General features: G+C 43.1%; 3 protein-coding genes across 14 annotated transcripts; 1 reads left to right on the forward strand and 2 right to left on the reverse strand.

Moving 5' to 3' along the window:
* Window positions 1-1,732: 1,732 nt before the first annotated feature.
* Window positions 1,733-106,364, reverse strand: MAP2K4 (mitogen-activated protein kinase kinase 4). Of its 6 annotated transcripts, XR_009537536.1 has the most exons (13): window positions 106,223-106,364; window positions 95,635-95,667; window positions 75,647-75,749; window positions 47,960-48,134; window positions 33,382-33,501; window positions 25,917-26,036; window positions 23,468-23,519; window positions 20,447-20,574; window positions 12,233-12,310; window positions 9,700-9,848; window positions 9,408-9,569; window positions 5,514-5,559; window positions 4,231-4,320 (listed from the first exon to the last, which is right to left on the reverse strand). XR_009537536.1 is itself a non-coding variant. In XM_060134036.1 (12 exons), exons 1-12 carry the CDS (start codon window positions 106,335-106,337, stop codon window positions 4,207-4,209), a joined length of 1,233 nt encoding a protein of 410 aa, XP_059990019.1. In that variant the 5' UTR covers window positions 106,338-106,364; the 3' UTR covers window positions 1,733-4,206. The 6 variants fall into 6 exon arrangements, 4 of the variants coding, with proteins under 4 accessions (XP_059990019.1, XP_059990020.1, XP_059990022.1 ...); XM_060134036.1 differs by lacking the exon at window positions 9,408-9,569 and having other exon boundaries at window positions 1,733-4,320; XR_009537537.1 differs by lacking the exon at window positions 4,231-4,320 and having other exon boundaries at window positions 5,536-5,559; window positions 9,408-9,489.
* Window positions 106,365-121,218: 14,854 nt separating this feature from the next.
* Window positions 121,219-142,158, forward strand: ZNF18 (zinc finger protein 18). Of its 7 annotated transcripts, none has more exons than XM_060132973.1 (7): window positions 121,219-121,233; window positions 127,006-127,485; window positions 128,721-128,907; window positions 129,329-129,420; window positions 135,495-135,579; window positions 136,222-136,329; window positions 140,549-142,158. In XM_060132973.1, the coding sequence occupies exons 2-7, from the start codon at window positions 127,099-127,101 to the stop codon at window positions 141,313-141,315; spliced, it is 1,626 nt and encodes a 541-aa protein (XP_059988956.1). In that variant the 5' UTR covers window positions 121,219-121,233; window positions 127,006-127,098; the 3' UTR covers window positions 141,316-142,158. The 7 variants fall into 7 exon arrangements, with proteins under 7 accessions (XP_059988956.1, XP_059988959.1, XP_059988952.1 ...); XM_060132976.1 differs by having other exon boundaries at window positions 121,228-121,233; window positions 127,249-127,485; XM_060132969.1 differs by lacking the exon at window positions 121,219-121,233 and adding an exon at window positions 121,294-121,993 and having other exon boundaries at window positions 126,983-127,485.
* A 2,082-nt stretch (window positions 142,159-144,240) lies between these two features.
* On the reverse strand, window positions 144,241-442,997 carry DNAH9 (dynein axonemal heavy chain 9). The gene is given in 70 exon segments (XM_060132968.1): window positions 144,241-144,468; window positions 148,841-149,230; window positions 156,399-156,581; window positions 160,947-161,117; window positions 163,158-163,349; window positions 164,734-164,925; window positions 169,265-169,492; window positions 172,034-172,161; window positions 181,824-181,972; window positions 184,122-184,315; window positions 192,606-192,728; window positions 194,497-194,667; window positions 196,838-196,978; window positions 202,012-202,176; window positions 203,860-204,064; window positions 205,035-205,157; window positions 208,821-209,056; window positions 216,750-216,938; window positions 218,971-219,090; window positions 225,781-226,206; window positions 237,323-237,583; window positions 247,117-247,350; window positions 247,535-247,696; window positions 248,076-248,218; window positions 257,382-257,505; window positions 259,272-259,434; window positions 265,369-265,565; window positions 269,954-270,115; window positions 276,097-276,336; window positions 276,900-277,002; window positions 278,682-278,847; window positions 290,524-290,731; window positions 291,206-291,379; window positions 295,811-295,985; window positions 300,254-300,401; window positions 301,133-301,241; window positions 302,827-302,954; window positions 307,549-307,572; window positions 307,575-307,758; window positions 315,865-316,152; window positions 318,752-318,890; window positions 321,377-321,534; window positions 329,933-330,037; window positions 336,589-336,745; window positions 350,104-350,264; window positions 350,618-350,857; window positions 353,140-353,265; window positions 354,423-354,575; window positions 362,059-362,185; window positions 362,494-362,624; window positions 365,099-365,969; window positions 372,993-373,159; window positions 373,759-373,981; window positions 388,056-388,480; window positions 388,575-388,771; window positions 392,342-392,477; window positions 398,186-398,427; window positions 399,124-399,379; window positions 402,189-402,315; window positions 404,065-404,133; window positions 408,206-408,320; window positions 411,048-411,198; window positions 413,415-413,531; window positions 415,198-415,365; window positions 424,056-424,289; window positions 425,756-425,967; window positions 430,241-430,371; window positions 431,414-431,572; window positions 433,765-433,961; window positions 442,581-442,997. Coding segments are annotated over 70 exon segments (13,458 nt in total).
* Between the last annotated feature and the right edge of the window lie 13,248 nt (window positions 442,998-456,245).

Here is a 456,245-nt window from a genome sequence, read left to right on the forward strand (position 1 = left end):
GTCTTACAGTGGACCCTCAGAAGGAAGCCACCCATTGCTGATTGGATTTTCCCTCAAACCAGTTAACAAGGTATTTAAGGGAGCCAACAAGGTCAAGACCAACAGTTTTTAGGTTCTTTACCCCTTGCATTTCAAGTAACGAGCACAGATGCCGTGGATGTGACTGGAGCATACACCTATGGCTAAGAGCTGGGGACACAAAGCACCTCTGCACCTCTAAGACGGGCAGCCAGCATCTGGGCACTTTCAAGACTTCATGCATCCCCAATCTATCCTCCTGCAGCTAAGACAGACGGATGGAATCAAGAAGTGAAAGGGCATTTTAATACTAAAAGAGCCACCTCAAGTCCTTTTCCTGCTTCAGTGACTGCCACATTACGTCATCATGTTGATGGGGACCTCAATCCTTCTACACTGAATTCTCAGATGTTGCGCTTAAGAATCAGGACCTAGAGTTCTCTGGTTAGTTCTAAGTAACTACCTTCTACACAGCTGCCTTCACAGGGGCCACTAGGACTTCAAGACAGCAAAGCAGGCCTTGGTAAGGCTTGTGAGTGGAGTTATCCCCATAGTTCAATCTCCCAGCGCTCAGCTCAACCCGTTCTTGATGGCCATGTTTTAATTAATGTAATTTCTTATGGTGAGTGTTGGATGTGAATCTCAGCTCTCCTCCCTACTCTGTTATCAGAGCCAGAACTTCACTTCTCTGAGCCTTGTTTTTTTCTAATCTCTAAAAAGGGCCTCTACCACCTGCTTCAGAAGGCTACAGTCAGGATAAGCTGAGGTTAGCAAACATAGGTAGGGTCCACGAAACACTGAGTACATGGTCCACCTACGACACTCTGTCTTGCGCACAGCTGGTGCTCAGCTGGGATCTGGAAACTCCACGGGGTCTCCATTCCCCAGCAGATAAGGCTCAGCCAGAGGGGTCAGGATGCCTCTGGCTACACCCTTCCTTGGACAATGCTCGATACCTACCACACCTGCTTCTGTAATGGTGTTGCTGCCTCCGAGATCAAGTTAGCAGCAGGCACAGGAAAAGGGTAAGGTGCTGGATTAGTTAGTCTATGTTCAATGAGTCAGGATGTTGTCAACGAGCGACAGGTGGGAGCACAACAGGTCAGTCCTGGGGCTGGAGCTCCAGATTCTTCTCTGTGGCAGTTCCCAGGCCTCTATGGCTTTTTGCTAATTTCCACTGTCCTCCATCCATAAACCTCCCAGGTCTGACCTCTGCAGGGCTTTGACCCACCAATCTCCCCCCTACCCCTCCTCTCTCGAGTAGCCGTGAATGAATGCATGAGCTGACATCTGATGCCTACCCAGCAGCCACAGGACTGGAAGCAGAAAGCAGGGCTGGCAGCCAGATGTCGGGCCGAGGCAGGCCGCGTTCTTACAGGCTGTCTCTCCACCATGACACGGCACCCTCCTCCTTCAGCAGTAAGAAATGCTGGGTCAAGCCAGGACAACCAACAAAGAAACAAATCTGAACGGACCCCATCATCACGCCTGCTCAAACAGAACGCAAAACTTTTTTCCAAGAAGAATAAGCAGAGAAACGGCAGCCAGAAGACGGGGCGAGAAAAAGAAAGAAGCCGTACACACTTCCAGAAGAAGAGAATTTTCCCCCATGTGAAATGCACAGATAATTTAATGGAATTGACTTGGAATTGGATAATTCCAATGGAACTGACCCTCTCAGGGTCTGACTTCAGAAAATCAAATTACAAAGTCATCATCACATCCTAGATTTATTACAACTGACCTGCAGGCAAAAGGATAGAACTATTACATAAACACTTCGATTCCATGTATATATCTTAAATAGAGGAAGAATTCAAACAAGAATACAGGATAAAATATTCCAAGCTCCAAGAAGCAGTTATGTTACTGAGCTCCATTTTTACAGACAAATAAGGCAATATCCCTGCACATTAGCTTTTTGATAATTTTTATACATTTTTCTATGGTACAAGAGAAAAATAACCAGAGCTCACAATGTACAGTTCTTATACTATTTTCACAGTTTGTGAACACTATACACCCTTTTGTTTTAATAAAGATACATTGTAATAAACTCCTTGCCCTTAAGTTTATAGTTTATAATAATCTATGATTAATACACTAAAATTGCCTTTTTATGTGGTCATCCACACAACAGAACGGTCAGATTAGCTCCTGGACAGTCAGAATTGCTTCTATCTCCATTGGTATATGGCAAAGTGACCCTATGCTGAGCCACACAGGAGGCTGACAGCAGAGATGCAGATCCCTCTGGAGTCCCCGGGAACGGTGGAGGATGATGGCTTGGTGTGGTCAGAGGCAGACACTGCAGGGCCTCCTGTAGAGCACTGGGAAGCCTGGGCTTCAGGTGCCATGGGGGAGAAAACAGGAAAACCAGGCAAGTGGACCAAAGCGATAAATCACGGGTGAATTCTGAAATTTACAGGGATGTAACTGTAAACAGCACCATTCTCCCTTTATTGTTGAGAAGTGTTTGTGACCGTCACCTGGGAGGAGACACAGCAACACCTACCACTGTTTGGTTCCGTCGCAGCCCCATCTGCGTCTCAGACCATGGCAGCTTTCTACTCCAGTGTGCGTGAGCCACTCACAGTGCTGCCTGACCGACTGTCACACAAACGCTCGGGGCCAGGGAGGCCAGAGTGAAACCACGGAGACCCGGTCCATGGGTAAGGGAGGAAGGACAGCAGAAGATGGCAGATTTAAATGGCCTCTTAGAACTATTCTGGGGTTCTTCGGGGGTTTTTTGGTTTTTGTGTTTTTGTAGACTCCCAATTCCAAGAAATGGTGGTGACCTGCTAGAGATTCTCGCAGGTGATGATCTCACCTAAGAGACTGCCGTTTCCCATCCTCCTCTGGTCAAGCGGTTTTCTCTAGAAAAGATGCTCCTTCATTACCTACCACATCAGCTAGGCCCCACGCTTCTCAGCCTTTTAAACAGTAGAGCATGTGAGAGACTGGGGGCTAAAAATCCTTGGTAAGGAACATCCTTGGTAATTATAAATGTTTCTGATACAGGAGAAAAAGGCGAAATATTGGATTAAGCAAAAGTCACAGAGTGGCAATAGACCACACAGGTGGGTAAAGAGATGCAGAAGCTGAAGACCTGGGCCAGTGATGTCGAACAACTGAGATTTGGTCTTTTGCTGCCTAGAAGAAATCTTTATCTAATCAATCAAGGCACATTGCTACCAGCTACTTCTCCCTGTTAGTGAGTTATGATGGCTGAAGTATCAGGCTTGGGACCAAGGGGAAATATACAGCTGCTGCAAGTTGTTCCATAAGATTCTAGGATTAAAAACAGCTGTAAACTTTGCCCTCCGTACTTTTTTCTTCTTCCAGTCCAGGTGGTCTGTGGCAGGTGGAACATCCAGTTGGCAGCACACCAAATTCTGAGAATGAAATTCTTAGGATCAGCACCTTCTCTGACAAGTGGCAGACTCCTGAGTCTCCCCAGTGAAGAGCAGAGGGCTGGGGAAGGAGAAAAGAACACGTTCTGTCCTGTCTCAATCTTCTAATGTTCACCTCTCTGAACGCAACGTGGTTTTTGGTAAAGATAAATTCCCTCTGATTTAACATGATATCTCTAACAGGGAAGGAATTTGCCTAAGTACATCCATCCCCAGACATCGACAGTGGCTGTAAAGCAACAGAATGTCACATCAGTAAATCTATTGCACTTGGTGAAGACAGTAAATCCCTCCTCCGTCTCCCAGCTCCAGAAGGCAATGCGTCTCGTTGGCTGTGCCCGCTCTTCTCACTCCAGCCCAAGTCTGTGTTCAGACACAGCGCACCCATCACCGCATCCTTCCAGTATTTGGAAGTCTGACAGAACACCATTCCAGTAGCTGCGTCTCCAGGTTTCGAGTCTAGAAATGAATTTAAGATGTGATCTAATCACGGTCAACAAATTGATCATACTAACTTCCACATTTCATGAATACGTCCATCACGAAAGAGCAGGATGAGGTCTCTCTGACCGGCACTAACACTGCGTGATCGCTCAGGTATTACAGGGATGCACGTTCTAGGTGACGAGAGTATACAGACATGATGGAAACGAACACCAATCTTATTGCACATGGTGTCTGGGCGAGCAATAAAAACACTGTGGTACGGGATGAAGATTCTTTACGTCTTGCTTCCTCTCAGCCCTTTTGCCTAGAGTCTGACGTAGCAGCGATGTCAGTCGACATACATGGGAGAGCTGGGAGTAGCTGGCATTTGATCCAGGATTTTACAAACATAGCATGCGACCTCGACAGCGCGCTCTTCATACATCAAAATAAAGGGATGTTTCTGCAAGAATATTGAAAAACAGAAAAAGAAAAGAAAAATGATCAATATTCGCATCAGAGCTCACACGGAACTTTTCCCAGTTTCGACACAGCACAGAACTGCAGGCTCCAGCCAGGTCGAGCTGTAAATGACTGTAGCAAGGCAAGCACAGTCTGCACTCCACGCAGACGTGTTAATGGGTGTGAGCCGCTGAGATACGATGCACGGTGTCAGGCTCTGGAGGAACCGCCCTGGCTGTGAGGTCTGCAAGCTTATCTGTGTACCAGGACGGCACATTCCTCAGCACAAAGCATAGCTGGAGCCTCCGCCGCCATCTGAGAGCCAAGAAGAACGGCATGAATCACGGTCGCTATTCCTCGTGGGACACAGGCATGAACTCCAACCTCCCATATCTCCCCACATGTAGCAGAAGGACCTTACAAAAAGGCTTCAGTTTCGACCCTTCTGACCCCCACTCCAAAAGAGGCACAATGGAAACTTCTCCCCTGAGCTTGTGTGCTGTGCTCTCCAAAGCCTATGGCTCTGTACCTGCCTTGCAAACTCATTTTTTCGTCCTCCACCCCCAGCGATATTTTTCTTTCATAGCTTTGCTAAGTACACTAACCAAATACGTTTAGTCAGTGCTGGGGTTGACTGGAGTTCTACTTAACATCCTTGGAGAACCAGAAGCTAGTGTGACAAGTGGGTCTTTTCCTAAAATATTCCCACATTATTAGGTCACAGGACTTTCTTCACTGCCAAGACCAAGGCCAGATCCGGCAGACTGCTTAAAAAGTCCGAGTTCCATGGAAGGGTGAGAACTTTCAAAGAAATGAGAATTGGCCATACGATGTCAGTTTGTGTGAGAGCTTTTAATAAAGGCAGGATGAGCACAGTAAATTCCTATGGCCGTGTTATACACACAGACCACGCAGTGGAAACGGCTCCTCAAAGTGAATGCTCAAGCTCCTTCGGGTAGTTTTTATAACATGTGAAGGCCAAAATTTTCCATGAGAATCTAGCTAGTAAATTAGTAGGAAAACTAGACCTACACATTTTCTCTTCCCAAATCTCTTTGCTTTAAAACATTCTTTAACAATGCTCATTAAGGTCAATCAGTCTAGGACAGAGAGGCCGGCTGCTGCTTAGTGGACAGCATGCTGGAGGGCTCAGGAGTGAGGAGACAGCTCCAACTCCCCAAGTCTCAGACTCACCAGAAGTTCTTTATACTTTGGCCTTTTGGATTCATCCTTGGTAAGGCTAAAATAACACAAAAATTAACATCGTTAAAATGGACACACAGTTACCCAAGTACTTTTATTTTCACGAACAAAGTATTACAATCAAATAAGTAGGTTTTTTTCCCCTTCAGATACAAAGTCACAAAGCAGACAACCTGCCAAACATAAAAAACACACAAAAAATGAGGCAATCTACAATCTAAGGATTTGCCCTTAAGATACTCAACGTAGGAGCATTAGTGAAAAATTAGAAACAAGTTAACTGGTGAAAATTGGATAAATCATGGCATAGCTACATGTTAGAATACTATGTAGTTAAACGTATTTAATGCATGTGTAAGTATAAGATTGTAAGTGTATATGTCTGTGTGCCTGTGTGTTTCTAAATATATACGGCCACTACCCTAAGAGAAACTTGTAATCCAGCGAGTCTGGGAGATAAGCTACATATGAATTTTATAAACTTATCCTTAGAACTAAAACATTTTTGCACTCTGTATCTTAATTCTGTGTTCTTTGTTCCAAAAGTTCACAGTAGTACAACTTCATAAGGACTATATTGATATATGAAAAACCTCTGCCCTCCTGACATTTTCCCCTTGAATTCTACCCTGTCTAATTAATGTCGCCAGAAGTGCTTTCATTTTGTTTGTATTTTCCTGATCTATCTTGGACCGTACCTTAATCACCACTCTCCTCCAACCTCAATTACATTCACTTTTTTAGTATCAGACGTGAATCTGGGCAATACAGGTCCCCTATATCTAAACTCAGTGCTGTTCTTCACAGCTGCACCTTCTGTAGTGGACGCCTCACTGTGCTACACAGATGCCTTCTTTAGGAATGAAGAACTTACTCCTCCACTGCTGGGAGGGCTGCCAGCAGGCAGCCCTCGGTTGTGGCTTCTAAGGGATGGTATCAGTTGAAGACAGCCACCTTGGCCTTCTGGCGCCAGCCTGTATCTAATGACTGATCCACAAAGGGGCGTAAAGTCCAAGACCCTCCTCCCATACGAGTCAACCTTGGAGGGCCAGCCCAGCTTCACAGCTTCCTACAGGGCTGGTGGAGGCTTTGGCTGAGGCTGCATTGCCGCCCAACTCCCCTTTCTGCCTAGCCCTGCTTTCCCTCCCTTTGCTGTTTGTTGATCCAAAGATCACTACCTACCACTTAACCAACTTCCTGTACACTTTTTACTGTCCCCAAAGCCTGCTTTCCAGGGAACCAACCTGCAACACCCTTTTGCTGGGCTTACTTTTCTTCTTGGTCAAATATATCTTTTCAAAACAATCTGTGAACGGTAAACTCTTAGGCTTTCCCTTCCTGGAAAAAAAAAATCTATACTTCCTCATTTTGAATGATAATTGAGTGCCCATGTATAAAACTTTAGGATGAGGTTGACAATTATTTTTCCTCAGCACTCTGGAGCTATGACTCCACTGTTTTCTGGCAACTAGTGTTGCTGATGACGAGTCTGCTGTCAGTCTGATTCATTCATTCTTGCAGGTACTCTAAGTTCTCTTCCTGCCAACTCTTACTTTATCATTGTTCTGCAATTTTGCTTCAGTGAATTTTTGTATAAATTTACCTTTATTTATCCTATGTGATACAGAGACTTTAACTGAAATCTGAGCACCTATCCTAGATCAATTCTCAAATCTTTTCCACTATTATCTCCTTAAATATTGCTTCTCCACTTTCAGAGCTGTTTTTCATTTCCATTATATACATCTTAGAATTACTCATTCTCTTCTCACTGATTTTTAACTATTTTCTTTCATACATATTTGTCTACATCATGCTGGGGAAACCCTTCAAGTCCATCTTCCAGTTCCCCAACTCTGTCTTCAAGTGTTTTCAGTCCAGAGTACATCACATCTGTTGTATCTTTGTATCAATAGCTATGTTTTTTCATTCCCAAGCCTTCTAATTAATTAGTTTTCATAGCTAACTGTTTCATTTCTGTTTACTTCTTCCTCAGTTTTAATGAAACTTACACCTTTACTTCCTTGGGCATCTTAAATATACTTATTTTAAGTGTATTTTAGACTATTCCATAATCTCATCTCCATTAAAAGCAGCTTTATGTTCTAGTCTGTTGCTTTTCTTTCTTTTTATTTTAAATTAATTTTTATTGGAGTATAGTTGCTTTATAATGTTGTGTTAGTTTCTACTGTACAGCAAAGTAAACCAGCTATATGTATATATTTATCCCCTCTTTTTTGGATTTCCTTCCCATTTAGGTCACCACAGAGCACTGGGTAGAGTTCCTTGAGCTATATAGTAGGCTTTCATTTGTTGCTTTTCTTAGCACTAGACTTCATGCTTCTTCATCATTTTTTCATTATTACCCTCCCTTCCCATGAAAGTTAAATCCTGCGTATCTGCTACAAACCATTATACTATGCAGGATTTTCTGGCTCTCCAGAACAAATTTTTGTCCCTTGGGGGTGACAGCACTCCACTAAGAACGCACGTTCTAAACAAGTTTTCAACAAGAAGTAATGATTGGATAGACATGCATCATAAAAAAATACAGCTGTGACAAAAAGAAGGAAAATGGCTTGGAACAAGGTGATATTGGATTATGAGGAAACCAAATAGGAATCCGAATGATCCAGGTTAGATACTAGAAAATGCTCAGGGATAGAAGAAGGGCGAATGGACAAATGTGGAGAGCTGATACGAGCATATCACAAAAACAGATAATACTTCAACTGCAGACCTTAATGATCTGGAATGAGATGGAACTACGTACCTACTCAGGGAAAACAACGTGAGATTCAAGTCTATAACCACTATTTATGGGAGAGAACTTGCACCACGGGACACAGAAATAAAAAGTAAATATAAATATAATATATATATATATATATATATATATATATATATATATAACAAAACCAACAGAGAGATCAGGAATTAAGAAGAAAGCAATCCTGGTGGAGTGTTCCCAGGTGATTATTTTAGACATTATGCTCTATGACTCACACAGATTCTTTTAACCAAATATTTCATTAAAGTGGAATATATAAAATGATCACATTTTGCAATTATATACTGTATATATGTGTGCAAATTGGTAAAAGTAGATGGTTTTTTAAAAGGAAAAAGCAGCCAATTTGCATCATCCTTATGGCCCTCTTCTATCTAAAAATCTTGAGGTATTCTTCTCCCCTCTGAAAACCAACACAAAAGTAGAATTTGGTTAGAGAAGATGAAAGGGACTTGAAAACTGGAGCCAAACAAATGTTTTCTACATATTCAAAAAGAGGGCAATGCTAGACCGTGAAACATTAAGTCTTAGTCTTATAGGACCTAAAAGAGTAGAGAGAAACAGCATTCCTGGAAAGAAAAAATTAAGAAAAAGAAAAGCATTTTCAAGAATGAAAATATACAAAATGCTCTGGCTTTTTGCTCATAAATATATCTTACTTTTAAATCATGTTGGATAAACAGAATAATTATCAAAAATATTCAAATGATAACAAAACAGGTTTTATTTAAAATTTAGATAACAAGGCACGACTGTCCTGTTGCCATATCAGTGTATATTTATTCTTACATGCTGCAAACACATACACACCTGTAAAAAGGGGAGTGAACAATATCAGGTGTGGGGTTCCTAGAATAAGGAAACTTATTGGAATAAGGTTCCTTGGAATAAGGTCTCTGTGAGGCAGTATATGGTTCTACCAACTGAGCTTTGGGCCTGACACTACTACATACACCCAGCTGGGTTACGTGTCAGGTCAGAGCAGAGAGCCACCCCTGAAAGTCTGGCAGGATCTTAACTTAGTAAAAGCTTCCAAGTGATTCTGGTACAATTTCATTGTTAGAACCACATCAGAATAAGATGATCAATCTCACCTAGGCTGTATTTCTTGTACAAGGTACTAGAAATCTGGAGGCAGCAGCTTCTCCACCACCCACATCTGTTTTTCATCAGTACCTGAGTAGCAGAATAAGAGAGTGATGCCTCTCCAGGCTAGCTGGAGCCTTCCATGTAGCCACAGTGATCCAGAGTCCCAGCTGAGAAGACAGAGCGATATGAAGCAGGCTCCCCTTCCCCAGTATAAAGTACCAGTGTTGCTAAGATTAAGTAATCACCTCACTGTCCTCTCACCGTATATCTCTGAGCATTCATAAATCAAATACTCACCACAAGTTGACAAAGTTGATGAAACTTGGGGAAAATTCCCTTTCCTCAGAATTACTCAACTGTGGTGGGTCTCCTTTCACAACTTGTGTTAGTTGATCAAACACACTATTCCACTTTGGATAAGGAAATCGGCCTGTGGCCAATTCGTACTAAAGAGAACACAGAGGAAAAAGCAAAATACACTGGGCATTACTTATTAATCCAGTACTTATTACTCCTCACTGGAAAGGCCACATTGTAAATCTAAACTCCAAGCAAAACTCTTGAAAAAGCCTTGACTCAAATCAAGATCAGGTTGAGGTGCAATCTTCAGAATTATGGTTAAGTGGAAGGGATATTTAGAAATCAAGATAGTATGTCCATATCTGCCACAGGTCAAACATATTTGTGAACTGTATTCTCATCTTTCTCCCACTCTGTTCTGAGGACAATGGAAACCTAGAAACTGTGCTTTTTCCAAGAACTAGGTTTAAGTCTGCAGCATGGCCTAAATGAACCCCATTTTACGTGCACTGACAGGCGACCCCAAACTTATCAGAGATGGCACATGACAGACAGAGCACTATCTGAGAAGATGGTTTTGGAGCTTCTTCCACTGAGATTTGACTTTGTCAGTTTAGTCAAATATTAGAGTACCAGTTTGCACAATGAAAGGAAGGCGAGCAAGCAATCATAAAGCCGTCCTCCGACAGGAAGCTGGTATGGGAGGGCCTTCTTCCCCAGAAGAGGCCTCCTGCAGCTCAGCACCGTCTCCACTTGCACCTGCGCCTGTGGGAAAGCAGGCAGGTGGGCACGCACACACACACGCAAATCCACTCCTTTGGCTGAGGTTTCTTTTTGATAAAAATACAAACGCTTGGGAAGAAGTAAACCTCCTTGATTATTCACAGCAATGGGAATTGCTTCATTAGATTCATTCCTGAGAACAGGTTTTAATAAGAGAAGGAAACAGTAGGATACAACATCATAAGGTGAAAGACTTAGGATCTTAGGAGTTAATTTCACACATCTCATAATTTTAAAAATATTATATGAAAATAATGTCTCTATGAAAAATTAAAAAGCAATTATAAGTACTGAACGCCTTGCTTTTAAACAAAGTTTAGCCAGAGGTACTAAAGGAAATTGCTTAAAAAATTCCTATGTTAAAACCTTTCACAGAACAAAATTTTGTTTTTACAATAAAGTGAAAACTTGCTTTTTAAGCATAACTGGCTTGGACGTAGATAGGTATTTCTGAGTCGTGATTACCTCTTACATGCAAACAGTTGTCTCAGTTGTTAGCTATAAGTCTTGCTCCAGTCACCAGACCTAAGATTCCCAAGTTCTGTGTTCTCTCCTGACTAACTGGGAAGGAATCCCCTTTGGTGAGTGGCTTCACGCTGAGAAAAGACTCCACGAGGTGTCTCCCATGTCTGCTCACAAGGGAAACCAGATGGAGTCTTGTGCGGAGCTGAGCTGTCAGCCTTCATGTCTCTAGACGGAGAATTCATTAGGTGTGGCACAGTGACTCACCAAGGACACTCACAAGGGTGTGTGATCCTCAGGAAGAGGACCTTAGTGCCATATAATGCCAATAAACAAATGGAGATTACTTAACAAGCTACAGGGAAAGTTCACTGCTCTGAACCTGGTGTCTCGGGGCTCTGGGGTCTTACTAAGACGGGAGGAAAAGTTTTGGGTTGCCTACCAAACAGGACACAGCCCCACCTATACTGATGTAAAATTCACATCCAATGTGGAAGAAGCTGCTCTGAGATCAGAAAAATGCCATTCAGCCCTGGTAAAACAGCAAGCACAAGAAAATAAATCTAAAACTTCAAAACAGATTTTGGTAATAAGGAAATCAGCAAATGAATCTGTTTTTAAAATAGAACCAAAATTTCAATACAGTCCACAGGTGAGACAGTTTATTTCATCATGCTTGTTAGTTACAAACTAAGTAGTCTTCTTACTATTCTCGCTCAGTGTTGTTCTAAGGTAGAACTTTCATCGAGAATTGTCACCACGGTGGTTCTTGTCCTTCAACAATGGAATTACTTTCAGCATGTGTGACTTTTCTATTCGGTGAATAGAAGATTCCAAGTAGTATATAACTACCTTCATATATATAAGTATGTGCACCTAATACACACACTGTCCACAGTATTGCTGGACATACGACTCCTGCTTGAGATGGGGACGCAGCTGCACTGCTGCACCGACCGCAGGTGAGCTGGCCTCCCTGTTCCTGCTCTGAGCGCAGTTCTGACTCCTAGTATCCGTGGCCAAGAGATCCAGGGCCACTACATTAAAGAGCCCTAGGCACTTCACAAAACCACAAGGGAAATAATCAACTCTAGCTTGAGTTTTAAGATAAAAACTTGTTTTTCTACACTTGGGGGGCAGGGAGAAATAGGTATATAAAATCAAAGACTAGAAGAGACCGGATATGTTCTTATGAGTGGTGAAAGACTGGTTATGGTTAAATTTTCTTTTATCTCTAAATGTCTTATAACACGACAATGACAAGATTGAGTGAACACGAACATACCAATGTGATCCCCAAACTCCAGACATCAGAGCGGACGTCATATCCTTGTCGTGACGCACTTGGGTCTATTCTTTCAGGCTAAAACACAAAGAGAAATCACCGTCATTCATTACACACACCCTCCAGGAGCAAGTAATGGAAGCAGGAGCTGGGTAGGCAGCCAGAACACCAGCACACTCCTAGAGGAATCCATGTCTAGGGCCAGACTGGGAGTAATAGGAAGCCAATATTATACTGAAAACGAACAGCAAGGAAAGACCCAACTCAACGGCTTCCTCCATAAAGGGAATACAAGCCTAATTTTTCCCCCTAAGGACGCACAAGAGTTTACAAAACTGAAGCTGAGAACAGACAGAGGGAGAAAAGAGGAGGAAAAAGGAAAAACATAAAGAATTACAGGGCCAGATTAGTAGCAAGTAATGGTAAAAAGAAGAAAAAAAAAAGACTAAGTTTTAGAATCTTATCACTTTTTGCTTCAGTGAATAAGGACATACCACAGTATATTTGAGACACAAAAGCAAGTATGAGCTAACTTTATTATAATTGCTCCACTCACTCTTTATCATAAAGCTAAATATCTATACCTTTAAAGATATAGATTTACAGAACTTCCCTGGTGGTGCAGTAATTAAGAATCCATCTGCCAATGCAAGGCAAATGGGTTCAAGCCCTGGTATGGGAAGATCCCACATGCCATGGAGCAACTAAGCCCGTGCGCCACAACTAGTGAGCCTGTGCTCTAGAGCCTATGAGCCACAACTACTGAGCCCACGTGCCACAACTACTGAAGCCCATGCGTCTAGAGCCCGTGCTCCGCAACAAGAGAAGCCACCGCAGTGAGAAGCCCGTGCACTGCAACGAGGAGTAGCCCCCGCTCGCCACAACTAGAGAACGCCTGCGTGCAACAACGAAGACCGAACGCAGCCAAAAATAAATAAATATTTTTAAAAAGATATAGATTTACATCTATATCTTTAAAGATATTTGTCAATTAGTCTAATTGTTAACCAAATTAAGGCATTGCCAGTATCATAATATATTATCCTATCATAAAAACAGCAAAAATCATTTTTAGTAATTTCTATGAAGGGAGCATTTTTACATTTCCTTGAAATAAGGGACCATTATTTACATAGTGTGCCAGGGATGGAAAAGAAAAGAGAGAGAGGCTATCAGTAGCACAGAGCTGACAATGGATCCTTAGCTAAGACTGACAGTAACTGCTGTTGAAAGAAACGTCCAGAGAAGCATAATGGTCACTGTGTTATGTTCTCTGCCTGTCAGCAACAATTACTTTGGAGACCTATGCATTTTGTTTTGAATATGAGTACTGTGTTGCATAAATATTCATTGGAAGCTCTTCACTTTTACTTTTAGATATAAATATAGTTATTTACCTGATAAGATACACATTACATAAAAATCCCAGATAGTCAACCAAGAGAGAAAATACTCCATCCAACAACAGCAGAATACACATTCTTCTCTAGCTCACGTGGAACATTCACTAATATAAACCATGATCTGGGCCATAAAACACACTTTATGTTTAAAAAGTGAAATCATGCAAGGCATGTTCTTAGACCACAAAATAATTATATTAGAAATCAATAATAGAAAGATATCTAAAAAATCCCCAAATATTTGGAGATTAAACAACACATGGATCACAAATGTATGGATACCAAGGGGGAAAGGGGTGGGGTGGGGAGGAATTGGGAGAATGGGATCGACACATATACATTATTGATGCTATGTATAAAATAGACAACTGATGGGAACTATATAGCACAGGGAACTCTATCTAATGCACTGTGGTAACCTAAATGGGAGGGAAGTTCAAAAGGGAGGGGATATCTGTATGTGTATGGCTGATTCATTTGCTGTGCAGTGCAGGCTAACACAACATTGTAAAGCAACCATACTCCAAGAAAAAATTAAAAACAGAACACACTTCTAAATAACACATGGATCACAGAAGAAGTCTCAAGAAAAAGTTTAAAAATATTCTGAACTAAATATTAATAAAATGAAGTTACAAAATGAAGTAATCAATGAAATTATTTACTGAAATAATTTCAGTAAATTATTTCACAGTACTCATGTTCAATTTCAATGAAAGTGAAATCACCAAAATGAAATTACCCAAAGTTTGTGGGATGCAGTGAAAGTACTACTCAGAGGGAGACTTACTGCAGTAATTGCATATATTAGAAGAGAAGACAGATTGCAAATCAACAGCCTAACTTGACAGCTTTAAGGAAACAGAAAAAGAACAAACTAGACTCAAAGCAAGGAGAAGGAAGGGAGTAATAAAACGTAAAGCAGGGCTTCCCTGGTGGCGCAGTGGTTGAGAGTCTGCCTGCTGATGCAGGGGACGTGGGTTTGTGCCCCGGTCCAGGAGGACCCCACATGCTGCGGAGCGGCCGGGCCCGTGAGCCATGGACGCTGAGCCTGCGCGTCCGGAGCCTGTGCTCCACAGCGGGAGAGGCCACAGCAGTGAGAGGCCCACATACCGCAAAAAAAAAAAAAAATGTAAAGCAGAAGTAAGTGAAACAGTGAACAAAAATCAATACAAAATGTCAAAAGCAGAAGTTGATTCTTTGGAAAGATTAGCAAAATTGGCAAACTTCTAGCTACACTGATCAAGAGAAAGAGAGGGAAGACTCAAATTATTAAAGTCAGAATGAAAGAGGGGATATTACTATTGATCTTACAGAAACAGATGAAACAGACATTCTTTGAAAATGAAAACCTACAAAAATAATGTAGAAATCTGAATAACCGCAAAACTTTTTAAATTTTTAAATGAATCTGTTATTAAAGACCTTTCCACAAAGTCCAGACCCAGGTAAGTTTACTGGTGAACTCTTTCAAACATGCAAGGGAGAAATAACACCAGTCTTACTCAAATTATTCTCAAAACACAGAAAAGGAGGGTATTCCTCTCAATCCATTTTATGAAGCCAGCATAGCCATTTATGAAAACCTGACCAAAACATTACAAGACAATTAATGTCCCTCATAAATACAGACACAAAAATTGTTAAAATATGAGCAAATCTAATCTAGCAACATATGAAGTGGTAATATATCATAATCAAGTGGGGTATATCACAGGAAGATAATATGGGCTTAATACTTGAAAATCAATGTAATGTGCCATATTTATAGAATGATTTTAAAAGTCATACGATCATCTCAACAGATGTAGGATTAGAATCTGATAAAATTTAACAACTGTTAGCATACTGAGAAGGAAACCTCTTATTTCATAAAATGTATGTAAAATAGCCTACAGCTAACATCATATTTAGTGGTGGAATACAGAACACGTCCTTCCTAATTAATACTGGGAACAAGGCACTGCTTCTATTCAGCGTTATATTGGAGTTCCCAGCCAGTACAAAAAGGTAAGGGGGAAAAGCACGGCTTTTACTCACAAACATTTGGATTTCTACGACTGTTTAGTTAGAAAATCCCTACTAAAATTAATGGTGAAACCAGCAAGATCATAGGACACAATGTCAAAATGTGCAAACCAGCTCTATTTCTCTATAATAATAGCAAAATATTGGGAAAAAGTTAAAAATCCCATTTACAATATTAGCATCGAAAAACATGAATTCCTCAGGAATAAATTCAAAAGGTGCGCAAGAGATCCACGCTGAAAACTATAAAACATCATTGAGAGACAGCAAGAAGATCTAAATCAATGGAGAAACATAACAGGTACTAAAAGACTCAGCAACGTCAAGATACGCACAGTGGAATGGACAAATAAATTGTGGTCTACTGATACAATGCACAACTTCTCCGCAATAAAAAAACTGAATGACTAATACACATAACAGGTACTAAAAAACTCAGCAATGACAAGATACAGCGGAATGGAAAAATAAATCGTGGTCTATTGATACAATAACAACTTCTCTGCAATAAAAAGACTGAACGACAAATACACACGGACAGCATCGATACATCTTCAAAAGAAAGCACACACAAACAAGCACAGACTGTAGGATGGCATTTCTAAAGAACTTGAGGAAAAGCAAACCTAACCGACAGTGACAGAAAATAGGACCAATGATCCTATAAAATATGAGACATATTTTCTATCTTGACTGATGTGGTGATTATATGACTAACTACATTTGTCAAAATTCAAATTGTATGCTTAAAATGGGCACCTATTATTTGTGGTTACAGCGCTAATGTCATTCTAAAACTGCTGTATGTTTATGTCACAAACAGCTATAATGTCTATCATGTGTGTGTTAGAAAAACTTATCCAACACCGGGAAATAAATCCAAAAAAGGATTCCGTTTCCTTTCAGTGTCACAGTGGAGCACCAGCAAGCCTGCCCAAGGACTGTGTAAGTGTACTTGTTTCATTAGGGCCCAGACACTTAAGTTACACAATAACCTGCAGATTTTTGTCAGGTAGGGATGCAAATGATTTCTGTCCAACAACCCCAAAAGTTATTATTTTATTGACCTGGAGATAATTAGCAAATTTATATTTTGATTAGCCATCTTGTTGCAATATTCCTTCTTTAGTGACTGTAAATACAGAATTATGCAAATGTTCTTTGAGCCAGTTTCACTAACCTGTCTGTCCAGTTTTCTCATTAATGAGTTAAATATATTTTTGACACATGTTCGTTCTCTATTTGTACATGTAATATTTTTAATATTTTGAAAAGTATTCTTTGAGAGGAGTGGAGATTTAAGATCCATGAAACTAATTAAAGATGCTGTATCCTAAATCTAAGTCAGAAGTACGGATTTGAAAAACAAAAAGCTTTTTAAAATTAACAAGAGGAAAATATCAACTTAGAGAATAGGGTCTATAATATTAACAAAAACAGCAAAAAAGTAGTAGATAAAACAATTTTATATCCAAAACATATAATTTATAATAAATACACAACTCAAGTTACTTTGTATTAAAGTATACAAAATAAAAACCAAGGAATAAGGAGAAATTGACAATCTCAATATTTTCAAATTTTGAACTCCTCTATTTTTTTATATTAAAATGGCAAAAAAGTGCTGAACAGGGACCTCCCTGGTGGTGCAGTGGTTGAGAATCCACCTGCCTATGCGGGGGACATGGGTTCGAGCCCTGGTCCAGGAAGATCCTACACGCCGCAGAGCAGCTAAGCCGGTGCATCACAACTACTGAGCCCACGCTCTACAGCCCACAAGCCACAACTACCGAGCCCATGTGCTGCAACTACTGAAGCCCACATGCCTGGAACCCGTGCTCTGCAACAAGAGAAGCCACAGCGATGAGAGGCCCACGTACCACAACGAAGAGTAGCCCCCGCTGCTCACTGCAGCTAGAGAAAGCCCGCGCGCAGCAACTAAGACCCAACACAGCCCCCCACCAAAAAAAATTAAAAATAAATAGTTAAAAAAAGTGCTGAATATAATTATAATACAGAACAGACCCTTTCCAATATTTCATTTTTTAATTGACCATTTATCATGCTAAAAGAAGAATTTTAATATGTCCCAAAAGGCAGAAACGTACGGACTAAAATGCTTTGAAAGCAAGTAATAAGTAAAAAGATTAACATGAATCACTTTGTACTGGTTAGCTATTTGTGTAACAAAGCACCACAAAACTTAACAGCTGACACCAACAGACATTTATTATTTCAGGTTTCTGTGAGTCAGGCTTCAGGGAGCATTTTTGTTGGTGGTTATGCCTCAGGGTCTCTCATGAGACTTCAACTGAGATGTCAGCCAGGGCTGTCGGCCTCACTGGGGCAGGAGGTCTCGTCACCAAGCTCACTCACACAGTACCGCAGGAAGCCTCTGTTCCTCACCACATGAGTCTCTCTGTAAAGCTGCCTGAGTGTCTTCACAACATGGCAGCTGGCCTCCCCCAGAGTGAGCAATCCAAGAAAGAAACCAAGAACGAAGCCACATGCCTCTTTATGACCAACTCTCAGAGGGATGCACTGTCATTTCTGCCACATGCTACTCATGAGAAGTGAGTGCCTAAGTTCAGTCCACACTCAAGGCTGTACTTAGCCACCGCCTTTTGAAGGGAGGTGTATTAAAGAGATTGGACAGATTTTAAAACTACCACATAATTGGTACTTAAAACACTGCAGTAAACAGGTCTTACACCCAACATTTAAAACAACTAAGAAAAGGAAAGTATGTATATGTATACACACGCACACCCACCCACGCATATGTGTGATGCTAAGGAAACAGTAAAATTTCACAGTTTTCAAAGAATTATGGGGACTTCCCTGACGGGCCAGTGGTTAAGACTTCACCTTCCAATGCAGTGGGGGTGCGGGTTCGATCCCTGGTCGGGGAGCTAAGATCCCACATGCCTCACAGCCAAACACCCAGAACATAGAACAGAAGCAATATTGTAACAAATTCAATAAAGACTTTAAAAATGGTCCACATAAAAAAAAAATCTTAGAACAAAAAAAGAATTATGTATCTTTCCCCAAAGACTCCTGGCCAAGATGGATTTCAACCTCAAAGAACAGAAAACTATACCATCACAACTGTTCTGAGCTCTGGGGAAAATTTTCTGAGCTCAAGGAGGCCAAAGTTATGTTTTTGATTACTAGGTGATCAATACTTTTTTACTGTATGAATAAAATAAGATGAAAATTTTCCCAATTCGATTTTTAAAACTTGCATAGCCCATCTAAAACCTTTACAATGTATACTACAAACCAATCTCAAACATTTTTATGTAGCAATCATAAATATTAATATAGCACATGTAAAAATATATTAAACACATAAACTATGAACCATGTAGGGATTATTTCTGGAATGCCAGAACGGTTCAACCACAGGAAATATATGTTACTATGATGTGTCATATCAACAGCTGCACAGAAACATTTTATCATACACTGAACAAGGCCAAAAAGGCATTTAATAAAATTTAATAGCCATTTCTGATTCATTCTTATTCTCTCTCTCACACACACATTCTCACACACAGATATATACACATACACTTAGTAAACCAGAAAAAGACATTTGCTTTCAAGTCAAGCAACATAAGAATCCTACCATCAATACTGTCATTCAACATTGATACAGTTCTAGGCAAAGCAACAAAAATAAACATGAGAAAAGTAACAAAATATATATGATTATAGGTAGGTAGATAGATATGAGAAAGATCAATAAATATGAGGAATGCTAAGGCAAAAATTACCTGCAGAATGGTACCTTGAGTGCCATCTGAAACCTATTCAAAAAAGAGGTAGGGACTTCCCTGGTGGCGCAGTGGTTAAGAATCTGCCTGCCAACGCAGTGGACACGGGTTCAAGCCCTGGTTCTGGGAAGATCCCACATGCCGAGGAGCAACTAAGCCCGTGCGCCACAACTACTGAAGTCCGCGCACCTAGAGTGCATGCTCCTCAACAAGAGAAGCCACTGTAATGGTAAGCCCGCGCACCGCAACGAAGAGCAGCCCCCGCTTGCCGCAACTAGAGAAAGCCCATGAGCAGCAACGAAGACCCAACGCAGTCAAAAATAAATTAATTTTTTAAAAAAAGAGGTAGATCAGTATTTTGGCTGGTTACAAAATAAACATATCAGTATAAGTAGCTTTCCTATGCATGAGCAGGAATTATAACACTCCAGGTTGAGAAATAACTAATGCCTCTACCTTGCACGTGTCAGTGAGTTTCTCTTACCTCTGAACATGCTATGAGACATACTGAGTTCTGTGAGGAATTCGGCTTCCTATTCTTCTCTAACCAGAAACAGCACCACTTACATTATCAATATGTCTACTACAATTGTAAACATACAATCAATTGTAACAGTGATTGTAAACATACAATCAATATGTCTACTACTTGACTGTAGTACCTCCTACAGTCAAGACAGCATATGGGGGTCTAGACGTACAAAAGAGGCCTTCTGAGAACTAACTAGAATATAATGAAAAAACAGTAATCAGAAAAGACCATAAATGCTCAGTGCCAGGCAAGAGGAATACGGTAAGACAATGAAACAGGAGTTCACTGGGATGATTTCGCCAAGTTTCATAGAAGAGCTAGAACTGAGTTTGGTCTTCGTGGAAGAGGAGAATATTCTAGTATGGTGAAACTGCATGACCAAAGCAGATTCCTTAGTAGTACAGCACCAAAGGGCACAGGCTCTCTGTGCAATGAATGTCAAGCAAGAAGGTTTGGCCTTTGCACTTACTGCCATGTATGGCCTGCATCCAGCATCTCTTGTCTTGGCAATGGAGTCCACAAGCTGTCCACTGATGCCAAAGTCGCAGAGTTTAATATTTCCACTTCTATCCAGAAGAATATTGGAAGGTTTGATATCTGCAAGACACAGATGTCACTCAACGTTCAAGTAATCAAACGAGCTATATTCTAAAGTATTTCAAGGAAAAATACTGAAAAACCTTAGAAAACATTAAGTGATCAAGTCCTTGAAATTCAGATAGCTAAGATGAAAAAAATTTTCTGAATGCTAAAAACTCATTATCAAAAAATTCCTCATATTAAATTTAGGCATTCTATAAAGTTTTGTTTTCATCAAGAGACATACTCATTTACTTGTTTCAAATTCATTACTTAACAGTCAAAACATGCAGGATGAATTTAATCTGTAAGAGTATACTAAGCTACTTTACAATACGTGTCAAAGATTATACAACTAAATGCAAAGTATACAAATTATAAACTCACAATTTAGTTAAAGGAGAGCTTTATCTAACTTAGGAAAGTATCCAATCCAGTACATCTAAAAGACCACAAGCTTCGGGATCAAAAAAGCAAAGGTTCAAGACCTGGGCCTGATATTCACAATGTGACCTGGGGCAAGTTCCTGAACTTTCACTTAGCAACCACAATTCCCTCATCTACAAAATATAAGTAATAATTCCTAACTTATAGGATTGTGGAAATGAAAACACCTATTACAGAAACTGAACATTGTTAGTACTCAGTAGATGTATCCACTTAATAATTATTTCTCCTTGAGAGATTTTTCTGATCTTAGATGGCTTCATTGAGTTTCTCCCAACCAACCTTCTTTAAGAGTCATCCTGGAGAAACTAGATTCATTTTTACCATTCTCAGAGTGTGTGTGCTTTCCCGCACACCTGAGAAAGCTGAATCCTTTCCATTTGGTTCTCCAGGTTTTACACAGTCTTGTCACATTGGCCCCTAGGTTATCACCTCCTCCTCACTCACCATCAACTCACTCACTGCCAGTGTGTGCAAATCAGCTAGCTGGACAATTCTCCCTGCCCTTGCTCACTAATTCTCTGTCCCTATCTCAATCCTTCGAGGCATTTAATTGTCCCTGTCATGGTTCCATGAATAAAAAGGACAGAAATAAATATAGGATACAAAAATATCTGTCTGTAACTCAGAAGGGGACCTACAAAAAAATCCAGAAAAGAATGCTTACCATCACTGACACGGCTGACTGCCTATCAAACATCCACTCCTAAGCATGCCATCATCCTTTCTAATGGAACTTTCATTTTACTGAGATCCATCCTCCTCTGTGTACATCTATCCGCACCTCCAAACACGGGGTCCTGATTGGTCTAAGCTTATCAGGGTAGCCTCATGCTCCTTGCCAGGGACTAGTTTAGGTAAGGGCATGAAGGAGACAAGAGAAAATGTGAGAGACAAGTAAGTAAGAGCTCCCTGCTGCTAAGACAGCCACACAAGAAGAGACAGCTTCTTCTTCAAGAGGCTGTTATGCTAGGTGTGACACAGGACCTGCTTTAGTTGTTACTACCCTGAGGATGGAGCCAACATGTTAAGGAGAGCAGAGCCAGAAGAAGGGAGCCTGAGCCCTAATCATATCGTGTTGGAGCCACCCTATCTTTGGACTTACTACGACAGATAATGAGTTTCCTTGAAGTTTAAGCCAGTTAACAGGATTTTCTCTTACTTGTAATCAAAAGCACTCTAATTACAGCAAAAAAAAAAAAAAGCTACCTGATCCTAGCTGGTAAAAAAGACTGCTATAAATTCATCATTTTACTTAGTCACAGGAAAACCAAAGTTATTTTTGAAGCCTTTCCCTTTTATTTAACCTTGGGCAGTGTCTTAGTGCTTTACTGTGATTGGTGAGAATCCCTAAGGTAATTGTCAGATGCCCTAAGGTAATACTCCCATAATTACCAAATATAGACAAAAAAAGGTAGGGAAAAAATCCAAAACAAGAACAAGATGAAGTACAAGAGGAACAAAATAATTTTGTTTAGGAACCTAATCCTACATGATTTTAGGACAAAAGAGAAAATAAGAAGGCTAGCCAAAATTATCTTTAACAAGCATTAAGCCAGGCAAAATTAAATGAAACATTCTGATGTTCGAGGTTAACTAATTGCAGTCGTTCAGGGTCAACCTCAAATAAAAATTACTTAAATCAATGCCCTAATTACTAATCTCTTTAATCACAACCTTAGAGCCCTTTAACCTTAGAATTCAAGGTTTTTCGCATCTCTGAATACGACTGTTTCCTTCCTTCCTGTGTTGTCAGGCTGAATCACACACTGCCATGTATCACCTTGGGTTTGTCCACTACAGATTTACTGAGGGTACAGAACTGTGCCTCTTCAAAGCCACTGCCTCACTACCCCAAGTCTGGCATAGTAATAAGACAGAGCAACTACTTAAACTATTTGCTGAATTAAATTCAGGAATCCCACTGTCTCCCAAAAGACAGACACCAAATGTTTGAATTTGGACCTGTGTCTAAATAAGGCCAAGATCACTGTTTTCACAAATACAAATGCTTTAGAGGAATTTCAATGTAAAATACTAATTAAAGAATCTTTCTCAATTTACAAAAATATCCTCCCAAGTAAAGAAGAAACACTTGATAGGGACAGTAGCGTGCCTTTAAAATGATCGAGGGTGCTATCCTGCAGATCCTTCTTTGACGGTCCACAGGTTCACCTTCCTGCCTTATTTGTATAGACAGAGAAACATTAATTATCTATCAGGCAAATGAATAATTATTTTTCAACTAAGCCCCAACATTCTAATAAGTTAGACTGAAATTTATAGCATCCCAAAGGGAAAAAAATCCTAAATTAATAATAAAGTTTTAGGGTACATATAGTATGTTTTGCTAAAAATACAAGTATTTTAGTAAAAGTTATACAATACACTGTAACTTTTAATTTTTTTTCCTATTAAGGAAAAATGTTAATTTCTAGTCTAAAAAAAAACAGTTCATACCCACCTCTGTGAATGATTTTCAAGTTTTCTTTTAAGTGGTTTAGTGCTTTCACAGTCTAGGGAGGAAAAAGCAGAGACGGATGGGATAAACAATCAATTTCCTTCTAATCAAATAGCACAATAGCTTACCGTAAAATAACAGCTCGGGTAGCTCTTTGCATTCTTTTGGGCTTAATATTTCAATATTCTGTCCATTTTTTATGTTAGCTGAAGATGCTAAATTATGATTTTAGATATGAAATCATAGTTGCCTTTACACGCCCTTCCCTGACAGCTAAAAAAACAAACAGGTAACTTACAATTTTTAAAATAAGTCATTAAAAAGTTGTATAATCTTTCTCATACCATTGAACTTTTTAGGAACAGATATATTTAGTACAAAAAGGTCCAACAGTCTGGTTCCATTATCAACCCTAAGTTAATAAGTTTTTCCAAATTCTCAGTTTCTCACAATCATTCACCCTCACTGGGTGTGGAGCCTGCAAAGTAATTTTTGCAGAGCCAGAATTTATCCTGTTGTTTGATCACTGCTCATGATCAGGAAATCAAAGATTTCTCCAGGAATAGAGGAAACAGAGACTTGAATTAACATTTCTACAACCTCAAACTAAAAGAGAAGTGAAGCACAGGCCTCCAATTAGAAAGGTCAAGTCTCCGCTGCCATCAAGCTGCTGGGTGCAGAACACAAACTCGCAATGCTTCAAACAGCCAGGCTTGTTCATGGGGTTATTAATTAGCAAGAAGAGATTTAACACAAAGTAATTTTAAATGTTACGCTTAACAAAAAGGATGATCACCAAGTCTAGAAACACAGGCAAATATATAATAAATGATTTATTAGTATATATTACATATATTGCAATTTAGGATAAAATAATTTTATCTATGTTTTCCAACTTCATGATCATCCTGTCATGCAGTGGTTAACAGCTGGATTCTAGGATCAGAGTGTCTGGGCTTAAATCATTTACACTGACAAATATATGAATTTCAAAGCAAATTAATTACTTAATCTCTCCATGCTTTAGATTTGTCATCTGTAAATAAAAAGGGGGTTACACTATTTACCATTGAGAGTTGCTATGAACATAAAATGTCATGAGATCTTGGCCTGACACAAATAAACACTCAGTAACCATGGGCTATTATCATTATTCTACTATTGTTCCATTATAATTATTATGAATAGTAAAAAGTTCCAAGATAAAGCTAGGTTTGGTATACTGAAGAGAGATGACTAAAGTGATCAACATAAAATTTCATACACCTGTCTGAATAATGAAGAAGTTTCTAGTAAAACTTGTTTATACTAGACAGTTTCTTTATAAAATTATATGAAAGGGTATATATCTGAACAGCTCATAAAACATTTAAATTAAGCATTAATTCAGGTAAATAATTTAAAATATTAACATGAGACCTATTAATCTTAAGATTATGACTAGAGTTTAACCTGACTTTTTAAATCCCAGTTATACACACATATCTCTTACCACTAAAATACAGTTCAGAAACTGTCTTACTTATTTTAACACTGACCCTTAATGATTAAACAGGATAAACTGACAATTACCAGGCAGACTATACTGGATGTGGAGGATGCAGGAAGAAAGAGGAAATTCATGCAACCAGAATATCTATCTTACAACTTCCTATAAAATTTAGTTTACACATCCACTAACCCAGGTCATGTCATTAGTTCAGATTCTCAGGGGTTTCTAAGAAACTTACTAACTTTATCAAAAAAATTTGTTTTTCTTTCTGTGAAAAAACTGTGAATGACCTTTGTTAGCTAAAAGAACAAGAAAGAAAATGATCATTAATTCATTTTCAAAACTATAAACACGTAAGCAAAACAGTGCCTCTTTTCTTTTTTGGTACTATGCTAAAAGTGATTTGACCAAATTAGTAGTAATGCTGGTTACTGAAATTGCTAGTCAACAATTTAAGTAGTTTAGACAGAATAGCCCAAATCTTAAACCACAGGAAATATACTTAGTCTAAAGAGTTTCAGTTAAGGGATTTCAAGGAGACTGCTGCAATTCTAATTTAAGCGGAACTGTGATAATATAGCCCATTTAAATACAGTTAAAGTAACAAGGGAAAGAGGAACAGAAAATTGCTTTTTCTAGCCTTATTTACAGCACAGTCTATTATGGTTCACTCTGATTTTAATGGAAAGAATACTGTAGTATTTATTATTGAAATGTATGATTTCAATACGTACTTTTCAATAATGGAAAGTGTCAATGTAGTATTTTGAAAATTATTCTTACTACTTGTTGTATTAATTACCCCACAGAAGTGATTTTTGTCTCTTTTCCTATTATAATGATTTTCTAGGAAGGTCAGTAACATTCTGTGAAGGGCATTCAGATGTATGCATTCAAAACTCCAGTAGCATCTTTATGTAAGTATGTATACAAGGAACAATTTGAAAACCAAGTACTTACTGCTAAAGTGATTTTGCCTAAAATTTCTTCTGGAATAACATCATCTAATACACTATATACATATTTGTAAAACTTATCAAACGAGGTAGACATGAGTTCCATACAGATCCAACAGTCACCCTATAAAAAAACAAATATCGGTTATTCTTATACATCTTAACATTAAGTACCACCTTTCCTTTACTTAAAATAGAAATACAATGAGAGAAGAAGCAATCTTTTTTTTTTTTAATTTTTGTTCCTTATTAAAGTGCTGGACAGAATATTCTCCTCATGTTCAAACACAAACTTAGTTGCCCAATTTTCCCTACTCTTAATTTTAAGAATGGGCATAGTCCTACATAGAAAACCTTTGGACTTTTATAAAAATTTTCAAACTCTGCCATGATTAAATAGAAAAACAGAAAATATGTGGGAAACTGTTCATTCTCACTAACAAAGGAAATAGACTACAGGAATCTTGAGAAACTATATAAACTTCTTAAATTAGTAAAAAAGAAAAAAAATACATAAAGCAAGCCCAATGCCTAAAGTCCTTGCTTAAATGCCACCTTCTCAGTGGCCGACATTGAAAATGCCCAATTCAAAATGCAAGTCATCCCCCTCTCAGCATCCCCTTAACAGCTCTACTCTGTAGAGCCTTTATCATCTTCTAATATAAAATATAATTTACTTATTTATTATGGTTTTCATTGATCTTCCCTATTATAACATATAGTCCACCACGACAGGGGCTCAATAAACATTCCTTAAATGAACAAATGCTGGCTATAATCAAATCAAATCATTCAAAAACTATTGGCAGCACTGTAGAGTGTTTTAAACCAGTTTGAAGGCAATCTGACAACAAAACAAGAGAAATAAAAGTGCCTATACCCTTTGATAGTCATCCCATGACTGGGAACCTAACTTAAACAAATAGCTCATAAATTACAAAAAGAAAAAACAAAAACAAACTAAAAACCTCAACTATCTCACAAGATGAAATGGTACATTATTAAAAGGATTACCTAAAATTAAATTATTTTGAAAACTATACAGTTCATGAGGTATGCATGAGAAAACACAGGCTATAAGCAGATTCCATGTTTATAATGCTGTAAAAGTATGTGCACATATAAACAAGGAATACGAAGTACCTTGGGAGAGTGAAAAGAGCTATAGGGATCATGACAAGAATTATCTTTAAAAAATTTTGCATATGGTTTCTAATTTATGGATCCAGCTATATCCTTAGAGATTTTCTACCACTAACCTCCTTCCCCTAACAACTGACTTGGATTGATCATACGAGAGATCTATGCCCGGTGAAGTAAAATGGCTTGCTCAGAACAGCACTGCTAATTAGCGATAGAGCCATGAACAGAATCCACTTACATAACTCCTTTCTCCTATCAACACCTCCAATGCAAGGACATTTAACTTATATGTAGAGACAGCACATGCTGTGATGACTGCTGAGATGAATAATCCCACTCTTAAAGTAGAACCAGCTGCTGCAACGTCCATGTAGCTCCATGGCTTCACAGAATGCTGATTTGTAAAGCATATCTGACAAAGTGAACTTTCACTTATAGTTATTCCAATCTTTCTTCTTACGTCTCTTTTTCTGGGTGCTCTTGCAGAATAACCTTCATAAACGACTAACACTATTAACCCAAAACACACACTTGAATTTATTTCAATCTAAAGATACCATCTCAATAGATTTACCAGAATTTTTTAATTAGAGAAAAGGATAGCACATTTAACTCACCTACTTAGGAAAACAGCAAGGAAGGAACTTAACTTCAGTAATATAGCAAAGTGGGACAATCACTGATTAAAGTGTGAAGGCCTGACTTACTCATCCAGGCTCTCCCACTCTCCACTTATATAAGCTTGGGCCTCATTAACTCCTAACCATGAAATGGGATTGCCCCACAATCTTCAATGGAATATGATAAAGATCAAACGAGTTAACATATGTAAAGCACAAAGTAAAGCGCCTGGCAGCTGCTAAAAACTAGAGTTAAGAAAATGAGGGGAGAAGGGGAAAGGGTGGAAAAATAGGAAAGCAACCAAAAGAGAAGGAAAGACAAGGGAACAAGGGAAATAAAGGTGAGAAGTAAACTGAGGTGAGAAGGGCAGATACAAAGGAGCAATTAGCTCCAGGGCGGGAAATCTTTGTAGTTTCTAAGGCACATAACCTAATGTAAATGTATTTCTTCTAGCAGTTCCTTTTGGCCATAACTGAGAATAGACAACAGCAATAAGCTGCGTTAAAAAAAAAAAAAAAAAAAAAAGGAATGGTTTGAGCTGCCTCAAAAGCAGTGACAGCAACATTACTTTCACATTCAAGCAAAAGACAGACAACCACACAATTGAAATACAAAAATAAAAATTACTGAATATGGATTTACTGAAAAGGAAGGTGGAGGATAATGAAACTGAACTACTAAGATCAAGATAAGGGTTTCAGAGACAACATCCAGATAAAACCAATAACATAACTTTTATGCCAACAGGAACAACTTAGAAAATAAAATGTTTAAAAAGACACCACTGGGCTTCCCTGGTGGCGCAGTGGTCGAGAGTCCGCCTGCCGATGCAGGGGACACGGGTTCGTGCCCCGGTCCGGGAAGATCCCACATGCCGTGGAGCGGCTGGGCCCGTGAGCCGTGGCCGCTGAGCCTGCGCGTCCGGAGCCTGTGCTCCGCAACGGGAGAGGCCACAGCAGTGAGAGGAGGCCTGTGAACCCAAAAAAAAAAAAAAAGACACCACTCACAGTAGAAAGAAAAAAGCACCTAGGAATAATACATCTAACAAATTAGCCTAGCCAGACTAATCAGGAAAAAATAGAGAAGATACAAATTACATCAGGAATGAGAGAGAGAGGGAGGTAACATCACTGTAGATTTTACAGATATTATGATGATAATATTGGGCTATTATGAATAACTTTATACCAATTAATTTGACAGTTTAGATAAAAGGCACAAATTTCTGAAAATAAAATCAAACTACCAAGTATCACTCAGGGAGAAACAGATAACCTGAAGAGAACTCTTTGAAAGAAAACTGAACTGCAAAATAATTATGCTGAGTAAAAGACGACAAAAAAAAAAAGGAGGGGATACATGCTGTATGATTCCATTTACATAAAATTCTAGCAAATGCAAACTCATCTACAGTGGCAGAAAGCAGCTCTGCAGTTGCCTGAGGATGGCGACAGCAGAGAGGAAGTGTGTATAACCTACGGGACACAAGGAAACTCGTGAGAGGTGGGTATGTTCATGACCTTGATTATGGTGACAAGCCCACACGTGTGTACATTTGTTCCAACATATCAAATTGTATATTGTAAATATGTGCAGTTGATTTCCAATTTTACCTCCATAAAGCTGTACTTAAAACCTGCCGGGGTGGGGAATGAAGGGGAAAGGACAACATGAGCAGAAGTAGGGGTAGAAAGGAAGGAGGTGACTAAATTTGGCTAATATCACTGCCTTTTTTGTGTGTTTTTTTTTTTGCGGTACGCGGGCCTCTCACTGTTGTGGCCTCTCCCGTTGCGGAGCACAGGCTCCGGACGCGCAGTCTCAGCGGCCATGGCTCACGGGCCCAGCCGCTCTGCAGCATGTGGGATCTTCCCGGACCAGGGCACGAACCCATGTCCCCTGCATTGGCAGGCGGACCCTCAACCACTGCGCCATCAGGGAAGCCCTATCACTGCCTTTTACATAACCTGATGAACTCCTATAGTCACAGATTACTCAGAACAGTATTTCCTACACTGGAGTTTCCCCAACCTCAAAAGATATCTTAAATAAGGGATTCCTTGCTATTAAATTCTGAAAATGTATATATTAAAAGACATTTTAAAAGTGCTTCTAAGTCTCAGTATTGATAACATAAATAGTAGGTCTGGCCTTTATGTAAGCTACAGGCTAAAAGTCACTTTCATTATTCAATACTGTCAAGCTCTTTTTTCCCTGTCTACCAATTCTGAAAATGAATTTAGAAACCTGTGCAATTAGATGTCTTAATAAATTATCTAAATAAAATCCAAGTTGTATTTTCGACTTCTTATCCTCATTTAGTTTCATCCTAGAAAGAAGTATACACATGGTTGGAGACAACAGCAATAAATGAGTTACCAACTTCAGTATTAAATGTTATTTATTCACTGCTCCAAATAAAGTTATGGAACTTTCAGAGGCTCAATATTACCCAATGGCAAGATTAACCTCTACACTGTTGCTGCCAAGAAGAAGAAAAATAACATCTCATGGCTCCGTGATTGTTGGTTGACTGAATCAGACCAAGAGCTGATGTCCTGTGGTCATATAAATTATGTGAAATTAAATACTCTGGAGGCTTTTCACAGGGATGGGAGTTACAAGCATTCGTCTCTCTCACAAGTCCTGAATGCGCTCATTCATGTCCAGTCTTTTCCTTTCATAAACCCAGAATTCTGTGTCTATTATCAAAACTGAAGGTGGGGCTTCCCTGGTGGCGCAGTGGTTGAAAGTCCGCCTGCCGATGCGGGGGATGCAGGTTTGTGCCCCGGTCCAGGAGGATCCCGCATGCCGCGGAGCGGCTAGGCCCGTGAGCCATGGCCGCTGAGCCTGCGCGTCCGGAGCCTGTGCTCCGCAACGGGAGAGGCCACAACAGTGAGAGGCCCACGTACCGCAAAAACAAAACAAAACAGAAAAAAACAAAAAAAAACCCTGAAGGTCATGTCAACAAAAAAGGATCCTTTTCTTTTAAGTGATCTAGCTCAAAAATCTTTCTCCAAACCATTATTAAATAAATGTTTATTATTTTTAACCATTGTAACTTCAGGAAAGTTACAACTTTGACTATGCACTCTTCAAGGTGAACTTTCTGCTTCTAAAACTGCATTATTCAGAAAGTACCTATTACTTCCTGCATTCTAAGATCTAAGGGGGGGGGTGGCTTCATGTTCAGCCTAACTAGGCATTTTGTGACTTAACACAACTTACTTGTATAGCTCCTGACCCTTCATCTTATCATACTCAAAAACTGCAATGTTTAAAAAGTAGATTATTTCTTAAATGAAGCTCAAGTTCTTTATCCCTGGACCACTTGTGGTATAACAGAAAGAACAGTGAGATTTTTGTCTCTGAAGTCCTGTCCGTGACACTTCTTGGCTGTGTGACTTTCGTCAAATTAGTACTCATATCTCAGTTTCCTCCCTGGGAAGAGGGGATAATACCACCAACCTGCCTGAGACTGTTGTGAAAGTAATAAATGTGGAATCTATAGAGCATTCAATAGATGTTAGTGCTTCTAGATGCATATCTCAATTCCAGTCAACCTTCCTGAGATATGAAACTGAATTTTACCCAGCTATTCATAAGGAATCATAATGATCCTGTTCAGATACTATTCCAAGCTTTTTGTTTCCAGTAACTTTTCAATCATGGATATCACTCTGCTTTCTTTTCATAAAATCAGACTTCACACTATCTAGCCTGGAGCTATATATTTAAATGTTGCTTAAGTGAATTATCAAGTAAACGAACATGAGAAATAAACTGGCATTCTTGAGCACTATGGAGGTGAATTAGGGCTGAGATAGAGCCCATGAGAGTCTACGGAGACAGTGAGCACAGCATGGAAAAGCTGACTGTGGCATCCAGTTAGGAGAGAAAATCTAGTCCATTCCAGATAACTACTGCTCTTCATGAGATGTGAAGAGTAGTGTGGCCAGGGGATTTATGATTATGAAGAAGAAATTCATGGTTTGGGGGAAGAAGGGAGGAGGAGATGGCAAGATTCCTGTGCAACATGAAGAAAGTTCCAGATTCATGATCTTACAAACAGAATAACAGTATATAATACTTCGGTGCAGGATACAGTTACCTGCCTGAGTACATGACTGTGTGCGCTGATGTGATGTAATACTATGTGACATGGGGAAGAAAGTTAACAAATTCAACAGATCTGGTCATAAAAATGAACACTCAAGTCAAAAAAGTACAAGGACAGGAGGAGAAAGAAGCTATGTGAGTCTAAGACTAATAGTGATTAATTAGTGATTCAACAAAGGGATGGGCTCTATCATGAAGGAGAACGCTTCTGGTTAATAGAGTTATCTATTAAGAGCACAGAAAAATAAATAATATTTCAGGATTGGGTGAAGAATTAATCGACAAACCTCTAAGGTCTTCTCCAATGATAAGATTTCATATCTTTCTACTCAGTGTAACATTCAGTCCTGTCTTACAACATAATATTTTTTAAGTCAATAACGCTAACAAAACCCCCAAAACGACACCCTCTGCAATCCAGTCCCAAAAAGAAGGGCAGGGTGGGATGCAGTTTTTCCTCACCAGTTCATAACAAACCCACCAGTACCAGCTCATCCTAACATTTTCAAAATGATAATGGCTTTTTTTTTTTTCCGGTACGCCGGCCTCCCACCGTTGTGGCCTCTCCCATTGCGGAGCACAGGCTCCGGATGCGCAGGCCCAGCGGGCACGGCTCACGGGCCCAGCCGCTCCGTGGCACGTGGGATCCTCCCGAACCGGGGCACGAACCCATGTCCCCTGCATCGGCAGGCGGACTCCCAACCACTGCGCCACCAGGGAAGCCCTATAATGGATATTTTTTTAAGAATATTTAAAATGCTTAAGAGTTCAGTTCAATTCCCATTCACCTAATTAAATATCACAAGTGTGTGATAACTGTCCAGGACACCATGAAGTATCTGATTCACTGACAGCTCCACCTTTACTTCCTGACCCCAACTCACTTCCCTGCTTTAGGGAGTGGTGTGACTGGAAATGAGCAAGTGCACTGACAGCTGCAGGCAGAAGTGATATCCTCCTGTAGCAGGATACAGGAGAGTCAGAGACCAAAAGAGATATATGATCCTGACACCAAGAAACTGAAGTTCTAGCTTCTACATAAAAATCTGGATAGCAGAATTAGATAAAAGAAATTCTACTGCAGCTGTTAATTTCCATGTCTGATGAATTTTATTGAGGATTGTGGGTGGACACAAATAAATGCTTATGCTAAATGCAGATACATTTGATGACAGAAATGAATGAAAGTTTAAAAAAGGGGTCGGGGAGGACTGAGGGAGCTCAAGGACAAAAGGGATAGATCTAAATACAGTAACATATTTAGAAGCCAGATGACTTGTGCCAGGTTCTCAAAAAACAGAAAATATTTACATGTGAAGAAGGAAATATGGAATTCACAAATGACAGCCATAAAATACTTAATTAACTAATATAATTAAAGTATGAAGTTCACCCCTTAACCAAAGGAACATTAATGGTAGAAATTAATGTGTAAATTATCATGGCGATACATTAAAATGCTGAGAAATCAATGTATTACTAATGTACGGCATTTAACTGAAGATTGGAATCAAATCCTGCCATCCTCTTACTCATTCCAAGTAGACGTCCACTTGTCAGCTAAGACCCAAGCTTAGGTTTATTCCTACCTCTCTGAAGAGTGCACCATAAAACTGAACAATGTACGGGCAATCACTACTTCGCATCACTACATCCAAATCCATGAGAAGTTGTTTTTGCTCTTTTTCATCCACTGTTGACCGAATTCTCTGGAAAAAAATGACAAAAGATGTCACAAAAACATAAAACAACTTTAGAAACCAAAGAAAAACCACTACCACAAGACTAAAAATTCCAAGCAGACTTCACAAATACTAACCAGACATAAAAATTATCATCTTCCTTATACTTTACAAGAATCATTTTATCACAGAAAAACAAAACAGCACTTAGAAAAAAATTTTTTTGACAAAATAGCACGTAGGAACTCTTTAAGGGACACAGGGCTTTTTAACCACAAGCATTCACTGATGATGATGGAAGGAATGCCCTGCCGGCAAATATAAAGAAAATCTTAACAAGCCATCCTCTAAACAGTTTACGTTGAATAATTATCAGTAGTTTCATACATACTTTTAATCACTATTTCAGAATTGTATGGAATCTGGGCATTCAACGCAAGAGCAGCCCTCTTCACTCCCTGGCATCCTTACGCCTTAGCATCCTCCTTCTTTAGAGATGGAAAATAGCCCAGAACAGGTAAAAGTGAGAACTAGCATAGGGGCAGCACACAGACTATGACCCATGTCTCCCAAATCCTGTACTGGTATCTTCCCCCTTCACCACGCTTTCTGTATGTTAAAAACAAAAAGTTCTACCTGACTCTCCAACTCGTGAGTCAGAATGCAGGGCAGCATAAACATGTGGAGGAAAATCTAAAAATGAGGAGACAGAGGGCTGTTTGTCTGCTCCTCAGATGATGAGGTCCTCCCCTGTACATTGCAGACCTGGGGTATATCCCCAACCCACCTGTAAAACGACGACTCTGCACAATTCTAAAAGACTCCCACAAAAGATAAGGGTCCCCAGCCCTGCCACCCACCCAGGAACTGCACAGAACATGGAGATGTTCAGGGCGACAGCTCCCACTGCACTAGAGACAGGAAAGAATCAAGTTCAGACAGTGTAAAATATTAATAATGAAGTTACAGTTTAATGACAAGGCATGCAAACAGCTCTGTTCTCATAAAAAAATTTCACAATGTCACACCGCACCACTGTGTACAATACATAGCACATACTTACAAGGCAAGTTAGTATCAAAAAATATACAAGGTGGCATTTTGTCTTCCAAAGACTTCAAGGTATCTGTCCTCAATGTTCTTGAAAGGGTGAAGGCAGTCAATTAAACTCTTGAACCCATTTTACGGAAGAGAAGCCAGAGGCACAGAGAAATACAAAAGATGTATTCCATGTGACACGACAATAAGCAGGTGTATAAGGAATAGAAGTAGGTTCTCTAATTTTCATTTTTCCCACACTAAATGAGGAATTCCACATATTCCAAATACAAACAAATTTAATTTTGCAACTTAAAATTTACAGCCTGCTAGCTACAGTACTTCATACCAAATAAAATTTACTAGCTGGCATCCATCTTGTACATACTGATTTATTCCAAACTTTCACACTGAATATCCTGCCCAGATAAATAAGAAAAAAATAAGAAGAATGAAAAATAAAAACAAGTAAGACTAGTACTTTTAAAATTAAGAAAATCCCCCCCTCCCATTTCTGTACTTTCATAGTTTGGAGATTAATTTTGCTTTTAAATCAATATCGGCATAATGTCTGCTCAAAAGGGATAGTTTTAAAAAGTCAAATTAGCCCAGAGATGTAATTTGTATTTGTTCAAAACATGACACTGAAATTTTTGTAAACATTTTAATTACATTAACTTCTGTTTTAAAAAATATAACTTTAAAAGTGTAGCTGTGAAAATACTAATTTGGGAACGCTATTATTTTTAAAAGACTTAATAATCCTATGTATCTAAACTTAAAAGACAAAGAACTGGTAATTAGAGACAAACAGGGAAGAAAAAGCAAATGATCTCTGGTTGCGGAAGATTTCTACCTACTAAAGAATTCTCACTATTAATAGATTAAAAATTTTTTTTTCTACTTTTACTATTTTTCCTTATTTACAAGTGTACTAACACACACACTTATAAAACACTATTTTAAAAGATGCCCTCCTTTCTAGTTTATTTTTTGTTTCCCTAAACTGGTTATATGGTTTTCTAAATTTACAATAAACCTCAGTAGTTATCATCAATAACTGACTCTTGGGGACCAGTTTCTAAAAACACTGCTGTTGCTACAGAAAGGATACATGTTACTGTGTGAACTGGAGACCTAACTGAAGTCCCAGCATCTAACTGATGTAATAGGATTATTACTAACCATACCGGAGAGAGAGTTCCTGGCACAGTTGTAATCTCTGAGATCGTCAGCATGGCAGGAAAATCTGTCTATCTGTAAAATATTCTTTAATGCCATTGCTAGCATGAAAGAGAACATGGGGGTCTGCTGGATGGCCTACTGCTCTTAATGATGCCTGTCCCCACCTCCTCACGCTTTCTGAGCATCTCGCCCAAGAGATGGGCGTTGGAGGACTAGCTGCTGGTACTGCATCTCAATTGTTTAAAACAGAGCAAGTACAGCTAGCTCTGAATTATACTGATACTAAAGTTTTAGGGTCGTATTGTAACCTTTATTATATGTGAGGAATTAATAAACTAAGTTAATTCAAAAGGCCTGAAGGACTCAAAGAGGAGATTAACTATAAGCATACATCTCCTACAATAGCAGTAGCTTCAAATTAATGATTTTAATTCAGTAATTCAATAAGTAATTCAAGTTAGAAAACACAAATAATCGATGATTCAAATGAAAAAATACTTAGTAATAAAAGTCACTACCAGGAAAGTTTTTCTAATTGAACATCAAAGTAATGTGTATGGAAAAGATTTCTACCATTTGAAATAAGCAAGGCTTGGATTCTCTAATGAAGGGAGCATAATCACCAAAAATGGAACACATCACTGAGAACAAACTTCCCTTCCCCTTATAAAGCTGTCCTTAATGAGGGTACTGGAAAATGCAAAGGTGAAGCCAATTACACTACTTGAAATGCTCCTGTAATTTAAATGTTCAGAAATCAAATGTGTTGATAAATGCCTTGAATTACAGGAAATTTTCATTTATTGATACCATAAATTTAAAGTTAGATAAGGCTAATGTTCATTTGGTCTCAGCAAACCCTTTTTTTTTTTTTTTTTCTATTTAAGAAAGTAGAAAATATTTAAGAAAATCATCTCAAGAACCTTAAGTTTTAAAGAAAAGTTTCACTTTCACCCAAATATCATTAAAATTACTCTTGTTTCTTCATTATGGGGCTATTGAGCTTTTACTTGTCACTGTTTTATTAACCTAGCTTAAGTTATCACATTCTCTCAGGACAAACTAAACTACGTTTTGAAAATCAACCTACACAGCATTTCCAATAATGAAGTTATTTTCAAATTATTACAATTTTACTTTATTTGGAACATAATGTAGAGAAAACACTTTTAAAGCAAAACAAGAATTACTACCCTACTTATATAAGCAGTTTGCTACAGTGAAGAAATTTTATATACCTGAAGCTAAAAATATATTTTTAAAATTGTTGTCCAAATCTGTATACAAAGCTGTTTTATACTCTGATAAAGCTTTAAAAGCAGGTAAGTGCCAACAAAAACTGCATGTAGCTACAGATCAGCAACACCAAAATGACTCTCATTTAGACACTTAGTAGAGGCAAAGGGAAAAAAAGATAAATTCCTAGTTCCCTGGTTGTATGACTATTAGTGTTATACATGGTTCTTATCTAATTAAAAAAAAATTCCAAAGAGCTTCACTTATCTAAAGCAGCCAATCCAACTCATGCCATTGGCTGAAGCAGCCACAAATTCAGTTACTAGAACTCTGTAAGGATTAAGCTACAGTTATAGAAAGTCAACAAGTTCCATAGGACAAGCTAAAAAATTTAAGTTAGAAATTGCCCTCTTGCCCTCTCCTACCTCATGCACAGAACTCAGCAATGCCCACTTTGAGAACAGTCCCAATCATACAGAAATACCAGGAAGTGGTTGAAAGTTTGCTTTCCTTCTTCCTGTACAATGTGACATCTTCAAGTCATTGGTAAATTTAAATGTTGACAGCTTATACCTGGCCTCATCTGGAATGCCTCAATTTTTAACAACATGAATTTAAAGTATAAATACTCCTTTCACTGGGATTTCACACACAGTATTCTCTCGCCTTATCTCCAAACCCTGCCAACCCGACCTCTCACGTAATTTGCTGGTACTCATCAAGGATGAATAGTTAGGGACAAAACTAACACCAGTAAGTATGAAGGACTTTCAAGTTGATTAAGACACATTATTAGGATGGAAAGGGACTGGGGGAACTATTAAAACTAAATTCACTGAAGGACTGGGGTGGAAAGGGCAGAGAGAAAGAAGCCAAGAGGATGGATGAAAACAGGCAGTACACACTCTTAAGGAAACCGATTTCACCCCTTGTTACTGAGATACTATGACCGCATTAGTGTCGCTTTCCTAAATTTATTTTCAGAGGTCAGGTCAGAAGGGATAAAGGGAGAGTATGATAATGACCCACTAGCTATTATGGGGTAAGGCCAGGATGGCTCAACTGGCAAAGAGAAAATAAAAAAAGGCCCACAGCGTAGGTCCTCAGAAGCGGGTCTCCAAGGAGCATTTTGCCTGGGCGTTCAATGAACACCTAGCTGATTCCGGTAGTGTCCTTGCCACCCACTCTGATTCAGAGTTAACCCACATCTCCGTGTCAGAGTTCTCAGAGCTAGCTCAGTTGCTAGAGAAGCCAGGCACACACCAAAGCACTGGGGCCCGCCCTGAAAGGACCCCAGTCTGTGTCTGCCTGTGTCCTATGCAAGAACTCTGGACTCTCACCAAAATCCCAAAGTTGTTCTACCTGCCAACTCAAGCTATAAGGAAAGGTCAGGCCAATGACCAGCTCTATCTGTTGGATAATGTGTGTGTGGAGAAGTCCCTCTGGGTTACCTGATCCCATTCGTGTTTAGAGAAGGAGAAAATAGGTCATCACATACTCGAAAGACTCAGGGTAAAGAAGACTGATAAGTCATACATGTTCCTGATTAAAAACAGTAGTTCCACAATGTGTACAACAAATGTTTCTAGGATCTGGGCGTTCCAGGCAAAAGAGATACACGTCACCTGCAAACATATCAGGAATCAAGAACCGAGGAGTCCAGGAACTGACTTCAGAAAGACAGACTTGAAAACAGCAACACAGTCAAATAAACTTACAAAATGTCTATCAATTCTAACTGATACTCCATCTGTGTTTTTGTTTTGAAATGGAGAAAATACATGGGGAAAGAGATGTGGGGAACAGAAAAAATGGGAAAAGTAATGTGAAAGGGCATGACCACTAGTCCTGGCAGGTACAGTCTCTAAACTCTCACATGACACATTCTTGCCAGGTCTTTGAAGGGCTCAGCTGAGGGTTCAGAGGACCGTGTAACAAGGTGCCCGTGTTCATCTGTGGCTGCTTAGAGTAAGTTAGGAATAAGGTATGAGTATTCAAAAGGGAATGAGGGGTGAGTTCCCCAATCAGAAATTTGGGCACGGACACAACGAAACTCAGCAAGGTGATGTATTCAACAACTATAGAGGAAATCAGTGTATGGCTTTAAAGATTATTCTAGGCATTGACTAAAACAATTTAACACGGAATAAAGTGATGCAAGCTATTAGTATTTGGGCCATTAGGCAAAGTGCTACTTTCAATTTACCGCCAACCGAAATCAGAGCACCAGAAGGTCTTTACCCTTCGGCAAAGCCGTGTGGGATCCGCTATCGCCTGCAGGTAGCTCAATTTCAGCTCTCAGTGGCTGTGGCTCATCCCTCTAGCTGAGCGCCTCTCACCATCTAAGGTGACCAACAGTATTTATATTCTCTACTCAAGTAATTGCCAAATATCTTGCCAAAATGGGATGAAAGCTTGAGCAATCACTCACAGGACAGGAATGAGATCCAATGCTCCCCGCGTCGATCAAATGCCCCATAATATGGGGCAATCAACTGTGGATTTCTTAATAAGCCACGTGATCTAGCCAATCGAATGAAAGCCTAAGACAATGGACTGAGTAGACACTGATAAGTATCACCCACGCAGGAATCCTAGAGCTGGTACCTGGGCAAACACAGCACATGGGATCTCGAGTGGACTCCTCTCCACAGAAAATAAAGAGGGATGGAATGAAGGTTCTACAGCGTTTCATTTAAAATCAAATGATGCAGAGAACAAGGATTTCTTAATTGATATAATTGTAATAAACGTATTTTGAAAGTATCCAGTTCCTAGGATCCACAAACACCAATACTGCCCTGCCAGAAGTGCAGCCTTGTTCATTAAGCAGTCCCTGCCCTTTGGTTAGGGACTCCTCCTAAGGTTAACATGTGAGAGAATAAAACACAAAGGGGAATCCACTGCCAGTCAGTGGATGACTTCAGATCAACCTAAGTCAGGGAGGTAGGGGATAGGAGAGCAAGGATCACACTCAGATCCCCAAGCGTCCCCTTGGATTCTTACAAACATTCGATCCTTACAACAAATGTGCTGCTTTCCCAGCAGAAATGTCCAGAATTCAGTTCTAATACGAAGTTGGAAAACCCCAGAAACCACTGCAGCACATCAGTGAGCTATCACTTTCCTCTGGGCTGCAGGAAATCCTAGGCATTCTTATATTCCTAATTTCAAAACAAAGATTCTATATCCCACAGATGCAGCAAGACACTTAACCTTAGCTGCTAAAGAGTCTTCTTCTAAACAGATCACATAAAAAAATGTCCATGATGTCTTACAATACTATCACTAATAAGATCAAAGCAGATGGCCGCATTAGCCAAAACAAACAGTAAAAAAAAAAAAAAGGCAAAGTATTTGGAGTGCTGATCACAGATGCAAAACTGTTTTTCATGACAAAGAGTAACAAATTGTGTGTCTGTTAAATCAATTGTTTTAAATTATGAAAACACACGTTTTTACTAAGGAAGAAAGAAAGGATACTAATTCTTAATTGCAAAACCATCTGAGTCTTTAGAAGCAATTTAATGAACTCTCGATTGTAACTTAGTCAAATTAATTAATTAATAGTAGGACCTCCCCTTCTTCTCCCTTCTACATATCTTGTGCTGTGCATCATCAGAGAACGTGCAAGATCACTTCCAACAACATACGTGATATCACATCATGGGAAGACCTGCCCTGAGGACAAAGTTAATAGGACAAGTTTGATAAGTCTTGACAAGGGTGGTATTGTCTTCCTCTTTACATCATCCACATGTAAAGAGCACAATGTTAACCTCAGCACTGAAACATTTAAGGGCCTAAAGATCATAAATGACAGATCACAACTTTGGTACCCATGACAATACAGTGAGATAAGAGAAATCTGATATATAAACAATTACAGAGGCATGGCTATAACATAACAAAGAATGACAGAAAATGTGCAGGAGGTATTGTTCAAATATTGTTCCGGAGGATCCTCATTTAGAATGAGGTGTGTTAAGACGGGTTTTTCTCCAAATAACTGCATAAGCTAGGATACAGCCCTATGTCACGGTTCAGTCAGGTCAGTCAAGTGAAGGTAGAGGGTTTCAGAAACTAGGTGTCCAGAATGTTCAGAAACAAAAATGGTTGATTAAAGTTCACCAAGAGCAACCATTTCCAAACTGTCCACGCGGATTCCGATATGGGTAGGCACCTCCTGTCCATCACATCAACCAGAATACCACTAATTTTGTCTACTTTACTTATTGGGGTCTACATACAATTCTATTAACAGAATGAATCCACTAGGAGTAACAGCAAGAGAACACACGCAGACTAGGAGTTCCAATCCCCACTACACCAGGGACTAGGGGGCAGCCCTGCCACGTGCTTGGGATCTGTCCACTCCTGGAAGGGCACCACTTACACTTTTCATTGCAATGCCACAACATTCAAGCAACATTAGCAACATAAAATAATATGGGGCAATCAACTGTGGATTTCTTAATAAGCCATGAGGATCCAGCCAATCGAATGAGAGCCTAAGACACTGGACTCCAGTCTCAATTCAAAACAAGATAGCCATGGCTTCTGCATCCCACAAGTGACCTGGATAATCAAATGCTAGCGCTGTGGACCTCTGAAACTCAACAAAACTGCCTAACAAAGTTGTCTATAGCATCAGAAAGAAGCTCTTCTAATTAAGGCCACGCCTGTCAAGTGTCATTCTACTGCCTTCAGAACACTGCGCAAGACCAATGCTTGGGACTAAAACGACCCTCCTCCGACAGTGCTCATGGGCCCCACGCAAACTATGCAGCACTGAACTTCTGACAGCAATGGCGAGGTCCCCACTGCCCAGCTGCCTCTCGACACTCGCAGCTCTGCCTGCACAGAAGGCCCACCCAGCGAGGAGGGGAAAGCCCCACGCTGCTCTGCTCAGGGAGGGCTGGGCTGTGGGTGCTGACACTCTCGGGCAGAGGGCTCTGGTCCTTTCCACCAGGCATCGGGGTAACCTGGGTCTCAGCTCAAGCACACTGACGTCGATACCCAAATACCAAGGAGAGGCAAGAACACAGGAATCGAGATCGGGCTAGCAGCCCAGGATCAGGAAAAGTTAAACAAGCGCAGCAGGAGAGTTGGAAGAGTAGAGGAAGGACACTGAGGGTGGAAGGAGTAACACATGTCAGGCAGATGGCCAAGAAAGGGAAACACCCGAAACCCTTAAATATGAGGTCACAAACTGCAAAGAGCCGACTGCTTTTCTGATTAACTCAGGGAACTTCTCAATTAGAAGACTCAAAGCTCATCATAGTGACCAGCAGTGACAACCTTCACACCTTCCTAACCCATCCAGAGGCCCAGTCTCTCCAGTGAGACGAGACCTTTACTCCCGCGTTCACCCTCCAAATAACAGTTCCACTGCCTTCTGTCTTTAGCGACAGCAATTTCATTCCTTTCTATTCCCTCCCACTTTCATTCTTTCCTACTCTCCCCTGTTTTTTCTCTCATAGCCTACAAACAAGAACAGGGCACGATCCTTCAAGAAGTCAATCCGGACCTAATTAACAACAGGGGGGCAGCAGTCCAGGCCTGCAGGAGGTCACTCCTCCCTCTGGTAGCAGTCTGCCTTTGCTGTCCCACTCAATTCCAGCCGTGGGCCTGAACCGTGGCACTGCAGCTACTCTTCCTAACTCTTTACTCCTGTGTCCCTGGATTGTTTTGAGTGATTCTGATCATCTGTGGACTAACTCTGCTGGGGGTTTCTCCCAGATTTGAATTTCTCTAACCCTAGCTTGAAAACCTAATCCTGATTGCTTCTTCAAACACTTGGCCTGAATTCTGGGCTCTTCCCAGAATTGGCTGTAATAACCAGCCCTGCCAGACAGTTAAGCAGAGCTTAGCTAGGCCCTACTTCACCTTAGGGGATGGTGACTGTGTGTGTCTAATCTTTTCATTCAGTGGTTATTCCACCATCGTGCAAAACGGGGCGTGAAATAAATGTTATTTGCAGAGGATGCTGATCCAAGCCTGCAGTACCAGCCGGTGTCAAAGGACGTCCCACCTGAGCTTTAAAAGACCCTGTGGCAACCATGGCTTTGCCCTCAGCAGTCCTGTGACTCAGTCGCTCAGGCAGAGTTAGACAAAATAGTACAAGACAAACTACTCACAGAAGAGTAAAACCTGCTTACCCAAGCGTGTGCAAATAAAAATGAAGGATTCAAACTTCCTACATCCTAGGTCTAACACAGAACCTCCCTGGCAGCTTAGGGAACTGTGCTCAGGCCAAAGGTCAAGAAAGTATCGTAAGTATAACTCTTACATATACTGTGTGTTATCTTGCTGAATCTGATTTATGATATCATAACTGATTTTTAGATTAATTATCTCTTGGAGATAATTATTTCCTGTAACTAAGAACTCATTTTTTCAAACATTTCTTATATGTGGCAAAATAAATTTGGGGAAGGGCTCCCTCAAAACTAAAAATGAGGAATAAACAATAATTTTTAAAAATCAGGTTAATACCACAGTTCACTTTGGTGCAGGTACTGCAAGTAAATCTTAGGATAACTTCCAGGATAAGCTTAATGTCTGATAAAGAAATCCTTCTATGGAACAGGATAGAAAGCCCAGAGATAAACCCACACACATATGGTCACCTTATCTAGAAGAGGCAAGAATATACAATGGAGAAAAGACAGCCTCTTCAATAAGTGGTGCTGGGAAAACTGGACAGCTACATGTAAAAGAATGAAATTAGAACACTTCCTAACACCACATACAGAAATAAACTCAAAATGGGTTAAAGACCTAAGTGTAAAGCCAGACACTATAAAACCCTTTGAGGAAAACATAGGCAGAACACTCTATGACATACATCACAGCAAGATCCTTTTTGACCCACCTCCTAGAGAAATGGAAATAAAAATAAAAAATAAACAAATGGGACCTAAATGAAACTTAAAACCTTTTGCACAGCAAAGGAAACCATAAACAAGACGAAAAGACAACCCTCAGAATGGAAGAAAATATTTGCAGACGAAGCAACTGACAAAGGATTAATCTCCAAAATATACAAGCAGCTCATGCTCAATATCAAAAAAACAAACACCCCATTCCAAAAATGGGTGGAAGATCTAAACAGACATTTCTCCAAAGAAGATATACAGATTGCCAACAAACACATGAAAGGATGCCTAACATCACTAATCATTAGAGAAATGCAAATCAAAACCACAATGAGGTATCACCTCACACCGGTCAGAATGGCCATCATCAAAAAATCTACAAACAAGGGACTTCCCTGGTGGCACAGTGGTTAAGAATCCGCCTGCCAATGCAGGAGACACGAGTTCGAACCCTGGTCCAGGAAGATCCCACATGCCGCGGAGCAACTGAGCCCATGCGCCACATCTACTGAGCCTGTGCTCTAGAGCCTGCGAGCCACAACTACTGAGCCTGTGTGCCACAACTACTGAAGCCCACATGCCTAGAGCCCATGCTCTGCAACAAGAGAAGCCACTGCAGTGAGAGACCCGTGCACCGCAATGGAGAGTAGATGCAACTAGAGAAAGCCCGCGTGCAGCAACGAAGACCCAACACAACCAAAAATAAATATAAAATAATAAATTTATTTTTTTAAAATCTACAAATGATAAATGCTGGAGAGGGTGTGGAGAAAAGGGAACCCTCTTGCACTGTTGGTGGGAATGTAAATTGATACAGCTACTATGGAGAACAGTATGCAGGTTCCTTAAAAAACTAAAAATAGAACTATCATATGACCCAGCAGTCCCACTACTGGGCATATACCCTGAGAAAACCATAATTCCAAAAGAGTCATGTACCGCAGTGTTCACTGCAGCACTATTTACAATAGCCAGGACATGGAAGCAACCTAAGTGTCCATCGACAGATGAATTGGTAAAGAAGATGTGGCACATATACACAATGGAATATTACTCAGCCATAAAAAGAAACGAAATTGAGTTATTTGTAGTGAGGTGGATGGAGCCAGAGTCTGTCATACAGAGTGAAGTAAGTCAGAAAGAGAAAAACAAATACCGTATGCTAACACATATATATGGAATCTAAAAAAAAAAAATTAATCCTGAAGAACCTAGGGGCTGGACAGGAATAAAGACACAGACATAGAGAATGGATTTGAGGACATGGGGAAGGGGAAGGGGAAGGTGGGATGAAGTGAGAGAGTGGCATGGACATATATACACTACCAGATGGAAAACAGATAGCTAGTGGGAAGAAGCCGCACAGCACAGGGAGATCAGCTCGGTGCTGTGTGACCACCTAGAGGGGTGGGATAGGGAGGGTGGGAGGGAGATGCAAGAGGGAGGGGGTATGGGGATATGTGTATATGTATAGCTGATTCACTTTGTTATAAAGCAGAAAGTAACACAACATTGTAAAGCAATTATACTCCAATAAAGATGTTAAAAAAAAAAAGAAATCGTTCTATAGTAAGTGCATAATAAGACACTTAGTATACAGCTACTTCTAGTGGATTTCTCATTTCACCAACACCAAAGAAAACTTACAGGAGTGTGAACCGCTGTCTCACAGCTCCTTTAAATCTCGCAGTCCTTATCTCAGAGATAAACCCAGTGCGTGCTCAGGAATAGAGCCATCTACGTGTAAAATGTCAGATCTAACTCCTCAATCGTACAATGCCTCTGTGTATCTTCACTCGACAGTCTGGTCTGTGTGCCTAAGTGAAGAGTGAATAAACTCTTGGTATGATGAAGGGCTAAGTTTTTTCAAAGAGACCAACAATAGTACGTTTTAAATTTGTAGTAGACGGCATATACTAGTCATCAAATTGGTATCCAATTTTAATATATATTAATGCACAAACACTCTTCCAGTATTATACGAACTCATGAAATCCAATCCTTACACCCCATCAATATGTTGACTGGAATGTCAGATTACCAAGTTCAGTGAGAGTGTGGCCATATCTCATTTTTTCCTTTTTCATTTTAAATTGCCCTCCCACCACTCCCATGCTAAACTATCATGCTTGCTCAAGAATTCAAAGTGACAAAGATAGACAGCATCACCTGGTGAGCACAGACGTGACAGTTATCAGTCTGTGGGTCCCATCACCACCTGAAGAGTGCTTCTTAAGAATTGGGTTTTTTAATAGCATTTCCAACAGGGGATCTCAAAATAAGATCAGATTACAAATGGCAGACAACAATTTCCTGTTTTCACTCTTAAATTCTTTCGAAATTTGACTAAGCATTATACAGTTGAAATGTTAGCAAATTAAGAAAAACTTTAACATCCAAATGAAGGAACTTCTTTATTTACCTTTAAAACCTATTAACCATGATTAAAGTCTATCCAGATTACCAAAACAGTTTATGATGCTGATCAACATAGTAAAGCACACATAGCACAGACTGAAAAAAGCAGGACATAATTCTTTTAAAAGTACCTTCCCTGGTATCTGGGAGAAAAGTTTAGGACTTTAGTTATATAGGATAGCTTTCCCTTAAGCCCCAGCCAAGGAAAAGTGAGCGTCATGCACAGACAGTACATAAGGGCAATGCAACACTCATGCAGAAAAGTCTAAATAAAATGACTTTCTTTCCACTCACACTACAGCTCACAACACAAAAAGAGAGAAATTATTTTACATTCCAAGAAAAACAACACTTTATTTCAACAGGTAATCCAAAGTAGAGGTCTTAGCCTGGGCATCTTTAGAGGTCTGTGGTTATATGCAAAATTTTGTATATGTATCCATCTTCACAAGAAAAAAGTCTACAGTTGTCACCACATTGTAAAAGAAATATGACCAAAAACAGGTTAGGAACCCATAGAGAGAATCCTAAGGTTTCTCCCCACTATTAATTTTTCATTAGTTTTATATAACCCAGCAAAGAGAAATGCTCAACAGTGAAGGAGGCTAAAACAGAGTAACATTTTGCTCACAATAAACTTCAACACAGGCAGCATTTTATATTAATGTGACACAAATCCACTCCCAAAAGTCAAGTAGGAAACAGGTCACTCCTCTCATCAAGCCATTTTGATAAACTCTCAAAATAGGGAGGGGACTAACAGGAAGATGATTAGCTTAGACTGTCGGCAAACCCATTCTCAGTTCTTGCAAACTGGGAAAGTATCTGTTCCCACAAAAATTTTAAATTCGATGAGAGTGTGGCCATATCTCCATTTTTTCCTTTTAAACTGCCCCCCTCCCTCCATCGCTGACTTTCTTGAAATATCTTACACAGAGCAAATATTCGTTAAACATCTGAACAAACACATGAACAAGTTACAATGACATGGGCCCCCTGGGAGTCAGACGGAAACCATGAGTTCCCCACAGGTACCAACGTAAGCCTGCCAGGTACAGTCTAGCGGCCAATCTCCACCTCTGGCCATTCTTGATGTTTTTGTTTGAAATGAACATATTAAGTGGCATGACACTCACAGTAATGACAGACTAGGACAGCAGCATCACAAAGTATGCGTTTCAGTACAACCTTGGAGCCGGGGCACAGGGCGGTACTGAGTGGAGGTGAAAAAAACAGAGAGAAGCCGAGCCGGTCAGGACCGAGTAAGGTTGAGGTTAGTGGCAACAGCATGTGCGTGGTTTCCGGGAAACCGTCAGCGAGCCTGCTGTTAGCCCTAGCCCCGCACCCTGCCCAACCCAGTGCGCCGCGTCTCCGTGCAGCTCTGGCGCGGCGCGGCACTGCCCGGCCCCCAGGGTGCGGCCGCCCCACCGGAACTCACCTTGGCAGCCAGCGGGAGGGCCTGAAGTTTAAAACACGTTAAAGAATCATGCCGAAAGTGCAGGGAACATGCACACCTCACGACTCATGTCTCCCGAGAGGCAGGAAACATGCCACCGGTAAGACAACCTCTATATAATATAAAACACCCTCAAAAGGATTCGGAGAAACCATTTCAGGAACACCCATATTTACCACACCAGTGAGAACAGAGCAGTAGTGGTGTTACTGCACCAAGAAATTGCACCGAGTGGACTAAAGTACCAAAAGTAATCATGGGCATCACCTACTTTAACCGCCATTATTTGCCCACTTGGTTTGTGGACCATTTTGTTGACAGAACCATAAGCTCCTCGTCCAATTTCTCCAAGGTCTTTCAAGTCCTCTGCAGTGAAATCCCAGTGCTGCTCAGGGGAGATCTTCAGTTTTCCTGACGATTCAATGCTGTGTGTTCTCAGTCTCTCTCTGTTAAAATATTGGGAAGCAATTTTTCCACATTTTAAATAGGTTTTGACTTTTTTCTTTTAGCTAGCACTGATTAATGCGTGGGAAAATTTGTTTTCTCATCAGTTACTAGAACAGTCTGCGCTCCGGGTTTCCGGGGATTTTTTTTTGTTCGTTTGTGTCATCTTGGTTTTTTACACACTGAGTTAATTAAGAAAGGCCTAAATTCAGGGAGTCAATGAACTTAGCTTTTATGGGATTCATAAAACCAAATTTCCATTTACTGAAGCAACTAATACTGCAGACCAGTTTCATTTCCAAATACGAGATCTTTTCCAAACTTCGCAAAACTGCATTATCAAATGCAGAATCGCAGGTGCTACAAACCTCATTTCCAAAAAGTTCTTATCCTACCTTACCCAACATTAATTATTCCAGGTCCTCGATCCTTAATACAGCTGTTCACAAACTTTGCTGCTCATCAGAATCACCTGGGGAGATTTATTAAATCCCAATGCCCAGGTATCATCATATAGCTATTATATCAGAATATGTGGGGATAGGGTCAAAAAACAGTATATTTAAAGATACCGCGATGATTCTAGCGAAGTTTGGGAATGAGCACCTTAGGATACTGCCCTATTCATGCTAAAGCCATGCTGAGGTGGGAGAACAGTTAAACAACTAGTCAGCTGGCTCTAAGAGGAAAACTACCATGTGCTATTCAAAATTGAGCCTCTCAGCCCTTGATCGATAGATAGAGCAATGGGGTGAAAAAAGAATGATTTATGGACAGAAGTGCTCACTTGTTACAGATTTTCATTAAATAAAAAAATCATCTCCAAAATGCCAGCACGGAGATCAAAGTATTAACTTCTAACCATACTTTGTAAAAAAGCAAATCCAATGAAAAATGTAAAATCAATCTCGTTTGTGTCTGCCTCTCTCTCACACACATACCAATGTGTAGGGATGAACTGTATCAAACCAGAGAGTGCAACAGACATAAAGAAAAAGATTCCATTGAATATCATCTACATTTCTTCAATTTCATATTAAATGATCAGAATCTCTTTTAAAATCTGATCTAATGATACAAGCAAGAACATGATTGGTTATCTATTTCTTCTTCCAAAATTCAGGAAATGTTTTCTCAGATTAGTAGAACTGTTTTTTGTAGTTACTTTTAAGGTTCTCATATATTTAGAATTTTAAAATGACTCCCCCAGAATAATCATTTATACTAGTACTGATATTAATAATAACCAAGAGTCAAGGTTAGAGTTAAAAAGTTACTATGCTTTGTCTAAATAACAACTTAGTGAACCAGCATTCCAAATGCCAGATTCTCAAATCATAACTTTAATAAGTCATAATACCAGCTTTCATTCGTAACAAGTTCTTTTCAGTTTACAAAATACTTTCACCAATATTATATATACCCTAGCATCTAGAGTCAAAGGAAGCCCAGAAAGCAGTGGCATAAGTGACCATTCAGGTATGGAGGTGAAGCTTGAACTGGCTAAGATGGAAATCAGATCTAGGCAAGCAGATGAAGCCCAGTGACTAATTTTCTCAGTAATCTTTTTCATGAAGTAGACAGATTAAGCCAGGAAGTATTCTAACATAAAGAAGTTCCATGAATAATGACTATTGTTCTATGATCATTGGCAAGAAAACACCATCTTAATGGCTCAATTTAATCACTGGTGAAATATACAGCACTAGCCTACTGCTGAGGGTAGTGGCAGACAAGATCTAAGGTGCTGCCCATGACCTCCACTTTCCTGGCACCCACATCTTTACATAAGCTCCTCTGTTTGAATATGGATGGGACCTGCGACTTGCTTCTAGCCAAGAGAATATGGCAAAGGCTATCACTCATCATTACATTGTGTCATATAACGTTTGTTGCTAGCATTCCTGAGAAATGAAATGAATATTTCATTACTGCATAAAGTCAGAGGAAAACAAGTTATAATATTGTCTATCACACTGAAGGTCAAATTTTAGAATTATGAAATATCTCTGCTAATAGTTTAGCTTACTGTAAGCCTGCTGTATGGTTTCTGGATAAGATTCTTTTTTCTTTTTGAAAGTGAACAGATTGACAGATATGGAATGTGAGTTATCTTCTTAGGCTAACAAAAATGTTCAAAAATTGAGTAAGGTGACAGATGTACAACTCTGAATATACTAAAAGCAGTAGGGTTATACAGTTTAAATGTGTGAGCTGTATGGTGTATGAATGATATCTCAATACAGCTGCAAAAGAAAAAGATGAACAGGAGAATGTGATTACTACCCAGAGTTCCATTTTCTCACTTAGACAGGAAAAGAGTTGTGAAAACCACAGAAAAACATGCTACGGTTATGCCATCACCAAGGCATGTTCATAGAGTCTTCATTCATACTGGACTGGCGATCTTTCCAATGAAACTGTTTCACAGCTACTGTTATAAGAGTTAGTTCAACCATGATTGCTTCCGAAGAAGAACTGTACGTAGATAAAGCACTGTAGTAACCAGATCTGGAAGCCTGACCTGAACCTTTACCATGAAACTCTAGCAGTCAATCACTGAGGCAACTGTACCAAGCGGCCAAAACCCTAGTTATAGTTCTTTAACTTTAAGCAAATCTATCAAACAAGATTTAAGTGTTACTTCTATTAGACAGTATCAGAAATTCCCAGTCATTTCATTATTAATTTCTTACCTGGAAATTAGTTTGACTCAACTCAACAAACCTGTAAGTCATCCTCAATGCCTCTGCCTATCAGTGCCTTATATTCCTTCTAAAATAGGTTAAGTGCTCTACATGGACAATACTTAACCAGGATACCCCTCCAATGTTTTTGTTGAGTCCACTCAAGAAACAAGCAAAGGACTGAGGTTCCAAATCTCAAATTAACCCAAGTCTCAGAAAGGAATACAATCCCAGCCCCCTATCTAGCCCTCTACATAGGAAAGTCCAGTAGAAAAAAGTCCATAGAAAAATCAGTAATCTTCTCCTCTGGATTTAGAGGTCTTTAATATGAAAACAAGTTTTAGTAGTCTTTGTTATACTAGGACTTGTAATTAGATTATCAAATGATACACATTCCAGGTAAAAAATCAGCTACACACTTGCATTTTTTAAATGCCTTACAGATCACAAATCTGAATTAAATGCGTAATGTATCTCTTGAATACGGTATTTCAAACAGTATATGTTTTTGGATAGATATTAACAGCACCAGGGAAGCTGTTTAGATATAGACTGATGTTACCATTAATATACTTTCTCCTATATAAAGGTTAGTAGAATTTTAGTGGTAATAATAGACTCTGGTGAAATCTACAGACACCAACACAAAGGATTAAAACGTAAAAAAAAAAAAAAATCAATCAACCTTATCAATTTGAATCAAATTTGGAAAATCAATTCATGGACATACCATATCTTACCAACAGATATTCAACAGCTAATATAAACAGATTGGGTATATATGTCCCATGTGGTCAGTATCTTCATGTTCCTTTTCAAATGACAATATTCCCTGGCTTTATAAAAAGATGCCATATGAATGACTGGAAAATATCAAAGCTTTTAGGGCTTACCTCTCCCCAATTGTTTAAGGGAACACTTATTCCTCCCATGCCTCACTGTTCCATGCAGAGGGATCTGGTCTCTCACCTGAGGCCTTACTGACTGATCAGTGAATACAGAGAAGAAACTAAACACACTCTGTTCAATTCCTCTCTTTCAGAGCTAACCCTACAGGGAGGGTACACGTGCTCCGGCAATGTCTCTCTCATGCCTTATATCAGGCTGCCACTTACAGGGTGGGTAAGTCTACATATTCAAGGGCAGGGGGAGTTAGCACCATAAGTTTGTTTTCTATGTCTGTGAGTCTATTTCCATTTTGTATATAGATTCATTTGTATTATTTTTTATATTCCACATATATGATATATAGTATTTGTCTTTCTTTGACTTACTTCACTAGGTATAATATTCTCTAGATCCATCCATGTTGCTGCAAATAGCAATAGTTCATTCTCTGTCATGGCTGAGTAATATTCCGTATATATATATATCATCTTCTTAAACCAGCTGTCTGTTGATGGGCACTTGGGTTGGTTCCATGTCTTGGCTATTGTAAATAGTGCTGCTATGAACCTTGGGGTGCATGTATCTTTTCAAATTAGAGGGGTTTTTTTCCAGATATATACCCAGGAGTGGGACTGCTAGATCATATGGTAGCTTTATTTTTAGTTTTTTAAGGACCCTCCATACTGTTCTCCACAGCGGCTGTACCAATTTACATTCCCACCAATAGTCCTATAGGAAGTTTCCTTTTTCTCCACACCCTCTCCAGCATTTATTATTTGTAGACTTTTTGATGATGGCCATTCTGACAGCTGTGAGGTGATACCTCATTGTGGTTTTGATTTGCATTTCTCTAATAATTAGTGATATTGAGAATCTTTTCAAGTGTCTGTTGGCCATCTGCATGTCTCAGTACTTTCTCTGATAACTGATCTTCTGGATAGAAATAAGCAACTTGTCCGTTTACTATTTAATACTGAATCATCACTACTGTATTTTAATTACCATCCCTTCATTGGCCCAGACTAATCTATGAATTTCTGAAATCCTACCGATTCCAAAACAACTAAAGAACTGTGACATAATGTTCCAGAACGTAATCAGACTGGGCCCTGAGAAAAGCTTTATTTCTACCTCGTGTGTCTGATAAAGCTGCCTGGGGCTTTGTATGTAGGTGGGTGGGCTTGTTTTTTAAAGAAACGGAACGGCACGGCCAAGGTTACCTGGGAGAGCTCTAGCCCCAGCCCCGCCATCTACTAAACACAGGGTTCTGCTGTGCAAATTCAGCAGCAGGGCAAGTTCCTGAACCTCTTTTTCCAAGTAGACTACCCAATCCTAAATCCCTCTCACAGCTACACAGGTAGAAGAGAAATTTAAAACGAAAAATCAATCATAATCCAGAGAAAAGCACTATTAACATTTCAGTATAGATCCTTTGCATTTTTCTGTACTATGTGGATAGGTCACCGAATGACCTGTTGCACCTACTGCTTTGCAGACCTCACTGAGTGTATTGTCGACGTGTCGGCCATCACAGGGTCCACATGACTGCATAGCGCTGCCTGGAGAGCCTGCGCCCGGCCCATAGCACCCTTTCCCTCAGGCCAGCGGAAAGGTGACTGGGGCTAGATCACTCACTCTTAAGTGGCATTTTGATGTATTACTCTTGGAGTTGGATGTTCTGAGCTATTTGGTAAACAGCGTTTCTTTGGTTAACCGCCTGAGATAACACCCCCTTAGCCAGAGCCCTCCTAGACCGGTGTTTGTTTTGCTGTCGCTGCTTCTGCTAAAAAGTTCTTTTTCTATTAACATACCTATCAACTCTTCGTCCTGTATTGCAAATATTTCTCCAGGGTGTTGTTTACCTTCCGATTGTATTTATGCATTTATATATGTAAAAAATGTGGTACTTTGTATGTTTTCAAATCAATTATTCCCATCACATTCTTTTCTTTTGCTGCCATGCAGTACCATTTAAGTTCCACATGCAATATGGATTTCATTCCACCACTGCATTTACAGTTTCCTAGCAATGTCTTTTTTTCTCATCTATCACCCTTTTCAGTAATTCTGTTGCCTATTTATCCAAATTTGTTCTCTCCTCACTATTTTTCAATACTTTTTTATGAATGCCATGATTTCTTCTACTTTATTACAAATGCTAATCATTCTTGTAAAAAACGATTTTGAATGCTGCAAAATATCATATTCAGAGATGCTCTTTCTCAAAGCGTTGAAGATATTATTCCCTAATTCCATAATTCTCCTCCTGTGTCACGATGAGTGTCTGTGGCACTTGTGCTTGGGCTATTATGGAGCATCGGGAGACAGACTGATACACCTGAAACAACTGAAAAAAAAAAGACAATACACGGGAAGGTCTTGAAGACCCTGGACAGTGGACAACAAAAGGCAGCGACGGAGCGCTGAGAGGCAGGAAATACACAAGGCGAGCCCGGCAGCCACCCCAGCGTGCATACTGCCTAGGGAGACTTCACAGACCACAACACAGGGGGGGCAGATCCAGCAGATCCTCACGAGGAGGCGACGGACCTGGGAGTCTGGGGAGACCGAGCTCTCAAGGTAGAGCACTAGGTAAGAGAGAGCCGCACAGAAGGAGGACCCCACAGACGTGCAGGGCCCCCCCATTGATCAGCACAAGCTTATGAGGAACCTACACAAGGCTGAGGAAAGAACCACCCAAAAGCATTAGAGGGAATGATACCCAGGCTCATACAACAACTCCACAAGAGTGGAAAACTCCACAACTCATGGGGAATTCAGGAAAGCACGCAGAAGGATCTGGTCTCACATACCGAAGCTGAAAAAAGAGACCCGAAAAGGATCAAACTATTTCCGAGGAACTTAACCAAAGGACAGAGCTCAAAAATATTTATAAGATACAAAAACAGCCAGCACCCAATGCCTGGCATGCAATCTAAAATCCTCAAGTATGCAAAGAAGCAAGATACTATGAGCCATCATAAGGAGAAAAAGCAACCAATTCAAAGTGACCCAGAAATGACAGAGATGCTAGAATAAGTAGACAAGGACAATGAAACAGTGTTTATTACTGTATTCCATATGTTCAAGAAACTAAAGAATGGAGAGAAGAACCAAATCAAACGTCTGGATATAAAAACTACAAGGGGGCAGGAGGAAACTCTGGGCGATGATGAATATGTTCATTATGTTGCCTGTGGTGATGGTTTCACAGGTGCATACATACCTCAAAACTCAGCAAATGTACACCTTAAATAGGTGCGGGTTATTACATGTCAATTATACCTCAAAACTGTCAAGAGAGAGAGACTGAGTTTCCTTGGGCCCCACTCTGTGTGAAAGGGATCTGCCTGTCCTACGTCTACAGCTGAAAGCACGTGTACAGTTTGAGGCATCCAGGGCTCAGTGCATTCAATCAAAGCACTCACTGCTCCAAAGGCAAATGCTCCTCCCCGCAATCTCCTTGTTCTCTAATGCTGTGCTCTCAGCTGACAGCAGCAAATATAAAAATACAACTCTCAGTCTACTTTGCTGCTACAGCCCTTCTCTGCGTCCACCTACAACACTTCTCAGAATGACCACACTACCCAGTGGAATGTGTCTGCATCCACTTCTCCTCCTCCTCCCGTCGCTCTCCAGGTATTTTCTGTAGTTACCAGTGAGGGGGGAGGGCGGGAAAGAGAATGAAGATGCTCGGTCTTTGAGACTAGAGGCTCAGAAGGGGGCCCCTTACCTCAATCAATCTCTGCAGGAATGTTGCAAGAGAAACTCTGGGTACATTTTTTCTTTACCCTGGCTGTTATTGTTATTAGCAATCAGATATAGCGTTTAGCATTAAGTTGTCTTAATTTTCTATGTTTCATATTTTCACCTTTGTTTCTTAAATATTTCAGCAGGCAGCTGCTACTCATACATCATTTTGTACTACAAATATGAAATTGCTTTTATAAAGTCATAACTTTAGTTCCTCAAGCAAACAAGAACCAAGGGTCTGAACCACTATTTTTATCCTAACCTGTAGCTAATTTTTAATACTATTACTATGTGAATTATCTTTTAAACACATAACTATGAAACAACTACATTCTCAAGCTTATTTTTATTATTTTGGGGGGACATTTATCTAAATAGGTCAATGAGAAAAAAAGATTTTATAGAAATAAATTTTATTAACAGACACGTTTTGCTATGCATCTATTTTATATAATATATCTACTTGAAATCTAGTGTGCTTTTGAACCCCTTATAGTACTTAAATTGTAGCTTGTATGAACCATGATCAACCAGCTTAATTTAATCCCAATCTATGCTTTAAACCTTATCTCATTCTATTTCCTTACATAGATTCTAGATGCCAACAGAAAAATTAAAAGTTAAAGTAATCGTAGCGGGGCTTCCCCGGTGGTGCAGTGGTTAAGAATCCGCCTGCCAATGCAGGGGACACAGGTTCGAGCCCTGGTCAGGGAAGATCCCACATGCCGCGGAGCAACTAAGCCCGTGCGCCACAACTACTGAGCCTGCACTCTAGAGCCCACGAGCCACAACTACTGAGCCTGTGAGCCACAACTACTGAAGCCTGCACACCTAGAGCCCGTGCTCCGCAACAAGAGAAGCCACCGCAATGAGAAGCCCACGCACCGCAACGAAGAGTAGCCCCCGCTCGCCACAACTAGAGAAAGCCCGTGCGCAGCAACAAAGACCCAACATAGCCAAAAATAAATAAATAAATAAAATTTATATCAAAAATAAAAAATAAAGTGATTGTAGCTAAATTTGAATCTTTCTCTGAAGCTGTTTAAGCTGAAGCACACAATTCAACATGGGTGGCACTTAGTACACAAAACATCTTGTTAAAGGAAGAAGAGAAGAAAACTTTCATTCCTACCGCTTGCTAACATCTCAGTTTGGTGTTCAAGATACACACAGTCACAGACTAACAGAATTCAATTAGAAAGAATACACGAACTTCCTCCAGTCTTGCCCTTCAGGAAACTGTGCCTGAAAATCCTGGCTCGGGCTTCGTGTTCCTCCTCTGTACCCACATATGGTGAAATCAAGAAACACCCAGCCCACGGCAAATTCCTGATCTACAGCCCAGTAACTTTTTTTTTTTTTAAGTATAGTAGGCTAGTTTGGTACTGCTTATTCTTGGTGAACCCTAATTTGGATCCACTTCTAACCATCTTTGCTTAATTCTGCTGGTAATTATCTCCATCAAAGCTACACCAGGGGCTTCATTTTCAGGTGTACAGCTGAGGATGCAGGCACTAGGGTTCCCTGAGATCACAGAGTGAGGAGGATTTTCTCTGCAGCTCCAGCACCCACCCTGGAATCCCCTGGCTACCATCTGATTCTTCAGCATGGGCATGCATCGCTGCTTAAACATTTCCAAATATACCCAAACATGCTAGATGAAACTTCCAAGGGATGCAAGGATAGAGATCTACTGTCATTACTATGGCTTATGAATGTGCTCAGAAGGTAAGAGGAAACATCACAGACCTCGCCTGCCTAGGCCAACAGTCTATATGCTCTTATAACGATACAAAGGCTCTCTAACCAGAGTCAAGTCTCAAACTTACAGCTCTATTCACTCTACTCATGTATGGAATCTAGTTATTTTAAATCATATATGTATTTCCCATTGTCATAATCCAGTCATGAGTCTAATCTCTGAAAATTCTGATTCTCATTTTGGTTCCAACTACCTTTCATTAAATTTCCAGATTCACTTTGTTGTTTTTTAGGGGGTGGGAGTTGAGAGACTGCTGGAGACATGTAACGTTAGACAATGCTCATGGTTTCCTGTGAATATTTTAGTACCTTTTCTCCTGCGAATATTCCAGTACTACCTCTACCCAGCTGCTTCTGTTTGCATCACAGAGGCTGTCTGCTATGATTTTTAACTATGTCTGTATTGTCTGGTCCTTGAAAAGTAAATTTAACACCCTCTCCAGCAGGTCAACAAGTCTACTTCAGAGGATATGCCTCACAGGTTTCCAAAGGAAACCTGCCAGGAACTGACTTTTCTTAACACAGAATGTAGTCTAAGAAGCCAAAACCCAGTTCTTTAACACCATATGCAGTGAGCTGAACTGTAGCCCCAACAAAAGGTATGTCCATCTGGAATCTCAGAAGGTGACCTTATCTTTACAGATGTAATTAAGAAAATGGTCTCCAGAAAAGACCATCCTGGATTAGGGTGAACCCTAAATATAATGATGAGTGTCCTTAAAAGAGACAGAAAAGGAAACAGAGACAGGGAAGTAAGGACAGGCAGCAACTGGAGCTATACTATCAAAATCCAAGAGACGCCAGGAGCTACCTGAGCTAGGAATAGGACGGAAGGATCCTCCTCTAAAGCCTTCCAAAGAAGCACAAGCCCTGCCAACACCTTGACTTCAGAATTTCTGGCCTCCTGAACCCTAGAGAATAAATTTCTGTTGCTTTAAGCCACCAAGTCTGTGGGAATGTGTTACAGCAGCCCTAGGAATCCAATACACCATCTAAATCACAAGTCACCAAACTTTTCTGTAAAGGGACAGACAATAAATATTTCAGGCTTTGCCATCTACAGAAGTCTCTGTGGCAACTGTGTAACCAAATGGGTGTGGCTACATTCCAATAAGACTTTATTTTCAAAAACTAGCAGCAGGCTACATTTGGCTCATGAGCTGTAGTTTGCTGACTACATAACCTACATGACATCTAGTCAGCTAGATATCACCTATCATTTAAATGATCTAAATCCTATCTATTTTTCATATCATTTCTCTTTCAAATTTACAATCATGCTCTGGAGGATAAGAAATTCCAATTATCTACCCAAGTCCTATAGTTTTATTTCCAGAATTTAATCTCGAGATACATTTCAGGCTTTTTCTTAAAACTCCTCCACAAATCCACAGGGAGTAGGACTGAGGATCTAAGGACCCTTCCCTGACTCTCCCTGCGTGCAGGGAAGTGAGTACACGAGGCAGCAGCAAACCTGCCTACACCCAGAGCAGCCCTCACAGCTGCGCATCACCCTTCAGCAGGCAGCAGCTCACTACCTTACCAGCATTATCCTTCCCGTACAGGAGAACGTGATTCCCTGAGCTTGCCAACGCCTGCTAATTTTCCTTTGATAAATAAATATCTTCTTGTGTCTAGAACCACCATCTGTAAGACCCCTTTATTATCTAATCAGTTTGAAGTGTGTTTTCTCCTCTTATTTCATTATCACATTCTTCTACTTCATTTATCTTCATCTTGATTTCCTCCCAATGCTATCAAACACATCTTTCTTCCCAAATTATTTTTCCTCCTTTTTCCCAAAGTTTCTTTGATTTTAGCAAGCCAGCATACACTAAAATGCCTCAAGCTGTTCTACCCTCTCCTCAGAACTCGTAATCCTCCTGAGACAGGAAAATAAACATAACACATACCCTGCACAGCACTGCAACTGTTCTTCTGTGTCCATACTGTTAGGCTCTCTAGATGAATACTGCTTTATGCATCCTTCTGCAATGCAGCTCTGTCAATCCCGGAAATTTCCACAGTAAATGCAATCTGTCAGTTGCCATGGAAACTGCCTGCTTCCTGGCACTACTAACAAAATGAGTATCTTTGCTAAGACCTAAGATGAGGCAAAAGGAAAAACTGAAAAAAGAAAGATTTCTAGAAGAATCGCTCAAAGACTCCAGAGATCAACATTCAACTTTTGATATCCATATTCAGTGAACAGAAGGTATTAATTGTACAAATCTGCAGTATTTTGAAGTAGTATTGACGTATGAAGTAGAAAGCACTTTTTCTTTAATCAACCAGGAAGACAGTAATAGAACACACAAACATTCATGTTTACATCTTGCTGCCTATTCCCTAAGAGCTGATGTTTCTCACCTATGCTCAAAGCATACCGCCGAAATGGTTTTTCTGGCTGTGCTTCTTCTAGAAAAGGTTAGGAAAGCTGCCCTAAACCAACAGGTTACAAGTTTTCATAAGATCCTTTCCCTATTTGGGCTCCAATCTCCACTGGTGGCTAAAACCCCATCCCCCCAAGTATTACAAGAAATCAGAGTAGTTTAAAAGGGCATCTCAGGAGTCATCACTAGCAAAGCAGCCTTACCAGTACTCTCAGAACATTAGACCTAGCTGACCACCCCCCCACCCGCGCCCTTGGAAACGATGCTCAGTTCCCATGACATCACCCTCTATGGATCTGCTTCCTACCTCTCAAACGTCTTTCCTATCTCAGCCTGTTGCTCCTCTTGTATCCAGCCTCTGAACATCAGATTTCCTTGGGGTTCAGCCCTGGACCCAATGGTCTCATCAAGATACACTCTCTTCCTAGACAATGTTATCATCTATATGCTGACAACTCTCAACTTTTTATCTCCAATCTGTACCCTTTTCTCTGCACAGCAGACTCTTATTTTCGACACCAGACTATGTGTCATGTTTATTTCCTTGATATCTCTGATAGGATATTTCACAAGCATTTCACACTTAGCACATCTAAAGCTTAACTCGTGCTCTTCTGTGCTCCCTTGTCCACTGAAACTCCAGACCCATCCAGTGGTCCCCCATCAGTAATGGCAACTGAACCCATCATTCAAGCCAGAATTCTGGAAGTCACTATGAATGCCTTCCCCTCTTCACAACCCACATTCAAATTATTACCAATTTCCGTGAATGCTGTCTCCCAAAATCTCCGGAATCTGTCCATTTCCCTCTGCCTCCACTGTCAACTCAATGTCATCACCACCCATATATTTCAGCTACACTACCACAGCCTTGCTGGGTCTCCCTAATTCTATTCTTGCCTCTCTCCAGTGCATACCCCAAACAGCAGCCAGAATCATCACTTCAGAATGTAAATCAGATCATGTCACTCACCTGCCTTTAACGTGCCACACCTTCCCACTACACTTTGTACATCACCCCAACTCTGCCTACAAGACCCTGCATCATCTGGCCCATGACTACCTCTCCACCCTTACTTTAAATCCACTTCTCCTTCTCACTGAATTATTCTCCACTCAAACTGGCATTCTTTCAGTTCCATAAAAAGCTGAACCTTTCCCACCTTGATATCTTGAAACTACAAATACATGCTATTCCCTCTGCTTGGAACACTCTTATCAGCCCCTTCCCCAAACCTAGTAAAAAGCTACACAGGTTTAGAAGCCTTCCATGGCTATCTCTTCACCATCTCCACTCCAAATCAGGCCCCTCTTTCATTCTTTCATGGCATCGGGTTATAGTCCTTCAATAGCAGGTATACCATTTATAATTTCATTCATTCATTCATTCATTTGCTGAATGTCTGTGTCTACCTCTAAACCTTAGGCTTCATGAAGCAGCACTCACATCTCTTTTTCTCAACATGAAATACCCAGTGGCCACCACAGTACCTAGCAGATGGCAGACATTCAATAAACAGCTGCTGAACATATGACAGAACACCTATCGGGTTGCTTTGGTTTCTGACAGCTGTCAGTTGCTCACAAAACTCTGATGCACTCCCTGGGTTCTATGAGATATCCCTATATCCCTTCCCTACATTCCCCTTTTTTGCACCCATTGAAACCCCAAGCTAAGAAGGAACACGTCTCTTGTATCTGACTTCTGCAGCTCCTCCAGCAGGAGAGGCAATGGCAACCATCCGGTGTACCTGCAATGCTCTGTGCGTCAGTGGTCCTCAACCAGGGGCAACTTTGCAACCCAAGGGTCTGGAGACATTTTTGGTTTTTACAACTGAGGGAGGGGGGCACTACAGCATCTAGCGAGTAGAGTCCAGAGGTGCTGCCAAACATCCTACAGCACACAGAACAGCCCTTACAGCAAAGAGTTATCCAGCCTAAAATGTCAATGGTGCCAGGGCTGAGAAGACACAGCTGCGCCTTCCAAGTCTCCTAACATAGGAGAAAGGCCAAAAACTGTCAATCTATAATCATTAAAATTTTTTTAATTTAAAAAAATGCAACATTTCACTAACACAAAGTTATTCTTAAAACACTTTTTAATTTAAAAATGAAAATAAACTAAATTGGCTATAAAATGCAATGAAAGGTATACAACTGACTGAAAAATAGGTTATGTGCTAATTTAGAAATATCTGCAAGATGTACTGTGAAAAAAAACAAGCTACAAAGCAGTGTATAATAAAACTACTTTTTGTATAAATATTTTCATGGTTTTATATAAATTATCACATATTTTGATATATGAACAAGTTTTTCTGCAAGGACATATTATACTTTATAATAAAGTCATATCTTCAGAGAGCAATATTAAGGACATGGAGCTTTTTATTTTATAACTTTCGATACCAACTGAATTCTCTTACTAGAAGCATATATTACTCATTTTTTAAAGGGTAACATCAATTATCTGGACAGTAAAATTATGGGCCATTTTGGTTTTCTTCTTTATACTTTTCTATATTTAAAAACAGAAAGAGAGAAAAGACAGAAAGAGAGGGAGGGAGGGAGGGAAGCAAACACCACCGGTAAATGTGCTTTTAAAAGCACAGTAAAGACAACATGTCCCTGCACCTTATAACTACTTAAGTGTACACCACACCTCATGTGACTTGATGAATGTTCCAGATTAATCCTCAAAAGCTACCTGATAACCTTCTTTAACTTTTCACTCTAGGTCTCTTTCAAACATCACGACAAGGGAAACCAAATGGGCAGAAACAAAATTTGTCACAGGCACAGGAGCCAAATCCAATAAAAACACAGGGTGCATATACTTATCAAGTGACTGATGAAACACAGAGGTGCTTTGAGAACAAGAACAGAAAGCCGAAAGTACTGTTTAGTGAAAGTAAATAATATACTCATAATTTTTATCATTATTGTTCTGGCCTTTTCGTAATTGCAGTATCATTTTCATAGTGAAATGCACAAACCATTAGGTACTGAGTTTGATGAGTTAACAAACACGTACACCCTTATATCTCACAACCCTAACAAGATATAGGATATTCCATCACCCTGGAAAGTTCTCTTCAGCCATGCTTTTCAGTCCCCTCCAGAGACACACACTGTCTGATTTCAGCCACCATAAATTAGTTTTGCCTCCTTCAGAATTTCATAGATACAATCAGACGGTGTGTTTTCTTGTGTTGGTCTCTTCTGCTCAGCATTTTCGGTGATTCATCAATGTGACTGTGGGCATCAGTACTTTGTTCTTTTTTACTGTTGAGAATTTCATTGAATTATATACCACAATTTGTTTATCCATTCTTCCATTATTAGACATCTGGGTTGTCTCTAGTTTGAGGGCAATTACGAATAAAGTTTTTAATGAACATTTGTATGCAAGTCTTTCTGAGGACATTTTCATTTTGGGTAAATAATAAGGAGTAGAATTCCTGAGTCATGGGGTAGATGTATGTTTAACTTTATAAGAAACTATCAAAGAGTTTTCTAAAGTGATTATACCACTTTCTACTTCCCCAACAATATGTGAGAATTCCAATTACACCCTATACTTGCCAATATACTGCATGGTCTTTTACATTTTATGCATTCTGACAGTATGTATGGTATTTCCTTGTGGTTTTAATATGCATTTCCCTAATTAATGATGCTGTTAAGCACGTTTTTCATGTACTTATTATCCATTCCTATACACTTTGGAGAAATGTCTGTGAAGTCTTTAACCCATATTTTTCTTTGTTTTGTGTTATACTTCATTATATTTACTAAAGTTCTTTGTCAGATATATTAACTGTGAATATTTTCTCCCAGTATGTAGCTTGCCTTATTTTCTTAAGAAGCTTTTGATGAGCAGAAATTTTAAATTTTGGTAAAGTCCAGTCTATCATTTTTTAGTAGTTATTTCTTTCTTTGTCCTGTCAAAAAAATCTTTCCTTATGCCAGATCACAATATGATTTGGATATTTTCTTTTATAAGCTTTATAGAATTTCTCCTCATAGATCTATGATCCATCTCAAACTACTTTTTGCGTATGGCATAAAGTAGGAATCAAGATTTACTCTGTTCCATTCCTTCTTCCAGTTGTTCCCTCACCATGGAAATTCTCTCCTTTTCCCCACTGAACTGTATAGGCAGCTGATCAAAAATAAGTGGATTTTATCCATTCCTCTGTTGATGGACATTTAGATTGCTTCCATGTCCTGGCTGTTGTAAATAGAAGATGCAGTACATATATACAATGGAATATTACTCAGCCATAGAAAAGAACAAAATAATGTCATTTGCAGCAACATGGATGGAACTAGAGATTGTCATACTGAGTGAAGTAAGTCAGACACAGAAAGATACATATCACATGATATTGATTACCTAAAAAAAGGGGTACAAATAAACTTATTTACAAAACAGAAGTAGAGTCACAGATGTAGAAAACAAACATAGCTACTAGGGGATAAATGGGGGAGGAATAAATTGGGAGATTGGGATTGACATATACACCCTACTATATATAAAATAGATAATAAGAACCTGCTGTACAGCACAGGGAACTCTACTCAATACTCTGTAATGGACTATATGGGAAAAGAAGCTAAAAAAAAAAAAAGAGTGGACATAAGTATTGATGTACGTATAACTGATTCACTTTGCTGTACACCTGAAACTAACACAACATTGTAAATCAACCATACTCCAATATAAATTTTATTTTTAAAATGGATTTTATGTTTGTCTACCGGACTTTCTATTCTATTCTGTTGATCTATTTGTCTATCCTTAATGTCCTTCCACAAAGCCCTAATTACTGTAGATTTATAGCAAACCTTGAAGTTTAAGTCCTCCAACTTATTCTTTTATAAAATTGCTTTTGGCTATTCTAGATCCTTTGCATTTCCATATAAATTCCATGTATTTAGGTCTTTAAGTTCTCTCAGCAACATATTATAGTTTTGTAGTTTCAGTGTAGAAGTCTTATGCATTTTTCACTAAATTTATCACTAAGTATTTTATACTTTTTCATTCTCTGACAATCATTTTTTCAATTTCACTTTTCAGGTGTTCCTTTACTAATATGCTTTAAATTGATTTTGGAATAATGATCATGTACCCTGCACCTCTGCTCCAGTCACTTAATTCTAATGTTTTGTAAATTAACTAGGATTTTCTACACATATAGTCATATCACCTACCAAAAAAAAAAAAAAAAAAAAAGACTGGTTTGCTATTTTTTTTTTAGATTATTTACTTATTATTATTATTTTTTGGCTGCATCGGGTCTTAGTTGCGGCATACAGGATCTTTGTTGAGGCATGAGGGATATTTCACTGTGGCGTGAAGGCTTCTCTCTAGTTGTGGCAGCAGGTTTTCTCTTCTCTAGTTGTGGCGTGCAGGCTCCAGAGCACGTGGGCTCTGTAGTTTGCGGCACGTGGGCTCCAGTGGAGGCGCTCGAGCTCAGTAGTTGTGGTGCACGGGCTCAGCTGCCCCGTGGCATGTGGGATCTCAGTTCCCTGACCAGGGCTGGAACCCATGTCCCCTGCATTGCAAGGCAGATTCTTTTTTTTTTTTTTGTGGTATGCGGGCCTCTCACTGCTGTGGCCTCTCCCTGTTGCGGAGCACAGGCTCCGGACGCGCAGGCTCAGCAGCCATGGCTCACGGGCCCAGCCGCTCCGCGGCATGGGGGATCTTCCCGGACCGGGGCACGAACCTGTGTCCCCTGAGTCGGCAGGCGGACTCTCAACCACTGCGCCACCAGGGAAGCCCGCAAGGCGGATTCTTTATCACTGGACCACCAGGGAAGTCCTATGGTTTGCTTCTTTCTTTCCAATCTTCGTGTCTTTTAATTCTTCTGCTTACCTCATTGCACTGGCTAAGACCTCCAGTATAATACTGAATAGAACTGATGAGTACAGATATTCTTGTCTTATTACTAATCTTGGAGAAAGCATTAAGTCTTTTGTCTCTAAGTATGATACTAGCTATAGGTTTTTCATAGATGTACTTTAAACAGCTGAGAAAGTTCCCCCCTCTTTTCCTAGATTAATGAGAATGTCTATAATGAATGGATATTGAATGTTGTTAAATGTTTTTTCTGCATCTACTAAAATGATTATGCCATTTTTCTCCTTATTTTATTAATGCAGTGAATTATATTGATAATTTTCAAGTGTCAAATTAAGATAAATCCCACTCGGTCATGACATATTATCCTTTCTATATATTGTTTGATTCAATTTACTAATATTTTGTTGAGGATTTTCAAGTGTATGTTCATGAGGGATAGTGGTCTGTAGTATTTTTTTAATAATATCCTTCTCCAGTTTTGATATCAGGGTTACACTGAACTCATAAAATGAACTGGGAAATGCTCCCTACTCTTCTATTTGCTGAAAAAGTTTGTGGAAGCTTAGTCTTATTTATTCCTTTAATGTTTGATAAAATTTACCAGGAAAACCATCTGGGGCCCCAAGTTTCCTTTGAAAGTGGAAGTTTTTCACTCTAAATCCAATTTTTAACAGATATAGGGGTATTCAGATTTTCTATTTCTTCTTGGGTTAGTTTTTATTATTTATGTCTTTCAAGGAATCTGTCTATATCATTCAGGTTATTAAATTTATTGGCATAAAGTTACTTATTATATTTCCTTAGTATGCTATTACTGTCTGTGGGATCTGTAGTGATTACCCTCTTTCATTCCTGACAATGATAACTTGGACTTAATCTTTTCTTTCATCTGTCTTGTTAGGGGTTCATCACTTTTATTGAATCCCAAGAAACAACTTTTGAATTTGTGACTTTCTCTATTATTTGTCCATTTTCTATTTCATTAATTTCTGCTCTTATCTTTATTATTTCCTTTCTTCTACTTACTTTGGATTTAATTTGCTCTTCTTTTCCTAGCTCCTTAATGTTGTTATTCATTACTCTGTCTAGTGATTCTGTGTTTGTGCCTTGCCTAGGCATTTAAATATTTAGGAACACTGTTATAACACTTTTTCTTTCTTTCTGATTCATTTAGAATCTGTAATCATTCTCTCAATTGAGTTTAATCCATGCCCACTTCTTTTTCAAAAAAGGACACTGGGTAATTAATTCTCCAAAGGAAAAAATCAGGCACCTCTTCTTCTCCTCACTGGGAGTATCACCAAGCAAATCACAAAGCTTCCAATCACCTTTTGGTTGACTCTTTTATGCATGTGTGTGTGAGACAACCAAGGATCAACCAAAGACAAACAAAAAGTGAAAATACATACGAAGTTGAAGGAGAAAAAAAGTTAAGAAAAAGAGGGACTCAAACTAAGAGGTCCAAAACCTAAAGTGGAGTTTCAGCAGGAGAGCTACCGGAAAGGAGAAAATCAAAAGAACAGGAGAGGGCTTCCCTGGTGGTGCAGTGGTTGAGAGTCCGCCTGCCGATGCAGGGGACATGGGTTTGTGCCCCGGTCCGGAAAGATCCCACATGCCGCGGAGGAGCTGGGCCCGTGAGCCATGGCTGCTGAGCCTGCGCGTCCGGAGTCTGTGCTCCGCAACGGGAGAGGCCACAACAGTGAGAGGCCCGCGTACCGGAAAAAAAAAAAAAAAAAAGAACAGGAGAAAATCAAAAGAATAAAAGAAAAATAAAGCATATATCCTAGAATGAAAGATAGTGGTTTCTAGTTTAAGGGAGTCCACCAAGAGCTCAGTGAAAGGAAAGAAGAAAGGAAGGAGAAGAGAAAAGGAAAATAAAACCAAAGCAGATTTCTGACACAGGGGAAAAGACAAAATCCTACAATCATCCACAAAGAAAAAAACAGGTCATATTCCAAAGTTCAAGAATCACAATGGCATATAAGTTTTTAACAGTAACCCCTGAACATTGGAAACACTGGAGCAACGCTTTCAAAACTCTGAAGAAAAATGTCTACCCCAGAATTCTATAGTCAATAAAACTACTAATCTATTAAGAGGGTTAGATAAAGGCATTTTCAGACATGCAAAGACCCAAAAACCTTACTTACTAAGAAAAAACACTTATCTTAGGAAGCCGTTAGGAGATATACTCCCCCAAAACGTGAGAGAAAAACTGAAAAAGAAAGAGAAAGAAAGAAAGAAAGAGAGAGAGAGAGAGAGAGAGAGAGAGAGAGGAAGAAAGAGAGGAAGAGAGGAAGGGAGGAAGGAAGGAAGAAAACATGAAATCCCCGAAACAGGGAATCAAATTCAGAAGAGTAACATAGGCATTCACAAAACAATGGCACCAGCCATAAAGTGCAACCACTCCAGAATACAGCAAGAGTAGTGTATAGATAGACAGATGACTCTAGAAAAAAAGAACTGAGAGATCACCTAAGTAGTTAATTATGTGGAGAGGAGATTCACAGTGAACCATTAAATGAGGCAATTATTAACTCTGGGGCAAACACATTTGCTCAAGAACAGTAATGTAATTATACTGTGACTCAATTTTAAATAATAATAATAAGAAAGAATACTCTGAAAAGAGAGGATGTTTCTTTTAAATAGCAGAATTCCTTATTAGCAGACAGAAGTTTCCAGAAACATGCCTACACTACAAAGGCAAAGGACTTCTGTAACATTATGAAGTAAATCAGAACTCAAAAACTTGCTGCCTGATTACAAAGGGTTGGAAAACTCATCTAAAGCACAGCAACCAGACATTTCTTTAAAGAGCAGAACTTTGCAGTACTATAGGTAAAGAACTACAGATTATATATTCTAACGTCTAAGTCTCCGATTCAAGAATCAAGATGATTTAAAACACCAAAACTAAGTTCATTTTCGGGAGACAAGCAACTTAACAGCATTTATCACATTAATTTCTTTAAATAAATATTTCAGAATTAACATCCAATACCTGAGTCCAGCTTAAGGAGAATTATACTAGTGACTCTCCAAGGGTGGAGGGCCACACAGAGAATCAGCTCAGTCACACCTAGTACCACTGCCCTCCAAGTACAACCATCAGGTGCATGGAGGTGGAGTATGGAACTGAGGGAAAGATTAAATACCTCTGAACTTTAAGAATGCAAGTTTTGAAAGATTATCTCACACAGCAGCATTATTCACTGGAGTCAAAAGTCAGAAACACTGTAATGCCCATCAATGGATAACAAAATGTCATATACACATACAATATAATTCACCCTTAAGAAGGAAATTCTGACACACACCAGAACACAGATGGAGAGCATGAGGACACGTTGAGTGAAACAAGCCAGTCACAAAACAAGTATTGTATAATGCCACTTACATGAGGTACCTAGAGCGATCAAATTCACAGAGACATAAAGTGGAATGGTGGTTACCAGGGGCCAGAAGAAAGAGGAATGGGGAGTTAGTGTTTAATGGATACAGAGTTTCAGTTTGAGAAAATGAAAGAGTTCTGGAGATGAATGGTAGCAATGGATACACGACAACATGAATGTATTCAATGCCACTAAGCTGTACACTAAGAAATGGTTAAGATGGTAAATTTTATGTTATGCATATTTTGCTACAGTAAGAAAAAAAAGTTTGCAGCAGTAAATCGAAACCAGCCCAAAATAAGTAATTACCCCACAGAATTTGACACATTTGGCCTTTTTAAATTTGGGGTACTAATTTGTACCTATAAATATTTCTACCATAAAATTACTGCCATTACGTGAAAGGGCTCCATCACAGAAATGTAGAGATTCCAAATGACTATGATTACATTAAAAATTTCAGAGATGGAAAAAAAGTTTTAAGCTCAAGTATACTCATGGTTTTCATACTCAGGAACTGACCAGAGATGTCCTGGGACTATTTTGAGGAATGAAGGTAGACAAGACCACAGAGCTCTCTCCCACCTCCACAAACAGCCTGTCAGGCTCATGCACAAGATTTTATTTTAGGAAAGGAGCACAACACTGGCTTGATTCATATTCATTCCTGTTCATATTCATTTTCTCTCCCCCACCCCCTGCCATTCACCACACAAAATAATGAAAGTCACTATCCTAATTCAATGCCTGAACTAAAATCGGAGTTAAGTGACACACTGAAGGTCACAGAGACCATGATGATGCTGGGATAGAAACCAGGACTCCAGTAGTAACAAAACAGTTAATCCAAGATAATAAGTTTAAAAGATAAAGCTTCCACAATTTAACCAGCAATAAGTGCCTACGTAATTTATAATTACTGTTCTGAGTTTTAAGATGATGCTCTACTGTGTAGACTCATCATGGAATTAAGAATACTAGTGATTGGGGCTTCCCTGGTGGCGCAGTGGTTGAGAGTCCACCTGCCGATGCAGGGGACACAGGTTTGTGCCCCGGTCCGGGAAGATCCCACATGCCACAGAGCGGCTGGGCCCGTGAGCCATGGCCGCTGAGCCTGCGTATCCGGAGCCTGTGCTCTACAATGGGAGAGGCCACAACAGTGAAAGGCCCGCATAATGCAAAAAAAAAAAAAAAAAAAGAATACTAGCGATTGGGCTTGCCTGGCGGCGCACTGGTTAAGAATCTGCCTGCCAATGCAGGGGACACGGGTTCGAGCCCTGGTCCGGGAAGATCCCACATGCCGCAGAGCAACTAAGCCCACGCACCACAACTACTGAGCCTGTGCTCTAGAGCCCAAGAGCCACAACTACTGAGCCTGCGCTCTAGAGCCCGCGAGCCACAACTACTGAGCCCACGTGCCACAAGTACTGAAGCCCGCGCACCTAGAGCCCGTGCTCCGCAACAAGAAAAGCCACCGCAATGAGAAGCCCGCATGCTGCAAGGAAGAGTAGCACCCCACTCGCCGCAACTAGAGAAAGCCCACGTGCAGCAACAAAGACCCAATGAAGACAAAAATAAATAAATTAAAAAAAAAAAAGAATACTAGTGATTAACTGGGGACTTCAAAACTTCTTTTAAAACTACCTCCTAGATGTTCTATGGCACAACTGAGCCTTTTTCTGTTCAAATATAATAAAGAAAAATGAGATCCTCTTGGTCTCAACAAAACAGAGCCCCTTAAATTTACAACATATGGTTCCCAAATGTTTAGCTTAAGCCCCCAAACGTATCTTTACTCATCATTATTTATTTCCAATGTTAGCTTTTAAGCTGGTGGTTCTTCTTGTACAATCCTGATACGTTGTGAAGATAAAAGGGCTGTTCTTTCAGAATAACAATCATATTTGGTGCATTCTAAATGATTCAGCACACTGAGAGCACTTGCACATCACTCAGCATGATGAAAGCACAGAACACAGCAGTGGACTATCTACTTCTGTTCATGTCAAATTTTATATACAGAACATGATTTTAGCACAAGCCTGCCACATTTATAAGAATACCCTTGGGGTAGCAAAAAGACATATAGTGCCTAGCATAATCCAATCCTGATGGAAATGTCAAAAGTAGCCAAACATTTTTTTCCTTTCGTCTTTCCTTGCACTCTTTAGTTTTACAGCTTAATCTTTCATTTAAAGAGCCAAATGGCAAAATGCTAACATCTCTTACATCTAGGTAGCAGATACAAGAGTCTCTAACACTCACTTTTTCATGTGTTGGAAATACTTATAATTTTAACCAATGATAATTAAAAACCAATTAAAAACCAGGTTGTCTCCTGACTCTCTAAGGACCCAAATGAAAAGAATGATTTTTTAAAGGAAATAAACAATAAAGAAACAGAGATTTAGACAAATTTCTGAACACCTGAAAGCAGACAAAAATATCTAGACAAAGCAAAACTAATAAATTCCAAGGGAAGGGACTCTACAGTAGTTTCAAAAACTTGTCAGCCAAGTGCAGTGTAAAACCTTGTTTAGTTCCTGCTTCAAACTTGAAAAAAAAAGTGATGAAGTAATCTATAATACTTATTTGATGATATTAAAGAATCATTTATCCTACTAGATATAATGATAATATTATGATTGTGTTTAAAAAGGAGTCCTTGTCTTTTAGAAACACACCCTGAAATATTTATAGATGGAATAATATGTCTGAGGTTTGGTTAAAACTAAGGAGGGTTGGGCTTCCCTGGCGGCGCAGTGGTTGAGAGTCTGCCTGCCGATGCAGGGGACATGGGTTCGTGCCCCGGTCCGGGAAGATCCCACATGCCGCGGAGCGGCTAGGCCCGTGAGCCATGGTCACTGAGCCTGCGCATCCGGAATCTGTGCTCCGCAGCGGGAGAGGCCACAACAGTGAGAGGCCCGCGTACCGACAAAAAAAAAAAAAAAACTAAGGAGGGTAGACGAATAGACAAAAATAATATTGGCCATATTAACTGTTGAAGCTGCTAAAGCTGACTGATAAATAATAGAGATTCAGCTACCACTCTCCAGTTTTGGATATATTTGCAACTTTCCATAATAAGGGGTTAAAAAAAATAGCAATAGAGAAAACTAGCACCCATAACACATGGTGGGAGGGGAGCATGCCGCCGAGACGAGAGATAGGTAATGGTCCCAACAGAACCTTAGAGAGGATTCATAGCTGGAAAGTATAAAAGCCTGGAAATGGAAGAGCGATTAAAATTCTTTCCAGAAGAAAGGTTTACTCAGCTCCTCCCTTCCTTTCCACCTGCCCCAAAATGAAAAGAGAACATGTCTCTAAAGAAAACAAACATGCTATCTGGAAAAAACAATGCCTACTAGGGCAAATATTGGCCTACTCATTATGGCATCTAGAGTATTCCTGGCCTAACAGCCAGCACTCAAACCATTCAGAGAAAAGTCAAGTCAAGCCCACCAGTTGGCTGCCTCTAACCAGAGCTTCCAATAAGTCTTCTAATTTCCTCATCTTCAACTATCAATGGACAACCAAGAACTACTAGACATGTGGAAAAAAGCTGACACAAAGGAGAAAGACAAAGACAAAAGAAAAAGTGACCCTTGAGGAAATAGATTACCTAAAGTATAGAAAAGAATTTTTAAATTCCAGACTTTACATCCACAAATTAAGAGTAGGATACTAAGAAAAAGCCAGAATCAACTCTTAGAAATAAAAAATCAATTCCCAAAACAGAATATTCTATAGAAGGGTCAGGAAATAAAGGAAATCTCCTAGAATATAAAGCAAGAAAACAAAGAGATAGAAAATATAAAAGTCAAAGACCGAGAGAATTCAGAGATACCAAAACCAAATAACACACATTTCCGGAAGAGAGAATAGGAAAAACATGAAGGAATCTATCAAAAGAAAAGCAGCAGAAACTCTCAGAAAAAGATTTGTGACTCTTCAAACTAAAACAATTCATCCGGTACACAGAAAGATGATATAAACCTAAGCATATTCTCATATAATTATAGAACACCAAGAATAAAGGCAAAATGCTGAAAGTGAGAGAGAAATAGGTAATCTATAACTAACATCTCCACTACAGTGAAACAGATCTACACATGGTCCCCAAATTTAGCGTGCGCTGACACTCACCAGAATGCCATTCTCCCCTCTCTCCACCTAACCAACCTCCTCTAGGGGGCTTTCAAAATCCAGTTCAAACCTTGTTCCTTTGTGAAACTTTTCACCGAGTTGTTTATCTGAAGTGCTCTTACCCCTCCTGCACCATTCATTTGACTTTTGATCTGTATTACCTTATGCCTTACTTCTTGAATTTCTGTCTTCTTGAAAGTTTATTTAAACTGCTATTTCTCAGAAAATAAGGACACTGTCTTAATCTTTTTTTTTTTTAATCGTCCACAGAATCCTGCACCCAGTAGACATCAAATGTCAGATGGATCTGAAACTAGTCCCTGGGACATAACTTCATTAGTTACTTATATTTCATCTTATCTTTTCCTAAACTCATTTAAAAAGTTTTATATTTATATCTATAACTAAAGTTCAAGAAGAACTGAATGCAAGGAAATTTTAAAAGAAGGAAACACATATAAATGGCATAGAGGTATCTTTTTCAAAGCCTCCACCTACTGCAAGTTATATCTTCTAATTGCAAACTTATCCTAAGCAGGGATCAACAGTGGTTTTTAGTGCCTGATAGTATTCAATACACAGGAAGAATACAGAGGATCCCTGTGGAAGGCAGTGGGAAGGTAGAGAAGATATGCTGCCCAAAGCAGGGAAACAACTGTCTTTGATGAGTATCAATACTAGTAGTTGCCTGTTCCTGATCCAGATAACAGACGAGTGCAATAATAAAACTCAAAGGCAGGGTCTAAAACTTTTACATACTAGAATCAAATTCCAAAGATTCTATCACAAAGATGCCTATTACTGTGTCCTCTCAAACTTTTAACACCTTCTGGGAAGAGATAAATAAGAAACCTAGCTGGTTACAGGATTATTATGAAGTAGTTTAAAAAAAGAAAGAAAGAAAAACCAAAAAAAGCCTGATAGACTCAAATTTTGGAAGAAAGCTTTTTCTTCACCACCCTGTTTACTGTTTAAAAAAAAAAGATTCTGTCCATGAATTCCCCTAGACATGAAGAAAGTCTAATGGGGAGAGAGTACAAATATGTAAATGTTTTTCTAGTTCTAAATGCAAATCAGGTTGTCTTTCTCTTTGTCCAAGGGGGCTTTTAAAAAAAGAAGGAAAGAAAGATTTGTTAAGTTTGGCGATTACTACATATCCTTCTTTTTTAGACTTCAAATTTGTGGTTCAGCTGGCAACCAAGGCAACAGAAATGGAATATGTTCAAGAATTAGTTTTGTACTAGCTTTCACTAGAAATTCTAGGAAATGAGGAAGGAGGTTCTTTCAAGGTTCTTTTAAGTTCTTTTGTACTAGCTTTCACTAGAAATTCTAGGAAATGAGGAAGGAGGTTCTTTTAACAGTGTTTCCTTGCTGCTGGAGCTCTGACTAATTAAGCAGTACTAAGAGTTTCCTTCCTCAATATGATTCAGAGAAGGTAACAAGGTTGAGCTCTGACAAGAAGTCTCACTGTGGACAGCAGTCTAATAAAGCTGACAGACACCACTCCCAGGCAAATAAACTGCCACTCAGTTTTCACTGAAAATCTCTTTCATTCCCCTTTAGGTGATAGGTGTAAGCATAAGAGCGTACAGACACACGTATCTGCTGCTTTCTTCTAGACACTGATGTTTTAAAAATAAAATATTTTCAACATTCCTACTGCTAGACAGTCTACCTTCTACCAATGTGTTACTGTTTGCAAATACAATGTATACCAAATGTCAAACAGCAATAAATATGCCTCTTTGGGAAGAATAAATGTATCTGTAGTCTAATAAAGTTTGAATACAGATTGTTGAGGAATTATTACAAAACTATAAAATAATGGATTCTGACAGCTTTTTAAACCATACCTTCCACCACTTGCTTTATAGTTCTCAATATTAGAACTAGGTGAAAATTATTTTTCTGGACATTAGTAGAAATGTAAATCCACTGGCTTTGACCCTTCATGTTCTTGCCAGGTTTGAGAAGAAGAAAACATTATTATTTAATACTTCACTTTGATTCAAAGGCTTCTGTAAAATATTATTATGGCGAGATTGTTTTAAATTAACTAATATATTTCTAATACTCTTCAGTAAAATGCTACAATATCATTTCTATTTTTTAATTTAAAAATATTAAGGGAGTCAATTTTTAAAAAATCACTGACACGTACATATTCTTTCAATCTACTATGACATGGAAATCTTATAGACACTCAGTATATTAAGAATGGAAATCTATTTTGTCAACTAGTAAGTGGGGATGATTTGTGCAGATCTACAGGAGAGAGTTAAGTTTTCTTAAATACTACTTACAACTTAACTGGAAATTCAGAAGGAGAGGTAAAAATAATATTCTCAGAGTTCAATAAGAGAGAAACTAAAACGATATAAATGTAACTGGATCTTCAGCTCTTCCTTTCCCTTCAAGTCAACTTTAAAAAGGAAAATTGTGTTTGCCTACTTCAGACTACAGAATCAACAGCTTTCTATTTGAGTTCAAACAGTAATATTTCAAATGGCCCAGAGGATAACAGAAATACCAACCCCTCGACTTGAAAAAATTCATAAAACACAATAACTTTAAAACCCTTGCTTGAGTTGAGCCTTTTATTTGATTACCAGGAATACTCACATGTGTGGGTTTTGAACTCCTGCAGGATTGGGATTCAGAGTAAACCTTGCTGTAGATTTGAAAGGTGGATTTGCAAAATTCAACTTCAGTGCTTTGCGTTTACCTAAGAAATAACAAATAAAAAGTAAAAGTTTCAAGTACTATAAAACAGGTAGGATTCTGAGGGCAAAAGAAATTCACTCCAAAAGGCAGAAAATTTTGCTTTAACATATAATTAATATTTTGAAAGGTGGCAAAGAATTGCTCAGAATTAAGAAAAAGTAAATAAAAATGATCTAAAGTTGTTACTAACCACAAATCACTCATTATCTCCAAAACAACAGAAAACAATGCTCAGTGCTTCCAGTTTATATCGTTCAGAGATGCTAAGGCTTTTGTAAGTAAAAACACCACAATAAAAATCATTCTCCTCAGCAGATACATTGAAAAATACTAAAATATTAGCATCTTTCCAGTGTTACATTTTACTTCCTTAGTTTAATAAAAATCATTTTCCCTCGAATGTAATATAAACAACTGAGTGAAGAATATGAAGCATTCTGCAATCATAATGGCCTAAAAGCATTATGGTCCAGTCAACTTCAAATTAATAACACAGGTATACCAAATAATCATTTTTGGGGAGGCAATTTCTTTGGTACGGGAAGGGAGAAAGTATCAATACCTTATATTATACCAAAAAAAAAAAAAGTCCTCTACAGAAAAGCCAGAAAATTCAGAAAAGATAAAGAAACAAAAATGTATAAAATATTATATATACACCTATAAATATATAGGGTTTTAAAAACTTGTATATACACTTGAAAGTCCAGTTACCCCAAAATAATCATTATCTAATGCACACTATTTTCTATACATAGAGACATTATCTTTTCCTCTACAATTAAAATTGGACCACAATACTGTTTTGTAATATGCTCTAGTCACTGACCATATTTTTTTCTATGTCAATAAATCTTACAAAATCATTAATGCAGGGGCCTACTATATGGAAATTTTGTAACAGAGTTGGGTTTTCCCACATTTTTAGTACACCTTGGTTTCATGTACATATTAAGGATACTTTTCCTAGCACTCACTCTTCGCACTTCATTATACATATATCAATCAATACCTATTCCAACAACATCTCTGCCATCCAAGCACCTTCCCACCTCAGTGGATTCAGAAAATGGATTAGAGGGCTCAACCTGTTCAGCCCAGTGCTTTCATGAGACGTGAAGGCTGAGCGTGCCATGCTAGTCAGACAGGACTGCAGGACAAGAGCTGGATCAGCTCTCAGGGATGGGCCTTTCTACAGGATAACGGCAGTTCCTAAGAAGCTCACTGTCAGACATAACTATAGTACAACATGAATTTTCCTCATAAGTTGCCCTTTTGGGTTCCAAATTTTTTTTAAATAATTTTTATTTGACTGCAAGTAGAGAAAGGACATTCAAACTATACATGCAAAAGGTACTCCACAAAAAATGGCAGATTTGACTGTATTAAAAAAGCAAACTCTGTATTTACCAAAAAACCTTTAAAAAATTAAACGAAAACTTGGGAAAATCCTTGTAATACAAAATCAGAAATTCTAAATATATAAAAACATCACACAAATGAAGAAAAAATAGAAAAATTGGCAAGGGTATGAAAAATTAAGCAAAATTGAGAAAAAATTATGAAAGGTACTCGTAACACCAAAAACAGTTAAAATTTTGGTTCATGTGAAATTGGGAAAGTTTAGAGGTTTTATTTTGTACACATACATTTATTTTTTTTTAAATGATAACATGGTGATCAGAGTGACCAGGTAAAAGAATCACTAGCAAAATACACTGCTGGTAGAAAAGTAACCTCTGGTGAGAGGTTCAGCAATATACAAGAAGCTTCAAATGAATATGTTCTTTCACTTCTTGGAAATTTGCCTTTAAGAAATACTTAAAGGCAGAGGACTATTCGCAGGCCCTGCTAGATTCTGAAATTGCTTGGGACTGCTTGCTCACTCCTCTGAACCTTCAGTTTTCTCCCTTTTTGAATGGGAATCTCCATCACTGTTACCCAATGCCTGACCCACCACTGTATGTTGGAAGCAGATAACTCATCTTCTAGTTACTAGGTTCATAGATGGAGAAGAATTTTGTGTCACAGTGGATCATACTCAAGAGTCTCACCCCATACCTGATTTAGATGCTTTTGATGATGAGATTTAGGACTGGTGAACTGATGATGTCTAGATGAGGTCTGGATTTGAGCTGACGATGTAATGAGTTAAGACTTCTGGGGATGATGGAGGAGAGTGAATGTACTTTGCATGTGGGGCAGATGTGACTACATGGGGGCCAGAAGGCAGACTGTAGTGGACTGAAAAGGTGGCCCCCAAAGTACCAGAAGCTATGAATGTTACTTTATACAGCAAAGTGTCTGGAGATACAATTGAGTGAAGGACCTTTGCAATCATAAATCTGAATGAGCTCAATGCTTATGAACACCACCTGCCACGTGTGTGTGTGTCTGAAACTACCTGGTACATCACCCATGTTCTCTATATGATGAAAAGTGATAGAAGACTAAGATCAAATACTAAGGATAATAACAGAATATAGAATCACTGTGAAAACTATCCGAAGAAAAACACCAAAACTGGCCCTCTCTTCAAAAGTCCAATTTGACAGGACAGTAGCTAACCTTCCCAGGCAACCTTCCCACTACAGTTAAAACGTACTCAAACTGTTCTTTTGAAAATAAATATTTCTACCTAATACACACACACACAGAGATTCCTTTTCGCACTGCATTCACATTTAAACAAAAATAAATTGAGGTCTTTAAATGACATTTACTGCATAAATGAACAAGCACACAAGTAACAGAATGTGACATCTAACTAATCTAACTTACATAAATTAGATTTAAACACACTCTATACTTCAGAAACATCTGCAGCTATCTTGAAAACAGTCCAAGTATGTATTCTGATCTCTCACCAACAAAATATGACAAAGAATTCTATAAAAGTTCAAAGCCTCTGTAAGCGGCGATGACTCAGAGCCTGAGGTCGAGTTACACGGCCTGTTCTCAGCAGCACACCCCAACTGCCCAAATGATGATCAGTTTAAGAGGAACTCATGAGTGGTCAGCCTAGAGGAGGAGAAGGAATGCTCCAGAAAGTCCATCAAAGGTGAGATTCCAGGAAAGGCAGAAAGAGGCAGCTTTTACAATACCTTAAAGGCTATTTCTGAATCTCTGTAGGCATGAGCCTTTTTGTTTGTTTAAGCATCTCTTCCTCTCCCATTCACTTTCTCTAAGTAAGAACCTCTATTAGGTCTGGTCTTTCTCATCTTTACTTCTCTTTCTCAAGAGGCCCAAAAAACTAAACCCTAAAGGCAACCTGTCACCCTGTATTCAGATATTTTTAATAACAAAACTACAAACAAATAGGATATTAGATCAATGTGGATTTTTTTCAAAAGCCTGCAACAACTTCCACAGGGAGAAAAGGGTACAAGGAAATAAGTGATACTATAAATGGCCAGTGGAGATTTTTCTAAGCTAATAGGGATTAAAATATTTGTACAAGTAATTTAAAGTAATTATCAAGAAAGACTATAAATTTGTGATTATAATTACCCCTTCGGTAAGACTGTCACCAAATAATCAATTCCTAACCAGTCAACAGAGATAAACAGATCCTCCCCTTTAACTACAGTAGGATAGAAACAAAATATGTCAAATATCTTAAATTATTCATATGGAAGAAGTTTCCCATCCAGAAGACTGTCTTTGTATACTTAAAACCCAAGTGCCTGATGTAGAAAATACTTTCAAATGTTCATTGATCTGGGAATAAATTTGACATGGACAGACCCAGACAACTAAAGTGTGGGTTAAATTAGCTAGAATAAGTTTCTGTTGTTTGCACCTAAGAACACTGACTGATAAGGAAAACAGTATTTGTCCTCATCCCACCACATTTCCAAAGCGCTGCTGTATCCTTTAGGGCAATACTGCCTCACTTTTTTCATGCCATAGCTTACACAGAAAATGAGGACATTTGTTCAACACAGCGAGAAAATCAAAATCATAGCTGGCCCGATAGCTGGCCGAGGTGTTTCAGCAGCCTCAGGCCCCACTCAGCCACTCCGAGGACTGAAGGGCCAGTCTTTCTGCATCACCCTTGAAATTCTGGTTTCAGAGCTCCGCCTTAATGGAACACCAGTAATACTTACACAGACTTTTCCATATCATGCATATGCAATTTCTTCCTCACAGTTCTCATGAGAGGAACGTTCCTAAGCATGGGATCTTCAAGAATATTCAGAACTATGATTCTGAAGAAGAAGGATTTGTCCAAGTATATCCATACTTACTACAGCCTAGGAATATCTTTTGCTCTAATTCTGACCACAGAACAACTCAGACTCACAGAATACTGAAGCCGAAAGTAAGACAGCTTTCAGATCACTGTGGGTTATGCGGTAGATTGTTACAAAAATAGCCACCAATGGGGCTTCCCTGGTGGCGCAGTGGTTGAGAGTCCGCCTGCCGATGCAGGGGACATGGGTTCGTGCCCCGGTCCGGGAAGATCCCACATGCCGCGGAGAGGCTGGGCCCATGAGCCATGGCCGCTGAGCCTGCGCGTCCGGAGCCTGTGCTCCGCAACGGGAGAGGTCACAACAGTGAGAGGCCCGCGTACAGCAAAAAAAAAAAAAAAGCCACCAATGAATCACAGCTCCCTGTGTCCACGCTTCTTTGCAATGTGACTTTACTGCTCTTCCCATCAACAGGTGGCATCCATTTCCCTCCCTCTTGAATCTGGGCAGGCCTTGGGACTTGCTTTGACCAGAATAATAGAGCAGAAGGGATGCTATATGATGTCCAAAGCTAAGCCTTATGAGCCCCTGCAGTTTGCACTCTCACCCTCTTGGAAAGCTACTGAGTCGAAATGGAAAGCAGTTCAGTCAGGCTTCCTTGATGATGAAAGAGCACATGGAGAGGCCCAGAAGTCCCAGCCACCCCAGCTGAGCTGAGACCGCCCCAACAGACCGACTAGCTGAATGCAGACATGTGAGTAACAAACAGAATCATGAAAAATTAAACAGCTGCTCTTTTAAGCCACTACTCACATGCTAAAGGAGCTGGGGAGAAACAATGAAAAAGTGATCAGAATCAGTCCCTCTGAAGGAACTCCTATCACCACCACAGGGGACTCCCCAGACCCAAGCACAGGAGAAAGTGGGAACTTGAACTACAATGGACAAATCACTCATATGATACCAAGTATTCCAAGCATCCCACCAGGGGTGGGGGAAAAAGAATTGCCTTAAATTCTCCTTTCTCCCTTGGCTCTAACTCCGAGTACCTAATTTTCAAAACAGAAAGAGTATCCAGAATAATTTTTTAAATTATCTGTAATCACCGGAAAAGAGGAAGACAATTCCAACTATGCAACCTCAAACAATTTCAGAAATGAGGAAATAAAGTGGTAGACAAGAACTTACTTTCATTCCCTTTTCTGCCTAAATTACTACCGTGACAAGTGCCCTAACTTATTTCATAAGCTCGAGAGAATGAGAGAGGAAGGATGTTGACTTGCAGTTAGAAGAAATGGGCAACTCTGTACATTTTAGACTTGCAATCTCAGGCCTTCCAAGTAGTAAATGAGCTACTACCAGCTAATATTATATTACTCCTCCTCTGCCAGCCTTTGGTACATCAGGGTGAGCAATTTCCAAAAACTCACAAAATCTCACTTAGAACACTGAACTCTCATCAGTAAAATAGAACACTGTCATTCATCCATGCAGCTAAGCATTTTGGAAACTGGACAGTGCTGAGTTTGTTTAAGAAACCAACAGCCCCTTTAGCACATTTTGACACTTTTGTGTGTAAGACAGATTTGGGGGAAGTCCAGTGTAATAAGTTCCATAGTCATAGGTGCAGAAATATCACACTTATACACAAGGTGGTTTGCCAGGCAGTGGGGACAAAAGGATAGACAAGGTAGTGACATAATTACAAAGACTATTTTCTTTGGCATCCTGCCAAAATTAAAAAGGACCATGGTGGGAGGAAGTTAAAGGGTAGGAATAGGGGGGAAAAAGTACTTTTGCTAGATGCGAAATGACCACCAATGAAATGCTGATAAAGATAAAAAGAGGGATATTTCTGTGGTCTAGTAATTCACACATCTGTAAAACCAAGATAAAAACCACCCCTTACTTGGCAGAACTACTGTGGGAAGGACTAATATGAGCCAGATGTCTATTACCAGCAAACAAATATAATTCCTCAGACTAAACTAGCCAATTCCTGATTAGTCCAAACTCTTCAAAAACACCCAGGGAGCAATCTAATTCAGGAAGACCCTCCTGGGATTACCAAGACAGCACAGATGTCAAGGCTTTACTGAGATAAACAGGGCTTGAGATGCCTGTCTACACAGTCACGCAGACAGAATCAAACATTCTGTTGAGCAGGATCTTGGCTTTGGATCGCCATGGTCCCAAGCTCTCCTGTGAGGTCCCCAGGTTCACCGAGGGGCAAAGAGGAAATCCTTCTGTCTGAACTACAAAGCCCCAGCTGAAATCATTACCTTCTGAAATGACAAGCTGGGAGAGAATATAAGGGCCTTACTGATCAATATGACAGCAAATATCCCAATTAGAAAATACACAAAGAACGTGAACAGGTAATTAACAAAAGAAGCAATACGAACAGAACAGAAATAAACCATTAACATGAAAAAATTATCAAATTCTTCTAGCTCTCCAAAAAATTAAAATTCATTTTTTGCCTTTAATCCCACACATAAATAAAGAGTCCTAATATCAATGTTAACAAAGGGTATGAGAAGCAGCAGTCCCTTCAGAACTTGTCAGAGCTGTACTTTTACACCTATCTGTGGTTAGGTCATGCCCACCTTGCCCACTATACCCTAAGTTTCAGGGGTGCAGAAACCATTTCTCATGTGCCTCAATGTCTAGAATTGCACCAGACACATAAATCCTTAACACTTCTTCAGTAAACAAAAGGACACAGACAAATGAATGAACAAAGCACTGCTGTGAGATAAACTGGTTCACTTTCTCCATAAAAAGGGCCATACCTAGCAAACATCTCAAAATGTCCTTACGGCCAACCCATTCCTAAGAATTTATCCTTTAGGAAGTTAAAGGCAATGCAAAGAAAGTTATTCAAAGCAGAGACATCTGTGTTAGATTAGTTACAAAAATTATGGCATACCCATAATTGGAATACTACACTGCTACCAAGAAAACACACCATAAAGACTACTGACATCAGAATTAACTTTAACAGTGAGAGTTCTTTTTTAATCAGGCAATAAATAATGTGTCTGATAAACTGTCATTTTAGTAAAGCACATGTGCATATGATAATCTATAATACACACGCAGGCCACATTCTCTAGAATATCATTGGTGATTAATTCAAAGTGCTAGAATTATCAGTGACTTTTTTCTTTTTCTACTTTTCTGTTTTTCAGCACTAAGCGTTTTTTGTCTCTGTCTTAATTATAGTCTCCTTGCTCTTCACATCAGAGCTTTCTAATCTGTTCTCTAAACCTAATCTTACTGAGCCCTAGAGAACAAGTAAAAAAATGGCCTTAAAAATACAAGTACGCAGGGCTTCCCTGGTGGCGTAGTGGTTGGGAGTCCGCCTGCCGATGCAGGGGACGCGGGTTCGTGCCCCGGCCTGGGAGGATCCCACATGCTGCGGATCGGCTGGGCCCGTGAGCCATGGCCGCTGGGCCTGCGCGTCCGGAGCCTGTGCTCTGCTATGGGAGAGGTCACAGCAGTGAGAGGCCCGCATACCGCAAAAAAAAAAAAAAAAAAAAAAATACAAGTACGCATAAGCACTCTGATATACCTGCTAATACAACTTGGACATTTCCATACCACTATCATCTTGTAATATTTCATAAGTTATATCATTTGAGATTTCTGAAGGTATATGAATCAGCTAAGTTAACAATATTTTAATCTCCAACAAAACAGGAAAACACAATCCCCCACACACACATACACACAATGCCATGCTCCTGACTGTGCAAGCACAGCCTCCATGGGAATCTAAGAGTGGGAATTCCAGTTACACACCCACCTTGAGAAGGTTCCAAATGGATACTCAAAAGGTGGCAACCATACTGTCTGTCAGCACACCTCCACCCCCAGTTTAGGGGAGAAGAGGAAGAAGTGCTAATAATTCTGAGTCCTTCATGTGCCCCCAGCCTGTTGTTTAGCATTCTCTTTTATCATCATCCTTCACAGTCCTTGTGCGAAAGGCCTAACCCACTATACATCTGCACTACTTCCCTTCACAGAGAAGCTCAACGGCCACACGCAGCACTGACAATCCTATCCTAGTCAGCGAGGGGACTGTTTGCAGCACAGTAGTCGGTGAAGGTACCCAGCACCTTGTCCAGGAGCTCAGAACACTTTACATCCATGTAATGCCCCAAACTCAGCCAAATCCACATGGCATTTTTGTTCTTAAGCTTGAAATCCATGAACATGTCAACAGGGGCCCCGTGGAGACAAGTGACACGCAAACACTGTGCTGACCAACTCCAACCAAACTTTCTACGCAGACGGTATGTGATCCCTTCTCCTGTGATGTGCAGGCCTCCCAATCGGACCCTCCAACATTCTCATGAAACTCATCAGCTCCCCAAAGTTTTAAGTTACTGTCTCACCACATGCCCAAAGCAAGATGTTAGGATTTCTGGAAAACCATCCACATAAGGAGTCTTCCTTGTCGATAGCCCTCTTTCTAGTGGGACAAGGCACATAATATGCAAACTTAGGAAAACCGTGTCAAGAAAAGTCGCGGAGCTTGTTCCAGTTTTCATCCATACCTCGAGCCCATGCTGCGGCTCTGTAGAGGCAGAGGCACAGGCCACACACGATGTTCTCACGGCAGCTTGCTTCAGCTCTAGTGAGAAGCCAGAGTGCCCACTGCGCTTATATCACGTACACTCTTCCTGCTCAGCAAACCCGCAGCATCCTGCCATCATCATTTTAACTCCCCACCACCCAGAAATGAAATAAGCTTGTTAACCATAGTTTATAATAATACCATCAGTATTTTTTCAATCAGTGCTTCAAACCTTTTTTATATGTACCACGGTGTTAAGAAAAGCACAGGTGCACAACACAATGAAGGAGAAACAAGGCTGTTCTTGGCTAAGCACCACTGACCTAGAGCTCTAGCGAGTGGCTCCAGGCCACGGGGCAAGGAGATGAATATTTCAGCCAACAGCAGTGCCCAAGTTGGGGAGCTACTAAAACAACCAGATCTGACTTCTTCTTAAAGAGTTTACTTAAACTAATATTATTAACCACACAACAAAGCCAGATTTTTATCAAATGTTAATTTCTTCCCTTATCTAATTTCTTTCCTCATCTGCCCAAAATACCATAAGGATTCCCACACAGTCATAAATAATTAACTCTTCTAGGCTAAATCCTGTAAGTTAGCAAGTAGATTAGGATACAGAAAGCTGTATTTTTTACAGACAATTTAGCATCATACTAGAGGTACCACTTTAGTCCTAGCAGACAGGACGTCTTGATCCTTTTCACAACAGAAAATCAACCATCCACTGGCCAAAGTGATAGTGGGTACCCACTCTTCTTTCCGGGTAACTACAGATTAGTCTGTCTAGAAAGCTTACTGATTCAAAGCTATGTGTCTATTATATGCAGGTAGTTTTGCTACAGACATTGTCTGTGATATAATAAAAAATATATTTGGTATTTGTTGGAGGTTCCTGGCACAGAGCTCCTACAACCCTTGGAATTTCCTAAGTGATGAGCATCTTTTATTATGCATAACAAGCTTCTTTCCACTATATCAGAGTTTTTGCTTATTAGGTGGGGGTGGGGAGAACCTCCAAAACTTCAGGATGGGAGGGCTGGTCTCCAGAAAAACCAGTCAAGTGATCAGAGGGTTATAACTTCCAGCCCCACCCACTAACCTCCATGTAAGGCAGAGGGTCTGGAGATCAAGTTCAATCCCCAAAGGCCAACGATTTAATCAATCATACCTATGTAATGAAAGTTTCATAAAAACTCCTAAAGATGAGCTAGGGGAGCTTCCTGGTTGGTAAACACATCAAAGTGCCAGAAGGATGACAAGCCCAGAGAAGGTGTGGAAGCTCTGCACCTCCTCTCTCTCCACACCTTGCCCTATGCATCTCTTCTATTTGGCTGTTCCTGAGTTACATGTTTCTAATAAATTGGTAAACATAAGTAAAGTGTTTTCCTGAGTTCTGTGAGCTATTCCAGCAAATAAGTGCACCTGGGGGCGGTGGGCAAGGGAGCCTTGTAACCTGCAGTCCGCCGAGCAGAAGGGTGAGTAGCCTCGGCGCCCCATTTGCAGCTGGATCTGAAGTCAGGGCAGCTTTATGGGGCTGAGCCCTTTAACTTGTGAGATCTGATGCTAACTCCAGGTAGACAGTGTCAGAATTGAATTGAATTGCTGGGCACCCAATTGACACTGGAAAATTGCTTGCGGTCAGAAAACACCTCAGAGTGGCAAAATGTGAAACACTGAGAAGTGAGGACTATTAAGATTTCCTAAAGGCAAAAGAAGTCAGTTTCAAGAAATAAATCTTTCCTTATTTCCATTAATACTTGTACTTGATTTTTTATGCTATCCAAACCTATAAGCAAGCCTGCAGCTTGCACTACCGAAAGCAGAAGGGAAGCTTTATTTCAAAGATGACTTCCCCAATTCTAAAACACCATGAGGAGTTCAGCAATAATTTAATAACTGCAGAGGAGGGGCAGAAAGCCCCACACTATACAATTTTCAACTAGTCACCAAGAGCGTACCACATTTGTTATATAACAACCCCTTGCTTCTTCGGCAACACAGTCAACATGTGAACATAAGCATTCTCATATTCATCTGGATGACTTTTGACCACTGGAAATTAGATTTAGCACTCTGGTGACTTTCCATAAAAAAAGCACCTGCGTGTCACAGGAACTCAAATATTCCTTGAATAAATGAATAATCCAAGCCCAAGTTTTGATTTAACACCTTTAGGACAAACAGTTTCACTCAGACATCTTGACTGGGGGTTTTATCCATACTTCGCAATAGATCTAATTAGTTGCTTCTTTTGTTCTCATTAATCGAAAGATGCGTAACTAGAAGTTAAATAGGTTCTCTGAAAAAGTTAGCCAGCAAGCTTTAACGAGAGAGATGCTCCTGACTATAGAACTTCATGACACACGGATTAGTCGGCCATCCTGGCTTTAAAGCAAGATAGCTGGCATTTTTAACTGCCTCACGTTGCATGGCTTGCGATCATCTTTTATACACTCAGCCAACGTTTTCCATTTCAGTGCTGTATTATCCTATACATCTTTTTAAAGAAATTTTAAGTAATAATTCACAATCCAAATTTAAATTCAAACCAACTGTGTTACTACCAAAGCAAATAACAGAGGTGAAAAACGAATCAGCATCTTCCATACAAAGCTAATATTGTATATGTATAAGCAATAGCTACAGCACTATTATACTCCTCTCACCAACATCCAAATAGCTTCTTTGTACCCCACAGAATAATCCTTCCCGATTTAAAAAAAAACATTAAGATGTGACTAACACTTTCACTTCTCAGTGGACACAATTAAGTACTATTTGTTGCCCATAAATGTATTCTATAAATTAAGGTTTTTAAAAGGTTAGAATAAGATTAATAAAGAGAGTTAAACGGCACTCAAAGAGGATATACTGCACCCTATCTACTTTCTAAATATACAGTACATGAGAGTATCCTGACTGAAATGTCTCTGATTTGTTATTTACAAATTGTGCAAGGTCAAATCCGTGTTAGAACATCACCACGTGGAGACTTTAATAGTGTAGTTACAAGACAGATGACTGAACAGGGATAGTGAAATGGAAGAGTTGCTTAAGAAAGCTGGAATCTGGTTTGGGACTTTTAAAGATCTCTTGATCTCTGGTGAAGTCGAAGAACCAGTGGGTATGTGAGACCAGTTCTGCCAAATTAAGATCAGTCCCAAACCAGATTCCAGCTTTGCTCATTAATTTATATTCAGTGATTAGAATGCTCAGGTCCTTCAAGCATTATCTTGCCAGTACTTGGGAACCAGAGATAGTCATCGAAAGGCAGTTTGGTGAGACTAGAAGTAAATAGGAGTTCTCATCCAAGATATAAAAAACACGTGAACTACTTGTGTTCCAGTTGGCAATTACCTTCTCAGTGACTGGTACGTACTTGTCCAACAGGTGTCATTATTCACCTTTTAGTAGTGACAATTTCTTAAGCAACTCTTGCATTTCACTAACCCTGTTCAGTCACGTACTTCATATCCTTCAGCACTGGTGCAGTTAAGTCATAGATGATCAATGCAATAATTTGCATTTGATAGTATGCCCCAAACACAAACTTTGTCTCTTGGTTGACAACAGCAACTATTTGCAGAGTCCACAAACGTTTAGAAACACAAGTTAACCAGTCCCGAATGAAAGAATTAATCTAGACAAAAACCACTGATGGTAGCCAGAACCATCAGGTGAAAGGCTGATGGGGAACTTTATTCCATATGAAACACACTGACGGCACCAAAGCCCACTGATCAATCTTAACAAGAGCTGCAACCAGAAATCGTATGCCTCCTGATGTGACACAACAAAAAATACACAGCACCACCTACCAAGTGTTTTTGCCAAAAATTTGAATATCTATGTGATCAAAGCCCTTATTTCTAACTACAAATTAACAGGAAATACAGGGCAATGTGAAACACTAATTACTAAAAGGATGTAATCAGCCAAATCCAAAATGTGCAAAATGCTACCAAAAAAATGACCCATTTTTTTTCAATGAATAAATGGCAAGAAAAAAGGAGAGAAGAGGGAACTACTGTAAAGAAACTTGAGACATATGAACCAAATGCAGTATGTGTGTGGACCTTGTTGAGACCTCAAGTTGGAGCAAATCAACTGTAAATAAGGCATTTGTAGGGCATCTGAGGAAATCTGAACATTGAGTGGCTATCTGATAATATTGTTTTGTTTATTTAATAGTGTGATAATGGCATTAAAGTTCTGTATTTAAGAGTCCTTATCACTTAAAAGATGTGTGACACACATATTTGTGGATGAAATCATGATAATCAGAATCAGCTTTAAATTTTTTTAGTAGAGACAGGTGGAGGGAGGAGGAACAAATGAAATAAAATCGGCCACATGCTGGCAATTGCTGAAGCCATGTAATGGGTACATGGGGTTCACTATATTATTCTAAGTTTGAAAACTTCTATAATTAAACGTTTTTTAAAAAATTAAATAATGTGCTTTCTTCCACCCCTAACTATAAGAAAGTAGGAGGGACATAAATCTGAAGACATCAATTCGTTTTTAAGAGCCTGTACACAAATCTGTCCTCACACAGCACATGGCCACCTTGTTCACTGACTCCCCAGTCTCCTGACCTACTCATCTTGGTCAGCTGTTCCCCAGACACACAAGTTGTTTGAGAATCCCAAAGCAATCCATTCTCTGCATCTGTCTAGGCCAGAATAATTCTGATTTTTTGAAAATACTTTCTCCCTAGTGGCAGATCCCTCTGTTCCTAGCTTTGGAGCCACAAGAAGGAATCTTTCCACTTAATGTTCAGTCAGGCTTGTTAGATAACGTTTTGAAACTCTCCAGGGCCAGAAAATCAAAAATGATATATAAATGTATGTCCAGATCTCATGACAATTTTCAAGTGAAGACTCCTCAAAAGCCATTTGGTTTAGAAAATCATTCCTATGAGTGCTCACCGCTTTCTTTCAAGAATCAATAAAACACTATGGTTTATAGCATGTAACCTGTGACCAAACCAAGGTCACACAGTCTGCTACTCCTTAGCTGTATGACTTTAGAAAATTCCCTTAACCTTTCTGTGCTTCCATTCCTCATCTATAATAACTATTATACCTACTTCATAAGATTGTTGGAAGAAATAAAGAGTTAATAACTACTTAGATAATTTAAATAAAGTGATAGATAAGATTAGATAAATAAAAAGCTTAGAACAGAGTTTAGCACACGGTAAATGAGAGTTATCTGTTGTTATTATTTCTACCACATAGTCTGTCACTACATGTTCAATTTCTCAACGAACATAAACTTCTTCAGAGTAGGCTCTAGATTTAATCCATCTTTAAAGACCCCAGTGCCTCTTACCATTAGCGGTATAGATATGTTTGTTAAATGTTATATTTGTGCCTCTGTTTATTTAACCTTTTAAGAGGTTCTCTGAAGGGGAGTAAATATGTATACACTTGATTTTCACTTCTGATTAATGTTCACTGATTTCTACCTAATGAGAAAATCAACACCAACATGGCAGGTGCCAAGTTTCTTCTAGAACATCTTTTCATCTAGACACTTGTGTCTGGATTTTGAAAGCACTCATAAAATCATGCAGTAAGAATTCAAGTATTTACTATTCCTTGTTTGAAAACCATCACCCTAAATTTATAAGCTAAATTGAAAACCACTTTGATTAACTGGAGAGTTAGTTGGGAATAATTTCTGGAAACTTCTCACAAAAGTTTTGTCAAATATCCTTTCATTGCTCATCGTAAAGTTCAACTGGCAAATAAAAGGAAACTTTCTGCAATGTGGGAGAATCACTAATTTTTTCTCATTCAAAATACCACACAGTAAGCTTCTTCAAATGATTTTTAAGGTGCAATAGATATTTGAAACCTTCCTTCCTCTAGCAACAAAACCAATTTTCAGGAAGAATTAATGTTCCCACCACTTCCAAGATCAAAGATAATTAGGTAGCATTCCCCTTGGAATGGTATATGGTATAAAGGGGATGCATGAACCTTGACTCAGCCTATACAACGATTCTTGGGCTTCGGTTAGTATAAAAGCTGTTGGAAAGCTTGGGCTTTCCCCTGGCAGTTCATCATGGTCCACAGACAGTGATGAATGTACTAGACGCTCAGTCCTAGGGGCTTACGGCAAACCCTACAATAGTCTCATTTTGTAACAAAGTTCAGCGTGTATTTAGATTTAAATAAACCATGTTACCCTCCAATAGTAGCAAATGTGGTCATTCTGTTTCTTAGGATTGCTGAAAAACTTAGGTGAGCTTAATAAATTCCAAACAATAAAATTTTAGTCATTGGGTATAGATTTTTGTTACATAAAATAGGAAATTAGAAGTTTAATTAGTTGAATGTTCTAAGCTCTTAGTTTTAAACACGGGACAGCTTGACCCTCCCTCCACTCCTTCCTTCCCGTGGTTGTCTATACTCACCTCCAGTAAAGTCAAATACTCTCTTGAGTGAAACATCATCTTTTACAGAACTTATCAGATCAGTAAACTTATTAATGACTTCCTCAGACTTCTGGGAAGATTCACAAAACATCCTTCCTCCTCTTTACTGTTTCATTTTTATTATTACCAATTTAAAAACAATTTGGGGTACTTATTTAAAAATAATAGTTTCACAATGAAATGAAAATCTGTCATTAGGATACCTCCATTTTCCCCCCAAATACTTTGGTGTGCAGTGTTACCAAAAGCGATCAATACCTGTAATCTAATTTCTATTAATGACTTCAAGGATAACAGTCAGCTCTGCAACATGTAATTTTCTAAATACATGTTGCTATGCAAACATTCTCAAGTAAAACAAATTTTTAAAGCCATTAAATCTTTTTAGAGCTATCAAAAGTAAAAAAGGCAAAGCTACGGAAACTCAACACTTACCAAAACTTGTCTTTAGCACTCAAAAACTCTACAGCCATGGGCGGAAAATGCACTGCAGTAAGGGGGGAGAAAAAGGCTAAAAGTGCCCTTGTATGAAAACTAAATTATTAAGAGTATTTGCCAAATTCCTAACTACTCTCACTTTGATCGGCACAGGATTCTACTAGGCATTTTCTGAGGAAAATCCCCGTGCCCTGGGATCTTTAATGGGTCACAATTCTCATACAAGCAGAAAGTCAAAATGCCGATACGCTAAGGTAAATTTGACATTTACAAAACCATATCTCAAAAACTGTTTCTAGGCAAATCTCTGCTCCCCTCCCCCTGCAAAATTGGTTTTATAAAGCAAAGCAAATCATATTCTAAAGAACTATGTTTTCAAGTTAGCTCATTAAAGCCACTGAGATATGATCATTCAAACTGAGTCATAAATCACATAAACATATTTACAAGTACAAAATCATTATCTCCAAATGGTAAATGATGAACTAATCAACCCTCTAAATGTAGGAGCTCTACATGGGAAAAAAACATTTTCCCCTGATGTAGTCTTACATACAGACCTTAGAAAAATTCAATAATCTAACAGTGTTAAAGAAATATAACACTGTTGGCTCAAATAACAATTTTATATTAAATATATATTATCTTATATATATTTAGAAAACCAAAAAGCAAATAAATGCAGAAACTATAATTGATAAAAAAGATCATGAGGTGCAAAGTGGATTTTTATTGAATTTCTATAAAAATCTGGTTCCAAAATTAAATATGCAGTCTCACACTATTTGTCTGTGTGTGTGTTAAAAACCTACACACACATCACCAATAAAATGCCACTAACTCGTAACAGGCAATTGTAATAGACTGATTGGAACAGTAATGTAACAATATAAAAAATAAAAACTATGTGTAAGTCAAACAATGGGGGAAAATTAATCCTTCAGAGCTTCCATTAGTCATCAGAATCATCTTAAAATAAGTCTTTTTGGTTTATGATGGAGAATTGAGCATTTGAAGCAGACTCAAACATAGTGGACTTTTAACAATATGTACTTCTGTGTTCTTTGTACTCCATCCCCTCCTACAACTACTGTATGCTATGTAATTATTTTTAATGAATTAAACTGTAGTTTTTCTGAAAATTCTGAAACACCCTTAAAATAAAACTGGCACTAGAGTATGCCCTAATAGTCAAGAAAACATTGCTTTGGTGATTTCAAGCCCTTTATTTTTAAAGAAATGAGTGGCTACTTTTAACATACAGTTAATGTCTATATTCCAGAGCAAACTGGAAGACTGATTTTCTGAAAACATTACCAAATTGCACTTATAACTTTTAAGACATGCAAATCATAGGACCAGCTTGAGAAAAAGTGTTAATATATGTAAGCAACTGAAAACTTACCCTAAAATATAGGAACCAAGAGTTCAAAAATAAATGCTGGCCCTCCGTACCATCATTCAGGTCCAATCCTCCCCTTCCTCAAGACTTCCACTGAGGTCCGAGCCAGCACAGACAGCTCTGCTTGACTCCAAAGCAGGACAGGCCATTGTTGGATCTCTGAGCCGTGGTCTCCAATCAGGAAAGCAGCTATCGTGAGACCCCACAGCAGCCCTCGTGTTAGTTCTCTCTCAGGACAGAACAGTGGAAGCAAAGGTGCCCAGTACATATGCGTTCCTGCACCACCTCATCCTGGGTTCAGCTACTAATCAATCCGCAGCATCAGTAGTCGTATGCTTGCAATCAACGCAGGAACAACCCTCGTCCACTGCACTAAGAGCCCGCTAAGGGCAGAGACCTATTCTATTCACTTCTGTCCCAATAATCTCCCTCATTCAATGGTACCTATGTGTCCAACATGTGCTCTGTGAATGAATGTATAAAACTGTATGAATTCCAAAAGCTGGAAAATTAAGAGAAGGACCTCCCAAAGACAGAGGGAGAAATAAAAGGGGAGATATGAGAAAGCAGTCACAGTGTAAAGAGGTAGTGAAGGCAACCAAAAGTGGGCATCAAGTGGGAATACAGTTAGGTTCCGTCACGTGTAATAAAGCAAGCAGCACTGCAAACCTATCATTTCTGTAACAATGGGAGAGGACAGTACCACTTAGAAAGTCTAAAGGCATTTTACATCTACCTACAGAGCCATTTATAGTCACTGTATACACAATCTTAAATTTAATAAAATCAATGTTTCTCTTGTTTTATGTTCACAATAGGACTAAGAGAAAAAAAGCAACAGTGCAAATGCAGTTTTAAATTTTTAAAATGTCAGCATTTTTCTTAAATTAGATTTTCTGTCAATATGTAAAAATTTAAAAGTATATTAAATATTAACAGAAATACTTAAACAGAAAGCTAAAAACTGTGTTAAAATTAAAATATAGCATAAAATAGAAGCTGTAACTACATTACATGTAGATATATATCATATATGTAGGTTCACTATGAGCAGGAAATCGTATACTATTTTTAGTTTAAGGTAAGAGATGGATGACAATAATGGACCAATTAAAAAATTTTATCCTAGGATCTAGCTGCCTTACTCTATTGCTCATTATATATTTATATCATGGATAAACCAATCAAGAAATAAATTTTTGTTCACTGCTTTTCAAAGGAAGTCACAATGTTCAACCAATGGAAATTAAGCATTTTGATTCCATCAGAAAATTTTAAAACAGCAGAAATGTTTTCTCCAGGTTAAACTTTATTTCGTTTGAACTAACTTACTTGAGAATGATACACATCAGAGGATCTAAAAGGTAACAGCGTGGTGACTACAGTTAACAATACAGCATTATATACTTGAAAGTTGCTAGGAGAGTAGATCTTAAAGGTTCTTACTACAAAAAAGAAATACTAATTATGTGAGGTGATGGAGGTGTTAACTAACCCTACTGTGGTAATCATTTCGCAATATGTAAGGGCATCAAATCATCATGCGTACACCTTAAACTTACACAGTGTCATGTCAACTACATCTCATAAAGCTGGGGGGAAAAGACAATGATGTACATCAAAAGGCGGTCGTGAGAGTTCCCTGGTGGGCTAGTGGTCGTTATTCTTCCCCACTCTATGAGTCAACAAGCAGAAGATGAATACATTATATTTTGGGATATATTTATGTTAACTGGAGAATAGCCTTCTTGAGTTGGGATTTTTTAAACTGCATTTTATACAAATGACATTTAAGTTTAAAATGCATTTGTTTTGGCTTTATAAATTTTGCTTTCTTATAGAAAACCTATTCTGTAGTATATGAAGACTGGTACCCTAATATACAACCCTAGTCTAAGGCTTCCCTGGTGGCGCAGTGGTTAAGAATCCACCTGCCAAGGCAGGGGACACAGGTTTGAGCCCTGGTCCGGGAAGATCCCACATGCCGCGAAGCAACTAAGCCCATGTGCCACAACTACTAAGCCTGCGCTCTAGAGCCCGTGAACCATAACTACTGAAGCCCGCAAGCCACAGCTACTGAAGTCCGCGCACCTAGCGCCCGTGCTCCGCAACAAGAAAAGCCACTCCAAGGAGAAACCCGTGCACGGCAACGAAGAGTAGCCTCTGCTCGCCGCAACTAGAGAAAGACTGCACGTGGCAACGAAGACCCAATGCAGCCAAATAAATAAAATCAATAAATTTATTAAAAAACAAACAAAAACCCTAGTCTATATTGGGGGGTGGGGAGGAGGAAGAAAAAAGCTTTGTTTTAAAGAAAAAAGTTAAAATTCATTAAATGTATCCTTTAAAATAAATCAATTTTAAAGCATGAGGTCTCAGAATACAGTTATACTGTATACTTTCTGCACTCCAATCTTAAAAGTGAACTTTCCTCAACCTGTGATTTAAATTATGGCTAAGTCCAAATATCTATGTACATCTTTCTATATAACTATATACATATGAATAGATGTCTTTCTATACCTCTATACATCTTTCTAAATCTAGTACATCTGTCTATATCTATATACATCTTTCTATACTTACATACATTTGAATACCTACATATATGTTTCTCCTATTTCAATTGCAAGTGAAAGCAAGAATATAACACAGTTGTTGTTTTTTTTTTGTATTTGGAAAATGAATGAAAAATGGAAGCTCTTTTAAAGTAAAATTACCATGGTTGGTTAGTTGAAACAATAGTGGACACATTCCCAATACCAAGATGGATATAAAAAAATTAAGTAGCATAATATCATAAAATTTGTAGCTTACTTTGTGCCTTTTCACAGAAGTTTATCTGAAAGCCTAAAGTAAAAGAGATAAGTTCCAGTTCATTTACTGTAAATCAAACAAACCAAAATTAGAACATGACATAGCATTTTTATATTACATTCAAGAACAGTTCAAATCATATAACCTCCACCATCACAGATAGAACTATAACATACGGGCTTTCTTCAAAAACTCAGCTCTTTCTGACTTAATTGTACTTTATTATACGAAACTGAAATCAAGTTTAAATTATAAGAGTTATGTTGTCTTTACCGTTAATTTTCACATCTATTCAATAAAAAGAACAGCTATTAGCCCTTGGAAGTTAAGAACAACTTTTAAGACAGTTTTGTCAATTTCTTCAATCTACAAGTTCAGAACATATCACAAGCTATTTCATTAACTCAAATTACTGACTTGGAATTACTCGATTAACTACTACCCCTGATTCAAAAGCTTTGGCAGTTGATAAATTGTGAGAGTTAAACACACATAGCAACATTCTGCCAGTGAGCTAACCTCAAATGATAAGACAGTGAACTACTAAAGAGGTGCTTAAATTCCTGTGAAGTAGCCCTGAAAAAAGACCATGTCCCTAGAAACGGTAAGTAGGACTATAGCAGTTATAGGAAGAAAACCTCTGAATTCTCCTTAGAAACATAAACATATTTTCCAAATTCAATTGGGCCTCGTTATACCTTATGCATATATTTATACAGATGTAGTTTTGTAAAATGCACCCAGTAAAATAAGCTGTTCAAAACAAAAGCCTTCCCAAAATATTCATTTGCCATCATAGTCTATTGGGTGCAATTCTACTTTTCTCAGTGGTCTACCTATGCTTGTGTTTATTATTGCTTTGGGGAACAAAATAGGGAAAGCAAATTTAGAATGAGTATCACTCAAGCTGTAGTTATATAAATTCAATCAAAACTTGCAGAAAAAAAAAAATCCAGGACTAAAAAGGATATGTTTAAGTAGTCTTTCCCATCCAGCTTTGAAATTCCTAGGATTTTAAGATATAGTACCTATAATGCACAAAACCTGAAAAATGGCTAATGTAGCTACTCTGACATGAAGGTACCTTTGGGACACAAAAGTAACCCACTGCCTACTGACTACCTGATGGCAAAGTGGGAGGAAGTGGGAGTGGAGACGTCAAGGGACAAAGTCCTGGGGGCAAACTGGAGGCAGTGCCCTGACACTTGTATCTCTACTGCTGAGGCTCCATACACGTGCTGCCCACCCCCTCGCACCCCCCCCCCGCCAGATGTGCAGCAGGAACAGACTTCAGAAGGAAACACAAACAAACAAACAAACAACAAAAAATGGATTCTGTGGATCTTATAAGCCTAAGCAACTAAACACCAGCCAGCCTCCTACCAGGCAAAACGAGCTGGCAAAAGTCAGGAGGAAAGGGAGCTGGCAGCTGGCACTGTGGAAGCAGCAGTGGAACAGGAAACACGGAGGAGCCTGGCCGCAGCTCAGAAGCCCATCTCCCACCCCCTCCGCTGGAAGAGGGAACGGAAAATTCACCTGGAGACTAGAGAGGAAGCTGGTGAAACACTGAAACAATTTCAAGGGATACTTACTATTCTCTTTTTAGCTCTAAATACGCTCAATAGGTGCTACTAGGTAGCAAAAATAAAAGGTGAGCAAAGAGGTGAACTAAATAGCAAGATGAATGGGGAAAGGAGCAAGAAAAATAAATCTGAGAAGTATGTGAAAAAGAATGAATTGGATCTGTATAGTTGTATAAAAATAAGTTAAAGGATAAAAGTATAATGAATAGGAAAAAATATAAGGTATATGTAACTGGGAATGTTAGAATGTCACCAATTACTCCCCTAACACATCAGAAGTTAAGCCCACTTTTAAATGCCAAAAAATTCTCAAATCTTGAAGTTCTATCATCAGTACAGAATCCATACATGTAGCTAAAAGGGAAGGGGTGAAATTCTCAAAGCATAACTACAGACTTGCTCTTTTTACCTAATTATGGATGAAGTGACCAGATGAACAGATTCTAAGGACTCATACCTACATCTATCTCTGCATTATTTCTCACTCAGAAAAGACTTGCTAACTGACAAGCACAGTCTAAAGTAGCTGGAACAGATGGCTCAGCTTTTCCTTGGAACTCCATGTAATCTTATCAATTAAATCAGATAAAAAGCCATTACCTAAATCTTTCTAGACCTCTAAAAGACTACACACACACACACACACACACACACACACACACACACACACACACACACACACACACACACACACACACACGGGGTGGGGGGGGAGAAACTCTATAGAGAGAGATTACATATATGGAAAAGAACCAGGGGGACTTCCCTGGTGGCGCAGTGGTTAAGAATCCGCCTGCCAATGCAGGGGACAAGGGTTCGATCCCAGGTCCGGGTAGATCCCACATGCCGCGGAGCAACTAAGCCTGTGCGCTACAGCTACTGAGCCTGCACTCTAGAGCCAGCAAGCCTCAACTATTGAGTCCACGTGCTCCAACTACTGAAGCCCACGCGTCTAGAGCCTGTGCTCCGCAACAAGAGAAGCCACCATAATGAGAAGCCCGCGCACCGCAATGAAGAGTAGCCCCCGCTCACTGCAACTAGAGGAAGCCCACACACAGCAACGAAGCCCCAACGCAGCCAAAAAAAAAAAAAAAGAAACCACAAAGGTCAGAGAGTTGGTGCTTACAGTACAGATGTGGGAAAGTACATGGCCCAAGCCAAGTTTCTTTTCATTAAATCTCAGACCCCCAAGAATAAATATTGAGATGTACAGGGCAGGGTGCTAGTAGGCCTACCAAAGAAATAAAGCTCTGTGGGGTTTTTTCCCCTCCTTTTTCTCACCAGGACTCTCCCACCACATTTTCCCCTCATTCTCACCGTCCAACCTCAATCTTGAGAGTCCTTAACTGGCCATAACTGGAAACCTACAATTTACTGTATTTACCAAATAAAGTGAGCTTGCCTGTATCCATTTAAAAGGCTGTTTAAGATGTGCATAAGTGTATATTAAAACCAAAGGCAAAGAGTATTTGAGAAAGTAGAAAACAAAATGAAGAATGTCAGACCAGGGTTCTAGTACCAACTGTGAAACTCAAAAGAGGCATCTTGCTTGAGCCCCAGTTTCCTCATTTATATATAAAATTAAGAATAATATCAAGTAATCTTAGAATTTGAAACAGCGTGTCCACGTGTAATTTTGATTGTCTAGTGGCCCTCATGGGGCACAGCGACCATCCGCACTGCCCTTCGCCTGGGCTGAGGGTGTAACGAGGGGGAGGGCGGGACAGGGGCGTAAGTAGCTTCCCACCTCCTTAGTAGCGCCTTATAGTTTCCTGGACACCCTGGATTCTGGTAATGCTGAAAAGGGATAATGAACTCCAGTATGAAGCCACACTGATACAAAGAAAATCACAGTTGCCTGCCTTACTGGGTCAGGTCCACAGACCAAGCTCCCAAATCTTCCTTCTGCCACAAGCATGAAGAGGCCAGCAGCTTGCCGCCTTCCAACTTCAACCTCGAAATGTTGGCGAGTGCCTTCGACTGTAATGTTACTCATAGTATATACCATTATGACTCTAACATCTCAGCATTTATCTAAGCTTATCCAAACTTTGTATTTTCATTGTACTCAGAGTGAGTTCCACAAGATTTCCTGCTGTGTTACTTCCTTGAGCTTTCCTGACTTCACCTTTCTCAAGCTTAAAAGGGACCCACCTTCATTTAGTAATTCCAGGTTATTTGCGTCATCCAGAACCACTCATGATTTTATGAATACTAATCCTTCCCACATTTTTAAAAATACAGGATCTTGTCAGCCCTCACATGCCAGTCCCTCTCCCTCCTGTGGCTGATGACCACCTTATTCACTCTTCGGTTTGTAACTAAGCACTGTATTACCATGGAGCCCGTTCAAGGAAGCCCAGTACACCCGGGGAGAGCAACTCATCAACCATGTGACTGTGGGCAAGTATCTAACCTCTATGAGCCTCAATTTTCTCATCTGTAAAACAGAATAATAATACCGGAAAGTGTTCTGTGATGATTAAATAAGGTAATAAATGCAACACAGAGCCTGGGATAGCGCAGGTTAATGTTATCAGAGTCATTATTATTCCTGGTATCTCCCTCAGGTGAGCAACGATTATGGTACCTTCCCTATCAGACCAGCTTAACCCACACAAACAGTCCCTCTCCTTTCATTTCCTGTCACCGAGAGATAAAAACAAAGGATTCCACACTCTGCCTCTCCGTTTCAGCCCTTCCTACACCCAGCCTGCTGTCCTGAGGACTTAACTCCGGAGTGGGTACTGTCTCCTGGCAGGAACCTAACCCAGATCTCAGGGTCACTGGCAAATGCATCAGGAGAGCCATTTAATGTCGCTTATTTTTCAGCAAAGTCAGGCACAGATAGACACACATATATGTGTCAGATATATAACAGAGATCTATCTGGCAACCCTTTTCTAGCTTCCCCCTTTTGAATACTTTGGGTGACTGTTGGTAAGATGAGATATAATACAGCTTGAAAGAGCTGCTGTGGTGTCCACTTCCACCATCCTTCTCCCTGGTGAGGAATGTCATGCTTTTCTTCAAGAATCAAGCCGTGCACGATGGGACTGCCAGCTTCTTTGTAAAGGTTCTTGAGCTGTGTTAACTACTGGCCAATGCTCCCTCTCACCGCGTGGCTGTTAAGTCAGCCCAATCTCCTCTCTCCTTGCCCTTGAATCCTTTCTACAGGTTCATGTTAATTCTCAACCTTGCCAAGAGTGTGAAGAGACACATGGAGACTTCCTGGAGTTGGGGAAAAGGGCCAGAAGCTAACCCATGCCCATTAGCAGGACAGTAAGTTGCCCAGATGACAAATTTAGCCAGGATGGCAACGTATGCTATTAACTCTTATGCTAAGTGGGTGCCTTTTCCATACTATGCATAGTGTTGAAAGAGTTCTATTACCTTTCAACATCTAATTAAAGTTTTCTACTTGCCTGTAGATTTGCAATCAAAATGCCCCCAAATTCAAAGTGCCAGGGTAAACGCCCCAGCGAGTTCAGAACTCTGCAACACAAAGAAGCATCAGAAAGCCCTGAGGCTCCAAAATCAACCCAAACATGGCTGGATGCATACAGCTTCCACCCCCTGACTGAAACCTAAAATAATCTCTTCCTTCTATTCCTGAATCTGCATCACTTCTGGCAAAGATTCTTCTCTCAGACCTGAATGGCTGAAATGACTTAAATAGAGCTCGGAGAAACCATGTGAACCTGGGTAGAAGAGTAGAAAGAGCAAAGGCTGCCTGTCACCAGGTGGATTAAAACCCACTTCAACTAGGGCAAATTCCTTAATTTAAACGTCAGTTCCCTAATATATGAAAGGAGACCATGCTCATCTACCCTTAAAGAGCACTTATGAGCATCAAATTAGGTAAAGACAGTGAAAAAAGAGCTGTGTTAACTATTAGTTTCCCTTCTTATTTTTAAATCTGAATTAAACTTCCTCAGGTTGTATCATGTGGACTGTCTCTATCTCCTAGAGATGCAGACTGACCTGAATTATGTGTGATGGAGTTGATTTTGACCTCCAGACCCCTAAAAATAAAAACTCTATGGGCCCAAATCAACCCAGCTTCTCAAATTAGGTAATAGAAATTGAATGGAAAAAGAGAAATTTGCAAAAGAAGAAACATGACTCAAAATACAGCGTTCACTAACATCCCATCTTAAACAAGTTTCAACACACACTCACACTCTAATAAGGGACATTAAAAGAAAATGTGAGAAAATCAGTATCCTGAAAGCGTTATATTTTTCTACTTTTTAAATTTTAATACTAGGGTTGCTCTCCTTTTTAAGGAACATACAGAAATGCAATATGTGCTTTGAGGAGGGACCGATTTCCTGACCTGGATTTTATTTATCAGGTTATGTCAAATAAATGGTGAAAGAAATAGTGTGCAACACAGTGGGAAAGGCAAGCAATTCTAGAGTTTGGTACCTTATCCATTGTCAGCACAATTCAGTTCTTTAAATTGGGATAAAGGCACCCTCCTATGGTTCTTGAAAACCACAAACTAAATGATAAAAATAGAAAGACAGTCAAATATAATCACAAATAGGGCATTTCACACTAATTTTTTATATTCAAATATTATTGGGAGAAAAAAGTGTACTGATTTTAAATCTTCACTTTTTCTTAACAGGTATGTTTCATTACACTTGAAAGTTCTGTGTATTTTCTTTTATTTTGTAAATATTTTTACTGAGGTATAACTGACATACATTATATTAGTTTCAGGTGTACAACTTGATTCACTATTTGTACATGTTGTGAAATGATCCCCACACAGTAAGTCTAGTTAACATCTGTCACCGCACACAAATAATTTTTTTTTCTTGTGATGAGAACTTTTAAGCTCTACTCTCTTAGCAGCTTTCAAATATGCAATACAGCATTATTAACTATAGTCGCTACGCTGTACATTTTGCACATTTTTTAAAAGTAAAATCTAGCTATCATCTTTTTACTTAAATTGATATTTATAAAATGTTCAGCTGAGGGTAAATGGGTAAGGACTGGACTAGTCCATAACTTTTCTGTTATACATCTATATTTGAGACTCAAAAAGAAAAAAAGAAAAACTACCTACATGAGCTCATTAAGAGAATCAGAGGCACTTACCACATATACTTTATAACCAGTTCCTGTAACAAGTACTTTACAAATGTCTCCATGTTTTTCAGACTCAATTATAGATTCTAACTATGCTACACATTTTTTAAAAACTGACATTTCTCAGCTATCCAAGTAAAGTTTAAGGAAAAGTTTTATTTTTCCCTGCTTTAAGTCTCCTATAATAAATTTAACTTCTTGTGTTCATGAGATTTTTAAAAATCTACTACATTTTAAGGGTTTAGTAACTAAAGCATTTAAATAGCCATGTCTAATAGCAATCCTTATATACGTATAGATATTTTATAATTTTCAAAGCCCTTTTATGTGCATTAATCTAATAATGTGATTCTCACAACAGCCCCGTAAGGTATTATCCCTATTTTAACAGATAAGAAACTCAGATGAGTTCAGAAAATGTAGGTAATTTCCCCAAGGTCACAGAGCTTGTACACGGCAGAGCAGCTACCTGAACCCAGGGAGAATAAAGACTCATCAAGAATACTCTGACCAGAAATGCTCAATAATGAAAAATGGAAATAAACAGGGTAGAGAAAAGGGTAGGACCCAGTAATAATGAAGCTAAAGAAACTGTGTGATGGATCATGAGGCGTTAGGGACTCATCTGCTAATAATGAAAGAGACAATTAATTAGACCATTACAAGTAAGAGTACTGTTGCTATTAACAATGATGATGGCTAACATGCATCAATCACATCCTTACTGTGTGTCAGGCCCACACTTTACATGCATTCTCAAAGTTCCTGTAAGGTAAGCATTATTCCTGCTTCCCAACTGAGAAACTCAGGCTTGGAGAGGTTAAGTATGTTGCCCAAGGTCACAAAATTCTTAAGTCCCGATGAGGGGATTCAAATCCAGGACACCACAGCTCTGGCTTAACTCAAGCATTATGATATTAAAAAACCAAAAAAACCAATAATTCTCAACTGAGACCACTCTTGGGCCACAAACCTCAAGCCATGAAAAAATGTGCAGGGTGACCCAGTGCCCAGCACGGTGCTTCTCACACAGAACGACCACCAATGTCTGTTAATATTACATGTATTCCACGCGTCCCACAGCTAAACCCTGCTATTAGAAAGAGCTTGGCCATTAAAAACTCCCAGAGAGACAGTGCTTTGGGGGTGGCAGGTGACCATGCTTGCGGGGGTGGGGGGGGAGTGGCATTTACCAAACATCTTCTAAGGACCTGAAGTATGATCTAAAGCCAAAGATCTGATAGGTGAAGTAAGGGAGGTTGCGCTCTAACATCACAAGACAAAAAAGATCCTACACAGCTGCTTAAGCTCAAGCTTTGTAACCTGGATTGTGGGAGAAAACGTCCTGAGAGTTTCAAGTGCTTCTCTTCATTCTCAGTAATTGAGAGAGGTTCAAAAAGATACAACAGGTTCCTGAATCAATCAAGGCTAGACACAGTACTGATAAAAGAAAATTCATCAAAAATTCAAAGAGAAGTCTTATGTCCTCCCTCTCCCTTTTAAACTGGGTTCTGCTTATTAGAAAGTTCAGTTTACTGGGTTTCAAAACTCAGGGGTGGGGGCTTCCCTGGTGGCACAGTGGTTGAGAGTCCGCCTGCCGATGCAGGGGACACGGGTTCGTGCCCCGGTTCGGGAAGATCCCACGTGCGGCGGAGCGGCTGGGCCCGTGAGCCATGGCCACTGAGCCTGCGCGTCCGGAGCCTGTGCTCCGCAACGGGAGAGGCCCCAACAGTGAGAGGCCCGCGTACCGCAAAACCAAACAAACAAACAAAAAAACTGAAGGGACCTGTCAAATATGTGCAATAAAAGCTTAAATAAATACATAAGGCGTAAAAAAAAAAATACTCAGGGGTGGGAGAGGAGAATGGAGCGCATCAGAATAATTCCTAAACACGATGACTTTCTCTGAGTTCCTAGAACACTCCAAGCTCTTTCCTACTTTGGAATCTTCACACACACTGTTCCCTCTGCCTAGAACCCTCTTCTTTATCGTAACAGAGTCCTCTTTCCAGACAGGTCTTCTGTGACCATCTTACCAAAGCAGACTGCCCCCTCCCCCATTAACTTCTAACCCAGCTTGTTACCTTCATAACACTTTTCCCAATTAGCAATTTTTCTTATTTATCTGCATATTGTCTTCCCTCCCCAATCCTATCAGGAGGGTGAGCTCCATCAGGAAGGAGACCATCTGACTCACTCTCTTCTATATACCCAGCACTAGGGCACTATGCCTGGCACTAGGCAGATGCTCAATAAACATTTTTGAACAAAAATTAATTTCTACAGCTTTTTCGAACTATTAGCCTCCCTACTCATCCCCTACCCCCCACCCCCCAAAAAACTTGCATTTTTATAAGCTTTGTAAGTCACCTGTTTTGGATATGCAATATAATCTTAAATTGTCATTTTGCTGTTTCATTTCAGCACCACCACCACCACCAACGAGACTGTAGAGCTGGAAGATCAGGAAACCCATCCTGTACTTCATCTGTATATTGTACAACACAGTGGCATCCAATAACTAATTTAATTTGAATTAATTATCTGAGGGCCTGCACAGAAAGTGTCCTCTGAGCTCTGACATCATCCTGTATATATCTATCACTGTTCCTTACGTATATCCCATGGGGAGGGGGACAGGGATATAAAATTGAATAAAATCCCGCCTCTGCTTCATGAATCACCCTCTCATAAACCCGAAATACTCAACAAACGTCAAACCTAACCAGACAGACGGTTAAGATAGACCTCGGAGCCCTTTAGGAAGATTTTAATCAAAGAGTAACCATGGTCACACGGACCACGAAGGGTACCCCAACTGACGCTGCTAATAATTTAACGCAAGCAAGTCTGCGAAAGTTATCAAGAGATTTCTGACATTCCCTGTTTTCAAAGATAACATTACTACTCAAAATTCCCCAGTAAACTCAAGGAAACGGTCCCTCACGGGCTGGGGCCTGGTATTTTCACAACAGCCCCTGTCAAGAGCCACATAGAGCTAATAAGCATTCCCACTGGGGAAAGTCATTAATTTGGAGGGCTGCTTCAGATGTGCAGTCCCCGCAGAGAACCACTCGGACCCCTGCCTTTCGATTTCCCGGATCTCTGCATTTCAACCGAGCTCCCTCTGTTTGTTTTATTTATTTATTTATTTATTTGGTCTGCATGCCAGGCTAACACAGAAACCCCCGGCCTCTCCCAGGCCAAGGGCTGTCTCATCACCTTACAGGTGGCACGGGCCTGAACACCCCCGCCCCACCCGCCCAGCGAGCAGAAACCTGCAGAAGTTTGGAAACCGAGGGTCCAGGAGGACCGCGGAGCCCAGAGGTCAGGCGGCGGCCGGGCCCGGCGGCGCCCGCAGGGAACCAAGATGGCCCTGAGCGGGCCCCACTGCGGCGGCGGCGGGGAGCCGGGCCGGGGCGCCGGGCCGAGGGGCCGAGGGGCGCAGGGCCGAGGGGCGCGGGGCCGGGACGACGACGACGACGCCGCCCTGGGCGGCCGGGACCCGCGGGCCAGGCCCCGGCCGCCTCCTGCCGCCGCACCCTGGCCGCGCGTTCCCGGAAAGGCGGGCGGGGCGCGCCAGGTAAGCGGCGGTGGCGGGGGTGGCCGCGGGGGCGGGCCCGGGCCAGGTGGGCCCCCGCGGGCGGTCGGGACCCCGCCGGGCCGAGCGCGGGCGGAGGCCGCGGCCCGGGCCTGCGCGGCCCGCCGCCCGGAGCCAGGCCGAGCCCGGGGCGGCCGGCTCCGGGCGCGAAGCGGGGAGGGAGGGAGGCGGACCGGCGCGGGTGGCTCGGTGGCTTCCTCAGCCGGGTCCGGGGGCGTCCGTGGCCGCGGGGACAGGCCGCGACGACTCCGACGGCCGCGCCCGGGGGCCGGGGTCTCGGCGCCGCCGCCTTCCTTACCCTGCATGCTGCTGACGGCCGGGTGGCCGGGCGCCGGGGACCCCACGGGGCCCGGGGTGCCGCTACCGCTGCCGCCCCCGGAGCCGCCGCCGCCGCTCGGGCTCGGAGCCGCCATTGTTGGGAGTGAGGAGCCGAGCGGCGCCGCGGCGGCTGCAATGCAGCAAGCTCGGCCTCTCGCACGGCCGAGGGGCGTGGCCAGCGCCCGCCCTGGGCCCGCCCCCGGCACGCCCCCCTCCCGCCCCCGCCCGCGCCTGACGCGGAGCCGCACCAGATGCTGAGCGGCTGAGCGGCAGAACTGCCCAGGTCGCCGGTGCGGGACCCCAGAGGCCGGCAGAAGTGCTGCACCGGGGCTGCGGGCCCGCCGCGGGGCCTAGAGCGGTTTGCGGAGTGAGGAGTGTGTGCATTTGGGGTGTGAAAGGGTACACAGCTTCTATCATTCCTACAGAGGTCTGTGACCCCAAAAGTTTAAGAAGCCCCTTGTTGGAATCTCAGAACCCAAAACCAGAATTGTAAAACTGAAAGGGATCGCAGAGCTCGTGCTTCTTGTCCAGTCTCTGACACGGCACTTCCAGAGGGGACTTGGCTCTACCTGTGGTTCCATGTGGAGCTCCCGCTAAGCCTTGCCTAACACCCTAACCCTCTACACTGCCCTGGGAGATCCTAAGGAATGCTACTGAAAGTACCGTCAGTGGACCCATCCCAAGAAGACTGAATCAGAATTTACATTTTAATAATATCCCCAGGTAATTTGTATGCACATTAAATTTGAAAAACAGTATCTTAAGCACGCAAGCTCCCTGGCCTCCCAAAATATATTATCTGTATCACCGACTTCCCCTAAATACACACTGGATTCTCTCCCCCACCTCTTCTACACCTTATAAGAGCAGCCATATAAATTATATAATTTAAATATGAATTATATAAGATGGCAACTTCACAGAACAAAATCAAGTTTCTTCCAGTGCTTGGCACAGAGACTGGTTTTAGGAAGGCAGCAGCTAAAAGAAAAAGAAAAAAAAAAGTCCTTTGTGAGGCTGGGGGTTTGTGGACCAACAGAAATGTAGTTGGAACAGTAAGGTATGGATCTCTGGACAGAGGTATGTCTCGTCTCTATATAGAATGACCAACTATACAATATGCCAAGTAGTGTGAACCATGGAGCTGGATGTTTCCTGCCCTTTGGAAGCACTGAGCCATCTATACCAGGACATCCTTCCACACAGACCTTATCTGTGCTGGAACTTCCTCGGGGCACCTTGGTAATGTCCCCTCCATCAACAGAAGCCTTGCCTGCTTGCTCTGAACTCAGCCTCAGCCATCATCTTGACTGCTCACAGGGGCTAGAGTTAGGGCTTAGGGAAAGTAAACTGGGAGGCAGTGAAGGCAAACTGAAGGTGAGAGCAGGTAGGTGTGCTTAAAAGTGGAGAGCCTCACATTCCAGCCCGCCAGAACTCTCCTCTGAGGGCCTGGCTGGAAGAGTGACATCTCCATTTCCAGGTCATCATTAGAAACACTGCCAAATTCCCATCTGGGAATCAGTATCCCAGATTGCTCTTCTTGGCCCTGGGGAACCATAAAAATGGGGTCCCCAGAAAGGAAATATAATCAGAACCTGGAAGGAAAGTGTCCCATCCAGGCTGTTCAGCCCAGAGTACAGGCTAAATACTCAATCTGCATCTTTGGCATGGTGCTGATGGGAAGAGTAGCAACAAATGACAGAGAAAAGGAGGAGCTGAGGCTCCCTAAATGCTCTTCTTTGGAGGTACAGATTGGAAGACAGCTTTCTTTTCTTTGAGGTTTATATTTTAGTGCCTGGAGGGGTCAGTATCAAAAATCAAATGAAATTCTTCTCTCAAAACATCAACACAACTTGCCAACAATTAACAAAGATTGATGCAAAAATATAGGGACCCCACCACCACCACCCCCAGGCAATAGTTTTGCACTTCCCTTGGCTTGACCACTTTAACATCCTGGGAAAAGGCATCAACAGCCTCATAGTTTTTTGGCAAACACACCAAATGTCATCATCAGACTCCAGATGCAGGATTCCCAGACACCAAATAGTTCTGAGAAATTTTCTGACACTTTATTCCAGTACCTGCCAGTAGATTTCACAACCAGTTCCTGCTGACTAAATGTCACTGTTGTGTATGTCATCTCATTTCTCACTTGCAGTTCCTTGGGTTTTGGAGTGGTACCAAGAAATGACTTGGAAGACTTCTAGTCTCCCCACCTGCATCAGTACCATAAGTATCCCTCCCCCATTTTTTGATGTGGACAATTGATATACTTACAGTCTTATGTAAAGTGCTACTAATTCCTTTTTCCAATTATACATATTTCTTTTTTTCTTTTTTTTTTGGCGTTATGTGGGCCTCTCACTGTTGTGGCCTCTCCCGTTGGGGAGCACAGGCTTCGGACGCGCAGGCTCAGCGGCCATGGCTCACAGGCCTAGCCGCTCTGCGGCATGTGGGATCTTCCCGGACCGGGGCACGAACCCGTGTCCCCTGCATCGGCAGGCGGACTCTCAACCACTGCGCCACCGGGGAAGCCCTATACATATTTCTTTAATAGAAACTTATTATTTAATAGAAATCCTAGAGGCAATACTAGAGATTAGTCAACTATTTAGTAGGAAAAAGTTTTCCAATATTATTTTAGATTATATAGGTTACATTTAAGATTGTTCAAGTAAGAAAAACATTGACCTGATACAGTTAAGTGAACTTGAATGAGGAAAATATATGTAACAAATAAACCTAAAGGAAAACATTCCAACTAGGAAATTCATTCAGGAAAGTTGAATTAAAAGAGTAAATATATTGTGGAATCTAAAATATGAGACAAATGAATTTATTTACAAGACAGAAACAGACTCACAGACATAGGAAAGAAACTTATGGTTACCAAAGGAGAAAAGGGGTGGGGGAGGTATAAATTAGGAGTTTGGGATTAGCAGATACAAATGACTGTATATAAAATAGATAAACAACAAGGTCCTACTGTACAGCACAGGGAACTGTATTCAATATCCTGTAATAGATGATAATGGAAAAGAATATGAAAAAGAATATATATATGTATATATATCTGAATCATGTTGCTGCACGCCAGAAACTAACACAACATTGTAAATCAACTATACTTCAATGAAAAAGAAATTTTTAATTAAAAAAGTACTTTAAGGGCTTCCCTGGTGCTGCAGTGGTTGAGAGTCCGCCTGCTGATGCAGGGGACACGGGTTCGTGCCCCGGTCCGGGAAGATCCCACATGCCGCGGAGCGGCTGGCCCCGTGAGCCATGGCCGCTGAGCCTGTGTGTCCGGAGCCTGTGCTCTGCAACGGGAGAGGCCACAACAGTGAGAGGCCCGCGTACCGCAAAAAAAAAAAAAAAGTACTTTAAGATAAAATGGGACAAAAAGAGTCTAAAGAAAGCAGAAATAAAGGATGCTTTCAGACAAAAAAGAAGAGTAATATGTAACTAATTAGTTTTTTGTTTAATAATGCCTAATGCTGCGCTTGTAATAAAACGGACAGTATACTTGGATTGCTGTTAGTATTGTTAACTAGTGCATAAGAACCAGGGATAAGAACCATCAGGGACTCCCCCGGTGGCGCAGTGTTTAACAATCCGCCTGCCAATGCAGGGGACGCCGGTTGGAGCCCTGGTCTGGGAAGATCCCACATGCCGCGGAGCAACTAAGCCCGTGCGCCTCAGCTACCGAGCCTGCGCTCTAGAGCCCAAGAGCCACAACTACTGAGCACGCATACCACAACTACTGAAGCCTGCACGACTAGAGCCTGTACTCCACAACAAGAGAAGCCACCGCAATGAGAAGCCCGCGCACCACAGCGAAGAGTAGCCCCCACTTGCCACTAGAGAAAGCCTGCACGCAGCAACGAAGACCCAACACAGCCAAAAATTAATTAATTAATTAATTAATTTTTTAAAAAAACCATCAACTAGGTCTGAGTTTGGGCAAAAACAAGAAAGGATCTTGGTTTGTTCAAACTGATGAAGCTATGAGCTTTTTACTTTTTCTTATGCTCACATTTTTCTTATATATTTGTGTTTTATGGTTTCTTATAGACTGAATTGTGTCTCCTCTGCAAAATAAATTTGTATGTTGAGGTCCTAACCCACAGTACCTCAGAATGTGACTGTATTTGGAGATAAGGCTTTAAATAGGTAATTAAGGTAAAAGGAGGTCACATTGGGCCCTAATCCAATATGACTGGTGTCCTTATAGGGAGAACAGGACACACAGAGAGGAGGCTGTGTGAAGACACAGGGAGAAGACGGCCATCTACAAGCCGAGGAGAGAGGCCTGAGAAGAAGGCAACCCTGCTGACACGTTGATCTGGACTTCCAGCTTCCAGGATTGTGAGAAAATACATTTCTCTTGGTTAAGCCTCCCAGTCTGGGGTACTTTGTTATGACAGCCATAACAAACCCATACATGGTTCAAAATAATGAATCGCTTTAAAGAAGTACAGCTTTTTTAGTAATATACTAGTAGCTAGCATAATCCTTGGGGAGCCGAAAAGGCAATTACGCAAAATATGTCTCAATAACCAGCAAATTCATGTTTATAAGAGCTCCTTGAGAAAAATCCCTAAAGGGGCCTGAAGTTCTTGGCTCTGTCCTGTAATGACTTTTCCTTCCCACTGGAGAAGATGGAAATAACAGAGTAAGGCCATTGCTATGAGCAATGTATGACGAGGTCAGAGTGACATCTGCATACCCCCTGCTTAGAGCACCTTTACTTAGAAATGTAGCTTGCTTGTTCTTCTTGATACGTGTCTCAATGGTTACATTAAGAGGACAGTTTTCTCTTCACATTCCAAATAAGGCAAAAATAAGCTGCAATTGGGTTTCACCTTAGGTCCCCAGTTTCAGCCTCTGAGAAAGTTAGAAGGGTCAGGCACCTCTATTTGGCTGTAACAATCACGTGATAGTCCTTACAAGGGCTCAGCAGTTGGCTTTGAGCAAAACCCATCTCCTGTCCATCCCCAAATCGCTGGGGGTTTAGGACCAGGCCATCCAATGGACGATGTTGCCTCTGTGAAGGTTTCTGGATATTGGTTGAAGATTGCACTTAATTGGAAATGAAGGGAATGTGAGTTCATTCCATCAAAAGAACCAAAGTTCAGTCTGGTTCAGATAAAGGGAAATACTAATTTTACTATTAATAACTATACATGCATCTAGAGATTTATAGGAAAATGTTCATCACAACTTTATTTATAAGAATTTTTTTAAAAAATGGAAATACCTCACTCTAAGTCACTACCACAGTGAGGTGTATTATTTTTTTATTTTTTTTATTTTTTGCGGTACGCGGGCCTCTCTCTCACTGCCGTGGCCTCTCCCGTTGCGGAGCACAGGCTCCGGACGCGCAAGCTCAGTGGCCATGACTCACGGCCCCAGCCGCTCCGCGGCATGTGGGATCTTCCCGGACCGGGGCACGAACCCGTGTCCCCTGCATCGGCAGGCAGACTCAACCACTGCGCCACCAGGGACGCCCCAGTGAGGTGTATTATTGATAGTATTAACAATGGTCTGACCAGATACAAATATATTCCAGAATGATACAATTCTCATCTGCCTGAACTACACCCAGAGCCTGTCCTCATCTTCTGTATTCTGTTGATCTATCCTCACTGTTTTTTAAAAAACAAAATGAGACTAAAATGGAAAAAAAAAAAGAGAGCGAGAGAGAGAACAGTGGGCACTTTTGTCGGGGAGAACAGGAAATTCAGCGTGATTGGCTGGGAAGGGGCCAGAGGAAACTTTCCTAAGGTAAAGGTGATGTTCTATGCCCTGATAGCAGTTTGGGTTACAGGAGTTTATGCATCTGTCAAAATGCAGCAAATACATGCTCAAGATTTGTGAATTTCAAAGTATGTAAATTATATATCAAAAGAAGAAACTGTGAACCAATCCTGAACTCAGGCTCATGATCTGAATGCTGAAGTCTTAAAGAGGACATGTCCTGATACCTGCAGTTTACTTTGAAATGTGTCAGAAAAAAAAGATGGCTGAATGGAAGGTTAGAGGGATGGATAGACGGATAGATACGTGCTGAAACAAGCATAACAAAATGTTAATGCTAAACTCTAGGTAGTGGGTAGACCGAGGATAACTACAAGTTTTTTCAACTGTATGTTTGAATTTTTTCATAAGAAAATATTAGAAGAAAATGAAAAACACTATAAAACCAAAAAAAAAAACCACACAAAAATTAAACATATTGCTCAATTATATTGCCCTCGAGCAAAATTACAATCCAAGTAAACTAAGTATAAATGTCTAACTAATTTAATCCAATCGAATAGGTATCTTATAAAACTCAGGACTTATTGAAACTTCTCATCTAAAAGAAAGGAATCACCTAGGGTAAAGCCACACAGGGTCCTCTTTGTGCAGGGGCATATGTTGACCGTGGACTTACGTGAGACCACAACAGGCATCTCTGGCTCACTCAAGGTTGTAGCATTTACTAATTACTTAGGGGAGGACATTGTGGGCTTTGTTTCATTTTTGGTTTTGCTTTTTAGATTAAGTAACATGATCTGGCTTCAATTTAAAAGCATTGTTTTTGTTTCATTGTGTGGGTTTTTTGGTAGCAGATTTATTGAGCTATAATGCACATATTATACAATTCACCCATTTGAAATGTACCGTTCAGTGGTTTTTAGTATATACACAGTTATGCAACCATAACAGGAGTCAAATTGAGGCCATTCCCATCACCCCAGAAAGAAACTCCATACAATTTACGGTCATTTTCAACTGTCCCCGACCACCCCCAGCTCCAGCTCTAGGCAACCACTAATCTACCTTCTGTCGTCATAGATTTGCCTTTTCTAGCACATGGCCTTTTGTATCCTACTGCTTTCAGCCAGCATAATATTTTTAAGGTTCGTCCATGTTGTAGCTTGTATTAGAACTTCACTCCTTTTCACGGCTGGATAATACACCGTTGTGTGGATGTACACCACATTGTGCTTATTCATTTGCCCATTGATGGACATCTTGGGTTGTTTCTACTTTTTGGCTATTATGAATGACGCTGCTGTGAACACTTGTGTACAAGTTTTTGCATAGGTTTTCAAATTTCTTGTGTACATGCCTAAAAGCAGAATTGTTGGATCACACAGTAACTCTGTGTTTAACCATTTGAGGAACTGCCAGACTCTCTTCCAAGGTAGCTACACCATTTTACATTTCCACCAGCAGTGTATGAATGTTCCAGCTTCTCCACATCTTAGGCAAACACATTATGATCTGTCTTTTTTATTAGAGCCACCTTTATGGTAACAGTGTATTTTGAGGCATTTCATCTATAATAGCCACTGAATTGGACATTGGCAGACACTGTATATTTTATAAACTTAAAATGAAATGTGTTCATTTCAAAAGGAACTACCACAACATGAATTCCTGTGACCATAGGTGACTCACTTTTAGTACATTGGTCCATATCAAATCTACCAGTCAGAGCTCAAGGAAACTGTGCCCTTTTCTGAGAGGTACAATTTGTTGGCTTCCTCTAACCATCAGAAATCAGTAACTAAATTCTATTAGCAGTGGCTGAAGCATTTTATCAGCGACATAGATTAATTAAAAAATTAATGCTGGACACATAGGAAATTCTCTATTTTTGGAATATTGAAAAAATTCAATTATTCAACAATAGGAATTAATAATAAAGTTATACACAGCACAAAAATATTAATGAGCAGGAGAGAAGACGTCACAAGAACAAAAAGTCTGATTGGGTTTTATAAAAAGATAAAGTGGACACTTAGGAAAAATGCAACTTACCTTATATTAGTCAGATGTTAAGAGCTTCTCTAAGTCTAAATACACCTCTGAAAACTATACCTCATTATACCCCAGAAGCACTTCATATGTTTGTCTGTAATACATAAATATATATTTATTTATATATCTAAAGAACGTATGAACCAATAAATGAGCACCAGCAATGCAATAGAAAAAAAATGAATAAAAGATAAATAAATATAAATGGCTTCTAAACCAATGATTCCAAATCTCGTTCATAATTATAGTAGTATGCATTTAAATAATAATGGTATATATTTTCCTTTAAAAATTGCTAAATATATTTTTCTGTTGACATTTCTAACTTATGAACTACCTCAGACACAAGCTCCCATTAGTTCGAAGAAAGGTCGTATTTAAACTCAGTTCATTCATCTAAAGTCATTCTCTCCCTGATCTTGTCTTAGGTCGTAGATAAAGACAGCCTCTGATGGCTCACAAAACAGCCACATTTCAGTACCAATTTATTCTTTTAAATTAATTAATTAATTTATTTATTTATTTTTGGCTGCATTGGGTCTTCCTTGTGGTGCGCGGGCTTCTCAATGCAGTGGCTTCTCTTGTTGCAGAGCGTGGGCTCTAGGCGCGGGGGCTTCAGTAGTTGTGGTACACGGACTCAGTAGTTGTGGCATGTGGACTCAGTAGTTGTGGCTCACGGGCTCCAGAGTGCAGGCTCAGTAGTTGTGGTGCACGGGCTTAGTTGCTCCGCGGCATGTGGGATCTCTTCCCTGACCAGGGCTCGAACCCGTGTCCCCTGCATTGGCAGGCGGATTCTTAACCACTGCACCACCAGGGAAGTCCCTCCAGTACCAATTTAGAGTTGTAAGACTTTCACATAATACTGCATCAAAATTTGTTATAAAGAACTAAAATTTCAAAAAGAACTAGAATTTTCCACTTCCTATCTGTCTTATTCATCTTTCCTTTCTCCATATAAGTGACTGGGCAACAGGATTTGGAGAAAGTCTTTTGATAATAAACTTTTGGTAGCTTATGAATTGTGAATATTGTAAATGTAATACCTGATGAAAATTATTTAATATGTAGCTAAATTGAGCTTGATAGCTGTCCTTTTGTTGCTGCAACAAGCATTCTTTTATGAGTTACAAAGTATTTATTAGCATACATTTAAATTCTTTTAAGCAGTTTCATTTAAAAATTAATCAGAAACATAAATTATTTTTGAAAAGTCTGTTTTATAAAAAGATATGTTTTTTCCCTTATATATTCTATTTTACTTACACAAAATGTTTCTTTTCTTCTCTTTATTGAACAGAAGATATATGTACCGAGTTTCTATTCTCTGCTCAGGTTCTACTTGAACAGCAATGAATTGCAAGATACATAGATGATAAATCATGTAAGAATTTACTCAGTGAATATTTATTACTAGATCAATAAAGTAAAATTTTTGATAGTACTTTTTTTTACCTAAAAGTCTTTACTGGTTCCCTTTAAGCCTAAAAATAAAGTTTTGTTAAGCTACCCTCCCCATTTCTCTCTGCCTATTCTAACCTGTTCTAGACAGGTGCTACTGTAGAGCTTTCATGCCATTTTTGGTCTATTATGCCTTATTAAATCCAAGCCACATGTGCAGTCAAAGAAAAATGATATTCTTTTAGTCATTTCTAAACTACTCTCTCCTGATGTTACATATATAAGCCATGTTTTAGCAGGGTTTTTTTCCCCTACCGTCTCACAAGTCTGTGTGTTAGAACTCAGGAATATATTTTTAGACAGTTTGGTGCAGTTCAGTGGTTTTCAGGAAGCCAAGTTAAGGGATTTCTTTGTTCTTTTCCCTCTCAGCCAGGCTGGAGCAAGGAGACATGAACTTAAAAGCTCAGGAATGTATGACGACACAGAGATGGGTAGCATTTGTCCTGGAGGACCACAGGACGCCGCAGGGACCTCAGGAGGACTCACATCACTGTTTCACGAGGTCCAAACGATGCCACTTGGATGTGGTTGCCTTGAACACAACTGTCCTCCGGCATCCATGCGTGGTCCGGGTGGTCCTAGGGGTGGCCCTGGAGGGCGACACAGGTTCACAGACAAGGTTGTCTACACCAGACCATGTCTCCTTGACTACATAAGTTTTCAGGTATGTGGTGGAAATCCAAGATCATTCTTCATGGAGAAAGAAGTCCAGATCCCAGTTTATAAGAAAGTGTATCCATGAGACAAGTGTCTTACTCTCCCAGATAGGTCTTGAAGGTCTAACTCCTTCTTTCTCTTTTTTTCCCCCCTAGTGGACTCTGGTTGAGCTCTAGTGCTCACAAGTCATGAACCTTTCAAGACGGTCACAATTCAAATACTATGTTCCCAATTTTGGACCATGAGGTCTGAATTTGGGTCCTGAAAATACAGTTACAGTACACCTAGGCTAAATTCTTGTTGTCGCCCTTGACTGATTCCTTCATATTTCTCTCTTGGGAGCTGCCCTGAATAACGGGTACCTGGGGAAGGACAGTTCCTAGACGCCTGGTGCCTGGTGGAGACAACGGACTGACAAGAACATGGTCAGTGCTCTGGGGGAGAAGGGCTCTGGTGAGGCAGTGCCCTCCCCAGGCTGCAGTGGTCAGCCTTGCCTCTTCCCCTGAAAGCCCTCCAACCCACTGGCCAGCTGAGCCCTCAGGCATCCCCAATGAGCTCTAAAACCCAGAATCCAAGGTGGGCATCATTAAACTACCATCTCCTCTGAATTCTGGAGAATATTACTGAGCAGTTCTGTTCAAACACCTTTAGAGACCAGGTTAAAGTCCTGGCAAATGTAGACAGACTTGATTTACAGGGATGGTCAGCGTATGTCATACACCATAAAAGGTGTTCCCATTCAAAATAAGAATTTAAAAACTGTGCTTGCCAAACGAAATACATGCCTCCAGTTTCCAGTGCCCGGTTTGGAGGGTCCACAGCAGCATCAGAGGAAAGAAGGGATCTTTGGTAAAATTCTGCAAGCTTTAATGAATACACTCTAAGCCTAATTCTTGGTATCCCAGCTTCTTCCAAGATGAGGTTGTGTTCTGTGCCCTTGGCCACATGCTGTTTCTTCTGCGCATCTCCATGGGCAGCCTGAATCTCTCTGCAGTGGCCCTCCGAGGCTTCCTAAAACACACTGCTGCTGCCAATTAACTTAATTTTCTCTCTGGTCTCCTAATACCACATAATGAATAGACTACATTCTGGAAAATAGGTTTTTTTGGTATTTTCTTTTAAACCCCAGTGTCTGGTTAATCCGAATCCTTTTCTCTCTGTGTGTTCCCCAATGTTCAGACCCTTTTTGTTAATTAGCAGTGACAGATGACTCACAGGTCTTGCTGGCTCCCCAGAGGAAGAAAAAGCTTGCTTCTTCTATTGATCTCAAGCCCTTCAAGAGTCACCAAATGCTCCTGGAAGCTTCTGTCACAGGGAGGAAAGTTCAATCTGAAAAAACCTGGGCAGTGGTCCAGCCATCCCTCGCATCTGACAGCAGGGACAGATGGGCCTCCCACAGCTCGATGCTGATGGGGTTTTCAGGAACCCTGGCCATCAGAAAGAGGGAAACGTCACAGATTCAGCAAGGGCAGGGGCTGGCTGTCCAAAGCTGGGAGGGTCATCAGCTCAGCAAGAAATAAAACGGCTTGAAGGGAAGGAGGCCCAGAGAGGCCACAAGTGACCGTGTGGAAAGCAGAAATCAGTAATAAGCATCAAGATGAGGCACCTAAGGGACCAAAGAAGGAGAATTCTGGGTGGTAGAATGTTTAAGGGAGTCTGAGGCCTCTTACTCAATCTCCCTGAAATTGTTTACCAGATAGAACTCTCCAAGTTTTAAAGGGCCCCTGGTCAGTTGATGGGATAAAGAATCATCTGTGCATCACACTAAGCGAAGTAAGTCAGAAAGAGAACAAATACCACATATCACTTGTATGTGGAATCCAAAATATGACACAAATCAACATATCTACAATACAGAAACAGACTCACAGACATAGAGAACAGATGTGTGGTTGCCAAGGGGCAGGGGGGTGGCGGAGGGATGGATTGGGAGTTTGGGATAAGCAGATATAAACTATTATATGTAGGATGGATAAACAACAAGGTCCCGTATAGCACAGAGAACTAGATTCAATATCCTGTGATAAACCATAATGGAAAAGAATATGAAAAAGAATGTGTGTATATTTATAACTGAATCACTTTGCTGAACAGCAGAAATTAACACAACATTGTAAATCAACTATACTTAAATAAAATTAAAAAAAAAAAAGAATCATCTATAGAATTCAGAAGTTTTCCAGTCTGTACCTGAAGGCAGGAGCTCTTTTTCTGGCATGAACAAAAGACGGATCAATTATACAGAGAGTCTTGACGAGGTGAGATCCCAGCTTTTAGTAAACTTTAGGCTCTGTGGTTGATACCCTATCCAGAACACGAAGATAATTTTCAGTGATGCTTAAGGTCATACAATATCCTACCAGGTACTTTTTGGAATTTCTTAGTAGGCACATTTCTTCAAAAATCGCTTAATTAACAGATGGTATTGAAAAAAGAAAATGTTTTGCCAATGATGTACTTTTTCCATTTGGAGGGTTTGTGAAGTTTCTTTTTTTATTTATGACAACCATTAAAACTAAGTGTTGAAAAAAAAAAAAAGTAAAGGTAGAACAAGACCTGAAAAATCTCTGTATAATTAGAGTATTAAATCAAGATTTGCTCAACTAATGAGGCCTGTTCCATCTCATTTTAAGTGGGAATTTTATTCAACAAATAAAATACATATTTTGAAATATTATTTTTTCATTCTTACCTCAGTCTTTGTTGACTTTTATATTCACATGTTTTACTATATAGAATATGTAGGCAAAATGATACATGTATATTATTTATTAATAAATACATATACAAATAGTGGCTCTCTAGCCTCAAAATAGTTTTACTGGTAAAGAGTGCTTGATCAAAAAGGTGTAGTGGGGACTTCCCTGGTGGCGCAGTGGTTGAGAGTCCGCCTGCCGATGCAGGGGACACGGGTTCGTGCCCCGGTCCGGGAAGATCCCACATGCCGCGGAGCGGCTGGGCCCGTGAGCTATGGCCGCTGAGCCTGCGCGTCCGGAGCCTGTGCTCTGCAACGGGAGAGGCCATAGCAGTGAGAGGCCCGTGTACCACAGGAAAAAAAAAAAAAAAAAGGTGTAGCGACCACTGCCCTAAATCAGGGCTTCTCAAATGTGGCCGCACAGCAGACTCACACAGAAGGCATGTTAAGCCCAGATTTCTTGCCTTCTCCTCTAATTAGGTTCTCTGAGAAGTGGAGCCTGGAAATACAGTTTTTAAGCAAACTTCCAAAATGATACTTTTGGCACTGGTCTGAGGAGAAGCACTACAATACACAGTTAATAATAAATAATTGTCTCAACTCATACTTCAAGAGCCTAACAGACCTAGTTAGTGGCCAAAACTTTTATGGTTAGGAATGATGATCACATATCACAAGGAGAAAGGTGACAGTTTATAAAGAAATTATTAAACTGCCAAGTGTAACTTCCATATCAAGAACCATCTATCAGAATTAGAGTTTTCAACCTGAAGTTCGTGGGTTCCAAGGATGCACTTCAGGGCTCTGTGAACTCCCTGAATCTGCGTGCAAAATTTTGTATATAGATGCGTATGTGCACTTTCCTTGTGAAAAGATTTATAGCTTCCATCAGATTCACAGAGGGCTCCGTGGCCCAATTAAAGCTCTCAAATGACTGTTATCTTCCTTGGATGTTGATCAGCTAAAAACTTACATGCTGAAGATAAAAACTCATCATCTTCCCTTTCCAAACCAGCTCACCTCTTGAATTTCTTAGAAGCAAAACACCTTGGTGTTGGAAGTAACACCCTCTGCAAGTGTCTCTCTAAATGTTTCTGACAAATTGTTACCCATGTTCTGCTCAGGAACTCAAAAAAGAGCTTTGTTACACAAGTCACCTTCAGAAACTTCCAGCTGGGTTAAGCTGAAATAGTATTTTTCACTATTTTCGCCGCAGAGTGGGTCTTGCTCAGGTCCTGGGACCTAGAAAAACATGCTGAATGCCTTTCCCACTGGTCAGTTTTTCAGATATGTGAAGACATCCTGACCCACCCATCCCCCGCTTCGCCCAAAGCTTTGTTTCTTCAGAGGAGATGTCTCCCATTCCTCCTAACCCTGCGCAGGGTACTTCACTATACTGACAATTCCTTTTTTAAATGCTCTACGGTTTGCCAATTGCCCATGATTGAACATTCATATGATACACACTTAACTCCGGTCTCTCAGATTTGGACCTTTGATACTTACTACTAACACAGCTTTGTCCCACAAGATGACTGTGTGGTCGAGTGCTGGATGGCCTGGAAATGGGCAAGACTGGAAGTTCTGAAACTGGTGAGGGCTTCACCCGTTATCCCAGTTAGAAATGACGGGGAAGGAGGTAGGGGTAGAGAGTGGACAGAGCGGAGGTGTAGACGAGATAGACAGGCGGTAAAATCATAGGACTTGGCTACTGTTGGCACGTGGGAAAGTGAAGAAGCGGAGGGAGGAGGCGAGGAAGACACCACGTTGAAGGGGTGAGGTGAGGGGGGCAGACAGGCGAGAGACAAGGTGGGAAGACAGGCTGGCGCCCCATTGAACTTCAACACTGAAAAGAGGGGAGGTGGAAGGAGAGCGCCCGGGAAATGCAGAGTAGGTGAGAGCTGGAGAAGCGGGACAGAGCAAGGTCGGGGCAAATCATATGCCCCTGGGAGGCCAAGTGAGGTGAGAACCCCAAGGAGACTCCGGGTGAGAACCTGGGATACGGCCCGAAAGCTTCAGCTCTGGGTGTGGGACTGGCAGAGGGGTCTGGGAAAGTCACGAAAACGACCTCTGCAGCCCTCGCAGTGCTTGGTCCAAGTGCCCGGCCCAGACCCGGGGCTCACTACACATCCAGGTGAGGACTGAGTGACCGCGCGGAACTCGAATGAATGACCCAACCGCCCGCTGCAGGCGACGCACAGTGGCCTCGGCGCAGCGGAGGCGCGGGCGGGGCGGAGCGACCCGGGCGGCCAATCGGAGGCCGCGCCTCCGCCCCGCCCCCGCCCCGCCCCGCCCCGCCAGCCCCAGAGGCGCGCGCAGCCTCCCGTCTCCCGGAAGTGCGCCCAGAGCCGGCGCCGCGGTTCGAGGTGAGCGCACGCGGGCTTGACAGGCCTGGCCGCGGCAGCCCGGGGTCTGGCCTGGCGCCTCCCGCGTCCGCGCCGGACTCGGCCGGAACTCCGGGAGCGGCGGTCGGGCCGGCGGACGCGCGCCCGAGTGCCCGGGAGCGCGCGCGGGGACGCGGCGAGTGCGGGGGAGGGGCGACGGGGCTGTGAGTGGACTCTGGGGTTGTGGAGACCCGGTACCCCGGACCGGGCCCTGCGTCCCTGAGCCTGTGGGCCCCTCCGGACTCTCCGGCCACGTCTCTGGACTGGGACCGAAAAGGGGCCCCTCCCTCCTGCCTTCCCCCAAAGGCTGGAAGTGAGCCTCGGGAAGAGGGAACCCGGATGGGCTGATGCCCGGAGTCTCTTTCCCGGCGCTGTCGGCGTCGTGGGCGGAGGGTGGAGAACGCAGTGGGCAGCACTGCCCAGCGCCTGGCAGGCCTGGATCCCCCCTGGCCTCCGGGGCGCTAAATGCCTGTAGCTTCTCCTCCCCTCCAGCCCTTTGTGACAGCTCCCAAATCCGCCCCCCAGATTCAAAGGTTTGCAGCTCTCCTCCCCAGAGCACAGGCTTAGAGCCTCCTGGGTTTGAATTTGGCCGCCGCAGTGAGCCTCAGAGGTTGCCGATCTGTACACTGTAATACTCACCTTGCTGGGTAATTGTGAGGATTATAAACGACTTGAACTGAGCCTAGTAAGGAGCTGATGCATAGTGTTAAAGAAAAAGTTACTCAGAGACTCGTTAAAAACGGTAAGGCAGACTATTCAGGGGGGCTACCGTGGGACTTTGTGGTATTGGAGCGAGAGATTGAATACAACAAGGGCAACTGGAAATTTATAGCCAAGGGGTGGGGTGGGCTCAGTGGGTGGAAAATTACTAAGAGGAAACATCTGGGTTAAGGGGGGACTCTAGCTAAGCCAACTTGACCGGTTTTGTTGAAGGCAGGCCACGGCCATAAGGAATTTGAGCAGATACCAAGGGATGTTGAATTTGATCAAATGTCAAGTCTTGCTGACTCCCTAAACTGGAGTCAGCAAGATTCTTGCTAAACTGGACTGGAAGTGACAAGGACAGAGTCCAAGGGCCAGTCCTAGTCAAAGAGATGACTCAGTCAACTTCAGCTTGACTGAAGTTTGATTAAGGAGACAGTCTTTGTCAATAGTAGGTGCTCTGCAAAGGGTTACTTGTATATGAATGTATAGTAAGTATCCTTACCTAGATGTTCATTTAAAAAATCATTCTAATTTGTTATAGCTTTAATAAGTATAGCAACTATACATTTGGGATATCTTTAAATTTTTTTCATAACAGGAGCAGATTCTCATGAAGTCATTGGGATATCAATCTATAAAGCATCTATCAAGTAATTTAATTATAAGCGAGGCATTACCCCTACCATTATGTGAGAGTATAATTGCTGAAATTAGATTTAAATGTTTTATAATCTATAGTTTTCCCTGAAAGTCAGTTTCCCTGTTATCTAAACTGCTATCTTAATTCGGGAACTAAGTAAATGTGAATAATTCTACTGATAAGTCTCTTGCTATCTGACATCTTGCCACTTGTTATTTGAAACTCAGGATCCAAATAGATCTAGACAGTGAAGGATGTGTGTATATTTATTAAAAATTTTAACAGTTATTTAAAGCTTCTCATTTCTCTCTAAGCAGTGCTTTAGCTGTTTCCTACAAATTTTGATATGTTGTGTTTTCATTGTCATTCAATATGAAAATATATTTTAATTTCCTGTGTGGTTTGTTTTCTTTGGTCATAGGTTATTTACTATTGTTATTTAACAATTTCCATATATTGGGATAGTCTAGGTATCTTATTGTTATTGGTTTCTAGTTATTGATTTCTCTGTGGTCAGAGAATCTATACTTTAAGATTCCAGTGTTTTGAAAATTATACACATGGTCTGTTTTGACGGATGCTTCGTATGCACTTGAAATGAATGTGTATTCTGCAGTTGTTGGTTTATATATATATTTATATATATATAATAATTTTTTTTTTTTTTTGCTGTACGTGGTCACTGCTGTGGCCTCTCCCGTTGCAGAGCACAGGCTCCGGACACGCAGGCCCAGTGGCCACGGCCCACAGGCCCAGCCGCTCTGTGGCATGTGGGATCCTCCCAGACTGGGGCACGAACCCGTGTCCCCTGCATCAGCAGGTGGACTCCCAACCACTGCGCCACCAGGGAAGCCCCTGCAGTCGTTGGTTTAAATGTCAATTACATCAACTTGGGTGATAGTGTTGTTCAGATTTTCTATATCCTTACAGGTTTTTTTGGTCTATTTTTTCTATCAATTACTGAGAGAACAGTGTTAAAATCTCCAACTATGATTGAGGATTTGTCCCTTTAGACCTGATATTAGGTGCATACACATTTAGGTTGCTTTGTGTTCTAGATGATTTGACCCATTTATCATAATGAAATGTCCCTCTTTTTCTCTTTGTCATGAAGTCTCTTGGTCACATACTAATATAGCCATACCAGCTTTCATGTGCTTGCTGTTTGCATGGAATGTCTTTTTCCGACCATTTTATTTCCAAACTATCTGTCTTTATACATAAAATGTCTCTTGTAGACAGCATACTGTTGGGTCTTGCTTTTTTAAATTTGACAATCTCAACCTCATAATTCAAGTGTTTAGTCCATTTACATTTAATGTAATTATTGATATGGCTGGGTATTAATCTATCATATTGTCTTTTTTCCATTTGATCTTTCTGATTTTTATTCTTGATCCTTTCCTGTATATTATTGACTGTTTTTTAGTGTTCGTCTATTGGCTTTTAGCTATACCTCTTTGTATAATATTTTTACAGCTAACAGTATGCATCCTTAAATTATCAACATTTAACTTATTGGAATATACTTTAATATTGTACCACTTTATAATTCACATTTCTTATTTCCTGCCCCTCACTTAACACCTTTACATTTCCCATCTGTCACTTCACCTGACACTACTTCTTACTTCTAACTTTCTATTTCTGAATTAGCAGTTCATAAATGTAAAAACAACAGATTAATTCCATTTACCCTCTCCTTTGTGCTATTTTTATATCTTTTACTTCTAGTTGTCTTATGTTCTACTTATACTATTGTCTTCTTTGCCTTAACAGTCAGTTGCCTTTTAAGGAAGTTAGGAGAAATAAAAGCATAGTATCTTAAACCTATTCACCATGTATTTACCATTTCTGGAGATCTTCATTCCTTTCTGTATATATGAGTTTCCCTTAAACTGGAAGAATGTCCTTTAGCATTTCTTGTAGTACAAGTCATTGGTGAAAAATTCTCTTAGCTTATTTATCTGAAAAATGTCTTTAATTCTTTCTTTGAAAGGTGTTTTTGTTGGATGTGGAATTCTGGGTTGATGGTTCATTTTCTAGAATTTGCATTTGTTTCTTTTTATAATTTCTATTTCTCTGTAGAAAGTCACTATCTCTTCTGTCATAAAGACTATATTGTTTTTAAGTCCTCAGGCCATCTGAAGTTGGTTTCTCTTTACTGCTTTCCCTTGATTTTGAGTCACATTTTCCTGTTTCTTTACATGTGTAGTAATTTTGGATTGCATCCTGGATATTGTGGATGGCACATTGTAGACCCTAAGGATTCTATTACCTCCCTCTGAAGAATGCTGATTTTTATTCTAGCAGGCAGTTCAATTACTGACTGATCAACTTGTGTTGGCTTGGTTTTAGGGCAGATCTTTGGAAAGCCCAAGGTGTTTCCCAAATTCCTTTTTTTTTTGGCCATGCTGTGTGGCTTGCGGGATCTTAGCTCCCGGATCAGGGGTTGAACCTGGGCCCTTGGCAGTGAAAGCATGGAGTCCTAACCACTGGACTGCCAGGGAATTCCCCAAATTCTTCTAACTGGATCAGAATAGAGCAGTAGACTGGACCTCTTCTGTGGATCTTGTTGAAGCTTGGCTTTAAGTTTTTTAGGGCAGGTTTAGAGTAGGTCTTTCTCTAGAGCATGGTCCTTACTCCTAACATGTGGCCTTTCTGGTATCTCAGGATGCCTTGAGTGTTAATAAGGTCTCTCTCCTCTCAGGGTCAGAAACGCAAATGTCTCTCATCACTGACTGGCCTTTTGTATCCCTCTTTTGCTCCTTTAACCTGGTAGCAACTGCTCTCTGTTGAACCTTGCATAGTTTCACCCTACTGAGTGCAGCCCAGCCCTTGGCCAGAACTCACAGGGGGCCCCCCCGCACAGACTTCCGCCTCCACCCCATAGCTCCCTCCTCCCTGCTGCCGTGTTCTTCCGATCCCAGCCACTTCGGTAGCTCCAAATGCTGATCTCTGCCTCCTCAGTTTAGTGAGACCTCTGGTCTCTGCTTAAGCTCCAGCCTTCTGCACTGGGATTAGGAAATCCTCCCCCGGCAGACAGCTGGGATGATCGTGGCCCTCCTCACAAGCTTTTCTTCTCTCAGGGATTCCATTCTCGCCTTTCCGGTTGGCCAGTGCTTGAAAACAGTGGCCTCTTAGGTTTTCTCCAGTTTTGTCATTGTTTACAGTAGGTGGGCTGCCATGACCGGAAATAGAATTCCTGAATTATTGAGAACATATGTTGCTGTAGCACTCTGGGTGCTGCGTGAATATATGAATGAAATATATGGGTCTCTGCGTAAACAAAAAGTACAGTTAGTGAGGTCCACATGAGAAACATAATATTAGATCGATCCTTTTTACCTTACTCCTTCCTTTTTTGTACCCTTGAAAAAAAATGCTTTCTTTTTTTGTTTGTTTTATTTTTAAATGATGTTGTGATATAGGGTGGCTTGTTTGGGTGAAGTGGTGGGGGTGAAGACGTTGCTCTTACACCTCAAGGAAAAAGCAGCCATCAAAAGCTACAGTGTTGTACTGATCTCTGATTACGCCAGACACCCAAGTGATTGATTGTTGTGGTTCATTTTATGGAGAAATGATGACCTCTAGCTCCTTCATAATATTTAAAGATAGACCCAATAATCTAATATTAGGATTACATGCAAGAAAGCTAGCTAGAAATAGTGCATGCTCGTTTAAAAATATCTTAATATTAACTTTGCCATTTAATAGTTCTCTTTTCACTGTCTTAGTTGCTGCCTTCTGAATTTTGATACCACTCGCCATAAAAGAGTGATTACTTGCCTCAAGTCTGTAGGAATGTTGTTGAGGTAGTCAGTATTTATTCTAAACCTTCTTTCAGTCCAGTGTTGAAAATTTCAGTGTGACAGGTTTTTCATAAATTCCCAGTTTTCAACATGGCATTCAAAAGAGGTCACTTAGAAATTTCACTGCACCTTTTGGGGAAGAGTTCTCTTCAACCTCATATTTATTTTGGAAGCATCTGATCATTTCAGCCTTAGCCTTCATTCCTAGGGCTTCAAGGTCTTTGTTCAGCTTTATTTTTTGGTCTGCAGACACATGGATGCAGACATTGGAGTGTTTTGCAGAAGAGCTGTTTACTTGGAAACCCACAGTGAGAACGCTTAATGTGGTGCGTTTCATTTTTCTACTTGGTCTGGCCTTTTGAAGACCAAGAGAGAACGTTGTAAAAATGGTCAGGGTGATGATGACAGTCTAGATATGGTAGTAATGGTTTGCTCTGTGGCTTCAAGTTTACCATCTTTCAAAATAGATTAGTGTGTCCATTGATTTCAGAAGATGCACGGCTGCCTCCGAGGCTTCTCAGGCAGGGCGTGTGAATTTGTCCTTTCTGAAAGTGCGTCCCTCTCATCCGCATAGCATCACTGTCACTCCCCCTCCAGTGTCCCTGTGAGAGGCTCTGTGAAGACCTGGTTCTCCCAGGGACAACTCCATCCCAGAAGCACATCACCTAAAAGGACTTGCCAAGCCAGACGATGCCCGTGGAGCTGGGGCAGGCTCCAGTCCTGCCGCCGCCACTGGCCAAGCCCAAGGAGTCCGCGTTCTCTGGACCAGATGACACCCCTCGAGGGGAGCCCTCCAGCTCTGAGATTGCACGCCAGCTTTTCAGGCAGTTTCCTTACCAGGTGATGTCCGGGCCCCACGAAACCCTGAGACAACTTCGGAAGCTCTGTTCCCAGTGGCTGCAGCCAGAGGTTCACACAAAGGAGCAGATCCTAGAGATCCTGACTTTGGAGCAGTTCCTGACCATCCTGCCCGGGGAGATCCAGATGTGGGTGCGGAAGCAGTGTCCAGGCAGCGGGGAGGAAGCAGTGACCCTTGTGGAGAGCTTGAGGGGGGACCCCCAGAAGCTGTGGCAGTGGGTGAGCAGAGAGTTTTGTGATCTCTGACTGAAGCACAGGGCTCCTCTGGGGTCTTAGCAGGGGTGTTGTCTGTTTTTCTGGCACCAAATATGTAGGCTTTTCCACACCAACAACCAATTCGCTGACACTGTCTGGCTTGGCTCAGACCCCAGAGGATAAGGGCTAGTCCCATAAGACTGACCCCATTTCATACCCCATCACAAGCTGCAGGGCCCACCCGTACTTATGACCCACTGGCTACAAATTTGAAGGTTCCCACAACCCCCTCCTCGGGTTTGATCGTTCGCTACAGTGACTCATAGATCTCAAGGAAACACTTTACTCGTATTTTCCGGTTTGTTATAAAGGATATGATTGAGAAACAGCCAAATGGAGGAGATGGGGGTGGCACAGGGCATCTGCTCCCTCATCTGGGCACGCCATCCTCCTGGCACTTGTATGTATTCACCAGCTCAGAAGCTCCCTGAACCCCACAGGTTAGGAGTTATTATGGAGGTTTCATTACTTAGGCATGATTGCTTCATCATTGGCCGTTGGTGATTGAAAATCTCCAGCCCCTCTCCCTTCCCCGGAGGTTGAGGGGTGGCGCTGGAAGTTCCAACCCTCTGATCACCTGATTAGTTCCTCTGGGACCGGCCACCATCCTGAAGCCGTCTAGGGGCCACCAAGAGTCACCTCGTCAGCATCAACTCAGGGATGGTTGAAAGGGGCTCCTTCTGAATAGGAGGAGTTGCTCCCGGCACTCCTGTCCTTCAGGAGATTCCAGGGGTTTTAGGAGCACTTGCCAGGAACCTGGGACAAAGCCCAGTTGCACATTTCTTGTTATACTATCTCAGTGTGTCCCCATGCCTCACCTGATTCTAAGACTCCGACTCCCTGAGATTCTCCACACTTTTTATCCATTAGGGATTGAAGCTAAATCTCCCATCCCATTCCATCTTTAGAATGTTTGAGAAGCTGTTCCAAAGATGCCTGCCTTTTAATTGGTGGAGACTGTCCAGTAGAAACACAACATCAGTGGCCTGTCGGAAGGGCTCGCAGGCCATGGCTTCTGGCCTCTCTCAGGACGTTTCCTTCCCTGGTTCCTGCTGGACCAGAAGTAAATGCTCGCTTTTTTCTTTCCCTGCCCCATGTCCCTAAGGACTGCCTTACGATGCGTTCTAGAAGGTTAGCTTTGTATCTTTCAGAAATCCTTACTCTGGATCTTTCAGTAATTAGTACCATGTGGTCTCTAGATCAGCATCCAAGTTCTGGGACAGGAAGTCTTATCACAGAAGGCGGAGCCTGAAAGCTGCCCACTGGGGGAAGCGGAGGCCCATGTTGAAGTGCCTCAGGAGCTGGGGCTTCAGAACTCAGCCTGCCGGTCTGGGGAGCCACTGAGCCACATCGTGAAAGAGGAGTCCGACTCGGAACAAGGACTAGGTGAGGGGCAGGTGGTGTGTGTGGTGCCGTCTTGGAGAAATTGTGGGATTGTGGTCAGTAGGCCTAAGAGTGAATTGAAATGATGTGCCGCTTAGATTGGGGTGTCTCTGGGAAGTTCGGAAGCAGGGTAGACATACAGGAATCACTCTGATTTGGAGATTCAAAGGCTGCAATTTAAACCACTTATGACAGGGCCAGGCCTTTCAGATTTGGGTTCTGGGGAGGGAGGTGGGATGAGACACGGGTGAGGCAGCTGGGAAGGTAGGGGGAGTTGGAGTGGGTTAGGGAGGTAAGCACAAGTCTGAGATCACAGATGGCGGAACAGGCGTTGGTTCTAACGTGTGGAGGTTTGCACCTGTGCCCTCCGGCTAGCGGGTGACAGGACATCGGGATTCTTTAATCTTCCTGTCTCCGCCTTCAGCCCTGGCTGCCTCCCCACTTCCTGCCCGACCCGAGGAAAGGCTCATCAGAGACCAAGACTTTGGAGCCTCCCTTCTCCACACAGCACCTCAGGTGAGCGGGGTTCCCCTGCTTCTCGTACCCCAGAACCTCGCTCCGAGGGTCTGTCAACAGTCCGTGGATTGAAAAGGGAAGCGTTCTCAGAATCGGAGGAGAGAGGAAGGCCTAGCAAGGATGACAGCCATACATGTGGAATGAAACTCGAGTTTCAATATTTCTTTAAAGGCAGAATGTTTCCTAATTGTCATCTTTAATAATAGAATCTGGGCCCTTGAAGAAGTTGCTGTGATGAAGCAATCTTGTCTCCCTTTTTTATTACCTTTGGGTTATGCTGAGAAAAGACTGTTATTTCATTTCCTAGTCTAGGCCTCCACGTTGGGGTCGGTTTGTGATCTCGAATGTTATATCTAACGTGGGGACAGGTTATCCTCTCCCCCACTCACTTGTGGAGGTGTGACTGACAAACTATAGAGTGCACTTATTTAAAGTGTACAATTCGATCAGTTCTTGGACATGGTATATACAGATGTGAAGCCAGAACTGCAGTCAAGATAGTAAACATATCTGTCGCCCCCAAAGGCTTCCTTCTGTAATACCCTCCCTGCTGCTCTTCTACTCTCCCCCAGTCCTGAGGCAACTACTGTTCTGCTTCCTGTCACCATACAGTACTTTGCATTTTCTGGAATTTTACACAAAATGGAACCATGCCACATGTACTTCTTTGTTCTTCATGCCACATGTCTTTGTTCTTCTGCATATCATGTATTTTTCTTGCTTGCTTTTAATAGTTTCTCTCTGATTTAAAAAATTTTGACTATGATGAGCCTTGGGGTCATTTTCTTCATGTTCCTTGTTCTTGGGGTTCACTGAAGTTCTTGGATCTGCTGGATTATAGCTTTCATCAGATTTAGAAAAATTCTGGCCGTTATGTCAACTGCTTTTTCTGTCTCCCTGCCTTCTCTGCTTCTTTGGGAACTGTGAGAATAGCACGCATGTGGGACATGTATAATCTTAACATGTGTATATATACATTAGATCTCTTCAAGTTGACCCACAGCTGACTGATGCTCTATTCTCTCTCTCTTTTTAATCTCTGTGTTTTATTTTGTGTAGTTTCTAGTTTTATGTCTTCAAGCTCATTAATCTTTTCTCCTGCAGTGTTTTATCTGCTTTTAATCCCATCCAGTGTATTTTGCATCTCAGATGTTTTTCATCTCTAGAAGTTTGAATTTGGGCTTTATCATATCTTTCATGTCTGTACTTAATGTGTTCAGTCTTTCCTCCAGCTCCTTGAACATATGGAATATGTTTATAATATCTGTATTAATGTCCTTGTCTGCTAATTTATCACCTGTGTCAGTTCTGAGTCAGTTTTGATGGATGGTTTGATCTCCTCATTATGAGATGTTTTTTCCTACTTCCTTGTATGCCCAGTAATCTTTGATTGCATGTCAGGCATGGTGAATTTTACATTGTTGGGGGCTGCATATTTTTGCATTCCTATAAATGTTGTTGAGCTCTGCTCTGGGATGCAGTTAAGTTACTTGGATACAGTTTGTTACATGGCACCAGTGAAGCCTTTAGTCTAGGGCTAATCTTCCTCCTGTACTGAGGTGATACTATACCTTATGCTTCTTGATGGACAACGTTTTCCACTCTGGCTGGAAATATGAAGTGTTTCCAGCACTCTGGGGACTGTGCCTTCTGCTTCTTTCGGGGGGGGTGTCTTTCCTTGACTTGCGGGGGACCCTCTGCAGATCTCCAGAGCTCTCTCTGTGTGCAGCTCCCCTGCTGACAACTCTGTAACCCTCTTGGCCTCCCCAGACCCTGAGCTCCTTCTGCTGCTCTGGAGGCCCTCTCCAGGTGGTAAGTTTGGGCAACTGTAGGGCACACGGGGATCTCTGTTCTGCTCTTCCTAACATATATCGTCTGCAAATCATTGTTTCATATATCTTGTCCCCGTTTTTGGTTGTTTCAGCAGGGAGGTAAATCCATTCCCTGTTACTCCATCTTGGCTGTAAACACAAGTCTCAAGAACAGGTTTATCTTGATTATGTGGTGAACAACTCTGAAAAGTTGCATTTGATAAAAACGTTTTCTGAAGAACCTAGGGGCAGGACAGGAATAAAGACGCAGATGTAGAGAATGGACTTGAGGACACAGAAAGGGGGAAGGGTAAGCTGTGACAAAGCGAGAGAGTGGCATGGACATATATACACTACCAAACGTAAAATAGATAGCTAGTGGGAAGCAGCCGCATAGCACAGGGAGATCAGCTCGGTGCTTTGTGACCACCTAGAGGGGTGGGATAGGGAGGGTGGGAGGGAGGGAGACACAAGAGGGAAGAGATATGGGAACATATGTATATGTATAACTGATTCACTTGGTTATAAAGCAGAAACTAACACACCATTGTAAAGCAATTATACTCCAATAAAGATGTAAAAAACAAACACACAAAAATAGATAGCTAGTGGGAAGCAGCCGCATAGCACAGGGAGATCAGCTGGGTGATTTGTGACCACCTAGAGGGGTGGGATAGGGAGGGTGGGAGGGAGGGAGACGCAAGAGGGAGGAGATATGGGAACATATGTATACGTATAGCTGATTCACTTTGTTATACAGCAGAAATTAACACACCATTGTAAAGCAATTATACTCCAATAAAGATGTAAAAAAAAAAAAAGATAGCTAGTGGGAAGCAGCCACATAGCACAGGGAGATCAGCTTGGTGCTGTGTGACCACCTAGAGGGGTGGGATAGGGAGGGTGGGAGGGAGACGCAACAGGGAGGGGATATGGGGATATATGTATACGTGTAGCTGATTCCCTTTGTTACACAGCAGAAACTAACACATCACTGTAAAGCAATTATACTCCAATAAAGATGTTAAAAAAAATCAACTTTTTCAGGCACCTGTAGATCTTAATCAGAGCATTGTTTCAAACCTTTGGGGAGCTCTTCTTGGGACTTTCCTCGTGGGGTACTTGAGAGTGAAGGTGAGGACACAGGGAAGCCGCTGTAGATGTGTCTGAGCCTCAGCTTTCCAGGCTCAAAAGATTTAGAAACCAGAGTCCGAGCTTTGCAGTTTACCCCGGGCAGAGGGTGGGGAGGGGGCAGGGAAGGGATACAGCTTTTCAGTGACTCAAGGGTGCCCATCTTCCTGCTTTTAAGTACGCAGAAACCAAACTGTTAGGCAGGAGGCTCCTTGGTGAAAAAGATTTGGGTATTCTGCCAAATATCTCAGGTCGACGTGGAGGATTATTATTGCTTCTATAGTAAATACAGAGTATCCCTATGAAAAGCATATACAATTTATTAACATATTTTAACTAGCGGAGTTGAACATTAGCTCTACATTACGTGAGGACATTAACCATGACTTGTTCTGGGTAGCTTGCAGTCAGAATTCCAAATGCTCACCAGCAGCACCATATAAATGTATGTATATAAATATATGTAATGTATAAATTACCTATATATAGCGGATAACTGATTAACAGCTACTCACCCCAAACAAACAAAAATCATCCCTACCCGATCCCAATATCCCTCTCCCAAACTAACAACTATTTGCATCAGAAGGACCTCGATGTTTAATGGAGTCTTTTGTAACTAACTGAAGGGAATGTTTAAATACAGCATAAAGAATCATGTCCTCTGATCTGTTCCCTAAATTAGGAACCTCGAGAACAATGGCAGGGTATGAGGTCCACAGTGGTAGATGCCGTGACCGAGTCAGAGACAGTCTCACAGACTTGGGGTTGCACTGGCGCCGGCTCCTGTGTCTTCAAACCTTGGGAAGGGAACACAGCACAGACGCCTGTGTGCCAGTCAGTTGTGGCAGTGCCCCACAAACCCACAAGATGGTGCTGTTTCCACATGAAACTGAGATGATCTCCCCATCAGCTCTCATACTTCCATCCTTCCAGAATAGGAATTTGGACTTTTTTCTCCTCTTATAAAAATGACAGAAAATGAAGATGGCTGCAGTTGGTGTCTTGCCTCTTAAGTAAGGGGCTTCGTATGCATCCCTAGCTCCTGAGCAGCTCCTTGAGTAAATGTGTGGCTTTAATCTGGAAGCACGCCTTTCAGAGACTCCTGAAGCCTCTTTCCTGGGCTTTGAAAAGGCTGATGGTGGCCCTTGGGGGATTTGGTGGCTGTATTCCTTTCTGCCTTGTACTGTGCTGGGTGGCTACTCTCTTGGTGCCCACGGACGAGGCCTGTATCCGGCGAGCCAGGCCTCCAGGCAGATGTTACCACGCTTGGCAGCCCGTCCTTTTCTCTGCCAGTGCCGACGTGAGGGTCTGTGTGTTTTGACCAGGAAGACCGAGGACTCCTGTATTCAGCAGTGTTTGCTCAAGCTGGTTATTTCCAGTAGGCTGTTAAGGTAGCTTCCTTCACAGAAGATTAACAAAGTAAGTTGCTAAAAATTCCTACTTTAAATTTTTAAAAATTAAAATCCATATTTAAAATGTGGTTATAGTTAATAAACATATAGAGTTCACTTTTCACCTTTTCACTTTTTTCACCCTAAGAAATTTAATTCCTCCTTTTCTTTTCTTCTTTTAAAGCTTAGTATCTGCTAGTTAAAGAATTTTTGGCGTCTCCACTCTCTTTCAGCCATTTCCAGTCCCCTTAATGTACTGGGGGCAGAGTTAATGTAGAATGGGGAATGGCCTCCCTGGGTAGTGGGTTGGGTGTGATGGAGGGTGACTTCTCTTCTCATTCTTCTTCTCCTCACTTCTGCCGCCTGTGGCCTGGCTGGCCATTCATGACAATAATAGATGGTTATCAACTTTGGGGTTTCCGAGAGTGTGCAGGATCCCTGAATTCTCCCTGTGAACCTTGGGAGCCCGATAACCCATAGGCTGCATGTGGTAGTGATAATGAGAATACAGACCGCCTACCAAGCACGTGTTTGCTAAGGGCTTTGTTTCACCCAGACAACTTCTATTGAGCGCCTGCTCCAGCCTGGGCACGGTCTTGGGAACTGAGAGAGAACAGTGGAGGATCCTTTTCTCATGGTGCGAATGTGCTACAGAGGCAACTGTTCATTAAATACGTTCGTGAGTGTGTGTGTGTGTGTGTGTGTATACATATATATATATAAATATTTAATAAACTGTGGTGAATGCTATGAATGAAAAGTAGTGGGTGCTTTGAAAGTAGCTCACACTTGGTTACTTCTGTTAAACCTCCAGACAGTGTTTTGAGTCTAGTACTATCATTAGGTGAGGACTGAGGCCCAGAAAAGTTTAGTAACTTCCTCTAGATCACGCAGCTGGAAATGGCAGACCTGGGACATGAATCCCAGTGCGTCTGACGCCAGTGACTGCGCTGTTCATCACTCTGCTGTACAAACTGAGTGTCTAACAGTCAGCCTCCTGGTGGGGAGACTGCCATTTGATTCACAGAAGTTGACCCCAGCTCCATGGCCTTCCCAGCGTTGAGTCTCCAGGCTCAGTTCCATAGGATTAGAAGGGCATGTTTTGGGCGTCCTCAAGGGACAGCTTCCCTAGGGAACCCCTCCATTTCCCACTCACTGGGGGAAACTGATCTGCTGTTGGACCTGAACTCAGGACCGTCGGGAGATTCGAAGTGTGTGTGGCTGCAGCATTTCTGCTCCGCGGCCGCAGTCTGTCTCACAGTGAGACTCGCAACTCGCCTGATGTCATCCTTTACCCTTCCCACCCCTTCACTGATTTGCACTTGCTTTTCCAACAAATACATTTTAAAATTTCTTTCCTTTCCCTCTTGAGTTTCCAGACTTTAATGAAATATGGGGAATATCGGGCCCCTGCTGCTCAAAGACCTCTCTGATAAGCACTGAGAGAGTTAAGCAAAAGGCAAGTGGAGAAAGGGCTCCTGCCTTCTCTTTCTTCTCCACTCGCAAAAACAGGCAACTTAAAAGAAAATACGGAACTTAAAACCTAAATGTTTTCTAACCACGGCAAGAAACACTGAGGCAGACCCTGTCGATTTCCCATTGAAGCTCCTCCCATGCTTTCTCAGACCATCTGATGGCCAGGATCCTGAGGCCCATTCCTTTCTTCTCAGCCTCCCACAGGCAGGGAAGGAGGGTTCAGAAGCCTTCCCTGGACTCACAGCATTGTGTTTTTCTCTAGGAGCAGTGGAGGCACCTGGATTCCACTCAGAAGGAGCAATACTGGGATCTCATGCTGGAGACTTATGGGAAGATGGTCTCAGGAGGTACGGGCATGGGTCAGCCTGATGGAAGGAGACATCTTCCGTGTGCTGTAGGGACAGCCGCACTGCTTGATGTTCTCTGGGTGAAGGAAATCCTTAGAGACGTGGCTGGGAACTGCGGAGCTGGAGGTGGTTGAGCTATAGTGACAGCTCCCCGTATTGGACGTGTTCTGTGCGCCTGGCACTGTTGTGGCTCCTCATGTACAGTAACTCCCCTCATCTGTGAAACGGGTGATGGAATTCCCATTTTAAGGTGGTGAAAGTGAGCATCAGTACAAGTCATTTGCTCACGGTTACGTAGCTCGTAGGTGCTGAGTTACGACGGGGCTCAGCGGTGGCCGACCATGCATGGCCTTTTCTACTAATCACAGTCCCAGCCAACCACGCGTGGGGTCCCAGTCACGACCCTCGCACCAGCCTGCCAGGTGGTCTGACTCCTCCCTCTCAGAATCTTCTTTTTGTGGCCTTCACCACATATCCTGGGTTTCTCGTGAGTACTGGTGTCTTAGACGCTCCGCACATCCTCAGCGGTCTCCAGAGCTTCCCTAGTTCCCTTTGCACTCAGGGCCCTCCTTCGAGCAACACGGCTTGGTCCCCAGTGCTCCCCATTCATCCAGGCCCACAGATTATCTCTCTCTGTACCAGGCATTTCCAATCCCAAGCATGACCTGACTGATCCAGCCGGGTTTGGGGCAGAGCTGACAGGACCACACCTACACATCAGTGAGAAGATCCCAAGATCCACCTGCATAGGTGAGTGATCCTCTACTGGTCCAGAGCCATTGCTGATCTCCAGTCATTATATTGGAGGTGGTGGGGCAATATCCGTACTTGGTTTCTATTACATTGGTTCTAACCGGCCGTGATCTGGTCAGTCCAGTTTGAGTACCAAGGTGGGTCTCGTCTCTGACTATTGGGCTGTTGACACATATTTAACCATGGAAGAAAGACCCCGCATCCGATCTGTTGCCTCACTCTTGCCTGTTTTGACAGCTTTCTTTCTTAGAATTAGGGTTAGTACAGTTGAGACCAAAACAGATATGGGTTGAATTCTATTATTAAAAAAAGATTATCTAATAGGCCACTATTATCCTTCCTAACAAGAAGGTTCAAAGTAACTAGACTTTTCTTACTCTGGTTATGGTGAATGGTAACTGACCCACTCTCAACAAAATAAACAAGACAAACAGAAAAATATGGTCTAGCTGATCTCCATGCATCTAAGTCTCATTAAACAGAAGCAACATCAAATACTTCATATAAATCACATTATTTTAAGACTGGTACGAAGAAATATGAACTTGTTCTGCTGTAAAACAGTAATTACCCTTTGCATTCTACATTCTTTAAAAACATTGCAGTTATGTAAAATCAACTGTCAAACATTCCTACACACACACACACACACACACACACACACTCTCTCTCTCTCTCTCTCTCTCTCTCTCTCTCTCTCTCTCTCTCCCTCAAATCTACAGAAGATCCCAGAACCATGGAGGAATAAAAGGACCAAGGATGGGAACTCTATGACAGGCCATTCTTTCTCCCCAGTAAGATCTGATTAATTGTTTCCTTCGCTAATGTATCAATACCACAGAGAGAGCAAGCATCACATGAGACATACGGTTTTAATTTTAAGCAATATATTTACCATAATACTACTTCACAAGGATTCCTTTGGAGCAGTATTTTTTAAACTGCATTTTGTGACCAGTTAGCAGGTTGTGAAAATATTTTATAGGGTTGCAACCAGCATTTTAAAAAATGAAATGATAATACCGAATAGAAAATATCAAAATATATTTCGATATAAAAGTATTTCTTATCGTGGGTAGCAGACAAAAAAAAAAGTTTGAAAATGCTGCTTTAGAGGTTGTTGCAGTAGGATTTTTGTTTTAATAGACTTTATTTTTTAGAGCAGTTTCAGGTTCACAGCAAAATTGAGAGGAAGGTACAGGGATTGCCCCTGTACTCCCATGCAGTAGGATTTTATTTGTGATACCTTGCTCACTCTATCTCCATATGGCAACATTCTATTTTTTTTCTTTCCCGTCATCTCACCTGCTGACATGGTCCCATTAGATCTTACCTTGAACCAGACTGTGGAGAGTGTATAAAGCCGGCCTGCCTTGATAAGGGAAAGAGACGCCATTGTAGGTTCTTGAGAGAGGATTTGTGGGGAGAGAGGCTGAGGAAGCAGCCACGTGCAGGACAGCCCGGGAGGGTCCCCTTGGAGGAGGGGAACCCTGTGGGCAGCCGACGCAGGAGTCCAGGTGTGCAGGGACGAGACAGTGATACCAAGACAGGAAAGGACTAGTCCGGTCTCAAAGGTACAAGAGTGAGCAGTCTGCCAAATCTGGACTCAGAGCAGGGGGCGATGTCCCAGGAGAGGGTAGATACGCTATTTTGTTTGACCATATGGAAGAACAGCTCACTGTTAAAGAAGGTCAGCAGGTGAGTAAGCCTCAAAAAGCCTCATACTCATACCTCTAATCAAATTCCCAAAGGATTAAAATTATATATATATATATATATATATATACAGTTGACCCATGTATAGCAAAGGTTTGAACTGTGCAGGAACACTTATGCTCAGATGTTTTTCAATAAATTTGTACACGATCCGCATTTGGTTGAATCCACTGATGCAGAACCTGGATGCTGAGGACTGACTATAAAGTTACACTCGGAAGTTGACTGCACCAGGGTGGGTGCGCCAAACCCCTCGTTGTTCAAGGGTCAACTATGTTTGGAAAAATGGTTCTTAAGTAGTTATCAGGAAAAATACTGCAAGAACAGTAAAAAGGTTTGAAAGAAGAATGTTTCATCAATGTTGGGTCTGTAAATATTAAGAATATATCATTTTAAAAGGGTAAACTCATTACCACAGTGGGATACTGATATAACAATAGATGCACAGGCCAATGGAACAGAAGACAGAGCCTGGGAACAGAGGCTGGTCTATAAAGGACTTTAATATGTGATGAAGGAAGAAGCAGAACAAATCCACGGGATGAGCAAAATAAGGAAAAAGACTGGGAAGAGGAATTAGCTTAAATTTTATGTATGTCATATACCAAAATAAGTTGGAAACAGATGAAAAAGACATAAAATATGAAAATAAAATAATAATAGAGAAGAAAACGGGTAAATGTTTGACTCATGTCAAGCTGGGGAAGCTTTTTATAAGTATAAAAGCAACGGAAAAGAATCATTAAAAGATTAATAGATTTGACTGTATTTAAAAAGAAAGAGACTACAACTCCTATACATAAAAATAACCCCAAACAAAATTAAAGTAATAACTAAACGGTGAAAAACTCTTTTCACGAACATGACAGATAAGTGATTATTTTTCTTAATATAGAAGGAGTTAATGCAAGCTGATAAGAAAAAAAGTGACTTTCCCAGTAAAAAAAAAAGTGGACAGCAGTCTTGGAGTATGAAAAATAACTCATAAGTGTGAAAAACTTTAATAACTAAAGAATTAAAATTTATACCAATGAGAAGCCATTTTTCACCAGCCTTAATGGCAGATACTTGAGACACAGTCAGTGCTTAGGTATTGAACACTCGCCTCCTCTCTGCCCAGCCTCTCAGACCCGAGGATGGATGGCAGAGTCGTTGCGGAAATCGATTTGCCAGTAGGTGTCAACAGCCTTAATACCATTCATGCCCACTGACACAGTAATTCTACTTTGAGGAACCTCCTTTAAGATATTGATCAGAAATGTGGGCAGAATTTATGAAGAAAAAGGCTTATCACATATTATTTATAGTAGCAAAATATAACAAACAACTTAATTCCCATAGTAGGAGAACTCTTAAATAAATTATGTTTCCTCTTATGTGTTTATTATGACGTCTCCACAGTGGGCCATTATTCAGCTCTTTAAAATGATATTTATAAAGGCTTCTTTAAAGAAAAGAGAAAGTACCTTTGTCATCTGAGAGGAACATGTTATAAGGCTCTGAATTACCAAGTTCAGGTCTGGTTCTCTAGCAGATTCCGGTCTCTAGCTGATAATTTGAAAGACACTGATATAGGAAAGAGAAAGGCAAGCAGCTTCTTTAGATCTACAGGAATAAAGTAATTTATAAAAGTTGAAGATAAATTCTACCACTAAAATAAAAATCTTTACTACATGCATCATTAAGTAGTAATAAGCAAAAACCCAAGTTATGATGAGAAAAACAAACTTTAACTGTTACGTGACATAATGAAGCACAAGTGAATGCTGGATTCAAGCACAGACTGAGGGGTTCGCTTTTACACAGCAGTCTCACTGTGCATCACAACCACAGTAAAATGACACGTGGTTGCATTTCATGAATTTTGGGGTGACTTGTGAAAGGGAGAATCCATGTGGAATTGATAAGTACCACCATCTACAATTTAAAGGCTACAAAGCCAGAAATAGAACTGTTTATACAGTATGATATCGGTTGTGTCAGAAAAAAGCACATACATACATATGTACATACATACATATGTATAAATTAGATAAGACTGGAAGGAAATGTATACTCATAGTTGTTGCCTCTGGGTGGTATAATTGAGGTTGATTTGGTTTTCTTGTGTATGCTTTTCAAATTGTTTTTAGTGATCATATTTATCTTTTATATATAATTAGATAAAAACCAATACGTTTTTAGAGTAGTACTCTCATATACTAGACTTGTTTTTCCTGGGCTTAAGAAACTTGCTGCTTCTTTGTGGGGGTGGCCACTATGGCCTCTGGGAGCCATCCTCTGCTGTCAGTTGTTCTCCTTGGTTCCAGAGCTGAGTCACAGCCTGGACACACGTGAAGTGAGTGCCAGGTGCTCAGGCTGGACAGTGTTTTTCTTCACTCACCGATGCCCTCTTGGTAAAAAGAATTAATGTTTTGTGATGACCCTCTCTCTGACACATGAGTTGCAAAGCAGGGCAGACCACTGATTGAGCTGCTCCATATCTTCTTTTTCCTCTCAGGGGACAGACAGGAGAATGACAAAGAGAACTTAAACTTGGAGAACTACAGGGACCAGGACCCTCAAGCCTCAGGAGAGCCTCCTCAGACTTCCTTGAGTGGCCTCTTCAGCAAGGATGAGCCGAGATGCTTTGGAGAAGGAGAGAATCTCCCCGAGGCCCAGGAGAACCTTCATGGTGAGGGGACAGGGGCGCAGCTCTCTCCCCGAGAGAGGAATTCCGGGACACAGCTGGGTCAGCATCTGCCACCTCTTCCCGGAGAGCCGTCCATGCCATGGCTGGAGGGGAAGAGAGAGGCCTCCCCACGACGGCAGCCGAGAGCCCCCATGGCCCAGAGACTCCCTACCTGCAGGGAGTGTGGGAAAGCCTTCTACCGGAATTCCCAGCTGGATTTTCACCAAAGAACTCACACTGGAGAGACGTACTTTCAGTGCCCCACCTGCAAAAAAGCCTTTCTGCGGAGTTCAAACTTCGTGAAGCATCAGCGAATCCACACAGGCGAGAAGCCCTGCAAGTGTGATACGTGTGGGAAGGGCTTTAGCGACTTCTCGGGGCTGCGCCACCACGAGAAAATCCACACGGGGGAGAAGCCCTATAAGTGCCCCATCTGTGAGAAGAGTTTTATTCAGAGATCCAACTTTAATAGGCATCAGAGGGTTCACACAGGAGAGAAACCATATAAGTGCTCCCGCTGTGGGAAAAGTTTCAGCTGGAGCTCAAGCCTTGCCAAACATCAAAGATCCCATTTGGGAAAGAAGCCCTTTCAATAGCCAAGCTCTGTGAGCCCATGTCTGTCTCCTGGTCCATTTAAAAATACTTGGCGGGCTTCCCTGGTTGCGCAGTGTTAACAATCCGCCTGCCAATGCAGAGGACACGGGTTCAAGCCCTGGTCTGGGAAGATTCCACATGCCGCGGAGCAACTAAGCCCGTGCACCACAACTACTGAGCCTGCATTCTAGAGCCCGCGTGCCACAACTACTGAAGCCTGTGCACCTAGAGCCCATGCTCCGCAACAAGAGAAGCCACCGCAATGAGAAGCTCGTGCACCACAATGCAGAGTAGCCCCCGCTCGCCACAACTAGAGAAAGCATGCGTGCAGCAACAAAGACCCAACGTGGCCAAAAATAAATAAATTTATTTAAAAAAATAAAAAACAAACTTGGCTCCATCCGTAGAAATTGCATCTCTTAGAAAATATCCCTGTTGTCTCATTTTTTCATGGATTGGAGAGGAGAGACTGGGACATGGTTTTAGACGCGGAGGATATCTTGGCCTCGGGATCGGATTTCACGCAGGTTGACTTTCTTGCTTCTGCATCAGGAGGAAGAAAAGTCTTCACCTTTCAGCTCATCTCTTCTCTTGGACCCCTTGGGGAAAATGTGTCACTTGGAGGTCCCATTTTAGGAGTGGTCTCTGGGAAGGGTTTAACTGGATTAGCCGCAGCTGCTGCTGGGAAGAACCTCACATCCGCCCTTTAGAACTGTGGTCCGAGAGCAGGTCTTCTGTTCCAGAGGGGGGAGCGTAGAGGCCAGTTAGCTCAGTGTGGTCTTTGTCATAAAGGTGCAAAGCTAACTCCAAGCTTCCCTTGTTTTCAATAAACTTGGTGGTCACTCCCTGTCTTGTCTGTGTCTGCAGCGTCCACTGTGTGCTGACTGGAACTCACAGACCCTAAGTGGTGGTTGAGCTCCTAGATCAGCTCGTACAAACCCACCAAGTTTACCAGCCAGCAGAACAGTGATGGGAACTTGCTAGCCTGGTGCCCCGGTGAGAGCTTGGCCAGTGCAGGGCACTCTGGTGTCCTCTTTCCGTGCCCACCTCCCACTTGCTCTGGGGCCTCAAGTTGCCCCTCTTTCTCCTGGCGTCCCCCTTAGGCCATCCATCATTTTTGCCAAAGTGTCCTGGCCTCTAAAATAATCTTCCTTCTCTCATTTTGTCTGTACGTGTTAGGAAGAAATCAATAGTATTGATCCAATTTATAGTGTATCTAGAGGTTTATTAACACACATATCTAACCTGACCACTTGTCTCCAAAACTGACGTGACCCAGAGTGTCCTGCTCTCATACCGCGACACCACTTTCCTTCCATCTTGGTCGTCCTCTGCCTGCTCTCACTGTACTGTTCCCAGTGAGGATCAGGAAGCGTGATGCTGAGGAGGAGGACAGAGCTATCTCCATGGGAACAGATGAACTGTAGGCAAGAAACTGCAAGTTGTTGGCAAACAATGGGAAGTACATTGCTGGCTGATGTGAGGAGAGACAGCACTTAGGTTGGAATCCCTGGATTCCAGAGGAATTTGTTAACTCTTATAGCATGAAGATGAGGAATAAGGCCCTTCTTTGGGGGATGTGGGAACCACAAGGCAGAAAGCAGGAAAATCATGGTGGAATTGGCATGAGACTCTGTGTTCTCATAGCAGAGGTTTGTAGGAGGGTGGGTTTTTATGTTTTGCATCAGGAGTTCTCAAAGTGCAGTCCCCAGACTTGGAGCATCGGCAATTTCCTAGACTTACTGAATCAGACTCTGAATGGTGGGGGCCAGCAATCTTTGTTTTAACAAGTCCTCCAGGGGATTCTGATGCCTGCTCAAAATGAAGAACCACTGTACTAAATAGTAATTAATCCAAAAATAAGTCTCTCCAAGGATATGTGGAAATAATGATCCTAGAAGGAGTGGTGAATCCCCACCCCCAGACGACTTAACCAACAAGCCCCCCCATAGAGCTCTTTACAGCTCATTAAAACTGTAGACCTCTTTGGGCATCCAGTGAAAATGTGTTCCACAGAGGAAAATCTAGAAAACTTTTAGGTTAAAAAGCTTTAGGTGAAAGAGTTCTCCTTGGGCCCCTCTTAAATGATCTGAAGGATGACAGAAAGACAAGGAAACAATCCACCTTGTTTGCAGTTTTGTCCTCGGCAAGTAGTATATGTTAAACACTTGTTAAATGGCTGTGTGGATTAATGAAGGATAAATATTGCATATATACTTCCCTTATCCTCTAGAGCAGTGATCAGCAAAATTCAGCCCACTGCCTGTTTTTGTAAAGTTTTATTAGAACGTGGCCACACCCATTCGTTTAGGTATCATCTATGGCTGCTTCGGGGTTACAGTGGTAGAGGTGAGCAGTGGCAACAGAAGCAGTATGCCCTGCGAAGCCTGAAATATTTACTATCTGATCCCTAACAGAAAAAGTTTGGTGGCCCCCTGATCCACAGTAACATTCCTCAAACCATAAAGTGCATACAAATCACCTGGGGAGCTTGTTAAAATGCAGACTCTGATTCATGGGCAATGCCGGTGCTGCTGGGCCCCGGACTAGCTGGGAACTAGGGCGCTGCGTGTAGGGCTGTATAACGACGTCAGGGCTCAAGTGCCTGTGGCTCGTTTCTCTTGGGCTCTTCATGATAACTTATGACTCTGCAATGCTCAAAGCCTGGACCAGACACAGTTGAAGAACAAATCGCTTTATTAGGAAAGGGTCAGTGTTACGAGACTCTTCTCCCTAGTTCCCAGGTCCACACTCCTCTGGCTCTGCCTCACTTTAGGTCCTTCTCTCCGAGTTCCCCAAAGGAATTCTTCAGAACTGTGAGTGCTTTCGGTTTCTCATCTTTCTCTAGGGCTGTGGTCCGCCCTCTCCACTGGTCCCTCTGGGCAGCCTCCAGCCCAGCTCTGTCTCCTCGGTGGGTCTGCAAGGAGCTACACCTGGAGAAGCAAGGCTACTCCGGCCAGAACCCACTTGGAAGGCTTCTCCTTCGTCTTCAGGTGTAAAGTCCACACGTAGGTGGGTCCTCGCTGACAAGTCTTGTACACAGGACAGGGATAGGTACTGTGGCAATCCTGCTTATCTGCGGGGATGGCCTTGAGGAGCAACACAGGCATGGGGGGCGCCAGCTCCTTCAGCTTCCCCTCGGTGATGACCCCAGCCTGAGGACAAGGACATGAGAACATCTCAGGTCAGGCCCCAAGCTCAGCCAGCCAGGCCTGCTCCTGTCGGGAGATCCGGGAGAGAGACTGGGAAGACCTGGTTGCCCTGGGCCCACCCCCTTACTAAGTTCTCTCGACAACCCACGATGGGGTGCCGTGGAGGGGTGGACATCATATTCCCAGTGTTTTTCAGCCTGAATATCTTCTCGAAGCAGAGTTCCGAAAGCTGTTGCCTATCATATGCACATTAATCTCTTTGGGGCTTGAATTTCTCTTAGTTTTATTTTGTCATTTCGTAAGCATACCGAATGCAGCTATCTGCCAGATGTCATGCTAGGTGCTAGGGACTTAAAGCTGAGCAAGACACAGTCCCTGCCGGCAAACGCTTTAGATGTTAAGGCTTTGGTTATGTCCTGTTCCAGCTTCTTATGTGCTGTCCTCCACCCTCTAGAGCATTTTCTCTTTTTGAGCAGAGGGAGCTGTGTTCTATCTTCACTCAAGTAACAGGGACCTGGCCGTTCTGTAGCTTTCCAGCTGGGGCCTCTCTCTGGTTCTCTGAGATGTCTCCATAGTGCCGTCTGGGGAAGTTTTTCCTAGTAGTCCTGAGAAATATTCTGAGGAACAAAAAGGTGCCTTGGTGAAATAAGCTTGGGAAGTGGTGCTTACCATGCCCTGGACCTGAAGCTTTACGGTGCACACTAGCACACTGCAGACAAGAAGTCCTGGCAGTAAAGAAAACAGTTTGACTTTATTTATCCCAGTCTTTCCCAAACTTATTTGACCACAGGACCCTTTTCTTGCAACCTATTCATTTCTCGTGGCACTAGGGTTTTCTGAACATACTTTGGGAAATGATGATCCAGAGTGACTTATGGATTCCTTGCCTGTGCCTAGGTGATTCTGAGCCCCTTATGCTTGGACAGAATTTGTTTTAATTCCCATGAAATGTATTTAACGGGAAGGATGTGCCTCTTCAGTTCTGGTAGAGGCTGACATGAGGCATAGTAAGTAACAGAACTAAGGTAAACAGTGAGGACCCCTTGTCCCCCACAACTGAGTGTTTATGGTAGGGAGTGGCAGCAGGGGTAGAACCTTTCTTTTTCCATATACCATAAAACCAACTCTTTTAAAATGTACATTTCACTGGTTTTTAGTATATTTATAAACTTGTACAGTCATCACCACTATCTAAATTCCAGAATATTTTTATCACCCCAGAAAGAAACTCTATAACCATTAGCTGTCACCATTAGTAGCTGGGTGTTAATGTCGTCAGTTATTATGGTTGAGTTGTCTGTTTCTCCCTTCAGTTCTGACAGTTTTCATCTCCTTTATTTTGGGGTCTCTTTTGTTAGATGCACATATATTTGTCATTGTTATATCTTCTTGATGGATGGACCTTTTATCACTGTAAAATGCCTTTTTTTGGTCTCTACAATTCCTCTCTCTTCTGTCTTTTCTCTAATAACAATTTTAAGTCTATTTTGTCTACTATTAGCATAGTCCCCCAACTCTCTTTGGTTACTGTTTTCATGGCATGTCTTTTCCATCTGTTTACTTTCAACCTATTTGTGTCTTTAAATCTAAAGTGTGTCTCTTATACACAGCATGTAGTTGGATCAGGTTTTTAAAAATTTAATCCATTCTGCCAATCTCTGCCTTTTAATTGTAGTGTTTAATCCATTTGCATTTAATGCTTGCTCTTTTTTCAGTCATTTTTCTTCAACAAACACTGCTCTGGTTGCCAAAAGCCTTTGGTTAATTTCCGGAGTTCTGACAAGTTTGATTCTGGTATATATATATATATATATATATATATATATATGTATAAAATTATTATATATGATTTTGATATATACCTTATTATACTATTATCTTATATATATGATATATATTATATCTTATTATATATATCTTTATATACATGTATGTATATATATATATATTTTTTTTTTCTGCCAATGTTCTTGTTTTATGGAGGAGAGGAATTTTGGACATCCTTACCCTTGCCTTTTCTTTTTTTTAATAGTAATCTTTTATTTATTTATTTATTTATTTATTTATTTATTTTTGACTGTGTTGTGTCTTCGTTTCTGTGCGAGGGCTTTCTCTAGTTGCGGCAAGCAGGGGCCACTCTTCATGGCGGTGCGCGGGCCTCTCACTATCGCGGCCTCTCTTGTTGCGGAGCACAGGTTCCAGACGCGCAGGCTCAGTAATTGTGGCTCACAGGCCCAGTTGCTCCATGGCATGTGGGATCTTCCCAGACCAGGGCTCGAACCCGTGTCCCCTGCACTGGCAGGCAGATTCTCAACCACTGCGCCACCAGGGAAGCCCACCCGTCCCTTTTTGCTGAATGCTTTCTGGGATATAGACTCTGAGAACAAGAGTTCTTGGTGGGCGGGTGGTATTTTTTTGTTTGTTTTTATTATTTGGAAACAAGGTAAAGAACAAATGGGAGGCAGTTGTTTGGAATCAATATCCTTTTGTCCCCCCAGTGCCAGTGCTCCTCCTTCTGAGCTTCCCCCCTACTTATCTTTCCTGCACTTCTCTCATTTTGGCATCTTTAGTATCCTAGCTCCGGCTACCCTACACCTAACACAGTCCACATGTGATCTCCACTGCCAGACTTGTGCAAATGTTCAGGTGGAGAGAGAGAAGTAGGCTTCCTTCTCAACGTTCAGGCTGCTTGAACACTGCCCCACTTTACCATCCTTTCTGTTGGCCCTTGACTGGTTTCCTAGGGCTGCCGTAACAAAATTATCACAAAGACAGTGGCTCAAAACAACAGAAATGTATTCTTTCACAGTCCTGCAGGCCAGAAGTCTTCAAGTGTAGGTAGGGTTGGTTCCTTCTGGAGGCTCTGAGGCAGAACCTGTCCCATGCCTTTCCCCTAGTGTCTGGTGGTTGCTGCAGCCCTTGGCCTCCCTCGGCCTGTAGATGCACCCCTCCAGTCTCTGCCTCCGTCTTCACAGAGCATTCTCCTCTTATAAAGACACCGATCGTTGGGTTCAGCGCCTACTCTATTCTAGTGTGACCTCATCTTCACTAATTACATTTGTAAAGACCCCTTTCCAAATAGGTCACATTTTGAGGTTCTGGGTGGACATGAATTTTGAGGGGACACTCTTCAACTTAGTACAGCTCTCTATGCATATTGATGTGGACTTGTAGGATCTTCTAGACCTTCTAATAGTTTTCCCACGTTCCTTTGTATTGACTGTTAGGAATAGTTTAGTGCAAATATTGCCAAATGGGATATTTGACTAAGTAGTCCTTCCAGATCATGTGTATAACAAATGTAAACTTGTCCTAGAGTTATCCATCCTTGTTCATGTCATTTATCCCAGCCACCTGTGCTTGTTTGCTAGTTTCCTATCGGAGACAAAACATCTTTTCTGATCTTATGCTGACTCAAATTTGTACTAGCCTGCAGTGAGGAATCCATTCAAAGTGTCACTTTAAATGATATCACTGGCACCCCTTTGCTAACACGTAGCAGTGTAAAAAGTAGGAGGGATTCCTGCCCTCCAAGAGCTCATGAATGAGGAAAGTGGACCAGGGAGGTGAAATGATACCCCCAGGTCGCACAACAAGTTTTGAGCACTCCCTATGTACCAGGTACTGTTCTAAGTGTCTTGCATATTAATTCGTTTAATCATCACAGCAACTCTATTTTCCCATTTAACAGTTGAGTAGGGACTTCCCTGGTGGTCCAGTGGTTAAGACTCTTCACTCCCAATGCAGGGGGCCTGGGTTCGATCCCTGGTCAGGGAACTAGATCCCACATGCCGAAACTAAGAGCCCGCATGCCGCAACTAAAGATCCTGCGTGCCACAACAAAGATCCCACGTGCCACAACTAAGACCCGGCATAGCCAAATAAATAAATTAAATAAATATTTTTTAAAAAACAGTTGAGTAAACTGAGATTTTTCACAGAATTGGTAAGCGGTAGTGCTGGGATTCAGATCCAGCTAGTCTGTTGCTTTTAACCTCTGTACTCACTCTGCGCTCTTTATGTCATCCTTGGCTTACATAGAAATGATTTGACAGCCTCAAGGGATGTTCAAAGGGCATCCCTGGGCTTCCCTGGTGGGCCTGCCGATGCAGGGGACACGGGTTCGTGCCCCGGTCCGGGAAGATCCCACATGCCGCGGAGCGGCTGGGCCCGTAAGCCATGGCCGCTGAGCCTGCGCGTCCGGAGCCTGTGCTCCGCAACGGGAGAGGCCACAATAGTGAGAGGCCCGCGTACCGCAAAAAAAAAAAAAAAAAAAAAAAAAAAGGGCATCCCTTTTAGCAATTGTACTTTACAGGGGGCAATGTGTATGTAATCAGCCCACTGGGGATGCCCTTTGGCTCATCCCAGGATTTACCTGTGCATCCCAGCGAGCGCCTTCGATGAAGAGGCCATGGATGTAGGCCCCTTCCCGAGGGGGGCTCCTGAATTCCTCTCTGTTCTTCTTTGTCACGTCACATTGCAAGGCCATCTGGTCCAGGGGCCACTCATTCTTGCGGGCCGTGGACTGCATGATGGCGGTCAGGAAGGACTGAGGGTTGAAGAAGCCTGTCAACCACACAGTGGGAGGCATCGTAAAGTCACCTGTCCAGGCCTCCAACTCCCTGATTCGGTTGAGCAGGTCCAAAAACCAGGCTGCCAGGCCTGCAGTGGAAGGGTAGGCGCACCTGGCCCAGGGCTCTGGAACTGTGTCTAGGTACAGAGCGTCCTGTAAGTTCTCCATGTCACTGGTCATGGTCAGCTCCCCCTGAAGACAAAGAATGAGAGGGGAAAGAGTGAGGGGCAGCAAGTCCCTGGAAACAGCTGGCCTCGGGGATCTTTGGGAAGACAGGAGATGACGGCTGGGGTCGGTGACACAATGACAGTCCCTGTCTAGTACTTGATCTGCAAGGTCTGTCTCACAGAGACTGGTCGTCTCCCCACTCCTGTGGTATCAGAGTCTACATGTATCTACTGACAGTAGTTTAGGTCCACTGCAGACCTCAAGCCACCTGTGGGTTCCACGCTGATTTCACCCTACCCTAAAGCTTGGGTTTCTCCGTTCTCCTCCAGCGAAGGAGGAATCCTCTTCCAATTGCTAGATGAAATCTGTAAAGGAAGATGTACATTGAAAACCATCTTTAAATTAAACTTTGTAACCTTAGTTATGCCAAGGATCTGCAATTTCTTGAAGGTGTCCTGTCTACTGCAGCGGCGTCTGCACGGGGGTTAGGGTACCCAGTAAGGCTTGCCATGTCTGATGTGATGACCATCAGTCCTATGAAGCTATTTAAGCACAAGTGAGTTAAAATTATAAGGTTATCAGTCACATTAGCTACATTTCATGTCATCAGCAGGCACCGTGCCCTTAGCACAGATATGGAACATTCTCATCATTACAGAGGGTTCTGTTGGACAGCACTGCTCTAAACAGAAAGGCCTAGTTTTCTGTTTGGTAATTAAACTGTAGTGTATGTGTTTTTGCCAGGGTTGTGTTAAAAATTCTGTATGTTGCAGTTTTAATAAAACATGTTTATGGGCATATAATAGTACACGCTGGCTAAACTGCAGATAAGAAGATATGTAGACAAATCAAGACGCATTACAAAATATAAAGTACAATAGACTTAAAAGGAAAAAGATATAGGCCGTATTTATTTTTCCTTTTAAAATAAAAATTTTAAGTTTTCAATGGCCAATTAACTCACATAATTATAAAGTGCTTTTATAAATAATACACCAAATAAATTCGCTTCCCCACAGAATTGTTTTGGGTTGTTTTGAGTCGGGGTGTGTCTGTGGAAGTTTTTTGCACCTGTGAATGTTGTTGGCCATGTGAGTTGGTGGGGAGGTAAGGTCCCCCGCCCTGGAATCATCCCACAACTGACCTAACAGGACTGGGCCAGCACTACTGGAAAAAGTAGGATGAAAATGTCCCGGTCCTTTGGCACATCTCTGAGAGCCGCGGCGGAGAGACAAATAGAGATGAACTCACATGGAGCCCCGGACTCTGCCAGCCACAGTTGTTTGCTGGTACAGAGAAGTCCTTTGTTGCCTGGTTATCGCCCCCGGCTAATTCAATCACTTACTCGGTGTGACCATGCCTTACACAGAGATGTGCCACTTCTGAAAACGGTGAGGTCCCATAAACCTCTATTTCTCTGACATTCATTGCAAGAAGAAATCATGTGCTTAAATTAAAATATATGCAATATTAGGGCAGTGAAACTCTCCTGTAAGACACTAAAACGGCGGATCCATGTCATTACACATTTGTCCAAATCGGTAGAACGTACACCACCCAGAGTGAACCCTGATGTGAACTACAGGAGACTCTGTTGATTGTGAGGGGTCGGGGTAGATTTACCAGCTGTAACAGATGGGCCACTCTGCTGGGGGTGTTGATGATGGGGAGGCTGGGTGTGGTCGGGGGAGGGGGATATGGGAACTCCGCCTTCTGCTCAATTTTGCTGTGAACCTACAACTGCTCTAAAAATAAAATCTGATAATAAAAAAATGTATAGGCAATACTTAACACTCTTCAGAAATCTAAAATCATTTTGACAGCAGGGAAGCATAAAATGTGTAACTTGGCTTTCTTAAAAATTTCTATCTGCTTAGAAGTTATTCTGACAATGATTTTGCATTTACTAATTGAAAGCATGAGCGATGGAGCCTTAAAGAATGTGCTCTTAGGTTCTGCCCGTTTGAGAGTGAAGCAGGAACGATTTAGGAAAAGAAGAAGTCGTTCACCTTGTGGTTAGGGTGCTGAACTCAGATCTGCCCATGACCTTGAGTGGACATAGAAATGACTCACTTTCAGAGGAGGGTTTGAGAAGAAACCAGAGAGAACCCCACTCCAAATTCACTCAGTGTAATATGGGTCCCTTTCTTAGGAAAAGAGGAATAAACCTACAGACTCTGGGACAGCGTTTCCTAAAAGGTGTTCAGAGAAAATTCGTTTCCTCAGGTGCTGCCAGATTGGTGGAGGTGGGGTGGGCAGACGGGAAGTTTCTGGGCCAAACTGTGGGTAAGCAGGCCTTTTGTAAAGACTCCAGTTCCCCGTGAGAGAAACCTGCTTCCATCTGCTCAAGCCTGACCTCCTCAAACTCCCCCTGCCTGGATCCCGTGGAACACGGATTAATGTCTGCACTTACGTGCTTATAGGTCAAGAGTCGACAAAAAGAAAACTCACAAAGAGAACACTAAATCCTTATGAAGATGACGTAGTTCAGGATCCTGTGTTACTGGCTTGTTCCATGTCCATATTGCAGGGAAAGCAGGGAGAACCAAAGACTGGGGGGCGCTTTATGGTGGGTATGAGGGCTACCTGGATGTGGCCTTAACCACTTTTTTTGTCCCTATAAATAAACGCTTTCAAAGTCTTTCTTAGGTAGAATATAAGATAAAAACCTGATTTGCCCTCTAGGCCTTCACTGCTTTAAGTCAGTGCGCTTGTTAAAAGCGCGGATTCAAAGGCTCCATTCCAAACCTAAGGACTCCAGCCTCTGGATGGCCAGGAATGTCCATCTGTAAAGGGCATCTCTGGAGGGTCAGAAGTGGCTGGTGCTCTGGGCTCGCAGGCACGTGGCCAGCGTCCGTCATGTGGGGTCAGCAACGCCCACATATGCCCTTCTCCAGGGGTTGCAGGCTGCACCTTGTTCTGAGGGTCAGCCCCGGTCTGCTTTTCCTTCCCTCTGAAGGTGGTCTCTGCAACCAGCTTTCACATGAATGAAACACCGGGAGGCAAAGAGATGTGGAGGGAAGTGGGAATGATGTGGGTTCCACCCTTCCCAGTCTGGCGTCCAGGCTGCGGGTGACCGCAGCTGGTCCATCTGTGCACTCTAGCAGGCATGTGGACCAGGGCAGCTGCCTGTGGGGTGGTGACCGTATGTCACTAAAGGGCCAAAGCAAAACCTGAACTATTAAGTCAACACATGAGAGTCAACGGATGAGAGTAAAGAGCCAGAGCGGTTCCCCAAGTCAGCAAGTTGGGCTTTAAGACTGAACATCTTTCACATGTTTAGAAAAACAGAATTTGTCAATTAGGAGGGGCAATTAGCCACTGAAGCACAGGGGGGAAATGTTTGATGCCATTAAATATCTGAATAATAGAAAATAGTTCCCAGCCCCAGATTCTGGGCTGGCCATGACTCCATCTAAGAGAGCACTGCCCAAATGAAATACAATGCAAGTTGTGAATGGGTAATTTTACATTTAAAATTCACAAAATTACATGTGTGTAATTTTACATTTTCTAGTAGCTACATTAAAAAAATAAAAAGAGGGGCTTCCCTGGTGGTGCAGTGGTTGAGAGTCCACCTGCCGATGCAGGGGACACGGGTTCGTGCCCCGGTCCGGGAATATCCCACATGCCGCGGAGCAGCTGGACCCGTGAGCCATGGCTGCTGAGCCTGCGCGTCCGGAGCCTGTGCTCCGCAACGGGAGAGGCCACAGCAGTGAGAGGCCTGCATACCGCAAAAAAAAATAAAAAGAAAAAAAATAAATAAAAAGAAAAATTTAATTTTCATAATATGTTATTTAACTTAATAGATTTAAAATGTCAAATATTTCAATATTTAATCAATATAACAGTTATTAATAGGATATTTCCCCCTTTTTGTCCTATATCTTTGAAATATGGCATTTAATTTAAACTTACAACACATTTCAGTTTGGACTAGCCACATTTCAACTGTTAACCTGTCATTAGTGGCTACCATACTGGACAGTGCATAAGAATCCAGCTTCTCTTGTAGTTTTCCAACACAGGTAGAGAATTTTCTGGGCAGGCTGCCATCAGTCAACGGCGCTTTGAAAGTTATACCTAGTTGTAAAGGATTGTAAAGGAATAAACTGGCATTTGGGAGTTTTGTACATCAGGCTTTTGTGCATTTGGTTAGTGGGAGTCAGTACCTCTGACCAATCAGCTCTGGGATGCTCACAGGACCTGGTTCTTCATTGTGTAAGGCTGAGAGCCAGATGTCTGACTCTCCTGAATTCTTCTCTGTGGGGACACGGTTGTGGCTGGTAGACCTCTCCCAGGTGGCCACTTCTGTGTGCTGTGTGCTGTGGGCTCTCACAGTCCTCAGGGGTTAGAGAGCTGTGCCTTTCAATTCAGCCAGTACTTTTGGGTAGGATTATGGTTTCCCATCCAGCCAACTATGAATAAAAATTTCGTAATAAAAAATGCTGAGGGTATTGACTTAATGACTTAAAAAGTCAGACATTTTCTAATTTGGTGCCCAGTCTGGGCAGGGCATTTGGGTTTGTCTGTTTGATGTGCTGGGTAGTGTGGGCTGCCCCATGTCTCCCTGTGCTCCGCCTAAAACAGTCCTAGAACTTCAAAGTGTCTGTTAAAGAGAAAGAAAGGACCGGAAGGGAAATGTCGCTCAGATTTTCCTCTCCTCCCATTATGCTTCCCCTTCCGTGTTCTGCTGGGAGCTGGGATGTGAGCTCCTCACCGCTCCATGTACCAGCTGCTGTCCAGTGGGGCCCTCACGTCTCCCGCACATGCCAGGCTGTCCTGTGAACCCCTCCTGTTTCAGTTGCTCCCTTCAGCTGTTTCCTCTCTGACTCCCATTTCTTGCAGCTCAGCTTAACCTCTTCCCCAGACTTGGAAACTTTTCCTTCTCTGAACTCGGCCGCTGTCCCCTTGCAACTTCACTGTCCCATGAAGACATCTGTCCATCTTTTCTTCTACCTACTTGCCTTAATGCTATTCACAAACTCGTCTTGCCACAAGAATTACCCAGCTGCTGGCTAAAAATATAGGTTTCCAGACCCCAGCTCCACAGGTGGTGGGACTGGAGGGTGGAGATAGGAACACATATTGGGATGACGCCCCCAGGGAGTCTGATGACCAGGCCAGTTTGGGGCCCTGTCCTAATGAGGCTGGGTTTTCATGACAGCGTTTTTAAGCGGAGATTGCTCTGTCTGTCCCCCCGCTCACAGGGGACCAGGAGAAAAAGGCAACAGACCGTTGTCCTGACTGCTTCTGGGTCAATGTTGTCACCACCAGTCACCTTTAGAAGTTCACCATATCACTCTTACTCACCTGGGGGACCCTCTGCTCCAGCCAAACTAAGTTAACTCTTAGAACAGGCTTAGGGTTCCTCACCTTGGGACTTCTAGAAGATTCTTCTTATTGCCACATGTCATAATCCTACTCTTCCTCCAAAGCCCCCTGCATGCCACTTCTCCGCTGGGGCCATCCCTGATTCCACATACTTATTTCTTCCTTTCTTCTCGCACTTCTCTCTGTGTGGCACTGAATCAATCCTGCCTGGTACTGTAATCCATTTGTATGCTTGTTCTCCCGCCAGACTGTCCGTCTGGAGAGGAAGGCTCCCCTGTCAGTCTCCGCTGTCTCCCCAAGGGCAGAGCACCGAGGCTGGCCATCCACCAGCCCTGCTCGAGCTAGACTGGAAGAAAAGAGTAACTCCCTCCCCACCCCTTCATCCTCGCCCAGGCACGCACTGGGATCCATGACACCAAACCGCAGCGAAGGCTCTTGAAAGAAAAATGAGTGAATGAATAGGAGGTCGGATGGGTGGATAGACTGCAGCAAATTGCACAGATTCACTAAGCTAAGGCTGCAACAAACAAGCTCAAGATAATTATGAATATATACCCGCGTACCTAGGGAACCGAGCCACATCAAATGACCGGCAAGGTCCTTATTTACGTTTGAGATTGTTCTATGGAATTCTGTATTTCCTTTGATTACAAGCCGGCGCATAATTCGGTAACATTGCCGAACAGCCTCAGCCTTCGACATCCTTTCCCGTCTCTCCTGTCTCCTTATTTCCTTCTATCCATATTGGGGCCGAATGGGAATTAACAGACTGAAGAAAACTCACCCAGATTTCTCAGTCTACTTCATAGTTTCTATGTGACCACATGTGAAGACGCTCATGGTTGTGTGTCCTCTGCACCCGTGGCAGTGGTCCTAAGACTCCAAGGGGCAGGCACAAGGGCGGCAGCACATCGCAGGCCTGGACACCCGGGGCTGGGCTGAGCTTTCACTGCTGCCTACAGAACTGGGCTCTCACTCCCCCTCTGTCTGGGGTCACAATTATTTTAGTAAACGTGCCAGTGCAAACCGACAAGTTGCCTTCCTCAGCTCCTCAAAGGCAGCAGGGCCTCCCGCTCACCTGTCACGCAGGTGACCTGTTTGGCTTTGTGTTGGGCACTTGATGGAATTATCTTATGGTGAATAAAACAGATCTATTTACATAATTGGTGGTATAAATAACAGATTCTTTCATTGCTCATGAGAAACGTCAGAGCTTGTGCAGCATCTCGGGCCTTTCCGATAACCATGAGGTTGCAGAAGATTAAAGTTCTTTCCTTTCCTCTGACGGGGTGGTAATCATAATGCCATCAGCTTGCACTTCTGGGTACTCGCCACGTGCTGGGCATTGCTCTAAACATTCTATGCAAACCTATTGATTGAATCCTTCCCAAAGCCCTATGAAGTAGGACCGCTATCCCTGTTTTACAGGTGAAGAAACTGAGACGCAGTGAGACTTAAGTCACTCTAAGGCCACACAGCGAGGAGGCAGCAGAGCTGGGAGGTGGTGCAGGGCTGTCTAGAACCTGTGTTTTGATGCAGCACACACTTCTATGTCCCATGAAAGCAACACCACCCGTGTCAGCAGAAGACACAGGGCATCAAGACTTCTCTTCTCCTCGGCACTCAGAGCATGGGCTCCCGGGCAGCTTGCCAGTCACAGCTCATTCTGCCTTCCCAGCTCCCAGCTTCAGAGCCTGTCTTACCCTCCCTGCAGCCTGGCCAGACTCTGGTTTCTAGGAGTGGCACCTTCTTAGGCAGTGAGGCTGTTGTGACCACTGCTCTCCAGCTCCCCTGGCGCTCCTCCCACAGGGGGTTCCCGCTGGCAATGCCCTCCCTCCCCGCCCCCAGCCTCGCCCACCTTTAATCCGAGGTCTAGCTCTCGCAGGGAGCGCTGAATCTCTCGGGTGAGGACGTTCATCCGTTTGCACTCCTGGAGTGCCACGACCACATAGGGGGTGCGCTCCTCTGCTTTGGCCATCAGTTCTGGGATGTTAAACTCATCTGTCACCCGCTCCAATATTTCTTCCAGGGCGGCCTTGACCTGCCCCACAACAGGAAACACAGGGTTAAGACGGGGTTCAACTTCTCCAGAAGGCCTCCATTCCCCCGCCACGCGGCACTAAAGATGCCAGTCATCCGTGCCCTGGGCATACCCTTGCCCACTTGCTGAGGCCAACTGGGTCAGGGGCTGAGGGCCAGCCGCAGCAAGGCCTCCCGTATAGGCTGGCCAGCTCTCTGTGACTCCTGGGACCAGCTGAAAAGGATGAACACAGAGGCCTTTCTGAGAACTGGGAGTTGAAAAACCCAGAGACTGACCCTGCTAGCTGTGGGAATCGAGCTAGGAGGGCACAGGACAGACTTGGGCCTAGGGCGGTCATTTGGAAGTACGGGAAGCCGCAGCGATGAACGGCAGTGACGGAGACATGTAAACATTCCATTCGGAGTTTCCACGAGGCTGCACTGCAGTTCCTGTCCTTGGGTCCTGGAAGAAGCATCGCCACAGCTCCTGTAAACCTCCTCCCACACCCCACGGACCCTTTTGTCACACGGACTGTCAGCTAATCAGACCAGGGGAGCTAGAACAATCAGGGCCTCTCTCCGGGACAATTGGAATTGAGGCACCGAGGCTCTGGGCTGTCTGGGGGCCAAGCACTGGGAGGCTGAGTCCGCCATTTTGAAGCAAATGAGTAAAGCCCAGAAGCTCTGTCAGCAGAGAAGGAAAAACGAGAAAGTGCAGACTTACTAGAACATGTGGCTGGCAGAGGGGCTGGAGGGAGGGAGAGAGGGAGCCAGGGCTCCAGTTCCAGCCCTGCCTGGAGTCAGGAGAGCTGGTGGACGTGTGTGGTGGATGCTGTTTTGGTGCGTTCATCTCATCCCTCTTCTTCTAATGACGGGTCCCTGTCTCCTTTTGTGAAATTACCTCTTTCCCACTGTTTTGGGGCACAGTCACCAGGCCCAGCCCTCCACTGACTCAAGCGGGCCAATCAGATGATCTTTCCCAGGAGCATGAAAATTGAATCTCAAGCCCAGGATTTAGGTGCAGAAAGTGGAGGGAAGTGCGATGGTCCACTCTTCTCTCTCCCTGGGACCCCAGAGCCACTGTGGTTTCTATCCTTTCTTCAGTGTATTCCTTTGATACAGTGAGCTATTTCTTGCCTATTTCAGCGAAACTGGCCTCTGTTCCTTGCAACCAAAGAACCCTGACTGAGTTAATACGGCGTTGTTATGTATCACCCGTGTGAATTTAAGCAAGTCATTTAGACCTCAATTTTCTCATCTATTAAAAATTTCCACGAGCAACTTTTTCCACTGCCCCCTCCCCTGCCAACTCCCAGGGCTGGTGAAGAGATCAAACCAAAAGAGGTGATGAATGTGGCAGCATGTGAAAGCCACAAAGGACCCTATACATGTACAGAATTATTAATATTAATTTTGCCTTGTATTGTTAACAGACAACACATTATCTAGGAAAAGAGCTGATGTTAGAAGAAAAGAAAGTAAAAACTCATAACCGTGTCACAAATGGGTCTCTGGTTCTGTCATAGCAAAAACTGGAATGGAATTTTAACAGTACCTGGAAGCTGCTGCTGAGACAGAGGACAAATGGCTAAAACTACGTCATAGTTCTGTCTCTGGAGCTGAATTTGAAGAAACAGCCCTGTATCAGCAAGCTGTCATTTGGACATTATTCACAAAAAAATGAAAAGATAGTCTGGAGCTATTGTTTCAAAACATACTGAACATGGGGAAACAGAGTTCTCTTCCGTCACTGATCAGGCCTTGGAGGACTTGGAGACCCTGCCTGAGGAGGGAGCAAATACACAGACATAGAGAGGACACTTCAGATGGGAGCAGTGCATGCCAAGGGATGTGGTCTACGTTACTCCCACAAGCAAACATCTCTGTTTTATTTTCCTTTTGGAAAAGTAGTAAATGCTTATCATAAAAATCTAAATATTACAGATTCATCTGATATTAGAAGCAAAATCCTCCCACAATTTTGCCTCTTCCTTCAAAGGGGGAAAAAAAGCACTGTTAATTATTGGTTTATAATTCCTGCAGGTGTCCTTCAATGCATATGACCCTATCTATCCATCACCCATCCATCATCCAGCTATCCATCCACCCATCCCCATATTTATCACGTCTGCCGTATCTTCCTTCCTGCCTTGCTGCTTCTCTTCCCTCCATCGCTCTCCCTTCCCTCCCCACCTCCTTCTCTTTCTATCTATCACAAATGGAATCATAATACACACAGATTTTTCAGTTTGCTTTTTTTGTGTTTTGTTTTTGTTTTCTTTTGGCCACACCACGTGGCCTGCAGGATCTTAGTTCCCCAACCAGGGATAGAATCCATGCCCCCAGCAGTGGAAGCTCAGAGTCTTAACCACTGGACCGCCAGAGAAGTCCCTCAGCTTGCTTTTCTCACCTAATAATACATCTTGAACACATTCCCTTGTTAGTACTTATGGATTTACCTTGTTTTTTCAACAGTATATATTATTTCATTGTTTTGGCATAGCATAAGTTATTGAGTCATCCCCCTATTGATGGTATTTGGTCTGTTTATCATTTCTACTACTATAAACAATCCTGCAATAAAGAAGTATATCATAACATCTGTGCCCTTTTGAGTGTTTCCACTGGTTGAATTCCTAGGAATAGAATTAAGAGTAAAATATATGAACATTTTAAACTTTAGGTGCTATTGTCAGACTGCTCTACAATTTAAACCTCTACTAACAGAGATGGGAGTACATCTTTTCTTATGTTCTCACCACTGGATATCCTCACATTAAAAAAATTTTACCATTGTGTGAAAAATAATATTTCACTTAACTCCATTTAGTTATGAGCGATGTTGAGAATATTTTACAATTTTTCTTGGCCATTTGTATTATTACGTGAATTTCTTTTGTGTCCTTTTCCCCTTTCCCCTCTTCTTCTCTCTCCTTCTTTTTCCTCCATGGGTAATATCTGTATATTAGCGAAATCTGCCCACTTCCCGGTATCTGTGCTGCAGTTGGGTTCTCCAGAGTTTGGCAAGTGATCGTACTTCATTCATCTCTGACATACACAAACACACACACACCATTTCTTGAAGTGGTCAGAAGAAGGGAAATGACAAGAACTAGAAGCTTCCTTTAATGCTGCCCAAAGAATCCTAAGCCTATTACTCACATAGTCCCAGCCTTTTCATTTTTAAGCTAGGAACATTTTTGATGCTACGTGGTTTGGATTCTGGGCAACATCAACTTTCTTATCTTCCTTTTGTTCTCAAATTATATCCTATGCATCAAAGAGTAAAAGAGGTTGAGTAGTGGGGTTTAGAGCAGCTTTCTCAGAGTAGGCTCACCTGCATCACAGTCGCTGGGCTGCAAATTCCTGGGCCTAACCCCAGACCCCAGAATCGATGCTCCCTAGCTCATTCCGAGGCATATTAAAATTGAGACTCATTTTAATGACATCACTCCGTACCTTTAAACAAACATCCAGCTCCTTTACTATCAGTCAGTTTGTTTTCCTAAAATCAATCCCTGAAGCCTAAAAGTTCGATAACTCTCCAGGTTTTTTAATCCTTAATCTGCCAAGTATGTTTCCTTGTAACAAGGGAACCTCTAACTAAAGGAATCTGGGTAGTACTCTGGACGGGAGGTGGGGTGAAGCAGACGCATCTGTTGGAAACTGAACTGCCTTGTCTTAGGAAAGCATCACAGAGAAGGTTCACTTTGAGCCCCTTCCTTTTTTGCCCTCTGCTGCGCCCTCACCAGGAACAGAGCTCCCAGGTTGCCTCTGGTCACCCTACACCCACACGGCACCCTCCTCTGGCTTTCCACCCAACAATTCCCCTCCACCTTCCTGAAGTTTCGGGAAGTCCTGTGCTTAGTAGCACTAGCTGTGCGTTAGGAGACTCGGGGACTAACTGTCCTTCCCACAAAGAGACCGCATTTTCGTCTTAAAGAGGAGCGAGTTCGTCCACGCGAGCGTCTAGTTGGCGGAGTGAGGGTGGGGTGTCTAGGGACAGCTCCCCACCCATAATTACTTAGTTTGGGAAAGGAACCATGAGGTCCGTTTCGAGGTTCCCAAACCACGATTGTTCAGCTCTGCCCTTTCTTCACTTTGGCAGACAAACGGAATAAAACCTGCCTTTGGGGGAAGGAGTGAAGCACTGCCACACCCAGCGGCAGGGACGTCCTACCAGGTACCCCGAGGGCCCGCCTGGTCACGTGACTGCGGCGGGTCCCTCGGAGGCGAAGGGTCTGCGCGGCGAGGCTGGACCAGCCATGCGCGGGGAAGACGCACGCCGTGCAGTCTGCGCTGTGGAGCCCAACGCGGCCGGCGGGAGAAAGGGCGACCTCGGCAGTCCTGGGCTCCCCAGAATATCTCGGGCAACCCCTCCATATACCTTTTCTTCTCTTGCGGACCCCGCTCCATCTCCGGCCTGGCTGTCCCGGGGCTGCAGCTCCAGCACCGTGCGAAAGAGCTTCTCCGAAGTCTGGGTCAGGAAGCCGATCTCCGCGTTCGGATGGAGGCCGTAGAGATGCGGCGACTCTGGGGGCAGCTCGGCGTCGATGTACTAAAAAGTCAAGGGCAAGCTCACTTGAAAACCAACGAGACGTGTCTCCCATCTCCCACCTGACTAGTCCTCTGCAGGGCAGTCAGTGGGCCGGAGCAGGCCTCTGACGCCGGGGCCCCTCTGGCCCTCCAGGGGGACGCCCTCCAGGGGGACGCCACTCACCGATGCTGGCCGACCTCAGCGTGCTGCCCACCCGTTAGGGCACATCCTTACACCGTCCGTTTGTGTATGCCCGGCTGGTTTTCCAGAACCTCCACATTCATGAGCTCATTCTTTTGGGGGAAGCCTAGCTGACTTTATCCATCTCCAATCTCAGCCCCTCCCACGGTGCCCTGACCTACACCTGTCCCCCCACACACAAGGAGGACTTCTCAGAGTCCCTCAGAGATACTTTTCCTGCCTGGGAATTTTACCCAGCCCTCCCTGCTTAACTTCCTTTTCTCTCCCCTCTGTTTATTTAAATCAGGGATGATAAACCTGAATGCAAACATGGGGCCATGTATGCAAAATAAATGTGTGAATTCTGGTGTAGGATGAAGTGAACTTTGCTTCTGGCAGAAAGCATTCGAATTAAAAACATTTAAAACAACGTGTCTCCAAACACCACATCTCTGGGGTCAGTTGTGGTGGGCCATAGGCTGCCATCCCTAAAAAATCCTCCCCAGCATGTAAAGCTCACTTCCTTCTCCAAATGTTTCTGAGCACTCTGTGCCAATTCTCTCCATTACAGCGAAAAAACACCCCTCAAGTTTAGCTTTGATGATTTCTTGGTGTTGGTAACATCTAGTCTAAGTAAAAGATGGCTCATTCCTTAAAGGCAAATTTGCGTGTTTATTTTTGCATTTCTTCCAGCACCCAGCACACTCCTGGACTCCTGGTAAGCCCTATAAGCATCTCCTGACAGATTAAAGAGAGGTATGGAGAAAGGGGAACTCTACCGAAGTCTTCTGGAAATGTGCAAACCATGTTATCATTGCCCATCACCTGCATTTGTTCCACAGACAGTAGGGGACGCTCTTGCACAACTTTCTTGGCTAAGGCCTTCAAAGCATTTATTTTTAAAATTCTTTTATTTACTTTCAAGAGAATTATTGTTTTTAATTTCTTCTCATAAGCCTAGTTTTTCTGGGTCAAATAACTTTTATGACATACCTTCTTAAACTTTAGGAATTAAAAATTTGTTTAAAGATTGTAGTTAATGTTCCTATGACCAGTATTTCCCTTAAGTTTGGTGTTCAAGAGTTCTTTTAGGGATGTTCAAAAGTCAAGCAACAAAAAAGGTTTTTTTGTTTGAATTCCTTTTTAATACATTTTCATGGTGGGGTAAATAGGCAAAGATGCACACCTTAAAAATAGCTGAAGTGGGCTTCCCTGGTGGCGCAGTGGTTGGGGGTCTGCCTGCTGATGCAGGGGACACGGGTTTGTGCCCGTGGGCCGTGGCCAGTGCGCCTGCGCGTCCGGAGCCTGTGCTCCGCGGCGGGAGAGGCCACAGCGGTGGGAGGCCCGCGTACCGCAAAAAAAAATAAAAAATAAAAAAATAGCTGAAGTAATAGTAAAATGAAAACCCAAAGTGAGAGTATGAAAAAACTCCATGAGAATGTTTTCTTGGTATGTGTATGTGTGTCTGTGTTCACAGCAACCAACAGAGAATAGGAGGGGTGAGTGATCTGCCCACAAGATCGTGTCCCTCTGAAGATATTTAGAACCACTAATATAATCTTTACCAAAAGTTGGCTAAGTTCTTACCTAAATTTTTGCTCCTAATGGTTGTGTCAATATCCTGAATGGAAACATCAGATAAATGCCCAAGATGTTGTTTGTAGAAAAGAGCACCAAATAGAATGATCGAGCTAAACATCAAGAATAAAAAGATCTCTAAAAGTTCAACTTTATCACTAATTTGAGGCTAGAAATCCTATAGTAGCTCTCAAATTGAACAGGCTGAGAGCCACGCTGGATGTGACCTCGGCTCTTTAAGCTGGGCTTCCCCGGCCCTGCATGTGCATCTCCAGTCCTTTGGGGAGAGACCCAGGTCCCTACCTGGTGGTAAGCATTGTAGTCCATGTTGCCTGGGAGGGGGAAACCTGGGGCCAGGGACAGCTCTCCTTCCAGCATTTCTGGTTTGATGAATTCCTCCAGGTAGGTCCTGCAGAGTCTCCTGTCCCACTCATCAGTGATATGGCCTCCGTACATGATCTCACCAAAGAGGTAGCGCAAGTCATCATAGGGGACCTGAGAGACGGGAAGGAAAGGAAGATCTCCACGCAGGCCTTGGGATGGCCCAATGTGTGGACAGAGCGTGAGCCACAAGATAGGGTGGTTCCTGAGATTAGGAACAATGTCTTATTCATCCAAGCTCCCCTGGTGCCCAGCGGGGTCGGGCACACGTGGGAGCTCATTAAACGCTGGAGGAATTACATCAAAGAGTGAGAAGAGGGCTTCCCTAGTGGCGCAGTGGTTGGGAGTCCGCCTGCCGATGCAGGGGACACGGGTTCGTGCCCCGGTCCGGGAAGATCCCACATGCCGCGGAGCGGCTGGGCCCGTGAGCCATGGCCGCTGGGCCTGCGCGTCTGGAGCCTGTGCTCCGCAGTGGGAGAGGCCAAAACAGTGAGAGGCCCGCGTACCGCAAAAAAAAAAAAAAAAAAAAAAAAGAGTGAGAAGAGGTAAGACGCCAGCACTCTTGCACACATGCCTTCCCTCTTTCCCAGTCATTAACTGTGGCAGTGAAGTCAGTCTCTACCTATGGGTCCTTTAATCATGCCAGTGTCGAACGGAGGAAAGCGAGGGCATGGGTACTTTTCCCATTTCCTGCCATTAATTAGCATATTAATTAATCGTCTCCTTGGAAAGTTCAAAGTGAATGAAATACAGCACACAAGTTCATGGGTGTTAGAGACAGGGGTGGAAGCCACCTGGAGAAAGCCGCGTGGCCGCGGCAGGTGAAGGGTTGGTGTGCTGTGTGGTGGGCTTCCCAGGACCCTGGAACCAGAGGCAGAGGCACTGCTTCTGGGCTGGCTTCATTGTCCCCCAAAGGATGCTGTGTTTGGTCCATGAACCAGAAGAGCCTTATGGCGTACACATGCCCTTAACTGGAAGAGCGTGGATTGTTAGTGTGTTTTGTAGGATGGAGACGTCAGACAGAGGAGAAAGGAGGCGAGGTGTGGCCAGAGTTTAGCTTCTTTAACTTCCGCAAGACCGTGCTCACGCCAGGAGCTGCGCGCACCACGAGAAGGTCTGCCTTGGCGAGTTAAATTGGGAGTTCGTATCAGGTGAGTGTGGGGTCTCTTCCTGCCGATCACTGCCCCCGGCAACGCTGGGAGCGCACAGGGTGGTCTGGGGGGCCCTGAGACTGACACCACTGAGTGGCTCACACCAGGTGTGAGGCACTAACTGGGCTTCCTGAGCTTTCTTGCCACCCCCCCACCATGGTCCTCACTCCTCAGCCTCACACTGGCCCTGGGGTTGCCCCTGTGGTAAACTTGCACTTGCTCACTCCCCTTGGGGAGGGTGTATACCTGCCCCGGTGAGGACACCCCTTTCTGGCTGTGCTGATGCCACATCATCCTTCTCAGAGGTGCCCCCCCCCCGATCCACTCCGCGCCGCCGGAAACTTTACCTTCACGTTGGCCTCCAGGAAGTTGTAGAGCACGTTCACAGAGATGGTGAGGTCCCCAGTGTTGAAGGGGTAGGAGCGATTCCACCCCTGGGGCCCAAACTTTCTCCTTTCTGCCACCACGGCGTCAAAGTAACAAAGTGCAAAGAGGATGCTCTTAAACTCTGTCTCCCGGGAACACAACTCCAGCGTGTCCTGAAAGGAAATGTTGCTCGGTGTTAGCACAGAGCTGCCGTGATGCAGGGCAGGCCATGGTGTGGGTTAGGATGGCAGGGCTGCTGTGTTCCCGTGAGGGTTGGAGCTCCAGCAGGACCGTGGGTTGCTCTGTGGACAGACATGGAACCGCGTTTGAGGGGACCTTGCAGAGGGGCTGGGTTTTAGTCTAGAATCAGAGCTGAGGTTTAGATTCAGCTTATAACGGGGTTTGGTTTACAGTTCAAGTTAACACACATGGATGTGCTAATGAGGTTCCCACGCACAGCTAACGGAAAAAGGGGTAGCGGCCAGGGGAGCATCGTGTTTGTCCTGTTAACGGCACTTTGCGCTGGGAGGTGGGAGGGGACTCCCACAGCATCATCTCTGATTTCCCTCCTTCCTGCCATGTTTTTCTTGCCCATCATGGAATCTTAGTAGGTGTAATTACTGCCTGTGTGACTGAAGAATCCACGGCTCATCTGCTGGGGGAGCTGCGGGAAGTGGGGCGGGGGTGGGAGTCGGAGCCACAAGAGGCCGAGGGGTGCCGTGCCCTGCCCTTCCCATCCTAATGCCTCCTCTGAAGCAGAGCAGGGGTGATCGGACGTGTGGCTGCAGGAGCAAGACCTCCTAGGGGTCCCGACTGCAAAGCACAAGGCGGGAGAGACGGCGTGGCTCATGAAGAGAGGATGAAAGACGGGACAGATGGAAGAAAAGAGGAGCAAGAGAGAGTCCAGAGGGAGTCAGTGGAATTGCGCTTAGATTTTAAGGGGGATGGTGATGATGGTGGGGAGGGGAAAACATGCATTTTGAAGGGCCGTTAGAACAAGAGCCCTGGATTCTTTGGAATTAAGCATGTCCTCTGAGTGAGCTCCTCTCTGTTCAGGAAGGAGCAAGATGTGGCAGGTAGAGCCCACGAGAGGCACTTTGAAAGCTCACACGAACTGGACTGAGTTCAGCCTTGGCATTTCTTCTAAGAAGTGGCCCTTAGACGTCGCTTACATGGGGAGGAGGAGAGCGGAGGCGGTGGGAGAGGTTAAGCTTCCGGGAGGTCTGATTTTTTCCATGGAGAACCCGTGACACAGTCTCCCTGTCTTTCTGGATATGTGGGGGTCACTCTGGTACCTTGGTTGGGTACCATACTTGCCTTGAAGGTACGGATGTGAAAGGTCAGAGGTGGGACAGAGGGCAAAGTCGCTGCCTCGTGCAAGCAAGAAGGTAATAGCTGCTTTCTGGGCAGCGCTGCTCTCTGCAGACATGTAGGGTGTTTCCTGTGTTACCTCTGACATGTGGAAAATCGAGTCCTGCTGAAAAATGCCTTTAGGCAGACAGACAAGAAGCCACACTTGCTGAAGCTGGTTGACAGTGTATACTCACATGAAGGTCAGAGAGAAATAATCACCCCGAATGGCACAGGGGTCAGGGAAGCAGTGATAAAAAGAGCTCAGTTCTGCAATTTGTCCCATAAATGGTTGAACTAGGGCTGTGAAGGCACAGAGTGAACCAGGCCACTGTTCCAGGGCACTTGTAAATGCAGAAGGAAACCATTAAAACTCTTGTGAACAATGAATCCACTCATAAATCCATCCCTCTTCCTCAGAATGAGTGACTGAAGAGGGCTATAAGTGGCCCAAACACCAACAGTTGTGGAAGGGATGTTCCAGGAAAAGCCAGCCTCTCTTGGGATATATTTCCCAGTTGTTTGATAACCAAGACTGTCAGACTAGCCTAGGCTTGCAGGGGGCTAAGCCCAAGGACGAGGGCCCATGAAGAGGCAGAGCAGATGAAGCCAGGTATAGCTGTAGAGGATGATAACCCCCCCCCCGAGGCAGAGTTTTATAATATTAATTATTAGAAGCTATTCCATGTGAAGCAGCTGCTACTCCCTTCCCTGGCTCTGTCCAAGACCCTCAAGGCAGAAAAGCTGGGGATTCCCTACCACTGTACCCTTCAACAGAGCAGGCTAACTGCACCCTAATGTCTTCCTCCCTCCCCAACTTTAAAAAAAAATTATGGTAAAATATACATATCATAAAAGTTACCATCTTAACCTTTCTTAAGTCTGCAATTCAGTGGCATTACATGCATTCACGTTGTGAATAGCACGCTGTGCTACTCAATGCCTTTTTTTTTTTTTCCTTTTTTCTGGTGAGTAGCAGTTGAAAAGATTCTTCCACTGAAGTGTACTGAGACATGATTCACATACCACACGTTTCATCTAGTTAAGGTATACACTTCCATGGTTTTAGCATATTCACAGGGCTGTGTGATCGTCACCATAGTCTAGTTTTAGACTATTTAATCACCCTGAAAGGAAACCACATGCACATTCACTGTCACTCTCTACTCCCCACTTTCCCAGCCCCGGGCCATCCCTAGTCTGTTTTCTGTCTCTACAGATCTGCCTATTCTAGACATTCCAGATAAACAGGGTCATACAACATGAGAACTTTTGTGTCCGGCTGCTTTCATTTATTTAGCATAATGTTTTCAAGGTTTACCCATGTTATAGCATGTACCAGTGCTTTGTTTTTATTGCCAGATACCATTCCCTTGTATAGATTCACCATCTTTTGTTTATCCACCCATCAGTTGAGCTATGGTCCCAATGCCTTTTCAGGGCAAAAATGTCTTTCCTTGGAACCAGCTACAACCTCCTGTAAAGAAGTCTGTAGATTTCAAAGTTAAGAATGTCTATTTCCCCTACATGGAATATAAAATCTAGAAAACTGAGCAGTTTTGACCTCTGGTACAGAGTACCTGGAAGTCAAGACCTATTTAGGAAAAAATAAAAAAAGAGAAAAGAAAATGCCCCCGGACAAAAAAGCACCTTGCCTTCTGCACCGTGTTGCAATGGGAAGGTATTCTGTAGGGGAAATGGCAAGCTAAAATACCCGAGGTCTCCTGGTAATGCTCCCCTGCTCTCTACTCCGGATTATGTGGGAGTTTTGGAGCTGGGTTGGAAAGGTGAGTGCAAGAGGAGGGGGCTGGATAAGTTTTGCTTCTCAGATCCCGGGGAAGCTTCCCTGCAAGTTGGCCTTTGGGCTGCTGCTACGAGGGTATCAGAGAGTCAGTGCAATCTCGCGAGACTCGGCTGCCACGTGGTCTTCATCTCATGTTAACGTCAATCCCAAAGGGCTGCTGCTCCTGCTGCTTTACGCTGGGCTTGCTAGAATGGCTGTCTTGCTGGACGGCCTGTTTCAGCCGACCTAGCTGACCTATCTGGGGCTTGCAGTGAGCTTGAGCACGGGTTCCGTGAAGCTAGAGACCCGCTGGTGTTACGACAGGATGATGTCGGGGAGGACCCATCCTAGAACCCTGCCCTTGGACTCCACCAAGGCCAGAGTGGGAGATGGACGTTAGGTGGGCCCCGTGGCCCCCATCCTCCTGGTGTTCACACCTTTGCATACTCCCTTTCCCGGAAGGGTGGGACTCCCCAAAGAAGAAGCGACCAGAAAGGATGCCTTCCTGAGAAGATGCAAGGGGCCTGAGCTGCAGACTTGGCAAGCGCTACTTTATACACGGGTACATAAAGCGGTACTTTATATACCCATGGGCCTGGCCTTGGCTCTAAATAAACACTCCACTACATGAGCCTTGGAGTTCCCAGTAACAGAGATTCCAGTCATGTAGTAGCCTGTGTTTGAACCCTATGCCTGGAGAGTCCAAGTCTCACTAGCACAGTGTTCTCCAAGTCGACTGTTGGATAGAAGCCCCTGGAGGGCTAGTTAGCGCGCAGAGGCCTGGGCCCCACCCCAGAGTGCGTGATTCACTTGGTCTAGGGTGGAGCCTGAGAATTTGCATTCCTGTCAATTGCCCAGGTGATGCTGATGCTGCTGGTCTGGAGGCCACGCTTTATGAGTCTAACACGCGGTAACATTCCAGTGCAGATCCCCACCGTCTGCTGCCTGGGTTATCTGAACCCTTGATACTCAAGATGCATGCAGACGTCATCTGAACACGAGCGTCAGCCCCCTGCTTGAAGACGGTGTGTTTAGCTAATAAGTGTGTGACCAGTGCGCCATATCAATTAGATTTACGGCACTCTGTCCTTCTCCATCTTGGAGTATTCAGTTAGCCTGTAGGTGTGCAGAAAGCTCCCCTACACCTCTTGCCAAAGAAACACCCTAAGCTTGGCTCCCCCAGGTGTATCTGGGAATTGAGGGCTGCACTCGGCGGGCGCTGGCTGGAGGTCACTTGCAGGGGGGACACATTTCGCCCACGCCGGGCACTGCTCCAGTCGGTCCCCCACCCCACCCCAGCTGTGTACTACTCTCCCACTCGGGGAATCTGCTCTTTGTGAGGTGGGGCACTCTTCTCCCCTCCCTCCCAGGCCCCCTACCTGAGTGAAGTTGTCCAGGGCCTTGTGCAGGTTGGCGTGCATGCCCGTGGGAGGCTCGTTGGTGATCTTAACGGAGTTCTCCAGGATGCCCTGGGGGATGATGTGGTCCTCAGTGGAGGGCGCGGGCTCTGCACTGATGAAGACCCTGAACTCTGGGTGGCTGTTCTCACTGTGCTCCTCCAGCTTCTTCTCCAGGGTACTGAGCCACTTGGCCACCAGGTGGATGTTCTGGTGGGAAGGAAGGACCCCTTGATTACAGGCATCTGCTTAAACAATTATCAGGAAGGCGGCCTGAGGAGGCACCTGGCCTTACTTTCAAACAAATCACATCCCAGCTTGAGTCTCGGGATTCCCAGTAACGGGGACCCCTTGTATCCTGCAATTCAATCCTTCCCCTCGGTGTCCTAAGTCTCTCCAGCACAAGGACCTCAAACTTGACCAGGCATCGGGGTCCCCTGGAGGGCTTGCTGAAACAAAGACTCTCGGGCCTCATCCCAGAGTGGTTGATGCAGGTGGTCCAGGGTAGGGTCTGAGGGCTCGCATTTCTACCAAGTTCTTGGGTGATGCCGCAGCTGCTGCTGGTCTGGGGGCCACACTTCAAGGGTCTAATGTGTGGTTACATTCCAAATCCGGATCCCCATATCTGACACCTGGATTTTTTTGAGCCTTTGATCAAAAGTGGGGCCCATGGATCAGCAATGGTGGCCTTACCTGGAAGCCAGTTAGAAATGCAGACTCAGACTTACTGAATTAGTGGATTTTAATAAGATCCTCCAGTGATTTGTATGCATGTTAAGACTTGAAAAGCACTGATTTAAACTCCTTCTAGCTAGCTTTCCTTCCTCCCCTGCCCCTCTCGAAACCATTCTGCTAATTGTTGCCAAACTTATCTTCCTAAAACACACTGAGACACTGCTGCTCCCAGACGGGGAAAGCTCCTACTACAAGCCCAAGCTCCTCTGTCTGGTCTTTGAGCCCTTCTCCTCCCCCAGCAAAATCCCTTTCTGTCTGTCTGTGTAAAACGACATTTATTTCTTAGCACTACCTTGCAGCATGCACTTTTCACTCTAGCAAGGGTAGTCACTTTGCTTCATTACAATCTGTTTCTTTATGATGGATAGATAAAAGCTCCTTGATACATATTTGAGGAAGCCTGCTTGCAGAGCCTTAAATACACAGATCGGCACAGAGCACAGTGCTTGGGCCACAGCAATCTGCTCTCTGAGTGCTACTTTCTCTTCCATGAAAAGAGAAATAACAATAATATTTTCCATACTTATTACCCAGGGTTGCTGGAAATAACCAAAGGTAATGGATTTGAAAGGGCTTTGTATACTGTGAAATGCTATGCAAGCGTTCGTAGCGATTGCTGAAATGAAACTCTGTGAAATGAAAGCATTCAGTTGTCATCACTCTATGGGAGTGGAGAGTCTGCTGGCTGCCTGGAGAGCCAGGGCTTGATGAGCCAGGCAGCACCCCCGGCCCGCAGTGAGAAGCTCTGCCACTGCTTCAGGAATCCCCGCGTCTGAGTTTCATCCTGGAGGTCTCCCAGAAACCACATCAGGGCAGCCGGTAGGTACCAGGGGGAGGAAACGTTCTCTGCTCACTGTCTGGGGGGCTGGGTTCCTGAAGGTGCTAGTGCCCAGAAGGGGGTCTCTTTGGCAAATGAGCCTGAGACAGTCGGGGAGGTCACACCCTCCCAGCACCGAGCTGATCCAGTGGGAGGAAGCAGGAACCGCACTGTCATTCTCTTTTCTCCTTAGATTCCCACTGTTTCTGGAAAAGTGTCCCAGGGAATAGCAGATCCCTCTGCTGCTAGGCTCCAAATAAATAATGGGATAATTAAGGATGAAAACCCAACAACAAGAAGTGTACAGTGAGTCATCAGGAGACAGAGGAAGTTCTCAGTAATCAAAGCCAGATGGGAGGGGAGGGACTGGCTTTTCCATGTGTCCTTCCTTCACTGATTTCTTCATTGATTCTTTTACCCCATGGGCTTTGGTTGAGTGTTTACTGTGTTCACGGTAGTGTGCTGGGTGCCAAAGGTAAATAAGGAATGTCTCTTTCCCCAAGAAAATGCAGTGAAGGACACAGCCATAGTGTAACTGGTTTCCACGTAGCCATGGGTGCCCTCGCAGAGGTGGCTGCGGGAGAAGAGAGGAGTCAGCCACTCGCTCTGCGCCCAACAGCCCCAGGATCCATGCAAGCTGCGGAAACGGGAACAAGAGGACAGGCCGTGAATCGGGAGGGGTAGCCTTTACTTCTTGTACATGTTTAGTGAAACACGTACAAGAAGTGCTGTAGGTATTCCTACAACGGCAGGTGTTCCAGTTTCCCGACCCCAGCTGAACTCTCAGTGAAGAGGCTCAGTCCTGGTTATATGTGTGATGTTCTAGTCACGCATGTAATGAAGAGCCTGTAACACGTGACACGTGGAAAGGCAGAGCAGAGGAGAGCTCCATGGAACGCCTGGGAAGAGATCTGCAGCCTCCACTGGATTCAGCCTCGAGCTGAACGCCGGCCTCCTGAGCACGCAGCGCTGTGAGAACAGGCCTCCTTCGGGACGGGGGCGCCATTGAAACCAGAGGGAGTGGGGGGAGAGGGAGGGTATTGAGGATGGGGTGAGGAGCAGAACACACGGGGCCGGACTGGAGGGAGAAGCCTGGGAAGTCAGGGACGAGGGCACAGAAGGAAAGGTGGCCCAGGGACTGCAGGGGTCGACCCAGGGACGGGGTCAAGAGTGACCCCAGCAGGGCAGAGGGGTCGTACCTGCAAAAGAACCCAGTGACCTTTCTTGGCAGCCAGGTCCAGCACAGCCTCAGCCACTACCTCCTGTCCTTGGCCCAAAGACACGTTGTGAAAGTTCCGGTTGTTGAAGGTATATCCAAGTTTTTTACCTAAAAGGGGCAGGGAGTGGTCATTATTGCCTCTAATGCCATTGAGTGTTCACGAGGAAACGCGCACCTCCGCGCGGCTCCCCCATCGCAGGCTGCGGGAAGCCGTATACCCCGACCTCACACACGGACCCCCTTCCTTCACGGGGCAGGGTTGCTGCATCTTTCAGCTTTTTTTTGCCAAAGAGAAGGAAGCACTTGTCTAGACAAAATGCTTCGCCCCTCCCTCCTCACTCAGTCCCTGCCAACTAAAAACTGGTGCTTGCCATCTGCCTGTACAAGGATTAAGTCACTCGCTACTGTAGCCGCTGACCTTCAGCACCCTATGAAAGGAGTTCAGGCTGGAGACCAGGAATGAGGCCCTCTGTGCTCTGGGAAGAACTGGCAGAACAGGTCTTCAGAGAGTTAGGTGTTCTCAGGAGAAGATGTTACGAGCCCAGCTCTTACGTGTCCTCATATCTAGAAAAGCACTCCAGTCCTTCACGGTGACGTCTGCTCTTCTGCAAACACGTGTGCCTGACTGCATGCCCCCCTCACCAAAACCACATGTGCACTGACCTCCGAGTTGCTGTCTCCCGGGCTACAGTCCTCATTTTGCCCCCAAGAAAACTTAACTCACAACTCTCACATCGTGCTTTTTTTTTCAGTTGACATCCCAAAGAGTGGGCACATGTGCTGCTGCCCTTCTGTGCAGATTCCACTTGAAGAGCAGGCATTGGGCCACCATCCTAGAGAGTGAAAGGCTCGGAGAGTAGCAAGTGTGTGGGCGTGGCCAGGTCTAACATGCTTTGGCCCCTGAATGTATTAATAATAATATACATTTTACTGGGAGGCGAGGCCAAGAGGGGCAGGACTCGGGTAGTTCGGCTTCCTGTACTTTATGCCGTATGAACCTCCTCCCTGTTATTCCCACCACATAGAACCTTTACCCTCGTCATTTTGCACGAATGAGAGTGAAGAGAGGCAAGAGGCCAGCCAAGAAGGGGCTTGGCTGCGTAGGTGTGAATGCTTGTATCTCACTGTCGGGAACGGAGTAAGGGAACGGCCACGCAAACGCACATGTCCCAGCTGGGTCACTGGAGCAAGGCTGATGCTTAAGAGTTGCTCTGCGAGCCCAAGAAAGACTTCACACAAAGAAATAACCTTAATATAGGCAGCCAATTCTGCTTGGACACCAGCTATTCACCCAACCCAATAAAGTTTGGAGGGCTTCCCTGGTGGCGCAGTGGTTGAGAATCTGCCTGCCGATGCAGGGGACACAGGTTCGAGCCCTGGTCTGGGAAGATCCCACATGCCGCGGAGCAACTAGGCCCGTGAGCCACAGCTACTGAGCCTGCGCGTCTGGAGCTTGTGCACCGCAACAAGAGAGGCCACGACAGTGAGAGGCCCGCGCCCGATGAAGAGTGGCCCCTGCTCGTTGCAACTAGAGAAAGCCCTCGCACAGAAACGAAGACCCAGCACAGCCATAAATAAATAAAAAATAATAATAAAGTTTAGAGAAATTACATAATATTCTTTAGACAAAAGGATCAAAAAATGTGTAATACCATGAAGGAATCGTCGAGCAATTTTTCTAAGAAGGTGAGATGCACAAGAGAAAAGAGGAGAAATTTAAAAGAGAAAAAGAATAAAAGTCTGTACTTAACAAATTTAGTTTCAGGGGAACTAAAATTGAAGTTGCAGTTTGATACTTGTGCAAGAAAATTTAAAGAACACTGTCAATATTGGATGTGTCTTTAAAGCACTAAAACAAAACTATAGTGTGTTCTTTAACTGTACAAGACCAAACAAGATGATGACTTTTTGTAGTGAGGAATAGTTATTACAGATTCAACTGAGATGAACCCAAGAAATACCCTTATTAAACTCTATAAATCCTAGCTGGCAATAGATTTGATGTCAGCTTTAGAGCCAAGAATATGAACAACTTATTCCAGAGAAAAAGAACAGGATAAAGATGCTGGGATTATTAGATAGCCTCGGTGACATTTCTTCTCACAAAGACCCTACTTCTCTTCTTTGTTCACAAAGGGTACAGGAAAAGAGGGCTTAACGAAAGATTAGTTCGAATTCCATGTGCTGCGGCTTCCATGCCCCCACCCCCCTGCCTTCAGCTCCTCTGTCCCTTTCAGATCTTCCTTCCAGCACCCCTATGGTGGTGTCACCAGGAGCCGGGCCGCACTGTGAACCTCCCTGAGCATCCTGGTGGCCGTCCCTCCACGAGCTCCAGTCTGAGGACGCTACAGCGTCCGTAGCCCTCCGCCTAGCTCCACATACCCCTGGGGCTGGGAGGAAGGGGAACATCCTTCTAGCCTTGTCTTGTTACTTGCAGGCTATTTCTTCTCCACTCTTGTATGAAAAACCTTTCATGTGCTCTCTTCTTTTTTTTAAAATTTAATTTATATTTATTTATTTTAACATCTTTATTGGAGTATAATTGCTTTACAATGGTGTGTTAGTTTCTGCTTTTTAACAAAGTGAATCAGTTACACATATACATATGTTCCCATATCTCTTTCCTCTTGTGTTCCCCTCCCTCCCACCCTCCCTATCCCACCCCTCTAGGTGGTCACAAAGCACTGAGCTGATCTCCCTGTGCTATGCGGCTACTTCCCACTAGCTATCTGTTTTGGGGTTTTTTTGTGGTACACGGGCCTCTCACCGTTGTGGCCTCTCCCGTTGCGGAGCACAGGCTCCGGACGCGCAGCCTCAGCGGCCATGGCTCATGGGCCCAGCTGCTCTGCAGCACGTGGGATCTTCCTGGACCGGGGCACGAACCCGCGTCCCCTGCATCGGCAGGCGGACTCTCAACCACTGTGCCACCAGGGAAGCCCTAGCTATCTGTTTTACATCTGGTAGTGTATATATGTCCATGCCACTCTCTCACTTTGTCACAGCTTACCCTTCCCCCTCCCCATATCCTCAAGTCCATTCTCTAGTAGGTCTGTGTCTTTATTCCCGTCTTGCCCCTAGGTTCTTCATGACCTTTTTTTTTCTTAGATTCCATATATATGTGTTAGCATATGGTGAGATATCATCTCACACCGGTCAGAATGGCCATCATCAAAAAATCTACAAACAATAAATGCTGGAGAGGGTGTGGAGAAGATGGAACCCTCTAGTACTGTTGGGGGGAATGTAAATTGATACAGCCACTATGGAGAACAGTATGGAGGTTCCTTAAAAAACTAAAAATAGAACTACCATATGACCCAGCAATCCCACTACTGGGCATATACCCTGAGAAAACCATAATTCAAAAAGAGTCATGTACTAAAATGTTCACTGCAGCTCTATTTACAATAGCCAGGACATAGAAGCAACCTAAGTGTCCATCGACAGATGAATGGATAAAGAAGATGTGGCACATATATACAATGGAATATTACTCAGCCATAAAAAGAAACGAAATTGAGTTATTTGTAGTGAGGTGGATGGAGCCAGAGTCTGTCATACGGAGTGAAGTAAGTCAGAAAGAGAAAAACAAATACTGTATGCTAACACATGTGCTCTCTTCTAAAGCACATGCTATTGGCTACATTGCCTACTAACTTTTATGTTTTCTGCCTTCTATCAACTTCCTAGCAAGAGTCACTTTTATTAGGGGTTTTGGAACTTGGTTTAAAATATTCCATATTTTCTGTCTCATCTTTATCTTGGTGAGCTTTAATGCCACTATGGATGACTCAGCCAACACCCAGCCTCATGCTTCCTCATCTTCAAAGAATTTCTTTCCATTTCTGTTTCCCATTCCCAGTGGCTGCAGCAAGGCCTTGTCCCTGCAAACTCTCCCACGTCTGACACATCATTCTTTCATTTTTACTCACAACTCTAACTTCCTACCGTCCAGATTGCTCACTCTCTTACTCCTCCTTGCATATTATTCTATAACAGCAAAATGTCCAGTCCATTGGCTCCTCTGTTTTTTCTAACCTTCATCTTTACCTCCCTCTTATTTTAAGATGGACCCAATAATCCTTCATTTGAGCCGTGATCTTATAAAATTCTTCACTCCATTGCCCATCCTACGTCTGCATCCCCCAACTTCTGTAAAACCACAAACCTGGACAAGTCTATGCGTTAATACAAGAGAAAAAATAACACACTGAGTGAGCTGGTGCCACCACAAGCTGATGATTCTCAGTCTTGTGAGACCGTCTGGTAATCTTTCATGTCCAGAAGTTGGCTATGTTGTCCACTCCCCTCTTCCCTTAAACTTCCTAATGGCTGCCCCGCTTCTTATGCTCAGCACTTTGCTTCACTCTTTACTGCTCCCTCTGCCCGACAAAACATCTGCCATCTGGTAGAACACCTTCCATTTACTGCCATTGTAACTGCCTCTGCCCACATCCCTGTTCCATCCCCATCCCTGCACAGCCCCCTCTCAGTGGAAGAGGTGTCCCCCGTCCCCAGCACATGAACAGATGGGTGAGTGTCCCTCCACACAGAAACTACACTCTGCCAGTCTTGAAGCTGCTCTGTAAAGACTGTACTTGCTCCATCCTAGCCAACCTCAACTGACGCTTAAGAAAAAGAGAATGGAGTCAGCAACAATGAAAAAGAGGCTCTAAGCAAAGTGTTGGTAATCTAGCTGCAAAGACACCGAATTGAAAACTGTTTCCTTGAACACACCTGGTAGCAGGCTGACAAAAATCTAAAGGAACTCCTCCTCTGACCAGCACATTGGAAAGAGGAAGAGGAGGCAGTGGAAGGCCCAAGTGGTAGATAAACGGAAACATTTTGTCAATGCCAGGAATTGGACAAAGGAGGATGGAGACCAAGCAAGATCATGCAAGAGTCAAGTCAAAGAAGGACCAGAGAAGGTGCCTTGTAAGGGTGGAAAGGGGAGGTCCTCTGTTGGGAGGGCAGAGGACGATACTGTGCTTTGAAAGGATGTGACAAAAGGATGTAAAGGAAGGAGCAAACCGAGCTGCCTCAAAAAATAGATGCGTCATCATCGTCATTTTAATGCTGTACAATGCTACTGTACTTTTAATGTTTCAAAGCCTTTTCACATCTGAGATTTCATTCTTATCTTCACAGTAACCCTGGGAGGAAGGTATTAGGGGGTGATTGGAAACGATGGGTGATTGCTTTTAGATGAAGCAAAAGCAAAAATAATCGTGCAAATAAGGAAGTGTGGCTCATTCAGGAAGAAGGTGATGAGAAGAGAGAGAAGGTAAAGGATTAATCTGCGAAGGCAAGAAGGAATGCTGTGCGGGTGGGTGGAAGTGGGTTCCTGTTAAAACATAGGCCAAGGAAAGTGGATGGAATTCTGTCCTCCTCCTCCTTCAAAATTGTTGAGGAAGGAAAATCTTGGAGGAGACTAAGAGGCACAAAACTGCCAGAAAAGCTTAGATTCTTAAAAAAAAAAAATTTTAATTAAAAAAATTTTATTTTATATTAGAGTATAGTTGATTTACAATGTTGTGTTAGTTTCAGGTGTACAGCAAAGTGATTCAGTTATACATATACATATACCTATTCTTTTTCAGATTCTTAGAAAAGCACAGACTCTTAACCAAGTGTCAATGGATGAGCTTCAGAAGCTTAGAGAACTCCCAAAATCACATATAGAATTTTGTCTGTCTGTGGGTTCATGCATTTCAGGAGAAGGGCTGGAGTGAGGATGGGGGAACAAAATCTTTCATCTGCCAAGCTTTGTCTACGTCTACATGGAGTAAAACAGTGTCTGATGGAGTCTGATGCACAGACTCTGCCCAAGCACAGAGACAGTAAGTTTCCTGAATAAGCGGGGGCCTAGGGGACATAGGGGAAAGTGAGTCAGTTATGTGAATTCCAAACCTGAGAATAGGAGTCCATCAGGCAGAATGATTAGATCCAAGATGTGGAGCACATGATGTCACCAGAGTATATGTTCTAAATGGGTGCACGAGAAAACGAATCAAACCATCCAGAACGCAGAGGGGGAGGAAGAGAGAGAGAAAGAGGCACAGGTGCCCAGGTAACCTCTAGCTGATGAACAGCAATATTGCCTCTGGTCGGGAAATATGCGTTAAGATGAAGCCAAGGGCAGGGCTGAGGTGATTTATTCAGAGACAAATAACCAATACGGTTCAGGGACAGGTCAGCTTGCCTGAAATGACAGAAAGCTTCAAACTACATGATGGAATAATAGTTGGGGGTCAATTGGCAAAGAATAGTAGGAAATTGCTCATAAACAGGGTATATGAAAGCTTCCGAAAAGGAAAATACTGAATAAAAATGAGGAGACTAGATTTGTCATTATGAAAGGAATAAAACCTCCATGGGACAGAAGGAATACAGAATCTACGAAAAAGTGAAAGTCAGGAATAACATAGCAATAACAACAGTTCTTATGCTCATTTATTCATTCGTTTGTTAATTCATTCAACCGATATTTACTGAGTACCTCTCTGTGCTAGTTACGCTTTTAGGCACTGGTGAGAAAATGATGAGCAAGATGACACGGTCCTTGACCTCCAGGGTCTTAGCGACATGCAGGCAGGCAAACGTAAGTTAAAATTGTAAAAGAAGGGTCTAATTAGAATTGTATTAAATGCTCTGAAGCAAATAATATGTATAAGGGGAAAACAAATGGTCTTGTGCAGAGGTCAGGAGAAGCTGATCCCTGCAGGATTGGCAGGTATTGGACTGAAGAGCTGGGGAGAAGTATTTCAGGTAAAAGGAATTGCTTGAGAAAACGCCCTGGGCCAGGAGGGCTCATGATGGAACACCTAAAAGAGCCATGTAGCCAGAGAAGTGTGAGTTTGAGGGAATGTAAGATCCAAGGCTGGACAGAAAGGCCAGGCCATGCAGGTCACAGAGACCATGTTTATAGTACTGGACATTACCTTGAGAACTGTGGGGAACCACTAGAGCGATTTAAGTGGGAGAATGATAACGATCAGACCTGAGATTCAGCAAGATGAGTCTGGCTGTAAGAGCAGCAAAAATTGCAGGTGGGGGAGGAGAACCGGGATAAGTTAGGAGGCTATTGTGATAGTCCAGTGAGAGATGTGGTGACTCAGAGGAGGGAGACACAATGAAACAACTAGACTCATTTGAAACACATTTAGAAGGTAGAAGCAGTAGGACTAGATGTGGTAGGTAGTGGAGGAGGGGTCTAGGGTGACTGATTCCCAGGTTTCCGGCACGAGCAACTTGCTGAATGGTGGTGACATTTACCAAAAATGATAGAATAAAATTTCCAGAGATAAAGAGAGGTGTGACTCTCCCACTTGAAAAGGCAGGCTGAGTGCTGAGCAGGTGAATGAAAAACACCCGTACCTAACTCAGCTCATGAAATGTCAGAACACAAGGTAGAAAGATGATCCTAAAGTTTCCAGGGAATAAAAATAGGTCACCAACAAAGAAACAAGGAAAGAATAGCACCCTACTAGCATATGGCCTCCTATGAATAAAACTGAATTCTAGGAGACAACTGAGCAGTGTGGACACATTCTGAGTAAAAATCATTTTGGACCTAGCAGACCTATTTAAAGAGTATGTGGGCAAAACTCGTCCTTTTAGACACCCAAAGATTCAGAAATTTTACTTCCCGTGATTTTTTCCTGATGACTTATGCTACCAAATCTAGGATGAAGCCAATTGGTTGGCAGTAATGGGAGCTAAATTCTTATTTTTCATACCAGGGAATAAATAGATACTGAAACTTGATAAATTCAGAAATAGTGATATAAATTGTTAGTAGGAAATAGAGAAACAATTGTCAGAAGGAATAAATTCAGAAATAGGCAAAACCCCAGTGTCTGGGAAGGGGGACTGGGTGTGGGAAGGGCTGGGGCTGAGAACTATTGCTTTTCATTTTAAATTCTTTATTATAGGTATTTTAAAAATATGTTACTTGAACTTTTTAGGAGATTACAAAAATATATATTAAATTAGTGAATAAGATAATTCTCTTCCTTATACAGAACTCATCTATTCTTTAGAGCCAAACACCAGGCTCTAAATCTACACCAGGTGTAGATTCCTTTCATGGAGGTGTATTACCTGGTCTGGATTCTCATCCATAAAGACCTGGCTCTGTAAAAACCTGCTGAGTCCTTATTTAACTTTGCAACATGTGAAGTTTTGCTAGCTTCTTTTTCCCCCTTGGCCGCGCCACGAGGCTTGAAGGATCTTAGTTCCCTGACCAGGGATTGAACCAGGGGCCACAGCAGTGAAAGTGTGGAGTCCTAACCACGGGACCGCCAGGGAACTCCCTAGTTTTGCTAGTGTTATAGTTTTGATTAGTCATCCATTTGCTCATCCCTTTATTTAACATATATTTTTAAAATGTATTTATTTTCGCCTGCGTTGGGTCTTTGTTGCTGTGCATGGGCTTTCTCTAGTTGCACGAGCTGGGGCTACTCTTCGTTGCGGTGTGTGGGTTTCTCATTGCGGCGGCTTCTCTTGTTGTGGAGCATGGGCTCTAGGTGTGCAGGCTTCAGTAGTTGTGGCACGTGGGCTCAGTAGTTGTGGCTCGTGAGATCTAGAGTGCAGTCTCAGTAGTTGTGGTACACGGGCTTAGTTGCTCCGTGGCATGTGGGATCTTCCCGGACCAGGGATGGAACCCGTGTCCCCTGCATTGGCAGGCGGATTCTTAACCACTGCGCCACCACGGAAGTCCTATTTAATGTATTTATTTACTGAGTGCCTAGCACGTGAAAATACAGAGATAGGAACTTGAATACTACCTTGAAAAGGATATCTATTCCCAGAGCTCTCACTCTCACATGAAGATACCGTAGTAGTCACTTGACAATTACAATGTGATATATAGACAGAAGGGTGCTCTAAGAGCACATAGGGAGGGGTACCCAGCACCTTGGAAATAAAGTAGGGCTTCCTGGAGGTGGTGACATTGAAACTGGTATCTGAAGGATGAGTAGAAGGTAGCCTGGTGAAGGGGATGCCAGAGGGGGGACAGAATGTTTGGGAGAATGGAATGGCTTCCATGAAGAGTGAAAAAGAGGAGAGTAGGGAAATGTAGGCAGAATAAGGAGTGCCCAAAGATGCCCATGTTCTAAATCTGGAATCTGTGAATATATGTGACTTTACAGGCAAAAGAGACTCTGCAGATGTGGTTAAAGACCTCCAGATGGGGAGATTATCCTGGGTTATCTGAGTGGGCCTGATATAGTCATAGGGGTCCTTATGAGGGAAAGGGGGAGACAGTAAGCCCCATGTATGATTTCTGACCTCCAGAACTGTAAAATAATAGTGTTATTTTAAGCCTCTAAGTTTGTGATAATTTGTTACAGCAGCAACAGGAAACTAATAATGGAAAATAGGCTGGAGAGACAGGGAGGGACTGGAGGACGAAGCTCCCTGTAAGCCATGTCAAGGTGTTTGGACTTCATCCTGAGGGCACTAGGAGCCTATAAAAGGACTGTACTTGTTTTTCAGAATAACTGCTCCAGCCACAGGAAGGGGAATGGGTGGGTGGGTGGTGGGACAACGTCTCCTCATGAACCTGCTACCTTACATCCCAGAGCAGTCCTCCCTCTGTTCATGACCCCCTGGGGTTGGTTCAGCAATTACCCTGATTTCTGCATGGTTAGCAAATATCAAGCATTGCAAAGTGAACCTTGAATCAGGAAAAGAGAAGCTGACAGACGCAGAGTGACAGTGCATGGGGCTGGTGCAGCCTTGGCTCCATAATGAGGTCTTCTTACCTTGATTTTCCACATCCTTCAGTGGGTCCATCCCTGGAGACAGGATAAAAAACATGGGAGTGGCTGGTCCCAATTCTTCAAAAGAGGCTGCAAAGTCCAGTGCTCTTCCCACCACATATTTGCTTCCTAACTTCTCCTCAATAAAATTTCTGCCAGGAATAAAAGAAGGTCCATGTGTGTATAGCAGTCACAGAATAATAACATATGAGCAACAGAGGTCTATAGACATGGAAGGATGTGCTCAAGATCACGGCTTGGTAGTTACGGAGCTAGGACCAACGCCAAGCACTACTTACTGATTAAGTCGACACTTACAACCTTTGCTGCTGGTTGTGCACCTGCTCACCTAGATCAGGGCTCCTTCTGGATCCCCATCCAGCCAGGCCACCACTGACTCCTCTGTGGAGCTGGGATGTCCTGTTACATCACCACCACCCATCAGAAGCCTGCCAGGAGCAACGCCTTCCGGAAGCTTGCAGGCAGCTAAGCCCTCCATACATTGTATCCCTGGGATCCTCCATCCCTATCCATGACTGAAGGCCCTCCAGGCTTCTAGTCCCTCACGTTCTATCATTCTCTGTGTTTCCTTTCACCTTACTCCACTTACCAATGTTCCTCTTCCTATGTCCCATTTCAGGCTAAACAAAACCTTGCAGTTGTAACCACTTTCTGACAATCCAGCCTAACTCTTGGCCTTAAAAGCTCCCGCAAGGACACTATTTTCCCTGTACCCTTCTCAGCTGGGCTCATTCTCAGTACTGGGAGCTGGGATCACGGTCCTGCTCACAGATGACCATTACTTCTAAACCCTTTCTTTCCCACTCGTGTGGCTCCACTGAGGCTCGTTTGCCCTGACTGTACCACCACGACCCCTGCACATCCATGTCGTCCACTGCTCCTTTGGTCCCTTTACTCATTCACTCATCACTTGGACTTTGGCTCATGGACTGTCTCTCCACCAGCCTGAGTGACGTTAGCATCCACGTGGACAATCCTTCAGATTCTTAACCATCTTCCATTCTTCCCCATGTCAGCCACCTGATTCCAAGGCCACACCCTCATCCTTGTGGTTTACTTGGGAACTTTTTCTATGTCTGAAACCATAAATGGAAACATCTCACTCTCTGACCAAAGCTTTCCATCCTTATAGTTCTTTTAGTAATTTATCCTTGGTGAACTTATTCTTTACCTGTATTGGTGCCACAAATGCAGGATTTTCAGTATCTTGGCCTCCCTGGTGTTTTTTTTTCTTTCTTTCTTCTTTTATCATCCCCTTATTCTTGTCACTACAAGTCTTGTTCAATTCAGTGTAGGCTCCATGGCCTGTAACTTCCTCTTTTCTTTTTTTTTTTTAAAACAACTTTCTTGAGGTACAATCGACATACCATAAAATTCACCAATTTTTAGTATACTATTCAATAATGTTTAATAAATTCACGGAATTGTAATCTTCATCATAATCCAGTTTTAGAACATTTTAAGCCTGCAATAAGATTCTCCTGCCTATTTAGAGAATTCCTATTCCTACCCTCCAGCCCCAGGCAGCTGCGAATTCGCCGTCTCTGTAGGCTGCATGGCCTGTGACTTCTAGTCATTCTCCTGCCAGTACCACACACCTCCCTTCCCTAACTCTTATTCCACCAGGGATCCATGCTCTGAATCTACCCTAGGGCTGTTGGATGCAGCTGTAGAAAATCATCCAGTGGTGAAGGCTGGCGCCCCTACAAATGCAGGATCTCACTAGGTGGGCCCTCAATGCCGCTTGGAAGTCTTTGAGTTTCCCTGGTCAGCAGTCTCCCATTTTCTCACAGATCCTATTTCAGATCTTTTGCACGCTCCTCAAATCTCCAACCCTGCCACCTCCCCTTTCACACAAACGCAGCGAGATCTTGCCTCCTGCTCCTCAGAGGGAGTGGAAGTCGTGAGACAAAACCTTGCTCAATTTTCTGCCATGCTTTTACCACCTCTGCTGCAGTCACACCCACCTCTCTCTGTCTTTTGTAATGAAAGGGGTGCTCTTCCCGCCAAGGGTGATCTTTCCATCTGTCCTCTGGATCTCACATCTCCTGCCACATTACATGTGATCTGCCTCCTTCCCAGGGCTGATACTGATGAGCACCTCTTCCCAAAGGGTCCACTTAGATATTAAGACAATACATGGCAAACACAGAGCAACGGGCCTCATGGGATTTTGGTTGTTGGTACAAAGGCTCCCATCAAGATAAACTTGTGGCCTTTGTGCTCAGCCCTGCCGGTCTGGCCACACCCATCCTGGCTTCGCCACCACCCTGCCCCTACCTCATGGCATAGGTCATCCGGTCAGGCCGCATGGCTCTCATCATGCAGAGGCGCTGCAGGCCTGTCTTGTTCTTCCACTCCTGGGGGAACTTCTCCTTCTCGGGACATTCTGATTCGACAAGCTTTCTCCAGCCCTTGGCGGATCCCTCAATGTCCCGATCCAGATTATAGAATTCTTCCATTGATGAAAGTACCTGAAAAATGTCAGGCAGTCTTGCTCTGAAATGCAGTTTCTCCAGAAAGCTGTCATCTGTGTTGCGTTGGGGGTTGGCGGGGGGCAAGGCAGTATTATAGACATAATTCTGCCTCGTTTATACTCTTTTCTGGAGTCTTGAATCTTCCCGCCCAGTAAACTCAAGGTAGAGGAAGGATTTTGATCAGCTTACCGTCAGCAAACTGTCCCAATAATATGCAAGGTTGGGAAATGCTCAGCTGTGGAGACCAAGCAGCACCTCCCTCGAGGATACTGCTGGGAAGAGGGACAAGAAGGGATGCTGGGATTTTTCTGGTCCTGGAGCCCAGACACTTGAAGTCAGTGACTCTTCTCTTTCATTCCCATACTCACTCTGCCAGCAACGCCTGTCAATTCCTCTCACAAAATGTCTCTAGAATCACTGACTTTGTGTTAATGCCAACTTTAACATTTCTCTGTGTCACCTGCTTCCCTAAGCATTAAATCCCAAGGCATAACATGTGAATCAAATCTCTTCATTTAGGGCTTCCCCCCAATTCATCCAGCTAACCAGGTGGCCCATTTCCTCCCTCGTCTGTCCACACACATCTGCCCTCAGCCCTGGAAATGTGCCAGACGATCTCCCAACTTGGTGCCTTGTTCACACTAGTTTCATCACAGGAGTGGTCCTGTTCTCTTCTCCACCAAATTCCACTCCTTTCCTTTCTTGCACTGGTCATGATTGTTTGTCAAGGTTCTACAAGTTGTTAAAGTCCAGTCCAAAATCAGTCACGTCCACCTCTCTAACCTGGAACGCACAGCCCTCCTACCCTTCTTTTGTGGACCACTTGGAACTACTCACAGAGTTGGTAATTTCCAAAATTTACAAACAGCCCATGCAGCTCAATAACAAAAAAACAAACAACCCAATCCAAAAATGGGCAGAAGACCTAAATAGACATTTCTCCAAAGAAGATATACAGACTGCCAACAAACACATAAAAGAATGCTCAACATCATTAATCATTAGAGAAATGCAAATCAAAACTACAATGAGATATCATCTCACACCAGTCAGAATGGCCATAATCAAAAAATCTAGAAACAATAAATGCTGGAGAGGGTGTGGAGAAAAGGGAACACTCTTGCACTGCTGGTGGGAATGTGAATTGGTACAGCCACTATGGAGAACAGTATGGAGGTTCCTTAAAAAACTACAAATAGAACTACCATATGACCCAGCAATCCCGCTACTGGGCATATACCCTGAGAAAAACAAAATTCAAAAAGAGTCATGTACCAAAATGTTCATTGAAGCTCTATTTACAATAGCCCGGAGATGGAAACAACTTAAGTGCCCATCTTTGGATGAATGGATAAAGAAGATGTGGCACATATATACAATGGAATATTACTCAGACATAAAAAGAAATGAAACTGAGCTATTTGTAATGAGGTGGATAGACCTAGAGTCTGTCATACAGAGTGAAGTAAGTCAGAAAGAGAAAGACAAATACCGTATGCTAACACATATATATGGAATTTAAGAAAAAAATATGTCATGAAGAACCTAGGGGTAAGACAGGAATAAAGACACAGACCTACTAGAGAACAGACTTGAGGATATGGGGAGGGGGAAGGGTGAGCTGTGACAAAGCGAGAGAGAGGCATGGACATATATAACACTACCAAACATAAATAGATAGCTAGTGGGAAGTAGCTGCATAGCACAGGGAGATCAGCTCGGTGCTTTGTGACTGCCTGGAGGGGTGGGATAGGGAGGGTGGGAGGGAGGGAGACGCAAGAGGGAAGAGCTATGGGAACATATGTATATGTATAACTGATTCACTTTGTTATAAAGCAGAAACTAACACACCACTGTAAAGCAATTATACCCCAATAAAGATGTTAAAAAAAAAAAAGGATGTGTGACTGCTGATCACTTTAAAGCCATACCCCTCCCTCTTCCTCTTCTGCTCCACTCCAGGACAAGCTGACAGGTAAGCCTGGGTGCTCCCTCCTTTGATGCCGAAGGGAAGTTGTATCGTGCCAGCCCCGCCCCACTCCCCAACGACCAGAACACCCGCAAGACACCTCCTTTCCGGGTTCTCTCAAGCCGATTTCAGACTGCTTGGGAGCTCCCCTGCTCTGCCCAGAAAGTCTCATTATGTGAATAATAAACTCTTCCGTGCCTTCTAGTTATGTGCAAGGCGTCATCAGTCTGGACATGGGAACCACATTTTGGGTGGGGTCCATCCTGTTTCTTCAGAGTGCCCACGTAAACGTTACTCAGGCGGTCGCTTACCTGCAGCCTTTCTGTGGTCACTCAACTCCACTTGTGTGTTGATCTCTCTAATGAGATTAAAAGCTAGACTGTCTCCAAAGCACCTACTGCAGTGCCATGAATTTTAAGGAATCCTCCATTCTTGTTATGTGAAATCATTCATTCATTTGATATTTATTGGATGCCTGCTACATGCCAGGTACTTGGGAATACAAATGTGAACCAAACAAATACACTTGTCTTCGGGGAGCTTACAACCCTAAGAGAAAGAGATGAGGGAGGCCTTAGTAGGGATGCAGAATTCTGCTGGGCAGAGAGAGAGGTAGAGGGAAGGGCAGGGCATTTCATGGGGAAGGGTCCACAGAGTCCAAGTCTGGAGTGGGGAGGGTGTGCGGCATGGTAGAAGGCAGTGTGACTGTGGAGGACGGGTCTACAGGTGACAAGGGGGAGGTCAGGCTGGAGAAGGACACGTGCACTTGACCTGGGCTCGCCCAGCCTCTTCTCCCGTGTGGAGGAACACATGTCCAGTCCTTAAGTGCCCTTTCACGTGGGCGCTGTGGCTTCCTAATTTCACCCTTAGCATGCAGAGCAGGGAACACACCAGTCATTGTGCTGAGAAGTGGCGTGGAGTGGCACGGGGGATGGCGGAGGAGGCACCAGGAGACGAGAGCTCTGCTCTCGACGTCACCTCTTATGAGCCTCTTATGACGCGGAGCCTGTTTTTAAACCTTTGTGGGCTTTGACTTTTTCATTTGGAAAATGAGGCCAAGTAACCGTTGTCTGCATAGCTCATACTCTAATGTAGATACAAGTGCTTTGAAGACTATAAAGCCCCTCTGTGCTTTTCTGGGCTCCTACAGTTACTGAATTGCAATTGCTGGTTTCCTTGTCTGGGACTCCCACAAGATTGTGGGTTCCCTGCGGGCAAGAGCTTTCTGAGCTGTCTCTGTACGCCTCAGGCCTAGCAGGCTGCCTGGCGCTTAGGAAGCGCTCCATTTATAAAGTTTGACATCTGGGCGGCCAGTGGGAGGGCCCTTGACAGGCTGAGAAAAGCTGCAGCTGCGGTAATTATTTCCCTCTGTGCCGAGGACCAAACTTTCCTCTTCTTTCAGGCTGCCACTTCACCCCTCTTCCCAGCTTGCATCACCATTAACCCTCCTGCAGTCCCATTACCCACCCCTGGTGTCACCACAAAACTGAGGAAATTACACGGTGATCAGGGCTCCCAGCTACCGTGGCTGGGTCTGAAACACGCTTTCTTGAAGCTCTGGGTTGAACACAGTTGCAATGTTTAATCTTCCAAATGAGGAAAAGGGATTTCTAACGTTCTAATAAGCTAAATGGAAATGACTAATTAACCTAATTACATTGGACTGGGTAGCAAAGTACAACTGTGCTAAATTGGCATTCAGAGAGGTAGCCAGGGGCCTTTTCAAAGGCTAACAATGCCTGGTACCACAGATGAGATTCTTTAATGAAGAAGAGAACATGCTGACTGACCAAAAGTGATCAGCAAGGTAATGGCATTGTATGTCTTGCTTCTAAGATCCCTTGGTACTCTGAACTTATTTACAAAACAGAAATAGAGTCACAGATATAGAAAACAAACTTACGGTTACCAGGGGGAATGGGGGGGAGGGATAAATAGGGAGATTGGGATTGACAGATAACACACCACTCTATATAAAATAGATAACTAATAAGGACCTACTGTATAGCACAGGGAACTCTTCTCAATACTCTGTAATGACCTATATGGAAAAAGAATCTAAAAATGAGTGGATATATGTATATGTATAACTGATTCATTTTGCTGTGCAGCAGAAACTAACATAATATTGTAAATCAACTATACTCCAATAAAAATTTTTAAGTAAAAAAAAAAAAAGAAGAGAACATGCCCATTACCTAAAAGTTTAACATTTGATGAGACTTTAAAAATCCTTACAGAGGGTACTAATAAAAGCAGGATTTGATCACAAAGATTTCATTCATCACCTGCGTATTAGATCTTCTGGGGAAACAGGGCAATCAATCTTCCTCATCAGACAGGGTGTTTTAAAAAATTTGTTTTATCATGTCCTGTTCAATTATACTTCGTTTCTTTAGGCTAAAAGCCAACTGAACACTTAAAAAGAGCATTCGTCAGAGGGCGCACGCTGCATTGTGTTTCACCTGCCCACGTCCTGCACTGGGCTGGAGATGGATGGGGCTGGACATGGCTGCTCCGGTAACAAAACTCAGAGAGAAAGATAAAGCTTCACTCATTTGCAGAAACCTTTGAACAGCCAGATGAGCTTAGACCGCAAAACAAAACCAAAAAGCAAAGCAAACCAAAGGGGGATGGAACCAAATTGCACCAAGTCGCTTTCGGAGTTGAGCTACAGAAAATGAAAGCAGTGAAGAGTGCTTTTGAATCACTTATTCTTTATGACTTTTGCTGCAGATGGCTTTGTGGGATAACAGAGAGAAAAGCAACTGGACTGAGCCCAACTTGGCAACTCACCATTCCTCAAAGGTTTTCCTTCAATGGACAAATTCTATCAGGCACAGCCCATGTCAACCACAGCATATATACACCTTATAGCTGGGTAATTAATAACCATAACTGTGATAAGGTGAACTGTATGCCCCAGAAAGATATGTTGAAGAAGTAGCCTCCCAGATTTCTGAATGTGATCTTATTTGGGAATAAATAGGCTCTTTGCAGGTGTGATCCTGTTAAGATGAGGTCAGGAGGGTGGGCTCTGATCCATTGTGACTGATGCTCTTATAAGAAGAGAAGAGACGCAGAGACACAGAGGGAAGACGGCCATGTAGGGACCGTGGAGACGGAGGCAGAGATCTGAGTGGTCCTGCCACAAACCAGGAGTGCCTGGGGCTTCCAGAAGCTGGAAGAGGCAAGAAAGGGTCTTCTCCCTGAGGCTCTGGAGGGAGCATGACCTGCCAACACCTTAATTTCAGACTTCTAGCCTCCAGAACTCTGGCGGAATAAATGCTGTGTTTTTAAGCCACCCAGCCTGTGGCACTTTGTTATGGCCATTGTAGGAAACAAATAGAACAGCCATAACCCCAACCATAATCGGTTTCCATTTACTGAACATTTATGTGTCTGGCATAACAGATAAGGAAACAGAGATAACCTGTCAGAGGCCACACACACTCAAACCTGAACCTGAACCCAGGAATGTCTGACTCCAGAGCCTGGGTTAACTGGTCCATCTCCATCATTGCTCCAGTTCTGCAAATGGGCTCATTTAGAACTGCTTCCCAGAATTTATTTTCCATACGAGCATCAGACTCTGAGTCATTATTCTCAAGCTCTGGGGCCATACTTCCCAGCAGGTGGCCATTGGCCACATGTGAGTATTGAGCAAATGAAATGTGGCCAGTATGACTGAAGAATAGGATTTTTATTTGCATTTTATTTATTTATGTTTTTTAAAAAATTTAACACATTTATTCTGTTTTTTGGTATAGTCGATTTTTTCCTTCATATTATTTATTTAGTTATTTGTTTACTTTTTTACAAATTTTAACACATTTATTCTTTGAAACTGGAAATTGCTTTAGTAATTGGAGAACTTTGAAGTATGTTTGAAACAACTTGGGTATATGTATCAAATATTTTAACTCTAAATTTTATAAAATCTAAATTCAAATCAAGTATTTCTGATGATGATTTAGCATCTGAATTGATATGTGTTATAAGTGCAAAAAATACACACCAGAATTCAGACTTTTACAAAAATATAAAATATTTCACTTATAACTTTTGTGACAGTTACATATTAAAATGATAATATTTTTGCTGTATTGGGTTAAGGAAAATATATTATTAAAATTACTTTCATCAATTTCATTTTACATTTTTTTCATTTTGCATTTTTAATGTGGCTACTAGAAAAATTTAAATGACACATGTGACGTGCAATATAGTTCTTTTGGACAGTGCTACTCTAGATTGCATCTATTCATTCATATCTTATCTTATGTAGCCTAGAAAAGCTGATGGTTTTCCACACATATGCTCTGCACTTATTATAATTATTCTTAGGCATTTTATAACTTTGTGATTTTTGGTTGCTATTGTGAATGGAGTTCCGCTTTGTTTCTTTCCCAACATATTATTCTCCTTCTCATTTGCCAGACTGGGTTCAGAATGACAAACGGAGCTAATATATAAAAAATCACACCTCTATTATTTAGATCAGGGGTCAGAAAACTGTGGCCTGCAGGGACAATCTGGCCCACCATCTGTGTTTGTAAATAAAGTTTTATTGGAACTCAGCCATTTCCATTTGCTTACCTATGGTGTGTGACTTTGGCAGAGTTGAATAGCTGTGACAGAGTGTGGCCCTCAAAGCCTAGATATTTGCTATGTGACCCTGTGCAGAAAAAGTTTGATGACTCTTGATTTAGACATAGCCCTAAAGATGATTAAAAGAAGAGCTACAGACTCTGAAAAAAAGTTAGAAAAACATTTTGGGCAATGGCAGCATTTCCCAAGATGACTCCTTTGAAGAGGGCAGCACGTACATAAATGATTAAGTGCTGGGGTTTTGTTATAAAGTAAATCAACTTGGATGGATCTCAAGGGAGTTACGCTGAGTGATCAAGCCAGTCCCCAAAGGTTACATACTGTATAATTCCATTTATATAACATCCTTGAAACGACAAAATTATACAAATGGAGTACAGATTAGTGGTTGCCAGGCATTAGGAATTGGGGGAGGGAGGAGGTTGTTGTTTCTACAACAGGGTGACATACACACCAGACGGAGTTTTCTGGGTCTTGACTGTGGTGGTGATTACATGATAAATGTGTGTGATAAAACTAAACACACACACACACGTGCATGAAAAACAGGTGTAATCAGAATAGAGTAGTGGATTGTATCAATGTCAGCTTCCTGGATGTGATATTGTGCTACAGGAAAGCTAGATGTGACCACTGTGGGGAATGGGGTACAAAGAATCTCTGTTATTTATTATAACTGCACGTGAATCATTGTCTCAAAAAATTTTAGAAAAAGAGAGACAATCATATTACTTCAGACTCAGACTTCCTTGTGCTACAGAACATGTAGGAAAGCCAGCAGACATGGAAGGTTATAAATAGGATTCACTTTGTGCAGGTGCCATCTTCACACGGCAACAGCACCTGCCGTGGGGCTCCTGCAGGTGGGGACTGGACCTCCTCCCACCTGGAGAGTGCGTCTAGACTCTGGGGCTGGTGGTCACCCGGTCCACGCTTACTGCTCAGCCCTGTGAATGCAGGCGTGGTCCCTACTGAAAGGAGCTCATAGCTTGTGATCTTTTTGATGTTCGTAGAATCCCAATGAAACTAAGCTAGATAACATGGAAGGAAGATGGACTTTGCCATCAGACAGACCAGAACTCAATTCCTGGATCTGCTACTTATAAGATGAATGATCTCACTTTTCTTACATGTTAAGTGGGAAAAAGTAATACCTATTGCCCAGGTGAACATGAGAATAAAATAAGGTAGTGAAGTTTTAAGGTGCTCGATAAATGTGAGCTATTATTAACCACTGAGAACCCCAGGCTGGAACGCGTTCCTTGCTTTGAGGCCGTCAGGACCCACGGGGAGATGGACGGCTGGCAGAGGCCTGGCACCTGTCCACTCCACGGAAATGCTTGCGCAGCGTCTCCACCCCAGCCCTGGCCTCACAGAGGAGCCCGCATTCCGGCCCTGAGCGCTGGCAGGTGGAAGGCAGCTCCGCTGAGTCAGAAACACTCACAGGGTCCTTCTGTTCCCTAACATCCTGGAGGCAAAGCCCACGCACAAGTACACGCACCTGCTCCTGCTCTGCAAAGCCTTCCCCGTAGGCCTGGGAAGGGGGAGTGCTGCCATGGGGTGCAGACAAAGGGACGGACGCACCAATGTTTAACACAGCTCATGGTGAGCCCCCAAACACACCCCTGCTGGTTTCCTGGGGACAAATGTCAGGAAAACACTCCAGGGGAGGAGAACGTGACTTTCTCCCTAGGGGCTGGTACTGACCTTGATGCCACCCCAGGCCTGATGGGAGAGGAACTCCACGGGACTGGTGACGTCTGTCTGCACTGGAGATCGAAGCAGGAAGTCCAACTCTGCTGCACTGACTTCCTGGTTCAGGAGGAGAATCTGCAACGTGGGAGGACAGTGCTGCAGTTCTTTAGCTGGCGGCAGTCATGAGTCCCAGAGATCTCTGGGGTTGTCACTCAGTGTAACTAGTGCCACTTCTAACGCTAGAGCCCGCCCGTCAGTTTTGGTTGTTGAAAGAGGATGAAGTGGGAGAAAGTGTATGTCTGTGCAAATCACCTCTGGGTGCAACTGACTTCACCCCAAATATCAGCATGAGTTAAATGCACACAGTGAATAACTGTATCTTGTCAAGCAAGGACTTCATGGATCCATCATAAATGCCATGAAGTACCTTCCTACAATCTCACAGAGAAGATGACACATGCAAATGCCATGATTTGAGAAGGCTGTCAAAGTAACGGATGAACACATGCGAAATAGAAGTGCACATGTGAATCAGCACTGCTAACGGTGTTCCAGAACGGGGGAGTGGCCAGCAGGCAGGGGCGGGGGATGAATTTGGCTCAACTTTCTCTAAGTGGTCCTGAATTGGGTTTTAGAGATGCTAAGCGATGGGAAGATTTAGACAAGATTTCCGTGGGGCGGGGGCAGTGGAAAGTGCAGAGGCTTGGGGGGGAATCAGTGCGGTGCGTTGGGCAGGTGGTGCAAAGCACTCGGCTGGGTTAGAACTAAAAATTCACGCTGAGAGGCGCTCAGGAAATTGTTCTGCTCCTTTCAGATGGCATTCTCCGCTGAAAACTTACAGATGGGAATACTCACGAAGAAAAAATAATTTGGTTAGTTTGAGGAAAAGTCTTTTAAGGAGAAAACAGGCTAGAAATAGCAGGTGAGGTGAAGAAGCCCTTGTAAAACAAGGTTGAAATATTTATGAGGGGAGTGGAGTGAGAGCTGGGGGTGGAAGCTCCTTAGGGTTTGGGGTAAATGAGTGGCAGGAGGGAAATGTGTCTGTGCTGGGGCTCAAGTTCCTTCTGTGATGGCCAAGCTGTCATCTGGGCTGGAGAGGGGAACACAGAGGGTGAGAGGGATAAGTCACACTAACATTCCCCCGTGAATTTAGGCTTCGGAACGTGCAAACAGAGTCAGCGCAGGAGTGATTATGGAATATCTGACTTTTAGAATTGGAAGAGACCTACAGGATAATCTGGTCTGTGCTTCTAATTTATATATGAAAAAAAAATCCCAATCCTAAATGATTAGATAGATGCAAGGGAATAAATTTCCATGGTTTTCTGATGTTGAGAATAAGCAGAAGGCAAGGGTTTCTTATTAACACTGGAAGCCCTGATGCTCTCAAGCCTTTGAGAACCAGCGTTCTTAAGGAGTTTTCTAAGGCCAAGGCTGCTATGGCTATAGAAGGACATTTGCAATTTCTTATTCTGGGGGAAGGTTTGGACATTAAACTTGCAACCTTAAAGGTAAATAAATAATTAGGGATACTCTAACAAAGTTCTTACTGCATCTCAAAAAGTATCTAGTTATTAGTAGGGCCATTCAGTTTCATCCTCAGTGCTAGTTGGGATTGATTGGTAGTGGCTGCTGGAGGGCTCTGTTGAGGAGGATCTTAGATCATCCAGGATCACCAAGAAAAAGTAAAATGGTTGATTAAGCACGTCTGCCATGAGTGGGACAATGGTGGGGGCAGCATGTGTGCACCATATTGGACCTTCTTATCTGATGCCTCTGCTTAGAGCGCAAAAGTCTTCACAGACAATGGAAACTGATGTTAAGAGAAGAAAGTTTCTTTACACCTGCTGGTTGGGCATATACAGTGACCTGTTTTCTGGAAATTTCTTCAATCCACTTTTACCTGAAAGGTGAGCTGGGAAAGGTAGGTCAGCTTATCACACTCAAAGAGCCCACGGGTGGTGTACTGGTACATAGAGAAGGTGATGCTGTCTATTAGATTGGCCACCCGTTCCTTGAGGCTCTCATCGGGAGCAGCCTTCTCCACAGCCTTCTGGAAGACGATGTTGAAGGCCTGGGGACAGGAGGTAGGACACTGGTAATTTACACAGCTCTGTGTATGTAGCTAGTAGTACTACCTGTGATGAGTATTACGATTTGCCAGCCACAGAAATGTTTTCCCAGCATAATCTGCCAAGAAGGTACAGTGGCAACAAGAAAACTCTTGTCTTAGTTTGCTAAGCTCGTCTTAATTGGCTCATATAAATTACTACGTTGTCACAAAGTGGGCAAAGCTATGGGGCATATAGAGAAGAGCCGACAGTTTAAGTCAGTGAAAACTAAATGTCCAGTGGCCAAAATAATTAAATTAAATCCAGTAAGTTTTGTTGGAAAGTAAACACAGTCAAGGATAACCAGTTAGGATGGATGATTCTATCCTCTAGGTCAGCCGTCCCCAACATTTTTGGCACCAGTTTCGTGGAAGACAGATTTTCCCCAGATGGGGGGTGGTGGGGTGGGGGGTGGTTCAGGCGGTAATGCGAGCGATGGGGAGCGGCAGATGAAGCTTTGCTTGCTCGCCTGCCGTTCACCTCCTGCTGTGTGGCCTGGTTCCTAACAGGCCGCGGACCAGGGGGTTGGGGATCCCTGCATCTAGATTATAAAATTCCCGATGGTACATTCAATATCATGTACAACTTTGCTGTCTAGAAGAGACCCTTGTACATAATAGGCACGCAGAATATTTTCAATTAATTACTTTTCCTTTTGGTAATGATCAGAACATCAGGTGTTCCTTGTTTTTCTTTCTAGTAATTCTGCATTGTTTGGTGAGTCCACTTACATGTGCTTTTTTCTTATGGACCCTTGCTGCAATGGTGGGAGCAGAGCCTGCTTTGGTTACATCTTCTGAACTATACATTACGGGTATAATATGAAATAAAAATCATATGAATCAATTTTCCATTGTTTTAAACTTAGATATAGACTATTTATAAAAAATTAATATCAGGAATGCTGCATTTTGAATGTGATATGAATAGAATGAATCATTAAAGAAAATAAAAATTAAGATATAATTGGGTCTTTTCAATTTTTGGCTATGCAGATTTCCAGTCTTCTTGGTTTTTTTTGTTTGTTTTGTTTTGTTTGTTTTGAACACATATTTTCATGTGCCTCATCTAATCTCCTTTTGTCAGAAAGAGTCACTGAGGTGGATTTCAACTACTCTCAGAACTATGGAAGTGATCCCGCAGTTATTAGGCTTATCATGCTAACTTTTATACTGTTTTAAAATCTTTTATAATTCTTTCATATGGGGCTTTGGCCTGAATATAATGCCAAGTATTGGATTTCATTTATAAACATAAAATATTACAAACACAGTTCACTTAATCTGCAGAGACTCTGAGTTGAGGGAAGGGGATTGGGACAGGATGGAATGCCATCTCCAACTGAATGAGTTCCAGGTAGTGGAGGCCCTCACCTCATCCCCACACCCTGGCCTCCATATGGCAGCTGAGCTTCACAGAATGAGGTGTGTGCTCTGAATGTGTGTGTGTGTGTCTCCTCTCTGTTTGTTGGGTTAAACCAGAGAAGTTGTTCAGAAATGCTCCACACTCCCTAAGGCCTCTTCAGTTGTGGTCGTTTGGTGAATGCCTTAGGGGAGAAAGATATACTTTCAGAGATGTACTTAAAATTTATAGGTCTTTATTTTTTCATGAGTAAGATAAGCTTAGTCAGCACTTACAATTTGCTAACGTCTTTGGTTTTAGAAATATCTCAGTAACCATAAAGCAGTAGCTTTGAGGATATTAGGGTAATAAGGAAAGTAATTTAAAGTTGGACTATTATCATGGCCTGCTTTGGTTTTAACTGATAAAAATGACATGCACATTTGATCATCCCGATTAGATTTTAAGCTCTTTGGGGCAGGGGTCACTTCTCATGTTTCTTGGTATCCTCTTCCACACTTTCAGTAAGCATAGTTCCTGCTGTAATATATGTACTTAGTGAGTGAGGCCAAGACCTGCTGTGGTCTCTCCTGCTGTTCTAGCCAAATAACCAATGAGTCATGAAAGACCCAATTAAGGAGACGAGGACTGCAAGGCCATGTAGCTGCTCTCCTGGATTTGATCTTAGACAGCTGCCACAGCTAATGAAACACATAGATAAACCCTCATGGAGAGCTGGCGGTATTACACTGCTGAATTATGACTATTCAGAAAATTCCAGGTGTAAGTCACCTTGAGAGAAAATTGGTACATCGGGTGGATCCTGCTGAGGTCATTCATGATGAAGTAGAGCAGAGAGGCCCGGGCAGCTGCCGGCCGATAGCGTTCCCGGGCCTCGTTGATGTTCACCTCCGTCACCTTGGCCTCCTGCACCTGTTAGAAAAATCAATAGTGGTCCATTGTTCAAACCAACCAGGGCTACCTGAGAATCAGCGTGGCCTCTCTGTGTAAGCACGTTGTGTCTGTGTGTGCGGTGGGTGGACCGGGATGGGGGGAGCAGCTAGAGGGTAGAAAGCTGCCATGGTTTTCCTTAACTGAGCTTGAGTGAGGAAGAGATGACACACTCCTAGTCCTTCACAAGGTGAAAGTGTCAGCCCCTCCAGTGGGGACATGTGGGAGATACACACAAACACACACACATACACACAACTTGAAAAATAAGCCAGAATTCTAGGCAATGGAACCAGTAAAAGCAGCATACTCTAATTTTCTGTTTTCTTAATTTTTATGAGTTAATATGTAAATTCACAAAGAAGATCTCTTTCAGTGGAGGTCTATTTTCAGAAAATTTATCAGAGGTAAAAATGAGAAAAGAGACCTAAGCATCAGACAGGAATTCTGTAAGAACATGCTATTAAATACAACCTCAGTATGACCTGTCATGCTCCAGCATACAGTGAAACTACTGATAATTCATGAGAGTCCTGCAGGAAAAAACAATGATCACTACTGAAGATGAGCTCTCAATAAACAATTACAAACTTCAGGAGGAAGTGTTACCAAAGGGGACAATTAGAAGACCCCCTACCTCCCCCCCCCAAAAAAAAATCCCAGAAAGATTAGCATCCCAAGAGCTGAAGATGACTGAACTACCTCCCATTAGCTAATTGTGTTTAAAAGCAGTAGAGATAAAAGAAAGCATAAAATCAGGACATTATAAAAAAAAGAACAGACATTATCTGAAAAAGAACTAACTAGAACTTCTAAAAACAAGAATACAGTTATTAAAATGGAAAACTCAGTGACTGGTTAAATAATGGACTTGAGTTGAAAGAGAATAAGCAAACTAAAAGATAAATTCTGAGGAAATTGTTACACAAGCAGCTCAGAGAGAAATAAAGATGGAAAATATGTAAAAGAGGTCGAGACTTGGCAGATAAAATGAAAAGATTTAAAATACATCTAAAAAAAAAAGAAAAAGAAATACGTTTAACAGAAATGAGTACAGAATAGAGAGAGAGAGGCAATATTTGAGTTATAATAGTTAAGAATTTTCCAAAATTGATTAAAGACCAGAGATTTTACTTTGAAGAAGCAGTCAATGTCAAAGACAGCTTACTATCCACAGGCTGCTGAAGAAGTAATTATTTGTTTCAATCAGAAGAAAACTGAATCCAAAAGGAATAAATGAGATGCAAGAATTCCTTAAATATACGGTCAATCTAAATAACAAAGCCTGCTGGGGACTTCCCTCGTGGTCCAGGGTTAAGACTCCATGCTTCCACTACAGGGGGCACAGGTTGGATCCCTGGTCAGGGAACTAAGATCCCACATGCCATGTGGTGTGGCCCCAAAAAATATATTATAAAAAACATGATCAGTTTGGAAGTAGTAGATAAAAGCAAGGTGGAACTCAAGTGTTATAAAACAGTAGCAGAAGATGGAAAAAATGACCAAGTATTCTAACGTCCTAATATTGTTTTGGAAGAGGCTAGATATAGTGCTTAATTTTAGACTTTGTTAAGTCAATACATATATTGTTAAGTCACATATAAAATGAAATATATTTCTCATATATAAATGAAACAAGGTTAATTAATAAAATAGAGTAAATAACTTTAAAATCAGCAAAGGATTAAAGAGGACGATAAAGAAAAATCAAGAAAGGAGAAAAAATAAACAAAAAGCATGGTTAAAAGAAAGTACAAATTGAGATAGTAGAAAGAAATCCAACTATATCAGTAATGTTAGTAAATGTAAATTGGTCAAATTCAGTAGTTAAAAGACAAAGATTCTCAGGATGGAGTGGAATGGAATAAAAATCACATAATTGCTCAGATTGTGTTACCACAGATTCATACTGTCCATGCTCACCTGGGTCCTTAATGCTGTGCATTAATCTATGTCCTTAGTCAACTTTCATTCTCGTCTCCCACAACAACTATTGTAAACCTTCACTCCTTTCCCCAAGCACCCTACGTCACCACCATCCCCTCATTCTAAGCAGATGACCATGACTATGACTCATGCTTTCACAGATGTATTGTATAGGGACCATTAGGAAGGGGTTTCCTTAATTCTGCCTTCCCTCCCACTCCCTTAATTTTCTGACCCCCCTGACCCCATTGCTCACATTGACTTATGGACCATTTGTAGATTCATGTTTGCCCCCTCTCCCCCATTATATTGGAATTAACTCTCCATATTTCTAAAGATAAGCTCTTCATCAGTGACCTGAATTACATTTCCCCTGATTTCTTATGTACCCCATTGTACTGATCACTACGTCTCATTTCTGTACATTCAACTCTTCTTCTCAATGCCTCCTTTTCTTTTACAATCCATGCATCCTCCAATGTCCAGCTAGGATCTTAGTAAGCTCAGTCTCTGCCATCTTGGAGAAAAATCCTCCAAGGATGCTATGCCCTCCTTAAGTTACAATCCTTTCTCTTTCTACCATTTTATAGTCTGGCTTCTTTAAAGAGTTGTCTATACTCACTTCCCCTTTCTCAACTCCCATTTACTCTCATTCTAAGGCAGTCTGGCTTCTGCTTCTGCTACTTCATGGAAACCATTCTCCTCAAGATTATTGATAACTCCTTTTTGCAAAATTCAGTCGATACATCTCAGCTGTATCTTATTTGCGTTCTCAGCGTCATTTGACACCACTGACATCCCTTCCTGAAATGCTTTCTTTCATAATGCCTTATTTACCTGCTTTTCCTCCCACCTCCACTCTATTCCATGCTTTCCATCTTCTGTACTTGTCCTGAAATGTATTAATATACTTCAGTGCTCTACTCCCAGTTTTATCACTGCACACACACCTTTCAACAATCAACTACTTGCTAAAAAGTCTCAGCACTCTATCACCAGCCAAGATCATATATCCCCAAACCCACAGGATGTTCTTATGTGCATGGCCCAGAGGCATTTCAAACTCAACATGACATAAACTAAAATCATCATTTCTTCTCACTCCCAAATCCACTTATGTTCTCTTCTCTCAGGTGTTGGCACCAATACCTATCTAGATGTTTATTCCTGGAACTGAGACATTTCCTCGACAATACTTTTATCCATATATAATCATATCCAATCAGTTAACAAGTTTTCCAATTCTATCTCCTTGAAGTTGCCCATAGCTCTTGAATTTGCCCACTTCTTTGTACCATCACTGCCAGCCCTACTTCAGAATGCCATCACTTCTAATCTGAATTACTGTACCTCCTCCTGCTTTCTCTGCCTCCTGCTTCCCCAAGCTCTCCTCTGGATTGGAGCTGGAGTGATCTTCCTAAAGCATAGATCTGATCATGTTACTCTCTTGTCTAAAGAGGGAAAAAAACCCACCTCTTTTAGGAACCCTAACTCCCATCTACAGCCCACACTTCTTAGCATGGTCTACAAAATCCTTCGTGATGGAGCCAGCCTCCCTTTCATGCCTCATCTCCAGTGACTACTTCCATTCCCTCTACAATCTCTCAATGTTCCACTCATACTAAAGGGAAACATCCTTCTACCGCTAACCCAACATGGGTTGAGTGCTCTTCCTCTGTGTATTCATGACTCTCCATGCTTCCTCTCCCACATGCAAACTCTCATCACAGTTTTGTAATTGCCTGTCCTTCTCCCTTAGAGGACCAGGTCCTGGAAGCCTGGGATTCTTGGCTTCCTTGTAGTACCCCCACCTTCTGCCATGGAATTTGGAATATAACAGCTTCCAACCAAGTATTCATTGGATGAACGAATGAGAAAAAGAAGACAAAAAGAAAAGAAACAACAAAAGAATAAAAGGCTGCATACAAAATGCCTGGCACACAGCAGGTCCTCAATAATTGTTCATTGACTTTAAAGAAAAGGATAAAGAAAGAGAGGAGGTCCATTCCATCTCTGACCTTCTCCCTCTGTGTGAGTTGGGCTCTGTTCCCCCATCTCTCCTGCCCAGGGCAGTGGAACTTCTACCATAATTGTTTTACAAACTCTGCATGCCCCTCTCTTGAGACATGGAGGCCGTAGAGAACCAGCAGTAAAACCTGGTGGTCACACAGCAACTGAGGAGACAAGGCGAGGCTGGACCTTCCTCCTTTTAGTCTCTCATTCCAGCCTTAGTTGTCTGTTATCTCAGAGTGAGTAGGACCTGGTTTGTCTGCCCTGCCCATCATTACTTTTCATTTTTCCTAACTTGTCCCTACCTCGAACAAAGTCTTATTTCTCATATTTGGAGAAATCTCAATAAACTGACAATAAAGGTATTCTTTCAAAGGTGCATCATTCCGGGGCACTGTTACAGACACGCTTATCCTGCTCAGAACATGTAACTTACTTCCTCTTCTGGTCCAAGAGCAGGACTGAGAATGTGAAAGGGCCCCTGTAGGGTCAGCAGTCTCCCACGGAAGGGCAGACTTTTATTCCCGCAAGGGGGAATAAAAGTCTCCCGAACGTTGTGAAACAAAGGAAGAAAGCTATATGCTAAGTAGTTTCGCAGGATGATACCGGTTTTTTTTTTTTTTTTGAGAGCTGAGTTTCCCTGGAGTCGTTGAAGTTTTCCCATTAAAATCAGACTTGCGAGCTTTTGGCAGGCTGTGAGTTTTCTCGGGGTGCAATCATGCCTGAACCAGCCAACTTGTACAACAGTGTGATTCCTTAGCTTCAGGGCAATTCCATGGACTCACTGAGGTAGTCAGTTTGAGCGACTATTTCCTGCACAGAACACGAGGCCCTGCGCAGATGTAAGTACTCGTCAAACATTTGTGGAGTAGAGCTGTCAAGAGCATTTCCCAGGAGATGGGGGCACTCTGTAACGCAGGATGTGAGGTAGTCATTTCAGGAATCCTGCCTAGCTTGACTTTCTAGGAGACACTCAGGAAGATGGAAGAGCCACCTGTTACTCTTTTGTTCCCCTAGAAGTCGGACTCAGGGAGCAGGAGGAGGGCCTCTGTCCGCCAGCCTAGGCTGCCAGGTCTTACCTTTATCTCAACTTCCGCAGCGGTCTGCTTGGTGATCTCAAGGTTCTCCAACAAGGCCGTTTCTCCCAGGAAGTTCCCAGAGGCCGAGGAAAGGCGAGAAAGCAGGTTGTCTTCTAGTGTTTTGAGGGTGATTTTGAAGCCATTCTGCTGCTTCGTGAGATCTGACTGCAAATATCACATAAGGGAGAGTCAGGTGTAGAAGCCCAGAGCATCCTGTTCTCGGGGTAGGTCTGAATAGATAAAGGGTTATGGGCCAGAATCCCTTCCCTTAGCAAACTGGAAGCAGGATAGCAGAGTGCTCGGGACCACAAGCAGACAAAATCAGCAGGTGACCTGAACCCCAACTGTACCAGTTACTAGTCATGTGACCTTGGGCTGAGTTACCTCTTAACACTTCATAACCTCAGCTGGGTTAACCCTGGCCCTACTCGTAGGAGTGCTATACAAGGCTTAACACAATGCTGGGACACGGTCTAGTCACTAAATGGAAATTATTTCTGGGACTAGTTAGAGGGTGGGTTCAAGTTTTACTTCTCTGGAAGGTCCTGTCTATCACCACTTTGCTGGACCCCAAGGGAGGAGCTCTCCTATAGATGACCTTAAAAAAAACAACCAACTAGAAATGGTTTTATACAGTTTCAACAAGATGATCGCAGGAGCCCTCCTTAAGGCTGGAGCGGGGCCTTGGTATCCAGGCAGATCTTACCTCCTCTCCCTTTCTGATTGTTAGGTTCTACGTCCTAAAGCACTGGGCACCCTCTTACTGTGGGTGGGTGCACATGTAACCTCAGGCAGCTGCGGTTTCTCTGCTCTTGTACCGCCTGGGATTATTGCCTTTGGATCCATGGACACTTCTTGTTGGAGGCCCCAGCCACAGTCACCCCTGGCCTATCTTCTGTTTCTTAAAAACACATGCCTCCATCTTGCTTTATAACCAGAATTCACTCTTCTCTCTGCTGCGGGTGCTCTGAACCAAAGGCTCATGCCACCCCCTCATAGAATCTTTTTCTGACCTTTCCAATTTAAATTAGCCCCCTGGCACTCTAATATCCCCCTGCTTTTATAATCTAATCGTGTCTAAGGAGAGGGGAAAAGGATACTATTTGCTATGGACAAAAGTGTGCCCGCCCCCAAGTTCATATGTTGAAGCCCTAACTCCCCTCCCCCATGTGACTGTATTGGAGGTGGAGGTAATTAAGGTTAAATGAGGTCATGAGGATGGGGTCCTCATGGTGGGATTAGTGCCCTTATAAGCGGAGACATCAGAGAGCTTGCTCTCTCTGCACACACAAGGAAGAGGTCTATGAGTACATGGTGAGACAGTGGCCACCTACCAGCCAGGAAGAGAGGTCTCACCAGAAACTGGACCCCTAACTCAGACTTCCAGCTTCCAGACTGTGAGAAAATAAATGTCTGCTGCTCAAGCCACACAGTCTATGGTATTTTGTGATGGCAGCCCACGCTGATTAAGACACTACCCTACAGTGGCTGAATCCGTTTCTACTGCCCTTGCAGGACTGAACCCCACTTAGTTCTGGACACAGACGCGGAGCACATGTGGTGAGAGGCCCAAACATGTTCCTGCACAGCCTGTGCCAGTCCTGCTCTTGGACAGGAGTGTGGGTTCTGCCAGCTGCCTCCTGCCTCCTGATCTTCAGCCTGCTCCATCCTCTTTCCCAGTAGGGTGTTCCAGGTGGCTGGATGGTGCTGGCACTCCTCCGAGCTCTAGTGAAACCATGCTGCTCAGCTTCTGGAGGAACAGTCCCACCTATCCCAGAGTGGGGCACACGGCAAGGTCTGGTGGCAGGGCATCTCCTTCCTCCCTTCCTTGCTGGGTACCTGACGCACCTTCAGCTTCTCCAGGTCTGGCCTCTCCATGCTGACCACAGCGGCCAGCAGCTGGTCCTCCAGGCCGTCCCTGGTCACGGTGAAGTTGATCAGGGTGGCCTGAGCCTGCAGCTCGGGTTGGTAGTGAGGATTGGCCAGCTTGGTGTGAAGGATGAGCCGGAACTTGGGATTGTACTCACACTCTTTGTCTCCGATTTTAATGAACCTGGAACACAAGGGCTCATGTGAAGGTGGAGTGCCTTCCTGTGAGCTTTGGCCAGGGACAGAATCCTAGACGGGTTTTTTTGCAAAATCACAGCAAACAATATTGCCATACTCAGATGACTCCTCCCGAGCATGTCTAGGTTGAGCCCTCAGGCAGGGAACAGGGGTGGAGGGTGACGGACCTTCTCCCACAGCCACCACATCTGATTTTGCGGGCACAGCTGGAGAAGAGCCACTCACTTTGTGGTCCGTGTACATGAGCGCATTATGGAACGTTTCCAGCAGATGGCAGTAAAGCATTTGCAGGAAGGGGAACCTTCTTAGAGTTTGCACGAAGGTGATTTATAGGCTAGCAATAGGGCTTACTTTGTCTCATGGCTGATGGAGCATTACTTCTACGGGTGAAAATCGTTAATTAAGTAAATAAGCACGTCCTAAGGACTTGAAAAGGCGACTTATGGCCTGGGCAGTGGGTGAGGCTCCCTTCTGATAATTCTCACCCCCCTCCTATGTGCCTGTGGCCCTTGTCCTGCCCCTCTTCTCCTCCTCCTCCTCCTCCCAGACTCTTGCTGAGCCCTGATCAGCCACCAGCACCCAGAGCAACAGGGGTTCATCAAGCTGACAAAGTACTGAGCTCTCAGAACTCAGACGACTGGCTTAGATGAAATGCTCACGGTTCAAAGTCAGACTGCTTTTTCACCACCTCCCCTCTAACGCTGCTCTAGACTAGTGCACCGGGGTCGTTGAGCAGCAAGCCAGTGAGCTGGCTGATGGAAGTTCCTCTGGAACTGCCTCTAGGGCATGAGGGCAGCTAAATGTTCCTCTTCTGGCAGAATGAAAGGTGTGCTTCAGGGGGGCTACATGATGTGAGCTGAGGAGAGGAAGTTCTAGGAGGAGCGGGTCTGTGCACAGCTCTACCAGGGGCCGTGAACCAGCCCCTCAGAAGGGCCAGCAGTATAGCTGGGTCTCACCGTCCTTTCTTAACGCCTTCTCTCCCAAGCAGGGGTCCCAGCACAGGATCGATGGACTCCTCTAGGTTTTCAATCAGCACCACCTCCCCAGCTTCCAGGGCACGCTCAACAGTTTGAAGGTAGCTGAGGAGACAGGTGGGCGGAGTAAGCCTGCATCAAGGGGTGGACTGGAGCCAGTCAACAGGCAGCCGTGGCCCTGAAGCACAGCAGTAAACTTAGAGGCACCACTATCTGGGATGACGTCAGACAGCTGGCATATTTTTCTCTATCTAAAATGATATTTATGTGATCTGAACTATTTCTTATAAAAAGGGAAAAGTGACAAAATGCAAAAAAGAATAGGAAAATTAACTGTCATCCTTGTGTCATTTACATTTTGGTATTGCCTGTAGATGTTTGGATATATTTTCAAGTTTATTATTACTATTTCTATTTATTTTCTATTATTTATATTTTTATTTATGTCTGCATTTATATTTATGTTTATTTGATCCATGTAGCTCATTTGTTTTATAACCTGGTTTTTGTGCATAAAATGTAAACATTTTCCCATGTCATTAAATATTCTTCTATAACAATATTTATGTGCCTGGGTATTAGACTGTATTGATACACCTTAATTTATTTAACAATCAATTACCAAAAGCTAGGCTATTTTTAATTTTTCAATATTATGTAGAGTTTAACAAGCACATAAAAAATTGATTTCCCCTAAATAGATTTATAAGTTCAATGTGATTCCAATTCACACAATAAATAACAATATAACTTTATAAACCTTGACCAAAAATCTTAAAGTTAATCTAAAAGAAAACAATGAGAATGCTTTTTCTAAAAAAATAAAAGATCATGAAGAATAAGAAGAGGGACTCACATTAGCTGATAATAAAATATTTCTTATAATTTCAACAATACAGATATGTAGAAAGAAGTCTTAAAGAATATCATACACCAAAAGTTGGGAGTGTTGGGAAAAAATGATGAATTATAGGGCCTATTTATTTCTTTGGGTAACTCCCCTCACCTTCTTTTTTTACTAATGATATATTACTTTTGTAATGAGAAATGCCACAATAAATGTTACTAAATATAAAACGAAATAATTAAAGGCTGGTATAGTATTGTATAAATAGAAAAGAATAAAAGCTAATAAAATATTTTAATATAGAGTAAAATGTCATCTCTAATTAATTGGAGAAAGGATGGAGAATTTAATAAATGGTATTGGAACCATGGCTAACCACGTGAAAAGTGAAAATTAGGTCTGTAACTTATATAGTACCTGAAAATATATTTCAGGTGATTGGATTTTAGTGTAAAAAGAAAACCATAAAAAGCCATAAAAACTCTTCTATATGAATATTTATATAATTTCTGGACAGAAAAAAGAATTTTCTAAATATGATTTATAGAAGAAATGTGACATATCTGACCAAAAAAAAAAGTTGTATGTTAGACCTCACAAAATTAAAAGGCAAATGACACCCTTGAACACTTTTCCATTCACTGATGAAGGGAGATTACACTTAACAGTCTTAACCCATACTATCTATAATGTAATATTTGTATTCAAATAATACACAACAAATCTAGAAAATCACCCAATAGAACAGTAATCAAGGGACATGAACAGAGAATTAATTACTATATGTCAGGCACTATTTTCAGTACTACGGATATAAGAATGAGTAAAAAGAACAAATACTTGTGTCTAAAATGCAGTTATTGGTCAATTAGAGAGGAATATTTTAATCAAGGTTTGAAGGGAAGGCCAGGATTAGATTACCATGACTGATGACACAGATAAAACTATGTTGTGTCCTACCACGGCATTCATTTCCCACCTGCCCTCTCTATAAGAAAGGATCCATCCGGGTATTCAACATGTGATTTAACTATTTTCTGAACATTGCATGCTTGATTTAAACAACCGTGGGTGGTCTGGACCCCTGGACAAGCATGTTTGGGACATGTGGCCAGGGCAGCAAGCCTCACGCTGGTGGTTGTATGTTAAGAGTGGATAAACGTGGGCTTTGAAGTGAAGACCACCTCGGTTCCAATACTGCCTCCATTAATTTTTAAAAATTTTAACTAATTATTTTTAAATTGTGGTAGACTATTGTCTACTACAGCCCCTGGGACCACCATTCTACTTTCTGTCTCTATGAATTTGACTGCTCTAGGGACCTTATGGAAGTGGAACTGTACAGTAGTTGTCCTTTTATGACTGGCTTATTTACTTGGCACATTCATCTCAAGGTTCGCCCATGCTGTAGCATAGGACAGAATTTCCTTCCTTTTCAAGGCTGAATAATATTTCATTGTATTGATACACCACATTCTGTTTATCCATTCATCTGTTGATGGTCACTTGGATTACCTTCTACCATTTGGCTATTGTGAATAACGCTGCTTTGAACATGGGTGTGCAAATATCCATTGCCTTTAAAACTGTGTACTCTTGGGGAAATTCCTTAACTTGTGTGAAACTCTATTTCCTCAAATGAGAAAATGGTACCAATAACACTAACCTCATTGGTCGTGTGGATTAAAAAGCATTTGAGGTAAAGCTCCTAACACCAAGACCAACACATATGGACCACCTAATAAATGATCTCTGGCCCTCTCCCTCCTGTTCATTGCCCCATCCTATTTTTCTCATGTCTCCTAGAGACACAGAACAAGAATTGAGAACTGAAACTACAAAGCTAAGTTACAACGGAGTGAATGAAGCAGTGGGGGGAGAGGAGCTGAGGCCCATGAAGTGCGGTGGGTGCTGGTCAGACATTCTCCCTGTTGTTCATGTCCCTTGACGTGTGCAGTAACTCCCCCACCATGTACGGATAAAGCCACATGGCAGGTGCAAACGGTTCCGAAGGTTCCATAACTATCTCAGCTGCTAAGCACCCCACTGCAAATGTCCCATCATTCCTCAGGAGAGAGACGCTTTACGTTCTCTGTGGTTCTGGGGCAGAGGTAGGAACAAAGGGTAGAAGAGAGCTACGAGAGGCAGTTTTTGACTAAATGTGAGAAAGACTGTAAAACACAGAGCTGTCTGACAATGGAATAGGGTGCTTGGGAAGCAGGAAGTATTCCAGGAGAGATGGGAGGGTGAACCCCTGGGCTGGTGGAAGAAGGACTCAGGAATGGGTCGGGAGGCTGACGCTTATGATTTCTAATGAGAAAGAAAAGCACATGTTATACTGAGTGAAGCAAGTCGGACAGAGAAAGACAAATATCATATGATATCGCTTATATGTGGGATCTAAAACAATGGTACAAATGAACTTATTTACCAAACAGAAATAGAGTCACAAATGTAGAAAATAAACTTATAGTTACCAGGGGGGAAAGGGGGGAGGGACAAATTGGGAGATTGGGATTGACATATACACACTACTGTATATAAAAAGATAGCAATAAGGACCTACTGTGTAGCACAGGGAACTCTACTCAATACTCTGTAATGACCTATATGGGAAAAGAATCTAAAAAAAAGTGGAGATATGTATCCACTTTGCTGTACAGCAGAAACTAACACAACATTGTAAACCAACTGTACTCCAATAAAAATAAAGATAAAAATATGAAAAAGAAAGAAAAGCAGAGACTCAGTACCCAAGCATCTCTCACTGAGACATTTCCTAAAGTGAGAGGAAAAACAGGAGAAAACTCCTGGAGGAACCAGGAGGATAGAAACAACCCACAGCGGCTTAAAACCTGCTCATCACATTTTTTCCCTCTGCATAAACGGCAAGGTGGGAACTTCTGTGCACAGCCACCTACCCCTTCTGGCCAATCTGGGTGACCTGGAGGTCCTTGCCATACTTGTTCTTGATCCATTTAACGCCTTGTAGCTGAGGGTTCACCATGAGTGGCCAGCGCTCGCAGCTGAGGAGGATGGTGGCATTCTCCGTGGACATGCGGTCTGCAGGGAGGCCCTCATTCTGCCAGGCAGCCACGTCGGCATCATCCGTCAGCATCCTCAGGGGATCTAGGTTGGGGGTCACTGGGATGGGAACCTGGTGGCGAAGAAAGGTCACACACGCTCAGAACAGAAGCATGCGCTCTCAGCTGGGGTGGGGTCTGCAGCTCACTCAAAGGACAGAACTCCTCTAAAAGAAGGACCAAAATCCCCCTGAGGAGCACTTTCCTGGCTGTGTCATTACTCCTGGAAGCAGGTTTTCTTAACGTCCTGATAGTCTTTTTTCTCTTGATCGATGAACAGCAGCAGAGATTCTGCCCGTGTCATCCTCTGTTCTTCAGTACATTCACCCAGGTCAAATGTCTACCATAGATCATTTGTATCTTAATCAACAGCCTCCATCGCCCTCACCCATGTTAGCAGGGTCACTTCCTGCTACATTTCTATGCTTCACAGACCAGGCCCACACCAGCCCGTACTGACCACCCTCTCCTCTCAGCATCACCACTTGCTGCTGATGCCCAGCTTTCAAAGGACTGCAGATGCTCCCCTTCCCCCTGCCGTGGACAACCCCACCCCCTGGAAGGGCTGCTTGAGGACTTCTCCCCACACTGGGAGGCCCAGGAACAAACCACCAGGCCAGGGAATGTCTCCCCTTGGTCTCTGTCCCCCCTGGGAACCCTTGTTTTCTTCTCGTTGACCTCTCTCAGCTCATTTAATTCTTCTACAAGTAATTGTTTTCATTGGGAACACATATACTTTTTAAAACACTGGGGTGAAATTCACATTCCCTAACCATTTTAGAGTGCACAAGTCAATGGTGTTTAGTACGTTCATGATGGGCAACCATCAGCTCTATCTCGTTCCAAAACATTTTCTTCACCCCAAAAGGAAGCCCCAAGTCTATCAGCAGTCACTCCCTATTCCCTGCTACCCCCAGTTCTCAGGAGCCTCTAATCTGCTTTCTGCCTATACGGATTTACCTATTCTGGATGTTTCACATAAATGGAATCATACAATACGTGACCTGTTGTGTCTGGCTGCTTTCACTTAGAATGCTTTTGAGGTTCACACATATGCCCTTTAACCTCTCCAACTTTCTCTTCTCTGCAGTTCGTCTTCCCAGTTATCTCAGGAAAACCTCTCCAGACCATCTCCTTTCCCTTTAATTACACCTGCTAAGGGTACGAATGGCCTGTGCTATACCTTCGAGCAAACCTCAAAAGGGAAACCAGCCACTGGAGGTTCTTATCCTGGGATCAGAAGTGTATTTCAATAGAATTGTTTTCCTTTGTAATCATATGCATTCTACTTTATACACTAAAAAACATTACTGTGAGAAGGATTCCATAGGTGTTACCAGACTGCCAAAGGGGTTTGTGGCATAAAAATACTTAAGTATCTTAAGATGGGTCACAAATCAAGCCTTGGTATATTTAAGAAAATTGAAATCGTATCAAGTATCTTTTCTGACCACAATGCTATGAGACTAGATTAAATTACAGGAAAAATACTGTAAAAAATACAAACACATGGAGGCTAAACAATATGCTACTAAATAACCAAGAGATCATTGAAGAAATCAAAGAGGAAATCAAAAACTACCTGGAAACAAATGACAATGAAAACACGATGACCCAAAACCTACGGGATGCAGCAAAAGCAGTCCTAAGAGGGAAGTTTATAGCAATACAATCCTACCTCAAGAAACAAGAAACATCTCAAATAAACAACCTAACCTTACACCTAAAGCAATTAGAGAAGGAAGAACCAAAAACCCCCAAAGTTAGCAGAAGGAAAGAAATCATAAAGATCAGATCAAAAATAAATGAAAAATAAATGAAGGAAACAATAGCTAAGATCAATAAAACTAAAAGCTGGCTCTTTGAGAAGATAAACAAAATTGATAAACCACTAGCCAGACTCATCAAGAAAGAAAGAGAGAAGACTCAAATCAATAGAATTAGAAATGAAAAAGGAGAAGTAACAACTGACACTGCAGAATACAAAGGATCATGAGAGATTACTACAAGTAAGTATATGCCAATAAAATGGACAACCTGGAAGAAATGGACAAATTCTTAGAAATGCACAACCTCCTAAGACTGAACCAGGAAGAAATAGAAAATATAAACAGACCAATCACAAGCACTGAAATTGAAACTGGGATTAAAAATCTTCCAACAAAAGCCCAGGACCAGATGGATTCATAGGTGAATTCTATCAAACATTTAGAGAAAAGCTAACATCTATCCTTCTCAAACTCTTCCAAAATATAGCAGAGGGAGGAACACTCCCAAACTCATTCTACGAGGCCACCATCACCCTGATACCAAAACCAGACAAGGATGTCACAAAGAAAGAAAACTACAGGCCAATATCACTGATGAACATAGATGCAAAAATCCTCAACAAAATACTAGCAAACAGAATCCAACAGCACATTAAAAGGAGCATACAACATGATAAAGTGGGGTTTATCCCAGGAATGCAAGGATTCTTCAATATATGCAAATCAATCAATGTGATAAACCATATTAACAAACTGAAGGAGAAAAACCATATGATCATCTCAATAGATGCAGAAAAAGCTTTCGACAAAATTTAACACCGATTTATGATAAAAACTCTCCAGAAAGTAGGCATAGAAGGAATTTACCTCAACATAATAAAGGCCATATATGACAAACCCACAGCCAACATTGTTCTCAATGGTGAAAAACTGAAACCATTTCCACTAAGATCAGGAACAAGACAAGGTTGACCACTCTTACCACTATTATTTAACATAGTTTTGGAAGTTTTAGCCACAGCAGTCAGAGAAGAAAAAGAAATAAAAGGAATCTAAATTGGAAAAGAAGAAGTAAAACTGTCACTGTTTGCAGATGACATGATACTATACATAGAAAATCCTAAAGATGCTACCAGAAAACTACTAGAGCTAATCAATGAATTTGGTAAAGTAGCAGGATACAAGATTAATGCACAGAACTCTCTTGCATTTCTATACACTAATGACGAAAAATCTGAAAGAGATATTAAGGAAACACTCCCATTTACCATTGCAACAAAAAGAATAAAATACCTAGGAATAAACCTACCTAAGGAGACAAAAAACCTGTATGCAGTAAACTATAAGACACTAACGAAAGAAATTAAAATGATACAAACAGATGGAGAGATATACCATGTTCATGGATTGGAAGAATCAGCATTGTGAAAATGACTATACTATCCAAAGCAATCTACAGATTCAATGCAATCCCTATCAAATTACCAATGGCATTTTTCACAGAACTAGAACAAAAAATTTCACAGTTTGTATGGAAACACAAGAGAACCTAATAGCCAAAGCAATCTGCAGAAAGAAAAACGGAGCTGGAGGAATCAGGTTCCCTGACTTCAGACTATACTGCAAAGCTACAGTAATCAAGACAGTATGGTAGTGGCACAAAAACAGAAATATAGATCAATGGAACAGGATAGAAAGCCCAGAGATAAACCTATGCACCTATGGTCACCTTATCTTTGACAAAGGAGGCACGAATATACAATGGAGAAAAGAGAGCATCTTCAATACGTGGTGCTGGGAAAACTGGACAGCTACATGTAGAAGAATGAAATTAGAACACTCCCTAACACCATACACAAAAATAAACTCAAAATGGATTAAAGACCTAAATGTAAGGCCAGACACTATAAAACTCTTAGAGGAAAACATAGGCAGAACACTCTATGACATATATCACAGCAAGATCTTTTTTGACCCACCTCCTAGAGAAATGGAAATAAAAACAAAAACAAACAAATGGGACCTAATGAAGCTTAAAAACTTTTGGACAGCAAAGGAAACCATAAACAAGACGAAAAGACAACCCTCAGAATGGGAGAAAATATTTGCAGATGAAACAACTGACAAAGGATTAATCTCCAAAATTTACAAGCAGCTCATGCAGCTCAATAACAAAAAAACAAACAACCCAATCCAAAAATGGGCAGAAGATCTAAATAGACATTTCTCCAAAGAAGATATACAGATTGCCAGCAAACACATGAAAGAATGCTCAACATTACTAATATTTAGAGAAATGCAAATCAAAACTACAATGAGGTATCACCTCACACCAGTCAAAATGGCCATCATCAAAAAATCTACAAACAGTAAATGCTGGAGAGGGTGTGGAGAAAAGGGAACATTCTTGCATTGTTGGTGGGAATGTAAATTGATACAGCCACTATGGAGAACAGTATGGAGGTTCCTTAAAAAACTAATTATAGAGCTCCCATATGACCGAGAAATCCCACTACTGGGCATATACCCTGAGAAAACCGTAATTCAAAAAGAGTCATGTACCACAATGTTCATTGTAGCTCTTACTTATGATAGCCAGGACATGGAAGCAACCTAAGTGTCCATCGACAGATGAATGCATAAAGAAGATGTGGCACATATATACAATGGAATATTCCTCAGCCATAAAAAGAAACGAAATTGAGTTATTTGTAGTGAGGTGGATGGACCTAGAGTCTGTCATACAGAGTGAAGTAAGTCAGAAAGAGAAAAACAAATACCATATGCTAACACATATATATGGAATCTAAAGGAAAAAAAAATGGTATGAAGAACGTAGGGGCAGGACAGGAAAAAAGACGCAGATGTAGAGACTGGACTTGAGGACACAGGGAGGGTGGAGGGTAAGCTGGGACGAAGTGAGAGAGTGGCATGGACTTATATATACTACCAAAATCGATAGCTAGTGGGAAGCAGCTGCACAGCATAGGGAGATCAGCTTGGTGCCTTGTGACCACCTAGAGGGGTGGGATAGGGAGAGCGTGAGGGAGACACAAGAGGGAGGAGATATGGGGATATATGTATAGCTGATTCACTTTGTTATAAAGGAGAAACTAACACACCATTGTAAAGCAATTATACTCCAATAAAGATGTTAAAAAAAATGAGTCATGTACCACAATGTTCATTGTAACTCTTATTTACAATAGCCAGGACATGGAAGCAACCTAAGTGTCCATCGACAGATGAATGGATAAAGAAGGTGTGGCACGTATATACAATGGAACATTACTCAGCCATGAAAAGAAACGAAATTGAGTTATTTGTAGTGAGGTGAATGGACCTAGAGTCTGTCATAAAGAGTGAAGTAAATCAGAAAGAGAAAAACAAATACCGTATGCTAACAAATACATATGGAATCTAAAAAAAAAAAAAGGTTCTGAAGAACCTAGGGGCAGGACAGGAATAAAGATGCAGACGTAGAGAATGGACTTGAGGACACGGGAAGGGGGAAGGGTAAGCTGGGACAAAGTGAGAGAGTGGCATGGACATATATACACTACCAAATGTAAAATAGATAGCTAGTGGAAAGCAGCCGCATAGCACAGGGGGATCAGCTCGGTGCTTTGTGTCCACCTAGAGGGGTGGGATAGGGAGGGTCGGAGGGAGACGCAAGAGGGAGGAGATATGGGGATATATGTACATGTATAGCTGATTCACTTTGTTATACAGCAGAAACTAACATACCATTGTAAAGCAATTATACTCCAATAAAGATGTTAAAAAAATTAAAAATAGAAGTACCAAATGATCCAGGAATTCTACTTCTGGTTATATATCTGAAGGAAATGAAATCACTGTCTCAAAGAGATATCTGCACCTCATGTTCGTTGCAGAATTATCCACAATAGCCAAGTTATGGGAACAGCCTAAGTGTCTGTCAACGAATTAATGGATAAAGAATCATGGTGTGCATATATATATATATATATATATGTATATGACATATGAATCATATATATATGTATGCATATATATGAATGACACATATACCATGGAATCTTATTGAGCCATGAGAAAGAAGGAAATCCTGCCATTTGCAACAACATGGATGGACCTTGAGGGCATTATGCTAAGTGACATAAGTCAGACAGAGAAAGACAAATACTGTATGATCTCACTTATATGTGGAATCTAAAAAAGCCAAACTCACAGAAACAGAGTGTAGAATGGTAGTTGCCAGGGGCTGGGGGTGGGGGAAATGGGGAGATGTTGGTCAAAGTGTACAAACTTTCATTATAAGAAAAGTTCTGAGATTCTAATGTACAGCATGGTGATTACAGTTAATACTGTATTGTACACTTGAAAGTTTCTAAGAGAGTAGATCTTAAATGTTCTCATCACAAAAAAGAAATGGTATTGTGTGAGGTGATGGAAGTATTAACTAAGCTACTGTGGTAATCATTTCACAATATATGTGCATCAAATCAACACATCATACATCTTAAAGTTACACAATGTTACCTGTCAACTATATCTCAATAAAGCAGAAAAAATTATTTAAAAAAAACAGGAATAAAGGCACAGACCTACTAGAGAATGGACTAGAGCGGGAAGGGTAAGCTGGGACAAAGTGAGAGAGTGGCATGGACATATATACACTACCAAACGTAAAACAGATAGCTAGTGGGAAGCAGCTGCATAGCACAGGGAGATCAGCTCGGTGCTTTGTGACCACCTAGAGGGGCAGGATAGGGAGGGTGGGAGGGAGGGAGACGCAAGAGGGAGGAGATATGGGAACATATGTATATGAATAACTGATTCACTTTGTTATAAAGCAGAAACTAACACCATTGCGAAGCAATTATAGTCCAATAAAGATGTAAAAAAAAAAATTGCTTAAGAGCCGCAAACAAAGCCAGAAAAACCCTTGCTGGGTGGCCACTGGGCTCGTCTTCATTCGCTCAGCTAATGATCATCCTTTCAAAAATTTCCTTTTCCACAAGTGTCGAAGGAGAATAAATAACAGCTTTATCTTTTGTTTATTTCCCAATGCTGTAAGTTCAGCAAATCATCAGGTGAATGAGATTTTATGAGCTGATCTGTTAAGCCAACCACCACTAGACGGTATGGGCTTTGTGTTCCAAGGAAACACCTACAGATGAATTCTAGAATACAACCCTTACTGTACGTGGTGAACTTTCTGTGCTGACTCTCACGGCAGCTGCTCTTTATGACTCTCATCTCATCCACTGGACTGTTCTGCCAACATCCTGGTCTTGAGCGTCTTCTGTACCTCCTGCCAGTGGCGTGTAGGGCAGGCTGAAGACTCAGTGAATATTTGTTCATTGAGGACTGTGAGTGATGTGAAAGTGTCAAGATGTAACACATCCTGATCCCTCTTCAGCTGGGAACTAGCATTTCCCCATTTCATCATGTCAGCGTAGAGGGAGGAGTTGGGAGTAACGTCCTCCCACTCACACTGAGAACTGAGTACACATGACCAAAGTAGATAAGCTGCTTTCATAAAGGGTGTCTGTGGGTCACAGACACAGACGGGGGAGCTTTGGGGCCCGGTAACAAGGTGCGGTGCAGCATTTGGGGAATGCTCCTCCACTGTTGCTATGAAGTTTGGCACAAGAGCAAGAAGGCTGGAGGGAGATACAGGATGCGTTTGGGGCCTCATGGGTTTTATAGTTTTGAGGAGTGTCAGGAGACAGCCTGGGGGCGGTGGACCGGCGTTCCCATGGAGACCCAGGAAGAGGAGAGGTGCCATGCTCAGGTGGCCTGGACGGCAGTGGAGGACAGTGCAGGGCAGTGTGGGAGGACATGGGCGCACAGGTCTCCTTCCTGGGTCTCAGCGGTCACTAGGGGATACTCAGGTGGTTGTGGGGGGAAGAACGCAAGTAGGGACTCAGAGGTTTGTGTTATTACTGTCACATGAGCTCCCTGGTCCCCACAGGCTGGTGGCGTCAGGACAGATGCGGGCCGGACTTACCTGCAGCTGGTTCAGGTAGGGTCTCCAGGTCCCATCCATGAGGCTCTGCCGATATTTCTTTGTAAAGAAGCCCAGGTATGAAATGAAAGCCGCAGTAAGTAAAACGTCTCCACACAATTTCCTTTCCTGTTGTTTGAAGTTCTGCACAGCTTCTGTCCACCTCACGTTTTCAGAGGCCAGTCCTCCCACCTATCATTTCAAAGAGCAGAGAGGGGAGAAGACACGTCATACCACAGGCTACAGAGCCACGATTCAGCCACGGAGAATGCATGGCACACACTTCACAGCAGGAGACTCAGGACATCATTTATGTGGCCCTTCTGATCAATGGGGGGGGCGGTTTGTACCAGCTGCAGTGAACACGGCAGTCAATGAGCCCCTGTTCTCTGTTCTGTGTTACGTGGGCTGTGGAGAGACAGGTCCTGAATGCAGTCTTCCAGGCTCTGCCCTTGACAGGTGTGGAGATGAATATGCCCACCTCGAAGAGCCGTGAAGAGGATTTAGTGTGACCATGTGTGTTCATCACTTGGTACTGTGTCTGGTCCTCAAAACGTAACAGAAAATCATGTACCTCTCTCTTCTCCTCCAAATGCTGGAGATGTGAAAGTAAATAAAATCAATTGCACTATAAATAATTCACAGTGGGTGGGGAGATCGGCGTGGTAATTAAGACACGGAGTCAGATGCACTGAAACACGGGTGTGTGCAAAGTACCAAGACTGCAGAGCAGGGCCCGACTCTGCGGGGCCCACGTTGGGGGGCGCCCTCTCCCAGAGGATAGACACTGTCTACAGAGGACTGTGAGGTGGGCTGTTCGGTGAAGCTCGGCTTCTGTGCTATGACTGATCCCTTTTTCTTCCTGGAAAGATGGCATCCTAGGATGTCAGAGCTGGGAGACCTGAGGGACTTGCCCACCGACCATTCCCACGCCATCTTAGATCACACAGATAAAGACCAGAAAGTCGAAGTGTCCTGTCTTCTGACACTTCAACCACCCCAGGTTGGTGGGGACAGGGATGGCTTCAGAGCTGCCCTGTCCTGAGTCCTAGAGCAGAGCTCCACCTGCCTCCTATGAGGACCAACGCAAAAAAGGCTCCAGCTGGGCAGAGAAAGGCTGCACAGAATTCTGGAAACCAAACAGGGAACTGAACGGAAGACAGGCCAGCAGGGAGGTCCTGACTGCTTCCTGCACGTTAGTGGACGAGCTGTCGCTAGATCACACCATTCAGTGAAGACGATCATCCCAGAGCTCTGCAGCAGCAGGTTCAACAAACAAGGGCACAGACACACCTGAGGCTTCACCTCTTGTTACTGGAGCACGACCGATTCAGTGACTGTTATGACTAATTTCTCCCTGAACTAGGAAACATGGCTTTGTTATATACATAAATGGGGGCTGGAATAAATGGGAAAAGGGATCGATTCCACTTCCTTTCACTGGGGAGGAAGGTGCTGTAAAAGGCGCTCGATAAAGAGAAATCACATCCCGTAGACACTGCTTTGCAGGCTCTTAGCTGATTCATGATGAGAAATATAAACCATGGGGGATTAAAAAGGCTACACATCCCCTGACACTCGTCTCATCAGGAGCTGGTGTCTGTGCTCCCTCTCCCTGGATCTGTCACTGCTTTGACCAGTAGAACGCAGAGGAAGGATGTTGAGCTGGCTTTTGGTCCCAGGCCTTAAGAGAGTGGGACCTTCTACTTCCTGCCCTTGGAACACTTGCTCTTAGAGCCCTGAGTGGCCGTGTAAATGACCGTCCTGCTGGAGAGACCAAGGTTATAGTCAGCAATGTTCAGGGTCAACCACCTGTCTTGTTCTTCTCTGCTTCTATCTCAGTGCCTCATCCTGTCCACACCCTTATTATCAAATATCCCATAGGTAAGAGCTCCAGGGTTTGCCTGTCGAATGCTAGCTTTGTCCTTTAACGCTCCCTCTGGCTGACGCTCTTGTATGTAAGCACATCACACCTCTCGTAAGCTTCCTGATCCATCCAGTGCCCCAGTCTCCCGACCATCCCTGTGGGAAATCTCCTTTGACCAGACCAGGGTGGGCATTCACGCTTTTCTCAGGAGTCAGTCCCTGCAGCCCAGAGCATTTTATTATTTGCCCCCCAGTCAAAGCGGCACTCAGCTGCTCATCTATTAATATTTTGCACCTCTGCGGCACCTGACAAGCTCAGCTCGTGTAATTAAAGCCCGCCGAAGAGGTTCACACTCACCAGGCGGTTTGCAAGGGAGATGGTGCCTGCAGTCGCTTCAGCTTCTTGCTGACATTTGAGTTTGTCAGCTGTTGCTTTCTCAAACTTGGCCGTGAGTTTGGCCAGGTTTTCATTAAGGTGCTGTTTAGGAAGGAACACAACGTCTGTCAGTAGTTCCAGTGCTTCAGAGATAGGGTTCACGGGTAGGGGATTTCTAAGGAAGGCCTCCTGGGGGGAGCTGTAAGGGACTGGGGAAGGCGGGCAGGGAGGGGAAGGAAGGCAAACTAGGGGGACCCTCACGTGGATCCCAGTGGAAGTCCAGAGGGTGCCGACACAAGTGAGAGGACTGAGCTTTTCTATCCAGCACCTCAGTCGTTGGTCCAGGACCAGGAGGGGTGACGGACAAGGAGGGAGAGGCTTAAATTCTTTCTCTCCCTGTATTGGGGAAAAGGGGTTCCAGTAGCCTGACAAAAAAGTACAAGTGCTGCTTTTAGAAGCAAAATCTCACTGAAGCCTGGGGAGGCCTGAAAATGGCCAGTAGGATCCCAGGGTGGGGGTGCTGGGAGGATCACACACCGTCTGCTGCGGCTGGTTCGTGGGTTGGAATTGGGCTGTCTGCAACCTACGTCTGCCCTTTGCTTTTATTTTTTTAATTAAAAAAATAAATTCATTTAATTAATTAATTTATTTAGGCTGCGTTGGGTCTGTGTTGCTGCACACAGGCTTTCTCTAGTTGTGGTGAGTGGGGGCCACTCTTCGTTGCGATGCGCGGGCTTCTCACTGCGGAGTGTGGGCTCTAGGTGCACGGGCTTCAGTAGTTGTGGCTTGAGGGCTCTAGAGCGCAGGCTCAGTAGTTGTGGTGCACGGGCTCAGTTGCTCCGCGGCATGTGGGATCTTCCCGGATCAGGATTGAACTTGTGTCTCCTGAATTGGCAGGCGGATTCTTAACCACTGCGCCACCAGGGTAGTCCCCTCCCTTTGCTTTAAGGTCCCAGGAGTGCAAGACAACTTCACTTGACCTCATCGATTCTCTCCAATTATCCCGAAGTAGAGGAACATTTTTAAAAACGACACGGTTTCAATTTTTTTCTAAATTTATCAAGAATTTAGAATTCAAGTGCACAGTCTTTGTTGCCCCCATGATGCATATTTGCATACACAAAGACACCTGGGCACATGGCAGACACCTCCAGATATGTCTCATGTCTATGCAATAACAGGGCTTCGGGCTGCTTTGTCAGTCATTACCAAGTCACAAGAGAAAGAAACGAAGGGCCAAGTTTATATAGCCAAGCAGCTTAAGAACTAGGTGGTGAGCCATCCAATTGACAATGGCAGGCTGGCCACATTCATTTACTCCTCTTCTTCCCGAGACTTCTCTAAAATGGTTATGAAGCAGTTTAAAAAGTCATAAGCCCATAACATCAAGCAAATATTGAGGGCCACTGGAGGGTGAGGGATTCCAATAGATCTATGGAAGACCACAGATAGAGCAGTGGAAAGGGCTGGAGCAGGGCAGAGGACACTGCAACGTAGAGCAGAAGCTGAGCAGCTCTGCAGAGCCTCACATACACTGGGGATTTGGAAATGTCAGGTGAGCTGCAGGGGGATGTTGAAAATAAGACAGTCAACTGGAAGCCTTTTGATCCTCCACTCCACATCTCCATCCCTATTCAATGCCACCAGGCACCTGTGTCACCAGCAGGAGAGTCAACAGTGGCAGAGAAAGGATACCATGTTCTGGCATTTAAGATGCATCCAGCAAACTAATGCATACAGAATGGCTAAACAAGGTCCTATTGTACATAGGGATCTATATTCAAAATCCTGTGATAAACCGTAATGGAAAAGAATATTAAAAAGTATGTATATACATATATATATATAACTGAATCACTTTGCTGTAGAGCAGAAATAAGTACAACAAGTAATAGGATGCATCCACCATAACTCATCCAATCTAGAAAACAAATTCTGCCAGTCTGCCAGATCTGCCCTTGTCTGCAGAGCTATACTCTGCTTTTGATCACTACTCTTGTAAACATGAAAAGACAAGAAGACATTTGATTAAAGCCTAGATTAAAGGTAAACAAGAAGGAAAAAATGACCTGGGAAAAAGAAAGAACTTAGGTCAAAAAAACGGCAACAAAGCATAAAACCCTTCATAATTAGTTTCTCCGGGAGATTCAAGATGTTTCATCCATGAAACAAGAGGATGCTAATAAAAGGAAAAGAGAACAACAACAAAGTAAACTTGTGGAAATAATCTTTATTGTTAATGTAAAAAATAATAAATTCAATAAATTAAAAGATGAATTTGAGGAAATCTAGATAGAATAAGAAAGCATAAAGTGACAAAAGATAAGAGAAAATAGATGACCCATCAGAAGGTCCAATACCCAACCAATATGCATTCCAGAAAATGAGATTAAAAAGGAAACAGAAGGGAGATATAAAATCACCTTGTGGAACTGAAGAAAATAAGTCTCTGCATGCCAAGCACAATGAATAAAAAAAGAATGGCAGCTAAGCACGGCAATGTAAAGTTTCAGACACCAAGAATAAAGAAAAAATTGAAAGACTTCCAGAAAGGCAGAAATACAGTGTATCCAGACTGTTCATCAGACTTCTCACCAGACAAAAAGATAAAGCATTCAGTGTTCTAAGGGAAAAAATTAGCCTCAGAATTTAATACGCAGCAAAATAGTCAATTCAGTTTAAAAATAAAAAGATACATCCAGACTGGAACATTAGAAAATTTACCTCTTATGTAACATTTCTGAGAAAGTTACTTAAGAACAAGCCATAGCAAAATGAGAGAAGAAATCAAGAAAGAAGCCATGGGGTCCAGAAGTCATTGGAACGAACCCAAGAGAGCAGTGAACGTGAGTACTCTCCAAAACTGTTTGGAGCTTTGAGTGGGGACAAGAGGGAAAAGTCTTGGGGGCAAAAGGGGACTCAGTAAAACACTGGATTGACTGGAGGGTTTTAAAAAATAAGGCTATGCCAAAAGAACTAACCGAAGAGAGAGAGAGAAAGAGGGAGAGAGAGAAGAAAGTCCAGGGGGAAAGGTATGTAAGAAAGTAAGTATAACAGCACTGAGATCTTCTATGAACAATATAGACAGGTTCATAGAATATAAACAGAATTTACTGATTTTTTGAATCAGTCAGTGGAGAGAGCATGGGACAATTAATTCTGGTTACAGAACACAATGTAGATATGTTAAGTGCTGGTGATTCGAACGCAAAAGTAACGATAAATAATGATAATGAAGTTGGAGAGAGGAGGGAAGGGGATGAGCTGAAGGAAAGGGTAATAATTTCATCTTGAACACTGAAGAGCTCCAAGGAAGCGGCCTCCATATGACTGAACAAGAAGTAAAGGTCACGTCAGAAAAACATAGTTGCTGTAATGATGAGAAGACAGGGGATGAATGTCTTCAAGCCTCATGTAGCAGAAAGTCAACTGCCTGAAGAAGATACATCAAGAATAGGGATGCAGCACAGCACGCAGACAAGGGTCAGAAATTCAGATGAGCGGCCCAGGAAGATGAGGTAAACTAGTCAGATGAGTCTAATGTTAAAAAAAATAGGGGCTGGTGGTGACTGTGACTAAATGCAGCAAAACTCCCTGCTTGAGTGAGAAGCCACTGATTAACTCCAGGGTCACTTAGTGACATTCAGGACTCTTCCGAGTATTATAAGACCGGCCAGAAATCAGATTTTTTGTTTTAAATATTGGCAATTAATTACATCTTTGGCAAACACATTGTGCAGGCCAAATAAAACACATTTAAGCCACTAGGTAGCAAGCTCTGAGTGGCATCAACAATCAGAAAAGGGGCTTCCCTGGTGGCGCAGTGGTTGAGAGTCCGCCTGCCGATGCAGGGGACACGGGTTCGTGCCCCTGTCCGGGAAGATCCCACATGCCGCGGAGCGGCTGGGCCTGTGAGCCATGGCCGCTGAGCCTGCGCGTCCAGAGCCTGTGCTCCGCAACGGGAGAGGCCGCCAACAGTGAGAGGCCCGTTAAAATAACTTGAGTAAGAAAGAGATCTTTGAAAATGCAGTTCTTGCAACACTTTTCCAGGAGAGACTGAAGAATTTGAAAATTATCAGAAGGTATTTTCCCTCCAAAAGCAGTCAAGGGGCTGTTAGTGTTTTGCCCTTGGTATTCTTTCAAATGGGCCATTGTGGGCGTTGATTATCAGTAAACTGGTCCATGAACGTCTGGATTTATAAAGCAAACGTACTGAGAGATTAGCTGCTTTGCCAAAGCATCTCTTCATAGAGAGTCTGGCTGCAGGGATCTTTGAACTAGAGCCTTTAACCATAGAATTTAGTCTATCGATCAATAAACCCGTGAAACTTGAAGCATGCGGCATGTCTGCAATCTCCCGTTTCACAACTTGTAAACCCTTTTTATCATCATGAGAAACTTGCAGTAAGAATCCTATTTGCCTGGAATGCACGTGTAGAAATGAAAGGTCCAGGGGATGTTTTGGCTTGAACTTGATCATGGTAGTGAGTGATGACCAGGGCTTGCACACGATGGCACATGCAGGAGGAGGTGGTGGAGGGAAAGCAGGGGTCAGTGGTCATCGGAACCCTGGGGGTGGCGGCAGCTCCCTGTGTCCCTGGGGGCTGGGCTTTGGGCTTGTGCTGTACATGCCTTCTCTCCTTTCATCCTCACGGCAAAATCATGAATAGCCAAAATGGACTATTATTGTGTCCATTTTACTTCAGGAAGCTGAAGTTTGGGCTCTGGAAAGGCCTTTCTAAAGGTCACCCATCGGTGAATAGCACAGCATGGATTGGAAGGTCTGCTGATGGGTTTTCAGCTGCTATGTCATCCCGCAGGATTCTGATTTCTACCTCTCACTTTGGTGATACCAATTTTAATGGCAAAGATGAAGTTCAAGGTGTGAATCCACAATCACCTCCATCCCACAATCCTGGGTGAGGGACATACAATCAAAATATCAACAAAAGGCTAATAATTTTATATTTATGGCCAAAGGACCCCCCCCAACCACCAACCACAATATGCTACATACTTTTACAAGCTTCTATAAAGCACTGCAGGTAGCATCACACATGCCCTGCAGGCCCACACATCCACACCGCTGAGAGTGAGGCGGGTGGACAGTGGCCAGAATGGAAGAGAATGGTGCACAAGGTGGGGAAAGGTGGCTAAAACCTACATTTCAAAGGGGAAAAAGGATCTCCCATTTTTTGAAATTACCTACAAAACAGAGGCACATTCACAGACATAGAGAACAGACTTGTTTCCTATGCCTGGAAAGCCACTTGAACTTCCCAGGCCTCGGTGTTTTCGTCTGTAAGTTGGGAGCAGTAAATCTGCAAGTGAAATTTTGCCAGAAATGTATATAAAGTTGATTTAAAGTTTGTTGTGACCATCCATGAGGAGCATATGACCTCAAAAGCACTTGCTTTGGGGGCTGATTTTGTAAGTGGGGGAAAATCTTAATTTCGAAGATTAGATCCTTGTGCCAAATTAATTTGAGGTGCTCTTGGGCCTGGAAATCAAAACAGGAAGGGGATTATTTCCAGCACCTAATGGAAGCACCTAAGAAGATGATCCATTTATTCTTGATGAAGGTTTTTTTTTTTTTTTTTTTTTTTGCAGTACGTGGGCCTCTCACTGCTGTGGCCTCTCCCATTGTGGAGCACAGGCTCCGGACGCGCAGGCTCAACGGCCATGGCTCACGGGCCCAGCCACTCCGTAACATGTGGGATCTTCCCGGACCGGGGCACGAACCCGCGTCCCCTGCATCGGCAGGCGGACTCTCAACCACTGCGCCACGAGGGAAGCCCAAGGTTTGTACTTTTTGATGAAGGTTTGTACTTTGGGTCACGACAACCTTGCTAGCGACAGGAATGAAGGGGGAGGGGAATGGGGGAGGGATGGACTGGGAGGTTGGGATTACCAGATGCAAACTATTATGTATAGAATGGATAAACAACAAGGTCCTACTGTAGAGCACAGGGAACTATATTCAATAACCTGTGATAAACTATAATGGAAGAGAATATGAAAAAGAATGTATATATATGTATAACCGAATCACTTTGCTGTAGAGCAGAAAATAACACAACATTGTAAATCAACTATACTTCACTAAAATTACCTTTAAAAAAAGAATCTCCCATTTTTGACCCTTTGTTCTTAACTATCAGATGTCCAAAAATATTAGATTCATTGTGGCTAATAAGATAGCAGCTGGTTCCATGGATAATACTGTTCATTTATTATATGTATCCATCTGTCATCTTTTCTTTCCTCAGAGGAAAAGGAAAAAACCTTTTAGGACCAAGGTGTAAACCCATGGTCCAGTGGATCTGTCTTGTTTGGACTATACAGTGTTTGAGGAAGAAATTATAAAAGTTGCCTCTGCTGGGACTTCCCTGGCGGTCCAGTGGTTAGGACTCTGTGCTTCTACTGCTGGGGGCCCAGGTGGGTTCAATCCCTGGTCAGGGAACTAAGATCGCACAAGCTGCGCAGTGTGACTGAAAATAATGATAATAAATGTCTTTTAAAAAAAAGTTGCCTCTACTGAAAAATTAGGAGATTTTGGGTAACAATTTGGTTTTCTTTAAAAATCAGGGCTGAGGGGCTTCCCTGGTGGCGCAGTGGTTGAGAGTCCGCCTGCCGATGCAGGGGACACGGGTTCGTGCCCCAGTCTGGGAAGATCCCGCATGCCGTGGAGCGGCTGGGCCCGTGAGCCATGGCCGCTGAGCCTGTGCGTCCAGAGGCTGAGGCGCTGGGGCCTGGAGGAGAGGCTGTTTGCCTCAGGTGGGGGTCACTTACAGCGATCTTGGCTTTAACAGCCGCCAGCTTCTCCTGGGCGGCAGCGAGGTCCGAGGTGGCCTTGCTCAGTGCTTGGCGCTTGGGTTCCACGTCACAGAACACCTCGTAGAACTTCACAATGTTTATGACCCAAGAGCAGAGGCCGGCGGCTGCGTAGGACTTGGTGGCCACGAACTCGGGATTGAACTCGGGGTCATGCAGATACGGCTTGATGGCCTTGAGGCAGTTCTCGTGAATGTTCTCCTTGTCAAAGTGGATGAGGGAGTCCAGGAAGCCATCCACCTTGGCCATGGTGACCTTGGCGGCCTTCCAGCTGCGGTCCTTGGGCACCTTGCCCCCGGGGGCCACGAGAGCCATCACGGCAGCGCTGACGTTGCTGACGGCCGGCGGTGGGGAACCAAAAGACTTCAGCTCTGTCAGGTTGGTCTGGAAGAGAGAGGCAGGTCATTAGAGGAAAACGAACGTCTCTCTTTGTCCTCGGCCACTAATGGAGCGGGGCTCAGAGTGATCAATCTCAAAGGGCCGCTTTGAAGCCTGAGGCAGCCCTCGGAATTTTAAATATCATGACTTATCAAAAGGGAACCAAGCGACTCCCCAGCGGCTTCAGACTTCCCCGAATGGTTAGCCGAGACCCAGCTAGGTTCTCTCAGTGCTTTGACTCGTGGCCCACCAGAAACACACAATTTTTTCACATTTAGCTGAAAAATATAAGGATGCCAACATACTCTGAAACATGCAGCATGCCATGAATAAAAGACAAGGTTATTATAAATTAATTTCTATCTTGGATTGAAGAGAATAGCACTGTAGCCCAACTACTTTTTTTTCTTTAATTAAACTGCCTTGTTCCATGAGCTTGTGCTAACTGCACCTGGCTGTTCTGATAGCAAAGTGGCATTTTCTGCCAAGAAATAATTCAGACAGAAAGCCAGGCACACCCTGTGCCGTCACTGCCTCTGCCTAGACATGAGTTTGTCCTGTGCTCCAAGTTTCACTTGCTCTAGAAAGATATGGCTGAAAGGGCTGACCCTGGAAAGCCACTTGAACTTCCCAGGCCTCGGTGTTTCCGTCTGTTAAGTCGGGAGCAGTAAATCTGTAAGTGAAATTTGGTCAGAAATGCATATAAAGTTGATTTAAAGTGTGTTGTGACCGTCCATGAGGAGCATATGACCTCAAAAGCACTTGCTTTTGGGGCTGATTTTGTAAGTGGGGGAAAATCTTAATTTCGAAGATTAGATCCTTGTGCCAAATTAATTTTGGGGTGCTCTTGGGCCTGGAAATCAAAACAGGAAGGGGATTATTTCCAGCACCTAATGGAAGCACCTAGGAAGCTGCTCCATTTACTCTTGCAATGGTTTGTAGTTTGGGTCATGACAGCCTTGTCAGGGACAGCACAGATGTGGCAGATGTGCTCGCATACCTGTGCTAGTGGTTTCCCCTGGGCGAAAGAGGACAAAGTGTGAAAATACAATCAGAAACGAAAAGCCCACAATTTTAAAATATTAATAGTTTGTTAAGCCTGTTCAACACATTGAATTAAGAAAATATAAAAATGTATAAAGATGAAATTGAATTCTATAACCCAGATACATCATTGTTAATATTTCTATATAATTCCTTCCAGTTTTTTGAATATTCATATATATCTATAAATTAATCACAACTCTGGTTTCGGAGACAGAAAACCTAGCTGAAGTACAAAGGCGGATTTTCTTGCTCATGTATCTGGGGAGGATGGGACGTGAGGACCAGTGGAACTGCATTTTGAACTGCGTCAGCAGGATTCTCTGGACTCTCGTTTCTGCTTCTCCACGTACAGGAGTTTCTTTTTTACGAACCAGCTTCTTCATGTTGCAAGGCACTCGGCTAACCTCTCTGACCTCTACCTGGGCCACTTCCCCAGGCTCTCACTGAGCTCTGGGCACACTCACCTCTTCCACTTCCGTCTTCCCACCTCAGGACCCCTGCCTGCTACCCTCCTTCCTATGCCATTTGCCTGGCTGACCCCTTCTCATCCATCCAGATCTCAGTTCAGAAGTCCTCCCATGCAGAAAGACCCTCCCTGCCAACCTCCTCTTCCTAGTCACTGCCTATCTGAGCACCCCGGTGATCTGCATAGAACGGAGGGCAATCGGAAAAGGTTACCGCTGTTTCCTTCTGGAATTACTATACTCCTCTCCTTCATGCGAACAGGGACCTCATCTCTCTCGTTAACCACTGCAGCCTCAGCGCCTAGAACAGAGACTGGCACACAGTAGGTGCTCATCATCAACACGTGTGTTGAGCAATCAAATGAGAGGAAGGGGTGCCGCAGCTCCAGGCTCACATCCATTGCTTTGCAACTAGAAGGGAGGAAGATTTTTTTCCTCCAGCGCAAGTCAAAATTAAAAGGTCCTGGGAAATGATCTTGTTCAGTGAGGTGGGGCTCCTGTCACCAGTCACCGTGGGGCAGGTGATGTGGCACTACTAATAGGAACACAGGATGCAGGAGACATTTCTCAGAAGAAGGCAGATGTGGTTTTGGATGAGCCGGCATCAGGCACACTCCCCTCCCTGCCTTAGGTCTCTTGTTCTAGCTGATGCCTTGGCCTTGCCTGCTCTTCCCAGGTACCTGCCTGATGAATTCGCTCCTTTCCAAGTAAAAACTTCTCCCTCTCAAGGAGGCCCACACCCATCACCTTCTTTAATACTGAAACCTCCCACCTCCTCAACCCCTCCCCAGCTGCCCTGGCCCCAGAGCTCCCCCTGATTCTGCTCTACGGTTTTCTTTTTCTGCAGCATCTGTCACACTCTAATGTACTGTATAAAGTACGTTTTCATTACGCTGCTTGTCTCTCACCCATCCCCTGTGCTAGAATAGGCTCTTCATAGAGGCAGTATCTTCGTTCATGGGTGCACCACAGGCACCCCGAACACTGCCTGGCATGGAGTGCAGTCAGGGAGTCTCTGCTGAGTGAATAAATGTGTCTGCACAGTCATTCATTTGGCAAATGGGGATACAGTGGTGAATGAGAAAGGCAAAGTCCTTTTGCTCATGCACGTGGGAGAGGTGGGCAGAAAAAGAGGCCAACCTTTGATATATTGGATAGTGAGAAGTGCTCTGAAAAAAACAAAACAAAACAGGGCTAATGGGATAGTGGTTTCTTGAGGAATGATGGTGCCACTTTGGCTAGGGAGGGAGACCTGGGAAAGCCTTAGAGAAACTGCCATTGCACGTTGGGGAAGGGCAGAGCGTAAATGTGCAGGCGGGGGCAGGCACAAATGCCAGATTCCAGCACGATTTATAAGAGCTCTTCACATATATATGAGGATGCTAACTCTTTTCTTTTCAATTAAAAAAATTTGTTTATGATATTCTGTGACACATAGAAATTTAGTTTTTATGTAGCCCAATTGAATAATCCTTTTCCAGATGATATCTGCTATCATCCTTTGTTTTTATGCTTAGAAGCGTCTTTCATATACATATGAAAATTGACCTTACCTTATAATAATTTTTCTAGTTCTTTTACAGTTTGTTTCTTACTGTTCACTGGTTTACAAGGTAACACTATTTTGTCCTTTTATTAAAAGAATAAATATTTATTGTGAAATACTTAGCAAAGATGAAGATAAAAGCCAGAATCACTCCTGATTTTACTACCTAGAGATAAACATTAGTTATGTGCTGGTGTGTTTCATTATATGTACTTAACAGATAGACTAACAGAGAAACACAGAAAAGAAAGATGCGTGAACATAAATGAATGTGGTATATATCTGGCTCATTCATTTATATATACATATACATATATGTACACACACATATACATATATCAATCATTGTTTACACTATTTTTTCAAACCTGGCTTTCACTGAAAACTGTATCTTAAACTTTTTCGTGTCATGAATTATTTTTGCAAAACATGATTTTAAATAAAGTATGTACAATTTTCTCTCATTTAGATGGTCCATAATTTATTTAGCCAACCCCATATTGTTGGGCATTTAGGTTGTTAAATTTTTAATAGGTGTTTAAATGATATGAACTTTTAGTGACATTAGAAATAAATAAGCCAAAAATCACACTGGAATTAAATTAGACTTACACTTAACTTGTAAATTATTTGAGGAATAGTGACATCCTTATAATATTAAATCTTCCCTTACACAAACTTGGTACATCTGTTTGCCTATTTATATTTTATATTACTCAAAAAAGATGTGTAGTTTTCTTCACATAGTTTCAATAAATTTATTTATGTTTATTTGTACCATGTGTCTTGGCTGTTATCTTGAAAATATTATATTTTCTAACTGGCTACTGCTGATATTAGGGAAACTATTAAATTTTGTAATGGGCCCTTAAGTCTTCCCTTTTATTTGTTTTATTACATTTTTATGACATCTATGAATAATAATACATTTGTCTGGTACTTTACAACATTTACATGTTACCATTTTTCATTTATTATTGCATGGCTAGAAAGTTTAGGACAACTGTTTTATAATAGCAGCGAAGGGGGTCATTATAGTGCTTTTTCTATGTTAATGGGAATTCCGCTAATGCTCTACCATTAGACAGGATGTTTTGCTCTAGGACTGAGATTGAATGCTTTGTGTTAGCAAAATATCCAAATATCCTTTTTTTCCTACTTTACGAAGAGTTTTAATAGGAATGGATGTTGAAGTGTGTTAAGTACCATTCTGACATCTCTCAAAATGACTACAGAGCTTTTCTTCTTTGACCTATGATTGAGTATGTTTACAGGGTAGTATTATATAAGGGAAACTTATCAGTTGGTAGCATACTGTTGTTTGAATAAATTGCTGGATTTGAATTACTAGCATTTCATATGGATGTCTTATATCACTATTCATAAATTCGATTAATCTGTTTTATTTTCTTGTGCTATCTCTATCACTTTTAGTATCAAGCTTATCACATAATCAAGGCCTTAAAAAGTCCTGTAGCAAAGAAGTCTGTTAAATTCTGTAACCCTAGAATTCTCAAAATCATTTGATTATAAAATCTACTTTTTATATAACTTGTTAATATTAAGTTAAAAAGTCAAATGAAAGGGAGAAATATTTACAATATATATACCAAGACATATAGTAAAAATTTATTTTAAAACCCTGTAAATCAATACGGAAAAGGGAAATTATCTCATAAGAAAATGGACAAAGAATCTGAACAAATAATGGACAAAGGAAGAAATCTAAATATTTGAAAAGTTGCCCAGTCTCATTAGAATCAAACCATTTACAATTTTTTTAAATGAAAAATTTTTTGCTCTCCTGTTGAGAAAAATTAGGATAATTGAAAATATCTAAGATTGGCAAAGGTGTGGGGAAAGCAGTGTTTATAACTATAAAAGAGAAGAGCTATTTTGGACAGAAATTTAGCATTACTTATATAAAAAAAGAGAATATTGTTTATATGAGTTTCCTATTGCTTCTGTAACAAATTACCACAAACGTAGTGACTTAAAACAACATGAATTTATTATCTTACAGTTCTGGAGGTGAGGGGTCCTAAGCCGAAGATGCTGGAAGGGCTGGTCCCTTCCGGAGGCTGGAGGGGAGACTGTTCCTTGCTGCTCCCACTTCTAGAGGTCGGCCGCATTGCTTGGCTCAAGGCCCCACAGCACATCAGCTGTGTCCACCCCCTGCTCTTGTCACCACATCACCACCTTCTTCTTCCGACCTTCTTGTCTCCCTCTTCTATGGACGCTTGTGATGGCATTTAGGACCCACTGGATAACCCAGGGCAATCTCCCCACTGCAAGATCCTTGACTTAATCGCACCTACAGAGTCACCATCACCATACGAAGTAAAATTCACAGGTTCCAGAGGTTAGGACGTGAGTATCTTTGGGGGTGGAGGAGGCATGATTCAGCCTGCCATGCTGTTCGACCAAACAACTGTCCTTCTAATTTGGCTCAGAGAAATATTTGCACATATGCAGTAAAGACGTATGCACAAGGATATTTGTATTGGAGAAAAGAGAGAAACTAATTAAACACTCAACAGTAGATACATGGCTAAATGAAATAGAGTACGACTATAGCCTAGAATACTACAAAGCATTAAATCAACAAGATTCAATGTATGTACTGGCATGAAATAGTCTTGTTTCACGAAGAAAAGTAAGTTTCCGTTATCCATTTGTATTTAAAATATGACATATTTTATATGTGCATTTGTACAAATATAAATACACAGAAAAATTACTGGACTAGATACAGCTCAAATTCTTCCAGGAGTTTTCTTTTGGGAGAGGACTGGGGCTGGAGTGGAAAGAAGGGTGATTTTATATTTTACCCTATATATTCTATACTATTTGAATTATTCGTAACACCAAAAATGCCATTATATGTTATTTGTATAATAAAAAATAAGTTTACAGGCTTCCCTGGTGGTGCAGTGGTTGAGAGTCCACCTGCCGATGCAGGGGACACGGGTTTGTGCCCTGGTCTTGGAAGATCCCACATGCCGCGGAGTGGCTGGGCCCGTGAGCCATGGCCGCTGGGCCTGCGTGTCCAGAGCCTGTGCTCCGCAACGGGAGAGGCCACAACAGTGAGAGGCCCGCGTACCGCAAAAAAAACCCCAAAAGTTTACTGTAAAAAATCCATAGGAAATAAATAGAAAATTCCAAGTAATTCTGTAAGGAGACAAAAAAAGGCCATGAAATTGTAAGCAAAACCATTCTTCAACTAAGGCAGGAAAAGTTATACTGGATTTATTTCAGTTTAGCTATAAAAGTGAAACAAAACTGCCAAAGCAGAGACTTAAAATGTACACAGACTTACTACCATGCTCTGATTTATGTATTAACTAAAGATTTATTGTTAACTTTGAAAATGATGAGAAAATAAGGATGTGGTCCTTAAATACCAGAGTGCTGTGAACGCAGAAAAATTTGAGGCTACTTGAGGGGTCCTTGTGTACATGAAGCAATATCTCCCCTGTCACATGCAGCACAGTCTGATCCATTCTGCTTCATCAGGCGGGGCGGGGGTGTGGGCAGCTGGGAGAAATGGGTGAAGGCAGTTCAAAAGGTACAAACTTCCTGCTATAAAATAAAGAATCCTAGGGATGTAAGGTACATTGTGTACAGTTAATAACACTCTATTGTGTATTTGAAAGCTGCTAAGAGAGTAAATCTTAAAAACAAAAAACAAGAAAAAAATTGTAACCATGCGTGGTGATGGATGCTAACCAGACTTACTGTGCTGATCGTTTTGCAATACATTTATATGTATCGAATCAATATGTTGTACACTTGAAACTCGTATAATGTTATATGTCAATTATACCTCAAGTTAAAAAATGCCGTTTGAGACCCAGTTGAGAATCAGTTGTATCCTGCAGATTGTAAACACTGGTCCACAGTTAAACTTCTTAGTGATGCCATGGGCTGTTATTGATCATGCTCGAGCCACCTTTAGAGACTCATCTGCATGTCGCCTGTGCGCCTTCGGCTCAGACACACCACACCCTTTCATGCACCTGTGTCTTACAAACATTGTTCCTTTCTGGGATGGGCTTTTCTACCTCCTGGTCCATCTAGTGAAACACTCATCCTTGTGGCCCTTGTGTCACGGGGTTTCTCTTCCCTACTTCCTACCTGGCCAGGTGGTTAGCTATGCCCTTTTAGGTGCTCTCCAGCCAGTGAAAATTTTAAACTTTCATTTCTGTTAATGGAGTCCACACACAGTTCAGAGCTACTAGGCTGAGAACAAAACACATGCCCACTCCCCCCAACTCCAGCTCTCCAGAAGCCACCACTTACAAATTCTTCCATCATTCCTTTTAGATTTCATGCCTTATTGATAATGGATACACTGATGCTGCTATGTACTTCATTTTAGATGCTCTTGAAAGACTTCCTATTGTAGAGTGTGACTATTTATTTTTATTGTCCTCTTTTCTCCCCTAAGGTCCTCCCCCCATTATGGTCACATCAAAATTTCAGTTCAAATTCAGTATATACATGACTACGATTATAAACATTGGTTACCTTGGGTTATATTTTCTTGTTTGCATACCTTTAATTTTTTTCTGAAATTAATAAATACTTTCATTGTTTGTTTCCTTATAAGGTAAACTTCTAGGCAAATATCTGAAAGAGGAGGTAACCACGGAGATACTTGGGAGAAGACATTCCACACAGAAGCAATTTCTCGTTCAAAGGCCCTGGGCTGATATTGTGCTGGAAGTGTTTCAGATACAGTGAGAAGGTCAGTGTGGGTGGACTGGAGTGACAACTGGAAGAGAAGTGACTGGGGTGTAGACTGTATAGTAGAAGAGATGAACCAGGCAAAATCATGTAGGGCCTTGCAGGCCATGGAACTTTGGATTTTATTCTGAATATGATGGATCCTAAAATTTATATGGAACCATAAGAGACCCCGAATTGCCCAAGCAATTCTTTTCCCGAAGAAAAAGAACAAAGCAGGAGGCATAACCCTCCCAGACTTCAGACAATACTACAAAGCTATAGTAATCAAAAGAGCATGGTATTGGCACAAAAGCAGACATATGGATCAATAGAACAGAATAGAGAGCCCAGAAATAAACCCATACACCTATGTCAATTAATCTTGAATATGATGGGAAGCCAATGGAAGGTTCTGAACAGAGGGATGATGTGGTCAAACTGTTGTCTTAAAAAGGTCACTCAGACAGCTGCAATGGGCAAAGACAGCGCTGGAGCAAGGCTGTAAACAGCGAGGCCAAGTGAGAGGCTACTGCAATAGTCCAATGAAGATACGATGGTGGCTTGGACCAGGGTGACAGCAGTAGAGATGATATAAAGCATTTGAATTCTAGATATATTCTGAAAGTAGAATGGATAGAACTTGCTAATAGATTGGATGACAGTGTGAGAGAAAGAGCCCATTAATTCCTATTTGCCCCTTTCTTTGTAACAGAGAAAAGAAAGTGAGGGATTAAGAAGTTCAGTGACTAGTGCCAGGCTCCACAGCCAGTTAGAAGAAAGCACCTATCATGTTGCCTGGTACATAGTAGGCACTCATTAAAAATGAGTTTTACTCCCTTTGTGGCAGAGATACCTAGACTTCAAATCCAGTGCTTTTTTCAGAATTCTATCCCATTACTTCCATGAGTTACATCTCTATGTGATTATTTCTACCAACAATGATCAACTAACTAATCAGCCAACAAATTAACCAAGAGTATTTATGGGCTTTTGCTGTTTCCAGCGTTGTGGAAACAGACGAGGTAACACTGTTATAACGACATCATCAACCACAACAAACGTTTATTGAATGGCTGCCATCTGTTAGCTACTTTTCATAACTTATCTCATTGAATCCTTATAACAACCTGATGGGGACTATATTACTATTACCTCCATTTTACAGGTGAGGAAACGGACGTTCAGAGAAGAAAAATTCATTCCTAGAGCCACACGTAGTGAATAGTTCAGCCAGGATTTGGACTCAGCTCATCTTAGAAAATATAATCCCTGTGTCAAAAGATCTTATGAGAGACATCAGTCTTCTTGGCAAGAAATGATCAATGAGCACTTACAAGAGGGTGAATAAATAAAGTGGTCTCTCTTTTGTGCTCTGGAAATCAGAAAAGGGACAGACTGATCTCGAATGTAAGTTTGATTTTGAAATATGGGTCGTATTTAGACAGAGTGAGATGAAAGGAGAGGGAATCCTAGGTTGCGGCAGTGAAGTGATATCTAATCAAAGGCCTGGCGGTTGAGATGATGCTACTGGGGGGTCAGGGAGACCCAGACCCGGCTGTATTAACAGGTTCAGGCTGAGAAGTGGTAGCATAATTGGGCTACACCTCCGATTCCCCGTCCACCTGATGATACCCAAAACTTTCCTGGAGGAATCTTGTGTTCTCTAGGGTAGAGGCCCACTTAAGGCCTTTCTAGGTCCTTCCTTTTAGGAACTTTTCACCCCACATCATAAAAAAATACTAAGATGCATTTAGTATTTAATCTCACATTAAATACATTTTATACATAAGTATACGTCACAGGATTTTACAATGTCCCCAGTTCAGTCTCAGATTTTCTGAGGCCCTAAGTCAAGAGATGCTTCCTTCCAAAGTGAGGTGTGAGTTGGCTACACAGAACTAATAAAAGGAGGTTTCAATAGACCACAGTGTTTTGACTCTTGAACATGTCACTTGCACTGAGGGTATAAAGGAGTCAGGAGATCGAAGATTAAGAGAGAATGTTTAGTGAGAACTGCTGCTGAGTCCCACCCACTCTGCCTTTAAGAGAGGATGGGGGGCATTTGCAGTTCACATCAAGTCTGGAGAGAAGGGGGCTTTAAGGAGGCCACTCAGAGACCTTAAACGCTTCCCGCACAATTTGAGTCACACAGTGGACTGGGATCTAACCTACACCCCAGAAATCTACAGGATGAGAATACCAGGCTAGTCCCCTGACAGTGGAACTAGGGTAATTTACTGCGCGGCGGCCAATGCTCTCAGAGCCTGCCTGGAGAAAGGGGGCTCAGGTGTCTCCCGAGGAGCAGAGGTGACTGCTGGCACGGCACACCTCGCTTAGGCTGCCTTAGACCTTGACCAAGTACGTCATCCACGTGATGGGCAAGTGAATAGCTAGGCCCTCATGAGAAGGAGGAGAAAGCAACTTGCAGGGAAAGATCCCCGTGACTGGCGGAGGGTCTCCAAAGAGCTGATGTGAGCGTCCCGATAAACGGTCAGCTTTTCAGTCCCTCTCTGTTGCCAGCTCCTGGTGACATGGGTCTGTCTGCCCCCTTTTCCGCCTTCCTCCCTTACCCCTTCAGCCATGGTCATCCAAATAGGAAAGAAGGTTAATTGTGAAAACTATAAAAGGAAGAAGTAGTAACCACATGCTCCTCCCCACACATAGACTACATTTAAAGGGAACCAGAATAAAACTGCCTATGACTGCATCTCAAGAGCCATGGTTGTTCCACCAAAAGGTCATGTATATGAGCTGAATTTAGCTGACACACAATTGCATGCTGTTGACGCCTGAATACTTGCTAAGTTTGATTTTGTAGAACTTTTTTCTCACATTTTGGAGACAACATCTTTTTAGTCTCATATCTTAAATATTTTCATAGGGTCCTAAAAGGCTCATGTGTCCTATAGTACATAATGGGTAAAATGACCATGGACTGCATAGCTGGAAGATCTCTGGGCTTGGATTTTGAAGATGTGAGTTCAAGCCTGGCTCTCACATTGAGGTTTGTGACTCTGGGCAAGTCAGTTCTCTGGGCCCTGGCTTTCTCATCAGTGAAGCAAGGAGGCTGGACCAGTTGGCCTCTCCTGTCCTGACTGATTCTCACACTCACGTCTCTTGGATTTCATTGGTAGCTCGTGGATCCTGACATACAGTCAGCTTAAATAAACGTTTATTTCTTAATGAATAAACCAGTGACAGCTGGTCCCAGCCAAGCCCTCCCGACTTTGCCTTTGTGTCTCTTTGGAACAGGAGGGTAGCAGGTTGTCTTTGGGTCACAGGAGAGTCTGCTCCTCCCCCGAGGGATAGGCAAGCACGCAGACGCGGCTCCTACCTTGCTGAGGGTGCTGAGGGCTGCCTGGGCCGCCGTGAGCGCTGGCTCTGCCTTGGCCAGGTCTTCCTCGCAGTCCTCCTGCTTCTGCTTCACCTCTAGCGTGAGGAGGGCCACCTTCTGCGCCTCCTTGTCTGCGATGGCTTTCTCTCTGCTTGCCTTGTCTGTCTCTACGCCCACCACCTGAATCAGCTTGTCTGCATCTGCATTCTTCTGTTTCAGTTCCACTTCCTGGGCAGCCAGCTTGGCTTTCAGATCATCCACCTGCAGCAGAGAAGCAGCAGGTTTATTCGGACATGACTGTGGGGGTCTGACCCTGCAGAGCAGAGAAGAATGCCGACTCCTGATGCAAAGGTGAAAAGCTGAGATCTCAGCTGGGACCAAGCTCCCTGACCTGGGAAAGAAAAGGAACCCTGGACTCCCTCTTCCTCTCCCCTCTGCAGTAAATGTGGTGGAAGATTCTAAGCAACACATGCCTTGACCTTCCTTTCTCCTTGATGCCCAAATGACATAGGCTGCTTCTCACTGACATTGGTGCCTATATCTTACAAAACCTCACATGCCTAACATAACACTTTGCACATAGTAGGCCCTTAATAAAAACCAGGCATTCTTTAATTGAAATTGGCCAATGTGGAACACACCAAGGATTTAGCAAACTATAAAAATGAGTGTCCACTGTGCATCCTGAAAGATGGAATATATGAACAGACAGTGACCAGACCATAAAAGTAGAACTCTGAATCAGAACTCACAGTAACCAGCCCAGGAAACCAGCCCATTATCTACAATAACCAGCTCAGGAAGCCAGCCTGCTATAGGTCATACTTGTAGGAAGTCAGATTACTGTCCAAGTAACAGTCCAGGAAGACAGACAACAACCTCTGTAACAATCAGCCCCAGATGGCCAGGACTTGATTAATAACTGACAACTTTCTTAATTTTGTCCCTGCTTCCAACGTAGGACCAATGAGAGAAATTCAAACACACACCCCTAACCAATCACACAGGGTGCCCTGCTTCCAGTCAGCCCTCCTCCAGCTTCCAAGGGCCAATAGCCTTCATCCAGGAACGTTCCCTTCTTCCCACTATCAAGCTTTCCCGCTCCTCTGCCTGCCTTTGTGTCTCTGCCAAAGTGCGAACAATGGTGGCTGACGCCCTTGCTAGAGCAGGCTCTGAACAAAGAGCCTCTGAGTGTTCTCATTTGGTTCGTCTTCATCTATTTCCACAATCCTTTCAAGAAATAGATGACCAGGTTGAAATGGGACAGCAAGGATTCCGATGGTCCTGACCACCTGAGTTCCCTGCCCAGACTCCATACTCATGTGCATTTGGAGGCAGTAATGAAGTGATGGGGATGTTGGCTCTCAGGAAACCTTCTATTTCCCTGATCAGCTAGGGAGGGATGAATGGTTTTCTATGTGTTCAGTAGACTGTGATGGTTCTCAGAATGTGGTCCTTGGACCAGAAACATCAGCATCACCTGGGTGCTTGTTAGGAATGCAAATTCTCCGACCCACTCTGGACCTACTGGATCGGAAACTCTGGCAATGGGGCCCTGAGATCTGTGTTTTAACAGGCCCTCTGGGTGAATCTGATGCCCGCCTAGGTTTGAGAATCATTGGCCTAAGTCATGGCTTTTTCATGTGCAAGGAGAAGACTCATCTATTTCTGGAAAGTAAAAAAGCCAATTGTACTTGCAATATGGCCCATAAACTTTACATTGCAGCATGACCTCTCGTCCCTCATTTTCCTGAAGTCTATTTCACGCAACAACCAAATATTACTTCAGAGCTCGTGGAACGCGTCAAACAGATCCCAGTGCTTTATGATACAAAAATAAAACGGAGGCTTAGAAGCTTCTGATAATCCCTTTTCATGGCAGATCGAAAGAAAAGAAAATGAAGGCAGAAGAAAAAAAGAACGCTCTTTAATTTTGTGTATCCATAGAAACTGGAGACTTTGCATTAACCTCAAATGAAGGCCTGCTCCCTAGAACTCGTCTTATGTTCCCGCATTGGAAGGTTAATCCATTTCCACCTCCCGTTGTTCAGCTGCAGAGAGTTATTTCCAGAAGGACAAAGATGCAATTGTAAATCAAAATGATTGAACCACATAATCACTCCAGTCAGCAAACACACCAGTAACTTTTTGTTCCTTTTTAAATCTTGGGAGATTTGAGAAAATTGAAGTGGGTTTTTTTTTGTTGTTGTTATTGTTGTTTGTTTTACGGATTGCAGATTTGGCTTATGACCTCAGGCTCACATTACCGGCACTATGGATGGGAGCTTTATAGCTCTTAAGCTGTGACGTGGAGTGACATGAGGGTCCCACCAGTCAGAAGTAGGCTGCTCCCCACAAAGCTACAGAGAAAGCACAACTCAGGGTCATTTTATGGCTCTTATGTAGTAGAACAGGACATTGAAATAGGTTACTTAAATTTTTTGTCTTCCTTTTTTCCCTTATTCAAAGCATTCGAGCCATATTCTGGGTCTCTTCTTATTTAGACACTCCCACGCCTGGGTAGGAGGATTAAGAGGGAAAGTGTCACCAATACTGATGAGACCCTTTCTCTCAGTCTTGCCGACCCCATGACTATTGACCATATGTGCCAGGTGGGGGGATGCTGACTGAGTCCAGTGAGGACCGGATAGTGGTGAGAGACCCTCTCTTCTTTGAGGTCCAGGCACATGATGTTACGGAGAGAGGCCAAGCTTCTCAGGACCTCCCCCCAGAGCTCCAGAAGAAGGAGAAGGAGTCCAGGATAATCAGTTGCCAAAAACACTCCACTGAGGAGTGGAAGCCTGGAGATAGCTTCCTTCTTGACTCAGAATCCATATAGTCACCCAACACCTTCTGATATGAATTTGGGCTTCAAGCAGGCTTTCCTCTTAGATATAGATGTTTTCCATCTATAGTAGATATCTGTTAGGTTTGCCTGCCTAATAATAATAATTAAAAAAAAACCCTATGTTTTGGTAACATAGCTTGATTTTCCTTTGAAGACCTTTCCTTCGCAAGTCTTTGTATTTTGGGTGAGGCTGACTTTGGTGGTTGTCATGGATCCTGGCTTGGCCAATGAGAGTATCCAAGTTACAGAGATTGGTTCAACTATGGGCAAACCAATGACCCAAAGAGGTCAATCAGAGCCAACCCAGGAACTTGGCTGAAAATACTGGTAAAGAAGCAAAGCAGACAGAATACTAATCTGAGGTTTCAGAGCCATGGGGGTTGCCCTCTTGAACAGGGACATCTAGTGAATATGCAGCACCAGTCTTGTCCAAAGTAAACTCTATCCCTCACTTTTCAGTTATATGAATCAATCCACTTTTTTTTTGTTTTTTAATTTTATTTATTTTTTAAAAGATTTTTTTGATGCGGACCATCTTTAAAGTCTTTATTGAATTTATTACAATATTGCTTCTGTTTCATGCTTTTTTTTGGTTTTTTTGGCCGTGAGGCATGTGGGATCTTAGCTCCCTGACCAGGGATCAAACCTGCACCCCCTGCACTGGAAGGTGAAGTCCTAACCACTGGACTGCCAGGGAAGTCCCAATCCACTTTTAAAAATTTTGTTTTGTTGTCTTGTCTAAACCAACATTAGTTGGATTTTGGTTAGTTGCCATCGAAAGGGCCCTGATAAATATCTAATGCAATCTCAAAATTTTCTCTCCTCTTCTCCTTCCCTCCCCTGCTGTATTTTCCATCTTTTCATCTTTTGTTTTTTTCTTGTAGGGTGAATTTGAGTTAGTTTTTTTTTTTCACTTGCAACCAAAGGGTCTTGAGAAATACATCATCATAAATTAACTGTCAACTTCAGGTGGCCTGAGATTATTTTAAATCCCAAGATAAACTGAACTTAAAAGTTTCCAGATAGACAGATTTGTGGATTAAATCCTATCTGCAAGGAACTGGTAGTGGCCTACAGGCCACCATCTACGAACGCTTCTTCCGGCCAACAGACCCTCTTCCTCATGAACCCACTGGAGTTAGACACAGAAGCGAGGTCGCCAGTGAGAGAGGAAGGGAGGCCCCAGTCACACTGGGGGGCTCTGACTGTGTCACGAGAGAGAACTGACTGCCCTCCAAAGACTGACTTTTTAACTTGAAGTGACCAAGTCAACCTGAAATGCAAAATTAAGAGATTTCTACTCTTAAAGGAAAAAAGATGGACCCAGAGCTAAGTTAAACTCAGTTATGGAAAAATAAAGTTATATTCTGACCAGCTGAATCAAAGCATGAAATTATAAGTCTAAAGTTTATTAAATTTTAGATTACCATACGATTGTTAATTATTGTCATTATTACTACTTCCAATACTACTATTATTGCCAAATAAATTCAGGGTCTGTCTGAGCCTGAGCTGTAAGATCCAGTTAGCCTACTCCTACCAGATTATGTACACCAAAAGCTGTCACAATTGGGTAGAAGGATACCGTAGAATAAAATTCAAGTCATTACCCTTATACCAAGATTCATGGCGCTGTACTTCTGTCCTTTTCTACCAAAGGAATAATTCCAGATGAAGGGTTTATATCAGAGTTAGGCACCATTTTTACAAGAAGAATCATCATTATATAACCATCAATAAGTTTGGAATATACATCAGGTGACAGAATTGCAAAAGACCCATTCTCTACCCACTCTCTGAACTTGTAGGTGATTTTAGAACCTGTTCATTTGTTTATTTGCCTATCCATCTATCATCTACCCATCTACCCATTTATAGAACACATTCTATGTGCAACTGAATCCTGATTTCTGCCCTTGAAGAACTGATAACAGTATGGCATGATATATGCAAGAGAAGAAACATAATTCAAGGATTAATTCATGACATTGTTAATCAACCATACTTCAATTTTCAAAAAAAGGATGAATAATTCAAGGAACATAGAGAAAATAGAGAAGGAAATGTATACTGCTCAGAGCTTAGAGAGGGCTTCTGGGCAGGGAGCTATCAAATATTTTTAGATCCTGACAGTGACAAGTTGACAAGGTGGGGGCATATATAAAGACACAGAGATGTGAGCAAGCTGTGGAGTTTGGGGGGAACTTCAAATAGTAGTGCTGGACTTCAGGGTAGTAGAAAAGAGGAAGAGGAGAGTGAAGCTATATGCAATTTAAAAAGTTCCAGAAAAGTTCAGAGAATCTGAACTGCAAAGTCTAGATCATTAAGGCCTACTGAAGAGACTACTCAGACTTGTGGTTTGAACAAAGATCACGCTAAGAGCAGGAGAGAGGTTGGTCTGAAGATGTGTTGTCTAGCTTGGCAGCCACCAGCCACACGTGGTTAATGAGCACTTGAAACGTGGCTTAAAATGTAGCATTCTACTTCGTCTCTCTTACTGTATTCTGGCAGCATTCTAGACTGCAAGCACTTAAAACGTGGCTTGTTCCAACTGAGATGCGCTGTAAGTATAATCATACAAATGAGTTTTTGAAGCCTTGTAGGAAAAAAGGGAAAATATTTTATTAACAACTTTTTTTACATTGATTACATGTTAAAATGATAATATTTTGGATATACTGGGTTAAATAAAATGTTACTAAAATATGTGATAAAATTATATACTACTAAAATATATAATTAAAATAAAATTCACTTCATTTTTACTTTTTTTTGATGCAGCTACTAGAAAATTTAAATTTGCATCTATGTCTTGCAGGGTGTTTCTATTGGATAGTGCTGGTCTAGAGTGCTGTCAGAATATAGTCAGGGAGACTAAGTAGAATGTTATTAATTAATTAGTTAATTCATTCATTCAACAAATACTTATTGAGTGCCTGCTCTGTCCACGCACTGTTTTAGGCACTTGGGATACATCAGCAAACAAAACAGACAAGGATCCTTGTTCTTATAGAGCTTGTATCCAACAGATGGAGATAGACCGCAAAACATAAACATAATGAAAAGTAAATTATATAATTTGTTAGAGAGGGGCCAATCCTATGGGGAAAAGATAAAGTAGAGCAGAATAAGGGGATCAGGAGTGGTGTGGGGTCGCAATTTAAAATGGGGTCATCTGGTAGGATTCTTTGAGAAGGTGACATTTGAAGGAGATGAGGGAGGAAGCCTTCAGTGGATATTAGAGGGAAGAGCATCCCAGGGAGAGGAACAGCCAGTACAAAGGCCTGAAGTGTCTGAGGAAAGAGCAAAGAAGGGGTGAGGTTCAAGAGGAATGCCGTGGGGTTGGGACAGTAGGAGATGAGGTCTGAGAGTTAACAGGGCAGGGCTGGGGAGGAGCCTCATTGTAATGAGGGAAATAGGGGCCATCTCAGGGTTTTAAGCAAAAAAGTGACATACCTGTGCTTTAAATTGATCACTTCACTCTGGCTGCTCAGCTGATGACAGACTATTCAGGGGGCAACAGTGGACGCAGACAAACTAGTTAGATGGTATCGTAGCTACCCAAGTAAAAGATGTCGGTGGCTCAGATCAGGGTAGTAGCAGTGTAGGAGGTGCAGTGGGATTCTGGGCATGTTGGCAGTCAGAGCCAACTGTGATTTTCTGATGGACTGGCTGTAGGTGGCGAGAGAAAGAGTGGCATGAGCAGAGTCAAGGGTGACCTCAAAGAGTCTGGCTGATAGGTGATGCAAGAGGATGTGGGTGAAGCAGGCTTGGGATGGGGGAGACACTTGAGAGTCCAGTTTATCGAAATAATCTGGGTAAGAAGTGTCTAAAATGGGGGACACAGCAAGAAGAGTACCTCTGAGAGATACTTGGAAAACTTATAGAATGTATTAACGCTGAAATGTGGGAAGTGAGGGAAGGGGAGGAGCCTAAGATAACACTGCAGCTGCCGGGGTAGGTAACTGGGTAGATAGACGTATTATTCATTCAAGTAGAGAAGACAGAAGGAGAAGAAACAGACTGATGCCAGGACTCGGGAGGGTTCTCCACCGACTATGGCAGATAGAGCTGGATTCACCTCACGGTATAACCAGGCTTCTCCTTGTTAAACAGAGATTGCCTAAAACAGGAAAACAGACTCCATTCATTGTCTGCTCAAAGCCCCAGGGTCTGTACAAGACAGAATACTGGGCACTGCTCTGTGAGTGTCAGAGCACCTTTCCCATTGTTTGCTCCCCAGCAATTGTCCTTTGCACAGACTGACCAGCAATTCCCAGAGGATAAATGGCTAGGAGGTAGAACAGGGGCTGGTGGGGATACAGAATGTTCTGAGGGCACTGTAGGTTGGGGGAGACAGGAAGAGGAAGAGCTGAGAGATGGTAAAAAATAAATCTGGTAGTACTGCATTCTGGGATTCTATCTTTTGCTGTTTTCTAGACGTTCAGAGATTGAGAGAACAAGAAAGGGATTGGGGCAAGAAGACGCTACCTTTCTCTGACAAAGGTGGGCACCAGGTAAGCTGCTAGGGCCTGGACTGGGATCTGTGTACTGTAGCTCTAAGAAGGGGGTTTGGTCATGACACTAATGGAAAGAGAGTAGCATCACAGATAATTGTCACATACGATTTGTTGACAAACATCGAGTTTGAACAGATCTCACCATGCTGGGAGGTAAACAAAGGGAAAAAAATGTCTTTATATAAATACAGGACAAAGAAAGGAATAGCATCTAGAAGACTATGATGAGCAACGCAGCTCTGAAAATGACCCATTACTGGATCTAGAAAAGACATCAGAAAAGCTATTCGGCATCATCGGTAGAATGGTTTCTGTGATATAGTTGCAGAAAAATAGGCTGAAACAAAAAAGCAACGTTGGAAAGGGAAAAGGATGAGATGAGGAAGGTCTGTGGGGATATCGAAAATGTAATAGTGTAGTTGAAGTCTTCACTGGAAGCCTAAGAAGCAGAAGCAATATTGCCCACGATTAGATTAGTATTGTTGAGGATAAACTTGAAAAGCTCTCCTAGAATGTAGAGGAAAAGGCCAAAGGGATGGAAAGCAATGAGGGAGCAGATAACAGATATGGAGCACAAGGAACCCATCTAGTTCATCATTGCTCCTGGAGGAGAGGCCCGACCAGATGAGCAAAAGCTGATAATAGAAGAAAAATTTCCCGAGCAGAAGAAATTCCACGTGTATAGATTGCAAGGGCTCATTGCATCCCACTAAGTGAACGGAAATCCTTTAGATACATTACGTCTATGAATCAAGAAACTGAAGTAGGGAGAAAGGGCAAGTCAGAAGGAGGAAGTTCAATAGAGCTATTCCAAAGGCAGAGCTCTGAGAAAGTGACAGTAAATGAAAGGCTTAGAAATCTAGAGCAACATGTGATGCCCAAGAATTAAATTGATTACAATTTTAGTTTAATTGTGCAAATGCATGAAATTTCATTGCCTTAATGAGAGGCCGGCTCTGCGGCTGGTAAGCAGAGCAGAAAAAGGGGCTATTGAGGGACCAGCAATATTTGATGGGCATGAGCAGGGCAGAGAAGGCGCTAGAGCTGTCCCCAGCTCTCAAGGGAAGGACAGTAAATTAACTGAAATAGATTCGTTCCATTTGGAAGAGTAAGTAGAAAAACAAAACAAGGACAAGACAACAGGGGCCTTCTTCTGATGGCCAACCACTTAGGAACATTTGAGGGAACGCATGATATGAGACAGGATTTGTTTAAGAAATTAGATTCCAATGGCTCTTTGACAGATTACATGGTAAGACACAAGAAACATAAGAAAATTGGTATAACCCTGCAACCATTTCTCCCAGCCATTCATCTCTTCGGGTTTTGATGATGAAAGGACTATGTGTTGGAGAGGAAAAGAAAGTAGAGGAAAAGGAAGAGGTGATAAACAGAAAGACAGAAGAGGAGATTCAGGGGATTCCTGTGCTAGTGAGAGGAAGCGCCAAACTGCAGCTGGGGATGTGCACTTCCACTGGAGAACTCGGCTGGGCTTCTGGTGAGGCAGGAAAGACAGGGCCGGGCCTTAGGCAGAGGGCAATATCATCTCCTTGTTTTGCTTTTTAATGAGGCCATGATGCATGGAGGAATGGCATCTAAAACAGAAACTGCGTAGCATCTGAACAAGAAACTCTGACCATGAAAACTGCAGACCATGTGCAATAAAAATGCACAGGTTGCTGATGACTCTGTACGACCTTTCACGTGTGGCACTTGACTAGTAAGGTAGAATTTAAGGGAAAACAGCTCTTAGAGTGCATGTATTGTGGCTTCAGGAGACGAATGGGCAGGACCGGGAGTTGATGCAACCTGGTGCCATCCAGGCCACCCTTCAACCCTCCCCCAGTGAATATTCCATCCCTAATCACAAAGACCCCACCCATTCAAAGGGCTAAAAATAGGATAAAAGGAGGATCAAAAAACCCTGCGGCGGGCTTCTCTGGTGGCACAGTGGGTGAGAGTCCACCTGCCGATGCGGGGGACGCGGGTTCGTGCCCGGTCCGGGAAGATCCCACATGCCGCGGAGCGGCTGGGCCTGTGAGCCATGGCCGCTGAGCCTGCGCGTCCGGAGCGTGTGCTCCGCAACGGGAGAGGCCACCTGCGGCGGGCCCCACTCTTGAGTGTGTAACTTTCACTTCTGCACTGAATAAACTGCTTCTTTGCTCTCTTTGCTCCTCAGTGTGTGTGTGTTTTCCTTTGTGTTTTGTGTACCTCGCCCAAACTCTTTTGGATGAGTTCAGCAAGAACCTGGACCTCTGATAAAGCTTTTTGGGTATCACCGGCACTGTCCTCATGGCACCGGGGCCTCTGGAGAGCAGTGTGTGGTCGGCAGACCGTGACTGTGGTCCTCCAGTCCTCTGGAAAGGGGCCGCCCCCACTACCTTCGAGCCCCCCGAAGGCAGGAGGACTGGAAGGACGTCGCTCACCTGGGCGGAGGTGCTGAGGAGCTTCAGCAGCCCGTTCTCCAGCCGCTCCATCTTGGACTTGAGCTCCCTTCTGTTCCTGCACAGCAGGCTCTGGTAGAGTCTGATGAACTCCAGGAATGATTTGGGGGTTGTGTAGTTGTAGCGCTGCTCATTGCTCAGATAGGACTGGGAGGTGTGGTTGACACTTGTGTGGACAAAAGCCATGAACTTGCTAATCGATGTCTTGACTGTGGGCTAGAATCAAAGGGCAGGAAATAAAGAGGTCATCTGGCCATGAAGACGGCAGGTGACTGCCCACCCAGCTTGTTGCTTCACCACATGGAAAGCTGTGCTCCAACAACCTGGAGTTGCCGGATGTGGGGTTCCTTGTACCCAGAGGTGGAGAGGAGCTTGAGGGGTGTCTCCTTTGCCCTCTCACCTCAATGTCCTCCGTGTTCTGCAGGAAGCGGAAGCTGACGGACTCCAGGGCTTGCTGCGGCCACTCATGGAACCAGTCGATGGCTGTGCAGTTCACGATGGCGGGGAACTTCCTGCTGCGGACCCTCAGCTTGGTCCCCACCGGGGAGAAACAGAGAGTCATCTGAGAAGGCAGAAGGGTGGGGAGAACCAAGAAGGTATCCAAGATGTACTTACAGAGAGACAGACATGGCCTTGGATTCTTCATTTCCCAGGAAATTGGGAAGCATATCAACAGAGACAAAAATCTGTAAATGCTAGGCAGCCTTTCCAGCCAAGGGATTAGAAATGCTGGGACTTCAGGAGGCAAGAAGGAGGCCACTGCCCTTGAAGCATGTGAGAAGGGCATCCTCGCACAGGTGCTCAGGCTGAGAAGGGCCTGGCACCCTAACCACTCACTCCCAAGACAATCAATAAGTACAGCTTATTGTGTCCAAAATATCCATAGAGGCTCCCATGGGCCATCTCTGGTCCTGTCTACCCCAGGCAGGGAATCCTTGTACCTTCAGTTGTCGTCGGACCCGCTCTATAAAGAACTTCCAGCAGTTCTCTCTGTTGTCAACAAGACCTTGGGTCTTGACTTCGTTCCTCACATTGCTTATGATGTTTTCAACCTCATCGTCAGAGTAGAGATCTGGGATCTCTCCTGGGAAGAATCGGAGCACAGATCCTTAATTATTATTTTTTACCAGATTGGCAAAGTTCTGAAAGTTAGATAAACTAGCGTATTAATGAGGCAGTATATAATGGAAAAAATCTTTAAAAACTCAACTAAATATATAAAAATTAATATATGATGACCAATTAGAGTTTATCTTGGAAATGCAAGGACGGTTAAATATTAGAAAAATCTATGAGAATAATTCACTACATTAATGGATTAAAGAAGTAAAACGATATGACCATCAAAACAGCTGCACAAAATTTCTGAAAATTGAGTTTGAGATTTCTTTTAACCAGATCATAGGTATTTGTCGCAGGCCCAAAGCAAACATCATATCTGTTTACCAGTGAAATACTAAAATATTCTCTTTTGAATTAAGAACAAGACAAGCATGACTGCTATTCATGTTTTCTAGTCAACATTATACAAATGTCCTAGCTAACAAGTCAAGGAAAAGAAATAAAATTTATATGGATAGTTAAGGAAATAATAAAACTATTATCATCAAAATCTAATTTTCTAAATAGGAAATCTAAGAGACTATATACATAAACAATCAGAACTCGTAAGTGTGTTAAACAACAAGCTTGCTGGATACAAAATCAATATTGGAAATAAAATGGCACTTTTGTACTTCAGCGAAAAAAAGAGTTATTTTATTTAGAATACCAGCAAAAAAGTTATTTAGAATAACCAGCTATTTAGAATACCAGCAAAAGGTATTTAGAATACCAGCAAAAACTGTAAGACAGGCAGTAATAAATATATAAAAAGATGTGCAAGATCTTGATGTAAAAACTATAACATTACTGAAGGGCATAAATAAAATCCAAAATAAATGGAGAAAAATACTCTGCTCATGGGTGGATGACTCAGTATTACCAGTATCACAAAGATGCAATTCCCCGCCCCCCAAAAATCAAATGGGTTTCTTTTTCAATCCTGAATTTGTTCTATCAGAAATCAAGTCTCCTTATAAAGCTATGTTAGTTAAAACAATGTGAAATTGGTACTTGGGTAAATAAATAGAACAATGAGTGAAACACCTAGAAATGGACCCAGATGTAAACAGGAAATTCATATTCAAAATCAGTATGCTAAAAAAGGATGAACAAATCAATAAGTGATGTTAGGATAATTCAATACTAATATCAAAAAATAAAATTAGAATACCAAGCAAAAATACATTCCAGGTGGATTAAAGACATGAATATGAAACAGTAATATTTTATAGATAAAATACAAAAGATTATTTTTACGGTGTTGGATAGGACACAATTTCTGAAATAGAGCACAAAAAGCACGAAACATAAAAAGACTAAGTTTTACAAAATTTAAACGAAATCAGCATGACAAAAATCAGATACAGACTTCCAAAAAGACATTTATGACCTACATGATGAACAAAGGGTTAGGATCCAGAAAATACAAAGGACTCTTACAAATCCGTAAGAAAAAGAAAGAACCGAAGAGCAAACTGTATAAAAAGGCAACTAACATAAGGTGAATAGCCAATAAGCACTTGAAAAGATGCTCCAATGTCACAGGTAAGAAGGGAAAGGACAAAAATGAGATTCCATTTTATATCCTTTGGCAAAAACTGGTATGTCAGATAAACCAAGTGTTGGTGAGGTTAGGAGGAAACAGGTATTCAAGCAGAGAATAAATCTGTACAACTACTCGGGAGGGCAACAGGCACTTTTTAGTAAACTTGAAATGCACATACCAGACAATTAAACAATCTACGTTTTGGGCACCTGTTGTAAAGCAACTCTGCTTGCACACATCAGATGTTTCTATTTTGCAACATTGTTCATAATTGCATGGGTGTTTGTTTTATTGCTTTCTGTAGCCCAACATGTTTTGTAAACAAATATAGAAAAACATAAAAGGAAAAAGTAAATGTGGGTGGTGAGAATGTGAAAACTGAGGGAGAGTCAGAAATTGAAAGAGGGGATAGAATAAAGCAAAATTCTGAATTAAGAACCAGCTAGTGGGCCCCTAGCTCACATGGAAGAGTTGGCCTTGGAAAGGAAGAATGAAGAAAACTGCAAAGAAATGCAGACAGACTGGGAGCTGTAAAGGTAGTAGTGAGGCCGATAGTGAATAGCATTAAGTTTTTTCAAGGAGAGAAATGAGCTTAAGGGATGTAAGAATGAAGGAAGCACTGGTGCAGTTAAATCCTGGAACACTGGATAGGAGGTAAAGATGAATGTGGTTCACTCCAGGATATTCTATGGCTATCAGAAAAGCTCTTTCCTATTTCCAGGACAAGGCTTTAGGTAGATGTTGAAGCTACGTGGACCTGAAGTCATATACAAGCTCCCCTTTGAAGTTCTGCACACCGGCGTGCTTCTTCCTTCCTCCATAGCCAACAAAGAAATGTTAGCATCGTAGAAATGTTAGAGCGGGAAGAAGCCAGTGGAGCCACTACCTGTTCTGTTTCCTGTGGACTTGGGTGAGGTCCTCCAAGGTGGGTGGTTTGGCAAATGGCCTCTGACTAATCTGAGTGATGGGAATTGTGATTCTTTTCACTACTGAAGCTGCTGCACTTCCTTGAACTACTGTATCTGGAGGAAACTCAACTTTCCAACAGATTTCTGGCCTTCACAGTCTGACATCACTAATCCAGCCAAGAGGTGGGTTAGAGTTTTATACTAATTAAACTTAATTGTTTAAATGGGAAAAATGAAAAAAAATGAATTATCATGAAAATGATCATTTACTTTCTTCCCTTAATTGGACAAACTTGATTTAATTTCCATTCATTATTTCATAGCATGCATACAAAATACCCAGTGCTATAAACTTGTCAAAATCAAGGTCTTACTAGTGGAAGAATCCATTTCAGCCTTATTTGATAAAAATAGGGGATCAGAGAAAACAGCTAGAAAAATGAAATGATATTTAGCATGTGTTGGGAGTTAAGGAGTTCAGGGAAGTTTTAAAAAGAGAAATACTCAAATGGAATTGATGTGAGCCATACTCAGACTTCTGGGGCTGACTGCCTGCAGCGGTCTGAATTCCTTTCTCCTTTGCCCCTCTGATAATCTACATTTTCTTATCTATAAGTACGTTAGAGAGTGAGAACCTGAATTCCCTTTGGTCTTAGAATATTTGTAATAATAGAGTCTGCATTCTTCACCTTTCTATTTTTTGAAATATGTAGGATTTATATCTTTTGAGGAGGCAAAGTATGATCTATAGGCTAAATCTGGCCCTCTATCTCTGCCTGCAAGTGAAGCCTGGTTTTTACAATTTTTAATGGTTGAAAAAATTAAAATAATACTATTTAATGACACATGAAAATTACATGACATTCAAATTTTGTTGTCCATAAATAAAGTTTTACTGGTCACAGCTATACTCATTCATTTAGATATTGTCTATGGCTATTTGTCCAATACAATGACAGAACTGAGTAGTTGTGACAGAGGCTGTATGGTCTGCAAAGCTGAAAATAATTACTTTCTGACCCTTTATTGAAAAAGTGTGCTCGCCCTAGTTTATATGATCCCTTTAAGTGCCAAGATATTGAAAACACCCAGGCCTTTTAGAGCCTTTTTCCATGTTCTTAAGATGCGGGTATTTGTCACACAATTCCCAAGATCCCTTAGGAAGATCACCAGATGGAACTGAGCACCTCTGAATTGGGAGCAAAGTTTGCATTTCCAGGTTTGTTCCTCCAATTTCTCCTGACAACATTCCCGTCACTTACTGTGTGATGTAGGTAGTCATGCTGAAAGCAGGAGACTGAACTGCCAGAGGGGATTTTGTGATGTGAACAGAGGCAGAGGCTATTTAAATATTTGAAGAGTTTCCCCTTGTGACCTAAAGTTAGGAAGCCCTATTTCTGCTGCCTAGTGCAGAATGGCTTCTTGCGGTCCTTAACATGTCCTGATATTTTGCAAGTCAGACTCATCATCATCTTCTCTGTGTGGTCTGGGGCTCTCAGAGGCCACAGTGCTTTGAGATAATTTAAGATGGTTTGGTTAGTTGGAGCTTGGTAATAAAAAAGGCAAAGCTGAGGGTTATTCTTCGCGAACCAGTTAGCATCACAATGGCTTAAGGGCTTTGAACCCACCCAGGAACAACATTTTTCAGAAACATTTCCCTGGTCTCAAGGGAGAAAAAACAGGGAGTGTGGTGACTGTCTCAGGACCCCTGGCCCTCTCTCTGCATGGCTGGAAACTTTCTCAAAGCACGTGTTCAACAGTAATATCTAATATGTAAGATGACACATCTTTCTCATGATATTACACACCTTGGTTCAACGAATACCTCTTGAATGCTAATTATGGGCCAGGAGATGCGTTCAGTGCTGACAATGTAAATGGTGAAAATAACACAGTCTTTACAGAGAGTTATAATTATATCAGTGTTGTTTTATTTCCTAAGCTGGGCAGTAGGTATTTAATCCTTATCTTTTGTACCTCTGGATTATTTCATAACAAAAAATGAACCAACAACAGACAACACGGTCTCTACCTTTCATAAGTTTACAATGTCGTTTCAGTACAATGGTGGTGTGTGCATCCACTGAATGTTAGAGAAACACAGAGGGATGTTTCTCATTCCTCGTGGTGACAGTGGATTAGTGAAGATTTCCCAGAGAGATAACATCCAAGATAAGTCTTGTACGATGGGTAGAAGTTAATCCAGAGAAAGAAGGAGAAGGGCACGAGGTTCAAAAGGAACGGCGCGAGCCAGTAAGGGTGCCAGGAGGCAGTCCAGTGTGTTATTTCAAGGAGGTGGGAATTACTAGATCATAATGGGGAAGTAAGCTAGTGAGGAAGGAAGGAAGCAGGTCCAAGGCAGCTGGTTTTTTGTTTTTTTCCTGTACAAAACAGCTTATCGTGCATTCACTTAGGAACTGATGAAGGAATTATAGTTTGATAGACCTTTTTGGAAGCAGTGAGGAGAATGGATGGGGGTGGGCCTCCCTGAGAGGTAGGGAGGTGAGTTAAGAAGTGTCTGCAATGTAAGCTTTTATATGTAGGATGGATAAACAAGAAGGTCCTATTCTATAGCACAGAGAACTATATTCAATATCCTATGATAAACCATAATGGAAAAGAATATATATAAAAAAGAATATATATAACTGGATCACTTTGCTGTATGGCAGTAATTAACACAACACTGTAAATCAACTATACTTCAATAAAATAAAAAAAAGAAGTGTCTGCATTTGTTGAAGCAAAAGATGAAAAGATCAGTGGTAGTCATGACAGAGAAGAACGCATTCAGAAATATCTAGGGGGTAAAACTGGTGGCAACTGATTATCTCTTGGACATAGGTGAGGAGGGAGAGGAGGGAGGGAGAGGTTAGTAATGGAGGAGAATGCACAGAGACATAGTCTCAAGTAACTTGGATGAGAACTTAGTACCACATGAAGAAAAGAAAAGCTGTTACTCAAGCATCTTTTTGCATTATGCTCTGGGCACTTCTGTGTGGCAGCTGGAAGCAACCAGGTGCTGGTTTAAATTTCCATGGTGTATGGTTTGGGGACGCATGAGGTAAACAGATCCCCTGAGACCACAAAGTATGCTTAGGAGGTCAGATGCATGCTTAATGGCTTCTCTTTTGTCGTCTTTGCCATCTTTGCCACTTCTCTTTTGCCACTTTGTCTTTTTTCCTTTCAGGGAAACTGGGCCAGAATATAACTTGTGTAAAGCATAGATGGTCTATCAGGGAATCCAGTTCTAGATGCTCATGGGAGGAGAACAATCCAATGCCAAGACTGTTACAAATATTTCCAGACTTCACATTCTCATGTGATGTGTACAGATCACTAACATGTCAGTCCTGCATCTAATCCTAAAGCACCTGGAAGATGAGAGGATCTTTTCGTGTTTTACATTCCAAGAGGAGATTTGGCCCAAACGTAATAAGGACAGTCTGTTTCAGGGACGGAGAGGCATATGGCTTTACAAGAGAGGGGACTCAGTTGGTTATCAACTATTCCAATAGACCACACAGAGGTTACTGACTGGAACGTGGAAGCTTAATAAATGGTTCTGAATACACAAATAGATGCAAAGTGATCTAGTCTGAGCCAGGGAAGAGAAATATTAATTTTGGAGTGAACAATTAAGCCTTTTGAAAAGCGAAAAGGAAATCCCAACATAAGATCCCAAAGTGAAATGAAGTATGAAATCTGGCAGAGTAAGGAGAGGAAAGGACACCACACCTGGAGCAGACTAGGTCTTCCTAGCTGGGACTGCAGTAAAGTGGGCTTTCTGGAACGCTGGAAACCTGGAGGCAGGTGTGCTGTACCAAAACACCAGGAAAGGATTCTATTTTCCCTTTAGATTAGGATGGGCCCATGCTGATGCTGAGTTTGGTTGAAGGAGGACCAAGAGAGAACAAATTTTGTGAGAGTTTTTAAATACCTGCTTTTGATGGCCAGTGTACATTCTTCAGGAATTGTTATACAGGGCAACAAGGACATAGCAAGAATTGAACTTTTCAGACTCGGCAAGGGCCAACATTTCATGCATAGTTTCACTAGAAGCTTCATGAGCCCCATTAAGGACTCTGGTAGCCAAAGAAAGTGACTGAAAGATAGGCTTCATTCACTCTGATTTAGGTGACCACCCTGCTTCTTATACAATTATGTTGCTTTTGCTAAGAAACTTGATTTAATTTTTTAACTTTCAGTGAAGATTTCTTACTGTCAGTCTGTAACCAAACTGAGATGCAAGTGGCATAATGATGGGTTCTGAAATGTTTGGGTGGTGTCAGAGGTGGGATTTATGTGCTGAATTACCAATACAGTTTGATTCTGGAAATGGTGTCAGGAAACCAAGGGATGAAACAATGAACTAAAGAAGTGTGGGAGGAAAGCAGATAGCCTATGGCGCGAGATCATGAGGTCACTGAGGAAGATGTTTTGGGGGAGTGTTGAATCAGTGGAATTCGCTCACTGTACCTTATCTTCAACCTAATAGGATTTGTAGATGACTAGAGAGGGATGAGCTAATGACAAGGTAGCCCAATGTACAGTTTCCTAGTCTCTACTGTGTTATCCAAGAATGCAGTGATTGCACAACCCCATAAAATTGAAAAACTAAGTGGATGGGGAGGCTCTGAGGAATCTCTGTAGCTCTGCCTGGACTGGCAGTCAGTTAATTTCTAGCCAGAAATTATCTGACAGGGAAAATTAGAACTCAGATATGCTCAATTCTCCCTGTCAAAATGGTTAAGATAAAAGGGATGAAGATTAGAAAAGTATTACTTTTAATTGTAGCTCCATTTTAACATGTGTGTGTAAATCCTGTTTTTGTATAGAAGCCTTAAAAATGTGAGTTTGAAATTCCATGACTTTGAAGCACACTGATTGCATTAAGTTTTCACTGGGCAGAGCTTCAAAAATTCATCTGAACTTGAAACAAGTTGTTTTCTAAATGAAAAATTTAAAATACTTAATTGAGGAATAAAATTTCAATTGGTAAAAGTGTAACATTGTTTGTGTCTCAGACGTTATTATAGGAGAAGGTGACCTGGCTGGATTGGAGCCAAATGAGATACAGGGTGAGGCTGGCAACATGCCTGGCATCTCCAAAGCTATAAGTCTTTGGAAGCACAATTTTACCTTTTTTGATTGTTTTAGAAATTAGACTTTAGGGCGCAGCTTCAGGGTGGGAGGACAGTTGGACCCGTCTCTCATTATTTGGTAAAATAACAAAAGGTGAGGCAGTGTTGTAGGTGAAATACTGTTGTAGAAGGTGGTGGGATGTTAAAAAGACAGTATTTAAGAAAAGGACAATTTGTTGGATTGGAGGAGAAAAGGTATAAGAGTTAGTAGGCAAATTCCTGGATATGAAACTAACTTAAATAGGGCAGGTTGGGAAAGGAACGAGAGGGTGGGATCAGTGTTATGGTTGGAGCCATCAGTCCCAACCTGATGCGACTCTGGTCCTCATCAGGAGGAAGTTGAAGGTTGCTCACAGAGCCTGCTAGTGCATGGTCTGGACCAAAGACCCGCGGCTCGTCATGGAAGTGATAGTAAAATGGCCTGGGGTACAAGGGCACAAAGTTTGAAGCAGTCAACGATTCTGAAGCAGTAAAGTTCCTAGAGATTGCATGGAAAGAGCCATCCTGAAATCTATTATATATGACATGGAATACACTTTGGAGAAGTATATTGTGATCACGGTCCTTTGACTTCATAAACTAAAGAGGATTTAGTCAGAGAGCCAGGAGGTGAACTGTAGAGAAACAGGCTTTCTGAAATGGAAATCTGGAAGTAGAAATTTTGTTCAGAACATCTGTGCACTGACTATTTTATTAGCCCAGATAAGAGGTGGTTTTATAGATGCTAAATTTGGGTTAAGAGTCAGGAAATCATATTCTCCTTTTAATTAATATAAATATACATAAACCCCAAATTTCTGAAAATGCATAATTTTTATACTATATTGTTTTATCTTCTTGGGTATATATACATATATATATCTTGTGTATGTTTATGTATATTTATATATACATATATGTGTATACTTAAACTTTTTTTTCTAGAATGGTTGGCATAAGTCCTGAATCCCTAAAAAAATAAGGGCAGCAAAGTATCAAGAACTGAACTTTCCACTGAAGTCCTGTCTTGCACTGATAGTGTCACAGGGAAGTTGAGACAGCCTTTGTCAAGTTCTTTGTAATCTAAGAAAAATTCATAAAGTTCTGAATCCTTGATTAATTAAATTGGCAACGTAACCTTGCCCTCTTGGGTAAGTTCTGTGTGTGCAGGTACTCTGTGTGTGTATGTTGCTGCTAATGCCTTCCCTCCCTGAAATACTGAACACATCCCAGTTTCTCTCCGTCTTGGGTGTGGGGAGGGAAGAGCACCTGCTCTCTGGACTCAGCAGATCTGCAGGCCCTAACCTACTTTCCCCCTATTGTCATATCTAGTCCCACTAAGAAAGCTATAAGACTACTGTCTGTTTTGCATGTAAGGAGAATAAAAGACAGCAGGCCCAGCAGCAATCCTAGAAGGACCTTGATGAAACAGTTCTCCGCTGTGTCAGTTTTCTCCCTCATTTCTATGACCTCGCTCTTCTGACCTAGAACAAAATCTCCACCTTGGAATGACTCCAACTCCAGCAGGAATTGGTTAGAGACATTCAAGTGCAGAGAGTCTCTTACCAGAAGCCAAGAGGTCATTAATGAGCACAAGGAACTTCTCATCAGCTACTTGGGCGTCTGTCATGAGAAACACGGTGCTGAGATTCTTTACCCCGGCTTTCAGGCACAAGCTGGCCAGGTCCGCCTGCAGAAACAACGTCAGAGATCTCTGAGAAGAGGGTTTTCCTGATAAGACACCAGCAATGGGAGGGAGGGAGGAGCGCTATCTTGCACTCACAGGCCGGAAAATATGCCTCATTCCCAGGCCTCGATCCCAATAGAGGTGGGCAAGTAGAATAAATAATGATGATCTTTAATTCATACAACCACTGTGGTTCCTGAATTAGCTTCTAGAGCTCCTGCTTTGTGCAAACAGGTAACAGCTTTCCAAAGGACAGAGATGTTCCCCTGTTCATCTGTGTTACTTATATCATCATACAAATGAATGGCTTGCCCCGGGAGGTAAGTGATTGCTCTTGGTCCTGACAGAAGAGTCATGTACTTGGGCCTCCTGGCCTAGGGGATGAATATATCATAAAGTAGCAGAGTCTTATGTCCTTATGGCTAGCTCCAGCAAAGACTTTTGCTGTTAAAAATATATTGGGGAACGTACACACACACACTCACACATACGCACACACAATCATTTGGTAGGAACTTACATCCATTCAAAACTATAGGTAGATGACGTTTGGGGCTAGGATGCCAGGCCCTGGATTTTTCCAGCTTGGTCACTCTTGGTTCCTTTGATGCATCCCTTTCCCGAAGCTCAGCCATTGGTCCATAATCTTAGTCATCTCTCTCTCACACGACTCAAAGCTCATTCTATATCAGCCTCATACATTTCCTTATAGCAGAGCTTCCTTTGTGTCCAAATAATTCCCCTTTAACATTAATAAACTTCCTTTTAGATCAGTGGTCCTCAACCAACGCATTTACAGAATCACTTAAGACAGTGTTTCCCAGCTCTCCTTAGAATCACCCAGGTTACTTTCAACTGTCTTGATGCCCAGGCCAATCCCCAGAACAGTTAAGCCAGGATTTCTCGGGGGTGGGATGCAGGCATCACTATTATGTGAAGGGGATTCCAGTACATGGCCAAGGTTGAGAACCAGTGTCTTAGATCATTCTGTAAATGCATGATTCTCATGAGCACCATCTTGTCTTTTCTTTTTTGGAAGCACTAAAGATTGACCTGATGTGAACCTAGAGTATGACCTTAGATGCGGCCAATCGCAAGAGGCTGAACTGTGGTTTCAGAGCAGCAGTGAGCCTGACCAGCTGAGAGATTATGAAGTCGGGTGGACGGGTCTGGCTCTGTGCAGGCTGGAATTCTCCCAGGGACAGCAAGAGCAGCATCTTGATGGAAATGACCTCATGACTCCCTACTGGGCCTCTATTGTTGGCCATGGATCAAAACAGGGGGCTGGACAAAGTGACCTCTGAGGGTCGTATTTAATGCCTTTCTCCACTTTCAGGGTGTGCGCTGTGGCTCCTAAGTGCCTTACGTCTCTTCATGTCACTGAAGGTCCCAGAGGCTGGTGGTTACTGAACCCATCCTTTAATATATGCAATTCTTATAAAACTTGGGCAGTATTCCTTCTGTCTGCTAGGGCCGCTGGAGAGCTGTGTGCTGAATTTGATGTAGATGTGCTTCCGATTTGGGTGAGAGCTGAGGCTCTACAGATGCACCTAAAGCAGTTGAGGTCTCCCAGATGCAGACCTTGGGAAGGTCGGTGTTCTCAGGGTCTAAGCACCTCCAGTCACCAGCCCAAAGTCTAAGAAGAAGGTGGACAGATGATTAAGGGGAGATTCTGGGCGAGGGAGCTGAAGAGCTAATGCAGGGTGCCAGGGAGTCGTGGGCAGCTGGGGAGAGACAGAGCCTCCCCGCCGCAGCGGCCGGCCCCCTACCTTGAAGTCAGGAATCTGGTAGCCTCTCCGCAGCGTGATCTGGAATACATCCATGGAGCTGATGAAAGCCGCGAGCCTTGTCAGACTCTGCTTGCCGCTCCCCCCTACGCCAACCAGCAGAGCGTTTCCCCGCGGGCACTCCAAGATGCGATTGATGTGGCAGCTGAGGGAGGGAAGCAGAGGCACAGGGCTTTGATCAGACTTCCCTCCGTGAGGAGCAGGCGTAATGGTCCGGGTGAGGACTGGAGCCCTCCTTGCAGGCACATCCTGGGCTGAGCTTGGGAAGAGGGCGTTAAATTGTCCCCAAACCTCGCCTCACCTCTTGCCTGAGTGGACTGAGGTCGCCCTGTTCTGCTTTAAGCCAAAGCCTCTGGTGAAGCAGTGGTGGTGGAGGAAGAGCCCAAGGCAGCCAGGCAGGATTGGAGGGCATGTGTGATGCTGACAGGAGGGACCTGGGTTTATAGGTCTAATTATGGCCGCAGGATAAGTTCCTAGTAAGACACTTTTCACGACTTTTGATAAATACTGAAAAACTGGCCCCCAGAATGGTGGCATCAATTTCTTCTTAGGTAGAAGTGATCAAAAATTGACTCTATGATACTGGAGGGTGAGAATATGTTAGACTGTGCTAGTCGAATGTGAAATTTAAGCCAGTGTATTTGGGGATAACAAAACCAGTGATGAAGCCGCTGTGGAGGGCTTGTATGTCACTAAATTTATGTAGTGACATTTTATTCCCCTAAATACTCAGAAGGTATGTACTGACTACTTTTAGCTCTTTTTATGATTTTACTTTTTCGTTTATAATTATTTAGTTGTGATACTCTGTCTTGTATCAGACAGGTGTACACTTCTCTTGCTCCCTTATTAAACCATGGTTTCTAGACATCTGAAGAGTGTGTATACTCATCTTGTTTTCTCTGTAGGCTAGCACATTAAAGGCATTCAAGAAATTTTTGTTAAATGTAAGCGGAACACCCCAGACCTGATACTCAGCATCACATTTGAGGTGAGGTAGGTGCAAGGAATCATCTGCTTTGTGTCTACATGAGACGGTACCTGGCTACAATGATAAAAGGAGAAAATATGGTGCTAAGATATCCAGGTCCTCTCTTCAGATTCAAAAAAAGAGGGGACAGGAATGAACTACTGAGGAGAGAGGCAGGCATGGGGGAGGAGAAGTCCAAGCAGGTTCTGCGGGCCACCCAACACCCAGCTCTATTCTGGAAGGCCTGAACTCAGCTTAGCATGGTCCATGCTGTTCAATATCTAAATGGAAATGCATCATTAGTGCTGAAGTTTCCAAAGAAGGAATGGTTAAGTCTGCAACTGTCAGCATTGGGTTCCAGCTGGGGATTCATTAACAACCTCTGACGAGGGCAAAGGACTCTGCATTTAAATTACAGAATCTAAAAAGAAGATCAATATTCTAAAGGATTCCTGGGCCAGAAAACCAAGGCAGAGTTAAGCCCATTACTGAGTTTCTGGGAGATTAAAAACAAAAGCTGAAAATGTACCACAGCACAGCTGGAGGAAGCTGGCTTATTGAAGACTAAACACACATACACACACACACACACACACACACACACACACACGCACGAGAACCGATAAGATGCACAAAAGAAGGGGCACAAGAGAAGTACATCTGAAGTTCCTTTTTTTGTTAATAAATGTGAAGCGATTCAAAGAGAAAAAAGAGGAGGCAGAAAAACACACGTCGGAATGAAAAAAACGAAGAAAAGGGTAGACAGAGATAATGCCAAAAGCAGGGGGAAAGATCTAGTGTGAAGCTTTCAGAAAAAGTAGAACGAGAATGTGCTGCAATGGTGAAGGAGGTCAGTAGGAGAGCAAATGGTGCTTTTAGGAAAAGAAAACAACAGCGGAAAGATAAAGATTAACACCATGGACTGCTTAGTAAGTGCGAAGCGCTTGTCATGGAGGAGGAAACTGAGGCTTGGGGAAGTTGTGTCCTTCGCAAAGCACCACCGCCAATTAGTGGCAGAATGAGGATTAGAACTTGGGCCTGGCCCTTGGGGCTCCTGGGAGAGCGCGTACAGACTCGTCGGGGCACTGTGTGGAGTGACGCCAACAGCTTAGTCACCTGTGTTTCCCACCGGGCTGTTCGGCATTCTGTTTTCCGGTATAGGAGGGGAATGCTTCTGCTTTCTCTGCGGGTAGAGGCAACAAAGAGGATCAAGGAGCCCCCGGGAGGGGAGGGAAGGGCAGTGCAAGAAGGAAGTCATGGGACATTGATATTTTAAAACAAACGTACAGGAAATTATACATCCAGATACATTTTATTCTTCCAAATTGTCCCCCTCAAGGCAGTTCATTATTCCAGTTATTTTGCCATTGCTAATGCAGCTCAGGTTTCTCTTTGGAAACTATCTTCAGAGTCTGGTTAGGAGCCTCAGGAGAAAAGCCAGTTTTCATCGTCTTATTTTTTCCTTAAGAACAATATTAGGCAGTTTGATCACCCATGCTGGAAACCACATTGACTGAATCACTTGCTATTCTCCCAAATTACATTTACCCTGAAAAGATAAAGATTTTCTTCAATTCCAAGACTATGACACAGGCTCTGGTAGCTCTTAGAGAGGAGGGAAAATACTCCCTGAAGTTTCACCAGATTAGTGAACAAACACCCTAAAACCCTTATTACTGACCATCTACCATGCACCAGATGCTGTCCAAGGTACTGGAGATTCAGCAGTGAGCAAGAGAGTCTGTGTGTTCAAGGAGCTTATACTGGATTAGGGGAATGTATGAAGCATTGTAGTGTGATGGTCCTGAGCGGACACTCTGCATGAGTGTTGGCTTTGGCTTACCTCTTCCTGGGGTGTGTGTGATGCTGGACAACTTCCCTCATCTCTCTGGGTATCAGTTCCCTTATTTATAATATAGGGATAATAGTAGACCTGACTTTCTTCAAGGTGTTTGTGAAGCCCAAGAGAATTGATGCAGGAAGAACACCGTGCACCAGTCCGTGGTGAGCTGTGTTCAGTGCGGGTCTCACATGTCAGATCCAATGCCACCTCCTTGGTGAAGCCTCCCTCACCACTCTATTTACAACTGCACTTACCTCCAAGGACTCTCTATCCCTTTTACCTTTCTGTTTTCCTCTGTATCATTTATCCTATATGATGTGCTAAGAAATTTTACTGAGTACCTGCTATGTTCCAGACACTGTCCTAGGTATTGGGGATCTAGCAGTGAATAAGACAAAGATCCCTACACTCATACGAAGACCATTTAATCAATAAATAGGTGTTGGATGGATGGATGGATGGCTGTATACAAATTAATAGAGTGATTAATCATGACAAATGCAGCAGGCGAGTCAAATAATATAAGGTAAGGACACAGCAGTGACAACCGACTTTAGCCAGAGGTTGGTCTGTGGTGACTTTGACAAGAGCTTCTTTGTTCAAGTGGTAAGAAATGGACCAAGGAACAGATGAGAAGCAAGAAAGTATGAATAGTAAAGGCAACCCTTCTGATGAGTTTTTCTTTGAATAGGAGCTGAGAAACAGGGGTAGGGGGTGAAAGAGATATAAGAGTCAAGGAATAGTTTATTCTTTCTTTGATAAATGATAACATGGCATGTTTGTATGCTGATATGTATGATCCAGAAATGAATGAATTGATGATGCGGAAGAGGGAAGAGAAGGAAAGAGAAAAGAGGAGAGAGGGATTTCCCTGGCAGTCCAGTGGTTAGGACTTGGTGCTTTCACAGCTGAGGGTGTGGGTTCAATCACTAGTCAGGGAACTAAGATCCCACAAGTTGTGAGGCACAGCCCCCCAAAAAAGGAAGAGAGAGAAGAGGGAGGGAAGGATCATTGCAGGAGGGAGTAAAGTCACTGAGAAGGTGATAGGAGATGGGAACCAGGGCACACGTGGAGCGTTTGGCCTCAGGTAGGCACAGGGATGGTTCCTTAGCTGAAATAGTACAGAAGGCAGGACTTGTGGGTGGGATGCAGGTGGGATACAGAGAGGCTGTTCGATCTGATGGCAGGGAGATGAGAGAATCATCTTCTGGCTGCTTTCATTATCTCAGCAAAATTGTGCTCATTAATTGGGAATAAAGAGAGGGGAGAGATGTTAGAAGCTTGAGGAGAGAAACGTGTGATGCAGTCATCACACAAAGGGGAAGACAGCAATCGGCCCAGGGTCATAGAGGAGAGTTTCTAGCAAAGTTGAAGGCCCACTTGAAATTTGTGGCTGACAATCGCAAGAAAATCAAGTCAACATGATGATGGTTTTTCTTCAGTAATCTCCACATGTTTAGGGGCAAGTGTGGAGAAAGAAGATAGTGAGGTTTTAGCTAGAGTAGAGCTTTGTCACATGGATGCAATGACAGGAAAGTTAGGGGAGCTTGTACTGGGTGATGGAGTCTATGGTGGTCGAGGAAAGTAAAGACATGGTGGACAGAAGAATAAAGGAGTTTGAGAAAGTAGGTGGTTCCATGAAATGAAGTCTTGATGAAGTTTGAGAATAGCTGGAATGTATTTATTTGCAACAAAATGGATGGACCTTGAGGGCATTATGCTAAGTGAAATAAGACAGAAAACAGTAAATACTGTATTATCTGCCTTATATGTGGAATCTAATAAAACCAAACACACAGAAACAAGTCAGACTTGTGGTTGCCAGAGGTGGGTGGAGGAATTAGGTGAAGGGGTCAAAAAGCACGAACTTCCAGTTATAAGATAAGTAAGTTTTGGAGATGTAATGTACAACACGATGACTGTAATTAACAATACTCTATTGTGTATTTGAGAGTTGATCTGAAAGACTCTCATAACAAGGAAAATAACTACGTGAGGTGATGGCTGTTAGCTAACCTTATGGTGGTAACATTTTGCAATATATACTTAAATCATTATGTTTTACACCTTAAACTTATACAATGTTATACGTCAATTGTATCTCAGTAAAACTGGGAAATAAGTATAGCTGGAATAAAAACTAGAGCAGGTTAGTGGAGGGGTAGGAGAGACAAATGAGTGGGATGTTTGAATTTGAGATTTTGGATGTGGGTTCATTATTGATGATAGAACTCCTAGGGCAGGAACATGTGAGTGAGTGGCTGAGGTGGGATGTAAGGAACATTGCTGGAGCTAAGGAGGCCAAGGAACAGAAAGACCAGGTGACACACAGATGCCAGGAATGAAGAAAGGTGTGGCTGAGGAGAGAAAGTGGTCCAAGCACTGAGGTAGGTGGTAAATGATGGGGAGCAACGGGATGTCGGCAGATGACAGTGACAAGGAGGGGTGATGAGTAGGGATGTCCAGGTACTTGTGCTTCAAAAGAACTGGGGTTCATAAAAGATAAAAGGAGAAATGGTTTAAATATGCCACTGGGGTGGGGTGGGGGAGAAGGAGGGTCCGTACCTCTCTCTAGGCCCTGGGGTGCATAGAATGGGGAAGAAAAAACTGCTTTCCTCAATGCAGGGTTCAGTTAGGTTTCAGTTAGAATTCTTCAGTGTGGAAGTTCAGAGAAGTTGAAGATAAAGTGGATTTTGCTATTGGAGACTCTGGGTAGCAAGGGGCAGGGTGGAGAGATTGTAGAAGGCAGGAGGGGTGGTCAATGCACCTCGGATTGGGGAATATGAAGAACAGTATAGGATTAGCATCAGTGTGAGTATAAACTACCTGGGAGGCTTGGTGACTGCTCTCCATGGTTCACTTGATAGCAGCAAGACTCAAAAAGATAGTTAATTTGTGAAATATGTGCACTTAAAACCTTCAATCTCACTGGACTAGTATGAGTTGGGAGTGCAGGTCCTGAGCTGCTCTGTGCCTTATTTTATGACCTCCCATTTTCCCTTGGTGTCACCATGATCAGGCCCAGGACTTAAATGGCAGACAAGGAAATAAATCCAGTTCCTCCTGAGTTCATCACGATGCTGCCCTGGCTACCGCCAGTGGTAGAAGCCACAGCTGCTGCCCTACCAGCCGCCATCTTGACCTTCATGGCAGAAGCAGTAGCTGCTCTCCCGGTTTCATCCAAGTGTCCTCAAATGCCCAAATGAAACCCCTGACACTGGGAAGAGGAGACAGCTGAGGAAAGGCATGATGAGAAGCACACTTACACATGGCACATTGCGTCCTCGAAGAGAACCAGGTCCATCACTGTGTTGACTTTGTTGTGGTTCTCCAGGGCCTCCACCAGAGTCTGGGTCAAAAGTTCCCACGATTGTACAGGCATGTACTTGGGCTCCCCGATACCATTTGCAAAATGGCAATACATATTCAGGTTTTGGGTCTGTTCCACTGTCTCTTTGAGATCCTGGTGATGAGACACAGGGACAGGGACCCTCCTTAGTGACTCTCAGTTCTGGTTCCACACAGAGTGGAGACACCTCATTTGCATTTTCTCTCTGAGCATGCTCTAAAAATTATCAGTGCTGCTTCCAACACTTCCTTTTTTCTTGAGAAGCCCTTAAAACGTGTATGTTTAACATTCATTTACGACGTATGAGAAGTCACAGATGATGTTGGTTATTCCTTGTGGGCTGAGGATGGGACATGGAAGGTGGGAGGTGCCCTTCCCTCACGTACAGTAAGAGCCCTGTCCGAGCAAAGCGGTGGAGGGGACACACGGGTGCATTTCCCTCCGCAGGGGCTCTTTCACTAGGATTGGGTTGCACCAGTCCTTGGTCCAATGGCCTCACCTCTCCCACATCCATTCAGACAGGTCTTGCTTCCCAACCCATAGCAGTGTCATAGAACATCCTTTTCTATTTCCTGTGAGACTGCACACTATACGTTGCCAGCCCCAACCTTACAGGCTCAACCCAGAGGGCTTGGTTTCTGAAAAATGTGCCATGAGCCGTCCTTAGGTGACTGATTCGTTTATGGGGACAATGCTAATATTAAAACATTGACAGCAGAACCCCCATTTATAAAACATTTTTAAAGATTTGGGCTTATTGTGTGTCAGCCCTTGCCCACAGGACAAACCTTAGCATGTTTAATAAATACCCAGTAAAACTCAACTGACTTAAAAGATAGGGGTCTATGTCTCTTCACTACCGGTCTATCCTTTAAGTTTCCAAGAGGCAGCTAATTTTTTTTTTAATTCAGAAAGGAACTATTTATTTATCAAATGCAAATGTTTGAGACTTCAAGAGGTGGAGATTGTAGAGGAATTAAGTCCAAGAAAGAATAGGTTTTCTAATGCGTAAGTAGGAATTTATGCCAGCATGAACAACTGTCCCCACCTGCTGTTCTTTTCTAAGGTTCAGAATGGAGGATCCACCTGGGAAGGGGGAAATCAGCATGCTATTCAACAGCAGAGGCATTACCCAGGGCATACATCACTGTAGGGTTAGTCTTGTGAGCCCAGGGGACAAGATGCATCAAACCTAATGGAGGGAGGGAAAGTGAGGATAACAGTGACATCTACAAGAAGCCAGGACTGCTGCTTGGTTATAAGAAGAAAGAAGTAGAAAGAGTTAAATATCAAAGAGTTATTATATTTTGAAGGTGGTTTCAGGGCCATAGAAAACCTTTAAACTATGCTGGCTTTGCTAGATAGTAACAACAAATGTCCAGACATTTGGATAAGATTTAATGTGATGCAGGAGAGCCATTCTTGCTGGTTGAGGAAAACATGTGGGAAAGGGATATGGGAATACATCTACCTAGTTTGAAAATGGGCTAATATACTGGGAAGCAGTTCTGATGGCAGTCAATTTACACTAATGATCTGGCAGAAGAACAACGAAAGTGCAGTTCTGAAAAGCCTGGTCTACAAAGACTCTCTGATGAACAAAACAAGGCTCTGATTTTATGATCACAGCCAGATGTGTAGAAGGAAGAGAGAAAACCAACCCACTCAGTGAATCAAAGATTTCTTAATAGTGATGTTGTATCATATAATGGCCACAAATAAGAGAACTTTAAGCTTTTAACGGTGGAAACAGGACTGTATCAATTCCGTGTTGGAAATTTGGCAACTTTTCTCTTTTTTATTGAAGTATAGTTGATTTACAACGTTGTGTTAATTACTGCTGTACAGGAAAGTGATTCAGTTATACATGTGTATACACACACACACACACACACACACACACACACACACACATCCTTTTTTTAAAATATTCTTTTCCATTATGGTTTATCACAGAATAGTGAATATAGTTCTCTGTGCTGTACAGTAGGACCTTGTTGTTTATCCATTCTATATATAATAGTTCGCATCTGCTAATCCCAAATTCCCAATCCACCCCTCCCCCAACCCTCTCCTCCTTGACAAACACAAGTCTGTTCTCTATGTCCATGATTCTGTTTCTGTTTCATAGATAGGTTCATTTGTGTCATATTTTAGATTCCACATATAAGTGATATCATACGGTATTTGTTTTTCTCTAACTGACGTACTTAGTATGCTAATCTCTAGTTCCATCCACGTTACTTCAAGTGGCATTATTTCATTCTTTTTTATGGCTGAGTATCAGCAACTTTTCTTTAATACCAATACAAAGATTTGGTGTAGCCAGGGTGCTTCAGGTTGGCATTTTAAATGTTGTTGGGGAAGGATGATGGCAGTATTAATTATATCTAGGTCTATGATCAAAAGGATGTGTTCTTAGTAGATAGACCCACGTAGGAACTTCTGTTTCAAAGACTGAATGTTGTTATTCTAAAGTGCTAGCTCAGACCAACTTGAGAAGACAGTCAGGGCTCATGTGCAGAGCTAACAATGAACACACAAATTGGCAAATTCTACGATGCTCACGGAGAGGCAGCTATGATGTGCGAGTGCTGAACATCAGGCTATTTAAAAAGGATGGGACAAGTGGAGGAATTTAGGGTGTTTGGACTAGTAAAGAGCAGACTGAGATAAGTTACTTAAAATGCTGTCCAAACATTCAAAAAGCTGTCATATAGGTTGGAATAAACTGTATATATCTTCAGAGGTGGACCCAGGATCTTATCAGGAAAAAATATAGAGCTAAACCTAACAAGGTGAGCATAGGGACAGCGTGGTATATTTAAATACAAGATTTGATTATTCTAAGTTCAAGAGAGGATAGATAAGCAGTATATGTGGAAAATCTGGTGCTCTGTTCAACAGAAAGCTCACTGTTAGTTGTGGGGTAATTTTGACACTAAGAAATGTCATAAGATCTTAGGCTGTGTTGACATATACCTGTGCTTTCCTGGGCATATTCTATCAATCATTCATTCTTCAAATTATTAGTAGGTTTTATGTAGGGAAAAGAGTTTTAGGGTCCAATATGTTTGGGAAATGATGCACAAATCAGGCTTATTCAAGATTTTCAGGGCTTTAATGTGCTGAATGTACTGTATATTTCCAAGAGAGGGCTATAATATGAAGTACTTTCTCATATATCTTGCACAATGGAATACTACTCAGCCATGAAAAAGAATGAAGTAATGCCACTTGCACTAACATGGATGGAACTAGAGATTATCACACTAAGTGAAGTAAGTCAGAAAGAGAAAGACAAATACCATATGGTATCACTTATATGCGGAATCTAAAATATGACACAAATGAACTTACTTAACGAAACAGAAACAGACTCACAGACATAGGGAACAGACTTGTGGTTGCCAAGGGGGAGGGTGGTGGGGAGGGATGGATTGGGAGTTTGGGATTAGCAGATGAAAACTTATATATAGGATGGATAAACAGTAAGGTCCTACTGTATAGCACAGAGAACTATGTTCAATATCCTGTGATAAACCATAGTAGAAAAGAATATAAAAAACTGAATCGCTGTACTGCAAAAATTAACACAACATTGTAAATCAACTAAACTTCAATTTAAAAAATTAAAAACAATAAAATGTTATGGGAATAGGAAAAACATGAAGTACTTTCTCAACTTATTTCATCATGGATACCTTCTTTCCAAGGAGTATATTGTGGTACAACTGTTTAGCAAGACACATTTTGGCAGACACAGTTAACAAAAATTATAGTATATAAGAAGAGGGGAATGATGGTCTTGATTTTGGTCAGACTCCACTTGGGTTGTGTGATGAAAGTCAGACACCATGATTTCAGAGGGGAGAACTGATGGAAGAGTAATACAGATGATGTCAAATTGCTTTGGGTTTGGAAATAAGTCTTGTCAGAAATGGCTAACAGAACAGAGGCTCTTTGGCCTGGAAAAGCGAAGACCCAGGAAGGACAAGATAAATGGTCTTAAAATATTTGAAGGTTTGTCATGTAGACCTAGGATTAGTAGACAGGGAAATGAATTTCAGAGAATTATTTAAATAAATCTCCAGTCTTTAAAGTTGTTCCAAAGGTTCCAAATTTCAAAATCGTTCTAAATTTCCAGCCATTTGCCATTCCAAAGTGGCTGCCTTTGGAAAGACAGGATAGTGTATTTCCAAGGATGCTGGTGCATTATCTGGGATGACCAATCTGAGCAATGGTACTGAGAGGCATTAATATAGGACGAGGATTGGATCAGATGGTCTGCACAGGCCTCACAACTCCAAGATTCTGTGATTAATGTGTGTCTCTTCTTGCTCCAGCAGTTTTCACTTAGGCAAAATAATGACAGATTTTATTTCCTTATCTAATCCTGATCTTCTTCAATTTATGGGCTAGATTTTTATCATTTGGGTGATCACTTGCATAATCATGATTATTTTTCAAATGTAAATATAAATTCACAGGGTAATACTCACATTAAAAATTTTCTTGATCACTTCTGCTTGGATCTTATCAAAAAGATCAAGATCCTTCTCTTCCACCATCTTATCCCGATAAACCCGATTTGATTCGTGCAGATAGAGCTTTACTAGGTCCTGTGTGGATTTTACACATTCCACAGAGGAGAAGAGAATGCCCTTTAAGGAGAATAAACAGCAACAAAAAATAACATGAATAGCAATTTAAAACTACAACAGTTACAACTGATAGAAGCCAGTATGTGACAGGTACTGAATAGATGTTTTGCCAGAAAAAGCTCATTTAACCATCCATGATGCTACAAAGTAATTTTTACAATAGTCATTTTGTATAACGTGAAGTTTGGGATTCAGAAAGACAGGAAGCATGCCCAATGTCATAAGGTAAGTGGCCTTAGTTCAAAACCACACAGTTTTGAAACCAGGTCTATCTGACCTGAGAGCCTGGAATTTCAACCACTACTTTCCAAATCACCACAGTGAGAGGTGAGGCTGCTTCTCTGCTGTATTTCTCTTCTACAAGTACTACTTTGAAAACTAATCTGGGTGATGATTGCTTATGTAAAATCAGAACGATGACATAGGGCTGGAATGAATATAGCTAACTTTCGCAGGCCAGTAATCCATTTATTCATCTCTAGTAAGTTCTCCTTCCTATATACCTCAGGGATCGTTCCAAATATTTACTCTTCTTTTCAAATTGTCACCTCTCTGTTACTATTAGCCAGTGTCCTATCCCTCTTTTTCAAGGAAAAATGGAGACCACTGAGATTAGAGCCTCTCGATGACTTCAGATCCTATAACTTCAAGCTCATCGATGCCTTGTTTGCCCTCATTGCTTTCTTTCTTGTCTTACAAGAAAAGGGGTCCTTTAATTGTTCCTCATTACGGACAGAATAATGCTCAGATTCATCCGTGTGGCATAAAGATCTGGACATAATAGGACTACCAATCTGCTTCCTCATCACACTTACCATCACTTCCCATAAAATCTAGATTTCAGTTTCACAAACTGCAAATTATTTTCTAACCCTGAATACTTTTGTGCCTCCATGCCTCCTGCTTTACTTCCTCGGCTCGTCTTTCAAGATCTAGCTCCACTGCTCTCTGCTGAAGTATTCCAGGGCATCTCCTCTCCTGTCCAACAACATCCCTCTGATGTGCCCCACATAACCCTTTATATATAAATCTCTATTAATATAGAAGAATTATAAGTTTCTAAAATTACTTTTCTTTGTACAGGTTTGCTTCTTCCAGGTCATGCTGAGTGCCTCTAAATTTTGGAAATAAAGCAATATACTTCCAAATACCCCATGGGTTAAAGAAGGAATCGTAGGGAAAATTAAGAAATATTATGAAACGAATGAAAAAAAATATAACACATAAAAGCCTGCATGATGCAGTGAATGGTACAATTAGAGGTAAATTTATAGCCTTAAGATAAACATTTCAGAAGAGGTGAAAGGCTGACAATTAATGATCTAAGTAGCCATGTCAAGAAGTTAGGAAAACAAGAATAAACTTACCCCAAACCCAGAGTAAGTAGGAAGAAAGAGATTATAAAGAAAAGAGCAAATTTTAATAATGTAAAAAACATATCAAATAGAGACAACCAATAAAGTCAAACACATAATATTGGTATACTTTTCTTTTCTTTTTCCATTTCTTCTGAAAAGACTAGCACAATTGATAACTCCCTGGTAGGGCTGATAGAAGATACAAAGAGAAAAACAGAAAAGACACACATAGCCAGAATAAAAAAGAGAACATATGTCAGATAAAACAGATACTTAAAAGATAACAACAGGATACTATAAACAATTTTGTGCCAATAAATTAGAAATTGATGACACTGACATCTTACAACTGATACATAAAGAAACAGAAAATGTGAATTGTCTAATATGTATTAAAGAAATTGAATTTATAGGGCTTCCCTGGTGGCGCAGTGGTTGAGGGTCCGCCTGCCAATGCGGGGGACGCGGGTTCGTGCCCCGGTCCAGGAGGATCCCGCATGCCGCAGAGTGGCTGGGCCCATGAGCCATGGCCGCTGGGCCTGTGCGTCCGGAGCCTGTGGTCCGCGGCGGAAGAGGCCACAGCAGTGAGAGGCCCAAGTACCACAAAAAAAAAAAAAAAAAATTGAATTTATAATTTAGTCTTTCACAAAGAAAACTTCAGATGGTTTCATCATTAAATTCTTCTGACATTTAAGAAAGGCATAATACAGTGTTTTAAAAAATCTTCCAGATAGTAGAAAAAGAGGAAACGTTTCCCAATGCATTTTTTATGAGGACTTCATAACCTTAGAATACTAGGAGAAGGAGAAATTATAGGAAAATCTTATTAATATAGGTGCAAATGTTATATAGAAAAAAAACAGTGAATGAAATCCAGAAAATAAAATGAGTTCACCATGTAACAACTAAGTTGGGTTGATTACAGGAATGCAAGGTTGATTTAACATTCAAAAATAATCTATGTCATTTATCCCATTTATCCCATTTCCAGAAAAAATGGAGAAAAAAATGGATATAATTATTTCAACAGATATAGAAAAATCATTTAAGTTGCAACAAATACTCATGATAAAAAAAAAAACTCTTGGTAAACTATAAACAGAAAGAAATTTTCTTAAACTGGTAAAGAGCATCCACAAAAATCTATAGTAAGCATCACACTTAATGGCCAACTATTAAAAGCTTTCCCCTAAAATTAGGAACGCTGCAAAATGCCACTCTCACCACTTCTCTTCCTTGTAGTGGCAGCTGTAGCCAGCACAGTAAGAAAAAGAAATTAGAAGATTTTAGGGTTGGAAAGAAAGAAATTGTTACTATGATTCATTTTTACCAATGACATGATTATATATATAAGTACAAACGTAATATTGAACAAAGACACAAAAGGATATTTACTATATGATTCCATTTATATGAAGTCCCCAAATAGGCCAAAATAACTTATGGTGTTAGAAGTCCAGACAGTAATTAGCTCTGGAAGGAGGAGAAAAGAGTGAATGGAAGAAAGAAAAAGGAGGAGTTCCATGGATGCTGGGAATGTTGTACTTCTTGATCTGAGTTGTGGTTACATAGCTGTGATGACTTTGTGACAACCAAGCTCTATGCTTATGGCCTGTGTGCTTTTCTACTTGGATGCTATACTTCAATAAAAGTTTATTTTAGAAAAAGAGAGAAATCTCATTAGGTCCCTTTGGGCCCATCCACACATACATCTCGGCCCGTCTCCTTCCCGGGTCTCCTAGGTACCAGCCCTGTGCGAGGTGCAGATGGCGGTTAGAAGCCCCGCCGGGAATGCTGACTCCGGGACTGGGTTTTACAGCGAGGGGTACCATCAGCTGATGTGTATAAGCCCTGTTACAGCCGAACACTCAGGCTGACTGACAATTAAGGGCTGAGTCGATGAGAGCACGTCAAGAGCAAACTTTGCACCGTCTTAGTTTTGTGTAGCACTGAGATGGGAACGGTTAATGATATCTGCTACTCAGGGCACTATCAAATTCTGTCCTGATGCCCGATTTCTGGACAGAGTGCGTGAAGTGCAGAGGAGGTCTGAATGATTGAGCCTTAGATCAAGCTGGATGGAGGAAAACAGTGTGTTCTCCAGGCAGCGCCTGTCTCCCCGGGGACAACACCCCCCCCCCCTTATGCTCTTCTGTCAGGCCTTCTTCAGACAAGCAGGCCGGAGGGGGCGGGAGGGGGATGTTGTAGCCACGCTGTGGCCTTGAAACTCGGCTCTGGAGGAGGAGGGTGAGGAGGGGCGGCGCTGGAGGGAGTCAGGGGCTCCGGTAGGGATGCACTTTCCCCCATCTGGGGCAGGGGGCTGACAGCTGGCAGGCTGCAGGGAGGCCAGGCTGGGACACAGAGCCCGGGGGGTGCCACTCAGGCTGCCTGAGTCTGGAAAAGAAACAGACTTAGCCTCCCATGCCAATATCTCCCCTCCCTGGTTCCTCCTTGACTTTGCACGGTTGCCACCAAAACAGGCTGGACTAGAACCCTCCTTCCTGAGGAAGTGTTTGCTACCCCGAGTTCCCGGCACAGTAGTTGACCCCGTCTAGTTTTTTGATATGAGGCTTCTGATTACCAGTTATGCTGAATATACTCAAGCTACCTGATTTGTCTGTAGCATGGTTTTGTCATTTCTAAATTGGAAATGATCGGTATGTTACCTGATATGGTTGTTGTGAGGATTAAATTATTAGCTAATAGATGCAGAGGGTGTAGGACTGGCTCAGTAAACGCCAGCTTTATTACAGACTGAAGGCGGACTTTTTACAAGGATCCCCCCTGTTCTCAAATTCCCTCCCCCATCTCACTGCTCGCAACCTCTCCTTGTCACTGTCCACTTCCACCTACTTGCTATTCCACTAACATGGTGTGTACTTTTCTACCTCCACGGCCATTCATGCCGTCATCTACCAGCTGGCAACTTCTCCGAGCCTCTGTTAAATTGGGATAATAACGTGTATCCCAAAGGGTTGTCGTGAGTATGAATCTCAGGTCACACAGGTGACAAGGCGCTGTCCAGGCAGGAGCTGGGCTGGCGCTTCATGTGAGGGAGACCGAAGGCCTCTCTCTCCTTTAGTTCTGCCACTATGGGCAGCGTGAATTTGATCAAATGGCTCAACTCCTTTTTGCTCATCTGGAAGATGCGCATGGGGATGCCCCCAGCTCATCCTGTCACAGTGAGATTTCAGAGACCGATTGTGTGATAAAAAAAAAAAAAAAAGAAGTCTTTCTCAATTAATACTCAGTAAATGGGAGATAAGGGTGGGAATGCACAAATTTTGCCACCATCCAGGTCTGAGGGCCACGGAGCTGTGGGTTTTACAGGCTTGGAGCTGAGTCTTTCTTGCTGCCTTAACTGTCTTATGCTGTTCTCCTCATAGAAAGAACGGGTGAGAAGGACAGAATGGCGTGGTGGAAAGGGGTTCTGGCCTGGGACCTGAAAGACCTAGGTTCTGTCCTGGCTCCTTCCCTGGCTGGCTGTGTAAGCTCTGCGGGTGTGTTTCCTCATTTGTAGCTGAGTTAACGCTTGGGAGGCACGTGACCCAGGAGAGCTGTCCTGAGCCAGCTTACAGGAGCTCTCAGAGACTCAACCTGGCTGTGGGGCTGTGGTCCACCCTCCAGGTAAGCTTTTTGGGAGCATCACTCTTGGATCTTTGAACTAATAGTAGGTTTCTGCTTCTTTTGACCATGGAACCTGCAGGCTCTATGGCCTCAGAGTCTGGACCTTTGCTAGTCTGAGGTTCCCCAGAGTCCTACCTGCACAGGTAATGTAATTAACCCCAAACACATGTGATCCCCATGGAGGGTCATGCCTCACTCCCTGATCATGCTGATAGTTCCCTACAGATGTGGCCTCTGCTTGGGATAAAAGGCACTTTCCCTCAATAATGGCTCAGAACTATCCTGGAGCGGGGTCTCTCTGAAAAGTGGTTTCTGCAGATTCTCATCCAGGATGGGAGGGCTGTGGACCTATCACAAGAGGATGTGGTACCTGGCCAAGGGGAAGAGGGGGCTGGGTTTGCTGCATTGCCCTCTGGAGGTTTTGGTAGTGAAGGGGCAAGCAACTGGAAGCACCAGGCAGACACAGGCCACCACTATTCAGATGAGCAGCTGGAAGGATCTGAAATGGCTTTGATCTGGAAAATAACCTGGAAGTTTTAGGACTGACGCATCCCAGTGGCTGGCGGATGGTGTCTTCGGAATAGTATGACATGGCTTTAGGAAAACTATCCTGCATGGTTTAGGGGATGTTATTTTTCATCCCAAGAATGATGGGTGTACCACCAGGGCCTGCAAAATAGTTTTCTCACTTCTGTGTCACTTTCTTTTCTAGGCATGTTAGAACCATTAGATGACATTATCTCCAAAATGCTGAACCTTCTCCAGCCCGAAGGAACCAACTCAGAAATAAATACACTCTGCTTACCAAGAAGTAATTTAATGGGCAAAGAGAATTCTATTATGTTGAATAGACCCTCACGGACCCCACAGCACTCTGTTTACTTGTACATTCGTCACTCCATATGAACTGTGCCTTTGCCTGAGAGTTTGGCAAAGAATGGAGGGGACAGGATCATGGCTAAGCCTCCTAGTGTGTCTTGGAGCCGATGGACTCACCTGGAAAATGTTGGCCAAGTCCCTGAGGTTGAAGATGTAATGGAATCTGATTGCTGTGGGGAGGAACGTGGTGGCGATCTTCTGGTGGAAGGTAAGGGCCAGACGGATCAGCTGGGGGATGCATTTCTGCAGTGGTGCCGGGAAGTCCCCAGGCTTCAGGTGCTGAGTCAGGATGGTGCAGTAGATGGAGGACAGGGCGTCTGCTCCCGGGAAGGAGAGGGCGAACATGCTGAAGTGACGCTAGATAGGGGAGCAGAGGCACATGGAGGAGGCCACGAGTTAGACATCCGTGGTCACAGGACAGAAATCACCTCTTCAGGATTTGGATAAGATGGTGAAGAATTCTTAGAAGGGCTTTGAATTCTACATTCTGGCCACATTTCTCACATTAAACCCAAACTTAGGTTGAACCTCAAATGATTAATGGGTTTTGGACTTCTGGTCAAAGATGTCAGCATGGCGTAGCAGGAAGGGAATGGAACTTGGACTCTGGGAATCTGAGTCCAAATCTAAATGTGATCCTGAGAATGCACATGACCTTGGGAGGGTCATTCACCTATCTGAAGTTCTCTCAACCTGAAGACCAAGTTGAATTAGATGAACCCTGATTCCTTCTGGCTCAAAAAGCTTCAGAACTCTGGGTCTAGGGGTTTTTCTGTCTCCCTGGAAATGCAAATCAGCATCCTGTATGATTTACCACTTGAAGAGGCTGGACAGGGGAGGGGCCAATTATCACACATAGTCCAGTGACATCAGCCTGGAAGGTGGTGTTTAGGACCCCAGGGTCACAGTTCCTCCTGTACCTGAAGCCGTGGGTTGATGGTGAAGCTGCCCGCAGTGGGGTTCATACAGGAAATGTACTGGACATTCATGACCTCCTTTAGGGACAGTTTGTTTCGATCATACCTGGAACAGTCAGAAACCATGGACGAGAGTTGAGTGAGGGCAGAGGCAAGTAAGTGTGCTGTCAAGGTGAGCTGGGATGTGCCTGATCATTCATGTGTTTGGGGGTAAAAAACAGTCTAGATACATTGGTAGAAACTGAGAAGAGACAAGAGCTTAGGACAAATTCCTGAGGGATACAACATCTACAGAAGTAGCGCTGGAAGAAGAGACCACAAAGATGGTCAAAGAGGTAGGAGGAAATCAAGGGTGTGTAGTATCCAGAAAGCAAAGGAAGCCAGTATTTCCAACAGGACAGAGCAGTCAACCACATCAAGTGCTGCAGAGAAGATAAGAAACATGGTGACCCAACGGGGTCTGCTGGATTTCACTATAAAGATACAGTTAGTTGAGCAGGAACAGTTCAGTAAAGTGGAGGAAATAGAGGCCTAATCATAGTGGACAGAGGAGTGAGCGGGAGACGAGGAGGTGGAGACAGAGGGGAGAATCTGGTTATGCAGAGACACAGCAGTAATTAGAAAATGATTTTTTAACACTATAGGATAAATTTGTGCAGGTTTAGACACTGATATGAAGGAGCCCATCGGGAGATAGGGGAACTAGTAGGTGAAGTGAGATTTCGAGAGATGGAGAGAGTAGACTCAAGATGCTGGGGGGTGGTTGAGCCTCAGGGAAAATGTAATAAGGGGAGGGAGAAAAAGATGCACAGGGATGGAAGTAAGTTGTATGGGTGTGGAAGCTAGAAATGGAGATGGCGGGAGTGACCATCAGCTGAGGTCGGGTGGGAAGTTTGAGGGGAGAGGAGAAGGCATGAAATAGGCATTTTGGAGGGTGGAAATGTAAACATATGAACGCAATACAGTAGAATTTCCAGGAAGTTTCTACTTCCCATTGAAGGTTTGTGACCATGAATCTAAAGTAAAACTATTCAATAAGCAGCCTGATCTTTTCCAGGAGACTTCAGCTGTGTGGAGATTGTGGATGGTGGTCCATGGCACGCGTCCAACAAAGGCCTTAGGAATGAATGAAAGGCAAGTCGGGTGACTGTTGTCATGACTGTAATTCCTCTCTCTGAACTCCCTCTTGGCCCTCCCTGCTCCTTCTCAGCAGCAGTAGATTCAGTGTGAGGTAGGAAGATGAGCCAGAGTTATCTCAAATCACTGACTTGCTTTTTTCTTTCTGGCAAGTTTAGACCTTTTGCCATTAAAAACTATTCTGTTGCAGGAGATAACATCAGAGCCTGTGAGATGCTCTGAAAAGACAAAGGCTATTAAGACCCGCAAACACACGTGCACTATAAGAATGTTAGCTGTTCTCAGCGAAGGCCCTGCTCACTGCGATAGGACCACAGGGGGAGGGGGGACAGGGGGAGGGGGACTGGTTAATTCTGCTTTGGGAGCTTGAAGAAGGCAGCTTTAGAGATGAATATTGAGGAAAAAAGTAGACATTTTTCTTTAAATGAGAGCTCAGTACCTTCTCTGACCAACCTCTTCCAGTGGGTCTCAATTTCCTGTTGGAAGGAAGAACACTCAGGAAACAGAATCCCATGAGGGACTCAGTTTGCTGTGGCGATTCTCATCTGGCACTAGAGCTGAGCTGAGGTCTACAGCTCCAACAACAGGACAGCGATTGGCCTTGGACCTGTTCCCCACCCGGCCGAGTCCCTTTATGTGTGCTCTTACCAGTGGCCGTAATCCAGGTGCTGCCTGATGATGGTGTGGGGCTGTGCAGTCCCGTAGGCGTCCACCTCAGGCATGTTCATGTCATCTATGAAATAGATAAGCTTCTTGTTGCCTGTGGGGCCATAATTTCTGCCCGCTTTCTTCTCCAGAGGCTTCTCCAGGACAGCTGAGAAGAGAGCCAATGAGTGAGGGAAGGAGGTTCAAAGCTCAGATGCCAGTACTAAGACAGTCCAATGTCAAGGACAAGCCATGGTGTAGCGTGCAAACAAGAGCTGCTCCCAGCAGCAGGCAGTTCTACAGGACCAGAGGGAAGGAGGCCGATGACCAGGCAGGAGTGGTGACAGCAGCGCCCAGGCTTCGAACATCTGACTGCGCACTGTGTTAGGGTGTTTTTTGTTTGGCCTCACTGTGCAGCCTGCGGGATCTTAGTTCCCCGACCAAGGAAGGAACCCGTGCCCGCTATGTGGGAAGCATGGAGTCTTAACCACTGGACTGCCAGGGAAGTCCCTCTGCTAGGTTTTTACAGACATTTATGGTCTCACTGAATCCTTACAACACTGCTACAAGATTAGTACCATCACCCCTTTTATAGGTGACAGAACTGAGACTCAGAAGAAGGAATTAACTCTTCTAAGGTAGAGCCAGGATACAGATCCAAACCAGTTAAACTTCAAAGCCCATGTCCCTTCTACCACACTTGCGGTCCACTTTCTTTGTTTGTAGACTAGAAACAGAAGTCCCAAGGCCTAGTACTCTACCCCCAAGGAAATCTGCAGATCCTGGGTATCTCCAGATCCTGGGTAGACCTGCCCTCTCTACCTAAGACAGCAGGGGAGCAGCCCATCCCAGGGCTGGGAGGAGGCTCCTTCCACCCCTGCTATAAGAGAGGAAACACCGGATACTCTGTCAACAGTATTCTCAGAGAGTTCACCTGCTGGGGTTCCCTGAGGGAAAGCAGAAACAAGAGCCCCAGAGAATTTCCCAGAAGCTTCCAGTATCATGAACAGCGCCCCTCTGCCTTCAGGTATCAGATCATCTTCAGTGCCTTTCTGGAAACCAAGTACAGACTCTCTCCTGGAGCTGCTTCTTCAATTACCCAGCCAGAGGGAAGCAATCAAAGAGTACGGTTTTCCAGCCTGACAGGACTTGTTTAGAGCAAATTTAAGTAATAGGCTGGAGATACATGTATTTTTTTCAATAAAGCAATTAAATATTTATGTATTGCAAGAACCAATACTATTACCGCTGGAGGCTCTAAGAACCACCTGATTCCTTTTCTTGAAAAACAAGTTTGTAAACAAGGAGGAGGTGTCAACAGACATATGAAGGTGACAGATGGAAAGACAAGTTCCTTCAAGAAGCTTGAATATTCCAATTTTCTGGTCCTGAGTTAAATTAAGTGTTCCAAATATGAATTAAATTTAAATTAAATTAGCATGCAATTAACATACACTATCAACCAATTAATCACCCAACACCTTCTTCCCCCGCTTAAGATATAACAACTATATATGAGATCTGTCAAAATGAAATATAATTAATGGGCTGTCAAGGACATGCCTTTGAGAACAGTCCTTCTAATAGGAAATTCTCTCCTTAGGAAGACTTGTTTCTCCTCCTCCCAAAGCAATGATATTCAAATCAACTCCTGGAATTAAGCAGACCCTGTAATTTGGGTTGATTACACTTTTTACGCTTCTCAAGGATTGTTGAGGAGAAAAGCACATCAGCTAACAAGAAGTGGGCTTGGAATGCACGGGATTATCTCAAACGGATGATGTCAAGTACTCCAGAGAAAGAGAGGCCTCCCTAGGAAAGGCACACACATGCTGGATCCCTTCCTGGCCGAGCTCTGTCCCAAGTCTCATCTAGAATGGAATAGTAGTGAGTTCTTTTGCTTCCAGGTAGAACTGGAGGAGCAAAAGTGGGTTTACATTTCAGCAAAAATGTTGATGTTGAAGGCACTAAACAAATGAGACATATCAAGAAATGTGACCCTCCCACCAACTTTCCAGGTTCTGTACTGTTGCACACAAGGCCGTACCCAGCCCTGGAGCTCACCTGTGCGTCTTACCGCACTTCTCCATCGGGAACGGCTGGGCGGTCAGCCTGTGGCCACGTGGAGGAGCAGCAGCTGCCCGTGTTTTGATTCACACCATCCCTCCTGCACCGTTTCACCACCATTGTGCACTGAAGAGCTGCTTCATTTTCAAAGTGGGTTCCTGTTTGTTACCTCATTTCACTGTCTCCACTGCTACCATCCTTGTCCGAGGCTCTCACCTAGTGACTGTGACATCCCCCCAAATGGTCTTGCTGCTTCTGCCCTAGATCCTTACGCTATATTCTCAAGACAGCAGACAGGGGTATTCTTATAAGATGTAAATCTGACTCTGCCAGTCCCCTGGTTAAAACCCTCGGGTGGTGTCCCATCTCACTTGGAGCAAAAGCCAGTCTGGTTACTTGGGGAACCACGCATCTCGTTTTTCTCTGCCACTGCTCCTCTCTTCACTCCCTCTGCTCCAGCCATCCTGCTTCTGACTCACTCGTCACTCACGGCCTCGGGGCCTTTGCTCTGGCTGCTTCCTGTCTGCAGTCCTCTTCTCCCAAATGCCAGAAGTTTGCTCCCTCACTCCCATTGTGCGTTTATTTACTCAAGTGCCATCTTCTCAGCAAGCCCTTTCCTGGCACTCAGGCCCAAATTAAAACCCCACCTCCTATTCCCTGCCCTTGCTTCATTTTTCTCCATAACACTTATTACCACTTAATATCCTCTATGTCTTTCTTATCCATCTTGTTTATTTATCTCCCTTCCTCCACATTATAAACTCCACAAGGCCAGGAATCTTTCTCTGTTCGGCTCACTGTCATAACCCCAGCACCTAGAATACTATTTAGCACAAAGGAGGGTATTCAAAAATTTATTAAAGAATGAATGAATGAATGACTTTTATTATGATAACAAACTCCATGAATAGACAAAGAAAGACTTATCATCCCCTCTTTGTAACTAAGGAAACAGAGGCTAAGGCAGGCTAAATGCTGTGCTGGAATTAGAACCCAGGGCTGTTGATACTCATTTCAGTGCTTCTTTCATATCACTGGGGAAGAGAGGGCTTGTGAACCACTATGTCCCAACCCTTCTCCAGGGCTTCCTTGACCACTGCAGTCCCACGATTCCTCCAGTCTCTGAGCACCAGAGCCGTGCATTCATTCACTCACAGAGCATCACTAGGGACCTGGCTTTGTGTGGAGGACTGGATGTGCACCGTATCACTGACCCCTCAGAGCATCCCTAGCATGCATTGTCATCACCTTTAAAAACTTCTTTCAACAAATGAGAAAACTGAGCTTTAGGGAAGTAGAAGGACTTTATCCAAGGTCATACAGCTACTGAGGGCAAAGGCAGGATTCTAACCCAGGTCTGACTATGGCATCTTATGTAACCACCACAGCAAAGTACTTCTTAAACTTTACTACGACCTGGCTTCCACCCTTCAGAAATCCCAGGTTTAGTTAACTCATTGCCTGACCATGTCTTTGACAGAGATCATTAATAATTAACTGTGTCTTACTTTGAACTGACATGATTTGTGTATCTGTGTTTGAACAATTTTCCTTTCATATTATCCAATTTTTCACATTAAGATGTTTCGGTTATATTGTAAGGGCTTTTCATTTATTCTTTCAAAAAATAACATACTTTGTATGATTATAAAATAATACATATTCATTATATAAAAATTAAAAAGCACAGAAAATCATAAAGATGAAAATGAAAATTGCCCATAATTCTATCACCTATAGCAGTAAGCATTACTTTCAATATTTTGGTGTATTTCATTCTAGTCTATTTGCTCTGTTAGATTTTTTCCTTTACAAAATTGGAATTATACTGTATATTCCGCCTGTATATGTTTTTTTCATTTCTCATATTTTAAACCTCTTTATATGATAATACCTAACCTCCCAAAACACGATTTTTAATTGCTGCATTGTGTTCTATAATTTGGAGGTGCCAAAATTTATGGAATGGTTTCCCTACAGTATGAAACATGTTGTTTTCAATTTCCTTATACTTTGAAACCCCCTCCCCCCATTCCAAGTAGAGTGTCTTGCCCACTAGGTGGTCTTTGATGATTTAATTTTGTGTCATCTCCTTTTTGGAAGATATTCAGGCAAGTGGCGAGCGTTGTCTATCTGTGATAACGTAATGCTCCTTTGAAGTCGCGAGTTTGATCAGATCTTTTTTAAGGTCCTGTCCAACCTTAAACTTTTAATGAACAGGTGATGGAGATTTGTTTTACACAAGGACTCAGACCCCTGAGCTCCTATCTAATTAGCGTAATTACGCACTCAAATATCTGTTGAACTAATACTTCAAATCGCAGTTGGATGGCAGAATTCAGGACAGTGATGAGCATCGTTTTGGCTCACTCGCTTCACACTGCAAATATATGCCCAGTGATGCTGTGACCCAGTTCTTTACCTCTCCTTTTCCCTTTCTAAACTGTCCTGTCTATGGGTCATTGCAAATTATTTTAGTTTTAAAAATTCCTTATATTTTCAAAATGAATGAGAAAAGGCTTAAGTTATTTCAACAGACATAAAATAGACCAATTAAAATAAAGGCTAAAAAGGGATTCCAAAACAATATAGAAGAAACTTATTTGTACCAGTAATCAGGGATGACATAGTTACTGTAACCAAATAAAAATGGTCACATTGTTCTTTAAGAACTGCCTCCTTGAAAGCTCAGAACTAAATCTGTGTTAATTACAGTAACCATGTCACCCCAGATCACTGGTATAAACCCATCTCTACTTTTGTATGAAAAAACTTTTCAGGCACTCAATTCTAAAAGGCATATATCGTGGAAACTTACAAAAGGGGTATCATGCTGCAAAATGGGCATGGAGATATTAAAAAAAACCCTGAAAATTATCTTTTATTGTCCTAACTTTCAATCAACACCAAAGGGTGGATCATTGAATGGTAACTCAGCAAAGGGAAAGAAAGCAGTGCAACTGCGTCTGTGGCATTTAGAGCAGCCTCTGCCTCTCTCAGCCAAGGTGTCAGTGTTATTAATCTGTGATTTGTGCAGCTGCTGGTGAATTATCAAGTGAAGTCTGAGAGTTTCAATGACCACGTGAAGGCCCTATTTTATTTATTGTCAAAGGCGGAGACGTCCATGTGCTCCAGATATCAGATGAATGGAAGCAAAGTTGGCATTCTATTATGGAAATTTAGATGCATGACTTACTGTCTTATCAAAGTGGATGGACACTGTAGCTCAGTGAAATAAGACAGCCTGGCTATTAACTCACTGTGTGACTTTGAGGGAAGTCCCTTAACACCTCTAAAGCCTCATTTTCTCATCTTGTAAAAATAAAGATCATCAGATCCGTGATGGACACCATTTCCTACTTCCTTCTCCTTAGTCACCTTCCAGCTGGGGCGGCCACGTGACACAGTTCTGAACAGTAACACACACACATAAGTCAGTGGGGTTCCTGGAGAACTATCATTTCCTGACATGGGCACTAACTCTTCCCTTTATCTTTTTTTTTTTTCCATTTGGAATGCAGATGTGATGGCCGGAGCAGCAGCCATTCTGCTACCCTGAGGTACCATCTAAGAGACTAATAGTTACTATAGCCTCAATATCATTGAACCATTGATTCAGCATTAGCAACTGCCTACCTCAAGACTTCTTGTTGCATCAAAAAAGAATCTCTGTTTATGTCACTATCATCAGATTTTCTGCGGCTTGCAGTCAAAAGCATTACTGATAATACAGTGGTTTGGCAGAGTATAAACTTCAAATAAAGCAAGTGCTATCTGCACTGGTGAGCAATGTGAATGCCTTGAAACACAACCCGCATTTGCACTTAAAGGAATTTTGAATCTGAGTTTAGAAAAGTACTCAATGGAGACCCCAGAGCTGGATGCAATAAGAGTGGAGAGATGCAGGGAGTATCAAGCAGCTGCCTTCTCTATAAAAGAACATCTGATTTTGAGAAAAATGGCATTCAATGGACTAGCAGGATGAGTGAACTGCAAAGCATCCCCCTGGAGACCTCAGTGAATTGACATGCTGGGGTGAAGTTACTGCCCATTTGAAAGCTGGAACATTTTTTCCAAAAACATTATTTTTGTTTTAGCATAGTTTATGTTAAATGCCTTTTTCAAGCAAAAGGGGTTTGCTTGTGTTCCTTTTTGTGTTCCTGGCAGTTGGGGCTTAGAGATTATTGCATAATATTTATAGATTTTTAAAGTGGAGAAGGATTTTAATATTGTTAGAATAACAGCTTCCATTTACTGAGCACTTATTGTATGCTAGGAATCATTTTGAGTGTTTTACATATTTTATCTTGCTATTCAGGAATGAAAAGAATGAACTATTGCACCCTCAACAACATGGATAAATCTCAAAATCATGCTGAGTGAAAGGACCCAGACAAAAAAGAGGGCCTATTGTATGATTCCATTGTATAATTATATAAAATTGTATACATTGTATAAAATTCTAGAAAATGCAAACTAACCTATTGTGACAGAAACAGACCAGTGGTTGCCTTAGGCACAGGACAGGGTGGGGGGGGGGGGTTGGGAGGGAGGGAGGGATTACTAAGGGAGGTGAGGGACTCACGGAGGTGATGGATGTATTCATTATTTCGATTGTAGTGATGGTTTCATGATGGGTAAATATTTCAAAATGTATCAGATTGTATACTTTAATGTGTGCCATGGATTGTATGTCAAATATAACTCAAAAAATGTTTTTTAAAAAGGAAAATGTTGGGGCTTCCCTGGTGGCGCAGTGGTTGAGAGTCCACCTGCTAATGCAGGGGACGTGGGTTCGTGCCCCGGTCCGGGAAGATCCCACATGCCGCGGAGCAGCTGGGCCCGTGAGCCATGGTCGCTGGGCCTGCGCGTCCGGAGCCTGTGCTCCGCAACGGGAAAGGCCACAACAGTGAGAGGCCCGCATACCGCAAAACAAAAAAAAAAAAGGAAAAGGTTAAAAAATTATCCTGCCTTTTAGTAGGAAAATGGATAAAAGAGCTGTGATTTATTCACACAAGGGAATTCTATGCAGCAGTGAAAAACCAATGAAAACGTTCTGCATGCATTAAAACAGACAGTGATGAAAAAAGCAAGTTACCAAAGAAGTTACAGTATGATACATATTTAAAATTTAAATACACACAACAACATGGTGTATTTTATGGGTACATATATGTATCAAAAGCGTAAATTTGGAGTAATGCACATCAACTCTAGTGGTCCTAGTCCGGCTAATGAGGGGCAAGACAGAGGAAAGGATGGGGGTGGTATGTTGGCTGTACTTAAAATGCTAAGATCCACAGCAAAATGACAAAATGTTAACATCTGTGAAATCTGGGTTGTGGGTACATGGGCATCTGTTACACTATTTTCTGTACTTTTCTGCATGCTTGAAATATTTCATAATTTTTAAAAAGTTTAAGTCATTCTCCATCCCACTCTTAGCATCCAGTTCCCCTTGCCAGGGGCAACTGCTGTTTCTTGTGTGTCCTCCTGGAGATATTCTTAGTACATACAAGCATAGATGTATGACTGTGTGTGTGTGTGTGTGTGTGTGTGTGTGTGTGTGTGTGTGTGTGTGTGTGTGTGTGTGTGTGTGTGTGTATATGCAAACTTTTATCTCTTTTTAAACAAGATATACTTTGGAGCATACTATATACACTGTTCTGTATCTTGCTTTTCTCACTCAATAAAGAGCATGGAAATGGTTCCAACTCAATTCATACAGACTTTCCTCATTCTTTTTTAACAATGCTTAGCATTCCATCATATGGATAATTAGGCTATTTCCCATCTTTTACATTACAGACACATTATAAACACACTTTCTGCACATCTGTCTGGGTATACTATCTGGCCTTTAAAGCAGACTACACCACATCACATTGAATCTTCTCTTAATTCCAAGGGTCTTAAGTACAAACAGCAATGAAAATGTTGGGCTTCAAAAGAGTGATGGGCTCCTGACGTGGGTGGGACAGTTTGCCACCTTTCTGATGCCAGAGCAGCTACCCTTTGGGTTCCTGCACCTCCTTTTTATGTTTTCTATTTCCTGTTGGATATCAGGCTCTTTGCTCCCACTTTTCTAATTGTTGGTAGCACCCCTTTCCCTGCCATTTTGTTGCTTCTAAAATGTTTTCAGCTAAGAAGCCAGATAAGAAAACTTGTTTGGCCTGTGACTAAAGTAATGGATGGGAGGTTCCAAGCAAGGGAATCCAGTATTTTTCAGAGTCAGGAGTAGGACACTCCTCTCCTTTTCCTTGGTTATGAATTTTCACTCTCTGGTGAAAGCATTTTTTTACATTATAAAATCATTATAACAGGACTCTAGAAAACAATTTCTCTAGACGACTCAAATAGTACCACTAATAATAAGAGGACTATTATCAAATATTTATTTCAGTTTCCAAAGTGTTTCTTATCAGGGAGGTAGTATAGCCTAATGGTTAAGAGCACAGGATCTGAAGTCGGACTGTCTGGGTTCAAACCCTGGTCCACCACACTTGCTGTGTAGCCTCAAGTAGCTTATTTAACTTCTCTGTGCCTTGGTTTTCTCATCTATAACATGGGGGTTATACAAATACTTTCCAAGGTTGTATAAGATTAAATCATTTAAAAACGTGTAGAAGTCTAATCTCAGGTTAGCGCCTGACACATCCTGGTGAATGTTTGATAATATCAGTTACTATTATTACTATTATCAGTGTAGTTATAGTAGTAGTAAGAGTGGGCAGACCTGATAATCTGATCAGTCACTGGACTCAAGGCTTGCAAGTAAGTGTAGAGGTAGATATGTTCAGTAGCATAACAGTGTTAGGATGTGAACCAGCCAGGCATGTGAAGTCTGCTTATGACCGCTGCCGGGTGTGAACGTGACGGTGCCAGGCCATGACAGTGCCAGGTTATGACATTGTGTGGCTTGATGGTGGCTGAGGTGTCATGGAGTCAAGATGAAGTTAGTGGTTTGCTGGAGTTGCCTCTTGAGAGCTGACTGTTAAAACAGGGAACTTAAGGGGCTTCCCTGGTGGCACAGTGGTTGAGAATCTGCCTACTAATGCAGGGGACACGGGTTCGAGCCCTGGTCTGGGAGGATCCCACATGCTGCGGAGCAACTGGGCCCGTGAGCCACAACTACTGAGCCTGCGCGTCCGGAGCCTGTGCTCCGCAACAAGAGAGGCTGTGATGGTGAGAGGCCCGCGCACCACGATAAAGAGGGGCCCCCGCTTGCCACAACTAGAGAAAGCCCTCACACAGAAACGAAGACCCAACACCGAAAAAAAATAAATTAATTAATAAAACTCCTACCCCCAACATCTAAAAAAAAAAAAACAAAAAAACAGGGAACTTAGTAAGCTGGTGGTTCAACACAGCCATTATTTAAAAACATAAATTAGATAAACTTACAAGTAAGTAAATTATATTAAAAACTAAGGTAATGAATATTCAAAACTCATGTGAAAATTATGTGACTACATTTTACCATTATCTGTGCTCTTGAGGTTATGTCCACCTACTGAATCTGCAGAGCAGAAATAGGATGCATGGTGCTCTGCTGTGCTTCTCTTCCCAACTCCATGTTCACGGACATGGTGGGGGTCGCCTGAAATTGGTCATGGTGGGAGTAATTACACGTCAGAAACTGGTAAACACACAGACCAGGGCTTGATTTGTTTCGCTGATTGTGTAGACTTAAGAAAACAATTAAATTTAAAAGTGTATCGTGTCTATAACTGCTCACATTGTGAAGAGCAGAAGAAAATCGGAGTGTTCTTTCTCAAACAGAAGATGCTCACATCACTGACAAACTACTTGTTCTAATACAAGTCTCCATCACTTCAGTTTGTCTTGTTATCTAGGCGGGAATGACAGTCAATTGCTAGATTGGGACCGAAGGTGTGAGACTTTTACCAGCCCAGCAGGGGATGAAGCCCAGAGGCTGATTTGACAAAGAGGTGAAATCTCCCTGTCGCTGAGGGGGAGATGAGGGATGACCTTAACTTCCATCCACAAGCTTCAGGCGCTAACCTGCTGTGAGAGGTAGAGACAGTGCAGCCCCCACTAGCATGAGGAGCTGGCTGGATCCCAACCCTGGAAGAGCTGGCAAAGTGGTGCAGAAAGAAGGTGGGGAGTGAGCTGTTGTCTCACATGGGAACTGGGGAAAGCACAGTGCTGGCAGCACCACGCGTTCACTCTCTGTGGTTCACACTGAGCAGGGGCCACAGAAGGACCAGACCAGGTTCATTTTCAGGTATAAGCTTGGCTTATAACTTTCCAATCTGCAAACAGCCCATAGGCCGAGCTCCTCGTTTTTAGTGGACTGTGCATTCTAGGGGTGGGGATGCACGTGGTCTCACGTGGGAAAGCCCGGGCGGAGGGACAGAGAGTGGGGCAAGGCTGTTACACTGTGAGGGGTGAGAGCAGGGCTCCTCCCCAGCCCTGTCACTCCCTTCCTTTTGTTGGGAGGTTGGCTTGGGCACTTCTTCAAAAGGAGGCTGTTTTTAGGGTTAATGTGATGAGTGTTTCTATATAAAAGGAGAACTGACAGTAGGTGAAGGTCAAGGAGAAAGTGGGTTGCGAGGGGGAAACATCTTATGCAGTGAGCCCTGGACCCTGAAGCCACACCCTGAGGACCCATGTCCCCTCGGGAGCCCAACGTGTAAACTCCCAGTGAAATGCACGCTCCATGTGGCCAGCAAACTGGGTGTGCCACACCAGCCTTGCCACTTGATGGTGACCTTGGGCAACTACATACTTTTTCCTGAGCCTCGGTTTCCCCATCTATGAGGTATGAGGGGTGAATAAAATGATCTCTAGAGGAACATCCACTGCCAGAAGTCTACAAGCCCATGGAAATCTTCCAATGGGTTTTCTGTTTTCTTTGTCATCAAGGTGCTGACCTGTACTGTGTTGAAATCCCGCCCCGGGGGAATTTAGCAGGCCAGGGAGGCACTTAGGGAGAAAGGATGGGAAAGGGGACCTTGCTAAGGTGCTGGAAAGTGGGACACAGAAGGGAGGGGAGAGGAGAGAAGGGGAGTGGGAGGGGAAGGAACAGTGCTGCTGCTGGGAGTCAAGCCTGGGAGGTGCCTGACTTCTGCTCCAGCTCCAGCTCCCGTAGAAGGAGTGGACACTCAGACACCCCACCCCCTCCTCCACTCCCCCTGGGCCCCTTATGTAAGCAGCTCCTTGCAGGAAACCGCTCTCAGCAAGAAGCCCCTTTTCCTGTCACTTGAGCAAATCGATTGCAACTAACTTTTAAACCAGGCGCCCACATGCTCTGCTCACCTGTGACCCAAGAACAGCTTTCAAATCTTTTAATCATACAATGCCTTGCCTAACCCCTCAGTTCTTCCCTTAGATCAAAGAAGTAGAAGTGGAGAATAAGTAATTAACAGATGACCAGATCTCTTCCCTGGCTTCCCCTTCAGTCATCTCACAAGTAAACTGTGTGACCAAACTGTGTGAACAGATAACACCTAGAGGAAGATCACAAGGCACCGACAAGCCTGCACGCGGTGGGGCATGGCGAGGACTCTGACCCCCATCTCAGTGATTAACTGAGATGACTTCTCTCTGTCTCTCTAAAAAGTTTCACGGCTGAGCAGACTCTTGGGAGATGGTTTTTGGAGGACGCTGAGGCCACCATCTCCTCAGATTGCCACATTCTGATTAAAGGCACCTTTTTCTTCTGTTGACATCATTTGCAAGTATGTAATTGATTTTGTGAGCAGTGAGCAGCGGGACCGATTCACACGATTTATTGATGTATTCCGTAACTGACCCTGCAGCATCGCCGACGTGGTGTAGTAGTTGAACGGCACGTTTTTCACCAGGTATTCCTCGGCGTCCAGGCTGGCCAGCCTCGCTCCCACCAGCACCGACTTGCCGGTGCCCGCGGTCCCTACCAGCATGACTGGCCGCCGCCGAGCCAGGAGCCGCTCCAGGAAGTAGCACACTCGGATGGTCTCGCTCGTGTGCACCAAGCAGGCCTGGAGTGGGAACAGGATGAGTGTGCCGGGGGCTCATGGGAGAAACAGATGCTGGCAGAGTGTTCCGGAGCATTTCAGGGGAGGGAATTCCTCTGGGGTCGGGGAGCTCACTACCCCGGGGAGGAGGGCCCCCCTAATACCCAGTGAGACCCTCCTACTAACTCATGCTCTGGGTAGAGAGCAGGCCCTTCCTCCTCTGCCAGCGCTGTCTGCCTCCCTGTGGCCTCTCTTTTAGAATCTTCTGCCCTGGCCGTCCTCTCCTCCAAGGATGTGGGGGTCTGGTAATTAAGTTACCTAGGCTTTGGGAGATCTTGTGACTTCATTGCGCCTATAATTTCCTCTGAAAAGACAAGTAGCTGGGGATGACTAATTCCTAGTGAGGTTAAACCTTTCAGACATCCATAAGGGGCTGCCGCTAGAGCCACTGCAGATCCTGGGGACACTGCATGTCCTTGGTCACTCAGCCACACTCACCTGCAAAGGCATCTCAGGGTCAAATTCAAACTGGGGGATGAGCTTGGACCAAGGCTCGAATTTCTTGGTCTCTGGGTCTATGTAATAGTCAAAGATGGTTCCTTGGGAGGGAAACTTGACTGTTTTGAACTCGGTCAGCCACCATTTGCTGAACTCTGCCCGGTCGTCCACGAGCTGCCAAAACAAAGCAGGTCAGGAGTCAAGGCTCTGCAGAGCACAAGAAGCCTGGAGAGGCTGCCCTGCATCGGGCAGAAGCTCAGGACCGGGAGCAAAGAGGGCTCCTGCTTATCCCCTTATGTCGAGGATCGACCCCGACAAGGCCCAGCTAAGCAGGGGCTTCCCTTGAGCATGTACATGTGCCCCTGCTTGACCAGGTGGCTGGGTCGCCCTGGCATTATGCATCTCAGAGCACTGGCAGGTGGAGGGTGAGGGAGGGAGGTGTAAGAACACAGAGGAGAGTAGGAGCCTATGGCCCCAAGATGGGCAAGTGCAGCCAAGATCTCCTGAAGAGACAGATCCACCCCGGTCCCCCTAGACTCCCAAGGCTCTGAGCAACGACCAGGACAGCAGTCAGGGATGGAAGGAATAAAATGGTGGCTGTTGACACGTGGGCGCACAGGATGGTGCGGTGAGAAGAGCCTCAGCTGGGGAGTCGTGCACATAACCACTGACAAATCACATCTTTCCATGCCTCCGTTTTCTCATCTGATTCTAGGAAAGGGTATTTCTAAATTTCTTTCAAGAGCTAAAATTCTAAAAATCTAGGAGAAGCAGAGGCAAAGGTATACAGGTCTTTCTGACGGAAGGAATAGGTAGCACTATATATGCATACATGTTAGATCATGAGCCCCTAAGGATGGGGCTGTGCACCCGTGTACTCAAGCTAGTGAGTCCAAACTGAAACACAACACACAAAAAAACATCCCAAACATACCCGCTGCTACTGGCAACTCTCTAGGGGAGCAAACCCATTCTTTGAGCACACAGACCTAGGAAAAATCCTAAAAAGGGAAGAGGTCCAGATTGGGCATTTTAGGAAATGTTCCTGGGGAGGAGGACAGACCACGGAGCTGGGCGCATGGCAATGAATCTGGACTTGGAAGAAATGGCACTCATTTCGCTGTCTATTAGGTAAATAGAATTGAATTCTTTTGCCTTAAAAAGAGAATGGAAATAGGCCTTAATGACAGATTTGTTTGCTGTTCTTATTCTGATCTGAATTCAGATTGAGAGGACACTATCTTCTCAATATTTGTTCTCTGCAATCAGAAGCCTTAGGAAAAAAATCTCCATTTTTGACTCATGGATAAAATTCTTTTTTTTTCCTCTGTGTAATTCTTTATTAAAAATACTGCTGTGCACATAGAAACTGAAAGCAGGATTAAAGGTGAATAACCCAGACTGGGATCATGACATTAGAATTTAACATTCTGGTGCTTTTGGGGGAAGTTGTTGACATCCAAATCACAGAACCAAGGTCAAAGCAAAATACAAAGGTACCCTAAAAAATATTTACAATGAAGTAAATATACTAACAGAATTTAAAATAGGTACAAAAAATTAAAATGACCAACATTACATGACTTCAAGGGTTGTCCTTTCTGTGCTTTTATCTGTCATAACAGGAAGGTGTGGGAAGTTTATACCTTTAATTTGAGTACTCTCAGATATTAAAATCTTCCTATGAATTAAAAAGACTAACTTTTGGATAATCTCTTAAATGGAATTACACTATGGAAAAGAGCACTTCCCTCCCCAAAACACCACGGCAGAACTAAGAGTGCCATTGAAAACCATTCCCAATGAAAACTAAATGAAAAAACAAATCTTAACATATATGTATTACCTGACACCAATTGTTTTCTGGCTGACAATATTTACTCATGAAAACATATTAGCTGTCTACCTTTGGATAAAATTCTTGAAGACCTTTTAACTTCCTAATGAAAACCATCTTTTAAGTTTATATGGAGAATCCAAGACAAAGACCATCTCTAGAAAGAAGGAGGTTGGGTGCACCTTCTTTCCTCACTCCCAGTTCCACCTTGAGCTACCCTGTCAGTTTCTCAGCCAAGCCATTAGCTGGGCTACACCAACACTGTCTGGCTTCCTGCAATCTGGTGCTTGACCTCACCGTCTACTGTAATTGGACACTGGAAAGACAAGGTCACCTCTGTTGAGTCATCCCATTTCTCAGTTTGACTCTTTGAGTGGCTCGTCAGCAATGACCTCAGTGAAGAGGCCCCTTCTGAACCCCATCTCCTTAAGGTTGTGACAATCCTCTGGTCCCTTTCCTGCACTAAGTCGGTACCGGCACACAGTGTGGCACAACGTAGCAGGGTTTGGAACGCAGTATCACCTCAGTTGGTCTTCACAATGCTCTAAGTCATCCTGGCTACTGAAAATTACTCCTATTTTATGTATGAAAACACAAAAGCTCAAAGGTTACACCTCTGGCAGCAAATGGCAGAACTGGGAGTTGAACCCAGGTTCTCAGTTGCCCAATCTGGTGCTCTCTTGAGAGATCATTTACTTCTGAGAGATAATTCTCTGGGATTGCTGCAAAGTATTTAGCCAGGATCCACCCCTCCCTTTTTTATTAGAACTTCTACCCAAGTATGGGCTGTATTTTGTATTATATTCTGCTTCGCTTTAATAACAGCTTTTTAAACATAAGCACCATTGGTGTTCCTGATGCAAATATTTTGGCCAGCTTCATACTTTTTGATTTACAGCACTGTTTTGTGTTGGGCTTGAATGCAGGCTGTGTGGGGGGCTTGGACAGCCCCTGCTGCTAAAAGCTTTCTCCCGTGTTCTCTCCTCACGTGCCAACACAGCCGCCAACAGCTCTATGTGCTCCAGAGCCCGCGGCGCCTGGACGGATGCTTTCTCCCGGGCTTTTAAAAAGAATTGAGTGGATTTAAATTTTTCTACACGGAGATAGAAAAATTGACCAAGAGTCTTTATCCTGATACCCCACTGCCTGCTCAGCACCAGCGTGAGACAGAAGCCCAGCGGTGGTTGCTGTCTGATATTTCAGCAGGCAAAAGGTCAGGGACTGCATTTGAGGGAAAGCCACAACCTCTGCGCTCCGGATCTCTGCGCATTCATCGAGGCTCTCGTCCATCCTGGTGGATGCATTGGCTCCTTGCCTCAAAGGGGGAATGTGGAGCTGGGAAAGAAGCAGTCCATGGAGAAGCTCCAAGGGCCGCAGAACAGACTGCATGAAATTCTCAGCTGTCAAACTCCCAGTGCAGGCATCCTCCTGCCCTCGGAGCATCCCCCTTCCCCGCCAGCGTCTAGCTCCGGAGAGGAAGATGGAGAAAGGCACACCTCCAGGGGCTTCTGAGAGCTGCTTTCTGAATTGTGAGCACCAAGAACATGTAGGGGGTAATGGGAGGTAGGATGAATGTTATAATCAGAGCCCGTGAAAACACAGAATAAACTGATTGTTAATTCTAAATTAATTGTTAATTCTTCCAGCTCACCTTCGTTTTGGATTCTTAGAACATGGTTTGCCCTGGGAGGCTGAAATTTTTACCTTTTTATTTGGAAAAGCCCATAATCAACCCAGACCAGAAAGAGTAAATGATAACTCTCCAATACTTGAAGCTTGGTTTAATCCCCTGTTGTGAGAAAGGCACCAGATATTTGCTATGAAACTGAATATCTGTGGTAGGAGAACCTTAATAATAAACACTATTCTAAGAGCTTTACACGTGGGCAATTAGAACAGCATCCCTTCATTTAATGCTTACAAACATCCTAGGAACTGGGTACCACTATCATCACTCTCATCTCCTTTGCACACACGGGGAGAGCAAGGCGGAGAGAGGTTAAATTACTTGTCCAGGGTCCCCAGGTAATAAGTGGCAGAGTTAGAATTCAAGTCCAGAGTCCATGTTCTCAGCCTCTATATGATACTGCCTGATAGCTAGTCAGTTCTAAAAGACTGGTCTGCCTAACCTCCAATATGTTGTTTCTAGGTAAAGTACCTTTTATTTGGAGGAAACTAAGTAAAGAAAAGGTTGGGAATACACAAGGCTTAGAGAATAGGATGCCAAGACACCCCCAAACAGCATGAAGCTACAGCAGCCAACACCATGAGATGAATACTACTTCGGTTTCCTATCCCTAGATGTCAATTAGCCTTTGGTCTAACCTTCTATGGACAGCTCTGCGTTTCAGGGGTATGAAGATGTGATGGTTGGTACAGAGTGGTACCTGCCTGTTCTGGAAAGTTTTTAAGAAGCCTAAAGGGATTCCCCCTACTCAAGCTTCTACAACACAGCATCACTCCACCTACAAAACACACATCACCTTGCAAAATAAGGGTACTTATACCTCCAGTTTTTCAAACTCAATCAGCAACTGTCCAAGAAATTAGGGATACATTCACTAACTCAAAAAACAACAGCACAAAACATAGCCCAATCTCACCTGTCTCACTACCTGAAGCCCTCCTAAGGGGACTGATGCCTTTAGCAGAACAAGGGAGAGATAACTAAGTAGTTTGATGCTTCTGTGTTAATTCTGACTTTAGCTGTTCTGTCTTCCAAATCTTTGCTGGTTAGCGTGGGTGTTAGCCTCAGCACACCCTCTTACCTGATCTTGGACCATTGCTCCGCCAAAAGCCCAGATGGCAGCAAACACAAAATAAAGCTCGTAGGTTTCCTTGGGGCAGTCTGCAGGGATGTCCTCATCGGTCAGCAGACACTCGAGAAGGTGGCACAGCATCTGAACCATGCTCTGCTCTGGGATTGGAATTATCTTCTTAAATCTGCAGAGAGAGACACAGATATGCTCTAAAACACTGGATTTTTCCATCCTAGAGGCATTGTTGGACAGCTATGGAATCCTGTTGGTGTCTGTGGACTCACAATTTGACAAGTTCATGCAGTTTTGCAGCAGCAAAAACTTTGGTATTATAGAGGCCCATGGTGCTACTTAAGCTTTTGTTTTCATCAGCTGTTTGGGGGTCTGCTCCCTTTGCAAAGAAGGAAGGGACAGGAGCCCTCCTGAGATGATCCCTTTTCTCATCTTCCTTTCCTCTGATGCCCTCCCCCCCTTCCCTTCTCTGAACATTGAGGACGCCCCCCTGCCGCGACCCCCGCTCCAGTCCTTGAGGAATGTAGGAAGCTGCAACAGAACGAGTAAATATCTCACAGTGCCACTGTTTCAATTGGCAAAAATCACCTACAGAGCCAAGGTGGGTGCAATTCTGAGACTGTTCCTCCACTTCTCCAGCTCAGAGGAGTGCCCTCAATTCAAACACATTGAAAATGTTTTCTCTGGGGCTAGAGTCTTGCCTGGGGGAGGCAGGGTGGGCCAGGACAGAGGTGATTTACATGACTAAGTTCTCTCTTTCATAAATATAGCTCTGTGACTATGTCTTGACCTGAACTTGTACTTTCCATCTTGGTTTAGAGGTCTTGGCTGAAAGGCAGGTAACCAGAGATACACAAAGGTGCACCTACACCCAAGGGAGCAGGAACACACAGACAGACACACAGACACACGCACACGGCACTCTCATCCCACCAGGCGTACACATGGAGTGCACCACGGACCCACATACTCAACCCCTCCTGCCCTCGTCATCACCTCCCGGGGAGGATGAGCTCACAGGCCACACAGAGGCAGGCTCCACTGTTATAAGATGAACGACACCATCAACAGCCATCTCAGAAGTCAAGTGCCAGCGCTGGGCCTCGGAGTTGCATGGCGTCCCATCCTCTTCAGTGTTCTGTGCTGTGTTGGTTCTGAGTCTGGCTGCAGTCCTTACCACAATGCTGTGAAGTGGTCTAAGAGTCTAGGCATTACGTCCATGAGTAACGAAGACACTCAGTGCTTGGGAGGCTTTCCTTCATTTCTTCAATGCATATTTGTAACAGAATGTCAGCATGGAACTGCCCCAGGCTCAGTTTTGGATGAGGTGCTGACACAATACAGGCCAACTACTCTTCCAATTCCAAACTGAGATTCCAGACAACCTGGCCTCTGGTGCTCTCAAGGATTTATAGCCGTGGTCCCAAACCTTTTTGGCACCAGGGACTGGTTTTATGGAAGACAATTTTTCCCCAGATGGGGGCAGGGGATGGCTCAGGCGGTAATGCGGGTGATGGGGAGAGACGGGGAGCGCAGATGAAGCTTCGCTGGCTTATCTGCCACTCACCTCCTGCTGTGCGGCCCGGTTCCTAATAGGCTGCGGACCGGTAGAGGTCTGTGGCCTGGGGGTTGGGGACTCCTGGTTTATAGGATCAAAGTGGTAGATGCTGAAGGGGCTAGAAATGAGCACACAGGACTTTGGGGAGGGCTCTGGGTGTGCAACGAGTGTCCCTCCTACAGGGAAGGCAGGTGCTCATCCTGAACAGAGACCCTCAGAAAGGGGCTCCCCTAGAACCCAGGCTTGGAAATCCCTGGGGAGACCTGCTAACCTTGCAGTGCAGGGCCAGAGGGTGCTCGCTGGAGCACTAACCCTGGGGTGCAGGTGTGGCCGTGAGCGTGTGGGCTTGTTTAGATGCTGGTGAAGGGGTCCAACCTGGAGGGTTGTGTGAGTAGCTGTACTCGACTAGCTGATGGAGAGGCATCTACTTGCTTCAAGGGAAGGCGTATTGGGGATCTCCAGGGACGGGAGGGGTCCAAGCGACCCACAAAGGCTTCCAAAGAGTCAGTTCCAAACCTGCCACAGCTGGGGTAAAGGAGGTCACACCAGGTCCATCATTAAGGCCTTTCCTGCCCATCACTCTCTTCCCTGTGTCCCCCCCCTTCAACCTTGAGGGGTGAGAAGCTACAGCTGGTAAGGGGGCGACTGGTAGAATAAGGACAGAAGTCAAGAACACTGTCCTTTCTCACTGTAGGTGGAGGGCTATGTGGGCAGTGGGAGAGTTTGTATGTTTTTTCAATTTTCACTGCCTTTTTTTAAATTTTTCGCACGTGCATGTGCACGTGTGTGTGTGTGAGATTGTGTGACTAGAAGTGATGAGATGCATTTTTATTACTGAAGAAGGACCAGTAAAATCAGCAATGTTGACCTAGATTTCATCCAGGGGCAGAAGGAGAACATAAAATGTTTTTGAAGGAACAGTGGGAGGCAAAATAAAGTTGTTTATAATCACCCCTTACGAGCCCTGCTTGTTCAATACAAAAATTACTGTGTGTTGGCATTGCTTTGTCGTGACGGGGCCACAGAAAGCTGGCATTACAATACGGTGATGAATAAAATAGCAGTAGGACTTTGCAGTGAGTGTCTTGTCACTACCAGCTGAGGCACTGAGTGAGCACCATGGGACCTTGGCTCCCACATCTGCAGGATGGTCGGCCCTCATAAGGATATTGTGAGAATTACATGAAGGAAACCCAGAGCGGGCACCCTCAACCACAGCTATGGGTTTTTCCTTGTTAACCACGGGGCTCAGAGACTGGTGGCGGGGGGATGTTTCTCTGGATGGACTTAATACAGTCTTTAAAGTTTGTTTCAGAGGCTGTGCTTGCACACGAGCACACACGTGTACAGACAGACAGACAGATACACACACACACACACACACACACACACACACACACACACACACACACACACACACACACACACACACACACACACACACACGAGTTTGGTATCTCTTGTTCTAAATGCCCAGAGTGGGGAATGGCCTAATTTTTAGTTAAGGATAAATTGTACAAGTGTCTCAGCAAACCTTAAAGAATAGGGGATGCTATTTTCCTAAAACCTCCCCCTTTGTTGCCACTTTAACTCTTTGCAGCCCTTGTCAATCTGAGACACTAACCACGACCGCCTACTTCCAGACTCTTGCTGCCACGGCTGCTTTATCTCATTAGATCCCAGGGCCACAGAGCTCACAAGCCACAAGGGGTTAAAGGCTTTTTAAAGGCTTTATGAAAACGCTGAAGTTTGGAAAAATAATTATTAACCCTGCAGTATAAAACTTACAAAATCAAAACTAATAAATGTTTAATATCTGAAAACATATCACTATGTCAACTATTCAACTGTGACTCAGTTTTTACTTACATAAAATTCGTTCTTAACACGGTGGATTTTGATGGGGGAGGGCGGGGCACATAGAGAAAGAGTGCCTCGGGTCATTTTGCCCTGGGAGCTCTCCCTTCATCTCTGCTCCACACTTGCAAGCATTTGCCATCCTGTGTTTCTCAGGCCAATGAATAAGGAGTTGGGAATCATTTTAAGTGATAGACTTTATTTCCAGGAAACATCAACCTGACTCTGTTTGTTGAACATTCAGGAACTGAGGATCTCTGAGTCACGCTGCCTTCACAGCACCAGCTTCTGATGGTGCAACTGGGCTGAGGCTGAGTACCTGATTCATTGAACGATGCGTCAAATGGCAAAGAAAGAGAATGTAAAACAAAAGCAGGTTCCAAACACCGGAACCCTTCTCTGCAGACACGTATAATATTCTTGCTATAATAAGTATCCTTTTGGTTAAGAGCAATTACTATTTTGTTTATGTGGTAAGCGGTCAGGGCTTGTTGCTTTTACTTTTGCAAACCCATTGGAGGAAGAGTGAAATCTTAGGGTCTAGAGGGCCAGGACTGGTCAAATGATGCATTATACCCAATCCTGTATCATCTAGGCCATGGACGCCCACAGCCAGGAACAGGAAGTGGGCCCCTTGTGTTGCTGACAGGTGTCATCTTCACCTCTAGGCCTGTTGATCTGGCCTGTGTCACGTGTAGGAGGGCCAGCTGCGTGCCCTGCGAAGCAGAGGGTCTCAGGATTGCTGTCCCTGCTACCACCACCCGCAGCCTCCTCCAGACACACCCTGCAGCCCTCCAAAAGGTCCTTTACATCTCTCTCCTCTTCACTCACCTCGCTTCCTGCCTGAACTGACAACAGGCATCCCATCGCCGTCCTAACGTGTGTTCCCCTCTGCCATCTGCCACACCCGGGGTGGAATGCCTAGGGACATCTGACTTTGGGGACAGGACAGAACATCAGCGGGACATCAGGTAAGAGCCAACAGGCTCTTTATTGCTTGTTACCTTCCTCACCCCTTGGCCTACCTGGTTCTGAGTGTGTCTAAGCAGGCTGGAAGATACTTGTCAAACAGAAAGGTTAGGTTGGCTCTCTCCGTCTGGGTCTCCCTCTTGTCGATCCAGCTGCTCACAGGAGGGTTCCACCCCAGGTCTGCAGGGTTGATGTACAGGATCCCTGGGAGCATAGAGGATACACCTTAGTGACATTTCCATAGACCTCAGGATATTCTTCATTCCAGAGAGTTATTTTCTCTGTTTAGAAAATGTACTGAAGGCTGGGCTTGAAAAGAACAGAGATCTGGTCGAGGTCTGAGAGGGCAAATGGGTTTGCTATTGGGATCAACTCCGACTGACTGATAATAGCTGATGGAAAGCAGTGTTGAGAAGGATCCTGAGGCCAAGTCTAGGCTCAGGAGGCAAGCAGGCTGTGATTGATTAGCAATACTCGTCATGGTGAGGAAGGGTGCAGATCACATGGTGGCCCCTAAAAGGATGGAACCGTGTCCCACCCAGGAAAGTTAACGTATAAAGTTATTATTTTCCACCAGGATGTGGTGAGAAATTGCAATGCTCAATCATCTTCATTAGCCTTCCTGGAGGCTAGAACTGGCCTGAAAGTAGCCTAATTTGAGGCACTTATGTGCAGAGGACTGTTGTTCAGCTCAGGGGCCAATCCCTTCCCATTACCATAACATTTCTGAATTGAGACGCTCACATGGTCCTGGCTGTAGAGCACTGGCTCACCTTCGTGGGTGTGGATCAGGGCTGAGATTCAGGCCGGGGTTTTGGATGATCAATGTCTGGCTCCTGTTTGGAGCTTCCTTCAGAGCCAGCAATGTCATATGTATCCCTAGAGGCACCCGTTTTCAACTGAGCAGTTGTGGTTTTTCCTTTCGTGGGCCATACCTGCTCTGGAGACAGTGGCTGGTGTGGCCATGCGCAGGTGGCTGATCTCAAAGAGGAGCCTCATTGTGGGATTCAGAGGGATCCTCTCGTTGCTCGCCAGGGTCAGCACCTGGACACAGGAGGAGGGACACGGCAGGTGGGGAGGAGTTAGGTCACATGGCCAGCTAGGGGGAGTTAGGCTATTATTCCTGATAGGAATTAGGATGATTATTTTCTTCTTTGTGATTATAAGTATTTTCTAAATTTTCTGCAACAATCCTGTCACTCTCCTTCTGTGGCCCCTTTACCTCCATCCCTGTTGTGTGCATTGAATCAGGAAAAAAGCTATCTAAAAAGTTTAAGTGCATGTCAATGATTTGAATGAACTAGACCATAATGAAAAAGTAGGATAATTAAAGGAAAAGGCTCAGGTTTCATACAACTCCTGTTTCTTTTGGAAGAGCACACACTTATTGTAATGATTCTGTAAACGTTGAAACCATTGTAAAACGTCTAGCCTAGATGTGCTTTATGAACAAGTTTAGAAACAGTTCCCAGCTTAACAGCCACTTTATTGGCATTCAGTTTTCATTGTTCATAAAAAATAAAACGTATTCTCCATGGATAAAGATTGGTCACCACTGAGGATGCATGACGGGCTCAGAATGTTTCTGATCTCAGTTTTAAAGATTTGAATAAATGATTTCAGATTCTTTTCAGCTCTAAATATTGAATTAACCTGTATGCAGAAGATTCTGAAGGAAATTACAACAATACTAAAAACATGTGAGTGATGGCAGTGCCACTGAACAAAGTGAAAGTTGCTCTATGGGATGAATCAGTTCTAAGACGTCTACCGAAGATACCGGTGAGTGAAATCAGGATCTTGAAGAGTTATCTGCTATCTGCACTCCATGTTCACTGGAGCATTATTTACAATAGCCAAGATGTAGAAACAACCTAAGTGTCTGTTGATGGTGGAATGGATAAAGAAAATGTGATACACACACACACACACACACACACACACACACACACACAGTGGAGTATTATTCAGCCATAAAAAGAAGGAAATCCTTCTCCAGGTTCATCCATGACAACATGGATGGACTTGGAGAGTGTTATGGTATGTGAAATGTCAGACAGAGAAAGACAAATGCTATATGATCTCCTTATATGTGGAATCTTAAAAAAATAAACTCATAGAAACAGAGGGTAGGTTGGTGGTTTCCAGGGATGGGGGTGTGGGGTGGGCAGAGGAAATGCGTGAAGGTGGTCAAAGGGTACAAACTTCCAGTTACACGATGAATAACGTCATGTACAGCATGGTGACTAGAGTTAATAACACTGTATTGTGTACTTGAAAGTTGCTAAGAGTAGATCTTAGAAGTTCTCACCACACACACACACACACACACACACACATAATTATGTGAGGTAATGGAGGTATTAACTAACCTTGTGGTAATCATTTTGCAATATATATTTCAAATCATCACGTTGTACACCTTACACTTACACAGTGTTATATATCAATTATATATTGACAATGTTATATGTCAGTTATATCTCAATAAAGCAGGAAAAAATAAAGACAGCAGTAATGATGCCTTGCTTGGGGCCAGTCCTGTGTGGAATCAAGATTTCTAGATGTGCCTAGGGACTGGTTTCATTGATGATTAGGGATGACGTGGGGTCCCCTTCCCCCTTGGTACCTTGTTATCATCCATGACAGTGTTCAGAGACTCGATCCACATTGGATCTATGTCACCATCAAGTAGAATCCACTTGGGCCCATCATGGCTGATGTTGGAAAGCTCCCGCATGACGGAAGAGAACAATCCTAGGAGGAACCATGGATATCTTAATTTCCAGGTCACCATCAAGCTTCTTCCTCTTAAAACAGCCTTTTCCTATCAGCTACAACACTCAGAAGGAGGTGTACATAGGCAGGTCAGAAGTGGCTTTGTAACTTACACTATTAAGAATCTGACCACTCCCAAGGTTCCACTCTCTCTGTGCTCTGGCCCAGCTTTTTGTAAGAACAGCAGCAACAGCAAAACAAGAAGGAAACCTGATGGTACTACTTTTTAACTGACAAGGGACCCAGTGAACCATTTCAACAGGCAACTGTGATGTGATGGAATTACATAAAACCTTCTTAGGTAAGGTTTTCATCCTTTGAAACTGCAGCCTGGGAAAATCCTGCCAAACGCAGGCTTTGAGAGAAGGCCCTATGTGATTCTAGTTGGCGTTACATGAAATTTATCTCTTAATTTGGATAGAATTGATTTTTTATAATACTAAGCTCTCCCAATCAATAATATGGTATGTCTTTTCTTTTATTCAAATATTGTTTTATGTTCCTTAATAAATGTTTACAGCATTTTCAATGTATCTCTTTGGCTAAATGTATCCCTAAACATTTCAGTTCTTATTGTTATTGTTAATGGAATTTTTTTTCCTGACTTTCAGTTTTAGTTGACGACTGCTAGTATAGAAAAAAGCTTTCAAATTTTGTGTATTTTATTTTATAGTTACCTTTAATACATATGCTTATTAATTCTAGTGATTTTTCAATACTGTCTCTAGAGTTTTATAGGTATAAAGTGGTATAATCACCAAAATAATAATTATCTCCTTTCCTCCAATTTATAAGATGTATTCCATTTTCCTGTCTTACTGCATTTTCCAGAGTCCCACCAAGCAAATCTGAATAATAATGTTGGTAATAGGTCTCCTTGGCTTATTTCTGGTTTTAATGGAACTGGCTTTATTTTCTCATCATTCAGAATGCTCTTTTTTTCCTTTTGGCTTTAGGTAAAGAGTGTTAATGGTACTTAAGGGATTTCCTTCTATTCCTATTTTACTTAGAATTTTTAAAATTAGGAATGGCTACTGAGTTTTTAGCACCTATTTATTGATCAAATTATTTTATCCTTTAATTTGTCAATGCTTTATGTTGATACTTTAAAAGTAATTGACTTGTCCTGACATTCCTGGAACAGATGCTACTTGGTCAGAATGTATTATTCTTTTGAGATCCTGATAGATTTTAGTTACTGATATTTTATTGAGAATTTCTAAATCTGTATTAATAAGTGACATTGGGCTATTGTTTTTGGTTCTGCACAAAGGTTGATATCAAGATTATTTGGGCTTCATAAAATGAATTAAGAGGTGTCCTTTGATGGTTTTGGAATTCTCTTTCTTTTATTGAGCTACTATTTTAAAATTTTCCTTTTCATTGCTTTTTCTACTTCTTATTGAGTGAATTTTTTAATTCTTTTTTTCAATAAGCTTTTATCGGAGTATAGTTGCTTTACAATGCTGTGTTAGTTCTTATTGAGTAAATTTTGTTAAAATTATATTTTGCTAGTGGATCATCTATTTCTTCTAGTTTTTCGAATATGTATCATCTAATTGTGTCTCTTCCATTTTAATCTTGTCTATATCTACTGTTATATCTTCTTTCTAATTCCTAATCTTACATGCTTTTACTCTCTCTTTCCCCCATTAATCATGCTCACAATGGACTTATTGGTCTTTACAAAGAACCAGTATTTATATTTATTTATCCTTCCTATTTTTTTTGTTCCTTCCCACTAATTTCAGCTTTTATCTCTATTGGTTTCTTCCCAGTTTTCTTCAGGTTTAGTTTATTACTCTTTGAATAATTTCTTAGGATGGATACTGATTTCCTTTATTTCTATCCTACCTTCTGTAATTATTTAGAGTTGAGTTTTTTCTTATTGGCTTTAGATGTGTCCCAGAGGTTTCTGTATGAAGTAGTCTTCTTTATATTGCTTCCAAGAGGAGTTGCAATTTAATTTTCCCTTTAATCCAGGGCTTACTGTTTCTTGATTGCAAATAGTAAAATTATTTTTGGTCATTTTCTTGCCATTTGTTTCTAATTCTGTTGTATTAGTATCAAACAATGTGGTGTGAAAATTGATACTTTTGAATTCATTACAATTTCTTCTGTGCCCAACTAAACTTTAATTTTTTGGAAATGTTCCATGAGCCTACCAAGAAAGGAATATTTTCTATTTACAAGATGCAAAGTTCTATATCAGCGTGTTACACTGAGTTTGATGGATGCATTTCCTAATTCTTCTATGTCTATACTTATTTTTCTGTCTACTGAATCTTTCTAATTTTGAAAAATGTGTATTAATATAATCCACTATATGTCTACTTTTATCAAGTTCTCTTAAAATATTTAAAAAGTTATATTCGGGCTTCCCTGGTGGCGCAGTGGTTGAGAGTCCGCCTGCCGATGCAGGGGACATGGGTTCGTGCCCCGGTCCGGGAAGATCCCACATGCCACAGAGCAGCTGGGCCCGTGAGCCATGGCCACTGAGCCTGCACATCCGGAGCCTGTGCTCCGCAACGGGAGAGGCCACAACAGTGAGAGGCCCGCGTACCACAAAAAAAAAAAAAAAAAAGTTATATTCCACTTACTTGAAAGTTCTCATTTAGTGAATACAGTTTTATGATTATTATAAATCTTTTTCAATTTCTCCATATTTAATGTGTATATTTAATAAAACTCTAATTAAAATTCCAACACTGTTTAAAATTTGAATTATATTATGTGAGCTTAAATTTAATATGGAATAAGAAGTGCCTAAGACTAGCCGAGAAATTACAGAAAAATATTGAGGAGGGATTTACTTCATCAGACATGAAAATGATATAAAATGATTATAACCTAGATAGAATGACATTAGTATAGGATTAGATAAACAGGTGAGTGGAACAAAACAGAAAACCCAGAATCAGATGTCAATACAATTGGCCCTCTGTATCTGCGAGTTTCGCATCCATGGATTCAACCAGCCATGGATCGAAAATATTCAGAAAAAAACAATTCTAGAAAGTTCCAAAAAACAAAACTTGAATTTGCCACACACTAGCAACTGTTTATATAGCATTTACACTGTACTCACAACTATTTATACAACATTTACATTGTGCTAGGTGTTATTAGTAATCTAGAGATGATTTAAAGTGTATGGGAGGATGTGCACAGGATAATGCAAATACAATGCCATTTTATATGAGGTCTTGAGCATCCATGGATTTTGGTATCCATAGGAGTTCCTGGAACCAATCCCTCATGGACACCAAGGGACAACTGCATATATGACACGTTGGAATTTAAATTAAGAGGGAAACGACAGTTTACTTAATAAATGGTGCTGTCACAATCAATTATCCATCTGGAAGGAAATAAAGTTCATTCTCTACCTTACCTCATACTAAGCCCCAAAATAAATTCTCGATGAATAAAAAATGTTAATGTGAAAAGAACCTTTTAGACCAAATTTATGATACTATATAGCTTAAAGTTAGAAAGAGTTATAAACCAAATAGGAATTCCAGGTGCTAAAAAGACTAGATAGACATATTTCCTTCTTAAAAAGTGCATGGTAAACATGCCATGAAGTGTCTGTAGACAAATGGCAGACAGCGAAAAACCATTAGTGGTGAATATAACAGATACAGGGTTAATGTCTTTGGTATATAAAAAAGTTCTTACAAACATCAGTTTAAGAAAATAATAAGGAGGAATAAAATTACAAAAGAGCCAATTACTAAGACCAATAAGAAGGAAAGTATATTAAGCCTCATTAATAGTGAAATAAAAATTAGAGAGGCTGCTCATTAAATCCCACTGTTCTAGGCCTCTGATGGAAGGTCCTAAATTAGAGGAGTCCAGGCAGTTTGACCCTGATTAGGACGACTACTAACACTGGGGTGTTAGGATGGAGCTGAGATTTCCTCATTACAGAAGCCACATTTGTTTTAGAAAGAGGTCCTATCAGCTCATAGAGAGTTTTCTCCATTTTCTCTTCTGCTCTCTCCCAGTGACAGGAGACACTTTCCAACATCTACCAGTGATTTTTAATTCTTTGAAGGTGAGGCTGAGGTCAGCACCGAGTGAGCATGAGTTTGCTGTGGACGGGACCATGGTTCTAGGATCCTCCTGAGATGAGTTTTCTGTAGCAGCTTCCCCATCACTCCTGGGGCGGTGCTGATAGGGAGGTACCCTCTGAGGGATGCTAGACAGAATTGCTCCTTTCAGAATGAGCAGTGGGCTTCCCTATCCTACCCTCGTCTTAGACCCTCTGCCAGGCAACGTAGAGACTCCATGACTTGCGTTCCAGAATCACGAAACTGTATCTGAGAATGCCTGCCTTGCTTTATCCTCTAAGGTGCCCTCTCTCAAGAGGCAGCTGAAGAGTCCCCAAGGAAAGAGACTATCCCAAGGGCTGAGGCTCCCCTCCAAGCCAAAATCGGTTTCCTTTCTTTGATTCTTTCCACCTTCTTTTCTAACCTGATACAGATCAGCCCAATGTCCCCTCCTCTGCATTCACCCTACTGCATTCTCTTCTGCCCAAGGGGCTGATTTAGTTGTATCCCGCTCTCACCATCCTTCCATTCTCGTGTGGCCGATTGATGATGCCAAAGAGTTCATCACTGGTGACTGCTTTGGGGTTGAGGTCAGTCCAGACGGGGCGGCGTTTCATGATCTGGTAGGTCTTGTGCAAGGACCTCAGCACCTGCGACTTTCCAGTTCCCGCGCTGCCCACCACAAACACGGAGTGCCGCACAGCCAGAAGCTCCTCCAGCTGGACCACCTGGGAGACATGGAATTCAGCCAGAGTGACCAGCCTGTCACTCACTCACGTCCCAACTGCTCTTCTGTGAGCCAGACTGGTGTCTGAAGTGAGACCTGAGGTCAACACAGGAAGGGTTACTCCCCCCAAGATGTGATGGGGTCGTAAATGTAGGGGCAACATGATTCATTTACTCACTTATTCATCATTCCATCCTATAATTATTAGTCACAACAAAGTGCTAGGCAGTGTGCCTGGTGAGGGAGATTCAGAGATGACTCTCTGCCCTCCATCATCTCACAGTCTGATGGAGAAGCAAGTCATGTTGACAAATTATTATCATGTAAGGTGATAATTGCTATAGCTGATGTATTTATTAAGAGCTATGGGAGAAGACTGGAAGAAACGATTGATTTTGTACAGATAAATGGAACACGAAAGGCTTCACAGAGAAGGGGGCATTTGAACTGGGGCTTCAGGGATGAGTAGGAGTTTGCCAAGAAGATGAACAGGAAGGATATTCCAGGCAGAGGAAACAGCACAAACAAAGGCTTGTGGTGTGACAGAGCATGACATGGTTGGCCAGATGGTTTGATGAGGCTGCAGTCAAGGAGCTCCTTGAGGACAATGATACAATTGACGGTATCATCACTCTTGTTCTAGTTTGCCTCCAGGCTCACCTTTCTACACTGTTGTACACTTACTGGAATGAAAATTTGATCAAGTCACTGCCATCACGTTGTCCCTTCAGTGGTTCTCCATAGTTTTAGTGATGAAATCCCAAATCCCTACACTGGTTTACAAGGCCCTTTTGCAGCTTGGCCCAAAACAGCTTCCAGTGTTTTATCTCTCATCCCTCAGCACACACATACCAGGTAGACAATTTCTTGGAGCTCTTTAATGATTCTCTTCCGTGTGCCTGGGCCTTTAACACACCGTGCCTTCTGTTCAGAAGTGATCCCGTCTCCTACCTTCTTCTGGCCAGCCCCTACACACCCTGCAGCCTGGGGTAGGTGTCCCATACCTACATCCTGCATCCTAGCACTTACCAATATTGCAATGGTTACTTTTCTGTCTGCCTATTAGATTATCAGCTACTCGAAGGCAGGCAGGACAGGACTTTTATTGATATTTCTCTATTTTCAGTGTCTAGCAGAGAATCTGACAGAGACCAAGTGCTGAAGAAATATTTGCTGGAAATGTGAAGGATGGGGACTTCCCTGGTGACCCACTGGTTAAGAATCTGCCTGCCAGTGCAGGGGACACAGGTTCGAGCCCTGGTCCAGGAAGATCCCACATGCCGTGGAACAACTAAGCCCATGAGCCACAACTACTGAGCCTGCACTCTAGAGCCCGAGAGCCACAACTACTGAGCCCGCGCTCCACAAGAGAAGCCACTGCAACGAGAAGCCTGTGCACCACAACGAAGAGTAGCCACTGCTCGCTGCAACTAGAGAAAGCCCGCGCACAGCAATGAAGACCCAATGCAGCCAAAACCAAGCAAACAGACAAACGAACAAATAAATAAATAATTAATTTTTTAAAAAAATGTGAAGGATGGCTGGAAAGGTTGGATGACCCCTATCAGGAAAGGTCTTGCATGTCATGAGCTAAAACATTTGAACTTTATTGTAGATCAGGTTTCCTCATACTTTATACTATAAATCCTTAATAGCTGAGGAAAGTGAACTGAAGAGGAAATGTGCTAAAATGTTGACAGAACATTTCTGTGGGACAACAGAAAGTTTTTCCCCAAACATTTTATTTATTCTACATTAAAAATATTACACTACTATATATAAAACAGATAACCAACAAGGATCTACTGTATAGCACAGGGAACTAAACTCAGTATTTTATAACCGCTTATAAGGGAAAAGAATCTGAGAAAGTATATGTATATATTCAGATATATGTATCTGAATCACTGTGCTGTACACCTGAAACTAACACGACATTGTAAATCAACTATACTTCAATAAAATAAAAAAAGTAAAGCAAATTAATTAATTTAAAATGACTCCTATATTTTAAAAAAATTAATTGATAGGAGTGTTAAAAAGAATTCTAGAATTGTACAACAAGGGAATTAGGAGAGTGGTACCACTTATATGAAGAGAGTAATATAAAGGTAGCTGATAAATGGCTCTTCGGGGAAAAAGACAGTTAGCTTCCATTGTGGAAGGATAATTTATTGGGATACTGAGTTTTGCTTTCCATAGCATCAATATCTTTTTCTCCTCCATCCCAAGCTATTGCTGTTCCTCTGATTCAAACCCCAAAACCACCCAAAAGAGATTCTCAATCCTGGCTCTTGTTTTCAGCTTTCAGGGACTCAGTGCAGGATCTTCCCAGATAAAACTGAGGGAAGTGATCAGGAAGGGTCTCTGAGGAGCTGACATCTAAGCTAACATATGAATGAAAAAGAGTCAGCCACGCGAAGACCAGTGGTAGAGCATTCCAGGTAGAGTGACAGTGAGTGCAAAAGCCTTAAGTTCAGCAGCAAGCTTGGAGGGCTCAGAGAACAGAAAAATAAAAAATTAAAAAAATTAAAAAAGGAAGAGGGAGCAGTATAAGATGAGGTAAGCAGGGGGCAGATATGCAGAAATTGATACTTGGAATTTTATTCTGAGTACAACAGAAAGCATTTGGAAGATTTTAAGCATGAAACTGACCTGAGAGTATTGCATTAAAATGGAGGAGGGCGGGGTGGGGGGGTGCGGAGAACAGGAGAGGTGGTGGCAGTGGATGGTGTTCTGGCTACTGAATGGAGACTGTATTATAAACCTAGGTTTTTTTTTTTTTTTTTCGTGAACTACTACTGACTGATTCCCTGATATCAGAAAGACTTAAAATTGCTTTCTAGTTCCATCAACTTCTTTTTGTTCAACAGCTGTATTGAGACATAATTCACATACCATAAAATTCACCTTTTTCCAGTGGCTTTTAGCATAGTCACAGGATTATACAACCATCACCACTATCCAATTTTAGAACATTTTCATCAACCCAAAAGGAAAACCCAGACCCATCAGTAGTCACTCCCCATCCCTACCCCTAATTCATCCCTCTGCAGCCCCTGATACACATTCTGCCTCTATAAATTTGACTGTTCTGGGCATTTCAGAAAATGAATTGACCTCTTTCACTTACAATGTTTTCAAGGCTCATCTATGCTATAGCATGTACCAGTACTTCATTCCTCCTTACAGCTGAATGAAATTCCATTACATAGGCATACCACATTTTGTTTGTCCATTTATCAACTGATGAGTGGGTTATTTCTACTTTGACTGTGATTAATCCATCAACTTTTGACAGTATCTTTTGTAAGGTAAATATATATGTATCTCTACCCTTCCTTTTACCTTTTCTTCTCGTTTCCATCTCCTATCTTCTGCCAGACACATTATACTCTTACATTGCCATGTTTGATAATATTTACATTCTGTTTCATACTTAGATTTAGACCTTCTCTGTCTTCCATGATTCTAAGAGTTGAAGACAAATAGCGGCTTAGATTTTTACCACTGTAGATATTTTTCACTACAGAAGGAAGCAGTTGCCTGGAATACATCATGTTCTCTGTGGGCCTCATGTCATGACTTGACAGAGGATGTTCTGAACATCAATTCAAGGTCAAATAGATACTCTTTTCTTACACTCTATATATTGATCAATATCAGGTTCACACTTACTTTAAAAAAAATCCTTTTTCTCTTAGTGTTTTTAATTTTTTTTCTTTGTTAAGACAGACAGATGCCTTAGTTCTCATAACTGAGAATTTCAATAAAACACATGAGACATTTCATCTTGTTCATCTATTCTTCCTTTGACTATATCTACTTTTCGGGTCCTTTTCCTTAGAGACCGTGGACTTCCTGACTCGATTTGGATTGATTGCTTTCTAGGCCTGCTAACAGCTATAATTCAAGGACTTCCTTTATTTGATTCTGAAATTTTTGAATCCCATGATATTTTTCTTGTTTTTCATCCTCGTTTTGCTTTAGTATGTCCTCAAGTAACTTAATCAAATAGGATGCATACATAGTAAAATTTGTAACTCTTTGAAAATATCCTGAATGATAATTTGGTACGTAATTAGTTTTGAGATCATTTCCCCTCAGAACTTTGAGGGAATGGTTTTCTTGTACTCTATTATCTGATATTGCTGATGAGAGGTTCTGATGTCATCCTGAATTTCATTCCTTCCTGGGTCACCTGTACCACCTTCTCAATCTGTCACCCAGCCAGGAAACTTTTATCTTTTTCTGGTGACCCTTGACTTCTGAAATTCCATTATGACGCATCTTGGTATAAGTCTATTGAAATCCACTCTGTTCAGTACTGACTGAGCCCATGTAATCTGTACACGTTTGTCCAGTTCTTCAAGTGCTCTCTTTCTAGAATTCCCACTGACAACACGTTACGTCACCTAGATAATCCTCTATGTGTCACCTTGACTCTCACACTGTCTCTCTTTGTGTGTGTATTATATATATTATACTTTGTTATACACATACACACACATATATATATAGTTTCATCCTGGGAGATTTCCTTGGCTTTACCTTCCAATCCTCGCATTGAATTGTGTGTGTTATCAGTGATTCAATTTTACATTTCAAAGAGTTCTTTGCAATTCTCCAATAGTTCTTCTAATTTTCTGATAGCATCTCATTCTTGTTTTATGGATCTCGTTTTCTTTATTTTCATTAAGGATACTAATTAGGACTTTAAAACGTTCTCTTCCTAACTTCCCCTGGAGTCAGTTGCTGCGTGTGTATGTGCGTTTGTGTGTGGGTGTCTGTCGGTCTGTCTGTCTCTTGTGTTGTGGATTGCCTCCAGTATCTGGTGAGCCTCAGGTTTAAACGGAGAGCTGCACTGTGTTTTCTAGGAGGCTGGGGTGGGTGCTGTCTGCGGCTTGATATGCGGGTCTCCTTCCAGGCAGGGAAGACTGAGAGGGAGGTCTGTGCTCCTAGTCAGACCTTGGCCTTTGTCTTTATTCTTCTACTTGTGGGTGAGTGAGCAGGTGCTGGCCTTCAGGCTGAGGAGCCCAAACAGAATGTATGGGCTTCAAACTCTTAGAGCAGTCATAGTTTCCCTCCTAAAGAGTTTATTAAATTCCCTTAGACCTTTCTTTTCGGCTGCAGTTACATGCTTGGCTGTGCGTGGTCCGCATTCTTGGGAACCTGGGCCTAGAAGGGGGAGCTGGGGGAGAGTGTGGGGAGCTAAGTGGTACAATGATTGGGTAAACAGACTTAATGCCCTCCCCCACCGGCTTAAGGTGCCCCCCCCCGCCCCCGCCCCGTGTTCTCAGTCCTCTTCCCCACCCCTGCCCTCCTTCACTGCCTAGTCCAAGCCCTGAGCTTCTCCAGGGTTCTGCTTGGCAGACTGGCCGCCTCCTGGCTCCTCTTCCCCTGAAGCCCTTTCTAAGCATATTTGAGCCTGCAGCCCCCCTGCTCTGTTTGATCTGTCAACCTGCTTTCATCCTCTTCCCATCTTTCCAGAAATCTATTCTTATATCCCCTTCCCAGTTTTCACACTTCTATGGGCTTATTCCATTTTTTTTAAGTTATATTATCACTTTTAAAAGATTGCAGGATGCCTTCTCAAACTAGAGCTTCCCTAGAGGTTTTTGATGAAGTAACTTTAAAAAGTTCAAGTGTACTGTGCTATACAGCAGAAATTAGACAACATTGTAAATCAACTATATTTCAAAGAAAACAGTTCAAGTGGACAGTGTAAATGAAAAGTCGGTAGAAAACATCATCTACTGCAAGAACCTTTAGTAGATGGCATCTGTCTTATCAGAGGAGCAGAAAGTGGTTATGAAAAGAAGGGAAGAAAAAGAAGGAAACAATGTGGGGCAACTGACAAATAAATAGAAAGAGTGAGATTCTGAGCAGAAAAAAGTGCAGAAAATGGGGAAGGAGGGTCGTTTGCCTTAGCAGACTCTCAGAGAGGCTGGGAAGATGTGGACTGTCCTGATTCTAAGATGTCAGCCTCAGTGCCTGCATCCTAGGAGCCTCATCGGATTAACTCATCTCTGGGGTGAGGGTGCCCCTCAGGGTCAGAGCCTTTCAGAGGAAACCCCTCATCTGGCATCCAAAGCCCTCTATAACACGGCCACCTATTATCTCTCAGGTCCTATTGCTCCCTCCCCCTCCCCCACCCCAATACCTTTTTCTCTAGCCACACTAGACTTCTTGCTGTGGCTTGTACAATCTCTACGTCTCCCCGTCTACCCTCGGCTGACCCTCTTCCCTCTATCTGGGAGGCCTTCCTGCCCATCTCTACCTTTAAAAAGTCTATCTACCAAACTTAAGAGGAGAGAGGTTGGGAGTGGGGATTGCTCCACGGGCAAAACCAATCACAGCTGCAAAGGACCAGGTGATGCTTTGCTCTCTTCCGTAAAATGTAATCTCAGAAATGAAAGCAGACACCAGTTCTGTTTATCTGTAGCCAGAGCTTAATCTCAACCAATGCAAGTACTGTGTGCTACAAACCCCACCTGGAGTGGAGAAGGAACCAGCCCCCAGTCTGTAAGTTCCTCAAGGGGGAGCACCTTCTCTCCTGCGAAGCAGCTTGGTGGCATATCCTGGAGAGGTAACAGTACAGGAGAAGAAAATTCTGCCCTTATCCCTGTATTCCAGGACCCTCTCTTGTGGCACCTGTCACATCCTCCCTCCAGGTTTAGTTATCTGTGTGCAGGCACTTCTACTGTAACAACATCGATACGTCCTAAAAATGTTACCTTCTGCAAACAGACTCACGGGAAAACAAGATTGCGCAGACCACTCAAAATGTACAGAATGTTGTATCCAAAGCCCTCGAAGCTCAACAATGCATCCTAATCCCAGTAAAAACACTAGCACAGCGAAGTCACTAGAGAGCATCTGCAACCTACCTCATGTCCGTTTATCCTCTGAAACCTTAAATCTGGGGGCCTGTGCTTCTTTTTTCAAGAGGTAGATCATGGGTGTATGAATTTCTAATAAAGAACTAAAGATCGGATGTAGATGGAGCCTTCTTCACTAATCCACTGTTTTAATACATGAGGAAGTGACTTCACCCACCCTAAGCCTCCCCAGAAAACAGCACGAACCTCCGTGGTTCCTACAGCCATGAGACTAGCTATACGTGCACTAAAGTTTCAGGTTTTCTTTCTTTAAGTCTATGTCTATTGCTAAATGTATTCATTTTCTATGGATGTAACAAATTACTGCAGACTTAATGTCTTAAAATGACAGAAATTTATTAGCTTACAGTTTGGGTGGTCAGAAGTCTTAACTGTGCTCAAATCAAGGTGTTGAGGGCTGATTCCTTCTGAAAGCTGTGTGTGTGTGTGTGGGGGGGGGGTCGGTTCTCTTGCCTTTTCTAGCGTCCAGGGGCTGCCCACACTCCCTGGCTCATGGCCCCGTCCTCCACCCTCAAAAGCAGCAGTGGCTGGTTGAGTCTTCCTCTGTGGGGTCACTGACACTCTCTGTCTCCCTCTTTCACTTAGAAAGGCCGTCGTGATTATACTGGGCCACCTGGATAAACCCGGATCATCTCCCCACAGCCTGGTCAGCTGATTAGCAACCTTAACGCCCTCTGTGACCTTAATCCCCCCTTGCCACGTAATGTAACATGTTCACAAATTCTGGGGATTAGGTTGTGGACATCTTTGGCGGGTTAGGGGGAGGAATTATTCTATCTACCACCCTCAGGTTTTTCTTTAATTGTGTAAAGCCTGTCCCTGATCACTTCAAAGCATTTTCAAGATCAGAAAAATGCATAAGAACCAACACAGCTTCCACTTTACCTGACTGTCATTCCTGTATAGTGGTGCATGAAGTAATTCACATGAAAGGAACACGTGCTATAGCAAAGCCTGTGTCTCATTCCTCCCATGAGAATGTGAACCCCCTGACGGTAGGGGCTTTGTCCTTCTTTTGCATTCCTCACCGCACATTCCACACTGTGGATGTGCCAATAAAGAGCTACTGAGATGAACTGAGTTATTGCAAAGTCGATAAGTATCTGTACCTCTAAAGCTACACTTTGGATTAAGGATGAAGTATAATCCACTGTCCAAGAAAAGAATTAAGAGACAAAAAAATGTTGGGAGGGAAAACCCTGTACCTTGAGCACAAAGTTGTCCTCAGCCTGCAGCTTCAGCTCCACCACAGCCTTCCTAACCAAAGCTTCGAAGTTGAGGTCTCTCCTCCGAGGGACATTCAGGGCAGGAAACAGGTCCCCAATCAGGCCCATGAACACGGGTATGTCGTCTGTCACAATCTTGGGGATGTTGAAGTCTCGCAGGGAGCGCATCAGGACCTGGTCCTCAGGCCGGTCAGGATCTCCTCGCTTCAGGGATCCCGCCACCACCAGCACAGACTTGATGGCCCTCAGGCCCCAGTCATAGTGATCCTGCGGGAAGGCAGCAGGGTTAGACGAGAGCTGCTGGGATGCACAACCCCACGGGCTCGGGCTAGTGTCCGCAGGATTAGATAGCACACCAGTACTAGGTCACTTTTGAGGCCAAGGCATAGGCAAAGGAAAAGATTAACGACATAGTAGATAATGATCCGGGATCCTAGTTCCTGGTCTGACATTAGTCACTTTTCTGGCTGTTACGACGACAGAGCAGACACAGAGCATATGGGGGGCTGGGGGTCAGTGAGGTTAAACAGACTGCTTCCAAACCTATCTGGTTACTCCTTGAACATTCAGAGGGTGGAAGGGTTGTCAAGGAGGGAGATGTGTTAGTTCTCAGAGGTGGCCGAAGGTGAGCGTACTTGCCTCAAAGAGGCCTTCAAACTCTGAGAAAAGGAGAAAAAAAAAGTTCCTTAAAATTTTTGTCAAAGGAGGCACCCAGAGGTCACAGGTTCTGAGTGTAGGCTTGTGGGATGGTGGAGCACACTGCTGACACCAGGGCTGGGAGTGGAGTGGTGAGGAAGGGGTGGAGCGTGCGGTCCAGAGCACAGACTCTGAGCTCAGACAGACCTCGATTCAAGTCCCAGCTCTGCTACTTGCTTCACAGCAGGTCGTTATTTAATTAGAGCTGTGATGCTTGCTACAGAGGACAATTCAGTGTGCAAGGAACGCAGAAACATAAAACTGACTCAGGACCCCACTCCTGAGGCTGGGGACAACCCGTTCCCTCCAGCCTTGACTGCACTTCCTCCTCATCTGGGCTTCACTGGATCCCAGGTCTTCCTTTTCTTTCAACTTTTTACTTATTTATTTTTGGCTGTGTTGGGTCTTCGTTGCTGCACTCGGGCTTTCTCTAGTTGCAGCGAGCGGGGGTTACTCTTCGTTGCAGTGCGCAGGCTTCTCATTGTGGTGGCTTCTCTTGTTGCAGGGCACGGGCTCTAGGCACGCAGGCTTCAGTAGTTGTGGCACACGGGCTCAGTAGTTGTGGCTCTGGGGCTCTAGAGCAAAGGCTCAGTAGTTGAGGCTCACGGGCTCTAGAGTGCAGGCTCAGCAGTTGTGGTGCACAGGCTTAGCTGCTTCATGGCATGTGGGATCTTCTCGGACCAGGCCTTGAACCCGTGTCCCCTGCATTGGCAGGCAGATTCTTAACCACTGTGCCACCAGGGAAGTCCCCTCAGGCCTTCCTTGATATTGTTTCTTCAGGGAAGTCTGATCCTTAGCTCAGGCGCAGCCACTGTGTCCTTCGCCTTCATCATACACTGAACTGAAAGAGCAGCGCAGGTGCAGGAGCACACCCCGGGGAGGGCTGTGACCTGATGCCTCGGAAGAGGCAGGAGACAGGGCCGCACGTGGTCTTTTGCAGACAGTGATAAGGACGCTGGTCTTTATCCTAAGTACAATGAGTACCATTTTTAAATGATCCCTCCAGCTGGTGGCTAAAGAATAGACATGAAGGACTAGAGTAGAGGTAGAGAAACTAGTAGAGATGAACTTCCAAGCAAGAGACATGGGTGCTTGCAACAAAAGTGGTAGAAAGAAAGAAGTATTTGAGAAATATCCACAGGGTAGAAAGAATAGCCGTTCATTCATGATTAAATGTGGAGCTGAGGAAGAGGAAGGTGTCAAGGATAACTCCAGGCTTCCAGAATCAGCAAGTGAGTAAGCGATTGTTCTCCTGAAGCCCTGAATGCAGCAGTGGGCCTGCGGTGGAGCTGGCAGGACCACTGGCTTTAGATACTGAGCTGGAGGTGCATTTTAGACAATCAGGGACCTGTGGCATAGACCACTGAATATACAGGCTTTGAGTTCAACAGAGAAGTCTGGGATCGAGATGGGAAAGTGAGTCACTGGGCTGAAGCCACTGGTGGCTGAGAACCGACAGAGAGGATGCAGTGAGCCAGGGCCTGGGAAGTGTTGAGAAAACAGGGGAGGTGCCTTCTTTTTTTTTTTTCCCCTAAATCCATTTTGGACAGATTTCACAGGACTGAGAGGGCTCACTTTGTGGCAGCAAAGGTGATCCAAGTAAACACCCGAAAGGAAAGAGAAACTCATTGGGAACGCCTAGGAAGCCTGATTGGCTGTCCGTGACACCAAGAAATTCTCCATCTAAGGCATAAACCTTGGAGGCTCTGGGTCATGTTGTAAGGTCTCTTCTGGAAGGGGGCCGGCCCTGGGCAGAAGCCACACTTAAGGAGCAGCAGCAATGAGCAGCGCGGTGCTGCTTAATGCCTGACTCTCTCTCCCCCACCTTCCTCCCATCTCTCGTTCCTTCAGGTAGAGACCACTCCCTCCAAGGGCTTTCATTCGCCACTGCAATGCTTCTCATGGGACACTGGTGATCTATGAGGTGCTGCTAAGTATTCTACTAAAAAGGGAGTTCTGTGGCCAAATCATTGTGTTTTTTTTAATGCTGGGCTAAGAAAATGAACATGAATCTTTATTATAGATGTTTCTAGAGCATGTAATATGCTTATGGGCACAGTGACTCTCTATGAGAAGGTTTTAATGTTTCCCTAACACACTGGCTCCAGAACCCGTCCAGAGCTGGGACAATCACACGCAACTGGTCACCTGGTCTAACCAGGGATTGTACCTGTTTAGAGAGAAGCTCTTTGCACAACTTGTAAAGGGTGATGAACTTCCTGGCTAGTAACCGTGCTTCAATGAATCCTTCTGCCACAAGCATGATTTCACAGATCAACTCAAAGTCTGGAACGACCATCGCGCAAGGCCTGTGTAAGGGAGACAGAGGGCTGAGACAGTCCCAACCACAGTGGAGGGGAGCTTGTAAGACAAGAGACACTGGCTGAGATCACGGACGGAGGCATGTGTGAGTGTGAAAACTGAGACCTTAGCAATTATTTCACTGAAGACTTTCAATGTTAAGATGAGTTAGTAAGGATAAAGGGAGTAAACTCTCTTGCTCAAGGTGATGGATGATGTGAGCAGATGGGGACAGAGGTGGGGCTACAATGCAAGTCTTGTAACTTGGATCCAGTGTGCCTTATACAAGGCACAGATTAGTAAAGTCTCAGTAATTAGCAGATTACCAATTAGTGATCTTCTATCATAGATTAGGGGCTAAGGTTGAGGAATAGAGTCTCTCTTGTTATCTGCAAGAAAATGAGAATCTATTTCTCCTCCTCAAAACTTGTCTCCTCCAAGTCTAGATGATCAAACTTATTCTATGCTTATTTGCATACAAATGTCAGTACGTAATTCTGAGGTCTGAAGTAGGCACCTATGAACCCCACTTTGCCACAAAATGGCAAATATGAGAATATAGAAGGGGATTTTTGTCTCTATATAAGGATTTATTGTGATTTTTTTCCCCTCTAGGTCTAGAAACATTTTATTTTAAAATTAGTTAATTTTAAAATTAATTCATTAGGTATGTGATAGGAGACTAAAGTTGTTATGTTTCTTTAATTGCATTTTCCCTACACTGATATAAAATTTTCAAAAATATATCATTCAAGTACATTTTTCCCTTATATTATATTAGATTCAAATTCAAAGGAGCAAGCAAATACTTAGATTCTCAAAATTAATTTGTAACCTAAAATAAGGTTAAATATGCATCCGTACAACAAAGTGCAATGCAGCTGTGAAAAATAATGCTGTAGAAGAAAAACTATTTAATGACACAGGAAAACATTAATTAATGAAGGCATTAATTAATAAACTCTATAGAGTCTGATCCCAAGTTTGAAAAAGAAATACTCTGCCCCCACAATACTGGAAGGCAGGTGGCAAGGGGTCACACTGACTTTCTCTGGATGATAGGACTGGGGTAGGCAGAGCAGAGTCTGGAATCAGACTGCCTAGGTTCAAACTCTAGTTCTGCTGCTTACTAATTGGGTTACTAGCTAACCTTAGTAACTACGGTTACCACCCTGGGAAATCTGCTGAATCTGTTTTCTCACAGTTTAAAGGGGGATCCTAATAGTATCTACCTCATAGGGTTTTTGTGAGAGTTAAATGTGAAAGTAGATGTTTGTACTTGTTATTTTTACAAGTACTTTTCTGTTTTTCCCCCAAATTTTCTTCTATGGGTATATGTTCCCTTTAAATTCAGCGGAAAAAGTGTGAGGAATAATTCTTATCAGGGTGATAACCCCTGTCCAGTATTGTTCATAGCACACAGTTTACTTAATAAATACTTTGCATAAGCAAATAGTGATCAGTATAGTACTCTGTGGCACCAGTTCCCACAGCCTGCTGACATTCTTAGTTAAGGTGGGGACCTGCCTTAAGGAGGAGGTACCGCCCCACCCCTGGAGCAGTGAAAGTGAGGGAATGAAGGACACAGGGAGCTTTCCAGTGGCCTCCTGGGCCTCTGTGTCCGCAACAGAGAGTGCTGGGTCTCAGTCTAAAGACGAGACAGACAGCTTTGTTTTCGCTCTCACAGCCTCCCTCTCAGGTACCAGTTCAGTAGACAGACAATCAGAAGCCATGAAGGATCTTTCAGCTTTCTCTTTGTTGGGCTGACTTCTCTTTTCTGAAAAAAGAACGAAGACTCCAGCCCCTGCTAGGAAATGCTTTTGTGTTTTCCTATCTCAATAAAGAAGATTTAAAAGCGTGGCAATATCCACTGGTGGCAAAGGTAAAATAAAAGAGGTGCTATCATGTGTCACCTGTGAGACGATCATTCAGCACAGCTCTTTGTAGAAAGCAATTCGGTAATGTGTATCAAGAGCCTTAAAAAAGTTCCTCCCTGTTAATTCAGTGATTCCATTCCTGGGAAGCTAGCCAAAGAAAATAATCATGCATACAAAAAAAATACTTATGTATATTATACCATGATGAATAAATTTATTTTAACTGTTATATTTAACTACTGTGGACTAGTTAATTACACTGTGGACCATGCATTTGACAGAATAAAATGCAGTCATGAAATGAGATTTCTTAAGAATACCTAACAGAAGAAGAAACCATTTATGATAGGATTATGATAGACTATGAAATGAAAATACAAAACTGTGTGTAGACCACACACGTAGACTACAAATGCATGACTTTATATGCCTGTAAAGAAAAGAACACAATTAAGCAAAAAATAATTTTACTGGTGATGGCATTAAACGTGGTTTTGTAAAATCTACCTTTTTATATGTTCCACATTTCTTTTAATGTATATGTCATACATTTTCAGTGGAAAAAATAAAAGAAGCTTCTCTCCGGGGCCCTTGCACGGGGCAGAGCAGACGCTCACCTGAACAGAGTCTTGAGGTTTTCTGGCAGCTCCGTGCGGCCGGCGTAGCCTGGGTTCATGGTGATGAAGATGCCCACAGAAGGGTTCAGGCTAATCTCCTCTCCAAGGAAGTTGAACCGCTGCTTCTTATCTCGAATTGCATCTTGAATGCTTTTTACCTGGTGAACAAGTCATCGGAAAATGCTCCCTCTGCGTACCAGAGGCGGAGCGGTAGCTAAGGCTGGGACCCTGTGGTCACACAACACAAACACTTGCTCTGGGCCCCCCTTCATGGAAGGACAGGACTGGCGACTGCGCCCTGGGCTCTTTACCGATGGGCACTGGGTGCATGTCCAAAAGAAATCTGGCCACCCGTATCCCCATATCCACGCTTATCACATGGTGCCTAAGAGGTTGGGGGTGAACAGCAAACAACCCTGACCGCCAGTCCTGTCCACACTGACCGCTGTCTTGAGCATTGTTCTGTATTATGTCATGTGATCCTCACCAGGATGCTCTGAGCGCGGGCTCTTTAGTACCATCATCCCAAGAGGTAGAGTAGTTTGCTGAGCCCTACACAGCTGCTAAGTGCTGGCGTCTGCATCTGAATCCAGGCATGTGGATTCTGGAGCCTGGGCTCTTAGCTACTACATGGTGGAGAGAACGCTAGGACCTACCCCCTAGGCTTGTTCTAGGAGTAAATGAAATAAAGTCCGCAAGGAGTTTAGCACACAGAAAACGCTCAAAAATAGCAGCTAACATGGGCACTCTTGATGTGACCGCCGCCATCACTGCAGTGTGTCCTCATCTGGATCTAACCCTCTCGGCTACCCCTCCGTCTACATCTCTGGAACGAACCTGGAAAACACAGGAGACTCCGGTAGGGATGGAGGGTATGGTGAGAAGGGGGGGACAAAGCAAAGGGAGGCTGGGTCAGATCCCCAGGGGCTATGCGTGCCTTTCTAAAGAGATTAGACTTTTCCTTAAACGTGGTCTGGAGCCGGAGGGGATTTAATAAGCTGAAGGTGGACCTAGTTAGATCTAGATTCTAGATCATACTTATAGCAGTGGAAGGAGAGACAGAAATGAACATCTGGTGCTTTGGAAGAGCGTGTGTGATAATGATCAGCAAAAGAAGAAGGGAAGACAAAAGGGGCTCACTTGTCCAGCCAGGCCTGGAATGTCTCTGAGTATTTCTAGCCTCTCAGGGCTCTTGAGAGCAAAGCCGGGAAGCTGGGGCCAGGGCAAAGGTTTGAATGAGGCTCCATGCATATCAGCTGTGATCAGGGTGTTTAGAATAGTCAGGGGTTCCGTGGAGTTGGGCTGCAGGGATATGTGTGTGTGCGTGTGTGTGTGTGTGAGTGAGAGGGACAGAGACAGAGACAGAAAGACAGACAGAGAGAGAGAGAGAGAGAGAGAGAGAAAGAGAGAAGCACAGAGAAAAACAGCTGGAGTGTATATAAGAGAGAAGGAGAGAGGAACAGTTGGATCTTAAACAAGAGAGAGACAGAGAGCCAGCTGGACCACGTACCAGAGAGAGATAGAGATAGAGATACAGAGAAGGAGAGGGAGGGAGAGAGAGAGAGCTGGACCATAAACAAAAGAAAGAGAGAGACAGACAGAGACAGAGAGAATTAAAGCTGGAACACTTATAAAAGAGAGAGACAGAAACAGAGAGACAGCTGGACCAGAGAGACAGCCACACAGAGACAGAGAGAGAGAAGGAGAGAGAGAGGAAGAGAGCCTGAAGGCCGCTGGGCCATCCACCGCGGGCGAGGCTCTCTCCAGTGCCTGGAAGGGCGGCATCTGCCAGAGCGCCTGGCGGGTCCACAGTTGCGATTCCGCTGCTTTCCCAAGTGAAGTTCTGATGACAGAACATGTCTGAGCTCACAGCAGTTAGCTGGAGGCTGAAACGTCTTTTCCGCGCACAGCATGTCAGTGTGTCCTGGCAGAGGCAGCCTCCAGCACCCAGCACGTTGGCCAGCTTGGGCTCTGCTGGTTCCCGTGGCACTCGTAGCACTGCTGGGCCATGGGGCCTCTCGCCACCCTCATCACCCCGCGAGGCCTGCGAGTGGGGAAGGCTGGGGTCTCTCCTTCCGCCCCGGTCCTGCCACCTGTAAAATACACAGAGCTCTCTCCTTGTGGCGGAGTAGGGAAGGGACTTTCATTACTACTTGCAAATGGCTCTGACACCTTTGGGCTAAGGCCAGAGCCCGGGACCCTTTCCGCCACTCGCTCTGGCTCAGCACTCTCCTGCACCCCGAGGCCCAGACACCTCACGCTCAGTGAGAATCTGTGAGGCACTGTAGGACTTGCAGCATCTGTGCTTTTGTGTACAATTCCGTGGGGGCTCTTGAGGGAGAGTGTTGGACAGACTCGAGGAGGCAGTTAAGGCTGGAGCTCACTGCTGAGAGCAGCCTCTGATGGCCCGGCTCACGCAGGACAGGAGGCCGTCTGCCTGGCATTTCCTTGCTGCCTTAAAAGCAGCTGAGGTCCACAGAACAAGCCACTGGACTGTAACAGTGCCCAGGGTCCAGGGGGCCTGGTAAAGTCCGGAGGTCCTTCAGGAGGCGGTGGGGTGGGGGGGTGGGTAGAAGCAGGTGAACCGGGATCATACGGATTAAACTGCAGCCCAGCCAGGTGGTGGTGCACACACAGGTAGGTACGGATTGTATCTAAGGTGCCAGGTACACTCCTCACTCGTGGGGGTCCGTTTCCCCACTAGAGACTCATCACTTTTGCCATAGGGAACAACAGCGGAATAATAACTGTCATTTACTGAGCCCTTGATATGTACCAGGCGCTCTTCTGAGAATTTTATATGAATTAACCCATTCAGTCCTTTCAACAGCTGTATGAGATGGGTGGATCCTCATTTCATAGATGGGGAAACTGAGGCTGAAGGCAGTGAAGACTGTGCTACAGTCCTGGAAGATGCAGGCGTTAGGGGAGGCATGAGGGAACTCTATACTATTTTGCAACTTTTCTGTAATTGGTTTTCTATGATTTCCTACAATTCTAAAATAAATTCAAAATAAAAAGTTAAAAGAAAAATGAAACTTGCCAGATGTCCAACAGTTGGTAAGCGGGGCAACCTGCGTTAAAATTGGGCAGTCTGGGGCCAAAGCATATACTTTTAGCCACTTCCCCACACGGCCTTCTACCAGTAGGAACACTGCCAGCCACACACAGCTCCTCATCTAATACATACCATTTCAGAGAAATTTGTTTTGCTCTGAAAATAATCATGCTTGTTACAATTTAGAGACATAGGTTTCCATGAAATAAAAAAGGTGCTTTCTCCACCCATTAAGAAAACGAGCAAAAATGGAGAGCTATGTAGAAACCAGTGTCCTCTACTGGGGGTGATTTTGCACCTGCCCTCCCCAGGGCACATTTGGCCACATATGGAGACATGTTTGTTGTCACAACTAGGGGGGAGGTTGCTGCTTGCGTCTAGTGGGTAGAGGCCAGGGATGTAGCTAAACATCCTGAAACGCACAAGACAGATCCTTGCAACAAAGAATTTTCAGGCCTAAGACAGCCTTAGTGCCTAAGCTGAGAAAACCATGATCTGGACCAAACATTTTACCAATGAGGAAACTGAGGTCAAGAAGATATAAGTGACTTGTCCACCATTCCACACCTGTGTCCCTGGGTCCTACCAAATTCGCATGCACATTCTTGGCCCCAGCCCAGACTGACCAAATCAGAAATTCTGGTGGTGTGGTCCAACAAAGCATCTTTTAATAAGCCCTCCGGGTGATTCTGATGCATGCTGAAGTCCAAGAACCACTGCAGTCCAGTCAGTTCTTCTATTTCTACTTGTACTTGCTTCTGCCCAGGTGTCTCCATTCACACCTGCAGACTGACCCCCCTCCACCTCTCAAGGAGCCTGAGTCCTCCGATCCTTCTGCCCCACCTGCCATGGAGAGGACATGTCCCTGCAGCCCACTCACCTGGACCAGCCAGGCTTGATCCTGTGGGTCTTGGTGTGAACCCAAGCTCCACGGTCCTCAAGCATTTTCTCTTTACTTCACAGTCTCCCTCTCAACTCTGGTTCTCAATGTTTGCTGAACATGAGAACCATGCAGCAAGGTTTTTTTTGAACTTTGATGCCTAGGTCCTGCCCCAGACCAATGAAATCAAAATCTTTGGGGTGGAGACTGTGCATTTGTGCACTGCTATTTTTCAGAATTGCCAGGCAATTCTAACGTGCAACCAGGGTGGAGAATACCACACCCAGGGCAGCTTGTCTCCAACTTCATGGTGCCTATGACCCACTGGGCGTCTTGTGAAAACGCAGATTCTGTTACAGCAGGTATATGGTGGGTTTGAGAGTCTGCGTTTCTAATAGGTGCCCAGAGGATGCTGATGCTGCTGGTCCGCCGCTGGAGCAGCACGGGGCTAGCTGCCACCACCCGACCCGGCAACCTCCACTGTCCATTCTCAGGAGTGGCCTTGCCCCGGGACCACAATGCCCCGTTCCAATTCATGACCCTCCACTGCCTCTTGACTAGATGGGCTCACTTTCTTTCAGTTTCTACAGGCTTTAACTGCACCTCTTGAATGGAACTTCCTTCCTGCCTTATATTTTAGATGCATGTGTAGGTCTTACTTCTCTATATTGCAGCCCAGCTCTGACATCAAATGATCAGTCCTGCTATCTACACAAGCCACGTGTGCTTGTCTGACCACAGTGGCTTGACTGGATATCTTAAGAATGACATCTTTCCCTCCAAAGACTGGAAGTTGGTGATCACAGACGGTTCTGCCCCTATACCCTCCCACCCAGGTAGGGCCTTGCATCAGACACACTGGTGAAGAATCAAAGTCATCCCATCTTACCCGCAGGTGATAAATTTTAAGGAGGTCATCGGCTAGCCCTAGGTTATGCTCCTCCTCTCAGCTTTTTCTCCACACCCCTCTATGTTGCCCCCCTACATTCTAGGGAAGTGGCCCATTCATTCTGTGGTCCCCTGGGGTCATTCTCTTCTCCAGCCTTTGCCCCCAAATGCCATGCATTATTAAAATCCTGCCTGGCTCACTCCATGCTTCTCTCTGCAGTGGCAGATTAGAGTCTGCTGCCTTCAGGAAATACAAACCACTCATCACTTTTAACATTTAAAAAAATATTTCTATGTTTTTACCTTAGACCTTAAACTCCTATATAAAGGGTGTTACATGAGAGTTCCCTTGGCTCTGAGAGGCTAGCATTTGTTCAGCTCCTTGAGTACTTGGAACACTGCTATGATGGGCTCCCGAGTCCCTGCTAGCTGCTCTGCTGCTTCTAGCCACTTGCTGCCCCAGCCCAGCCCACTGCCAGGGCTCGTACCTGTGGAAGGGACAAAGTGGCAGCAATGCCTGACCAGGCAGTGTGGAGGGGGACCAGGGGCTGGAGGTACAGAGTAGTGACACATGTCCCCTGGCCCAGATAACCCAAGGCCTAGGGAGTTGATTGCAATAGTAGTGGCAAAATTCCCCCAAAAAGTATGTAGTAACTTATACGTTTTAAAAATAACAGAGTAATTGTTCTTGGAATTGCCACAGTTTTCCCAATTGGATATGCAATTCTGCTTGACCAATCTGACAGAGACATGAAAATTTCCACCTCCAAGAATATCGAGGCATGCTCACTTTTGTAGAAGTTACTGGGAAGAGGGGCACAGACATGTGAGGAGAGGAAAGGAGGAGAGGCAGGAGAGGAGAGGTAAGGCGGGTAGAACTGTCACAGCTGGTGCAGCTTCTGCACCAATATGCCAGCCTGGATTGCAGCGTGAACAGTTAGTGCAATTTTCTCCTTGGATGGGTCTATGATTTTAAATGGTACTAGCTCAGATTTTGCCCAGGTTGTTGTCAGACCACTTTCTTGAGAATGTTTCCTATGATGTATTCCTAGACGAGAGTGTGGAAGCATCAGGGAATTCCAGATTGAATTTATTTCATTTAATTCCAGAAGCAAAAGGGAATTAATCTTGAACTCATCACTGACCTTGTGTTTGGCAATTTCAAAATACTGTAAGGCAAATGCACAGCATCTGTCTACTATGCACTGGGGACAGCGGCTGTTGGGCACTGCCTCATCGGTTAGGACACTGTTAAGTTTGTTAAGATAGCCAGAGCCTGGCCGGCTGAGAAGGAGTGAACAGTGCAGGGGAGACTGCTGAGACCAGGGAGTAGACCCTTCTTCCCTGTGCTGTGTTCCAACCTTCTACTTTTCTTCAACCCATTTCCTGCAGGGTTCAGGTAATAATGATAGTAATGATGAACATCACCCCCACCCCCACCATCATCATCATCGTGGTCATCACCATCATCATCACCACCACCATTACCACCATCACCATGGTCATCACCATCACCATCAGCATCACCACCACCACCATCAACATCACCACCACCATTACCACGACCATCACCATCACCATCATAACAGAGACTAACATTTATTGTGTGCCTACTATGTGTAGGGCTTTGTTTTAAGTGCTTTACATATGTTAACTCAATAATTACTACAACTGCATCTAGTAGGTATTAGTATTATTAACTCCCTTTACAAATGTGGTACTTGAGACATGGATTTGCCCAAGGTCACACAGCTAGTAAAGTGGCAGAACCAGAACTGAACACTGGCAGTGTGGTTTCAGAGCTTACACACATAACCACTTCTCCCCTGCCTTGTCTGGCTAACTCCACTCTACAAGAACCTGCTTCTTTTAAAAGCCGAATTCCATGTGGAACTTGTTCATACCTCTGGAGCCCAAGAAGAGGTCTCTGCTGACCTTGTTGTGGCTCCCACCTTTTGCTCTTCCCCTGGGCTCCTTGTGGGGACACATGGAGACAGCCTGTCAGCAACCACAGACACTGGGTGCTGCATCGGGACACCACAGGTGTGACTATTCATGATGAATGGTCCTGGGTTTAAGTGAGGCAGTAACAGCAGCACAGCCTAGCTGATGAGAACAAGAAGTGCTCTCCAGAAGCTGTGGGAAGAAGCCAGGAAAGGGGGCAGAAAATCATAAAAGCAAAGATGAAAGAGGTGGACATAAAGATGGGTAGAAATAATTATGGGTTATCGATCCCAATAGACACTGTGGCAAGAAGCTTATGCTTCCCTCTTGATTTTCAGAACCGTTCTAGGCCTAGAATTAGTACTTCAAGAAAGGTTCATTTTCTTTTACTCTACATCTTATATCACAAAACTCAAACAGTCTTTACAGAAGCATCATGCCTGGTTCCAAGTTGTGAGGTGACTACTTGCAGGTGAATGCAGTCAGTGGACGTGTTTTGTTTGTTCAGCTCAGGTTTTGTTTTTGATTAAATAAATTGCCAACTTTTAGAAATCTAGAGATTTTTAATAAAAATCTGGACTCTCAGCTTCTCCTTAAAATGTAAAAGATCTGGCAACACCGGCCTCATATTCTCACGAGGCAGAGGTGTGCTGGTAAACGTGTAACAACCAGCTCTCCGGGGAAAAACAAATGCCCCTGTAGGATTTGCCCATTTCGTGGCAGCCAACGTCAGGCTGCCAGTGTGACGGCACAATCAGCTCTTGTGAACCAAGCCAGTCAAAGGTTTTCAGCTGAGAGGGTGTTCAGGCAGCTCTGTGACTTACTTCTTCTACCTACTCCTACTGAATCAAACAACCCTAAGGAAAGGGAAGACCCCGTATCACTCCTGGGAACAAGAGAAGAACCTACATTTCTGCAACTTTCAGGAGCTTCACCAAGAAACAATGCAGACAAGCATCAGCAAGTTGGTACAAAGCAGACTTTCAGCAAAGGTTTGTTCACTTTTTTCTACCCCCGCTCTTTCTGCTGCTCCCACTGTCTATGGGATCCTTACCCAAATCCAAATCCTCTCCATCTTTTCAAGGCCTGGCTTCAAGATAACAGAAATCAAATCACATCTAGAACATTGAAGAGTGTCTCAAGAACTCAAGATTTTTGAAGTTAGGAATAGTGTCCTATTCAACTGGGGACCCTTCACACTGGCCTTGAGCACAGCACTGACTACGCTGTAGGTGTTTAGTAAGCGCTTCCTGGATGACCTGAAAGACAAGTGCCATGCTTAGGGGAAATCTAACCAAAAACTGATTTTCTTCATCCAACAACACTCATGCTGCCCCCTCACTTTGTCCATAATTAGGTGAGCGAGGCTGAGGGAGGTGGGGCGCCTGGCTAGGATGCTCAGCAAGGAAACGGATGAGCTGAATTTCAAGTCCTGGTCTGACAACTTCCCAAGTCTGTGCCTCTTCTAAGGAGCTGGGCTCTGCCATCTTTTTGGATCCTTTCCTACCCCTATGAAGCAGGTGCATGGATGTTCTTTCTTCCTGTTTCACAGAGGAGGAAATGGAAAATCATGGCCAGTAAATGGATCCATCTTGGTAGGGACCAGCACAATACCCTTATCCTGCACCCAGGCCTGATTTTAGCAGGTGGAAGAAAGGTCAGGAAGTGCAACAGGGGAAAGGGTAGAGGCAAGTGGATGAGAAGAGGGTAAAAGCAAGAGGATGTACAAGTCCTCAGTGCTTGGCACGAAGACCACAGCGCTCCCATCAAGTTCTGGCCCCCATACCTGCACAGCCACCACTGACAAGACCTCCACGGAGATTCGATTAAACTCATCAAAACAGCCCCAGGCACCGGTCTGAGCAAGGCCCTTGTAGATGTTGCCGCAAGACTGCAACAAAATGTACAAAGATTAAATTACTATCTGCTGGGCTTACTGTTACGCATCTAAGTAATCTTCCATCCCCTTTATTGTAGAACTTCCAGTTCCCTAAAGACCAATGGTTAGAAACTCGTATTAAAATTTCAAGGACAATTAAAATTTTGATGGCTTTGGGTGCCAACATAAGTCATGGGATCAAACAGAACCTTTTCAAGACACTTCGACCAAAATCCCTTTAAAATGTCATCAGGCTTGTATTGATTCTGTAGCTTTCAAAATCCCAGGAAACGAATAAAATATTATATTTCTTGCACCATACAGACAAAAATCCTTCCACTCAGCCTTCGGCATGTGCTGATGAAAAAGTTTATGTCTGTCTCTTTGAATTCATGCAAAATACCCAGGTTTCCCAGAGTGATGGGAAGCTGGAGATGTGGGTGGGAAGGGATAACCTCTTTTGGAAATAAACTACAGGTAAATCTTTTTAAATGAGAGTAAGGGGATAATTTCAGATGGGAGATGGTATATCTGTCCTAAAAGTGAAAACCACTCTGGCCATTCAGTGTGAACTAGTAAACCATGGAGCCATATAAAGGGAGAGACGGCTGGGAGACACTCAAGGCCATTGGCAAGGAAACATCACTGATGTGCTCAGAACATGCAAATAGTCGAAAAGTCCATTCATTTACTCAGTGGGCAGTTTTTGACTATCTGCTCCATGCATAGCTCACGTGCTAGACCCAGAGAGGCTCAGTCCCTCTAAGAGCTTCTAGTTAGGTTGTGGAGATAAGGCATACAAATAAAACAGGTAAATTGCTACATGAGCAGTGGTTCCAATGGATAAATATAGATCACAAATGTTATGCAGTTCAGAGAGGGGTGGGTCAAAGTGCTCTAGATGGACCCGTTTTGCCAAAGAAGTGAATTTCACATAGTACTACAACAGCACTTTCCAAAGTTTATTTCATGGAATGCCAAAGCTGGGAGATGCTCCTTGAAGACAAGACTCTCTGGTAAATCAAGTTTGGAAAACACTGCTTTCTATAACCCACTTTGGTCAATTTACAATGTATAAGGGCATTTTAAGGGCCCTGAGAAGTCAGGCAAAATTAAATTAGTTCAACTTTGTTATATGGCTAGGATTTTTTTTTTCTCATGTGACCCCTGATTTTCTCAGAACGCATTCTGGCAAACATTAGCGTAGTGGAAGGAACACAAGAACAGAACCAGAAGATCTGGAGTATTGATATCTCACAGAAGTACATGGTATCTTCAGAACATACATTGGAATCATGGCTTAATAAGATAACAGTGTCTGTGCAGGCATAGCAGAAGGATAAGGGCTTTCCAGGAGGAGGAAGGATTATGGACAAAGGATGAGCAAAGTCATGGTATGTACAGAGAAAAATAAAGGTGTCATTTTGGCATGAAAGTTGATTTAATAAAGAGGGTCATGGTTCTGAAAAGGCTTGAATTATTATAAGAGATCTTTGGAGGTTTGGAGCAGAGAAAAACATGATTAAATCAGTATTTTAGGAGACCCAGTCTAACATCACATAAGCTAGGTTAGATGCGGGGCAGACTTTGAAAACAGAGGGAAGAAGCAACCCCACCTTTTACTAAGCTCCTTGAATTAAGTGATTTCTCTATTCACGCAACAAATCTACTCTGAGTCTGTGCTATGTGTTAGGGGTTGTCCTAGGTCATGAGGATTCAGCCCTGAACAAGGGAGAATTGACCCGATCCTCAGGGTTTTGGATCCTAACGGGGAAAACAGACAACGAACACTAAACTATCAGTAGTGATAAGTCCCAATGGAGTCTTAACATGAGGGTAATGTGGCTATTTATTTATTCATTCTGTTTTATTGAAATGTAATGGACATGTAGCTATTTCAGATTGAGAAGTCACAGTCTCCCTGAGGAGGTGACATAAGTTCTAGGCATTGTGTTTGTGTGCTCAAAAAAATTCTGCAGGTGGATATTGCTAGTATTATATTCATGAGTGTGTGTGTGTGTGTGTGTGTGTGTGTGTATACATATGTATATATACACGTATATATAATAAAACGTAATATATATTTTATATTTCATTTATATGACATGCTTATATTCCCGAACTTCTGCTTAGTATTTGTGACATTTGACAGGTTGCCATATATACATGACATTTGACAGGCTGCCACACACACACATATATATATGTAAAATAATAAAACAACCTGTCTGGGTCTTCCCTGGTGGCGCAGTGGTTGAGAGTCCGCCTGCCGACGCAGGGGACACGGGTTCATGCCCCGGTCCGGGAGGATCCCACATGCCGCGCGGAGCGGCTGGGCCCGTGAGCCATGGCCGCTGAGCCTGTGTGTCCGGAGCCTGTGCTCCACAACAGGAGAGGCCACAACAGTGAGAGGCCCGCGTACCGCAAAAGGAAAAACAAACAAACAAACAAACAAGAAACAACCTGTCAACTATCACATATACACACATTACATATATGTATATCACATACACACATTATATATATATCGCCACCTGTCAAAGGTTATAAACACTAAGTCAGAGTTTTGAGAATCAAAATCCATGCTTCTCCAGCTAACAGTGGTTTTAAAACATTTTAAAGCTGTGGATGCCTTTCATCAAATGGAAATCCAATACATAAAACAGAAGAAAGTAGAGTTTCCATAGGGGGATAATCGTCACCCCACATTTACCCCCAAGGGCCTGAGCAGAACCCAGGACTCCATGTGGCCCCGTTTTTTGACAGGAAACAATTAAGATGTCACCACAACAGCACAATGGTACCATTAGCTGGGCTGGGCTGGGCTGTTGCCTTGCCATAAGACGGTGAGTTTCTGGGACAGCATAAGGGCTCTCAGAATAAGGTTGAAGGCCTGGAAGCGAGAGCATTGCTGAAGGAAGAATAAACATTGCTGACTGATTGGAAGGATGGAAGGAAGGACAGGAAACAATTAAGATGTCTTAAGATGTCCACCCTGGCCTACGGGGAAAAATAAGATGATTAGTATTGATGCGATGAGGAACCTGGCCGGAAGGAAACAGGGAGTCAGCAGGAACTGTCTGAGAAGAGTATTGACCGAATATGAGAGAAGGGCATCCAAACAGAGGCCTCTACTGCCTAGTTAAAGACACTACCAGAACTTGGGTTAAGCTGGAAAACAGATTCAGGAGTCATCCATATAAAAGTAAAACTTGAAGTGATGAAAGGGGGTCAAAAATGAGATCAAGAAGGCAAGATCAGTTAGAATTGTGGAAGGATAACGTTTCAGAAGCGTAGAGAGCAGGGTTTCTCAAGGAGTGGGAGTTCTATAGTATTGATGCCATGGAGAAGTCACAGAATTCCAGATACTTTCAGATTCAAAGTCATTTGATGTTTCAGCAATAGCCTCTCCAGATTGAGGTCCAGGGGGAAAGTATTGCTGCTATAATATGAAGAATGTCTTAGCACTAAAACGGCAACCATTTCCAGAGAAAGTGGCTAGTTTTATGGGTTTTCCAACCAGCACTAGTAGAGTAAAGCAAACCCTAACCCTAACCCTTTCCCCAAGCCTCCACACAGTTCTTGAGTCCACCCCATTACCCAACGCCTCCCTACAGAATTCCTGAGGCAGAGGGGATTGTGAGGGTCCTTGACAAAGCCCAAACTCTCCTCTTTCCTCCTCCTCTGTTTCACCACCGACCCACGCCCTCCCCATGTTCACTAAGTATCATTTAATTTTTTCAAGCCTCTCAATCTTTCTTTTCCGTTTCTGCTACCCCATTATCCGGCTTCTCTGCTTCTCTGGTTTGAACGACTGCAATGTTCTTCCTAAAAATGTTCCTCCCCCCACTTCCAGTCTCTTCCTGTCTCCCTTCATCTGGCTGCCCAGGGAGTCTTCCTTAAAGACCGTTTGTCTTCATCACGCTCCTGCTTCAGTCCTGCAGCCTGCAGCGTTTCTGGGGCCTGACACCTCAAGGTCAGAGCTTCCCAGTGGTCTTGTGTTCCTCCTCTCCCTGCTCAACCCCATCTCCCAGCCTCCCCTGTTCCCTGAGCCACTCGAATGGACTCCACCATGGTTCCATGTTTGTTTCTAGCTTGTTCTCTGGAGATACTGAAACAGAATAGGCTGCTGTGAGTGACGCTGGTGAAGCCTCTTTCTGACCTTCACTCCTTTCCTCTCCTCACCCCAGACAAACCCTGTGAAGAGAGCTCAGGGTGAAGTCAGCACAGGGAGCAGGGGAAGGACAGCAACTGCACAAAGAACTCGGTCCTGTTTTTGAAGCTGATGTTTTAGTGGGTGGGGTTGAGTTAAAATGTCGCATGCCCTGTTTGGTGCTCATCCAAACCTTAACAACCTTAAACAACCTCAGCTCTCACCTCCTCCACGATGTCTTTTCTGACCAGCGCACTTGGTGGCTCTCTCACAGCTCTGGAGCATTCCAGGGATTAGAGTTCGTAGAACACGCATTAGCACTCAGGGTAATGCTGTCTGCTATCTCCCCTAATTATTTCATATATCGTTCCTGTCTCTCCTAATGGACTGGGTTATGCTCACCCTATCTATCTATCTATCTATCTATCTGCCATTCATCTATTATCTCTCTCTCTCTCATCTCTGTCATCTACCTATGTGTCTTTATTTTCTTTCTTTCTTCCTTCCTCCTTTCCTTCCTACCCATCTATCTCTTATATGTCTATCTATCATCTATCATTTATCTATCTATTTATATCTATCTATCATTCATCTATTATCTCTCTCATCTGTCATCTGTTGACCTGCCTATGTTTTCTTTCTTTCCTTTTTTCCTTCCTTCTTTCTTCCTTTCTTTTTCTTTCTTTCTCTCTCTCTTTTTTTTTATTTTTTTTTTTTGCGTTACGCGGGCCTCTCACTGTTGTGGCCTCTCCCGTTGTGGAGCACAGGCTCCAGACGCGCAGGCTCAGCGGCCATGGCTCACGGGCCCAGCCACTCCGCGGCATGTGGGATCTTCCCGGACTGGGGCACAAACCCGTGTCCCCTGCATCGGCAGGCGGACTCTCAACCACTGCGCCACCAGGGAAGCCCTCTCTCTTTCTTTATCATCTACCTATCTACCTACCTATCTATCTCTGATATCCTCCCATGACTCCCAACAGATGCTGAGCAATGGTGATGCTCAATAAATTAAGTTGATTGCTGGTGTGTACTCTGAGATAAAAATAATTCTGAATAGCTGGACAACAAAGGGAAGAGGAGGTTTGCAAACTGCTTACTTATTGAGGCTGTTTGGTTACAAAGGATGTTTGGTGTCTAGGAAGGGATCACCTTACCTTTGCTGTATCTCACTACAGCTATACCTACTGTTCTTGCTCTGATCTGTGTCTGTACTAGATGCACATGACTGAAGCTTTGCACAGTTCAAACAAATTAAGGGCAGACTCCTCCTTTCACCCTGTACTCTTAGAGGAATTGGTGGGGTCAGGGTTCAGTAATAAGTGTTTTTTTTTTTTGTTTTTTTTTTTTTTGCGTTACGCTGGCTGGCCTTTCACTGTTGTGGCCTCTCCCGTTGCGGAGCACAGGCTCCAGACGTGCAGGCTCAGCGGCCATGGCTCACGGGCCCAGCCGCTCCATGGAATGCGGGATCTTCCCGGACCGGGGCACGAACCCGTGTCCCCTGCATCAGCAGGCGGACTCTCAACCACTGTGCCACCAGGGAAGTCCCTAAATTTATTTTTAAATTAAATTTATTTTACAGGCAATATATCACATCATATATACATATAAATATTTGATCTATTTAGTGCAAATGTTTTCTTTTTCCACTCTAAATTTATTTACCTGCTATCCTATTTTCAAAAGGGAACTTAAGGTAGTTTACAAAAATACATACAATAAAACAAAATAGAAATGAGACAGTGAGACAATCTGTTATTATGCTTTTTTCAAAAAAAAGAATCTGAATAAGGTCTAGTTGTGAGCAGAACGTTGCTAGCAGAGAAGTGACCTAATGGGCCTCTTGTCTCTTTTTCATTTCTCTATGACACAGAGCCTGGAATACATTAAAAAATGTAAAAATGATGAGTGCCTGGATGAAGAACATTACCCTTGCACTTGTCTTTGTGTACCTCTTGCTAAGAATAGAGGTTACTCTAGTATGTCTTCAGAAGCCAAACCTAGAATATTTTGCCCTTGTAGAAATTCTGGGGAAATGCCCACTTTTACACAAGAGCACATCTATGACTTTTATGTGAAGATTTTTATATCAGCCACTTATGAGCCTTTCTGTGGTTCTGGGTCAAATAATGAATTTAGGCCTTTGGATATATGTTCAGCTTCTCCATTTTATAGATGACGAAAGGAAGACCCCAGAGGTGAAGTCATCTCTCTGTGGTTGCCAAGCTCATCAGTGGAAGCGGATTCCACGGTGCTAAAGTTTACAGGGAGGTCCACAAGCTCCTGAGGGCAAGGGTCCTCAGGCCTCCTGTGAAGGAGCAGGGACGTCCCTGTCTGGGCCTCTGAGCTGGACCAGGGTGGCGAGGATGAAGCCGTGGTCCAGCTCCTAGTCCCCCCGAGGCTGGGCCTGTACCTTGTAGTCCATCTGCTCGGAGCAGTTAAACACGTAGACCATGATGCCCAGCGCTCGGCCCAGGTCCTTGGTGGTCTCTGTCTTGCCTGTACCTGCAGGTCCTGCTGGAGCCCCGCTCATGGTCAGGTGCAGAAACTGGGTGAGGGTGATGTAGCACCTGCCAAACACAGGAGGGTGGAGGTCACTCTCAGTGCCACAGGTGGCCCCACAAATAGCTCTGGCCCGGCTGGAGATAGAGCTGAGGTTCAAGGCCGTGAGAGACTTGGCACAGCTTCTGTGAAGGAAAGCCCAGAGCCCCCCGCTCTGGTCCCCTCTGCGCTGTGGGTGGAACTTTCTAAAGGATCATCTGATCATGATGCTCCCCCCCTGAAGGGCACCAGGGGCTCTCAGCCTGGCCCTTCCTGACCTTGCCCCCGCTTACTTCTCTAGCTCATTTCTCATTGGTTCCTTCCCCCCAGCCCCAGTATGTTTAAGTCCATTCATGAAGAGCTATTTTCACTTGCCCAGCGCTATGGTCTGAACACTTGTGTCCCCACTAAATTCAGATGTTGAAATCCTAACCCCCAAAGACTGTGGTGTTAGGAGGTGGGGCCTTTGGGAGGTGACGAGGTCATGAAGGTGGAACCCTCGTGACTGGGCTTAGTGCCTTCTTAGGGTAGAGCGGTCCTTGCCCCTTCTACCATGTGAAAACACCATGAGAAGGCACCAGCTGTGAGCCAGAAAAAGGGCCCTCACAAGAGTACGACTATGCTGGCACCTTGATCTTGGACTTCCCAGCGTCCAAACTGTTGAAGTCAAGTCCCCCGCAAACTGAGTTCCTCTGCCGAGTTAATGATTAACCTCTTTACCCAAAACATTATTCCTTTTCTCGTCCAACACCTGTTCCCCTCAAGATTGAGGGGGGATTGCAACTGCATACAAGCCCCTGTGCCCCTGTCCTTTAAGATAACAGCCTTTTGCTTTAGTCTCCCAGGCCTCCCCTGAGTCTCCAAAGGCTGGCTCAAGAGTTAATGATTAGGAAATGCGAAGATGGAGAAACAAAGAATACCTGTTGGACCGGGAAACTGGTACAGTTTAGACTCTAGACGAGCCCCACAGCAGGTCCCGAACACCCAGGCCCCTGAAAGCTACAGATACAGGCCCGACACACCCCCCCAAGTTGTTCTCACCGGAAGCAGACCCCACCAGGTGAAAATTGCCAACCGCCAGCACTTAGAGCCCAGACCGGTTGAAACCAGATGATTGGTGATACTCGAAACTTCACATTGATGCCAACCAATTCGCGAATAGGACAAGCCAACCAGGCTCCCTGCAGCCCCCTCCCTCACTCTCACGCTGCCTTTAAAACCTTTGTCTCCTAACCGGCAACTTGGAGATGGTCTTAGGACACTAGTCCACCATCTTCCCACGTTGCTGGGCTCCTGAATAAAGCAACTTTTCCTTTTCCACCAACACTTGTCTCTCGAATTGGCCTGTCGAGCGGCGAGCAGCTGAACTTGGGTTCCGTACCGGCCTTGTCCAGTTATACCGTGAGAAATAAAGTTCTGTTGTTTATAAGCCACCTAGTGTTTGGTATTTTGTTATAGCTGACTGAACAGCCTAAGGTGCCAGACACAGTAGGACTGTGCTTGTCCCTCTCTCCTCCCCCATCCAGCTCCTGACCGTTCCTAGAGTCTACCTGGATCAGGTTCCGCTTAGCTGATGGTTCCTAGCCCCCTGGGGCTCATTTTTGCCATGACTTCACCCGCAAGTATTCCCTGAGCCCTCAGCAATGGGGTGAGTGAGCAGAGTAGCTCAGCTGAGCTCCCACTCCACTGCGCTCCACTATGACTCCAACTATGGCTCCCACAGAGCCTCCCACTATGACTCCCAACTATATATGTCATACACCTCTTCCACATATATCCTCATAAGAAGATGACAAAATGTGCCTTTGGATAATAAGCCCATAAAAAGATGCTCAAAATCATTGATCATTAGGGAAATGCAAATTAAACCCACAGTGAGATACCATGACACACCCACTAGGAGGGCTACAATCAAAAAGACAGACAATAACAAGTGCTGATGAGGATGTGAGAAAACTGGAAACCTCATGCATTGCTGGTGGGAATGTTAAATGGTACAGCTACTTAGGAAGACAGCTTGACAGTTTCTTAAAAAGTAAAGTTTACCATATGATTCATCAATTCCCCTTCTAGGAATTACCCAAGGATAATATGAACATATGTTCACACAAAGACTTATGCAGGAATGTTCAAAGCAGCAATATCCATAACACTTAAGAAACTGGAAACAACCCAAATGTCCATCAACTGTGAATGGAATAACAAAATGTGATATATCCATGCAATGGAATACTATTTAGCAATATAATGGAATGAAGTACTGATACACGTTACAACATGGACGAACCTGAAAAACATTATGCTAAGTGAAGGAAGTCACATACAAAAGATCTCATATTATTTCATTTATGAAATGTCTGGAAAACACAGAGATAGACAGAATATCAGTGGCTGCCTAGGAAGGGAGGTGAGGCTGAGTTCGGACTGAAAACAGGGTGACGGCAATGTTCTAAAACTAGATTGTGGTAATGGCTGCACAAGTCTAAGAATTTACTAAAAATCATCGATTTGTACATTTGTAATGGGTGAACTTTAAGACATGTAAATTATATCTCAATAAAGCTTTTAAAACCATGCCATTGATCTTTTTAACATCTGAGGGGTCCTCTGAAATGCACTCTCTTTGGTTCTGAATCTGATGCTAGAGTTGACCAGAAACTCTGAGTTAGCACCTTTCTTGCCAGATGGTGACTGCATCCTCACTGCAACCAAAATTGTTTTGAAAAGACTTGGAGTTCCTGAACTCTCCTTTAATTAAGTGTGAAATTCCCATAGCTACCTCAGCCTTTGAAGATGAAACCCAGGAAGGTAGTTTCTCCAGGTGGAGAGGAGAGTATGCAGAATTATGATTCTACTTGGAGTTTTCCTGTGTAATGGGGGGCTGGCTGCATTTAACTCCTGGTGAGCTGGGCTCACGCAGCTGCCTCACTTTTCCCTGTGGATTAAGCTCACGTCAGAGTCGTTGATGTTAGGTGGGCCACGAAGTGAGGTGAGTCAGGGTTAAGGTGAAAAGCTAGGTCCCATCTCACCTTGCTCGGTCACTGTTACCATTTGGCAATGCTTCTCTCCAACACTGGTAGCTAGATCTTCAGAGTTCCATGTGCAGCCTTAACTGTACCTGCTCTCCTAGGCTGAGTTCTGGCTCCAGACTGGCCCCAAGGCCTTCTACCTCTGCCAGCCTCAGGTTCCTTCCAGAACCTGGAGGGCCTGCTACAGCCCTGTAACCCCCCAGGAGGAAAGGCAGCTGCCTGGATGGGTGGAATCCTGGCCCCCAGCCAACTCTCCTCCCCACTCTCTCTCCCACCCCCTTTCTGTCCCATGGCTGCCTTCTCTGCCAGCCAGAGGGCAATTCAGGCCTCTTCTCTCTGCAGCAGCAGGACTCTCAAGGAATCTGAGAGTCTAGAAGCACAAGGTTCCACAAAAATAGAATTCTTATAGAAAACTCAAGAATCTCCCAAAAGAAACCCTTAGAACTGGGTGTCAATCTCTTTTGGAGCATCTACTGAGCTTCTGATTATCGCCAGAAGAAGCACGTGGGGGGAAATGTCAAAATACATATACATTTGCCCATAATAATAGAACTCTAGAGCTGGAAGGCATTTCTGAGATCAACTAATCTAATCCCCTTAAATTACAGATGGACTGACTGATGTTCAGGGAGGGGAAGTGGGCTGGCTGTCTAAGGAGTTCTAATAACCAAGGCAGGGACAGTGGGGCTTTAGCATGGGCCATGAGGAAAACACAAAGAAAAGAAAGAGTATTCCCTTCTTCTGCGTGGGGGGCCACTGAGCCAGCAGGATGTCCTAGTTCTTTGGGACACACGCTCCTCCTCTAAGATTCTGTCTGTGGTCTTTAGTTAGATGGTTAGATCCATCTCTTTAAACATCTAAGCCGGCTCCTTCAATCTGCTCCTGTTTCCTAGTGAGGGGGGCAGATCATGCTATTGTGGTTTAAGGCAAGGACTCAGGAGTCAGACACACTGAGTTCAAATCTTGCCTCTACTGCAAAGTGTTTATGAAACTCGGCCAGGTTATTAAACTTTGGTGACTTAAAAACATGTGTCACTGGGGTCCATCACACAGTATTTTCTTTGTACAAAGGAATTTAGATAAATCTGCTGCCTCAGAAAGAACTGCATTGTGAAAATGTGAAGGAATCCTTTAAGAAGAGCTGTTGCCTTAACCAACTGACCACAACATGAATATGGATCAATGTAGTCTGACTGCGTATTGGGAAGACAGGCCTTTAGTGCTGGAAGAGGCCTCAGAGGCTTGGCTCTTTAACCATGCCAGGCTTCTCCCATTAAATCCTTCAAATACAATCACAGAGCCTTTTCTTCCAGTGAGCCATGTTTATTATTTTAGAAGCCAGCTCCTTCCACCGTGGGTCAGTTCTAATTGTTTGAAAGGCCTTCCTAATATCGAGCTGAAGCGGGTTTTGTTTTCTTCGGGCAAATGATGTCTACAGGCTTTGTTCTTATCTGACCCACCAGGCTCTTGTGAGGACAAGATGAGACAAGAGATATGAAAGTGCCTTGGAAAACAGAAAGCTGATCCACTTTCAAGGTATTATTTCTTAAGGTAATAAATATATGAAATGTAGCTTTCCTTTTTTTAGACAAACAACTGGCAGATTAATGAAAATATCGAAGGTGTTGTATCTTGACTTCAGGTATGTATAGACTGGCTATCCCAGACGTGTGGTCTGGCTAATCTTAGAGTTGGTGAAATCACTTGATTTGTATTCATTTCCTATTGCTACCACACAATAAGGGCTTAAAACAACACCCATTTATTATCTCACTTCTGTATGTCAGAAGTCCAGGTGGCTCCTCTACTGAGGGTCTCACAGGGCCAAAATCAAGGTCCAGTCTGGCTGGACCCTTATCTGGACACTCTGGGGAAGAACCTGCTTCCAAGCTCATTTGAATTCTTGGCCGAATTAAATTCTACCAGTTGTAGTACTGAGGTCCTAGGTGCATGCTGAGGCTGGGGGATCTCTCAGCTCCTAGAGGCCACTGTACCATCCTTGCACAGGGCTCCCTCCATCCTCAAAATCAGCAATGGCATGAAAAATTCTTCTCATGCTTCAAGCCTCTCTGACCTTCCCTCTGCCCTCAGCCAGGAGAAGGCTCTACTTTTAAGGTCTCATATAATTATACTGGTTCACCTGAATAATTTCCTTTTTGCGGTAAAGCAAAATATAATCATGAGAATAATATCATCCTATTTATAGTTTTCACCCACGCTCAAAGAAGAGGAGATGATACACGGGAAAACGTCGCTGGGGATCATTCCTAGAATTCCACCTACCACATGGTTCAATAATCATAACTGAGGAATGAACGTGGATGCAACAATATCTACCTGGAGGGAGGCCTCTAGTGGCATTACCAGGACACAGACTCCTGATGTTCAATATATTCATAGATAACTTGGATTAAGAAATAATTGATTAGATAGAAGGTAGACCAAAATTCTAAATAATTTTAGCAATTGAAAATGATGTGGTAGACCCAACAAAGTGAAATTTAAGAAGAACAAATGCAAATTAATCTTCCAAGCACTCGCATGTACATGGAATGGGGGCAATGTGGTTAGATGGCAAGTCACAGGAAAAAGACCCAGGGATTATGATAGGTTCCCAGCTCAACATAAGAAACAGCACTAATAGAAGAATGTCCTTAGCAACAACCGAAAACAAATCTGTCCATCTTATAATATTTTAATATTTAAAATTTGAAAATTGTCCTCAGCATAAATACCTCCAATTCTAAGATCCATTCCTTACGCCACGTGGTTATGAGGTCCTTCATCACCTAGTGCTCATCTTCGTTTGCCTACACTAGTTGGTAAATGTCTTTCTCAAAACGTGACAGGAAGAACTGAGAGCAATGAGTGACATATGATCTACCAAAAATAACACACACTTAGTAACTAAACTTGAATAGTTTAATTATGCTTCATATTATGTGTATGGTTCAAATATAACTAGAAATTCTAGAAGTGACTTAGAAAAAGGAGAATCAAGAGCATAATTCTTAGAATTTTTAATATGGGGCAGTAGATGGGAAAAATAGGAGATAAATTTACAAAAAAACAATTTTCTCCTATATGTAAATGAAAAGAAAGTTAAAGATATAATGAAATTAAGCAAAGATTTCTCAGTTACAACACCAAAAGCACAGTCCATAAAAGAAAAATCTGACAACCTGGACCTCATCAACATTAAAAACTTTTGCACTTCAAAAGATGCCGTGAAGAAAATGAAAACATAAACAACAGGCTGGGATAAAATATTTGCAAACATATATGCAATATGTCCGGAATATACAAAGAAGTCTTAGAACTCAAAAAAGAGTACAAACAGATCAACCAAAAAATAGATAAACGATATGAACAGAAATGATGCCAAAGAAGATATATAAATGGCCAACAAGCACATGAAAATATGCTCAATAACATTATTACAGAAATGCAAATTAAAACTTAAATGAGATGCTACTTCACATCCACTAGAATGGCTACAATAAATAAGACAGATAATAATAAATGTCAAGGATGTGGAGAAATGAGAAGCCTCATACATTGCTGGTGGAGATATAAGACGATCCAGCCACTTTGGAAAATAATTTGGCAGTTTATCAAAAAGTTAAACATAAAACTGCTGTACTACCCAGCAATTTCTCCCCTAGGTATACACCCAAGAGAAATGAAAACATACATCCACGCAAAGACTTGCAAGCAAATGTTCACAGCAGCATTGTTTATAATAGCCCCAAACTGAAAATTACCTAAGATGACTATATAGACAAAATGTGTCATATCTGTAAAATGGAATATTATTCAGAAATAATAAATAACAAACTACTGACACATGTTCTATCATGGATGAACCCCAAAACATTATGCAAAATGAAACAAGTCAGACACAAGAGACCACATGTTGTATTGTTCCATTTATAAGAAATGTCCGGAATAGGCAAGTTTATACAGACAGAAAGTAGATTAGTGGTTGACCAGGGCTGGGGGTGGGAGTGAGGATCAACTACAAATGGGCATGAGGGATCTTACTGAAGGGCATAAACATGTTGCAAAATTGATTTATGGTGATGGTTACACTACTTGATAAAGTTACTAACACTTGGAATGGGCGAAATTTTTGACATAAAATAAAGCTCAATAAAGTTGTTTTAAAATATATATGCATAGGGACTTCCCTGGCAGTCCAGTGGTTAAGACTCCGTGCTTCCACTGCAGGGGGCACAGGTTCAGTCACTGGTCAGGGAACTAAGATCCTGCACGCTGTGTGGCACGGTCAAAAAAAAACCCACAAAAAACAAAACAAAACAAAAAAATATATATATATAAAGTGAAGAAACAATCTTATATAGGACCAAAAAAATTAAAAACTACATAGAGATAACAATAAGAAACACTCAAAACCTATATGAAGATACTTATAAACTTTTCTGAGAAACATAATTGAAGGTATGAACAAAGAAAAACAAATCACATATTATAAAGATGGCCTGGCCATTCTTTCAAAATTAATTTGAAGGTTTTAAGGCTCACCATTCAAAACCCTAATAATTTATATTTTAGAACTTGACAAAATGATGATAGCTCATTTGAAAGAACAGAATAACTTTTAAAAAAAAGGAAAGGAAAATGAAAATGAATGATACAGACCTTTACTATAAAAATATTACCACTCACAATAAAGTTACAATCCTTAAAGAGTATTGCATATAGATGGATTAATATACTGATGAAACAGAATAAGAATAGATACTTTGAAGCAGTTTGATAGACTCAAAACTGAATATGGTTGAGCAAACATCACAAACCAGTGAGGGAAAGGACCCATAACTCATGTGCTGGGCCTACTGACTACTTAGAAACAACAACAACAAAACATTTAATTATATGCTCCCTAACATATTTTCTATGGGTTTTCCTTTCCCAGGACTCCACACTTTGGAAAGCCATCTCTCCTCTACATGGAGTATTCCCATGGGGCTGTTAATCAAAGTATTTCCCACCTTGCCAGAAGCCGCCTGCCAATGCAGGGGACATGGGTTTGAGCCCTGGTCTGGGAAGATCCAACATGCCATGGAGCAACTAAGCCCCTGTACCACAACTACTGAGCCTGCGCTCTAGAGCCCATGAGCCGCAACTACTGAGCCCGTGAGACACAACTACTGAAGCCCGCGTACCTAGAGCCCGTGCTCCGCAACAAGAGAAGCCACTGCAATGAGAAGCCCGCGCAGCACAAGGAAGAGTAGCCCCCGCTCGCCACAACTAGAGAAAGCCCTCACAAGCAACAAAGACCCAACGCAGCCAAAAATAAATAAGTAAAATTAATTTATTAAAAAAAAGCTGTCCCACAAGGGGTGCGCCCAAGGCTCGGCCTGAGCAAAATACTCCATCTCATTGTTTGCAGTAACTGGCTCAGAGACGGGCACATGATCCAAACAGGACCAATCAGGGTCCCTTTAAGGAATTTGACATATGGTGCTGGGAAAGAGAGCGTCTCTCTTCCTCCTGGATCCGGCGTGGGCCATCTTTCCAGCCAAAGAAAAACAATGCAAGAAAGGAATCAGCTCTCAGAAGAGAGCAAAGCCATGATAAGAGAGAGACAGTAAAGCCCTGATAGCTCCCTGTTCAGGCCCGAAAGCTGGTTACACTGCAGCAAGCTGGACTCCTTCCCCAGAAGTCTGACTTAACAAGTCCTCTTTCTGTTTAAGTTAGTTTGAGTTAGTTCAAGTTAAGTTAGGCTTCTATCACTTGTAACCAAAAATGTGGGGGTTTTTTTTGTTTTTTTTTACAAAAATGTTTTGATGAAAACATTCACTTTACTCAGTAGTCAAAAAATTTACCAAAGAATTAAAAAAGGTTAAAGGAAAAAGTAAAATAACATAAACTATAATACAATACAGGTGAATATTAAACTGATCTTAAAATGGGCAGGAACTTGCTAAGTGTAAAAGTAATAAAATGAGCAATGATAATAACAACAAATTCACAGGAGAAGGAAATCTAACAGCCAATAAATACATAAAATGCTCAAGCCTGCGAGTAATTAAGAACATCAAGATCCAAATGAGATACCATTTTGACTTATAAAGTTAATAATATTTTAAACAATAATACTTAATGCTGGTAAGGATATTGTGAGATGACCACCTCATAAACTGCTAGTGACAGTGGGAATAATACCTTTTTTAAGAATAACTTGAAAGTATGTATCATCTAATTATCCTGCTTCTTGGAATCCCTCCTGGGGAAATAATGAGAAATATAGTAAAAATTTATATATAAGTGAGTTCACAGCAGCTTTATTTTTAGCAGTAAGAGCTTAGATACAACTTAAATGGCCCATAATGTGGTTATGTTACATAAACTATGGGATACTTGTAAATAGAAGATAATCCAGCTATAAGAGGTTTAGAAGAATATTTAGAGAGTATATACATGATATATTGTTACATGAGAAAGTCTATGATATTTTATGTACAGCATATGGTTGCAATTTCATTTTTTCAAAATCTACATGAGAAGGAAACAGACTGAATATTAACAACGGTTATTCCTGGTAACTTTTATTTTCTTTGTTTACAGATTACTGAGTTTTTCAAAAATAATATCAGATAAAAACTTAAAAAGAATTGCTGGATCATATGGTACTCCTATTTTTAATTCTCTGAGGAACCTCCATACTGTTTTCCATAGTGGCTGCACCAATTTACATTCCCACTAACAGTGAACTAGGGTTCCCTTTTCTCCACATCCTCACCAACATTTATTATTTGTTGTCTTTTTATGATAGTTATTCCAACAGGTGTGAAGTGATAGCTCATTGTGGTTTTTGCATTTCCCTAATGATTAGTGATGTTGAGCATCTTTTCATGTGCCTGCTGGCCATGTGTATGTCTTCTTTGGAAAAATGTCTGTTCAGGTCTCCTGCACATTTTAAAACCAGATTGTTTTTTTGATGGAGTTGTATGAGCTCTTTTATATATTTTGGATATTAAGCCCTTCTCAGACATATCATTTGTAAATATCTTCTCCCATTCAGCAGGTTGTCTTTTTGTTTTGTTGATGGTTTCCTTCACTGTGCAAAAACTTTTAAAAGAATGAGATTTTGCCATTTGCAACAATATGGATGGTCTTGGAGGGTATTATGCTTAGTGAAGTTAAGTCAAACTGAGAAAGACAAATACTGTGTTTTCACTTATATGTGTAATCCAGAAAATAAAATGAATGAATATAACAAAACAGACTCACAGATACAGAGAACAAACTAGTGGTTACCATTGGGGAGAGGACTGGAGAGAGGGATAAGATAGGGGAAGGGGATTAAGAAGTATGAACTATTATGCATAAAATAAATAAGATACAAGGATGTAATGTACAGCACAGGAAATACAACCAATATTTTATAATAACTTTAAATGGAGTATAATGTATAAAAACACTGAATCACTATCCTGTATACCCGAAACTAATATAGCACCGTAGGTCAACTATATTTCAATTAAAAAAACTTAAAAAGAAAGTGTAAGACTTTGCTAGTTGCATCCTACCCAGCAAATCACCCTCAAAGACTCTTGCATCAATTATCTCTCACCCACTTGCAGTAGTGCCTGAGAAATTAAGAGGTACTCAAAATTGATAAGCTGTTGATTAAAACAGTACTTCCAGTACGGGGCTGAAAGGGGTGTTTGTGTGCGAACGTGAGGGAAGGGGGGTAAAGGGGGAGGAAATCATCCACAGGTTAAGAAACAGGAGAATGGCTTTTGTTCAGCCTGAAAAAGTATCTATCTCCATTTAGTCCTTCAACTTAGCAGTGTGCCAAAGTCCTGTGACAATGGCTGAGCCATTGTACCTACTTATACATTCAGGTCCCATCCAGGCAGTGGGAAATTCCAAAGAAACAGGCATAATCAGTCGGACGTACTGTAATGCGGTTGTGCTTTTAATGAATGTGCAGAGGTTGTACGGATAAATTGTCCATTTGATTAATTCCTCTGGCAGGAGAGAATTAAACGTACTTAAGCTACACACTAGCAAAAGCCGAATGCTCTTTAAAATGTGATTTTCTGTGTTGAGGCCAATTTCTTTCTGGGCAAAACATTTCTTGAGATAATAATGGAAGTCAATGAGAAAATGGAATTCACCATATAAATATTCACTATGTACTACTTTGTCAGAAAAGTATCTCATGTGCAAAACAAGGTCAAGGTCTGCATAGTATTTGCCATTCTTTGCAGCAAATCTTTCTTGCAAGTTCCTATTTGCATCCTTTCATATGAGAGGTGATAAACGCCTATTTTAGAAATAATTCACTGTCAAAACTTTACCCTTTCCCTCTAGGAGGTATCTGGCATTAGAGTACTAGAGACCTCTAAACCCAAAAGAGGTAATTATCTTCTTCAACTCCTGGGCAGGTATGAAGACCCGGGGAAAAGACAGTGCTGTATTTTTTTTTTTTTTTACGGTACGCGGGCCTCTACTGTTGTGGCCTCTCCCGTTGCGGAGCACAGGCTCCGGACGCGCAGGCTCAGCGGCCACGGCTCGCGGGCCCAGCCGCTCCGCGGCATGTGGGATCTTCCCGGACCAGGGCACGAACCCACGTCCCCTGCATCGGCAGGCGGACTCTCAACAACTGCGCCACCAGGGAAGCCCCAGTGCTGTATTTTTTATCACTTGGAATGATAATGTCTGGTGTGCCTGTGGGTAGGAAGGAAATATTTGGAATGGTATGGGAAGCTGGGCACACTACTCCGAATCTCAGAAGTCATTTCCCTGCCTTTACACAAGGAGTATTTCGTGAATGCCTATTATTTGCTGGACACGGTGCTGGGTCCTGGGGCAGAGCAGTGAGCAAATCAAAGCCAATGTTTTCGTGGAACATCCAGTCACAGTGAGAGACAGACATTAACCAAGTTGCTCAAATATATAATGGCTTCATTATTCTGTTCCGAGCGATATAAATTCCAAAACTATTAGCTCCAAGTCCAAGGCAGGCAGAAAAGCTCACAGCCAAAGAGAACACTCTTCCCAAAGCCCTTCCTGTTTAGGACTGGTGTGCTGCCGAGAATCATCATAAAGACAAAGAGCACATGAGAGGGTCCCCTGTGAATGAAGCTTGAGGTGGGAAAACTTTTCCCTGAACCCACAGTGAATGAGCCCCTCCAACTGATCATGACCCAGGAAAGCCCGGGTAAAAGCCCGAGATGCCCAAAGCCCCAGAGGTGCTGCAGCCTTTACTGTTCCAGCTGCAGAGGGACCTGCATCCCTCTGAACCTACGCTGTCTGCCTTTCGTCCTCAGCTGGGACAGCGAGCAGGGTGGTGCCCAGCGAGAGCAGGAGACAGCGTAGCGGCTACTGCTGCTTCTTTGGGAGCCAAGGCACAGGTGGAGTCCTGTGTGGATCCCTCCTCTGAACCGACCTCCCCATCCTGATTCTGTCATTCTTACAATAATCAACTACCCTTCATTCATCAATGGATAATAATTCAACGTCTACTAGGTACTGGTGATAACAGCAACAAACAAGACAGACAAAGGTCCCTGAGAGCAAAAAAGTTTACATTCCAAAGGGGACTGCCGCCAATAAGCAAGAAGGCAAGTTCATTTCAGAATGTGGGAAATGTAAGGAAGAGGATAAACGGAGGGATGCATAGGGTTATTGCTGTGTGCGTGGTGTATGTTTGTAAATTTTTTTCTACATATGTCATATTTCCCTCAATAGAAGTGGAGTTTAACTTTTAGTCATCTTTGTATTCCCAGTGACTAGTTCAGGGTCTGGCATGAATTCATTTATAATGAATATGAGTGACAGAGAGTATGGTAAAAGAAATTGTGAGCTCCTGAACGGTAGGGACCTTGCTCTCATCTTTGTATTCCCAAAGTGAGAGGTGCTAAATAAATGTGCCAGTTGGTTGATAAGAAAACAGTCATAGGAATTATTTACTGAGCACTTCTTATGCCCTGAACTCCTTAACAAGCATTCCTGTTTTTTATCCTTACAAAATTCACTTCAAGTGGGAGTTACTACCTCCATTTCATGGATGAATAAACCAAGAATCATGTCAAGGTTTTCATGGTCAAACAACAGCTGGTATGTGTCACAGCTGGAATGAGAATCCAGGTGTGTAGGACTGCCTAGTCATTCCTCAAAAAGTCTGGCTCATTGATTTGCTCCGGGGTTTGTTCTGATACGGGCTCTGCCCTACACCCTTTCAGTTTTATTTTACCTCTGTTGGGTTGCGTCTGGCCCTCCCCCTGCAGCTCTGTGGGCAAGTGACACTGGGTGGTCATTGGATGGTGTGAGCCAAACAGCAGGAGGGTTCTCTGTCAGTGGCTGACTCCAGTGCTCACCTGCCTGTCAAAGGCGTGATCACCAGGCGAGGTGTATTTCCCAGGTACTCATAGGAGTATAGAAACTGAGCATCACAGATGGTGGCAAAGCAGTGTTTGGCCTCGTCATCCCAGCGATGCCGCAGCTGGGACAGCCAGAGGAAAGCCTGGGCATTGTCCACCTAGAGAGGGCATGGCAGAGGAGGTGGGTGAATCACAGGGTGCAATAGGTAGAAGGCGGTCTCGTGGCCACAGGATTCACAGGGGTCTGGATGACCTGGGTGTTGGGTGTTGTGTACCGGTCAGGAGAGCAGTATGCTGCCCGCCACAGCACAGGAAGCATGAGCCGCTCAGATGACGCTGTTTTGCTGGGGTTTTAAAGGCACGAGCAGCCACCGTGATCCTCTCCCAGTTCCCTGGCTGGTGCAGAGTTTGCAGCCCCTATGTTTTAGCCATATGTGAGCTTCTCCCTAACCTCAATATTCACGGTGTAGGTGCCCAGAAAGAGCGACACTCCTGTGAGTCTGGAACTCACCTTCTGAGCAATCATCTTGGCCACCACATCCCGGGCATGGACATCGATGGTGCATATGGTCATGACCTTCTGCCGGTCTCCCGTGGAGAGCTGGCCGATCAGCATGGTGATGAGGGTTTTGAGCTGGGCCACTTGTTTCTTGTAATAGTCCTTCATGGCATTCTCGTAGCCTTCCTCCAGCCTGGCAAATGCCATGCCCACCTCTGTGGTCCACCAGATCTGAGTGCAGGTCAGGGCCACCTATGGCACCAAGAGTCACTTAGTAAAGCCATTACCAGGACAGTCTCCCAAACCAGCCCAGTCCGCACACAGCATGGGCTGAGAATGCCATTGTGTGGGGGACGGACACCCCTTCCCTCCCTCCTCCACCAGCACTGTCTCATTGAGCATATGCCTCTAAGGCCTTGGAGGTGTGAAGTGGGCACAACACAAGTGGGGAAAGTGCTTTCTGCTCTTGAAAAACATGCCATTTGGTTGAGAACAACCGAAGGCTCATGCTGGTCAATGTCAGTGGCTTTTAGAAATTGGTACACTCATCTTTCTGCTTTTGCTCCTCAGACCTCAGCGTCCTTCCCGTGCCTGGGAGGATAACAAAGTGTTGATTGAACATCTCAACGATACTCAGTCTTTGCTCTGTTCTTCCGGAACCTCTCATGGTTGGAGTATTCTAGTTTAGTGAGCCATTGATGATCATGTGTGGCATAGTTTTTCTTGCCCGTAATACTTTCACTACATTTTTTTGTATCTCTTTAAAACTATAACTTTGAAAGGCCTACTCTTGAAGGTCAGGGCGAATTCCACTGAAATTCAACATGGTCAATATGATTTGTAGTCTTCAGAGATTCAAAATAAATAAATGAAAAAAACCGATTTAAATGCACATTTCTTTGCTGAGAAACTTAATAAGGAAAACGCATGATTTTGATTATCCATGGTGGAGATGTGGTCCCACTTGGTTCGGGAGACACTGCTCTAGATGATGTCTGTCACAATAGCAGGAGGCAACACATTCTCCTGCCACAAAACGCTGATTCAAGTAAACAAGGAATCCTGGTGGGAATTATTCCCTTTGTGAAGTAGAGAATCCCGTTGTAGTAACAAGTACCATTCCCTAATTTATTGGTTTTTGCCTTTGGATTTAGACATATTGGTTTTTGTTAAAGAAGTTCCTCCTGCTGTGTGATCTTGTTGGGATGGTTTGAACATGATGTGCCAATTATACTGTTAAAACAATACCTTTTCCTTCTGCAGCACTGGCTTATTTCTCTTCTCTGTGTACACTCGCTGTCAACATTTTCCCACCTTTTTCTCACTTCTCAACCTCCTGCAGTGTGGTCTCTTCTCTACCACTCCACTGAAATGGCCTCACCAAGTCCATGGACGTACGTTAGCCTCTTCATTTTGCTTGACCTCTTAGACGTGTGTGGTGTAACTGACCTCTTATCTGCTATCAACACTCCCGCTTTTGGTTTCCATGACTACCATTCCTTGGTGTTCCTTCCATCAGAAAAGGCTGTTTCTCATTCTGCTCTACTGGCTTCTCCTTGCCTACACAGCCTTTGAATGATGCTCAAGAGTTTGTTCCGCACCCTCATCTCAGTCTGCATATTTTCCAGGGCAATCTTATCTACTCCTCGGGCTTCAGTTACCACCAAATATCTGTAACCCCAAATAAACCAAACCAACACTAATACTAGCCATTAACAGGGGAGGGAGGAGTGGTGTATTGCAGCCAGAGTCATTAAAAATAGCCTCATTAACTCTCCTCTTTCTGTTGTTACCCTCCTGAGAGCCCGGTGAAGGATTCAGATATCCTGGAATGAGACGAGACTCCCAAGCGTGGTCCGTGAGTGCTGTCTTCCAGTTTCCTCTCCAGACCCACCTGCCACCTCTTGTTCCCTCTTCCCCTAACTCCTGCTTCCACCACACTCAGGCTTCAAACACATTGCACTCTCCCTTGCTTCTGAGCCTTTGCCTGTACTCTTACCCATGCTTCGTTGATCTTTCCCTCCATCTTTCACGTGTTTCAAACCTCAGCTTAGGCAACACATCCTCAGGAGGGTGATCCCCAGACCCCGCTAACCAGCTACAGGCTCCCAGAGGACCCTGAGCCTCCTTTATTGTCACACCAGGTCCCACTTGTAGGTGACTGACTTCCACGCCAGTCTGTAAGCCCCAGCAGGGCAGGGTTACATTGTCATGCCTCTGGCTGGTGTCTCCTGCACTCAGCAAACAGCTTGGCACACACAAAGTGGGCTGGCTCAGTGAGCTGAACTGTTTACATTTTCTCCCTACTGTAGCCAATGGAGTAAAAACGGACGACACTTAATTCTCCAAGGTAGGGGTTGGATTGCGTCACGGCTGACAGTTCCCCTGGTCCCTCCTGCTGACCCCTTCCAGACCAGCCTCTCCTGATCCTGAAGCATGAGTGAGTCTGGCAGCCCCAGGAGGCTGATGGAGGTCATCGAGGAAGTGAGCAAGCAGAGGATGGGCGCCCACAGAGGTCCTGCTTCGGAGAATACCTGAGCTGGGTAGTCAAAGAGCCACTGCTCCCTCGGCTTCTCTTCATAGGCAGTTATGCCTTCTGTCATCTCGTGCCTCACAGTGGCCTTCATGTGAGCAAGCACATGGTTCAGCCATATTTCTACCTGGAAGAAGAACTCGGGGTTAGACGCTGGGTTCCTAAGATGTGCTCAGTGATACACTTCACTCAGCCTGAGGGAGTGAAGAAAACGAGCCCAGGCACGATGGACAACCCCAAACAGCCGCCAGAAGGCACAGGGAGACAGTTCGTTTGTGTAACGCAGGACGGGGCTCAAGTAACAACAGGGGGGATATGCCCACTGGAGCCCACTGGGCGGAGGAGTAGGTTCAGGGGATGTGGGGCTGCCGCCCAGAGTTCTCATGAGGAAATCTTAATCTGGGTTGAGCTGGGTGTAAATAAGTCAGTGGATTCTCGTGACCTTGTCCACGCTGAGTATGAAGCCAAAGGCCAGGATTATATTTTCCAACTAAATGCTTTCTGGGTCTACAAAAAGAACAGCCAAGGTTTGAATCAAACCCCAAGGTCCCTTTCATAAAACTGAGAATGTGTGACTATTTTCAAGTACGAGAATTGCTTTCCAAGATACATGTGGATGAAGGTGGAACTCTGAAAAGATATTTTCTCCAGGTGTTACTCTGGACTGGATTAGAACCCCAGGGACAATGCTTTGTTGGATCATTTAGGATAGTGAACAAAGTAGCGCTTATCCTTAGCGGTGATGGTGAAAGATGGAAGGAAGTTTAAGGAGAGGATGGTCTCATGTTTTGTGTTTCTGGAATTGTACCCGGGAGATTTGGAGGTGGTAGTTTATGGAGAAGGGCAGTGGTGGGCTCTCCACAGGATAGAGCTGTGAGAGGTGTATTGTACAGAGAAGTGACCGCTCAGGAATATGGTTGATTTCAAAGGGCATGTTCTCCCGGGGAAGGTGTCAGTGTCCTACATTACCCTGTGGGGTGCTCCAGGGCTTGCCATGTTAAAGTTTCCTGGTGCTGCTAATCATTTTAAAATCCTTCTCTCTTTGACTCAGGTAATTGTTTACGTGCATTTTATTCCTCTTTGCACAGGTCTTTGGTTAAGGAAGATATATGGATATTGACATGCGTCCTTCCCAGAGAGAAGAAAGTGGGCACTGGAAGCTGCTCCAACATTGGTTCAAGTCAAGGGAACTGGCAGTCCCAGGGCACTGACAGCAATTCTGGCCCAAGGTCACAAAGGCTAATGCCTGAATGCAGACACCTGAGAGAGAAAGGCATACGTTACCTGCCCACTGCAGTCACAGGGCTCGCTGAAGGCCACATACTCTTCTTCCTTGCTGTACATGCCAAGACTGATCTTGGTAGGTTTCTCACTGGCGTCCACCTGGAACTGCATCTTGGCCATATTGTCAAAGAGTTTGGAAAGGTGTCGTTGAACCTATGAAGGAAACCATGCCAACAGAGTGGAGAGCATGTCTGGGAAGTTACTTATTAGTATTGCTTAGAGGGCTACCATGTGACAACCATGTGACAACGACTAGAGTGTTGGGTCTCATCATTCTGAGACTCAGACTCTCTGTTCTCTAGCAGTGGTTCTCAAAGTGTGGTCCTCAGACCAGCAGCAACACTTGGGAAGAAATCCTTGGAAACGCAAATTCTCCAGCCCCAGCCAGACCTACGAGTCAGAGACTCTGGGGATGGGGTCTAGGAATCAGTATTTTAATAAGCCTTCTGGGTGATCCTGATGCACTTTCAAGTTGGAGAACCACTGTCTACAGCTCAAAATGCCAACAGTGTATCCATTAGGATACACACACACACACACACACACACACACACACATATGTATGTATGTATGTATATAATTTACTTCTTTTTTCTTGTTTATTGACATATAGTTAACTTACAATATTGTATCAGTTTCAGATGTACAACATAGTGATTCCATATGTTTATGGATAATGCACCATACAAAGTTATTATAATATTACTGACTATATTCCCTGTGCTGTACATTATACCCCTGTGACTTATTTATTCTGTAACTGGTATTTTGTACCTCTTCATCCCCTTCATCTATTTCACCCATTCCCCTACCCCCTCCCTCCTCTGGCAACCACTAGTTTGTTCCTTGTATCTGTGAGTCTGTTTTTAGTTTGTTATATATTTGTTCATTTGTTTTGTTTTTTAGATTCCACATATAAATAAAAACAGATGAATGGATAAAGAAGATGTGGTATACATCTACAATGTAATATTACTCAGCCATAAAGAAGAATGAAATCTTGCTATTTGCAAGAACATGGACGGACCTGGAGGGTATACTGCCATGTGAGATAAGTCAGACAGACAAAGACAGGTACTTTAATATTTTAAAAAGTTGTCACACAGTAGGCTTCTATTTTACATGAGTCAGGTTTGTCACAAAGAAGTGATATACCCAAGAGTAGATGGCTAGTTAGTGCCTAGAATCAAGGGCTAGAACCCCAAATTTTGGGTTCCTTATATACACTCACATAAACGACCCCAATGTCCCATTAATACAACTCCCAATCTTATCTCTCCATGGAAATCTTAGCTATTACTTTTGACCACTATTTACTGCATCTCTCTTCAGAAGCACATCAAAGGCATTCTCTTTAAAGGCTTAGCCCCTTCCATTTTGCCATCCTCAAAGCTTCCCCAACTCTAGAGAGTAAAAGCCACTGATGGGACTCTGTGGTAAACTGCACAAAGGTTTTGGCAAGGTGAGATTTCTGATGTGTGAAATGCTGATTTTCGACAGTGAACTCTATGCTGGAAATGAAGTGATACATTACTCTCTTTTCACTGTTTCCAAGGAGGATTAAGAAAAGGATATATAAGATCAAGATCCATTCCATATGGAAACAGAGTCAAGGATGGACACTCGAATTAAATAAACAAATCAAGCCTAAAGTTTGGGAACTCTGGTCTGAAGGAGCAGCAGAGAGGCCTTTTCACACGGTTCCCTACGAGCAAGTGAAACCAGACTAAGTGCAAAGGAATAAGAGGACATCAAAGAGTCCAGGAGTCTACATGACCTGGTGGGACCCCTCACCCAGGATCTCCCTTGCCTTGCTTATGCCTGACCGTGTGGCTGACAGGGTCTTGGTGCTCCAGCCAGGTGGCAGAACTGAGACTCTGAGGTGGGAGAGCCAAGTTCAGAACAGTGGACCACCAGAGACCTCCCAGCACCACGTAATGTCAATCGGTGAGAGCTCTCCCAGAGATCTCCGTCTCAACACTAAGACCCAGCTCCACTCAACGACCAGCAAGCTCCAGTGCTGGACACCCCATGCCAAACAATTAGCAAGACAGTAACACAATCCCACCCATTAGCAGAGAGGCTGCCTAAAATCATACTAAGTTCACAGGCACTCCAAAACACACGACTGGACACAGTCCTGCCCACCAGAAAGACAAGATACAGCCTCATCCACCAGAACACAGGCACCAGTCCCCTCTACCAGAAATCCTACACAACCCACAGAACCAACCTTAGGCACTGGGGGCAGACACCAAAGACAACAGGAACTATGAACCTGCAACCTGCAAAAAGGAGACCCCAAACACAGTAAGTTAAGCAAAATGAGAAGACAGAGAAATATGCAGCAGATGAAGGAGCAAAGTGAAAACCCACCAGACCAAACAAATGAAGAGGAAATAGGCAGTCTAGCTGAAAAAGAATTCAGAGTAGTGATAGTAAAGATGATCCAAAATCTTGGAAATAGAATGGAGAAAATACAAGAAATGTTTAACAAGGACCTAGAAGAACTAAAGAGCAAACAAACAATGATGAACAACACAATAAATGAAATTAAAAATTCTCTAGAAGGAATCAATAGCAGAATAACTGAGGCAGAAGAGCGGCTAAGTGACCTGGAAGATAAAATAGTGGAAATAACTACCACAGAGCAGAATAAAGAAAAAAGAATGAAAAGAATTGAGTACAGTCTCAGGGACCTCTGGGACAACATTAAACTCACCAACATTCGAATTATTGGGGTCCCAGAAGAAGAAGAGAAAAAGAAACGGTCTGAGAAAATATTTGAAGAGACTATAGTTGAAAACTTCCTTAATATCGGAAAGGAAATAGTCAATCAAGTCCAGGAAGCACAGAGCGTCCCATACCAGAAAAATCCAAGGAGAAACATGCCAAGACACATATTAATCAAACTATCAAAAATTAAATGCAAAGAAAAAATATTAAAAACAGCAAGGGAAAAGCAACAAATAACATATAAGGGAATCCCCATAAGGTTAACAGCTGATCTTTCAGCAGAAACTCTGCAAGCCAGAAGGGAGTGGCAGGACATATTTAAAGTGATGAAAGGGAAAAACCTACAACCAAGATTACTCTACCCAGCAAGGATCTCATTCAGGTTCGACGGAGAAATGAAAAACTTTACAGACAAGCAGAAGCTAAGAGAATTCAGCACCACAAAACCAGCTTTACAACAAATGCTAAAGGAACTTCTCTAGGCAGGCAACACAAGAGAAGGAAAAGATCTACAATAACAAACCCAAAACAATTAAGAAAATGGTAATAGGAACATACATATCAATAATTATCTTAAATGTGAATGAATTAAATGCTCCAACCAAAAGACATAGACTTGCTGAATGGATACAAAAACAAGACCCATATATATGCTGTCTACAAGAGACCCACTTCAGATCTGGGGACACATACAGACTGAAAGTGAGGGGATGGAAAAAGATATTCCATTAAAATGGAAATCAATAGAAAGCTGGAGTAGCAATTCTCACATCAGACACAATGACTTTAAAATAAAGACTATTACAAGAGACAAAGAAGGACACTACATAATGATCAAGGGATCAATCTAAGAAGAACATATAAAAATAGTAAATATTTATGCATCCAACATAGGAGCACTTCAATACATAAGGCAAATGCTAACAGCCATAAAAGGGGAAATCGACAGTAACAAAATAATAGTAGGGGACTTTAACACCCCACTTTCACAAATGGACTGATCATCCAAAATGAAAATAAATAAGGAAACATAAGCTTTAAATGATTCATTAAACAAGATGGACTTAATTGATATTTACAGGACATCCCATTCCAAAAACAACAGAATACACTTTCTTCTCAAGTGCTCATGGAATATTCTCCAGGATAGATCATATCTTGGGTCACAAATCGAGCCTTGGTAAATTTAAGAAAATTGAAATGGTATCAAGTATCTTTTCCAACCACAACACTATGAGACTGATAGCAATTACAGGAAAAAAACTGTAAAAAATACAAACACATGGAGGCTAAACAATACACTACTAAATAACCAAGAGATCACTGAAGAAATCAAAGAGGAAATCAAAAAATACCTAGAAAGAAATGACAATGAAAACACGATGGCCCAACACCTATGGGATGCAGCAAAAGCAGTTCTAAGAGGGAAGTTTATAGCAATACAATCCTACCTGAAGAAACAAGAGAAATCTCAAATAAACAACCTAACAATTAGAGAAAGAAGAACAAAAAGACCCCAAAGTTAGCAGAAGGAAAGAAATCATAAAGATCAGATCAGAAATAAATGAAAAAGAAATGAAAGCAAAGATCAATAAACCTAAAAGCTGGTTCTTTGAGAAGATAAAAAGAATTGATGAACCATTAGCCAGACTCATCAAGAAGAAAAGGGAGAAGACTCAAATCAACAGAATTAGAAATGAAAAAGGAGAAGTAGCAACTGACTCTGCAGAAATACAAAGGATCATGAGAGATTACTACAAGCAACTATATACCAATAAAATGGACAACCTGGAAGAAATGGACAAATTCTTAGAAAAGCACAACCTTCGGAGACTGAACCAGGAAGACATAGAAAATATAAACAGACCAATCACAAGCACTGAAATTGAAACTGGGATTAAAAATCTTCCAACAAACAAAAGCGCAAGACCAGATGGCTTCACAGGAGAATTCTATCAAACATTTAGAGAACAGCTAACATCTATCCTTCTCAAACTCTTCCAAAATATAGCAGAGGGAGGAACACTCCCAAACCCATTCTACAAGGCCATCATCACCCTGATACCAAAATCAGACACAGATGTTGCAAAAAAAAGAAAACTACAGGCCAATATCACTGATGAACATAGATGCAAAAATCCTCAACAAAATACTAGCAAACCGAATCCAGCAGCACATTAAAGGATCATACACCATGATCAAGTGGGGTTTATTCCAGGAATGCAAGGATTCTTCAATAAACGCAAATCAATCAATGTAATACCCATATTAACAAATTGAAGGATAAAATCCAAATCATCATCTCAATAGATGCAGAAGAGCTTTTGACAAAATTCAACACCCATTTATGATAAAAATACTCCAGAAAGTAGGCATAGAGGGAACCTACCTCAACAAAATAAAGGCCATATATGACAAAACCCACAGCCAACATCATTCTCAATGGTGAAAAACTGAAACCATTTCCTCTAAGATCAGGAACAAGACAAGGCTGTCCACTCTCACCACTATTATTCAACATAGTTTTGGAAGTTTTAGCCACAGCAATCAGAGAAGAAAAAGAAAGAAAAGGAATCCAAATCAGAAAAGAAGAAGTAAAATTGTCACTGTTTGCAGATGACATTATACATAGAGAATCCTAAAGATGCTACCAGAAAACTACTAGAGCTAATCAATGAATTTGGTAAAGTAGCAGGATACAAAATTAATGCACAGAAATCTCTTGCACTCCTATAGGCTAATGATTAAATATCTGGAACAGAAATTAAGAAAACACTCTCATTTACCATTGCAACAAAAAGAATAAAATACCTAGGAATATACCTACCTAAGGAGACAAAAAACCTGTATGCAGAAAACTATAAGAGACTGATGAAAGAAATTAAAATGAGACAAACAGTTGGAGAAATAGACCATGTTTTTGGATTGGAAGAATCAACATTGTGAAAATGACTATACTATCCAAAGCAATCCACAGATTCAATGTAATCTCTATCAAATTACCAATGGCATTTTTCACAGAACTAGAACAAAAAATTTCTCAATCTGTATGGAAACACAAAAGACCCTGAATACCCAAAGCAATCTTGAGAAAGAAAAATGGAGCTGGAGGAATCAGGCTCTCTGACTTCAGACTATACTACAAAGCTACAGTAATCAAGACAGTATGGTAGTGGCACAAAAACAGAAATATAGGTCAATGGAACAGTATAGCAAGCCCAGAGATAAACCTACGCACATATGGTCACCTTATCTTTGATAAAGGAGGCAAGGATATACAATGGAGAAAAGACAGCCTCTTCAATAAGTGATGCTGGGAAAACCAGACAGCTACATGTAAAAGAATGAAATTAGAACACTCCCTAACACCATACAGAAAAATAAACTCAAAATGGATTAAAGACCTAAATGTAAGGCCAGACACTGTAAAACTCTTAGAGGAAAACATAGGCAGAACACTCTGTGACATAAATCACAGCAAGATCCTTTTTGACCCACCTCCTAGAGAAAGGGAAATAAAAACAAAATAAACAAATGGGACCTAATGAAACTTAAAAGCTTTTGCACAGCTATGGAAACCATAAACAAGACGAAAAGACAACCTTTGGAATGGGAGAAACTATTTGCCAATGAAGCAACTGACAAAGGATTAATCTCCAAAATATATAAGCAGCTCATGCAGCTCAATACCAAAACAACAACCCAAACCAAAAATGGGCAGAAGACCTAAGTAGACATTTCTCCAAAAAAGATATACAGATTGCCAACAAACACATGAAAGGATGCTCAACATCACTAATCATTAGAGAATTGCAAATCAAAATTACAATGAGGTATCACCTCACACTGGTCAGAATGGTCATCATCAAAAAATCTATGAACAATAAATGCTGGAGAGGGTGTAGAGAAAAGGGAACCCTCTTGCACTGTTGGTGGGAATGTAAATTGATACAGCCACTATGGAGAACAGTATGGAGGTTCCTTAAAAAACTAAAAATAGAACTACTATATGACCCAGCAATCCCACTACTGGGCGTATACGCTGAGAAAACCATAATTCAAAAAGAGTCATGTACCACAATGTTCATTGCAGCTCTATTTACAATAGGCAGGACATGGAAGCAACCTAAGTGTCCATCAGCAGATGAATGGTAAAGAAGATGTGGCACATATATACAATGGAATACTACTCAGTCATAAAAATTAACGAAACTGAGTTATTTGTAGTGAGGTGGATGAACCCAGAGTCTGTCATACAGAGTGAAGTAAGTCAGAAAGAGAAAAACAAATATCGTATATTAACGCATATATGTGGAATCTAAAAAAAAAAAAAAAAGGTTCTGAAGAACCTAGGGGCAAAACAGGAATAAAGATGCAGACGTAGAGAATGGACTTGAGTACACAGGGAGGGGGAATGGTAAGCTGGGATGAAGTGAGAGAGTGGCATAGGCATATATACACTACCAAATGTAAAATAGACAGCTAGTGGGAAGCAGCCGCATAGCACAGGGAGATCAGCTCGGAGATTTGTGACCACTGAGAGGGGTGGGATAGGGAGGGTGGGAGGGAGACGCAAGAGGGAGAGGATATGGGGATATTTGTATATGTATAGCTGATTCACTCGGTTATACAGCAGCAACTAACACAACAATGTAAAGCAATTATACTCCAAGAAAGCTATTAAAAAAAACAAAAAGCCACTGACGGGCTGGGGGGATGGGCATCCTGAGAAGCAGTAATGGTGGAAATGAAGAAAGCTCTGAGGTTAGGTATGATTAGGCTGGCAACACAGGTCTGAAATACATACACCGCCTAAGGGGGCGTAACGGGGAACCTGAAACTCTCCTGGTGGAGCATCCTGGTCCTTCTGAATGTTTCTACAGGCACTTCCCCAGCTTACCTGTTGTGGGGCTGTGCTGTTGGAAAGGATGTCTAACAGGTCCGAAGAGGAGAGAAAGTAAAACCTAGGGAAGGCAAGCCTTTTGGTGTCCAGGTACTCCGCCAGGGCCTTCTCACACAGGTACAGTCTGTGGGCACAAAGAATTTCCTAATTAGGTTTGCCTAGATCCATAGGCACATAGATGTTACCTAAATGAAAACAAGCGCGACCTATGGATTACACGCAGAAATCATGTATGCATGGAACATGTATGGGTATTTGCAAACATCACAATAAACACCTCTAATAATACCCCATATTACCTGACCACACAGGCAAATCAAGGTACACAACCAGACATACTCTCTCACTCGGGCAGTTAAATAAGGTAAGGATCTCAGAGACAGAGTGGGGAAAGGAAACACATTACAAAAGGGGCTGCAAACCGACCATCACCTGCTCTGAATATCTTCCAACTTTTCATAAAGACCTGATTTGTTGGTGGCTTCCACTACGTTTGGAGTTTTGTGAACATCATAAGCTAACTCTTTAAAGTCAATATCGATGCCTTCAAATCTTTTAGAATCCTGCAAATAAAAATGTGGAAAAAAATTAACTACCACCCCCTCAACTTTAAGAAGCTACCTTCATGTACTAAGTCTGCTTTTGAAAACTGCTCCTAGTTGTCTAATACAGAGATTATAGTCTCAAAGGAGGAAATGCCTTTAGTTTGAAACAGTGGTCTGCAAACATTTTGGTCTTGAAGTCCCTTTATGTTTGTAAAAATTACTGAGGAGTGGAAAGAGCTTTTGTTTATGTAGGTAATATTATATCTATCAATGTATATTCTATATTAGAAGCTAAAGTTGAGAAATTCTAAAAAATATTTATCAATTCATTTAAAAAATAACAATAATAAGCCCATTATGTTAACATAGTAACATATTTTTATCCAAAATAATTATATTCTCCAAAACAATATAACTTAGAGAAAAAGTGGCATCATTTCATGTTTTTTTTTTTTTGGCAAATATCTTTAATGTCTAACTTAGAAGATGGCCAGATTCTCTTCTCTGCTTCTGCATTCAGTCTGTTGTGATATCACATCATGTAGCCTCTGGAAAACTCCACTGTACGCTCATGGAAGAACGAGTTAAAAAGGCAAATACCATCAGTATTAATATAAAGATAATTTTGACCTTGAGGATCCCCTGGAAAGGTCTCAGGGACCACCCCCAGGGGTCACCAGACCACACTTTGAGAACTGTTGGCATAAAATACATAATTCCTGTCAGGGAGATGGTGGATCCAATGTTCTTTCTGGGTCCAAGCAAAAGTTTATATAACCGAAGTAAGTGTTTCCACAGCAAATGTGCTACTATGATGTCAAAGTTAGTTAGATATTATCATTCCCCCAAACACACACACCCTCACAGTGTTGTTGAAATGACTGAGACAATAATAAGTGCAAAGCCCTTTAGGCCAACACCTGGCACCTGATGAGAGCTTGTGTGGCTATTATTACATAACAACAATCATAATGGTATGTGCTGTGTGCGCTACTTTAACTTCTTGAAGTAGGGACTAGTATTAGACCCAATTTACAGATGAGAAAACCAAGACACTGAGAGCTTAAGTAACTTCCCTAAGGTCCTGCAACTCAAACCCGGGCCACTGGCTCCAGTCTGCTGGGACCTCTGTGATCTGGGCCTCTCTCCCAAGAAGATTTAAAAACAAGAGGGTGAGGTGAAGTAAATTACGATTCCTCAGTGAGATATCTTATGCCAATTAAAAATGAAAAAGTATCAAGGTTATAGAAGTATCGGAAATATCTGACATAAATGTTCAAATGAAAAGAGCCGAATAGAAAATTGTAATTACACTGAGAGCAGTTGTGTAAAAACATGTATATATGTGAAAAAAAGTTGGGAAATATTCATAATGAGTGAAAATATTTACTAGGTAGGGTGTAAGATGATGACTGATTTATTACATTTCAGAGCTGTCTTTGTTACCATATTGTTAATACAAAGAAAATAAATGTATTTATATGTTTTACACACAAACCTGAGAAGTTAATGATATGAATTCTTTCTTATGTTGGATTGAAAGTTCTCAAATGTCTCCTTTAAAATGTGTACAGAAGTCTCCACCTACACCCCCTTCTCATTAAACCTGCCCTTCTTCAATCATTAGCGTTGGAGATTAATAAAATCTGGCTTATTCAATTTTGCTTTATGACAATAGCTATAGCAGGATTATTTTCTGTTATTTTTCATTGCAAATGTACAATCTTTAATCTGCATTATTACACTAATATGCATTTGTGGGATGAGCTGGAAAAATATCATGTTTTGATGGAATGCTTTAACTCTGAAACAAGGTCTGGACAACATATGACATTTTGGAATCAAACTAATTTGTAAGCAGAGAACTCGCTGTGCTGCTGTGCTGAGGGACACAGAAGAAGTCTGGAAAATCTCTTTTTAAATGAATTAGAGTCCACTGGCGGGGGAAGTACATTAATGCACATTAATTAGGACAAATTACAAGGGGCAAGCAACTACAGGAAAGGTAGTAATGAGAAGAATGCATATTTAGAGAAATTCCTCATTTAGTATTTAGCTGAAGGCTGGCACAGGCCCGCGTTTTACAGAACAGCTCGCTGCAGAGAAGGAACTTGAGTGTGCCTGGAAACGACGCTCGCTTCCAATCAATACCCGCATTGTAATTATGTGTGGAGCACCCCAAGAGCAGCTCATATTTTTGACCTCCTTTCTCCTGTACACTTTTTTTGGTTTTGTTTTTAAAACCAGGTTCTCCTTTCTTTTTCCTACACATTAGGAACAAACTCGCGGGCATACATTTCACTTTCTCTCTTTCCCTCTGTCTGACTTTTGGTGGCTTGGAAGGTCAATGTTTATTGGAGGTACCCAATAAACCAAGGCAGGGAGAAAGGCAGGGAGGCAGAGAAGGAAAGGTCTAGAGGATACAGGAACTGGGGGATCGTCCCTTGACCCAGGGATGGCAACAGAGGGAGCAGGATTTCCACAGCAGGTACCTGGGGCAGCTGAGCCCGGATATCTTCAGATCCGATGAATATACTTTCTAGATGAGACCATGTGCGCTGCACATCAAACCAGAGGGAGATGACGGTGTCAGCAGTGGACAGCTTCTTCTGCCAGCCCGATACTTCCTCCAGGAAGAAGGTTATGTACCTGGACATCATCAGGTTCTTAAGCTGGACTTGGTTATCCTCCAGAACCTCGATGAGGTCCTCGTCGGACCGCAGCAGAGGCACGTAGGTCTGAGGGTGGGGCTCGAACTGGAATTCCATGCAGACCCAGGTGGTCTGCAGCTCCTTCAAGACCTTCTCCATGCCCATCTCTTTCACAGCTCTGTCTACAATGCCCTGGACCTCGTCCTCAAAGTGGTGGAGCTGAAGCTGTAGGAGGTGTGCCAGGGTGGTGCCCTCATCCATGGTGAAGGTCACGCCCGTGGCCTGCATCAGCTGCCTCCAGTGCCGCGCCCGCATGGCCGGGTTCTGCAGTTTGGCCACAGCCCTCAGGGAGGTCAGGGTGTTCAAAACGGTGCTTTCCAGGCCTGTGAAGGCATCCCAGGCCCTGACCTCCTTGTCGAGGTTCCGGATGTGCCTGGCAAACCATCTGCACTCCAAGTCCATGGCCTCCACGTTGATATCCATCCACGTGGTGGTCTCCCAGGCATGGACACTGGAGGCCACCATCTCAATTGTGTCCCAGAGCTCCTTCAGTTGGCACGCCTCCTTCCTGCACTGCCTCAGTTGCTTATAGTCAGGGATGGTGACCTCTAACAAGCTAGCAGACTCAGAAATGGAGGCCATGGTGGATTCCATCTGCTGGATCTCCATGTGCCTTGCATCCAGCATCTGATGAGGGTCAGTGCTATCAAACCTACAAAACACAATGTTTTCCCTTTATAAGTAGAGCACACAAGCGCCATCTCCTAGAATCACCAGAGTAATGACAGCTCGAATCCTTAAATCCTTAGTATTTTAGCAAAGGGCAGGTACTTTCACCAAAGCCTGGGAAGAAAAGACATCGGGGTAGGTTGGAGTGGGACGAACATAACCAGTTAGCGATTCAAGAGGAACACCATGTCTGGATCTGTTCTTCACATCTGAGAGGGTAATAAAAATACTGCCCACCTCCCCCACCCAGGTGCAGTGCGAAATACTCCTTTGTTCAAGCCCCCTTTAGACTCTGCTTCCAGTTGCTGGCGTCCAGCTCACTTGACACAAAAGAGCATTGTCCTGTTACTGCAGAGGCTGTACAGGCAAAGCTCCCGCCAGGAGCTACTTGTGGTGGGTGGTCTGTAAGTGACAGAGACCAATCCTGACCTACTCTGGCATTGCTCCCTCTAGGGCAGTGGCTCTCAGTCTTGGCTGCATGTTAGAGCCTCCTGGAAGCTTTAAATGATCTCCATGATCAGGCTACTCCCTGGCCTCATTCAATCAGAATCTTTGGGGGCGGGACCCAGGCAACAGCATTTTTCAAACTCCCCAGGTGATTCCGATGTGCCAGGTCGGCGTCCTTCTCTGTGGTGAGGCTCATGCTAACAGCCTGCATCACCTTCAGGAAACAGTGTCTCCAGATGTGAGAACCACTGATAGGGACTTTGCAGTGTGCGCACAAAGCCCTCACCGCAGGCCTGCGCTGCTTGGCTTTCCCGCGCTGCAGGGCTCCTGTCAGGCTCCACATCTCTGAAGTACCTCCTTCAAGCCGCCCCTGATCTCCTCCCGCATCCCGCGGCAGCCTCTGGTTCTGCGCCGCACGCGTATAAGCACTCCACCGCGCTTTACAGCTCGAGCCCACGTTTCCTCCCCCTCTTCTCCCCAGTGGGTGCTCACTGCCCCCACCGTTCCTCCTGGTCCTCATGGCCGTGAGCCTCCTTTACCCTGCGGCCCCTCCAACCTGCGTTCCTGGCAGAGCCTCTCCTCCAACATAAGAGCTGCACGTGCAGAGGGACCCACATGGGTCAGGAGCACCCAGAACAATGTTCATTTTCCTCCCCCAGCCTCCCTTTATCCTTTCTTCCCATCACCAGTCTCAGATCTTCTTGTTTCTGTGTGCATGGAAGGCTAGATAGCAGGGATACCGTGACTTAAGTGTGAATACCATCTTTCTCTAAAATCAGAATAGGGTATCACGGGGTCCAACATAAAGGGAAAGTTGAGAGGAAAGGAGTGATTAGAGAATTGGCCATTTCCTCTGATCCCGTGTGTGTGTGTGTGTGTGTGTGTGTGTGTGTGTGTGTGTGTGTGTGCGTGTGCGTGTGTTGGTTGGTGGGGTACAGAGGGGAGGGAAAAAGGAAGAAGATGACATACAAACTCCTTTTCTTGAACTGTCTCTCCTCTCAGCTGTCTCTGGAAATATTTGACTTGACGGATGGAAAGTAATCCAAATTAGAGTCATCTACCTGAACTGCTTGCCACTTAAGCCTAATTACCATGCAACACAGTAACAGTTACGCATACCATTAAATTAGTGTCAGATTAACTTTGACGCTTGCTATGTTTGATTCCCGCTTGTTCCATCTAAATAGTTTCGGCTCATGTGCCCTGGTTGTGTATTTTCATCTTAAGAGAATGAGACTGAATGTGTGTCTTCACTGTTGTCCAGTCCCCAAGTGTTTCAGAATGGGTTGGAGTTCTCAGAGTTGAAGAGGGCCCTCTGTCTACATAGGCAAGTAGCTTCCTCTTCTATGAGAGCAGTAGAGAAAGAACTAGAAGGAAAGAAATGTAACATCTTCGTGGCAAGTGGGTCAGCAGGAAAGATTACCAAGCATGAAGGTTCCTTCTGCACATTCTCTCCAAAGACTAATTGTTGGAATGTGTAGTGCGTTGGTTCTACTTTTTAACTTCATTAGAGTGAACTTGGAAAGTGAATTTAGCTACTTGGTGTCAGTATAAATCAGACAAATTCTAAAAGCCCACATTCTGTTTAATTTATTAATGGAATAAAATTCAGGCATATTCAATAGGATAGGTGCTATCAGAGTGTTGGGGGTCTGTGGACACAGAAGACAATGAATGATCTTCCTAACTCTTCTTTCCTCAGCGCACATGAACATCCTTGAATCAATATTGGTTCCTCAAATATTTGTAGGAGGTGATCATTTGTCAAACCTATTCCAAACTTCATCTGCCCCGTGGCATAATTTTTGTTTATGGTTTAAATCTGTGGGTTTTCACTTCCTGTAGCTGAGCACACATAAAAGTTAATTTGACCTAAGTAGTGAAAGGAACCTCTAGACAGGGGAGCAGGTAACCCTCTTCCCATTTCAAAGCTCTAGTGCAAACTGTCAGGATATTCACAGACCTGATTAATGCGCCTAATAAACTTGAAGCAGTTCTCCAAAGCCTGGCGGAACAATACAGTGTGAGAACAAGAAAGTAATAGGCGGGAAAAGGGTGTAGTTAGTCTTTGAAATTCGAATAATAATGCAAAAGTATTTTAATCTAAAAGAGAAATGCCTGGAAAATCTGGATGAATAAAACTATAATTAAGAGAAATGGAAATACAGTGCTCATCTGTATGATCTTGGAAAAAGTACAGATTCAGGCCTGCCCTAGACATAGGCACAAAGAGAAAGACAGGACTAAGTGACTTAAATGAATTCTTGGGAAGTGAGCGGCTGGTAAATGTCAACCTCAGTTCTGTACCTGCACATACAAGGAACAGTGACACACCTGTGCTTGATACCCCACAGGTACCATAAAACTCAGCACGCTCCCTCTGACCTGGTGACCTTTCGGCTCTTCCCATCCTGTGGCCCCATCTCAGGAGCAGTGGAACACACCCCTTCCAGCCTACTGGTCCAGATGGAAGATGGAGAATTACACCAGGCTCTCTCCCTGCTCATCTCCCGTATTCACTCAATCCTGCTGATTCTCCCTCCTAAGTCTCCCTCACGTCCATCCTCCTCCTCCATGCTCACGGCCACGGCTTCAGTTCAGTCCTCCTGCTTCGCACCCAGCTGTTGCAATCACTCACCACCCCATGGAGGCCCCACCTTGAGTCCATCTCGCTCCACTCTGCTCTCTGCAGCCACAAGACTGGTGTTTCCATGATGTGTGTTGTTCTCATGCTTGTACTCCTCAGTGCTCATTCATGGTCAAGGCCTGGTCACCTGGACCTCTCCATCCTCATCTCCCACATCCTGCATCCCAGCCACACATACATGCAGTCCTCCAGCTGGTTGTTATGTTTTCATCCCCCTGTGTGTCTCTATGTTCTGCTTCCTTTGCCTGGAATACCTTCGCTGTCCACCCCTCTTTTTTCCAAATGGCTAAGTCTCATTTGCCCATTGGCTGAAGCACAGCTTCTGCAAGGGCTGTGAACTGCCTCCCCAGTGGGTGTTAAAGTTGGCCCCCATGGACATGTCTGGTTACTCATTTTTGAAATTGACCCTGAGGCTGTTAAGTCCTTGAGGTCAGGGAATCTGTATTATCTGAAGATCCTAGCACTTAAATCATTTTTTGCTGACTCCACTGTTGAGAACACAACCGCTTTTGCTCTACGGAAGCCTGAGTCATGTGAGTGAGTCAGATTAACTGCAAGAACAGGGTCAAGTTGAACTAATGACATGCCTGAGGATACTGATATGTCCCTGAGAGATTTCATGACTAATACTACTCTTTTCTCCAACTTTTGAAGGGACAAGAGACCCTGCACAAGCAAGATGAAGGCCCTTCTTTCCTCACGTTTGCTGCACTGGGCTATTTGGAAAGCCTTGCTTTGCTGGTTGTCATGCAGGACAGCACTCAATGGGAGGAGGTCTTTAGGAAGGTTCTCCCCACCGTTCACAGAATCTGGTGGCTGGCCAGCTGGAAACACTGATGGTCTCCATTGAACTGGAGCTTTAGGGATCAAATGCTTTGACCCAGAAACCCCTGGATTATCCTGATCTTGATGTGGGTAAGGAGACTGGATAACATGGCATTCATTCCTTGAAGCCAGGAAGCCTGTGCTCAAGCGCAGGAACTGAACAAGAGAGCCGCTAGAAGCTTGGTGCATCCCTGTCACTCAAAGGGGAGAATGAGTCTCCAATTTCGAGAGGTGTGAGAAGGGCTTGAATCTGGCTATGATGGTTTAGCCGATTACTGAGAAGTGAGAGAGCTCAGCTAGGAATGTGCTGATACAGCTTTAAGTTAAGAACAGAAGGAAGAAGAAAAACTCAACTTGAACATGAAGAAAGAACCTCCCCCAATGACCTGATTCATCCTGCACCTGTCAGACTGCAAGGGCCAGATGAGACACACTTTCCTTTTCCTCCCAAAGACAAGATCAGCGTGAGCTTCACCTATCATCTAATCGGGAACAGAAACTTGCCTTCACAGAGATGCATTTTAGAAATTGATCTGAAAGTGGAGGAACCAGAATTCAACTGATTTGCTGCATACGGTGTCTAAACATTTTAAACACACACATTCATGCACACGAAACTAAGAAACAAACTCATGCGTTGACACCCATGAAGATTCCCTTCAGCCCTAAATCCACGATTCTGCTCTAGTCTTGATAGTTTTCTTGACAAGAAGAGAAAAACATCAAAATTGCAGTAATGTTTGGCTTTCCACACTGCTGTGAGCAGTTCTTTTCAAAGTCTCTTGCAAAGATTCATCTGCATGTTAAATTAACAGATGTGAATTTGCAAGTTAAGGGTAGCAATATCCTTACAGCCAGCAGATAGATATCAATAAAAGTGCTAAGAAAGAAAAGCCAATGCAGCTATCAAATTAAAAAACAACAAGAGCTGATCAATATACACACGTGATGTAACTAGGAAGGAGGGATGCCAGATTTCCAGTAGACACAGAAACACACCAGCAAACAAGGGCTGTTCCATTCAGGCAGTCTCGGGAGTCTGTTTGGGAAGATATTTCACCAGACATCTTTGAATTCCTTTTTAGAACTTTTTTTAAAAAGAGACAGATGATGTAAAATATCAGTGTCATTACCTTTGTGGCTGTTGCCTCAGGTGTGGATATTGTTAGCACTGAGCAGAAATACCCAGCTTAATTGCCCACCTGCCTCACCAGCTTTGGCCCTGTGTGATCAGTGTCGAATTTCAGAAATTCAGCTGTATGCCCAAAGGAGAATCAAAAGAACGTGCTTCAGACTCTGAAGGAATAGTCCCAAAAGAAGTTCCACAAATGTTTTGAGCAATAGATGCTTCTCTGGAACAAGGGCATAGCTCCTAAGGCACTTATTCTAAAGGGACACAGACTCATTTGGAGTTATATGCCCTGGAATGATTGCTTAAAAGGGAACCAGTTACTTCCCTTAGGGAGGCAGTCTCTACCTTGGCTGCACATTGGAGTCACCTGGGGAGCATTACAAACTACTCATCCCCAGAGAGTCTGATTTAGTTGGTCTGTGGGACAGACTGGACCCCAGGTGATTTTAATGCTTTAGAGCTCCATGTTGTACATTTATCGTAAGCACAGTTTACACATCTGTCCTCCCCTGCCTCTTGACATACTCATCTCGTTCTCTCTAGCCCCAAGTATAATGCTTGGGAGACAGTAGCTGCTTAATAAATGTTTGATGAATGAATAATAGAATAGGTAGGTCCTTACTGTGTGCCAGGTGAGGTGACTAAGTCTCAGCTTGCCTGAAATAGAGGGGCTTCCCTGGATGTATGACTTTCAGTGTTAAAACCACAACCATCCCAATTAGCACAGCACTGTAAATCAACTATGCTTTAATAAAAAAAAGAAAAAAGAAAAGAAAAAAAACCCCAAAACTGTCCCAGGTAAACCAGGATGGTTGTTTATCCTAGTGCCAGGTCCTATGCCTAAAACTTGCAAAGATTTGTTATTTAATCCTATCAACAACCTTATGAGGTGGATACTATTATTAACCCCGCTTTACAGATGAGGCAACTGAAGCAAAGAGATATTAAGTGACTGCCCCGACTTAGGCAGTGAGTAGTGAACCTGAGATTAGACACCGGTCTTGTTAAATCCAGAGTCCATGTACTTAATCATTATGTTGTCTTTCCTCCCGATAAAGCTGTGATTTTCTTTTTCCATTTTGTTTGTTGCTTTAGTGTGTATCTCTCAATGTCAGATTTCTGTGTGTAAGTAACCCTTGAAAATAAAAAGCTTCCTTGCTCCTTACATAGGGCATTTTTCAGTCTAGAGACCTCCAAAACTACAGAAGAGACCCAGCAGGAAGCCCACTAGGGAAACAGAAGCAAACCCCGGAGCTGGCCTGAGGGGAGAGTGTCCACTTCAGCTGGCATGTCAGCAGACACAGAGCCGGCTGGTACCCCTGGCTGGAGCCCCCGACGCTGAGGAGCAGACCCTGTAGATTTCTCCACCAAGGCAGTGAGCCCCTGAGAAAAGGACTTGTGTGTGTGTGCACGGGGGCACGTGTGGATGGGTGTTGCCCATCCCACAGTTGTTTTGTTCGTGTAAAGACCCCTGACCACAAGTAGGGAGGAGTCTGAGAACTAACTACTAAGCAGAGGAAGTACACCTTGAAGTAAATCCATCGCTTCAAATCCTGCCATTAGGCTACTGAAATGCCTTCCAAAATTATTTTAAAATTCCATCAGCCACTATTTTAAACCAAAAGAACAGGAGTCTGGGAGAATTTAGAATACTAACAGTTTAGTAAAAACCTAGTAATCTTACCACACACAATCCCTTTATAGACCTGGAGACAAAGAAGCTTCTAGAATTTTTTAAAGTATTTGTACAGTCTTTGTTCATCCCACACGGGCCGCAGTGGTACTCTGTGAACATGAGCACCAGGTTCTAACCAGTGGACCTAAATGGGAGGGAAGACTAGTAACTAGTCTTCACTTGTTAAAATAATACGCGAACTCCACGGAGAGATCACCGTGACTTAAGATGCTGACGTGCTTAAAGGCCGGGAAGCAGTGGTGGCAACTTGGGTGCATACCTGAAGGGGGCTTCTCTGCGGAATCGCTCCCAGAACTGCTGCTGCTCTGCCTCGAAGGCCGCGCACCTCTGGCGGAGGAGGGTTGCTTCATTTGCCTGCAGGGGGGCCACCTGCTGCCTCACGGTAACAGCCATCTTTTTAATGTTGTTCCATTTCTCAGGCAGCTCCTGCAAAGGAGACCTCAGTGTGGTCAGACCCTCCCCCACAGTCCTGAGGCTGGACGCACCTGGATGTCTTCATCTCTGCCCCGATGCCAGGCTCTGATGCCATGGCATTGTTCGACCCTTCCTTGACATGGCTCCCTGGATGCCCACTCTCCCGACGATCACCTACTTCTGATTCAACACTATCCTTCTTGCCCTAAACTTCTAACCCAGTAACCCTGGCCCTTTTCTACATTTTCTAAGAGTGCCTAGTTATTTCCTTTTATGCCCCACATCTCTTAGACCATCATAACATTCCTCAGACCTGCTTTTTTTTCTCCGAATGAAAAATTCAGCTCATCCATAATCCTGGAAAAGGAACCCAAACACATCATCCACATCAGTTCTCCCATATATGTCCAGCGTTACAGTGTTTCGTATTTATTGAGTTTCAAGAAAGTGGTACACATTATACATGTGCGACACATTTAGCTCCAAAGCATGGACCTTGAGTAATCACCAAGCCCTGTTTTTCATTTACTTCAATCCACCTCATCCCACTCTGAAATCCCCAAACGTTCCCTCTATTTCTTTTATTAAGAAAACATAAACTTTGCACTGACCTCCAGCTGCCTGAACAGTGTTTCCGACAATTCTTGTCCATAGGTCTTCAGCAATTCAATAGTCTGCTTTAAAGGCTCAAACATCTCATCAGTGCTGCTCTGTCGTTCTTTAAGAGCCATAAGGTGTCCCATAATTTCAACCAATCCTTGGAAATCTCCTTTTCCGACTTTCTTGAGCAAGCCATTCTCGCTGTTTTTTATAAATGCTTCAAGGTTGGCCAAGCTGAGCAAAACAAACAGAATGTGAGGAGCCATTCTCCTTTCACTCCTTGAAAGGAAGATTTATTTAGTTCCCCAACATTAATAGCTATTATTATGGAAAACTCTCCATCCTCCTGGTATTATTATGGAAAACTCTGCATATCCTGATGGTATTATCATGGAAAACTCTCCATATCCTGATGGTAAGATACGACCCTCTTCAGAAGTGTCAAGGTCGCAAAGGACAAAGACTTAGCCCTCCATGATGGAGGGTGCATTACTGGGACAACTGGAGAAATGTGAATAAGTCTGTACTAAGTAAGTTACTACTTCCACATCAATACTAACTTCCTTGTGTTGATAACTGTACCACGGTTGGTTATCTAAGATGTTATCATTTGGGAAAGGTGAGTAAAGGTAAAAGAGAATTCTTTGTACTATTTTTACAACTTTTTGTGTAAGTCTGAAATTATTTCAAAGTGAAATTATTTCAAAGTAAATATATTACAAATTATGTTGTGAATCTCAAATTATTTTTTAAAAAACTGAAAATAAATACTATGGCCTCAAAGGTCATATACACTTGGGTTTAATTTTGACACTTACTAGATGTGTAACCATGACCAAGTCACTTAACATCTCTGAGCCTCAGTTTCCTCATCTACAAGACTGGAAAAATCATTTCTTTCTCACTGGTTATTGTGAGAGTTAAATGAGATTCATTCTTGAATTCAAAAATGTTTATTGGGCAATTATTATGAGCCCTAGCCTGCTTCCAGGTTCTGAGAATAGTATAATAAATAAGATAAAGTCTCTGTCCTTATGAAATTTACATTCTAGTGGGAAAAATAAATGTGACACAGATCAATGAGATAAATGGTACAGTTTCACATGGTGATGAGTGCCATGAAATAAGGGCATAGAGACTAAGGTCAGAACTATTTTATATGGAGTGGTCAGTAAAGGCCTTTCTATGGAGGTGATGTTTGAGCAGAAATGTAAACAATATGAAGGAGTGAGCCAAGAAAGAAACAGGAAAAGAGCTTTCCAGGGAGAGGGGGCAGCATGAGTAAAGGCACTGAAGCTGGATTCAGTTTGATTCTCTTGAGGAAAAGGGGAAAGTCAGGGTAGCAGAAGCATAAGGAGAACAGAAGGGAGCAGCGAGGGAGAAGAGGTCAGAGAAAGGGCCAGACACTGGGAGGCCTTATTGGCCATGATAAGCAGCTCAGATTTTATTCTATTCTAAGTGTGAGAATTCTGAGTAGGAGAAGGGCATAATTTGACTGGTTTTCAAAAAGAACTATAGATGGAGGAGAACAGATTTCAGCTGGAGGTGGTGATGATGATGGTGATGGTGACATGGGTGGGGAGACAGAACAGAAGCCAGGGGGGCATTTAGGGACTATTGTGGTTGTCTGGGTGACAGAAGATACTGGTTTTGACCCGGATGGTGGACATGAGGAGTGGTCAGATTCAAGGCAGTTTTGCATGCAGAGCTAATAAAACCCACTAATGGGTTGGGGGAGGGGTGTGAGGGAATAAAGAAATCAATAAGGACTCCTGGCAATGGGGTGAATGATGATGCCATTTAAAGAGATGGGGAAGAATTGGGGAAGACTGGGGGTTTTTTGGAGGGAGAAGAGGGAAGGAGATAAGTTTTACACGTGTTAGGTTTAGGGAATTCCCTAAACCTAAGGTCTACTGCCATTAGGCTACTGAAATGCCTAATGTCTAATGCCATTAGGCTACTGGACCACCTGGTGGTCCAGTGGTTAGGACTTGGCATGTTCACTGCCAGGGCCCGGGTTCGACCCCTGGTCAGGGAACTAAGATCCTGAAAGCCACCTGGCCCGGTCAAAATAAAGAAATAAATGTGTTAGGTTTGACATGCCTCCCAAACATCTAACGGAGATACTTATTAGGCAGTTGAACTTAAGTCTAGAGTTCTTAAGAGACGGGGCTAAAAATATAAATTTGGTAGTTATCAGCACACAGATTATTCAAAGTATTAGATTAAATATCACCTGGAATATGGCTGTGGCTAGAAATGAAATTCCAGGATCGAGGTTTCAGGAGTTCTAATATTTTGAGTCCTGGAGGAGATGAGCCCAGTCAAGGAGACCTCGAAGGAGGAAATCAAGAAAGTGAGGTCTCCTGAAGAAACCGTTTGGGAAGGAGGGAGTGATCAGCTGTACCAAATACTGCAGAGAGGTACAAGTAAGACGATGACTGATCATCACCATTGGATGCGGCCACATGAAAATCATCGGTGCTCTTGGCAAGACTGGTTTCAGTTAAGCAGTCTAATAAAGGCCTGACTGGAGGATAAGTTGGAGAGTGTGGATTTCTGTTTCTAGCTGTATGGGGTACACGATAATATGAATGACCCTTCTGCTAAGACAACAGAAATGTTTAAGCACATATTTCAAAATCATTTAAAAATGCATCACTAAGGTGGCATGAAATTAAGGCATCTCCAGAAGCTGAAAATGTAGTGAAAGCAAGAACCCTGGGAGGTAAGCAAGGTTCAAAGCTGGCTTTCACAGGATAGTTTCTATTGAACCCCGGAGATCTTGAGCTTCTACTTTGATTCTTTATGAGAACTGGGGAACAAGTGATTAAGCCTAGGGCCCACTCAAGGTGAGGAAGCTGATAGGAAGTTGCGTGTGAAGTTGCAACGCCGTTAAGGGTGAACAAGAAATAAACAGGCTGCATGGTATGGGACAGCATGGAAACTCGCCTGAATTAACCATGACACTAGATGGACTACTGTAAGTTGAGGTACAAGTGGTCTGGGGTTGGAAGAGTCCCTTGATGACCGGCAGAAACAAATGAAAATCCTTTCTGGAGGAATGCAACAAGAATCCAATCCTCAAAGGATTACTCTCCAAGGAACATGATTTTATAATCAAAAGTCACAAAACACATAAGGAAAGAAGTCACCATGAGTGGGAGCCAGCAGAAACAGCTGAATTAAACCTGTGAATGTTTTAGATACTGGAATTCAGGTGCAGCATATAAAATAGCAATATTTAATATGTCAAAAGACAAAAGAGCTCTTGTTTAGGTGCTCTGCTTTACTATTTCTGACCCACATACCAGGAGCAAACGCTTTCCCTGCAGGTTCCCAGACATCTATTCAAGATTTACTAAGAAAAACAACTTCATCCTTTTAAGTATGATATATCAGTTTGTACAGAAATGCTTTCTTTAGGAATCACCCCTCAGAAGCGTAGATAAACTCTTACATTCTCAACAGGTCACCATGCCTTATCCTGGCCCCAACTGCCTTTATGTTCAAGCATAAATTCAGCATTGTCTCATAATCAGGAATGGAGGTGATTTCAGCGGCTTTCCAAATATGCCCAGAATCTGTGATAGTGTGTGGACCTTTGTATCGAATGATGGATTCAAGAAGTGACAAAACTTATTGAAGTGGATAATATGAAAATTATGGCCTGTGATGGCATTTTGTGAAAAGAAACTTTTTTTTTTTTTTTTTGCGGTACACGGGCCTCTCACTCTTGTGGCCTCTCCCGTTGCGGAGCACAGGCTCTGGACGCGCAGGCTCAGTGGCCATGGCTCACGGGCTCAGCCGCTCCGCGGCATGTGGGATCTTCCCTGACCGGGGCATGAACCCGTGTCCCCTGAATCGGCAGGCGGACTCTCAACCACTGCGCCACCAGGGAAGCCCGAAAAGAGACTTTTAATATGTGTTCTAACAATGCAAAAATGATCATACTGTGCTATGTTAGTGGGCAATTCCAGTAGAAAGAAGCTAATAATTTTCCATAGGCCTTTATGTTAACTTTGAACTACGGCAAGAAGAAACAAACCATTTTTAGGCTGACAAATCAAAAGTTATCTTAAGATTATCCTCTAGTAAATGTATTCTAAAACTTGAAGAATGAATAAATAAAAAAGAAGGAATTTGAGCAAAGAACGGGAGGGTATAAAAATGAGTAAGCAAAACTGTAAAATAACCAAATAGAAGATCTAAAAATAGAAAGTATAATTAAAATTTAAAGCTCAATGAATGGATTAAACAAGAGATTTAGACAACACTAAAAGAGAGAATTAGGCTGCTGTTTGATAAAAGTGGAGAAATTATTCAACTGCAGTAAAGAAAGACAAACAACTGAAAACTGAAAATTATTCAAATATATGGGTGATATTTAAAAGTGTGTAAGTGTAACAAGTGTAATAAGAGGTCCAGAAGGAGGTAATAGAGAGAATGGGCAGGAAGCAATCTCTGAGGATATCTTGGCTGAGAATTTTCTTGAATTAATGAAAGACACCAAATATAAGATCAAGGAAGCCCAACAAATTCAAGGTGAAATTAATATAAAGAAACCCTCACGTAAGTACTTCAGTATGAAACTGCAGATTACCAAAAGTGAAAAAAAATCTTAAAATTAGCTGCAGCGAAAGGACGGATTTCTATTAATTAAAAAAACCCTAAGTTGATGGTTAACGATGCAACACCAAAAATGAAGCCAGGAGGGGGCTTCCCTGGCGGCGCAGTGGTTGAGAGTCTGCCTGCCGATGCAGGGGACGTGGGTTCGTGCCCCGGTCTGGGAGGATCCCACATGCCGCAGTGCGGCTGGGCCCGTGAGCCACGGCCGCTGAGCCTGCGCGTCCGGAGCCTGTGCTCTGCAACGGGAGAGGCCACAGCAGTGAGAGGTCCGCATACCGCAAAAAAAAAAAAAAAATGAAGCCAGGACACAATGTAATAACATTTTCAATAGGCTTACAGAAAATATGTTATCCTAGAATTCTCTCTTCCACATATCAATTTTTTCAAGAACAAGGGCAAAATACATGCACTTGGAGAGAAAAAGAATGAGAGTTTTACCAAAAGAACCTTATTAACGGATCTTCTAATGACTACAATTCAGATAGCATGTCTGTAATGTAGGAAGATGGAATGAGCAAAGATATTGGTAAATATGTAGATGAATTTAAATAAACAGTGAGTGTATAAAAATAAAGTATGATTTGTGGAGTTTAGATAAATAGCAGAGAACAACTGAAATTACTTGGAATTACAGAATATAATTTGATGTATGAACGGTTGAGATCAAACTAAAGTCCTTGTATTGGTTGTGAAAAGAGTAACAGTACTGATTAGTTTACTCCTTTTAAGAATGTTTTTTAAAATAGCTATGGTTAACTATTAGAAAAGAAGACTTAGATAGCACAACATCCAAATTAGCAGAAGGGAAAAAAATGGAATAAGAAAAAGGAAAAATAAAAGAAAATATTTTAAAAATGCAACCCAAAGCAGGCAAGAAAGAAAACAAAGAAAAGAAGAACAAATAGAGAAGACACAATAAAATGGTACAAATGAATTCAAATATAGCACAACAGACATTAATGAACAAAATGCTCCAGTTAAAAGAAAGATATTAAGGTAGATAAAACATTCAGTTCTATATCAATTATAAAGATCTCTTCTAATATAAAGGTACAGAAATATTGAAAGCCAGAGGATAAAATAAGAGACACCAGGCAAATGTCATACAAAGGAAATTGGTTTTGTTATACTAATATACAACAAAACACACTTTAACACAAGAAATATAGCTAGTGATAAAAGATTTTTAACGTGTGGCTAAAAGATTCAATTTTCCAGGAATATATAAAAAGTCAAACACTGTATGCTCACATAGCATAACCTTAAAAAATATGAAACAAAAAGTGACAGAATTACAAGGAGAAATTGACACTCTACCATCAAAGTGGTAGATTTTTAACACAGTTATCTCAGTAATTGATAAATTAAGCAGACCAAAAAAAAGGCAGCGAGGTTATAGTGGATTTGAAGAAAACAAGTTTGATCAAATAGGCATGCACAGAACATTATACCCAACATTTATAGAGTACACATTTTTTTTCAAATATGCACAGAACATTTATAAAAACTGACCAAATTCAACAAATTTCAGAAGCTTTTTATTACATATGTTACATTCTCTGACCACAATACAATTGTTAGAAATTAATGACAGAAATGCAACTAGAAGAATCCACGTTTTAAGATTAAAAAAATATATAAGTACATCATAATGAATGTTAAAAATATTTAGAGTTTGATTATTACTAAGACTTGTGAGATGTAGGTAAAATTGTACTTAGAAGGGAACTTATAACTTTAAGTGTTACATTAAAAAAGACAGAGGGCTCAAGGTGAATAGCGAAGCACACATCTTAACTTAGCCAAAGGACAGAAAATAAACCCAAAGAAAATAGAAGGAAATAATAAACATAAAAGAATAAATTATCAAAATAGAAATCAAATTATAATAAAGAGGATCAATGGGTTCATAAGATTGTTCTTTGTAAGTCTCTTGGTAGATTAATTAAGTAAAGAAGCCAGAAAGCACAATAGAAATGAATAGAAATCTAAAAAGGAACATATCAATAGATTCTGTAGAGATTAAACAGGTAAGAGCATAATATAAATTTCATGACAATAATTTGAAGATTTACATGAAATGGATATATCCCTAGAAAAATATGACTTACTAAGGAATAGAAAACCTTAATATTCCTATAAACATTAGAGAAATTACAGGTAAAAATCTTGCCACAAGCAAAATACCAAGCCAGATGTTTCAATAGGAGATTTAAACTTTCAAGGATTAGAGAATTTCAATCTTACACCAACTCTTACGGAGAAAAAACAAGAAGGTTACTTCCTAACCCATTTTATGAAGTTAGAAAACCACAGAGCAAGATCAGACAAAGATGTTACAGAAAGGAAAAACTGAAAGCCTGTTTCATCAAAAACAGATACATCAGTGCTAACTAAAATATCTGCAAACAAAATCAAGCAATGAATATATTGAAAAAGACAATATTTCATGTTGGGCTTAACTCAGTAATGCTAGGTTGGTTCAGTATTAGAAACCAAATAATATAGTCACAACTTTAACATATTGAGGTGAAAAAAACAGAATTATCTTAATGGAGTTAGAAAAAGCGATTGATAAAATGTTATATCTATTTTCGCTAAATCCTCTTAACAAATTAGGACTAGAAGAGAACTTCTTTAATCAGATAAAGAGATGCCATAAAAAACTCACGGAGTATTATACTAAGTAATGAAATGTTGAAAGTATCTGCTTTAAGATGGGGACAAGACAAGGATACTTACCATCACCACTTTATTCGATGTTATACTGACAGTCCTAGTCAGTGTGGTCAGATAAGAAATAGCGATAAAACGCATTTTAAAAGAAAGACTGAGGAGGAAGAAATAAAATTATCATAAATTTGTAGATGATGACTATGCACATAGCAAACCCCAGAGAGTACACAGATGAATTATTAGAATTAACAACTTATTTAGTAGAGTTGCTTGATACAAAATCGACATACAAATGTCAATTCATTTCCATGGAAAATATGATTTTAAAATATCATTTACACTAGGAAACAAAAAATAAAATATTAAGGAATAAATCTTAAGAAAGACGTGAAAATCATTTTAAAGGAAACGATTACAAAATTTCATTGAAGGATATTAAGGAAGATAAATGGAGAGATAACATGTTCTTAGGAATATCCATTACTACAAAGATGACAATTTTCCTCAAATTGATCTATAGTCACTGCAAGTATAATCAAAATCCCAATGGATTTTTTCTTCTACAAACTGATTTTAAAATGTATGTAAAATAGTAAGGAAGGGCCGAGAATGACTGAGACATTCTTAACGAAAGTGAACAAGGTAGGGACTCGCTCTGCCAGATATCAAGATTTATTACAGAGCTATAGTAATTAGGACTGCATCATATTAATGCAGTGACCGACAAAGAGCTATTTAACGCAAAAGACAAAACTTGTAGGAGAGGATGTAGGAGAGTATCATCAGGATCTCAGGACAAGAAAGGATTTATTTAACAAGAGAAAAGAAGACAACACAAGGGAAAGATGGACACATTTGGCTACATAAAAATGAACTTGTCATCAAAATATACCATAAATGGAGTGGGAAGACGGGCCACAAAACGGGAGACTAAATCTGTAATATGTACAATCAGCAAAGGATTAGACATACAATATATAAATCACTTCTAAGTATAAAAAGGGAGAAGATAAAGTCCAACAAAAAATGGGCAAGAGCTATGAAGAAGTACAGAATAGGAAGCATAATGACTCATCCAAAAACACAAAAAGATGAGCCACTTTATTCATAGTGAGAGTAATGTAAAATGTCTATCACAGCGAGATACCACTAAGCTCCCAGCAGAATGGCCAGCAGTAAACAATCTGTCAGCAGCAAGAGGTGTTGGGGACTGGAACCTTCACAAATGGCCGACCCACCTTGGCAAGAGTTGTCATTACCTGCACTGACCCAGCAATTCCACTCCTAGCTATACACCCTAGAGCCATGTTTGCTCATGGATACCGTGATAGCTGTATAAGAGAATGCATAGCAACCTTGCTGATATTAGTGAAACCATCTGAAACAACCATATTAACCACAGAATGGATAGATTGTAGCATATTCAGATGATGGGATACCCTACAGCAGTGGAAATGAATGAACTACTGCTATATTCTCAGCGTGGATGGGTCTCAAATATAATGCTGAATAAAAGAAACAGGACAGAGGGATATATAGTATGCAACACTGTTTCATTTTTATAGCTTTAAAATGGAAATCTCAATATATGTATATCTCTGTGTGTCTGTATGTGTATATATATATATATATATATATATATAATACACTAAGCCATGAAGAAAAGTATGGGAAGGATTATTTCACATTTAGGGCAGGGGTGACATCTGGTAGGGAGGAAGAGGGATTTAATCAGGGAAGAGTACATAAGGGAATTTTAAAATGTAGCTAATGTTCTGTTTCTTCGCTGGATAAAGTAAATGAGAGTATTCGTTTTAATATTTTTCTCTAAATCATACGTATGCTACATTTTAAAAAATTTCTTTTTTCTTAATTTATTTTATTTTATTTATTGTTGGCTGCATTGGGTCTTCATTGCTGTGGGCGGGTTTTCTCTAGTTGTGGTGAGCGGGGCTACTCTTTGTTGCAGTGAGCGGGCTTCTCATTGCAGTAGCTTCTCTTGCTGCGGAGCACCGGCTCTAGGCACGCGGGCTTCAGTAGTTGTGGCTCGTGAGCTCTAGAGCGCAGGCTCAGTAGTTGTGGCGCACGGGCTTAGTTGTTCCGCGGCACAAGGGATTTTCCGGGACCAGGGCTCAAACCCATGTCCCCTGTGTTGGCAGGTGGATTCTTAACCACTGCACCACCAGGGAAGCCCCTATGCTACATTATATAATAAAATTTCTTGTAGAGAGAGAATGGAAGATGAAGAAGTAAGGGGATCAAGTATAGACACACCTTTTGAGGAATTTTGCTATGAAGGAGGGCACACAGAAATGATGCTGTAGCTGGAAGGACTCCTGGGACCGTGTTCCTTTCTTTTTTTTTAAGATGCCAGATGTGACAATATATTTGCATGCTGTGGAAAATGTATGAAAATAGATGGTGTTGCTGATAGGGAATATTTAAGGAAGTAAGTTCTCGAGTAGATGAGAAGAAAGAGGCTGGACTTAGAAAACCAGGTTATTCACTGTAACAGGAGAGGTAGTTGAATGTATAGCTTCAAATGCAGGTAGGTTGGTAGATTTGTTGGTGAAAGGTGAGTTAGCTCTCTTGTGATTGGTTCTAATTTTTCAGTGAAATGAGAGGCAAGGCTATAAGGGCAGAGAGGATATTTGAGGTTTAAGGAGAGAGGAAAAAAAAGAGTCTATGGGAGTTGGGAAGAATCTATGAAAATGTTCATAAAAAAATTTATGTTCATAAATTTAATATGAGATTGGTCAGAAGATTGGTTTGTTTTTCCTTCATCCAAGGATGAATTGCTCAGGTGCAGGTGTGGGGCACTGAGTTTAAACAGTCAGGGTTTTATGAGGTGGGAACGGGAATGGGGAGCAAGGGTGATAAACACTGAGCTATCCCGATAAAGCACCGGGACCAATGGATTGGAAATCCTGATGGGTCTGAAGAACTTTGCATGGCACCGTTGCCAAGTAAGTGAGCTGGAAAGATACCAAGTGGTGGTCAGAGAATGGAACACTTTAACCTGAGATTTTGAAGGGGAAGCAAGTACTTGCTCATCTTTCCTTCCACGCCACTGAGGGCACAACACAGAATTAGATAGCACAGGTACGACGGAAGGAAAGGGCAATGGAGAGAGAGGTCAAGAAAATGAGAGGCAGGTATAATGAAGGCTCCATGTGGATGCTGAGTCACTGAGGATAATTATTAGCAGAAGGATGGGAAAGGGAGACTGAGCCAGATGACATGACCTGCAACGAAGGGGAGGAATGGCTAAGGGCTTGGCAGGTGACTGTGGCAGGGACAAGTGGCAGGTTTTACTGTCTGACAGAATTCACTCCAGTGGAGCCAGAGATTTTGAGGGAGGACCAGGTGGAATGGTTTGGAAGCTGCAACTAAGAGCAAGAATATCTCATCTACCTCTAGGCCCAGTGGTAAGAAGCATATAGGAGAAAAATCAGCCCTACTTGGGAGGGCTGCAGGGAAGCAGTATCCTCAGGAGAGAGCTGGGCTTCAGTTAGAGCAAAAAAAGGATGAGAGAAGACGAAGGGACAGTGGACTTTGCTGATGCAAGATCCTGAGGTCCAGGGGAAGAGCACAGGGGAGGGCTTTGCAAGGGCAAGGATGGGACTGAGTAAGATCAGGGCATGAGGAGCTGAATGGGGATGAGAGTTAAGATGATGCTATGGACTAAATGTCTGTGTCTCCCACAAATTCATATGTTGAAGCCCCAACTCCCCATTTGTGATGGTATTTGGAGCTGAGGCCTTTGGGGAGATTATTAGGGTTAGATGAGGTCATCAGGGTGGGGTCACCATGAGGGATTAGTGGCCTTATAAGAAAAGGAAGAGGGAGATCTCTCTTTTTCTATCTGTGCACAGGAACTGAGTAAAGGCCATGTGAGGACACAGTGAGAAGATGGCTGTCTGCAAGCTAGGAGGAGAGCTCTCACCAGGAATCAAATTGACTCGCATCTTGATCTTAGACCTCTTAGCCTCTTGAATTGTGAGAAATAAATTTGTGTTGTTCAGGTCACTCGGTCAGTGGTATTTTGTTATGGCAGCTACAAGGATCCTAATACCAATTCTAATGCCTATGGGTGGGTAGGGGGGCACCCCACACCACCAAGCAATTCTCCAACACCAACTGCCTGTCCTACAACTTGACTCAATTCTGACACTATTTACCTGGAGATTCCATAGGTTAAGGGCTCAGTCCTACAAGACTGCCTCACCCCCTTCAGACCCAAACACTAGTCCAGGTTGTCACCTTGCCTCTGACTGACCAGCTATAGGACAGAGGTTCCAATGACCTCCTCCTTGCATTTGATTAATTTGCTGGAGTGGCTCACAGAACTCAGAGAACCTGTTTACTCATTAGATTACCGGTTTATTATAAAAGGATATAACTCAGGAGCAGCCAGATGGAAGAGATACACAGGGCAAGGTATGGGAAAGGATGTGGAGCTTCTATACCCTCTTTGAATGCACCACTCCTCCGAATCTCCACACATTCACAAACTGGGAGCTCTTGAAACCCTATCTTATTGGGTTTTATGGAGACTTTATTACACAGGTATGACTGATTATACCATCAGCCATTGGAGACTGATTCAATCCCCAGCCCCTCTCTCTTCCCTGGAGTTCTGGGGAATAAGACTGAAAGTTTCAACCTCTAATCACATGGTTGGTTGTTCTGACAACCGCCCCCCATCCATAGGTGAGGTCCAAAAGTTACCATTAACATAACAAAAGATACCTTTATGGCTCTCACCACTTAGGAAATACAAGGGTTATAGGAGCTTTTGCCAGAAACAGGGATGAAGACCAAATATTGGGTTGGCCAAAAAGTTCATTCGGGTTTTCCCATGCATCTTATGGAAAAATCCGAATGAACTTTTTGGTCAATCCAATATATATGTCTTATTACAAATCGCAATATCATAGCAATCCAAGCTGAATGAGACAGATGATAATGAAGGATTGGATTTCTGTCAGTAAATGAAGTATTTATGTAAGGCAAGGTGGGATTAATCCTGACACCTACTAAGAGAAGGTGGAAATCACAGAATTACAAGGTACATAGTAGACACTCAATAATAAATATTTTTTATTGTTCTTATTATTTCTTTTTTTTTTATCTAATCTTTGAGAACACAATGAGACATTCTCCCAAAGTGTAGCAAAGTAGTCAGTTTATGGATCATCAACTATTAAAACTGGAAGGCACCTTACAGGAATCCAGTCAAACTGTCTTCTTTCAGAGACAAGGAAACAGGGGTTCAAGGAGGACTCAGGCCTTCTCAGTGCTCTATCATGTGTTTTCCTGTTAAAACAACTGTTACATCCTGTGAAGCCTCACCTGGTAGGGACACATGGAAGCTGCTGTAACTATGCCCTGTATCAACCCTGTGTTTCTGATGCTCTGACATTTAGGGTCTTGTCGGCCCTGGAGGGATTGACCCTCCCAGGGTTAGCCAGTTCCTAGAGATAGTAAACAACCTGCTTTTGACTGTGCCTTTCAAATGCAAGCCAATCAATCCAAAATCCATATCCCCAACCACCTCCTCCATCTGGCTCTCATTCTCCAGGCCACAGTTCACCTGCCCTATAATCCCACAGCCAGGTACCAGACAACAAAAGACAGCCCCTACACCCCAGAGCCTGTTAAAATTATTAAAAGAACTAGACAATCCTAAACCTGCTCCTAAACCTGGAGAAGAATGTCTTGCCCATTCTTCTCCATGGAAGCCGTAATAAAAGCTCTGCCCACGTTTCTCCTCACTCCCTCTGCTTCCTGATTAACACTGGTGCCCCCCATTTGGCCCTGCATGGTGTGCTGTGCCCCCCTCCTCTTGGGATCTAACAAACTATCTTTTCAATAGCAGTCATCTCCTGATCTTGTGGCCTTGCCATACCTAAATAATAATAAAATCTTCATCTGAAACATGTTCCCATGTCCTTGGGTCACCAGACCTGCTAATGGAGAGGGACCAGAGAGCACAGAGCTGTCCCCTCAACGGTACTCCATTCAGGGGCAACACTGCCACCTCCCCAACTGCCACCATTGCTTCCCTTTCTTGGCTCTCAAGTGTGGGAAACTGGCTGCTGCTTCTTAAACAACACTTGGAAAGCCCTGTTTGAAACATCCCAAAATGATTTTCTGCGGCTTTTCTAGAGTGCAGAACCATCACCCTTGCAAAGTCTCTCAAAATTTGTTTGTAGATAGATGCATTCTCGACTTGGCTGTCTCCCTTCCACATCACTGAGCGGCAAGCAAGACCAGCACCAAACTCTGGGGAGGGCTCCCCTGCAGCATCAGCTAATACACCGAAGACTGATCACTGAACACTCCACAGGATTCTGTGGGGAGGGGCTGGGAGCTGAGATTCTGCCTGTGGCAGACCTGTGAGGACAAGGCTAAGGTGAAGTAACAGGGAGACTATTAACCTACTTGATTATTTATCTAGAGGTTGGTGCTCTGGCTTAGAGAGCCTGGTGCTGGGCTGGGTGGTCTAGGTCTATGGTGGAACAGACAGAGTTTCATATCCAATCTGTCACACAGCTAGAGTGGCACTGGCAGGCATCAGGGGTGTGTAGATTTAGGGGCTTCCGTGCTTCACAGCTGGATAATCTGAGACAAGCAGTAAGTGGAAGAAATAAAATCTAAGAGGCCCATTAGACCCCCTCTGCTTCTCAGGCTTAAAGAGATTTCACAGTCAGAGCTGTAAAGGGAGGTTAGATCTGCTATTATTGTCTCTAACATTATTTACCACTTACTGAGTGCCTTTCGCACACTGGGCACCAAATGGAAAACGAAACAGAAAGAGGCCAGGTCTGATGAACAAACGAGAGGGCAGGACTAACGTTACTGCTGGTGTCCAAAAGCCTGGAACCTCCAACCCGCTGTTTTAATTTTTAATTTAACCAAGAACCTATGGATAAAAATGTGAAGAAGATTAAAAACATGGTGTTCCTGACAGCCCGGGAAGCTAGCAGGACTGTGTTACCTGTGAGTGACGTAATCCACAAGGTGCTGTTTGAACGTGAGGCTCCACTTCTTAATTATATTCAGCAGAGACGTTTTAAAGGGCCGCACATCAATCTTCATCCAGCTGTCAAACACCTGGATGGGCTCCAGCCTGCTCACGTCTTCATGGAGCTTTTCGTAGCAGTCGATCTGCGCTTTGAACTGATGGAGCAGGGGCGGGTTCTCTGGAATGCCATCCTCAGCATGGGCTTCCATCTCCTCTGCTGTGAGCATGTGCCCATATAGCAGAAACTGGCCCAGAGCCTCCTTCCGGTCCTCCACGTAGAGGTAGGAATACTGGCTGAGGGTGCTCCGATAGCCGCAGCAGAGGGTCATCATGCCCTGCACCCGCCCCATCAGCTCGCCCCGCATGCCTGCCAGATCAGGCATGGCCTCCAAGTCAACCTAGGGGAGCAAGACAAAACCAGGCGGGTGACACCAGCACTTCACAGGGGGCTCCAGATCTGATGGGAGGGCAGGATGCTTGCAGATCCAGTACCTGATAATGGGGAGAGCCGCTTTGAGGGGAAAGCCGTGGAACCAAGGACGATATCCTAAAAATGCTGGTGATGAGACCCTCAACAATGTCGTAGAAGCCACCCTTCACTCCAGGCTCCAGAGATGGACAGAAAACCAATTCTGGGATGGCTAAGCTCAGTTGTGCTTCAAATATTGGGGTGAGTCCTGCCTTACATTCTGAAAAACAAGGAAAACAGAAGAGAATGGGCAACGTAGGCAAAATGCAATACTGTTTTAAAAGCACTCAGAGCATTTCTTTCCTTTAGATGAGCTGTTTGGGTATAAGAAAATGGAAATGTAAAATTTGCTAACACCCCAGAAAAGGTGAGGGTGGCAGTCCTGCAGTGTTTATTGACAGGGGAACCACTGACATTTGGAACAGGCTAATTCTTGTGTAGGGCTATCCTGGGCATTGCAGGACATTTACTCTCCTTGTCCTCAGAGAGCACGTCCTAGTGACTGATCAACCCAAGCCAGTCCCCTTCCGCATTCCCAAACATCTCCTGGGAGGCAGTACAGCCTCTGACTGAGAAGAGGTTGATTTTGCAAAGCCAGTTTCTTGGAAGCAGCTGATTTCTTCCTGTGCACAAACCAGGCCATTCCCCATTGGCAGCCACTAGGGGAACAAGGGTGTGCTTGTCCAACGTCGTGTAGGTGTGAAAAAAAAAGTCACAATCCTATCCCTTCTGCTCCTTTTCTGTAAAAACAGAACTTATTTTAATTCTGTAGTTCTGTAGTGGTAAGATTTTTAAAAACAGTATAAATGATTAACAAACCCCTGATTACTTGCTAGACTAACTTGTCTTGCTAAATTTAAATAAAAATATAATATGGAACAAGATGTTCCAAGTACAAGACAAATGCTTAGACTCTTATTAATAACCACTTATTTTCATATATTTTTTGATTGTAAAAGTATTTAGGAGACTGCTGCGTGCTGGACATCACGGGCAGTGGAGACTACTCATGGAAATCCATTATCCCTTCTTCCCTGGAAATAGAGGTATAAGTGGGTGGGCTTGCAGTTAGGTATGGCAATGTGATTCCCTCACCAGTGGGATGTGGGAAGAGGTGCCACTTCTGGGCTGCGGTCCACGAAGCAGCAGGGGGCCTCCTCTGTGCTCTCTTTGCCCTCTCACAGGCTGGAGCCGGCATGCAGCAGTGATCCGGCTCAACCATGGAAATGAAGACCAGGCCCTAGAAAGCAGTGGAACCACAGGATGGAAGGAACTTGCAACTAACCTGGAGTGCTCGCTTTGGACTAGAACCCGGGGGACAGACTTCCATGTCCTTTAAGCCACATTATTGATGGCGTTCTTCTTACCACTGCTTAGCCATTCTCCCTAACTAAAAAACTGTGGGACCCTCAAAGATATGTAAGACTAAGGCTTTGCCTTCAAAACTGTAAGGATGATATCTGCATTACTGGACTCAGGAGTGTCCCATCCAGTGCATATTTAACTTAAGGAAGTGCAAGTTTACCAATATCACAGTAATTATACTATTATTATTATTATTATTTTTGCGGTACGCGGGCCTCTCACTGTTGTGGCCTCTCCCATTGCGGAGTACAGGCTCTGGACGTGCAGGCTCAGCGGCCATGGCTCACGGGCACAGCTGCTCCGCGGCATGTGGGATCCTCCCGGACTGGGGCACGAACCCGCGGCCCCCGCATCGGCAGGCGGACTCAACCACTGCGCCACCAGGGAAGCCCTATACTATTATTATAGGGTAATTTTTTTTAAATCAGTAAAATTATGCTTTGTATATGTACTCATGATATATTCTGTATTCCTACATGCATTAGGTACTTATAATTTAATAGGTTGGGTTGCATATAGTTTAAAGGATTTAAAAGACTTTCAAGAACACGTTACTATATGAGATTTTGCCCTATGTGCTGACATAAGAACCGAATCCCTATGTTAGATGCAATGGCAACATAATTACTGTACAAGTCGGATGGTCCTGGTGGTTCCACGCCCCTGGTACAAGCAAATCGCTTTAAGAATTGAGAAGAGGAAGAGTGCTCCTGGATAGAGTGGGTAGCATTTAACCCAGGCAGGGTGTGGATTCTGAGAGATGGCTGGGAGGCCAGCCCAAGCCATGGGAATAGTATTGGTTTGACCAAACACGAGAAGTGGAAATGGTAAGGTGGACCAGGGGAATAAAGTTGTCCACCTGGGCTATGGCAAAGGGTCATGGTGATTTTCCTCTTAGAGGCCACTCTCTTTAGGCTCCTTCACTTTGCCTTGGTAACCAGCGCCTTTTAATGTTATCTATAGCTCCTCTGCTCAGGCAGCCACTAGGTCCAGCTCCTGCCCATTCTATTTTGTGAAGGAAATGTGTTCCCTTTCCCCCCGTTTCCATGGAGGGAAGGTGATTTTGGCTACCATCCCCTGTCCCCATCCTCTTGCTCCCACGCTCTTCTCCTCATGAGAGGAGGAGGACAAGTGACACATCGGACAGCCCAGATCAGGAGAGCTGGATAGACACTGGCCTAGGGTGAGTCCCTTATGCAGTGCCTGCACTCAAGTGTGGCTGGGGTATCTTCCTAGATCTAGAGGAGGGCTAAGTGACGGGACCCCCAACCTCCAGTATCAGAGGAGGTTTGGTCAGTTCACTAAGATGAGCACCGTTGGCGCTGGTCCCTAGGAACCAGTTTTCCAGTCTTGGTGCCTGTGTTTGATGCCCCAGGTTCTAGAAGGTGACCTCCCCGCCTTGTTGACTATGTCAGAGCCCATTTCCTGCTTCTCTATCTCCTTAATTTGGAGCACCTTGCACCATGAAAGCAAAGACCTTGCCTCTGACCTCAGTCACTCCACCTACTAGGACCATGGGGTGGGGGTGAGGGTGGGTGTTGCCCATCTGAGCTACACCCAGCACTGGCCTTGCTCCTCTCTGCACTGTCAACCTCTTGCAATGGGCTGGATATCTGGACATGGGTCTCAGCCCACCTATTTTAACTCTGCATCTGATTTCTTTCCTTGGGTTGGGCTCAATGGACTAAGTTCTTATCTCACCTTCATCCTCACCTCATCCTTCACCCTCGCTGAGCTCCTCAGAATCTACCAGAATGCGAAAGGTGTAACTCAACTTTATTCCTGAACTCTTCTGCCCTTTCCATCCCATCCCTTACAAACCAAGGTTAGCCTTTACTATACAATCTTTGACTCTGTGTATGGACCATAAATTCAAAGCCCTTGGCTATCTTTTAACAGCTTCAAAGAATGCCCATTGCCTCCTTGACATTCCCTTTCCTTCTAAAAGCTACCTCATTCCCAGCTTCTTGTCTGACTCTTTTTACATAGAAAAACTTGATTCTTCCATGTAAGCTGGCTACTACAACCTCCCTGTGTTCTCAAAAGGCCACAGAGATACAGTACATTCAGCTTGAAGGCAGGGAATGTCCCCTCCCGCTGCTATGAGTCAAGTCCAGGTGGAGCTGCTCCAGCTTACTCACTCCTCCTCACTGGAGCTTCATTTAGACTGAATTGGCTTTTATATTTTTGCTTTTGCTATGGGCTTCACTATCTTAAAGCCTGATTTATCACCTGAGTTTTGAAGAGAGAGAAGTCTTTTATCATTGGACAATTTAGAAACGCAATGCCTTTGTTATAATTCACAAAATGTTCATGACACTTTGGGAAAAGTCACAGAGCACTCAATTGCACTTCACTGTAACTCAATAGATGCTATTACTGTTACCTTCCCAGTAATAAACCACATCCATAAGCCAGTAAATACCAGTATTTTCCAGGAGATACTTGAGGGAGCACTCAATGGCAAGAAAGAATCCATCCACCAACATATCATCAATGTAGTTAACATAAGTCTTCCAAATACTGGAGGTTGGGTCTGCTGAGAAAAGACCCAGGTTTTCCTACAAAATAAAGAAGAATGGATATAAACCATGTTTAATAATATGGGAGAACTGGTCTTATTATCATTAATGGGAATGAAAAGAACACATGGAGAAAAATTGCACTGTTATGAAGAATTTTCTGTTACAGGCAGACTTTGGAGATACTGCGGGTTTGGTTCCAGACCACTGCAATAAAGCCAATATTGCAATAAAGTCAGTCACACAAAGTTTTTGGTTTCCCAGTGCATATACAAGTTATGCTTACACTATACTTTAGTCTATTAAGTGTGCAGCACTATGTCTAAAAAAAGAGTGTTCATACCTTAATTTAAAAATACTTCATTGCTAAAAAATGCTAACCATCATCTGAGCCTTCAGCAAGTCATAATGTTTCACAATAGTATCAAAGATCACTGATCATAGGTCACCGTAAAAGTATAATAAGAATGAAAGAGTTTGAAATACTGTGAGAGTTACCAAAAGGCGACAAAAAGAAAAATGGCATGAATAGACTTGTGATGCAGGGTTCAATTAAAAAAAAAAAACAGAACAATGCGATATCTGTGAATGCACAGTAAAGCAAAGCACATTAATATGAGGTATGCCTGTACGTGTGTAACAAACCCATTCTGTCTAATGGGTATAACCCTTGCTTGAAAGGAACACAAAGTTAACCCATGAAGGAAGTGTGGTGCCTCATCCTCTCCCTGAGAAAGGAGGATGGGGTCAGGTCACCTTCTCAGGAGGGACGCTGATGGATGCAATGTGTGCTTCATAGATGCTGACTGATGGCTGTGGAGGAAGCTGCATCAGAGCAGAAGTCAGGGTGGGCAGAAGGAGGAACACTAACGGTAGAGGGCATTATAATTCAAGACATAAGAAATCTGGGGTTCAAGCAAGTAAAGCACTTCCTGGATAATCGTTAGAAATGAACTGGAGTGGATCCCACTCCTGGGCCTATATCTGGACAAAACTCTAATTTGAAAAGATACCTGCACCCCTATGTCCATAGCAGCACTATTTACAATAGCCAACACATGGAAACAATCTAAATGTCTGTCAACAGATGAATGGATAAAGAAGATGTGGTACATCTATACAATGGACTATTACTCACCCATAAAAAAGAATGAAATAATGCCATCTGCAGCAACATGGATGGAACTAGAGATTATCATACTAAGTGAAGTCAGTCAGAAAGAGAGAGACAAAAGCATATGATATCACTTATATGTGGAATCTAAAATACGACACAAATGATTATATCTATGAAACAGGAAGAGACTCACAGACATAGAGAACAGACTTGTGGCTGCCAAGAGGGAAGCGGGTGGCAGAGGGATAGATTGGGAGTTTGGGATAAACAGATGCAAGCTATTCTATATGGGATGGATGAACAGCAAGGTCCTACTGTATAGCACAGGGAACTACAATATCCTGTAATAAACCATAATGGAAAAGAATATGAAAAAGAATATATATATTAATATATATAACAGAATCACTTTGCTGTCCAGCAGAAATTAACACAACATTGTAAATCAACTATACTTCTATAAAATAAATTTAAAAAAAGAAATGAGCTGGAGTGTTTTGTTGCTGGCATTTAATATTAACTAAAAACCTTTATCATACTGAGTGAATTAGAAAATGTACACACAGAAAGGAATGCACAGGCTTTCTCTCCCTCCTTTTACATGATACAGTCACCGACCTGGTGGTATGGCAAGTACAGATGTCCCATTTACTCATCATTCAGCCTTTTTATAGCAACTTTCCATTTATCTTACATCTTCAAAGAACGTGGTTACCACTTTGCAAAAGTAAATTTTCTAGGTGACTCACGCTTACCCCTTTAGGAAACACTGCCATATTGTAAATCTCATGATTCTGCTTTTAAATATCAAAACTCTAAAATTTCTAAAGTGTATTACCTATACCTTTCCTTCCTAAGTAGATTAAAGATTTAATGAGAGTCCGTCGTCATGCAAATCATAACACAGTGACAATCCAGAGTTGCTCTTAGGTGTTACTAAAATGTGTATGTCTGTTTGCTTCTACAGTTTAGTTTTTATGACTGCCTTGTAGAGTTGTTTTATCTCTTTCCTACTGTCACCCTATCAATATAGCTATCTATACCTTTCACCTCAAATCTACTATGGTACAAGGAGCAAACGTGTCAGAATTTTCTGTAAACTAACAAGAAATAGCTCAAGTTTCTGATCCTAGCCAAGACAGAGGAATGAGATTGGACTTTCCCTTTTGCTACAAACAGCTACAGAACGGGATACAAGAAATAATTATTTTGGGTAATTCGATGTGATCCCTAAGAGAAGGGAAATATTCAAGGTGAGCTTCACAACTACCTGGCTTTCTACCTAGAGGCACTTTCCAAACCATGGCATAGGAAAGTGGACCTCAATTAGAGCATCGTTCCTGCTGGGCAGAAAAGACAGAAATGGGGGTTTGGGACTGCTGAGGTTGCTGAGTCCTTTTGAATCTCTGACTGAGGATTAAGCTGTACACATTTAGGGCAAGATTCTGCAAGGCCTGGCAGAGAACAGTTACTGGGGGCTCTAAGCTGAATGGAGTTTGTGAAGGTCATATAGTGCTGGAAGATGTTTGTGTTCTATCAGAAATAATGAAAAGACCTCACAGATAACCCAGGACTTCAGTTGAGACTCCAGAAATGCAATGCTTTAGAATTAGAGCTCTATTCTAGAGCAAAGCCTCTTTAGACTCTCCCTAAGGAAGCTTAACATAAAGCTTCAACAGGATCAAGCTGACCCACCAGTGAGTTAACTGCCTGCCGAAACAAAACCACAAACTCTTTAAAGGGAAATAACATCCAGATTCTAAAGTGGCATCCAACATGACTAGAATATAATAAAAAATTACTAGACATGCGAAGAAGCAGGAAAATGTGACATTTAACCAAGAGAGAAAATAATCACTAAGAACAGACTCAGAAAATAGCTGCCACACCAATCCTGGAATGCCTACTCCTTCGACTTATGTGACACAAAAATAAACTTCCTTCACATTAAAAAAAGGACTCAGAAAATAAAATAGATGTTGGAATTATTAGACAAGAATGTTGTAATTTGATTAACCACCACCACCACCCCCCAATTGGGTGAAAAACAGATTTAAAACCTCACAAACTCCAAGCAGGCTGAATATAAAGAAAACTTATTTAGGCACATCGTAGTTGAATGGAAAAAAATACAAAGAATTTATTTGAAAAGAATCTATTAAAAGGAGCCTGAGAAAAAAGGGGAACAAAGATACACAGTACACTGGCTTCTCATCAGAAACCTTAGAGGGTAGAAGACAATGAAATGACTTCTGAAAGGAAAATAGAACTGTCTACACTGAATTTTATATTCTGTGAAACTCTTCTTCAAAAACAAAGGTGAAATAAGGACATTTTCAGATAAACAAAAACTGAGAGACCATGTCATCAGCAGACCTAAACTGCAAGACATACTAGAGGAAGCTCTTCTGGCTGAAGAGAAATGACCATAGATGGTAACTTAGTTCTACAAAAAGGAAAAACAAATCTGGAAATGGTGACTATGTGGGTAAATACAAAACTCTATAAATATTTTCCCCAAAGCTTTTAAAACAAAAAATTATAATACTCTGTTGTGGGGTATATTATACACACACACCAACACACACACGCACACACACCAACACTACAAAAGATTCCTGGGCGGTTTGAATTGTTGCTAGGTTCCTATATTTCATGGGAAAACTCTAAGTAGATTGTGATTAGTTCAAGAGACCTACTAAAACTTAGAACAACCACTGCAAGTGTGATGCAACAAGGTAAAGGCTGAAATGCCAATTGAGAGATGAAAATACAATACTAGAAAATATACAATTAATAACAAGAAGGTGGGAAAGGAAGAGCAGAGGAACAAAAAAGAGATGAAGCCAATGGAAAACAAATAGCAAAACAGTGGTGCTAAATCCAACCATATCAATGATTACATTAAGTGTAATGACCTAAAAATTTCAATTAACAGGCAAAGTTGTTAGATGTAGAAAAGTAAGTTTCTACTATATGCTGTCTATAAGAGAAGAAATTTGAATCCAAAGAAGCAAATAGGTTGGATGTGAAAGGGTGGAAAAAGATGGACAATGCAAAAAGTAGGAATAGTGAATCTGGAAGAAAGGCAATAGAATTATCAGAAAAAAAGACTTCAAGACAAGGGAGTATTATTAGAAATAAAAATAATTTCATAGTGATAAAATGGCCAATTCACCAGGAAGTTACAGTAATTATAAATGTGTTTGCATCTACTAACAGAGCTTCAAATACTTGATGAAAAATCTGAAAGAACTAAAGGATAAAACAGACAAATCCAAAATCATAGGTGGAGATTTTAACATTCTAAGCTTCAGTAACTGGTAGAACAAATAGACAAAAAAACTGCGAAATCATATAGACGATCTGAACAATACTATCAACCACTTTGAACTAATTGATATTTTATAGAACGTCACACCCAACAATGGAAGAATAAACATTGTCAATTGCACAAGGAACATCCAATAACATAGACCACATTCTACATCACAGAACAAGATTTGATGAATTCTAAACAAATGAAATCTTACAGAGTATTTTCTCTGCCCATAATGGAATTAAACTAGATAACAATTTCATTAAGCTATCCAGAGACGACCTAAATATGTGGAAATTAAACAACATACTTCTAAACGACCAATGAGTTGAAGAACAAATCGCAAGAGAAAAATAATTAAAACTGAATGATAATGAAAATGAGGCAGATCAAATTTGTGATTGCAACTGAAGCACTGCTAAGAGGGAAATTTATATCATCAAATGCTTGCATTAGAAAGGAAGAAAGGCTTGAAATCAATACTCTAAGTTTCAACCCTTATAGGCTAGACAAAAAGGAGAAGCAAACTAACCCCAAATTAACCAGAAAGAAATGATAAAGAACAGAAATTAATAAGCTAGAAAACAGATAAAGAAAATTTAAAAGGTCAAAAGTACAACATTTTATTGTGTTTCAACCCACAGAAAACCCAAAGATAACAACTGTGATTCATTACTGACTCTGTGCATGAGATCAACCCAGGAGAACTACCCCACGGCTACTTCAGTAGGGCTGGAGCTGGTGGCCATTTATAGCTCTTTTCCCTCATCCAGCCTTGGATGATGAGACACAAGGTTTGCCCTGATCACAAAGCAGGGCAGAGCCTTCCTGTATGAAGGGTAGCACTCTGCATTTTTCCTTCTCTTTACCCAGTGCATCAGGGACACCACAGTCATCTTGCATATCTCCAGGCTCTGCAGAGCTAGGTTATGAGGATGATGCGGCAGGGTCACACTAGGTTGTGTGGACGAGTTCGGGGTGGTTAGTGCAGTGGATAAATTAGGATTCTGTCCTTGGCATCTCCTTCTACCCCCTAGGGGTTTGGTGCGGGATGTTAAGTCGTGTGACAACTAAGTGGTGTCACTATTAAGATCGTATTAACTTTGACACACTGATACCAGAATGAGACTTGACATACTCCCCATCCATTAGTTTTAGCTCTTTTGCTATCAGTTTTACTTCTACCCCTGACTACAGAAGACACAGCATCTACTGATTGTTCTAATTTCCAAATCACTTCTAGCACCCAAACACGCTTCATGATGCTTTCCCTGTACTGGTGGTATGTGTGTCTGAGAGGCTGGTTATTACCTGCACAAGGGCATGAATCTTAAAGCCAGATTCTTTGATAAGACTGTAATATTCTTCCATTCGATCACGCTGATCATCCATGGAGAGAAGGCATTCCTTTTTCCCATCTTTTCTCTTAAATATTGGCAACGCCCATGTTTTCATGATGTTTTGAATCTCTTCCACGTTGTCTTTCGTTTTCTGAACTCTTTGTTCAAGATCATGAATACTATTGGTGATCTGAATGACATAATCCCAAATGCCTGTTCCCCAAAAGAGATAGAATTAATTGAAATAGCTTACAGTGGTAGAGCGAAAGGTCTGGTTGCTATGAAACATAGGGATTTAATACCTGTGGGTTTTATAAGACTTTTCTGCACAGGTTAGTTTGTAATCATCAGAGCCTTTTCCTTCCTAGTTGCAACAAAAAGCCACCCCTTACCATGACTCTGGTTATGGCCTTGGTTATGAGCTCTTTGAAGGTAGGGGTCACATCCCCTGTATTTCATATTCTCCTCACAGTCCTGCACATGGTGCCCTGTACATGTTAATCAGTCAATGAAAGTTTATTGAATTGCGCTGGAGGATACAAGAAAAGTAAATGCATAGTTCCCTAATTTAAGATGTTTATGGTCCAGTTAAGAAAAGTAAGTAACAATGATAATGTAGTAAAAATCCTCCTCCATGGAGTGCCCAGTATATGCTGGAGACTGCGGGAGAGTTCATGAAAATTCCCCAGAGTGTGGCAGCAAAGCTGTCTAAACCTCCCAGGCACACAGAGGAGGCGGAAGAGGGACGCTGTTCCTCCTTGTCTTCTCTACGTCGGGCACATATCTGAGAGGACAGACTCGTGCTTCAAACCCAGATCAGATTAACCGGGGAATGAAGTGAGGTTCTACCAACTTTATTAGAATCTTGACTTCCAACATTTCCCCAGACCCCAGGTGGTCTCCTGTTACCTTCTGTTTTCCAGCTCAGAGTCTCCTCTGCAGCTCTCAGGCAGAGATCGATATTTTGCAGCTCTTCCTGCACTAATGGAAATTCCACCCCTAGCAGAGTTTTCATAACCTTGTTGTACCAATTTGCCATCAACTCCAATTTAGCCACAAGCTGCCAATAGAATTCCCTGGAGGAGAACATAGCTGCTGCTGTCTCAGGGATGTGCGTCATCTGCTGGGGTTGAAGATAACTCATTTCTTTCAGCACGGAAATCAGCTGGAGAAAAGAATCGACATAAGTGGCTGTAGTTCAGTGGCAGCGAATAGCAGCCGTATCGATCGGGACTGGGAAACCCCAGGGGCCCAAGGGCCTTCTGGGTCCTTTCTCAACTTCTGCTCCTACTGGTTCCTTAAATCTTCTCTGAGAAGGAAAAGACAACTGGGCTCCCAACTCTTCTTCCAGTGGCTCTGGGCCAGCTCTTCGTTCCTGCCCAGATAATCCTACTCAGGGTTAAGACAAATGCTAATCCTTTAGCAGGGAAATGACCTTAGCCTCCGAGTTTATATTGAAATAAGCGCAAGATAGATATTAAAAATTAAATGTAAAAAATGAAAACAAAAAATGAAAAAAATGTGGACGATTTATATAATATTGAAGTAGAGAAGACCATTCCAAATGTACAACCAGAAAATAAAAGATAAAATTTATATGCATAAAATATCATACACATAATAAAATGCCACACTTCAACAGATAAAAATACTTGCAGCAGATTTCTTAATATCTGACAGATATTTCACAAAGAGTCTGACAAATTCATTGGAAAAGAGAGCACTTTCACTCAAAAGTGGGCAACGGATATGAATAAGCAATTCACAGGAGAAGAAAGATAAATGTCCAATGAACACATGAAAAACTTTCTACTTTACTAGTGGTCAAATAAATGCAAATTAAAACAACATTGAGATATTACATATTTTTTGGTTCAACAGGTTAGAAGTGATTTGAAGAAATGAATGATATCTTGCTGTCAGGAGAATGCCTGAGTTACATCTTTCTGAAGAGCAAATTGATAGAATACGCTAAAACTCTCAAAATGTGAGCACCCTTTAGCCCAGCAATCCCCTTTCTAGGCATTTATCCCAAAGAAATACGGTGCAGCAATAACTAAAGATGCTTATTGTAGCATTATTTATAACATATTTTATCCAAATATAAGATGCCATTAATGGTAAGATTCAGTAGTATTTTATGTCAGAAATTTTATGTCAGTAGTATTTTATATCAGTAGTATTTTATATCAGATTCAGAAATATTTTAGTATTTCACCTAAGGAAGAAAAAAATGTGGTTTATTTAACTATAAACACATGCTATTTTCAGAGATATTAAGATATAAAAAACCCGTGTGTGTCCTAGAATCAATGAAATACAGATTGATAAAACTAGAAAATATTTAAATGTCCAACAATAGAAAATTTTAAATAATTTAAATAAATTATTTAATATATAACAAATTACTACATATATATATATATATATATATATGTTTTTAACCCATACAATTCTTATCCTGGTCAAATCTTTGATCATGTTCCTCTAGAAAGACAGATGTGTTACTGTTCATTCTTCATAGCGTAGCTGTTGCCACTTTGCTTGAGGTTGGAAGCCAAGGGATATTCGTAGCCCTTCTCTGACTTGTTGTGTTTGTAGTCGTCTCCCCCGACTCACATTATAATTTAGGTATGTATCTCCCTCCACTTTTCTTTTCTCACCCCTTTCCTCTTCCTCCTTTCCCTTCTATCACCTACAAACACCTGTAAAGCACCCACCATGTGCTGCACATGGAAGCAGACAGAGACCTTGTCTTTGGAGCATATAGACGAGGGCCCATCTTCAATACTGTCTTACACCAAGGACTTAATTACTACAATTATACCATCTGGACTGCAGCCTAGTTGGTAATCCAGGTACTCAACTCTTTGGGCATTTAATATTCAATACTGCTCAAAGCGAATGCTGATAAAATTACTCCAAGGATTTAATGAGTTCAACCTCAGACTCATGTCTTGCCAAAGTGAAGAAACGAACCCTCCAACTCCCTTTGTTGACTTTTATTCTAGGGGGAATTGATGTTCTACTTAAACTGGAATTATCTCAAAAGAAACCAATATTCTGTCAGCTTAGTTTTCACCTCTTTCTACGCTACATTCCTATGGAAGATGCCATCAAGACAGAACTTTAGGAGACAGAAAGGAGACTGCCTTTAGCTTGGTGTGGCCAATACCTTTCTTCAATTTTTAAGCTGAATGATGTACATCCTGATGTGGGCTTGCTTTTGGTTATAGTTTTCTCCAGCATTAAGCTTTCCATGGCTGCTACAGCCCACTGGTTTTCTACCCTTTCTATTTAAAGCAGGGTTTCTCAACCTCAGAACCATTGACAGTTTGGGACAAAAAACTCTGCTGTGGGGTGCTGTCCTGTTCATTGTAGGAAGTTTGTATCTACTTACACCATGTGCTACTGGCACCCCCTTCACGTTTGACAACCAAAAATGTCTCCATTTTTGGGACAAAATTGCCTTGGTTGAGAACCAATAATCTAGTCTCATTTCCAAAGCTACTCCTTGGAGATTTATCATATGCTACCTAATGAAACTAGACTTTTGCATGTTGAGATTCCGGCTTCTAACTAGCTTGTGGGCTCTTGGAAGTCAGGAACCAGGTTACACTTGGTTGGCCCTCTAGCATCTAGTCAAAAGCCTTCACCCGCAGTGTGTATTCAAGGTAGGCCCGGTTGACTATGGTACCAAACGGTATCACTATGGTACCAACTGATATTTTGCAATATTTTCTGTTGTGCAAAATCAAAGCAAATATACTGGCTGACCCTGGAGAAAAATGTGAACAGTGGACAACTTAAGAAAACACTACACCCTAAGATTTATCCCAAAAAAGAAATCCAGGGTGCAAGTTCTTTTGAGCAGCTTTTGCATATTCTTATAGAAAGACTTTTTGCCTTTGAAATCAGCAGAGTCAAACGAAACTCTTCAGAAACCAAGAGGAAGTTACTGCCTTTGGACGTACCTGTGGGCTAAAGTTGACAGTGATCTGCTTTGTCTCTGGATCACGTTTCAGAAGTGGCCGGGAAAGGTTGTACTGCGACTTCTCTGATACTGTTTGACACCAGTCCTCGTAGAGTCTTGTCTCATACCTGTGAGGATCAGAGATGACGGTCACCTCATGAGCACCCTCCCAGCTCCCCAATGCCTGGCAATGATTAACTGAAGATACATCTCTCTATATAGATATATATAACATAAATGACATAGCTATGTATGTATATATATAACATCTCTATAGCTACCTATCTATCTAATCCAACCATCCATCTATCTATCTATCTTTAATACATATATCTCAGGAACTGAAGATGCTATTAGTGAAATACCTGAATACATTCTTAAGTCAGAGTCATTGACTCAGCCGGGAAAGTCAGCTCCTGCAGGTAACCCCTCATTTCCTAAAGGTGGCAAAGCTTAAATCAGAGGAGAGCAGAAAGAGAGACTCCATGCGATCTTCTGGGAGGATAAGGGAAGTGGTGATTAGTCCTAGTAAATGTTGGAAGAATTTATCGGGTAAGATTTGTTCTCACGCTAATCTTCACGTGGCTCACGGACATTCACTGTTCAGTCATTACACATTGATGTGTTGGGCTTGGGAGATAAAACGATGAATAAACATCCCATGGTAAACGCAGCTAGTGGTGCAACCATGGGTCAACAGAGGATGCAGCAAGTACAATCCCAGGCAGATGTACTGGGCATTAGGCTTTGAATGGCAGAGGTAGGTGGGTGGGTGGGGGTGATGAGGAGGATGCCAGGGAGGGTCTCACGGAGGAGGGGCTGAAGCGATGCTTGACTGAGTCTCAGGATGAGCAGCAGCTGGGCAGTGAGGGGGAGTGAGTGTTCCGGGCAGGAGCAGCAGTGTGGACGAAGGTTGAGGCAGGGAGCAGCAGATGGTGCGCTGGGGAGAGTGAGTAGACATTGCACCTGAGGGAGGAGAGGGCAAGGGCCCAGGCATCAGGGAGCACGTTTTGGGTCACGGTAAAAAGGAGCTGGTGGGAGACACTGAGAGGCCTCCCCGACAGGGGATGTGAGGAAAGGGGATTTGGTGACAGTGTGGGCGCTGAGGGGCACAGGTCCAGAGCAGAGAGGCTCTTAGGAAGCCACTGCAGCAGTTCAGGCCCGAGAGGCTCTGGTCTCTGGTGAAATGTGGGTGGTGGGTGCAGAGAGGAGGGGACAGATTTGAAGCTCATATTTGGGAAGTCGAAAGGGTAGAACTTGGGTGACCTGGCAGGTGGAGGTGCTGCCAGCTAAGATGTCTCCACAATGCTAAGTGTGATCATAACTATAATCATAATCATAATGTGTACGGTGCTCCTCTTCTGAATCAGGAGAAGATTACAAGGCAAGACACAGACTGTGTCTGGACCCTGCTCCCCCAAAAGACTGACTGCAGCTTTAAAGAAGGAACAACTATGAACCCATGTAAAATCTTCGTTCTTATGCTTTCTCTGTCAAAGGATGCAGGAAGTATTTTTTAAACTTATTGTCTCTTTGTGCGGCACCAACTGTCAATTTCTGCTTAGCGAGTAGCTGCTGAGATTTTCCATGACACTGATCTCGGGGTGCCATGAGGAGCGCCCCACTTTTAGCTCTGCCGAGTTCACGTTCCCAACAAAGTTGCACTGGAAAAGTGCTCATTTCCAGTCTAGAGCTGCATTCCCCGGAGACCTGCTGTTTGCAACCCTGAAGCACTGTACTCACAGATATTGTGGTTATAACATAAAACACAGAGCGACACTTCACTGCCACCGAGAAATGTGCACAAACTCAGAATTGCAGAGGGCATGGTGGGGGCTCTGCATTTGCAGAACCATCTAGTCCCGGAAACTGCTTACTTTTCCAACAATGAGAGCATTTCTTCATATTTTTGTATCATGCGCTTTCCTTCGGCAGATTCCATGCAACTACCCATACAAAGGAGAGGAAAAAAATGACATCGAATTAGAAGAAGTGAAAATAATGATCTGAGTAACAAACTGCAGCTTATAAAGAGGAGGCTGAATAGCTTCCCGGGCAAGTTTCCAAAGGCCCCTAAATGAGCCTGCACTCTTCTTCCTGAACATCTGCCACCGGCCACTAGAGGGCATCTGCACTTTCCCAAATGCAGTCAGCGCCCAGGTGACAGGAGGACAGCCTCTCCCCGCCAGGGCTCCGCCAACCCCCTCACCCTGGCTGAGCCAGTCTTGCGCGTGTAAAATGAAGTCCTTCAAAAACCAGGAGGGAAATTGAGACATGCAAGAAAAATTCTAGGTGTTGCAGTTTTCTGTATTCAAGAACAAAACTGTATGTAACGTTATACATTATAACAAAAACTATATAACATATATGTGTATATATGTATATAACAGTGCATATATAAAATAGCTATATATATATATATATATATATATATATATATATATACATCCCACACACATATACAAACATTGTCATATACGTAACAATATGTATGTATATATTCCCCTTCTCTGAAATCCATCTAGGGCACGTGATGAGAAATATTCTGCCTCATTACTCATTGCCACATTTATATGAGGTTCCCTCCCACCTCTTATGTCCCCAAACTTGAGCACACAAAACGCACATACATGCACACACACACATGCACACACTTGTATGCTCACATGCGCAGACACACGCTCGGAGGCTTCCCTGGGTCCACTGAGGACCACGGAGGCATCGTTGCCCACACCTGCTCCCCGGTTTTGACACTTCTTTACAGCACAAAATGAAGAGTCCAGCTCCTGGGAAAGTTGGTGAAGTATCTGTAATTTTCAGAAACCTTCACACTAACTGTGTTGGAGGATCTTGTTTGTTCTGCTAGCAAAACGAGGCAGCTTATTGCAAAGATTCTTTAAAATCCATTTGCTCTTTAAATCTTCACAGGCTCCCCCGAGCTTCGATTTAAGCCCTCACACCTGCAGAGAAAGCACTGGATTTCCTGGAGTTTTTCCCAGTCGCTCGGTCCCCTTTCCTCGTGAAGGAGCAGAGGTGTCTGCAGGACAGCAAGGACAAGCCCTGACGCCAGATCTCCGTTTCTATCTGGAAAAGAACGAGGCTAGAGGAGAGAGTGGCTTCTGCACCTCGGCCCCTGGGACTTGCCTGGGAGGCTTGAGAAGTCACAGGAATAAGTGCATCAAACTCCCTGCAGGTTCTACTTCACTTCATGGCGAGGAATCAAAACCATTTCACTAACCAATTCATAAATATATTACAGAGTATACACAAGAATGTGAATTCATTTTTAGAACAAACGGGAACTTCCATGGGAACTGTGGAGGACGTGGTGGGGTGCCATTCAGACACCCTCTCGGGACTACCCCCCATCCCCAATCTCCCCCACCAGGAAGGCTGATGAAGTGTAGCTGCCTCCCTCTTTGAGAACAGCCTCTGCCAAACAGACAGAGCTGCCTCCTCACCCAGGGTCAAGCCCCTCCCTGCCCCACAGCCCACTTCCACCGACCAGCTGACGTGGGGTACAAAGGCCAGGCAACCCTAAAGGGTCAGACTTCCCCATCGGATGAGCTGAAGCCTACTTGCAACTGTGCTGCAGCTCAGCTTCTCCTCTGCCCGATCCCTCCCCCCTCCCTCACAGGCGCGGGTCCCAAGAGCATCCCTGTAAATTCCTGCAGGCTGCCTCAGCTCTGCTCCAGGGAGCTGGACCAGGACAGCTCCCGCAGGCCACATTCCTAGCAGCAGCCCTGCCACCCTCCCTGCCCATTCTCATATCTTCTCCCTCCCTCCCTGGGAGGCATGTTTGAGAAGATGGGGTCTCAGCTGGACTCCGGGCCAAGCTTCCTATGGCTGGGGCGGGAGGGGTCCCCTGGCAGAGTTCTGGGTGAGGACCCCTGAGACCCAGATGCCTGTTCCAGTTCTGTCCTTGCTATCTTTGGACTCCAGGCAGGTCACCTCATTTCTATCTGCCTCAGTCTCTTCACCTGCACAACGAAGAGCTCGCTCAGACAGAGCAGACACTGCAGACGGATCTCCCACTGGGCAGGTCTGACTCACGGGCACGTTTGTTTGATTTGTACGGAGTTTGAGGAAAAGAGGAATACTTGCTGGTTTTAAAGTAAATCTAGATTTTCGGCTTCTCTCCAACAGTAGGGAGATTTCTCACATTGAGTCATTCTTCCTCTTGGCAACACGGGGTGATGTGGTGGAGGTTCCCTTCAGACCACAACCTGGCTATCTTTCATTGTCTTTCTGGCCTTTGAAAGTGGTTAGTCTTTTTTAAAAAAAATGTTTCCAGTTTTATTGAGAAGTAATTGACATACAGCACTGTGTAAATTTAAGATGTAGAACATGACTTGACTTACATATACTGTAAAATGATCACAATGCGTTTAGTTAACATCCATCATCTCATATAGAGACAAGAAAAAATGAAAAAAATGTTTCTTTTTTCTTGTGATGAGAACTTTTAGGATCTACTCACTTAACAACCTTTATATATACCATGCAGCCGTGCTAACTACAGCCATCGTGGTACTTGACATCCTCAGTATTTATCTTTTAACTGGAAGTTGGTAAAGTTTGACCTTCATCCATTTCCCCCACCCTCCTCCTCAAACCTCACCCCCCATAACCAGATAACCACAAATCTGATCTCTTTTACTATGAGTTTGGCTTTATTTCTTATTTCCAGATTCCAGATATAAGTGAGACCATATAGTATTTGTCTTTCTCTTTCTGCCTTATTTCACTTAGCATAATGCCCTCAAGGTCCATCCATGTTGCAAATGGCAGGATTTCCTTCTTTTTTATGGCTGAATAATATTTCATTACATATGTGATATATATATCTCACATCTTCATCCATTCATCCATCAATGGACGCTTAGGTTGTTTCCATGTCTTGGCCACTGTAAATAATGCTGCTCTGAACATGTTGTGTTTGCCAAAGCCAGGTGTTTTCAACAAGATGGAGTCTTTAGAAAGAGGGGTCAGAGAAAGCCTGCCTTTCCCCAGACAGCATCCTCAACAAGGTATTGCAACAGCTCTTCTCTCGCTCTAGCAGCCCAGATGCCTCTAACTAGCTTGGCTTCCAGACTCAGCTGTGAGGCAGGCCAATAGTTTCCAAACCTGGTCACCGTTGGATCACGGGGAGAGTGTGCCAAGGAAGCAGATCCCAGGCACCACCCTGCCCTGAGATCTGGATTTAGTAGGTGGGGGGTGAGGGCTGGTAATCTGCACCATTAGCAAGCACCTGGGGTTTCTAATACATGAGGCCCTCACACCACATTTCAGGAAACGCTGGGCTTCATTATTCTCCAGCAGCCTTGGTAGTAAAGAGCCGTCGTGTCAGAGGAGATGTGTGGAGGAATCCAAAGAGCTTGAAAACCCTGACTCATTTTTCCCTGGAAACAAGGACTCTGCTGGAGCAAAAGGAGCCAGCCTGTGTCCAGTAAGCCTCACCTGACACCAAGGGGCCCACTCTTCAATCCAAATGTATCAATCTCGTTAATGCTTGGCCAGTAGTACCTGGTTGCTATGAACTGAATGTCTGTGTCCTCCCCAAATCCATATGTTGAAGCCTAAGGTGGTGCCTTGGGAGGTGATTAGGTCATGAGGGTGGAGTACCCATGAATGGGATGAATGCCCGTATAAAAGAGACCCCAGACAGCTGCTGAGTCCCTCCTGCCGCATCTGAGGACACAGTGGGAAGACAGCCAGCTGTGAGTCAGGAAGCAGGTCCTCTTCAACAGACACCAAATCTGCCAGCACCTTGACCTTGGACTTCCCAGCCTCCAGAACTGTGAGAGAGAGATTTCTGATATTCTTAAGTCACACTGTCTATAGTATTCTGTTACGGCAGCCTGAACGGACTAAGATACTGGCTGATTGCTGGAAATGGAAAGAAAAGAAGATGATTTTTGTGCCTCAAGTAACTGAGTGGCGTTGCTACAATACTTGAAGTCCAGAGCGGGAGCAGAAGCCTGAAACAAACCTGCCTTTCAGCAACGAGGTACTCACGGGTGTGTCATGTGTCTGAAGTTGTCGAAGGGACCCTGGATGCGCTGCCTCAGCTCCTGCGCCCAGCGGAGCCTCCCAGCCACAGCGGGCATGTTCTTATGCACGGAGGAGAAGCCTGGGGACAGGGCACAGCAGACTGAAGCGAGGCTCCAGGCCTGAGCCCCACTCTACTCACGAACACTCCCCCACCTCCCACCACTTACTGCACTTTTTGCCTCATCCACCTCCACTTGCTAAAGTCACCCTGGGCTTACACTGAGATGGAAATTCCTGGGACATCACCGAGTTCTGCTAAGGGGGAAGGAAGAGTGCCCTTGGGAAGAACGCTAAACAGCAACAGAGGACAGCCATTCCCAGCCCAGCTCTGCCACTCACTGGCTTTCTGACTGCACACCTGTGACTTTCAACCCAGCTGCACATCAGCGTCACCTGGGGCTCTTCTAGAAACACTGAGGCCTGGGCCCCATCCAAGCCATTCTGATTTGATTGGTCTGCGTGGGGCCTTGTCATCAGTATTTTTAGAAATCACTCAGGATAATTCTAATTGTACAGTCAGGGTTAAGACACACTGCCTTGGAACATATGTATATATATAACTGATTCACTTTGTTATAAAGCAGAAACTAACACACAATTGTAAAGCAATTATACTCCAATAAAGATGTTTAAAAAAAAAAAGACACACTGCCTTAAACAGACAACTTAATCTCTCAGGCCCTTAGGTTTTTCATATATAAAATGGGGATAATATCTTCCTCACTTAACTTCCAGGGTTTCTGTGAGAATTCAGTAAGATTATGTATGAGACAGGCCATGTGGATTACGAAGCCCTTGACCAGAGTTAGCACAGCCTGGATATTCTTACTTCAGTCCATTCAGTGGGTTTGTTTGCTTATAATCAGTTGTCAAAATTAACAATTGTAAGATTTCATTAAAAAAAAACTCAGTTTCCAGCTTCTCTGATAAAACTGGGAAATCTGGCAACCATCAGCCCCCGTTCTAACTAACTGTAGGAGCTGAATATTGGTCTTGTCCTTTAGTTGACCATGGACCCCACCACTCCCTGATGCCTTACACTCAGCCCAGGTCCAACACTGTCATTTTCTACTTGGCTTCCGTGGTAGGCAAAATTCTAAGATGACACCCAATGATCCTCACCCTTGCATGAGTCTCTCCTCTTTAAGTATAGGTGGAAACCGAATGTGATGAGATATCACTCCTGTGATGACGTTACATTCTATGGCAAAGGGGTGATGACCCTGGGTGGGCCTGACTTAATCAGGTGAGGCCTTGAAGAGAAGAGTTTTCTCTGGTTATTGGCAGAAGGGGAAGTCAGGGATCTGAAGCATGAGAAGGATTCAACATGCCATTACTGGCTCGAAGATGGGGCGGCTATGTGGTTAGGGACAGGAGGGCTTCTAATCTCTGAGAACAGGCCCTGGCTGACAGCCAACAAAGACACAGAGACCTCAGTCCTGCAGTCACAAGGAACCGGATTCTACCAACAAAAATGAGCTGGAAAGTAGATTTTTCCCCCAGAGACCCCAGATGAGAACTTGGCCCAGTTGACTGATTTCAGCCTTGAGATTCTGAGTGAAGAACGCAGGCACACCAAACTGGGCTGCAGACCTACACAACTGTGAGCTCAAAGATGGATGTTGTTTTAATCCACTAAGGTTGTGATAATTTGTTATGCACAGCAGAAATTCAATATGCATCTGAAGGTGTTTGAGTTTTCAAACTCTGCATCCCACTGTGAGAAGTCAGGAGGATGGTCCCTCATAAAGCTGAGGCCAACAGATTTTTCTGGGATGACTTCCTAAGTGGAAGCCATTCTTAATGACCTCACTGTGAAACCTGTTTATAGAAATAGTGGTCCTGTTATGCCATTACTTAAAAACTTTGGAAAATTTCCTGTTGCCTTTATGATGAATCCAGATTCCCTAACAGGGCACCCAGAGCACTTCATGACCTGGCTCCAAACTCCACGGCTGACCTGATCTCCCTCTATATACCTTGTTTGGCTCAGGCAGGTCTGACTGGTCAGCTTCCACACCCTTTCCTGCCTTTGCATCCAAGACCATTGCCTCTTCTCCCTGGCTGTCCATCTCCCCATCTTTCAGGGTCAAGCTCAAGGCCACCATCTCCATAAACTCTTCCTCCCACCTCCCAGCCCAATTCATCTTGTTTTGCTACAGTTCTTTGTAACTCTGTTCATGCCAATCGCGTTCCTTGAAGAACCACCTGTTAGGATTAATTATTCTCTCCCTTATCCTGACCTGCCTCTGCATGCGGTGCCCACAAATTTACCTTGCATATAGCAAGGCCTCAAGAAACATTTGCAAAGCTGAACTGAACTTGTGTTTGACTTTCAAATAGACAAGACAGGTCATCTAAGAATTACAGTAACCTCAGTGTGTTACTGCCCTTTGTCAGGCTCCTGATGGTTCCTCCTTCCAAAAGCATGGTTGATAAGGCATTGGAAGGGATAAGAACCTTTTCTCAGGCATGTACAAATCTACTGTGGAATTGAAGTATGTTAAAGATTAATCAGTGTGGCGACATTGATTGAGGGTCAACTCACACATTACGCTGAGGTCTAAACTGACCCGAGGCAGTGGTCAGGACTTCACTGCTCTGGGTCAGTCTGCCAATCCTGCCCTAGACACAGGGAAATGCACAGTTCAGTGAACTCTTCAATCACCCAAGTCTAGAATTTCAAGCAAGAAGGTTGTGCTCTCCGAGAATGCCCTGGATTCGCAGCAGACGTGTAACAAATACAGAAGAGTGGCACCCTTTCTGGTAACAGACGTCCCCCATTCAAATGTGACAACAAGCTTACCGTGCTCCACCTCCTCCTGGACATGCTGACTGTAGATCATCCTCACGGCATCCAGGTCCTCGCTGAACATGCGGATGAGCACCAGGTATTTATCAGATGTGTCCTGTGCTACCAGTGGTCTCTCCAGGAGGTTTCCTGCTATGTCTAACAGCTACAGAGGCAGAAAAGAAGGGAAAAAGTCACAGATTCAACTTTTCCAAGGTTACATTAATCTTGTATCCTGGTTTTTCCTTAATATGTCTGTCCACAAATGTAAGAGGGTCAAAAAACCGTTACTGTGCAACTGGATGGATAATTGTGAATCGGCAGAATATTCACAGTCTGTCCCTCTGGTCTTTGTTTCTGAAGGAGGGATTCCTGTGTGCTGAATGACATACCAGACCCTGCCGTGTTGTAAGAACCTGGGTAGAGGGTAAAACAAAGAGAAAATGAAAGATGTCAGAAAGGGTAAGCTGATGCACATCATAAAGACCTAATGCAGATATGGAGGGTGATGACGGAGAAGAAAAATGAAGCTAATAGGCTGGGTGTTGGGGAGAATCGGGAGGGCTAAAATTTGAGAGTGGGGACCAAGAAAAGAGTTTCAGGGAGCAGTTGCCCCAAGAAGGCAGTGATTGCAAGGATACTTTGCAGATGTTTCTTGTGCATCACAACTGCCCTAACCCCTTGGTGGGAGCAGCGGGATCAGAATGTGAAATGCTTTTAATCACCTCCTGGTTGCTGGACTGTGTTTCTCTGATCCTCATGCTACCCTGAGACAAGGTCGTGGAAGACTCCAGTTATATTTAGGATATAACAATACATGACTTCTAGGACCACCCAGTCTTCCAACCCCAAATCACCAAGATCTCTGGAGACAGCAGGAAGTAGCTCTCCCTCCATGGAGGCACAAGAGAGCAGGTCTCCACCAAGTTCTGGCTCACACATCCTGCTGAAAGGTACAGAGGTGTGGGCTGAGGGACCTCTGCAGCCAGCCCACACCCTCGGACTCAGGTTCTCTGACCTGGACATACCCCTTCTGGCCATGTCCATGAGGCACACCTAGTGGTTGAATCTGCTCAGAACCCTCCTCCACCACAAAATGCAAAGATTGGGGTGTTTGGAACCCAGACAGAAATGCCCTTGGCATAAATGTAGATGCTGTCATGGTGGGGATCATCAGAAGAGCAATAGTAAGACCCCCGAAAGCACCTTCCTGGGCATATGACATTTTTAAGGGAGACTGTAGACAAGTAGCAAAGACACCATGATGTCAAAGACAGAGCAACTTCAGAGTATATGTGAGACACTTGAAGACGCCTTGAAATCCATGGTGCACAGGGATTTATGGGAGGGATAGGGCTGGACATCCTCAAGGCAGAAATGGGGTTCCAGCTCCACCAGTTATGAGTGGTAACATCCCAATTAGCCATGACAGTTAATGGCAAAAGGGATTATTTTATAGACACATATAAGCCCTTCTCTTGGAATTAAATACTTGGAGAGAGAAATTCTAAATCTCTTCCTGAGTTACAGAGTAGCAGGTATTTATTAAAGAATACATATGTATATTCTTGAATGAGTTAAATATATATATGCCCAGTGTTCTAGAACAGCATGGTTTCACACATCCTGGGTTTAAGCCTCTTCTGCAATTGTCCCACCAATCACCCAGTCTACGTTTGGACATGTTCAGTTCCTGGAAACTTACCTACATCTCAAGGAAGTTTATTCCATCTTTAAATAGCATTAACAGAAACCTCCTTCCTCTACTTGGCTAAACTCTGCCTCCTTGTAACCTGATGAGTCCTGTTTCTAAACCTTCAGGCTCTACAGAATAAGTGTTGTCTCAGTTTATGGAAGGTCTGTTCTGTTCCACTAAGTCTTCAGGTCTCACAACCCAGATCTCTCATTTCTGTAGACGTTTACCTACTCATCGTCCTAAACCTCCTCCTCCTGCGCATTTGCGTGCCGTCTCATCTAGGCAGCACAGGGCTAGGGCCGGCGTCTTCTTACTCCAGTTACTTGTGCTTGAGTGGTTTGCTCCAGCCTGAACCAACCTGATGGCAGCGGTTAAACAGCCGCGGTGTTGCAGAGCCATGGATTTAGGATGGTGACCACAGCAGGCTTCTTCACTTTCAATGGGTACTCTACTGATAAGGCCCAAAGAAAGCATTCCAGAAGAAACTCACTTACAAAGCATTTTTACATCATCCTGTTTGCAGAAAAGCATTAGCTGTCAACTTGAGAAGCCCAGTTCTGCACACTCCCTTGCCCTGCGACACCCACAATACTGCTCTAACAGGAACAATTCCTCTCTGCAGGAACAAAACAGTTGGAAGAGGGCGGGGAGAATAAAGCATGGGGTGGCTCCCCTACTTTACAAACCTTGAAGGCGTGCTCCAAACCAGGGGCATCATCAAAGGCCTGGATAAAGACAGTCCCCAGTCTCCGGTCAAGGTCTTCTACTCTCTGATTAAACTCAGAGACAACATTTTCAAATTCCTGAAGAGACATCACATAGACGTAAGGAAACATGATATTCTGAAGGCCCATCCTGCTGTGCTCTTTACTATGAACATGTGTACTCAAATCGGTTATGCCACGGACTTATTTTAACTTTCCACAGTTCACCATGGCGTGCCTTAGTGTTTATCCATGTAGATAGCTACCCTATTACTGCAGCATTTTTTGCCTAGACACTCTAGGCAAAATGGTGCAGAGAGCTGGATGTGAGGTTGCTACGCTGTCCCTCCTGTCTGGGCCCCACCTTCCAGACCCTGAAGCCCCTGCTCTCACCCGCCACCTCAGGCCACTCCAAAAGCCGCCTCAGCAATGGGGCTATTCCATCATTACCCCCTACTTCCCTTCCCCCCACCAAGTGAAAATCCTATTTTTTTCAATGTAAGCAAACTGATCTGGCCATTAGGAGGAAAGTAAGCTAATTAAACTAGTATACACTATTTCTTCTAACTACACTTTAATTGCTTAAGACAGCGGCTAGCTATTGTTCCTAAGGTTGCCAAATTCAGCAAATAAAAATACAAGACACCCAGTTAAATATAATTTCAGATCAATAGTGAATTTTTTTATAAGCATGTCCCAATTATTGTATTTTATCTGGCAACCCAAAGTGTGCCCTTTCTTCGAATGTAGCAATTTTCAGAGAAACTTTGTTAACTCAAATCTCTAATTTGTGGAATGGTTATTTCTTATTATTGCCTTACAGTAGCTATGCATATTTTTATGAAAAGACAAAGAAAAGTAGGAAAATGTAGTAGTATTTTTCTACTTCCCAAACCCAACCATATTAGCATTGTAATATGTTTCCCTGTGCATAGGATTTTGTTTTGCTTTGTTTTATCACACGGTAGCAAACATATGGTATATATCTTGCTTTGTACTCCAACTCTTTCTTTTTTACTTTAGACTAATGGAATTTTTTGAAAGTGACATTTCCTGGGTTTGGCCAATTAAGATCCCCCTAGACATTGGAAGATGCTCAGAGCAGATTCTTGCTGAATTTCTCTCTCCTTTTCCCTCAAATACTCTCAAAATTCCTTCTCCAGCAATTCAGCCATTCCCTTCTCAGGGAACTCCATTCCCTACTTCTGTACTGACTCTTTTGCTTCTTTCTGTTTCCTGCAGGCTTGGACTCACAGGTCTCAGTTCTCCTGAGCTACAGGTTAGATATGGGCCCCTGTGTCCTGATCCTGGAAGATGCAGCTCTAGCCCTTTCCTCATCCTAAGTATTTCCTTGGGAACCAGGGTCTGAATGGAAAACTAAGCTACTGCGTCACTCACCCCTCCCCAGACCACTAATGAAATTCTGCCCAAGTGTGCCTGGCCTTCACCTAGCAGTCACTGCTCAAAGCTTAAAGCTTTGGGAGCTGCAGGGCAGCCACAGCCTCCACCATCATCCCATTCCCACCTCAGCATCTCTGAAACTCTGCATATAATCTGCTTGGAGAAGTCAGCAGTTGGAAGAGGCCCTCCCCTGATCTTTCTCCTGACACAAAGAATAATTAAGAGTGGTCTCTGCTGATAAAACCATGGGGACCACAGAGCCAAAGAAAATGCACAGGGAAAATGCAAGTAAATACCCAGACCCTACAGGCTACAGGCATCTGAGAAAGAGACAAACTTGCAAGTTAGCTCTTCCAAGCTCTACCATGCTTTGAGGGTCCAAGCAGTCATAGGAAGACTCTGAGAAGACCCTGTACATCTCTTGAAACTCGTTGTACATCCGCTGGGCCTGCTGGCTCAGAGCACTCCCTCTGATGCCACTAAACTCAAGCTTTCCCAATTTGTGGAAATCCAAAGTTGTCTTCAGAAGATCCTATAAAGACAATTTGCAATAGAGTTAAAATAATAATGATGATGATAACAACATCAGATGACACTCAAATTAGTATGGGAAGGGCTGGAAATTATATGGGGGTGGGTGACTGCTTAGGAAAATGTGAAGCCTGATTAGTTTTGTAACCTTATTATTAGATCGGGTTGGTATAAATAACTCTAGGTGAGACTTGATAACGAAGAGAAAATTCCGATAAATAAAATGAACATACACACACAAATCAAATTTATGCTTCAGCCTCTTTCCGTGTTCTCTAATAAATAAAATATAATAACATTATCTACATGGCTGGTGGCTTTATACCTATTTAAAAAATTAATTTCAAATGAACCATGTTATGTGGTTCTAGAATGACAGGTATTTTGGAGGATATTGACAGGAAAGTGGATCCTCCAAACAGTCCGGAGGACAAGCTCAGAGGTGGCACCAACATTCTCACCAATGACTTCTGCTAAGAAAAGACATCTGCAGGGCGCCCTTGCCGGGCGTACATGCTGCGGTAGACCCTGTGGCCGGTGGGGTGGTGGTGGGCGAGGACAGCTCTGTGTTGGGACAGTAATAGTGAGAGTGAATCAAGTCAATGCGGGCTTAGGATGTAGGCCATTGCCGGGCACACAGTAAATAGGCAGCGAGTGTGCATTACTGTCACTGTTGATGTGGCAGTGGCCCAGCTGTGCTCAGGATTAAGTGACAGGTGACAATACAACCTAGAGCCCTGGGGAGGACAGGACCCTGCCCGAGTCTATCGAAGATGCTTCACCTCTGATAGGATGGAAGCCTTCAGGACACGTCTAACGTGACAGACTGTACTTACCTCTCATTAGAACCCATCGAAAATCACAAAACCTCCAAACCAAGACATTCTCCCTGTTATCCCTTCCAATCTGTGTGCTTACCTCTTCAACAGGAAAGAGGGAAATTAAGGTACCTTTATGTCATTTTGGCAAACATGTGGTGTGGACCCCTGGGAGCCGGCTCTCTATCCAGAGGAGGTTTGAAAGTAAAGAAAAGGGAACACTGACATGAGGCTGGAAACCCAGCAGGCCCTGGCACCATTTCAGGGAATTCCCACTGCCACTGGCCACCGCTATGGGCTGACCCATTAGGCTAGCAGAGGGCTGCCTATCTCCTTCCTGTCGCTGGGACACCAAGTCCAGCAGCAGAGACAGAGACACTGGGAAGTGCTGAGAAGTGGTTGACTTCCCCCGTGTTGCCAGGTGGGTGCCCATCCATGCAGCCTTGGGCAGCCATCTAAGAACGCTTTTTGCTCAGCTGTGTTCAGCCATGGCCGTGAGCAGGTGGCTGAAGTGGGAGAGGAGAGGAGGAGGAAGAACCAGCCAAGGGAAGGAAGACATACACCCAAACCAGATCTTGCCAACACTGGGGAAATGGGGCAGTCTTTATTTAAACACACGTTCAACTTTGAAAACAGCAGTCAATTTGATTTAAATGAAATAGACTTAAATAGTAATTCAAGTCACTCAAAAAGTGCTTAGTTGCTGTCAGTGTGATAGGAGAAACATATTTGTGCAGTGGAATGTCACCTGGGTCCCCATTTTTCATAATTCTGTGGATGTCAATTTCAACTTTTAGGAAATACCCTCTAACCATTTTATTTATTTTTTAACATCTTTATTGAAGTATAATTGCTTTATAATGTTGTGTTAGTTTCTGCTGTATAACAAAGTGAACCACCTATATGTATACATATATCCCCATATCCCCTCCCTTCTAACCATTGTAAAATTAAGGCAGATGCATCTCGATGCATTTGATTACATCGGAAAACTAGATGATAATTTTGTTATACTATTTTATTTCTCAAGAATTCTTGAAGCATGGTCCTGGGTGGTCACTGCAAGGTGTTTTATCTCCAATCTAACAGGCAAATCATAGGTATTAGAAGAATTCTTACATAATCATTCTATTTTTGGAGAAACTCTGGTCACCCAAAACAATGGATATTTACTTTGCTTTACTTAACAAACACACGATGGGCAATACATTTATTTAGGGTTCAACTCCAGGTCTTAAACCTTTCCTTACCCCGCCCCAAATAAAAAGAACCTCCCACCCCACTTTTCTCCTGCACTCTCTATGCCCTTCCCCTGCGTAAGCTTTCTTTAGAACTCTTATAATACTCTGGCATTATAATACACTATTTGGGATTATATTACATTATTTTCTATCCATCTTTCTCAGTAGGTTGTAAACACCCCAGAGGTGTATTTTCAGTCCCTGGAAGACTCCCAGATGCTGAAGAAATATTTACTGAATGAATGAAGACGTGATCTTTGACCTTTGACTTAGTGACAGCACCTCCAGGAGAAGGTGACAGGGTGGTAGAGACTCTAGGAACATTGGATTCAGAGCAATTGGAGAAAATAAGGAGAATTAGACAAGAGCAGAGAATTAGAAAGCAAGGCCAAACTGTGTCTTTAAATGTTTGAAGGGCTTTGGTCAAATGCAAGGCAGAACCTTGCATGGTCCTGCTCTGAGGGCAAAACTAAGGCAAATGAGTAAATGGGACCCAAGAGATTTGGTGTCAAGTTGTAGGTTGAACTTATACAATTTCTTATACTTGACCATTCTGACCTACAAGAAATAGCAATTTCATGTGGTTCCACTCCATAAAACAGAACCATCTCATGCCTGAAAGGCCCAACCACAGACTGGGCTGCTAAGAGAGGTAGTGAGCTCTCCATCTCTGGGTGGATTTTAGAAGTGTGACATTACGGAGGTATTGTGAAGAAGATTAGTGCATCAGGTGGGAAGTTGTCTTACCACCGTAGTAACAGATTTATAGTAATCACGGTGACTGTATCTTTGATTCCTAAAATATTTAAATGTAAGCTCTTTTCTTGTTTATTTAGAAGTCCTCACAAAAAAAAAGGCCATTAAACCAATAAGAGGTTTAAATTATATTTTTAAAATATCCATTTTTAACCGTCATCGTTGTAGACACACGAAATTCATTACGCTATATACAGGCTGAAAATGGCAAGTTCAGTGGTAGGACAGAGGGCATCGTGGAAAGAGTGTAGGATACGGCACAGATCCCTGGGTTCACACAGCCCTGGTCTGCCATTAACCAGCTGTGAGACTTAAAGCAAGACATTTGATTTTTCTAAGCTTCCTTTTCCTAACCTGCAAATAGGTTAGAGTTACAGCGGAAGTGCCTTTGTACAACTTCAATAAACAGTAGGTGCAGTAATTAATCTTCATTACCCCGGTGTCATTAGATCAGGTTGGTGGCTGAGAGATGTACAATAGCTAACACACAGACGCTCCTTTTAGAGACAGAAGCTACATAGAGCATGGGGTCCCAGGCAGCTGGCTGGACCGGCCAGCTACTATCCTAACGAAAAACTGTGCAGCCTTTACTAGGGTGGTGAGGGTGGGTTCCATCTGTGCCGTGACCCCACAAACAGCAAGCCTCTTCTCGGGAGAGGCCGCACATCTTAAAAGAAATGCCTTCAGAATTCATTAAGGGCGAGCACAAAGCAGACATTCATAGATGAAAATCTCAAAGGTCATTGGGAAACAGTTTTCTTCACCTTCTGATGGAGGCCGACCTCATGCGTCTAATGTCCTACGTGACCAAGGGCTCCGGCCCGGCTAAAACGGAAGCAGCCCAATTAGGCCAAAATGAAAAGAGGCAGCGAAAGGGCTGGAGACTGAGGAAAGAGCAAAGGAAAAGCGCTGTAGATTCAGACAGTTTATTACGTATCTGCCCGCTAATTACCGCGCCATGAAGCCTCAGCAGGAAATCATCTTGTCTCCAAGTGAATCACAGCTTTATAGCAATTTGACAATGAAAGAAATGGGGGTTCTCTCCAAGCTGCTTACTTACTACATTGTTTGAGGGAAGAGACTTCGGGGAGAAACATAAACAGGGCACCTGCAGAATCTGCAATATTATGACACAAAAATGAACTCTCTGTGTGTGATGTGTCCATGTGTCGTATGCAGTGTTGTGTGCACAGTGTATGTATATCCGTGTGTGTAGTGTGTGACTGCATCTGTGTATGCACAATATGTGTGGTATGTGTGAGTGTGGTGTATGTATGTGTAGTGTTGCGTGCATATGTGCAGTGTCTGTATGGATGAGTGTGGTATGTAATGTGTATGCATGTGTAGTGTGTGCATATGTGCAGTGTATGTATGTGTGTGTATGTGTAGTGTTGTGTGCATATGTGCAGTGTGTATGTGTAGTGTTGTGTGCATATGTGCAGTGTATGTACGAGTGTGGTGTATAATGTGTGTATGTACTTGTAGCGCTGTGTGCGTCTCTGTGAGTGTGGTGTGTATAATGTGTGTGTGTTTAATGTGTGTGTGTGAGTGCATGCGCACTGAAGCACGGAGCAGGAAGGCAGGGTGAGGGTAGGAATCAAGAGGCAGCTGAAGACTCTCTTCCCCTTTGATTTTTGACTGTTGCTTCAAATTGCAAAGATTTTATATACTTTTGGGATTTCCTTAGTAAGGCCCTTTCATGGAATGGGAATTATAATTTTACCCAAATGACTTATTCAGAAAAAAAGACCTAGAAATCATGTGGTAAAAATACTGTGTGCAAATGCAGGATAGAGTGTGTCAGGACAGAAGAAAACCACAAAACCAGTGTGGGACCCTCAAAAGGGAGGGAGGAGGGAGGGAGGGAGGGAGGGGAAGAGACCTTTAGAATCGCTGGGAGACGGCTGAGTTTGGTGGAAAGACAATACTTGGAACCCTGTTCCCCTGGGTACCGGGTACCAATCCCAGGTAAACCTCGCTGAGCCTGTGACTTTGGGCAAGTTCATTTATGTGTCAAACTTAATGGTGCTCATTTGTTAAAATAAAGGTTCTTATATCCAGCTCTTACGAAGGTTTTAAGGCTGCAGTTCTGGCAAGAGACAGGCTATTGAAAGTTGTTAGTTCTTTCTTGGTCTATCCTTCCTTTCCCTCCCAAGGGCTGGCACGCTAAGAGATGAGCTGCGTCATGGGGATGGAGAGGAGCAGGAAGAGGAGGAGGAGGAGGACCGCGGTTTGCGGCGAAGGCAATTACTCCGCGCCGCTGCAGACAGACCTGCAGGCGGACAGCACCTCCGGCCAAGCAGGCCCTGCCCCCACCTTCACTTAGCAGGTGCCCAGAGGGGAAGCATCAATCGGCACAATAAAACTTTCTTGTTTCAAAGAGCAAGAGCAAAAGAGCAAAAGGAAAAAAGCCACACAAATCAGAGGGAAAAAAATGAGAGAGCGCGATGAAGACTAAAAACCAGCCCTAAACAACTTAACCCTGGACACGAGCAGGCAGAGAGGGAAACGCGCTGATGTCATTTTATTAACATCTCGGGGGCCACGAAGTGTACAGAACGGCAAGATGTATAAGGCCGGGTTCATGCTAATTCTTGCTGGAGAGAAGTAGATTAATCTCATTTCAAACAGGCATCCATCACAGAGATACACAGAACGTTAACTAAAGGGCAACATGAAATATGCCTGGAGCAGATCGATAAGTCTGTGTCCCACTGCACTGAGCTGAGGGGGGAAGAGACGAGGGAGCTGGGGGCCAGGGGGTGAGTCTGAGCAAGTGTCTGGGAGACAAAAGATGAAAGGGGAGAAATACCAGGACAAGGGAAAGAAGCAGCCATGGGAAAAGGGAGAATCAGGTAAATGTAGGGTGTACAAAGACCCAAGAGAAACTGAAAGAGAGAGAGAGGAAAACAGGGAAGGGGAAGGGAGACCAGCAGAAAGGGAAGGAAGAGGGAAAAGGGAGGCAAGGCGAAATCGGTGGAGAAAAGCAGTGGTGGAATTTGGCCTAAGAGCAGAGAAGTGAAGCAGAGCCAGGGACCGAAAATGGAAGAGGGGAAGGAGCAGGAAGACAGAGCGGGTGACACTCAACTCATCTTCTAATTAAACTGGGCAACTTCTTTTTATGCACCTGTGCCCTAGATTCAGAAAGAAAAAGCAGCCTGAGAGCAGACTATTGTGAGGGTAATGACTCCAGGGAGACTGGTGGCCTAGGCTGCTTATTTTTACTGAATAAACCCAGCAGATTAGGCGCCCCAGCGTTAGGATAGCTGTCTATATGCAAAGTCCCATCATTAGCATGTGTGCAGCGCCGAGCACAGCCCAACAGCCTTGCAGAGCTGAGCATTGCTTCCTGGCCTCCGGGTGAGGACCACTCTCAAGGCTGGACAGCCTGCACACAGTAAAGGCAGTTGTCTGCCGCGTTCACCCTGGCGGCCAGGGGCAGGGTGCAGCAGGAGAGTGTCTGTCACCTCTGGCTGAACGAGAGCAAAGGGGCTGGTGCTGGAGAGGAAGGGACGGAGTGGAGGGGGAGGAGGGGAGGCTGCTCATCAAGAGCCACGGTAGAAACGGCTGCGGAAAAAGGATCCATTTAGGATAAAGCTAGATATCAATTATTTATACTCTCTGTGATCCCGGTGAAGGATTTAAGGTGAGCCTTTCGTCTCGCTTTCTCGCTTATACATTTTGTCTGTCTCTATTCCCTCTCCCGTCTTCGTTCCCTGGAGAATTCCTACTCCAGTTCTGAAATTCATTTCCTCTTGTGCTCCCACCTTCTCAGACCTTCTCTAGGTTAGAGACCCCTCCTTTTTGCTCCCAATAACACGCCAATTTTGCTTTTTTCATGGCACTTAATACGCCTCAGTGAAACTTCCTGATTCTGTGTCTTTGCATCCCTGGATCTCCTCCATCTGTCTCTATCTTCTCCTGGGCCATGGCTACTGGTCCATGGGCTTCTTACAAGCAAAGCTGTACCCCAGCCACCGTCCTACCTCCAGGTCCCAGCTCAGTGCCTGGTGCATGGTGCCTGGTGCATGGCAGTGCTGGACCGATGCTTTTTGAGCTGGAATGAACAGATTCAATTTCACTCTCTCCTATCCTCATAATCCCATGGTTTGTGCCACTTATCACAGCCTCCCCCAATATAGCCCCTCTCTTTTTCCCAAATCTCTGCTGATCATGCTAGAAACATGATTCTGATTCCTTCTCAGTCCTGACTGCTATTGTCTTAATCTTGAACTTGACCCTGAATTTCCCAAATTAGTTTTAGGACAAGTATTTATTTTGTTTTATTATGCCCACTACTCTCCCTGCAAAGTTCAATCAGTAAATACAGAGTTGCAAAGTGTGGAAACACCTGTTAACCACACTAAACTCTAAAACAATCAAAAGAGAAAGCCTTATGCTTTCTCACCTTGGTCCTTAAACTAACATTCATATTAACTTTTAAAAAACTGCTGGAGGGGAGCCACAACTTTGAGCAAAAGTCGTATTTCTTTTGCACAGGGATTCATGCTAGTCTTGTAGTTTTCAGAGCAACCCTGAGGGTGGGAGAGTAGAGTTCAAAGCAGTGGCTTTGTGGGAATGGCCAGCTGCACCCGGTCAGCTCGCTGGTATTTTGCATGAGATTTCTAGCAAGAAGATTATGGGTAATTTGAAAAACAACTGTATTTGTCGATTGATTCCTTCGGCCTTCTTTCTGAGTCTATGATCAGAATTTCCTAAACTTCTAGTACGGTAAAACTACCATTACATGATGACCAATCAAAATAGTTGTTGAATCATGGGTTTTTCCAGCCAATGGGGGGTGGGAGGTGGGGCAACCACCATGTTGTCTTGGACCTTTTCTTACTCTGTTTTTTGTTTTTTACTTTTTCATTTTTTATTTGGTCATCCTATAGGTAGACACAAACATGGAATAAAGAAAAGAAAGGCCAAATTTTGATCTAATAATACAGCATGGGAATTGCAGATACATTATAATTCTCTTAGTGCATTCTCCATACACAAAATGTAATGAAAAGGAGATAAAACTTAATTGCCATTAGAGAATAAAATAGGATTTCCACTTACATCTTGAAAGGCAGCTAGTCTTAAAAATTAATTCATTTGGGGACTTCTCTGGTGATGCAGTGGATAAGACTCCACACTCCCAATGCTGGGGGCCCAGGTTCGTTCCCTGGTCAGGGAACTAGATCCCACATGTATGATGCAACTAAGAGTTCATGTGCCACAACTAAGAAGCCCACCTGCCACAACTAAGACCTGGTGCAACCAAATAAATAAGTAAATAAAAAATAATTAATTCATTTGATAAATGTTCAGGTTTCTTCCTCACTTTTTTTTTTTTGAAATCTTAAATACTATACTTTTTTTAAAAATTGAAGTACAGCTGATTTACAATGTTGTGTTAGTTTCGGGTGTACAGCAAAGTGATTGTTATACATATATCCATTCTTTTTCATATTTTTTTCCATATAGGTTATTACAACATATTGAGCAGAGTTCCCTGTGCTGTACAGTAGGTCCTTGTTGATTATCTATTTTATATATAGTAGTGCGTGTATGTTCATCCCAAACTCCTAATTTATCCCTCCCCCCACCCTTTGTTAACCACGAGTTTGTTTTCTATGTCCCTGGGTCTATTTCTGCTGTGTAAATAAGTTCATTTGTACCATTTCTTTTAGATTCCACATGTAAATGATATCACATATTTGTCTTTCTCTGTCTGACTTACTTCACTTCCTATGATAATCTCTAGGTCCCTGCATGTTGCTGCAAATGGCATGACTTCATTCTTTGTTATGGCTGTTACTTTCTGGATCCCTGGACGGCTCCCTCCTGCATGGAGCCGGGGGCCTGACAGGAACGAGAACACTCACCTGCACCATGCCCAGTCGCCCCAGGAAGCCATCCAATCGCACGAAGACCACAGAGGACTGGAAATCCCACTCCCGGACTTCCTGGTTCTCTTTGAAGTAAGAATGGAGATTCTCCCTTCTGTCCTGAAACACCAGCTTGAAGAAGCTCAAGGTGTCCACGACCACTTGCAGTTTTCTCTGACTTTCTTCCACCTCACTTCTCAGGAGGTCTTCTGGGCTGAGATAATTAGAGGCCTGGAGGGCAGACAGGTTAGTGGCACTAAGCCTGGCTACAAGTACAGGACGGCCCACAACTCTGCCCAGCCCACAGCTCTCAACTGAGTAACTGCCCAACCAACGTTTTTCAGAAGCCTAATATAGGAAACGTCGGACCCCATCCTCAGTTCCACAGGTAGACTGGAACCTGGGTTCAAGCCATAGTCAGTGATTGAAAGTGACCAACCAGAGACAAGGAAACACAATGAGACTTTCCTTGGGCTAGCTGGGGCTGGGCAGGTGTCCTTTCCAGGTGTTTCGTTGTGACTCATTTGTTTTCTATAGTAAATAATTTGAGTGCACAAATTCTTTGAACCAGAGGCTTGAACCTGGAAAGCTGTGAGTCTGAATCCACTGGACAGCTATCTTCACCACCACAGGGAGGGGCCAAAATAACTGGGTCCTGGTGACCTCATCCAGGCCTCACTGTAATCCAGGGCTGAAGCCAACCTTTCCTTGGACTTCTGAGATAAATGAGCCAATAGGTTATCTTTTTGTTGATGCTAGTTTGGGTTGGGTTTTCTTAGACTTTCAATCGTAAGAGTCCTGGCTGACAAACATGCAGTGATGGAACATCGCTGGTCTAGGAGTTAAACAATTAGCTTCCGGTCCTGGGTTGGGTGACCTTTGGTGACTCAGTTAAACTCCCTGAGCTGTAGCCCTCATCGTTAAATAATAATAGTAAATTAACAAGGTTCTCCCTGCCCACCTCGCAGGGTTCATGCACAAATGACGGGGATGTCACAGCACTTTGTAGCCTTCAATGTGCTCCACAGATGTGAGCCAATCTGGGGGGCTGATCACCCAAACCTTGTTAAAGGCCTCATTCTGTTTACAGGTGCCCTCCCCAAGGTTTATGCTGCCCTGGTTGGTGCTACATGGGTCCCTAAGGAGCATAGAGCGTGTGAGCCAAGAAGCTGTTTCTACATAGCTCACGGGCAGTGAGTTCTTAGCACGTGGGGGCATGATGTGAGCCTTGCCATACAGGATCACACTGGAGCCTCACAGCCACCCAGCAACTCTCCGAGGCAGGTCCTCTTCTTCCCACCCTTGCACAGAGGGAGAGTGAGGCACAGGGCAGGTGAGAGACTCACCCAGGCACATACAGCTGACAAGTAGTGATGCGGGATGTGGCACAGGGACACCTGACTCCAGAGGCAGCATTCTTAGCTGCTGGGCTTTGCTACTGACCTAATACCAGGCCATTAAGATCCTTAAGGAGGTTGAAATTTACCACCCCAACCCTGCGCCTGACCCGGGTCCTCCTAAGGATCCCAGCAGGACTGAGAACACCTTTGTGAGTTACTGGCTGTGATGATAAAACAATTCAAGTCTGAGAACCCTTTGGACCCTAATTATTTCCCTGCCCTGAGAACAATGGACACTTGATTCTTCTCATGACTCGGAGCCATCCAGCGAGAGGTTGGGGAATCCTGGGCGCAAACCTGCTGGACCAGAAGGTTGCAGATCTCCTGCGGCAGCACCATCAGGCGCCCAGGGCAGCGGTATGGCTCACACGTGGCCCAGATCAGGCAGACCACGTGCAGCAGAGGCCACAGCCGTGGCTTCACCTCAGGAAACTCCAGGCTCTCGAGTGTTTCCAGGTGGCGGTGCAGCGGCACCAGGTGCGTGTGGATGTCCCGCGCTTCCATCAGAGCTGGAAGGAATTGGAGACGATGGTCACCTTCCTGGCTTGAGGCTCACACCCACGGAGCGAAGCCCTGGGGCCTGGGAGTGAAGGATCTGCAAAGCAATGGTTGCGATCTCTTCCTGCACTAAGGGAGCAGAGAGCGCTGGTCCCTGAAAACTTTCTAGCTCTTATGAGGAAACACTGAAAACAGAAGAGCCTGGGCAGCTGGGATAGTGGTCTGAGGAGGCTCTCTTATAAAAGTCCTGTATCTGGACCTCTTCCTGGCCCTCCCAGCCCCAGTCTGGTGCTCTGCGTGTAGAAGACGCTCAGTAACTGTTTGCTGTTTCCTTTGCTGCTGTTAACTCCAAGGCAATACAAGACAGATGATAGAGGACAGGTTTTAGAGTCAGAGAGATCTGCCTTCAAATGCCGATACATCAAATGTATGACCTTGGGCATGTTTAACCTCTCTGAACCTCATCAACAGGCTGAACAGTAACTAATTTAAAGGTTTCTCATGAAGCTCCGAGGGCAGCACACACAGAATCTTCATATACAGCTAGCTCAGTGCCTGGACCAAAGCAGGCATTCCATACATGGTAATGTCTCTGATAAGTATTTGCTAATAAAGAATCTCATGAAGCTCTTACAGAGGAGAAGTCACAGGGAATACAGAAATAGCCCAGGCTGATTATGGAAAGGTTCTGCTGGTATTCAAAGCCGGGAAATCTCCTGCCATTTCCTTTGAATGCAGGCAAGGAAAGAGAGCGGCTTCCACCAGCCATCCTGTGGTGGCTGAGAGGGGAAACTAGGAAAACCAGTAGCTCTGGGCACTAATTCTGCAGAGCCACTTACAGGGAATGCAAAAGTCCACTGAACAAACTGAACAGGAAGGGAGGGTTTATAAAGGCTGGTTCTTTCCTAAGCAGATAACCAGGCACTGTCATGTGACAGCAGATGGTCTTGGGTTTTATTATGTGGATGAAGCTCTGCATTCATCCTAAAGGAAACTCAAAATATATATATATTACTGTATTTAGTAAGCAGTTTCAATATGCCAGGCACTGTCCAACTCACGAGACATATACCAACTCGTAGAAAACCCTGTGAGGTAGCTTTACTACTCCACTTTATAAGGAAAGACATTAAGATCTAAATAACTTGCCTAGACTGTGAATCGGCCACCCCTGCTCAGCTGAGTAAAAGGAAGATTATACCCCAAGCTTATCATGTTGAAGCCCTGGCTTGATGGCTGTGGGGCTCACTACAGACAGGAGTTTGAGAGGTGTACTTTATATCCCAAATGGACTTGTGGGAAGGACTATGTGAATCCAATATTTGAAAGTCAGATGTCATGGTAAATTGATTAGAGCAGCGATTCTTAAATGGGGGAGCTGATGGAAGTATCAGAACCACTGTGGGGTGGGGGGTGTCAGAATCCAACAGCCACTCCAATGAGCACACGCTCAGGCTTTCACATGGGCCTCGAGGGAAGAGAAACTGAGACCATTGTGCCAGAGGAGCTTCCTTTTTATGTTATATTTTTTAATAAGCAAAATCTCCTTTAATCATACAAATAGGCATGCCCCGGATTTTTAAGAGCTCAACGTTTGAGGGCCAGCTCATCTATTCCAGGGTGCAATCACCTTGGCTCACAAGCCAAATGAAGTCAGAGATGAACAGAGTTAGGCGCACAGCTTTTAAAAAATGCAAATATAGGGAAAAAATGCAAAAAATGCAAATATAGGGACTTCCCTGGACTCCATGCTTCCATTGCAGGGGGCCTGGGTTCAATCCCTGGCTGGGGACCTAAGATCCCACAAGCTGCACAGCATGACCAGAACAAAACAAAACAAAACAAAATTCAAACATAAACCCCAGCTGCACAGGGATATGTGTGGTTTGCTGATAAATCTTTAACAACAAGCCCTTCTGGGACAAAAGCCTTGATCTCAAAAGTCTTTAGCATTTGCCAGTTTCTGGGGTGTAAATACTCCCAATCTTCCCACCATGTCTAATCTCAAGCTACTAACTTGCAGTCATTGAGTGCTAGGGAGGGCGCTTTGAAAAGGGTTGCGTACAGAGAAACCGTGAGCCAGTCCACATCAGCTCCAGAGAACCCCTGGCCTTTACTTCTCTCCACACACATCCGCCTACAAATATCCTGGACTGGCAACTGGGCCGAACTGTGCCGACCCTGTTCCCTAGTGGCCAGAGGCGAGAACTCCCCACTTAGTCTTTACTGCCCTGGTCCTTTCCCCTCCAGCGTATCTTTACTTCAGGTTTCCAAGGTTCTTCGTTGCCCAGTCAATTCCACTTCAGACAATCTTGCTCCCACACATTTGCCTACATCCTTTTAACCTCCTTCTTTACTTCCCACGTGCCCACTAATCCAGGACTATCTCTTTTCCTCTCCTTCTCTTTCATCCATCTGTAAGCCAAAGAACTACCCTGATTGTGACTGATAAGAACAATGCACTTAGTATATCTGTGCAGAATAAAGACAGATGGTCTGAAATGAGAAAATCAGTTGAAAGCTTCTAAAATATTTTTACTCTCCATAGACCCCACCAATATTTCTGACCAAGTCTCTACCTGGCAACTCTAATCAAAATTTCTTTTCTTCCATCATCGGGATTGAGTTATATATTTCAAGGATTTCTATTTTTACAGTGGTGTTTCTCTGGGACTACTATGATGATATTGTTGTTTCTAACTTCTTTTCATTGCTGTCCTATACTCTTCTGCAAACAACTTTTAGAAGCTGGCCTGGGGAACCGAATCTTTTATAACTATTAATCAATGTGAATGATTGTACTCTATTAACCTATTAACGTGAAAAATACATTTGGGGCTCTAAATAACCAACTCATAAATATACTTTTACTATACGTTTTATTTCAGAGCCTCAAATTTCAGTCCTTTGCATACCTCCTTTACGATATTTGTCATGACTGCCTACAACCTGTAGTATTACTTCATACTTTTCTCTAAATTGACTCTCATTTTAGCCTAAATAAAATCATATAAAATGAAAACTTTAAATCTCTACTATAAATGGAAAACTTGTATCATGTGCCAAAAAAAGTTACCCGTTAGCACATTTTAAAATACACCTGTCCATACATCTCCCACAACCACCTCTCACACCAGCACTGGTACACATATCACTTTTGGGGACACTATCTCATTTGAACTGGAGTGTAAATTGGGAATAACAGTTGATTCCTCTGGCACACAAAATCTCTCACAGAAGCAATAAACTGAGACCCCAACAGGGACCCCATTCCAAGCCAGCTCTAGATGCTCGCAGAGCAGCCTCCGGGATGAGATTTTAGGGCCCGGAAGGACCTCAAAGACCAGCTACTTAAGCCAGTTCTTCTCTGTTATAAAGCACATGTAAGAAACTCCACCACTGGAACTTTCATTCCTTTATCTGAGTGGTTTCCAAACCCTGTGGGAGAAGGTGGGACAGGGGATCCATCAATGGGCTCTGGACACAGGACACTCCCTCTTTAGCAGAGCAAATACACCTTGGCAAGTTTTAAATTTTGGACTCACACAGGAGATTGCATTGAAGGAAAGTTCTGATAGAGAAAAAGTGTTTGAAAATCACTGCTTGGGTTAAGCTTAAATTATATGAAATTGCAAACACCTTTAAAAGCACATTCTGACCTACAATACTGAAGAGCTGGGAGGAGTTGTGATAGGAGAAAGGAAAGAAGCAAAGTGTACTGATGAGGAGACAGGGAGCCCTAAAAATTTTACCTCTTTCTAATTATAGACTTTGCTAGATTTGCAGTTTTGACAAGGGCCGATCTTGTCTGGTGCTCAGATGGCCAGGATATTGCAGTCCCATCTGACAGGCGCAAAAAAGGCAGAATGGAGCTAGAAATGGAACAGAGACTTCCCGAAGGGCCAGGGGGTGGAAGGAGGTAAATTGCAGAGATGGGGGATCACAAAGCGCATTTGCCAGTGCGGTAGAGTCAGTAAGGAACTTCCGCCTACCCCACCTTACAGCAGCCCAGGGAAGCAGATGGGAAGTGTGTGCGCTGTTCCATGGCACACTCGAAAGCTCAGAGAGGTGAGGCGACTCTGTCAAGGGCACAAAGCACTGGAAATGCAGACAGAGCACAGGGCAGCTGCTTCACTGCCTCTACATTTGGCCTTCTTGCCTCTGTGCTAGACTGTCTCAGGTTGGAGGCTATAAGGACTGGAAGCTGCTGAGATCAGAGAGGAAGATAATTCAGCATAAATACGAAATTTGAGTCAATTTATGAAAATACTTGCGGGTCCTCACCTGCTACAACATCTCTGAACATGGCTTGGAAAGCTGGGAAGTAGCTGCTCTGAAGCTTGTCCAGAAGCCCCGCCATGCCCCTCACCTTTATCGTTCTCAGTTGATTATAAATGTATTCCAGATCCTCAGACCTGCAGCACCAGGAGAAGAGTGAACCCAGGTGAACATCAGGAAACACAAGTCACGCTGCGATGACCCACCCTCAGATAGAGAGAGGAAGCCTGCCTCAGGGTGCTTCCGCAGAGGCCTCTGTTCCCAGAACAGTGAGGACCAAAGCCTGAGTCTGGAACACAGGTTCAGAGGGGCAGCTCCAGGAGGTAGCAGCAGGGAACACTGCTGTGACCATCTGGTGGCTCAAAAGCTTGGCAGCTGGAGGTCACTGGCTCTTGCAGGCAGGTTTGGGGTGGGGTGAGAGAGGTGTCAGGGTAAGGCTGCTGGAGGAGGGCCCCGCAGTAGGTCAGCAGAATGATCAGAAACCAGGCAAGAGGATGGGGCATCTCAGCACGGGGTGCAAGTGGGACTGGAGCCCTACAGGCATGCCTGGTCACATGACATGCAAGGACAGGGACACCTGCCTCAAACACCTGTCTGTCTCCTTTTGAGTAAAAGATTAATCAGCACAATGATAAATAGGAGCAGGGAAATGGAGAGGAAGAGGGGGAATGAGCAAGAGCAATAATTAGGTCTTTCGGGAACCTGTGGGGCTAAGACACAGTGGACAATGGACTAATGACCGCCTGGAACCTAGGAGACGCCGTTCAGTGGTGAACTGCCAAAACCCCTCTCTTTCTCCAGATCCTACAAAAAATGTGTGCATACTGACTGTCCAAGGAGAAGGGAGTAGACAGTAGAAAATATGAAAGAGAGTTCATTAATTTTACATGTAATTGAAAGAGCCTTTGAAGAAATGCCAGAAGATACACTGACGGTAGCTCAAGAAACGAGGCATGACTATTGAACCTTGGGGAAAGTGTCAACTCCCAGTGCACAGAAGAACTGCATTGACCCAAATGACATCAAGCTGTCTGCTCCAGGGGTGATGAGAGACACCGAGCTGTCTGCTCCAGGGGTGATGAGAGATGCCTGGGGGTGGGACCAGACTCAATGGCTGCCTCCCCCAGCCCATTATCCTCTGAGAGACATCTGCTCCCCAGGGTTTGAGTCTGTGCCTACCTGCTCTTCCAGAACTCCAACTCCACCTGTGGGGTGGGATTCTCCCCCTGTAGGAGAGGCTGGGAAGACTCCCTCTTGAGAACCACCTGGACTTGATGGCTCCACTGGATCACTGCAGACTCAATGGCATACATGACTGACTTATCCATAGAATCCAAGCTGTGAAAGACACAACAAATCTCCTGGGACACTGGAAATAGCTTAACTCTGGGTGTCCCCCAAAACAGAATCCCAAATCTTTTAAAAACAGGTGGGAAATTCCACTTAGTCCAAGCACTCTTTTTTTTTTTTTTTTTGTGGTACACGGGCCTCTCACTGTTGTGGCCTCTCCCGCTGCGGAGCACAGGCTCCGGACGTGCAGACTCAGTGGCCATGGCTCACGGGCCCAGCCGCTCTGCGGCACATGGGATCTTCCCAGACCGGGGCACAAACCTGTGTCCCCTGCATCGGCAGGCGGACTCCCAACCACTGCACCACCAGGGAAACCCAGTCCAAGCACTCTTAACTTTTGTTGGATAACAGGCTCTACCGAGTAGTCAGTGAAAAGTACAGATCTTCTCCTCAGACAAGCTGCTTATGCATGTGTGTATACAGTTATTCATACACAATTATTCAAGATTCAGAGGCTCCCCAATATTCTGAAGGCTAGTTTAAGAACTCCGAATCCTATGAAGTCCTTCTGTCAGTGCAGGAATACACTGGACAGAAAACATCCAAATGGTCACCCAACCCTTGCTTGAGTCCCACCAATGCCAGCCAGCTCCCTACTCGACAAGGCAGCACATTCCTCAGATCAGCTCTCCCTGGGAGACAGTTTGTCTCTACTTTGAACCACGTCTATCACCCTGCCAGTCCCTCATTTGGTCTTAGTTCCGACCTCTGCAGTAAGAGGAAATAGGTTACTTTCTCCTCCACATGGCAAGCTATCAGACATCCAAACATTACTATCCTTTGTCCTCACTTTTCTAATGAAGAATGCAATTCCCATGCATTCCCCCCATACACCTTCTAAATAAACTAACTAACTAAGGATGTTTGGAAGGGATTAAAAATCAAAAATACATTTTGGTTGCCTTTTCACCAAGTCTGAACTGACAATAGTTCATGCCAAGAACCCAGGACATGGGTGACAAAGAAAGAGAATCTGTCATTTGCATTTTCATGCCAGAAACCTACCTTCACTTAATTTAATTAAATTCATATTTGCTGAGCAATGATATGGCACAAGTGATTATGGACGGTATTAAAGGGAGAAGATACTCACCTCCCTGAAATATGATCCAACCTTTTGGGAAATTATCAAATTTGAACAAAGGGAGACAAACTCAGCAATGATTATATACACACACAGTGAATGTTATTATGTTAAAAGAGAAAAGGAATAGGAAAAGGGTAATTTGAATTTATTTATTTTGAAAATTGTGTATTTTTATTAAACCACAGTAAGTTTAACAGTTAACCGGGAAATTGCTTCAAATTATATATGTAGCAAATTACTTCCAACAGCAAAAACTCATTATAAAGTACACTGCTATCCCATGCATTACTTATTCTTCAGATAAAATCATGGGCCCTGAATACACAATGATGACATAATACATTTGGAGACTCCCGGCAATATGGCAGACCAAGCACATGTAGGAAGATGGCCTGTTGCCACAAACATATAGAAATGCTGGATAGAAGATGATTAAAAAATAGCATTTAGATATATAGCCTGGCTTGAATGAAAAAGAAAAGAATCCCCACAGGACAGAAGAAAACCTGGAATGGTAAGTGGAAGCTGATAGTTGGTATCACTCTTACATGGAGAAGAGGATGAGGCTTTAATGTCTTCCCAGGCACAGGAGGCATGGAACTCAAGCCTCAACAAAGCCAGATTTGTTTCTGTTTGGAAAAAAATCCCCAGAACCTGAAAAAAGTCTCCAGCTGCTGGGGGAGGAGGGTCTGGACAGTGACAGTGTGTGCTGGGTAAATGCTGGGAAGAGGCGTGCTGTCTCCCAGACCGGACCTGGGTCTTTGCCAATGATGACACTGTCCTGATAAGCGAGACACTGTCCTGATAAGCGAAACACTGAAATCAGCCTGGCTACTCTCAGCCCTGAAATAGTTCTGAGCAGAAAAAAGGCCATGTTGCGTGACAGCCTTAAAAGACGTCCGGCAGACGGACTGGGGCGAGGGTAGTCATCAGCACAAAACATACAGTCTGAGGATGCTGGCAAACAGTGGGCTTGTGTGCAGAACAAAGAGATATGCAGAGTCAGGAACAGAAAAGTCGTAAAGACAACACTCAGATAAACCAGCATCTCCCACATCTCTGAGGCCCATCTGGCCAGCCTGGTGGTACTTACGCGGTCTCACTTTCAGAATCCACAAACCCCATTTTTTCTGAGCCGACTGGAAGAGGCAGCAAAGTTTTCCCCTTCGCTTGCGCAAGGAGAACCAAGAGGTCACATTGGAGGCTGTGGGCGTGTTGCTGGACATCTTGGCAAACCACGTGGGGCCAGTCTAGGTGATTCTTCTCATTGGCTAGGATGGGGATGACAACCTGGGACAGACGTGTACAGAAAAGAAAGGCAGGCAACTTCTGAAACCCTAAAGACTATTCTGAGAAAGGTCGAGAGAGCTACATACCACCTTTTGCAGGTCCCTGTTCTGTAAGACCTAATTATTAACAACCAACATTATGTATTGCCTTGGCATCTGGTAAAATCGGGAGGGCCTCGAATAGCCTATCCACAGTTTCCCTGCCCACTCTGCTCCTGCCGCTAAGGCCCCTAGTCCAGCAGCCCTGCTTATCAAGGGGACCAGGCATGGCCGCCGCCCATCCCTGAGGAGTGGGCTTCAGTTCCAGCCAGTGGAATATTCACGCAAGCCGATCCCATCCCCCCACAGGAAACAGTGGGCACCACACCCTCTCGATAGTACAAAGCTTGCCTCCCACAGCCCCTGTTCATTTGCTCTGTTCCCACGTGCAAGCCCCCATGTGGCCCTGCCTGGCACAGCATCTCCCTCCTCTGGACTGTGAGTATCTGTGCTAATAACCTGCGGCCGTCTCATCTGTCCAGTGTTACGTGTACGGCCACCCCCGCAACCCTAGGGCAGGAATCCCTTCCTCATCAACGGGTGAAACTGTCACAAAGGCCAAGAGGCAAAAAACAGGACAGATGCAGGTAAGCATGACCCTCTGTCTACAGGTGGCCTGAGAGGGCATTTTAAAGAAGCAAGCCAAGTTGAGGATCTTGAATCTATCTGTAGGGTGAACCTGAGCTGGTTTTGGCCACTGAACATAGCCCCTCTTCTGTTAGTATTCATCTCCAGATCCAGAGGTAGATATGTGAACAAATCTGAGCCAATAAGAGTCAGGCCAAAGTCTTCTATCTGGACATTTTGAGGAAGAGAAGCTTTCTCTCTTTACGAGTCTGGAACAATTGGTGGCCAACTTGCTACCATATGGAGCCTTCGAATATGGTCAATATGGGGAAGAGAGGGTTTATAGATGGAGGAAAAACCAAGTCCTATGACATCATTTGAGCTCCTGCATCAGGCTGCTCTTCAACTTTCTGAGCTGATTTAAATTGAGGTTTCTACCATTAGCAACTTAAAAAGCTGTAATTCGTGCAACTCACTAGGAACCTCTGCCTGTCAAAAGTTCACAACTAATAGAAAGGGAATACTAGAAAGAAAAACAGATGATCAGGAAATGTGATAAGGAGCTGCCTAGCAAAGACTGAAAAGAAAACACGGACTTAAATGGTTGGTTTCCATATACGACCAGTGAGTCCATGTGGCTATGAGATAGAAGGCCTGGACCCAGCATATGAAGCCAAGAGAATGATCCTTGCCTGGTCTGTCTGGAAGCAATCACTAAACTGAGAACTTACAACAGCAGGTGAACAGGGGGTGCCGAGAGATAAAATGTCACAAATTGAGCTCTACTCACATTCATGTTAAGAAAGGACCCCTTGGACCCATGGCAGGAGGCCTAACAGGGCAGAGGGGATGAACAAGAATTTTTCTAGGATCTGAAAGGCAGGGACTGTATCTTATACCCACAGTCCTCCCTAGGGTCTGGCATACAGGAAGCACTCAATAGAGGTTCAGAGAATAACTGAAATATATGCTGTCTGAAGAAAAAGTGGCAGGTGGGCTTGGGTGCATTTTGGAGGGCTTTCAGTGATAGAAAAATAGTGAATATGAACGTTCTATGAAATGAATATTCTCAATGAATATCTATCAAGAGTCTACCACATGCTAGCACTGTTCTAGGTGCTTGGAAGGTACATCAGTGAACAAAACAGATGAAGATTCCTGACTTGATGAAGTTTATATTCTAGGGAAGAGACAGTCAGTAAACCATAAGTTCTGTGAAAAAAAATGAAACAGGTGGGCTGGAAGTGATGTAATGGTAAATAGAGTGATTGGTGCAGATCTCATGGAGAAGGTAACATCTGAACAAAGACTGGGGAAGATAGGGAGAGTGTTGTGCAGACCCTTGGGGGAAGTATATTGAGGGTAGAAGGAACAGCCAGTGCAAAGGCCCTGAGGTGGGAGCATGCCTAGTGTGATCAAGGAGCAGTGTGGAGGTCAGTGAAACTGGGACAGGATTGGCAAGAAGAGTAGGGGTGAGTAAAAGGGGTCAGATCACATGCAGCCCTGCCTGTGGGATTTTGATTTTTACTCTGAGGAATGTAAATCATTGAAGGGTTGTGAGCAAAGGACCAACATGGTCTGACATCTTTTTTAATAGGATCGCTCCAGCTACTGAGTTGAGAATAGACTCTTGGGGGCAAAAGTGGAAAAAGAGATTGGCTAGCAAGTTATTGCTATGATACAGAAGAGAGTGGCTTGGCACAGGGCAGAGTAGAGGAGATAGTAAGAAATGGTCCAATTCTACATAAATTTTGAAGGCTCAGCCAAAATGATTTCTTAATGGATTAGTCGTGTGAGTAAAAAGGAGTCAGGATGATTCCAAGGTTTGGGACTTGGGCAACAGGAAGAAGGGAACCGCCATAGCTGACGTGGGGAAGAATAACGGTGGAGTTAAGTTCTTGTGGGAAGAATTGGGAGTAGGTTCTTGGACACGTTAGAATTGATAAATCTACTGAACTTCTAAGTGGGGACACTGAATAGGTGTCGGATTTGGCAGTTGGGAGCTCAGAGAAGAAAAGTCTGGAGATAACAAAGCTGGTAGAGGTAGATGAGATGATTCATAAGATTCTGAAAGGGAATGAGTGCCCCCCAAGGAACTGAGTATATACAGAGAAGATGCTCAAGGAATGAGCCTAAGGGCTTTCCAATGTTAGCAAGTTAGCAAGAAGCGGGGGTGGTACCAACAGGAGAAATAGAAGAAATGGCGATGGTGAGAGGAGGAAACCAGAAGACTGGTGACCTGAAAGCCAAGTGAAGAAAGTGCTTCCAGGAGGACGGGTCACCATGAGCTGTGCCAAAGGCTGCTCACAGGTCAAGCAGGAAAAGACTGAAACATGGCCATGTGATTCAGACAAGTAGAGGTCACTGGTGACGTTGACAACTCTTTCTTTTCCATGCAATGTGGGGGTAGGAGCCTGACGAGTGAGGAAAAGGATAGGACATAGCAAGACTAGACACGAAGTCTAGACATTTCTGCTCAGCTTCACGAGGGCGGGTATACGGTAGGCAGGGAGTTGGAGTTCACCAGATTTATGGTTTTGCCAAAGACGTACGACAAAGCGAGACAGAGGCTGTGATGATAATGATGGAGCACTTGAGCTGGGTAAGGGGGGAAGGACGTGGGTGTGGAGGATGGACAGAGGGCAGGCGGCAGGATCAACGGACTGCAGGTGCCAGCAGGGTCACAGGCTTGTGGTAGGGGGCTGCTGGGGACAGTGAGCCGGAAAGACAGGAGTAGGGTCAGAGAAAGAGGTGCCTGGAATTGGATCACCAGGGCGTGGTCTGGTAATGCAAGGACTGGGAACAGCACGGGAAGGGGCGGTTAAGATAGGAAGGGCGACAAGGTCAGTGGAGGAGGAAGGTTCAAGGGGCCCAGAGGCCGGGTTAATGAAGGATCACTTATGTGTCTATTGAAAGAGCCACGTGTTAAGACGGGAGCAACGCTGGGGGAGAGTCACAGCGAGCAGGAACCCAACCGTGGGGAAATGAGGGCAGTGCTATCAATTTATGACACAGCAATGGGGGGAGACGGTGGCTTTGTCTAAAGGCATCAGATTCAAACTGGACTGTTTTCCACTTGAATCGAGAAAGAGCAAAGAGAAGCAAGGATGCCTGTCTCACCTCAGAAGCAGAAAGGCTGAGTCTTTGGGGAGAGATGAGTTTGCGTTAGAGCACAGTGACAAGGGTGGGTGACAGGAAGTGAGGAAGCTTTTAAGGGGGATGTAGAGTCACGGTAATTCTTGTCCTTTAGGGAAAACCTACAACTAATGTTAACAGAGAACCAACCTGACTCCACGTTGTGTCTATTCCTTTAGCTCTAACCGTTGTGCTTTGTTTCCTGTCTTAATCACGCTGGCTCTGCATCTCTGTAAAAGGATGTTGCCTAGAGCCTGAAACACACATGACAGCCCATTCCCAAGGTTTTGCCTCCCAGGCTTGACCTTTAAAGGTGTCAACAAAAAGTTGCAAAACAGAGAATAACAATTGTCCTGTTGGAGGTTTACACTGTGACCAGACCTTTGTGAACAGCTGCAAGAAGTTTGTAATACCAGCCACACCTCCTCCCCGCCTTTAGTACGAAAGAAGCTTGAATTCTACCTCAGGGAAGATGGTTCTACCAGCCCACCATCTTCCTGGGCTGCTGGCATTCCGATTAAAGCCACTATTCTTTGCCCCAACAGCTCCTCTCTCGATTTACCAGCCTGCCGTGCGACGAGCACTACAGGCTTGCCCTCTGTGATGCTAACACACTCTATTCCAAGCGTCCTGATCGGTTATTTTAAATTTCACGACAGGCCTACAAGGTGCTTCGATCCTGACAGAGGTGAGCTAGCGCGCTCACACCATCCCCACCGAACGCGACAGAACCAGCACTGGAACCCGGGTCCCCCAGACTCCAAATCCCATGCTCCTCTCACGGGGAAAAGGACCCACACTTTTACCGGAAACAAACCTACAGCCTCCCTTCTTCTGCCCTCAACAACCCATCTACCTACGCCCACCGCTGCACTGGCTTAAGGGAAACTAAGGCTGAGGCTACGGAAACGGCAAGGAAGGAAAACCGCAGTACCTGAGGGCAGCCGAATGGTCCAAGATGGCGACAGGGCATGCACACGCAGAGGCGTCGCGACGCTCGAGGAGAGGCACTCCCGACGCACGCACGGAGGTTCTGCGCATGCCCGCTCCTCCTGCCCCGCCCCGCCCCGCCCTTGCTGTTCACCGGGCTCTGTACAAGGTACCCCTCTCCTCACCCGGGGAGAAGGTGGCGTTTTCAGAGCAGGAGCTTCCCCCTTCTCCATTCCTTGATTAAAGAATAAAGTTTCTGCTTTGCTGGACCTGGTTTCCTTCATTTGGCACCAGCTGGCACTGGGCAACGTAAGGACCCAGTTGGGGGTCCACCCGACTGGACACCCGATTAGAAAGGGTGGGTGACACTCCCTCTCCCAAACCCCAAACTTCAAAACAGCATCCAAGTTCCAGAGCTCTAGGAAAAGGAACCTGGCAGCAGTGAATGAAGGGACTGGGAGGAGGAAGAAAGGGAGCAGGAGGGCTGGTTTCTAAGTTCTGGCAATTCTCCCTTGGAAACATTTCCTGGATGCATATTTTACCTTGTGCTAGTGTAATGTGACAGAAAAGTTAAAATTTATAGCTTCATTCCTTCGTTAATATCATTATCGTTATATCCTATCGTTAATATCACCCCCCCACACCCCACCCCCGCCAACAAAGAATACTTTTCTCATCCAGGTGGGATATTTTGGCTTTAGTTAGGACCAGGGGAGCACGCAGCCAGGGGCTGATCCATGAGTGGGAGGGGTGCAGGGCCCCGAAGTGGCTCTGGATCAGCTTCAGGGTGTGTGAAAAAAGCGGATGGGACGGCAGTGGTTGCATGGCCCAAGAATTGCTATTAGAGCTTTTGAGAAACGCAAGTAAAGGCCTCGAGGTATTTTAAAAATAAACTGTTTTATTTTTATTTATTTATTATATTTATTTATATTTATTATATTTATTTATTTATTATTTTATTATTAGGTTTTTAAAACAGATAACACATTTACGTGGTGCAAATTTTTAAAGTACAAAAGCATGACAGTAAAAAGCTACCTACCCCTGTACCTCCCTGAGTCGCCCAGTTCCTTGGGCCTGTGGATTACTCTGTAAATGAATGTTTTTCCTCCCTCGCTCCTTTCTCTTTTTTAGCAGAAACGGTAGCATACTATACGTACAGTTCTAAACCTTTAAGAAAAATTATCTTAAATTGCAGCATTATCCACAATAGCCAAGAGGTGAAAGGAACCTAAATGTCCATCCATGGATGAATGGGATAAAGAAAATGTGGTATATATACATACAATGGGATACTATTCAGTCTTAAAAAGGAAGGAAATTCTGTCACATGCTACCTTGAGAATGAACCTCTTTGAGGACATTATGCTGAGTGAAGTAAGCCAGTCACAAAAAGACAAATACGTCATGATTCCACTTACAGGAGGTACCAAGAGTGGTCAAATTCATAGACACAGAAAGTAGAATGTGTCTGCCAGGGGCTGAGGGGGGCACAGGTGGGAGTTGTTCAGTGAGTGTAGAGTTTCAACCATGCAGGATGGGGGGATGGTTCTGGGGATCTGCCACGCAATGATGTGCATGAGGTTGACAGTGTTGTGCTGTATGCTTGGAAATTGCTTGGAGAGTGAATTTTATGTGGGTTTTTTATGCCACCATAAAAATAAAATTATCTTAAGAACGGTTCCATTATCAATCATTACTTTTAATTATAGACGGACCTTAATTCGTTCACCCAGTCCCCTACGGATGAACATTCAGTTTGTTTCCAGCCTCTTTCAATGCACCGATAAAAATTCTTGAACATTTAAGAGTCTGAGGTGTTTTACAATTACTTTCACTCGCTGAACTGCCTTGCCTTGACCATGACGCCACTCTGAGATGGACCCACTGCCCTCTACGTACACTAGGTGTAGCTCCATCTCGGAACCTTTGTTCAGTCTGCTCCCCAGACCTTGAAAGTTACCCTGCTCTCTATTTATTCTAATCCTTCTCCTTGTTCAGGAGCCAGTTCAGAGCTGGAGGTGAAGCAGGGCTCTCAGACCACACGCATATGTCTGTCCTCTGAACCCAACAGCACTTTTTGTTTTCCATATCAATAAACATTGTCTTTATTCTGTAAATTAAAATCTATTCACCTATTTCACATTTTGTTTATCTTATTTTCTTTTTTAAAATTTTTTAAAGTTTTAAAAAAAAATTTGTTAAGATATAGTTGATTTAGTGTGTTAATTTCAGGTGTACAGCAAAGTGATTCAGTTATATATATATTCTTTCTTAGATTCTTCTCCATTATAGGTTATTACAAGATATTGAGTAGAGTTCCCTGTGCTACATAGTAGGTCCTTGTTGGTTATCTATTTTATATAGAGTGGTGTGTATCTGTGAACCCCAATCTCCCAATTTATCCCTCCCTCCTTCCCCTTTGGTAACCATAAGTTTGTTTTCAAGCACTTCTTCCTATCATCACCTTTCATGAGGGAATTTGATCCAAGCTTGGATTCCTGCAGGGATGGTGTTCAGACAACACACAGCAAAAACCATTCGGTTATTAAAATACTGAAATGCTTCCATATCTACTGAGAAACCTAGCTTCCCTGGGTCCCCTAGAGCTCCTCTGTCACCCCAGACCCTTCTCTGGAACTCCCCCTCCCCAAAGCCTCCTCATGAAGCAACCAAAGACCTAACACCTGATGCAGCAGGGAGCCTCCAGGACCCAGTGCTAGCACTGGTGCCAACTTTAGGTAAGGTCTGTCTCCACCTCAGTCACACTAGCTTTGAAGATGCTATATATATAGTGAATTTCACAGGTGGGATCTTGTCTTTATTTCTCTGGTGTTCCCCACAGCACCTGTGACTGGAAACATCACACAGCAGGGCATCAAGCCTCCAGGAGCACACACACCCAACTTCCAGGGGCGTTCACTCCTATTCCAGAAAGGTCTCAGTGTCCCAAGAATCTCTCCCGGGCACCCCTGCACTCCGGAGGCTTCTGCTGTGGCGCCACCAAAGCACTCCATAATCCACATCCGGGGAGACCTTCCTTCCTGCGCTCCAGGCCGGCCCCCCCAAACGCCTGCTGGACATTTCCAACTGGATGCCTCAACTTCTTACCTGGGCACAGGGGTGCCCTCTGGTTCATGAAGGACACGAAAATCAAAACCAAGCCACCTCTCCTTTTTAACTCTTCTCCAGAAGTAAAGAGCGTGGAGAGCCCTTCACCTCCTTCACTGACCCATAGGAAATGCCCCCGGGTCCACCACTCCCGGGCTTTTTAAAAAATAAATTTATTTATTTGGCTGTAAATTTATTTATTTGGCTGTGTTGGGTCTTCGTTTCTGTGTGTGGGCTTTCTCTAGTTGCGGCGAGCGGGGGCCACTCTTCATCGCGGTGCGCGGGCCTCTCACTGTCGCGGAGCACAGGCTCCAGACGCGCAGGCTCAGCGGCCATGGCTCACGGGCCCAGCCGCTCCGCGGCATGTGGGATCTACCCAGACCAGGGCTCGAACCCGTGTCCCCTGCACTGGCAGGCAGACTCTCAACCACTGCGCCACCAGGCAAGCCCCCACTCCCGGGCTTTTGCAATGCCAGCTTACAGGGGGGATTCAGAAACGGCGCCTCAAAAAGAGGTCAGGACCCAGGCCCTTTTAAGAATCTAGCCTCGCCTTGACTTTGGCCTGAACGCAGACCAGGAATGAAGCAAGTCCCCCGCGATGGCCTGACTCGGATCCAGCCCCTGCTCAGATTCCCCGCAGCTGCCATTTCACGGCTCGCCTCCACATCTCAGGGGGCAGCCCAGGGTCCTAGTTTCCCGCCAGCTCGGCCAGCCGGCCCATCCCACTTTATTCTTAACTCCTTGAGCTCAGCTCCAGTCTCCTCTCCCATGGCCCCGCCCCGCCGGCCCCGCCTCCTCCTCCAGCGCAGCCAGTGCGGGGCCACCGACCCACCCTCACCTCGGAGAAGAGCGCGACCAGATGCTCCAGCGGCTTGGCGGGCAGGTCCCCGCACAGCACTGCTCCGCGGAGGCTGTCGGGCCCCGGCGGCTCGGGCCTGGTGCGCAGGCAAAAAAGCCCCTTAGCACGAGGCGCGCCGGCCTCGGGTCCCGCGTCCAGCCCCGCGCGCACCGCCAGGCCCGCGGGCCCGGGCCGCACCACCAGCAGCGGCCGCGGTCCCTCCGCGGCCCCGCGGCCCAGGAAGGCGTGCAGCAGTTGCCTCGCCTCGGCCGAGCCCGCGCAGCGCTCCCATGCGCCCGCAGCCGGCCGCAGGCTCCGGGCCACGTAGGCCCCCAGGAGTCGCAGCCGCGGGTCGGCGCCGGGCTCCCAGTCCGCGTTCCCCTCAGCCAGAGCGGGAAGCTCCTCGGCGCTCGGCATCGCGCGCGAACCTGCCTGCAGAGGTTTCCCGGGCGACCGGGACGCGGCCAGGACTCCCGCCTCCGCTCCCCTCCTACTGGACACTTGACTACTGTTCCCGCCCACTCCGGTCCAATAAGGTAGGAGAGGCAAGGCGGGGTAAGGGGCGGGGTCGCGTCGCTGTTGCTAGGAAACCAGCAGAGGCTCAGGTTTCGCGTCTGAACTCGTGGATTAGAGGTGCTCGTGGGTGACTGTTCGGGGCCATGCTTATGGATGAGGCGCATGGAGGGGAGATCAAGGATATAAATGCTGCTAAGGAGCGTGCTGGCTAAGGTCACATTACATTCTTTAGAGGTGTCCAGACACTGAACGTATTATGGTTCTCCCACCTACTCCCAAAATGTGTAATTCAAAGTTAAAAACAATGTCAAATCACAAAATACATGTAAGGGAAATCAATCAAATTTTTTTTTTTTTTTTTTTTTTTTTGCGGTACGCGGGCCTCTCACTGTTGTGGCCTCTCCCGTTGCGGAGCACAGGCTCCGGATGCGCAGGCTCAGTGGCCATGGCTCACGAGCCCAGCTGCTCCGCGGCATGTGGGATCCTCCCGGACCGGGGCACGAACCCGTGTCCCCTGCATCGGCAGGCGGACTTTCAACCAGTGCGCCACCAGGGAAGCCCCCCAATCAAATTTTTATTTCTTTTTCATGATAACTGAAATATTTTATAACAGTGGCTACTGAGCATTTAGAATGTGCTGTGCTACTAGGGAACTGGATTTTTCATTTTCATTTTAATTAATTTAAAATTAAATAGTCACATGTGGCTAGTAGCTGTCATATTAGACAGCTTAGCTTCATAATTTTAATATCAATTATAAGAAAATAAAATAGTTTTACTGGCCTGCTTTGTCCATGCCTTGAGTGTGTGCTTAATCTGAAAAATGGGGGCTAGAACTATGAGATCACTGATTTCCATGAGTATGGCAGCAATGAGTTCTTAAATGCAGCAAAGCACTATTCAATATGTAGGATGTTCAGAGCCTCCCTGTCCTGCCCTTTGTCTGCATCTTGTCTTCAAAAAGGGATAATGTGAAGCACCTTTCCTGACCTCAGAAATTAGCATTTGTCACCTGCTGAGTCCTTTGCCATGCTCAGGATATAAATAGCTTGGCCCTTTGCATGCATGTAAGGTGAGAATGGGACAAGGAAAGGGACAATTCGGGCAGCAGGAGGCCTGCAGTTCTGAAATGAGCTCCTCTCTGCCCTACCACCCTGATTTTAGTCACCAATCAGAGACTGCAGAGTTTCTGGGTAAAAAGAACATTTAGAATGGGCTTCAAAGGAATATTAACAGAATAAGCACTTATTAAAGGCAGCTTAGCTAATAAGAGCCCCTCAGGAAAAGCCAGTAGCTAGAAGGTAAAATGATTGATTTAATAATAACTGGGGCACAGGAGGTGCTGTGATGAAGAGTGTCCACCTTACAACATGAATCTTTATGTTTGTAGAGAGTGTTTTGTCAGTTCTGGATTAAACAGTAGGCAGACCAACTATGAGTAAAGGGACAAAGCAGAGGCACTAAAACAATTTTTAAGATGGATTTGATAGTTGACATTTCAAAAAAGCATCAGGGAAAAATAGAAATGTTGGGGGCTTCTTACACATATCCTAGTTGTGCAGAGTTTTTATTTTGCATATAGGAAGGCATCCTTATCGTTTTAGTGCTTGGGGATTCCAGATGTGTCAATCCTGCTCGTATTTTGTGTATAGAGTGAATTCAGGGCCATTAAGTTCCCGTAAACTCTTCAAATACAGTTTCTGCCACCCCCACCATGACCTATTTGCCCTACATCCTCTTTGTCCCTTTGCCGCAACATAGAAACACAGGAGCCTGTGGAGATGACTTGAAGGTGTCTGAGAGTGAAGGCTACTGGACACTGGCAATGTCAGCTTTTGCTTTTTTTTTTCCAGCACCACACCTTAATCTCCATTGTAGAAAGAGATTTGGGAGGCATCTATATGGGACTTATTGAAAACAGCTGACATTGTCTTTCTATTGTGTAATTATGGTATGAAAAATAAAAGTTACAAGTGTATTAGTTATCTATTGCTGTGTAACAAATTACCCCAAAAGGTAGCAGCTTAAAATAGCAATGGACATTTATTATCTCACATAGTTTATGGTGGGTCAGGAAGATGGGAGCAGTTTAGCTGGGTGGTTCTGGCTCATGATGTCTCATAATGTTTCAGACAAGATGTTATCAGGGGCTACCTCATCTGAAAGCTTGACTGGGATTGGAGGAACCACTTCCAAGGTAGCTCATTAATGTGGCTGGCAAGTCAGTGCTGACTGTCAGCAGGAGGCTTCAGTTCCTCAGCATGTGGAGCTCTCCATTGGGTGCTTAAATGTCTTCATAACACCCTGGCTGCCTTCCCCTAGACCAGGTGATCTGAGAGCAAGACAAGCCCCAATGTCTGTTATGACCTAGCCTTGGAGGTCACACTGTCATTTCTGCAAAAATCCCATTAGTTACAGACGTTCACCTTATTCATTGTGAAAGAGAACTACACCTGGATGTGAACACCAGGGAAGAAGAATCCTTGGGTGCGCTCTGAGAGGCTGGCTATTGCAAGAGGTGTTAAGGAAGATATGAAATTTGTGTAATTGTTGCCATTTTTTAAATTAGAAACTTGAACTTGCTTCCATGAGCATTGCATTTTGTATATAGATTTTTTGCTTGAAATGACTAGGCATAATTCCTGTTCAACACTTGTAAATAATGATCTCTTTAAATTCTGGATAGTCATCATTGACAAGTTGTGTTCACACGAGCAGGTAGTGCAAAATTTAAAGCCTTTTACAATTATTCAAAGGTGAGCAGTTGGCATTATATTTACAGAATCTTAACAGCTCTTCTTTTCTTCCTTGACAAACGTTATGTTGAGATTTCTTGGGATGCTGCTAATGGATATTGAATCTAAATCAACCTTTCTGTATCAAATACTTGAAAATAATGATGAACTTTTAATTCAAAGAACATGCATGCATTGTTAGAATGGTCTCCTCTCAGCCACCTTGAATGCCCTAAGTGATGATGTCAGACACTCATGGGCAGATATATTGGATACATGTGTAGAAGGAGGGTCCAGGCTACTTGGGGCTCCATCCCGGAGATACACGTAAGAATATTGATTGTTACATTTTGCATAATAGCAAAATTATGGGAAACAAACCAAGTGTTCATCCATGATAGAATGGATAAATAAATTACGGTATATACTAGTCATAGAATACAATACTATACAGCAGTGAAAATGAAAGGACTGTAGTTGTATGCATCAACAGGATGAATCTCAAAAGCATAATGTTGTACAAAAAAGGCAAGTTACAGATGAGTACATTAGAGTACATTTATTAGAAGTTTCAAACCAAATGAAACAAAGAATATTTTTTTCAGGCAGATATACATATGTAGTCATCTAGAGAAAAGTAAGTGGGTGATTATCACGAAATTCAGATTTTGATTCCTTCTTGTTGGGGACAGAGAGGCATGGGATGGTGAGGGGCACACGTGAGCCCCTGGTAATGTTTTATTTCTTAACCTGGCTTATGCCAGGTTATGGGGTTAAGAAATAACCTGGCATAAGCCAGGTTATGGGGTTAAGAAATAACCTGGCATAAGCCATGTTATTTTCATTTTATCATTCATCTTAAACTGTACATATATATTCTGTACTTCTTTGTATGTATGATATACTTCACAATTACAAAAAAGAAAAAAGGATGTGTCATTTCTTATACTCTTGAGTGTTGTGGGGAGTTCATTTCAGTTACTGGGAATAAATGCTAATAATTCATTAGATTTCTAAAATTACACATCAAATATCTTTAAAATGGTGATTGACCAATTTTACAAATTTTATATTAGGTCTATTACTGGTGACTTCTTTCTTATCAGCCCTATCTTACTTTACTTCTTGGCTCTGTTCAACCCAGGAGATTCCAGATTCACTAGTCTCTTAGCTTCCATGACAAGTGTCCTCCTCTCAGGCACTTCCTCTCATTCTCCGACTACTCCCTTTTTGCCCATCCTTTCCATGTAAGTGTTGCTTGGACATCTCTCAGAGCTTCTGGTCCTCTCACTTTAAAATCTCTCCTTGGATGAACTCACCCATCCAAGGCAGCAATTCTTTCCTTTATACTAATGGCTCTCAAACCCATATCTCCAGCCCAAAGCTAGGGAGATATAACATTTTAGGATAATGCCTGTGTTCTTCTCAAAGGTCTGTAAAAACTGTTCCACTGTTTTCTGAAGTGCAGTGTTGGAGAGAAGTGTGAAGCGAGCTTGATTTTTGTTCCTTTGTAGGTAACATTTTGAAACCACATGATTGTTTAAGGAATTTTTTTTCTCCCTTTTTATTTTTGTGATTTAAAAAAATGTTTGAGGATAATAGGTAATGTCCCATTGAATTGATTTTTGCCTGAAATTATGAGAGCCCATTTGGTTCTCATAATGATGTGTTTCTTCACAGCAGGACAGATTGTTCTATGGAATCTTTGACTGTTACTTATTTTCCATTTGCACTCTCTGGTCTGGTTTTCTGGTAATGTAAACCGATCGAGTGTGCTAACAATTACAAGTAGGGGATGCATTTTGAAATACTAATTGAGGTTTTCCATTCCTATATGTTTGGATGTTGCCCTGTGGCTCTTTACTCGGTGGCTTATTGACATGAAATGCCTTGGGAGTATGGCTACAGCCTGAAACAGTCCATTGAATTTCTCAGCAGTTTTTAAGTACAGAACAGAGACAATAGCGGTGAAAACCAAGCTATTTCTCTTTTTTTTATTGTAAGAGCCAAGCACTTAAGAGGGAGAAAAGGTTTATGTTGTGTTGCTTGTTTGGTTTAATTCCAAGAGCTTGGCTTTGAATATACAGGGCAGAGTCTGGAGGATGAAGAGGTTAGAATGTAAATGCTAGGCTGTAGGTGGATCAGAGCGCTTGGCGATCTGATAAGCAGATTTCCTTAAAAGGAAGAATAAGAACTCTTTCTAGGATGGGGAGGACGAGGCTGGGGAGGCAAAGTAGAGGACCACTTGGCTATGACTGTAGAGTTCTTGACAATTTCAGGAGAGTTCAGGGTAGGGGATGACATGACAGCTGCTACAGACATACTTGGGTGTCCAGGAGAAGGGACACTTGAGCCTGGCTCCCCAGGGAAGACATGGGAAACTGCACACACGTGGAGAAGCCCTTATCCCGCCTGGTGCCTGGAGTTAGAGCAGCAGTGGATGAGGGCAGGTTTGAAGGAGAGTAACTAGAGGGCAGCCTTTCAATGCTGCCTTGACCTAGCAGGTTCAGGGATAGGAACTGACTGTTTCCAAGATCATTGTAGAATGGTTGGGAGGAGGAGAACAGAAATGCTTAGAAGGCCAGCTGTGAGGTCAGGCTGAGGCAGAAAACAGAATAGGTACCTGTATTGCCTAAAGGCCTTGGTGGATGACAGTGTATGGTACAAAGGACAGATGTCCACCCTCTCCTGATGGCTGGAAGGGATACAGGCTCTCAGGAACTTCCAACCCTCTGGAGAAGAGTAAAAGGAAAGAAACCTGAAGACTACACAGACATCAGAAGTGACTGAGTTACCTAGAAATGGCAAAATGCTGTTTTCATCTGCTGCCTGGATATAGGGGTGGATCAGTTCATGGCAACGTGTAAGAAGCCATAGCGTTCATGTGTCAGAACCTGCAAAGCAGGAGCCCATGGAGAGATCTCCAAAAGCATATGTCTGCAGAACCACAAAAAGGGGGTTCTTGGAGGGTCAGCAAAGGCACCAAGCCTGGCAACCATGTCCTCCAGGATAAATAAGATTGCCGGACAAAACACAGGATGCTGGTTAAATTTGAATTTCAGATAAATAATGAATAAGCCTTTAGGATCAGTATGTCCCAAATGGTGCGTATAAGGCTGCATGGGGAAATGAGACATACTTATACCCCAGAATTATTTATCTGAAATTCACCTGGTATCTTGTATCTTTATTTGTGAAATCTGGCAACTCTACCCAAGTGTAACAGCGTCCCTCTCATCCCCACCTTCCACATCTCATGTGAATTCCATTCCGAGGCAAACTCGAAGAAAGAAACATGTAGTGAAGGAGATTTTGACAAATGTAGTTTCCTGCCTTGTAAAGGACAGTGGTGCCAGATTGATAACAAACGATTTGGAATGAGATCTCATGAGGCAATTTTAGCTTTTAGATTTAGAAAAACAACAACAACAGCTCCCCCAGCAGAAAGGTGATTTAACGGACATCAGTTTTGTTTATCTATTTGTTTGTGTTTTCCCCCCGGCATCTGTTCACCCTTCTTCTGGTTCACCACTTTTTCTTTGGGGAACTACCCCCACCCCCTGAACCACCTTCTACCCTCCTACCCCCAGCCCAGGTACTTCGGTAGGGCTCAATTCCCAGCTCTAGGGCTGAAGCGTGTGACTTGGCCTAAGCTAATTGGATTATTCCATTTGGCAGTCAACGATCTGATGATGGACATGTGATCCCATCAGAACAGCAGAGTCAGACCCAAGGCTTTGGTGTGACTGTTGGGGTAAATAATGCCATTCTAGTTTCTCATGGACTTGAACCTAGGAGGATGTAGGACAGGGCTAATGGGGCCACTTTGGCACCATGAGGAGAAGGGTCATCTGAAAATGGAGCAAGAAATAGAGAAGAGAAAGCAGTTGCTGATGACACTGTTTGAGCTGCAGCCCCTACACTGAACTCTTCACTGATGTGAGCAAAGACATGCTCTCCCCAGGCAGCCAGTCTGAGTTGTGCTTTCTGTCCCTCTTACATATGAGTCACAACTGATGCAGCTGGCAGGGAAAGAAACATTTCTTCGAGATGAAGATGTAAACTGGTAACAGGGAAGGAATCCATCAGGGAGACACTTGAGGAGAGAAAACACGAAAGGGATTCTTCCTGGAACAATTCCTATAGGACACGAGAGGGGTGACCCTTCAATCGCTTTGTTATATAAAGACTCCAGATCACAGACTCAGCCCTTGCTTTTCACACTGCTTTTGAACCAAGGCAGCGAACCAGAAATTAACATGCGCACATTTTCCTGTGTTTATTCACCATTCAATATTTAATTCCCAGAAGGGTGAAGGAAATACTTAATTAAACATGCTAAACAATAACCATCCTCATTTGCTTTTCACGTGGACTTGTCTTACGAAAATACGCCGTGAAGAGTCGATGAAGCTATTTTTAAAAAAAACAAATTCCGCACATCGCTTAATTATAATAACCTATAAAGTGTAACTGTACATTTTCCACCCCAGGAAACGGGTGGGCAGAACAAGGAAAGCTGCAGAAACACACCTTCTCAGCTCTTTCCTTTTTTTGTGATTGCAGGAATTCTTGGGGCTTGGCATTCACTTTAGTTCTCCGATATGGTCCTCTTGATTTCAGAGGAAATCTTACATCTAAGAGGCCTGGGGTGCTGACCCTTCTGGTGGGATGGGATTACAAAAATTTCTAAATATATATTCAGTCGTGACTGCATGATGGAATGAAGTAGGACATGTATTATCAAACATCTGGAAAATTCTGTTCACCACTGAGCTGGTCATGTAGGTGGGTGTAGGATGAAGAGGGGCCTGGGAAAGAGCTGGGATTTCAAGATGAAGTCTGTACTTCATGGTACCCGGAATTAAGGAGAAGAGAAAAGATCCTTGATTCTTTATCTCATTGTTATTTGCTCTCATATGCAAAGGTAACTCTCCTGATTTTTCTCGTTTGCCTCCAGGGTAGAGGAGGATCTCAGTTCTTTTTTACTCTCTAGGTGACAACCCTCCTCCTAACAGGAGATGCAGAGCCAGGTGGGCCAAGTTACTTGTAGGGTATAACAGACATAGTCCACCAAGAGGACCTTTCCAAGGGGTTAGAAATGAGTGTGCCTGGGAAATATGGAAACGAGCACCCTGGCAAATACGAAAGCAGGAAGATATTGTCTCTTTTAATGGGAACAAGGTTCATCATGTGAAACCTCATAGGGTGGCAACAAATTCGAGCATTCTGAATTGAAGATGCTTCTTTATTTGGGCCAGATTGTTTTCTGCTACATATTGTGCAGCCCTATCTGAGGAGCTTATTTGGAGTTAGAACTAAGCTGAATGTCTGTGGAAAATAGAAGAGAGGATGATGGTTGGCCTGGTGGGTAAACCTAATCTTCACTGTGTGGGCTTGACCTGTGTCATCAGATTCTGAAAGCAAAGCAAAATCAAAGAGGCAATCACAATAGTTGCGAGGGGTGAACTGCTCACCTCACTGGTCCTCACGGGGGTCAGAAGCGATTTGGCAGGCCGGTGAGGCAGCGCACGAGGGTGTAGACAGAACCCATGGGAATTCTCTCACACTGGATTGCTCTCCTCCCAAGGAAAGGACACCAGTGCCCACGTCAAGACCAAAGGCTTGAGTTGAGTTCTGAATTTAACAGAAAGACAGGAGAATATCTGGTCTCCGAGGGAATGGACCCTCACAGAAACTTCCTAGACTAACTCTCATCCTCTATGCCCATCCAGAATCCAAAGAGTAGGACCTTCAGTCTGGACTGACCAAATTCTCTTTTGGTCCCGGTCCAAAGTGAACCCCAGGGTCTCCCTTTCTTCCCACATCCAGAGAAATCGCAAGGGCAGGGATTTCTCCCAGGGGAGAGGGGCCAAGCAACTCAGTTTCACCTTGGCTGTCTACACAGCACTCTCCTATCTTCCCTCCACCCCCAATGCCCAACCTACACACTTGTGAGTCATGGTCACTCACTGGGTTAGATAAACAAGACGAGGCTGGAGCTGTTCTTTTCTTTTCTTTTTTGTGGGCCCTCTGGTGTGAGGTGGTCCCTTGTAGGTCCTCACCTTTTTGTGATGTGGGCCCTTTGTTGTGAGGTGGTTCCTTCTGGTTTCCTCATCCTCTTTGTGATATGGGCCCTCTGGTGTGAGGTGGTTCCTGCTGGGTGCCCCATCCCCTTTGTGATGTGGGCCCTTTGGTTGTTCTTTTTCTAAAAGAATGAGAGGCCATCTTTTCCCTCCATTTGGCCCTAAGTCCTTTGAGATCTTTCTCCCCAGTGGTTACTGTAAGCTGACCTGGGGCATACCTTCAAATGGAGTCACCTAGGTCTCATAAGGCCTGGGCATTCTGATTAAACCAACTCTGCCCTAGACTTAAGAAGAATCTCCCCCTCTTTCTTATTCTGCCTCTAACTCTTAACTAGAGAAAACAGAGTCGTCCATGAGTTCCAGCTGAGTCCACTAAAATTCTCCATGGCCCTAGACAATCGTAAATGATTCTTTGCTCTCTTCTTGTTCCATGTATTTCTCTCTGAGGTTTTGTGGTAAGAAGTAACAGTTGGAGGGAGAGATTTGGTTGCCTGGGATTTGGTATTTCATCTTCCTCTTTCTGCTGAATTTTGACATGATTTCAATTTACTGCTACACTGACTTTCTCTTGGTGACATGACTTCCCAGGGGTCTCAGAGCTACACGGTGAGAACAAAGACCAGTCCAGCTCAGAATCTTTGGAAGCTTTACTGGCCTGTGAGAAGGGCATCATGGAAATAAGCAAAATGATATTTCAAGGCCAGCTCTAGGAAGTCAACTTTGTCAGAGGTTTATATAGATTGCTCTCTGCTCATAGGGTTCAATAATCCCTTATGTAGCCCACACCTTTTACTATAAAAACCTACATCCCCTGACCTACCAGGAAGAGGGATTATTACATCCCCAATTTTCAGTTTCCAAGGGAGATGTTTATATCCAGGAGTTCGTGTCCATGATCCTGTGGGTTCTTAACATGCCCTGGTTCAAGGCATTACTTGCTTATTGGTGCCAAGACTATTTGTCAGAATTCAGGTTCCATCCCTAATACTCAGTATCAGTGGTTAAGAGCTGCTATGGATGTATGGGAGTAAGGAACCCCAGCTCTGACTATTTGACTTGGAGCTTCTGTATTTTTAGTTGACCAACCAAACTCTGGTTCACAGACATGTTGTGTTTAGCCAGGAACTCATTGGCCCAGAGAGTGTTTTCATTTTAAATGAATTGCCATATTTAAAAATCAGCGTATTTGCACCCTTTAGCATATTAAAGAATGGCCATTGTTGTGATTGGCTGGAGGTGAGAGGTGTAGTCCCCTTTAGATGGGCTTGTGCTCTCTGATTTCATAATCCTCACTACCTCCTAATGGATCTAACACATCTATATTAGGCTAACATTAAAGATAGCCTAGAAATTGTGTCTTCTCAAAGGCAGTAGTGATTGTCTTAGAAGGGACAAAACAGGGAGTGAGGGGGACTCCAGAGAGTGTGTGCCCTTTCCAAGGGGAACAGCTGCCACTCACTCTGCCCACCGGACCCCTGTCACAACCCCCGATTTACCAATTCCCCAATTACAAGCGGGACTAATGCACTCTGCCTATCGGAGAGCCATCAAAGCACAGTCCAGGGAAAGAAGGAAAAAGGGAGCAAAGGTCACAGCAGATGATGGCTGACTCTTCCCCTTAAGGTGTGTGCCCAGTAGAACTCTTCCCATTGGTACCTGAATCTACCACATGTAAGCCAACCCCTGTATGAGTAATGGGGCACCTTTATAGAGGAGGTTCTGCTGGAGGATGATAATATTTGCTGCTTGTTTTCAGGACTGTGCAGCTTCTTTGTTCCAAGTGAGTCCTCCAGCCCCACTTCTTTTAGAATTTAAAAGAATAAATTTTATTTTTTCCATTATGAAAGGAATGCATGCTCATTATAGAAAATCGGGAAAACGCATAAAGGTAAAAGGAAATTTAAAAATTACTTAGACTCACTACCACTGTTAATAATTAAGGGTGACTTTCTTCCACTAATTTTGCTACACACACACACACACACACACACACACACACACACAGATACACACATAGATACATTTATATGTAAAATGAGCTTATGATATTTATAAATTGCCTATGTGGACTGTGCTCTGAATATAAAAGTAATATATGCTCATTATAGAAAACTAGAAATTATCAACAATTTAAAGAAATATAAAGAAATAACTGTAAATCGAATAGAGTCCCACCACTTAGTGATAACATAATTGATTTGTTGCTATTATTTACTTATTGTTTTAGCTACACATTTTATATGCACACGATTCTGATTTTTTTAAAACATAATATAGGCAGCATAATCACAGTGCTAGATGAAAGATAGTTATTAGCCTACATAGTTTTTAAAACATTAATGATGTGGATTATTCAATATGGTTTTTTAATAATTAGAAAATGACTCAAAATCCTCAAGGGACCACTGTGTTGCCCTATGCAGTTGAAATTTTGAGCATAGGACAAAAATTCTGATTTGGTAAATCTCCAGACACAATGTCACCATGCTTCTCCCTGGTCTCCCAGCCTTCAGAATGAATTTCACCAGTCCCCTCCCTGCAGTAGAGTTCTAGTGATTCCTCTGAAGTTGCCACCATGCTTCCTTGGGGCCTCAATGCCTTTTTTTTTTTTTTCCTTTTCTTTCTTAGGATAGGGCCAAACTCCTTAACGATGGGACATACAGTAGTCCCTGCTCAGGAAGAGACAACATGAGGATTAAATGAGTTAATACATGTAAAGTGCTTTGGAATAATGCCTTGAATTAATGTTAGCTGTCATTATTCTTCTTTTCTACTGCCTGTATTCTTTCTCCATATTGTGTGGGACAAGGCTACTGGTAGCCCCAGATTCATATCATTAAGGTCCATTCCTTGAGAAGGAGGGAATTTTCTCTCTTTAAGTCTCAGTTTAGAAATTAAAGAAATGTACTTTAATTGGTCTGGTCTGTGCCATGTGCCTACACTGGTTGCTGGCGTACGGTGGAATCTGTTACCCAGAGGTGTGTGGGGTACCACATGGTGGCCAGGACCATGTAGGACAAAGAATCACATGTCCCCGCACTACCTTCTCCCTTCCCATCCTATCTCTCCTTAGGATTTTCTTCTCCTGATATATTAAAGCCTTGTCTTTATTTTTTAATTTAATTTTTATTTTATATTGGAGTATAGTGATTTACAATGTTGTGTTAGTCTCAGGTGTACAGCAAAGTGATTCAGTCATACATATACATGTATCCATTCTTTTTCAGATCTTTTCCCATAGGTTATTACAGAATATTGAGTAGAGTTCCCTTTGCTATACAGTTGGTCCTTGTTGATTATCTGTTTTATATACAATAGTGTGTATAAGCCTTGTCTTCGTGTAACCTATCAAGGATGTCATCCAGAGTCTCATTCTTACGGTCTTATGATCCTCTTTTGAGTTTTTAACATGAATGAAATTTCCTTTTCCTTAATCTGGGGCATTGCGTAAAGGTCCCACGCAAGACGTATTTATCTATATAATCACTATAATATCAAACAAGTAAGTCCTATCATGTCATCAGGAACAGCTTTATTCCTTCCTCCCATCCCCTACTTTCCAGGTTATTCTTAGAAAATAAGAAGTCATTTGGTAACTTCACAGCTTAATAATTAATATGTCCAGTTCATTAGAATATGAACAATTCCAAATTAATGTGAAACTAAGGCGTCTTCCTGGCCTAAGCTCAGCTTTACTGGGGTTTGTCAGTGTCCCTCTGATAAGGGACGGGCTGACCAGTGGCAGTGGAAAAGGGGAGTTTTACACCCCCTACCCTGATTCCTCTGTGGGTGCTTCCTCTCCTCCTCCCCTGCCTCTGGGGGGAGGTGTGCAAAGTGTGATATCGCAATAGACTAACTGCAGAAGCAGATATCAAAATCTAGATATCTTCTAAAGCCAGACACTAAAGAAATTTGCAAAAAAGGGAAATAATTCTATTCTTCTTACTATATTTTTGGAAAATAACAGTTATTTCTCATAGCAATGTGTTATTTATGTTGACACATCATGGATTTATTGTTTTTATTTTTAAATGGTTTAATAAATAACTTGTAAGTGGTCTTCATTTTGATTTATAGTATAATAAATGTGTATAGATATGTCCCATCCAAGCAAAAGTTCTTTGGGGTCGTCTATACATTTTTTTAAATTTTATAGAAGTATAGTTGATTTACAATGTTGTGTTAATTTCTGCTCTCAATACTTCTTAAGAGTATGAGGAGGGATACTGATACTATAAAGCTTGAGAACTGCTCTTGAAAGACGTTGGGTCTCAGGATAGGGGTGTCCCAGCTTTAAAATTTATGGCCGTAACTCAGATATGCAGGTA

The sequence above is a fragment of the Lagenorhynchus albirostris genome, chromosome 20, assembly GCF_949774975.1.
Source record: "Lagenorhynchus albirostris chromosome 20, mLagAlb1.1, whole genome shotgun sequence".
In the NCBI taxonomy this organism is placed as follows: domain Eukaryota; kingdom Metazoa; phylum Chordata; class Mammalia; order Artiodactyla; family Delphinidae; genus Lagenorhynchus; species Lagenorhynchus albirostris.

Bases quoted from the DNA above. Each gene is read 5' to 3' on its own strand.
- MAP2K4 (XM_060134036.1), bottom strand. From the start codon at position 106,337: ATGGCGGCTCCGAGCCCGAGCGGCGGCGGCGGCTCCGGGGGCGGCAGC. The intron at 75,750-95,634 runs GTAAGCTACAAA...GTTATTTCTTAG, and splicing joins CTTCTGTGAAAAGGCACAAA to GTAAACGCAAAGCACTGAAG. The intron at 33,502-47,959 runs GTAGGTGATGCC...ATTTTTTTCCAG, and splicing joins GGCAAATAATGGCGGTTAAA to AGAATTCGGTCAACAGTGGA.
- ZNF18 (XM_060132973.1), top strand. From the start codon at position 127,099: ATGCCCGTGGAGCTGGGGCAGGCTCCAGTCCTGCCGCCGCCACTGGCC. The intron at 129,421-135,494 runs GTGAGCGGGGTT...GTTTTTCTCTAG, and splicing joins TTCTCCACACAGCACCTCAG to GAGCAGTGGAGGCACCTGGA. The intron at 135,580-136,221 runs GTACGGGCATGG...TCTCTGTACCAG, and splicing joins TGGGAAGATGGTCTCAGGAG to GCATTTCCAATCCCAAGCAT.